Source organism: Oncorhynchus tshawytscha, linkage group LG02 (genome assembly GCF_018296145.1).
Source record: "Oncorhynchus tshawytscha isolate Ot180627B linkage group LG02, Otsh_v2.0, whole genome shotgun sequence".
NCBI lineage: Eukaryota > Metazoa > Chordata > Actinopteri > Salmoniformes > Salmonidae > Oncorhynchus > Oncorhynchus tshawytscha.
In genome coordinates this window covers 46,446,292-46,892,079 of record NC_056430.1, presented here as the reverse complement: position 1 = coordinate 46,892,079, position 445,788 = coordinate 46,446,292, and the positions used below count along the sequence as shown (strand labels likewise).

Below are 445,788 nucleotides of genomic sequence, written 5' to 3'. Positions count from 1 at the left end.
ATTGTTTATCTTTTATCAATGACATTACAAGTGAGAGAAGGTCCGAACTATTAACAAATATTTGCAGTATTATATTATGCAAACTGCTGTCATAATATGCTTATGTTTCTCATCATACTTGTGTGGTTAATTTGTCCTGAAACTCCCAGTACTTATAGAGTTCATCCAGGCTACTTTAGAAATTTGCTTATGAGGTGAAATGGAACCAGAACCACCCATGTCGTCCGTCCTCCGCGAGCACTATGAGGTAGAATAGAGCTAGCAACCAGCATAGTGACAGACGCTTTGGTTCATTACATAGGCCGGTCAAGATTTCACAGGTTCTAGCAACGGCACTAGCAACAGACGCTAACAGCTAATTGAAACCCGTTGTGACTCAGGGGTGGAAACCATTTGGCAGTGGACACTATTTGACATGGCAGGCCCTGTTATAAATAATGTGAATATCATTTTTTGTTTAAATATCTCACCCATTCAACTAGGACTATTCAAAATACAGGGCAGGACCTTTGTTTTCTCTGTTGTCTAACTTGAACCTGCAGATGCTGGCCAGTGAAGCAGAACGTGTCCAGTGAGACCCTCCCTGGCACGACAGCATCAAGGTAACACTACTGGCCGCCTCGCTTCGCGTTCCTAGGAATCTATGCAGTATTTTGTTTTTTTTATGTGTTATTTCTTACATTGATACACAAGGTAATCTTAGGTTTTATTACATACAATTGGGAGGAACTACTGGATATAAGACGTCAACTCACCATCATTACGACCAGGAATACGACTTTCCCGAAGCGGATCCCACCACCCAGGACAATGGATCGGATCCCAGCCGGCAAACCAAAACAACGACACCGTAAAAGGGACAGACGAAGCGGTCTTCTGGTCAGGTTCCGGAGACGGGCACATCGCGCACCGCTCCCGAGCATACTACTCGCCAATGTCAAGTCTCTTGACAACAAGGTTGATGAAATCCAAGCAAGGGTAGCATTCCAGAGAGACATCAGAGACTGTAACGTTCTTTGCTTCACGGAAACATGGCTCACTCAAGACACGCTATCTGAGTCGGTACAGCCAGCTGGTTTCTTCACGCATTGCGCCGACAGAAACAAACATCTTTCTGGTAGATTAACGAGACGTGGTGTGATCATAACAACATACAGGAACTCAAGTCCTTCTGTTCACCGGACTTAGAATTCCTCACAATCAAATGTCGACCGCATTATCTACCAAGAGAATTTTCTTTGATTATAATCACAGCTGTATATATTCCCCCCCAAGCAAACACATCAATGGCCCTGAATAAACTTTATTTGACTATGTAAACTGGAAACCACATATCCTGAGGCTGCATTCATTGTAGCTGGGGATTTTAACAGGGCTAATCTTAAAACAAGACTCCCTAAATTCTATCAGCATATCGATTGTGCTACTAGGGCTGGTAAAACCCTGGATTATTTTTATTCGAACACTCCGTGACGCATATAAGGCCCTCCCCCGCCCTCCTTTCGGAAATGCTGACCACGACTCCATTTTGTTGCTTCCAGCCTATAGATAAACTAAAACAGGATGCTCCTGCACTCAGGTCTGTTCAACGCTGGTCCGACCAATCTGATTACCCGCTTCAGATTGCTTCGATCACGTGGATTGGGATATGTTCCGCATTGCGTCAAACAACATTGACGAATACGCTGATTCTGTGAGCGAGTTTATTTGCAAGTGCATCGGCGATGTCGTACCCACAGCAACTATTAAAACATTCCCAAACCAGAAACCGTGGATTAATGGCAGAATTTGTGCAAAACTGAAAGCGCAAACCACTGCTTTTAACCAGGGCAAGGTGACCTGAAACATAACCGAATACAAACAGTGTAGCTATTCCCTCTGCAAGGCCATCAAACAAGCTAAGCAACAGTATAGAGACAAAGTAGAGTCGCAATTCAATGGCTCAGACACAAGAGGTAGGTGGCAGGGTCTACAGTCCATCATGGACTACAAAAAGAAAACCAGCTCCTCGCGAACCAGGATGTCTTGCTCCCAGACAGACTAAACTTCTTTGCTCGCTTTGAGGACAATACAGTGCCACTGACACTGCCCGCTACCAAAACCTGCGAACTCCCCTTCACTGAAGCTGACGTGAGCAAAACATTTAAACATGTTGACCTTCGCTAGGCTGCAGGCCCAGACGGCATCCCCAGTCGCGGCCTCAGAGCATGCGCAGGTGTGTTTACAGACATATTCAATCAATCCTTATCCCAGTCTGCTGTACCCACATGCTTCAAGAGGGCCACCTTTGATCATGTTCCCAAGAAAGCTAAGGTAACTGAGCTAAACGACTACCGCCCCGTAGCACTCACTTCCGTCATCATGAAGTGCTTTGAGAGACTAGTCAAGGACCATATCACCTCCACCCTACCTGACACCCTAGACCCACTCCAATTTGCTTACCACCCCAATAGGTCCACAGACAACGCAATTGCAACCATACTGCACACTGCCCTAACCCATCTGGACAAGAGGAATACCTATGTGAGAATGCTGTTCATCGACTACAGCTCAGCATTTAACACCATTGTACCCTCCAAACTCGTCATTCCACCCTGCACCCTGTGCAACTGGGTACTGGACTTCCTGACGGGCCGCCCCAGGTGGTGAGGGTAGGTAACAACATCTCCACCCCGCTGATCCTCAACACTGGGGCCCCACAAGGGTGCATTATGAGCCCTCTCCTGTACTCCCTGTTCACCCACGATTGCGTGGCCATGCACGCCTCCAACTCAATCATCAAGTTTGCAGACGACACTACAGTGGTAGGCTTGATTACCAACAACGACGAGACGGCCTACAGGGAGGTGGTGAGGGCCCTCGGAGTGTGGTGTCAGCAAAATAACCTCACACTCAACGTCAACAAAACAAAGGAGATGATCGTGGACTTCAGGAAACAGCAGAGGGAGCACCCTCCTATCCACATCGACGGGACAGTAGTGGAGAGGGAAGTAAGTTTTAAGTTCCGGCGTAAGTTCCGGCGTACACATCACGGACAAACTGAATTGGTCCACCCACACAGACAGCGTGGTGAAGAAGGCGCAGAAGAGCCTCTTCAACCTCAGGAGGCTGAATAAATTTGTCTTGTCACCAAAAGCACTCAAACTTTTACAGATGCACAATCAAGAGCATCCTGTCGGGCTGTATCACCGCCTGGTACGGAAACTGCTCCGCCCACAACCGTAAGGCTCTCCAGAGGGTAAGTGAGGTCTGCACAACACATCACCGGGGGCAAACTACCTGCCCTCCAGGACACCTACACCACTCGATGTCACAGGAAGACCATAAAGATCATCAAGGACAATAACCACCTGAGCCACTGCCTGTCCACCCCGCCATCAGCCAGAAGGCGAGGTCAGTACAGGTGCATCAAAGCAGGGACAGAGAGACTGAAAAACAGCTTCTATCTCAAGGCCATCAGACTGTGAAACAGCCACCACTAACATTGAGTGGCTGCTGCCAACATACTGACTCAACTCTAGCCACTTTAATAATGTAAAAAATGTATGACTAGTCACTTTAAACAATGCCACTTACTATAATGTTTACATACCCTACATTACTCATCTCACATGTATATACTGTACTCTATACCATCTACTGCATCTTGCCATCTTTATGTAATACATGTATCACTAGCCACTTTAAACATTTATTTATGGAGATGCCCTTGTTGGTAGTTCTGAGTAGATTAGGTGTCTAGATGGAATGGGCAGACATTGGGCAGATTTTTCTGTACAGCACTTTGAGATATCAGCTGATGTACGAAGGGCAATATAAATACATTTGATTTGATTTGCTAAAACGGAACTCCTCCTCATAGGCACCAAATCCATCCTCACCAAAGTTGGCACCCTCATCATTGACGACACCACTGTCTCTTCCTCCCACCAGGCGCGCAACCTTGGCACCATCCTGGACTCCACCCTCTCCTTTGACCACCACATCCAGCAGACTGTCAAATCCTTATTATTTAACCTCTGCAACATTGCTAAAGTCAGGTCTCCTCCTGTCTCCCGTCTCGACTACTTTACTCTCAGGCTTCAACTTAAGCTCCCTCTATAAGCTCCAAATGGTTCAGAACTCCGTTTTTTTTAACCTTTATTTAGGCAAGTCAGTTAAGCACAAACTTAACTGACTTGGGCCGTTATTTTCAATGGCGGCCTAGGAACAGTGGGTTAACTGCCTGTTCAAAGTGTTAGTGGAATTTCTAAATTCCTGTATGTTTTGTAGCCAAAACCAGATTCTCACTCATTCTAATTCATTAATGAGTTGTAAGTTCATTAATTATGCATGAAGTAGATTGAGACCAGTCTTAAAAGCCAAAAGTAACAGCGTTTATTTCAAGAGAGTACTGAAGCATACACATTTTTCCACAGGTTATAAACTGAACATGACATCATCAGTTTATCCCCCCTCTCTCCGATTCTCACAAGAGCCCATTGTTCATTAGGCCTGGAACGTCTCCCAGACATTTCTTATCTGTCTGACAAGCCATAGCCTCGCTCCTCCGTTAACTTCCCAGGAGGCCCAGACAATTAATTCGTTCTGCTTACATTTTCAGTAACAGCTTAACCAATAACTTTTACTTTTCATACCATAACATAATAGTATTAGAATAAATGGTTCTAATCAATAATGTATACATAATTAATCATCTAAACTATAATTTCCTCTAACACAAGGGCAGAATGACAGATTTGTACCTTGTTAGCTCAGAGATTTGAACTTGCGGTTACTAGTCCAACACTCTAACCACTAGGCCACCCTGCCGCCCCTGAACTCCTGTCTCCCTGTCTCCCACTAGATTGAATACAAGATCCTCCTCCTGACCTACAAAGCTCTCCACCACCTTTGCCCCCCCCTTCTTCTCCCCTAGCAACCCACATGCTCACTCTGTTCCACCACAGCAGGCCATCTGGTTGTCACCAAGTCCAAGCTTCATAGCTTCAGTGACAGGGCTTTTTCAAGGGTTGCTCCATGGCTCTGCTCCATGGCTCTGGGCCTGGTTGCATAAAACACCATTAATGTTAACAGTGCTGCCAACTCTCAAGCATTGGGCATGAGACACATGCACTTGACCCTCTTCTCACACTCACTTGCCACACCTCCTATTTCTCACATATTGAAACAAGTACTGCTTTTATCCAGTGTATCAATCCGCAACTTTTCAACTGTGACTCTAAATTATTTTGAAATTGGAGCCTGATATTGTACATCACAAGCATTGTAACTTCAGCAGCTTCGTGATTGCTCATGCTGTAAACACAGTCCAGTTCAAAGTGAACAGCACAGATCCATTTATGGCAATTATTTGTATATAGGCCTACTGCATCTCTGATTGGTTATTCCACAGTGTAGGGAGTCAGGAAGCAGGTGCAGAAGGTGAGTTTAATAATAATAAACATGACGATAATACAAAACAGGAGATGCATACTAAATGTAACCAAAAAAACAATACTGCCTGATGACAGAGGCTACTAAGGGCTATATGAAGGGAGAGTAATCAGGGTGGTGATGATGTCCAGGTGTGTGTAATGATGGGGAGCAGATGTGCACAATGGTTGCCAGGTGTGCACAATGTGGGTTGCCAGGACCGGTGGTTAGTAGACCGGCGACGTCGAGCTTCGGAGGGAAGGAGCAGGAGTAGTCATGACAGCTGGCATTCACAGATTCTGCTGTTACGATCCTCAAGTTGCCGGTAGGTAATAGGCTACACCAGGCAACCATTTCCATTTGGAGTGCCAATTTCCTTACCATTTATACCGATCTGCGTGCCAGTTATAATTTTCATATGCACATTTTCGTGGAACAGTTTCAATCAATTTACAATAAAGTCTTTATATCTCAAAATCATTAACATGTGGTTAATCAAAATTCTAAAACTTCTATTGCCATTGACAACTATGTAAAAATAGCCTACATAAAGACAACAAATAAAAACCTTGCAGCCTGCAGGTAGAAAATATCCTGCTAAAAGCAAATATCATATAAATCACAAATCGCTTCGCATGGCTTTTCTGCAAGGAACTTGAAACATTGTATCAACTATGAACTTTTGGGTCCAGCATGAAGCTCACACTAGTAACTTGCAACATTGGATAAAATATTCTGGGCCCTCTATTTGCATCAGGGATAATAAGTAATCAGGTAGGCCTATTTTATGATGTTTCCACCGGATCAGAGCATGACTATTTTTTCACTTTCACGCTGAGTGGTTATCAAAAGAGAGCTGGAAAGATTTTTCAAATAGGCTACATTGAGGAACTATTGTCATTCTCAATGGATCTAAAAACAGACTTTGTTTACTTGTTGTTTGAGGTGAAGAAAAATGTACTTTGAGAAGCTTTGCTCTGGTGGTAAGTTTTATATTGTTTTAGTTTTTTATTTCACCTTTATTTAACCAGTTGGGCTAGTTGAGAACAAGTTCTCAACTATTCACAACTGCGACCTGGCCAAGATAAAGCAAAGCAGTGGGACGCAAACAACAACACAGAGTTACACATGGAATAAACAAACATACAGTCAATAACACAATAGAAAAAAAGTCTATATACAGTGTGTGAAAATGAGGTAAGATGAGGGAGGTAAGGCAATAAATAGGCCATTGTGGTGATATAATTACAATTTAGCAATTAAACACTGGAGTGATAGATGTGCAGAAGAGGAATGTGCAAGTAGAGATACTAGGGTGCAAAGAAGCAATAGAATGTGTAACAGTATGGGGATAAGGTAGTTGGATGGGCTATTTACAGATGGGCTATCTACAGGTGCAGTGATCTGTGAGCTGCTCTGACAGCTGGTGCTTAAAGTTAGTGAGGGAGATATGAGACTCCAGCTTCAGTGATTTTTGCAATTTGTTCCAGTCATTTGCAGCAGAGAACTGGAAGGAAAGGAGGCCTAAGGAGCATTTGGCTTTTGGGGTGACCAGTGAAATATACCTGCTGGAGCAAGTGTTATGGGTGGGTGCTGCTATGGTGACCAGTGAGCTGAGATAAGGCGGGGCTTTACCTACCAAAGACTTATAGATGACCTGGAGCCAGTGGGTTTGGCGACGAATATGAAGCGAGGGCCAGTCAACGAGAGCATACAGGTTGCAGTGGTGGGTAGTATATGGGGCTTTGGTGAAAAAACAGATGGCACTGTGATAAACTGCATTCAATTTGCTGAGTAGAGTGTTGGAGGCTATTTTGTAAATGACATCGCCGAAGTCAAGGATCGGTAGGATAGTCCGTTTTAAGAGGGTATGTTTGAGCATGAGTGAAGGATGCTTTGTTGCGAAATAGGAAGCTGATTATAGATTTAATTTTGGATTGGAGATGCTTAATGTGAGCCTGGAAGGAGAGTTTACAGTCTAACCAGACACTTAGAATATTTGGACAGCTACAAATACCTAAGTCAGAACCGTCCAAAGTAGTGATGCTGCGATCAGTTGAAGAGCATGCATTTAGTTTTACTTGCATTTAAGAGCAGTTGGAGGCCACAGAAGGAGAGATGTATGGCATTGAAGCACATCTGGAGGTTAGTTAACACAGTGTCCAAAGAAGGGCCAGAAGTATACAGAATGGTGTCATCTGCGTAGAGGTGGATCAGAGAATCACCAGCAGTAAGAGCGACATCATTGATGTGTACAGAGAAAGGAGTCAGCCTGAGAATTGAACCCTGTGGCACCCCCATAGAGTCTGTCAGAGGGCCGGACAACAGGCCCTCCGTTTTGACACACTGAACTCTGTCTGAGAAGTAGTTGGTGAACCAAGCGAGGCAGTCATTTGAGAAACAAAGGCTGTTGAGTCTGTCGATAAGAATGTGGTGATTGACATAGTCGAAGGCCTTTGCCAGGTCAATGAAGACAGTTGCACAGTATTGTCTCTTATCGATGGCTGTTATGATATCGTTGAGGACCTTGAGTGTGGCTGAGGTGCACCCATGACCAGCTCGGAAACCAGATTGCATAGCGGAGAAGGTACAGTGGTATTCGAAATGGTGGGTGATCTGTTCATTAACTTGGCATTCGAAGACCTTAGACATGCAGGGTAGGATAGATATAGGTCTGTAGCAGTTTGGGTCTAGAGTTTTGGCGGATCATTTTAGAAAGAGGGGTCCAGATTTTGCAGCTCTTTCAGAACATCAGCTATCTGGATTTGGGTGAAGGACAAATGGGGAAGGCTTGGGCAAGTTGCTGTGGGGGGTTCAGAGCTGTTGACCGGGGTAGCCAAATGCTCAATTGTTGTGGATTTATCGGTGGTGACAGTGTTTCCTAGCCTCAGTGCAGTGGACAGCTGGGAGAAGGTGCTCTTTATTCTCCATGGACTTTACAGTGTCCCAAAACTTTTGGGAGTTTGTGCTACAGGATGCAAACTTCTGTTTGAAAAAGCTAGCCTTTGCTTTCCTAACTACCTGTGTATATTGGTTCCTAACTTCCCTGAAAGGTTGCATATCGCAGGGGCTATTCGATGCTTATGCAGTAGGCCACAATATGTTTTTGTGCTGGTCAAGGGCAGTCAGATCTGGAGTGAATCAAGGGCTATATCTGTTCCTGGTTCTACATTGTTTGAATGGGGCATGTTTATTTAAGATGGTGAAGAAAGCACTTTTAAAGAAAGACCAGGCATCCTCTACTGATGGAATGAGGTCACTATCTTTCCAGGATACCTGGACCAGGTCCATTAGAAAGGCCTGCTCGCTGAAGTGTTTTAGGGAGCTTTTGACAGTGATGAGGGGTGGTTGTTTGACCGCAGACCCATTACGGACGCAAGCAATGAGGCGGTGATTGCTGAGATCCTGGTTGAAGACAGCAGAGGTGTATTTAGAGGGCAGGTTGGTTAGGATGATATCTATGAGGGTGCCCGTGTTTACGGAATTGGGCTTGTACCTGGTTGGTTCATTGATAATTTGTGTGAGATTGAGGACATCAAGCTTAGATTGTAGGATGGCCGGGGTGTTAAGCATGTCTCAGTTTAGGTCACCTAACAGCACGAGCTGTTAAGTTAAAAGACAATCAGAAATAATATCAGATCCCAAAATGGCCACATTTTTGGCCTACATTTGCGCGCAGACCAGATAGTTTAGGCCTACCTCTATGCATAATTAGATGCGCGTCTTTACTCAACATTGACAGGAGCACTACAAACAAAAGGCAATGAATAAATTGACAAATCATAAATGGAATGAAAAAAACAAACTAGTTCTTCACAAGTGTACTGTAGCATAGTGTTGTGGTCCGCAAACAACGTGTCCGCTACAACAATGACAACAGTAAAAGACTATAATAATATACACTGCTCAAAAAATAAAGGGAACACTAAAATAACACATCCTAGATCTGAATGAAATATTCTGATTAAATACTTTTTTCTTTACATCAATGGAAATCAAATTTATCAACCCATGGAGGTCTGGATTTGGAGTCACACTCAAAATTAAAGTGGAAAACCACACTATAGGCTGATCCAACTTTGATGTAATGTCCTTAAAACAAGTCAAAATGAGGCTCTGTAGTGTGTGTGGCCTCCACGTGCCTGTATGACCTCCCTACAACGCCTGGGCGTGCTCCCGATGAGCAACTCCTGGACAGTCTGTGGTGCAACGGTGGATTGGTTGGTGGATGGAGCGAGACATGATGTCCCAGATGTGCTCAATTGGATTCAGGTCTGGGGAACGGGCGGGCCAGTCCATATCATCAATGCCTTCCTCTTGCAGGAACTGCTGACACACTCCAGCAACATGAGGTCTAGCATTGTCTTGCATTAGGAGGAACCCAGGGCCAACCGCACCAGCATTTGGTCTCACAAGGGGTCTGAGGATCTCATCTCGGTACCTGATGGCAGTCAGGCTACCTCTGGCGAGCACATGGAGGGCTGTGCGCCCCCCCCCAAAAAATGCCACCCCACACCATGACTGACCCACCGCCAAACCGGTCATGCTGGAGGATGTTGCAGGCAGCAGAACGTTCTCCACGGCGTCTCCAGACTCTGTCACGTCTGTCACATGTGCTCAGGGTGAACCTGCTTTCATCTGTGAAGAGCACAGGGCGCCAGTGGCGAATTTGCCAATCTTGGTGTTCTCTGGCAAATGCCAAACGTCCTGCACGGTGTTGGGCTGTAAGCACAACCCCCACCTGTGGACGTCGGGCCCTCATACCACCCTCATGGAGTCTGTTTCTGACCGTTTGAGCAGACACATGCACATTTGTGGCCTGCTGGAGGTCATATTGCAGGGCTCTGGCAGTGCTCCTCCTGCTCCTCCTTGCACAAAGGCGGAGGTAGCGGTCCTGCTGCTGGGTTGTTGCCCTCCTACGGCCTCCTCCATGTCTCCTGATGTACTGGCCTGTCTCCTGGTAGCGTCTCCATGCTCTGGACACTACGCTGACAGACACAGCAAACCTTCTTGCCACAGCTCGCATTGATGTGCCATCCTGGATGAGCTGCACTACCTGAGCCACTTGTGTGGGTTGTAGACCACTAGAGTGAAAGCACCGCCAGCATTCAAAAGTGACCAAAACATCAGCCAGGAAGCATAGGAACTGAGAAGTGGTCTGTGGTCACCACCTGCAGAACCACTCCTTTATTGGGGGTGTCTTGCTAATTGCCTATAATTTCCACCTGTTGTCTATTCCATTTGCACAACAGCATGTGAAATGTATTGTCAATCAGTGTTGCTTCCTAAGTGGACAGTTTGATTTCACAGAAGTGTGATTGACTTGGAGTTACATTGTGTTGTCTAAGTGTTCCCTTTATTTTTTTGAGCAGTGTATTAAATGCATTAACAGAAATTGCCATAACCAAACAAACATTGTAGATCAGAAATGATGGTAAGTGTACTACTGGTGATACTGGTGTGCCATAGCCACGGCCTCCAATGGATTAGTCCACTGAGACAGGCGTGAATCAGACAGGTTTCTTATTTGCCATAATTTATATATATATATATATATATATATATATATATATATATATATATATATATATATATATATATATATGCAGTGCCTTCGGAAAGTATTCAGCCCCCTTGACATTTTCCATGTTTTGTTATGTTACATCCTTTTTCTAAAATGAATTAAATATTTTTTCCTCAGCAATCTACACACAATACCCCATAATGAGAAAGCGAAAACAGTTTTTTATACATTGTTGTATAAAAAAATACCTTATTTACATAAGTATTCAGACCCTTTGCTATGAGACTTGAAATTGAGCTCAGGTACATCCTGTTTCCATTGATAATACTTGAGATATTTCTACAGCTTGATTGGAGTCCACCTGTGGTAAATGCAGGTCTCACAGTTGACTGCACATATCAGATCAAAAACCAAGCCATGAGATGGAAGGAATTGCCCATAGAGCTCCGAGACAGGATTGTGTCGAGGCACAGATCTGGGGAAGGGTACAAAACATTTCTGCAGCATTGAAGGTCCCCTAGAACACAGAGGCCTCCATCATTGTTAAATGGAAGAAGTTTGGAACCACCAAGACTCTTCCTAGAGCTGGCCGCCGGGCCAAACTGAGCAATCGGGGAAGAAGGGCCTTGGTCAGGGAGGTGACCAAGAACCAGACGGTCACTCTGACAGAGTTCCAAAGTTTCTCTGTGGAGATGGGAGAACCTCCCAGAAGGACAACCATCTCTACAGCACTCCACCAATCAGGCCTTTATGGTAGAGTGGTCAGACGGAAGCCACTCCTCAGTAAAAGGCACATGGTAGCCTACTTGGAGTTTGCCAAAAGGCACCTGAAGACTCTCAGACCATGAGAAACAAGATTCTGGAAGAAACCTGGCACCATCCCTATGGGGAAGCATCGTGGTGGCAGCATCATGCTGTGGGGATGTTTTTCAGTGGCAGGGACTGGGAGACTAGTCAGGAGTGAGGCAAAGATAAATGGAGCAAAGTACAGAGAAATCCTTGATGAAAACCTGCTCCAGAGTGCTCAGGACTTCAGACTGGGGTGAAGGCTCACCTTCCAACAGGACAACGACCCTAAGCACACAGCCAAGACAACACAGGAATGACTTCAGGACAAGTCTCTGACTGTCCTTGAGTAGTCCAGCCAAAACCCTGACTTGAACATCTCTGAGATCTGATAAATAGCTGTGCAGGAACTCTCCCCATCAAAGCTGACAGAGCTTGAGAGGATCTGCAGAGGTAATTGGGAGAAACTCCTCAAATGCAGGTGTACCAAGCTTGTAGCATCATACCTAAGAAGACTTGAGGCTGTAATTGCTACAAAGTACTGTGTAAAGGGTCTGAATACTTATGTAAATATGATATTTCAGTGTTAAATATGTTATACATTTGCAAAAATGTCTAAAAAACAGTTTTTGCTTTGTCACTATGGGATATTGTGTGTAAATTGATGAGGGGGAAAAAAATAATCCATTTTAGAAAAAGGCTGTAATGTAACAAAACGTCGAAAACGTGGTCTGAATACTTTCCGAACGCACTGTGTATTTGCGACTGCTCGACCAAAACAATCTTGGTCGACCAACAGCCCATCGACCAAACAATCGACCAGTTGACTAAATTGTGTCAGCCCTAAAGTCAACACACCTATATTTTAGCATCAATTATCTTAAAAAATGCTAAATTTTCTCTAAGCCTCATGTCAAAATGTGTAGAATAGCATGAGATGAGCTAGAAAACTGCACATTTTCCTTTCTGCCCCATGGCAAAGTGTGTACTATTGCAAGAGCTTTAAAACAGAAACATTTTCTCTCAGTCTCATGTCAAAATGTGTAGAATAGCATGAGATGAGCTAGAAAACTGCACATTTTCCTTTCTGCCCCATGGCAAAGTGTGTAGTATTGCAAGAGCTTTAAAACAGAAGCATTTTCTCTCAGTCTCATGTCAAAATGTGTAGAATAGCATGAGATTAGATATAAAACCCCACATTTTTATTTTTGCCCAATGGCAAAAAGTATGTGAACTCTTTGGAAATACCTGGATTTCTGAATAAATTTGTCATAACATCTGATCTGATCTTCATCTAGGTCACAACAATAGACAAACACAGTCTGCATAAACTAAGAACACACAAGCAATGTTACGTTTTCATGTCTTTATTGAACACACCGTGTAAACATTTAGTGCAGGGTAGAAAAAGTATGTGAACCCTTGTATTTAATAACTGGTTGACCCTCTTTTGGCAGCAATAACTTCAACCAAATGTTTTCTGTAGTTGCGGATCAGACCTGCACAACAGTCAGGAGGAATTTTGGACCATTCCTCTTTACAAAACTGTTTCATTTCAGCAATATTCATGGGATGTCTGTTGTGAACTGCTCTCTTGAGGTCATGCCACAGCATCTCAATCGGGTTGAGGTCAGGACTCTGACTGGGCCACTCCAGAAGACGTATTTTCTTCTGTTGAAGCCATTCTGTTGTTGATTTACTTCTGTGTTTTGGGTTGTGGTCCTGTTGCATCACCCAACTTCTGTTGAGCTTTAATTGGCAGACAGATAGCCTAACAACCTCCTGCAAAATGTATTGATAAACTTAGGATTTCATTTTTCCGTCGATGATAGGGTTGGATTCTGGGTGAAACTTTGAACATTCTTATACTCAGAAGTATAGGAACATTAGTTACAAAAGAGACATGAGGGGTGCCATAATGACGCTTGGGAGGGGCTGTGTGCAGGAAACACGATCGCATGTGGCAGTACTGCTAAGGGGAGAAACCGTTGAAGGCTCATATCACTTAGCTCCCTGCTTAGCAATAATGATGCAATGTTTAGCGATAAGGAGGAGACTCCACCCAAAGTGGGGTATGAATACTACCACGGGGGAAGCCATGTCTGTGTTTGAATTACAGCTGTGTCGACCCTTTGGGAAGAATTAAACTTGGTTAAGCTTCTCTAGTGTCCGTGAGTTATTTACTCTGAAAATTAGAAGCTAACAATAGCAAGCTGTCCAAGGTCCTGAGGCAGCAAAGCAGCCCCAAACCAGGATGCTTCCTCCACCATACTTTACAGTTGGTATAAGGTTTTGATGTTGGTGTGCTCTGCCTTTTTTTCTCAACACATAGTGTTGTGTGTTCCTTCCAAACAACTCAACTGTAATTTCATTTGTCCACATAATATTTTACCAGGAGCGCTGTGGAACCTTCAGGTGCACTTTTGCAAACTGCAGACATGCATCATGTTTTTTTGGACAGCAGTGGCTTCTTCTGTGGTGTCCTCTCGATGAACACCATTCTTGTTTGGTGTTTTTACGTATCGTAGACTCGTCAACAGAGATGTTAGCATGTTCCAGAGATTACAGTCTTTAGCTGACACTCTAGGATTCTTCTTAACCTCATTGAGCATTCTGCGCTGTGCTCTTGCAGTCATATTTGCAGGATGGCCATTCATAGGGAGAGTAGCAACAGAGCTGAACTTTCTCCATTTATAGACAACGAGCCTACCAGACGAGCTAAACTACTTCTATGCTCACTTTGAGGCAAATAACACTGAAACATGCATGAGAGCACCAGCTGTTCCAGAAGACTGTGTGATTATGCTCTCTGCAGCCGAATTGAGTAAGACCTTTAAACAGGTCAACATTCACAAGGCCGCAGGGCCAAACGGATTACCAGGACGTGTACTGCAAGAATGCGCTGACCAACTGGCAAGTGACTTCACTGACATTTTCAACCCCTCCCTGTCTGTTATTTCACTGCTGCTCTTTAATCACTTGTTATTTTTATTTCTCATTCTTATCCGTATTTTAAAAAAACTGCATTGTTGGTTAGGGGCTCGTAAGTAAGAATTTCACTGTAAACATTACATATTTCACTTAGCATGTGGCTAATAAAATGGACTGATGAATATCAAGGCTTTTAGAGATACTTTTGTAACCATTTCCAGCTTCATGCAAGTCAACAATTCTTAATCTTAGGTCTTCTGAGAACTCTTTCGGCATGGCTCACACAGGCAATGCTTCTTGTGAATAGCCAACTCCAATTTGTGAGTGTTTTTTATAGGGCAAGGCAGCTCCAATCTCGTCTTTGATTGGTCTCCAGGTTAGCTGACTCCAGACTCCAATGATCTTTTGGAGAAGTCATTAGCATAGAGGTTCAGATACATTTTACAACCTGCACTGTGAATGTCTCAATGATGTATTCGAGATATAGACAATAATTTGTGTGTCATTAGTTTAAGCACACTATGTTTGTCTATTGTTGTGACTTAGATGAAGATCAGATCAAATTTGATGACCAATTCATACAGAAATCCAGGTAATTCCAAAGGGTTCACATACTTTTTCTTGCCACTGTACATAGAGCTGATACCGATGTTGGCATTTCTAGCTAATATCGGCAGATTGAGATATGCTTACCGGTATATTGTGCATCCCTACATCCGACCTGTGATTTAAAAAAAATCATTTTTATTCCACCCTTTAATAATGGGAATTGATGGGAAATTATGTAAAATATATCACTAGCCACTTTAAACAATGCTACCTAATATAATGTTTACATACCCTACATTATTCATCTCATATGTATATGTATATACTGTACTCTATATCATCTACTGCATCTTTATGTAATACATGTATCACTAGCCACTTTAACTATGCCACTTTGTTTACATACTCATCTCATATGTATATACTGCACTCAATACCATCTACTGTATCTTGCCTATAACGCTCTGTACCATCACTCACTCATATATCTTTATGTACATATTCTTATCCCCTTACACGTGTGTCTATAAGGTAGTAGTTTTGGAATTGTTAGCTAGATTACTTGTTGGTTATTACTACATTGTTGGAACTAGAAGCACAAGCATTTCGCTACACTCGCATTAACATCTGCTAACCATGTGTATGTGACAAATAAAATTTGATTTGATTTGAGTTTTGTTCATGGGCCAAAGTGTTGGAACATATGTAGAATTGCAGGAAATTAGCTTTGTTTTTTTATGGAAGGAGCACAATCCATGGAAAGGTTAGCTTGCTAGTTAGCTAGCTATTCTGTAAGCTAGCTTGACATGCTAGAAAGTAATTGAAACAAGTTGAGCCATGGTGGGGAAATACCCCCCACCCCCCCACACACACACACTCTCTCTCTCCCATACACACTCTTACATACACAGAAAAAAAATGTTTTACAATCCTTGTGGGGAACAAACAATTGATTCCCAAACCTAACCCTCAACCCCAAACCCCTAACCCTGAACCTAACCCTAACTCCTAAACCTAACCCCTAACCTTAATTCTAACCCTAATTGTATCCCTAACCTATCCCTAAGCCTAAAATAGCCTTTTAATGTGGTGACCGGCCAAATGTCCCCACTTCTCCAGGACTTCTGGTCCCCACAAGGATAGTAAAACCAAGAACACCCCCACACACACACAACACCTGCTGGTTCACTCATACACTGACACATCACACTCTTACCCTTCCTTGAGCTCTACCCCCCTTCTCTTTGTTTCACATGATTTTTCTCCCTGCTTTTTAGTCTGCCATTGTTTTCTTTGGATATCTGTTGTTTTGTTTTGTTTCTACAATTGTAAAGTGACTTTGGGTCCTTGATAAGCACTTCATAAGTCCCATGTATTCTTCCTCTTCTTCTTCTCATCAGATTCCATGCCCCTTATTCAAAGGTTTACCACCATGTCTGTTTACATCCGCTGGATTCCAATAGTACTATTTCCTAGTGTTGGGTTCTATATTTTGAGATATTAAATGAATGAGAAAGAAGCATAGAATCAAAGGACAAAGTTAAGGGTTCTCTGTAGAAGGACAGATAGCTGTGGAATGTGTTGGGGGACGGGAGCAGAGCACCGTGTTGATATAGGGAAGACAGATGGATATCTGTGGATCAGGAGGCGAGGGGTGAGGTCAGCTCCCCTTAAGGGAGCAATCAGGGTCAGTATCTGGTTGCCTTCTTTCTCTTGGGCATAAACAAAGGATTGGAGAGAAGGAGTGTTTTAAGTAGGATGTTTATAACCAATGGAGAGAAATATTTTGCCGTCTGATTACAGCTGTACAGAACCTTTAAAATTGGTTAAAGCTTCTCTAGTGTCCGTGGGTTATTTACTCTGAAAAATAAGAACCTAACACTAGTAATCTACTCAGATTTGCAAAGTTTAGAATGCGCTCATCCCACGCCACACTGCAACATCAATCATTCATCCTTACACACAGTCAGTCATTATTACAGCCCGGGTGTTCTGAGATCACCCGTCAGGGGCAGAGGACGGAGCTCAAGGATGAGCTGGTTTGACAGTGCTGGGCTGGGATAGCTGGAGCTGTAACTGGCTGCGCAGACTAAATTAAATTACATTTTGTTGGACACATATATTTATCAGATGTTATTGCGGGTGTAGCGAAAAGCATGGCCAGCTCAGCCGGGGGGAGCACTGCTGAGTCCTACACACATTGACATTCCACTTTTCCACATGGTTTGGTCCATTAGCTCATTGAGGTAGGACAGGGCCTGTGGACTCATCCCCCATCCTCCCTCCCTCCCTCCCCTCGCCACACCCCCCCACCCCAGCCCTCCCAGCTGCAGTGACTCCCTCTGTGAGCCTCACCACCACTGGCTCGCTCTCTGTGTATGAACCAGCATAGCTAACAACTCTTCCCATCCTTATGCACCAAAAAAAGAGTTTGGTTGGATGATTCCGTGGGTTTTACCACACTGTCGTATTCAGTCGTGGGTGTATCATGTATATGATACTCCAGATAATCACAGGTGTCTGTAATTATTTCTGATCCTCTGTGAGGCCTTATCACATGTAAAATATATAATATAGGCCAAATAAAATAAAATGACAAAGCTGTAAAACATTATCCTAAATATAAACCATTAACTTAGTGAATACCGTTGGTGTTCAATGTGAGGTTTTCAGCATTAAAAATACTATATATTTTTTGACATACTTTAATTTATTTTACTATCTCAATATGTATTTGTTTTAAATGTTTTGGTGCCAAAAAAATTGATCATATTACTCCAGTGCTAGCCTCTCTACACTGGCTTCCTGTCAAAGCAAGGGCTGATTTCAAGGTTTTACTGCTAACCTACAAAGCATTACATGGGCTTGCTCCTACCTATCTCTCTGATTTGGTCCTGCCGTACATACCTACACGTACGCTACGGTCACAAGACGCAGGCCTCCTAATTGTCCCTAGAATTTCTAAGCAAACAGCTGGAGGCAGGGCTTTCTCCTATAGAGCTCCATTTTTATGGAACGGTCTGCCTACCCATGTCAGAGACGCAAACTCGGTCTCAACCTTTAAGTCTTTACTGAAGACTCATCTCTTCAGTGGGTCATATGATTGAGTGTAGTCTGGCCCAGGAGTGGGAAGGTGAACGGAAAGGCTCTGGAGCAACGAACCGCCCTTGCTGTCTCTGCCTGGCCGGTTCCCCTCTTTCCACTGGGATTCTCTGCCTCTAACCCTATTACAGGGGCTGAGTCACTGGCTTACTGGGGCTCTCTCATGCCGTCCCTGGAAGGGGTGCGTCACCTGAGTGGGTTGATTCACTGATGTGGTCATCCTGTCTGGGTTGGCGCCCCCCCCTTGGGTTGTGCCATGGCGGAGATCTTTGTGGGCTATACTCGGCCCTGTCTCAGGATGGTAAGTTGGTTGAAGATATCCCTCCAGTGGTGTGGGGGCTGTGCTTTGGCAAAGTGGGTGGGGTTATATCCTTCCTGTTTGGCCCTGTCCGGGGGTGTCCTCGGATGGGTCCACAGTGTCTCCTGACCCCTCCTGTCTCAGCCTCCAGTATTTATGCTGCAGTAGTTTATGTGTCGGGGGGCTAGGGTCAGTTTGTTATATCTGGAGTACTTCTCCTGTCCTATTCGGTGTCCTGTGTGAATCTAAGTGTGCGTTCTCTAATTCTCTCCTTCTCTCTCACCTGACATGATGACTCCTTGCTGTCCCCAGTCCACCTGGCCGTGCTGCTGCTCCAGTTTCAACTGTTCTGCCTTCTTATTATTCGAACATGCTGATCATTTATGAACATTTGAACATCTTGGCCATGTTCTGTTATAATCTCCACCCGGCACAGCCAGAAGAGGACTGGCCACCCCACATATGCTCTCTCTAATTCTCTCTTTTTTTCTCTCTCTCGGAGGACCTGAGCCCTAGGACCATGCCCTAGGACTACCTGACATGATGACTCCTTGCTGTCCCCAGTCCATCTGACCGTGCTGCTGCTCCAGTTTCAACTGTTCTGCCTTATTATTATATGACCATGCTGGTCATTTATGAACATTTGAAGATCTTGGCCATGTTCTGTTATAATCTCCACCCGGCACAGCCAGAAGAGGACTGGCCACATAGCCTGGTTCCTCTCTAGGTTTCTTCCTAGGTTTTGGCCTTTCTAGGGAGTTTATCCTAGCCACCGTGCTTCTACACCTGCATTGCTTGCTGTTTGGGGTTTTAGGCTGGGTCTCTGTACAGCACTTTGAGATATCAGCTGATGTACGAAGGGCTATATAAATAAATTTGATTTGATTTGATTTGCCAAAATGGTGGCAGTTGTGAAAAAGTCAATAGTTGGAAGAGTTGCTTGGTTCATTGAAAATAATGCCATTGTTGACTAGATGCTTTTAAAAATTAATTAGGCTATTTTCACTTGAACTATATGGTCTATCCACTAGAAACTCAAGGTCAATATGGACACACACAAAAAATGACTACTATAAATGAATACATTTTTATAAATTACCAAAGTTACCATAGATTGCCATAGATTACCAAAATTACTTACGATTCCAGATCTTTGGGAAATTACCATTAGCCTTGCAACTCTAGGCCAACTTGTCGTCATCCATGTTATACAGTTGAAGTCGGAAGTTTACATACACTTAGGTTGGAGTCAGTAAAACTTGTTTTTCAACCACTCCACAAATTTCTTGTTAGTAAAACGACAGTTTTGGCAAGTCGGTTAGGACATCTACTATGTGCATGACACAAGTCATTTTTCCAACAATTGTTTACAGACAGATTATTTCACTTATAATTCAATGGATCACCATTCCAGTGGGTCAGAAGTTTACATACAAAGTTGACTGTGCCTTTAAAAAGCTTGGAAAATTCCAGAAAATGATGACATGGCTTTAGAAGCTTCTGATAGGCTAATTGACATAATTTGAGTCAATTGGAGGTGTGCCTGTGGATGTATTTCAATGCTTACCTTCCAGCTCAGTGCCTCTTTGCTTGACATGGATTTGATTTGATTTGATTTGATCATGGGAAAATCAAAAGAAATCAGCCAAGACCTCAGAAAAACAATTGTAGACCTCCACCTCGGCAATTTCCAAACACCTGAAGGTACCAAGTTCATCTATACAAAATATAGAATGCAAGTATAAACACCATGGGACCAAGCAGCAGTCATACGCATTCTGTCTCCTAGAGATGAACGTACCTTGGTGCGAAAAGTGCAAATCAATCCCAGAACAACAGCAAAGGACCTTGTGAAGATGCTGGAGGAAACAGGTAAAAAAGTATCTATATCCACAGTAAAACAAGTTCTATATCGACATAACCTGAATGGCCGTTCAGCAAGGAAGAAGCTACTGCTCCAAAACCTCCATAAAAAAGCCAGACTACGGTTTGCAACTGCACATGGGGACAAAGATCTTACTTTTTGGAGAAATATCCTCTGGTCTGATGAAACAAAAATGGAACTGTTTGGCCATAATGACCATCGTTATGTTTGGAGGAAAAAGGGGGAGGCTTGCAAGCCGAAGAACACCATCCCAACTGAAGCACGAGGGTGGCAGCATCATGTTGTGGAGGTGCTTTGCTGCAGGAGGGACTGGTGCACTTCACAAAATAGATGGCATCATGAGGCAGGAAAATTATATGGATATATTGAAGCAGCATCGCAAGACATCAGTCAGGAAGTTAAAGCTTGGTTGCAAATACTTCCAAAGTTATGGCAAAATGGTTTAAAGACAACAAAGTCAAGGTTTTGTAGTGGCCATCACAAAGCCCTGACCTCAATCCTATAGAAAATTTGTGGGCAGAACTGAAAAAGCGAGTGCAAGCAAGGAGGCCTACAAACCTGACTGAATTACACCAGCTCTGTCAGGAGGAATGGGCCAAAATTCACCCAACTTATTGTGGGAAGCATGTGGAAGGCTACCCAAAACGTTTGAAGTTAAACAATTTAAAGGCAATGCTACCAAATACTAATTGAGTGTATGTAAACTTCTGACTCACTGGGAATGCGATGAAAGAAATAAAAGCTGAAATAAATAATTTTCTCTACTATTATTCTGACATTTCACATTCTTAAAATAAAGTGGTGATCATAACTGACCTAAAACAGGGGAGTTTTACTTGGATTAAATGTCAGGTATTGTGAAAAACTGCATTTAAATGTGTTTGGCTAAGGTGTGTGTAAACTTCCGACTTCAACTGTATATCTGTTTTGTTTTGCTCTCTACCAGGAGTGGAACATGACGTATTATGATTCCAAGGCAGAGCTAGACTGTGAGTAGAAAGTGAAAAGCTAATTTCTACACATCCTCTCTCATTTGTTGGTAAAGCTTTTGAAATCTGCTGAAGAATGAAGTGGTAGTAATATTGTGTGTGTGTGTATCTATGTGTGTACGTGTGTTAGCAGTACTCCCTGCAAGATGGTGATGGGGAAACAGTGAACCCTCCACTACAGGTGGAGTTTGTGTATGACCCTAACTTCAAAATAAGGTCAACTACTCCTTCACAGCCGTTCAGATCCCCACAGACATCTACAAAGGAGGTGAGTTTCGCATTAGTGCAATGGACAGTGAATGTCTTGTTATTATGTTATTTAGCAGTCATTTGCTGCTCAGTTGAGACTATGGCCCTGTACACACTTGGGTAGGTCAACTGATTTACAACACATTTGACACAATGGTTGTGAAACAACAAATATTTTGGCAGAGAGTTTGTCTCCTCAATAATGTTTGTGTTAATTTTTTCGGTGCAGAAAAACTTCATACCATGCTTTGTATGCTTTGTGTGTGAAAAGGGCTAGAGTGTTTTTCAATCTTAATTTAGACAGGTGGAAAGTATTAGGTTTACAAGTTAGTAGAGGGGAGAACAGCAGTGCTTGACTTGGACTCAAATAGGTACTGGTACTCAATTTTGGGTGCCGGTACTGTTTATATTTAGGTGCAGGGGCTCCACAATTCTTTTGAGCTAATATTCTATAAGAGGAACAAGAGCTCAAGGTGCCCAAAATTTGAGGTGCTTGTATTCCTCTCCAGGGAGCTCCTGCCCATGTCAAGCAATGGATAACAGAAATGTTGTAGAGGTGGGATTATGCGCTTAGGAGACTGCAACACTACCGCCACACCATGACAGGTACAGAGCCTATAAAATGTCTTCACCCCCTTGAACTTTCTTCACATTTTGTTGCGTTAAAAAGTGTGAATGAAATAGATTTAGTTGTATTTTTTTTGGCATTGATCTTCACAAAATACTTTATTGTAAAAGTCAAAAGAAAATTCTACACAATTTGACAAATTAATACAAATTAAATAACAAAAATATAGTCGTTGAGTACGTATTCATGCCCTTTGTTTAGGCAAGTCTAAATTAGTTCAGAAGTAAAATTTTGCCTAACAAATAACATAATATATGATATGACTCACTCTGTATTTTTTTATGACTACCCCCTTCCTCTGTCCCCCATACATACAACATATGTAAGGTCCCTCAGTCAAGTATTGAATTTCAATCACAGATTTAACTACAAAGACCAGGGAGCTTTTCGAAAGCCTCATAAAGAAAAGGGCAGTGATTGGTAGATGGGTACCAATAATAAATCAGACATTGAATATATCTTTCAGCATGGTCAAGTTAATAATTATGCTGTGGATGATGTATTAAACCACACACACACACACCACAGATACAGCCTTCCTTCTGAACTGAGCTGCAGGAGAGGAAGGAAACTGCTTAGGGATGTAACCATGTCACCAAAACATAAATAACATGGATCAATGGACAATAATGAACTACATGAAAGAATGAAAAGAAGAATACAAATACACAAAACATGCATCTGTATGCAACAAGGCACTAAAGTAATACTGAAAATGCAAAGCCTTATGTTTGGGGCAAATCCAACACGGCACATCACTGAGTAACTGCAACCTTATTTTCGAGCATGGTGTAGTTGCATCATGGTATAGGTATGCTTGACATCGGCAAAGACTGGGGAGTTTTTCAGAATGAAAAGAAACAGGATGGAGCTAAGCACAGGCAAAATCATAGAGGAAACCTGCTTCAGTTTACTTTACACCAGACACTGAAAGAGGAATTCACCTTTCAGGTGGACAATAACCTACAATATATATACAAAAGGATATGGACACCCCTTCAAATGAGTGGTTTTGGCTATTTCAGCCACACCCATTGCTGACAGGTGTATAAAATCGAGCACACAACCATGCAATCTCCATAGACAAACATTGGCAGTAGAATGGCCTTACTGAAGAGCTCAGTGACATTCAACATGGCACCAACAAGGCAGTTTGTCAAATGTATACCCTGCTATAGCTGCCGCTGTCAACTGGAACTGCTGTTATTGTGAAGTGGAAACGTCTAGGAGCAACAACGGCTCAACCGTGAAGCGGTAGGCCACACAAGCTCACAGAACGGGACCGCCGAGTCCTGAAGCACGTAGGACATCAAAAATGTCTTCAAGGTTGCAACACTCACTACCTAGTTCCAAACTGCTTTTGAAAGCAACGTCAGCACAAGAACTGTTTGTCTGTGAGCTTCATGAAATGGGTTTCAATGGCCGAGCAGCCGCACACAAGCCTAAGATCACCATGCGCCATGCCAAGCATCGGTTGGAGTGGTGTAAAGCTCGCCGCCATTGGACTCTGGAGCAGTGGAAACGCGTTCTCTGGAGTGATGGATCAAGCTTCACCATGTGGCAGTCCGACGGACAAATCTGAGTTTGGCGGATGCCAGGAGAACACTACCTGCCCCAATGTATAGTGCAAACTGTAAAGTTTGGTGGAGGAGGAATAATGGTCTGGGCTGTTTTTCATTGTTTGGGCTAGGCCCCTTAGTCCCAGTGAATGGAAATCTTACTACAGCATACAATAAACAATCTGGACGATTCTGTGCTTCCAACTTTGTGGCAACAGTTTGGGGAAGGCCCTTTCCTGTTTCAGCATGACAATGCCCCTGTGCACAAACCGAGGTCCATATAGAAATGGTTTGTCGAGATTGGTGTGGAAGAACTTGACTGGCCTGCACATAGCCCTAACGTTAACCCCATCAAACAGCTTTGGGATGAATTGGAACGCAGATTGCGAGCCAGGCCTAATCGCCCAACATCAGTGCCGACCTCACTAGTGCTCTTGTAGCTGAATGGAAGCAAGTTCCCACTGCAATATTCCAATATCTAGTGGAAATCTTCTGTTATAGGCTGTTATAACAATAAAGGGGGGACCAACTCCATATTAATGCCCATGATTTTGGAATGAGATGTTCGACGAGCAGGTGTCCACATACTTTTGGTCATTTAGTGTATCTGGACATTAAAATACTTCCTGGACTTCCCTTTGTATTTTTTACCAGGGCCTCTGGTACTGCACTACTGTATATAGGGAATAGGATACCATTTGGGATGCACTCACTGAGTTTCTAGCTATTACCTGATTTATCTATCATTTCTAGGCAACAATGAAGTACCTTACCATGATATTTTTTCAATTAAAATTGTCAAAAATAAACTAATTGATTTTTGGCAAAGAACAATTTCTCAAGCAAGAATTTTGCTAGGACTGTCTGGGAGGGGTCTGAGTGGGGAGGTGAAAACTAGCTGTTACTGGCAGAGAGGTTTGGAACTCTCTTGGTCTACTAACTAATTTACTGCATGTGTGCGTGCCTGCAAGCGTGTCTCATGATACCTGTCCCCCCCCAGGAGTGGCAGTGTGAGCGGCCTCACTTTGAAGCTGATCAAGTCATCAGTGATGGAGATGCTGGACACTCTGTCTGATGACGACTATGTCAACGTGGCCAGGGTGAGTGTGTCTGTGATAGTGTGGTAGTTACTGTAGTTACACCTGGGATTGACATTTCATTGGTTATACATTCCTTTTTTTTGTGTAGAATTGTATTTCGTACTATTTTCATAGATATCAGCATAAAACATGTTGCACAACCTTAAACATCACAGCAATCACTCATATGAACGGTTATTCATTTGTTCTTAACCAATTTCCTCCTTCACTAACAGTCTTTATCTCTTGCTGTCTATCTCGCCTGCTCTCTCACTGTCTCTCTTGCTCTCTATCTAGCCTGCTCTCTCATTGTTGTTCCTCAATCCCATTTCTGCTCTGTCATTCTCTCTCCTTTCATGTTTCAGTTTAATGAAAAGGCAGAGGCAGTGGTCCCTTGCTTCAAACACCTGGTCCAGGCCAACGTTCGCAACAAGAAGATCTTCAAAGAGGCTGTAAAGCTCATGCAAGCTAAAGGCACCACAGACTACAAGTCTGGTTTCCACTTTGCCTTCAATCAGCTACTAAACGTGAATGACTTAAAGCTCAACACTCTGAACGACCGCATTCTGTACGAGTGATGCCCAATTCTTTAGGGCTTCTACTATTAAATAGACAAGGACATTTTCCAAAGAAACTGTGTGTGCTTGCTATTTTGTTCTTTGAGCAAACACATGAAGGACAGTTCATTACAGATAACAGGACAACCAGCAGAACATTTAAGAGTGGCTCTCAATGACTCCGCGATGCATCGTGCCTAAGAACAGCCCTTAGCCGTGGTATATTGGCCATATACCACACGCCCTCTTGCCTTATTGCTTAAATATACTTTACAGTTACAGTATCAACCTTGCCTTCCTCTAAATCACCCTGTGCGTTAGTTAACATATGTGCACCTGGGGATAAGAAAAGGCTGAGCATATAATGCCGTTCGATTGCAAACAGCAGTAACTACACATTTGGTCAAAATTTAGACCGAAATCAGACTCTCTTTTTATCCCCCTCCAACTCTCTCTGCTCTCCCTCTAGGTTTCTATTTTGAGATCAGCGCCATCTGTGCCATAAGGATTAACACTAGTGCCTCTTACACAGCTGATCCTGGGTCAGCCAGTTCTCCTGGCACTGCTTCCTGGAATTGTTGTTTACCGGACACTGACTAATCCATATCCTGGCCATCTGCCCAAGATTGTTGAACAACTTTCTGGAAGCCCATTTTCTCTAGAGTAGCTACTAACCACACGTCTTGTCTGGGGAAGAGGTTCCAGTGGGCAAGTTCGTTTTGCGCAGTGGTTGAAAAATTAGGCTACTCAATTTTTATACATGAGTAAAAGTAAAGATCCCTTGATAAAAAATGACTAAAGTAAAAGTGAAAGTCACCCAGCAAAATACTACTTGAGTAAAAGTCTAAAAGTAATTGGTTTTAAATATACTCAAGTATAAAAAGTAAATGTAATTGCTAAATATAAAATGTATCAAAAGTAAAAGTAAAAGTAGAAATCATTTCACATTCTTTATATTAAGCAAACAGCATCATTTTCTTGTCTCATATTTACGGATAGCCAGGCTCACACTCCAACACTCAGACATAATTTACAAAATTAGGCATTTTTGTTTAGTGAGACCACCAGATCAGTGGCAGTAGGCATGACCAGGGATGTTCTCTTGATAAATGTGTGAATTGGACCATTTTCCTGTCCTGCTACTTTTGGTTTGCTGCTATTGTTGTTTGCTTGGGACAGCGTTTCCTCTCCTTGTGCGCAGTCGTCCATGTCACCTCGTGTTTTGTACAGATGACTCAAAGCAGTCAACGGAAGAAGGCCAACTTTGTACAACATTTGTCAGCTACATTATTTTTTTTAATCTCTAAATGTTTATACATGATATTTGGTGATTAAATGCTATTGATATTCTTCTCTTCAGCTCTTTGTGATTTGTGTTCCTTTGATTTAATGCTATTGTGGTGTGCAGTGTATTTGATAACTTCTGTTTTATAGTACTGTGAGTTTTATGACTAACCTCCACAATTGAAATATTATACACGCACACAGACACACACACACAGTGTACAAAACATTAAGGACCCCCCCTGTTTCCCTTAGAACAGCAAGGTGTCAAAAGCGTTTGACAGTGATGCTGGTCCATGTTGACTCCAATGCTTCCCACAGTTGTGTCAAGTTGGCTGGATGTCCTTTGGGTGGTGGACCATTCTTGATACACACGGGAAACTGTTTAGCGTGAAAAATACAGCAGCGTTGCAGTTCTTGACAAGAACCTACTACCAGAACCCATTCAAAGGCACTTAAATAGTTAGTCTTGCCCATTGACCCTCTGAATGGCACACATACACAATCGGTCTCAATTGTCTCGAGGCTTAAAAATCCTTCTTTAATCTGTCTCCTCCCCTTCAGCTACACTGATTGAAGTGGATTTAATAAGTGACATCAATAAGAGATGATAGCTTTCAAATGGATTCACCTGGGCAGTCTATGTCATGGAAAGAGCAAGTGTCCTTAATGTTTTGTATACTCAGAACATACATACATACATACTCTCAGAATGACAGACTAAGGCCTAGTATTCTGTGACATTTTAGAGGCAGAAAGTATGAATAGGAAGGCCCCACTCACACACCCATGAAGAAGTTTTACTTACACTCACACATGGAGCACAAAGAAGAACGAACAGAGAAAAATTGACATTGCCTTAGAAAATAAGACAAAGAAAATTAATTGGGACTGGAATTTATTAAAATAATAATTAAAGGTTAAATATGTTGAATGTTAAAGGTTGACTTAAGTAATATAGTAAAATGGTTAAGGATGAGATGTTGGTTTTAAGGTACAGTATATTTGGACTATGTCTATTAGGCTTGGAGGATAAGGTCTTAGGTTGATAGTGATATGTTAGAATGTTGAAATAAGAGGATGGTGGGATGTTGGATGTTTAAGATGTAACTGGAGAAATAGAATTAGGTTAGAGTGAGGTTAGAATTGAGTGAAATTAGAATAGTAAAGGGAATAATAAGTGTTAATCTTTAAAACTAGTAATGGTGATGAAATGTAGCTAAAAGTATATTAAGGGTGCAAGATTGACTGAGAACAACCCCAGCCAGGTTAGACTGTTAGAAGGAGGCAGGAAATCCTGTGGATGTGGGGGGGAGGAGCTTGTGGTTTTAGAAAGCCTAGGGTGACAGTAAAAGTGTGGGTTAGTGGGTGGCTGAAAAAATAGTTTGCAGATGCAAGTGCAAAAATAGGTGTTAGGCAGAAAATAATGATAGATAGGGGTGGGGCTAGGACCACAGATACAGTGCATTCGGAAAGAATTCAGACCCCTTCACTTTTTCCACATTTTGTTGTTACAGCCTTATTTTAAAATAGATTAAAGAAAGACATTTCCTCATCCATCTACCCACAATATCCCATAATTAACAAGCAAAAACTGTTTTTTAGAAATGTTTGCAAACTGAAATATCACATTTACATAAGTAGTTAGACCCTTTACTCAGTACTTTGTTAAAGCACCTTTGACAGCAATCACAGCCCGAGTCTTCTTGGGTATGACGCTACAAGCTTGGGGTCTGAATACTGTTAAACAGATATATTTTAGATTCTTCAAAGAACTCCTTCAAGACAGTTGGAAAAGCATTCCTCATGAAGCTGCTTGAGAGAATGCCAAGAGTGTGCAAAGCTGTCACCAAGGCAAAGTGTGGCCACTTTGAAGAATCTAAAATCAATTTGAATGTGTTTAACACTTTTTTTTGGTTACTACATGATTCCATGTGTAATTTCACACACGCAGCATGCAGATCCTGTATCCTAGATGGTAGCATGTCAAGTCGTTTGTGACTAGTAGTTTTTAAACTATATGTTTATGGTGGAGCAAATCAACACTTTCCTTGTTGTCTGGTGCAAATTATTTTGTTTTGCTGGTGTAAAGATCGCGGGTCTTCCTCAACTTGGATAATTTTTTATTCGCTATTTGCACTTCCCTATTCGAAGTTTACCAAAGTAAAACCTTCTCTCTGGCTGGCCTGGGTGCTATCCTCTGCTTTCCCTCCGCGGATAGTCTCGTCCAAGCTGCTCCTCTTCGCTCTCCACCTGGCTGTCAGCAGCAGCTCAACAATCCCCAAATCGTTCTCTCAATCTACTCAGACATGGGTGCACTATGGAACGCCGTTTGGGTCTGAAAGTACGTGGTCAAAGCGCGATCTTTTTAATGCTTACGTGTGTAAAGTCAACAGGTGCAGCTGCTAAATTAACGCGTAACGCGTTACATTAACGTCTTCATGCGCTAAATTAACGCATACACGCGTCAAATAAGAGGTGCAAATGTGCTTGCAGGCAGTTCAACATGTGTCAAATAAACGGCTGCAAGCGGTCCTGCACGTCAAGTTAACGCCTACAGCTGCTAAATATACACCCGTGTCAGTGGGTGTACCAGGAAAGGATGTAAGAAGTTATGATATCGAAGCTTCTTACTGCAGCCCAGTCGATATCAATTTTTGAAAAACTGGAACAATAGATTGTGCTACACTATGCACAACCCCAGTTTGCCTATTGTCCCAACAAATGTCAATTATACATTTTTAAATATGTCAGAGTGCATTTTCTTTTATAGCTCTGCTTTCAACACCATCCTTACCCACACGCTGGTTAGCAGGCTCTGGGTGTAAATCCTGTAATAACAAATGAGATTTTTTACAGTATAAGAATGTGTATCCCCAGAATGGACCCGACACTACCACGGTACACATGAGTACATGAAGGAGCTGTGGGACCTGACAAAGTAGATGATACTTGACCATTCTCCCATCTTTTGTACATTGACATGGAGATGATCAGCAGCTTCAAGTTCCTGGGCACCCTGATATCCTTTTCTGCCCTTAGTTGCTTCACTCAAAGTCCCACTTGTGCTTCTCCACTACCCTCAAACTTGCTGCAACATTAAAGTCCATAAGTAACACTTGTTGGAGAACACAATACTCTTAAGTGAAAGTAGTTTGGGATTTCATTTATCTATTACATTCTTAGGGGGCCCATGGAAGAATAAGGCTACAAAATGCTGTCCCACAGTCGTGAGAGTGATTAGGTGATGTTTTACTGATGTGTTACTTCAATGATCATGGTTTTGCATCTAACCTTCCACCTCCAGAAGTCAGTCCCTCCAGAAACACATGACTCCTCTCTCTATTGCTCTTTATTTACCTTTATTACCCACTAAGAAATCATACATTTATTTAAATATTAAAGCTGCATCATGTATTACTGTGTCCAATTGATTCTGGTTGTTTGTAATGTTTTTGAAAACTTTGATTGGTACCAGGTGGGGAGCGCTCTGCGTGGAAGAGAGAAGCTATGTCTTTGGCCAAAAGAGGTTTCTCAGCATAGATGAAAACCTCTCTGAAGAGGCTTGAGTGTCTATTCATGTAAGACAGGAGACCTAGACACTCCAGACCCTCTTTGAATCTATAAAGGGAAAAAAAAGTATATGAATTTGCCCTGAAGAATTTAACTAAACTTGAGATTCCTTAGATATATGGAAACTCACTGCTCAAGAGCATCCCGTATCCTGCTTTCTAAGTAGAACTTTGTGGCTGACTCCACCAGGGCATCCCTCTCCAATGTACGAATGTATCGCACTGGACCCAACATGACCACTTCCTGTGCCTCGTCAACAGTTTGTGCTAACTGGATCTTAGATTGTTTATTGAACTGTGTTTTGGGAAATATTAGCAAAACAATAAACTGATTATCACTACCCTTAAAGATCGACTGCCAACAAAAATAAACCAAATCCATGTGGAAAAGTTCTCATGAACTACAACCCAATTTTTTTTTAAACTTAGTGCAAATTAACAGTAACATAACATTCATCACAGTATAAAGTTACTTACCTTCTCCAACTTCTGTCTGAAGTCATATTCTGCAAATTATTTCAGTTCTGGCACAGGAGGTTGTAGGCCACACACTTGCCTGTATAGCCTCTCTGAAAAAATGTGTCTCTACACCCCCATGTTGCTGTCACACAGAAGACAAACAGTAAATAAAGGACACATTACATACAAAAATCAAATGTCTTACTAAAGTTATATATATTGCCATAAACAAATGTGTCTTTGTTGGTTTAAAAGTGTAACTCACCTTGAGAGTTTCAAGAAAGGCATTTTTGTCAATCAGGTCCCTCAAATATTGCAGAGGAATGGATGGCACTCATTAGCAGCCAGAGAAATTCTCTTGAGGGACCACCCTCATCAGCTGCCCCTTTTCCGTCAGCATCCCTAAAAACCATGTATACCTTTGCTTCCGGATTAAAGTGGGCTCTCTTAAAGCCTCTCATTGCGCAATCATAAACATTGTCCATCATCACATTCATTTGGTTGGCATCTCATTAACTTCAGCAGTGTTTGGAGGTCAACACTAAAAGAGACATTCAGAATAACAAAGCTCAGATACTTCCCACAATTCATCTGTAATAACAAGACATTTCATTATTTACAGGGATGACTTACTCATTGTCATCACCAACACCAACAGAAAAGTGTGGTGAAGGTGGACGATAAGCCTCGGGGAATGGTGGAGGGGCCACAGAAAGTGGTATAGGTGGAGGGGGGCGACAAGAAGTGCAGAAGATGGGGTGCCAAAGGAATAGGTGCTGCCACAAGTGTAGCCTCGTTTGTAGAAGTAGTCTGTAAAAGGTCATTTAAATGCTTATACATTTCAAAAACATGGAGAAAGCAATAAAGCTGTCCAACATAATGTGATTGCGTTCTGAAAATGATTTACAGAAAAAAAATGTAGCCACATGCAAAAAAAATGTATCCACATGCATCACTCACTATAGAATGTCATCATCTTCCGGCGCCGACAGAGATGGCCACCTCGCCTAGTTCCTAGGAAACTATGCAGTTTTTTGTTTTTTTACGTGTTATTTCTTACATTAGTACCCCAGGTCATCTTAGGTTTCATTACATACAGTCGAGAAGAACTACTGAATATAAGATCAGCGTCAACTCACCATCAGTACGACCAAGAATATGTTTTTCGCGACGCGGATCATGTGTTCTGGCATACAAACAGTACAACGGAGTGGATTCCATGCAGCGACCCAAAAAAACGACTCCGAAAAAGAGGGAAACGAGGCGGTCTTCTGGTCAGACTCCGGAGACGGGCACACCGTGCACCACTCCCTAGCATTCTTCTTGCCAATGTCCAGTCTCTTGACAACAAGGTTGATGAAATCCGAGCAAGGGTAGCATTCCAGAGGGACATCAGAGACTGTAACATTCTTTGCTTCACAGAAACATGGCTCACTGGAGAGACGCTATCCGCAGCGGTGCAGCCAACGGGTTTCTCCACGCATCGCGCCGACAGAAACAAACATCTTTCTGGTAAGAAGAGGGGCGGGGGCGTATGCCTTATGACTAACGTGACATGGTGTGATGAAAGAAACATACAGGAACTCAAATCCTTCTGTTCACCTGATTTAGAATTCCTCACAATCAAATGTAGACCGCATTATCTACCAAGAGAATTCTCTTCGATTATAATCACAGCCGTATATATCCCCCCCAAGCAGACACATCGATGGCTCTGAACGAACTTTATTTAACTCTCTGCAAACTGGAAACGATTTATCCGGAGGCTGCATTCATTGTAGCTGGGGATTTTAACAAGGCTAATCTGAAAACAAGACTCCCTAAATTTTATCAGCATATCGATTGCGCAACCAGGGGTGGAAAGACCTTGGATCATTGTTACTCTAACTTCCGCGACGCATATAAGGCCCTGCCCCACCCCCCTTTCGGAAAAGCTGACCACGACTCCATTTTGTTGATCCCTGCCTACAGACAGAAACTAAAACAAGAGGCTCCCACGCTGAGGTCTGTCCAACGCTGGTCCGACCAAGCTGACTCCACACTCCAAGACTGCTTCCATCACGTGGACTGGGAGATGTTTCGTATTGCGTCAGATAACAACATTGACGAATACGCTGATTCGGTGTGCGAGTTCATTAGAACGTGCGTTGAAGATGTCGTTCCCATAGCAACGATTAAAACATTCCCTAACCAGAAACCGTGGATTGATGGCAGCATTCGTGTGAAACTGAAAGCGCGAACCACTGCTTTTAATCAGGGCAAGGTGTCTGGTAACATGACTGAATACAAACAGTGCAGCTATTCCCTCCGCAAGGCTATCAAACAAGCTAAGCGTCAGTACAGAGACAAAGTAGAATCTCAATTCAACGGCTCAGACACAAGAGGCATGTGGCAGGGTCTACAGTCAATCACGGACTACAGGAAGAAATCCAGCCCAGTCACGGACCAGGATGTCTTGCTCCCAGGCAGACTAAATAACTTTTTGCCCGCTTTGAGGACAATACAGTGCCACTGACACGGCCTGCAATGAAAACATGCGGTCTCTCCTTCACTGCAGCCGAGGTGAGTAAGACATTTAAACGTGTTAACCCTCGCAAGGCTGCAGGCCCAGACGGCATCCCCAGCTGCGCCCTCAGAGCATGCGCAGACCAGCTGGCCGGTGTGTTTACGGACATATTCAATCAATCCCTATACCAGTCTGCTGTTCCCACATGCTTCAAGAGGGCCACCATTGTTCCTGTTCCCAAGAAAGCTAAGGTAACTGAGCTAAACGACTACCGCCCCGTAGCACTCACATCCGTCATCATGAAGTGCTTTGAGAGACTAGTCAAGGACCATATCACCTCCACCCTACCTGACACCCTAGACCCACTCCAATTTGCTTACCGCCCAAATAGGTCCACAGACGATGCAATCTCAACCACACTGTACACTGCCCTAACCCATCTGGACAAGAGGAATACCTATGTGAGAATGCTGTTCATCGACTACAGCTCGGCATTCAACACCATAGTACCCTCCAAGCTCGTCATCAAGCTCGAGACCCTGGGTCTCGACCCCGCCCTGTGCAACTGGGTACTGGACTTCCTGACGGGCCGCCCCCAGGTGGTGAGGGTAGGCAACAACATCTCCTCCCCGCTGATCCTCAAGACTGGGGCCCCACAAGGGTGCGTTCTGAGCCCTCTCCTGTACTCCCTGTTCACCCACGACTGCGTGGCCACGCACGCCTCCAACTCAATCATCAAGTTTGCGGACGACACAACAGTGGTAGGCTTGATTACCAACAACGACGAGACGGCCTACAGGGAGGAGGTGAGGGCCCTCGGAGTGTGGTGTCAGGAAAATAACCTCACACTCAACGTCAACAAAACTAAGGAGATGATTGTGGACTTCAGGAAACAGCAGAGGGAACACCCCCCTATCCACATCGATGGAACAGTAGTGGAGAGGGTAGCAAGTTTTAAGTTCCTCGGCATACACATCACAGACAAACTGAATTGGTCCACTCACACAGACAGCCTTGTGAAGAAGGCGCAACAGCGCTTCTTCAACCTCAGGAGGCTGAAGAAATTCGGCTTGTCACCAAAAGCACTCACAAACTTCTACAGATGCACAATCGAGAGCATCCTGGCGGGCTGTATCACCGCCTGGTACGGCAACTGCTCCGCCCTCAACCGTAAGGCTCTCCAGAGGGTAGTGAGGTCTGCACAACGCATCACCGGGGGCAAACTACCTGCCCTCCAGGACACCTACACCACCCGATGCTACAGGAAGGCCATAAAGATCATCAAGGACATCAACCACCCGAGCCACTGCCTGTTCACCCCGCTATCATCCAGAAGGCGAGGTCAGTACAGGTGCATCAAAGCTGGGACCGAGAGACTGAAAAACAGCTTCTATCTCAAGGCCATCAGACTGTTAAACAGCCACCACTAACATTGAGTGGCTGCTGCCAACACACTGACAATGACACTGACTCAACTCCAGCCACTTTAATAATGGGAATTGATGGGAAATCATGTAAATATATAAACAATGCTACCTTATATAATGTTACTTACCCTACATTATTCATCTCATATGCATACGTATATACTGTACTCTATATCATCGACTGCATCCTTATGTAATACATGTATCACTAGCCACTTTAACTATGCCACTTTGTTTACATACTCATCTCATATGTATATACTGTACTCGATATCAGCTACTGTATCTTGCCTATGCTGCTCTGTACCATCACTCATTCATATATCCTTATGTACATATTCTTTATCCCCTTACACTGTGTATAAGACAGTAGTTTTGGAATTGTTAGTTTACTTGTTGGTTATTACTGCATTGTCGGAACTAGAAGCACAAGCATTTCGCTACACTCGCATTAACATCTGCTAACCATGTGTATGTGACAAATAAAACTTGATTTGATTTGATTTGAATGTAATCAATGTGTAGGTCAAGACGACATTTTAAAAATGCATGTAGCTCTATTTTTTTAAATAATATTTTCAATAGGTATTACATTCAACAAGCAGACAGTGTTGTTTTCTCCTCCATGGTCCGTTCTAACTCTGGAGGGAACGCCATATCTGGAGACAGCATTCATGAAGCAATCCAATACAGTACTGCTGCGATTGTTGCTGGAAGCACGGAGAAACACGGCGGCTGCAACCCATCAATGCCACCATGTATGACTATCCTCCACCTAAATCAGAAAACACAGCATGGGTTGATACATAATCTGAACACATGAAATACACAAACATCACCATCCTCCTTTACCACTTAGATGCTCCATCAGGTTCCTGCAGTATATAACAAAGCAGCAGACCATATATTAAATTAACATCCAAACTGTGGAACAATGTTAATGAGTCAAGTTAATGGGTCAAGAGGACAGACTCTCCTGTTGTTCACCCTTAGACACAAATACTTTGTTCCAACCGTTTTTGTCTCAGTATGTCCTCACTATAAGCACGTTTGTTAATTTCATGATATTCTATTGATTACAGAAGTAGCAGAAACACAATAAAACAATTATTATCGACATGATTGACATATTGGGCCATTGCTTGCTAAACTGAACTGTTAGTTGTTGATGAACAAGTTGATGAACAATTTGAGATGTTAAAATGTACAACTTCTCACCAGTGATATAGATAATTGTATCTATCACAAAGATACATCTACCTTATCAGTTTGTGGTTTCCATCAAGGTGCCATAACGAGTTTGGTCCAGGAACACGGTATGACCTTCTATGTAGCCTCTGCGACATGGCTCTGAGGGCAGCCGCCCTCGGGTTAACACGAATCATGCTGTCCCTCACTCTGCGTCTCTGCACCCGAATACCACATCGGTATCAAACATACCATCACTACTGTTTGAAGCTGGTGTACAAAACCGAAAGTAAAAGATGCAAACCTCTTTTGGCTCCCAAACGGCTCTTTAAAAAAAATTGGTTTAGAATTCTTTCAAGTCAAACAGTTTGCGATAGTTTGACTATGATTGGTGTTAAAACACTTCTAATTAAATTATTAAATGAAATCGTACTCTACCTTAACCACAATGTATTTAAAAATGCATTGGTTTGTTATGAAAAAGAATGCTATTAAAAATGTCAATTTAAAGTATAACTTTTTTAATGTATACAAACAAAGTGCATATAAATGTAACAATTCAAAACTAATATAATCTGAACAACATAATTATAGAATATTGCACCATATCAAAGAAAAATAAATAACCATTTGCAAAACTGCAGCATCACACTTAAAACATTGAACTGGTCCCTCTTTTCTCTCTATTCTTACTTGCCATGTTATAACCAGCAGCACACATACATATTTTGCTTTTATGAGAGATTTTCATTTAGAAATGCAAGCTGCATCACTTTCGAGGGGCTGATGCGGTTTCTTCTCTCAGTAATTGTTTGGAGTCGCCACTATTCAGAGTCTCCCTGTCATGACTTTAGTAAGCCGTGGGTAGACGGAGGCCTTGTTCTTCCACCAACTCAGGGGATCTGCAGATCTTTGGAGGAGGGGTTCCATTATGGCATCTGTTGAGGGATTTCTTCGTGCTGCATCCCCAGTTGCTCTCTCGTCAAACAGCATCCAAACAGCAGACGTTTATGGTCCTACTGCTGGTGCTTCTGCTCCATATGATCCCTCTTCTTCCTGTTGCCCTGGTGCCTGAGCCAGCTGACTGAGGGGGCTTACTCTCCCTGCTACTGAGGTTATTCTTTGAAGAGCCTCATCAATTGCTTTGGCATCACTGAAGGCTAACTTCTTAAACCTGGGGTCAAGTGCAGCGGTTTCTGATAGCACGTGATTATATTCCATTCTGTGGAACTTTTTGCCCATTGATGAATGTAGGGTGTCCATCAACTCTGTCACATGTCCTGTGGTTACCTCTCATTCCCCATTGGTCAGAGAATCAACAGGTGCATTGACAATGGCCAGGGTAGAGATGATGGCATCCTTTGACTAAAGAAACCTCATCAACATATAAAATGTTGAATTCTACCTTGTAGTGCAGTCTTGTTTAGGCCTCAGCTCAGACATCGCTATCTGGCGTTGTGTAGACTTTAGTTTTTCAGCACCTACTGTGCTCCTGTGGAAGTATTCCACAGCTGCTTTCACATTGTCCACAGTGGGCTTCATCACCTTCAGAGCATATCTTACAATCAGGTTGATTGTGTGGGCAAGACATGGATGATGGGTGCATTTGAAAATGTTTATGGCTTTGGTTATGTTAGCTGCATTGTCGCTAACACAACAGACCACTTTCCATCTACTTGCCATTCTCTGGCCACTCTCAACAGTTCCTCTGCCAAGTTCTCTGAGGTGTGTCTGTCGCTGAACTCAAAGCAGTCCAGAAGACAGCTAGGCATCGAAAAATCTTCAATGAAGTGACATGTAACCGACATGTAAGAAGTGGTTACCCTTGATGTCCAGCAGTCAGTGGTAAGGCAAACTGCAGTAGCTTTTTGGACTCTTTCCCGCACTGAAGCCTCTGTGCTCTCTTACAGTTGTGGAATAAGTGATTTTGAAAGGGGTTTCCTGCTTGGAATTGTGTACATTGGATTTAGACTATTGCTATAATTTCTAAAACTGTACTCCACGATTGAAAATGGCTGGAAATCGGTGGCAATCAATTTAGCCAATGCAATGTCAATTTGGTCATGTTTTGCTACAGACATAGACTTTGGCATAAACTGGTTCATAGAAGACTGTCTGCTGTGGGTCGCGGAGTAGGCCTATTTGACTGAGTGGATAAATCTCCACGTGTGGAGGTGCTGGCTACACCACTATCACTAGCAGTCCCGCTAGTTTCTCGAAGCTCCGCTACAGCTAGCTTCACAGTTGGGTGCAGAGTTCGCATATGCCGGTGTAGGTTGTGCGTAGAACCGGCTTCAAATGAGATTTTGTTTTGGCAAATTCTACACTGTGCTCTTACATTGTCTACATTATTAAAATGCATCCAAATGCTTCTGTGCTTCCAACTAATTTTCCAGCTGTTGTTTTCACAGCTGTCGTTCCTCTCTCTCCTCGGCAGCTAAGTGTGTGACTGTGAGTGAGTTGGCTCGGCCCTCCCTCACGCATCTTTGGTTCATTGGTTGACATTGTGTGTCTGATTGACAGGAACAACAGATGAGACTGTTAGTCTGAGCAGACAGTCAGATCGAATGTGTGTGCGCTTGAGCATTTAGGCCTATATTATTTTATTGATTTTTTTTCCTTCTTTGAATGAGTTAATTCTATTCAATTAAATCTTTTGATTATTCATATCTTAATTTTTTTTTTATAAATAGATTTGGCTCTTCTGATATGCGAGCTTCTCCCAACATTCACCTACAAGAGCCAACTCTTAGAGCCGAGGAGAGAGAGGAACGACCCATCACTAATACATTTGATACCAGTTGGTATTGAACGCCCTCACCTTTTCACCCTTCTTCATGAAACTGATCTCAGGCAGAATTCAACCCTTGCTTTTAATTCACACCTTTTCCGTGTATCCCAGAGAATGAAAGGGGTTCTTCAACAAAATGTCCACAACATTTTCTGCAGTGTTGGCCATTCTACCATTCTGGCGGAGAAAACTGCACTTTGGCGCTAATAGCTAACAGTTAGCTAGCTACTGAAGTTAGTAAGGCAAATGAAAAAAATTGCACTAACTGGACACAAAAATAAAGTTCTAAACCCAAGAAAACAATGTATAATATACTTCCTCCATCTCCTGTAATTTGAAAAAACGAATTTGAATTTAATAATGTCCCAAAAATGCTTAACTATCACTCTTCACTCTTAATCTCTATCTAACAATGTCACCAAGCTTCTCAACACATAGAACCCCCATAATGCTGTGGCACAATCCCAATACAACACACTAGGTTCCTTCTCTGATCCTACATCTATGACTGGATGGACAACATGTCAGTTCATACTGCAAAATCTTAGATTGGTTGGAGGACGCCCTCCGGAAGTGGTCATAATTACCATGTATGTCTATGGAAGGGGGTGAGTCCTACCAGCCTCCTAGGTTTTTTATCGAAGTCCTCTAATCAGCCTCCACTGGTCCAGATTGTTATTGTGGGTACAACATTACCAACACTTTTCCTAATGAAGCCTATAATGTATATTCCTCAATGTTCATGGATGAGTCCTGGGTGGATGAACCAAGGACAATGTCAATCATTGTTACATTTAATAATAGTCAATCCACCCCAAACAACTTATTCCTATTTTTAACAGTGTTAAAGTGTTAAATAACACTAATATGTGAAAACAATATTTTATGTGGACAAATGTTTCCTTTTGTTCTTACAACAAGGTTGGTAGCAACATGTGAACATCTACCTCAGCTCAAGTCGACTACAAAACCCTGAATGCAATGCTCTCTCTTTGGGCTGGCTGGCTAGCTAGCTAGGTAGCTAGCATAGTAGCTACACAAAAAACTACCAACCTCAATATCAGGATGAAGTAGTTAATTAGCTGTAAAATCGCCTGAACAAACTCCACTATCAATTTAGGAGTCTATCTCAAAGAGTACAACTTGCAGTTCCTATCTGCCCAAAGCTAGTGCAGAGCACGTTGCTTATGGCAACAACTAACTTTTCCCACGTTTGTGACTAACTTTTCCCACAGACACACGTGAGCATTGCGAGATGGTACTTGAAGGAGAAACTAAGTTGAATATGTCATGATGTTGGCCTGATGCGGGAGGTTTATGACCCCCATAAATACCTTTCCCCCTTTTCCTCTCTCTACTCTACCGATGTCATTTTAGTAAAGCCTTTGTTAACATTGAGAGAGAGTCTGGTGACATCAAAAGATGGGAAACGGAACCATATTTCGGTAATCCAACCAGTTGAAAATATGCGTTGGGACTTAATGAATATGATATCAATTCAGTTGGCGTCTCAGACATGATTACTGATGATAGAACGACATAAACTGTATCTTGGAAAGTCTACACATTCTAGTTATCAGATTCACATGGAATTGTTGTGCAATTTAAAAAGTTTAAATGTCAAACTATTTGTGAAAAGATTAAATGTAATTTTAGCTCCTAAATGAGAAAATTGGTTTTCATGAGTGAACTATGCTCAACTCAGTGCCCCCGCCCATGTGAACAGATACTGGTTGTAAACTATGAAACACGGCCCTCTCTCCCAATCCTATATAAATCCAGTTAAGCAAACACCTTGAGGATGGATCCTAAACAACATTTGCCGTGTTTCTGTTGATATTATGGAGCTAATTTTGAAAAAAGTTTGGCGTTGTAGTGGTATTATTTTCCGGTCGATTTCTCAGCCAAGCATGACGAACAAACGGGAGCAATTTCGCCTACAAAAATAATATTTTGGGAAAAAAGGAACATTTGCTATCTAACTGGGAGTCTCCTGAGTGAAAGCATCCGAAGTTCTTCAAAGGTAAATGATTTAATTTGGTTGCTTTTCCTATTTTCGTGAAAATGTTGCCTGCTGCCAGCAGAGCCTAGCATAGCATTATGCCATGATAAACTTACACAAATGCTTGTCTAGCATTGGCTGTAACGCATATTTTGAAAATCTGAGATGACAGTGTTGTTAACAAAAGGCTAAGCTTGTGTTTGAATATATTTCATTCATTTCATTTGCGATTTTCATGAATAGGAAAAGTTTCTAGGGGTATTTATGTCCGCTGTGTTATGCTAATTCGTTTGAAGCTATGATTACTATCCCGGTTCCGGGATTGCTAGTCGCAAGAAGTATATAAGCCCCTTTCTGTTCCGAGGACGTTAGGGCGACGGTCCTATGTTAAAAGGGCTCAGATAATTACCTAACGAAATTAGCATCGAATTTCAACGTGAAGATGATGGTCAACACACCGAAAGGATGAATTTAGACTATACCAGCCAGAATATAGCATGAGCTTAAAAGTATGGCAACTTGGTATGAACTTTGAACTCTTATTCACTCCAGAGGTGATACCTTCCAGCCGTTGAGTTAGCAGCAGTCGCTGTAAACGTGGGTTAGGAAAGGACGGACGACGTATCCAATCTAACACACACAACGATACTATAACGTATCCAGTTTACCACCAGATATATTCTTAAGAGGACCAGAGATCCATGCTGGACCAACCCTCCTTCTATTGACGACCAATCTACCGAAGTGCAGCTCAGTGTAAATATTTATTGCATTCTCCTTTTTTAAATGGTCGGTTATTTAGAATGCATAAGATACTGTATTAACGATAGCATTGCTGCCTACGGCCCGATAGACACAAAACCTTTTTTGTTCCTCAGTCTTCCCGATCTTACACTCAAACCCAACCCCCCTTTCTTTGTGTAACCAGCTGTCATGTCTGTTCCGTCCGCTAGTGACGTTTTCCTTTATGACCTAATTTGTAATAAATGTATGATCCATTCTGTGTAGATGTAATTCTGTGTGATTATTTAGGTATTTAGTAAATAAATAATTAAACCAAATTTTGTATTGCTGATTCAAGTTGTTAGCCAGGGTTCGTGAAGCTAACAAAGAATTTACAACTTTCAGATGAGACTAAATAAGGTGACGATTAAATATTGACTACTATTGATGTAAAAGATTACTAGGCCTTTAAGAGTTTATTCAGAAGATAACAGCTCTATAAACATTCTTTCGTGGTGCCTCGACTTTCTAGTTAATTACATTTACCTTATTAGCTTAATCAGGTAATATTAATTACAGAAAAATTATTTTATAGAATAGCATGTCATATCACTTAATCTGGCACAGCCAAAGACACAACAAATAATTTGGTGAACTGTTTAGATTGTGCACATCTAAGCAAAATATATACTTTGTCATGATGATTTAAACAGATGGATGTGTTCTAGTATGCCCGCACCATCTATTGGCTGATTTGGCTATCTGGAGTGCAGGTAATTGTTTTTAAAAGCCTCCTAACTCACATAAGTCTGTCAAACATGTCCAATCACCATCCAGTTGTCCATGTTTCATAAGCCAATCATGTATATCTTCCCCTTCTTTGAAAGAAGGACACATCCAGTAGCATTGAAAAGATGGAGGGGTGCAAGTCTATTGGTTGACTCAGCGAACCACCTTGAAAAAAAGAGAGACATCCAGTTAGTGCAGGATCAAGACAGAACCAACCAACTTTCCCCTGGACTATCATCAATTCATACCACAAGGTAAAATGAAAAACACAAGTTCCAGCTATGGAAACAGCTTACAGTCTGGTCATGCATACTATACGATGCAACCAAGAGTTTTTACATCATGCACAATGTAAAAACTCTGTTGGTTGCATCAAAGCTGCCTATATACCTATGTATTTGTTTATGAATGAATATCAGTCATTCGATGATGTAGCCCAGGTATTCCCAAACTGGGGTACACGCAATGCCGTCTGGGGTACGTCAAATAAAAATGTGATTTAAAAATAAAATAATAATCTTCTCACTTTCAAACAGTCAATTTATATTTCCCAACGGCGCTATACATTTGGGTGAAGTTTTTTCTCGCCTGAGTAGCCTCTTTTCACTGCCAAAAATAAAATGAAACCATCTAGTGTTCAGCAAAATAACAACATAATGTCAAATACAGGTAGCCTAGTCAAATAATTAACATCCAATCTCATTAACCATTACTCTCTCGCAGGAATTCCACTATAGCCAAACGTTGTTGCTGCTCATGTTGTTATCTGTACCGATGATGCAAAAGCCATGAAAGGGAGACATATTGGAGTAGTAATGCGCTTGCAAGCAGTTGCTCATGACATTACTCGGGTACACTGTAGCATCCACTGAGAGGCTCTTGCTGCCAAGGGAATGCCTGACAGCTTGAAAGAGGTTTTGGACACTACAGTGAAAATGGTTAATGGTCATAAACATTGATAAAAGATACAAGTGTTAAACATACGAATACAGATAAACTTCTCCTTAATGCAACCGCTGTGTCAGATTTCAAAAAGGCTTTACGGCGAAAGCACACTTATGTGATTATGTTAGGTCAGCGCCTAGACACAGAAACCCATATAGCCATTTTCTAACCAAGGAGAGTGTCACAAAAGTCAGAGGTAGCATTAAAATTAATCACTTACCTTTGATGATCTTCATCTGGTGGCACTCCCAGGTCTCCATGTTAGACATCAAATGTTTGTTTGTTCGATAAAGCTCCTCTTTATGTCCAAATACCTCCATTTTGTTGGTGCATTTAGTTCAGAAATCCAAAGGCACAATGCGCGCTCTCAACACCAAGATGGAAAGTAAAAAAAAGTAAAATAAAATATAGTAGAAATATGTCAAACAATGTTTAAAATCAATAATCAGGTTGTTTTTGTCAAAAATAATCAATAATATTTAAACCGGACAAAATCTTTGTCAATGGAAAAGGTCAACAAGAAATGCGCGCTCCCGATCACGTGCTTGGTTCATGTCTGGAAATTTCCACTGTCCTCTCATTGAAAGCGGTATAGCTCCCTCATTTTTCAGAGTAAAAGCCTGAAATAATGCCAGAAGACTGGACACATGTTGAGGAAGCCATAGAGATCGGGTCCTGAACTGGGTCCTAAGTCTTTGTATGGTGGATAGGCTTTCAATGGAAAAACAGCCTTTTAAAATAATAGTACTTCCTGGTTGGATTTTCCTCAGGTTTTCGTCTGCCATATCAGTTCTGTTATACTCATATACATTACTTGAACAGTTTTGGAAACTTTAGAGTGTTTTCTATCCAAATATACTAATTATATGGATTTTCCTCAGGTTTTCGTCTGCCATATCAGTTCTGTTATACTCACATACATTACTTGAACAGTTTTGGAAACTTTAGAGTGTTTTCTGTCCAAATATACTAATTATATGGATTTTCCTCAGGTTTTCATCTGCCATATCAGTTCTGTTATACTCACATACATTACTTGAACAGTTTTGGAAACTCCAAATATACTAATTATATCCTAGCTTATGAGCCTGAGTAGCAGGCAGTTTAATTTGGGCACGCTTTTCATCCAAAATTCCAAATGCTGCCCCCTACCCTAGTGATGTTAACTTTGTTAAAGCAAGGCCCCTGACCTCTCATGTATGTTCTGCACAATGCAATGATATGGGCAGCAACCATGTTACACTTTTACAACATACAGAAGTGCGCTGGTTATTTAAGGGGCAAAGTATAGACATGTTTTTTTAATTGTGAGAGGAGCTTAAAGTTTTCTTTACTGACCATAATTTTCACTTGTCTGACTGCTTGCATGATGATGAGTTTCTCACACCACTGGCCTATCTGGGTGATGTTTTTTCTCGCCTGAATAATCTGAATCTAGGATTACAGGGACTCTCCGCAACTATATTCAATGTGCGGGACAAAATTGAGACTATGATTAAGAAGTTGGAGCTCTTCTTTGTCTGCATTAACAAGGACAACACACAGGTCTTTCCATCATTGTATGATTTTTTTGTGTGTAAATGAACTCATGTTTACAGACAATGTCAACTGTGATATAGCGAAGCACCTGAGTGAGTTGGGTGCGCAATTACGCAGCTACTTTCCCGAAACGGATGACACAAACAACTGGATTCGTTATCCCTTTCATGCCCTGCCTCCAGTCCACTTACCGATATCTAAACAAGAGACTCATCGTAATTGCAACACGCATTTCTGTAAAAATTGAATTTAATCAGAAGCCACTGCCAGATTTCTTATCATTAACCTGTGGTGAGTTATTCACAATTTTCGATGAACAAATAAGGTTTTATATGTAAGATGGTTAAATAAAGAGCAAAATGATGTATTATTATTATTATCTTATTATTTGTGCCCTGGTCCTATAAGTGCTCTTTGTCACTTCCCATGAGTCAGGTTGTGACAAAAACTCACACTCATTCTTATGTTTAATAAATGTATCGTATGTGTCAGGCCGGGCGCAGTGCACACTGACCAGGTCGCCAGGTGTACAGTTAGATGTGCATTGTGTCAAGAAGCAGTGCGGCTTGGTTGGGTTTATGAGGATGCATGGCTCTCGACCTGTGTGTGTGTGTGTGTGTGTGTGTGTGTGTGTGTGTGTGTGTGTGTGTGTGTGTGTGTGTGTGTGTGTATAATATTTCAATTGTGGAGGTTAGTCATAAAACTCACAGTACTATCAAACAGAAGATATCAAATACACTGCACACCACAATAGCATTAAATCAAAGGAACACAAATCAGAAAGAGCTGATGTGAAAAATATCAACAGCATTTAATCACCAAATATCATATATAAACATTTAGAGATAATCTTTTTTCATGTAGCAGACAAAATGTTGTACAAAGTTGGCCTTCTTCCATTGACTGCTTTGAGTCATCTGTACAAAACACGAGGTGACATGGACGACTGCGCACAAGGAGAGGAAACGCTGTCCCAAGCAAACAACAACAATAGCAGCAAACCAAACCAAAAGTACAGAAAGACATTAAACGTTCATATTATTTCATAGTCTAATAAATAAAACGATAGGAAAGCTGTTACGGGCTTTTTTGAATAAACTGAAGTTAAAATGCCCATCCCCATATTTTTCAAAAACATTCAACGTTCTTTAAATTTTGCACGAAACAAACTGCCCACTGAGTTCATTCTCACAATCAATGCTTTTACCTAATTTATAACAGGTAATATGAAGCATACTCAAAGGTCAATCAGAGGTCATCGACCAAAACCCCCACATGCCTATCAGATTCTCACAACACTCATAGTGTAAGGTAACTCTGGTCCAGAACATTGTTTGGCTGCGATCTCAAAGCTGAATGACGCCCTGGACCAGAGTTAAGTGTAAGGTGGCACCCATTGAGAAATCCTCACGGAGTGGGAGAGTGCTTAGGCTACTCACGTTCACCTGTAAAGAAATGTCAAATACTTTTTATTACTAGTTTATACATCAATCTGGAAATGTTCCATAAAATCATGCAATAAGTATATCAAAAATTAAACGTACCAAACTAAAACACTGACTTCAGAGTTAATAGCACACTGTATAAAGAGCAATAGTTCTCCTATAATGTGGACAGAGTTGTTTTCAATATTTAATTCCCCCAAATCAATCATGAAAAGCCCAGATAAAATGCTTGTCTTTAAAATGCCCATGGTCTGGGATGGGTACTGGGTTGAGGTGTGCAGCTTCGATGTATACAATTTTTGTTTGTTAATTTACTTTTGTAAACACATTCTTTAAGAGACAATTATTTTTATGTTTTGTACAATCAGGTTTTTGTCTAGTCTGTCTTGAATAATATATAAATAATAATAAAAAACATGGTCCAAACTGAGTGTTCTTCAGTCTATTTAACAAAGGCTCTACATGAGCCTGTGAGAATTGCAGAAAAAAAGTTCAACTGTACTACTGCTAATACTGTATTCTAACAGTCATTGTAATTGAGTGACTCGTCATATCTGATTGGCTGATGGCAAGTCACTTCCTGGATGTCTCATGTATACAGTGAGGTCAGTAGGAAAGGTGAGCTGGTATCTGGTATTCCTACAGAGAGTATGGAAATTCCCGTGGGTTGGAGGTCGCCCCCATAGAATTAGGAATTAGAATACTAGAATGGGTTAAAGGTCAGCCATTTTGGTTAGGGAGTTGGATAACTATGGTTTGCCAGTGCTGTGATAAGATATTGTGTAAAATAATGGATTTGTAAAATGTATCTGCACTGTATATTTGTTAGCTAGCTATCCAAACAGCTTTACTGCCAATATTCCATTCAAACAATGTAGTCAATCCACAGCCATTCACTGGCCGAAATCAGTAGATGATAGGACTTAGACAAGTTGTAAATGCAACAAGTACTTATATTGTATCATATAATAGCACTCTCAGATTTCCAAGAAAGCAAACATTTTGACCTTTATGGTCTGGTTACATATATGTTTGTGGCTATTTATACAGAAAAGGTGCATAAAACCCATATAAACTGTTTTTATGTTTATATAACATATTTGGTTGAAAATAATTATATTACACAATTTCTGATACATCACATGCCTTTGTTTTAATTTCATGCATAAGTAAAATCAGGATTATGCCTTTCATTCCATTTAGACTGGTTTGGATTTCTCCCTGACCAATATGGCAGCCATTTTCACTCCATTCTGGAACTTTGAGGGTTAATGACCTAACCGCCCTCTAGTAATTTAATAGGATCTCTATGGTCCCCCCACCCTCCCCAGATACGATATGAACATGTCATAAGCCATGTAAAAAAAAATATGATTTACAGGAAATTTGCTGTAAAACTGCAACATTATCTCTCAGCCTCATGCCAAAATGTATAGAATAACAGGAAATTTGCTTTAAAAATGCAAAATTCTCTCAGCCTCATGGCAAAATGTGTAGAATTGCATGAGATACTGCGGTACACCACTGAACTACAGGGTAGAGGGAGATGACACTGAGCACTGGGGAAGCAGGCTATCTAGGCTGTCCTTTATCCATGATCAGCTCTTGGTCACACGGTTGACTGCACCTTTTCACAAACAGACTGGAGCAGGCTGAACGATGGCTGTGCCTCTGTGTCCATGGGGAAATTACAAGGGAAAGTACTGTAACTGGGCGCTGTTTCAATTGTGCTGTATCCCTAATACCTTGCAGTCTGAAATGTAATCCTAAACTACACCTATCTCCCTTCACCTCACACAGTCCACCTTAACATTTCCCATGGCCCACAAAATCCATTGAGGGCTGTCCTTTCAGTCAGTACTGTCCATAGAGTCGAGTGTGCCTTTCTCCAGGGCTGGAGCAGAAGTGTCTACTGTCCAGATCTGAGATCTAAAGACCCGCTCATCCAATAGGAGTGCACCAAGGCACTGCTGGGTGGAACACCAGGCATGACATGAAAGAAAAAACATTTTACAAATATTTCATCAAAAAAAGTGTGTCAAAAATATTACTCCTTTTTCTATAACCCAAATGTGTTTCTTCATAAATGCTTCTAGGGGCTATAAAGCTCTGTTTGGACTAGAAGGGAATATCAACAAAGGGAATCGGAGAGTGGCATCATCAAATGTTTACACTGAAAGCTGCCCATACATAAGCTACATTCTCCAGAAGTTAGCATACACAAATGCATGAGCTTTTCAGATCACATAGACAAATCATTGCACAAGATGCAAGGTAAAGCTTCAGTAGGTCATCTTCAACCATCCAAATGGAGTATAACTTAAATGGAGTATAACATTTGACATATAGGCTATGCATGTTTGTTCATACATCTAATTCAATACATGTATTGTTCATATATATATATATATATATATATATATATATATATATATATATATATACACACCTAATCATTCCAGAGTTTTCCTTTATTTTTACTATTCTTTACATTGTAGAATAATAGTAAGACATCAAAACTATGAATTAACACATATGGAGACATGTAGTAACCAAAAAGTGTTAAACAAAAGTTTGGACACACCTAATCATTCCAGAGTTTTCCTTTATTTTTACTATTCTTTACATTGTAGAATAATAGTGAAGACATCAAAACTATGAATTAACACATATGGAGACATGTAGTAACCAAAAAAGTGTTAAACAAATCAAAATAGATTTTATATTTGAGATTCTTCAAAGTAGCCACCTTTTGCCTCGAAGACAGCTTTGCACACTCTGGAATGCAATACCCTGGAATGCAAAGCTGTCATCAAGGCAAAGGGTGGCTACTTTATTCTTCAATGTAGAAAATAGTAAAAATAAAGAAAAACCCTGGAATGAGTAGGTGTGTCAACTTTTGACTGGTACTGTGTGTATATATATATATATATATATATATATATATATATATATATATATATATATATATATATATATATATATATATATATATATGAACAAAAATACATCTTTGGAATATATTTTACGTATTTTTTTATTTATATATTTATATATATATTTACTATGTTCATCTAAAATTCACAAAAACAAAATGTACTGTATCAGTTGATAGCAACGGTCCACTGTACTTTTGTTACAAAGTTGTTGTTTTTTTAAATCTCTCAATCACTTCTTATTTGGCTTTTGGAAGCACTTTTAGAACATATTTAGCATTGATGCTAACTAACATCTAAGTCAATAAAATATTTGTCATAACATCCCTTTGTCACACATTCAAATGAAGTGATTTTTTTAAAGGATATGGATGATTAAAAAAATGTTCCATATCTCACACTTGGGGCAATTTACTGTCATCAAAATAAGAGAAACTCTCTTCTTTTCAAGTGGCCTGTCATATGAGAACATGCAATGGCAATGCAGAGAGAGAGAGATGAAGGGAAATTACACTAGAGAAAGGGAGAGGAAAGAGGAAGTTGGAATTATGAGATTTTTTTTTTTTTGGCAGAGGTCAATCCCCGACCAGAAGTAGATAAAGAAATGTTGAAGATCAAAGGGAAGAGTAAGAGAATGGATGTCAGGAGATAGTGGATGATGACTGTGGTAATGGTCTAGTCCAGGTGTCAGAGAGAGAGAAGAGTCAGGATCAGCTGGATAGAGAAAAGGATTCCTATTGAAGATTGTAGGGAATGGCCTCTCCCACACTCCGATGTGTTCTCCTAGAAGAGAGAAATAAAGAGAAGACGCAGACTGAGAGGACTAGAGAACAACCACCTATATAATAAATATCAAATAATATATCAAATAATAACAATAGGAAGTGATGCACAAGAGACCACAGTTGTGTCCCAAATGGCACCCTATTCCCTTTACAGGGCACTACTTTTGACCAGGGCCCATAGGACTCTGGTCAAAAGTAGTGCATTACTGTATATAAGGAAAAGAGTGCCAAGTGGGGGACACAGTATGTCTGGGGTACTAGAGAACTCCTTACCCAGATGTTGTAGTCCCAGCATTCGGTCGGGCCTCTCCGGTAGCGTGCAGAGTTCAACACCTCACAGGGATCCTCCTCCTGGACTGTTGGCCTGGGTTAAGGTCAGAGGGTCAACAAGGAAATGCAGTGACACTTTGGGCCTATATAGAGTCTTCTATATGGATACGATAACACCCAGTGATTCACTTATTTACAAAATGTAGGCTACAGCTAGCTATATTATCTAATAAGTCAATGCATTAGGTTTTTGTAACATGTAGGAGATCATGCCCTAGTTTGTGGACAGCCTTTCTTCAGATTTGTAGATGTTGCAGTCCTGGTGACCAAATGAAGGATACACTCCGTTTTGACCTGGGTCAGTCTCTCAATCTCACAGGAGCTACAGGGCAGTGTCTCAGCCACCACAAACAACAGGTTGGTGTTCTCTATCCTCTTAGCATGAAATAACCTACAACAGAGGAAAAGAGGTCACGTATTTGTACAAACATACACACACACACACACGCATAAAACATGCTTGAGTACACACACCTGGAGCAGTTCCCACAGTCCTGCAGCACATTGTATGAGTTGGTGGTGTTGGTGAAGTAGAACTGGCTTTGGATGGTCACACAGCTGCTCTCCTTCTGGTCAAACCCATCTGCCAGAACATCACCTGCAACAAAGGAGGAATGAAACACCCAGAAATGTTTTTTGTTTGTTTAGGGTATCACAACACTTTATTTGACAGTTGTGAAATGAGAGGGGGATACAGGCACGTGGGAGAAACAGTGGGAAAGGTGGACGCGGGGATTGAACCTTTGTCTACAGTGGGGAGCCAGCTTCATACATGTGACATGTACTGGGAGTGTTCATGTGTATATGTAAAAACACAGTGAGCTCCATTTCCAACAAGACAGCCCTGGCAATGTGCTGTCCCGTGTACACCAACTACTTTCCCATAGCATATGGAAACATATTCCCCTAACATGTCAGCTTTGGAGAAAGGCACACATACAGCACAATAATAAGAAATGTGCACCAACCTGTGTAGAGCCAACTGTTGTAGGCCAGTCCATAGAGCAGCTGCTGGACTACAGACCTGATACAGATGAATCAGGTAACAACACACAGTGAGAGGGAAGCTGAGCCATAGGGTAATATCACAGTAATAGACAGGACATCTCTCTGACCTAAACCTGACTTGATACCCCTAAACCCTGTCTGGGGGGGGGGTTCTACTACCAAGCATAATTTTGCTATCTAACTTTGATATATTTTTTTTAAGTGTCCCAAAAATATCTGAAATAAATATTTGATGAAAAAAATAGTTGGCCCTACTGCCATTGGCCCATCAAACGCATTGAATAACAGATTCACTACATGGAACAACAGTTGGTCCCCTCATATTTCCTCTCATGAATCTACACACAATACTCCGTAATGACAAAGCAAAAAAAAAAATCTACATTTTAGCAAATTTGTTAAAAATAAAAAACTGAAATCATATTTACATAAGTATTCCAGACCCTTTACTCAGTACTTTGTTGAAGCACCTTTGGCAGCGATTACAGCCTCGAGTCTTCTTGAGTATGACGCTACAAGCTTGGCACACCTGTTTTTGGAGAGTTTCTCCCATTCTTCTCTGTAGATGCTCTCAAGCTCTGTCAGGTTGGATGGGGGTGTGTCGCTGCACAGCTATTTTCAGGTCTCTCCAGAAATGTTCAACCGGGTTCATGTCCGGGCTCTGGCTGGGCCACTCAAGGACATTAAGAGACTTGCCCCGAAGCCACTCATGCGTTGTCTTGGCTGTGTGCTTAGGGTTGTTTTCCTTTTGGAAGGTGAACCTTCGCCCCAGTCTAAGCGGTCTGGAGCAGGTTTTAAAACCTCTTGCTGTCCAAACATTTCAAACAACTTTCCTAATCCAACTTTAGGGATTTATTACCCTGTTGAATGTAGGGGGCAGTATTTTGATTTTTGGATGAAAAAACGTACCCAAATGAAACGGCCTATTTCTCATGCCCAGAATCTAGAATATGTATATAATTGTCAGATTAGGATAGAAAACACTCTAAAGTTTCCAAAACTGTCAAAATATTGTCTGTGAGTATAACAGAACTGATATTGCAGGCGAAAACCTGAGGAAAATCCAACTAAGAAGTGCCATTTTTCCTGAAAGCTCTCTGTTCCATTCTATGCCTTCCCTCCTTTATAGGGATATCAACCAAATTCCTTTTCCTATGGCTTCCTCAATGGTGTGAACAGTCTTTAGACATAGTTTCAGGCTTTTATTTTAAAATATGAGCGAGAAAGATCAGATCGCGTCAGAGGATGGCAGGGTGCCAGCAGCGTTTTTCATACGCAACAGAAGAAGCTACAGTCCGGTTGACATATTATCGATTATTTATTAAATAAAACAACTTGAGGATTGATTATAAAAACGTTTGACATGTTTCTCACAAACTTTACGGATACTATTTGGAATTTTCGTCTGCCCCGCTGTGACCGCTCGAGCCTGTGGATTTCTGAAAATAACGCACCAACCAAATGGAGATATTTTGGATATAAAAATAATCTTTATGGAACAAAAGGAACATTTAATGTGTAACTGGGAGTCTCGTGAGTGCAAACATCTGAAGATCACCAAAGGTAAGCGATTCATTTTATTGCTTTTCTGACTTCTGTGACCAATCTACTTTGCTGCTAGGTGTATGTAATTTTTTGTCTAGTGAGAGAGATGTTCTTACATAAATGCTTGGTTGTCACGTTCTGACCTTAGTTCCTTTGTTTTGTCTTTTGTTTTAGTATGGTCAGGGCGTGAATTGGGTGGGTTGTCTATGTTAGTTTTTCTATTTCTGTGTTTGGCCTGTGTTTGGTTTGTGTTTGGCGTGTGCATAGCCTGGTACGGTACATCCCAGCTCCTCGTATCTGCCGGGCTAGAGTGGGCATCGAGCCAGGTGCCATGAAGCCGGCTCAGCGCATCTGGTCTCCAGTGCGTCTCTTCGGGCCGGTGTACATGGCACCAGCCCTGCGCATGGTGTCCCCGGTTCGCCAGCACAGCCCAATGCGGGTTATTCCACCTCGCCGCACTGGCCTGGCTACGGGGAGCATTCAACCAGATAGGGTTGGGCAGGCTCGGTGCTCGAGACCTCCTATGCACCTTCATGGTCCGGTCTATCCGGTGCCACCTCCACGTACCAGCCCTCCGGTGGCAGCCCCCGGCACCAGGCTGTCTCTCCGTCTTCTGCCTACAGGTGCTCCCACCTGTCCAGCGCTGCCAGAGCCTTTCTCCTCTCCAGCGCTGCCAGAGTCTCCCGTCTGTCCTGAGCTGCCAGAGACTCCCGTCTGTCCTGAGCTGCCAGAGTCTCCCGTCTGTCCTGAGCTGCCAGAGTCTCCCATCTGTCCTGAGCTGCCAGAGTCTCCCGTCTGTCCTGAGCTGCCAGAGTCTCCCATCTGTCCTGAGCTGCCAGAGCCGCCAGTCTGTCCTGAGCCGTCAGTCAGCCAGGAGCTGCCAGAGCCATCAGTCAGGCAGGAGCTGCCAGAGCCGTCAACCAGCCAGGAGCTGCCAGAGCCGTCAGTCAGCCAGGAGCTGCCAGAGCTGCCTGTCACGCCGGTAATGCCAGAATCGCCCTTCACTCCGGAGCTGCCGGAGTCTCCCGCCTGTCCGGAGCCGCCGGAGTTACCCGCCTGTCCGGCGCTGCCGGAGTCGTCCTTCACTCCGGCACTGCCGGAATCTCCCATCCATTCGGGACCCATGGCTAGGGTCCCCAGTCGGATGTCGGCGGCGAGGGTCGCTGCTCGTAAGAGGCCACGGGGGCGGTTGAGGAGGCAGACAAAAACTGTGGTGAAGTGGGGTCCACGTCCCGCACCAGAGCCGCCACCGCGGACAGACACCCACACAGACCCTCGCCTATAGGTTGGGTTGTTAGTTTTTCTATGATTTTCTATTTCTGTGTTTGGCCTGATATGGTTCTAAATCAGAGGCAGCTGTCAATCGTTGTCCCTGATTGAGAACCATATTTAGGTAGCCTGTTTACCTTTGTGTTTTGTGGGTGGTTATTTTCCGTCTTTGTGTGTCTGCACCAGACAGAACTGTTTCGGTTTTCACTTTGGTTTTTTTGTATTTTGAAGTGTTCTTTTTTCATTAAATAAGATGAACACTTACCACGCTGCGCTTTGGTCCTCTCCTCCTTCCACCTACGACGAGAATCGTTACATTGGTATGCTTTCTCCGAAAAGCTATTTTGAAATCTGAAACGCCAGGTGGATAAACAACAAACTAAGCTGTGTTTTGCTATATTGCACTGGTGATTTCATGAAAATTAAATATTTTTAGTAATTTAATTTGAATTTGGTGCTTTACAATTCTGCAGAAGTTGACGGAAATTATCCCGCTAAAGGGATAGGTTCACCAAGAGGATCTCTCTGTACTGTGCTCTGTTCATCTTTCCCTCGATCCTGACTAGTCTCCCCACAGCATGATGCTGCTACCACGTTTCTCCATAGGGATGGTGCCAGGTATCCTCTAGACGTGACGCTTGGCATACAGGCCAAAGAGTTCAATCTTGGTTTCATCAGAACAGAGAATCTTGTTTCTCATTGTCATAGTCCTTCAGGTGCCTTTTGGCAAACTCCAAGCGGGCTGTCATGTGCCTTTTACTGAGGGGTGGCTTCCGTCTGACCACTCTACCATAAAGGCCTGATTGGTAGAGTGCTGCAGAGATGGTTATCCTTCTGGAAGGTTCTCCCATCTCCACAGAGTAACTCTGGAGCTCTGTTAGGGTGACCATCAGGTTCTTGGTCACCTCCCTGACCAAGCCCTTCTCCCCCGATTGCTCAGTTTGGACAGGCGGCCAGCTTGGAAGACTCTTGCCTCAGCACAATCCTGTCTCAAGCTCTACATACAATTCCTTCGACCCCATGGCTTGGTTTTTGCTCTGATATGCACTGCCAACTGTGAGACCTTACATAGACAGGTGTGTGCCTTTCCAAATCATGATCAATCAATTGAACTTACCACAGGTGGACTCCAATCAACTTGTAGCAACATCTCAAGGATGATCAATGAAAACAGGATGCAACTGAGCTCAATTTCGAGGCCTATAGCAAAGGGTCTGAATACTTATCTAAATGAGGTATTTCTGTTCTTTATTGTTCATAAATGTGCACTTTTTATTTCTTTTTTCGGCTTTGTCATTATGGCATATTGTGTGTAGATTGATATCCATTTTAGAATAAGGGTGTAACATAACAAAATGTGGAAAAAGGGAAAGTGTCTGAATACTTTCCGAATGCACTGTATACTTCCATTCATTTTTTCAACTGGTACTGGGAGACCTTCAACAAGTCTTGTGAGGCCTATAGGCATCCTAGAGCAAAACAACCGACATGTACGTGTTCGTTAGTCTCACCTTTCCACAGAGGCTTCATATTAGTGTGTAGCTCAAACTGTTCGGACACTACAGCCAAAAGTTAGCAGATCAGCTGTACTGACTTTAGACAAGTCCCAAGACGCTTGTGAGAGGAGAACACCATCATCGTGTTCTTGAGAGTCTCATCTTCCCATAGAGGGGTCATAATAGTTTGTACACTACAGACGATTCTGTGAGAAGACCGATTTTTGTGGTGTCTCATGGTCTGATAAACACCGCTCTAGCTCTGTCACCTTTCACCGCAGATGCGGAAGTGCGAAATAGGCAGATGCGGTGGATTGAGACGCATCCAATGCCAAAAACATATCTCTAGCTTAAACTGACAGATTCTTATGGGGATTTTTTTATTAGCCTAATGAGATTTCTGCGGGGGCAATCAACAACAACGTTTTGGGAAACAGCTGAGGGATGGAGCTGGAGAAATCTAACTACTCTCAAATTCAAACACAGAGCTATGGATGCAAGGACTGACCCTGCATTAGATCAAAATTATATTCCTATTTTGAAGTTACACAGTACTTGTTTATTCATTATATTGTTAAACAAGGTTTTATTTTGGGTTGTGATGGAGTAAGAAAGTTGAACTATTTCTAAGTTATATTCTCCAAGAATCTATGGCTGTATCATTCCAAAAATGTATGTACTAATCCCAGATTATCCCTTTAAAGGGTTACGTTTCATACAACTTGTTCTTTAGGTCATGTGATCTGTGCTAAAATAGAGATAGTCTCACCATGCTGCCGCCGATGTCCACCAGGCCAGACTGAGCATGTCTGCGATGGAGGGCTAGACACAACACATTGGGAACCAGGAGGACAGGAGAAGAAAAGAGAACACAAGGAGAAGCCATTACTCACTGAAAGATTTAGAATAAGTAAGTCCCAAACGCTGTTCCCTATAGTGCACTACTTTCGACCAGAGCCTTATGAGGTTGAAGTTGATAGCCCCTTCCAGAAACAACCTTTAGCCCCTCTACACTCTTAGAAAAAAAGGTGCTATCTAGAACCGAAAGGGGTTCTTTGGCTGTACCCATAGGAGAACCCTTTGAAGAACCCTTTTTGGTTCCAAGTACAACCGTTTTGGGTTCCATTTACAGAGCCTCCGGAAAGTATTCAGACCCATTGAATTCTTTCACAGCCTTAATCTAAAATTCTAAAAAACTATTTAATACGTTTAGAATAAGGCTGTAACCTAACAAAATGTGGAAAAAGGCAACGGGTCTGAATACTTTCCGACGGCACTGTGGAACCCTTTCTGTAGAGGGATCTACATGGAACCCAAAACGGTTCTACCTGGAACCAAAAATAGTTATTGTATGGGGCCAGCCGAAGAACCCTTTTGGAACCCTTTTTTCTAAGAGTTTCCCACTAAGGGACTTGTGTAGATCTGAGGGCATAAACAATGTTGTGGTAGCTGCATCTTTGATAGGCTACGTGGAATAGTTAGTCGTTTTCTCTGGGCCTGTATCCACCCGTAAAACGTCTCAGAGTAAGAGTGCAGATCTAGGATCAGAACCCCCTGGAAAATGCAAAACTGATCCTAGATCAGCACTCCTATTCTGAAACACTTCACAAATATGGACCCTGGAGATTAAATAAGGTAAGTAAGGTAAGGTAAGACTGCCCTGGTCCTTGAACTCTCACCACAAAGATGCCCCTGGGTGCTGCCCCTGTGTGGCTGCTGCTGACTGGCTCACATGCTGACTGGTACTGAAAGGACTGCCGGCGGGCATAGATGGAGTTGTTATACAGCGCGTGCATAAGATAGGGGTCCACATCACCAAAGAAAAGGCCCACCTAGAACAGAAAGATACTGGGATAACTGACAGGCAGGTAGAAAAGATCTTTGTCAGACCTCCATATCTTTAATACACAGATCTATCATTCAATATATTTGATAACAATCCGTCTGTATTATTTGCACACTGAGCTATAGCAAAAAACAAGGGTAAGGCTTTGTGACTGGTCTGCACCTATTAAAACTAATGGGAGTCAAATAATACAGACTAAATGTTATAATTGTAACATACAGCTTTCAAAGAATCTCTCAATATCTTCGATAATCAACTTTATTGTGCTATTTGACCATTTATTTGACCATTGTGTAAGTTGACATGGTTGGTACCTACTGACGTTTACCCTCCATACCTTTTTCCAGTGATCCCTCTGGTTGGACATCACCAGGAAGCCACCATCGTCAATCAGATAGCAGAGTAAGTCCTAGAGACAGGGAATTGTATTGGATTATTATATCACTACTGACAGGCACATACAGACAGACTCTCACACTTGCTCTTATTCTCTCTGTCACACAGACCAGCACTGGACACACACACAAACAAATCATGCCATAATTCCCCAGACGCTTGGTTGACATGAACTAGTCAAACTGTATGTGTGTAGGTTGTGTCTGGTTGGGTACTGTGACAGCAGTTTGTACAATTTTGGTATTTGGTATTTTTATTAGGAACCCCATTAGCTGTTGCAAAAGCAGCAGCTACTCTTCCTGGGCTAGGGCTATGTGAAAGGAGATGAATTCTTACATCAGTGTTGACTTCGCAGTCCATCTCACAACTTCTGGATGGCCCACACTGTACAAAGGAAGTCAGAGTCACCATAACATAATAACGTTAGACTGGATCTGTTCAAGTCACTTGACAGCAGTCACATAGAGGACTGATCATTTTTTACCCAGCCTTTCATACTGTACCTTTTGCGAGCCCTGACGACTGTCAGACACGTTGCTGGCCAAGATCTTGAACTTGTCTACCCATGCTTCCAAGTCTAGCTTCACCCCCACCACTGGTCATCAGGAGAGTTCAAACAAAACCATGAGACCAGAGCATGAAAGATAGAGATAACAGAAGAGTAAGAGAGAGCCCATTAAAGGAGGAGGCCTTGCTCTGCTCCCGTTGCCAGTGAAGTGTGGACAAATTCATTGTTTTATTGAAAGCGTACAGCCAAATTAGTTATTTTTGTCAAAAGTACTATCGGTTTTGAGTCCGGATATGTGTACTTTTCCACCCAAAACACTTGTGATGAATTAAAAACATTATTTTATGTAGCCAACTGCCACAGCAGTGGAGATGGGTAACAACTGTGCATGTGCATTCTCAGGGAATCCCTGCTGCTTCGAAACGTTCTGATATGCCCTAAATAAATGTCTGAGAAGTGAAGATAGCGTTACACATTAGTTATAGAAGAGTAAATAACACCCTACAAATATGTCTGACGACAAAATACTTGTGAGTGGTGAAGAAAACTACTGGAGGTAGTTTCTTCTTCGCCCGCTTTGAGCGCAGCTCGCTCCTGAAGGACTGTGGGCTCTTGTTCTCCGTGGCCGATGTGAGCAAGACATTTAAGCGTGTTAACCCTCGCAAGGCTGCCGGCCCTGAAGGAATCTCTAGCCACGTCCTCAGAGCATACACAGACCAGCTGGCTGGAGTGTATACGGACATATTCAATCACTCCCTATCCCAGTCCGCTGTCCCCACTTGCTTCAAGATGTCCACCATTGTTCCTGTACCAAAGAAGGCAAAGGTAACTGAACGAAATGGCTATTGTCCCGTGGCACTTACTTCTGTCATCATGAAGTGCTTTGAGAGGCTAGTTAAAGATCATATCACCTCTACCTTACCTGACACTCTAGACCCACTTCAATTTGCTTACTGCCCAAATAGATCCACAGACGATGCAATCGCTATCTCACTGCACACTGCCCTATTCCATCTGGACAAGAGGAACACCTACGTAAGAATGCTGTTCATTGGCTACAGCGCAGCCTTCAACACCATAGCACCCTCCAAGCTCATCATTAAGCAGGGTCCTGGACTTCCTGACAGGCCGCCTCCAGGTGGTGAAGGTAGAAACAATACCTCCACTTCGTTGATCCTCAACACAGGGGCCCCACAAGGGTGCATGCTCAGCCCCCTCCTGTACTCCCTGTTCACCCTTGACTGCGTGAACATGCACGCCTCAGATTCAAATCATCAAATTTGCAGACGACACAACAGTAGTAGGCCTGATTACCAAAAAGGACAAGACAGCCTACATGGAGAAGGTGAGGGCCCTGGTGGAGTGGTGCCAGGAAAATAACCTCTCCCTCAACATCAACAAAACGAAGGAGCTGATTGTGGACTTCAGGAAACAGCAGAGGAAACCACGCACCTATCCACATCGACGGGACCGCAGTGGAAAAGGAGGCAAGCTTCAAATTCCTCAGCGTACACATCACTTCAAATCTGAAATGACAGTGTGACAGTGAGGTGAAGAATGCGCAACAGTGCCTCTTCCACCCCAAGAGGCTAAAGAAATTTGTCTTGGCCCCTAAGACCCTCACAAACTTTTACAGATGCACAATTGAGAGCATACTGTCGGGCTGTATCACCGCCTGAAGTCCGCCCCCCGGTGATGCGTTGGGCGGACTGCACCACCCTCTGGAGAGTCATGCGGTTGCGGGCGGTGCAGTCCACCCAACGCATCACCGGGGGCACACTGCCTGCCCTTCAGGACACCTACAGCACCCAAATGTCACACGAAGGCCAAAACAATCATCAAGGACATCAACCACCCGAGCCACGGCCTGTTCACGCCCCTATCATCCAGAAGGCGATGTCAGTACAGTCACAACCAGATCTGTTTCACCTGTCCTTGTTATTGTCTCCACCCCTTCCAGGTGTTGCTAATTTTCCCTGGTGTATTTATCCCTGAGTTTCCTGTCTCTTAGTGCCAGTTCGTCTTGTCTGTTTGTCAAGTCAACCAGTGTGTTTTTCCTGTACACCTTTTTCTATTATCTTTGCTAATCCTCACAGTTTTGACCCTTGCCTGTTTTCTGGACTCCATTCCCGCCTGCCTGACCATTATGCCTGCCCTGACCTCGAAGTCTGCCTGCCCTTTGGTACCTACTGGACTTTTTGCCTGTACACGACCATTCTCTTGCCTACTCCTTTTTGGATTAATAAACATCTAAGACTCCAACCATCTGTCTCCTGTGTCTGCATCTGGATCTCACCTTGTTCCCTTATAAGTACAGGTGCATCAAAGCTGGGACCAAGACTGAAAAACAGCTTCTATCTCAAGGCCATCAGACTGTTAAATAGCCATAACTAGTCGGCTACTCAACGCTGCACCTTAGAGGGTGCTACCCTAGAAACATAAAAAAATCACACAAAAAAAATCGAATTTATTTATATAGCCCTTCGTACATCAGCTGATATTTTTTTATTTCACCTTTATTTAACCAGGTAGGCTAGTTGAGAACAAGTTCTCATTTGCAACTGCGACCTGGCCAAGATAAAGCATAGCAGTGTGAACAGACAACACAGAGTTACACATGGAGTAAACAATTAAGTCAATAACACAGTAGAAAAAGAAAAAAAATAGAGTCTATCTACATTGTGTGCAAAAGGCATGAGGAGGTAGGCGAATGATTACAATTTTGCAGATTAACACTGGAGTGATAAATGATCAGATGGTCATGTACAGGTAGAGATATTGGTGTGCAAAAGAGCAGAAAAGTAAATAAATAAAAAGAGTATGGGGATGAGGTAGGTAAAAATGGATGGGCTATTTACCGATAGACTATGTACAGCTGCAGCGATCGGTTAGCTGCTCAGATAGCAGATGTTTGAAGTTGGTGAGAGAGATAAAAGTCTCCAACTTCAGCGATTTTTGCAATTCGTTCCAGTCACAGGCAGCAGAGAACTGGAACGAAAGGCGGCCAAATGAGGTGTTGGCTTTAGGGATAATCAGTGAGATACACCTGCTGGAGCGCGTGCTACGGATGGGTGTTGCCATCGTTACCAGTGAACTGAGATAAGGCGGAGCTTTACCTAGCATGGCCTTGTAGATGACCTGGAGCCAGTGGGTCTGGCGACGAATATGTAGCGAGGGCCAGCCGACTAGAGCATACAAGTCGCAGTCGTGGGTGTTATAAGGTGCTTTAGTGACAAAACGGATGGCACTGTGATAAACTGCATCCAGTTTGCTGAGTAGAGTGTTGGAAGCAATTTTGTCAATGACATCGCCGAAGTCAAGGATCGGTAGGATAGTCAGTTTTACTAGGGTAAGTTTGGCGGCGTGAGTGAAGGAGGCTTTGTTGCGGAATAGAAAGCCGACTCTTGATTTGATTTTCGATTGGAGATGTTTGATATGAGTCTGGAAGGAGAGTTTACAGTCTAGCCAGACACCTAGGTACTTATAGATGTCCACATATTCAAGGTCGGAACCATCCAGGGTGGTGATGCTGGTCAGGCGTACGGGTGCAGGCAGCGAACGGTTGAAAAGCATGCATTTGGTTTTACTAGCGTTTAAGAGCAGTTGGAGGCCACGGAAGGAGTGTTGTATGGCATTGAAGCTCGTTTGGAGGTTAGATAGCACAGTGTCCAAGGACGGGCCGGAAGTATATAGAATGGTGTCGTCTGTGTAGAGGTGGATCAGGGAATCCCCCGCAGCAAGAGCAACATCATTGATATATACAGAGAAAAGAGTCGGCCCAAGGATTGAGTCCTGTGGCACCCCCATAGAGACGGCCAGAGGACCGGACAGCATGCCCTCCGATTTGACACACTGAACTCTGTCTGCAAAGTAATTGGTAAACCAGGCAAGGCAGTCATCCGAAAAACCGAGGCTACTGAGTCTGCCGATAAGAATATGGTGATTGACAGAGTCGAAAGCCTTGGCAAGGTCGATGAAGACGGCTGCACAGTACTGTCTTTTATCGATGGCGGTTATGATATCGTTTAGTACCTTGAGCGTGGCTGAGGTGCACCCGTGACCGGCTCGGAAACCAGATTGCACAGCGGAGAAGGTACGGTGGGATTCGAGATGGTCAGTGACCTGTTTGTTGACTTGGCTTTCGAAGACCTTAGATAGGCAGGGCAGGATGGATATAGGTCTGTAACAGTTTGGGTCCAGGGTGTCTCCCCTTTGAAGAGGGGGATGACTGCGGCAGCTTTCAATCCTTGGGGATCTCAGACGATATGAAAGAGAGGTTGAACAGGCTGGTAATAGGGGTTGCGACAATGGCGGTGGATAGTTTCAGAAATAGAGGGTCCAGGTTGTCAAGCCCAGCTGATTTGTACGGGTCCAGGTTTTGCAGCTCTTTCAGAACATCTGCTATCTGGATTTGGGTAAAGGAGAACCTGGAGAGGCTTGGGCGAGTAGCTGCGGGGGGCGGAGCTGTTGGCCGAGGTTGGAGTAGCCAGGCGGAAGGCATGGCCAGCTGTTGAGAAATGCTTGTTGAAGTTTTCGATAATCATGGATTTATCGGTGGTGACCGTGTTACCTAGCCTCAGTGCAGTGGGCAGCTGGGAGGAGGTGCTCTTGTTCTCCATGGACTTCACAGTGTCCCAGAACTTTTTGGAGTTGGAGCTACAGGATGCAAACTTCTGCCTGAAGAAGCTGGCCTTAGCTTTCCTGACTGACTGCGTGTATTGGTTCCTGACTTCCCTGAACAGTTGCATATCGCGGGGACTATTCGATGCTATTGCAGTCTGCCACAGGATATTTTTGTGCTGGTCGAGGGCAGTCATGTCTGGAGTGAACCAAGGGCTATATCTGTTCTTAGTTCTGCATTTTTTGAACGGAGCATGCTTATCTAAAATGGTGAGGAAGTTACTTTTAAAGAATGACCAGGCATCCTCAACTGACGGGATGAGGTCAATGTCCTTCCAGGATACCCGGGCCAGGCCGATTAGAAAGGCCTGCTCACAGAAGTGTTTTAGGGAGCGTTTGACAGTGATGAGGGGTGGTCGTTTGACTGCGGCTCCGTAGCGGATACAGGCAATGAGGCAGTGATCGCTGAGATCCTGGTTGAAGACAGCGGAGGTGTATTTGGAGGGCCAGTTGGTCAGGATGACGTCTATGAGGGTGCCCTTGTTTACAGATTTAGGGTTGTACCTGGTGGGTTCCTTGATGATTTGTGTGAGATTGAGGGCATCTAGCTTAGATTGTAGGACTGCCAGGGTGTTAAGCATATCCCAGTTTAGGTCACCTAACAGAACAAATTCTGAAGCTAGATGGGGGGCGATCAATTCACAAATGGTGTCCAGGGCACAGCTGGGAGCTGAGGGGGGTCGGTAGCAGGCGGCAACAGTGAGAGACTTATTTCTGGAGAGAGTCATTTTCAAAATTAGTAGTTCGAACTGTTTGGGTATGGACCTGGAAAGTATGACATTACTTTGCAGGCTATGTTTGCAGGAAACTGCAACTCCTCCCCCTTTGGCAGTTCTATCTTGACGGAAAATGTTATAGTTGGGTATGGAAATCTCTGAATTTTTGGTGGCCTTCCTGAGCCAGGATTCAGACACGGCAAGGACATCAGGGTTAGCAGAGTGTGTTAAAGCAGTGAGTAAAACAAACTTAGGGAGGAGGCTATCTCAAAGTGCTGTACAGAAACCCAGCCTAAAACCCCAAACAGCAAGCAATGCAGGTGTAGAAGCATGGTGGCTAGGAAAAACTCCCTAGAAAGGCCAAAACCTAGGAAGAAACCTAGAGAGGAACCAGGCTATGTGGGGTGGCCAGTCCTCTTTTGGCTGTGCCAGGTGGAGATTATAACAGAACATGGCCAAGATGTTCAAATGTCCATAAATTACCAGCATGGTCAAATAATAATTATCACAGGCAGAACAGTTGAAACTGGAGCAGCAGCACGGCCAGGTGGACTGGGAACAGCAAGGAGTCATCATGTCAGGTAGTCCTGAGGCATGGTCCTAGGACTTAGGTCCTCCGAGAGAGAGAAAGAAAGAGATGGAGAGAATTAGAGAGAGCATACTTACATTCACACAGGACACCGGATAGGACAGGAGAAGTACTCCAGATATAACAAACTGACCCTAGCCACCCGACACAAACTACTGCAGCATAAATACTGGAGGCTGAGACAGGAGGGGTCAGGAGACACTGTGGCCCCATCCGATGACATCCCCCGGACAGGGCCAAACAGGAAGGATATAACCCCACCCACTTTGCCAAAGCACAGCCCCCACACCACTAGAGGGATATCTTCAACCACCAACTTACCATCCTGAGACAAGGCTGAGTATAGCCCACAAAGATCTCCACCACGGCACAACCCAAGGGGGGGCGCCAATCCAGACAGGAAGATCACATCAGTGACTCAACCCACTCAAGTGACACACCCCTCCTAGGGACGGTATGAAGGAGCCCTAGTAAGGGCCAGTGACTCAGCCCCTGTAATAGGGTTAGAGGCAGAGAATCCCAGTGGAAAGAGGGGAACCGGCCAGGCAGAGACAGCAAGGGCGGTTCGTTGCTCCAGAGCCTTTCCGTTCACCTTCACACTCCTGGGCCAGACTACACTCAATCATATGACCCACTGAAGAGATGAGTCTTCAGTAAAAACTTAAAGGTTGAGACCGAGTTTGCGTCTCTCACATGGGTAGGCAGACCATTCCATAAAAATGGAGCTCTATAGGAGAAAGCCCTGCCTCCAGTTGTTTGCTTAGAAATTCTAGGGACAATTAGGAAGCCTGCGTCTTGTGACCGTAGCGTACGTGTAGGTATGTACGGCAGGACCAAATCAGAGAGATAGGTAGGAGCAAGCCCATGTAATGCTTTGTAGGTTAGCAGTAAAACCTTGAAATCAGCCCTTGCCTTGACAGGAAGCCAGTGTAGGGAGGCTAGCACTGGAGTAATATGATCACATTTTTTGGTTCTAGTCAGGATTCTAGCAGCCGTATTTAGCACTAACTGAAGTTTATTTAGTGCTTTATCCGGGTAGCCGGAAAGTAGAGCTTTGCAGTAGTCTAACCTAGAAGTGACAAAAGCATGGATTAATTTTTCTGCATCATTTTTGGACAGAAAGTTTCTGATTTTTGCAATGTTACGTAGATGGAAAAAAGCTGTCCTTGAAACAGTCTTGATATGTTCTTCAAAAGATAGATCAGGGTCCAGAGTAACGCCGAGGTCCTTCACAGTTTTATTTGAGACGACTGTACAACATTAAGAGTAATTCTCAGATTCAACAGAAGATCTTTGTTTCTTGGGACCTAGAACAAGCATCTCTGTTTTGTCCGAGTTTAAAAGTAGAACGTTTGCAGCCATCCACTTCCTTATGTCTGAAACACATGCTTCTAGCAAGGGCAATTTTGGGGCTTCACCATGATTCATTGAAATGTACAGCTGTGTGTCATCCGCATAGCAGTGAAAGTTAACATTATGTTTTCGAATGACATCCCCAAGAGGTAAAATATATAGTGAAAACAATAGTGGTCCTAAAACGGAACCTTGAGGAACACAGTTGATTTGTCAGAGGATAAACCATTCACAGAGACAAACTGATATCTTTCCGACAGATAAGATCTAAACCAGGCCAGAACTTGTCCGTGTATTCCAATTTGGGTTTCCAATCTCTCCAAAAGAATGTGGTGATCGTTGGTATCAAAAGCAGCACTAAGGTCTAGGAGTACGAGGACATATGCAGAGCCTCGGTCTGATGCCATTAAAAGGTCATTTACCACCTTCACAAGTGCAGTCTCAGTGCTATGATGGGGTCTAAAACCAGACTGAAGCATTTCGTATACATTGTTTGTCTTCAGGAAGGCAGTGAGTTGCTGTGCAACAGCCTTTTCTAAAATTTTTGAGAGGAATGGAAGATTCGATATAGGCCGATAGTTTTTTATATTTTCTGGGTCAAGGTTTGGCTTTTTCAAGAGAGGCTTTGTAACTGCCACTTTTAGTGAGTTTGGTACACATCCGGTGGATAGAGAGCCGTTTATTATGTTCAACATAGGAGGGCCAAGCACAGGAAGCAGCTCTTTCAGTAGTTTAGTTGGAATAGGGTCCAGTATGCAGCTTGAAGGTTTAGAGGCCATGATTATTTTCATCATTGTGTCAAGAGATATAGTACTAAAACACTTGAGCGTCTCTCTTGATCCTAGGTCCTGGCAGAGTTGTGCAGACTCAGGACAACTGAGCTTTGAAGGAATACGCAGATTTAAAGAGGAGTCCAGGCTCAAATAAAGCAATCATGTTCTTTTCCTCAAAGAAGTTCATGAATTTATTACTGCTGAAGTGAAAGCTATCCTCTCTTGGGGAATGCTGCTTTTTAGTTAGCTTTGCGACAGTATCAAAAAGGAATTTCGGATTGTTCTTATTTTCCTCAATTAAGTTGGAAAAATAGGATGATCGAGCAGAAGTAAGGGCTCTTTGATACTGCACGGTACTGTCTTTCCAAGCTAGTCGGAAGACTTCCTGTTTGGTGTAGCGCCATTTCCGTTCCAATTTTCTGGAAGCTTGCTTCAGAGCTCGGGTATTTTCTGTGTACCAGGGAGCTAGTTTCTTATGAGAAATGTTTTTAGTTTTTAGGGGTGCAACTGCATCTAGGGTATCGCGCAAGGTTAAATTGAGTTCCTCAGTTAGGTGGTTAACTGATTTTTGTCCTCTGGCGACCTTGGGTAGACAGAGGGAGTCTGGAAGGACATCAAGGAATCTTTGTGTTGTATGTGACTTTTGATGTTCCTTGGTTGGGGTCTGAGCAGATTATTTGTTGCAATTGCAAACGTAATAAAATGGTGGTCCGATAGTCCAGGATTATGAGGAAAAACATTAAGATCCAAAACATTTATTCCATGGGACAAAACTAGGTCCAGAGTATGACTGTGACAGTGAGTGGGTCCAGAGAAGTGTTGGACAAAACCCACTGAGTCGGTGATGGCTCCTAAAGCCTTTTGGAGTGGGTCTGTGGACTTTTCCATCTGAATATTAAAGTCACCAAAGATTAGAATGTTATCTGCTATGACTACAAGGTCCGATAGGAATTCCGGGAACTCAATGAGGAACGCTGTATATGGCCCAGGAGGCCTGTAAACAGTAGCTATAAAAAGTGATTGAGTAGGCTGCATAGATTTCATGACTAGAAGCTCAAAAGACGAAAACAGCATTTTCTTTTGTAAATTGAAATTTGCTATCGTAAATGTTAGCAACACCTCCGCCTTTGCGGGATGCACGGGGGATATGGTCACTAGTGTAGCCAGGAGGTGAGGCCTCATTTAACACAGTAAATTCATCAGGCTTAAGCCATGTTTCAGTCAGGCCAATCACATCAAGATTATGATCAGTGATTAGTTCATTGACTATGATTGCCTTTGAAGTAAGGGATCTAACATTAAGTAGAACCAATTTTGAGATGTGAGGTTTCATGATCTCTTTCAATAATGACAGGAATAGAGGAGGTCTTTATCCTAGTGAGATTGCTAAGGCGAACACCGCCATGTTTAGTTTTGCCCAACCTAGGTCGAGGCACAGACACGGTCTCAATGGGGATAGCTGAGCTGACTACACTGACTGTGCTAGTGGCAGACTCCACTATGCTGGCAGGCTGGCTAACAGCCTGCTGCCTGGCCTGCACCCTATTTCATTGTGGAGCTAGAGGAGTTAGAGCCCTGTCTATGTTGGTAGATAAGATGAGAGCACCCCTCCAGCTAGGATGGAGTCCGTCACTCCTCAGCAGGTCAGGCTTGGTCCTGTTTGTGAGTGAGTCCCAGAAAGAGGGCCAATTATCTACAAATTCTATCTTTTGGGAGGGGCAGAAAACAGTTTTCAACCAGCGATTGAGTTGTGAGACTGCTGTAGAGCTCATCACTCCCCTTAACTGGGAGGGGGCCAGAGACAATTACTCGATGCCGACACATCTTTCTAGCTGATTTACACGCTGAAGCTATGTTGCGCTTGGTGATCTCTGACTGTTTCCTCCTAACATCGTTGGTGCCGACGTGGATAACAATATCTCTATACTCTCTACACTCGCCAGTTTTAGCTTAAGCCAGCACCATCTTCAGATTAGCCTTAACGTCGGTAGCCCTGCCCCCTGGTAAACAGTGTATGATCGCTGGATGATTCGTTTTAAGTCTAATACTGCGGGTAATGGAGTCGCTAATGACTAGAGTTTTCAATTTGTCAGAGCTAATGGTGGGAAGCTTCGGTGTCTCAGACCCCGTAACGAGAGGAGTAGAGACAAGAGAAGGCTCGGCCTCTGACTCTGACTCGCTGCTTAATGGGGAAAACCGGTTGAACATAGACAAGCAATCACTGGTCACTTTAATAATGGAACATTAGTCACAGTAATAATGTTTACATACTGCTTTACTAATCTCATATGTATATACTGTATTCTATTCTGATGTATTTTGGTCAATCCCACTCCAACATTGCTCATCCTAATATTTATATATTTCTTAATTCCATTTCTCTTACTTTTAGATTTGTGTGTATTGTTGTGAATTGTTAGATACTACTGCACTGTTGGCGCTAGGAACACAAGTATTTAGCTACACCTGCAATAACATCTTCTAAATATAAAATTGGATTTCATTTGATTTGAGGGGCGCCGATGATGTTGTTGAACCATATTTATTTGAGCCTGAATGATCGTTTAACATAAACCTCTATGAGCGGGACCGTTAAGTGGGTTTATTTTTTCACATTAGCCCAAAACACTATATAGCCTATGTTAATTTATCACAATGTTTTGAGGATATCCTATTCTGCAATGAAAGGTGACACAACTGTCATAAATACATGGAGCACATATGCTAACCTGTAGAGCTCCTAGGCCTATATGTCTACATGATATGGTGTAATGGTAATAACACAATAAGAACTCATTGAACGTCAAGAATCAGGCTACCTACCTCTGCACGCTTGCTTTGTCGCTTTCTCTTCTCAAATACATCTTTGTATTTTGGCACTGTGCCAGATCCGGTCCATGGAAATACAGTAGCAACAGCTGTATCTTTCAGTATCCTCCGATTGTCTGTCCCCATCGTTTCAGATTGCATATCTCATATGCATTCATATGCATTGTTGCTGAAGTGCTTGCTACACACATGCAGCGACGCAAGGTTGGCTGCAGGAGTATTTACATCGTATTAAATGTAAAAAACACAATTTAAAATGTTGCTACATAATACCAAATTGAGGCGATGAGTCACATTTACTATTTGAATTGCTACTAACCATCTTCAGCATCTCTCCGTATCTTCTAATGGTAAACAGTGACATTTTGTGCCTTCTTCACCCAATTTCCTATATAAAGTGCCACCAGGGACCGAACCAGTGTTGCCAACTTCTCAGTAAGGAAAGTAGCTATGGGCTGTCGCTAAATGACGTCATTGCTTAATTTGCATAATTGGCCATGTGCATGTAATTGTAATGGACGCTGTAGGAGAGAGGAATAACGTAAAAAGTGAGTGAAAACCTAAAATATGTTGAGAACTACAAATTAACAAGCTGCAGAGTTGCACACACAGCGAATAAGAACCAGATATTTGAGGCCATATGCCTCCTTCAGCACTTTATGGACCCCATTGTTAATCCCCGTCATAACAGAGGCATTGTCAGTCCCTACCTATCCCCAGGAGTTTCTCTTTTTTAAGACAACACTTCGAGGAAAGCCACAACAGCACAGGCTGTAGATTTGGCATCTCCTCCCTCCAACAAGCCCCAGAAATGTTGATACAATTGTCTGCTTGGTGTCACTAAAGTACCTTATCACAACCCCCAGGTACTTAGAAACACTTACATCCGTGGACTCATTGAGGAGGAGGCTGAAACGCTGGTCAACCACATCTGCGACCAACTTTTTCAGAGAGTATGGTGCTAGAACACCATTAATCATTTCTGTGCACTTTGTCCTGTGCATTTTAAAGTGGGTAGCAGCAGTGGAGTCTGAGAATGCAGATCTACATGCTTCTCCAATGTGATCACATGCCAGCATGGAACAGTGTTCAGCGAAAGCTAATGCCATGGTGGCCTCAGGCTTTTTTGCAGCGTAAATATTTTAACCATAAATGGCAGCTTGTTTTGGTGGAACTGTTATAAGGCTTTGCCTTTTGAGTATGTTTTTGAGTTGTCATGTGTTTTTACATCACTATGTTTGGCGTAGAAATCAGCCTTACAATACAGGCAGGCCGTATGCCTGTATATCAACTCCAATAAACGGCTTCAACCAGCATTTGAATTCAGGGTTTAATTCCCACTCCTTTCTGTTTTTTTGAGTGTACAGTTTAGACTGAGACATTATGAGCTAGCCAGCTAAATGTTTAGCTTATGTCACAGAGAGGCACACACACAGTGGACAAGGTGAGTAAGTGACTGAGGCTGTGTGAGTCAAATGCAGTGATTTATTTTTGTGCAGTGATTTATTTTAGACAAAGAACATTTTACATTTACATCCCATCCTGAATGTAAGCCAGGGCGGGATCAGCCAGCGGCGGCCTCCCGCATGCGCGATTCATTTGCAGTCTGGACGTGGAGAGGTGAACATCTCCTGCTCTGACTGCAGCTGGGAGGTACTGCTGCGTGAGGAATGGGCCGCCTGTGAGTGCTTTGGGACGGGGTGGGGCCCACGGCAGAACCCGCTGCTCGTTGAGAAGAGTAAGAACGATCGATACGTGCTTTCACGTCTGAGTCTTAGTCTCCATTAACACCAGAAAAAGTCACTAGATTTGTCTCTAGTCACTTTTTTGAAAATGTGTTGCTAGAGGGGTCTGAATACTCGCTAAATATAGCGACAAAGTCGCTAAGTTGGCAACGCTGGACCGAACACCAGCTTGCTCTAGCTGCCATCTCTTTTCCATTTTGCGTAACTAATTTTACCTGCGATATGCTCTATCAACTTTCGCACTAGCGCCTTCTCTTGCCCCCCAAAAATGAATCTGTGACATCAAGCTCCATATAAAGGCATATCTTAACGTTCCTTTGTAGCAGGGTCCTTCCCCACGAGGGCGCACATGCACAGTTGTTACTCATCTCCGCTGCTGTCGCAGTCTCCTTCATAAAATAATTACATAAAATAATAGCAAATGTTTTAGATGGAAAAGTACACATTCCCTGACTCAAAACCGATAGTACTTTTGACAAAAATAGCTAATTCGGCCATACGCTTTCAACAAAACAAAACATTCGCCCATACTGGCAACGGATCAGAGCGAGGCCTGCATCCAGCAACTTCATGAGTAACATGACCCATTTTTTCAGCTGTTTCAGTACAGCAGTACAGCACTACAGGGGAGGGAGAGGGCAACATCCACTGAACTAGTTTCAATTTATGGAATCACTTGGGTGTTGTGGGATTTTGGGTGAACTTCTACTTTAAGAAGATGGAGCAGGACAAAGCAACCAGGATCTGAGGCCATTAGAGTTGCAAAATTCCAGTTATTTCCCCCTAAATTCCCAGGTTTTCCAGAAATCCTGGTTGGAGGATTCCAGATTTCCTGGGAATTTGGGGAAAGTTCCTGGAATTTTGCCACGCTAGGGAACATTGACATTAACAGATAACACCTCCTCCAATTACTTTATTCATAACCAAAACAGCTGTACCTGCCGGTTTCAGGTTCTTGCCTCCCAGGTTGACTTCCACGGCAGTGCTGACCAGGATTCCGATGGTGCCGTTCTCCGAGGTCACCGGATCATCCATGGCTATGACAAAGGTTAACAGGGTCAAAGTTCATGCAAACAGAAAGCAGTGATTTGATCTGTGATATCCTGACAGGTAAAAAAAGTGTGAATCACTTATTTGCATGTTATATGAGTGAAATGTCTTTAAATGCCTACAACATGCTTGCTATCTAAAAACCTGACTTTATCTCCAAGGTCATATACACTACATGGTCAAAGGTATGTGGACACCTGCTCGTCGAACATCTCATTACAAAATCATGGGCATTAATATGGAGTTGGTCCCTCCTTTGCTGCTATAACAGCCCCCACCTTCCTGGAAAGGCTTTCCACTAGATGTTGGAACATTGCTGCAGGGATTTGCATCCATTCAGCCACATGAGCATTAGTGAGGTCGGGCACTGATGTTGGGCGATTTGGCCTGGCTCACAGTCGGCTTTCCAATTCATCCCAAAGGTATTAGATAGGGTTGAGGTCAGGGCTCTGTGCAGACCAGTTATGTTCTTCTATACCGACGTCGACAAACCATTTCAGTATGGACCTCGGTTTGTGCACAGGGGCATTGTCATGCTGAAAAATGAAAGAGCCTGCTCCCAAACTGTTGCCACAAAGTTGGAAGCAAGAATCGTCTAGAATGTCATTGTATGCTGTAGCGTTAATATTTCCCTTCAATGGAACTAAGGGGCCTAGCCCGAACCATGAAAAGCAGCCCCAGACATTAATCCTCCTCCACCAAACTTTACAGTTGGCACTATGCATTCGGGCAGGTAGCATTCTCCTGGCATCTGCCAAACCCAGATTCATCCGTCGGACTGACAGATGAAGCGTGATTCATCACTCCAGAGAACGCGTTCCCACTGCTCCAGAGTCCAATGGCGGCGAGCTTTACACCATTCCAGCCAATGCATTGCATTGCGCTTAGTCTTGTGTGCAGCTGTTCAGCCATGAAAACCAATTTCATGAAGCTCCCAACGAACAGTTATTGTGCTGACGTTGCTTCCAGAGGCAGTTTGGAACACAGTAATGAGTGTTGCAACCGGGGACAGATGATTTTTACGCGCTACTCGCTTCAGCACTCGGTGGTCCCGTTCTGTGAGTTTGTGTGGCCTACCACCTCGCGACTGAGCCGTTGTTGCTCCTAGACATTTCATCTTCACAATAACATAATTTACAGTTTACCAAAGCAGCTCTAGTAGGGCAGACATTTTATGAACTGACTTGTTGGAAATGTGGCATCCTATGATGGTGCCACGTTGAAAGTCACTGAGCTCTTCAGTACGGGCCATTCTACTGCCATTGTTTGTAGCGTATATCAGTGTAGCGTATATCAGTGTGTGTTACTCACAGGCTCTGGGTGGAGCTCTGAACATATAGCCCTTGTTGTCAAGGCTGCGGCGGTAGTAGTTAGAGTTGAAGGGCTCAGGGTCCTCATCCCACGACTCAGCAGCCCTGCGAAGCACAGGACAACTCACATTCAAGCAGTATTGGTTGAGTATTCAAGCAGTATTGCTCGAGTAATTGCTTGAGTATTCAACAGTATTGCTCGAGTAATGCGTAAGTATTCAAGCATACTCACATTCAACTGCCATAATGCTCATAGACAGGAAAGGCATGCAATTATTAACAAACAAACAAACACAGTATATTTTATTAGCCAGAGTGATATCTGTAACTACTCAAAGACACACTCACGAGTTGGGGAAGACCCGGGTTACACCTCCATCTGTGGCTGCAAATAATGCCAAGAAACCATACCTGAAGCAAAAAGTAATTTAATTCACTCAGATGTTTCACACATTGTTATTATTCAAATGAATTGGTTTAAATATCAATGAAATAAGGGCAATTATTTGTTGATTTCACTCACGTTTGGATATCCTTGTTCTTCCACACTCTAGATGCTAGCTGCCAGATGATTCCAGAATCCAAGATCAGGTTGTGAATGAGGCCTTGATCACCTGTGAACACACACAGTTAATGTAACCCGTCAGGCTTTATAAAATATCATAGGTGAAAAAATTTGCTTTTTGCACACTTCCATGTCATCTTCAGCAGTTCAAAGCTGGTGTAGTATGGTGAATGGCATGGCCCTAACCACTCTACAAACTCATTGACATAAAGAAGAGAAACTCACAGTCTTCAGATTCTGGTGTGATCTCCACCATGAGAGATAGGAAGTTCTCCAGGAACTGTGTGTTGTTGTCAGAGATGTGCAGACGCTTGCAGTATTCCCTAAAATAAGGATGGTTAGACAGAGATGAGATTACACACACAAAACTCTCTCACACACACACACACATCTCTGTACCTGGGAGCCAGGAACACGTGCCCCCCTGATTCAAAGGAGCTGGGCAGCAAAGATTGCAGATCTGCAACAGACAGAAAAAGTAATCAACCGCCCCTGTCATCGGGATCAGTGTCATCAAGCCGCACATAACGCCCTGGACCTGAGCTAAAGGGAGACAGCGGCTTTCTGGGTGGGCAGTGATACTCACACTGGAGCTGCAGCATCACATCACTCAGGTCTGCCTGGATGTAGTATTCACCGTAGGGCGGCAGTACCAGGCCCAGACTACAAGGGGCAGCATCCCCAACAGAAACCAAAGGAAAGTAATCAAAGTCTGAGGCTCAATAGAAGACACTACCGCCATTAAGCAGCTAGGTATAGAGTCCGTCCACCTACACTCTCAAACTTGTCATCTTCAGCAGTTCATATCCTATTGCTATGGTTACAATTACTAATCCTCTACCCTCCAACCCACACCTCCAACTCCTGCCTCCTCACCTGTAGTCTGTACCATTGATGGGTGTCCAGGTGTAACTTCGAACTCCCTCATCTATGTATCGCTGCAATGAAGGGGGAAAAGCCACATATTAAAATAGGTTTGCGTGTACATTTACACGTAAGTGTGTTGATCAACCACACATGATCATGGCTGTTGGGTTACTGGGGTTGACAAAGTCATTACTGTGAATTAAGTGTGAAGTGAAGTATACCTGATATATTGCCTAGGTGTGAAGTAATTAACAAATACACACACACATACACACACTTGCCTCATCAATTGATTTTACAAGTGTCTTAATCTGCATGTCACCCGGTCTGCCATCAATCATATGTTTGCGGATCTGGAATGAAGAGATAGTTTGTTACCTACGCAGTGTTCAGTGTTTAATTGCTATATTGTAATTACTTCGCCACTATAGCCTATTTATTGCCTTACCTCCCTTGTTCTATCTCATTTGCACACACTGTATATAGACTTTTTCTACTGTATTATTGACTGTATGTTTGTTTATTCCATGTGTAACTCTGTGTTGCTGTATGTGTCGAACTGCTTTGCTTCATCTTGGCTAGGTCGCAGTTGTAAATGATAACTTGTTCTCAACTAGCCTACCTGGTTAAATAAAGGTGAAATTATTATTATTATTTATTTAAATACGCTGTCGCATCTCTATGGTCTAACCCAAGAACATGTTTTAGAAAAGTAATCTCAGTAGGAAATATGCTAACATGATTGCCATTTGTAGCTAGATAGCTAGCTAAATTGGTTGCCTAGCAACACACATCTTAAGAAGATTCGTAAGAAGATATTTGAGAAGTTCGTAAGAAAATCATTGAATCTTAAAATATTGTTGAGGAATTGATTTTACAAACTATCTTATGAACTTCTTTTTTTTTTTCTTAAGAACTTCTTAAGTTCTTGTGTAAGAAGTGTTTTGTGAATCTGGGCCCAGGTGTTCTTAATGTTTTGTATACTCAGTGTATATAGTTTATGGCACAGTGCATGTCATTATACTCACTTCCTGTTTGGAGCTGTCCTCCACCTCAGCATCCAGGAAGTCAAGTGTTACAGGCTCTGGTAGGTCCAGCAGCTGTTGCGAAAAAGCACCAGTCACATTAGGGATATCACAGCATCCCCATGTTTTACAGTAACACATTCAGTTGAATACATTTCAGTTGCATTCTATTTTCAGTTTAATACATGCAGTGGCAATCTTATCTCAGCTAATTGGAATGACATGCAATAAGCAGTACACACTAGGTTCTATATCCAACCTACATCCAACCACATTCACTTTGTATAAAATCAAAATCTACAATCTATTTACAATGCTCCCTATAAACTGCACAGTGATCTTTCAGTGGGGGAATAAAGTATACATAACCTTTGGGTGAAGGTTTGGATGCAGGAGAAGGTATCCATTTGGGTCGATGGCGTATATGTACCCATTGGCTCCAAGCTGCAAAGGTACGGAGCAGAGAATAAATTATTACTTGTGTGCATGCAAGCGTGCGTGAAGTAAGATATGATGCGGTATACTGGCGGTATACTGACGTTGTATCGGGGCGTCAGCTTTTTGATTTCGTCCAGATGCACGTCCACCCCCATGACACCTAATATGAGCTGATTCTGTGGAGAAAACAACCAGTAAAAAAAACCTCAAGAAATCGTGATTCATTGAAGAAAGATTGTCGATTAGGTCAACGTGAACTGTTTTAAATGACTGCACCTGTGAGTTTCCATCCACGGTGAGATTAAAAACAGGCATGGTCCCAGTAAAAACAAGTCCCAGACCCTATATAGAAACAAGAGAAACAGAAGAACAAAACTTTAAGTGTTTTCCCTAATAGTCCTCCCCCACACTACCAACATAAGACATCATAATCCAGGCCTAGGCTTAATCTGTGTCTAGGAAACCGCCCCAATGTGTCTACATTGAGCAATGGCAACTGACTCTGATTACAAGAGATTATAATGCTTAGAAATCAGATGTGGATATATTATCATCCACCTTCAGAGCACTTGTCAGGCTCGATGCCGGAGATGAGAAGCAGGTACGGGGAGTCAAACATTGAATCGGGAATAGACATAGAACAAAACAGGACCAGCATTAGCACACGGGTAAACAAGGACGTGTGACAATCAATGCAGAAGCAGGGAACAGAGTGGGGAACCAGACAGATATAGGGAACGTAATGACAAAGATGATTGTGTCCAGGTGAGTCCAATAATCGCTGATGTGCGTGACGGGGGGACGGCAGGTGTGTGTAATGATGAAGGCAGGAGTGCCTAATGCTGAGGAGCTTGGCGCCCTCGAGTGCCAGGGGAGAACAGTGGAAGCAGGTGTGACAGCACTCAATGGTATGTCTCTGTCAGTGGACTATGTGTATATACTGCAGGGTCAACTGCCCCTTAGAATCAACTTCTCTGGTTTTAAAACAGCCTATGTGGCATCGATATGAGTCAGAAACATTAATTATAGTGTCAAAATTGACTACAAGGTGTAAATAGGATAATTTTGGTCATGAAGTCAGTCTCGTCCAAATTTGAGTTTGGTAAGTGACTGCGTCATGACTTACTTGAGGGTTTGGTTTGGATTATAATTCTGTCAACATGTCTTGCCCCCTTTTGCCATTTAACACATGGTGCCACCATCATTTTGTTGAAAATACTGGGCGAGTTCGCTTTGTATGGCCCGGTGCCCTGGGTGGACAGAGAACTCTCCTTAGGAGGACCAATGGAATGGTCGAAAATGAGCAAACCCCGCCCACCCGGGGCACTCAAAACCATTGGTGTAAAGTACTTAAGTAAAAATACTTTAAAGTACTACTTAAGTCATTTTTTTGGGCTATCTGTACTTGACTATTTATATTTTTGACAACTTTTACTTTTAATGCACTACATTCCTAAAGAAATTAATGTACTTTTTACTCCATATATTTTCCCTAACACCCAAAAGTACTTATTACATTTCAAATGCTTATCAGGACAGGAAAATGGTCCAATTCACGCACTTATCAAGAGAACATCCCTGGTCATGCCTACTGCCTCTGATCTGGTGGTCTCACTAAACAAAAATGCTTCATTTGTAAATGATGTCTGAGTGTTGGAGTGTGAGCCTGGCTATCCGTAAATTTTAAAAACAAGAAAATGGTGCCTCTGGTTTGCTTAATATAAAGAATGTGACATTCTACTTTTACTTTTACTTTTGATACATTTTATATTTTAGCAATCACATTGACTTTTTATACTTAAGTATATTTAAAACCAATTACTTTTAGACTTTTACTCAAGTAGTATTTTGCTGGGTGACTTTCATTTTTACTTTAGTTTAGTCATTTAGTCATTTTCTATCAAGGTATCTTTACTTTTACTCATGTATAAAAATTGGGTAGCCTACTTTTTCAACCACTGCGCAAAACGAACTCGCCCACTGGAACCTCTTCCCCAGACAAGACGTGTGGTTAGTAGCTACTCTAGAGAAAATGTTCTTCCAGAAAGTTGTTCAACAATCTTGGGCAGATGGCCAGGATATGGATTACATCCGACTAGTTTCTTCTTGGGCTGTCAACCATCAAACAGCTACATGTCATTATAGGCTACGCTGCTATGATACTAGGCTGTGATACTGTGATGTAACTAACTAAATACATAGCCTCTCGCTTATTGGTAATGTCAGAGAAAGATTTGCATAGATATTGTTGAACCTGAAGAAAGGTTTTATCCCTGCTAGCTAACATTAGCTAGCTAGCTAGCTCATAACCAAGCAAACAACATGTTTGATGCATGGTACCAGCTTGCTTTCAATGTTTCAACTCGAAATGGCGAGCTACTTTCCTTGTTTGTTGTGATTGAGTGGCAAAGACAAATCCAAAGCAAGACCCACCTCAAACCACACCCCCAAGACAACTCTTGTTTGCCTTCAGTCATGGCCGCTAGCATTTCTTAATGAGCATTGATAAAGAATGTGGCCAAAGCAGGAAGTGCAGTCGCCCTTTAAGCCCAATGTAGATGAATTAGCATGAGTGCCAGTCTGTTTGTGCTATCATGCCAACTCTTTGTCACTCAATGTCATACCAAACAGCGACTGACTGCAATGAAGTTGGCATGATTGCACAAACAGACTGGCTTTCAGGCTATAGATTAGATATAGCTGAATGTTCAGAGCTAGGTGACCTCACCAAGGCATCCTGATAGACATTGGTCCACTGAACCTGCTTGGCACGGCTGCCTGCCAGGACCATGGGGCGGCCCAGCACATCCAGGTACTCCTGGTAACAACACACAGGAATAGCAAACAGTCAGGCATCAGCTGTGTAGCAATTCTGATGTTACACATTCTGTAGCTTGTGTCCCAAATGGCACTGTATTCCCGTTATAGTGCACTACTTTGAAACAGGGCACACAGTGCTCTGGTTAAAAGTAGTGCACTATGTAGAAAATAGGGTGCCATTTGGGACGCCTCCATGCTGATGTTACACAGGAAACTGAAAAGTATTTCACATGACTACGTGCTGTTGCTGATGGAAAGATGCTCAGTGGAGTTTGTCTAACTTGATATCTTTGCCTGTCATCCAGCTGTAAGTGAAAACACTTCAGAGTAATAACCTCAGGGTAATAATATATACGCTACAGTAGCGTATATATTCAGTCTCCGGCAAACAACAACAATTCCAGGAAGCAGTGCCAGGAGGAGAACTGGCTGACCCAGGATCAGCTGTGTAAGAGGCACTAGACAAACCCACCTGGGTGTTAATCCTTATGGCACAGATGGAGCGGATCTCAAAATAGAAACCTAGAGGGAGAGCAGAGAGAGAGTTGGAGAGGAGAGAGAGAGAGGGGGATAAAAAGAAAGATAGGAGGAGAAACAGAGCTCACAATTATGGCACAGATGAGGGAGAGTGAAGATGGATGTTGTGTATCAGGCGCTTATAACCTAGGCTAGGGGTTATAAACTGAAAGGCTACAGTAATTTCTCTTAAGCAAACAAGTGTCATGTTTATTAGGGCACAAGGAAATGAAAACGGCCATTTTGTTACAATCCCCTACGGCATCTATTTTTGGACAAGTTAAGAGGGATCTTCACTGATGCTGGTTAGGAAAAAGAGCCCCTGCACAGATCCCACTCACCTTTATTGGCACACGCAATCCATTGCAAGGGTGTGACATCATAGTTGTGCTGCCCCACAGAGAATGTAAAGACCCGCACCTTAGGAGAAAGAGAATTCAAAGAACCCATTCATCTTTATTCTGGGACATTAACACAGAGATACACGGCCAACTGTGATGTCCATTGTGGTATCCTTTGACCAGAAATCCCATTTGGAAGATTCCTGTAATCAGGAGGAAATAAGCAGGAATGTTTTAAGCCCTGGTGATGCCTTTATGGATTCCAAGAATGAAGTCATCAATAAATAAGGAAGAATGAAGTTACCAATGAAATAGTGATTGAAATGTTTTGTGTGTGTGTTTTGTTTCTGAGAAACAGACCGTTTTGTTGGGCCAATTGTACTGCTCAAAGATGTCCTGAGCTCGATCCTCTCCTCCATCAGTGAACAGCATGATTATTTTATTGCAGTGAGCTCGCGGGACATTCGTCTTCTAGAAAGAGAAACAGAAAGAGTGTGTGCTAACATTAATAAAAAACACAGCAAGTGAATGATTAACACACAAAGTAAATATGTGACGAATAAAGCAGGCAAGAGGGCCAAAGGGCACCCTATTTAAAAATAGGGATCTGGTAAAAAGTAGTGCACTATATAGGGAATAAGATGAGCTGCTCCCCTAATATGGCTTTCACTATGATGCCCTACAAAGGCAATGAGCAGTAACTATGCAAACAGTGAAACTGAGAAAAATGTCTTAAAGTGTATTTGCTGTCTAGCCAAATTCAGCATGTTGTAGGTAGATACAGTATGTGATAATGCACTGATGTATTATCTTATTATGAAGTAATGTGTTATGCATATCAACCATGACCACTAATTTGACCTATGACCCATAAAATGCAGATACTGCACTCTGCCTTTGTATGACCTTAAACAACTATACTGAACAAAAATAGAAACGCAACATGCAACAATTTCAACGATTTTACTGAGTTACAGTTCAGATAAGGAAACCAGTCAATTTAAATAAATTCATTAGGCCCTAATCTATGGAATTCACATGACTGGGCAGGGGCGCAGCCATGGGTGGGTCTGGGAGGGCATAGGCCCACCCACTGGGGAGCCAGGCCCAGCCAATCAAAATGAGTTTTTCCAGTCAAAAGAACAGAAAGAAATACTCCTCAGATCCCACAGGTAAAGAAGCCGGATGTGGAAGTCCTGGGCTGGCGAGGGTACAGCCCGGTTGGACGTACTGACATATTATCTAAAACAACATTAGAGCCGGCTTATGGTAGAGAAATGAACATTCAATTATCTGGCAACAGCCCTAGGGGACATTCCTGCAGTCAGCATGTCAATTGCATGCTCCCTCAAAATTTGAGACATCTGTGACAAAACTGCACATTTTAGAGTGGCCTTTTATTTTCCCCAGAACAAGGTGCACCTGTGTAATGAACATGCTGTTTAATCAGTTTTTGATATGCCACACCTGTCAGGTGGATGGATTATCTTGGCAAAGGAGAAATGCTCACTAACAGGGATGTAAACAAATTTGTGCATCAAATTTGAGAGAAATAATATTTTTGTGCGTATGGAACATTTCTGGGATCTTTTATTTCATGAAACATGGGACCAACACTTTACATGTTGCATTTATAGTTTTGTTCAGTATATATTGGTAATGCAAAGCAAAGTGCAATATAAACAATCTAAACATATTTATCCAACTTTTTGTTTTTCTGTTTGATGGAAACAGTTGGAGAGTTCTAACTACATTCCAACTGTATTTAATGGTTTTATGCTTTTCATGTTTTGTTGCATTTTTTCGCCATAAGTTACAAACTATTTAATCACAGAAATGTTTATACTTTTAAGAAATGTTTGACTTTGTATAACTATCATTTTTACACTGCCATTTCCTTTGTTAGCTAGTTTTTACATATTTAGTTTGCTATCTTTCTTACCATTGTAGGCCCTAATTTATGTGCTCTCTATCACCGCATGGCAAATGGCCAGGAACACAAGGAAAGCACAAAGGACAATGCCTTCACCTCTGGGTCGGCATGGCAAATGGCCCGGAGCCCAAGGAAAGCACAATGCCTTCACCTCTGGGTCCACATGGCAAATGGCCCAGAACCCAAGGAAAGCACAATGCCTTCACCTCTGGGTCCACATGGCAAATGGCCAGGAACACAAGGAAAGCACAAAGGACAATGCCTAAGGACTAGACAGCCATTTCCCTGATGAGGAGCCAAAATGTTATACTCTTTGTTACAGTATACAGAGGACTGACTATTGAATGTGTGATATAATAATACTATAGTATCCATGTTTGGTGTATGTCTGAAATGTGTTCACTTTTTTATTTTTATTTGACCTTTATTTAACTAGACAAGTCAGGCAAGTGAGGATAACTCTGATGCTATCTATATGGATGTATGGTCTCTGTAGTAACTTGTATCTATAAAGGGTGAACTCTAAATGACTCTATGCAAGAGTTTTATGGTCGTCTCTGGAATTGGTCTCATCCCCCACACAAACCTTTAGAATCTATGCTGTCACACCCTGTGGAGATTGGGCTTGGTGGTCAGGTCACGCTAAACTTGGTATCGTTTGATTGGTCTATGATGGTTGGTTGTGGGTTGAAAGAGTTTCACCTGAAGATGTTATGGATGGAATTAAATTACTTTGTCCTCTCTCTTATCCTGTTTCCAGTCTATGGAGGAAAGTTGATCAATTCTCATTTCCCAGGCTTCTAGGGCTCTGGTCTAGTAGGCATCTCTTTGCTCATGCTTTGTCTTGTAAGTTAACCTTAGGATTTATATACCTAGAATTAGGTTTTGTTAATGTCAGTATTGCTGTCACGACTTCCGCCGAAGTCGGTCCCTCTCCTTGTTTGGGCGGTGTTCGGTGGTCGACGTCGTCAACCTTCTAGCCATCACTGATCTATCTATCCTTTTCCATTGGTTTTGTTTTGTATTCCTACACTCCTGGTTCCAATCCCAATAATTACATGTTGTGTATTTAACCCTCTGTTTCCCCTCGTGTCCTTGTCTGGGATTGTTTGTTTTTATGTTCGTGTATTATGTATTGGTGCGCGACGGGTTCTTGTACCCACTTTTATTTATTTTGTATTTTGGTTTTGGAGTTTTGTTATAGTTTATTAAATGACTCCATTTATACCAAGTTCGATTCTCCTGCGCCTGACTTCCCTGCCACCTACACACGTTGTTACAATTGCCTTGTAATTTAAGTATGTGAATCCATTAATTTTACAAAGTTATTGCACATGGTTTTACTATAATGTTAAACGGTATTCAGATATTCAGTTTATTAACCTTTGATCATATTAATTGCAAAGTCTTATTACAAATCGCATGTGATGTACAGTTGAAGTCGGAAGTTTACATTCACTTCAGCCAATTTTTTTAGAGTAAATATTCCCTGTCTTAGGTCAGTTAGGATCACCACTTTATTTTAAGAATGTGAAATGTCAGAACAATAGCAGAGAGAATTATTTCTTTCAGATTTTATTTCTTTCATCACATTCCCAGTGTGTCAGAAGTTTACATATATTCAATTCGTATTTGGTAGCATTGCCTTTAAATTGTTTAACTTGTGTCAAACGTTTCGGGTAGCCTTCCACAAGCTTCCCACAACAAGTTGGGTGAATTTTGGCCCATTCCTCCTGACAGAGCTGGTGTAACTGAGTCAGGCTTGTAGGCCTCCTTGCTCGCACACGCTTTTTCAGTTCTGCCCACAAATCTTCTATGGGATTGAGGTCAGGGCTTTGTGATGGCCAGTCCGATACCTTGACTTTGTTGTTCTTAAGCCATTTTGCCACAACTTTGGAAGTATACTTGGGGTCATTGTCCATTTGGAATAGCCATTTGCGACCAAGCTATAACTTCCTGACTGATGTTTTGAGATGTTGCTTTAATATATTCACATAATTTCCCTTTCTCATGATGCCATCTATTTTGTGAAGTGCACCAGTCCCTCCTGCAGCAAAGCACCCCCACAACATGATGCTGCCATCCCCGTACTTCACGGTTGGGATGGTGTTCTTCGGCTTGCAAGCCTCCCTCTTTTTCCTCCTAACAAAAATATGGTCATTATGGCTAAACAGTTCTATTTTTGTTTCATCACACCAGAGGACATTTCTCCAAAAAGTAAGATCTTTGTCCCCATGTGCAGTTGCAAACCATAGTCTGGCTTTTTTATGGCGATTTTGGAGCAGTGGCTTCTTCCTTGCTGACCGGCCTTTCAGGTTATGTCGATATAGGACTCGTTTTACTGTGGATATAGATACTTTGTACCTGTTTCTTCCAGCATCTTCACAAGGTCCTTTGATGTTGTTCTGGGATTGATTTGCACATTTCGCACCAAAGTACGTTCATCTCTAGGAGACAGAACGCGTCTCCTTCCTGAGTGGTATGACGGCTGCGTGGTCCCATGGTGTTTTTACTTGCGTACTATTGTTTGTACAGATGAACGTGGTACCTTCAGGTGTTTGGAAATTGCTCCCAAGGATGAACCAGACTTGTGGAGGTCTACAATTTATTTTCTGAGGTCTTAGCTGATTCTTTTTCATCTTCCCATGATGTCAAGCAAATAGGCACTGAGTTTGAAGGTAGACCTTGAAATACATCCACAGGTACACCTCCAATTGGCTCAAATGATGTCCATGAGCCTATCAGAAGCTTCTAAAGCCATGACATAATTTTCTGGAATTCTCCAAGCTGTTAAAAGGCACAGTCAACTTACGGTGTGTAAACTTCTGACCCACTGGAATTGGGATACAGTGAATTATAAGTGAAATAATCTGTCTGTAAACAATTGTTGGAGAACTTCCTTGTGTCAAGCACATAGTAGATGTCATAACCGACTTGCCAAAACTATAGTTTGTTAACAAAAAATGTGTGGAGTGGTTGAAAAAACAGTTTTAATGACTCCAACCGAAGTGTATGTAAACTTCCGACTTCAACTGTATATATAATATGCATATACACTGAGTGTACAAAACGTTACTACAAAGTCTGATTTCGGTCAAAATTTTAAGAAAATGTGTAGTTACTGATGTTTGCAATCGTACGGCATTACACTCTCAGCCGTCTCTTATCCCCAGGTGCACATTCGTTAACTAACACACTGTAACTGTAAAGTATATTTAATAAGGCAAGAGGGGGTGTGGTATATGGCCAATATACCACGGCTAAGGGCTGTTCTTAGGCACGATGCATCGCGGAGTCATTGAGAGCCACTCGTAAATGTTCTGCTGGTTGGCCTGTTATCTGTAATGAAATGTCCTTCATGTGTTTGCTCAAAGAACAAAATTGCAAGCACACACATTTTCTTTGGAAAATGTCCTTGTCTATTTCATAGTAGAAGCCCTAAAGAATTGGGCATCATTTGTACAGAATGCGGTCGTTCAGAGTGTTGAGCCTGAAGTCATTTACGTTTAGTAGCTGATTGAAGGCAAAGTGGAAACCAGACTTGTAGTCTGTGGTGCCTTTAGCTTGCATGAGCTTTACAGCCTCTTTGAAGATCTTCTTGTTGCGAACGTTGGCCTGGACCAGGTGTTTGAAGCAAGGGACCACTGCCTCTGCCTTTTCATTAAACTGAAACAAGAAAGGAGAGAGAAAGACAGAGCAGAAGTGGGATTGAGGAACAACAATGAGAGAGCAGGCTAGATAGAGAGCAAGAGATAGACAGTGAGAGAGCAGGCGAGATAGACAGCAAGAGATACATACTGTTAGTGAAGGAGGAAATTGGTTATGAACAAATGAATAACCGTTCATATGAGTGATTGCTGTGATGTTTAAGGTTGTGCAACATGTTTTGTGCTGATATCTATGAAAATAGTACGAAATACAATTCTACACAAAAAAAAGGAATGTATAACCAATGAAATGTCAATCCCAGGTGTAACTACAGTAACTACCACACTATCACAGACACACTCACCCTGGCCACGTTGACATAGTCGTCATCAGACAGAGTGTCCAGCATCTCCATCACTGATGACTTGATCAGCTTCAAAGTGAGGCCGCTCACACTGCCACTCCTGGGGTGGGGGGGGGGACAGGTATTATGAGACACATGCACGCACACGCACACACACTGCACTCTCTTATAATGTAACCAGCCATTTTGGTACTAAGTTATTGGAACTTTAAATTAGAAAACTCACACATCAACGAGTATGATCATGTCTTTGGGGGACGAGGCCCCTTGGATGTACCTTATGAAAAAGAATGAAGAATTCTCAAAATGAACTCTTCAGCCATAATCAAAATCAATTATTAAAAGAGAAGAAAACAGAATAGGTAACACATACCATGGCCTTCTCCTCACATCATAAAGGTCGATCTTATCAGGGGCCCTCCACGGTGTGGCTACAGATAAGGCAATAAAAACATATAGAATAGTAACTTTCAGTTTTTATTTTCCCCTACCAGTATGCCACAAGACGATAATATTTGATATATATAAGACAATGGAGCAAATATTGTATTTACATTTCATAGGTTTTCTGGTATTACTTTCCTTTGAGTTTTTGTAACCTACAAGTAAGCCCTCTTTGAGGAAGTAGATGCTTAAAGGACCAGTGCAAAAACCTGACTTTCCTGTATTTTATATATATTTCCACACCATGAGGTTGGAATAACACTGTGAAATTGTGAAAATTATGAGAACGCGTAAGAGCTGTTTGCAGTAAATTAGTTAGTAGACCAAGAGAGTTCCAAACCTCTCTGCCAGTAACAGCTAGTTTTCACCTCCCCTCCCAGACAGTCCTAGCAAAACTCTAGCTTGAGAAATTGTTCTTTGCCAAAAATCTATTTTAGTTTATTTTTTTATAATTTTAATTGAAACAAGTCACAGTAAGGTACTTCATTGTTGCCTAGAAATGATAGATAAATCACAGGTTTATAGCTAGAAACTCAGTGAGTGCATCCCAAATGGTACCCTATTCCCAAAATACTGTTGTGCAGTACTAGGGGCCCTGGTAAAAAATAGTGGACAATAAAGGGAATAAGGTGCCCTGGTTAAAAATAAGGCACTATAAAGGGAATAGGGTGACATTTGGGACGCAGAAATATGAGACAGATTGGGGTTATTATGGAACACTTCAATTGTGCAGACTTGCTGACATTAAGCTTAGTTTCACAACCCAGCATATTTCCAACCATTCATATAACCATTCACATTTAAGTAAACTCGTATTGCTTTACAGTATATTGCATTGTTGTAAAGGAAAGGACCAAAGACATCCTATAATTCTAATAAGGACATCCTGTATTCCTGTAATAAGGGCATCCTGTACTCCTGTAATAAGCCCGGGATAAAACCCGGGTCTGTAGTGATGCCTCAAGCACTGCGATGCAGTGCCTTAGACGACTGCGCCACTCGGGAGGCCCTATGTATTCCTGTAATAAGGGCATCCTGTATTCCTGTAATGAGGGCGTCCTGTATGTCCTGTAATAAGAACATCATGTACCTGGGTAGTAACGAGTGACCCCAGTGGCGCTACCAAATGCCTGCCAGAGTAGTGAAGGATCCTCTTGACTGTTCTCCATAAACACCTTCTCCAGCGCCTGGGTCCAGTTCAGCTCATTTAGAATCACTGGGGCTGAAGGGAAAGACCAGGTAGAAGACGGATTGGTCTCACTTACAGTGCCTATAGAACGTTCACACCCCCTTGAACTTTTTCACATTTTGTTGCGTTACAAAGTGGGATTAAACTGGATTTAATTGCAATTTTTTGTCAACGATCTACACAAAATACTCTAATGTCAAATTGAAATAAAAATTATATATATTTTTAAAAGATAAATGAAAACTAAAACACTAATATACCTTGATTAGATAAGTATTCACCTCCTGAGTCAATACATGCTAGAAACACCTTTGGCAGCGATTACAGCTGAGTCTTCTTGGGTAAGTCTCAAAAGAGCTTTGCCCACTGTATTGTGCAATATTTGCCCATTAATCTGTTGGAGACTATTTGACTTGAGCTCGTTTTAGTTGCATAGTGAGTCAGTTTATGATTTCATAATCCCATTATCAGTAGTAATAACTTGTTATTGGTTAGGATGTTGGAGCTGGAGAGTGTTATTGCAGCAACAAAGGGAAGTCCAGAACGTATTTTAACGTCCAGATACACTAAACGACCAAAATCATGGGCATTAATATGGAGTTGGTCCCCCCTTTGTTGTTATAACAGCCTCAACTCTTCTTGGAAGGTTTTCCACTAGATGTTGGAATATTGCAGTGGGAACTTGCTTCCATTCAACCACAAGAGCACCAGTAAGGCCGGCACTGATGTTGGGCGTTTAGGCCTGGCTCGCAGTCTGCGTTCCAATTCATCGATGGGGTTGAGGTTAGGGCTCTGTGCAGGCCAGCCATCTTCTTCCACACCAATCTCGACAAACCATTTCTGTATGGGCCTCGGTTTGTGCACAGGGGCATTGTCATGTTGAAACAGGAAAGGGCCTTCCCCAAACTGTTGCCACAAAGTTGGAAGGACAGAATTGTCTAGAATGTCATTGTATGCTGTAGCGTTAAGATTTTCCTTCACTGGAACTAAGGGACCTAGCCCAAACCATGAAAAACAGCCCCAGATTCCTCCTCTACCAAACTTTACAGTTGGCACTATGCATTGGGGCAGGTAGCGTTCTCCTGGCATCCGCCAAACTCAGATTTGTCCGTCGGACTGCCACATGGTGAAGCGTGATCCATCACTCCAGACAACGCATTTCCACTACTCCAGAGTACCATGGCAGCGAGCTTTACACCACCCCAACCAACGCTTGGCATTGCACATGGTGATCTTAGGCTTGTGTGCGGCTGCTCGGCCATGGAAACCCATTTCATGAAGCTCACCGACAAACAGTTATTGTGGTGACGTAGTGAGTGTTGCAACCGAGGACAGATGTTTTTTTTAATGTGCTACGCGCTTCAGGACTCGGTGGTCCCGTTCTGTGAGCTTGTCTGGCCTACCACTTCGCGTCCACTTCACAATAACAGCAGTTACAGTTGACCGGGGTAGCTATACCGGCACATACATTTGACAAACTGACTTGTTGGTGCCACGTTCAAAGTCACTGAGATCTTCAGTAAGGCCATTCTACTGTCAATGTTTGTCTATGGAGATTGCATGGCTGTGTGCTCGATTGTATACGCTTGCCAGCAATGGGTGTGGCTGAAATAGCCAAAACTACTCATTTGAAGGGGTGTCCATGTACTTTGTATATATATTGTAGGTCATTGTCCTCCTGAAGGGTCAGTTCCTCTTTTAGTGTCTGGTGTAAAGTGGACTGAAGCAGGTTTTCCTAGGATTTTGCTTGTGCTTAGCTCCATCCCTTTTCTTTTCATTCTGAAAAAGCCCTCAGTCTTTGCCGATGTCAAGCATACCTATACCATGATGCAACTACACCATGCTTGATGTGTGTGGGTGGTTTAATACATCATCCACAGCATAATTATTAACTTGACCATGCTTAAAGATATATTCTATGTCTGATTTATTATTGGTACCCATCTACCAATCACTGCCCTTTTCTTTATGAGGCTTTCAAAAAGCTCCCGGGTCTTTGTATTTAAATCTGTGATTGAAATGTTTTACTTCTGAACTAATTTAGACTTGCCTAAACAAACGGGGTGAATACTTACGCAACGACTATATTTTTGTTATTTAATTTGTATTCATTTGTAAAAATGAGTAGAATATTTTTTGACTTTGACAATATGGAGTATTTTGTGAAGATCAATAATGAAAAAAATACAACTAAATATAATTCATTCGCACTTTTTAACACAACAAAATGTGAAAAAAGTTCAAGGGGGTGAAGACATTTTATAGGCTCTGTACCTGTGAAGGAGCATGGTGTGGCGGTAGTGTTGCAATCTCCTAAGCGCATAATCCCACCTCCACCGCCACAACATTTCTGTTCTCCAGTGCTTGACATGGGCAGGAGCTCCCCGGAGAGGAGTACAAGCACCTCAAATTTTGTGCTACTTGAGCTCTTGTTCCTCTTATAGAATATTAGCTCAAAAGTATTGTAGAGCTCCTGCACCTAAATATAAACAGTACTGGCACCCAAAATTGAGTACCGGTACCTATTGAGTCCAAGTCAAGCACTGCTGTTCTCCCCTCTTCTAACTTTATACTTTCCACCTACATTATACTTTCCACCTGTCTAAATTAAGATTGAAAAACACTCTAGCCCTTTACACACACAAAGCATTTGGTATGGAGTTTTTCTGCACCAAAAATATTATCACAAGCATTATTGAGGAGACAAACTATGCCAAAATATTTGTTGTTTCACAACCATTGTGTCAAATGTGTTGTACATCAGTTGTACTACCCAAGTGTGTACAGGGCCATAGTCTCAACCGAGCAGCAAATGACTGCTAAATAACATAATAACAAGACATTCATTGTCCATTGCACTAATGCGAAACTCACCTCCTTTGTAGATGTCTGTGGGGATCTGAACGGCTGTGAAGGAGTAGTTGACCTTATTTTTGAAGTTAGGGTCATACACAAACTCCACCTGTAGTGGAGGGCTCACTGTTTCCCCATCACCATCTTGCAGGGAGTACTGCTAACACACGTACACACGTAGATACATACATACACACACACACACACACACACACACACACACACACACACACACACACACACACACATATTACTACCACTTCATTCTTCAACAGATTTCAAAAGCTTTATCAACAAATGAGAGAGGATGTGTAGAAATGAGCTTTTCACTTTCTACTCACATAGTCTAGCTCTGCCTTGGAATCGTAATACGTCATGTTCCACTCCTGGTAAAGATCAAAACAAAACAGACATATACAAGTTGGCCTAGAGTTGCAAGGCTAACGGTAATTTATCATAGATCTGGAATCGTAAGTAATTTTGGTCATTAACAGGTAAACTATGGTAATCTATGGTAACTTTGGTCATTTATAAAAATGTATTCATTTATAGTAGTCATTTTTTGTATGTGTCCATATTGACCTTGAGTTTCTAGTGGATAGACCATATAGTTCAAGTGAAAATAGCCTAATTAATGAAAAAAAGCATCTAGTCAACAATGGCATTATTTTCAATGAACCAAAGCAACTCTTCCAACTATTGACTTTTTTCACAACTGCCACCAGTTTGACGGCAAAACATTTAAAACAAAGACATATTGAGATAGTAAAGTAAATGAAAGTATGTCAAAAAATATATATGATATTTAATGCTGAAAACCTCACAAACACCAACGGTATTCACTAATTTGATGGTTTATATTTAGGATAATGTTTTACAGCTTTGTCATTTTATTTTATTTGACCTATATTATATATTTTACATGTGATAAGGCCTCACTGAGGATCAGAAATAAATACAGACACCTGTGATAATCTGGAGGCTCTAGATGTAAAAAGGCTCTAGATGTAATCTGATCAAATAAAATAAAAACTTGAAAGTTACCAAACTTCTGGTAAACTTGTAAAGTTTCCAGTAATATACCCTCCCTGGGCAACCCTAAGTTTGTCACAATCTTATAATAGGGTAACCAGAGTTAACGACCCTACTCCCTCAACAAGTATAAAATAAATAGGAAATACTCATCTGAAACAAACTGTCCTGCTGTCATGAAGGAACACCACAAACTACACCCCTGTATTTCATATACATGATACACCCACGACTGAATACGACAGTGTGGTGAAACCCACTGAATCATCCAACCAAACTCTTTTTATTGGTGCATGAGGATGGGAAGAGTTGTTACTTGTGAGCTCTGCTGGTTCATACACAGAGAGCGAGCCAGTGGTGGTGAGGCTCACAAAGGGAGTCACTGCTGCTGGGAGGGCTGGAGTGGGGTGGTGTGGCGGGGGAGGGAGGGAGGATGGGGGATGAGTCCACAGGCCCTGTCCTACCTCAATGAGCTAATGGACCAAACCATGTGGAAAAGTGGAATGTCAATGTGTGTAGGACTCAGCAGTGCTCCCCCCTCAGCAGTGCTCCATCCCTGAGCTCCGTCCTCTGCCCCTGACTGGTGATCTCAGAACATCCTGGCTGTAATAATGACTGACTGTGCGCAAGGATGGATGATTGATGATGCAGTGTGGCATTGGATGAGCGCAATCTAATCTTTGCAAATCTGTAGTGATTACTAGGAAATAGTACTATTGGACTCCAGCGGCTGTAGTGGTGGTAAACAGACATGGTGGTAAACCTTTGAGTTTCATGGTGAATAAGGGGCCTGGAATCTGATGAGAAGAAGAAGAGGAAGAATACATGGGACTTATAAAGTGCTTATCAAGGACCCAAAGTCACTTTACAATTGTAGAAACAAAACAAAAAAAACAGATATCCAAAGAAAACAATGACAAACTAAAAAGCAGGGAGTAAATCATGAAACAAAGAGAAGGGGGGAAGAGCTCAAGGAAGGGTAAGAGTGTGATGTGTCAGTGTATGAGTGAACCAGCAGGTGTTGTGTGTGTGGGGGTGTTCTTGGTTTTACTGTCCTTGTGGGGACCAGAAGTCCTCACAAGGATAGAAAAACCAGGAAAATTCGGACAAGTGGGAACATTTCGCCGATCACCACATTAAAAGGCTATTTTAGACTTAGGGGTTAGGTTTAGGGTTACAATTAGGGATATATTTAAAGTTCCAGGGCCTGGTTACAGTACCTTAGGTAATACTTTGCATAAAGCACCTCAAATATTTCCTTAGGTAAGGGAATACTTAAGGGGGTTTACGGTATTTTGAAGGCATGTATGACAAAAATAGTATTTACAATGGAGACAGCTTAATTCACTGAACAATTATTTCGTAACATGCAATAAATGCAAATTAATTACTTAAAATTCATACAATGTGATTTTCTGGATTTTTGTTTTAGATTCTGTCTCTCACAGTTGAAGTGTACCTATGATAAAGAATTACAGACCTCTACATGCTTTGTAAGTAGGAAAACCTGAAAAATCGGCAGTGTATCAAATACTTGTTCTCCCCACTGTACAAGGGTATGGTAGGATGTGAGTACAGTGGAGGTAAACCTATGCGTTGCGTGATGATGAGAGAGGTTTAATCTTTGGAGGCATCAATTAACGTAGTTGAGGTCTCCGCATGTGTGTGGGGTGGGACGAAAGAGCTATCTAAGGTGTTTTGAGAGGGGCTGAGTGCTCTACAGTGAAATAAAACAAAAACTAGCCAAGACAGCAGTAGACAAGGCATATTGACATTAGACAGAGGCATAAAGCAATCACAGGTGTTGATCAGGAGAGCTAAGACAACAGTGGGTAAATGGCAATGAATGGTCAGCGTGTCAGTTCGGTACATACAGGACCTGAGTTCGAGGCTGGGGCCGACAGGTAAACAAAATGAGGTGCCGTGTTATTGAAACAGTCCAGGGGGCATCAGCTATGTAGCCGATTGATCATAGGGTCAAAAGAGCAGCAATAGGTAAGTCAGGGTGCTGTTCGGTAGTCACTACTACGGGGAAGCAGGGGACACAGTGTTCAGAAAAGCTAGCTGGCCGGGGCTATTAGATGGTTCTGCGGCGATATCGTAACATAATAGCCTGTTGAGACCACATCGGGCGATAACGTCGGCAGTCCAGTCGTGATGGATCGGCGGGGCTCCTTGTCGACAATAAAGGCGGCTTTGGAAGAATGCGGAGTCGCCAGTTTGCCATGCATGGCACACACGCTGCAACTGACTGTGAACAAAGGTGTTTTGTCCCAACGCAGCAAATCTGACATTGGCAACAAGTAGGAAGATAGTGGGTCATTTTAAACACTCGCAGCTAGCATACAACCACCTGCAAGCAATACAGGAGCAGGTTGGAGTGAAAACAGAACTGCACTTTTTACATAATGGAGAGCCTGCTGGGGGAAAAAAACGAGTGCTTGGCGTGCAACAATCAGTACAAACCAGTGGACTCTCATTGAAAACATGAACACACTCCTAGCTCCATTCGAAAGTTGATCTCATCAACTGCGTCTGCAGCAGACGTGAAACCCTCTGTCATGTCATTTAAACACCTGCTCAACAAAACTGCCAAAAGACCATGGGGTTAAAACTTGAAAAACTACTCTACTAGAGGCTGTGAACAAGCGATTCGGTGGCATTCTCTCTAAGCCTCTTTACTGTGTCGCCACCATGCTCGATGCTAGGTACAAGGACCGCTACTTCGATGCAGACAAGAAACAGGGTTTACGTGAAATGTTACAGACACAGGTGGACAAGATGGAAACGGACACAATGACAGTGGGCACTGAGGAGGAGGACCCACGACAGAAGAGGCAATTGACAGACAGATCTGAAACTTTACTGCTTGACATGTATGATAAAATCCTGGTTGAGAATGAAATGACTGAACAAATGAACAATGAAACAGCACAGCAAGTAAGTGAAATAAATAGGTTATGATTATGTTTTACTGCTAATGGGGACATAAGTAAATGCCAACAAAATAACTTTTAGTCAGTTTATGTGTGTTTCAACTATTTAACTGTACTAGAATGCTTAAAAGGCCACTAAAATGTTTAATATCTGTTATTGGTTTTCTTTGGCAAGGAAAATATCGGTATTGGCCAAAAATGTCATATCGGTGCATACCAGTCAGATGTATTCAGGATTCTTTTTGAAGTTGAATACACATAACATTTTACCACTTGGTTGGAAGATACTTTGATATTATTTGGGCATGGAATTTAGAGTATTCTAACATGGGAACATTGAATTACATTTTTATTTTATGCTCATATTAACAGTTGGTGGCAGTGGCTAGCTATAGGATGGACTGCAGTCTCTCCTTGTCCACAAGAAACAAACATTAACTAGCTCTCCAAGACGGTTAGCCACCCCAAATCTATGTTTCCCAAATCCTGTGGGTTTGAATATGTTCATGTGACATTTGATTCTACAAATTATCCCACTCTGAAGAAAAATCGAATTAATCACTGGTTGAGGCTGATTTGCAAAACCTTGCCATCATCTTACTCTGCATAGGCAAGCTCTTTTGCATTTATGCCTACAGTTTTTGCTTAGCAGCAAAACAGGCTATTTGAGGAAAGTGGCATTTCAGTATAGCTTAGCCAATTTTTTTGCAGTATTACTTTGGTGCCTTGTTGGCAACAGGATTCATGTTTTGTAATATTTGTATTCTGTGCAGGCTTCCTCCTTTTCACTCTGTCAATTTGGTTAGTATTGAAAAGTAGGTACAATGTTGTTTTCTCCAATCACAGCCATTACACTCTAACTGTTTTAAAGTGACCATTGGCCTCATGGTGAAATCCCTGAGCAGTTTCCTTCCTCTCTGGCAATTGAGTTAGGAAGGACGCCTGTATCTTTGTAGCGAATGGGTCTATTCATACACCATCCAAAGAGTAATTTATAACTTCACCATGCTCAAAGGGATATTAAATGTTTTTTTTTACACATCTACCGATACTGCCCTACCAAGTAAAACAGCAGGAACTGCTCATAGATTTAAATTGAGAAAAAGGATTTAAACATTTTTTACATTTTCCAGCCAAATGAATTGTAGTCTGATCATTGGAGATGTAGTTATCTGTTGTCTTACTATGTAATTTTTAATTAAAATTTACCTCTGACATGACCTTTGATCTTAGACAGCAGTTACTGCCTTCTTGCTTGGTACACCCACTGGAATACATTTCCATTATGATATTTTTTTTTACAAAAACATTTATTCATAGATTTCTTTGTGTGGCTGTCAGTGTTATATAGTTTGAAACTTGTATCAGCAAACAACAATAAATAATGCCAAGGTAAACTATAGTAACTGCAGCCCAAATCTCGGTGAAACCAAGGTAAAAGGCAGTAACTGAAGTGAGTGATGGAAGGTACTGCTTTTTCCCTTGGTTTCACCGTAACCTTTTCTCCAAAACAGCACAGTGGAGGCAGGATATTTCTCCACATGACAAAGCATGTATTTAACGTATCAATAATGTCAACATATTTCTGACCAAATGTGCAGTTACTGCTCTTTTGCTTTGTAGGGCAGAATAGGTGCCCGTCTTTGCGAGGAATTGGAAAACCTCCCTGGTCTTTGTGGTTGAATCTGTGTTTGAAATTCACTGCTCGACTGAGGGACCTTACAGATAGCTGTACAGTATGTGTGGGGTACAGAGTTATGTTAAACACTATTATTGCACAGAGTGTGCAACTTATTATGTGACTTATTTAAGCAAATTTTTACTCCTGAACTTATTTAGCTTTGCCGTAACAAAGGGGTTGAATACTTATTGACAATATTCTTTTGAAAAACATAATTCCGCTTTGACATTATGGGGTATTGTGTGTAGGCCAGTGACAAAAGAAATCTACATTTAATACATTTTAAAGTGAGGCTGTAATGCAAAGAAATGTGGAGAAAGTCAAGGGGTTTGGGTTCACAATCGGTTTGGGTAAAATAATGTTCATAGTTAGACAAAACAGGTCACGCTACCAAAATTTCTGCTGAATGCTGCATTTTCGATGTTACAGCCAAATTAACCTAATGTTAAATTGCCAATGGCCATACAAAGTGAAAAATGTAGCCTATGGATCTGGGCTCATGTAAGTGGTGGATTAAATCACTAGTGTCACCAGTGGCATAGACAGAAATTAGTTTTGGGTGGAAGCAGCTAACTTCCTGCAACTTTACACATTTTGCCATGGGGCAAAGAGAAAAATGTGCAGTTTTATATCAGATCTCATGCTATTCTACCCATTTTGACATGAGGCAGAGAGAAAATGTTGCTGTTTTAAAGCTCCTGCAATAAAATACTACACACTTTGCCATGGGGCAGAGAGGAAAATGTGGGGCTTTATAGCTAATCTCGTGTTATTCTACACATTTTGACATGAGGCTTAGAGAAAATGTAGCTTTTTTAAAGATAATTCATGCTCAAATATAGGTGTTGACTTTAGGGCTGACCCCGTTTAGTCGACTGGTCGATTGTTTGGTCGATCAATATTTTTTTTAGTTGAGCAGTTGCAAATATACAGTGCATTTGGAAATTATTCAAACCCCTTTTTTCCACATTTTGTTACGTTACAGCCTTTTTCTAACATGTATTCAATATTTTTTTCCTACATCAATCTATACACAATACCCCATAATGGCAAAGCAAAAACAGGTTTTTAGAAATGTTTGCAAGTGTAAAACAAATGTAAAACTGAAATATCAAATTTACATAAGTATTCAGACCCTTTGTTGAAGCACCTTTGGCAGCGATTACAGCCTCTAGTCTTCTTGGGTGTGACACTACAAGCTTGGCACACCTGAAATTGGGTTTCTGAAGTTTCTCCCAATCCTCTCAAACTCTGTCAGGTTTGATGGGGAGCGTTGCTGCACAGCTATTTTGAGATCTCTCCAGAGATGTTTGATTGGGTTCAAGTAAGGTTTCTGGCTGGGCTACTCAAGGACAGTCAGAGACTTGTCCCGAAGTCATTTCTGCAATGTCTTGGCTATGTGCTTAGGGTGGTTGTCCTGTTGGAAGTTGAACCTTCACCCCAGTCTGAGGTCCTGAGCGCTCTGGAGCAGGTTTTCATCAAGGATCTCTCTGTACTTTGCTCTGTTCAGCTTTGCCTCAATCCTGACTAGTCTCCCAGTCCCTGCCGCTGAAAAACATCCAAAGGGCATTATGCTGCCACCACCATGCTTCACCGTAGGGACGGTGCCAGGTTTCCTCCAGGTTTCCTCCAGAGTTTAATCTTGGTTTCATCAGACCAGAGAATCTTGTTCCTCATGGTCTGAGAGTCTTTAGGTGCCTTTTGGCAAACTACAAGCAGGCTGTCATGTGTCTTTTACTGAAGAGTGGCTTCCGTCTGACCACTCTTCCATAAAGGCTTGATTGGTGGAGTGCTGCAGGGATGGTTGTCCTTCTGAGAGGTTCTCCCATCTCCACAGAGGAACTTTGGAGCTCTGTCAGAGTGACCATCGGGTTCTTCGACACCTCCCTGAGCAAGGCCCTTCTTCCCCAATTACTAAGTTTGGCCCGGCGGACAGTTCTAGAAAGAGACTTGGTGGTTCCAAACTTCTTCCATTTAAGAATGATGGAGGCCACTGTGTTCTTGGGGACCTGGAATGCTGCAGAAATGTTTTGGTACCCTTCCCCAGATCTGTGCCTTGACACAATCCTGTCTCGGAGCTCTACTGGCAATTCCTTCCACCTCATGGCTTGGTTTTTGCTCTGATATGTACTGTCAACTGTGAGACCTTATATAGACAGGTGTATGCCTTTCCAAATCATGTCCAATCAATTGAATTTACCACAGGTGGACTCCAATCAAGTTGTAGAAAGAAAGTATTATCAATGGAAACAGGATGCACCTGTGCTCAATTTCGAAAATCATAGCAAAGGGTCTGAAAAGTTATGTAAGGTCAAGGAGAATTAGGATGTTGAGGGCACCAGTACCAGCAGTGGTGAGGAGGTCATTGATGACTTTGAGGAGTGCATGATGATGTTTGTGTGAACATTTACTGTTGATCTAATCATTACATCAATAGGGGATGTGCTTAGTATCAAGACCCCCTGCTGAATCTTTTATACATTACAAATGCAGACAGTCTGCTGGTAGAGTGTGTTACAGTAGTGTTACCTTGACGCTGTCGTGCCAGGGATGGTCTCGCTGGACACGTTCTGCTTCACTGGCCAGCCTCTGCAAGTTCAAGAGTTCAGGTTAGAGAACAGAGAAAACAAAGGTCCTGCCCTTTATTTTGAATAGGCCTAGTTGAATGGGAGGGATATTAAAAATGATATTCACATTATTTATTTATGTCCACTGCCAAAAGTGTCCACCCCTGGTACACAACGGGATTCAATTAGCTGTTAGCATCTATTGCTAGGGCCGTTGCTAGAAACGGTCAAATCCTGACCTGCCTACGTAATGAACCAAAGCGTCTGTTGCTATGCTGGTTGCTAGCTCTATTTAATCTCAGCGCTCGCGGAGGACGGAGGACATGGGCGGTTCTGGGTCTATTTTACCTCATAAGCCCATTTCTAAAGTAGCCAAAAATGGTCTGACTTCATAGAAATGTAATGGGTTTAGAAGACTATAAGAGCTGAGTGTTCGTCTTTCTGTGTAAACCACATAACCACCAGATGCTCTTACCTGTAGAAAAAAAGTGAACGTTATATTGAAAAACTATGGTCCCTCTATTACTATAATGGCCCCATTTACAAGAAATAGCTAGAGAAATAGGAGAGCTAGACAGTCCTCCTCACCTGAATTTCACTTTCTATTGTGCAAGTATAAATAGGTGCTGGTGAAATCCTTTTTTCAGAACAACATCAGAGTCTCAGTCTCAGGAGGAACTAGTACCAACAAGGTAGGTCTATTCACATTTGTTTTATACATATTTTATTTGATCTTTTATAAACAAGTTATTCTGCTGATAGGAAAAATTGGTAGAGGACCTGATCGAAATGCAGTACAATATTCGCATTGCAAAAGGAAAAATCTAAACTGCTATACTGCAATGTTTGTAGAAGCTGTCTATAATTTGTGCAAAAAGGAAATGTAACATTGCCTTCTATTGTTCCTATACATCTTCTACATTATGGAGCAGTTTCCTGGATATATATTAAAACTATAAATTAATTATACAATAACAAATGTTTACTTTAACACAAATTGAATTGTAACTTGTTTTAAATGCATTCCACCTGTCTTTGCTTTCACAAACACCAGCTGGTTTCGGGTGCATTTTTTGTTCCTAAATATACTGAACAAAAATATAAACGCAACATGTAAAGTGTTGGTCCCATGTTTCATGAACTGAAATAAAAGATCACAGAAATGTTCCATACGCACAAAAAGCTTTTCTCTCAAATTTTGTGCAGAGATTTGTTTACATTCCTGTTAGTGAGCATTTCTCCTTTGCCAAGATAATCCATCCACCTGACAGGTGCGGCATATCAAAAAGCTGATTAAACAGCATGATCATGACACAGGTGCACCTTGTGCTGGGGACAACAAAATGCCATATATGGCATTGTGTTGTGTGACAAACTTCACATTTTAGTGGCATTTTGTTGCGTGCAATTGGCATGCTGACTGCAGGAATATCCACCACCAGAGCTGTTGCCAGAGAATTGAATGTTCATTTCTCCACCATAAGTCGCCTCCAACGTCATTTTAGAGAATTTGGCAGTACAACCAACCGGCCTCACAACCGCAGACCATGTGTAACCATACCAGCCCAGGACCTCCACATCCGGCTTCCTCACCTGCGGGATCGTCTGAGTCGGAGACCAGCCACCCGGACAGCTGATGAAACTGAGGAGTATTTCTGTCTAAGAAAGCACTTTTGTGTGGAAAAACTAATTTTGATTGGCTGGGCCTGGCTCCCCAGTGGGTGGGCCTGGTTCAAGTGGGTGCGACCCTGCCCAGTCATGTAAAATCCATAGATTAGTGCCTAATTTATTTCAAGTGACTGATTTCCTTAACAACTGTTTCTCAGTAAAATCTTTGAAATGAATGCATTTATATTTTTGTTCAGTATAGATTAAAAATGTATTGGAAACAGGTTATCAAGTCATTGCGTTCACAATACGAATATATTGCATATGAAATGGGTTCATTTTGTGTGAAATTTCCAGTAGGGAATCTTGGATTAAGAAGCATTTTCAATGGAGATTCACTATTGAACTTGCTTTTTAGCCCAGGACCGAGCTAAATCTGTCTGTCAAACTGCCACTAAATGTTATGTTTATTTGTGAAATAAATAGAAGTCAAATTGCTGACTTACATCAAGTGCTTTGCGTTTCTTGGCCAGTAGCTTCTCGATGTCTGACGCTACCTTCTCCACCATCTCATAAGGAGAATTCTTTACCAGGCTGAACTGCCTTCTTTTCTCATTGTAGATCTGCAAAAAGATTTAAAAAACAGACATCATTTTGAGTGCAGTTAAATGACAGTTCCACATATGTTGTACATGTACTGATTGTATTACTGCATTTAACATCATTTGCAACCGTTTCTGATCCTTGAGTTGACAGCAACAAGGAGGCACCCAGCCCATCCAGACCATATATCTGTTTGTATGTGGCGCTTAGCAGTCCATATACTTTGCTTAGCAGCCTGCAAAGTATATGGACACCTACTCGTCAAACATTTAATTCCAAAATCATGGGCATTAATATGGCATACCCCTTTGCAGTTATAACAGTCTCCACTCTTCTGGGAAGGTTTTCCACGAAATGTTGGAGCATGACTGCGGGGACTTGCTTCCATTCAGCTACAAGAGCATTAGAGAGGTCGGGCACTGATGTTGGGCGATTAGGCCTGGCTTGCAGTTGGCGTTCGCATTCATCCCAAAGGTGTTGATGTGGTTGAGGTCAGGGCTCTCTGCAGGCAAGTCAAGTTCTTCTACACCGATCTCGATAACCCATTTCTGTATGGACCTCGCTTTGTGCATGGGGGCATTATCATGCTAAAACAGGAAAGGGCCTTCCTCAAACTGTTGCCACAAAGCTGGAAGCACAGAATCGTCTAAAATGTAATTTTATGCTGTAGCGTTAAGTTTTCCCTTCACAAGAACTAAGGGGCTTAGCCCGAACCATGAAACAGCCCCAGACACCAAACCTTAGAGTTGGCACTACGCATTAGGGCAAGTAGCGTTCTCCTGACATCCGCCAAACCCAGATTCATCCTTCGGACTGCCAGATGGTGACACGTGATTGATCACTCCAGAGAATGTGTTTCCACTGCTCCAGTCGACGCTTGGCATTGCACATGGTGATCTTAGGCTTGTGTGCGGCTGCTCAGCCATGGAAAACCAATTCATGAAGGTCCCGCGGAACAGTTTTTGTGATGATGTTGCTTCCAGAGACAGTTTGGAACTCGGTAGTGAGTGCAACCGAGGACAGATGATTTTTTACACGCTACAGCACTCGTGGTCCCGTTCTGTCAACTTGTGTGGCCTACCACTTTGCGCTGAGCCGTTGTTGCTCCTAGACGTTTCCACTTCCCAATAACAGCACTTACAGTTGCCCAGGGCAGCTCTAGCAGGGCAAAAATGTTACGAACTGACTTGTTGGAAAAGAGGAATCCTATGATGGTGCCACGTTGAAAGTCACTGATCTCTTCCGTATTGGCCATTCTACTGCCAATGTTTTTCCTATGGAGATTGCATGGCTGTGTGCTCAATTTTATACACCTGTCACCAACAGGTATGGCTGAATCCACTCATTTGAAGGGGTGTCCACATACATCTGGCCATGTGGTGTAGCTACTAAGGCCGTGACGATACCAATATCACAATATTCATTAGTAACATGGCAAGGAAACAAAACGTGAAACAGATTAAACTTCTTTAGGAAAACAGTGTTGGAAACAAACATCATTATGTTGCCATCCAGCGTCACATGTATTTATTTTTCAAGCTATAGCACACTACCTTACATACAGCAGGTATTTAAAGGACCAAAGAGTTTGGTCTGCTTCGTATTTTCATTTTTGCCGTGGAAAAAATATTGTAATACTGGTATCAAGCCAGCCCTAATAGCTGCAGTGCAGACATGACATTCTATTTAACCCAAATAGTATTTTTATGTTCCAGGGTTGAGTTAAAAGGTCCAATGCAGCTGTTTGTATCTCACAGTCAAATCATTTCTGGCTAACAATGAAGTACCTTTCTATGATAGTTTTTAACCATTTTAATTGAGAACAAACACAGCTTCTTAGCAAAGAGCAATTTCTCAAGCAAAAATGTGGATAGGACTGTCGGAGTGGTCTGAGTGGGGAGGCGAAATCTATCTGTTATTGGCAGAGAGGTAACAGAGGTTTGGAACGCTCTTTCTTATTGGTCTACTAACTAATTTACCGCCTGGGGATTTCACCACGGAGGCTAACAATCCATCCCACCAAAACATGCTGCAATTGAAAGCGTTCTTTTCAAACAGCTCTTACACTAAAAGGACATTATCATAATTTTCACAATTTCACAGTATTATTCCAACCTCATAGTGTGGACGTATATATAAAACACAGGAATCACATTTTTGACTGCACTGGGCCTCTAATTCCACAAATTCAATTAGAAATAATTTAATAATCTGTAATTCAATTAAAATTCCAGGTCAGTCTTTGAATTCAGGGAACTAATTTCCTCTCAATTCCAATGTTAGGTCAATTCCAAGAATTCAATTCCCAATTCAATATTAGGTCACAACAATTCCACAAATTCAATTCCCTCAGGCTTTCAGACTGATCATGTGACTGTTCAGACAGTCTACCTATACTGGAACGATAGAAATACCAATTCTACAGTCAATGTTTGATACATTGCTTTACCTTAAATGTGAAAATACTGAATTCCAATTTAATTCAATTCCACACATTAAATGTTTTACAATTCCAACGAAATTCCAATAAATCCATGCAGTCTAATTCCAATTCAATAACTTGAAAGATTGTTGAAATTCAAATTTAATTCAATATAGATTCTCCACTTCATGAGTTAATTCAATTGGAATTTCTAATGAATTTGGAATTGACCCCAACCCTGTTACATTCCCTCTCAGAAAAGCAAACATGGGTGGAGCTGAATCAAAGACACCACCCCCATCAAAGGGTAAGAGAGATGACATATCTGTAAAATACAGTCAACCCCTGATAGTTAATATCAGGTGTGAGTGCAAATTCTGTTCAAGCACAGTGCATTGGTCCCAATTCTTTTACTTGTTCTGGGAACCTGCATACACCGTTTTAGCGCATGCATTGACCACAGCCCCAAGGCATTACATATATAGTACATACCCTGTATCATTGACTGTAGTCTACTCTCATTAATTATGTGTCATTGTACTCAATCTTCAAATTATTTTGAAAGTAAGAGATGGGGGGGTGTTGGAATGTGGAAAACAATTAACTAATTTAATCTGTTCCATGTATGTCACATATGTTCCATGTATGTCACACAGAATTTGACCAACAATGGAGGAAAACATGTTGGAGGTAAGTACTGTACTGACTGACCAATATGGAGGATGAAGGAGAAAGTAAAACAAACATTTAGGTTATAATTACAATCACTATCAAGGGTTGTGTTGTGTGAATGGTGTGCTATACTAAAATGCTGATATCAGTTTTCCCACCATCTTAAATTAGTCCTAGTGTTATCTTGATAACATTTCCCATGAACATAATTATAAGCAGTCTATGGCCACTGTTTCAAAATGATAAATGTTTAGCATTTGTGGCACAAGTCAATTGCAAGTCAATGGTACTGAAATTAGCATTTTCCACACTTCATGTCCAAATCGCCTATAAGTAACTTCATTGAGCTACACAATCAATTTGAAAAACTTTAGGATGATTAGGACATGAATTATGCAAAAACATGCTAATATCAGTACCATTGATTTGCAATGAATCTGTGCCAAAGATGCTAAAAGGTTAGCATTTGGAAACAATGGCCAGGTAAACAAAACAAGAAGTAACAGGTGCTCTTCATTGTCTCTGACAGTAAAGAAGAGAGAGACCACATGGTGGATGATCTGAGGAGCTTTAAACTGAGTGATCCTGACGTGGGTCAGCTCAGATGCCTGCTATATGGACCAATCAGTGCAGGAAAGTCCAGCTTCATCAACTCAGTCAACAATGTCTTCCAAAGTCGGACAACAAGTGGTGCCCTGGTTGCTATTGACGGTGGCTTTAGCTTCACTACAACAGTAAGCTGCAGTGCTTAATACATTGAACAGACATGCAGGCATGGAATATGGCTACCTAATATATCCTGGTACACTAAGACACAGTATTTCATGAGCCACAAATAGGCAGAGACATGAAGAGGGACTTATAGGAACAAAGAGAGGTTGTCTGCGCAAATTTAAATGCAAAACGTAGTCAATCACAGGGGCGTAGGTTTGCAAAAGTAGGACCATGAAAAGAATAAATACACTCACTGTTGGAAACGTCAAACAAAAAACAACTGTATATCATGTATATCAAATGTATTTCATTTACATATTTTTTATATGAAAATGTACATCAAGGAAAAGGGACAAGACAAATGAAAGCACACAAATCTGGCTATAAAGAAAATGTAAATTAGTTGATTACATCACATAATCAAGACTAGATAAATGCAAAGCATGTAACTACACAGTAGAATACAAGGTAGAAATGTACACAGAATAAATGTTATATTTTAAGCAATAAGGCCCAAGGAGGTGTGATATATGGCCAATATACCACGGCTAAGGGCTGATCTTATGCACGACACAACGTGGAGTGCCTGGACACAGCCCTTAGCCGTGGTATATTGGCCATATATCACAAACCCCTGAGGTGCCTTATTGCTATTATAAACTGGTTACCAACATAACTAGATCAGTAAAAATAAATGTTTTGTCATACCCATGGTATACGGTCTGATATACCATGGATGTCAGCCAATCAGCATTCAGGGCTCGAACCACCCAGTTTATAATATGTATTCTACTGCTTAGTTATATCCTTTGAGTTGAAAACCGAAATGTTGGTCTTGCATTTTTACTTTATGCACCTTTTTGCACATTTCGGGGCATTGTGCCCTAAAATCAATTTTATACAAAGGGTCTGAGTAAAGGGTCTGAATACTTACAGTACCAGTCAAAAGTTTTGACACACCTACTCGTTCAAGGGTTTTTCTTTATTTTTACTATTTTCTACATTGTAGAATAATGGTGAAGTCATCAAAACTATGAAATAACACGTATGGAATCATGTTGTAATCAAAAGTGTTAAACAAATCAAAATATATTTTATTTTGAGATTCTTCAAAGTAGCCACCCTTTACCTTGATGACAGCTTTGCACACTTGGTATTCCTTACAGTGAAACCTTACAGTGAAATGCTTACTTACAAGCCCTTAACCAACAATTCAGTTAAGAAAAAATAAGTGTTAAGTAAAAAATAGATAAGTAAAAAATTACAAATAAAATACACAAATAATTAAAGAGCAGCAGTAAAATAACAATAGCGAGGCTATATACAGGGGGTACCAGTACAGAGTCAATGTGCGCGGGCACCAGTTAGTCGAGGTAATTGAGGTAATATGTACATGTACTGTAGGTAGAGTTCAGGTGTTCCTAATGTTTTGTGCACACAGTGTATACAGTGGGGGGAACAAGTATTTGATACACTGCCAATTTTGCAGGTTTTCCTACTTACAAAGCATGTAGAGATCTGTCATTTTTTTATCATAGGTACACTTCAACTGTGAGAGACGGAATCTAAAACAAAAATCCAGAAATTCACATTGTATGATTTTTAAGTAATTATTTGCATTTTATTGCATGACATAAAGTATTAGATTACCTACCAACCAGTAAGAATTCCGGCTCTCACAGACCTGTTAGTTTTTCTTTAAGAAGCCCTCCTGTTCTCCACTCATTACCTGTATTAACTGCACCTGTTTGAACTCGTTACCTGTATAAAAGACACCTGTCCACACACTCAATCAAACAGACTCTCAATTATTAGAAAATGGAAGAAGTTCAAGATGCCGGTCAATTACCCTTGGTCTGGGGCTCCATGCAAGATCTCACCTCGTGGGGCATCAATGATCATGAGGAAGGTGAGGGATCAGCCCAGAACTACACGGCAGGACCTGGTCAATGACCTGAAGAGAGCTGGGACCACAGTCTCAAAGAAAACCATTAGTAACACACTATGCCGTCATGGATTAAAATCCTGCAGCGCACGCAAGGTCCCCCTGCTCAAGCCAGCGCATTTCCAGGCCCGTCTGAAGTTTGCCAATGACCATCTGGATGATCCAGAGGAGGAATGGGAGAAGGTCATGTGGTCTGATCAGACAAAATAGAGCTTTTTGGTCTGAACTCCACTCGCCGTGTTTGGAGGAAGAAGAAGGATGAGTTCAACCCCAAAACACCATCCCAAACGTGAAGCATGGTGGTGGAAACATCATTCTTTGGGGATGATTTTCTGCAAAGGGGACAGGACGACTGCACCGTATTGAGGGGAGGATGGATGGGGCCATGTATTGCGAGATCTTGGCCAACAACCTCCTTCCCTCAGTAAGAGCATTGAAGATGGGTCATGGCTGGGTCTTCCAGCATGACAACGACCCGAAACACACAGCCAGGGCAACTAAGGAGTGGCTCCGTAAGAAAGCATCTCAAGGTCCTGGAGTGGCCTAGCCAGTCTCCAGACCTGAACGCAATAGAAAATCTTTGGAGGGAGCTGAAAGTCCATATTGCCCAGCGACAGCCCCGAAACCTGAAGGATCTGGAGAAGGTCCGTATGGAGGAGTGGGCCAAAATCCCTGCTGCAGTGTGTGCAAACCTGGTCAAGAACTACAGGAAACGTATGATCTCTGTAATTGCAAACAAAGGTTTCTGTACCAAATATTAAGTTCTGCTTTTCTGATGTATCAAATACAATAAAATGCAAATGAATTACTTAAAAATCATACAATGTGATTTTTTGGATTTTTATTTTAGATTCAGCCTCTCACAGTTGAAGGGTACCTATGATAAAAATTACAGACCTCTACATGCTTTGTACGTAGGAAAACCTGCAAAATCGGCAGTGTATCAAATACTTGTTCTCCCCACTGTATATTTGTTGATTCTGAGCATCAGTTTGGGATGCTTTCATGTGTGTGAGGGTATTTATCCTTTCCATAGAAAAAAAAGATACGTCATTAAAAAAACATTTATTTTCAGTATGACACACACTACATTCAAGGCCGTTCTGGTGAAAAACGTCTTCCCTTTGCATTCAATGATGTCATGGGTCTGGAACAAAACAAAAATGGGTTGCACCCTGATGACATCATCAATGCTCTGAAGGGCCATCTACCAGAGGGCTATGAGGTAATGTAGATGTCACACACACACACACACACACTAACAAATCTTATATTTCCTTGGCCAGTTCAATACTGTCCACCCATTATCAGACCAAAAAAGGAATTCATTCAGAATCCCAGCTTAAGTGACAAAACTCACTGCCTGGTGAGTATTGTGTCAGCGGACAAAATCTCTCGCATGCCAGAGGATGTCATAGCCAAGATGAAGAACATCAGGGCAGAAGCCAGCAAACTGAGTAAGTAAGCTCTTTAAACTCTGTTTCTCAATAGAAACTACAACTATGGCTAGCTATCAGTTGTCACCTTTCAGCTGTAGCTCTTGACTTTTCACTATTTCATGATAGTGTTACTTATGCTACTCCTTCTATTCATTAAATATTCATTTCTACGGCAGATATCCCTCAAGTTGTTGTCATGACCATGCCAGACAAGGCTTGTGAGCTGGTGAACAAGGATGTGAAGAGAATCTACTACAGCAAGGCAATCAAAGAGAAGGTAAATCACATGACCTCAGACCTGATCAAATTTCACATTGCCTGGACAAGTGTTTAACATGTCAGCTAACTATATAATTTGATGAGGCAATCTGATGTTCAACTGCACAGTTGATGACGTGGCACGCAACCATCGGTTGACGGAATGTCTGCAATGTAGTCGCCATTAAATCTTGGTTGTGCTGACATGATTCAATGATCATCACTCAAGCAAAACTGATCCAGACCTTTTTGTCTCCAACGTTTTTCAGATGCAGATCTGCAGTTATGAGCTAGGCCTTCCCATGAACTGCATCCTGCCGGTGAAGAACTACCACGAGGAGGGGATGCTGGATAACGACATGGATATCCTGATACTGAACGCCATGACTCAGATTATGAACTTCGCCAACGACTACCTCTGGAACCTCCAACAACATGCAAATCAAAAAAATAAAAAGTATTAAGAGATTAGTTAGTGAGCCCTGCAGTTTAAGATTGGAATAAAGTTCCTAATTTCTATATTTTTGACATTGTTGTCGTATAATTTAATGTCCATGTAGAGGCCTAAATATGTTATCTGGGAGAAATGTATTTTGATTGAGTATGCATTTCGTGTGACAAGAATCTTTAAAATAAACTGAGTATTGATTGCTGTGCATATATGCTACTTTTTAACATCAACACCCATCAGTGTACAATTGTGTTATATAAACTAGCATCCTTCACCGAATTCTTTTGATGACAAACTGATTTTAAACCTTACTTTGTTTTACGGATATTGCTGTAACATTCATTTGATGTGACATTATTGTTGTATCTTAAGTTGACTTAATTTCCAGGTAAATTTTAAGTTAAATAAATCATTTAAAAAATAAAGACTATTGATGACATCGCCATCTTTCTCTCTATAACCGGGTTTCCTTCCAATCATTTCATGGGGATGAATTACCTGACGCATAAAGAAACTCATGCTAGGCCTGATGGAAACGGCAAATTTGTCTGTACAATTTCCCAATGTCGACAAAACAAAATACACTACACAAGGGTGGATCATTTTGGTGGTCTGTGAAATAGATTGTGACAATTGTGGCGGAAATGCATTTAAGAGCAAATATTGATATAATAACCATTTCGAAGTAAACTTGGGAGTCACGTCTGTTATGTCGTACAACCGCCACAACGTGGAAAAGCATGCAGAGTTTATAGGCAGATGAAATATCGTAAATTATGATTAATCTACACTAGTTAACCTGTTGAGTGTTAATGTGAAGTGGATGGTTGTATTAAACATATCTTCATGAGGGGACCCTGAACAGTACCTAGTAATGCCTTATACTGTTAGAAAGCGGTTTTGTTGCATTTATTATTTGTATTAACTTTTTGCACTAGCACGCACTGCTAGAGTAAATAGTATGAAAATAATATATTTTAGATTTAATTTTCAAACTTCATTTGCTATGAACAACCAATTAATGAAAATGACCATTGACATGCTGAGATTTCAGCTGCCTAATTTACTGTAATAATTTGGTATAAAACTAGTGGTTGGAAAATCTGACAAATTTCCTGGTGCACTGCTCTCATTCATTGATGTCTCTATCCCTCTGTGAAGAACACAAAGTGGTTTTGTATCACAACTTCAAATTGTGTTCGAGTTTTTATAAATTAAATTCGATATAGAATGATGAGACGTCCTATGGCTGCAGCAGACTCTCAGCTTTGCAGCGCTATGCAGTTTGTGTGCCTGTGATGCACCGTCCACCACAAATTGACGGACAGTCCGGTCACACTACACTCTCAACCCAAAGTAAAGATTGTGACTAAAACTAACCAGTAACCTTACATAAAAGTAACAAGCTTCCTGTCTCATCAGAACATGCAAGAGTATTGTAGCGAATACACATTTAAATGCAATTTATATAACGTTGGAATTTGATTTTACATTGCACTTTTTATTGGTCCAATATTTTTAGAGAGAAATAGGCTGTCACCAGTAGGGTTGCCAACCAAATAAGGGACAAAAGGTGGCATGCCAGTGCACGGTGCCACGGTGGTGTCACACTCTGACCATGATTTGGGTTGTTTGTTTCTATGTTTTGTTTGGTCAGGGTGTGATATGAGTGGGCATTCTATGTTGTATGTCTAGTTTGTCTATTTCTATGTGTTTTGGCCTGATATGGTTCTCAATCAGTGGCAGGTGTTTGTCGTTGTCTCTGATTGGGAATCATATTTAGGTAGCCTGTTTTGTATTGTGGTTTGTGGGTTATTGTCTATGTCTAGTTGCCTGTGTCTGCACATTTGTAGTATAGCGTCACGGTCGTTTTGTAGTTTGTTTAGTGTCCGTATTTATTAAATATATAACATGTCTTCAAATCACGCTGCGCCTTGGTCTCCTCCATTCGACAAACGTGACAGGTGGTGTGGGTATAGTGTTGTGGGAATGAATACAGTGTATATTCATAATCTTATTCAATTGGAAAGGCAAAACATTTTTATATTCCATTTAGTCTATTTTTTTTAACCTTTATTCAACTAGGCAAGTCAATTCTTATTTTCAATGACGGCCTAGGAACAGTGGGTTAACTTGTCAGCTCGGGGATTCAATCTTGCAACCTTCCGGTTACTAGTCCAACGCTCTAACATCTAGGCTACCTGCCCTATAGCTTTACTAAAACTGTTACAGCAACAACAAACAAAAAAACATTTTGAACTCGAGGAAGAGGGGCATATTTTGTGCCTCTCTTGACTGTTTCAAGCATCCATTTGCATAGCCAGAGTGAAGTTCTTATATGACAAGTCACAGTTCACAGATATTTGAAGTTAATTTTTGATCAGCTCTGTGCTGCATCTGTTTCTTGAGTCTGACCATTTAATAGTCATCAAAGAGAAAATCCTCTCTACAAAGGCATTGAGCCGGGCACACTGAGGACAAATGAGACAATCCTGAACATGTTGATCAAGTTGGCATTCCCTAGGTTTTGGAAAACTGCCACCCACTGCTCACTGCTGGATTTTGTGGTATCCTGTCTGTCTTTCTGTATTTCCTCCCAGCAATCACAAAACTCTTCATAGAGTTGGTCCATACTGACGGTCTCTGTCATTTTGAGGGCAACCATCACCTGCTCCAGGTCAGTGAAGGAGAGCTCCTCATAGAGGACGATCAGATTCAGTTTCACCATTACATTTTCTGGTGAGAAATCAAACCACTTGTCAATGTATGTAATCACAGTGTCATAGAACTTCACAAAGTCCTGTTGCTGCTTGGACCTTAGTGCGGACAATTGTTTGTCCATCAGCTGCTTGGTCTGGTATCCAAAAAGCTGTCCTGTTTCACTGAAGCATCTTCATTTGGAACTTTTGGACTTCCTCGTAAACATCTGTGATGCAATACGTTGTTTCCTCCAGCTTTTTTACGAGTTGGTCAAATACACACCCCAAGTTGTGGAAAATGCACAGATAAATCTCAGCAGCTTCCGTTTATTCATACTTCATACTCAAAAATACTCTTCAGTGCCACAGGACAGGTCTCCCCAAGGGACCTGAAGTATGAAGTAAGAGCTGGCCAGCTTTGCAGGAGACAATCGACAGCTGGATGAAGAGAGAGCCATCTAGTGCAAACATGTCGCAGAATTTCACGCCACTCAATGTCAACAAAGGCAATAAATGCACGCAGTTCCTCTCTTCAGGAAGCAGATGCTGAGAAGTGACTGTAGATCTTTAAAACAATTGTCTCAATATCCACTGACAGCTGATCGCAGGCGTGCTTGCAGGCATTATGAGCTATGTGAGCTGGGCAATTCGCTTTCAGAATGCGATTGTTGGCACTGATCAATAAATGGTAAACGGAGTGGTGTTTTCCATTATCTGCTGCATAGGCTGTGATGTGTCTAATATCTAGTTCATGCTTTTCCAGACAGTTCATCAGAGCTTGATGTATGCCTTTTTCAGTTTCATCACTGTCTTCATAAACGTCAAGTAACTTGAACTACACTCCATCAGAGAAATTTCTCACGCCCACCGGAAACACTTTTTTATTTCCCTTGTTTGAGGCATGACTGGCAACTGAGAAACACACAGGCTCAACTTCGGTCGGGGACAGATCATCCACAATATTCCTCACAGTCTTTGGTCCTAAAACATTCATTGTAATCATCTCAGCTTTCGTCAAATGAATGATGGCGCCGGAGGAGACGGCCGCCGTTTTACAGTCTCCTAACCATTTGTGCTATTATGTGTTGTTTTTCGGGATATTTGTAAATGATTTTGTACATAATGTTTCTGCAACCGTATCTTACAGAAGAAAAGAGCTTCTGGATATCAGGACAGCGATCACTCACTTCGGATTAGATGAAGATTTCTTCGACAACAACAACAACAGCAGCAAGCAGGACTCACACGATATTCTCCAAACACCCCACAGGGCAGACATCCCAATTATTCGCAAAAGGAAGCGACGCAGAGGACGAAGAGCCGGATGCCTGGTCCGGACCCGCAGAAGGCAACTAGGAAAGCTGCCGTTACCGTCAATATTACTCGCCAACGTGCAATCATTGGACAATAAACTAGACGAGGTAAGATCACGAATATCCTACCAACGGGACATCAAAACTGTAATAACTGTAATGTCTCAGGGGTGCGTCACCTGAGTGGGTTGATTCACTGATGTGGTCATCCTGTCTGGGTTGGCGCCCCCCTTGGGTTGTGCCATGGCGGAGATCTTTGTGGGCTATACTCAGCCTTGTCTCAGGATGGTAAGTTGGTGGTTGAAGATATCCCTCTAGTGGTGTGGGGGCTGTGCTTTGGCAAAGTGGGTGGGGTTATATCCTTCCTGTTTGGCCCTGTCCGGGGTGTCCTCGGATGGGGCCACAGTGTCTCCTGACCCCTCCTGTCTCAGCCTCCAGTATTTATGCTGCAGTAGTTTATGTGTCGGGGGCTAGGGTCAGTTTGTTATATCTGGAGTACTTCTCCTGTCCTATTCGTTGTCCTGTGTGAATCTAAGTGTGCGTTCTCTAATTCTCTCCTTCTCTCTTTCTTTCTCTTTCTCGGAGGACCTGAGCCCTAGGACCATGCCCCAGGGACTACCTGACATGATGACTCCTTGCTGTCCCCAGTCCACCTGGCCGTGCTGCTGCTCCAGTTTCAACTGTTCTGCCTTATTATTATTTGACCATGCTGGTCATTTATGAACATTTGAACATCTTGGCCATGTTCTGTTATAATATCCACCCGGCACAGCCAGAAGAGGACTGGCCACCCCTCATATGCTCTTTCTAATTCTCTCTCTCTGAGGACCTGAGCCCTAGGACCATGCCCCAGGACTACCTGACATGATGACTCCTTGCTGTCCCCAGTCCACCTGACCGTGCTGCTGCTCCAGTTTCAACTGTTCTGCCTTGTTATTATTTGACTATGCTGGTCATTTATGAACATTTGAACATCTTGGCCATGTTCTGTTATAATCTCCACCCGGCACAGTCAGAAGAGGACTGGCCACCCCACATAGCCTGGTTCCTCTCTAGGTTTCTTCCTAGGTTTTGGCCTTTCTAGGGAGTTTTTCCAAGCCACCGTGCTTCTACACCTGCATTGCTTGCTGTTTGGGGTTTTAGGCTGGGTTTCTGTTTAGCACTTTGAGATATCAGCTGATATACGAAGGTCTATATAAATAAATTTGATTTGATTTAATATCCAATGCTTCACGGAATCGTGGCTGAATGACGACATGGATATTCAGCTACCAGGATACACGCTGCACCGGCAGGATAGAACAGCACACTCCGGTAAGATGAGGGGGGCGGTCTGTGCATATTTGTAAACAACAGCTGGTGCACAAAATCTAAGGAAGTCTCTAGATTTTGCTCGCTTGAAGTTGAGTATATTGTGATAAACTGCAGGCCACACTACTTGCCTAGAGAGTTCTCAGCTATACTTTTGGTGGCTGTTTATTTACCACCACAGACAGATGCTGGAAATAAGATCACACTCAGTCAGCTGTATAAGGAAATAAGAAAACAGGAAACCACTCACCCAGAGGCGGCGCTCCTATTGGCTGGAGACTTTTATGCAGGGAAGCTTAAATCAGTTCTACCAAATCTCTATCAACATGTTAAATGTGCAACCAGAGGGAAAAGAATTCTAGATCACCTGTACTCCACAAACAGAGACACGTACAAAGCTCTCCCTCGCCCTCCATTTGGTAAATGCAACCACAACTCTATCCTCCTGATTACTGCTTAGAAGCAAAAAGGAAAGCAGGAAGCACCAGTGACTCGATCTATAAAAATGGTCAGATGAAGCAGATGCTAAACTACAGGACTGCTTTGCTATCACAGACTGGAACATGTTACGGGATTCTTCCGATGACATTGAGGAATACACCACATCAGTCACTGGCTTTATCAATAAGTGCATTGAGGACGTTGTCCCCACCTTGTCTGTACGTACATACCCCAACCAGAAGTCATGGATTACAGGCAACATTTGCATTGAGCTAAAGGGTAGGGCTTCCGCTTTCAAGGTGCGGGACTCTAACCTGGAAGCTTATAAGAAATCCTGCTACGCTCTGTGATGAACCATCAAACAGGCAAAGCGTCAATACAGGGCTAAGATTAATCATACTACACCATCTCTGACACTCGTCGGATGTGGCAGCGCTTGCAAACTATTACAGACTACAAAGGGAAGCACAGCCGCGAGCTGCCCCGTGACACGAGTATACCAGATGAGCTAAATCACTTCTATGCTCGCTTTGCGCGTTTGTTTTGGTCTAATTGTTTTCACCTGTTCCTTGTTGGGGTTTTGGGATGGGTATTAATTTAAGTTCGTTTAGCCCACTGGTGTTGGTGCGGGCTTGTTGTTATTGTACATTGGTGGTGTATTGTTGATTTTGGGTTTTCGCTGTCCGGTGTTTGTAACAGTGGTGTTTGGGTTGTTGTTTGCGCCTGTGTTTTGGGCTTCACCCTATTTTGTACCTGTTCCTGAGGACATTAAGGCGTTTTTCCCGTTTACCTTCTGCTCTCTGCGTCTGACTCCACACCCATCACTCTCCCGGCATTACGTTGCCCCCATCTATCTTCAGAGTTCATTCTGTTAGGTGACCTAAACTAGGATATTGTCACGCCCTGACCTTTGAGAGCTTTTTATGTCTCTATTTTCGTTTGGTCAGGGTGTGAGTTGGGTGGGCATTCTATGTTCTGTATTCTATGTTCTTTAGTTCTATGTTTTGGCCGGGTATGTTTCTCAATCAGGGACAGCTGTCTATCATTGTCTCTGATTGGGAATCATACTTAGGCAGCCTTTTCCCTTTGTTATTTGTGGGTAGTTATCTTTGTTAGGGGACTATAGCCTAAGTTAAGCTTCACGGTCATTTCTTTGTTTTGTTGGTGACATTTACCTAAATAAACAGAAATGTACGCTCACCACACTGCGCTTTGGTCCACGTATTCCTTCCAGGAAGACGGCCGTGACAGAACTACCCACCACAAAAGGACCAAGCAGCGTGGTAAAAGGAGGACTGGATATGGGATGACCAATACACACAGTAAGTTAGGAAAGCAAAGGCTAGCTTTTTCAAACATAAATTTGCATCCTGTAGCTCTAACTCCAAAACCTTCTGGGACACTGTAAAGTCCATGGAGAATAAGAGCACCTCCTCCCAGCTGCCCACTGCACTGAGGCTAGGTGTCACGTTCTGACCTTTATTTCCTTTGTTTTGTCATTATTTAGTATGGTCAGGGCGTGAGTTGGGGTGAGCAGTCTGTTTGTTTTTCTATGATTTTGGGATTTCTATGTTTTCGGCCTAGTATGGTTCTCAATCAGAGGCAGGTGTCATTAGTTGTCTCTGATTGAGAATCATACTTAGGTAGCCTGGGTTTCACTGTTTGTTTGTGGGTGTTTGTTTCCGTGTCTGTGTGTTTCACTACACGGTTCTGTTTTGGTTTTCGTTCATTCCACGTTTATTGTTTTTGTATTCAGTTGTTCATGTTGAGTATTTCTTATTAAAAAGAACCATGGACACTTACCACTCCACATATTGGTCCTCCGATCCTTCTCGCCTCTCCTCTTCAGACAAAGAGGAGGAAAACCTTTACACTAGGAAACACCGTCACCACCAATAAATCCACGATAATCGAGAATTTCAACAAGCATTTCTCTATGGCTGGCCATGCTTTCCTCCTGGCTACCCCAACCCCGGCCAACAGCTCTGCACCCCCGCAGCAACTAGCACAAGCCTCCCCAGCTTCTCCTTCACCCAAAACCAGATAGCTGATGTTCTGAAAGAGCGGCAAAACCTGGACCCGTACAAATCAGCTGGGCTAGACAATCTGGACCCTCTCTTTCTAAAATGCCATACAACACTCCTTCTGTGACCTCCAACTGCTCTTAAATGCAAGTAAAACTAAATGCATGCTCTTCAACTGATTGCTGCCCGCACCTGCACGCCTGACTAGCATTACTACTCTGGACGGTTCTGACTTAGAATATGTGGACAATTACAAATACCTAGATGTCTGGCTAGACTGTAAACGCTCTTCCAGACTCATATTAAGCCTCTTCAATCCAAAATTAAATCTAGAATCGGCTCCCTATTTCGCAACAAAGCCTCCTTCACTCACGCTGCCAAACATACCCTCGTAAAACTGACTATCCTCGACTTCGGCGATGTCATTTACAAAATAGCCTCCAACACTCTACTCAGCAAACTGGATACAGTCTATCACAGTTCCATCCGTTTTGTCACCAAAGCCCCATATACCACCCACCACTGTGACCTGTATGCTCTCGTCGGCTGGCCCTCGCTAAATATTTGTCGCCAGACCCACTGGCTCCAGGTCATCTATAAGTCTTTGCTAGGTAAAGCTCTGCCTTATCTCAGCTCACTAGTCACCGTAATAACATCCAACCGTAGCATGCGCTCCAGCAGGTATATCTCACTGGTCATCCCTAAAGCCCACACCTGCTTTGGCCACCTTTCCTTCCAGTTCTCTACTGCCAAGGACTGGAACAAATTGTAAAAATCGCTGAAGTTGGAAACTTATATCTCCCTCACTAACTTTAAGCACCAGCTATCTGAGCAGCTTACCAATCGCTGCAGCTATACATAGCCCATCTGTAAATAGCCCATCCAACTACCTACCTCATCCCCATATTGTTTTTATTTACTTTTTGCACACCAGTATTTCTACTTGCACATCATCATCTGCACATCTATCACTCCAGTGTTAATTTGCTAAATTGTAATTACTTCGATACCATGGCCTATTTATTGCCTTACCTCCTTACTCCATTTGCACACACTGTATATAGATTTTCTATAGTGTTATTGACTGTACTTTTGTTTATCCCATGTGTAACTCTGTGTTGTCGTTTTCTGTCGCTTTGCTTTATCTTGGCCAGGTCGCAGTTGTAAATGAGAATTTGGTCTCAACTGGCCTACCTGGTTAAATAAAGGTGAAATAAATCAAATAAAATATGCATTAAGATGTTTTTAAAATGTATGAACTAATCCCGAAGACTGCAGTGATACTAAATAAAGATTTGGAGCAGCTAGATTGACAACTGAACTGGCGGTTGAGAATGATGACAAGGTTAAGAGCTATTAGCTTCTACTTGTTACACCCTGAAGACGATGTCCGCACCCATGTGGAAATCTAATTAGCATAATTAAAAAATCCCCATCAAAATCTCTGTTTAAGATAGAGATATCGGGTTTTTTTGCTGGAAGGTGGCAGCGCTACAGGCTTCTGACTAGAGGGAGTACAGCTACGACCATAAGTTACTTTTTCATAGCAGGTTAGGAGAACTTGAGCAGCAGGTTAGGACAATTAATGTGGCTGGTTAGGAGACTTAGGTTAAGGTTAGGAAAAGGGTAGCTAAATTGCTCTCCTAACCAGATAAAAAGTCCCTTCCAGTTGTAGCTGTACTCCCTCTAGTCACAAACGAGCTACAGTGGTGTTTGTCAGGCCAGAAGACTTCCCGAAAATCGGTCTTCTTATTTGCATTGATTGACATATCTCTTGAGAATATGGATAGAGTGGCCATAAAATGAAAAAGGCCATGACATTCAGAAATACACAGAGAGGAAGAGGCGAAGTGAGAGGGTTTACTCCACCCAAAATCTGTTCATGAAAATAAGACCACAAAAGCTAGGTTTCTATCCAATTAGAGACAGATTGTCATGAGAATATTCTAGAATGCGCATTAACAAAATATGCACATTTTCCCACCAGTGGTGTTTCCAACAAATGGACTTGTTGCAGATAGAAATGCATGATGACTTAGTGCACACAACATTTTATTTTTCTCTTAAGTTTTCATGTACCGAATAAAAATCTAAAGTTCAATATGTTTCCATTGCATTTTCAAATCTACTGATAGTTTTGACACAAAAACTGTTGCTTTAAATTGCAAATGTGCCTACTCCAGTCTTCGCACTGTGCGCTCTAACCAACAGCTCGCACATACAGTGCTGGTAGGCTTGTCTACATAATGAGATTATTATGGATGAGCCAGAATATTTTAATTTGTCAAACAGCAGTCAAGCATCTTTCACCACCCATCATAACTTCCACTGAGTGTACAAAACATTAAGAACACCTCCTCCTTCCATGACATACTGTGGACTGACCAGGTGAAAGCTATGACCTCTTATCTATGTCACATGTTAAAAATCAACTTCAATCAGTGTAGATGAAGGGGAGGAGACAGGTTAAAAATGATTTTTAAGCCTTGAGATGATTGAGACACATCCAACATATGTGACAAAACAAGCAAGTAGAGTCTAGAGAATCATTGTACCATGTAATATCTTTTCCATAACCAAAAATATTATATTTTCAGCTGTTTGAAGCTGGTTTACAAAGCTGAAAGTAAAAGATGCAAAAACAAGACTTAAGAACAGGAATGGGTGTAGTAGGCCTACGGGAATGTGAAATATATCCTCCTTGACTAAACTCTAAGTATGTGCTTATCAGCAAAACACAATGTAGGCCTATAATATAATCATAATACAGTATAATGACGATAGGTAGCCCAATGGCAGGTAGCCTAGCAATTAGAGAAGTGAGCCAGCAACCAGAGGGTTTTCAATTCAAATCTCGGGTCTGACGGGAAGTATGCTGGCAACAGGAAGATTGCTGGTATCAAATCCAATAGAGTCCCACAGTGGAGGTGTCATAATACCCATAAAACCTAGAGGTCAAACAGGGAAATGGTTCCAATAATTTTCCAACATTCATCGATAATGCTAATTAGCATCAAGGTAGAAATCATGCAAGACTACAAATCCCTGAAAACTACTGCATGTCATCTCTCGTCGGTAATTTTGATAACAGGTACATTTAAAGACATTTAGACAAAATATTAATTACTTAATTTATCATATCAAATCACATTTTATTGGTCACATACACATATTTAGCAGATGTTATTGTGGGTGTAGCGAAATGCTTGTGTTTCTAGCTCAAACAGTGCAGTAGTATGTAACAATTCACAACAATACACACACATCTAAATGTAAATGAATGGAAGTAAGAAATATATAAATATTAGGACGAGCAATGTCAGAGTGGCATTGACTAAAATACAGTAGAATAGAATACAATATATACATGTGACATGAGTAAAGCAGTATGTTAATAAACCATTATTAAAGTGACCTGTGATTCCATGTCTTTCTAAATAGGTCAGCAACCACTAAGGTGCAGGGTTGAGTAACCGGGTGGTGGACTGCTAGTTATGGCTATTTAACAGTCTGATGGCCTTGAGATAAAAGCTGTTTTTCAGTCTCTCGGTCCCAGCTTTGATGCAACTGTAATGACCTCACATTCTGGATGGTAGCAAGGTAAACAAGCCGTGCCTCGAGTGGTTGATGTCCTTGATGATCTTTTTGGCCTTCCCGTGACATCGGGTGCCATAGGTCTCCTAGAGGGCAGGCAGTGTGCCCCCGGTGATGCGTTGGGCAGACCGAATCACCCTCTGGAGAGCCCTGAGGTTGGGGGCGGTGCAGTTGCCGTACCAGGCAGTGATACAGCCTGACAGGATGTTCTCAATTATGCATCTATAAAAGTTTGAGGGTTTTAGGGGCCAAGCTGAATTTCTTCAGCCTCCTGAGGTTGAAGAGGCACTGTTGCGCCTTCTTCACCACACTCAGATTGTCAGTGATGTGTACGCTGAGAAACTTGAAGCTTTTCACCTTCTCCACTGCGGTCCCGTCAATGTGGATAGGGGCATGCTCCCTTTGCTGTTTCGTGAAGTCCACGATCAGCTCCTTCATTTTGTTGACGTTGAGGGAGTGGTTATTTTATTGGAACCACCACGCCAGGGCCCTCACCTCCTCACTGTAGGCTGTCTCGTCATTGTTGGTAATCAGGCCTACCTACTACAGTTGTGTCATCTGCAAACTTGATGATTGAGTTGCATGGCCATGCAGTCATGAGTGAACAGGGAGTACAGGAAGAGGCTGAGCACACACTCTTGTAGGGCCCCTGTGTTGAGGATCAGCGAAGCGGAGGTGTTTGTTTCCTACCTTCACTATCTGGGGGCGGCCCATCAGGAAGTTCAGGACCCAGTTGCACAGGGCGGGGTTCAGACCCAGGGCCCCGAGCTTAATGATGAGCTTGAGGGTACTATGGTGTTGAAGGATGAGCTATAGTCAATGAACAGCTTTCTTACATAGGTATTCCTCTTGCCCAGATGGGATAGGGCAATGTGCAGTGCATTGGCGATTGCATCGTCTGTGGATCTACTGGGGCGGTATGCAAATTGAAGTGGGTCTAGGGTGTCAGGTAAGGTAGGTGATATGATCCTTAACTAGCCTCTCAAAGCAATTCATAATGGCAGAAGGGGTGATAGTCATTTAGTTCAGTTACCTTTGCTTTCTTTGGTACAGGAACAATGGTGAACATCTTGAAGCAAGTGGGGACAGCAAACTAGCTAACAATAGATAGTTAATCCAGAGATTCTTACCTTTTCCTTGATTTCGCAGTCTCTTCCAGATCATCAGGGACTACCTTTAAGCCCCCTCCCCTAACCTTCACCATACCCCTTACCCTAAACTGTGTTCATCTCCAAACCCTGCCCCCCCCATACACTGATACATCACACTCTTTCCCTTCTTTGAGCCCTCTCTTCATTCATGTCTTGTTTGTCTGATGTTTTGTTTTGACTCCTGTTTGTTTTTCTATTTAATTTATATAATTGTAAAGCGACTCTGGGTCCTTGAAAAGCGCTATATAAGTCCCATGTATTATTATTATTATTATTATCATCATATTATCAATCATTTGCAGTTCTTTATGAAAGCCACATTAGCAGCTAATTAACATTTAATTTGTTGGGGGTAAATACAGGCTAATATATTGATAAAAGTCACCTTGTCCGAAAGAGGTTTACATGGTCATCAAAACTTCATGCCAGGGTATCAGCCCTTATTTGAAGTGTTTCTAAAATCCCCTATTGGAAAAATGAATGGTGGAAAAACAATTTTCCCTGTTTGACCGCTAGGTTTTATGGGTATTATGACTCATACTGTGGTACTCTATATGCCATTGCCTGCCGTTGCCCTTTAGCAAGGCACTTAACCCCCCACAACAACTGCTCCACGGGCGCCCAGTGTGCCAGGCCCTTGCTCCAACCTCTCCAACCTGTATATAGGCTATGTGTGTATTTTGGAGGGGTTGGGATAAAGCGGAAGTCAAATTTCAGTTGGACGTTGTGTACAATTGAGCAATAAAGTGATCTTAATCTCATAGGCTATAAACCTAATAATATGGCATTTAGCAGTTGGAGCAATTTAACATTAACACATGAGTGCGGCAAAGTGCCAGATTCTTGAATGATAATGACCAAATCATTGTCGCATGATTGAAGAGACAGGATTGGCGCAAATTGCAGTATGGTCCGTGCTATCTGGGATCCTTGGGACGTCCCTAACCCATTGAAGTAGAAATATAAAATGGTTAAGGTAAGAGTTAAGGTTAGGTAACGGTTACGGTAAAGGTTGGGGTTAAGGTTAGGGTTTAGAGTAGGGACGTCCCAAGGATCCCGGATAGCACTGTCCATTGCAGGAGTGCGGATGGTGAAATTAGCTGTTCAACAAGTTGTTCAATTAGCGGTCAATAAACTGATGGGTCAAATCAGAGATCTGTATATAATGATGAGATGCTCATGTCTCCACCATAACAATGGAAGTTGTTGTCCCAAGGCGGGAGGGCAGGCAACAAGCTTGGTCCAAAATAAGAACATTGAAACGCATTGGGATTATTTTGGACAGATTTTGGCAAATTAAACCTCTTACCTTACCTCTTCCTCTCTGGCCAAATCAGCTCATCAACTCAGCCAGGGAAACACAAACAGTAGCTTATTATTGTTTTTCACACCTTCCATTAATGTGATAACAGATAGGCAGTGGTGGGAAAAGTACTCAATCGTCATACTTGAGTTAAAGTAAAGATACCTTAATAGAAAATTACTCAAGTAAATGTGAAAGTCACCCAGTAAAATACTACTTGAGTAAAAGTCTAAAAGTATTTGGTTAAAAATATACTTAAGTATCAAAAGTAAAAGTATAAATAATTTAAAATTCCTTATCGTAAGCAAAGCAAACGACACCATTTTATTTTTATTTTTTTATTGACAGATAGCTAGGAGCACACTCCAACACTCAGACCTAATTTACAAACTAGGCATTTGTGTTTAGTGAGTCCGACAGATGAGAGGCAGTAGGGATGACCAGGGATGTTCTCTTTAAGTGTGTGAATTTTTTAGGAATGTAGTTTAGTAAAAAAATATATATAAATAAATAGTCAAGTAAAGTACAGAAAAAGATAGTACTTTAAAGTATTTTTACCACTGCGGAATGGATACTCACAGAAAACATTGGAATATAACCAAATCACATAGAAATTATATTTTTCTAAACAAAACCAGTGCTGAATGCACACGTGTGGAAATTATTATTTGCAAAAAATGCTAATTTTCAACGGGTTTTATGTGCTCTTTTTTTTTACAGTGGATTGGCAAACCTGAGGTTCGCTAGAAACCTAGGATGTCCTCTTTTCGATAACATACAGTGCCTTCAGCAAGTATTCATACCCCTTATTCCATATAATGACAATGTAAAAACATGTTTGTATTTTAAATGTTACCAAATGTATTTAAAATGAAATACAGAAATATCTTATTTACATAGGTATTCACACCCCAGACATGCTGACTAGACCGGTCACGCGCATGCGCCATCGTGCGTATGTTGATTTTGTCCATCCACACCAGACGCGATAGGACACACACATTTCAAAACGAATTCTGAATCAACTATATTAATTTGGGGACAGGTTGAAACACATGAAACATTCATGGCCATTTAACTCGCTATCTTGCTGTTGCTAGCTAATTTGTCCTGGGATATAAACATTGGGTTGGTTATTTTACCGGTAATGCACAAGGTCCTTTTTTTCTGGATCTTTGTAGAATTTTGACCCATGTTGAGTCACACTAAATCGTGGGATGAAAGGGGAAACCTAGTTAGTTTCTAGTAATCTCTCTTCTTCAGTCTTCTTCTTCTGTGGACTTTATATGGTGATCGGCAACCAACTTTATATGTATATGCTCCTAAAAACCAATGAGGAGATGGGAGAGGCAAGTCAAGCATAAAAAATAGAACCAAGTTCTATTCAGCGCCTGGCTATGCAGACGCTTATTGAAAGGATTGAATAACATGTATGTGTACATTTATTTTGCTACGCTTGCGCACATAACACGAGCGCTGTGGTCAGCATGTGAGTCAATACATGTTAAATTACAGCTATTACAGCTGTGAGTCTATCTGGGTATGTCTCAAGATCTTTGCACACCAAGATTCTACAATATTTGCCCATTATTCTTTTCCAAATTCAACAAGCTCTGTCAAATTGGGTGTTCATCATTGCTAGACAACCATTGTAAAATCTTGCCATAGATTTTCATGCAGATTTAAGTCAAAACTGTAACTCGCCCACTCAGGAGCATTCACTGTCTTCTTGGTAAGCAACTGCAGTGAAGATTTGGCCTTGTGTTTTAGGCTATTATCCTGCTGAAAGGTGAATTCATCTTCCAGTGTCTGGTGGAAAGCAGACTAAACCAGGTTTTCCTCTAGAATTTTTCCTGTGTTTAGTTCCATTTAGTTTCTTTATTAGCCTGGAAAACTCCCCATTCATTAACGATTACAAGCATACCCATGACATGATGCAGCCACCATTATGTTTGAAAATATTGAGAGTGGTATTGGATTTGCCCCAAACATAACACTTTGTTTTCAGGACAAAAAGTGAATTGCTTTGCCACATTTGTTGCAGTATTACTTTAGTGCTTTGTAGCAAACAGGAAGCATGTTTTGGAATATTTTTTATACTGTAGGTTCTTTCATTTCACTCTGTCGAGTAACTACAATGTTGTTGAACCATCCTCAGTTTTCTCCTATCACAGCCATTAAACTCTAACTGTTTTAAAGTCACCATTGGTCTCATGGTGAAATCCCTGAGCGGTTTCCTTCCTCTCCGGCAACTGATTTAGGAAGGACGGCTGTATCTTTGTAGTGACTGGGTGTATTGATACACCATCCAAAGTGTAAATAATAACGTGAACATGCTCAAAGAGATATTCAAGCTCTGCTTTTAATTTTTTTTACCCATCTATCATTAGGTGCCCTTCTTTGCAAAGGATTGGAAAATCTCCCTGGTCTTTGTGGTTGAATCTGTGTTTGAAATTCACTGCTTGACCAAGGGACCTTACAGATAATTGTATGTGTGGGGTACAGAGATGAGGTAGTCATTAAAAATATAATGTTAAACACTATTATTGCACACAGAGTCCATATAGCTTATTATGTGACTTATTAAGCACATTTTTACTCCTGAACTTAGGCTTTAGGCTTGCCATAACAAAGGGGTTGAAAACTTATTGACTCAAGACATTTCAGCTTTTTATTTTAAATTTGTGTGTAAAAATTTTTTTTAAACAATTCTACTTTGACATGTGGGGTATTGTGTGTAGGCCAGTGACAAAAAAATGTATTTAACACTCAGAGTGCCGGAATTCCATAACTACTAGGTCGTTCTTACCGTTTATATTTCAATTGTATAAATATTTGATGGTAAAGTATAAATTGCTACGTTAACACATTTATTACGTTAAAATATGTAATAAGAAACCTCAGAACACCAAATTCAGTCAGAAAAAATGTATTGATGGGCTTCCCGAGTGGCGCAGTGGTCTAAGGCACTGCATCACAGTGCTAGCTGTGCCACTAGGCACAGTTCGAGGGTTCAAGTCCAGGGTTTGAGTCCAGGCTCTGTTGCAGTCGGCCGCGACCGAGAGACCCATGGGGCGGCGCACAATTGGCCCAGCGTCATCCGGGTTAGGGGAGGGTTTGGCCAGTAGGGATGTCCTTGTCTCATCGTGCACTAGCAACTCCTGTGGCGGGCTGGGCGCAGTGCGCGCTGACATGGTCGCCAGGTGCACTGTGTTTCCTCCAACACATTGGTGCGGCTGGCTTCCAGGTTAAGTGGGCATTGTGTCAAGAAGCACTGTGGCTTGGTTGGGTTGTGTTTCGGAGGACGCACGGATCTCGACCTTCACCTCCCTATGGGAGTTGCAGCAATGAGACAAGACTGTAACTACCAATTGGATACCATGAAATTGGGGTTAAAAATCAAATTAAAAATTAATATGTATTGATTGATCCAGAAGCACAGACTGTAAATACTAAAATAAGATTATGTATTTTCTGACTGTAAGAAAATAGTTGACCGACCAAACTACACCTAAACTATATTGAAACTAATTTCACACATAATAATAATAGATGTAGCCTAAAGACACGATTAAATTGACAATATTCTGATGGGTGACAATATTATACATTTTCAAATAGAGAATGAAGAGACTGAAGGAATATTGCTGTGGGGATTTGCTTCCATTCAGCGTGCATTGACAAAGCAGTAAGGAGCTCACTAAATAGCACTTCTTCCATATCACCCTACAGAGGTCCATGCAGGCCAGATGTTTTGATTGCTATACCCTATCAGAAAGAGCAGGTTCCAATGTTTCTAATTAACCTATTTTTGACAAACAACTGTACAAATTAAACTGGTGGGCTCTGTATCAAAATATACATTTTTCCCAGGATAACCATGGCTCCATGCATTCCTCATGTGAGTATGCTTCTGGTGACAATCAGCAATAGCCATTTGGGATATTCCATTATATTCTTACTGTAAAATACACGACATTGCCAAAAGTATGTGGACACTCCTTCAAATGTGTGGAATCGGGTATTTCAGTCACACCCGTTGTTGACATGTGTATAAATTGAGCACACAGCCATGCAATCTCCATAGACAAACATTGGTAGTAGAATGACCCATACCTACAAGCTCAGTAACTTTCAATGTGGAACAGTCATACAGTAGAATGCCACCTTTCCCACAAGTCAGTTTGTCAAATTTCTACCCTGCTAGAGCTGCCTCGGTCAACTGTAAGTGCTGTTATTGTGAAGTGGAAATGTCTAGAAACAACAACGGCTCAGCTGCGAAGTGGAAGGCCGGCCACACAAGCTCATAAAACGGGACCGCTGAAGCTCGTAGCTCGTACAAATGGTCTGTCCTTGGTTGCAACACTCACTACCAAGTTCCAAACTGTCTCTGGAAGCCATGTCACCACAACAACTGTTTGTCGGGAGCTTCATGAAATGGGTTTGGATAGCCAAACAGCCGCACACAAGCCTAATCACCATCCGCAATGCCAAGCGTCGGCTGGAGAGGTGTAAAGTTCGCCTCCATTGGACTCTGGAGCAGTGGAAACGCATTATCTAGAGTGATGGATCACGCTTCATGATCGGCCCGACTGCATAGTATCAACTGTAAAGTTTGGTGGAGGTGGAATAATGGTCTGGGGTTTTTCATGGGTCAGGTTAGGCTCCTTAGTTCCAGTGACGGGAAATCTTAACGCTACAGTATACAAGGACATTCCCGACAATTCTGTGCTTCCACCTTCGTGGCAACAGTTTGGGGAAGGCCCTTTCCTTTTTCAGCATGACAATGCCCCCGTGCACAAAGTGAGGTCTATACAGAAATGGTCTGCCAAGATCTGTGTAGAAGAGCAGAGCCCTGACCTCAACCCCATCGCCTTTGGTATGAATTGGAACACCGACTGCGAGCCAGGCCTAATCACCCAAAATCAGTGCCCAACCTAACTAATGCTTTTGTAGCTGAATGGAAGCAAATCCCCACAGCAATATTCCAACATATAGTGGAAAGCCTTTCCAGAAGAGTGGAGGCTGTTATAGCAGCAAAGGGGGGCCAACTTCATATTAATTCCCATGATTTTTAAATGAGATGTTCAATGAGCAGATGTCCACATACTTTTGGTAATGTAGTGTATGTGTCGTCAAAAAGAAAGGAGGACCAAGGCACCCTATATATATATATATATATATATATATATATATAACATTAAAATGGCTTTATTTGTATGGCATGTTCAATGGAAACAAAGATTAAAAACAACATGTGTGTTGACTGTGGTAGGGCAGGGCCTGTGATGTCTACTAAAAGAACAACTTAGGTTTATTTCTTTGGAAATAAATTGCCTTGTATTGTTTTTTTTATGACCTTCCTAAACAAAATATTAATGGATTTATTTGTAATTGTTTATATTAACACCAGAAAGTCAGAGCATCATAATATCTCAAAACACATTTTAATGTTTAATTACTGCCATTTTTAAAGACATGCCCCCCTTGTTCTTGACTTTCCCTAAATAAGTCTATATAACACACTGTCATTGTTAGACTCTTAATTTCACAAACAGAACAGGTGTTCTAACCAGTTTTTTGGGGCATGTAATATTTGGAATAATTTTCGCTGGCCTGCTCCGCTCCTTCTCCAATAGTTGAATGTGCCATGTCCAGTTTATAATCACCCCAATAATTGCCTCAAAACTGAACCTAAACTACACCGAAATTTCACCCATATAACATAAGACCAACAACAACAAAAAAAGAGTATAGTATGATTGGGGAGAATGGGTGATTAGATGAGTGAGGGGATACAAAAGACCCATAATTATGTAATAACCAATTGTGAATGAACAGGGCGGGCCATTCTATTGTATTGATATTTTCTAATTATAATCTCAAAATGGTGTACCCTATATCAGTCTACCAAATCCAATCAGTTGTGTTAGTCTACTCTAGGCCTACTTGGAGTACGCTACACAGTGAGAGGGTGCATAATTTACAATGGCAAGACCAAGATGAATGGATGCACATGCTGCGTTAGTGTTGCTATAAGATCTGAATGAAAAATAATTATCATGACATCTCAGATTATTGTGATACTCTGTTTGTTGATTTATCAAAGGCATTTGATTCAGTTGACCATTAATTGTTGCTGGCTAGACTCAGTAACATTGGTCTCAGTGAAGGGGCAGTACATTGGTTTAGTAACTATCTTTCTGACAGAATGCAATGTGTATATGCTGACAATCACAAGTCTAGCTTTCTTGAGATTAATAGAGGTGTGCCCCAGGGTTCCATTGTAGCTCCTGTGTTGTTCTCAATTTGTATGAATGATTTTGGGAAATGGGATGCAACCAGCAAAGTTGCATCTATATGCAGATGATAAAGTCATATATTCATGTGCTCCTTCTCTGGTTCAGGCTGTTGAAGAGCTCCGGACTGCTTTTCAGTCACTGCAGGCCTCCCTTTATGGTCTCAATGTCACGTCCTGACCTTAGTTCCTTTTTTATGTCTCTATTTTAGTTTGGTCAGGGTGTGAGTTGGGGTGGGCATTCTATGTTTTGTGTTCTATGTTTTCCATTTCTAGGTGTTTGGCCTGGTATGGTTCCCAATCAGAGGCAGCTGGCAATCGTTGTCTCCGATTGAGAACCATACTTAGGCAGCCTGTTTTTCCCACTTCAGTTGTGGGTAGTTATTTTCTGTTTAGTGTTGTTGTTGCACTTTGCAGAACTGTTCGTTTGTCGGTTTGTTATTTTTGTTCCCGTATTCATCTTTATTAAACTCATTATGAATATGTACCACGCTGCGCTTTGGTCTACTCCTTCTTCCACCAACAACAAGCGTTACACTCAATCTGGTCTTGAATGTACAACATTTTTAATTCATGACCTTTACCAGAGTTCACACTCAGTCAGAGAACATTAGCATAGTCACATCTGGTGGCTTATGCATTGAAAAAGTGCCATCCTACAAATACCTAGGTATATGGTTGGATGACAAGTTGTCCTTTAAAGTTCATATGGATAAACTTGTGAGGAAGCTTAAATTAAAATTGGGTTTTTATTTTCATAATAAGGCTTGCTTCCTGCTTATGGCTAGAAAGAATCTTGTTCAAGACGCTTTTCTTTCTGTAATTGATTATGGTGACTTGTTGTATATGCATGCAACCTCCTCTTGTCTTACAGAGACTGGACTCTGTTTATCATGCATCCTTACGCTTTATTACAAATGCCAGGTCACACACCCACCATTGCACATTGTACCAAATGGTGGATTGGAACTCACTTTACATGTGCAGAAAGCTACATTTGTATGTGTTCATCTACAAAGCCCTTTTGGGTAAACTCCCTCTTTACCTCTGTAGCCTGGTCTCCTTCACCAACATACCCGGTCTGCTAGGTGGTTGCTACTTAAAGTCCCCAGGACATTCACAGTATTAGGCAAGACCGCCTTCTCGTCTTGTGGACCAGAGGCAAGAAATAGTCTACAATCCATGCTTCATCTAGATAAGTTAGTGCCACTAAATGAATTTACAATTTTGATGGGAGACTCTGTTACAGAGGAGTGTAAATGCTTTTTTTTTTAGTCTGGGTCATGTTGTTGTATTTTATTGTTGTATGTTTTTAATTCTGTAGCTGCCTTCTTGGCCAGGTCTCCTTTGAAAAAGAGACTCTGGGTCTCAATGGACTTTTCCTGGTTAAAAAAAGGTTAAATAACACTAAATGATTCTGATTCGTGCTGAAGGATCCATATCGGGCAGCAGGTGAGCGTGTCGGATAATGTTTTAGATCAGATTTCACTGCTGTACTAGGTGTAAGGAAGAACTCGCCGCTGGTCTGTTGCTGTGTTCTTCAACATGCTTGACTTGGCTGCTATCAACGTACACGTGTTGTTCAAGCAGTGCATGAATAACACCCATGAGCAGAAGAAACTTCATCATGAGTCTGGCACACGGGCTACGTGAGAGACATATGAGGGCCAAGAGAGCAGCAAAGATTGAACGCGAGCCATTGCTCGAGCCAAAATTGCACACAGCTCCCGGGGAGGAGAAGCTGCAAGGTGGGCAGATGCACTCGGAACAGAACCCATGACACCTGTTTCCACTCCAAGCGACTTGTTTGTGGGAAGTGTTGAAATCAAGTGAAGGTGTCGAAGATTTGTGGTGACTGTTAGGACAAGGGATAACAGCTAAATGAGATCCAACTGTTGCGTGAAGATGCACACCATACTGTAAGCACGAGCGAGGCCACAAATAATGTGTCCAATAACTGTCAATAATATACTATTTTTGACCACTGTCATATCGACACATTCATTAGAATGCCATTATTGATTTTGTGCTGATTTTTTACTGTTCACAAGCAGGCTTTCACAAGCAGGATTGGCGCCTATACTGATATTTAGGCCACACCAGATCCACAGGCGACACAATGTCTATTGCCCTCAACACTGCCCTTTCTCACCTGGATGAAAGGAACACCTACGTGATAATGCTGTTCGTTAATTACAGCTCAGCATTCAACACCATGTGCTCTCAAAGGACCCTGGGACTAAACAACTCCCTCTGCAACTGGATCTTGGATCTTCCTGACGAGCCACCCCCAGGTGGTAAGGGTAGGTAACAACCCATCTGCCACACTGACCCTCAACACAGGGGTCCCACTCGCTGTTTATTATCTATGCATAGTCACTTTACCCCTACCTCCATGTACATATTACCTCAATTACCTCGACTAACCTGTGCCACCGCACATTGACAAGGTCTCGGTACCCCCTTTATATAGCCTCGTTATTTTAATTTTATTGTTGCTCTTATTTTTTTACTTCAGTTTATTTAGTAAATATTTTTCTTAAAACTGCATTGTTGGTTAAGGGCTTGTAAGTAAGCATTTCACGACAAGGTCTACATCTGTTGTATACGGCGCATGTGACAAATAACATTTGATAAACAAGGAGTACCGGTACTGAGTCAATGTGCAGGGGTACGAGGTAGTTGAAGTAAGTGAGGTAATATGTACATGTAGGTAGGGATAACGGTGACTAGGCAATCAGGATCGATAACAAAGAGAGTAGCAGCAGCGCACGTGAAGAGTGCCTATTTGTGAGTGAATGTGTGTGTGTGTGTTTTGTGTGTTGGAGTGTCAGTGTAGTATGTGTGAGTAGTCTTGTGAGAGTGCATGGAGTCAGCTCAAAAAAACTCAAACAAAGGGGTCAATGTAAATAGTCCGTGTAGCCATTTGATTAACTGTTCAGCAGTCTTGTGGCTTGGGGGTAGAAGCTGTTTAGGAGCCTTTTGGTCACAGACTTGGAGCTCCGGTACCGCTTGCCGTGCGGTAGCAGAAAGAACAGTCTATGAATTTTGAGGGCCTTCCTCTGACACCGCCTGCTATAAAGGTCCTGTATGGCAGGGAGCTCGGCCCCAGTGATGTACTGGGCCATATGCACTTCCCTCTGTAGCGCCTTGCCGTCGGATGCAAAGCAGTTGCCATACCAAGTGGTGATGCAGCCAGTCAATATGCTCTCAATGGTGCAGCTGTAAAACATTGAGGATCTGAGGGCCCATGCCAAATTTTTTCAGCCTCCTGAGGGGGAAGAGGCGTTGTCTTGTCCTCATCACGACTGTGTTGGTGTGTTTGGACCATGATAGGTCCTTAATGATGTGGACGCCGAGGAACTTGAAGCTCTCGACTTACTCCACTTCAGCCCTGTCGATGTTGATGGGTTGGCATGCTTGGCTACTCCGTTTCCTTTAGTCTACAATCAGCTCCTTTGTCTTGTTCACGTTGAAGGAAAGGTTGTTCTCACCACACAGGTCTCTGACCTCCTCCCTAACACTGTTGGTGATCAGGCCTACCACCGTCGTGTCGTCGGCAAACTTAATGATGGTGTTGGAGTCATGTATGGCCACTCAGTTGTGGGTGAACAGGGAGTACAGGAGGGGACTAAGCACGCACACGAGGGGCCCCATGTGTTGAAGGTCAGCGTGGCGGATGTGTTATTGCCTATCCTCACCACCTGCAGGTGGCCCATCAGGAAGTCCAGGATCCAGTTGCAGAGGGAGGTGTTCAGTCCCAGGGTCCTTAGCTTGGAGGGCACTATGGTGTTGAACACTGAGCTGTAGTCAATGAACAGCATTCTCACGTAGGTGTTCCTATTGTCCAGGTGGGAAAGGGCAATGTGGAGTGCAATAGAGAGTGTGTAATCTGTGGATCTGTTGGGGCGATATGCGAATTGGAGTGGGTCCAAGGTTTCTGGGATGATGGTGTTGATGTGAACCATGACCAGCCTTTCGAAGCATTTCATGGCTACAGATGTGAGTGCTACGGGCGGTAGTCATTTAGGCAGGTTACCTTGGCGTTCTTGGGCGCAGGCACTATGGTGGTCTGCTTGAAACACATAAGTATTACAGACTGTATGCGTCTCTGTGTGTGGAGTAAAAGTGATCTAGAGTTGTTTTCCCCTAGTTACAGAAGTGACATGCTGGTCGAAATGAGGTCAGAGATTTCAGTTTTTCTGCATTAAAATCATTGGCCACTAGGAGTGCCGCCTCTGGATGTGCATTTTCTTGTTTTCTTATGGCCCTATACAGCTAGTTGAGTGGGGTCTTAGTGTCAGCATCGGTTTGTGGTGGTAAATAGACAGCTACTAAAAATATAGATAAAAAAATCTCTTGGGAAATAGTGTGGTCTACGGCTTATCATGAGGTATCCTAACTCAGGCGAGCAGAACCTAGAGACTTCCAGGCATTGTTAACAAAGAGACACACCCCTCCTCCCTGAGTTCTGTCTTGCCGATGCACAGAAATCCCAGCTAACTGTATATTATCCATGTCCTTGTTCAGTCATGACTCCGAAAAGCATCGAATATTACAGTTCTTCAGGTCCCGTTGATGGCATAGTCTCGAACGGAGCTCGTCGGCCAATAGAACAGAGGGTAGAGGCGGTCTATCCGCTTGCCGACCGTAGTCTCGTCAGATATCCCGCACGCCGGCCTCTATAACGCCGTCTCTTTGTTCTCTGTATGTCATGGATTTGGGCCTGGTCGGGAATGAGCAGTAAGTCATTCGCTGCCGACTCATTGAAGTAGAAATCCTCATCCAAATCGAGGTTAGTGATTGCTGTTTTGATGTCCAGAAGCTCTTTTCGGACATAGGAAACAAAGGCGGAAACATGTTGTACAAAAAAATACACACAAAATATCACAATTGGTCAGGAGCCTATAAAACAACATCTATTTCCTCCAGGACCATTCTACTCGCAGTTGAGTAGAAACTCAAGTTTGGGAAGAAACCACAGATAAAATAGATAAAGGTTCATTTCAATTCATGGGCCTTTTTCAAAAGAGCACAGGATTCTCCTGCGGCCTACACTGTGTAGTGCCAGGCTATGGAACATTCGCTCCCGGAGCTGTTTCAGACACTGGGCAGGATTATGGGTAAATGAATGAATGAGGAAAAGGTGCATGGCTCCCATCAAGGATTTACTGCAGGCTGCCAGACCATCTGTTCTTCTCTGACACCAACACAGAGAACACGAGCCATGACCATCAGTCATCGCTCACTCACAGCATCGAGGACACCCATCCCTCACCATGTATAGGACCCATTGGCCCACAGCTGATCCAAGTTTTACGATTCGACTACTGTGCAGTATATGTTAAAGGATGTTGTATTGTTCAGTCACCTGTCATAGTATGGTCACAGGCTCACAGACACGCACACAGACACGCACACAGACACGCACACAGACACACACACACACACACAGTACAGAAGACACACCCACATGTATATTTTACAGTACACAGAGGGCAACTCGGACACACATCTTCTGAGACTTGGCAATCAGGGGCAATGAGTTCAAAATATAGGTTACAATGTGATCCAATCAGAAAACGCAGGACAGTTTGACAAGCTGTCTCTCTCCCTGTTGAAACATGATATGCGGTAGCTTTTAGCCTGGGGAAGAGAGGTTAGGCGAGCACTCACCCCTTTTAGCTGCTGGGCTCCGCTGATGTGCTGGAAGACTCTGTCGATCTCCTGCTCAATGCGCCTGGCCCAGTGCATTATTCTGTGGACACACAATATGGAGGTGAGGTATCACCCAATACCAGCACATCTGCATATTAACCCCATCCAAACGGAGACAACAGGAGTTTGTTATGACCAGGACCTTGCTTGCGATCCCCGTAACCAGCTTTAACAGTTCCCACTCCCCTCCTAACACATGGAAATGACAACACCACTCTAACAAATGCTAAAGAGAGAAAGTGGAGGCTACGGGCCCTGGTCAAAAGAAATGCACTACTTCGAGAATGGGGTGCCATTTGGGACGCAGGCTTGGTCAAAAGTGGAACTGTTTCTACAAGATATACTCATTCGAAGCAAAGGAACTCTCAGAGTGGCGGTTCTTTAGCCAAGAACATCCGTTTCCTCTCACTCCCTTGGTGGGGTTAGATTCTCTCCTGCAACAAAGCCAGAAGAAGAAGCACATTCAACCACCTGACTCCACACTAAAAAGAAATGCAAAGCCCCAATGCTTGACTCAAGTACTTTGTGGAGCATTAATCATTGATGAGCCCATTGAGCGAGTAAAATACGAGGGCCATATTTTGTTGCTTCATCAGGCCTGAGAAATGCTGCAGTAAAGCAAGCGCATCTAAAATGGTGGAGCGAGTCAATCGAAGGACACATTATTCTTACTATTGTAGTCCATTGCCTTATGCTACACCTTAACAATCACAGCAATACACTTCTGGAACAATCTTCAGTTACAGTGTTCCAAAAGAGGGTTTATGACTCCGACGCTAAACAGTAGATACAGTAGGTCTATAAACACGTCACTACCACATCAAGATATATAGGCCTAGACTCTGCCTAGAGTATTAAAAACAGACCGTGCATTAAGAACACAGTGTATTCAGTTGTCCACAGTTGTACACTGTGAAATCAAGTCGAAGGGCTATATATAGGCACACAATGTAGGTAGCAAGTATCAGATGAGTCATGACCAGCAGCACAAGAATCAAATGGGTAACAACTGTAACAGCCAGGCTACAGTATAAACACGCTCGTGAATCATCGGCTATGGAGCCACAACACAGCCAGTCACAATGTAACCGACACCACTACAGCTGGCTGAGAGAAGAGCCGATGCAGACAGATACTGTCGAAAGACAATGCATTCCGCTCCCAGACGTTGGCTGCTGGATGACACATCGAAGCGCTATCAACGACTAACAGACTCATTAACGATTTAAAAATAGCCGTAGTCCTGTCTGATGCAAATGAGGCTACTGTCTGATGATTACGCAAGAGATGCTGGACACAGGAAGACAGACATGACATGACCAAAGATGGTATTGTTTTAAAGGAGAGGTGGCAAAATAGGCTTTGTTTCGTGATTGTTGCAATCCGAGCTGCAGAGCACCCCCTGTCTGTTGACGAACACAAACAGACAGACATAATATGTGATATGATATGACCAAAGATGGTCATTTTTTTTAAAGGAAGAGTAGGATGGTAATAAATGCCTTTGGTATATGATAGTCCATGACTAAACAGGCTTGGTTACATGACTACTGCTAGTGCCCACAGAACAGCAGAGCAGAGCAGAAGCCCTCTCTCTGACTGTGGGAACATCCCAAATTACACCCTTTTCCCTGTATAGTGCACTACTTTTGACCGGGGGCCGTTATAGTGCGCTAGAAAAGTAGTGCACTAAATAGGGAATAGGATGTCATTTGGGATGCCCCAGCTTGTGTGACTCAGAGCAGCTGAAGCCCGATCCTGGCTTTTCTTAGTGCGCTCCATTTCCTCTCCTCCTGGGCCCCACTGGGACATCAGATAACTGTGTTGCGGAGCTAGCTGCCTGCCATGCTCCTGCCTCTCCTCTGTTACCTACCATCCATGCACACCCCAGGGACCGGAGAGAGAGAGAGTAGCACTACACAGCCCGCTGTGACCCATATTCACTTCCAAAGGGAGAGGGAAGGAGAGAGGGGGAGCGGATGGGATATTCAGAGAGGGTGGGGTGATCCGAGAGGGGGAGGGGCAGGAGAGAGATTCTGAGGAAGAGCAAGTGTGAGAAAGAGACGGAGGGGAGGGAGGGAAGGACGGGGGCTGTGAGGGATGGAGAAAAGGGATAAACCCTGACTGCTGCAGTATTCATTCTTAATTGGAGGGAGCTGCTGTTCTTCAGTTTGGCGATTCTGCTTCATTTAGCTTACCTGAAGAGACCCAGGGCAGAGGGAAGTGGTGCTGTTTCAATGCACTCACTCAGCAGATAACCATAAGGAAGGAGAGGACAACCTTATGTACCTCCCACAATAATCCAATTCATCACCCCCCCCCACACACACACACACACACACACCTCCCCTGTTGCGCCAAAGACCCTTGCTCTCATTGGAACACAACAAACCGCTCCCAGTATCTCCAGCTGTCATTGGCCCACAGTTTCCTTCTACTGTCCCAAAGATCCCAGTCCCATCTGGTGAGTGCCTGCCTGCCTGCCTGCCTGACTGCAGAGCCTGGAGAAAGGCCCGGAAAGCTGTGGTCTCCAGTTAAGTGCCAGCTGTGCTTACGAGTGAACGGGTTAAAGGTTGGAGAAGAAGAGCTGGGAAGAGGATGATGAAAAGTAGGGCACAAAGTGATGACTATTCCACTATGGACAGATTGAGGATCATTTTGAACGCAGGCTTATTAAAATCAGCTTCAAGCATAGCTAGAATGGCATTATTACTGTCGGGCTCACTGTAACTGCCAGAGTAAGCCATGCCGTACAACTGTAGGCTACTTACTTCCTTTATGTCACCGTTACCTGTCTTGTTTCTAGCTAGTGTTTTAAGCTCCTCTCACAGACCAATTAGGGCACAGAGATGGTCTATTTTGACATGGGCCAATGGCTACAGGGGTTTTTATTGATTCATTCTATAGATCCGTTTTAAAGCAAGACATGCTTTAGCCCCAGATTACGTTCCAGATCTGGTGGTTGTAGTCCCAGCAACCACATAAAAGGCAGAACTGATCCTAAATCAGCACTCCTACTTTGAGAAGCGTGAAACATATGATACGTATCAAGCGTCTCAAAGTAGGAGTGCTGATTTAGGATCAGTTCTGCCTTTTAGATCACAATGAATAAGATTACATGGACAGAGGGAACCTGATCCGATATCAGCACTCCTCTGAAACCCTTGATACATTTGAAAGGCTTTCAAAGAGAGGACTGGAGTGAGTGACTTTGTCGAGACTGTATGCTACACTTGAATGTATGTCGTTTGTGCAATAAAAAACGGTACAATAAATGCATTGAACAACAGTGTTCTGTAACCCTGCACACACAACCATCACGGCTCCTATAGAAAATGCAATCCCATCAAGTTGTCGGCAAACCATCACGACATGCATGTCGTTCTGCACAAAGCACCAAACAAAAACCCACATTTCATAGGCTACCTAACTAGACCTACATCCCAAATAAAAGCATGTCCACATGATGTTGATGTGTCATTCTGATTCCACATGCTTGAATCCCAAACAAAAAGCTAAAGATTTTACAGCATTAGAAGTAGTGGAGCACAGCTATATGCTACCATGTCCAAAAACAAATGACCTCCACTATATTCCCCTCAGGACTGTGACAGTCTGGAAGGAAAGCAACAACAAAAAAGCCTGATGCTGCCCAGTTTGATCAAAGACAGCAGCCAGCGCTGCATTGACATCATGAGACACACAGAGATGTTGTGACGACTAAACTCCCATTGAGCCACATATGAACACAACAACCATCAATTAGATGGCAAGCAGCCTGCTCTTGCCAACCAGACTGTTGACAGTGACTGGCTAGCAAGCAAACAGTATTGTTTGTGCCAATGATATGACAAAAATAACACATCTAGAACATTTACATTTTAGTCATTTAGCAGACGTTTTTATCCAGAGCCATTTAAATGAGTGATTAAGGTTAAGTGCCTTGCTCAAGGACAGATGTCTCGCCTATTCAGCTCGGGGGTTCGAACCAGGGACCTTTCCGTTAATAGCACAACGCTCTTAACCGTTGGGCTAACGGGAAATTATATATGTAGTCAATGGTAAATGGTAATTAGGGAATAGTGCCGTGTTTGTATGTGATTCCTTCATGTATTGTGTATGACAGAAAGCAACGGTCCACATCCCTTTAACATCCTAAATGGACTGTTTTATTGCCCGTTCCTCGTTTGCCGGAGCAGTCGCAGCATAGCGAGAAATACAATGCGAGTAACCTAATTTAATGATAGGAAAGCAGAGGTGGTACACCAGCACAATGACGGTCACCCAACGTGGCAATCAAATGCTGGACCTCAAAATACGCATTTTGTCTGTGACAGCTGAGCAGCCAGTGATATAGAATACTTACGTGTATTGCTGGGGGAACGTGAGACCATCGGCGCCAGGCCACTGTACATTGAAAATCAAGATAATCTGGAAAGATACCAAGCAGACAATGCTGCAAGACGGAGTGCATATCGCCATTTTCCATTAAAAATCTTGAAAACGGGTTTGGAAAAATGTGAACTAAGATCCCAAAACGTTAATGTTCAATCGCCTTTCGAGTTTATTTCGGGTCGCCTGCTGATTTCGACGGTAAACAAATGTGGACGAGCCTATGATTGATGCTCCTGCCAAGATACCGCAGTCGCTCACTCGCCCACTCTGCACTAGTCTCAGCAGCATCCGACGCACAGGCACGAGTGTAGCCTCTCTATTTCACGCATGAAGAGGACCACTTTGAATCCAATGTGATGTAGGCTCAATTTCACAGATGAGCTAGACTTCAAAACGCATTGTCACTTAATTTAATCCACAAACACAAAACATATACATGTATTTATTATGCTTTCAAGATTTATTAACAATAAAAATGATTTATTTTTTATTTTAAAAAATTAAACATCTAAAATGTGATTTACTATGCCTATATATATTTTCATGTGCTAAACCTAGTGATGTAGAGATTAAAAGGAAACTTGATATGCATGAAGGAAATTTAGGCAATGCAGTTTGTCTACTGTACTTCCTCCTACTTATTCTGGCTATTGGATAGCCTAATAGCCTATATCCTACTGATATCATGCGAACCCACTGATGCGCCACTGTATAAGAGCTCGAGCTTCTTGGATAAATCGCTGTGCGTGGGAGACTTGCCAATGTAGCCTATACCGACTGGACAAAACGTCAATTCAATCCTTTCTATTATACCGTCTCTTCAAGCTTGAAAAACCCTAACAGTACATTGCTTACTTGAGCAATGGCCTTGTGCCAGTTAATGAATTTAACAGGTCCCTCTTTGCGCCTCGGCCCCTAGTGTTCCTTCGTGAAATATAGACCGAAGAACTCAGCTCTCCGCTGGTAAACTGACCTTCTTTCTAAAGGTTACATGAGATTGCTGCTTCAAAGCAGCTTGTTGAGTTCTGGCTGGCTGGCTTGTGCCCCATGTGAGGGACCTCACCCGCAGGCAGGGAGGCAATGCCAGCAGGTGTAAGATGAATTCGTATGCATGCTCTCCACATATTGATTAATGCAATCAAAGTTAAGGGGGAACTCCACTTTTCCCCCCCATTAGTCCACAGTTGATACAGTGCCAAAATGTCTTGCACTTCAGCATTCAAGTTTGGAAGATATTGGACATTCAAGACGCAAAGTCACACCGGCCACATCATCAAGATGATGAAAATGCTCTCCTGAATAAAGGGGAGTCAAAGACAGAGTCATGTGAGATTGATGTCAGTACGCCTTTGAAAATTGGGTACACAAATACGGTGTTATTTGTTCAATTCATTAAATCTTTGGTCCCCAAAAGGCAATTTGTGTGCAACATAAAAAGACACATCAAAACACACATAAAACCACATATGCAAGTATAGGACAAACGCAAGCATGATACGATAAGAAGTTGAAAAATGCCCATTGTTGTGCAAAAGGTGGAGTTGCAGGATATTTAGGCAGGCCAAGACATATTGAGGAAGTTGTAATTGAAGACATCTACTGAAAATCCCAGCTCTCGCTTACTAAGCAGACGGACAATGTGGTAGCATCTTTTCCTGTTTCTCCAATCGCCAGGCAGGCGTGAGGGGGCGGTGGGGTGCTAGAGGTTACAGCTTTGAGGACTCTCCCTGACAGCCCTGCAGGCTTTAATCCTGTTGCCACATCCTGGGGATAGCTGTCTAATTACTGACCCACCACTACCTCCACTCTTCTCTTCCTGCTGATCCCCCCTAGGAGGGCACTACTCTGTTAATTGGAATGGCTCTCTAAAGGGAATTGAACAGTAGTTCAACACTTCATGTGTCCGTCTGTGTGTGTGTAGCCAATTCCGAGTTATAATAGCCCTACATTAATAAGTACTTTGGTTTTGTGCACTGACACAAGGAACATTGTCAAGTCGGACGGACCGTGAACACATAGCGTAATACCAGCCAGACCTTAACATGACCGGGGGTCATGGGAAGGTTAACTCAGTCTCAACGTTAAATCACACAAGTATCATGCGGTTCCACTACAGCATAGAGGACACGTCTCAATGACAACCCTGCGGTCTCATACTAGGTTAATTGGGAGCAGAAAACAACCTTTTCTCAGTCAGTCAAGCATCTTCGTCCTCTAGCCTCAAACTCTTTGGCATATGCCAAGTCGTTTACTGGATTGACATTTGTATTTTATTTTTTTACCCAAACCAAAATATAATTAACATGACCTTAGAATACAAAAAGGCAGAAGTGGATAGTTGAGCACTCACGGGGGCACTGGGAAGCACTATAAATAGAAATTCAAACCAACTTATATTATTCTAAAGACTGTTGTAGCTTCTACTGAAAAAAAAGAAGAAATGTAACTCAATGAGGATCATAAACATTTCAAAATCTTCCCCATTACTGTTATTGTGAGTCTATGAGTAGTGGCCATGTTGTTTCCGTTGGTTCATACCTGAGATATGTTTATGGTGCTGACGGCCTCCACGTGTCTACAACACAATTACTCCTCAGTTCCTATGCTTCATTTATTCTGTTTACTAAAATATATCTTATGCTCATGTTGTAAGATATTTCTGTCTTAGTGTTTTGAGCTGTGTGGTGTGCATGATACCAACTCGGTTTTTATTTTATTTGTAAGAACAGATTTAGCTACACTGCTCTTCCCTATCTGCAGTCCCTGGGCAGAAAATATGAACACTCAATAACCTGTAAAAATCACATATAACAACACAACAGTTTAATAAAGTGATATCTTTACTCAAATCAGCTCTAGCAAATAGCAGGCACAAATTAATTTTCAAAAAAAATAAATAATAATTATACAAATCTGTGGTTTCAAGTAGTTGATGAAATATGTGAAATACGTCAACATGGCATTACTTCAGTCTTGCTTGTGTGGTTGGGGGCTAATCAGTAAGGTTATGGAGTAAATAATAAAAGTAGCTTAGCAATCACATTACAATAGGACTGGAAGATACCAAGTCGAACAGACGATATCCTTAATCTAATGGATGGATTTAACCTTTAAATATTTTTGTAATACTCATTAAACTATTTTAATAACAGAACATTTTGCCCAATTGGGTTCTGTGTTACATTTCCATTAAAGCTCAATTTCACTAACTGTGAAACCAAGTTGGTTCTGTGTTTTAATCAAATGGTTATAACTGTTATAAAAGTTGTTCAAAGAGCAAAATGGCAGATAAACTTGATTAACTGAGGGGATAGTTGATGCTAGGTTTAAGTGGATAAGTAGTATTATGGAGGAACAGCTGAAGTTATGCTGTGCAAAGTTTGGATGAAGCCGCATTTTAATTACAAACTTCAAAAAGAGGGTCATCTGATATAACCGTGTTGCTTTTCTTTAATACAATCTTTGATCATCATTTAAGATTAGAATACATGGTTTAGAATAGTGAATGATCACACCCTTCGTCAAGACCGCTTACACTGACGCATGAAACACATTCTCTTAAGTACAATGTTGTTACAAGGCTGTTACAATGTGTAATGCAATGGTATAATGTTGTCCTGAGTTGCTATGTACGGTCTGAAAATAAAATAGATGTTATCCATACAAAAAGGCATAGTGACAAAATGTAAAGTGGTAAATTTGACTATTTTAAATTATATCTGTATGAAGTAATCTCATCTCATTCTTTGGCGCTGCCTTCTGGATTATTCAAAACCATCTGGATTATTCAACATTTGTTTATCTGTGAGAGGTGTCAGAGCAGACTTACACGTGCCAAGGGGAGGTTCAGAGACAAAGGATGTGAAGTAGCCAAGCTATTGACCTTTGACTTCTAAACTAGCAGTTCAACTGGTTTGGTTTCGGGACCCACATTTAACTGGGTTGCCTCAGTCTTCACCCAATATTCGAGTGACAAAAAAATAAAATAATCTTCACCAAAATGTAATCAAATTTGCATCACCCACCAGTTAAGAATGGCTGCTCTAGGTGTCGCAAGGCAGAGCGGGCACATTTGCTAATGCTGGCACTAGGTTCTCGTACACCTGAATGCCTTTGAGGAAGACCTGCTCGTTCAGATATTCGTTGTGGTCGTGCAGCAGGATGGGTGTCCGGTTCATTGGGGAGAAGCCGATGGCAGGGAGGCCCACCTACAGCGGGACAAACAGGATTTTGAGATATCCTACTTTTTGTAAAGAAAGCATTGCCACTAATATCCGACACACTGACAATGACCTAACAGCAGAAACACATTTTTTGCCTCAATGAATAAATCAGCATTAAATAACTTTGAAAACGTAATTTTACCCAGTAAGGGCCCTCGCTCTACCATTTTACCAAATATTGTATCAATCTCAAGAGGGGTGATTTTAAAGGGAGAACTGCATTTAGCTCATTCAAAGCACTGCGGTTTGTCTCTACGGAGATTTCTAGCTTGTGGCATTTATGATGCATTTCTTCTCCTAATGATCAAGTAAAATGAACAACACATATGGACATAGCTTTGAAGTGCAAGCTTCTACAAAAACAAAACATGTTTTGTCCTGAGGTCATAAACGCATTAAAAAAACATGCAGTTCTAAGTGTTTGAAAGTAAGATGTTGTTATGGTGTACTAGGGTTGGGTGGTATCCCCGATTTTCATACCGTTTCTGTACCATACCAAGGTATACAGTATTACCAGAAGTGCACACAAGGGGCATTATTAAAATAATACAATACATTTTTTTTTAAATGCACAAAACAATTCAGGCAACAGGGATCTTTATCTAGGAGGGGACTGCTGTAACCAAGAAGCTCGATTTTGACATCTAGCCAGTCAAATGCATAGCTGGAGCCCTGAGCTGGATAGAATTGATTTGACTCATCTTAGAATTCTTAGTTATAAGCAGTGGCATAGCCCCCGGGATGACAAAGAACAGTATTGAAAATCATACCGTCGGTATTTCCAAATCACACAGTATATCGGCCAATCCTATGGTTTACACACTACATTACCCATGGGCCACTGCTCTAACTCACCGCTCTGATGAAGCGACTGTCCGTGGCTGCAGGGAAGATCTCCTTTTCCAAAGTCATGTTCCTGAGGCGAGAGAAATTCAGATGAAGCTCGCCTTTACTGAGTGTGTGAGAGTTTGGGTGTTAGTGTGTATCCTCACATGGCTTTGCAGGTTGTACTGAAGGTTTTCCACCAGGGGTCGCTATCATCTGTGGATGTCAAATTCTGGTTCATGTGTTTCTGTGGAGGACAGAACATCTTACAACTGGGTCATTTTTATTCATTTACACCGTAGCAAAACACTTAACAAAACAAGCGTTTCTTATTGGAAAGTTCAGGGAGTCCCTCCCTGTTTGGGTCCGTTTACTTCAATTTTGTATCTACTGAATATGACCGAAATCAGAACACATTAAAGCATACTCTACTGATATGTGATCAGTTGTCTCCATGCCCATATACAAGTGTGTGTATGGAGAAATGCATTTTATTGTACAGACCTGAGCAAACTCATACGTGATGCCCTCTCCTGCCTCCTTACACCACTTCTTAATCTGCTCCTCGAACTCCTAACAATGGAATAAAATATTTGAAATGGTGAAGACACAGAGTAATCGTTTTTGGATAATTTCTTTTAGGCCTATTTTAACAATTGAACAGTTTCTAAATAAAATAAAAATTCCATGTTACATTGTTACACACAAAAGATATACCATGACATTTGAAATGCTTAATTTAAATTAAACAAAACTTAATGTAGTGTTTATTTACAGCGCATTTACTCTCTCCCTCCATGGGCCTTTTCTACACTTGGCTACTGCGGATTCAGACGTCACGTGGCTTTGATAGAACATAGCGCATTTACAGTAGCACAATGTAAGTAGCCTAACGTTCTGAGGATGCACAAAGTGATTGTTTTGTTTAGACCTCCAGTCAGCCCTGGCAATGGTATGCCATTTTCCCCACTTCAAATACCGATTAGCCTAGTACCAATGGAGGGTCCACAAGACCTGATACAGATCAATGCAACACTCACCAGAAAACGTTTTGGGAAACAACTCATTTTCAGGGTAAGTTGATAGAGGCAGGTTGATTTGTTGCTAAAAGTTGCTAAATGACGTTGTGATGTCATTGCGTGATAACGTAAAACTGCGTCATTAAGTAGAATACACAATAACGTTACTCAAATTGACTGGCCATCTCAGGGAAAAAAAATATTTGACATTTGTTCAGGTACAGACTCGCTCTTTTCTGTACTTCTGGCTGTACAATTTTGATTGAGACATGTTGATTGATGTTGTTATTTCTGTTCAAGATCAAACATTCGTGACCAACTATATTCATTGGGTTTGGCTCGTCGAACCCGTACTACTGCTGCAGTCAGCCAACAATGATTTGCAATTTGCTGAAATTGCTGCTGTTGACGTCACTCACTATGCACTTTTGCAGCCAGGCACGTGTTTTGTGACAGTGTATGATAGAGAAAATCTTTGTGTCATTTAGAGGGAAAATGCATGCATTTTAGCATTTGAGTCACTTTTCAAAACTTGCTAAAAGTTTCAAATACACTTTCAAAAAGTTGCTAAATTTGTTGCTAGGTGCTGTTTGAAAAAAAAATTGTTGCCAGGGCAGTCTGAAAAGTTGCTAAATCTAGCAACAAAATTGCTAAATTGGCATCACTAGATGGGGAGCATCAGACTTTCACTGTGTTGCTGTTAGCCTAGGCTACTGTTAGTCAAAGATGACCGATGTAGCAACAACCGTTGCGATTGTGGAATTTTGCTTCATTCTGATTGGTCAAGAGAGTAGAGCAATTTTTATTTTTAGAATTGTCTTTTTTAATCAGGATATTATTCGAATAGTGAAATAGGTGGAGTCTGTACTATACTGAACAAAAATATAACCGCAACATGTAACAATATCAAAGATTTTACTGAGTTACAGTTTATATAAGGAAATCAGTCAATTTAAATCAATTCATTAGGCCCTAATCTATGGATTTCACATGACTGGGCAGGGGCGCAGCCATGGGTGGCTTGGGAGTCAGGCCCACCCACTGAGGAGCCAGGGCCAGCCAATCAGAATGATGTTGTATAACAGAAAGAAATACTCCTCAGTTTCATCAGCCACCCGGGTGGCTGGTCTCAGACAATCCCGCAGGTGAAGAAGCCGGATGTGGAGGTCTTGGGCTGGCTTTGTTACACGTGGTCTGTGGTTGTGAGGCCGGTTGGACATACTGACAAAGTTCTCTAAAACAACATTGGAGGCGGCTTATGGTAGAGAAATGGACATTCAATTCTTGCAACAGCTCTGGTGGACATTCCTGAAATCAGGATGCCAAGGATGCCAACTGCTCCCTCAACTTGAGGCATCTGCAGCATTGTGTTGTGTGACAAAACTGCACATTTTAGAGTGTCCTATTGTCTCCAGCACAAGGTGCACCCGTGTAATGATCATTCTGTTTAATCAGCTTCTTGATACGCTATACGTGTCAGGTGGATTGCTTATCTTGGCAAAGGAGAAATGCTCACTAACAGGGATGTTTTTTTTTAACTAGGCAAGTCAGTTAAGAACAAATTCTTATTTTCAATGACGGCCTAGGAACAGTGGGTTAACTGCCTTGTTCAGGGGAAGAACGACAGATTTGTACCTTGTCAGCTCGGGGATTTCGAGCTAACAGGGATGTAAACAAATTTATGCACAACATTTGTGAGAAATAAGCTTTTTGTGCATATCGAACATTTCAGGGATCTTTTAGTTGAAACATGAAACCAACACTTTACATGTTGCGTTTACATTTTTGTTCAATAAGTGTTTTCATTAGTTAATTACATTTTTGCAAAAAAGGTAAGAATATGGGTGAAGTGGGCAAAAATGTCCAGTGTTTTTCAGGATCAGACCCAATTCTCATTTGAAACAGTTGTGTTTAATAGGCTAAACTACACATTATGTTAACATCTGACTCCAATTTGTAGTCTATGACATTTAAGAGTTAGATATGATAATTTATGAAGCAGTAGTTTGGATGAAGTGAACTACTTTTTGTGTAGCTTATCTTCTCCCAGTGTGAAGTGGTTGGTAGCTTGGTAAACTATATAATCAGAAGAGCTTCCACAACATTTATCATTTAAAATGTCCCTCCCTAACACACAAGGCACACACATAGACAAAGGCACACACACACACCTGCAAATTGACCGTGGGTGGTATTCTCAAGTCAAAACTGACGTCCATCTCGGCAGGGATGACGTTGTAGGCCACGCCTCCTTTCACCATGGTCATGTTGACAGTGGTGACGTCACCAAGAGTGAAACACTCGCTGGTGTTCAACCTGCCACATACACACACAAAACACATTCCTGTTAAGTAGTTATGGCTCCCTCTAGTGACTGAACTCATCCCTCCTCCTGCCTTACTGACCTGTGTTTCTCCTTCTCCCTGAAGTCCAGGAAGGAGTTAATAATACTGCGCTGTGAGAAGGGAGACAAAAGCAAAAGCAGGTGAGGTCATTGACATCATCGTCCTCCAAGTGATCAGAATCAGCACCCTTTTCTGCGGTCTTTGGCCAAGTGAACTATAGTGTGTGTGGGGACAAGGGCTGTGTCCAAAATGGTGACCTACATTTTAGTAATTTAGCAGACGCTTTTATCCAAAGTGACTTACAAACGCAATTAGAGTTAAGCACATTGCTCAAGGGCACATTTACAGATTTTTCACCTAAACAGCTCTGGGATTCAAACCAGCAACCTTTCGGTTACCGGCCCAAAGCTCTTAACCGCTAGGCTACTATTGACCAAGGCCCACAGGAAAAAAAGGTGCTATTTGTGACACACTCAAAGTCCCTCTAGCTGTGAATAAAGGAAGTCTTACCAGTTTCTCTGCAGCAGTGTTCTCCACAAACCTGGAGCCGTGGCCAGGACTGCCTGGGCAGTGGACCGTTATCCCTGAGGGGAAGCAGACACACAGGCTCTTTCAAAAAAAAAAAAAAAAAAAAAAGTCACATCCCCTCACCTCGTCTCTTTCTCAGAACACATTGGTGGAAAAGGTCTGACTTCTCCGATCCATTTGAGACGGCAGACTGGTCTCAGACTAGACTTAACACAGGAAATGGAAATCTGGGACACTCAAATGAATATGGTTACATTCAACCTAACGTGGATAAGAGCATCATTGGCGGCTGCTGTGGGGAGGACGGCTCATAATATAATGGCCAGGAATGGAGTAAATGGAATGGCAAACACGTGTTTGATACCATTTCACTTATTACCGTCCTGCCATTACCACGAGCCCATTCTCCCCAATTAACTTGCCACCAACATCCTGTGAAGAGCATCTGCTAAATGACTAAAATGATAAAGCAGCAATCAGCAGTTGAAACAATAACAAAACTCCTCCCTGGCACTTAATTTTTAAGTCCAAAACAGGATGTAGCTACTGCATATTCCCCTTTTAAAAGGCAAAAATGAAATTAGAGTGGTTGGTAAAAAGGCAAAGGTCTAGCAACCCAATGGTTGCGTGTTCAAAACGCATCACGGACAACTTTAGCATTTTAGCTATTTTAACTATATACATTGCATCTACTTAGCATGTTAGCTAACCCTTCCCCTAACCACTAACTTAACACTAACCTAGCTAGCGTTAGACAACAAATTGGAATTCGTAACATTTTGTATGAATTGCAAGTTGTAACATATTATACAAATTGTAATTACTAACACATCATACAAAATGGATGATGGACATCCACAAATAAATACACTGAACAAAATGATAAACGTAACATGTAAAAGTGTTAGTCCCATGTTTCATGAGCTGGGGGAAAAAAAACATTTAACCTTTGCCAAGATAATCCATCCACTTGACAGGTGTGGCATATGAAGAAGCAGATTAAACAGCATGAAGAAAAACACAGGGGCACCTTGTGCTGGGGACAATAAAAGGCCACTAAAATGAGAATTTGAGGGAGAATGCAATTGGCAAGCTGACTGCAGGAATGTCCACCAGAGCTAATGCCAGAGAATTAAATGTTAATTTCTCTACCATAAGCTGCCTCCAACATTGTTTTAGAGAATTTGGTAGTACATCCAACCGGTTTCACAACCACAAACCACGTGTAACCACACCAGCCCAGGACCTCCACATCCGGCTTATTCTCCTGCGGGATCGTCTAAGGGGGGTGGGGGGAGTGTTGAGTATTTCTGTCTGTAATAAAGCCCTTTTGTGGGGAGAAAAGAAAACTCACTGATTGGCTGGAGCTGGCTCAACAGCCTGGCATACACCCTCCCAGGCCCACCCATGGCTGCCCCCTGCCCAGTCATGTGAAATCTATAGATTAGTGCCAAATTAATTCATTTTAAATTGACAGATTTCCTAATATGAATTGTAACTCAGTAAAATCTTTGAAATTGTTGCATGTTGTGTTTATATTTTTGTTCAGTATACATACCATACGCAACCAACATATCATTGTTTATTTGAGTGTCCCGGATTTTAAAATTTACTACCCCAGAGTCCAGGTTGGAGGAGGAGGCGAGGTGACGGGTATTGAGGAAAGACTAATTGAGATAGACTAAGGCCAGGGTGAGAGGAAGAGACATTTCTTGTGCGTACTGCTGGGTGTGCCTGTGTATTTGATCATTCGTCATTGTTACAGCTAGGGCCAGATTCTCTAATACTCAGGGCTGATACTTACACCAGGGATTCCTCTCGCCATAGAAGACAGTGAAGGCTTCCCCAGGGTTGGCAAGACCTAAAAAAAATGTTTTTTAAATCCAGACATCAGGTGACAGAAGGGAAGTATAGGGACTAAGGAAGTGTTCGTTTCAGTGCTGGATCGTCCCGAGTATATCCCAAGGGGCACCCTATTCCTTACAGTGCATTCAGAAAGTATTCAGGTCCCTTGACTTTCTCCACATTTTGTTACATTACAGCCTTGTTCTAAAATTGATTCAATTGTTGTTTTTTTCTCATTAATCTAAACACAATACCCCATGACGATAAAGCCAAACCTGGTTTAGACATTTTTGCACATACAGTATGACGCTACAAGCTTGGCACAGATCCTCTCCGGCTCTGTCAGGTTGGATGGGGAGCGTCGCTGCACAGCTATTTTCTGGTCTCCCTGAGATGTTCAATCGGGTTCAAGTCCAGGCTCAGGCTGTGTCACTCAAGGACATTGAGACTTGTCCCGAAGCCACTCATGCATTGTCTTGGCTCTGTGCTTAGGGTCGTTGTCCTGTTGGAAGGTGAACCTTCAACCCAGTGTGAGGTCTTGAGCACTCTGGAGCAGGTTTTCATCAAGGATCTCTCTGTACTTTCATTCGTTAATCTTCCCCTCAATTCTAACTAGTTTTCCAGTCCCTGCCGCTGAAAAACATACCCATAGCATGATGCTGCCACCACCATGCTTCACCGTAGGGATGGTGCCAGGTTTACTCAGACTTGACACTTGCCATTCAGGCCAAAGAGTTCAATCTTGGTTTCATCAGACCAGAGAATCTTGTTTCTCATGGTCTGAGTCCTTTAGGTGCCTTTTGGCAAACTCCAAGCGGGTTGTCATGTGCCTTTTACTGAGGAGTGGCTTCCATCTGGCACTCTACCATAAAGGCCTGATTAGTAGAGTGCTGCAGAAATGGTTATCCTTCTGGAAGGTTCTCTCATCTCCACAGAGGAACTCTGGAGCTCTGTCAGAGTGACCATCGGGTTCTTGGTCACCTCCCTGACCAAGGGAATTCTTCCCCAATTGCTCAGTTTGCCCAGGGGGCCAGCTCTAGGAAGAGTCTTGGTGGTTCAGAATTTCTTCCATTTAAGAATGAGGGAGGCCACTGTTCTTGGGGACCTGGAATGCTGCAGACATTTTTTGGTTTCTGTGCCTCGAAACAATCCTGTCGCGGAGCTCTACGGACAATTTCTTCGACCTCATGGCTTGGTTTTTGCTCTGACATGCACTGTCAACTGTGGGACCTAAAATAGACAGGTGTGTGCATTTCCAAATCATATCCAATCATTTGAATTTACCACAGGTGGACTCCAATCAAGTTGTATAGTCATCTGAAGGATGATCAATGGAAACAGGATGCTCCGGAGCTCAATTTAGAGTCTCATAGCAAAGGGTCTGACTACTTACATAAATAAGGTATTTCTGTTTATAAATTTGCAAAGATGATTAAAAACCGGTTTTCGCTTTGTCCAAATGGGGTATTGTCTGTAGATGTAAAACAAATATTTTATCAATTTTAGAATAAGGCTGTAACGTAACAAAATGTGGAAAAAGAGATCTGAATACTTTCCGAATACACTGTATATAGTGCACTAGTTTTCACTAGAGCCCTATGGGGCCTGGCCAAAAGTACTGCACTATAAAGAGAATAGGGTGCCGTTTGGGATGCAGGCCTCGGTTTATAGTTGGGTGTTAAGTGGGACAGTTAGGTTTTTTGTTAATTTACCTTCGTCAAGTGCAAAGCCAATGTTCAATTTCTGAAACTCTGGGAGCTTCACAAACGTCTCCATTCCTTTGTGACCTCCGACCTCCTCATCTAAGATATTCAACGTGTCAAATCCAGAGCAAAGAGTATCTCAAGCAATCACATTTATTTACAGAAGTTGTCAAAAGTGCTTTTAAAATGTTCTATACCCTTGTCAAATGACAGGGGCTGAGTTTCAAATGGCTCCCTATATAGTGGATTACATTTGATCAAGGCCTATAGGGCTCCGGTCAAAAGTAGAGAACTATATAAGGAATAGGGTGCCTTTTGGGTCACACCCATGGAATTACTACATTATTACAGTGTTGTCACAGTATTACATTCTGAGAAGCCAGTCTTAGCCAATGACTGCTCATCCTACCTGGCACAAACATTAGGTGAATGGTGCGCATACACTCCCTTCCCTCTGCTTTAAGTCTTCTGATGGCCTGGATATACCTATGAGAGATGTCGAGCAGTAGCCTTATTGGTTATGAGGCAAACAAAAACTGGGAGATGTGAAGGACACTGGTAACATCGAAATTGGATTACAGTTGCAAAATTCTGGTAACTTTCCTAATCTCCTCCCCCCCATTATGATTATACCGATAACACATGCAAAACAGGTAAAGGGCAGAACACACAGTCCCATACGAAATCAAACCCACTCCAACCCCCCAATCTCTAACAAAGCCCCACCCCAAAACCAGACTTAAAGTAGGCATGATATACAATGAGTAATATAATCAAACAGTAAAAAAAATACAAAACAAAAAGTAGAGTAAAAATAATTTGGCTTGGTTTATGGAGTTGTGAAATTAGCTGGGTCCATGTCTTCTACAAAGGATTGTAAAGGTTGCCAGATATTATAAAATGTAATTGCAGACCCCCTAACAGAGTAGCGTATTTTCTCTAGCTTGCGATGTTGCCTAACTTCCTTTATTTAAATGAGAGTTTTGACCCGTTGTGTTAGGATAAAATATCCCAACAGGGTGGTTATGACATCATACTCACTGTATGGTGACACACTTCATGTCCTGTGTTCCTCGAGCGTAAATGTTGCCCTCTGCATCTTTCACAGCAGCAAACGCATCATACTTCCAGTGTTCCTGGAATGAGACAGATAAGGATGAGTTCCTTTCCCCGTTTCCCCTCGCACTAGTGGTAAAGAAGACAGTGGGGTTCCAGGGGCGTCTGAGAGTTGGAGTGCTAATCGAAGATCAGGTCCCCCCCCTGTCCATGTGAGACTAATCCTAGATCAGTAATACTCTGATATGCTTTACAAATACATGCCCAGGTCTTTACCTGGTAAACAGGCACAACGTCAGTGTGGGAGTTGAGCAGGATGGACTTCAGAGCAGGGTTGGTCCCCTGCCAGGTCATGATAGACACAACTCTACCGGGGCAGACCTACGGACAGGTGTGAGGAGGACAGAGACAGGAGTTGACATGAGGTCTAGTGTGTAAAGAGTTGAATATCAAAAAGACATGTACCTAACCACACAAACCTCAATTTTCTTCATGGGCAGCCCAAGCTCCTCTGCTATTCTATCCAGGAACCTCAGAGCAGCATCTGTAAAGAGATAAACACAACCCAAGGGCTAAGACTGTTACACCAAGACAAGGTTTATAGTAGTCTCATGCAGGAAACCAAAACACATAGGTACAGTAATGAGTAGAATATGTGTTGGTCTGAATGTAACCGGTTTTAAATTAACTTCCACGGTTATAAAACACTCACTCTCTCTCCTGTTTAATAATTACTTCGATTGTGTTTTCCCACCATTAAGACTGACAATCTGTAACCATTACATTTCCAGCTTGAGTTCATTCAAGGGACTCTAAACTCAATATTCTTAGTGGCAAAGACTAGTCACAGACACCGAAATAACATAAGGTTTACTGCTATAACCACGGTTGGGGTGTAACGGATTACAAAAAACTGTAATCTGTTAAATTACCATCAAAAATATTTTCATCAGATTACATATACTTATGAAAAACTACAGAATTACTTCGAGTTCACAAATGAAGTTTGCAAAAAAGATGACAGCTTTTTTCCCTCAATGACTTATAAAATGAACATTGAAAAAAAGCGCAAGTTTAAGTTTGTTTTCCGCCTGAGCGAGTCTGACCACAAATCAGAGACCATGATTGCACACCAAATCCATTTGAAGGATCATGGGAAAAGAGCAGGAATAGGCAACAGTCCAAGCCATGTCTTCCAACGGTGCGACTGCTGTCGACATCCAAAGAACGTACATACAATTTTAATAAACGCTTAGAGGTAAGGACGACAGCAGTGTTGTAGACTATGGGCAATATGGATATCACTTATTGACATCTACAGAGCACAATGATATGAATCAAACTGCTGCCCTCTCATTTAGCTATTTGCACCGTGATTGTTGTGGATGGCTGTTCAAACGTATGTGTACTTTCACCCAATAAATGGTTGATATGAAGAAGTTTAAGGTGCCTATCAATCATTGTTTTTAGAACCAGTGGACAGCCAGTGAAAAATACACTCTTGCAATAGCTGCACAGTGCAGATACCAGCCTATGGAATAAATATATGAGGGTGCCTCCTTTCTAAACTCCTCTGTGGTATTGTGCTCCACATCATTCTGCTTTTATTGGTCAATCCATAGGCTGAAAGGCATCCACATGCTTCTCAGCCAAAACAGTTCGGTGGAGTGCATGCATATGAGGATTACATTTTGTGACGTTTTTGGAGAGCGTTTAGGTTGTTTGGGCACACATTTTTTTCTGGAGGCAAGCCGAAGTTCAGGGACGAAGTCTACGCCCCTTCGTCAATGATTGGTCAACAGTAGGGATTCTTTAAAAAAAATATATAATCGGTTTCGTTTTTGTGCATGTTTTCTGATATAAAAGAACACTACACCAAACATTTTAGTTCAATGTAAAACTGCATGACTAAGATTTCTTTAGTTAGATTAATTCTGACTATTTTGAGGAAGTATACTGGCTAGGGCGTCTAAAAATGGACAAACAGTAGTATTGCCGCTCTTTTCAAATTTTTCAAGCTAATTTCTTTTAAGGGGGAATGTGAGCACACTCGTTCGGTTAGGCACCAGCCGAACTAAAGCATGCTGACGCCTTAACAGACACATTCCCAAAATGTTACACATTGCAGCTAAGGGGAAAGTAATCAGATTACTTTACTGAGCGTGGGTAATCCAAAAGTTACACTACTGATAACAATTTGGGCAACTAGTAACTGTAAAGGATTACATTTAGAACATCTTCTCAACCCTGGCTAGAACATACTCATAGGACATTTAGTACAACTACAACATACTGTGCAGAGAGAAGAGTACAACACTGACAGAGAGAAAAGAAACAAGTCTTCCTGACACACTAGTATTAGTCCCAACAGTGACCTATGGACCCTGGACAAAAGTATGCTATATAGGGAATAGGGTGCCATTTTGATCTCAGCCTAAAGTTAAAGACATGCATAAATTCAAATGTCGTCCACCGAGAAGAAGTGGACCTTACACCATTGTAGGTAATAATTAGCTAATTGCTGGCCTTCATTTAGATTTTTTCTTTTCAGCGTTATATAGTCCAGTGGTAAGGGTTGCAGAATGGATTGTACAGTAGATCAATCATTTATGGTAGCTACAGTGCATTCGTAAAGTATTCACAGCTCACTGCACATAGCCCATCTGTAAATAGCCCATCCAACTACCTCATCCCCATACTGTTATTTATTTTATTTAGCTCCTTTGCACCCCATTATCTCTACTTGCACACTCATCTTCTGCACATCTATCACTCCAGTGTTTAATTGCTATATTGGAATTATTTCGCCACTATAGCCTATTTATTGCCTTACCTCCCTTATCCTACATCATTTGCACACACTGTTTATATACTTTTTCTACTGTATGTTTGTTTATTCCATGTGTAAGTCTGTGTCTTTGTTTGTGTCGCACTGCTTTGCTTTATCTTGGCCAGGTCGCAGTTGTAAATCAGAACTTGTTCTCAACTAGCCTACCTGGTTAAATGGTAAAATAAAATTCAGACCCCTTGGCTTTTTCTACATTGTTATGTTAAAGCCTTATTCTAAAATTGATTGAATAAAAAGTAAATCTACACATAATAACCCATAATGGAAAAGTGAAAACAGGTTTATAGAAATTTAACAAAGTTTAATTAAAATAAAAAAACAGATACCTTATTTACATAAGTATTCAGACCCTTTGCTAGGAGACTGGAAATTGAGCTCAAGTGCATCCCGTTTCCATTGATCATCCTTGAGATATTTATAGAACTTAATTGGAGTCCACCTGTGGTAAATTCAATTGATTGGATATGATTTGGAAAGGCACACACCTGTCTAGATAAGGTCCCTCAGTTGACAGTGCATTTCTGAGCAAAAACCGTGAGGTCGAAGGAATTGTCCGTAGAGCTCTGAGACACAAATCTGGGGAAGCGTACCAACAATTGTCTGCAGCATTGAAGAGCCTCAAGAATATGGTGGCCTCATTCTTAAATGGAAGAAGTTTGGAACCATCAAGACTCTTCCTAGAGCTGGCCGACCAGCCAATCTGAACCATATCTGCAGCACTCCACAACTTCGGTATTTATGGTAGTGGCCAGGCACAAGCCACTCCTCAGTAAAAGGCACGACAGCCCACTTGGAGTTTGCCAAAAGGCACCTAAAGGGCTCTCAGACCATGAGAAACAAGATTATCTGGTCTGATGAAAGATTGAACTCTTTGGCATGAATGCCAAGCATCATATCTAGAGGAAACCTGGCACCATCCCTACGGTGAAGCATGGTGGTGGCAGCATCATGCTGTGGGGATGTTTTTCAGCGGCAGGGACTGGGAGACTAGTCATGATCGAGGGAAAGATGAATGGAGCAAAGCACAGAGATCCTTGAGGAAAACCTGCTCCAGAGCACTCAGGACCTCAGACTGTGGTGAAGGTTCACCTTTCAACAGGACAACATCCGTAAGCACACAGCCAAGACACCGCAGGAGTGGCTTCAGACATTCAGAGAGATGTCCCGAGCGGCCCAGCCAGAGCCCGGACTTGAACCCGATCGAACATCTCTGGAAAAACCTGAAAATAGCTGTGCAGCAACGCTTCCCATCCAACCTGACAGAGCTTGAGAAGGATGGGAGAAACTCCCCAAATACAGGTGTGCTAAGCTTGTAGCATCATACCAAAGAAGACTCTGTTGAAGCACCTTAGGCAGCTGTTACAGCTAAGTACTGAGTAAAGGGTCTGAATACTTATGTAAAATGTGATTTCTGTTTTTAAAAACCTGTTTTTGCTTTGTCATTATGGGATATTGTGTGTCGATTGAGGGGGGGGGAACCATTTAATTTTAGAATAAGGCTGTAATGTAACAAAATGTGGAAAAAGTGAATGGGTCTGAATACCAAATGCACTGTAAATAATGTATGATACTGTGAGGTGGTGGTACACAAAACCTTGTCCACACAGTATGACATTGTCTATGTCCCAAATGGCAACCTATTCCCTACTATATGGTGAGAAGTAGTGCACTCTTGAGTGTCAAATTTGGGATGCGGACATTACCATATAAGATTTACATCCACGGTATAGCTTAAACACAGATCCATAACTTACCATAGTCAGGCTCTGGGTGGACAGTCCTGAGGCGGAGGTACTCTCTAAACAGGTTCACTGAGGGGTCTTCTCCCGATGTGGCCTGGCCTCCACCACAACCACCTGATCCATCCTTATCAGGTAACATAGTAACTGTCTTAAGCAGCGAGAGAGGAAGCAGGCTCAGAGTGATGTAGGCTACAGGTACACATCCGTGTGTGTATCAGTGAGAGCAGCCCATTTGTAGCGATTACTTTTTCAACAAGCCATTTTGCAAATCAACCAATATATTTTAGTGAACTTTAGCATGGGGACATTGTGCATGCTATGCGGAACACAGTGCAGCCACATTCACATGACTAGCAGTGGAAACCTGCTTAGCTGGCTAAATGCCTCCCAAGCCAAGGATTAGCTAGCTAACGTTAGCTAGCTAAACAATACATTAGTTAACTAGCTAACGTTAGCTAGCTAAACAATACATTAGTTAACAAGCTAACAGTAGTGTATTAAGCAAAAACGCCAGCGTATGTAAACGTCACACAGAGTAGGATTTCATGAGACCCTTACCTTGATATATCACGACTGACTACTTCACTGAATGAAAGTTCACTGTCACTGTTTACTTGTAGTGATGGGTCGTTCGCGAACGAGTCGGTTCTAGTTCGTGAACGAGCCGGCTCGCATATCAGAAGAGCCGAATCTATTTATAAAAATATAAACAATTAAGATATGAATAATCTAAATATTTAAATTAATAGAAGTAACTAATTCAAAAAACAAATAAAATAATAATAATATAGGCCTAAATGTTCAAGCGCACACATTCCGTTCTGACTGTCTTGGCAGCTGACTTGTAACATTCAGTACAAGGGATGTGCAATCGATCTCCATCGATTGTTCTCATCGTCGGCATCAGTACCAAAACAGGCTACATGTAGATTTGCTCAAACGTGTATGTTTTGTAAACTAACAATTACTAAATACATAACTGTTTTCTGAAGTCATGTTAAAGGAAATTTAGCACAATAACAGCACAACTCAAATAGAGGACATGATTGTTTAAGCCAATTAACTTTTGAGGCTTTTATTTGTTGTCCAATGAAAAACAAAATCACCTGTTATGTACAAGTTCCTTATAAAATAAGTAGTGGTCATTGTCATAACAAAAACATGGAACGGAGTATACTTTTCTGGTTGTAACAGCTTTCCACAGATTTAGTAGATACAGCACCTTAATTGGAATGATCACACAGGACCCGTGCTAGTTTTAGTTTTCTGTTGCAAAACATTTTGCTATGGTGTGCACTTATGAATACGACCCTGCGACTATCTCCCTAGCTCTCTTTAAACCTCTTTATCATCATGTCAACTGATTTTGATCATGGAACCAATAATGGTGCCTGTAGAACAATACATACTTTGAATGTGCATATACTGTACTAGATGCTCAACTTGCCTTTAAAGAGCAAACTTATTTTAGAGTTGCTTTCTATTGAACGGGATGTTAACAAAAGCATGGTAATGGAAGCAACTCCACCGGGGTGACTAGGGGGGGGGGGGCAATTTATCATATCAAAGCAGCCTTTGCCCTGTTATCGCAGAGGACTACTTTCCTTTTATCTGAATTGCATAACACTCCTCCGCTTCCATGCAAACACAACCCTGTATCACTCTTCTTTCCCACAATGTTTCTTCTCCACTCACTCCAGTTTGCTGAGAAAGTCTAACAGTGAATGGTGGAACTCCCCAGGTTTATCCATGTAGCGGGCAGGGCGCGCCCCCATCCATTTTCAGGACTGAGCTGCATGAGGTTCTTGTGGGACTGGGCCCCCAGGTTGGTGTCCATTGCTCCGAACACAGAGTATGAGTCTGCATAGGGAAATAGAAGAAAGCAGGGATCACAATACGATATATTAGTGGAGGGCTGAAAATTTCAAGTAACTTTCCCAACATTTTCCCGAAATCCCAGTTGGAAGATTCCTGGAATTAGCACGGAATAAGTAGGAAATCCGGGAATCCTCCAACCGAATTTTGCAACCTTACATTAGTGTTTTAATGTACATTTATGAACAGTATTACTTCTCAGACTAGAGTAAAAAAAAGATAGATTTAATTGACACATCAATATCATAAAACAAAGAGGGCATGCTGTTCTCAACAGATAAAAACAGACTGTCATTGTGCCAATGCATTACAGATACTCGTAGCTTCATTCTGCAACCTAGTGGTCATTTTGCATGGATGCACAACATAAACAGGTCAGTTATACAGTGGGGCGCAAAATGATTGGATCCCTTGAAACAGATGAGCAAAAAAATACTATAAAATCAATACAAATACTGAGCTATATTGTGTGTAAAAACACGTTTTATATTATAATATTTTATACTAATACAATTGCGAAGATATAGATTTTGTTTAACAAGTAATACAAAATAAATGTAAAAAAGATAGGGGTCAAAGTTATTTGTTCCCGTTTTCAATACTCCAGCACCCTCCCTTGCGAGAATAATGACACTGAGCCTTTTTCTAAAATGTTTTATGATTGGAGAACACATGGAGAGGGATCTTAGACCATTCTTCCATACAGAATATTTCCAGATCCTTGATATCCTTTATCTGCTCTTATGGACTGCCCTCTTCAATTCAAACCACCAGAAAATACCTCTTCATCCCGACTGCAAAATATGGTGGTAGATCTTTGATGTCACCAGCAGAATCTGAGATAGAATTTAGAAAGTAGACAGATTTCGCTTTATTGGTTGAGGATGTGCATCGATTTCTCAATTGTCTGAAAAGCAGCAAATCAGCCAGAGTTATTCTAGCAAGGGGAGGGTGTGGGAGTATTGAAAACAGGGGAACAAATTACTTTGACCACTATCTTTAGATTTTATTTTATTATGTGTTAAACAAAATCGCTTTCTCTGAGCAATTGTATTAGTATAAAATATAGTTTTTCATTTTTGTGTGTGCGTACAATATACCTCAGTATTTCTATTATTTATTTCATACAGTCTTTTTTGCTCATCTTGATCAAGGAATCCAATCATTTTGGACTCCATTGTATAACTTTATTTTTTTTTATTTTTTTTATTTCTTTTTTTTACATGTAAACAAAACTTGCATATCCTTAGCAGAAAAATATCAAATCTTAATTACTGATAGAGGTGCTCTGTAATTCAATTTCATTCTGAATAGAGTTAAAACACACAAACTCAGACTGTGTTTGAGCCTAGTAAACCCAGCCAAGGATAATCTTAAACCAATCAAGGACTTGCACTAATCCAAGATGACAATATCCTGTAGTTGTTATTGGTGCATTTCTATGTGCCCAAGACCATTATGTCAGATTCTAACTGGTTAAGAGCGACTATGTAGCCTAACCATTACAAAGTCAATAAAATACAACTATGTATTTATGCTTCATCATTGCCATCTTTCCTACTGCATTTTCATACTGCTTCTGCTGCTACTACTAGTAGCATCACACTAGAAGCTGGCTGGGTCTCACGCCCCAAAATAGCTTATCTAGTTCCTCCCACAATTTACTCAAATTCTTTGCTTTATTGAGGTTTATTTTTATATTGGTTCACTTTATGCCATTTTTGCTAGTGAAACATTTAGAATCTCAGACACTCATTGAGTTGTAAGGGACCCACTCTCAGGCCTGTAAAGCTCCTATATAACCCACCCAGACATTCCAGCATTGCAGTTCTCGTCTGGATGCCCTGGTACTGCTGAGGGGTGTAGTTGCGGGTTCCTACAGGGGCTATGGGGATGAAGCCGTGGAGCTGGGCACTGTGTTTCGTGAGGAAGGGGATGGAGCAGTGGCCGCTCATAGATGGGCTCAGCAGCACCATTGTCCGGACGCCCAGCGTCTCCATAAACCTCCCTAGGAGGTCCACCAGGTGCTGAACCATCTTCAGAGCATCCGAGTCTGGAGAGTTCCCAAATCCTGGAGGGAGGAAAGGATTTAGAGAAAAAGGGAGAGTGAGAGAGGAGAAGGGAAACCAACTGATAAAGCACTATTAAAAAGTGTGAAAAAGCATTTGTGGAATTCAATGAGAACCTATGATTCTAACTGGCTATCAGAGGAGGCTGTTGGGACTGACTCTGCCATCAGCATGACACAACAGGAACCGTGATTCGTTGGACCAGGCAATGTTTTTCCACTCCTCAATTGTCCAGTGTTGGTGATTGCGTGCCCACTGGAGTCGATTCTTCTTGTTTTTAGCTGATAGGAGTGGAACCCGGCGTGGTCGTCTGCTGCAATAGCCCATCCGTGACAAAGATCAATGAGTTGTGTGTTCCCGAAATTGCAGTTCTGCACACCATTGTTGTACTGTGACATTATGTCTGTTTGTGGCCCGCCTATTAGCTTGCACGATTCTAGCCATTCTCAATGCCTGCCTGCCTGCCTGCTTAATTTAGTGCCCCATGGCCCATGTGACTCACTGTCTGTAGGGGCGATCTATTTTTGTGAATGGGGTAGTGTAATAAACTGGCCAAGAAGTGTATGTGATGAGTCACAAGAGTTAGTGCAAAAGGGATAAATGCAGATAGTTGAATAGTTAACCAATAGCTACCTGGACTAACTAATCAGCAGTCTTATGGCTTGGGGATAGAAGCTGTTCAGGGCCCTGTTGGTTCTAGACTTGGTGCATCGGTACCATTTACTGGTGGCTGGAGTCTTTGACATTTGTGCGGGCCTTCCTCTGACACCACCTGGTATAGAGGTCCTGGATGGCAGGGAGCTCGGCCCCAGTGATGTACTGGGCATCTACCATCTGTAGCGCTTTGTGGTCGGATACCAAGCAGTTGCCATACCTAGCGGTGATTCAGCCAGTCAAGATGCTCTCAATGGTGCAGCTGTATAATTTTTGTAGGATCTGAGGAGCCAGCTGAGGGGGAAGAGGTGTTGTCATGCCTTCCTCATGACTGTGTGTGTGGACCATGATAATTCCTTAGTGATGTGGACACTGAGGAAATTCAAGCTCTCAACCTGCTCCACTACAGCCCCATCGATGTAGGTGGGGGAGTGCTCGGCCTCCGTTTCCTGTAGTCCACGATCAGCTCCTCTGTCTTGCTGACGTTGAGGGAGAAGTTGTTTTCCTGGCACCACACTGCCAGGTCACTGACCTCCACCCTATAGGCTGTCTCATCGTCATTGGTGAACAGGCCAACCACCATCGTGTCACCAGCAACCTTAATGATGGTGTTAGAGCCACACATTTGTGGGTGAACAGGTAGTAGAGGAGGGGACTAAGCACACACCCGGAGGGGCCCCCTCACCACCTGGGGGCGGCTCGTCAGGAAGTCCAGGATTCATTTGTAGAGAGAGATGTTCAGTCCCAGGGTCCTGAGCTTAGTGATGAGCTTTGAGGGTTCTATGGTGTTCAAAGCTGAGCTGTAGTCAATGAACAGCATTCTCACGTATGTGTTCCTCTTGTCCAGGTGGGAGACGGCAGTGTAAATTGCAATATAGATTGTGTCATATGTGGATCTGTTGGGGCGGTATGGAAATTGGACATATACCAGTCTGTGCTAGCAAAGAAGTCCTGTAGCTTAGCATCAGCTTCAACGGACCTCACTGGTACTTCCTGTTTGAGTTTTTGCTTCTAAGCAGGAATCAGATGGATAGAGTTAAAATCAGAGAGTGCGGTGTATAAAGTCATTAAATCTGCTGTCTCAGCCACTTCCTGTCACCAAGTGAGTACCCCAAGGCTCAATCATAGGTCCCACACTCTTCTCAATTTATATCAACAACATAGCTCAGGCAGTAGGAATCATTCAAATGTAATCAATCAAATGTATTTATAAAGCCCTTCTTACATCAGCTGATGTCTCAAAGTGCTGTACAGAAACCCAGCCTAAAACCCCAAACAGCAAGCAATGCAGGTGTAGAATCCTGGTAAAAAATGTAAAGTTGGCAGGTAGCAAAGTAAGGTTAGCAACAAAATGCACAGCAACACGTAAACAAGTCTACAAGTTGTGACCGGAAATGAAGAAGAAATAACAAGCTCTCTCTCATCCATTTAAATGCAGATAATAGTCTTATACTCAGCTGGCCCCTCCCCGGATTTTGTGTTAAAAGCTCTACAACAAAGCTTTCTTAGTGTCCAACAAGGTTTCTCTACCCTTAACCATATCCTGAGCACCGCCAAAACAAAGGTCATGTGGTTTGTTAAGAAGAATGCACCTCTCCCTACAGGTGCGATTACTACCTCAGAGGGTTTAGAGCTTGAGGTAGTCACCTCATACAATTACTTGGAAGTATGGCTAGACAGTACACTGTCCTTCTCTCAGCACATATCAAAGTTGCAGGCTAAAGTTAAATCTAGACTTGGTTTCCTCTATCGTGATCGCTCCTCTTTCACCCCAGCTGCCAAAATAACCCTAATTCAGATGACCATCCTACCCGTGCTAGATTACGGAGACATAATTTATAGATCGTCAGATAAGGGTGCTGTCAAGCGGCTATTTTCATTACCATTCGGCCATCAGATTCTCCGTTGTCGCTACCTTCTTGCCCTTGCTGTTGTCTGTGCCCAATAATGTTTCTACCATGTTTTATGCTGCTACCATGTTGTGTTGCTACCATGTTGTTGTCATATTGTGTTGCTTCCGTGCTTTGTTGTCATGTGTTGCTGCCTTGCTATGTTGTTGTCTTGGGTCTCTCTTTATGTAGTGTTGTCTCTCTTGTCGTGATGTGTGTTTTGTCTTATATTTATATACATTTTTCATCCCAGCCCCCATCCCCGCAGGAGGCCTTTTGCCTTTTGGTAGGACGTCATTGTAAATAAGAATGTGTTCTTCACTGACTTGCCAAGTTAAATAAAGGTTAAATAAAAAAATAAAACATCTGCCAAAGGGAGGGCAAGGGAGAGCCTTGTGTGCGTTTTGCATTTTGAATGTGCATTTTCACATGGCCCTATACAGTTCATTGAGTGTGGTCTTAGTGCCAGAATCAGTTTGGAGTGGTAAATAGACTACTACGAAAAAATATTGATTAAAAAATGATCTTAGTAAATAGTATGGCCTGCAGCTTTTATTAGGTATTCTAAAAAAACTAGAGACTTCCTTGACATTAGAGATTTTAAGAATGCTCACAGTGTAAATTAGTGGTTGCATGCATAGATGGGGGTTATGGGGGGTGTTGGGAGGTGTCAAAACAAGCAAACCACAAAATGCCACAACCAAAAATGAATAGTGTGTCTGCGTGGAGAGAGTCTCCTCAATGAATAAAGTACAGTGTACTCGTGGAAAGTCTTGACCTATTATGTAAACATAATAAATACATGTCATATTTCAGTGGTGAAATGGCAGCAGTTGTGTGTTGTAAGGTGCAGGAGTCTCGCTGCAATTCATGCAGGTGCACCAGCGAGGTTGTCCGGAGACCCGAGATAGCTCTCCAGTACATGATGTCAAAAATCACTCCAGGTAGATGGGAAGCACCTCTCCCCTTTCTTCAAAGGACAGCCCTTGCAATTTAGCCTGAAGTTATGAGAAAGAAAAAGCTACATGAAATGACAGAATGCAGCCAAATGTTGTGTGATATGATTATAATGTTGTGAAACAGGTAAACAATACCACAGGTGAAAGATTTTTTTACTAAACATCTCGGCCAGCCTCTCAGCCCTTTCAAGGTCTTCCTGTCCGTTTGGGATGATGCCGTTAATGTGAGCCCTGACCAGCCTTTCAAAGCATTTCATGGCTACAGATGTGGGTGCTATGGGGCGATAGTCATTTAGACAGGTTATCATGGCGTTCTTGGCAAAGGGACTATGGTGGTCTGCTTGAAACATGTAGCTATTACAGACTGGGTCAGGGAGAGGTTGAAAATGTCAGTGAACACACTTGCCAGCTGGTCACGCATGCTCTGAGTATGCGTCCTGGTAATCCATCTGTTCTCATGTATGGTTCAGTGTTGCGACCATAGAAGGAATTTAGCTAGTCTGGTAGGCTCGCGTCAATCGGCAGCCCGTGGCTGGGTTTCCCTTTTGTAATCCGTGATAGTTTAGGGATATATACGTACGATCACTGTGGGGACAACGTCGTCAAAACACTTATTATTGAAGCCGGTGACTGATGTGGTAAAAGCCTCAATGTAATCGAATGAATCCCGGAACATATTCCAGTCTGTGCTTGCGAAACAGTCCTGTAGCTTAGCTTCCACTTCATCAGACCACTTCCTTATTGAGTGCGTCACTGGTACTTTCTGTTTGAGTTTGTGCTTGTAAGCAAGAATCAGGAGGATAGAGTTATGGTCAGATTTTCCTAATGGAGGGCGAGAAGAGCTTTGTAAGCATTTCACCTGTAGTTGCACAGGTGACATGCTGGTAAAAATTAGGTAAGACGAATTTCAGTTTCCCTGCTTTGGAATCACCAACCACTAGGAGCGCCGCCTCTGGATGTGCATTGTCTTGTTTCCTTATGGCCCTGTACATTTGGCACATACATGAGTGCAGTCTTAGTGCCAGCATTGGTTTGTGGTGGTAAATAGACAGCAACAAAAAATATAGATAACTTTCTTGGTAAATAGTATGGTCTGAAGTTCATCATGAGGTATTCTAACTCAGACGAGCAAACCTTGAAACTTCCTTATCGTTAGAGATTGTGCACCAGCTGTTCTTAAAAAAGAGACACACACCCTTAACCTTTCCCCGAAGCTGCCAATCGGTCTTGACGATGCATGGGAAAAACAGACAGATGTATATTGTCTATGTCCTTGTTCAGCCACGACTCAGAGAAACATAGGATATTACAGTTCTTCAGGTCCCGTTGATAGGAGAGTCTCAAACGGCGCTCGTACAGTGATTGTACGTTCGCGAATAGAACGGAGGGTAGAGGTGGTTTATTTACTCGACGTAGTCTCGTCAGGGAGACCGTGTCACGCCTTGACCCGTGAGTTGGGGTGGGTATTCTATGTTTTGTGTTATATGTTTTCTGTTTTTGTGTCTGCACCAGACAGAACTGTTTCGGTTTTGTTCGTTCTCTTTGTTATTTTTGTTATTTCAGTGTTCAGTTCAAATAAAAGCATGAACATGTACCACGCTGCACCTTGGTCCTCTCCTTCCAACAGCCGTTACAGAACTACCCACCACCAAAGGACCAAACAGCGTGGAAGAGAGGACTGGACATGGGAGGACATTCTGGACGGCAAGGGATCCTACACATGGGAGGAAATCCTGGCTGGAAGGGATCGGCTCCCATGGGAACAGGTGGAGGCAGCCAGGAGAGCGAAGGCAGCAGGAGAAGGGAACCAGCAGTATGAGGGAACACGGCTGGCAAGGAAGCCCGAGAGGCAGACCCCAAAACATTTTTGGAAGGTGGCACACGGGGAGTGTGACGGAGTCAGGTTGGAGACCTGAGCCCACTCCCCTTGCTTACCGGGGTGAGCATGTGGCTGGTCAGGCCCCGTGCTATGGGGTGATGCGCACTGTGTCTAGGCCGAGCATTCACAGGCCGGTATACTCGGTGCCAGCGTCCCGCATTTGCCGGGTGGAAGCTGGCATCCAGCCAGAACGGGTGGGGCCAGCTCTGCACTTGAGACCGCCAGTGCGCCTCCACAGCCCAGTGTGTCCGGTGCCTCGGCCAAGGAGGAGGCCGCCTATATGTCTCCCCGGCCTGGTGAGTCCTGTGCCTGTCACCTGTCCAGAGCTGCCAGAGTCGCCCTCCTGTCCGGAGTTGCCAGAGTCGCCCTCCTGTCCGGAGTTGCCAGAGTCGCCCTCCTGTCCGGAGTTGCCAGAGTCGCCCTCCTGTCCGGAGTTGCCAGAGTCGCCCTCCTGTCCGGAGTTGCCAGAGTCGCCCTCCTGTCCGGAGTTGCCAGAGTCGCCCTCCTGTCCGGAGTTGCCAGAGTCGCCCTCCTGTCCGGAGCTGCCAGAGTCGCCCTCCTGTCCGGGGGGGGCAGTACTGTCACGCCCTAACCTTAGAGAGACTGTGTGGATTTCTTCAGATATTGTTTATACAGTTGAAGTCGGAAGTTTACATACCCGTACGTTGGAGTCATTAAAACTGTCTTTTCAACCACTCCACAAATTTCAAGATTTTTTAAAGTTTCTTCACGTGCAAGCGCAAAAACCATCAAGCGCTATGATGAAACTGCCAATCATGAGGCGGCAGGGTAGCCTAGTGGTTAGAGTGTTGGACTAGTAACCAAAATTTGCAAATTCAAATCCCCGAGCTGACAAGGTACAAATCTATCGTTCTGCCCCTGAACAGGCAGTTAACCCACTGTTCCTAGGCCGTCATTGAAAATAAGAATTTGTTCTTAACTGACTTGCTTAGTTAAATAAAGGTTAAAAAAGTGTTTTAAAATGAGGACAACCACAGGAATGGATGACCCAGAGATACCTCTGCTGCAGAGGACAAGTTCATTAGCGTTACCAGCCTCAGAAATTGCAGCCCAAATAAATGCTTCACAAGTTCAAGTAACATCAACTTTTCAGAGGAGACAGTGTGAATCAGGCCTTCATGGTCAAATTGCTGCAAAGAAACCTCTACTAAAGGACACCAATAATAAGAAGAGACTTGCTTGGACCAAGAAACACAAGCAATGACATTAGACCGGTGGAAATTTGTCCTTTGGTCTGGAGTCCAAATTGGAGATTTTTGGTTCCAACTGCCGTGTCTTTGTGAGATGTTGGTGAACGGATGATCTCCGCATGTGTATTTCCAACCATGAAGCATGGAGGAGGAGGTGTGGTGGTGCTTTGCTGGTGACACTGTCTGTGATTTATTTAGAATTTAAGGCACACTAAACCAGCATGGCTACCACAGCATTCTGCAGCGATCATTTGTTTTTCAACAGAACAATGACCCAACACACCTCAAGGCTTTGTAAGAGCTATTTTGCCAAGAAGGAGAGTGATAGAGTGCTGCATCAGATGACATGGCCTCCACAATCCCCCGACCTCAACCAAATAGAGATGGTTTGGGATGAGTCGAACCGCAGAGTGAAGGAAAAGCAGCCAGCAAGTGCTCAGCATGTATGGAAACTCCTTCAAGACTGTTGGAAAAGCATTCCAGCTGGTTGAGAGGATGACCGCTTCACACACTCTTGGCATTAAGGCAAATTGTGGCTATTTGAAGAAACTCAAATATAAAATACATTTGATATGTTTAACACTTTTTTGGTTACTACATTATTCCATGTGTCTACAATGTAGAAAATAGTAAAAATAAAGAAAAACCATTGAATGAATAGGTGTTCTAAGACTTTTGCCCGGTAGTGTATTCCAAAATATGATTACGTTCTGATCATTTGAAAATGTATTCACATGATTGATTCAAGAAATGTGTAATAAAATAATAATGAAACAGTAATCCCATGCGTCTAAAGTAAACTAAATATAGTACAATATCAAAAACGCACAGTGTAGACAAACGTGTCCCAAAGATTTTGAACAGCACTGACTCTGCTGTTTGCAGAAGCAGATATATAAAGTGTGTTTCGAATAAATAATTCCGAAAGGGAATTATTATTCTGCGTTTTTTTCGTTCCAAATCAATTCAAGGTACATTTAAAAAAATATAGCAAATTAATATAGTTGAGTAACTGTTATCAAATAATTAGTTAATTATTAAAAATTACATCTACGAGATCTAGTGACGAGAACGTTATTTTATATCGATCAAGTCCAACAATTACACTGTTTCTAATCGAACACATTTGTGGGCTGCACGACAACATGGCGGGGTAGCTACTGCAGATAGCAAACGGAGGGATTCGATGTTGTTTTAGGTTTGTATCTGGTAAATTAGTGAAATTATTAGCTATCGTGCGCTCAGGCTCTCTGCGGAAGTTTGGTATTTTAATAGATAGTCACTCACCTTGAGAGTAGTCTAGTTGGATTGAAAACTGAAACAATGGTTCGTTTTTTTAAAGCCAACATCCGCGAAGTTTAGCCACAGCTAGTTAACCTAGATAACAATCCAAATAACATGTAAGTTAAGTCAAACCAAATAATGTAGTTAATTTGGCCATGATAACATTTGAGATCTAGCCGGACGGCACACACTACAATATTTCCCGCTGCTCTGTCGTTCGTTAACTAGCTACCACAAGTACATTCATTTCCAATGGAACGCTGCGATTGCCTTGCGAACGTATACATCAAATTGTATGCGTTGACGGCTTGACAGACATGGTAGTAGGTGAATGTTGAACTTTTGATGAACACATATCCAGATGATGCTGTGTACAATTTTGCACAATAACGCTGTCGGTATGATCGAGGCGACACACTGTCATTGCGCTAAATGGTATGCAGCATCATCTGGATATGTGTGCGCAACAAAAGTTCAACACTCCCCTGCTACCATTTCTGTCAAGCCGTCTATGCATACAATTTGATGTATACGTTCGATAAATCCAACATTTGCACCAGGTACCAAAACGAAAATTGCTGTTGGTGTGATCGTGTTGTTCAACATTCATTTCCAATAGAATGCTGCGTTGCAGAGGCAGTTGCAGTTTGTTTTGTGTGGTGCATACAAGTTGGATTTATCAAAAGTATGCGTAGACGGCTTTACAGAAACGGTAGCAGAAGGTGAATGTTGAACTTTTGTTGCACACATATCCAGATGAGGCAGTGTATCATTTTGCACGTGGACGCTCTAGGTGTTATCGAGGTGTAGCGTTTGGCTGGAGCAAGGAGTCCAAGTAGCCAGGCAATTTGAGGTCCCCGAACACTTGCATTCAGCTTTATCTAACATCTTTAAAGACATAGTTGTTTGTAGAATTATTTTGTGTGTGTGTGTATGTGCGCTCAGGATAAGACGATAACATGGAGTCCATTGATTTGGAGAGGGAGGACCCTCCTAGCTCACTATCTGGATATGCCAATGGTGAGATCATGACCTTGGAGATCTCAGACGTCTCTCCAGACTTGCTTGTTCTCGCGGTAAAGGACAGCAATCTACCTGAAAGTATCCATGGCAGCCTGGACATGGAGATGAATGCTGACTTTCATGAGGATGATGATGATGGGCATGGTAAGAGAAGACAGCAAGGCTATTGGGTTGTGGGTTGGGCTAACTTGCCATTTAACTGGGTTATTAACTGTTCTAGAAATACATACAAGGTCAAAAGCATTTAAACGTTGTCCTTGTTGCTTCTGTCATTTGTAAAGGTTTTGCAAATGTGGAACTCCAGTTCTTTCCCTGTGATGCCTGCGAAGCCTCCTTCACTAGCGAACCGGAGCTGGAGCAGCACTTGATAAGCTCTCACTCAATATGTGATGTAGCAAGTGAGAGAGGAAGACAGAAGGCCAAGTCAATGGAAACAGAAGGTGTCTCACCCCTGCACACCTGCATGACTTGTGGGAAGGTGTTCAAATATCTAACTTCATTCCGAAAACATGAGGAAACTCATATAAAAGCCCTGTACACCTGCAAGACTTGTGGAAAGGAGTTTAAATACCTAACTTCGTTTACAAAGCACCAGGACACTCACGTTGTACCAAGAACGAGAGGAAGAAGAAAGGGTAAGTCGATCAAAGCGGTTGGCCTAAGTGTCAACAAGAAAATGAAAGGCCTTCACACCTGCAAGCACTGTGGTAAGGAGTTCAAATACGTAACGTCTTTCATAAAGCACGAGAAGACTCACAGGATCACGAGAACCAAAAGAAGCCACAAAAAACAGAGGAAACTTTCAACTTCCAAGATTATTCTACATCTTCAAGGCAATAGGAAAGATGCCACAGAAACTCACGTAAGGGCCAACAAGAAAAACAGGAAGAACAGTGAAGATACTAATGATCAGGATGCATGTATTGTAATATCTTCCGCTGAGCAGCAAACGCCTGACACGAAACGTTCTCCTCCATTTCCTTGTCTGGACTGTGGGAAGATTTTTAAGTTTTTCAAATCTTACCAAAAACACCAGAAAAGACATGCTTGGGCACAGGGCAAAAGTGAAGGAGTGCCTCCTAAACAGAAGCACGGACCAGAAGCGAAAGAAAATATTAGATGTCCGGTTTGTGGTAGAGCATTCAACAAGCAAACAACTCGCAACAAGCACCAGAACATTTATCATCTGAAAAATAACTTGCATAAAAACACAAATGCATTAATGTGCTGTGAATGTGACCGCCATTTTGAAAAGGCAGATCTTTTCCAAAAGCACAAGTGCTTCCACCTGCGTAAGCATGTAAAGGCTTTCATAGAGGCAGGTAGGGTGAGCCAAGATGGGGATGTTTTCTATTGTCAACTCTGTGTCCTACAGCTCACCAGTGGACTGGAGTTTGAGAATCATGCCAGGGACATACACCCAGACCAGTACCGCAAAATCCTTAAAGCGGTTGGCAATATCATTAAAGACACCTTGAAAGGCTTGCAGACACGAAGGGTTGACAATCAGTCAACAAGTCAGGAGGAACCTGAAATAAACTTAAACAGTGTAGGAGAGACGGAGGAGGATGGATCGAGACAATTCATTTGCAAGAATTGTGGGGGATATTTCCTATATCGTGTTTCGTTTACATTTTGCGGGAAGTGTTTAAAGGATCGCAAAGACCGCAGGAAAGCATCCAAGGTGTACCACTGCGAGGAATGTGGCCAACACTTTGGCCGAAAGGATCACCTGAAGCGCCACAGCTATTCTCATTCTGGCAGTTCCTTTGTCTGTTCTGATTGTGGTGTTAAATTCAGGGATCCGGGAGAGTTGCGTACACATGAAAAGACTCATCAGGTGAGAAACCACGCCTGCCAGCAGTGTGGGAAGCGGTTTGAACAGGAAGAGGAACTGATGTTGCATCGTGAAGTTGCTCACCCAGAACCAGGCGGTTATACATGCCACCGGTGCGGCAAGACATTTAGTACAGTGAAAAATCTGGGAAAACACAGAATGATCCATTCGAATAAAACTCCCCATGTCTGTTCAAATTGCGGTACGAAGTTCAAGAGGCGCGAGCACCTGAGGCGGCATGAGAGCCTGCACACCAACGAGAAACCTCATCTTTGTCATTGTTGTGGTGATACATTCGGGCGGAAGGAGGACCTTAACACCCACCTCGGTAAAATGCACATCATATCAAGACATTTTCTTTGTAAAGCTTGTGGTACAAGTTTCAAGGACCGTAACGCTCTCAGGAGACATAGGTATCACGCTCACACTAAGGCTGGCAAGGTGTTCCAATGTGAGTCATGTGGCCTAAGCTTCGGTCGGGCGGATCATCTGAAGCGCCACAAGCACACACATTCCACTGAAAGATCCTTCTCATGCTCAATGTGTTACAAAGTATTCCACCGGGCAGACAACCTCAAGAAGCATGAAAGAAATCACAGGAACAAGTGGTTGGAATACCTGAACACTCACCGCCACAAAACGCCCAAGCAGGAGAGCAGATTTTCTGAGAGATCCAAGTGGAAACTGCGTCGATCTGAAGCATCGGCCCTACTAAAGCTTATCCAGAGTCACTCCAAGCAGCAGCAACATATCTGCTACGTTTGTAAAAAGACTTTCAGGGGAATTTACTATCTAAAGCGGCACCGTCTACTAAACTGCTGTGTACAAAGAAATAAAATGGATTCATTCCGGTATGGGACTGTTAAATAACCTACTTTGGTGTTGATAACCTGACCGATTTAGAAGTGAAACTTCATTTTATTTTGTAGAACTCGTTGGTGTGTTTTTGTATACAGTGAGCTGTAGAGCTGGGACGATAAACTGAAAATGATCGACACCGATCGCATATCGCAGGGATTGAGCTGATATCGTTCATTAAGATAAGTATCCTATACTAGAGAAATGTGACATTTGAAATTAAATACGTTTGCTAATATGGGTGATTGTTAAGGGGACAATTGATGGTTACAACCATCAAACTAGGAGAAGTAGTACTAAACAATCTTTTTTTTACGGTGGTGCACATCGTTAAACTTGTCGTGCGATTTTATCGTTATTGCATCAATTTTTTTTGGTCCATATCGTCCAGCTCTAGTGAGCTATGGCTTGCTGTATCTTGTATTGTCATGCATTTTCACAATGAAAATTATAACATCAAAATGATGGATTTTGTCTTGTTTCCTGTATCATATAAACCCCCCCCATTCATATCTCCAAATATCCTTCAACATACTGTTATTGTTATAGTAGCAGTTAGGAAGCTTGCATGCATACTTTGTAGTATAGTTCTTACTCTTTTGTATTACTTTGAAAGTGAACAATGAATCACATGTCAATTACATGCAAAAAAAGATTGTGTAATAAAGAGGAATCACTTTCCTTTCTGTTCCCAAGTGTCCACATGGTGGAGATCACAGAACATTTTTGTGGCCCAGGCTTCTATATTAAGGAAAGATTAGACTCGGATGGTTTTGTGTTCAACCCTCACCATCCACAGATCTGGCATGTCACAGTCTTTGTTTTTCCCCTCTTAAAACAACTGGTACAAGGGCACAGAAAATGTCCCCAAAAAGTAAGGATACATATTTTCCTGTGAATGTACGCATTTTATATTCCGGGAATAAAGATCCTGTGAAAAGCCTAACTTTTAAATGGCTTTAATTACAATATGTTGCCACTATGACATGTTTTTATTAAATAAAATAAAACTAATAGCAGTCTTGCAAGCATTCATATACTGAAGAAAAACAAATGCAACATGCAACTATTTCAAAGATTTTACTGAGTTAGTTAATTTGAGGAAATCGGTCAATTGAAATAAATTCATTAGGCCCTAATCTATGGATTTCACATGACTGGGCAGGGGCGCAGCCAGACCCACCCACTGGGGAGCTAGGCCCAGCCAATCAGAATCAGCTTTTCCACACAAAAGGGCTTTATTACAGACAAATACTCCTCAGCAACCCTCAGACGATCCCGCAGGTGAGGAAGTTGGATGTGGAGGTCCTGGGCTGGCGAATTTGACTTACTGCCAAATTCTAAAAAATGTTGGAGGCAACTTATGGTAGAGACATGAACATGCAACAGCTCGTGGACATTCCTGCAGTCAGCATGCCAACTGCATGCTCCCTCAACTTGAGACATCTGTGGCATTGTGTTGTGTGACAACTGCATATTTTAAAGTGGCCTTTTGTCCCCGGCACAAGGTGCACCTGTGTAATGATCATGCTGTCTAATCAGCTTCTTGATATGCCACACCTGTCAGGTGGATGGATAATATTGGTAAAGGAGAAATGCTCACTAACAGGGATGTAAACAAATTTGTGCATATGGAACTTTTCTGGGATTTTTTCTTTCAGCTCATGAAACATGGGACCAACAAGTTACATTTATAGTTTTGTTCAGAGTATAATCTATTGATACATGGAATTCACATCTTGTCCACACATTCCCTTCAATATTCCAATTGTACACACATCAATGGTATTACATGTGCCAAAACATTGGATCAACTTTTACGGGGGGGGGGGTCCCTAAAGAAGCAGAGGCTCAGTCTGGTTTTAGTTATAAAACAAGGCTCACTCTGTCCTCTCAGCCCAATATTGCTTTTTGGAAGAAAGAAAAAAAAATGGAGAGGAAAAAAAAAGGTAAAAAGGCAGAGGGGAGGAGCCCAAGGAACAGCTACCAAGTGGCAAAAGCCCTCACATGATAACATCACAATGTTATAGTTGTTTTTATGATGACATGGTAAAATCCTACAAAAACTCAATTTAGTTCTCTATACTGATCATTCATGGGGCACAAACATTTGAAACAGCTCACCCTGCAACACGTGGCAAGTGATTAAACTGACTCACCATGATGTAAATAATGACAGAACAGCATAAATTCAAATTCATTGAGAACCTTTTTATATTTCAAGTTTAATGTAAATAACTACTAATTACATCCAATCCACATGTGACAGTAAATGAGAAGCATGTTTGGGACATAAATAAGAGCAGTGAAGTTGACCAACACAGAGCCCCCTGGAGGTCTGACTGTGGTCCCCTGAAAAAGCACCCAGGGGGTCATGTCTAGATGGGGTACAGCTTGTGAAATTGATGTCAAAGTAGATTTTTTGTGCATTTCAGCAAACCCACCTAATTCTCCTAACCTGCTGTGTAAGTTATCCTAAACCTGTTACAAAAAGTAAATTGACAAAAGCTGTATTCCTTCTAGATAAAAACCACGCACGAGAGGCCAGAGCCATTTTCGAAGGAATTTTGGTTTCAGGCAACAGAAGGAAGAATAGAGTAGAAACAAATGGCAAAATGAGCAAAACAAGTGCTTTCAGTTTTGGTTTGCAATCCTCACAGACCCTCAAATAACATCTACAAAAGATTGATGGTAGAGGCACCAGAATAAGGACGACAGACATGTTAGGCCAAACACACTTTTCGAAAAGGCACTACACACTGGCATACCGTGTCATCTGTGCCGATGTCTGTTCACAAATGTCAAAGAACAGGTTGGCTAAAAATATGAATTGAAAATGATTAGATGAGTCTTTCTTGCTAATGTGATTACAATGTTGCAAAAGCAGTGCGCGTGACACAGAAAGACAGCTATATAGATTAAAGGAATTCTTTGCCACAATGCTAAGCCTCATTGAAGCTCATGAATATTCAAGAGTCAGTTCCAAATATTCCAGTTATTTTCCACCACAACATTAGACTTTAAAAAAATAAGGTTGTAGAAAAAGAGATTGTTACAAAAAGATAAACTTTTTTTAAAAGATTGCGTTTTTCCTTGTCCTATCTGCAGTTCTGCTAGATCAGAGCTGGGTGAAGGTATAGCCGTCTAGCCGAGAGAGGTAGGACTATCCAAGCACAGTGCCGGTCTCTTTGGACAAAAGCTTCACAGTGGAACAGTCTCCGTCGAAAAGTAGCATTCTTGTTGTGTGGTGCATTAGTTTCTGTTGAGGTTTCTCAATTCCCTCAGTTCCACATAAGGCGGGAGAGAGAGGAACATTCTAACAAACTAGTCATAACCTTACTAGTAGTATCCTTACTAGTTTTTATAATTTGTTTATTTAACTAGGCAAGTCAGTTAAGAACAAATTCTTATTTTCAATGACAGCCTAGGAACAGTTGGTTAACTGCCTTGTTCAGGGGCAGATAGATGGATTTGAACCTTTTACCTTTACCTAGTTCGGGGAGTCGATCTAGAAACCTTTAGGATACCTGCCGCCCGTAGTAACCTTACAACCTCTAAATGAAACACTTCACACAGACACACTCAATATACAGCTGAGGTCACCATTCATACACATTACAGACATCTTAGTTCTAGTTCTGGCTGCTAGCTCTGGTGAAGGGAGGGATAGACCAGTCCAGCATAGACCTTCCTTTCTACCTCACAGCACTCACAATAAAAACATCAAGTAAAAAATAGAAGGCCTATTGTTTTCCCACTTCACATGCTGTCCCTTTAGCTTGCGTGGGTAACTGAAGGATACTGAGGAGCATCTTCAGTCCCCTCCTTCACCCTGTTGACAGATGACACTCCCATGTCCTCTTCTCCATATGGATCAGTCCCAAAGAGCAGCTAGAGCCCATCCCCAACCAGGAATCCCCGAGGCCCAGCAGAGGCCAGGACCAAGGCGTGGTTGTTTCCCCCCATATTGCACGTAGTCAGCTCCTGCTCGCCTCCCTCAGTGGAGCAGAGTGAGAAGCCCCAGAGGGAGCAACAGGGTCAGCACAGACCAGACTCCCCAGACAGGGGCGGCAGCACTCTTCCCCAGCTCTCTCTGGGCACAGCCCTCGCCCTTGTACCCGCTGTAGCACTGGCACTGGAAGTGTTGCCTGTACCTAGCCAGCTCCCCCTGATCTAGCTGACCTGTCACCTTCAGCCTGCCCCCCTGGACGCTGATGCTGTGGGTGAGGGGGTTGAGGTGCAGGTAGGCGTCAGTGTCTGAGAGCGTGCGGAGGCAGCGGCCATGGGAGGTGCACAGCTGCTGGCTGCACAATTCTGCTGCCGTAGAGACGTTAAGCAGGTACCGTCCAAGCGGACCGCGTAGGTAGTCATTCAGACTGGAGCAGCTGGCCTGAGGGAGGAGAGCGAGAGAGTGAAACACGGGTGCAGACTCAGAATGGACAAACACATGTTAACATTTAAATTGTGGATAGACGGACAGGATATAGTTGTTCCAGAGGGGAACACCAGGGGTGTTATTCATTAGTCAGATTCCGTTGTCTGTTGCAAAACGTTTTACAATGGAAATCGTTGACTCTGAACAGAAAACGTTTTGCAACAGAAACCGGATTCTATTGAAAAAAATACATGTTGGTCCCTCCCAGTTTCGTTCTGTTTTCGCTGTTGGCTTCAGTTTGGTTCCTGCGACTAATGAATACACCCCAGACTGATGACTCAAAATCATCATGCATAATCTATGAATTGTCAAATAGGGGTGTGTCCCAAATAGAACCTTATTTCCCTACAGGGCAGGGCGTTGGTCAAAAAGTAGTGCACTATGTAGGAAATAGGGTGTCATTTGGGAAGCACACCAAATGGTGTCATTCATAGATAATGAATAGTTTGAATCACTTTATAAGGAATAGGGAATTTTCAGGGAGAACTCACATTGCTGGTGCTGTAGGTACGTTACAGAGGCGAACACCAGATTGATGACAAACTAGACTATGGATAATCTATTCGTGATCAAAATAGCTCGAAGGAGAACACTCACTTTGCTGCTGGCGTAGGTATGATCTCCCCAGACGATGACCCCAGCTGCTCCCAGGGCTACACTCTCCCCAATGGTGGACACCAGGTCTGTCTGCAGAAACACACACACACACACACACTCAGTCCGGCAGCACATTATGAACACACTGGCCACGTTTGAGATCGACTACATTGCAGCCAGCGACCACAAACTGACAGATCTACAAATCATAAATGAGTGGTCATTCATAACGTAAGGTGATTTGTAGTTCAGTCAGTGGCTGACCACTATGACGTTGAACGTAATCAATCTGAAACACACACCCTGCCCTCTATGAACAGGAACATGTCATCATTTAGTCAACACTGACCAACTGAGCTCACCCACGCCCTTTACAGTTCACGTCTACGTCCCAAATGGCACTCCTGTTCCCTTCAAAGTGCACTACTTTTGACTCATAGAGCTGGTCGGCAGGTAGCCTAGTGGTTAGAGTGTTGGGCCGGTAACCGAAAGGTTGCTGGAGCGAATCCCCAAGCTGACAAGGTAAATATCTGTCGTTCTGCCCCTGAACAAGGCAGTCATTGTAAATAAGTATTTGTTCTTAACGGACTTGCCTAGTTAAATAAAAAAGAGCTCTGGTCAATAGTAGCGCACTATCTAAGGAATAGGGTGCCATATGAGACGCATTCCCATTATACTCGACATTCTGAATCATCCAATCTATTCTCAAGACACCCTGATTTAAAACACAGACACCAGATGCGTCACTCTCCCACACACATTCTTCCGCGCCGACACACTCGTTCAACATGGAGAGATCTAGGGCAATTATATCATGGAGTCGTCAGTTCAGACACACTCTAACAAAGAAATTAAGCATGGAGTCGAACAGGCCTGTAGGCTAACCATGACGCCTCATTCATTCAGAATATTCCGGCACGCAAAAAAACGTCTCGGTCCGTCTCCCATCCAGTGTGTCTGTGTGAAGAGTGGTCCAGTGGGAAAGTAAACACTGACGCCCCGGCTGCCTGACAGCACCCCATTCATCCAGTCAGATATACACACTAGTACCAACCTCTCCAACATCACCACCAGACACAAAAATTGCCAAAAGACTCCAGCCACCTGAGACATGCATCAAGGCTCAGACCAACAGACTCCTAAACAGCTTCCATCTCCTGGCCATAACACTGTTGAATGGCGAACTACTGCTCCCCCTCATACCTACGCTGCTGCAGCTAAAAATATTATTGATTTGATTTATTACTACCACTACGCTGTTGTTCATCGATTGCCATTAGTATCCATGTATCCTGCTACTGGTCACTATTACTCCTGTTTACATGTATATACGATATATAGACAGTGTACAAAACATTAGGAGCATGACAGACTGACCAGGTGAAAGCTATGATCCCTTATGCCACTTGTTAAATCCCCTTCAAATCAGTGTAGTTGAAGGATTTTTAAGCCTTGAGACAATTGAGACATGGACTGTGTATGTGTGCCATTCAGAGGGTGAATGGGCAAGACAAAAGATGTAACCGCCTTTGAACGGGGTATTGTAGTAGGTGCATGGGGCAACGGTTTGAGTGTGTCATGAACTGCAACGCTGCTGGGTTTTTCACGCTCAACAGTTTCCTGTGTGTATCAAGAATGGTCCACTACTCCAAGGACATCCAGCCAACTTGACACAACTGTGGGAAGCGTTGGAGTCAACGTGGGCCGGCATCCCTGTGAAGTGCTTGACACCTTGTAGAGTCCATGCCTGACGAATTGAGGCTGTTCTGAGGGCAAAATAGGATGCAACTCAATATTAGGAAGGTGTTAATGTTTTGTACACTGTATAATCCTGCTACCAGTCATTTTTCAGTTCTGTTTACATGTACAGAACAACAGCTAACAACTATAAAAGTCTAGAAGCCTATCAATTCATTTGTGACTCTAGTTTGGGTAAGAATCAGTTGCTTGAGACAGTATTTTGTGCGCCGCTATGTGCACGCACACCCGCTATCTGCACGTGTGTGTTATTGGAAAGTTGGCGAAACCACAGACAGACAGACACATGTAGGTTTCTGGGGAAACACAGGCGACTCTGTTGCTGGACACGAGTGTGTGAGTTCTATATTTAACACCTGACATATTATGTAAGCCATGGGCTTTAAAAAATATATTTTTAAAAAAGAGAGAAAAAAGGAGAGCGGCACATTCTAGGAGCGCAGATGCAGTCATTTTATAACCAACGTTTCGACAGGGTATAAAGCCTTTAACACGGTATGTGGTCTTGACAGCTCACAGGGAGGCTCCTCTCATCAACCCTGTTTAAAAACCGGAGAGCATTTTGATGATGGATCGTTAGATTTTTAGGCCCTGTCAAGAGTAACACAGTGCTTTGCAAGACCAGAAGGAACCGGTCTGTGATTATCCACATCGCTCAGAAAGACCGCACACTGATGCTCTTGTGGAAACGTGATTGGCTGCATCTCCCCCCCACTTTTTATTTCACCTTTATTTAACCAGGTAGGCTAGTTGAGAACAAGTTCTCATTTGCAACTGCGACCTGGCCAAGATAAAGCATAGCAGTGTGAACAGACAACACAGAGTTACACATGGAGTAAACAATAAACAAGTCAATAACATAGTAGAAAATATATATACAGAGAAAAGACTGCATGGCTGCGTTTACACAATTCTGATATTTTTTTCACTAATTGGTCTTTTGACCAATCACATCTGATCTTTCCACATCCAATCTTTTTTGGAGCTGATCTGATTGGTCAGAACCAATTAGTGAAAAAAATATCAGAATTGTCTAAACGCAGCCATGCAGTCACACACACACACTCACTCACTCACTCACTCACTAAACTAAGAAAATGCATTGGGGTGCAGAAGACCAGAGATGCTAAGGGTGGCTTTTGAGTGCATCTTTTTATTGACGAAGAAAGCGGACTCGAACAGGCTGGAAAAAGATGGCGGAAGTGGACGATGAAGTGGATTCTGAATCCAACGGCGGTAAAATCAAGGAGAATTGGAGTATTGTCCAAAAGAATGGAAAACGGAGCAAAGTAATGTACAGTGATGAGAATGTCCCTTCGTATCTTGTAGGAACATGGTTTGTTAATGAGGAGCAGTTGAGCAGAGTACCAATCTTGAAGAAACCATTTGAGCTATCCAAACTGGTGGAGAGAGTAATGGGTAAAGTGAAGGCTGTGAGGTTCACGAGAGGCAGGCTTGTTTCGATTTTTTGTGCTTCTGCGGATCAGAAAGGAACGTTCGTTGCGCCTCACCCGATTTGATAAGTTGGAAGTGTCCCTTCGGAACAGGGCACCCCTAAAGGGGGCTATAGCTGGCGTCTCGTGGGGTTATATTCCTGGAGTGCTTGATGCACGTCGGATGAATCGTGTGGTGAATGGTGAAAAAAATGAACAGTCTATATGGCAGTTACATTATATGGAGTTTCTCCCTGCAGTTGGGATATACAAACTACAGTCAGTCAGAGCATTTATCCCAAGACCAATGCAGTGTGATCATTGTAAAGCTTTTGGACATGTTTCAAGTTTTTGCAGAAGGGAGAAGCCCGAAATGTCCAAGTTGTGGAAAAGATCATATCGTGCTTTTTAAAAGTGAGGAAAATGTGACATGTTGCAATTGTGGTGGGAACCATGAAGCTACATATTTCGATTGCCTGACAAGGGTAAAAGAGAATGAGGTGTCCAAATGCAGGGCTGTCCAGAGCATTTCATATGTAGCAGCTGTTAATGGTTGGGGGTTTGAATGGTGCTCCTGAAGAGTCCATGGTGGTGGATAGGCCTTCAATGCAGGCTGCAGGGGTTGCCTTTCACCAACAGGACCCAGATATTTTAAAGGTTAAGAAGGTGGATTTTGTGGCCTTTATAGCTATGGTATTAATGGCAATGCCAAGGTGGAGAGAAGGTCCAGGTAGGTAGATATTGTGGATGCGGTGGAGTTCCATGGAATATTGACACAAGCCATACCACCCTCTCAGGCCCTAGAACCCGAGAAGGAAGATATGGAGATTTGAAAGAAGGAAGAAGTGGGAGTTTTGTTTATGTCAATGTACTATTTTTTGGGGGGTGGATTAAGTTAGGGAAACTATCACATATGGATTTTCTTTGTACCTCGTTTTTGTTTTCAACCTGTCCAGTTGGTTGCGGCAATATACCTTTTTGGGTTGTAGTCCGCCATAAAACCCACAGAAGAATAAAATGAGAAAATCAGCTATAGTAACAGTCCGCTGAGAATGTCAAAAGCTACTGTGCGCCTGGCTGACTTCTTACTGGAATAACAATAACAGTGATATCAGGTTTCTGCACAGCACAAACTACTGTTGTGGTGAGTAGCCTAATATCTATAGGTACAGAATTAGACGACGTCGGCCCTCACCTCAGTCAGCGGAGTCAGCTCATTGGCATACGTAGGCCGGGTGTAGACGAAAACGGGCCGTGCAACCCCGTCGCCCGCCGAAGCCAGCCGCATCCCTTCCTTCACCCGGTTCCGGACAAACTGGCGCCCGAACGTGGTGGAGCGCAGCACCGTGCCCATGTAGACGGAAGGGAACAGAGCCGTGCTCTCAGTCCACAGCCAGGTGAGCTGGTCATTACGGGCCACATCCACATCAGGGCAGCGGCCTGTGTAGTTCTTCAGGCCACTCCGGTAGTCGTGGTTGTAGCAGTCTGGGAACAGGTAGAACCCCCACAGTTGGTTAGGCCGCAGGCTCTTGGCCAGCCTGAGGGTCTCCAGCATGAACTTTCGGGCCGACAGCTCAAACTCCTGTTGAGCCACTTTCCCCACTCGCTCCGGGGGCCAATCCGGGTTTTTCTTGGCCACTAGTTTCCGGGATTGGTCCCGGTACACGTTCTTGACGTCCCAGTTGCGGATCCACAGCGGACGCCACTCCTCCCAATCAATTACGGCGAGGCCTTTGGCGTTTGGTTCGCGTATGTATTTGTGCACACCTTCGGGCATCTTCTCCTGGTGCTGCGTGAGACTGGCGGCCTGAGGGATTCCACCGTTCACCGCGGTGCCGTCACGCTCGTAATACGGGTACAGCCCTAACCGATCCTTATAGAAGATGGTGAGGTTCTGTCTGACGAAGCCCTCGTTGGGCGAAGCTACGATCTGGAACTGCTCCAGCGGGAAATGCACACCGTGCCGGGGGCCACAGTCCTCCGTTGGGGCATTCCAGGCGAGGAGCAAAGGCTTCTGGGAGAACAGAGGCCATCTAGTGGGCTTCAGCTCTTCAGCTCGGAGGACATTCCTGGGAACGAGCAGAGCCAGGAGCAGCAGCCAGGGAAGCTGGCCAGTCAGGGCCAGGAGAGTGTGAAGCGCTAACCCCATGACCACCTTCTCTGCCCTGGAAGAGAGACACAATGACAATGCAGATCTTTAAAAAAACAGCCAACGGAATCAGTCTCTCCAGTTAGTTTCTCTGTATAGACTATATAAATTTGGCCTTGATCCAAAGTAAGCTATTGCTGAATGAAAGGGTATGTTTAGTTACTGTATACTGTCTCTTAGGTGCCCTCACAAAAACAATTTCTCACTGTGTTGTGTAATAATTACCCTTGAGCAAGAGTGGGTGTGTTATCGACAGCAAATCTTTCACACACTGATTGGCACACATATACTGGAAATTACCATCCAACATGACAGGGTATACATGTAAGATAGAGGGACATTTAAAATTACATTTTGGTACTCTACTAACATTGATTGATTAAAGGTAAATGTAAGCCTTAGGGCTGACCCCAATTAGTCGTTAGGCTGTTGGTCGACCAAGATTGTTTTAGTCGAGCAGTAACAAATATATATATACACACACAGTACCAGTCAAAGGTCTGGACACACCTACTCATTCAAGTGTTTTTCTTTATTTTTACTACTTTCTACATTGTAGAATAATAGTGAAGACATCAAAACTATGAAATAACACATATGGAAACATGTAGTAACCAAAACAAAGAGTTTCGACAGGGTATAAAGACTTCTTCAAAGTAGCAACCCTTTGCCTTTGACAGTTTTGCGCACTTGGCATTCTCTCAACCAGCTTCATGAGGTAGTCACCTGGAATGCATTTCAATTAACCGGTGTGACTTGTTAATTTGTGGAATTTTTTCCTTCATGCGTTTGAGCCAATCAGTTGTGTTATGACAGGGTAGGGGGGTATACAGTAGGTAGCCCTATTTGGTAAAATATCCAAGTCCATATTATGGCAAGAACAGCTCAAATAAGCAAAGAGAAACAACAGTCCATCATTACTTTAAGACATGAAGGTCAGTCAATCCTGAACATTTCAAGAACTTTGAACATTTCTTCAAGTGCAGTCGCAAAAACCACCAAGCACTATGATGAAACTGGCTCTCATGAGGACCGCCACAGGAAAAGAAGACCCAGAGTTACCTCTGCTGCAGAGGACAAGTTCATTAGTTTACCAGCCTCAGAAATTGCAGCCTAAATAGATGCTTCAGAGTTCAGGCATCTCCACATTAACTGTTCAGAGGAGACTACATGAATCAGGCCTTCATGGTCAAATTGCTGCATAGAAACCACTACTAAAGGACACCAATTAGAAGAAGAGACTTGCTTGGGTCAAGAGACACGAACAATGGACATTAGACCGATGGAAATCTGTCCTTTAATCTGATGAGTCCAAATTTGAGATTTTTGGTTCTAACCGTGAAAGGGATAAATGTAATGCTCTGATCCAATGGAAACATCATAAAATAGGTCTACCTGATTACTTCTCATCAGTGCTGGACTTGGACTGAAATAGTTTCCAGTTGTCATTTTGGGTACTGGTACTGTTTATACTTAGATTGTATGAGCTCTACAATACTTTTGAGCTAATAAGAGGAACAAGAGCTTAAGCAGGAGAAAATTTGCGGTGCCGGTACTCAGCTCCGGTTAGCTCCTGCCCAAGTCAAGCACTGATTCTTATCCTTTGTGAAAATAGCCTACAGCTTTGTCTGTCACAAGCTCACTGCCGCTGGAAACTGAGGGCCCAGAATATTTTATACAATGTTTCAAGTTTGCTAGCACAAGTATCGTGCCTGACCCAAATTAATACAATGTATCAGGTATGCTGCAGACAGGCCATGTGATGTATAGGATATTTATTTTTAGGATATATATTTTTTCTACCTGCAGGCTGCAATGTTTTTATTTGTTGGCTTTATTTAGGCTATTTTTACATAGTTGGCAATGGAAGTACCTTTTTAGGTTAGTATCATTTTCATTTAGATAGAATTTTGATGAACCACATTACAATGATTTTGAGATATGGAGATGTTATTACAAATTAAATTAAACTGTTTCACGAAAAGGTTGCAGCCTCCTCATGTAGCCTATCACCAGCAACTTCAGGAGAGTAATGGCAGTCTGCAAAAGCCAGGAGGAGGTTGGGTCAGGTTAAGTTTTTTATTTAGGTTATCTGGATCTCTGGCACCCTCTTAAGGAATTGGTCTTATTCATCAAATGGTCATCTTAAAGCATCAGACAAGCTCAATGCATATCATTTATTTTATTGAAACACATAGGTTGTGTCTATATGGAAAAATACACGTTAATAATATTTAATTATAGACGACTTTCAGTCCAACAATATTTTCTATTTTTTTTGGGGGGGGGGGGCAGCCCTAGTAGGTCTACAGTAAAATGACTCAAATAAACACATAGGCAAAGAGACAGACACAAAACTGACTGACAATGCATGGGGATATTATATATCTTATTTCGGTCCATGTCCATGTAGACATATACTGATGACTGCATTTGACCTTGCCTGGAAATCAGACTGATACCTTTGGTTCACAGTCACATTTGTTTGGAAAATTGCCTCCTACAAGCCAAAATGGTTGATAAAATGATATTTTAACTTACCATACCGGTCGGTTGTCCAGTGCGGTTGGCCCTTTTGCAGGTAGGAATGTAAGACAATATATACACACAGGAAAGTATAATTAAATAAACGTTTAAGTGCTTTTAGTGTGCTTAGATTTCTATCACATGAAGCATGCACATAACCATTTTATTGGCATGTATGCATGCTTTTTTTTTTTTTTTTTTGTCTTGTGAGCATGATTCCGGTGATAGAACTCTGGATGCACTACAAACGCTTTGAAAAGTTGGTCATTATACTTTCATATGGCTATATTGTCTCACATTCCTACCTGAAAAAACCCAGCCACATGGAAAACCGGTAAAGTCAAAAATATAATTGTATTCAACACTGGCTTGTAGGCCTAGAGGTCGCGAGAGGAAACTTTTATGATCCAAACGCTCATTTCTGCCGGACTGAATGCAATTCAAGTTTTTGGTGTCAATGTCTGCTGCCTTTGACACGATCCGAATAGAACAATACACTCAAATGTAAAACCAAACCAGCTCGCCAGTTAACCACAATGTGATTTGTCTAAATGATTATCATTAAACGAATACGCTTGTGAAGTAATTAACGTTAACGTTATATGAATACGACATTTAACAAACGCATTCGAGCACACGTTGTAGCGGTAAACGCCGACAAAAGTTAGCAAGAGCTAGTTTCACAGTCCTGCGTTTACGTATTACTACAATGTAGCCAAACACAATATAACGTTACAGTGTATGACACAGTTTACGAACTGGGCAATAATATCACACTACTCGCTCGAAATGTAGCCATACTTAGTTGACCAAGTGATTCTGACCTGTAGCACTCGACTCTCTCAGGTCCCAGGACACCGGTTTATTCCACCCGTGTGGTTTCAAACAAAAAACGAGATAGACGACTCTGCCGAGTTCTTGGTAAACATATCATTCTGATGGAAATGTTCCAGCAGTTTTCTTGCTGACAACATATTATATTTCGTGCAAAATCCTATGTGGCCTACGTCACTAAATGTTCGGCATTGAGCCCAGTTCCAACTTCCAAGTAGATAAAGTATTCCGAGATGCTACGAGTTCAGCACTGCTCGTTCTATTCTACGGGAAATGGGCGATACGTTTCGAAATTGACGTCAATGTTTAGGCTACTTTGTCTTACTGATCAATAAAACATCTATGTCAGTGGTCTAATGAATGGGGGGTGAAATGTGTATGTTAAAGCAATACTAATATCTTTCTGTGGCTTTTTTGGTTTGATATTTGCTTCCGATTACACCCCTTAAATTTCAATAGTGGTTTAGTCTTCCAATTTCGCTGAGGAAGGGATATTACTGGCACTGCTTGAGCTGAACTACTGTACAACGACTACTAGCTGGCCTAATAATACCAGCATCACATTACAGTAGTGTGGATGTCCACTCTAAACGAGCATATAAACATTATTGGCGGTAGATGGCTTGTTAGTCTGTGTGTGTGTGTGTTATAATTCAATCACAATATTGTAGGCCTTACTGATAATTTTCTGGGAGGGAACTGAAAAGCTATGTGATCATAGCTACCCGTTCCAACTTTTCAGGAAACTGCAATAAAGCGTACAGCTGTGTAACGACATCCTTTCATCCACAGTTCAACCCCTAGAAAGTAGGATGTCAGCTGCCTTTGAGTTTGCTGTGGACATAGCTGCTGTTCCTGAAAGAGTTGGAACCACTGACTCTGTGCTGACTCACCTGGTGGATTAAAAAAAACGTAGATTGGGAAACTTCTCCCATGGGTGCTGACCAAGCATATCAAAACCTAAAGCAGGAAATTCTGTCTCTCTTTCTCAGTCTCTGTTTGCTTCTTCACAGATGTCATTTCAGGATTTGATTTGATTTATAGGGAATGCAGAAGACCAGACCATTTTAAGTGATCTGTGATACCTAAAGGTACCTTAAACAGGGCTTGCTTTACATCAGTGCCATGTGTATCTGTCTGCACTGACCGTCCATGGTTGAAAGCCTTGCTCTTTGCTCCTCTCTAAGCCCTGTGGAAAGTTTGGAGTTGCTACTAACACACCTGGAGTTAACCTACAGTAGTAGTGAAGTCACTACAGTAGAGAGGGACTACGTTATTGCTGCTTTCATTTAGCAAAATGCAATCGGTGCTATAGTATGCTACCCACAGCTAGACAGCTATTGACACAGATGTGTGCCACAGGATGTTGGTGACACCTTAATTGGGGAGAATGGACACTCACTAATGGACACTCACTAACTCTGACACAAAACACACACACACACACATAAACAGATATGAAAAAGCTGAAAACACTTGTTAGAGGAAATTGTCGTATTATCTCATTAAAATTACTTTACACATTGAGGCCTGTGTGTGGTATTGTTAAAAAGGCATTAACGTGATGTGCCTCCTGTCATAGCAGATAACATTCACTGTGTCTGAAATACAGCTGTTAACCATGCTGGGGTAACTGATTCAAGCAGTAGAGTACATCATTTTTTATAATAATTTGATAAGTAATACATTCAGAGAAAGAAATAGAGTAAAAAAAAATAAGAATGCAGACAAATATGTGCTACAAATATGTGACCCTGTAATCAGTTGTTGAATGAATCTGTCTCCCACTTACCCAACAGAGGCTACAGTCCTTTTCCTCTGAAATCTACCGAAGAGGTCTGGATGTGTAGTATAGACCAGTTGCTCTCCCCCTTATAACATTGGCTTAAGTGTCTTGGGTCCCCCTGCGTTGAAAGTCCTTTGAATGGGCCAGTAGGTCAGGCAGAGGTGCAATGCCTCTCTCTCTCTCTCTCTTCTCTCTCTCTCTCTCTCTCTCTCTCTCTCTCTCTCTCTCTCTCTCTCTCTCTCTCTGTTAGAAAAAAACAGCCTTACATCTTATTTCAACCTTTGGCAGACCCCATCTCTGTCCCTCCCCCATAACCCTGACAACCTGACCCCAGGCTCATGAATTCAATAAAATATACCACTCTCACCAGGGGCTCAAACAAACCAAGAGGCACTTCCTTTCCTCTCACGCTCACAAGTAAATTCAGATTTTTCCCTTCCTTTATGAGTAGACTGACAGGTTGTTGGACTAGGTATTGGACTAGGTATAAATTCTATGAAGCATAGAGCTACTTATTTTACAAGACAAATTATTACAAGACAATCCTCAAAGGCACAAACCCTAGAAAAATCCTGTTCGTGTGTGTTGGTGCATTAAGGTACATGATAGAGTTTAGCTTTGAAGCCAGAGGTTTTCTTTGTTTTTGTCACTGATCAGCTGACTGCAGGACGACCCCAAGCATCTCCCATTGTCCAGCTATTGTCTAGATCTGGGTATAGAGTTCAGTCTGACACGTTGGGGGAAGGGTACGTCTGAGGTCCACACACACACACACACACACACACACACACAAAAAAACATTTTGGGCTAGCATGAAGGGTATTCGGCAGCAGAAATTTTTTTCAATTTTATCAGCAGTAGGCATTTTGTGGAAAACACATTCAAATGATCATGTATGTGCATTCTGTTCTTTGCGTTGGGTATTTTGGGTGACTATTAACACATAAGGCCTCTATGGTAGGAACATTGCCACTTTGTGCTGCAATGTGTTGAGCCCTATATAATAGTCACTTTCTCATTGAGTGATAGACCCTGTCCTCAGTGTGTCCCTATATACTGTAGGCAGAAACAAAAGCTGCTTTTATACGCTGGGCATAAGCAACAGTTCCTAGGCCATAGGTCAAAGCCAGCTTGCGAATAATCATTAGTGCCAGTTAGTGGGGGTGAGATGGATTACGGTAAAAATAGGGTACTACTCAAGGTATTAACTATGTTAATTATTATTATCAAGTTCAGATCTTCAACAGGTTGTTCAGTCTGAACTTTATGTGGGTTTTAGCAGTAGCTTTGTACTAGTCTTGCACTACTAGACATCACATCATATTCTAGTTAGTTTCTATGGATACATTTAGAACGACTGGAGTCAAGACTGCCTTGTTACAAACGTTCACTGCTGGTGATGCTAGTAATTATCCCTTTCTCTGCCGTCACCATATTTAACATTACAGAACCATAGGATAGAACTGGGAAGAGCCTCTGGATGTCTCCTATCAACATAGTTTGCATTCCACTTTGGCAAAATGTAATAGTTTTGAATTCCACTCCTGAAGAAGTAAACTGAGATGAGATGGGGCCAGTTCAAAGACTCCTGTCCATCTGTCCTGCGTGGGGAATTTGACCTTTGACCAACTGGCTCTATATCCCCATAACACCACAGCCCTGTGAGGACATAAGAGATTGAGGTAGAGGAAAATGGCTCCTTGAATCCTTGTCTTTCCAAATGGCTCCTTGTCTTTCTTTGGCTTTTGTTTGCTTTAATATCCTTGCATTTGCTGATGTGTTTACGACATTCGTTTACAGTTCGGTTGGCTCCAGTCCCACCCACAAAATGTGTCATGGTAATTCACTAAATGCAACATGACACAAAATTCAGTGGAATGACAACTACAAAACATTCTGAAGGGAGTGGCTCGCTATCTGACAGCCAGAAAGAAAGAAAATATGATTCCCTTCTCAGAAGTGTGATTCTAGAAGTACTTCTTCTTTCCCTGAACTGAAAGAAAAATGTCCTCCAGGGGAAATGGACATGAGTTATTTTCTCTGGTTGACACAGACATGCTCAGGAAAGTGATATCACAACTTAAACCTTCTACCTGCCTTTTTGATCATATCCCCACCACCTTCTTCAAAATAGTTTTTAATTGGATAATTAAAGAAGTGCAAAGCCATTCTTATTCACTCTCTGTTCACAGGCCCTTTCCCCACTGCACTAAAAACTGCTATGGTGAAACCCCTTCTGAAGAAATTAAATCTAGATTATTTAGCTCAGCTCTCTTTCGGCAAATCAACCCCAAACAAACAGCAAATGTATATATTTTTTTTATTCCAATCTGGTTTTCGGTGCCCACCTCAGCAGAGATAGCCTTAGTTAAAGTGGTAAATTATATTAGAGCCAACACACATGCCAAACCGCTCTCTGTCCTTCTACTGTTGGATTTAACTCACACTGGTGACCATGATGTCCTTCTGGAAAGACTGTAGAGGTGGGTTGGCCTCTCTGGTCCAGTTCTAAATGGGTTTAGGACCTATTTAAATGGTTGATAGTTTTTTTAATACTGTTCAGTTGACATATGTTACCCCTTGGCAGCATTATCAGAAAGTACGGCATTGATTTTCACTGCTGTGCAGACGATACACAACTTTACATTTCTGTGTCACCAGAGGATTTTTAGCTCCGCAGATAAATGATTAGACTGTATTAGTGATTTAAATACTTTAATACTTGTGATGGCTCACAACTTCCTCAAGCTAAATCAAGACAAGACAGAGGTACTTATTATTGGCGCCAAAGCACAGAGGGAGAATCTGGCCACACATCTGAATTCACAAGTAATAAATATAAAACACCAGGAAATAAACCTAGGTGTCATTTTAGATACTGAACTCAATTTCAAATCACACGCTAGGAATGTGACCACCTGAGGAACATTGCCACGGTGTGGCTGTTTCTATCTCAGGCTGATACAGAGAAACTCATCCATGCTTTAAATTATAAGCAGGCTTGAGTACTGTAATGATCTCCTGTCTGGCCTACCCAAGAAAGCCATTGGTCAACTGAAAAACATACAGAATGCTGCAGCACGGGTATTGACCAAGACCAGACGGAGAGCACACTTTACACTGGTTTTAAAGTCTCTGCACTGACGGTCTGTGAGTTTTCGAATTCATTTTAAGATTCTTCTATTTGTTTTTAAATCAATCCACGATTGGCTTTGCCTGTCCTTAGGGTACTTTTTTAGTCTCAGTTTTTATCGTTATTCTTTTTTTTTATCCTCTTTTGTTTGTTATGTAGTAAATACTTCTGTTTTTATTTTCATAGTATATTTATGTTTTTTTCCTGTGAAGCGCATTGTGTTGCATTCATGTCTGAAATGAGCTATATAAATAAAGCTTGATTTTGATTTGAAGTTGTTTGGATGTCCTTTGGGTGTAGACCAATCTTGATAAACACGGGAAACTGTTGAGTGTGAAAAACCCAGCAGCGTTGCAGTTCTTGACACACTCAAACCTGTTCACATGGCACCTACTATGCTACCCAGTTCAAAGACACTTAAATATTTTGTCTTGCCTATTCACCCCCTGAATGACACACATACACAATTCACGTCTCAATTGTCTCAAGGCATAAAAATCATTCTTTAACCTGTATCAGCACCCTTCCTCTACACTGATTGGAGTGGATTTAACAAGTGATAAATAAGGGATCATAGCGTTCACCTGGATTTACCTGGTCAGTATGTCATGTTTTGTATACTCAGTTATATATATATATATGTATATATATATATATATATATATATATATATATATATATATATATATATGTATATATATATATATATATATATATATATATATATATATATATATATATATATATATACACACATACATACACACACTCACTGGCCAGTTTATTAGATACACCACCTTGTTCACGAAAATGGATCGCTCCTACAGACAGTGAGTCACTTGGCCGTGGCTTGCTATATCAAAGAAGAATGGCAAGAATCGTGCAAGCTAACAGATGGGCCACAAATAGACAAATAATGACGTAGAACGGCATCTTGGAACGCACAACTCGTCGATCATTGTTATGGATGGACTATTGCAGCAGACGACCACACCAGGTTTCTAATGTTTTGTACACTTGGTGTATATTATGTGTGGGGAAAAAGCTATATGGTTGTATAAAAGCCAACATGAACAAATAGGTCACTCATGTTCACTTTCATCCCAAAGAGAATTTAGGGCTTCTCGAAAGTCCCCCACAGAAAGATTCAGAATTTCAGAACACAACCTTACCAAAAAACAAAACTTTCCATTTCACCTTTGCATAACCCTTCACCCAACCTCTGGAATATTGTTCTAGCCTTGTGGAAAAGTGCAGAGACATCAAAAAAACACTTCAACGCTGTTTCATCTCCCTCCCGTGACGGGACTATACACAGCGACTCTTCTCAGAGTTTTTTTGTAGTCGGTAAAGAAAGAAAATTAAAACGTGTATAAAAGCAATAAAGTGGAGTGGATCCTGACCCAGCATTCTTTTATCCTTTAAGCAGAACAATAACTCAGACAGCTTTGCATGAAGAACATTTCCCATGGCATGAAGTGGGCATTACCATTCTGCTGACCCTTGCACACACACACACACACACACACACACACACACACACACACACACACACACACACACACACACACACACACACACACACACACACACACACACACACACACACACACACACACTCAATACACATTCAGATGGTCAAATAAGACAAAGCACAGTTTTGAAAAAGACAGGCTTATTTTAACACCTTTCTATGGAATAATATGTCGTGTAAGTTCTACACATGGAACACTCAAAGTCAATCTTAAATGAATCATTATTTATTGACAGCAAGCTGGAGAGGTCACAGTCAAACTTAGATGCATATAGTACTGGTCTGAAGTAAGCTCCACCGGGGCAGTCCCGTTAGTTCTCCTATATACTGCTTATTCATTATTCATATTTAATTCATCATTAACATTTGGTTCATGCATGTGACCGACCAATACCTCAGGAGGATTCTTCTCTCCAAGCTGAGACCTTGAATCTGAGATATCCCTTTCGTTCTCAAAACAAGGTTCTGGGCATACTGCCAAATTGCAGATACTGATAGTGAGGATTCCTCCCAGGCACATTTAATCAGTCACTTGCATGAACACAGAAATTTGTTATTAGAAAAGCACAAACATACAATTTTCATCACAAATAAATAGGTGAAAGGTGTGTGAGTGAAAGGTAGCCCCCCGAATACAAACATTCACATTCATACCACACACCTGGTGAGAGTTGCCCTTCGCTGTTTCCTGTGCAGTAGTTGGGGTCACTTATTCCACCATTTGGACATCAGTGACATCCTCCCCAGGTTGCATTTACCCCTCTCAGCACATCGGCACAGGACAGGATGAGGCCTCCCAAAAGAACAGGAACATTAGTGGGTTGTGGCTGCTGTGACAGCGTGACACCGACAACCGCACAGTACCCATTGGTGTGACACCAGGGCCAAGGACATGATGCCACACACTGCTGCTGAACATACAGTACTGGTACTGCCTGGGCACAATCTTCAGCTGCCAACTGTGCCAGGGTCAAGGGAACACTCAGACGAAACCATCTTGTGTAAACACGTTAGCAATTCAAAGCCTTCAATAGTTCCATAATGTGAAATGCAAAACAATGTCTCTGAAGCCTGTCGGACAGATCTAATGCTTACCTCTGGAGTAAAATAAGGGTTCAGGTCAGAGCCATTAGTGATCTTAGTGAAACGGATTCTCTCTATGCAACCTAGACACAATATAGTGAATGACAGTAACAACTTTTCAAGTTGTGCATTCCAGACTGCATATGCTCCGATCAGTGGGAGAGAAACTGCAGCAGCAGCCTCTGTGGCATCTAGCTACTGCTCTGGAATTTAATGAAGTCAGTGTAATTACTGTGGTGTCATCTGCTAGCAATCAGACACCATTTACAACAGAGAATGCTATATGCATGCTATATGCAGCACATACATACACACACAGGTAGACCCCCTTACCTGGAATATCAAAAACACTGACATCGTGGAAGGACCACTTGAGAAGGTATGTAGAATGTGTAAAAACACACCCTCACATTGATTGATGAACTCCAACCTCCCCTCCCATGCACCCTACCACTGTACCACCCTGGTTGTCAAACTAAAGTTAAAGGACTTGGTAAACATTGCAGGCGACCGCCGACTGACTGTTCTGCAAATCACCTTGCATCCTATTCAATATTATTTGTAGAGCAGTCAGTCAGTCGTCATTTATTGAAAATGCACCATGTCAGCTGCAATGTCAAACAAGCCCAATCACTTCCCTAACAGCGCATTTCATATTATGGCTTGACACTGCAGGAGTCATCTGTGCCCAGAACCCAAGCACAGTCATGTCCAGAGCCTTCTGATTACATAGACACATACGGTATTAGAAGGCTCTGCTGATGTTCAGCTAGATTTGACCACTATCAATACCTCTTCCATTGAGCTGAGTTAACTGAGGATACAAGTAGCAATTTATCAGACAAAAGCATATAAAACAGGCATACATGGGCCCATATGGCATAAATTATTAGATTTGAAACTCCCACCCCTTACCCAATTAAAACCCATCTTGCTGTCTCCGGGGAGCTCAGCGCCTGTCTTCAGAACAGGGATTAACTCAAGGAAATGAGACTGCAGGGGACCAGTGTGTGGGAGAGTGGCCAATGGGGGCTGTGAAATCCAATTAACGTCCCCCTGTGAGGTAGGCTAGAGAGGTGTGTGTCTGTGGACATGGTAATTCAATAGAATGTGCCTTGGTGAACATGAACATGCTCTGGCCCAATGTTGATCTTTCAGGGAAAGGTCTGGAAGTGTATACCCGTTAGATAAGGCGAGCTTCCTACACTTCAATACATCTGGCAGATCATGGCCCATAATACAATCATCTGTCTAACATCTGGAAAGGTCCCTTAGAGCAATGCTCTCATTGGTTGGCCATAACAATGGTGTTGTTGGACATGAGTTTACGTGGTCTAGTAGCATTTCACATTATTCTGTACGTAAATCCAAACTTATATGTTATGAATTCTAGCTAGGTGGCAAACATTAGCTAGGCTAGGAGTTAGGTTAAAGGATTAAGGGTTACGTTTAGGGGAAGGGTTAGCTAACATGCTAAGAAGATGCAAAGTAGTAAGTAGTTTAAAAGTTGCTAATTAGCTAAAATTCTAAAGCTGTCCGTGAGATTTGAACTCGCAACCATTGGGTTGCTAGTAGTTTGCCCTAGACGCCCACCCATCTACCCCTACTTTCATTTTTGCCTTAAGTAACCATCTGTCTTATGTAACCATACCAAATGTAACATATCCTGGATTTAAGTTTACAATGTTACGTCTAGTCTATAAGATCAGGCTGGCAGAGATAAGGGGGGGTCTCCTTTCTTTTGGGGTCACTAGGGGAAATGCTTGAGCCAATCACTACTACTGGAGGTTAGAGGCCAAATATCAAAGTTTCTGCAGAATCAAATTACTTATAAACTGGGTATCTTGGGTCCTGGATGCTGATTGGCTGAAAGGTATGATGCAAAATGACTTATTGACTGTTCCAATTATGTTGGTAACCGGTTAATAATAGCAATAAGGCACCTCTGGGATTTGTGGTATATGGCCAATATACCACGACTAAGGGCTGTATCCAGGGACTCCAAAACTGCGTCTGGATGCTCCGTATGGAGGGTGTGAAGCAACTGTGGAGCTTCCGAAGGTCAAATCTAGTTTCGTACCGCATCGTCCTGAGCCTCACAAATGTAACAATGCGGAGGGCTGCGTTTCACTCCACATTGGCATGATTGGTTGACTGTAGGTAGGGACAGTATGTCATGTATAAACACAAACTCACTTCCTTGACAACAGCTCTGTGAAGCATGAACGCCCTGACTTCTGCAGAGGCCCGCATCGCAGTAAATGCTGTACGGCCAACAGACTCCAGAAAGACCATAAATCGGCTTTTATATAAGTCAGGGGCAGAGGACACAGAAGTTCCATAGTTGAAATTAGGGAAACATGGGTTTGGCTGTGTTTACACTGGCAGCCCAATTCTAATCTTTTGCCCTATTATTGGCAAAATAGCTGATCTGAACGGTAAAAAAATAAAATTAAAAAAGATCAGAATTGGGCTGCCTGTGTAAACGCAGTCTTTGTGTAATGGTGCATGGAAGAAATAAAAAGGGACAGACATTTTGAGTTGTGATTTTTTTTAAACAAAGCCATTGTATAACAGATAATAAATTAACAATTAAATGTATCACCCAAAGCAGCGAAGGAACAGGACTTTCCCAGTCTCAAGTCAATGCTTGGACCCATATTTAAAAAGCAGCTCGGCGTAGGCTTGACTATAATCTCAAAGGGTTAACACTGATCCTAGATCAGCACCGACTCAGACGATTCATGATTAGGATTGACCTCCACAGCCAGTCAATTAAACATCACATTAAAATCAGTTCCGATCACGTTACACCTTATTCCTAGCTAACACACCAGACTCCAATAATCAACTAATTATGATCTTCAGTTTAGAATGTTTAAATCAGCAGTGTTTGCTAACGATGGGGAAAAAAATGTGACACCCCACTTCCCCCCCTGAGGACTAGACGTAAAATGTCCATTAAAATGTTCCTATACCGGACCTCAGGATTTTGCCCTAATGGGTTAAGCCTGACATTACCCCATCCAAAGTAGTTAAAAAATTCCAGGAATTTTCAATAAATTCCCTGGTTTTCGAGAAGTCCTGGTTAGGGGGGGGATTATGGATTCTGGGAATCTTCCAACAGGGATTTCTGGAAAACCAGGAAATGTATTGAAAGTTGCTGGAATTTTGCAACTCTACTTTGGATGCACTGAAGACTGAACAGGTAAGGTAAAGGAAAATCTCACCCCTTAATACCTGTTCCCCTCGCTGCTCCGTACAGATGGCAAATTCCCTCTAGGCCAGGGGTTTAAAGATATCGGACCTTGGCCTATTCTGAAAGACACTACTCTACTTAACAGCCCATGGGTCAATTGGCCTCTTACATTCTCCTTACAAAGTACAGTGGATCATCACACTAATGCGAGACAGGCAGACAAGGAGACACATTGTCACATTTCATACCCACTAATACACACACACAGGACCTGCATTGTATATATTGAATAGGATGAGGGTAACGCGAGCAGAATGATGTCTTCATCATCATCCATCTTCTCTGACATCACTGATGGGATCCGTGAGTGACCACTCACTACTGTGTGTAGCGCGACTGCACACGGGCCACACCTTACAGAGCCGCATGTCATGCAGTCTCAACACACGTTGAGCAACAGCACATCTGTCCTCACAGGTCAGGGCGCCCCGGCCAAACATCATCACGGGGAAACCATGGCGGATTAGAGGAGGGTAGGTGGAGGGCTTCAGGGTAAAGTATAGGTGGAGGGAGAAACAAAGGGACCGAGTTGACTGTGGCTAGTCTGAGTCTGGTCTCAGAACATGGAACCAGGCTTCCTCAAACCTCACAGAGAACGACCGGGAAATCCACATGGATGCAGGGATGATCCAGCTTTACGGTTCCCTAGAAGGGAAAGGAGACGGAAAACACAAAACTAAGCACATGATCATTCATTATATACCTAGCCCGTAATATTCAGAGATGTGATCAGGATATTGCCATATTGAATACACTGGTTTGGGGGCGGGACAATTTAAATCATGCATACTAGATGACTAAAGGATGACATCAGAAAATAATGGAATTCATGTTTAACCCATAACAGTCTGAGCTGGGAGAGGGGGTTCTACTAAGCTATATGTAATTATTTAAAGAAGGTCATACCAAGGATCACTTAGCTATTTGATTTCGAATTTTAAGACCCTTTGAAGTATCAAAAAAATATAAAACCAAAATGTTTTTTTTGCCTTACCTGCTATTAGCACAAACACATTGAATAATATTCACTAGATGGAACAAATATCTAAAGCAAGTTATTCTTTTTTTTAAGTACATGTATGTTACCCCTTGTTTTTGGAACAGTCTCCATATATATTTCCATTCATTTTATTTTTTAACTGGTACCGGGGGACCTTCAGACAAGCCTTTGGGCATCCTAGAGTCTCACCTTTCCATAGAGATCATATTAGTGTGTAGGCCAAACCATTCGGACACTACAGATGATTGTGAGAAAACTGATTTTCAGGATGTCTCACGGTCTGACAAACACTGCTCTAGCGTTGTCACCTCTCACGGCTGATGCGGAAGTGTGACATCTGCAGATTGAGGCTCACCCAATGCAACAAATCAAATATCCATAGTTTAAGACTGACATATGGGGAATAAAACTTAAAAAATGCTAATTACATTTCTGCAGGGACACGGACATCCACTCTAAGGGGTTTTAACTAGAATTTTAAAAATCTAATACCAGGGGTGTATTCATGAGTGCACACCATAGCAAGCAGTTTCTATTGGACAAATTCAGGTAGGACCCCCCATTTCAACCTGTTCGTTTTCTAGTGAATATACCCCTGAATTTCATATTCCGACAGTTTGAGAGAAGGGCCTGTTACCTGAGGTATGAGGTTTTTCTGGATCTTCTTCAGTTTGGCCCTCTTACGGCCATTCTTCATCACAACTGTCTCCTCGTAGAACTCGTGGGCCAGGTCTCCATCCTCGTCAAAGTACAGGGAGCTGAAGGCAGATAAAGATTACTGCTGGGTGGGGTCCAGAGAAATAAGAGCATGACAAATGTCTACCCAGTACAGATGTTGCATGGTTAAACCCCTCCCCTCGCTCACTGCCACACTGAGATGTCAAACATGTGCCACTTTAATAATGGAAATTTATGTAAAAAATGTATCACTAGCCACTTTATACAATGCCACTTAATATAATGTTTACATACCCTACATTACTCATCTCATATGTATATACTGTACTCTATATCTACTGCATCTTTATGTAATACATGTATCACTAGTAGAGGTTGACCGATTATGATTTTTCAACGCCGATACAGATTATTGGAGGACCAAAAAAGCCGATACCGAGAGAGAAATGCCGCTACCGATTATGCCGATTATTTTATTTGTAATAATGACAATTACAACAATACTGAACGAACACTTATTTTAACTTAATATAATACATAAATTTAGCCTCAAATAAATAATGAAACACATTCAATTTGGTTTAAATAATGCAAAAACAAAGTGTTGGAGAAGAAAGTAAAAGTGCAATATTTGCCATGTAAGAAAGCTAAAGTTTAAGTTCCTTGCTCAGAACATGAGAACATATGAAAGCTGGTAGTTCCTTTTAACATAAGTCTTCAATATTCCCAGGTAAGAAGTTTTAGGTTGTAGTTATTATAGGACTATTTCTCTCTATACCATTTGTATTTCATTAACCTTTTAAAAAATTTTTTTTTTTTTAAACCTTTATTTAACTAGGCAAGTCAGTTAAGAACAAATTCTTATTTTCAATGACGGCCTAGGAACAGTGGGTTAACTGCCTGTTCAGGGGCTTTAAACTATGCCACTTTGTTTACATACACTACATTACTCAGCTCATATGTATATACTGTACTCGATACCATCTACTGCATCTTGCCTATGCCGTTCTGTACCATCACTCATTCATATATCTTTATGTACATATTCTTTATCCCTTTACACTTGTGTGTATAAGGTAGTAGTTGTGGAATTGTTAGGTTAGATTACTCGTTGGTTAAATAAAATTTGATTTGATGTGTTGATCTACTTACGCCCCGAGACACAGACCTGGAGCTACTGACATTGTGAGGGGAAGTTTCTAGAAAGATACAAAATAGTGTACACTTTCTATAGTGTAAGGGAACAATATTGGCTTCAGTTTAAAGTTGAATTAGGACATCCAAATTTTGCTCAATCCTGAGATGTGGTTGGTGTTCTGACTTGTAGCATGTGCTGTATTTTATGATGACATAGATACTTGTGATGCTATATTTACCTCCATCTGGTAAACACGAAGGGCGTCCCATTTCGGAAACTTCGAAGTTTTGCCAGCGACTGTTCGTCGACTCCCTCTTTGGTTGGATCACCATCACCACTGCCTGAACCTGCAAAAGGCCAATAACCTTTGGTTTTGGAGCCACTCCCGCCCATCTTCAACTGTAGGACATTATTTTCTTGACCGGACTGCACCCAGGAGAGATGTAGCGAGTTGATGCTCGATGTAGGTGTTGACAGGTCTTGAGACAGGGATGTTATTTATAAAGTAGAAGACAGTAGGTAGCTACAATTTAAAGGAATTACAGAGAAAGGGAGTTAGCAGCCGTTGATGAATGGTGACATGTTTCTCTGGCAGCTGCTGTTTGAACCAAAAATCATATTAGCCAGATTATATGGAATCTTATGTTGGCGTCACCTGTTAACTACATGCATACGTTAGTTCTCTGTACAAAAGCATAGCTAGCTAGTTAGGACTTGAAGCTGGCATTAGCTTTCAAAACAATTAGCTAGCTAGCGATGCTAGTTAACGTTATCGGTTAGCGACCTGTTTACAGCAGTAGCGTTTCATATCTGAGACAGGTTGAAGTCTTTAGTTGGTTGGCAGAACATACCATCGTGTTTGTGATATGGTAGCGGAGGGCCTTTTAGAATATCATACGGCTAACGTTAGCTAGCTACAAAACGCCATACGTGCTGTCAAGGTAACATTAACCAGCTAGCTAACGTTAAACGTCTCCCTTTGATTTAGGTTGCATGCTTGCAAGCACATTCATTGACGACATACCGAGTAATTTCAGCTTGATGTCAATTAGTCGTATTTTATAACTTCCTTAGACGCCGAATGTCTTCGAAGCACAGGTAGCTAACGCTAGCTCTCTGAAACTGCTAGTCACCGTTTTTAGCCTCTCCCTCACTTCCATCATATGGAGGGCATGTACTTACACGTCACTTCCAGTCTATTTAAAAAAAAAAACAGAATGGAAGGTTAGAGAAGGTTCTTTATGATGAGGAAAGAGTGAGCAGATAAGAAAAATAATAGCCTACTCTAAAGTGGGCGATGTAAGACATGACAACACTGATAACAAAATAAAGATTCAATGACATGTAGTTCATGTGTTATATTTTTATTAGAAGTGGAAGTATGAACACATTACAACAGATTCTGTTCCCTAGATATTTCATTCCCATAGTAAAACATGCATTACAGGCTAATTAAAAGTTCACAGGATTTCTCTGAGTAATTAGGGCAGATGGCTTCCCAGAAAGCTGGGCCATGTTCAGTAAGAAGAAAACTTTTTGAAACGGGGAGAGACCTAAACTGTCCCAATGAGAACACAGAATTTTGTTTTCAATTGCAAAACATTTTGCTGCAGTATGCCCTATTGAACACAACCCTGGTCTGCAACAGATTGACATGTCAGACACATTCAAGGATCCCGTTATTAACGACAAAGGGGAAATATGAGAGTAACAACAGCTCAATACAGTTACATCTTTATTTACCCAATCCACCCCACAACAACTGAGCAGCAACATACAATGTTCCCAGTGAAAAACTCCAGTTCTCCAGTTAAGCAGTGTCCAGACCAGGATATCTCCTAGGTGTCCAGTCAATGACAGTATCGTCTGTCCTCATTCCTCAGATAACTTCCTCCTGTCCTTCACAGTAATGCCCAATCCAGGCCACACAACACGTAGCAGTAGTCTACTCGTTTGCACTAAATACCTCTACTCTCTCTCCTAACTTGCACTGCTATTACCTTGTCTGTCTCAAAGACGTGTTCATGATTGATCTCTGACTTCCGGTGTCGCCCCCTACCTAACCCCCTATTGGCCCTAGTTGCCCTTCACAGCTGCAGGGGTTGCTGTGCTCTATCTGCTACAGCAGGGTCAGCACTAAAGACATTTGAACTTTGAACTCAAGAGTGGCATTGTGTGCCATGCTCCTGGTGGCCGCTGGTCAACAGTGTGTATGCCTCTCTACCATCATGTCACCCATTATGCCATCACATCAGCCAGGGGTGGTGATGCTGGCCATGGCCTCCTTCATCCTATCCCTGGCCAGAGCGTAGCGCTTGACTATCTGCCGGACGTGCTCCTCTTCCTCACGCTGAAGGATCCTCAGGAAATTACGCAGCTCAGGAAAGCTGAATGCATCCCACTGTGGGAGAGAGAGAGAGCAACTCAAATAGTAAAGTTACATAATCACTGTCAACACTTTTCAATGCACATCATTTCAGTATTGAGCATACAAGAGCCTTAATGTGTGTATGTGTCTGTGTGTGTGTGCACGTGCATGTGTGCGCGTGTTTTAGAGGTGTGTACTCACATTGACCTCCCCCGTCTCATTCTCTTTCAACACCAGACTGAGGACTTTCTCATTGGGTCCGGCACACAGACGCAGGTGGAGCGGTCTCTCGTCATCAGACAGCTTACGAAGGTATACTAGAAAAGTAAAAGAAAGAAAGAGACAAAGGAGAGAGAGAGAGATGGGAGGAGAGAGAGAGAGATGGGAGGAGAGAGAGAGAGAGAGATGGGAGGAGAGGGGAGAGAGAGAGATGGGAGGAGAGGAGAGGGGAGAGAGAGATGAGAGGGGAGAGAGAGAGATGGGAGGAGAGAGAGAGATGATGGGAGGAGAGAGAGAGAGATGGGAGGAGAGAGAGAGAGAGATGGGAGGGAGAGAGAGAGAGATGGGATGAGAGAGAGAGAGATGGGATGAGAGAGAGAGAGATGGGATGAGAGAGAGAGAGATGGGAGGAGAGAGAGAGAGATGGGAGGGGAGAGAGAGATGGGAGGAGAGAGAGAGAGATGGGAGGAGAGGAGAGATGGGAGGAGAGGGAGAGAGAGAGATGGGAGGAGAGAGAGGGAGAGAGAGAGATGGGAGGAGAGAGAGAGATGGGAGGAGAGAGAGAGATGGGAGGAGAGAGAGAGATGGGAGGAGAGAGAGAGAGAGATGGGAGAGAGAGAGAGATGGGAGGAGAGAGAGAGATGGGAGGAGAGAGAGAGATGGGAGGAGAGAGAGAGATGGGAGGAGAGAGAGAGATGATGGGAGGAGAGAGAGAGATGGGAGGAGAGAGAGAGAGATGGGAGGGGAGGAGAGATGGGAGAGAGAGAGATGGGAGGGGAGGGAGAGATGGGAGAGAGAGAGATGGGAGGGGAGGGAGAGATGGGAGAGAGAGAGATGGGAGGGGAGGGAGAGATGGGAGAGAGAGAGATGAGAGGGGAGGGAGAGATGGGAGAGAGGGAGAGATGGGAGAGAAGGGAGAGATGGGAGAGAGAGAGATGGGAGGGGAGAGAGAGAGATGGCAAGGGAGAGAGATGGGAGGGAGAGAGATGGGAGGGGAGAGAGAGAGATGGCAAGGGAGAGAGATGGGAGGGGAGAGAGAGAGATGGCAAGGGAGAGAGTGACACTGACACTTTATTACATTGTGTTTGGTATCATATTAAGTGGAATGATTTGAGCATGTTCATGACAGTGCATTTAGGTTACATTGCTTGCAGACACTCACTCTGGTTTTCACGTTCGCTGCGCTCAAACAGAGCAAACTTGGCAGGGTTGTCCACCACGGTGAACTTGTTGAGCAGGGCCTCTATGACCTCACGTACCCGCGTCTGGGAGCTTATATGCAGGTGTTTGGCCGTGTCTTTGGGGAGGTAGAAAGATGTCCGGTGCTTAAGCCCCCCCTCCTGTTGTCCCTCTTCCTGTGGTGAAGACGCCTTCCGAGGGGGTGGGAGTGACACGGGCCGAGTCAGCTTAAAAAGGACCCTGATGAAGCCAGTGTAGGATCCATCTCTGTTCTGAAAGAGGGATACAGGAACATAGTGTCCTTAGACGGATTGTCAATGGACATGTCAATACAATGTGAACATAACGTGCCTCAAGAACTGAAATATTAACTTACAGATTACCACATACGTACACAGGAAACAGGACATTATTTACAGCAACTCATCTACAGAATGAGGTTAACTGGGGATTTGACACAGGTGTGTGTGTGTGTGTGTGTGTGCATGCAATTACAATCCCTTACCAGCACCATGTAGAGATTGCTGTTGATCTGAGCATTATATTCCTTCACCTTCTGCTGGATGTCACCGACAGACAGCACTTGTTTCCCCCAGTCAATAGGTTCAATCTTAAATAGAGGAGGAAGATGAGTATCATAACCAATCTCCCATGACCTACAGTCTAGAATCAAAATCCTAAACTCACTGACTATCCAACCACAAGGTGTCAGCAGAGAGACTACTTGTTTTTCGACCGCTGTATCACAAACCTGCTTCATCATCTCCCAAATAGTTTTTAACGAAACAAGTTATTGGTTTAGCCATGTGGTAAGTCAACGTGGACTATGTGCCTTCTGCATACAGTAGCTAGTGCATGGTACTATATTACAATAGTACAGTAGCTAGTGCGTGGTACTGTATTACAATAGTACAGTAGCCTTTGTCCTCTGGCATAATGTTTTCACATAACACAACCTCTCTTTCTGTACAGTAATCAGCAAAGTTCACTCCCTTGGGTTTAAAGCCAGATACATCAAGCAGGAAGCTGTGTCCAGACTTGCTCTCTCAAACCCCCCTCCCTACCAAGAACAACTAGCAAGAACATCAGGAAACTCCGCCTTCCACAAGAACAGAGGAGAGGAAGTCAGTGAGGACACACACACACACACACACACAAAGGTTAAATATAGGCTTTGGTGGTATATATCTGCCAGTTCCAACCACCATATTAAGAATTTCCACACAGTAGCACAATATCTCTTTGTACCAATTTTCCAGTGTGTCATGCAAAAACTAAATAATTCCCATCTGGAAAAACAGCCATTTCCAAATGGGACACTGTAAAGCTTTGTAAACACCCCATTTGCACATACATGCATATTACCTGACAAAACTCTGTAGAGTAACAGAGTTTCTGTCTATGTGTTACTTTCTTGTATCAAATGACAATAGTTTGACAAGATATGTAATAGCCTAGTAGATAGCCATAGGGTAAATGTGAGACTGTTGTAGGCTAGTGGCCATGACATTATGCAAATGAGCTGAAAACTGTACCGTTTGAAACTATTGTAGCTTATTTATTTAAGTGGTAGCCTATTACTCAGCGCGGAATGAATATGAATATGTTACATGTACATATTACCTCAATTACCTCAACTACCTCATACCTCTGCACGGCTCAGTACCGGTAGTCCTTGTATATAGCCTCTTTGTTGTTATTTTATTACTATTTCCTTTTTTCTTCTTATTTTCTTCTTCTTATTAACTTTTTAACAGCATTTTTGGGAAATGGCTCATACGTAAGCATTTAACGGTATAGTCTACACCTGTTGTATTCGGCGCATGTGATAAATACAATTTGATTTGATAAACTCGTGCATTATTCAAATATTTGAAGAGGACAAAACCTATGGGGCAAAAGCCTCATCTCCCATCTCCCTATGATTCATTAACGTATGTTAAAGTCACGGTATTACACAAATGAGTCTAGCAATGTACATGTCGAAAATCCTATTAGGCCAGCTACACTCAGAACTAAAGAAACGACATTACTTTGACAACAGACTATGAAGACTATCAACAACGACATTGCACAAACGTTTAGGTTACATAGTCATTAGAAAATAAAGGCACATATGTTTTGGGGATAGTACGTTATCAACTTGATAGACCAGACTTCTCTGAGTTGTTTTTAATTGCCGCGGACGCCTCACCTTTTTCCGTTTGACTTTGATAAAGAAGGATGTGCGCGCTGTGAAAAACTGCTCCAGCTCCGAGTCCGAGTCATCCTGGCTACAGTATCCGCTGCTGGTCGTGCTGCCCCAAGTCATCTCAAATGATAGGGTCTTTCCCATTGCCTCTTTTAACGCCATATCGCTATATTACAATATTAACATATTTGTGGATCCCTCGCCAATTGTCATCAGTGCTCACAATCATAGCCTAGCTAATTAATGAATTAATCATATCCACCCGAGAAAAACTTTGAACTGGAAAATTGAACCAAACGCTCATCACTACACGTTATAATATTCTACCATTCCCACTACTACTCTACTTGTTCCGTTATGTCAGTCCTTCACGTGATTTCGAATTGATGGGGAGTAAGTACTATGTGGTTCTTGAGTCCCACCCAATGCTCCTGTGAAATTAACAAACTGAATAAGCGTCTGGACCCTCCCCCTATTGCCACCATACGCGCAAGCCCCTCCTTGTTTCTCGTGAAAAATGTAGAAAGTGGAAAGTCCAGCTGTGACAGCAATTGGTCAATTGACCATTGTCCAGACCACACCACAAAAACAACAATAGTCAAACTACAAGAAACACATTGGACTGTTCTGGCTCCTGTGCTGTCAAGAAGAGACTAGCCTATACATCAGCCTAGAAAAATATGTAGCAGAACAGACATGTTGAATAATATATTCAAATGTGTTGACTTTATTATTTGATGCTCTATGCATGTCAGGATAGTTTTTTTTCTCTGGTTCAAAAGCTGAACAGCTGTTTTATTGTGATGTTGCTAAGCAACATCCTCCTCTCCACCCCTCTCCTAAATTGCTTGATGAGTCTCTGGCTGTCCTGGCAGGCGGTCTCAGGAGGTAGGCAATAAAATCTTTTCTCCATGAGCACATGGCACTAAAAAGCAGTAGGCCTAGACAAACCCCCCCCCCACACACACACGCACACACACACACACACACACACACACACACACACACACACACACACACACACACACACACACACACACACACACACACACACACACACACACACACACACACACACACACACACACACACACACAAATCACAGGAACGTGTTCTGTTGGATTAGTATAGACATTGGACCTTGGTTTATCTCTACAGCACACAAACACCACATATTGTACCCTCTTTAACCCCTTCTACTAACCACACACTATATATTATGCTCTGCATGAATTCCCTCTCCTTTGTTGAAATGACATTGACAATGGAAAGGCAACTGACAAACAATAGAGACACCCTGCAACACCTTGTATCTCTCACTCACCACATCCACGTTAGTGTCTGTCTCTACGGTGTCTTCAGAAACATCTGTTTGGTCGGTAGTGAGGAGTCTACTCTCGGTGCTGCAATCCAACTGGATAAACGGTCGACACTGGAAGTGACAGGTGTAACTGCAGTCTTTGGGGAGAGAGAGAGACAGAGACAGAGAAGACAGAGTGAGGGAGAGAGAAAGAGAGAGAGAGGGAGATAACTGACATGTGAGGACTAGAGGACGGTTGATTGCGTCAAACATTAACATTCACACATTTCGGATCAACCATTTTGCCTCAAATCTGTTTATTCTGCCAATCGTCATTCATCTTGTGGATGGAAATTAAGGTGTTAGTTCACCCTCCCAGCCTTCTCATGATCGTGTGGCATTGGGGTCAGCAGCAGCACAGTAAATGTAGGTCGTCACTGCCCCCTGCTGTTGATTCTGTCCACCACATCAACCATGAATGAAGAGTCTCTTCAGCATGTATCATGTTCTAGGGTCAGTGTTCAAGGGTAGTAAACTACATGAAGTTCAACTAGTAATTTAACTACATTTTGCAGATGTTTGGTAGTAGTTGAACTCAAATTAAATCTAGGTAGTGTTTTCAGTAGTTAACTACTTTTTTGTCATGTAGCGGTGTAGCTACCTACTGGAACTACAAACAACTTTTTTTTAAACTAAAATAAAATATTGTTGAAGTAGGCAATAATTTCCTTTCTTTTTTTGGCATCAGACGTCCCTGATTCTCACTTGAAACATAACTGTTGTGTTTAACAGGGTAAATGACACATTATGTTAACATATGACCCCAAAGTGAAGTGTTTGTAGTCTATGAAATTTCAGATTTACATGTGATAATTTTTCATGAAGTAGTTTGGATGTGGTAAGCTACTTCTTCAAAGTAACTTTAGTTAAGTAAACTCTATTTCTCTAAAGGGTAGATTTGGTGTATCTTAACTTCTTCCATTGTGAAGTAATTGGTAGCTTGTAAAACTCTCCTTTGTAGGGGGCTTCCGAGTGGCGCAGCAGTCTAAGGCACTGCATCTCAGTGCTCCTCTAGAGGCATCACTACAGACCCTGGTTCAATTCCAGGCTGTATCACAACCAGCCGTAATTGGTAATCCCATGGCCCAGCATTGTCCTTGTTAGGGGTAGGCTGTCTTTGTAAATAAGAATTTGTTCTTAAATGTCTTAACTAGTTAAAAAAATGTTAAATAAAATAAAAACTATTTTTCAGAGTAGCTACCGAACACTTTGTAGGGTGAAGTTACCTGTAGACACTGATCTGGGGTCAGTTTTGAATTCGGGGACCGAAAGATGATTCTAGATCTCTACGAAGTTAGTAGCACTGGGAAGCAAGACTAATGAATGAGTGGCTTTGACTATACAGTTTACTGTACTCAGCCCTATAGTACCTACACATATGTATCACATATACATTTGAATGCTGCTGTAGATTCAGAAATGCATGCAGTCCAACGACTCTTTGAGAATAAACCTTTTCCCATGCTCACGTGGTCCCTAACGCAAAAAAAAAAAAACAGCCCCCCCCCAAAAAAAACACATAATTAAAGTCACTTTTGGATTACCAAAACGTAATCTGATTACTTTTTGTTACTTTTGGGGGGGATTACTTTACCCTTAAGAGGCATTAGAAGAAGACACTAAGTATCTGACTTGTGGTCAGACCTGCTCAGGTGGAACAAGTTTAAACTCACAACTTTTTAAAATGCTGATCGAATGTCATTGAGAAAACAAAAAGGTGTCATGACATATTTTTCACAAACATCCTTTGTGTATTTAAAAGTCATCTAAGGAGTCAAACAGCCGGGCAACAGCTTGTGGCGGCTCACTTCCCATGGTTAGCATGGACTACACCCCACTCAGTCTCGCTGGCATTAATCCATCCACTGGCTGTGGCAGCATCTGTATTTAGAGCTTTGATCATGTCAGATGAGGTGATGTCTACAGTAATCAGTTACTCCCAAACTTTGAAAACACAGACAGTGATCATACACACACACACACACACACACACACACACACACACACGAACACACACACACACACGAACACACACACACACACACGCACGCACGCACACACACACACACACACACACACACACACACACACACACACACACACACACACACACACACACACACACACACACACACACACACACACACACACACAGGGTTGGTACTCACTAGCACAGCTCAGGCTCTGTTTGTAAAGGCCCCAGATGAATTCACCACACAAATCGCACCAGCTGATCTGGGTGTAACTGCAGGGCTGGAAGTCATGTCCCTTTCCAACCTGACCTGTGAACCACGAGGGCCCCTCAACACTCACACTGTCCCCCACCAGCCGGACCACGTGGCTGGGCCTCTCCGGAGCCCTCATCTGCCTGGGGGTCAGGGGCGCTGCTGGGGGCAGAGAGGCTGGTGGGTCTGGTGCCAGCTCTATGCGATCATTCAGGCTGAGGTCTTTCAGCTCAATCAGCTCACACTTGGACATGCCATTTACCCAGGCAAACAGCCGGGCGACGGCTTGTGGCGGCTCACTTCCCATGGTTAGCATGGACTACACCCCACTCAGTCTCGCTGGCATTAATCCATCCACTGGCTGTCGCAGCATCCTTATTTAGAGCTTTGATCATGTCAGATGAGGTGATGTCTATAGTGCAGAGAAAGTGTTGACTGAGGCTATCTGGGTTTAGTCCATCTCCGGTGTGATGTGTAATGTGCCAGAACAGGTGTCCATGGAGTCCTCTTCAGGCTCTGTCATAGACCAAGCCGGTTATCTAAATCAGAGGGAATAAAAAAAAAAGGAATCATACAGGAGTTCTATAATAACCACTTAGACTTCATCACATCTCAGCATTATTCTGGCTGCAGTCTATACCAGCTGTTACGGTCATTCCCTTCACCATGCCATCACAGGCCTCATTTGTATCCACCTAAACTAGAGAAACATTTCAATTTTGTTTAACAGTTCAACAGGCAACAAAAGTTGTTGGTAGAATATAGATGGATCTGACTACCACATATATATATCCTACAAATGAAAAAAACAGGAGATTAATATTTCTTGGCCAAAGCTAGAATTAATAAGATTATGTCAAATGTAGGACAAGATGACTAGTTTAATCCTGCATGAGAGCGCAGCGGAGAGCATAGCCTTTGACATGACAGAAATATGACAATATTACAGGCCACCTGCGTTCCTGTGACTGTTGGGAAAGTGGCACTCAGCAGGGATTGACACGAGGGAAAAACAATACTTGACTATAGACTGCAGACAAAAAAGCCACTATTCTACTAGGGAATGCATACAATTGAGAGGGTGAATTACAATAGCCTATCCATTGCTATCCCAAGCATGTGCGGCGTGCTCATTTAGGCCAGCGGTTCCCAACCAGGGGTACTAGGACCCCTGGGTGTACTTGGCCTATCCCTATGGGATACCTGCGAACACCCATGGAACCACAGCCCTACTGGTAAAATGCACATGAGGGGGTACTTCAGGTAGGGTTACTCCGGTGGAGGAACATTGAGTTGGAAAACACTGATTTAGGTTATAGGTTCTGGATATAGAATAAAGGGATTCCTTCCCTCTAAATGAAAATAGATATATCTCAGATAAAAGAGGAGCCCTGACAGAGGATACCCTAAATCCACTGGTGCCCTAGCTGTGACCAAACGTACCTATCTTTTTATTTTTATTTTAGGAATGCAGTTCATTTCAATATGTTTTCTCCCAACTCAAGCTGTTGTTGAAACTTTTCGTTCCCCTTTCAATGCACCCCTTTTGTGTCTCTTATAGACTAATTCAGTGATACAAATGAGAACAAGAGCTGCACGGATTTACACCTGGCCAACTGGGTCACCACTACGTGCAGCGCAGCGCACCAACTATCCACATTGGTTACAAATTAGTTACACAGACTCGACCATGTTTGCAGCTTTTATAATAATGACTAGACTAAAATATAGCCTCTGTGTATTGATGTTAAATTGTAATTTACCATCGGAGTTGTTATTGAGGTCATCACATCGAAGATTATTAGGTGGCCTACAGTTTCTACGAACTTAATTTAATTAAAACTATTCTATACATCCCAGAACAGCACTATTATCGATGACCATGTTAATAACGACCAGTTAACTACCAGTTTCATTCCGACGGCTGAGCTCTCCGAGGGACCGGGTTTACTGACACAGGTTTACTGACACCGCGCGCGACCCAACATGATGCACCACAAACAGCACATTTGTAAACATGTATTTTCTACCCAACTAACTCACCTCTCTTCGTGTCCACCTCCTCATTGTTGGTTAGACATTAATCGTGGGTAGCCTACATTTTGACTGGGGTCCAAGGTTGAGGTCCATCAATTCGTTTTTTTCTCCCCACAAAACTGCCTGACAGTCACTCTCTTCGATGTTTGCGCATGCACTCTGTAGCGGTCAGATTACTGCTGCCTAATCCGGTATTTAACTGTCGTGTTTCATGTCGCTCCTCAATCTTCATGCCATGAGGTTTACCCGGATAGGCTGTTCTCCATCAAACAAAGCAAAATGTTTCTATATGTAGTATTTATATAGACTAAATTCCTAGAAATTATGTTCGTGCTCACATGAAACAAATTGTAAATGCTTGCCAGTGGGGAGCTGTCCATTGCTGAAGTTGCTGAAATTGATCCACAAGGTGTGGGAGAAAGTGAGATCTAACAGTCCACTTTATAAGATGTGATATTAACTAGGCCTCCTATGTAATTTTGCATTCTACAATATTTAAAAGATCTGATATTCCAATACATTTTGTCACCCTAACCCCCGAAATGTAGCCTGGCCCTAGTCAAATTGGCTGTTTTACGGATTAAATATTCAATGTTTTGGAAATCACCCGAAGAGAAGCCTCGGGTTAGAAATATGGAGCTCTGTTCTCCAAAACCACACAGTGAAGATGAAAGCAGCGATCTTAGTCTACATTGTATGAATATTAAAGTGTAATGTGTTTTTAGTATAGCATTTGCAGACAATATTGAACAAGATTAATGAATGGAGTAATGAACAGCAGGTGAATAGGATAACTGCTCTGCACGGTAGGCCTATAACTATCATGCTCCCTCCTTTTTATGATGAACCCAGTGTGAGTTGATGTTGTCCTTTATCTTCTTCCTTGCTCAGAGAGGAAACCCTGTCTTCATCAAGGGGAAGGAAGGGAGGATCTCTGAGAGGCCCACAGTAGATAACAAACACTGGGCAGTGAGAGTGAGAGAGAGAGAGTCTGGCACTGGGCCATTGGTTACAAGAATGGAAGGAATCCTCTCCTTCTTTCCCATTGGAAAAATATGTTAATTGGTTTTGAATGGCTGATTTGCTATGGCTGCTGCCTGCTGGAGTCCGAAATTAATCCACTCATTTCAAAGCATCACTCTGAGCAGGCTCTTTTCTGACCAGTGATCCAACATTAGTGAACTGAATGCAAAACTAATTTGACAAGAAATATGTTGCATTATTAACACTGGCCCAGTTGGAAGTCCTGAACCGAAACCATTTCATAAATTATAAAATAGTTTATTCCTACATTTGATGGGTTGTATTGTATAAACATACTTTTTTTCTCATTCTTGAGAGGGAAAATAGAAGGCAAGAGGAAGTAAAATACACCTTTATCATGATGTCAAACATTTTGTATCCTTCCTGCCCATTTGTACACAGTTGAAATAGAAACCAAGAGACAAGTACTGTATAATTAAACAGAGAGAGAGAGATGGAGAACATACTATGACCACATGTGAGTGAAGAGACAATTTAGTCCAGCAGATAAGAACCAAATATACCCGAAATTGTTCCATTTTATGATACAAGTATAAAAACCATTTTATATAATGGCTGCAATTCAGATTTTCTGTTAGAATAAAATAGGGTAAAATCATCAATTACTTTTGATGTTATCTACCCATTAAATAAATCCCACAGATAATATAGACAATCATTCTGATCATAAAATAGTCTTAAGACCCAGTGGTGTAATGTACTTAAGTAAAAATACCTTCAAGTTAAAAGTTTTGGGTATCTGTACTTTACTTTACTATTCATACTTTTGACAACTTGTATTTTTACTCCACTACATTCCTAAAGAAGATAATGTACTTTTTACTCCATACATTTTCTGTGACACCCAAAAGTACTTATTACACGTTGAATGCTTAGCAGGACAGGAAAATTATCAAATTCATGCATTTATCAAGAGAACATCCCTGGTCATCCCTACTGCCTCTGATCTGGCGCACTCACGTAACACAAATGCTTCTTTTGTAAATGATGTCTGAGTGTTGCAGTGTGCCCCTGGCTATATGTCATTTTTAAAAACAAGAAAATCGTGCTGTCTGGTTTGCCTAATCTAAGGAATTTGAAATTATTTGTACTTTTACTTTTTTATACTTAAGTATATTTTAGCAATTACATTTACTTTTGATACTCAAGTATATTTTAAACCAAATACCTTTAGACTCTTACTCAAGTCATATTTTACTGGGTGGGTTTCACTTTTTCTTGAGTCATTTTCTATTAAGTTATATTTACCTTTACTCAAGCTATGTATATGTCACGTGTTACAACTTCACAGGAGAGGCATTTGAACGTAAAACAATATATTTTTTACATCAAAATGCGTTTTTTGACAGAAATGTCTTCTGGAACATATGAACTTTCATGTGCCTTAATAACAAACTTGTATGCCATCTGTAAATACAAATAAAACGTTTTAATTATGAGCCTAGTTGGTTTAACAACTGAAAAGGTCTGGAACTTTCCCACTAGCCATTATTGGCTGAGATAATGGATGGGCTGAACATACCGAGAGATGTGTTCGGATTGGTCTGCCATGTATCATGCTTCTGTCTATAACATGAGTTGCTCAGTATGTGTAGATGATCCTTGCTACCGCAGATTTTTTGAAAGATATAACGTTAGCCATGGAGAACTGCAAAAGTGTTGCTGCTGCGCGCAACAACATTGCTGCCCTGAATTTAGCAGGCACTATTGACAAAGATCTGTAGGAAAAAGTTGTGATAGAATACTTTCTGCACACTGTCAGTATGAACCAGAGTGACTTGACACAATGGGCCAAACAAGCGTTCATCCATGCATACGGGTAAGAGTCTGCAGTGGAGAAGGTGGAAAGCTTCAAGTTCCTTGGCGTACACATCACTGACAAATTGAAATTGTCCACCCACACAGACAGTGTGGTGAAGAAGGCGCAACAGCGACTCTTCAATCTCAGGAGGCTGAAGAAATTTGGATTGGCACCTAAAACCCTCACAAACTTTTACAGATGCACAATTTAAAGCATCCTGTTGGGCTGTATCACCTCCTGGTAAGGCAATTCCACCGCCAACAACCGCAGGGCTTTCCAGAGGGTGGTGCGGTCTGCCCAATGCATCACTGGGGGCAAACTACCTGCCCTCCAGGACACCTACAGCACCTGATGTCATAGGAAGGCTAAAAAGATCATCAAGGACAACAACCATCCAAGCCACTGTCTGTTCACTCCGCTATCATCCAGAAGGCGAGGTCAGTACAGGTGCATCAAACAAAGCTGGGACAGAGAGACTGAAAAACAGCTTCTGTCTCAAGGCCATCAGACTGTTAACTAGCCATCACAAGCACCTTATAGAGACTGCTGCTCTACATACATAGACTTGAAATCACTGGCCACTTTAATAATGTGTAACGCAGACGCTGGGAGTCAGGAAGCAAGTACAAGGGGTGAATTTAATCATACAATAAAACATGGAACAATACAAAACAAGAGTAGCGTCTGCACATAACTAATACTGCCTGCGGAAAGAACCAAAGGGAGTGACAGATATAGGGGAGATAATCACAGAAGTGATGGAGTCCAGGGAGTCTCAGGAGGCGCAAGTGCGTGCAACGATGGTGGTAGGTGTGTGTAATAATAAGTAAACTGGCAACAGTGAGCGCCAGAGTGGGGGAGAGGGAATAGATATGACATAATGGAACACTAGTCACTTTAACAATGTTTACATATTTTGCACTACTCATCTCATATGTATATACTGTATTCTATTCTATTATACTATATTTTAGTGTATGCCGCACGGACATTGCAAATATTTATATATTCTTAATTCCATCCCTTTACTTTATATTCGTGTGTATTGTGTGTATTGTTGTGAAATTGTTAGATATTACTGCATTGTTGGAGCTAGAAACACAAGCATTTCGCTACACCTGCAATAACATCTGCTAAACATGTGTATGTGACCAATAAAACTTGATTTGATTTGATTTGGTCTAGCTACATTTTCAGATATTATACTTTACGTTTCTAATTTTGTCAGGAACTCGTTTTCATTTTCAAGTTAAAGCGTATTGTTAGCTAGCTAGCAAACATTAGCTTCCTGGCTCTCTAGCTGGCGTTATGTGTTTGATATGTGTAGTAATACTATTTGTATCTCAGAAACCCATGTGCATTGCTAGTTATAGCCTAATGTTTGCTAGCTAGCTAACATTAAATGTAGTTGGTTAACTTTATTAACCGGCAGACTCATAATACAGCATTTCATGCATGGTGGCTAACTATGACAATATGTTTGTACTGTATGGGTTGGGATTACGGTTATTTTTTTAGCTAGCTATCTAGCTACATGTCTAAACAAAAGACTTCACTTCGCCAGATGATTACATGACCCATCAAGTTAGCCAGGTGTGTCTGGGTAAGCATCATCTAATATTTATTTTTTATTTATACAATATGTTTTATCTGGATACTTTCTATTTTTGATATGGCTACTATGCTAATATGCAAGTAACCATTTCACTGTACTGTTTACACCTTCTGTATCCTGTGCATTTGACAAATCACCTTGAATGGGTGTTGACAAAGAAGAGCTCTCCAGTAGGTGTACCAAAACATTCAAGGTACATTTTCTCAAAAGTGGGGTTACAAGTGAATTAACTTTCAAAACAGAATTACTTTCCCATTGTACCTCAACTACATTGTATGATATGCCGTTTTGTAGCTCTGAGTCTGAACTTAAAAAAAACACAATTTAGATTGTTGCTACATAAGACCGAATTGAGGTGGTGGGTTACATATTGGACTTGATTTACTTGGCTATATATCCATAAATAATAGGCACATACAGCCCAATGATGGCTTAAAATGTTTGAGGGGGTCTAAAAAACACAATGAAATGGACAACAAAAAAACCACATATCCTTTAAACTTTTAGTAGACAAGTGATGCAAACGCATGCCAAATTACAGTGTTTCATTTTGTAAATGTTTTTATTGTTAGTTCCAATAGTTTACATGTAAACACTCTAAAAAGGTATATGGGTGTTCCCTGTAGTCTACTGACTGCAATGATATATAATGTGATACTCACTCAGTTTCATGAGCATATGCATTTAAACCCTCTTGAGTGATGTAAGTAAATACTATTTTAGTGGATTTCAGAGCATTCCATATTAACAAGCTACCTATAGCCTACCTATATTGTTTCCATCTGTGGACATTTATTCTATGGTGGCATCATGAGAAAAGAAAACGCAACCATTCAGTACTATCATCCATACATGTCATAAGAAATTTACGTGGTGGTTTTGGTCTTACAGTAATGTTATAGTATGCTATTATGCTCAGGCTGTTATACATAATCATAATGAATCATTTACTAAGTGTCCTTGCGAGACATTGCTTCATCGTTCTGGCGTGCTCCGGCAGCATTATACCCATGATTATACATTGTTTTCCAAAATGACCGCCAACCAGCTCCATAGGGCCATATTGGACAGGATTCACATGGCCATATCTCCATAAATAATAAAAATGTTTGAGGGGGTCTGGAGAACACAATAACATCTATCTTTTAAATATTTTGTAGAAAAGTGGTTAAAAAGGGCCACAACATTGTTTTCCAAAAATACTTTAGACATGCCCTAGTGTGTGAAATTTGGTGACTCTATCACAAAGTCTCCAAAAAAGTAATGTAGCTGCTGGACTATAGTCAAAAGGACCTCAATATGACCCCTATTAAGGTCTTAAGAGTACTTTATGATCAGAATTATTGTCTATATTATCTGTGGAGTTTATTTAGTGGGTAGATAACATGAAAGTCATTTTTATATTGTTTAGAATGATTTTACCCTATTTTCTTCTAAAAGGAAATTCGGATGGCAGCTGTTTTATGAAAGTGGCCTCCCTGGTTGACTGACAGGCTTCCCAGACTGCCTCCAATCTTTAAAATGTTCCTTAAGTTATCTAGTATTAGTGTACCACGTTTGATACTTGTATCATAAAATGGAACAATTATTTCAGCTATCCACAGGACTAGTTGGTTGCAGTGAATCTGAGTGGACGAGGGCCTTTATGCCCTAGTGAGAATGTGTCATTCTAGTGTCTAGCCGTGTTGCACAACTCCCAGTCTTGTTTGGGAGGAATTAGAGCACAATGAGTAGTGAATGGAGGAGCACTGTGTCCATTGAGTGGTGCAGTTTGAAATGGGCGGTACCCTATTCCAGGTGCCCATTTAACAGCAGTGAGCAGCACACATCACAATGCTACAATTGATGAGTTTACAGACTGCATTATTCAAGATTTAGCAAATTACTTCTGGACATTCTGTTGTATTCGTAATTCCTTGTTCATTCCCTAGGCCTACTGCTCGGTGCTTGCTCTACTGGCAAAATTCGACTTTCCCCCAAAAATAATGATTAGGAAAGGTTAATCGGTGCAGTGAAGAAAAGACCATGTTGGCCAGCTGATGGTTTGTGCTCTATGATCATTCATTTATTTTTTAGCATTCCTTCTGAATATAACACAGTGTTGGTGCAAAAGATGGAATCCAGCCTGTTCCACAATGGAAATTAAATAATTAACCCCTCTCTTTATGTAGTCTGGTCATGATAAGGAAGAATGTGCTCAGTGCATTCTAAAAGCATTGAAATACTGGAACGCAACTGCTTTACTGAACTACAATTCCCAAAATGCACCTGAGAAAGTAGGAAGTGGATAGTGATTATTTTCCACGTCACACCGCAGCCCGAATTTCAACGTCAAGCGAACGCCGCATAGTCATGCTGATTGAGAATAGAACATTGCGCGCAATTAAGGACAATTTTCATAATCTCTATGCAATTTAAATATTGACATTCCGGTAGGTATTAGTCTTATTTAGCAAAACGTGTGGTTATTGTGGTAGGCTACTCTTTGAAGTGCTTATCCCACTCTCACTTGTCAATAACGGTTTGCAATAGCTTTCTCGTTAAGCATATTTTACTTTACTGAATCAATTTACTGAGGAACTTAATGGTGTTATGCTTTGGTATTAACTTTCTCTATGGGTTTCGAGGAATCTACAAAAAATTCAGCTTTTCTGTTTTCAGGAAAAGGTATCAACTCCCCCTTGTGGGGTAAAAAGGTAGCTGTGGTTGCCCTGACGTTGGATACGCACAGTTCTACCTGTCCGTCTCTTGTACGAGGGAAAGGCCGGAAACCATGGCGGAACTCCCCGGATCAGAACCCCGAATTTACAGTTTTGGGAAAGTTGCATGTGGGATACTGACTCACGTGCTTTGTGTTGTCTTCACTGTGCTTATCACGGTATTGGCCAAGCCTGGAACAAGTGAGTAACCCAGCCTTGGCGCCAGCAACAGAGCACCCATCAAAGCTGTTCCATATCTGCATATAACACATGGAATACTTTATATGGAGTTGATGAAACGAGACAATATTTTTTGGGTTGATCTGTTTTTCAGGTTTGTTCTCTTGGCACCCTTTCCTGATGACACTGGCGGTAAGGTGACACATCTGTGTGTGCATAATGTATTCTGTGAATGAATCTCATTCAATTGTCTCAGAAGTGTTACAACAGTTCACGGTCATTCCATCTTTCCTCCACCACTCTCACCTTCTTTTCTTGCCGTTCTCTCCCCATCTCCTCTTGATCCCCCTCTTCCCTCTTAGTTCTCCCTCTTCATGACAGAGGCTGTGCTCCTCTTCTCTCCACATTGCTCTCCCATTCGGAAGCTTTCCCACAAGACCAAGGGGCGTGTCCACTGGATCCTGCAGTGCCTCTGTGCCAGCTGTTCCACCCTGGGCCTGGCATCCATCTTCTACAACAAGCACCTGAATGGCAAGCCCCACTTCGCCTCGTGGCACGGCCTGGTGGGCCTGGGGACATTGTGTGTTGTTGGGGTGCAGTCTCTGGCCGCTCTGCCCCTCCTCTACCACTCCCTGGCTAAGGGGTGGTCCTTGGCTAAGCTGAAGCGCTACCACGCAGCGTCTGGCCTAGTCACTTACCTGCTGGGAAGTGTCAGTCTGCTCCTGGGCATATGCTCAGTGTGGTTTACAGGTGCTGTGGGAGGATACACCTGGTACCTGGCAGCACTGTGCCCTGCCCTCAGCACCCTGGTCATTATGAGCCAGGTGTCCAATACCTACATGGCTAAGAAACGGCTGGTGTCCTAACCAGGCTGGCTGCCAAAACCAAGCTCACAAACATCAGCCATAAACTATTACTGTATTCAAATGAAGCTTTAATAAAAGCTTTACCGTAAGGCTATCTTTGGAAGACCAAATTCTGCCTAATGTCCAAAAGTACCAGTGCCTTATATTGGTGAAATTATGATTTTGTTACATCTACTGCTGAACTAGTTCTAATTTCAAAGTTTGGTCTTGGTATGTTAATTCTACCTTGAGCAAAAAAAGTGCAAGGAATCATCAATGAGCATAGCTTGGCTGTCTAAAAAAAAAAAATGTGATAACATGCCTCTGTCTTTTGGAGTATTTAGTATTATATAGTAAAGTAGTATTTTGTATCCGAGAGCCAAGAAAGCCTGTTATGTGTCTAAGGAAGTACAAATATTGGTTGTTAACCATGGAAAACAACTAGAGGCCACTGATGCTGCTTGATTTTATTTGCCTTTAGGCTTGAATGGACCAATGCACATTTTTTGTGATTGGTTTGTTTTTATAAGGTGATACATTTGTGTATTAGTTTACACTAAGGTGTGAAATTCCAGCCAAAGATGTCATATTTACTGATGTGGTAGAATGACTGCAATGAAGTGTCAAATAAACAGTGTAGTGTTTGCTCTCCCATACATTCTGAAACTCCATTACCCCCAATTGTCTTACTGAAAGGACATACGCAGTTTCATCATAAACGCATCATATTCAAATGTATTATCCTCACATGGGTGTTTCATAGATTCCCGGCTGCAAGAGTGCAATTGAAGGTCGAGTTGAACATATTTCTTGGAATATACTGTAGATTATTACTGATTATTGTTGACATGTTTTGTCAAATTTATATTTTGATGCAATTTCAATAAATAAATACATTTTGCATATTGGTATGTTTCCATGTGCATATACAGTGCATTCGGAAAGTATTCAGACCCCTTGACTTTTTCCACATTTTTTTACGTGACAGCTTTATTCTAAAATTGATTAAATAAAACATCCTCAATCTGCACACAATAACCCATGATGACAAAGCGAAAACAGGTTTGACATTTTTGCTAATTTATAAAAAATAAAAACAAATACCTTATTTATGCAAGTACTCAGACCCTTTGCTATGAGATTTGACATTCAATCCAATCAATTAGGTTGGCGCCCAGGTGCGTCCTGTTTCCACTCATCATCTTTGAGATGTGGTTAAATCAATTGATTGGACATGATTTCGAAAGGCACACACACCTGTCAATATAAGGTCCCACAGTTGACAGTGCATTTCAGAGCAAAAACCAAGCCATGAGGTAAAAGGAATTGTCCATAGAGCCCCGAGACAGGATTGTGTCAAGGCACAGATCTGGGAAAGGGTATCAAAAAACATTCTGCAGCATTGAAGGTCCCAAGAACACAGTGGCCTCCATCCTTAAATGGAAGAAGTTTGGAACCACCAAGACTCTTCTTAGAGCTGGCTGCCCAGCCAAACTGAGCAATCGGGGGAGAGGGGCCTTGGTCAGGAAGGTGACCAATAGCCCCATGGTCACTCTGACAGAGCTCCAGAGTTCCTCTGTGGAGATGAGAGAACCTTCCAGAAGGACAACCATTTCTGCAGCACTCCACCAATCAGGCCTTTATGGAAGATGGAAGCCACTCCTCAGTAAAAGGCACATGACAACCCACATGGAATTAGCCAAAAGGCACCTAAAGGACTCAGACCATGAGAAACAAGATTCTCTGGTCTGATGAAACCAAGATTGAACTCTTTGGCCTGAATGCCAAGTTTCACTGGAGTAAACCTGGCACCATCATCCCTACAATGAAGCATGGTGGTGGCAGCATCATGCTGTGGGGATGTTTTTCAGTGACAGAGACTGGGAGACTAGTCAGGATCGAGGGAAAGATGAACGGAGCAAAGTACAGAGAGATCCTTGATGAAAACCTGCTCCAGAGCGCTCAGGACCTCAGACTGGGGAGAAGGTTCACCTTCCAACAGGACAATGACCCTAAGCACACAGCCAAGACAACGCAGGAGTGGCTTCTGAACAAGTCTCTGAATGTCCTTGAGTGGTTCAGCCAGAGCCCGGATTGAACATCTCTGGAGAGACCTGAAAATACCTGTGCAGCGATGCTCCCCATCCAAACTGACAGACCTTGAGAGGATCTGCAGAGAAAAATGGGAGAAACTCCCCAATTACAGGTGTGCCAAGCTTGTAGCGTCATACCCAAGAAGACTCAAGGCTGTAATCACTGCCAAAGGTGCTTCAACAAAGTACTGGGTAAAGGGTCTGAATACTTCCGTAAATGTGATCAGTTTATTTTTTTTATACAGTTGCAAAAAAAATGTTTTTGCTTTGTCATTATGGGGTATTGTGTGTATATTAATTAGAAAAATCTATTTATTCCATTTTAGAATAAGGCTGTAACATAAAATGTGGAAAAAGTCAACTTGTTTGAATAGTTTTCAAATGCACTGTAAATTCAAAAAACATCTGTGCATAGAACATACAAAGCCCATAAAAAAAATAATGGCAGTGTAATAATAAAATGAAGTAACAACGCAGGAGAAGTGTGTTTTATTATGTTAAAATAACATTAACAAAGTAACACAGTTGTCATATGCTGGATACATGGGGGTGGACTGTCCCTCCCGATCTCTCACAGTCAGTCTGTGCCACTGCACTGCTCTTCCACAGACACTGGACAAAAAGATCAACGTGGACAAAAAGAGAGGGGAAAAAAAGTTTAAAAAAAATAATACAGCAGATGAATTCGTATCCATCGTTATAAATAAAGACTTTTGGTAAATTCATACAATGAGATAAATGACAAACTAGTCAAGGCAAGCTAATATTATCAAGATGTTATAAAATAACATTGTTACTTAAACAACATACAGACCATGTTCTCTTCATGATAACACTAAGAAATAATAAGCACAGTGAAACTATTTTGATTGGGAGGGAGGATGGGGATTCCTTCTCCAAGGAAATAGTGTTCCCTATTAAAAGGACTGGGATGATTGGCTAAATCATGATAGACACAAGACATGGCCAATTAGAAAAAGGTTGAGGTTCCGAAGTGAGGTGGAAAAAAAACATGATCAACTTGAAACAGGCTGTAAGGAAGATGACAAGGAAGTAAGCAGTAGTGGGTGGGTAGAGTGGAGGTTGTGAGGAGTGTATGGTGAAATAGGGAGTAGAGAGTAAACAAACTCCACAAAAAGAGAGAGTTATAGAATAACTCCAGTAGGCTTATTCCATGTCCAACTGCAGATTTTATTCCAGTGGAGAAACAGAACCTTGAGGCCCGATCCATTCCACTCACAATGATTTTGACATGACATCACAGACCGAGAAAGGTACTGACCAACCACGGAAACTTTTGACTACTTTAATACACTAAGTAAATGTCCAAATACTTATGTAAAAAGAAAAATATTACGTATTCAAATGGGGGGACTAGACACAGTGCTTTCATTTCTAAATGGTAAAACAGATACATTGCCGTCAGAAAATATTCACTCCCCTTGACTTTTTCTACATTTTATTGTTACAGCCTGCCTGAATTTAAAATGAATTACATTTAGATTTTTTTGTCACTGGCCTACACACAATACCCTACAATGTCGAAGTGGAATTGTGTTTTTCAAAATGTTTACAAATGAATTCAAAAGGAAAAGTTTAAATGTCTTGAGTCAATACGTATTCAACCCCTTTGTTTAAAAAAAAAGAAAAAAAAAAAAAAGTACACATTGAATATCCCTTTGAGCATGGTGAAGTTATTAATTACACTTTGGATGGCATATCAATACACCCAGTCACGACAAATATACAGGTGTCCTTCCTAACTCAGTTGCCGGAAAGGAAGGAAACCGCTCAGGGATTTTACCATGAGGGCAATAGTAACTTTAAAACCGTTACAGAGTTTAATGGCTGTGATAAGAGAACTGAGGATGGATCAACAGCATTGTAGTTACTCCACAATACTAACATAATTGACCGCGGGAAAAGGAAAAAGCCTGTACAGAAAAAAAATATATTCTACAACATGCATTTTGTTTGCAACATGGCACAGAAGTCATTTTGCAAAGAATGTGGCAAAGCAATGAACCTCTTGTCCTGAATATAAAGTGTATTGTATAGGCAAATCCAATACAACAAATTACTGAGTACCAAATGTTACGGGTATGCTTTTAAATCGATAAAGACTGGGGAGTTTTTCTGGATAAAAAATAAACAGAATGGAGCTAAGCACATGGAAAATCCTAGAGAAAAACCTGGTTCAGTCTGCTTTCCACCAGACACTGGGAGATGAAGCCACCTTTCAACTAGACAATAACCTGCAAAACAAGGCTAAATCTACACAAGTTGCTTTCCTAGAAGACCGTGAATGTTCCTGTGTGGCCAAGTTAGTTTTGACTTACATCTACTTGAATGATGAACAAAATTTGGCAGAGCTTTTGAATTTTTAAAAGAATAATGGCCAAATGTTGCACAATCCAGGTGTGGAAAGCTCTTACAGACCCAGAAAGGCAGTGATTACATCTGTGGGTCTAAGGTGCTACAACAAAGTATTAATTCAGGGGTGTGAATACTTATGTAAATGAGATGTTTGCATTTCATTTTCAATACATTTCAAAACATGTTTTCAAGAAAATATTCAATCTTTTTTGAATTCAGGCTGTAATAAGTCAAGAGGTGTGAATACTTTCTGAAGGCACTGTATGTATGAAAATACACTAAAATAAAAGGTGATATTTTGTACTGTTGCCTCATGAAAAACTTGATCTCAAATTCAAAATGCTGGAGTATAGAGGCAAATGTAAAAATGTTAGCTTCATTGTCCAAATAAATTTGTAGGGGAGTGTATATTGTCTTCTAGTCCTTTCCAACTGGGTTTGCTACAATGTCTATCAAACAGCTAACGGCTCTAAAATCACATTTTTTAAATTTATTTTGAATGCAAACGGTCCAACAGACGATCACATAGTACCATCTGATGTGAGCTCCGAGGAGATAGTGTCCTGACAGGCCTCAGTAATCGTCATGGGGGTAAAATAACTGCACGGCCATGCTAGAAGACATAGCAGGAGAGGCAGTGCTTGGAAGCCCCAAGTTCAACCAACTGGTCCCCTACCACAAGAAGTCCATCCATTCCCGTCCATGGTCTCTGGTGCTCAGCCTCACCAACCTCAGGGGCTCGGGCAAATCTTCAGTCTCTTCAGTAAGATATTCAGCATAAGGATTTTGTTACTTTGTCTTGGTAAGCACATTGAGGTACGCCTCGTTCCCTCTCACTCGCCCGCTCATAGGAGTCTGTGTGTGTGTGTGTGTGAGTGTGTGTGTGGGGGGCTAAGAGGGTTAGCCAGGTTAGGGTGGGGAGTTGTTTGTTTTTGCAACTTATCCCTTCAGGGTTAACGAATGCTGGCTCATTGTCCTGTTACCTCGATGACGTCATCGTCCGAGCTGCTGCCGCCGTTGTCCGTGGCCATGTGATGGGTGTCAGGCCGGCTCAGGGCTGCACCCAGGAGGCTGGAGGGGGAAGAGGAGTAGTGGGAGAGGAAGCTGGAGCTTCCTCCAGAGCTGGCTGGGCCTCCTCCCAGGGTGCTGGGGTACATCCTGGGATCAGGCAGCAGGGACTGACTGTAGTTCAGAGGGAAGCCTGGGGACAGAAGGTCAGCCACACTGGGATTCATCAGGTAGGGGGGCAGGGTGGTGGAGGCAGAGGACACAGGCATGGTGTTGGTGGAGGAGGAGGTGGTGGTGGAGGAGGAGGGGAGGTGTCCATTGCTTCCTGTGGCTGAGGAGGCGTGGTTGAGGAGGTCCGCCCCTGCCAAGGGGAACATGGCCTGCAGGTCTCCCAGAGTCTGTCCTGCTGACTGGAGAAAGGGGGATGAGGAATTGCCTCCCATCAGCAGCGGGTGGCTCATGTGTCCCTCCAAGGCCTGGTTCAGGGGGGGGAAGCTGAGGCCGCCGCTGCCCAGGGAGAGGCCGGGGAAACCGGCTGCTGTCGAACTGCGTTTGCCCCCCGCCTGCTTGTGTCCACGGCTCTGGGCCATCTTGCGTTTGGAGCGTTGCAGAGCCTCGCCGATGCTCATTCCGATGTCATCTCTGAACTGCCGGCTGTGGTCCGATTCTGTGGTCTGATTGTGCTGCTGCGTTCTTCCCCCTCTGTCCCCTGTAAACGTGTCCGATGGTGACGGCAGCTCATTGCCCACGGTGACGGTATCCGCGGTGACGGCGTAGCGGCTGAGCTCTCGTAGGATCTCGGGGCTCTCGGGGGTGGAGGGCCACAAGGCGCTGTCGGGGGTCAGCCGTTGGCGCTCCGTGGGAGACGAACAGCCGTTCCCGATGGCGTGAAGAAGGGAAACCTTGGAACCTGAGGAAAATAGAGGGTCAAAATGGAGAGTAACTATTCATTTTTCAAACAGTGCTTCAACTAGATTCCCTTAAGTCTGCATCTTGATGAGGTCTCACTACTTGTGACCCCCAGGGCTCGGTACTAGGTCCACTTTGGTTCTCTCTGTAGTCTGTACACCAAGTCAATCTATCATATCCTGTCAAATGGATTCCTTATCAAATGTAATGTAATTGAACTTATAGTGCACCTCTGTTGGTAGCAGTTCCTCCCTGCACTGCTCTGCTGAGCTTCCCTGAGCGGATGGCAAAAATCCTGCCATCATTGGTCTTGATGTAGGTACCTGTGAGGAAGACTGCAGTTAATGGATGATAGCAAATCAAATCAAACTTTGTCATATGCACAGGATACAGCAAAGTTAACACAGTGCAATTAAATGCTTACTTGCAAGCTCTCCTCTCATGACAACAGCTAATAAAAGTATGAAAGGTATTCAGACAAAAATAAGGCTGCAAGGAAACACCAGTCAGTTTTGATGCTTAGGTTAATGTACCGAGCCCTTTATCTAAATGAGATAACTTGGGGAATTCAGGTGCCCATGTGGCTGTTGATAACCACTCGCTAAGGTGTGTACAGTATTTGGATTAGAGTATGTAGAGAAATAATTTGACGACATGCAGGTAGATGTGGGGCCACAGCTTCTACAGTATACAGTGCATTCGGAAAGTATTCAAACCACTTTACTCAACATTGTGTTACGTCACAGCCATACATTAACATGATTCCCCCCCTCATCAAACTACACACAAACCCCATAATGACAAAGCAAAAACAGGTTAAGAAATGTTTGCAAATTTATAGTAAAAAAAAAAAAAAAAAAAAAAAAATATCACATTACATAAGTATTCAGACCAGTACTTTGTTGAAGCACCTTTGGCAACGATTACAGCCTTGAGTCTTCTTGGGTATGATGCTACAAGCTTGGCACACCTGTAATTGGGGAGTTTCTCCCATTTTTCTCTGCAGATCATCTCAAGGTCTGTCAGTTTGGATGGGGAGCATTGCTGCACAGATATTTTCCGGTCTCTCCAGAGATGTTTGATCGATCGGGTTTAAGTCCGGGCCACTCAAGAATATTCAGAGACTTGTCCAGAAGCCACTCCTGCGTTGTCTTGGCTATGTGCTGAGGGTTGTTGTCCTGTTGGAAGGTGAACCTTCTCCCCAGTCTGAGGTCCTGAGCGCTCTGGAGCAGGTTTTTATCAAGGATCTCCCTGTACTTTGCTCCGTTCATCTTTACCTCGATCTTGACTAGTGTCCCTGCCGCTGAAAAACATCCCCACAGCATGATGCTGCCACCACCATGCTTCACCGTAGGGATGATGTGCCTTTTAATGAGGAGTGGCTTCTGCCTGGCCACTACCATAAAGGCCTGATTAGTGAAGTGCTGCAGAGATGGTTGTCCTTCTAGAAGGTTCCCCCATCTCCACATAGGAACTCTGGAGCTCTGTCAGAGTGACCATCGGGTTCTTGGTCACCTCCTTGACCAAGGCCCTGCTCCCCCGATTGTTCAGTTTGGCCAGGGGGCCAGCTTTAGGATGAGTCTAGGTGGGTCCAAACTTCTTCCATTTAAATATGATGGAGACCACTGTGTTCTTGGGGACCTTTCAATGCTGCAGACATGTTTTGGTACCCTTCCCCAGATCTGTGCCTTGCCACAATCCTGTCTCGGAGCACTACAGACAATTCCTTCGACCTCATGGCTTGGTTTTTGCTCTGACATGCACTGTCAACTCCGGGACTTTATATAGACAGGTATGTGCCTTTCCAAATCATGTCCAATCAATTTAATTTACCACACGTGGAGTTGTAGAAACATATCAAAGATGATCAATGGAAACTGGATGCACCTGACCTCATTTTGGAGTCTCATAGCAAAGGGTCTGAATACTTATGTAAATAAGGTATGTTTTTTTATACATTTCTAAAAACCTGTTTTCCCTTTATCATTATGGGGTATTATGTGTAGATTGATGAGGGGAAAAATGTATTTAATACATTTTAGATTAAGGCTGCAATGTAGCAAAATGTGGAAAAAAGAAGGGGTCTGAATACTTTCCAAATGCACAGTATATAGTGCCTTCAACAAGTATTCATACCCCTTGACATATTCCACATTTTCTTGTTACAGCCTGAATTCAAAATGGATTATATATTAAAAAAAACATCTTACCCATGTACACACAATACCCCATAATGACAAAAGTCAAAACATGTTTTTATTTTAATTGTAGCAAATTCATTGAAAATGAAATACAGAAATACCTAATTTACTTAAGTATTCACACCCTTTGCTATGATATACAAAATTGAGCACAGATGCATCCAATTTCCTCTGATCATCCTTGAGATGTCAATACAACTTGATTGGAGTCCACCTGTGGCCAATTCAATTGTTTGGACATGACTTAAGTTTCCAAGAGCACAGAGGTCTCCATTGGCAAACGGAAAAAATATGGAAAAACCCAGACTCTGCCTAGAGCTGGCAGTTCGACCAACCTGAGCAACCGGGCAAGAAGGGCCTCGTAGTCGCCACTGAAGATGCTTCAACAAAGTATTGACTCAGGGGTGTAAACATTTGTAAATGTGATATTTCATTTTCAATAAAATGTGCTAACATTTCTAAAAGCATGTTTTCACTTTGTCATTATTGGGTATTGTGTGCTGATGGGTGAGAAAAATCAAATCAATTTTGAATTCAGGCTGTAACAAAATGTGGAATAAGTCAAGGGGTATGAATAATTTCTGAAGGCATTGTAGGCTGTGTTCTTGTTACCTTTTGACCCTTTGATCATGTGGATACTCTCTCCTGCACCGATACGGGCCTGGACATCAGTGGTGCTGTTGGCTCCTGGGATCACTATATCTGAGAGGTCAAAAACAAGGAGTAAGATACATGTATTGTATTTGTCTTTTTTTTACTGAAATTATTCTAGCCTTCTAAAATTGAACATAGCTGCATGACAACTTAACATAGCTGCATGACAAATGGCACCCTATTCCCTATGCTGGTCAAAAGTAGTGAACTATATAGGGAATAGGGTGTTATTTGGGACATAGACCGGTGTTATAGGGTCTATCCTAATGCAGCCCCACAGCGTTTCAGTTATTCCTTCAACTCTTAAACCTACCCTTGGGTCGTGTTCAGTAGGCACAACATGTAAGAAAGTGCTTTGAAAAGGGGAGGTACCATCTAAACGTAATCCAATAAGAAAAGCTCATTTCCATTTTACGTCGCAAACCGTTTCGCTGCGGTGTGCCCTAATGAACAGGACTATGGCAAGCATATCAGTGTGTTATCAACACCAATTCTGTTAAATTCAAACTTTAATGTCCCCGCGGGGAAATGTATTGTACCAGTGGTAGTGACGATCCTCTGGACGTAGACGCCAGCCTTCTGCAGGTAGTTGACGGGGAAGCCGACCCCGGAGCTGGAGCCCGCCACGCCCATGCCCGCCATGCGGGGCATCATGGGAATGGGGGTGGACTGGACGGGCCGGACGCTGGCCACGGGCTTCTCATCACCCCGAGCTATGGGACGCCTAGTGGATTCAAAACACACAAGGATGAGGATCATACACAGTCTGATGTGGTTCAGATGGCATGGTTGAATTTGGAGGCGAGAAGGGTGAATCTCATGAAACAAGTTTTAACCATGTCTGTAGAAAATAGTTACAAAACCATGATGCCACTGCAAAAACATACTATCGTTCTGAAGAGTAAGATGCATAGTTTATGTCAGTGTCTTATTTTTAATACATTTTCTTTTGAATTTTGTAAATGTTCACCCTTATTCTCATTACCGAAATGCGTCCGGATTAAATTCTCAGGTCATTTTATACAAATTTATTTTAGAAAAAACAAACTTATTATAATAAAACACAATGTTGCTGTAGTATTTCCATAATTCATAACAACGGTAAACTAGCTGAAGTTTACATTTGACTATAATATTTATTACATAAAAATAGTGTCTGTGGACATGTCTCATTACCGTAACACTTTATCAAGGTCCTGTAAAAACTTTTTAAATAGGATTTTATTCACCCATGATGCATCATCTAGATGAGTTACCATGACCCTTTGCTAAGACACTCGAAATTGAGTTCAGGTGCGTCCTGTTTCCATTGATCATCCTTGAGATGTTTCTACAATTTGATTGGAGTCCACCTGTGGTAAATTCAATTGACCGGCACACACCGGTCTATATAAGGTCCCACAGTTGACAGTGCATGTCAGATCAAAAACAAAGCCACAAGGTCTAAAGAACCACCATAGAGCTCCAAGACAGGATTGTGTCGAGGCACAGATCTGGGGAAAGGTACCAAAACATTTCTGCAGCATTGAAAAGTCCCCAAGAACACAGTGGCCTCCATCATTCTTAAATGGAAGAAGTTTGGAACCACCACGGCTCTTCCTAGAGCTGGCTGCCCGGCCAAACTGAACAATCGGGGGAGCTGGGCCTTGGTCAGGGATGCGACCAAGAACCCAATGGACATTCTGACAGAGCTCCAGAGTTCCTCTGTGGAGAAGAGTGAACCTTCCAGAAGGACAACCATCTCTGCAGCACTCCACCAATCAGGCTTTTATGGTAGTGCCCGGACATTAGCCACTCCTCAGTAAAAAGGCACATGACAGTCTGCTTGGAGTTTGCCATAAGGCCCCTATAAAGACTCTCAGACCATGAGACACAAGACTCTCTGGTCTGATGAAACAAAGATTGAACTCTTTGGCCTGAATGCCATGTGTCACGTCTGGAGGAAACCTGGCACCATCCCAAAAGTGAATCATGGTGGTGGCAGCATCATGCTGTGGGGATGTTTTTCAGCGGCAGGGACTGGGATACTAGTCAGTATCGAGGCAAAGATGAACGAAGCAAAGTACAGAGAGATCCTTGATGAAAACCTGCTCCGATCAAGACCTCAGACTGGGGAAAAGGTTCACCTTCCAATAGGACAACAACCCTAAGCACATGGACAACAACCCTAAGCACACAGCCAAGACAATGCAGGTGTGGCTTCGGGACAAGTCTCGGAATGTCTTTGGGTGGCTCAGCCAGAGCTCGGACTTGAACCCGATCTAACATATCTGGAGAGAACTGAAAATGTTTATGCAGCGACGCTCCTCATCCAACCGGACAGAGAGGATCTGCAGAGAAGAATGGGAGAAACTCCCCAAATACAGGTGTGCCAAGCTTGTAGCGTCATACCCAAGAAGACTCTAAGCTGCAATCGCTGCCAAAAGGTGCTTCAACAAGGTACTGAGTAAAGGGTCTGAATACTTATGTAAATGTGATATTAATTACACTTGCAAACATTTCTAAAAACCTGTTTTTTGCTTATTATGTGTAGATTAATGAGGGGGAAAAACTATTCAATTAATTTTAGAATAAGGCTGTAATATAACAAAATGTGGAAAAAGTCAGGCTGAATTTTGTTTGGTATTCCGTGGATTTCATTTCGAGAAGCCCATGTTATCACACATACGATCCTGCAGCCACTAGCTAGCTTGTCACTTGACGTTTGAAGTTACCGCCATTCTCCCCGTGGAGCAGACACAGTGTTCTATTGAGCAGCGACCACTCTTTGACCATGGCCATAATGACATTCTATTTACTTTAATCATGCTTAATCCTCTGAGTAAACCGTCTAACTTTTAAACCATATACCATTCATAAACGATGAATGAAATCATTATGGGCGAACACCCTACAGAAAACCTAGTTATTTTGACAAAAACGATTCAGAAGATGCCAGAAAACAAGATTCATTAGGGTAATGAGAAATTAGAAAATACATTTTAATATTTACATTTTACATCTACGAATTATGTTTGACTCAGGCCCTTTCATTAGGTAAGCAATGTTAAAAATGATTAGAAATTGGTTTGTTTACAACTTTTTGGGACTTTAAGGACAACAAAGTCAAGGTATTAGAGTGCCCATCAACAAAGATCTGACCTCAACCCTATAGAAGATGTGTGGGCAGAAGTGAAAAAGTGTGTGCGAGCAAGGAGGCCTACAAACTCTGTCAGGAGGAATGGGACAAAATTCACCCAACTTATTCTGGGAAGCTTGTGGAAAGCTACCCGAAACGTTTGACCCAAGTTAATTAAACAATTTAAAAAGGCAATGCTACGAAATACTAATTGAGTGTATGTAAACTTCTGACCCATTGGGAATGTGATGAAAGAAATAAAGCTGAAATAAATAACTTATTATTCTGACATTTCACATTCTTAAAATAAAGTGGCGATCCTCACTGACCTAAGACAGGGAATCTTTAAATTGTGAAAAACTGAGTTTAAATGTACTTTGGTAAGTTGAATGTAAACTTCTGACTTCCAACTATATGAGAGATTCTGGAGCGGAGACAGACAGCGTTTTTCACCAAATTATGGAATTTGTTGTGCAAACATTGTGTCACCTCCCTCCAATACAGTTCCATACACAAGTACAATCCATGCCAAGGAATATTGAAGCTGTTCTGGCTCAATCCCCTACTAAGACACTATGTTGGTGTTTCCTTTATTTTGGTAGTTACTGGTCTGTTAGTGCTGTGATGGCGTAGGTAAGAGAATGGAGAGATTGTCACTCACCAGTTGCGCTGGTTAAAGGCTGGGATGTTGATGAGGGTCTGGTCACTGGTTGGGTAGTAATGGGCGTAGGAGGGGCGAGAGTAGGGCACGGAGGCACGCTTCTCGTCCTCGTAGCTCTTCTTAGCGGCTCTCTTCTCTGCTTTAGTGAGCTTGGACTCCTTCCGGTCCACCAGCAGAGACTCATGGTGGAAGGGTTCCTGGTGGGGTACAGATCAACGGGGTTGATCGATTGCACGTGTACCATAATAATGATGTACAGTGATGCATGACAGTGTGCATCTGTGAGAGAGAGTGAGTGTGTGAGCGTACCTTAGTGATGAGGTGGGGGTAGAGCTGGCAGGCTTGGCTGATGACTGTCTCCATCTCTTTGTGGGGCTGGGGAGGGGCTTTGGTCGAGTCAGGCTCCTCCTCTGCAAAGTGCAGCAGAGACTCCACCTCCTTGCGGGTGAACGTCAGAACCGGGTTCAGGTCATCCACTACGCGGTCTGAACACAACCAATCACAGTGTGTTATTGACCACTTAGACACAACCAATCACAGTGTGTTACTGACCAACTATAAACTGGGTGATTTGAGCCCTGAATTCTGATAGACTGAAAGTCATGGTTTATCAGACCACGGGTGTGACAAAACGTTTCATTTTACTGCTCTAATTATGTTGGTAAGCAGTTTATTATAGCAATAAGGCTCTTCGGTGGGTTTGTGATATATGGCCAATATACCACGACTAAGGGTTGTGTCCAGACACTCCGCGTTGCATCTTGCAAAAGAACAGCTCTTAGCCATAGTATATTCGCCACACCTCCTCAGGCCCAATTGCTTAATTAGACTCTCCTGGCTTGTACTACGCTGTCATTCATAATTCAACTTCTAGACACTTAAATCAGAATGAATGGCAGCATCTCAAATTAATCCAGCAATTTCCACACACACACAGTCATATCGTGCATCACTGTACCCCTCCCTCTTACCAGACATGCCCTGCTTGGAAACCTGTCGGTCGTAAATCTTCTTCTCCAGGGTGAAGTCACAGACCAGGCGGTAGATGTGGCAGGGCTTCTTCTGGCCGTAGCGGTACACTCGACACACAGCCTGGGCGTCGTGACACGGGTTCCACGACGCATCGAACACCACCACCCGGTTGGCCCCGATCAGGTTCACCCCCAAGCAGCCCGCCCTGCAAGTCACGCAACACAGGCTTATTAACAACATGCACAAGTGTGTGTGTTACCCTGTGTGTGTGTGTATATGCCTAAGTGAACAGCTGATCAAGTTCCCTGTTCAGCTGTTGACTTCTATGCAAAAGGAAGGGGGAATATGCAATTGTGTGTGTGAAAATATATCTGTGTGAGCGAGTGCATTTGTCTTCGTTTACACAGGCAGCCCAATTCTGATCGTTTGCCCAATTATAGGCAAACGAGCTGATCTGATTGGTCAAAAGACCAATAAGTGGAAAAATAATCAGAATTGGGCTGCCTGTGTTAACACAGCATTTGTTGTGTATTTGATTGAACAATATATAAGCATAGAAATAGAATTATTAGAAAGGGCAGAAGCCATCAGATCACAGCAATTTCACTTCTATGCGTATCAGTGTGTGTACAGTCTAGTACCTCGTTGACAGGAGGAAGACCCACGTGGAGGTGTTCTCTGGGTCGTTGAACTGGTTGATGAGTCTCTCTCGCTCTGAAGCAGACGTACTCCCATCCAACCCTGGGGGTTGACAGACAAGACACATTCACCACGTCAGCATCATGGGACGATTCCAGTCAAATCGTCTTGCGTTCCAAATGGCACCCTATTTCCCTATGTAGGACTCTGGTAAAAAAAGTAGTGCACTATGTAGGGAATAGGGCGCCATTTGGGATACAAAAATACTTCACTAGTGGATCTAGTGTAGTGCGGTGGTCAGTGCAGTAGGGGGCGGTACGACTTCATAAAGAAAAATAAAACACCTGGGCCGCTCAGATTCATTCATTGTTTTTTTCCCGGCTGAGATTATAACGAATGGACAGAGTTGACCTGATCCTGGATCAGCACTCCCATTCTGAGATTATGAATATGGGCCCTGATGGTTGAGAAAATGGCAAAGTGAGAGTGTAGATGAGTAAAGTTATCAGGTTGAAGCCAAGTACATGTCACAGGACAATTTGCTGTGAAAACAACTCCGGTCTAATAGTCTGGAACAACAGAGTACGTTAGTGGGCATCTAAATTGGATCTGGGTTCACAGCTGAGCCGACACAGAATCAAAGGGTTGCCATGGGCTCGACGACACTGACACCGTCCCGGGAGTAGTGGTTGCCATGGGAACAGGGTCGTGTGGACGATGACTCACTGTAGTAGTTGATGTTGCGGACCCAGGTCTGGTTCTGGCCATGGTTGTTCGGGGAGACACGGCCTGCTGGTATTGGCCGTCTGGTCAGGAAGTCTTCAATGACGGTCAGGGTGGACAAGCTCTGGCTGATGGACACACACACACGTTAAAAACACGTTCAAGTCAGTTAACTTCAACCATATGGATACTTCTAGGTTAAAAAGCAAAATCACACATTTCCGTCCTCTGCAAGAAAAAGGTCAATAACGTTAGAGTATAAGAGTATGCTCATAGAGAAAACACTTCATTCAAACCGATGATGTACATAAACACACTCCAAAAGAGCCGTAGGAATAGATCCAACCTGAAGACCAAGATCTTGTCTCCTCTGATCACGCTCTCGTCGATCAGATGGAAGAGCAGCAGCATCTTGGCTGAGTTCTCCAGAACTCCAGTCTGGTAGTTGCTCATGATGTCCTTGGCCTGAACAGAGATGGAACAGGACAGGAAGTGGGTGAGTGAAGCTGTCCATTCTTTCACACCAAGGGGAGGTCTAACGTTTTACAATATAACGTTAGAATAGGGCTGTGGTCGTTCATGACATTGTCAGCCGGTGATTGTCAAGTAAATAACTTCCGGGTCTCACGGTAATTGACTGTTCATTACCAGAAAAACATTTAGCATTTCCTGGCTTCCACACATAGCTTACAAGCCAGTGATGCAGACCTTTGGAACAAAAACATTTGAAAATGTATAATAAATCCATATAATATAGTCTACACGATCACAATAAATCAATGATTTATTTTAGACAGGTCTAAAGAAATATCCTATGAAGAAAATGTAGTCTATTTCAGAAGAACAGAATAGCAAACTGAGTTATCCTTGTTGGGCCCTGATCTGGCTATGCCATATAGCTGTGGGCTATACCAGTTCATTTAGAAGACAAGATTTGCTTAGAATTTTGTGGCATTATTTTATATTATGAAGAACAGAATTGAACATAGCTCAATAAAATGAAGGATCTTTTCTCCAAACGATTTGGGGGAGTGCGCACATACGGCTATTCTATGTTGAGAGGTTAACAAAGAGACAAGTACTCCAATATGCTTAATTTAGAGTTATTAATGTAACTTTAGTTGAGATACAAACTTTGCGCTATATGTTTTTATTTTTAATACATTCTAAGGATGCATGATGCAACTAATGATGATTTGAAAAAAGTAGCTTGAAAGGTATGAGCTCTGCTTTGTTGTTTTTTTGCGCAGGCTGTCCACACTTCATCAGTCTCTCATTCACAATCTGACAAGTACTTGATAATGCCTCAAATTTCCCGGCTGCATCATCTTTGTGTGGCCGTAATGCCATCTAAAAAAATCCATGCCTTTTGCAGCCAGTGGCCATTGTGCCCTTGGGCTGAATATAAGAGTTATAATTTACTTTTCCCCACTGCGTGCCGAAGCACCTCTCTCACGCACATGGCTCTCAGTCACGTGATCGGGTCTTTCTCACAGGCTACAAGTGAAGACAGACACATCGGGGACACAACTGCGCTCGTCCTTATCCAATTTCATGGTGCATATTGAAGACATTGGAAGAACGAACAGTCCACATTTACCAAAAAAGATGAGTAGGCCTAACGAACAGCAAAAGCACTAGCCTATATCAATCTATTATCCCCCACAGTACAAAAGTTGACCTATTCTGTGCGAGAAATAAATATTCAAAACAGTCCGGGACAGTTGTGGGATGCAATAGATCCCAATTAATTCCCGGACACCCAAAAGTACTCATTTTGAATGCTTAGCAGGTCAGGAAAATGGTCAAATTCACACACTTATCAAGAGAACATCCCTGGTCATCCCTACTGCCCCTGATCTGGTGGACACACATGCTTCATTTGTAAATTATATCTGAGTGTTGGAGTGTGCCTCTGGCTAAAAACAAGAAAATGGTGCTGTGTTTGCTTAATATAAGGAATTTGAAGTGATTTATACTTTTGATACTTAATACTTAAATCCAAATACTTTTAGACTTTTACTCAAGTGATATTTTACTGGGTGACTTTCAATTGAGTCATTTTCTATTAGGGTATTTTTGCTTTTACTCAAGTAATGACAATCGGGTACTTTTTCCACCACTGCTTGAAACTCAATCGCTGCATATGTAGTGGTTCCTCCTTCAAACGTTGCAGTGTACTGCGGCGCAGCTTGCATGGTGCAGCAGAATTCTATGGCAGGTTATTTTAAGTGTGAACCACTGGTACCATTAATGCTAGTTAGTGCTAGTTTGACCACCAGAAGGCATCTTTGAGAAGCATTTGGTAGCCTTCAATAAATGGCTTTACTAGAGACCGGGGTTCAATTCCCCGATGGGGAGGAAGGAGTAGGCTGTCCTTGTAAATAAAAACTAATTCTTAACTGACTTGTCTCGTTAAATAAATCCTATTGCTTCGAACTTCAATATGCTCTATTTATAAATAAGACCTACACCACATTACTCAACACTAGTGAGACTCATGTAGCCTACAGTAGGCCTACAGTATATCGAAAAACATGACGTGACTCTCAGCCAATAATTACATATAGAGGATTGGAGGATATTTCTGTAATTCAGTGATATTCCCATAGTAATTCGTTATGGATCAATAACAAAAAAAACATTGACATTTTGAAAGAGTATTTTTATAATTTTATTAATGAACGCATAAAGATGCCATTATTAGTTACATTGTTTTAGTTTGAACCTGCAGACTGGAACTAAGAACAGAACAGCGGGAACGTTTCACTAGTCGGCGCCATTATTAGTGCAATGCCCTTTAAAGTGTGGCAGGATGGGGCCAAGGGTATTAAACCAGCATCTGTAGCAACACAGCTTGCAGTACTTTGCAGTGTCTTATAGACCATTGTGCCACTCAGGCTCTGTACAACGTGAACGGTCGGAAGTGACAGTGCTACAGTAAGAGCAAAATAATCCTAACAAAATAAAAGATTAACAACTTTACTGTAAGAACAATTTTAGTAAGAAATATTGAGTTCGAGCACAATTATCAGTTTCTATTTAGGTTTATGTTGCCCATTCATTGTCAGTTAGTGACACAGTAGGACCCAAAAAGCATAATCAGTGCTCTAACTCACTCCTTGCACTGGTCTGGAAGTGGTGACGCAGGGTACCGTACTAAACATAGAGGTAATTCTTGGTTTAGTACTGTACCCTAAGTCCCACGGCGTAATCTCGCAACTTTTAAAAGGAGGAACCACTGTATGCCAGTTAGGCTCTATACCCGTTAAGAAGTTATTTGGCTACTTTAGTTGTGATACAAACCTGATCAAAACATATAGGCCTATGGGTTAGGCTACATGAGGTGTGATACAAACCTGATCAAAACATATAGGCTTATGGGTTAGGCTACATGAGGTGTGATACAAACCTGATCAAAACATATAGGCCTATGGGTTAGGCTACCTGAGGTGTGCGACTAAGATTTGAAAAAGGTCGCAAAAACAACATGCACCGTTTGCCTTAAGCTGGGCATCATTCAAAAGTGATAATATATAAATGATAGTGATAGGCTAATATTGTCACTCATTCTTGATTTAATCTTGTCTTTACGTATACTAAATAATATCTGTGTGAAATTTGTTTTGATTTATAATGTCTCATTATCATGCACCGGGCTCGAAACAGGGGCAGCGGGGGAAAAAAGGAATCTATGCACTTAACTAGTGAATGGAGGACGCTTCTCCCACGGTTCATTTTCATGCCAGCCTGGTAGGCTATAATCCTGTTTTTATAGAGAAGCAATGTGCTTAATATTAGGAAGGCTGAAAAATAAATATAGTAGGCCTAAACTATAGAAAGCTGATGGGGTCCTCCTCTTTTTAATAGTGGCCATCCCTCTGTTTTCTCCCACAATTGCATAGCCTATAGAAAGGTTGAGCAACATGAGCACATGGGCTCTCATGAAGTGTTTGATTTGATATTTGAGAACATTTGCATTGATGTCAGAGTGATTAAAGGGACAATAGAGTGCTGAGTATCAGGCAGTTAGCAAGTTTGGTAGGCTACTAATGACCATCAGCAGCATCAGAGCTTGGAAAAGCCTAATTACCATGACTAAACGGTCACATGGAATTTGACTGCCATCATGACCGCTGGTGTGGCATAAATACAGTCAAAGTAACAGCACTACGTTAGAATCCCCACAGTGGAAATTCATGCAATAATGGTGTTATTTTTTCATTTTTCCCAACACTAAGGTAGCCTGGTTTTACTAGACACAGCAACGTTCGGTGTGGTTTGACCAGGCTAATTCAGGAGAAGTACCTGACAAAATTCCAGCCAACCAACCAGCGGGTGGGTTGGGAGGACAGAGACAGAGAGAGGTGTCAAGGCGTACCCATTCGTAGGTGATGACCTGATTGGCTCTCTCCTGGATGGGGTTGAGCGGGGGCAGGGTGATGTTGGACCGGCTGTTGGCCGAGTCGGCCGCTTTGGCCTTCAGGCCAGCGCAGCGGGGGTTGGTGGCCGCCGTGATGTCATCCAAGTCCAAATCCTGCTCGTTGGCCAGGTTCTCCTTCTGAAGGGTCTCATAGAGCACGTCAGGGTGGTTCCAGATCTACACACACACACACACACACACACACACACACACACGATTAATGAACAGACTACAATAATGTTACTCTGGTCCAGGTGTCAAGAGTAGGCTGATTAGCCTGACTGCTTTAAAGGGACAGTTCACCCAAATTACATATTGGTTTCCTTATCTTGTAAGCAGTCTATGGACAAGCTATGACAGCAATCCATGCTCCGGTTTTGTTTACCTGGCCACTGTCTCCAAATGCTAACTTTTTAGAATTTGTAGCACAAATCCAATACAAGACAATATCCCCAGAATTAGCATTTGTCCCTGCGTTTCATCTCCAAATCATCTGAAATTGTGTAGCTGCTGTTGCCTGGCTCTCTGTGTGTGTGTCTGTCGGTCTGCCTGCCTAACCCCACAGCACCAGTGAAGTCATCTCAGACTAACCTTGCAGCAGACGCAGAAGGCCTTCAGCGGGTTGAGGCCCAGCCAGCCGCTGTTACCTGCCTCTCTGAAGCGGTCCATAAACTCTGCGTAAAGCGCCCTCTGCAGGGGCGACAGGCGCACCATGATCACGTGCTCGTCCTTGGAGGGCAGCTGGTCCCTCAGCACGTCGTGGCCTCGCCTGGGACAGACAGGGAGGAAACAACACGCAAAGATCAGCTTAGTACTAGTACGTATACCTAGACAATTCAAAGAGCTTATAGGAGAGAGTAGGGGCTAGGGGTTGATTTGGGATTGGGGATGATGCCCGGGTCACCCAAAATCTTCTCCCTAAACACCAGTAAGGCTGTTCTCTGCTCTTGAGTAATGCGATAATGGGTCGTATATGTATGACCCTCGATACATATGGCTATTGGACAACTTGAGATCAGGATTTTGGTTAAGTCAGGAGAAAGGGTTGTGCAAATAATATGTGAATGGAGGATAATGTGAGCAAAGTGGGAATTCTTGATTAAGTCAGGAGAAATCCCATTTGTGGAACTGACCTCTGGACGAACCCCTCCAGCAGGCTATGCAGCACATGGCTTCTGTATCTCATCAACCTGGCGTCCTGTGGCGTGCTGTCCACACACTGCCCGTTCAGAATGGGCCTCTCGAACATGTTACTGAACTCCTGCCTGGTGCCCAGGAAGTCAGGCCTGACAAAGTCCACCATGCACCAGTACTCTATCAGGTTGTTCTGGAGGGGGTAGCCCGTTAGCACCACGCGTCGCCTGGAGCGAATGTTCTTCAGGGCCTGCGAGGTGCTGGCGTGGTAGTTCTTGATGCGGTGGCCCTCGTCACAGATCACCACGTCTGGACCGGGCCTGGCCAGCGCCTTCTCGATACCTGGGTGGGTAGGTGGAGAGAGCGCAAAACACAGGTTGAGGAAATGTATGGAGGAGTAGAGAGAGAGTGTATGTGTGTGTAGGTGTGTGAGAAAGGAGAGTAAACACAGCTTACGGGAATGCCTGATGAATAAATCAAACAACACCGTTCTCTAATGTACTATCAGTAGTGATTAATACCATCATTTTCATGTTATTGATGTGCAGAAAATACATCAGCCTTGGAATTTGAATAATGGTAATTTATGCAGATATCGATAACGCATTATTCTCCAACATCAACTCTCTATACTCTATTGTTTCATCGTTATACTGGTACGCAATCTCTCATTTTCAATGGATCAGGGGTTTCTTGTAGGAGTTCTGATCTAGGATCAGATTTGCCTTCTAGATCACTATGAATAATATTAGATGGACAGGTGGGACCTGATCCTAGATCAGCACTTCTACTCTAACCCCTGACCTTTCATGAGCTCCTGCTGCCTGTCCTCTTCATCCAGGTCGATGATGACGGGTCCCTGGGGCTTCTTGGACTTCCTCTTCCTGCCCGTCACAAAGCTCTTCTTCAGGGACAACAGGCGGTACATCTCATAACCCATCAGGAGCACGCCGCCGTCACGTGACCAGTCCTCCACTACCTTAGCCCGGGCCACCGTGGTTCTGTAGGGCGCACACACACGTCAAAATTGGTAAACACGCACACATACTAGTTAGTGTGTTTTGTGTTATGGATATAACACACACAAGTGTGTTAGCTAGCTCTACTATATAATGTTACGTACTTGTGCTCGTCATTGAGGATATGGACTCTGAAGGTGCGTCCTGCGACTGCGGCAGGGTCACTATCAGGGGGCAAGGCCTCTTGTGATGGGAGCCACAGGTTAAACTCTGCCAACCAGTTCTGGAGCGTGTTCACCTAGGGGAGAGAGAGAGAGAGAGAGAAAAAGCTAGATAGATGTATGCATACACACACACAAGACAGACAGCGATACCGACAGACAGGGGAGATGCACAGAGAGCAGAGAAAGGAAGAGAGACAAAGAGAAACACACACACACACACTCACTCAAACCACACACCCAACCACTCTCTCTATCCGTGAACTCACAGGGACGATGGCCAGTACGGTGTGGGCCCCGGTGTGTCGCAGCAGGATGTCTATGAAGGAGATGACCTGCAGGGTCTTACCCAGGCCCATGCTGTGGGCCAGGATACATCCAAACCCGCTGCTGCCCTTGTAGCGCTCCAGAGACTCCACCAGGTTGTCATAGAGGAACCGGATCCCACCAACCTGGGAGGGAGGGAGGGGAAAGAGAGATGGAAAGCAACGGGTGAGAGCGAGAGGTGAATCAAGAGCCGAGTGAAGAGGAGATCGGCGATGGAAAAAGTGAATGGTGTCACGTCTGAACTATCTTCATACGTGTACGGTAGAGTACACCTTGGCCTCCGCGTTTCACGGTGCAGGGTAAGGGCTAACAGGCATGCTACACTGGCCGTGTTACTTTTGCAGAGCGGGAGACGCTCCCCCCGAAAAATGGCAATGAAGCCTAAGCGTAAAATTACACCAGTTCTTTTTTTCACGAATTCGATACTTGGCTCACGCCCCGAGGCCACCTTGACAAAGTGGTTCACGCTCTGCTCCCGCCGGCCAAAGTCATGCGTCCACTGCAGCAGCTAGAAGACTAGGACCGGTTTCCCAGACATGGCTTGATGTTAGTCCTCGATTTAAAAACACTTTCAATGGAGATTAACCAGTGAGAAGGTAGGTTTTTTAAATCCAGGACTAGGCTTAATCTGTGTACGGGAAATTGGACCGTAGTGACGGCCCAGTGGAGCTCCCCTGTACTACCTGGTGAGGTTTGACTGCACGAGCCAGCTGTGGGACGAGGTACAGGTCTTCCTCCTCCGCTGGGTGGTTGATGTTGACCAGGACCCTCCCCTGGGCGTCTGGTTGGTTGAGTGAGTCGTTGATGTGCGCTCCGCTGCTCTCCTCCGTGCCCCCCGCACCTTCATCCTCATTGGCCGATTCGCTGCTGATTGGCAGAGTGTCGTCGTCCCCAGAGCTCAGCTCGATCACGTCTGGGTTGAGGAAGAATTTGATTGAATTTGATGCATTTATTTATTTTTGGGAGGGTAAAAAACAAAACAACAGTTAAAAACATAAAAAGTGAAAGCTTTATAACACACTTATTTCCAATGTAGAGAAGGCTTGGTCCAGAGCAGGGGAATGTATATCTATCTATTCATGACATTAAGTGTTCATAACCTGACAGCTAAAAATGACATTATGACTCACATAGATTATTAAGTAATTATGAGGTCTGTGCTCCCTCTAGATACAGCATTTTTAGTACTAACCAAGAACTGTGTTTATGTTCCTGTTTGTCTAACCAAGGATCCTTATAACTAGGTTTTACCTAGAATGTCTGGCTCTAAGCCTGTAGTGTAGATAGTAGGGTTGTCACAATACCTGTATCACTATACTCAGAAGTAGCATGGCAAGGAATCAATCAAATCAGAAGCGGACTTCGTTTCTCAAGGAAACACACAGCCTTGTGTTGTCACCCAGAGCCATATTTGTTCATTTCCCAAGCTATTAGCACACAAAACATGTCACTGGGATAGTTTGGGATTTTGGCAATGAGGACCTTTATCTTCTTCCCCAGGGTCAGATAAACTGGATACCATTTTGGTTTGAAAGAAGTCGCTAGCGCCATTGCTAACTAGTGTTAGCACAATGACAAAGTCTATGGGAACAGCTAGCATGCAAAACGACCTCTAACCGTCACACTGGACGAAGATACATACATGATATCCACAAGTTAATCTGACTACGGGGAAGTAGATGAAGGGCCTCACTGACAGAATTCCAAACTACCCCTTTTAAAAAGGACCAAATAGTGAAGTCTGCTTTGTGTTTTTGCCATGGAAATTCGAGTATCGTAGTATCGTGATACTGGTAACGTGACAACCCTACTAGACAGAGGGTGATGGTTGTTCCCTCCGTTTTAGCAGTCCTTCTACTGGTCTTACCGTCTCTGATAGTGGGTGTGATAGCGGGGATAGCTGGTGGCTTGGCGTCCTCCTCCTCCTCTCCACTGCTGTCGCTGCTGTCCAGGCAGATTACGTCCTGCCTGGCTAGGAAAGCAGCCTCTAACGACCCCTGGCCCTGAAACTCCTCCTCTCCAGGCCTCCCTGACACCGCTTCCACTGGAGGAGAGGGGGAGATGAGAGATAGCGCACCAACCATTGTTGCTATTTTTTTTAACCTTTGACAACGTAAGGGATTTAACGTTCCATGTGAATAAAGTCAGAGAGAGAGAAACAGAGAGCGAGACATGCAAAGACAGGAAATAAGTAAGAGGTTAGGAAAATAAATCTCGGGGTGGAAGAATTAGGGATCTATAAAATCCGCTTTGTGGAGAACGCAGATGGAATCCATACATTAAAACTGTATTCAAACATATTAAAACATTTATTGAACTTGGTAGGAAATCAACTGAATATATTCAGCTTATTAGAAAAGTAATTAATTTGCCCAAATGAATCATAAGACATTAACAAAATGCATCAATGATTCATATTTTCCTGCAACTTTTGGAAACGGCACAGGAACGCAGTCAGCGATTAGAGAACCTGTCAGAGGTGATGCTGATGACAGTCATCTTCTAGTAGAGATGGAATGGATTTCCCAAAAACATTCTCAACTAAATGTTAACTACAAAGTAGACTATGTTTCAATTTTAATGGTCAAAAGAGCCGTTTCTCAAGAAATCATTTTGCTAGGACTGTATGGGAGTGGTCTGAGCGAGGAGGGGGAAACTAAAAACAAGCTGTTATTGGCAGAGAGGTTTGGAAGTCTTCTAAATTCACAAACTCTGCCATCACATGAGAACTATAGAAACGTCGCTAACCAAACAATGGCCTCTCTGCTGGTGCACAATTTAATTAAAGTGTCACTACACCCGAAAACCTGAATTTCTTATATTTTCCGAGACCTCAAAAGTGGTCTCCAGATGTGGTTTAAGCAGTGTTGTGGATTTACAACATCCAATTGGGTTGTTTTTCTATATATATAAAAAAGAGTCTGATTTTGAGAGAAAAAAACATGAACATTTGAAAAAACTTGAACCTGGAAAAACAAAATAGAGAAAAATGGAATTTGGGGAAAAATTCAACAGAATCAGGCAAAAAAAAAAAAAAGTTGTAATATTTTATAGGGCCCTACAGAATCCTTTGTATGACAAACCACGAAATGGAGCCCCTCTATGACAGTCAGTGTCCAGAAGGCTTCAGGCTGAAATAAGACTCTCACCTGCTGGAGAAAACTCTTGGACGGGTGGTGCCATGAAGTCCTTCCTCTGCTGCTCCAGACGCCTCAGCCTCTCTAACTCCTCCTGCTGGGCTGCTTTGGTCACTGCCTCCATCTGGTGCTCCTTCAGCAGCGTCCTGTTGGGAGGAGAGGAAGATGGGTTAGAGGAGAGGAAGATGGGTTAGAGGAGGAGGACAGGGGAGGGCGTTAGAGGAGGAGGACAGGGGAGGGCGTTAGAGGAGGGGGACGTTAGGGAGGACAGGGGAGGGCGTTAGAGGAGGGGACAGGGGGAGGGCGTTAGGGCGTTAGAGGAGGACAGGGGGGGAGGGCGTTAGAGGAGGACAGGGGGGAGGGCGTTAGAGGAGGACAGGGGGGGGCGTTAGGGAGGACAGGGGAGGGCGTTAGAGGAGGACAGGGGGAGGGCGTTAGAGGAGGACAGGGGGAGGGCGTTAGAGGAGGACAGGGGAGGGCGTTAGAGGAGGACAGGGGAGGGCGTTAGAGGAGGACAGGGGGAGGGCGTTAGGGAGGACAGGGGAGGGCGTTAGAGGACAGGGGGAGGGCGTTAGGGAGGAGGGGGAGGGCGTTAGAGGAGGACAGGGGAGGGCGTTAGGGAGGACAGGGGAGGGCGTTAGAGGACAGGGGAGGGCGTTAGAGGAGGACAGGGGAGGGCGTTAGAGGAGGACAGGGGAGGGCGTTAGAGGGGGAGAGAAGGAGGACAGGGGGATGGGTTAGAGGAGAGGAGGAGAGAACAGGGGATGGGTTAGAGGAGGACAGGGGGAGGGCGTTAGAGGAGAGAAGGAGGACAAGGGGAGGGCGTTAGAGAGGGGGCAGGGGGATGGGTTAGAGGAGGAGAGGTGGACGGGTTAGAGAAGAGAAAGAGAGAACAGGGGGATGGGTTAGAGGAGAGAAGGAGGACAAGGGGAGGGCGTTAGAGGAGAGGGGGACAGGGGGATGGGTTAGAGGAGATAAGGGATTGAAACCACCCTGTTATCAAACAGATGAGTGTACCTACCTGATGTTCTTCCTCATGTGTACTGTCTTCGAGGGTTTCGCAGGCTTAGGCTCCTTAGACTTAGAGGTTCTCGGTTTCTTCTTTTTGCCAACTAAGGTCTTGTCCTTGCTGGGGGTCTCAGGACAGGACGAAGGGGCCTGGGACTTTGAGGCCCTCGGTTTCTTCTTCTTGCCCGCAGATGGCTTGTCCTGGCTGGGGCTCTCAGGGCGAGAAGGAGGCTGGGAACTGGGGCCAGAGGGGGGCTGGGAGCGAGACTCAGGCCTAGAGTTGGGCTGGGAGGAAGCCCTGGAGGGGGGCTGGGAGGTTGGCTGAGACGGGGGCTCAGAGGGAGTCTTTTCTGAGGGTGAGGTAGCTGAGGGGGAGTCCCTCCCTCCCTGGGTCTCCGTCTCTGTACTGCCCTGGCCACTCTCTGGGCAATCTGTGGGAGAGAGGAGCAGTGAATGACAATCAATCAACTAATTCTAAAGTCCAGGCCTGGGCTTAATCTGTGTCTGGTCAATGAGCTGAAGAATCTCCAATGAACAAGATTCTTAGTTCAGGATCAGGCTTAATGATTTATCAGGGAAACCATCCCTAAATCCTAACTCTTGTATTGTTTACTGGGCCAACTGATCATCTTCTCTATGGTAGATTCATGACCATTACTGTCCGGCCCCAGTCAGACAGACGTGAGTGTCTGGCCCCAGTCAGACAGACGTGAGTGTCCGGCCCCAGTCAGACTGGCGTTACAGACAGTGTCGGTCCTCCCAAATGGCACCCTTAAATAGTGCACTACGTCTAACCAGTCAAAAGTAGTACACTAGGAATAGGGTGCCATTGGTGATGCATCCAGTGTCTTCATTAGACTCCCCTCCACCCAGGCTGAGTGTGTGTGTCAGTGGGGCTTGCCCAAGGCTCTGACCCTATGGGCCCTGGTCAATAGAAGTACACTTAATAGGGAATAGGGTGCCATTTGTTGACGCAGCCAGTGTCTTCATTACACTCCCATCCTTCGACAGTCATGCCCGAGTGTATGAGAATGAGCGGGGGTTGCCTGGTGTTACCCCTGGCAGCCTCTCACATTCCTGGCATTGAACACGTCGTTTGAGAGGCGCCGCTCAGAGCAGATGCCGGCAGCTCCAGGCTGGAAGTCTCGTTACAGAAGCGGTCATCAAACCCTGACCTGGACTCTCCTACCTGTTGCTCTAACACGCTCAAAACTGGTCCGTCTGGCAATGTGGGCCTTGGCGGATCAGACTCTCTCCGAGTGCCCGGTTCACTGCCCGACTCCCTCCCAAATGGCACCCTGTTCCCTATGTAGTGCACTACTTTTGACCAGGTCCCCTGATGCAGGGCACTACGTAGGGAATAGCGTGCCAGACTTTGTAACTGATTGGTTGACTACATTAGATCGCATTTGAAATACAGACAGCCTATGTTTTGCATCAGACTTGACAAAAAAAAAGAAAACTAGTTGAATCACTTTTTCTTAGCAGCTGGCAGCTTTGCAACCATTGTTAAACTGAGACTTGGCGATATGACGCTGCCACAAGCAGCAACCTGAACTGAGAGTATTGCTGGTGAGAGCAATGCAAAACGATGCACTCGTACACAGTATCTGCGCACGTGCACGGTTCCCTCCGCTGCAATGTAAAAGCACGTAACAGCTGCGGCATTACAACAGCGTAGAGGTTTAGCCTGGCGCTTTCAGTTGACGCGGAAGGCAGCGCAACTCTGCTGTTCACAACGTGCACCCCCGACTTCAAGTCTTTAGATTGAATTAGAACCACTTCTAGAATGTCTTCTGTTCTGAACCAGTACTAATTGTGACTATTAAGTCGGAGGCAAGACACCAGCCATGTCACTCACCAACTGCATCATCTTCATCATCCCCATCGTTGTCACCCTCATCTTCATCCTCAATCTCCTCCTCCTCCTCCTCCTTTTCCAGATCCTCGTCTTCGCTGTTAACGCTGGGGTCCAGGTCGCTTCCTGAGATGGCCTCTTCAGACATGACGTCCTGCAGGGCTCAGAGAGCATTACCTACACACATAGTCACTGGGAGTACCTGTAATACAATTACACATCACTTAAAGCCAATGGTCAAACAAAGCACAACAAAATGGAGACCCCCTTTAAAAATGGATAGTTCACCTCAGCTAAATCAAGGTAAGGAAACCAATATGTGGCCAATTCCACGGTAACAGAATTACACAGACTCAGATTGGTATGCCAAACAACAACCATTGATTTCAAAGTTGAACTCCATGCACAAGGACTACTTTACAAAAACACATTTGCTGTAAAAACAGTGCAGATACGAAGTTCGGTAACAACATTTCTGTATAATCTCCCTCTGTTTTTTACGTGTCCACATTTTCCCAAAAACCTAGGCTAAATCAAGGTAAGGAAACCCTATCCCAACCCCATCCCAAAAACTGAAATATCTGCTGTGAATTAAAGATTCAACGATATCTGCAGAAAGAATGGGGTGTCAGCTATGACATACCGAGTTGAAAAAAAATTAAAATCTATTTTGGTTATTGAACTACATTAAGCAAAGGAAGGAAAGGGGGGATACCTAGTAAGTTGTACAACAATGCATTCAACTGAAATGTGTCTTCCGCATTTAATCCAACCAAAATGAAGTGGATTTAAACCCGGTAACAGAATTACATCATGGGTCCCTGAGCTGTACTATACAGAAACTATGGATATGAATGTCATGGTGATGTACCCTGAAGATGAACACAAAAAGGTGGAAATATGCAATATCCTCCTTTGCATCTTTGGGTATTATTCTACACACATATTTTTATGAGCCCCACCCCAAAACAAGAGGTCGGTCCAGACTGGACCAAATCTGAACCAATCATAGATGTCTATGTTTCTTTATGTTGAACCTGTATTTAACTAGGCAAGTCAGTTAAAGAACAAATTCTTATTTACAATGACGGCCGACCCCGGCCAAACCTGGATGACGCTGGGCCAATTCTGTGCCTCCCTATAGGACTCCCAATCACGGCCGGGTGTGATGCAGCCTGGATTCAGGTACTGAACCAGGTTACTGAACCAGGTTACTGAAGTGACCCCTTTTTCACTGAGATGCATTGTCTTAGACCACTGTGCCACTCCGGAGCCCTCAACAAGTTTGGACATCAAAGTACAGCACAGTAGAGCGCAGAAGAGTAGAGTACAGTAAAGTAGAGTTTAGTACAGTAGAGTTCAGCACAGTACAATACAGAACATAGTGTGCTCAACGTGTGTGTTCTACTGTGTACTGTTCTCTACTGTACAATATTGTACTGTACTCTAATTTTCTTTACTGTACTCCACTGTGCGGTATAACAAAACTCAGGTACCTTTTAGATACTAGAACATGAAAAATGGTTTGGTACTGTTGGTGTTTACATACTGGAGAGGGAATGCAAAACAACGACGCTGGACAGAGTGGACAGTACTAGAATTCTTGTTACTTTCGGTACTTCTGTCAAATGTGTCTCACGGCTCAAGTCTGTAACAGCGCAGCCGACGTACCCCTTATAGCGCGAGCGCACTGCTCCACTTAGCCTGCATCATGTTAGCTCCCCACTCACGCTGCACAGAAGTTAACACACTTGAATAACGCGACACCGCATTGTGAAACTGTTAATTGCTGTTTGCAAAACAATGTCCATACAGGCTAGTCTGGCTAGAACACTTTATCATGCAAGACGATACCGGTATTTTCCAGCTTTGTAGGCGAACTATCCTTGCTAGCTTACAGCTGAAGCCAACATCAATTCCCTACCCCAGTACTTTGTTCGCAAATCATTACGCTAAATATTCTGACTTCAAAGCTGATCGGCCTCTCACTCACGTCTCTCCCAAAGATGATCTATTGCCTCAGCGAACTGACTAGGGCTCCGACGGGCTGCTCCCCTCTTGCCTTGTGAATGACGTCATTACGGGTTAAAGAGACAACGCTCACTTTTATAAAAAATAAACTACTTCTATGCAAATGCTGTTGAACAGTACAAAAAATTAAGTCCCAAATTGAAGGGAAACGGATTTTGTCATCTGTAGCCCCATGAAATCAGCCCAAAACAAGCTCAATAACTCAATGCATGCACACACTCACTCCTGTTGAATATGCATTCACCTGTATTGTGAATAGGCTTAGGCTACATCTTGACTTACCCAGTTCTTCAAGAGATATACCATTCAAATACAATTATTACCATTATGTTGTTATGTAGTTATATTGCTAAAAACTAAGTCAAATTGATTCGTGTAATTGATTCATTAATGCATACATGGCTGTCTCTGAAAAATGTCACAGAAAAAAAATATTGGTATTGAACTCAAAAGATGCCCACCGATTGAACAGAGGAGTAGATGAGTTTATCTGTCTGGACCAAATGCCATTCTGTGACTTTGGCTAATATGCATTTTTTTCCTTTCAACGGTATCATTTTGGTATTGAGTATTGTGATACTAATCTGGTATGGAAGTAAAAAATGCTGGTATCGTGACAACACTACTGTACTCTACTGCAGTGTTTCCCAACCCTGGTCCTCCAGTATCCCCAACACTACACATTTGTATCATAACCCTGGACAAGCACACCGGATTAAACTTGTCAACTAATCAGCAAGCCTTCCATGAGTTGAATGAGGTGTGTATGTCAAGGGCTACAATGAAACTTTACTGTTGGGGGTACTCGAGGTCCAGGGTTGGGAAACATTGCTCCACTGTCCAAACATGTGAACCCAACTGTGGTTTGTGACTACTATGATTTCCCAATGTAATCAATTCAATCGTCGAAATTCCGTGACAAATTTTTCAGAAATAACATAATTTTGAGTTTTATTCACTCAATTACTAAACAAAATTGATATCAGTAAAAACACTAATTGATAGGGATACCTGTACTTGTTACTTCTGTGAACTTTCATTATCTTCCCTCATCATGAGGACGTGGGTTTTTGGTAACGGCATTTCTAAGGCACAAGGCAGTGTTTCTTAAACTTCCAGAACTAAATATAAGTGTTGATATTAGTTGGCAGGGGGTCTTCAAGTCAACATTATTTTGTTTTGATCTATTTCTAATTCCTTTTAAATACTTTCTTTCTGGTAGTTGTTTTCTAAAACCATTTTTCCATCTGTTTGAGCAGAAATCAGTCTGCTTATTCCTCATTTTTAGGATGGAAAACGGTGGAAAAATGTACATATGCCGTGATTTCAAAATATATATAAATAGATTCTTAGCTTTCATTTGATATGAACTTCACATGTTGGTGCTAATTTTTTTATTTTTTTTTACATGGAAATGCCCATATAATTTTGGTGAACTCTCTCTTTCAGCTTGGCAAAGTGGGGAGAGTTTGATCTAGGGTATGAAATTACTATGTTGGGTAAAACAGGCTGGTTATTATCATCATCAATAAATCGATTCATTTTCATACATTCATCATCTATGATAGAGGGATGCATTGAATAGAGCGGTACAGTAAAACAATCTGTCGTTGCTTTACCTTTGTCTTTCCTAAGGCACTCTCAAAGTATCAGAGAGAAAAAGAGGAAAGGGAGCTCTGCGAGTGTGTGTCGAAGTGTGAGTATGAGTGAATATGTGTGAGCGAGCGAGCTGGCCAATTACATAAGAGCTCAGTTACATAACAGGCCTTTGCAACTCAGACAGACTGTGTTAAACAGCAGGATATATAGGCTAACCCAAGACACACAGACTATAGTCGTCGCTCCCGTTTTCTCTCACCTCACATACAAAGGCCTGTACACTGTTCCTTCAGTTGGTTATGCAACGACTGTAAGGTCTGAGTGTCACAAACCCCCCGCCTCCCACACTGGCAGACAGAGGCTGCGTCCCCATTCTCCCAAGTGGGCACGTCCCTTCAGCCATCGCCTACACCGATCCTATGCTTTTCAATCTGAGGGGGAGATGTGTGCAAGTGCACACTTTTAGGAGAAGGGATGTCATACCAAACGGCGAAGAAACATTTTCTCTCACTGCCTACTGTTCTCCTATTAATAACATGCAGTTGAAGTGGTCGGTACATCGGTACATCGTAGATGTCTTCCCAGCTTTTTTGTAACATGTGTGGCGCAGCATTCAGCGTTTTTGTCCTCAAATGGAACTGTAATATACTTTTATTTGTCATTTCTCCCCCCCAGCCAAGTTTTATCTGTAATATTGGGAAGAGAAACAAGTTCCCAATGGTACCTATGTGGGTTTGTACCATAAATGCTGAAACGTTAGCCAGGTAAACAAAACCAAAGCACGGGTTGCTCTCAGACCTTGTCCTGGTGTTTCCTTTGGAAAAATGTGTAGCGGTGAGGGGAAAAGGTAATTGGAGACTGAGAAGCTGAGTTCTGGTGGCTCCAAATTGAATGAAAATGAAATTACGCTGACACCTTTTAAAATATAATTTCCACCTCCAGAAATGAGTCCAATAATATATTGGTAAAATTAATTTGACATATTGGTCCATGCATATATTACCAGGTATGCTATTAGCAATAAGCATAATCACCCGAGGCCCAACTGATGCAGCATAGTGGCTACAAATAAATACAGTAGGCAACCCCATGCTTCAGCCTATCTGCATTTACCCTATTGGGCTAATCATTAGATAGATCCCAAATTAGGTACTTTAACTAGTTAGCATACTAGTGTTGAAATATATGTCCCAAAAAACTTAAACACAGTGACTATATGTAGGCCTATCTGTTAGGGTAACTTGGGGTAATATGCCCAATCTGTACTTGTCACAGAACCCACTTCATGTCACCATTTTCCCCTCCAACAGTTTCCCTGGTTGCCACTACTCTTGCTCAACTAAAAATGTAGTCTGTCTCATTACAATTTAAGTCACTCCCCCCAAAAATATTTTGCTGTTAACTCGGGGCCTATTCAGACATTGAGAAATAAATAAAGTAGGAATGGAAATCTGGAATCCAAGCCAACTACGTAAATAGATAAACTATCTACTATGGGACTATGGGGTAGTCTGATTTTTCTATTAATTCGTTGTTTTGTTTTCAGAGGAAAATTAAAAGTGGACCGTTTTATCATCTTCAGTGCGCCTTGGTAGAAATATTTTTTTCATGTTCCATATTTTTCGGGCATGGTGGCGATTTTGCGATGGCTCGACACCACATAAATGACTGCAGCGGAAAACAGCCTTGTCAGCAGGAACAGCACCATTTAGTGGTCAGAACCTGTTAATATCAAGATGTAGGATGGGACATAAACCTAAATACTTCAATGACTAATTTCTCTGAACGGGGGGGTCACAAAAGTCACTGAGAATACATTACATAGGATGAAGAAACAATAATCTGAGCCGCAGCTCAACCCGGCTGTGCGAATGTGCCATCGTGCATAAATGTATTTTGTCACCCCACACCAAACGCGATCATGACGCGCAAGTTAAAATATCAACACAAACTCTGAACCAATTACATTAATTTGGGGACAGGTCGAAAAGCATTAAACCTTTATGGCAATTTAGCTTGCTGTTGCTAGCTAATTTGTCCTATTTAGCTAGCTTGTTGTTGCTAGCTAATTTGTCCTGGGATATAAACATTGAGTTGTTATTTTACCTGAAATGTACAAGGTCCTCTACTCTGACAATTAATCCACACATAAAACGGTCAACCGAATCGTTTCTAGTCATCTCCCTTCCTAGGCTTTTTCTTCTCTTGACTTTATATTGTGATAGGCAACTTTCATAAATTAGGTGCATTACTGCCACCGAACTCGTTCGTCTTTCAGTCACCCACGTGGTATTATCAATGAGGAGAAGGCACATGGGTACCTGCTTCTATAAACCAATGAGGAGATAGGAGAGGCAGGACTTGCAGCGCGATCTGCATCAGAAATAGAACTGACTTCTATTTTAGCCCTTGGCAACACAGACGCTCGTTGGTGCAATAATTGAATAATATAGATTTCTATTTTGCGATGCGAGCGGTGTAGTCAGCCTGTAATACTGTAATATCAGATATAGAGAACTGATACTGATGTCGGGTTGGGATTGTTGTGGGGGGTCGTTTGACCATTTCTTTGGATTCCTCATGTCTTAGTCACTGTTTGAAAAAAATGTCTCTCCAAATCAGATGTTAGGTACTATATTTATTATATGAATCCTATTCATTTAAATTGTCAATTTGGGTGCAATCAATTAGCTTAATTTCTCAGAGATCAAAATACTTCAACAAAATAATGTTGCAGGAATGCTAATCTTATCTGTGTCTAACTACAGAAACGATTTCAGAACAATCTGAGATGGTGGGGTTCATAGCTTGCTGAAATGACATGGAACAACCCACATGCATGTCCAGCATCAAATATGACCACAACACTGAGCAGCATGTGGATGATATACCCCTTCTCACCTGCAACTCCCAAGGGCAAATCCATATCAATCCCTGTGTATATTTTTTTGCATTCTGTTGACATTTCAATGTGTCAAATGTTAAATCATAGGACATGAAGATGTTGTTGCACCTTGGCGTGATACTTTTGTGTTACTTGAATTTCGGAGAAGAAAATAAAAAGATGTTATTGTGGTGCAATACCAAAAGTGTGACATGGAAAAGACAGTTCAGGAATATATCTGAGACTGAGATTTTGTTTCCAAACAACAATGGCAATATTCCTGCTAATTAATATAATATGGATGCCAACATTAACCTCTGACTGTCACTCCCCCTCTCACACACAAACACAATTGAGCAATTATAGCGCAGTGTTACAGGAAATGCTAAATGCAAGAGATAATAACCAACTCTAGCTTCTGTATGTAGCCATCACGTGCAACCATAAACAGGTAGATAACTAGCTAGAATAGGGGCGCATCATTAGCAAATACCTAGCTGGCTTAAAGTTACTTGTCGTTTTCTACCTTGTGCCCATCGTCAAATATGTCATTATTAACTCGCGAAAATCAACATAATAGCTACTGTTATTAGGACACTAACTAGCCGGATATTGAGGTGTTGGCTTATTAAAACGCTCATCTGAGATGAAATATTGCTAAGAGATGCTGTTGCTAACGTAGCTAGCTACGCGTCTGGCTATAAACAGATCACAAGCCAAGATAATGTATTTTACGCTAGCTAGCTAGCTTAGCTAATTTGTTACAATTAGTTAGCTAACAGCAGTTAGCTCGTTCAACGAGTTTCCATAAATTAACAGACGAGTCGTACCAAACACAGCCTGCTAACGTTAGCTAGCTCGTGCGTGTTTGAGCAGCTAGCTAGCTTGTTGTTAGTGAGCTAGCGTCATGTTACCATACACTCGCTGTTTTCAGCCAACGTCTATTGTCCAGAGGATGGCTAATCAAGAAATCCCCTTATGTAACATTGTAAGACTGAAACTAAAATGAAATTCGAGTCAAAAAGTTGTCAAACTATGTACTTACATTTTGCATTCCCTTGGGAAATCGAATTGATGATATGCTTATGATTAATACATTATTATTTTTACAAACTGTATTTTTTATTTATTTCCCCCCTCACTGTTTCTTCAAGGGTAACAGTAACACGGTTCCCCTGCACAGATGGAAAAACAACTCGCTAGAAGTAGGTTCCCGAAGGCACACTCGAATGACAAAAACTGTTTATAAGAAGACAAAAACTGCTATCAGTAAAGGTTAAAAAAATTCATATTAGATTTTAGTTTATGCTGTACGCGCCAACACTAATTCATTAAGTTAATAGCATAGAAATTAGAGCATGTAATTGTTCTATTAATGCACATCTCGACAAAGTATGTTATGGCACCATCTGCTGGTGTAGTCTTGAGGTTAATATGGAGCTGTGCTGTGACAAGTGGGATGCACTATTGAACGCAACATCCTGAGAGGTTCGTGCTGATTGTAAGAAGATTGTGTCAGCCGGTTAAATGTCGTCCCTTGACAAGGCAAGAACAATGTGTAATGCAGGAGAAGTGCAGTAATCTCATAAGGAGCGTTATACTTGGAATACGGAGGAGGAATGGAGGGAAAAGAGAGGGAGAGGAGGTCTAAGAGAGAGAGTGAGGAGGAGGGTGAGCTTGAGTCAGTTGAAAAAAGAGATGGTTTGTTAAATAAGAATGGTAGAAAGTGTAAGCAGAGAGAGTTGAAGACAGGAGGAGAAATATAAGTGAATGAGGGCGATGTATTGGTGGTGGTAGGTATGGTGAAGTTCTCGGAGCTCGAGGCTTGCACCACCGTATGAGTGAAGTTTTTGGAAAAAGTGGATCCTTGACTTTTGGCTGATCCATTTGAGGTTTCATGGTGGGTGCTGTGCTTTTTCAGAGTTGGGTGCTCTGGAATTGGTGAGGGTAACCAGAAGTGGTATTGTGATAATTGTATGTGTTCCTGCTGGTCAGAGGGAGCAGGCGCTCCGTGTTAAACGAATGGGGCCAAGATATGTGAATTATTTTGCTCTCAAGAAAAGGGCGCCATTTATTGGAGTGATTACTGCGGTTGCGGTAAATGTGAAAGCTGACCAACCGAAGGGGAAGATTCCCGGGGGTTGTGATGCTCGTCGTTTGGTGCTACGCAGGCAGGGTGGCGTGAGTGGAGAAACAGAGTTTTGATGTTGAGTCTTTGCCCGATAAAGTGATGTTAACATATATAAGTTATCCTGTATGAGCTTTTATGCCGACTACATTACGTTGTTACAGGTGTCAAGCGTATGGGCATGCGGCAGTAGTGTGTAGGAAGGAGGTTCCTATGTGTGCAGAAGGGCATGAGACAAATGTATGTGTAGAATTGGGGAAAGTAGTGGTTTGTGTTAATTGTGGGGGTGCGAGAGAAGCAGGTTGAGGTTTCCAGGGTTAGAGTAGTGCAGAAGTTGTCATATGCTGGGGCAGTGAAGAAAGTAGAGTAAGATGGGTCCTGGCCTCTTACGCTAAATCTGAATTTGTCCTGCTAGGTGACCTAAACTGGGACATGCTTAAACCACCTGACGAAGTCCTAAAACAATGGGACTCTCTAAATCTTTCTCAGATTATTATCAATCCCACAAGGTATGACTCCAAACACTCAAAAAAGGCTACTCTCCTCAATTTTATCTTCACAAATAATCCTGATAGGTGTCAGTCAGGTGTTTTCTGTAATGACCTTAGTGATCGCTGTTTTACAGCTTGTGTTGGTAATGGCTGCTCAGTGAAATGACCTGTCCTGATTTGTCATAGACGCTTGCTAAAAAACTTAAATGAGCAAGCCTTCCTTCGTGAACTGGCCTCTGTAAAATGGTATAGAATCAACTTGATCCTCTCTGCCGAAGATGCTTGGACCGTCTTTTTTTGATATTTTCAGTGGTATTGTTAACAAACACGCCCCCATAAAGAAAATGAGAATTAAAAACAGGTTCAGCCCCTGGTTCGACTGTGATCTGGCAGAGTTACTCCGCCTCAAGAATTGTATTTGACGAAACACTCGGCACACACATAGTCAGGCTGACTGGCTCTCGTTCAGGCAAATGAAAGCCTGAGTGCACTTATTTATCTGGAAGGCCAAAGTTAGTTACTTTAAGGAGCAGTTCTCTCTCTGTGGGTCTAACCCCAAGACGTTATGGAAAACGGTTAAAGACCTGGAGAATAAACCCTTGATGATGTGGTTGTTACTGACAAGAAGCACATGACTGAGCTCTTTAATCACTACTTCATTAAGTCAGGATTCATATTGGACTCAGTATTGCCTCCTTGCCAGTCCAACATTTCCTCATCTCCCCCACCCCTTATAATGCGACTATCCCTGATCCTTCTCCGTATTTTCCCCCGCTACAAAGTTTCTCCCTGCAGGCAGTCACTGAGTCTGAGGTGCTAAAGGAGCTCCTTAAACTTGACTAAAAAAAAAAACATCTGGCTCAGATGGTTTAGACTCTTTCTTCTTTAAGGTTGCTGCCCCTATCATTTCCAAGCCCATCTCCGACCTTTTTAACCTCTCTTCTTTCTGGGGAGGTTCCCATTTCTTGGAAGGCAGCCACAGTTTGTACTTTATTTAAAGACGGAGATCAATCTGATCCTAACTGTTATAGGCCTATTTCTATTTAGCCCTGTTTATCAAAAGTGTTGGAAAAACTTGTCAATAATCAACTGACTGGCTTTCTTGATGTCTAGTATTCTCTTGGGTATGCAATCTGGTTTCCGCTCAGGTTATGGATGTGTCACTGCAACCTTAAAGGCCCTCAATGATGTCACCATTGCCCTTGATTCTAAGCAATGTTGTGCTGCTATTTGTATTAACTTGGCCAAAGCTTTTGATACGGTAAACCATTTCATTCTTGTGAGCCAGCTACGGAGTATTGGTGTCTCTGAGGGGTCTTTGGCCTGGTTTGCTAACTACCTCTCTCAAAGAGTGCAGTGTGTAAAGTCTGAAAATCTTCTGTCTCAGCCACTGCCTGTCACCAAGGGAGTACCCTAAAGCTCTATCCTAGGCCCTACACTCTTCTTAATTTACATCAACAACATTGCTCAGGCAGTAGGAAGCTCTCTCATCCATTTATATGCAGATGATACAGTCTTATACTCAGCTGGCTCCTCCCTGGATTTTATGTTAAATGCTCTACAACAATGCTTTATTAGTGTCTAACAAGCTTTATCTACCATTGACATCCAAAACAAAGGTCATGTGGTTTGGTAAGAAGAATGCCCCTCTCCCCACATGTTTGATTACTAAGTCTGAGGGTTTAGAGCTTGAGGTATTCACTTCATACAAGTACTTGGGAGTATGGCTAGATGGTACACTGTCCTTTTCTCAGCACATATCAAAGCTGCAGGCTAAAGTTAAATCTAGACTTAGTTTACTCTATGGTAATAGCTCTGCTTTCACCCCAGCTGCCAAACTAACCCTGATTCAGATGACCATCCTACCCATGCTAGATTACGGAGACATCATTTATAGCTTGGCAGGTAAGGGTGCTCTCGAGCGGGTAGATGTTCTTTACCAGTCACATTCTGTTAAAGGTCCCCAATCACACACATCCCTTGGTTGCTCCTCTTTTCAGTTCGCTGCAGTTAGAAACTGGAACGAGCTGCAACAAACACTCAAATTGGACAGTTTTATCTCAATCCCTTCATTCAAAGACTCAATCATGGACACTCTTACTGACAGTTGTGGCCGCTTTGTGTGATGCATTGTTGTCTCTACCTTCTTGCCCTTGTGCTGTTGTCTGTGCCTAAATATATTTGTACCATATTTTGTGCTGCTATATGTTGTTGCTACCACGTTGTTGTTATGTTGTGTTGCTACCATGCTATTTTGTAATGTGTTGCTGCCTTGCTATGTTGTTGTCTTAGGTCCCTCTTTAAGTAGTGTTGTCTCTCTTGTCGTGATGTGTGTTTTGTCCTATATTTTAATTTGATTTTACATTTATAATCACAGCCCCTGTCCCTACAGGAGGCCATTTGCCTTTTGTTAGGCCGTCATTGTAAATAAGAATTTGTTCTTAACTGACTTGCCTTGTTAAATCAAAATAAATAAATCAAGGGGGGGGGGATCCTGAGAGGAGTGGTGTGACTAATAAATCTGTACCAGTACAGAGGGATCAACCAACAAGTGATCTATGTTTAAGTAAGATTGGATTTTTTTCCATTTATAGTGATAGTTATGAACTGTACAGCAGGATGGAACGTAAGTTGCAGAAAATAGAGGTTGTGGTGGCAGCTGCAGAGAGGAATTAGACTATCCAAAAATCCAATCTTACTGAAAATCATTTCGCTACACCCACAATAACATCTCCTGAACATGTGTATGTGACCAATAAAATTTGATTTGACATCAGAAGAGTTACAGGGTGTGAAGGGGTGGTGTCCCATCCTTTCAGACTGTTGGCCTGAAGTAGGATTAAATATATTTAAATAGTGGCGTATGGTATTTATTATTTTTGGGGGAGTGTACTGTTAGATGGTAGGGTATTTGTTGTATTTTATTTTTTTGATGTTCTTTGGGGGGAGAAACATTTTTTATATGCAAAGTATAAGGGAGTTGTACTCCAGTCTAGTAGGTGGCGGTAATGCAACATTTATTGAATGCCAACCGCCGTTAAAAACCTAATCGAAGAAGAAGAATAGTAGTCTTGAATTCGACCATATCGAAGTCACACATAAATGACGTGCAATTAAAGCGTCCAAGCTGTCGTTCTTTTGTGTTAGAAATGAATATGTCTTCGTTCCGTTAGCTAATTGGGTAAAACTTTTGTAGTGGTTATGTAAATATGGACTGGCTCAGTACTTAGCCAAATGTCGATGGACTGTAATTTCACACAAAAATGAACAAAGGCTGGCTGGAACTCGAGAGTGACCCGGGTAAGAAGCTAATGCGTTAGCTGCTAACGTTAGCGAACAATTATTTGTCAGATATAATCTAATCTGTAATCAAAATGTTTGATCGTCTCTATGTTTTACTGGCAGTAACCACAATACAAGTAATAGCAAATTATGTGTTATAGATTTATAGGCAGGGCTATGAGTTAGCTAGCTACTGTAGCTTGTAATATCAATTCAACACTAGTTAGTACAATAACGTTACATTGTTCATTAGTTGCACCAGCAGGAGGAATTACCTACAATGTTTCTGTTTGTATGATCGATGCCATTGTTACATTTTCAATTAACGTGTTTTCTTATGGTTCTGTGCAGGGCTATTCACGCTCTTGGTGGAGGATTTTGGTGAGTTGATTTGACAGGTTGGCTGATAAAGTAAACCTGTACTGGATAAGTGTGAGCACCATGTAGTTTGAGTATCCCTTTGTGTATTCTGCATGTGTGTTTGTAATGTAGGCGTGAAGGGGGTTCAGGTGGAGGAGATATACGACCTACAAAGCAAGTGTCCAAGGTATGGAGCAATAGTCATCAAGCCACTGTCTCCGTGTCAAACTCTCTGAAAGCCTCAATATTTACAGCCCACTGTATATATAGCCTCGGCCTACTAGTGTATAAACCCAAATATGTGGACAGCTATCTGATTTCCTTGACTCTTGTCTCCCACCCAGTCCTGTCTATGGCTTCATCTTCCTGTTCAAGTGGATTGAGGAACGAAGGTCTAGGAGGAAAGTCTCCACCTTGGTGGATGAGACCTCTGTCATCGATGATGACATTGTTAATGACATGTTCTTTGCCCACCAGGTGAGTCTGTTTAATCCTTGACTATAAGATTCAGGCCAGTCAGTTTGCAGTAATAGTGATTTGCATGCATGGAGGCTATATTGTTGTCAGAATGTGGTGCATTCCACCATTTCCTACTGTGTCAGAGGAAGACATTGTTTTTATTTTCTTTCTCTCATTGAGTTCCTTAACATGGTTATTTTTTTCTGTGCGCAGCTGATCCCCAATTCCTGCGCCACCCATGCACTTCTGAGCGTGCTCCTGAACTGTAGTGGGGTTGAGTTGGGCACTACCCTCAGCCGCATGAAGACCTTCACTAAAGGCTTCGGTCCAGAGGTGAGGACACACACACTTACCTCTCTCCAATTTCTGCTGTGGTGTTATGATTATAATCAAATTTTACATTGCATTCATTTGTGTTCTTTCAGAGTAAAGGCTACGCCATTGGAAATGCCCCAGAGCTGGCCAAAGCACACAACAGCCATGCCAGGTAGGTGCTGCTGCGTTTGTCCCTCCCTATTGAGTATGCCCCTTCCTACAACTAGATTTTATTCAGTAGGCACATAAAAAAAAAACAAGGCTGAAACAACAGAGAGGTACCAACCTGAAATCGTCCAATTAGAAACAGTTTTCATTTGCTGTTGCAAAACATTGTCTATTTTGTGCAGGAATGAATACAACCCTGATTTGTACAAATGTGACTGCCACCCATGATTGATTCTTCCGCCTCTTCCTTCTCTTGTTTCCATGGAGACCGGAGCCCAGGCACCTGCCAGAGAAGCAGAATGGGATTAGTGCCGTGCGGACCATGGAAGCGTTCCACTTTGTCAGCTACGTGCCCATCAAAGACCGACTGTTTGAGTTAGACGGCCTCAAGGCATACCCCATTGACCACGGTGAGACTGCACACTGTGATGGACTAAGGGAAGCAGCGTAGTACTGCTCACTTACGTTGAGACAGCCTAGCGCAGCCTTAAAGTATGGGTCATGACCCAAAGTGGGTTGCAGACCTGTTAATTGCGGCTCGCGATTTGTCCTGAGTAAATGTATAATTATTTAATTTAATTACTGGAATTGATTTGGTTAAGTGCAACTGCGCTCTCTGCTCAGTGCGCTCTCAGCTGAGCAGCGGTGTCTCTGCTCAGTTTGGCAGCTGTGCGAGTGGGAGGGAGATGCCCGTGTGCTTTGCAGTTTACCAATCTTTTTTTCTGCAGTTTTATTGAAGATCACGCTGCTGTCATTCAGCAGTAGATGATGCGCTGTCAGCCATTCCCACTCGCCATCACTCACCGCTGTCATCCAATGGACTCAAGCTAGCCACACGTTTTGACTGAACGCAATTGTCATGAAATGCAGTGATGAGTTTCTATCTTGGTTTCATACAAACTTTGAGATGTAACGAGGAACCCAGGGAGTTATTTCAGAACAGGGCAGAATGCATCAGGAAACAGTGCTTCGACAGTGGGAAAAGTAAGTCAGCTAGCAAGGCATTGTTGTCATTTCATAACGGGTGATGATCTGCAGAAATAAGGGGAGTGCTATCTTTCATAGTAGTCGATGTCAGTTTCTCTTTCAAACAATTCCCTTGGACACAGCTAACAGCTAGCTAGCTAACGTTAGCCAAAGCAAACTAGCTAGCTAACGTTAGCCAAAGCAAACTAGCTAGCTACTGCAACCCTAAGTAGCAGTACAGATGATGAAACATTATCAGGACTACTGTACAACTTACTGTATAAATTATTATTGAAAGCAAGTTAAGTTGAAGCTGTTCTGTTAAAATACAAGAAATCATTTTGATTCTGGAATTAACTGATTTAAAGCAAGATGCTTTTTGAGGCAAACACGCACAGTTCTGGGTTGCTCATCTACAGCAGGAATCGGTCTTCTGCCTGACTGAGAAAACAGTAGATGTGAGTCAGGGTTCTCAACTCTGCCGTCCTTAAAAAAACAAGTACAGAAACGGACTCAATGCTGAGCATGACCGCCTAGTTGCACTGTCAAAAACGGAGCCTAGAATAGACCTGCTTGTTGAGAACTTCAACCAGCCATGCACCTCTGTGTGTGTTTGTATGTTTGTTTTCTGGTCTACATCTGTGTGATGTGATCAATCAGTTTATTCCATTTCAGAATATTTTTTGTTGTATTTTAAGAGCAACAGTTCCAACCTAGACGTATATGTAGGAGTGTTTTTAAAGGGGGAAAATAAACATTAGTTACTATTTACAGTTGAAGTCGGAAGTTTACATACACCTTAGCCAAATACATTTAAACTCTTTTTTTTTTTTTTTTTTTTTTTTTTTTTGCAATTTCCTAGTAAAAATTCCCTGTCTTAGATCAGTTAGGATCACCTACTATTATTCTGACATTTCACATTCTTAAAATAAAGTGATTTTATTTCCGCTTTTATTTTTTTTTCACCACATTCCCAGTTGGTCAGATGTTTACATACACTCAAATAGTATTTGGTAGCATTGCCTTTAAATTGTTTAACTTGGGTCAAACATTTTGGTTAACCTTCCACAAGCTTCCCACAATAAGTTGGGTGAATTTTGGCCCATTCCTCCTGACAGAGCTGGTGTAACTGAGTCAGGTTTGTAGGCCTCCATGCTCGCACACACTTTTTCAGATTTTCTGTAGGATTGAGGTCAGGGCTTTGTGATGGCCACTCCAATACCTTGAATTTGTTGTCTTTAAGCCATTTTGCCACAACTTTGAAAGTATGCTTGAGGTCATTGTCCATTTGGAAGACCCATTTGTGACCAAGCTTTAACTCTCCGACTGATGTTGTTTCAATATATCCACATAATTTTCCTGCCTCATGATGCCATCTATTTTGTGAAGTGCACCAGTCCCTCCTGCAGCAAAGCACCCCCACAACATGATGCTGCCACCCACGTGCTTCACGGTCCGGCTGGTGTTCTTCGGCTTGCAAGCTTCCCCCTTTTTCCTCCAAACACAACAATGGTCATTATGGCCAAACAGTTCTATTTTTGTTTCATCAGACCAGAGGACATTTCTCCAGAAAGTACCAACTTTGTCCCCATGTGCAGTTGCAAACTGTAGTCTGGCTTTTTTTATGGTGGTTTTGGAACAGTGGCTTCTTCCTTGCTGAGCGGCCTTTCAGGTTATGTCGATAGACAGAACGCGTCTCCTTCCTGAGCGGTATGACGGCTGCGTGGTCCCATGGTGTTTATTCTTGCGTACTATTGTTTGTACAGATGAACGTGGTACCTTCAGGCGTTTGCAAATTGCTCCCAAGGATGAACCAGACTTGTGGAGGTCTACAATTGTTTTTCTGAGGTCTTGGCGGATTTTATTTAGATTTTCCAATGATGTCAAGCAAAGAGGCACTGAGTTTGAAGGTAGTACTTGAAATACATCCACAGGTACACCTCCAATTGACTCAAAGTATGTCAATTAGTATCTCAATCAGAAGCTTCTAAAGCCATGACATAATTTTCTGGAATTTTCCAAGCTGTTTAAAGGCACAGTCAACTTAGTGCATTTAAACTTCTGACCCACTGGAATTGTGATACAGTGAATTAAGTGTTTTTAGAAAAATGATTTGTGTCATGCACTAAGTAGATGTCCTAACCCGACTTGCCAAAACTATAGTTTGTTAACAAGAAATGTGTGGAGTGGTTGAAAACCGAATTTTAATGACTCCAACCTAAGTATATGTAAACTTCTGACTTCAACTGTACATTTGGTATTTCATTCAATTATTTGTTTTTGTCTATTTTGTTTTTAGGCATAAGAGCAATGAAATGTACCGATATTTACGCATAGGTCCGTGTTTTCATAAGCTTGGGCCCAGAAAAACACAGAATTTCTCATTTTGGTCCCAGGCTGAAAAAGTTTAATAACCCCTGGCCTAGGGCCTAGTGTCTTCATAGCGCTGTAATGCCATGTGAAGCACATGACTATGACTTCTCTAATCTACTGTGTGGCAATACAACCCTCAACGAAATTCTGTGGGACTGCAGTGGCTCATTTTCAAATGGCAGTCTATTCCCTATGTAGTCCACTACTTTTGGCCAGGGCCCATAGGGTGGCCACATGGGCTCGGGATGAAAGCAGCATGGGGAGGGGAGAGTAAATTCTAAACATTTCTTCCTCCGCCTCTCTCTCGCTCTCAGGGCCATGGGGAGAGGAGGAGGAGTGGACGGACAAGGCGCGACGGGTCATCATGGAGAGGATTGGCTTGGCCACAGCTGGGTGAGCCTATCTCGTGCCTCAGTAACACTGAATGAGATGTTACACATGCACACACACACACTCACACACTTTCTCTCACCTCTCAGAGAGCCATACCATGATATCCGCTTCAACCTGATGGCAGTGGTTCCTGACCGCAGGGTGAAGTATGAGTCCAAACTAGAGATCCTCAAGAGGAACAGACAGATGGTTCTGGAGGGATTACAGCAGGTCAGGAAACTCACACAGAGGAGCCAATTGATATACCCCTGTGAGAAAGTGTGTGTGTGTGCATCTGATTGGGTGTGTTCCTTTTAGCTTGCCCTTTGTCCTGGTTAAGCAGAGATTTGACTTTAGGGTCAATAGAATGGTCTAAAATGTGCCAACTCTACCCAGCCAGTGCCCCTGGCGAGCTAAAACGAATGCACCCAGACCAATACACCATGTGTGTCCAATTGACTTGACATGAATGTCACCTGTTCTCCAGCTGATCCGGGTCACCCAGCCAGAGCTCGTCCAGGACAGAAAGCAGCAGGACTCCTCCCCTTCAGATGACACACCCCCTGCTATCAAAAAAGAGGCAGAGCCTCAACCTGTTACATCACAGGGGGCTGAGCAGGCTCCTCCCACAGGTATTACATTCAGCTCCAACCACCCCAATGTAGATTCTCTTTATAGACATGAGAAATGGTTCTGTGAGTCTGTCGTTGTCTCCCAAATGGCACCCTCTTCCCTATGTAGTACACTACTTTTGACCATAGCCATATTGGGCGCTGGTCAAAAGTAGTGCACCATGAAGGGAATGTGATGCCATTCGGGGTTCATCCTGTCTCAGGTTATGATGTGCTGCAACAGGTCCACTGATGTCCATGAGTTCATGACTGTCTCTCCCCTTGTTCTGCGGACGCTGCAACAGCCCAGTCCCAGTCGACACCCAGCCCCTCAGGCAAGGGGAAGGCCATGGGGAAACCAACCGCCCCAGCGGGGGGAGGGGGAGCCACGCAGCCTGTCAATAGCGCCACCCTAATCGCGCCGCGCCTGCCCGCCTTCCTGGACAACCACAACTACGCCAAGTCCCCCATGCAGGTCAGCAGGAGAGGGATGGGTAACAATGTGACAACTCAAATTTCCACACACAAGTCTCATTAACGTCAATGCGTGATGGATTGTGACGACAGGCTTGACTTGCGTACGCATATCTCAACTTAGGATTCGGCCCCATGGACCAATACTATATGTTTTCCCGTGACAAGGTAGGTGATTGGTTGGTCTGTGATTGACAGGAGGAGGAGGACCTTGCGGCAGGGGTGACGGGGGTGGGTCGTCCCCGGGTCCCTGGCGCAAACCAGCCCCCTTTCTCTGATGTTGATGACGATGAGGAGGAAGAAACTGGCACAGTAGCAGGCACACCCACCAGGTCAGCTCCACACAACTAGAGTTATTCTAGTGCTATGGTCATTCTCTTTCTATTCTATTTCCATTATATTTCTATGCTCAGCTTCATATCGCATGATGTTTCAATTAAGACTGTGGTAAAGGCCTGAGGTGATGGTGTTATTCAGACTTAAAAGCGTTATACCACATTTTTCATTGAGTCCAAAATGTTCCCCTCTGTAACTTGAATGTTCGTATGTTCATGTGTGTTTAGGTTCAGGCGGAAGGCGGGCCTGCGTTCCCGTACGGGCCGTGCAGGCGGCGGTGGCGTGGAGACCAAGCTGGCGCTGAGTGTCCTGGCCGAGAAACTCAAGAAGGAAGTCCAGAGGAAGGACGCTCTGGCCACGCCCCTCTCGGTCCGCACCGAGGGCCGCACGGGGGGCATTGTGATCACCGCCACCTCGCAGCCTTCGCCCACGCCAAGCAACGAGAGCACTGACACCGCCTCGGAGATCGGCAGCGCTTTCAACTCGCCACTGCGCTCCCCGGCTCGCTCACAGGCGGCCACGCGACCCTCCAGCCCCGTGGCGTCCCACTTGTCCCGGGTGCTGTTCGGGGAGGATGAGGGTCTACTGAGGCTGGACGCCAGGCACAACCGGGCTGTTAGAGAGCTGGGGCCCTCCGTCAGCACTGCCCTGCTGCATCTACAGGAGGACGGTGTTATATATGCTGTACCGCCACCCGGTGAGGATGTGTGTGCAAGATGGGGAGAGAAAGAGACTGGACATGTGGGGAAGCGAACATGGGCACTCGGATTTAAGATTATCATCATAAATGAATTATCAAAGAGCAGCTGCTTACCTTTAAACCTAATTACATAAGCCATATTAACACCTGGATTATACTAATCTAATACCAGACTGACACAGCTCTGGAGATACAAGAGCTGAACAATGCGTTAACTAGTAGGGATGTAACGATTCACCGACACGCACCGGCCCCCCGATTTCAAATGTTTAAGAAACAAGTGCAAATCGATCCAAATGTAGCATGCATCAGTCAGAAAATCGATTCAAACGCTACAAATCGCCGGTTGACTAAAATGTTTTGCTCAGATTACCTTGTTTTTACTTTCTGAAAATACCTCTCATCTTTCAGTGTCGACCTGCGTGTAACTGTGTTGCCCGTCATTGGTCTACAATAACAACCCCAGAACAACCCCAGGCGATATCGGTAGCCTAGTCAAACTGCACACTGTGCTCAGCTTCACACGCTGACCAACGCCAGGCAGGCAACCTGTTCCTGATCTTGCATGATATTAGGCTGTATTAGTTGAGTAACAACCTATGTAATTTGCTAGGTTATAGTTATCTATGCACTGTTAAATTGTGTTTTACCGGAATAGATGTTAACTACAGGAGACAACTCTCATTGGCTGTCCCTGCCGACAATAGATTTTATTTTGATTTGTTCAACATCGGATGCGTCCCATCAACTACACTGATTTTGAAGTAGACTTAACAAGTGACATCAATAAGGGATGGAAAGAGCATGTGTTCCTAATGTTTTGTACACTCTGTGCATATGGTCATTTTTAGATATACAGGGTTAAGTTGATAATTCCATAGTGAGGGCAGCAATCACTCGCACACTGCATGGTGGAAGCAGAGGAGAAGAGATCACGCAGTTAAAAATGTCAAAACGGGTGGTGGGGGGGAATCTAAAGTGTGCTATATGTTAATTGGAAAAATATTAATGCATAACTAGCTCAAACACTTAATCTGCAAAAATGACTAGTTAATTAGTGGGTGATTTCAGATTCAAAGTGGGGCGACTGGCTACATTGTCGTACCCCCCCCCCCCCAGCTCAGAGAGCTGCAACTCATGAGCTCTATCAGCAGCAGATTTGAATTTAGAATGGAAAATGAATGTGTTTATGCAACAAATGTTGGTGCATCGAATCGTATCAGGCCGAATCCCACCGATTCGCTCTCAAATCAAACCAAAACGCACTAAAACATCTCGTTCATGAATCCTATCGGAACCCATGTACAGTTGAAGTCGTAAGTTTACATATACTTAGGTTGGAGTCATTAAAACTCGTTTTTCAACCACTCCACACATTTCTTGTTAACACACTATAGTTTTGGCAAGTCGGTTAGGACGTCTACTTTGTGCATGACACAATTTTTCCAACACTTTTAATTCACTGTATCACAATTCCAGTGGGTCAGAGGTTTACATGCACTAAGTTGACTGTGCCTTTAAACAGCTTGGGAAATTCCATAAAAGGATGTCATGGCTTTAGAAGCTTCTTATAGGCTAATTTACATACTTTGAGTCAATTGGTGGTGTACCTGTGGATGTATTCCAGTGCCTCTTTGCTTGACATCATGGGAAAATCAAATGAAATCAGACAAAAATATTGTAGACCTCCATAAGTCTGGTTCATCCTTGGAAGCAATTTCCAAACGCCTGAAGGTACCACGTTCATCTGTACAAACAATAGTACGCAAGTATAAACACCATGGAACCACTCAGCCGCCATAACGCTCAGGAAGGAGATGCGTTTTGTCTCCTAGAGATGAACATACTTTGGTGCGAAAGGTGCAAATCAATCCCAGAACAGCCAAGGACCTTGTGAAGATGCTGGGGGAAACCGGTATAAAAGTATCTATATCCACAGTAAAACAAGTCTTCTATCGACATAACCTGACAGGCCGCTCAGCAAGGAAGAAGCCACTACTACAAAACCTCCATAATAAAGCCAGACTACGGTTTGCAACTGCACATGGGGACAAAGATTGTACTTTCTGGAGAAATGTTGTCTGGTCTGATGAAACAAAAATAGAACTGTTTGGCTACAATGAACATCGTTATGTTTGGAGGAAAAAGGGGAGGCTTGCAAGCCGAAGAACACCATCCCAACTGTGAAGCACGGAGGTGGCAGTATCATGTTGTGTGGGTGCTTTGCTGCAGGAGGGACTGGTGCACTTCACAAAATAGATGGCATCATGAGGCAGAAAAATTATATGGATATATTGAAGCAACATCTCAAGTCATCAGTCGGGAAGTTAAACCTTGGTCGCAAATGGGTCTTCCAAATCGACATATACCTCAAGTTGTGGTAAAATGTCTTAAGGACAACAAAGTCAAGGTATTGGAGTGGCCATTCACAAAGCCCTGACCTCAATCTTATAGAAAAATTGTGGGCAGAACTGAAAAAGCGTGTGGGAGCAAGGAGGCCTACAAACCTGACTCAGTTACACCAGCTCTTTCAGGAGGAATGGACCAAAGTTTACCCAACGTATTGTGGGAAGCTTGTGGAAGGCTATCTGAAATGTTTGACCCAAGTTAAACAATTTTAAAGGCATTGCTACCAAATACTAATTGAGTGTATGTAAACTTCTGACTCACTGGGAATGTGATGAAATAAATAAAATCTGAAATAAATCCTTCTACTATTATTCTGTTCTTAACTGACCTAAGACAGGGAATTTTTACTAGGATTAAATGTCAAGAATTGTGAAATCCTGAGTTTAAATGTAATTGGCTAAGGTGCATGTAAACTTCCGACTTCAACTGTAGAAATAACAAAATATGCTGAAAAGCTGCTGTGTTCAATGTAACCAGGTATAAAATCCTGACCTACGGTTCGGTTTGCAATGCTCCCACATAGGGAAATAGAGAATGTGAGAAGAACCCTGTGGCCTCACGCTATTCAACGTGGGAAATGTGGGCACCCGGGGTCCATCAAATCGTTTTGAAAGGAATCGATGCACATTCCTATTAGCTGAAATCTGATGGCGAGTTGATAGCTGGGACATATTCACTACAAACTAAACGAAAGAAAATGGACAAACAGGGAGGAACTTCCTGAACTTGTCTAATAAGAAACCTTTTTTTTGGGGTGGGGGGTCCAAAATGTTTTTTTTTTTATACAGTGTGCAATGATGAATATTTGTTGGGGTTTATTGCTCAATAGATGTTGTTTCTGTGCCAGTGCAGCCGATACACCACCTGAGGGGTCCAAGCGAGAGAAGGCAGGCACTCCAGAGAAGGTAAAAGACCAAGAGCAAGGGAGCAACCCAGCAGGAAGGGGGGAAGGTGTGAAGGAGGATGGTAAGGAGGGACCATCGGTGGAGGTGAAGGAGGAGCGCAAAGACATCAAACCCAGAAAGGAAAAGATCATCTCCACGGAAACCGTTGGAAGCAACAAGCCCTCAGGGGAGAAATACTCTCCTAAAGTAAGTCTTCTTTTTTCTCTCTCACTTGCTAGAAACATCTCTGAAGATTTCTGTATTTTATGGCTCCTCAATCCTTTTTTCACTTTTTTTCTTTCGAGTTATTGTCCTGTTTTCCACTGGTTTTGTATGCCTTTTTGTTTTCAAATTCGTCTTTCACTGTATTGTGTCTAATAGCTAATTCGAGCTAGAGGTTGACTTGCTGTATGTAACAGTTTGCTGTTTATAAATGTCAGCCAGATTTCTTCTCCATCTCTTGTTTTCCTGCAGGAGCTGCTTGCTCTACTGAAATGTGTGGAGGCGGACATCGCCAACTATGAAGTGTTTTTGAAGGAGGAGGTGGAGAAGAGGAAGAAGTACAAGGTTAGAATAAATTCTAATCAAGTTCCTAAGTAGTGGGATGAATGAGTTTGGTCACAGAAATCCAAAGCTGTGTGTGGGTGTTAATGAAAATGTTCAACTGTGTTTTGACCAGATCGATGACCAGAGAAGGACCCATAATTATGACGAGTTCATCTGTACCTTCATATCCATGCTGGCCCAAGAAGGTACAGTCACCTCTCAACTCTTTCCCTTGGTAGAACTAAAGGTGGAATGTCATGCATGAACACATCCCATCTTAGTCTCTCTCTGTTTATTAGCTAATCCCTGTTCTATATTTAACCTCCCTACTGTGTAGTCGGGGACCCACACTGCCTGAGAGTAGTCCACATAATGGTACACTCTCTCCACATCTTCCTCTCTGACAAGTGTTTTTAATATGATTTCCTGTAGAAAATGTGATAACATTTTACTAGATCATAGGCAATTTTACAGAAACCAATTTTACAAGTCGCTCTCCTTCTGTCTCCAGGCATGTTGGCTAGTCTGGTCGAGCAGAATATCTCTGTGCGTCGTCGCCAGGGCGTGAGCATCGGTCGTCTACACAAACAGAGGAAACCAGACCGCAGGAAACGCTCGCGACCCTACAAGGCCAAGCGCCAGTGACCCCCAGGAAGTGTTTGCTCGGAATCACCGATCACCAATCACAGCAGAGAAAATACAAAAACCCTTGTTGCACTCATGACACTGTCCTGTGACGTCAGGGAGAAAAGGATGCATATTGCTGTATTTGTGTCAGTCTCTGACTTCCTCCAATGAACCATCTGTTGATTAGTTTAATCAGGTTTGCTTCACTGTAAGCAGAAGAGTAATTTTGTATGTTTGTGTTCCTGAGTGACACCTTATTCCCTAGTGCACTACTTTTGACCAGAGCCCTACATAGTGCAATACTTTTTTATGGGCCCTGATCACATGTTGGGCACTATATAGAGAATTGGGTGCCATTTGGGATGCACTCCTAGTCTCTCATGTAAAAGGACCTCTGTCTTTGCCATCACACTGTGTACTGGGTCGTGTTCATTAGGCACGCGGCGGCAAACTTTATGAACGTTTTGCAAATGAAAATGAGTGTTTGCAATTCCAGATAGTTCCTCCCTGTTTCAGTCTGTTTTTCTTCCATTTGGTGCCTAATGAACACAAAGGTGTGACAACTGATTGTGAGGGACACAGGAAGCTTCTGGGAAGTCTTAGAGTTGGTCGGATCATGTGATGTGACTCTTTCCTGTCAAGAAGGGCTGGTTTACTGCTATTTGCTTGCTTGTATTATGCTTTGGCAGTACCGTACTATGTGTCCCAAATAGCACCCTATTTCCTATTTAATGCACTACCTTTAGGTCTCTGATCAAATGTAGTGCACTATATAGGGAATAAGGTGCAATTTGGGATATACTGTATCCCCTTTTGACATCCTGTAAATGAATGGATGAGATCTACTCTTGTTTTTTTTGTTTTTTTATTCTGTAAATGATCTCTAAATGTAGACTCTAATTTTTGAGAGCATGAGATGTGAGTGTGTAAGCAGTTTGTATGTTTCTGTACATATGTATCTGTCAGCTCAGCATCAGTGGTAACAAGTGTTTAAAAATAATAATAATCCTAGTCACATGAATACAATGAACTCCACAAAAGCACTATTGACCTCACTCACTTCTCATCATGCCATAGGTGGATGCTCTGGGTCATATATTTGGTGCGATTAAAAACATATCACATGGGCTTGGCTTTGACTGCGTTTATTCCATTACTTGCACAAAGAGACTTCCATCCTCTTGGCAGACTGAGTTTAGTCCGCGACCATCCTCTCTGATTTGAATAGTGTTACGAACGGGAACCCGCTGAGGCGCGGAACGCAAACACCTTACTTACGCTTCGCGCCAATAGGAACTCCTCCACTTGGTGGGAATTGTAACATGCTTCATATAGCGAGGATCGTTACAAGAGCTTTATATGTTGAGACACCGCTGGTGCTGGAGACTTTCCTAAGGAGGAATACCCTCTGTGGAGTCCAGAGGGCAGATGTAAGCGGGGGAGGCCCAAGACACCATGGCAGAGGAGAGTCGAGACGGCGCTCCAGCCACATCAGTAGAGCAGGGCCACGGTGAAGATGGCCAGAGACCGACAGAATCAAAGGGCCTTTGCCCCAGCCAGCACGACTGAAATGAGTGAGTGTTAAGAAAATGTCCAAGCTGACATTTTGTTTAGTTGCTGCCTATGTCCACGAGGTGTAGCAATGGTTCCAGGATGTGCTGCTGAACCCCCTTAGTCACACAGTTATATCATCGGTCGGCAAGGCCTCTCGCCACATGGGTTCCTTCCAATGTCGTGTCACTTTGGAGACGTTTAGGCACGTTAATATATGCACCCAGAGAAAGTAATTGTCTCTCCATCCTCCCCCGTGTGTTTGCATCCAAAGCTGCAGTATCTCGGTGGGTGTACACATAGTATCCAAAACATGAAGAACACCTGCTCCTTCCCTGACAGACTGACCAGTTGAAAGCGATGATCCTGTATTGATGTCACTTGTTAAATATACTTCAATCAGTGTAGATGAAGAAGGATTTTTTAGCCTTGAGACATGGGATTGTGTATGTGTGCCATTCAGAGGGTGAATGGGCAAGGCAAAAGATTTAAGTGCCTTTGAATGGGGTATGATAGTATGTGCCAGGCGCACCGGTTTGTGTCAAGAACTGCAACACTTCTGGGATTTTCATGCTCAACAGTTTCCTGTGTGTATCAAGAATGGTCCACCAACCAAAGGACATCCAGCCAATTTGACACAACTGTGGGAAGCATTGGAGAACATGGGCCGGCATGGGGGGTGCAACTCAATATTAGGAAGGTGTTCCTAATGTTTGATATAATCAGTGTATGTGTGTGCTTGTATGTTGGTGTGTTAATCAAGATCTCTAACCATGTTTTGACCAGATCGAAGACCAGAGGAGGACCCATAATTATGACAAGTTCATATTCACCTTCATATCCATGCTGGCAGAAGAAAATAAGGCCATCTCTCACCCACATATCCAGTCTTCTATGAGGCGTGCCCTAAATATAGGCTAAAACCTTGGTATACCTTACATGCTTGACACCAACTGTCACAAGTCAACAATTCTGCCTATGGACATATTCATGAGCTCTATATATTGCAGGAGATCGACCAGTGAGCAGTGTAAACCTAGCATTATACATAGACCTACAACCAGGAAGCCATAACCCAAGCTAGCCTCAATCTTAGCTTTGGTCAAGTCAGCACAACTCAACATTATGAAGTAAACAATCCACTCCGATTGTTTTTTTTTTTTTAAATGTTTAGGGCCAAAGTGAAACATTAGGGTTTGTTCCGGTGTACTGGTTTCACCTTCTAATCTTCCTTTAACCCAATGGCATTGTCACACCACCATGATAGAGTTGGCCATGCACCTTGAAGATGTAGTGCTCTATGTAGGGAATAGGGTGCCATTTGGGACAGAGATTCACTCTGAGCCAACAGTGCACTGACATGACTACATTGTCGTTGGCATTTTCTTTTTCATTATTTTAGGCAGGAAATGAATCGCGTTATGCTTACCCCAATGTCAACTTTTATGCCTTTCCCTAAATCTAACATGAACCTCACTGAAACTATACCTCATTTTAACGTTAACCTAAGTCTGGACCATATGCCTGTTTTCATTCTGCCCGTTGATTTCATTCTGCCACTGCGCTGCTTCTCTCCAACAACACTCTGGAGAGGCGCGCAGGGCATGGACAAGCTACATATTTTGCACCCCTGCCCTTGGCAAACTGGGCACTGCTTATCATGAGGCACTCACCTAAATAGCCCTTATGCCACTGGGTGAGAGAAGTTATCATTGTTTAGGGGCAGAATAATGTGAAGTTTTATGTGTTGTTGGTGGTGTGTCTTTGTCAGTTTAGCTCGGAACATGCTGCCCTCTTCAAACTGCCGCTCTAGGCGGCTGCCTAATGGACTGGCCGACACTGCTCTACATGATTATTATTTACCACCTCTATCATTAGTTTTAATGTAAGGTCATTAAAGCAGTGTGGTTAAGGTTAAGTTTAAAATCCAACTTTAAGAAGATATATATTTTTTTTAAATAGGCAGGGTTTATAACTTTGTGGCTATTGAAGCTGGTGACAACCGGGTTTTTCGCAGGAGTGTGAATGAATGAGAGTGGTCCTGAGGGGAGAGATTGTAGATAGCCTTATCAATGGTGGAGTAGCCTGAGCTGCGGAGGAAATGACATCCGCTGGGTCCTGCAGAGCACAGCGCCTGGAGCTGATCAATAGTTAACTGATCAATAGTCACAGAAACCATGGCCAGAAAGGACAGACAGTGGGACTGGAGGGGACAGGGCAGCTGCTTGACACCCAAATAGCACCCTATTCTCTATACAGTTTACTACTTTTGATCAGAGCCCTATATGGGCCCTGGTTAAAAGCAGTGCACTAAATAGGGAATAGGGTGCCATTTTGGATGCATGATCTGTCTAGTGCCCCTTGAGAATGTAGCCTTTTAACGAGGAAGAGACCGTGCAGGCGTCATAGAAGATGTGGTTTATTCTATTTAGTGGTCATTATTTTCAATCCATCTCAGCGCTTTAATGCATAACAGGTTGCACAACCTGGAGAGCACCACTGTAATTGGTCCACTGTTCGGGAGACACGCCTCTCCGTGGAGCATAGTAGACCAATTAACAAACACTACGCCTACGTAACATGCAGTGAACAATGGAGATGAATGACAGTTTCCTGTTAAAATTGCTTCTATATTGGAAAATGTCATGTTTTTCATAGCGGTTCAAGTGTCTTGGCAGGCGACACAAACGAGGACTTAAGGGCACGCGCCCGTACGCGCTCACTCCCTTTTGCGTCAGCGCGCGTCCTCTGTCTTTCCGCCAGTGCGCGTGCTCCGTGCAGGAAACAGAATTATAGGTGATGATGGCGGAAGGGGAGCAGCGTTGAGTTTCCTCTGAGTTTTTTATTCTAACTGTAGAACCCTCTACAACTTCGTTTCTCTCCTCCGAATCATATTCTGAGACGATGGGGAACGAAGGCAGCATCGAGGGTGAGGGCCAGCCGGGGCAGCCCGGCTCCGCTGTTCCTTCCCCGGGGGCTCCGACTTCCATTTCAGCACCAGCAGGCTCTGGACAGCTCATCAAGCCCAGCAATGGTGCGCCAACGGGAGGGACGGGGGCCGGACCCGGCCCGGGGATTAACAGGTACTATCTGGGACAGTTCTCTGCAGAACCGTGACAATAAAACAACAGTGTTTCTGTTTCCAGGATATTTATTTATCGTGATGCATGTCATGTAGCGTAGCCTTTAGTGGACGATCAGCTATAGCCTATAGTGGCCGTTTGTCAGAGTGTGGAGAAAATAGGCTACAGCTGGTGTTTTTAATTATTTATTTACAATATCGTTGTCAACACATATTGTCCATATAGGCTAGGTTATTCCTAGTTTTGCAATGTAGCCATTTGTTGAATCGGTTACTTGTACAAATGTGATGCAACAGTCATGCATAAATGGCTAAAACATCACGTTAACGGGCGGGTGAGCTAAAGTAAGGCAGTCGGCTACTGTATAAGCTATAAAGAGAAGGTAGACATTTTAAATCGTGAATGGTCACAGCTCTATACTGTATAATTATAGCGTGCGTAAGCATATTGTAGCCACCAAATTGAACATTTTCATTGATGAAGATTCCACGCCCGCTCTTGCACGGTGTGCGTAAGATTGGGATATCAGATTGTATCTATACTAGAGGGGCCATCTCTTTACGATGAAGCGAAACACCACGTTCATACTTTTTACATTCTCTTTTGGTGATCTCTAAAATGTAGCCCTTTTAGTAGATAAGCGATTCCATTGCTTTTTACACTTTGATTCCACGATGGGCGTGACGTGTGAGGAAAAGCAGCTGCAGTGACTGTAGTGGTCTTTTCACGTGACGTAGATTCAGAGAAAGATCAACCGTTTTTTCTCGTCAATTGACCACAACACCTGCTAAAAAGCGGTCTAAAAGGCGACCGTTAGTGTCTTAGCAGATAATACAATAATCACTTCTTCAATAGAGAATATTCCAATAGAAAAAGAGAAAACGATAGATTAGTAACATACTGTACTTTAGAGACGGGGTGATGGGATGAAAGCATATTGAGTCAACGTGTTTCCGTGTTTCCAACTCTTGAATCATTTGTATCGCCACACCTTTTAAATTGTCGGTTGCTGTTGGAGCACCATGACGTAAATAAAACATAAATATTTTCCCACGTATGAGACAGTAAAATGGACTGTGCAAAGTAAAGTTTGCATGCTACCTTCATGATTAATGTTACATCAACGCCGAATCGAGTGAATCATATGCCTCACGCGAAGAAGAAAAGTCGCATTCCCTCCCCATATGGTCTTTTGTCAATTGTATAATGTAGCCCAGCCTACTGTGTGTTTACTATTAATATTCATTTGCTACTCATTATTCATTTGTAACACACACAAACACACTCACTCATTCTCTCACACACACACGTCTTCAGCTGAGCATCCTGTGTGTGTAGATAACTGTCAGACTGATGGTCTCTAACATCATTGTGACTGGATGACACAAGCTGAAGACCAGAATACCATCAGCAGATAGCGCTGCCTGTAGTACGTACAGTATATAGGCTTATTTTGCATGTATGTAAGCCTTGTCTGAGACAGAAAGCATAGGGTAGTGAAGGCCACCCCCTCCAACCATCCAAAATAATATACGGTATATACCGTGCATTCAGACCCCTTCACTTTTTCAACATTTTGTTACATTACAGCTGTATTCTAAAATGGATAAAAATAAATAAACAATCCTCATCAATCTACACCCAATACCCCATAATGACAAAGTGAAAACATTATTGTTTTTTTGCAAAACAAATCTGATATCACAAAAAACTGATATCACAAACTGAGCAATCGGGGGAAAAGGGCCTTGGTCAGTGAGGTGACCAAGAACCCGATGGTGACTCTGACAGTGCTCCAGAGTTCCTCTGTGGAGATGGGAGGACCTTCCAGAAGGACAACCATCTCTGCAGCACTCCACCGATCAGGCCTTTATGGTGGAGTGGGCAGGCGGAAGCCACTCCTCAGTAAAAGGCACATGACAGCCCACTTTCTTTAGGTGCCACAAGGAACCTAAAGGACTCTGACCATGAGAAAAAAGATTATCTGGTCTGATGAAACCAAGATTGAACTCTTTGGCCTGAATGCCAAGTGTCAAGTCTGGAGTAAACCTGGAACCATACCTACGGCGAAGCATGGTGGTGGCAGCATCATGCTGTGGGGATGTTTTTCAGTGGCAGGGACTGTGAGACTAGTCAGGATCAAGGGAAAGATGAACAGAGCAAAGTGCAGAGAGATCCTTGGTGAAAATATGCTCCAGAGCACTCAGGACCTCAGACTGGGTTGAAGGTTCACCTTCCAACAGTACAATGACCCTAAGCACACAGCCAAGACAACGCAGGAGTGGCTTCGGGGCAAGTCTCTGAATGTCCTTGAGTGGCCCAGCCAGAGTCCGGACTTGAACCCGATCGAAGATCTCCGGAGAGACCTGAAAATAGTTGTACAGCGAAGCCTCCCATCAGACCTGACAGATCTTGAGAGGATCTGCAGAGAAGAATGGGAGAAACTCCAAATACAGGTGTGCCAAGCTTGTAGTGTCATACCCAAGAAGACTTGAGGCTGCAATCGCTGCCAAAGGTGCTTCAACAAAGTACTGAGTAAATAATAATAAATCATAACGGTCTGAATACTTATGTAAATGTGATTTTAGGTTGTTTATTTTTATACATTTGCAAAAATGTCTAAAAATCTGTTTTCACTTTTTCATTTCGGGGTATTGTGTGTAGATTAATGAGGATTCTTTTTGTTATTTTATATATTTTAGAATAAGGCTGTAACGTAACAAAATGTGGAAAAAGTCAAGGGGTCTGAATACTTTCCGAATGCACTGTATATACAGTACCAGTCAAAAGTTTGGACACACCTACTCATTGAAGTGTTTTTCTTTATTTGTACTATTTTCTACATTGTAACAAACGATGAAATAACACATGGAATAATGTATTAACTTAGAACGTGTTATACAAATCCAAATCTATTTTTAGATTTTAGATTCTTCAGAGTAGCCACCCTTTGCCTTGATGACAGCTTTGCACTCGCTTGGCATTCTCTCAACTATCTTCACCTGGAATGCTTTTCCAACAATTTTGAAGGAGTTCCCACATATGCTGAGCACTTGTTGGCTGCTTTTTCTTCACTCTACGGTCCAACTCATCCCAAATCATCTCAATTGGGTTGAGGTCGGGTGATTGTGGAGGCCTGTTCATCTGATGCAGCACTCCATCCCTCTCCTTCTTTGTCAAATAGCCCTTACACAGCCTGGAGGTGCGTTGGGTCATTGTCCTGTTGAAAAACAAATGATAGTCCCACTAAGCGCACACCAGATTGGATGGTGTATCCCTGCAGAATGCTGTGGTAGCCATGCTGGTTATGTGTGCCTTGAGTTCTAAATAAATCCCAGACAGTGTCATCAGCAAAGCACCCCCACACCATAACACCTCCTCCTCCATGCTTCACGGTTGGAACTAAACATGCGGAGATCATCCGTTCATCTAAGAAACGGAGGTTGGAACCAAAAATCGCACATTTGGACTCATTAGACCAAAGGACAGATTTCCACTGGTTTAATGTCCATTGCAAGTGTTTCTTGGCCCAAGCAAGTCTCTTCTTCTTATTGGCGTCCTTTAGTAGTGGTTTCTTTGCAGCAGTTTGATCATGAAGGCCTAATTCACGCAGTTTCCTCTGGATAGTTTATGTTGTGATGCATCTGTTACTTCAACTCTGTGAAGCATTTATTTGGGCTGCAATCTGAGGTGCAGTTAACTCTAATGAACTTGTCCTCTGCAGCAGGGGTAACTCTGGGTCTTTCTTTCCTGTGGCAGTCCTGATGAGAGCAAGTTTCATCATAACGCTTGATGGTTTTTGCGACTGCACTTGAAGAAAACACTTGGTCTTTTACCAAATAGGGCTATCTTCTGTATATAACCTCTACCTTGTCACAACACAACTGATTTTCTCAAACGCATTAAGAAGGAAATACATTCCACAAATGAACTTTTAACAAGGCATACCTGTTAATTGAAATGCATTCCAGGTGAATACCCCATGAAGCTGGTTGAGAGAATGCCGAGAGTGTGCAAAACTGTCATCAAGGCAAAGGGTGGCTACTTTGAAGAATCTCAAATATAAAATATATTTTGAATTGTTTAATACCTTTTTGGTTACTACATGATTCCATATGTGTTATTTCATAGCTTTTATGTCTTCATTATTATTCTACAACGTAGAAAAAAATAATAATAAAGGAAAACCCTTGAATGAGTAGGCATGTCCAAACTTTTGACTCGTACTGTGTATATATATAGATATGTTGGTATGAATGTGTGTGTGTGTGTGTGTGTGTGTGTGTGTGTGTGTGTGTGTGTGTGTGTGTGTATGTATGTGTGGACACCACTTCAAATGAGTGGATTCGGCTATTTCAGCCACACCCATTGCTGACAGGTTTATTAAATAGAGCACATTTCCAAACGTTGGCAGTAGAATGGCCTTACTGAAGAGCTCATTGACTTTCAATGTAGCACCGTTGTAGGATGCCACCTTTCCAGTTCTTAAAATTGTTGTTATTTTGAAGTGGAAATGTCTAGGAGCAACAACAGCTCAGCAGCGAAGTGGTAGCCCACACAAGTTCACAGAACGGGACCACCGAGTGCTGAAGCGCGTAGCACGTAAAAATCATCTGTCCGTTGCAACATTCACTACCAAACTGCCTCTGGAAGCAACCTCAGCACAAGAACTGTTCGTCAGGAGATTCACGAAATGGGTTTCAATGTCCGAGCATTGAAACCCGCCTTTGGAATCTGGAGCAGTGGAAACGCGTTCTCTGGAGTGATGCTTCACTATCTGGCAGTCCGACGGACAAATCTGGGTTGGACAGATGCCAGGAGAATGCTACCTGCCCCAATGCATAGTGCCAACTGTAAAGTTTGGTGGAGGAGGAATAATGGTTGGGGGTGTTTTTCATGGTTTGGGTTAGGCCCCTTAGTGCCAGTTAAGGGAAATCTTAACTCTTTCAGCTTTGTGGAAACAATTTGGGGAAGGCCCTTTCCTGTTTCAGCATGACAATGCCCCCGTGCACGAACCGAGGTCCATACAGAAAGGGTTTGTACAGATCGGTGTGGAAGAACTTGACTGGCCTGCACAGAGCTCTGACCTCAACCCCATCAAACACCTTTGGGATGAATTAAAACACCGACTGCGAGCCAGGCCTAATCACCCAACATCAGTGCCCAACCTCACTAATGCTCTTGTAGCTGAATGGAAGCAAGTCCCCGCAGCAATTTTCCAACATCTAGTGGAAAGCCTTCCCAGAAGAGTGGAGGCTGTTGTAGCAGCAACAGGGACCAACTCCATATTAATGCCCATGATTTTGAAGTGAGATGTTCGGTGAGCAGGTGTCCACATACTTTTAGTCGCAGTTGTGTGTAAATATATATAATTTATATATGTGATTTTGGGGGAAACAAACAGCTAACTTTCTACAATTCTACACATTTTGCTATGGGGCAAAGAGAAAAATGTGCAGTTGTATAGCTAACGCCATGCTATTCTACACGCTTTGCCATGAGGCTGAGCGAAAATCTTGCTGTTTGAAAGCTAATTTCCTGCATTTCTACACATATTGCCAGGGGGCAGAGAGAAACATTTTCAGTTGTATAGCTAATCTCATGCTATTCTACACATTTTGCGATGAGGCTGAGAAAATTCTGAATTTTAAAGCAAATTTCCTGGTGTTCTACACATCTTGCCATGAGGCTACAAGAAATACTCCTGTAATTTTTTTGTTAGTTTTTTTGCCATGGCTTATGACATCTGGGGGTGGGGGGGACCTCCAGGGTATCCTATGGGTCCCTTTCTTTCAGTGAAGTACACCCTCTGGATCACAGGAGGCTAGTCCAGGCGGTATGTATGCCTATTTTTGCATGTGCAGTCGGTGAATTCTGTGAACGTCAATTCAGATTCCTCCTCGCATATCGGTGAATTTCTGTCTCTCTGGGTGGTGCCACATGTACATCACAAATCACCCAGCCTGTGACAACCACAGATGGGTTCGACGGTTGGTGCTGTTCGCTCTGCATTTTCCGTGGCTATGTTTTATGGTGATATCTCAGCCAATAGCCCATGGCAAATCAATCGGTGTGAGACTGCAACATATATGTGTGTAGCCGTCTCTCTGGAGAGAGAGAAAGGAGAGAGGTAGGGAGAGAGGGCGAGAGAGAGGGCGAGAGAGATAGAAACCCATTACCATGTTTCATTAAAAAAAACAGTAGGTGGTTTTAAAGGCTCATTGCTATCTTCGTCTCACATTCCCGACAAACTGCCTAACAGAGGTGAGACCTAAATCCATGTCCCATATAGCCCCCTATTCCCTATATAGTGCACTACTTTTGACCTGGGCCCATAGAGAATAGAGGGAATAGGGTGCCATTTGGGATGCAAACCGTGTGTGTGTGTGTGTGTGGTGACTGAGCCACTGAACTTGATTGGCAACGTTTTCACACCTAGGTCTTCATCAGACGTGATGAGGGTGGAAAATGCCAATGAAGCACATGGGAACATAGATTGCACTATGCAGAGTGTATTTTTAATTTAGCTGAACATCTGGTAATGTTAAGCAGTAGTCGTAGAAATGGCCTAGAAAAAAACAGAGGTCTACGATGAACCCAAGCACTCCAAGCTGTAGCTGCCAGACAACCACATGTCTCTAGGCTTACTCAGATACCCCTCCACAAGGCCCATGGGAGTAGCTGTTGCTAATCAGCATTTGTATCCGTTGCATCTCCCAAATGGTGCCCTAATTCCCTATGTAGTGCACTACTTTTGACCAGGGTCCCACAGGGAATAGGGTTCCATTTGGGACTTATACGTTGCCTAATGGATCAGACACCCGGTCACGTGATTGTCCTTTCAATCATGGCTGCTTGGTTGGCTCGTCATTGATCTGCAGTATGCAATCAGACAGATTTGACGATGACCGTTGAGGATTATTTGCATCCCAAATGGTGCACTACTTTTGACCAGGGCCCATCTAATTATTCTGAGTTGGTTTGTGTTAAAGACCTGTGTCTGAAATGGCACCCCATTTCTAATATGGTGCACTGCACTGCTATGGACCCATGTCAAAAGCAGGCCACTATATAGTCTAGGGTCCCATTTCCGATTTCCACAGGAATATCCCTGCCTTTTGTGCTTCCACAGAGACTCAAGGGTAAGCTTGGAATGTGCAGACAGGCACAGAATATGTCCCAAATGGCACCCTGTGCCCTATATAGTGCACTACTTTTGACCAGAGCCCTATGGTCCTTGGTCAAAAGTAGTGTACCCCATCATAATCCTGTAGTCATTCTGCGTTATTTTTCATTGCACTGTCACCTAGGTGATAGAAAAGCTTGGGGAAATGGCTCCCTCCCTGCAATCTTGGCCACATCGTTGCCTTGAATCAAGATCTATATTACTTGCAGATATTGACATGTTTTGGAATAATGGCATATTCAAAATATTATAATCAAATAATGGCATATTTTCACAATGGTTCCCAAACCTCAGACGTGGCCAAGACCAGGCGATTCATTCATCATGATGCATCCCAAATGGCCCCCTATTCCCTATTTTTGTGCACTACTATTGACCAGGGCCCAATGGTCCCCTTTTCCCTATATAATGCACTACTTTTGACGAGAGCTCAATGGTCCCATAAAGGGAACAGGGGGCCATTTGTGATAAACACACAAGCTCTTCCCTACTGTGATTTATCCTTTGTGATGTTTCACCTTGTCTCTGAATGATCCATGGTGTTGTTCCCACAGTAAAAAGAGCATCAGTGGTTGACTTGATCAAGCTGATAGTGATGATAGGTGGTTGTTGTATCATAAATGCTTATGTATGTACTCCCAGTTTACTGCCATGGAATCTCACAAACATACAGTACACGGATATTTGGATCTGAGATCCTTCACAATGCTGAACATGTTGTGCACACATATTACGTTCACATGGAGACCTTCACTCTTACGTTCCTACTTATCCCTCTTCCTCGTGCCCGCACACACGCGCATGCACGCACACACGCACGCACACGCATGCACGCACACGCACACAACATTTGAGTAGGAATGTCATGCAGTGTCTGAGTGTCTTTGTTAAAGAAATGCACATATACACACAAACACACACACACAGACACAGAGAGAGAGAGAGAGAGAGAGACAATCTAATTCTCACTCTCAGCTGGCTAGCCATTTCCCTTCCAGTAGAAGACAGAGGGGATGATGTAAATCTATGTACAAACTAAGAAACTCTCTGGGGTGTGAGATTTTCTCCAGACTATTACCTCTATCAGGAGAAAGATGGGAGGGAGTCAGAGAAACCCGGTCTGCTTCTCCAACGGCACACTATTCCCTATATAGTGCACTACTTTCAGGACCTATGAGTCAAAAGGAGTGCACTATAAAGGGGAATAGGGTTACATTTGAGAGACACCCCAGCACCATCTCCTGCTGCTGAAATATTGAGTTCCCTGCCACTGACCATGTTCATGAAGGAAATGGTAATTGCCTGTCCATTTATTTCAATATATATTGCGTATAGATTGGAATAATTCACTGCTAAAAGGTCCCACATGAAGCGCCATTAGTGAGCACAGCCCTGTGTTGGTTCTGAGGAGGTCAGGCCGTCTGTCTCTTCACGGAGGAGCTCTGTGTGCTGAGTACAGCAGCTGTGGTTGTACCTTCGACAGTGTCTGAATATCTGTCCGTGCCTGGAATTGTGTCTTGGCCTAATTTGACATGTGGCTCAGTTGGTAGAGCGTGGCGCCTGGATTGTGGGTTCGATTCCCGCTGGGGCCACCCATACAAAAAAAAACGTATGCACGCATGATTGTAAAGTGCTTTGAATAAAGGTTTCTGCTAAATGGCCTATATGATTCTAGTATCTATCTGCGTTGAAAATGTGCAGTGAGGGGAGAGGCCTCCGTACTGAGAGGATACACTGCATGCTGTGGATTCATTTGTAACGGCTGAGAACATAGATATCTGTCTGTACTCAGAATGTTGTGTTCTATAGTAGCCTTCACTGAAGGTAATTGCTGTACACACTATACATCGGTAGGCCTACTGCAGATGCGTTGTTGAGCTGTGTAGGTAAGAAAACGCTGTTCACTTGCTCGTCTCTGACATTGGTATTTAGCACGGTGGTTCGGAGCCTAGCTCTCTCGCTCTAACCGCACACCAACAAAAGGCTCTGCTTCCTACTCACTTCCACTGGCACCAGACTCAGAGCGACGCTTATCGGAGAGGAGAGTTGCACCAAGCGTTTATGCTTTTCACTCTGGGATAAAGCAAACCACCTGCCTTTCCTCTTATTGCTTAATAACAACAGATGCAAAATCCCAAAGGTGCTTTGCGTTCAACAGAGTGCTGTTCACTGGTGGATGAAAGCGTCTGAAGAGGTTGTTTTGAAGAGGTGGATGAGCGTATGGATGAGCATAGAGCGCTGCTATCCCACTCGTGGCTTCCTGCCGTTTGGTTTTAATGCCTGGTGTGTGTGTGTGTGTGTGTGTGTGTGTTTGGGATTGTTTGTCTATCGCCTGAGGTTTGGGCTTTGTTTGTTTAACGCCTGAGGCTTGGGCTTTGTCAGGACCACATGGGATTCCACTCTACAAACCTTCATTAGCAGAAACGATAGGTTTTGAACCCAAATGAAAACATTTTAGTTGCCACCAAACATTATATTTTTTAATACTGCTTCATTTGACCCCTTTCCAAACTAGTTGCAGTTGTTAGTAATAAAAGTTGTGAATGATGGAATGGAGAAATGCAATCGTTTTCCGCGAGTTGAACGGTGATAGCCAGTATTACTACGATGATGGGCACTTTGCCCAATGTAGAACAACATGCTTGGCGCTCTTCTAATAAGACATTATGCATCTCGTAGATGTATATTTGATGTAACCCGGGAGCCTAGCTCAGCTCCTTTTCATTCGGCTCCTTATTACGGATCCTATTGGCACACTGCCAGGAAGACTTTGTCGAGGAGACTTCTTGTCAAGCCTTTTCTAGTGCTAGTGTTTCTGTGAGCAGGTCTTAGGTGAACAGAACGGTTCCTAGAGAGAGAGTGAGAGCGGAAAAACGGGTGAGTTGAGCGCTGCTTCACAACATGCTGCTCTGCTCCACTCTGCTCAGCCCGTCTTCAGTGACTCACTGTCACAAACAGTTCTATTTTCATTCTCCTCTTCCCTCATTTCCATCTCCTTCTCCCGCCCTTGGAAGTGGTGTGCTGCCGAACAGAGTCTTGACTACTGAAGGAGGCTCCTGGACTTTGAAGAAGACGTGCGCATCAAAACAAAGGCCTGCGTAGCGTGGCTTGTTCTCTCAGGGAAGCAGAAAGCTAGGACTTCTGTTTGAATTGCTGTAGCCACTCCGTGGGCGGGTGTCTGCGGGGCAGAGAGGGCAGATTGGGAAAGAGAAAAAGAGACAAGAGGGGAAGTTGTTAGTGCTGCTAACGTCTGATTTAAACCACCTTCTCCTCTCGTATTTTCTTCTTAACGGCGTTAAGTCCACAGAGACAAGTCACCGGAAAGGCATTTTCCATACCCAAGACTCAATCTTATCTAAACCTCTCATAGGCTGCAGACACCAGCACATTTATTCCATATAGACTCAACACAAACCACTACTTGAATTACATGTATGCATGCTTGGTTCAGTACTCAGAGGACCCGCGGGGTTGGCGAGGTGTGTGTGTGTGATGGAGAGGGCGAGTGTTTTGTCCAGTTGCCTACTTCTTCCTTCCATCTCCAGAGCTACTATGCTGTAGGGGAAACTGAGGCTGTGCCTCAAATGGCACCCTATTTAGTGCACTATTTATGACCTGGGCTCTGGTCAAAAGTAGTGCACTATATAGGGAATAGGGAGCCATGTGAGACTCAGCCTGTCTTTTCCACTGCCAGGGGGTCAGAAGGCTGAAAACTGTGGGCGAGGAAGAGGAAGCAGTGAAGCAGAAAGGGAAAAAAACCATTCACCGCTCTTTGAAGGAGCCAAACGCTGTTCTCCTCTTATCTCACCAGGAGAAAACAGACCATTTCTCCAGCTCACACAGTCTTTCATTTTTCGTGCCCATATTGGTATTGGCCAAAGCAAATTGGCAACTTGCAAACCCTTTCATTCAGGATTCATGACCAAATAAATAGAAATGTTTAAATGTTGTTACTTGTGATATTCAAAATCATTGCTCCCTGTTTAACACTTTAAGAGGTTTCAGTTTAATTTTTGACCCCCAAAAGGCCTGTTTTTCTGAGGTGTAACCTAACATCCTCTAACGAGAGTCTAACGTGTGTCTGTCCTCCACAGCATCTCTGGAAGACTCCCCCAGACAGACCCTGGGTCCGGGCCCAAGGCGGGGGTCCAGACTGGGCCTGGGACGGGGGACCGCCTGGCCTCCCAGAGGGAGCAGCAGGGTCAGAGTCATGTTGCCCGCAAGAACCTCCAGGTGGACGTGGGTAGTAGCAGGACAGGACGGTCCCCATCGGTGTCCCCCGCCGTCACCCCCACCTCACCCTACTCCGTGCCCCAGATCGCCCCCATGCCCAGCAGCAAGCTGTGCCCCGTTTGTAAGACGGCCGACCTGACGGGCACCACGGAGGACAACCAGCCAAACTGCAGCACCTGCACCCAGTGCCGATCCACGGTGTGCAACCAGTGTGGCTTCAACCCCAACCCACACCTCACCGAGGTAGTTCCTGCTTCTGATCTGCCTTGTAGAACTGTTAGGGGGGGAATATATATATTTTTAAAGTTATAGACCTGTTTAACAATTCTACAAGATATTGTTTGTGTATCATCATGTTGGTCCGTGGTCCGGTTTAGAGAATGTGGTCTGGTTTAGAGAATGAGGTCCTGTTTAGAGAATGAGGTCCTGTTTAGAGAATGAGGTCCTGTTTAGAGAATGTGGTCTGGTTTAGAGAATGTGGTCCTGTTTAGAAAATGTGGTCCTGTTTAAAGAATGTGGTCTGGTTTAGAGAATGTGGACCGGTTTATAGAATGTGTTCCGGTTTAGGGAATGTGGTCCTGTTTAGAGAATGTGGTCCTATTTAGTGAATTCCGGTTTAGAGAATGTGGTCCTGTTTAGAGAATGTGGTCCGGTTTAGAGAATGTGGTCTGGTTTAGAAAATGTGGTCTGGTTTAGAGAATGTGGACCGGTTTATAGAATGTGTTCGGTTTAGGGAATGTGGTCCTGTTTAGAGAATGTGGTCTGGTTTAGAGAATGTGGTCCTGTTTAGAAAATGTGGTCTGGTTTAGAGAATGTGGACCGGTTTATAGAATGTGTTCGGTTTAGGGAATGTGGTCCTGTTTAGAGAATGTGGTCCTATTTAGTGAATTCGGTTTAGAGAATGTGGTCCTGTTTAGAGAATGTGGTCCGGTTTAGAGAATGTGGTCTGGTTTAGAAAATGTGGTCTGGTTTAGAGAATGTGGACCGGTTTATAGAATGTGTTCCGGTTTAGGGAATGTGGTCCTGTTTAGAGAATGTGGTCCTATTTAGTGAATTCCGGTTTAGAGAATGTGGTCCTGTTTAGAGAATGTGGTCCGGTTTAGAGAATGTGGTTCGGTTTGGAGAATGTGGTCCGGTTTAGAGAATGTGGTCCTGTTTAGAGAATGTGGTAGAGAATGTGGTTCGGTTTAGAGAATGTGGTCCTGTATAGAATGTGGTCCGGTTTTGGAGAATGTGGTCCGGTTTGGAGAATGTGGTCCTGTTTAGAGAAATCCCTTTTAGGGAATGTGGTCCGGTTTAGGGAATGTGGTCTGGTTTATAGAATGTGGTCCGGTTTGGAGAATGTGGTCCGGTTTATAGAATGTGGTCCGGGTTTGGAGAATGTGGTCCTGTTTAGAGAATTCCGGTTTATAGAATGTGGTCTGGTTTATAGAATGTGGTCTGGTTTAGAGAATGTGGTCTGGTTTAGAGATTGGGACAAGGGTTGTAGAATGTGGTTAGAGACGGTGGTCCAGGTTATAACAGTCATTTGGTCAGGTTGGTTGGTTTCATAGAGTCCGTGAGTCAGGAAGTCAGTGTCTGCATCCAAAATGCCACCCTATTTCCTAACTAGTGCACTACTTTTGACTAGAGCCCTATGGGCAATTCAGTGAGTCAGTGTTCCAGAGAGAAGATAATGCAGGTGGGGTGATGGTGATGAATTCTCCAGTGGCGCGGACCAAGGCCTGTTGGGAGGGCCAGGTAAGGGCCAAGGTAAATAACCCACAGTAAGGTAATTAATCCTGGGACTGAGACTGGCCATCCACTGGGCTCTGACCCAGGACCAGCTCCAACCACACTACTCACTGGCCCTCTGGAGATGCAGCAATGTGTCTGTGACTGAATGGGAGAGAGAGAGAGAGAGAGAGAGAGAGTGTGTGTGTGATGAGACAGAGAGTGTGTACTGTACTGTATATGAGATGAACATATATTGGAGTGAGTGTGTGCAAATAAGAGTGGACAAGAGATAGAGATGAGATGCCCCAGGCTTGAAATGGGAAAGATAGGAGAGAATGGGAGGATACATGAGGAGGGGAGGAGAGAATAAGACAGAGGAGAGAATGGGAGGAGAGGAGTAGAGATGGGGTTCAGAGAGGGGAAGAAAGAGTGAAATCGAACAGAATTAGATGGAGAGAGAGAGAGCAATAGATAAAGACAGAGGATGAGAGAGAGAGAGAGAGAGAGAGCAATAGATAAAGACAGAGAGGATAAGAGAGAGAAAGAGAAATAGATAGACAGAGAGGGTAAGAGAGAGCACGAGCGAGAGCGAAATAGATAAAGACACAGAGGGTAAGAGAGACAGAGAAACTGAGGGAGCAGTGTGTCCGTGGGTGTTGGTATTTTTTCAGCTGAGCCCTGGGTGAGCTTGTCACAGGCTGTCAGGGAGACAGAGAGAGAGAGAGAGAGGCAGAGTGTTCCGCTTGATCTAGCCCGTGAGAAAGCACAGGACCATGAGATTTAACCTCGAACCCAGTTACCGTGGACTAAGTTGGTCTGCGTGGCTGCCTGCCTACTGCACAGCACAGATCTACTTACGGTGCAATGACATTACATTGTCTGTATCGCTCTATATTGAGGTTGATGGGGAGGAAGAGGAGGAGGAAGAATAGGAGGGCTCTGGTCAAAAGTAGTGCACTACATAAGGAATGGGGTGCCATTAGGGACACTGTCCTAGTGTTCAGCACACAGCAGCCCTGACCTCCCCTCACAGTTGATTTATGATAGGCCAATGTGCCATCCTCATCCTGGTGGAATGGAACTCATTGGACAATTCCCAAGTGGCACCCGATTCCCTATATATTTTGGTTAAAAGTATTGCACAGGGCCTCCTGGGTGGCGCAGTGGTTAAGGGTGCTGTACTGCAGCGCCAGCTGTGCCACTAGAGACTTTGGGTTCGCGCCCAGGCTCTGTCGTAACCGGCCGCGACCGCGAGGTCCGTGGGGCGACGCACAATTGGCCTAGCGTCGTCCGGGTTAGGGAGGGTTTGGCCAGTAGGGAAATCCTTGTCTCATCGCGCACCAGCGACTCCTGTGGCGGGCTGGGTGCAGTGCGCGCTAACCAAGGTTGCCAGGTGCATGGTGTTTCCTCCGACACATTGGTGCGGCTGGCTTCCGGGTTGGATGGCGCTGTGTTAAGAAGCAGTGCGGCTTGGTTGGGTTGTGTATCGGAGGACGCATGACTTTCAACCTTCGTCTCTCCCGAGCCCGTACGGGAGTTGTAGCAATGAGACAAGATAGTAGCTACTAAACAATTGGATACCATGGAATTGGGGGGAAAAAGGGGGAAAATTCCAAAAAAAAAAAAAGAATTAAAAAAAAGTAGTGCACTAAATAGGGAATAGGCTGCCATTTGAGACCAGACATTTTTGGTGTTGTGAGGCTGAAGACGAGGCCGCATAAAAACAACATCATGCAATTTAGAGTGGCATTAACAGGGTCTAACATATGGCCGTGATATGCCATCAACCAATTGCAGGATTGTCAATCATGCATGCTCATCTCGTCATCTGAAAAGGGAAGATGGATGTTGTGTGCGCGCGCACATGTGCATGTAAATTGGGGTCCGAAATTATTGACACCTTTGATAAAGATGAGCAAAAATGACTTTAAAAAAAGAAGTAATTCGAATTCTATACTGTATGCTCAAAAATACCTCTATTTTCATGTCATGCAACAAACTCCTAGAGTTTGCTTACCAGCATTGGCAGTTGGATTGGAACCGGTGTTTTGGTCAGATGACCTGAAAATAGAGCTCTGTGGCCTTGCACACCAGTGGTGGGTTTGGCATCGAAATGAGAACGCATGAGCCTGAAAATAACCCCATACCTACTGTAAAATATGGTGGCGGATTGTTGATGATATGGGGCAATTTTGCCTCCACTGGTCCTGGGGCCCTTGTTGAGGTCAACGGCATCATGAACTTTATCCAATACCAGGACAAACTTTGTGGATCTTTCAGGAAGACAATAACCCCAATTACACATCAACATCCACAAAGAAATGGTTATATTTGCCACAAAATCTGCATTTTGCAACGGCCATCTCAGTCTCTGAACTTGAAACCCATTGAAAGCCTGTGGCTTGAATTGAATTGAACAATCTTAAGAGCTGCCATTTTATTGTGAGGAACTGCAGTGTCAGACGTTTTTTCCTGTGTTGTCCTTTAGTTGTGTGAATGATCCTCACTAATGGTGTACCTAGACGGATGTTTACATACATGCAGACGTTCTCCAACTCATAAAACATTTTTGAAAAAGGCCCAGTGCTGTTATCCTCGCAAGGTGAGATATCGAAAGGCATTGAAAACACAAAAATAATATCAAATAATATTGACCCGTATCTTTTTTAGGAAAGAAATATTACTTGTTAAACAAAATCTCTTTCTCTGAGCTATTTTTGAGCATACAATATAGCGCCGTATTTGAATGATTTATTTTTATACAGTATTCTTTGCTCATCTCTATCAAGGATGTCAATTTGGGCTCCCGAGTGGCCCAGAGGTCAAATGCACCCTGGTTCGAATCCAGGCTGTATCACATCCGGCCGTGATTGAGAGTCCCATAGGGTGGCGAACAATTGTCCCAGCGTCGCCGGGGTAGGGCCGTCATTGTAAATAAGAATTTGCTCTTAACTGACTTGCCTAGTTAAATATAGGTTACATTTATAGGTTACATTTTAAGCAGCACAAGATATTCCGGACCCCATTTTATATTTGTACGTATGTGTGGTGTATACATGCGTGTATTTGTTGGGACGCGTGTGTACCAGTGTGGGTATGTGTGTTTCTGTCGTATGCGTTGCATTAGATAGAACAAGAGCTGCTATGACAGAGATAAGACTGCATCAGACTACACTGAATTCTTTGTTTTAAGTGAATGTGACGATAACATGCTGGTCTTATGCGGGGGGGGTCAGGTGTCCCAATAACAACATCCTCTGCTGTCTACAGGCTGATCATTTCATCAGGGAGAGGAGAGGAGAGGAGAGGAGAGGAGAGGAGAGGAGAGGAGAGGAGAGGAGAGGGGAGGAGAGGCAGAGGGGAGGGGAGGGGAGGGGAGGGGAGGGGAGGGAGAGGAGAGGAGAGGGGAGGGGAGGGAGGGGAGAGGCAGAGGAGAGGGGAGGGGAGGGGAGGGGAGGGGAGAGGCAGAGGAGAGGAGGGAGGGAGAGGAGAGGAGAGGAGAGGAGAGGAGAGGAGAGGAGAGGAGAGGAGAGGAGAGGAGAGGAGAGGAGAGGAGAGGAGAGGAGAGGAGAGGAGAGGAGAGGGATCCCTATTTTGAAGACCTGTATCGCATGCTATCTTTGCCATGGCATCAATAACCATTGGTTTGGGGATATTAAAGCCATTTCAATTGAACTGAATTGAAGAGTGGAAGATAATAGCCTGGAGAGAAAAAGAAGAAGAAAAGCAGCAAAGAAAGAGGGAGAGAGCAGATAGAAAGGCGGAAATGAAATTAGAGCATAAGGCGATAAAAATCAGACGTGGTTAAACCATAATGTGAAGCCATGAAGGATCGGCTGATTTCAGAGAATTCGCACGAGGAGCGAACATGATGGAATCAAGATTTAATTACAAAGTCATTCATGATTTAGTCAAACAATGAAAACCAACTGGAGAGCGAGCTTGTCGGCTTTTGGCTGAAAGATTAGTTTGAAAAACTGCCTGGTCTGAAAACAGGGCTAGCTGCAGCACAGAGAATAGGGCTTGCATCCTAAATGGTACTCTATTTCCTTCATAGTGCACTACATTTGACCAGGGTCCGTATGGGAATAGGTTACCATTTTGGACACATCCTAAACCCTCCTATCCCGAGGCTCAGGGATTTCTGCTACTATCTCTCCATGGAAGCCACATGTCCTAATTCCATTAAACACCAACTGTATTAAACACCATACTTATACGTTATAATAACTCATTATCGTGTGTATCCACACGTTTAGTTGCATCTTGGAATTTGACAGTAAATACAAGATATCAAGACGTTCATACTGTAGGGCATGTGTATCTAATATGCAATGAAAATATATTTTTTAATCAAACCTATCAACTAGGGTAGCAAAATCTTTCTAAAAATGTCATTTTTCCTCCAGAAATCACGGTTGGAAGATTATCAGAATCAGAAGGGAATAAGCAGGAAATGTGGAATCTTCTAACCAGGATTTCTGGAAAACTTTGGCGAGTTACCGGTTGCAACCCTATTACCAATAATTAGCCACAGCAGAGTTGAGGTGTTGTGAGGTAGTGTGCTCCTGGCCTAAACTGGTCAAGAAGAATGTCAGCTAAAAACGTACAGAAATCTCTGGAACATCTCTGTTGACGAGTCTACAATATGTAAAACACTAAACAAGAATGGTGTTCATGGGAGGACACCACGGAAGTAGCCACTGCTGTTAAAAAAACAACAACATTGCTGCACGTCTGAAATTCTCAAAAGAGCACCAGAATGTTCCACAGCGCTACTGGCAAAATATTCTGTGGACAGATGAAACTACAGTTGAGTTGTTTGGAAGGAACAGACAACACTATGTGTGGAGAAAAACAGGCACTGCACAGCACAGCAACATCAACCTCAACCCAACTGTAAAGTATGGTGGAAGGAGCATCATGGTTTGGGGCTGCTTTGCTGCCTCAGGGCCTGGACAGCTTGCTATCATCGACAGATTTCCCAAGTTTATCAAGACATAATGTAAGGCTATCTGTCCGCCAATTGAAGCTCAACCGGACATCACCCAGAAGTTGGTTGATCCAACAAGACAATGACGCAAAACACAGAAGTAATTCAACAACAGAATGGCTTCAACAGAAGGAAATACACCTTCTGGAGTGGCCCAGTCAGAGTCCTGACTTCAACCCGAATGAGGTGCTGTGGCATGACCTCAAGAGAGCAGTTCACACCAGACATCCCAAGAATATTGCTGAACTGAAACATTTTTGTAAAGAGGAATGTTCCAAAATTCCTACTGACCGTTATGCAGTTCTGATCCGCAACTACAGCAAACATTTGGTTGAAGTTATTGCTGCCAAAGGAGGGTCAACCAGTCATTAAATCCAAGGGTTAAAATACTTTTCCCACCCTGCACTGTGAATGTTTACACGGTGTGTTCAATAAAGACACATTTGTTTGTGTGTTATTAGTTTAAGCAGACAGTGTTTGTCTGTTGTTATGAATTAGATGAAGATCAGTTAATGTGTTATGACCAATTTATGCATAAATCCAGGTATTTCCAAAAGGTTCACACACCTTTTCTTGCCACTGTATATAAGCACCACTTTTGACCAGAGCCCTATGGCTGTCATGTGGAACAGCCGATTTCTTCTGTCTTTCCAGTCATTGTAGATAGGATCGTGGCCTTTCAACGGGGGCTGAAGTGAAGTGTATTTGTACAGGAGGCTGGGGGTTGAGTTAGTTAGGCAAATACTGTAGCAGGAGGCTGTGGGTTGACTTAGTTAGGCAAATACTGTAGCAGGAGGCTGTGGGTTGAGTTAGTTAGGCAAATACTGTAGCAGGAGCCTGTGGGTTGAGTTAGATAGGCAAATACTGTAGCAGGAGCCTGTGGGTTGAGTTAGTTAAGCAAATACTGTAGCAGGAGCCTGTGGGTTGAGTTAGTTCGTTATATACTGTAGAAGGAGCCTGTGGGTTGAGTTAATTCGTTAAATACTGTAGCAGTGACAGATAAAACAAGGGTTTATAACAGGCTGCCAGCCACGGGACAGAATGACAGCTGCCGCCTAGGGTAGGGGGCTGTTCTGTGTGTGTGTGGGTGTGTGTGTGTGTTCACGTGTACTTGGATGCATGCATGCATGCATGCGTGTGTGTGCGCGCGCGTGTGTGTGTGTCTGTGTGTGTGTGTGTGTTTTGTTTTTAAATGCATGTCACCTCTGCAGAATGTTCCATAATTAACCTTGGTAGCTAGAGAGTTACAAACTGTACCTCACTAGACCACAGCGTTCTAAGAATCTCCCTGTCTGTTTCCCAAATAGTACCCTATTGCCCATATAGTGCACTTCTTTTGACTAGGGCCCAGACACACTTAGGACAAACGGTGCTATTAATAATCTAGTGGGGTCTATCGGCTGTCCCCATAAGAGAACCCTTTGAAGAACCCTTTTTGGTTCCCGGATAGATCCCTTTTTGGGGTCCATGTAGAGCACTTTCCACAGAGGGTTCTACATTGAACCCAAAAGTGTTCTCTCTGGAACCAAAAAGGGGTTCTACCTGGATCCAAAAAAGGTTATCCTAATGGGGACAGCCGAAGAACCCTTTTTTCCAAGAGTGTAATGGTGGCATATTGGCAGTTGTTAGGAATATGGTGCTATTTAAGACACACCTCAGACTTCACATTCCAACCACACATTTGACAAAATATTGCATACCTTACCTGAATAGAACATTCCATGTCTTCCCTTGAGCTAGCAGAACTGCATCATTTGGGCAGAAGTTCCATACCTCACTTCAGTAGAATGTGCCCATTCCTCACCAAGGCTGAAGGCTCCGTTTTATTTAGAGAGCAGAGAGCTTCACTCTTCAACGTCAACAGAGTGCTTCTCTGCCTTGAAGTCAAACCTCATTACTCAGCCCAATATTCTGTGTAACACATGGTTTCTCGAAGAAGAAAAAAAGGGTTTGCCCTCTTTCGGGGGCCGCTTGCGTTTACACCTGGCTCTGTAGAACGGACTTTACTGTAACTTAGGGCGTTAATAATCCTCTTATGGCTGCGATCCCCGTACAGGGATCAACATCAGGGGACATTTCAGAGTGACAGCTAAAAACACAACGTCGTAACATTAAACATTCTTGAAAATGCAAGTGTCTTACATCCTTCAAAAGATTTGGATCTTGGTAATCAAACTACGTTTTCCGATTTACAATAGCTATTACAGAGAACAAATCCCATGCTTTTGTTTGAGAAGAGCAATCAACAACAGAAACATTTTCCGCCATGACAATTTTTACACATTCACATCTGAAGGTAAAATTATGACTTACATTCTGATATCTTGCTCTTATTTCTCTTCCTGAGGGTCCCAGTGATCCAATGAAGTGCCGTTTTCTTTGATAAAATCAATTTTTATAGCCTAAATCTAAACATTTTGTAAACCGTTTGTGCTGTGAATTCCATCTCTATCAATTTTTTACGGAGCATTCGACGTGATTACACACCGTAAACAATCGTTTATCTAGTCATGGTTGGTTTCAGTGCATTCCTCTGGATGTTTGCAACACAGACAAACGTGATAGTTTTTTTTGCGGGGAGTATTGACCGAAGTGAACTGATTTGAAGACAACGAGCAATGACTTCCTTGCGCACCAGTAATTTTAACGAAGCTTCGTTGATTGTCTGTATTTCTGCCCAATGACCACTGATCTTCTTGAAATCTAGCTGGGTAGATAGCCAATGAGCTGAGGTAAACGGCAATATGTAATGGTTATGGGTTGGACCACCATTCCTTGTTTGTAATCGCACGCGTAACGAACTCCAGTATTTTGGAAAGTAGTATTTTCAACGATTTCATTGAAGACATCATGGCGAATAAATCAGGAAAAGCGAAGTCCAAGTTTAAGTATACAGATTTGCACCAGATTATAGAAGAGATTGAATGGGAAAGTGAGACAGATTTTTTTGTTTGAGGAATCTTTGAGTGTTATGATTCAAACAGGAGCTGAGGAGCTGTTTCTGCAAGGACAGGACGTACTTCTGGACGGGTAAGTGCTAATGCCGTTTATGAAATATAAATATATATAGTTATTTATTTTTGCAAAAAAAAAAATATATATATGCAATTAGCAATGAAATGTGTGGTTTGTTTGGGTGTGTGTGTTTTTTTGGTTTGTGTGTGTGTGTGTGTGTGTGTGTGTGTGTGTGTGTGTGTGTGTATGTATATATATATATATATATATATATATATATATATATATATATATATATATATATATATATATATATATATACATACATACAGTGGGGCAAAAAAGTATTTAGGCAGCCACCAATTGTGCAAGTTCTCCCACTTAAAAAGATGAGAGAGGCCATGTGATTTTCTGGATTTTCTTTTCTCATTTAGTCCGTCATAGTTGAAGTGTACCTATGATGAAAATTACAGGCCTCTCTCATCTTTTTAAGTGGAAGAACTTGCACAATTGGTGGCTGACTAAATACTTTTTAGCCCCACTGTATATTCCATGTCAGATATATATATATATATTTTATTCAAATGGAATGGAGTAGAACAGCAAACACACACATGGCCACTGCGCCTGCTACTTTTCTCCATTTCCATATGAAATAGCCGTTGGGTGCTGTTCGGGGGAGGGCAGGCCCACAACAATGGCCGGAGTTGAATGGAACAGCACTTCACCTTAGTGACTGTTCCCTCTGCTCTATACAATGCATATCTGTTTATTTTATGTGATGATAAAAGGCTCATACAATATAAATATTTTTTAAAATGTTTTCTTTCACAGTGATAGCGACTCCGACTGGGAGCCCCCGGTGCCAAGCTGCCCGCTCTACCTCTGCCCCCTCTACTCCTGCCTCCAGTGGTGTTCATATGCCACAGTTCATTACTGCAGGCATGACTGTGCCTCAGGGCCAAAAGGGCACAGCATGGAGGCGTCGTTGTGTTCTGTGTCGCATGAAGTCCCCCATCACCTGCACCACTTGTTCAGTTTACCTCTGCTTTACATCAGAAAGAGACTGCTATGGGACATGGCACAGGCAGCAAAAGTGTCTACAGTTTTTAAAAAATATTTATTTTAAAACATTTTTATATATATATTTTTTGTGTTAGAATTGCTTTTTGATATGTTGTAAATAGTTATTTGCACTGTTGTATATAGTTATAGGTCATTTCACCAATTCGGCCACTTGGGTACATTTGGGCAACTTGTGTGGGACACCTGGGTGACTTCATGCTAAATGTCATGTAGCTCACCCATTCCTGAAGTTATCAGTCTGAAACTTTGCACACCTACAGTTGCCCTCTTGTGTTATCCATCAAAATGATCTCCAGCATCCTATCTGACTGTGTGGCTATTCTAGTACATGTGAAAGATGATACTACAATAAAAAACAGAAAACGTATGCTCTTTCTTTCTCTTTTCTTCCACCAGATCTACTGTGTTATATTCTTCTACATTCAATACATCCTTGCCTCTGGGGCTGAGCAACAGGCAGTTAGATTAGGTTATGTCTTCAGGCGGAAATTGAGAACAAGATGCAGCCATAAGAGGTTTTAACTATCTAAACCGATCCGCAACATCTCACGGAGCGGAGGTTGAGAAACACGGGTGTCGTACATGGAGCAGCAGAATCAGTGGAGGCTGTTGAGGGGAGTAGAGCTCGTAATAATGGCTGGAATGGAGCGCTATCAAACACATGGAAACCATACCGTTCTATCGATTCCGTTCCAAACCATTACTATGCGCCCGTCCTCCGATTTCGAAGTGCCACCAGCCACCATTGAGAAGCAGACTACTCTGTGAGTTTTTACTCTCCATCTGATGCCACTCCTGTGGGATCCCTAGTGGGGCCCCTGCTTGGCCTGTAATGTCCTGTCATTGCCTGGTGTACAACATCGAGATGCGGCTTTCACAACACGGAGTGGTTTTCCACTAATCACCTTCAAGATACCTATCATCGTTATCCTTCCAGCCGCCGAAGGTTCCTGCTTCAGAACTCGAATGCCAGCCTAGCAACATTTAGTAACGAGGGAAGCGCCTTTTGGAGAAAGTGTGTGCGCCCCGTTTGTGTTTTCCATAATTTGTGTGTGTGTACACTACAAAGGCACAGAGAGGCCTTTTGATGTCTCCTGGCCCAGTTTTGTGCTAGTTGATAAACCACTGCATTTCGAATTCCTCCTTTCTCCCCAGACTGCAGTGTTTTAGCAGCCCCATGTAGCCTAGCCCGCTGCAGCTTGGTGGTACTGCAGAAGGTTGTTCTGCAGGGCATGGGTTCTCCGTCTGTCTACCGCTGTGTCTGGGTCCGTCTCTGTCCGATCCACCGTTCCTCACAGTACCACTGTGTCTGCTTGCGGCCCAAATGGAAACCTATTCCCTATGCAGTGCACTACCTTTGACCAGAGCCCCCTATGCCTGTCCAAGTCTGTTTCGCCTTTCTCGGTGTGCTACGCCATTTCTCACATAACCACTGTGTCTGCCTGCGTCCCAAATGAATCCCTATGCAGTGCACTATGCAGGGGATAGGCTGCCATTCCAGACGTAGACCGTGTCTGCCTGTCTGCTTGACTGAGGGTGTGGCTGGCTGAGACCTGATGATGTTTAGCATTAGCTTGACATGGCAGCCAGCAAAGATAGAGGAGCAAAAGAAAGAGAAATGGCGTGTGAGAAGAATAGATCCTGATTAGACTTTATTAACATATTTGTTTTCCGCTGGCGTTTAGACAGTGTGTGTTTTGGTATGACAGTGCTGTGGTCTATCCCTGTAATATATGGTGTATATATCCAGCTCTCTGTAGGCTTCTCACTGCTAAATGATTTCCTAAAAACGCTCTCTCTCTCTCTCTCTCTCTCTTTATATATATATGAGAAGCATTGATATCTGAAGCAGTGCTGTGTAATTTGTGCTTCAATCCATGACAGGAGGTGACAGGGTGCAGAACACACACACACACACACACTACCAGCCACTACTAGAGTAGTGGAAAATGGATGACGAGATGGGAGAGAAATGAAGATTGAGAGGACTGCGATGGAGAGATGAGGACAGGGGAACGAGTGATAAAGATGTAGAGGGAGACCAAGATGGAGGGAGGGCAGAAGAGAGAAATGAAATGGGGGAGAGACCGCGATAGTGTTGCTGTAATTTCATGCTTTTTCATGGAAGAAAAAAAATCACATTTTATCAAGACTCACATGATTGCCCCAGAACAGGCAGAGAGAGAGAGATAGTGACAGAGGGAGAGAGAGATAGTGACAGAGGGAGAGAGAGAGAGTGACAGAGAGAGAGAGTGACAGAGGGAGAGAGAGAGTGACAGAGGGAGAGAGAGAGAGTGACAGAGGGAGAGAGAGATAGTGACAGAGGGAGAGAGAGATAGTGACAGAGGGAGAGAGAGAGAGTGACAGAGGGAGAGAGAGATAGGTAAACGAGTGATAGCTCTCCACAAAATATCATATTTCATAAAGGTTAACATAATTGTCTTAAGTGATGCTACGAAAGAGAGAAAAGGGAGAGAGAGAGAAAGAGAGAGAGCCTCTCTCAACCTTGATTTGATCAAGGCCCTGGCTTGTTTGTTTTTGCATATCTATTTTCCCTGCAGCCCACTGTTGTTTGTGAGCGCGCCAGGTTGATTGACTGTTCAAAGGAATGCCTCGTCACTCCAACCTCAGAGAGACTACAGGGACTAAAAACAGGGTGTGGGATACTACTGTGACTGAATGACTGACACACACACTGGCAGACAGACAGACAGACAGACAGACAGACTGACCCAGAAACACACTAACTTGTTGTCATTGACCACCTGACCCAGTGTACAAAATATCAACAAAGGCCTTATGGGAAATATGCACTCCTCAATAATAGGTGTAACAACCTTCTCCTCTCAGCCCTCTCCATTACTATGGTCCAGCCGGGCTTATGGCAACAATACGAGATCTCGGCTGTGTCCCAAAGGTCAAAAGTAGTTCAATACAGGAATTGGGTGACGTTTGGGACCAGCCCTCATTCACACTTGGTGTGGCTAATAGCTAATACTCATTTAGCTTCCACCTCGTGAACTCTGGAGTATTTGAACAGCAATTCACACTGTTCTTTCCCACATGTGATATCGAGGTAATTTCAAGTTTAGTATGATCTGGTGAGGCATCCTTCGCCATGCAGCGAGAGGGGTTCTTTTTCTAGCATTCACCAACCAGGCATAATGATTCTATGCTATCGTGCCTGGCTGGCTGGAGTTGTAAAATGCACTAGCTGTCCATGGGTGTGTCCCAAATGGCACCCTGGAAGTGATTTCGTACACTCGTTTTGACCAGGGCCCTGTTTGGAATGGTACCCTATTCCCTATTTAGTGCACTTCTTTTGACCAGGCCCCTTTTTTTAGAGCACTACTTTTGACCACTGCCCTCTGCTCAAAAGTGGTGCACTAAATAGGGAATAGGTTGCAATTTGGGACACTACCTACTGTATATGCTTGACATGACCAGTCCTGTGGAGGATAGTACAGGATAGTCAGATACAGAACTAGAGCCCTCCCCACTGGGGCACAAACGTCCATTCAACATCTGTTCCACGTTGGTTCAAAGTCTTTCAATTGAAATGACTTGGAAACAACGTTGACTCAACCCGTGTGTGCCAAGTGGATGTGGACTGCATGTCACAACACAGCCATGGCATCTTGGCTGTCGCTGGACATGTTATAGCCCAACAGTGATATACGTAAATACAATACATATCGCCTCTTAAACTCTTCCGTGTACAATTCTGTGTATGTCTTTGTAGAACTGCATGTTTCGGCGACATATTGTGTGTTTGTCTGTCTCTGGGTACTAGTGAATATATGAGTGTTTGTGTCTGTCTGTTTGTATGAGTGAACACAGGAGTTTGTGTGTCTGTCTGTGTGTTTGTGTGAGCGGAACTAGACAGATCTGTGTGCTTTTGAGTGAAATGAAATACCGATATGCGTGTCTGTGTGCTTTTGAGTGAAATGAAATACCGATATGCGTGTCTGTGTGCTTTTGAGTGAAATGAAATACCGATATGTGTGTCTGTGTGCTTTTGAGTGAAATGAAATACCGATATGTGTGTCTGTGTGCTTTTGAGTGAAATGAAATACCGATATGCGTGTCTGTGTGCTTTTGAGTGAAATGAAATACCGATATGTGTGTCTGTGTGCTTTTGAGTGAAATGAAATACCGATATGTGTGTCTGTGTGCTTTTGAGTGAAATGAAATACCGATATGTGTGTCTGTGTGCTTTTGAGTGAAATGAAATACCGATATGTGTGTCTGTGTGCTTTTGAGTGAAATGAAATACCGATATGCGTGTCTGTGTGCTTTTGAGTGAAATGAAATACCGATATGTGTGTCTGTGTGCTTTTGAGTGAAATGAAATACCGATATGTGTGTCTGTGTGCTTTTGAGTGAAATGAAATACCGATATGTGTGTCTGTGTGCTTTTGAGTGAAATGAAATACCGATATGTGTGTCTGTGTGCTTTTGAGTGAAATGAAATACCGATATGTGTGTCTGTGTGCTTTTGAGTGAAATGAAATACCGATGTGTGTCTGTGTGCTTTTGAGTGAAATGAAATACCGATATGTGTGTCTGTGTGCTTTTGAGTGAAATGAAATACCGATATGTGTGTCTGTGTGCTTTTGAGTGACATGAAATACCGATATGTGTGTCTGTGTGCTTTTGAAGCGGTTCAAAATTGGATCTTCAGAGCAATAACATGGAAGGAAGTAATGAGGGAATCATATTCATGAGCAATGATCAATAGTGGCTGGTACAGACTGGCTAGACAGAAAAAAAACATGCAAGACAAGATTCATTACGTCTCAGTACAAAATGAGAAACTTAATGATGTAAGAACAGACTCATTTACTTGCAATCACTTCCAGAGACCATAAACAGCCATTAAATGCGGCGGTGTGTATTCATGGATGCCAAGGGAAGCCAGGCTTCCACAAAAAAATGTACCAAGAAAAAAACATCGAAACTAACATATCTTTCCCCTCTGTGTTTCAAAAATGTCCTTTAATTTGCAAGAGGCAGAATGTATCTCACCGGAGAAAGCATCCGAGCAAACGAAACAGCGCCCCTCTGCCTCAGTATGTGTAGCGTATCTATCTGATGCTGTCTGATCAGAAAGAGCATTACATTGTTGCCGCCCGAACCATTCAATGCAAGGGAAGCCAGCAAGCATTTGGCCTCCCTTAATAAAAAAATGAATAAAATAATAGCCAATCAGCATTGAGCTAAACTGAGTGACCTCAGCTGTGAATGGTCGTGGCGCACAAAAAAAACCCAGTCCGTTTTTGGATTTGGCTTCAGGCCAATCACATCACATGACATCACAAATGCCATTATTGACAGAAAAAAAACGTGAATTGTTTTACATCTCGTTGTGTTGCTGTCCTCCGGTGGCTAGCTAGCTAAAATCATCTCTTTACTAAATTAACCATGGATGGAGATAGGGATTTAGACTTGTGGTTTTACTAAATTCTCCGTACTGGCTAATGATTACAACGGCGATTCTGATCCAACCATTAATTCATACATTGCTGTGCCCCTGGCCTGAGAGGATGGAAGTTTGAATACGTACCTAGATATAGAAGGCTAACATTGCCCATGAATGCAAGTTAGGCTAGTGAGCAAGCATGTTAGCCAGGTAGCCTAGGACAACACAAAATAAAAGAGTGTACTGTATGACAGCCATACACATCACTGGACAGATGCTGCTCTCCAGGTTTTGTAATGGAACAAATGTGTGGTTGAATTGATGAATTTATTATTTATAAGAATATAATATTATTCTTATTGTCTTGGCATTTAGGGCTATGTATCACAGTCGCAAGGCATATGAACTAACAGGTTTTTAGAGCAAACAACACCATTATCACAACACATAGGTTGTAATATGGCTTTTCTTTCTGTATTGGCTTCCCCAGTGATGTCACCCACGCACCGTTACTCATTAAAGGAAAGAGCTAGTCCTCTGAAATCATACTTCGTTGATGAAACAGGGATGTCTGGGAAGACGGGGCCTTTCTTCTTTGTGTGAATTTGTGTGTGTGTGTGTGTGTGCGCGCGCGCGCGTGTGTGTGCGTGTGTGTGTGTGTGTGTGTGTGTGTGTGTGTGTGTGTGCGTGTGTGTGTGTGGCTCCGTTTGTAAAGCATGGTGCTTGCAACGCCATGAATCGTTGGTTGGATTTGTTCTGGGCCATCCATATGAAAAATATATGCGTGCATGACTGTAAGTCGCATTGGATAAAAGCTAAACGGCATATATTATTAGTAAACATGATTAGTATGGTTTGTGAGTGAAACTAGGGGCCACATGGTTCTGTGTTCTAAAGGTCCGAGTTGAAGACCACACCCTCCATGTGCCCTGTCCCCGCGCATCATGGTGCTGGAACAGGGGACAGGGAGGGTGTGGTTCTCAACTCGTAGAGGGAGAGATGGAGAGGGGTGTGTCACTCCTGTCTTGTTACAGTATCTGCCTGGTGAAGAGGGAAAAGGGAGGGAGGGAGGAGGGAGGGAGGGAGAGAGAGAGAGAGAGAGAGAGAGAGAGAGAGAGAGAGAGAGAGAGAGAGAGGCAGGGGCAGAGACAGAGAGAGACAGGCAGAGAGACATGAAAGGCAAGAGGGAGGAAGAGGCAGGGGCAGAGAGAGAGAGAGAGAGAGAGGCAGGGGCAGAGAGAGAGACAGCGAAGACATGAAAGGCAAAGGGAGGAAGAGGGAAGCGAGGAGAGAAGGACTGAGACAAGACAGCGTGAGAGAGGACAGAAGGCGATAGATCCCATGCCATGTGTCAGTAAGCTTACGTCATCATGTATCAGCCCTGCTGTTTACCAACAAGAGGCTCCTAGTGAGACAAGCCAAGGTGTATCAAACTTCTCAGAGTAGGAGTGCTGATTTAGGATCAGTTCTGCTTTTCCGATTAGCATTTTACGGACAGGGGGACATGACGTCTGAGACGCTTGATACACACGGCTCCAGTTCTCTTGCTCAATGTATATTTGACATATGAGTTGTTCCTTGAAAACATCCATCGATTGTCTATAAAGTTTTCAGAAATTGATGTATTGATTTTTGTTAATAAAACCAATCGGGTAACATGCAATGATTTTAGTGAATTCAGTTGGTGACACTGGGTATGTATAGTACTCTGTATAGATACCTCTTGCTAATGCGGTTTTATTTATTCTTTATTGCTACCGTAGGTCCAGGAGTGGCTGTGTCTGAACTGCCAGATGCAGAGAGCTTTGGGAATGGACATGGAGACACCTCGCTCCAAGAGCCAGCAGCAGATCCACTCTCCTTCTCACCAAGCCAAACCAGAGCCCATCTCTGAACCTCAGCCCCAGGTCCAACCTCAGCCCCAGGTCCAACCTCAGCCCCAGGTCCAACCTCAGCCCCAGCCCCAAGCCCCACCTAAGGCACAGCCTCTAACCCAGCATCAGGCTCCGACACAGGCCCAGCCTCCACCGGGCCCTAACAGACAGACTGGTCCAGGCCCGGGGCAGACCCCTCAGCAGCAGAGAAGTCCAGGGGGCCCTGCTCCAGCCCAGGGTCAGGGTGGGGCTCGTCTCCCCCCAGGAGCTGTCCCTCTCCCAGGTATGGCCAAAGCTCCATCCCAGCCTGACCTCCGTGGCTCCCCTGCCCACCAGCCCCTGCCCCTCCGCCAGGACCACACCCGTAGTGCAGGGAGCTCCCCGTCCCGCCAGCCCCCACCCCCGGCCGCCGCCCCCGAGCAGACCTTTGGGAAGCTGTTTGGAGGCTTCGGTGGCTTCGGTGCCTCCCTCCTCAACCAGGCCAGCACCCTCATATCAGATAACCCAGTAGCTGCTCCGCCACAGCCCCAACAGCCCCCCAAACCTGCCCCCAAACCAGCCGGACCCCAGGGAGCTGCAGCTGGGGCTGGGAAACCACTAGGAACTCATCCAGGCCAACAGGGACCCCACGCACCCCAACAGGGACCCCACGCACCCCAACAGGGACCCCACGCACCCCAACAGGGACCCCACGCACCCCAACAGGGATCCCACGCACCCCAACAGGGACCCCAGCAGCAGGCCAAAGGTGCCTGCTGTCCCCTGTGTAAGACCAGTCTCAACGTGGGGGTGACGGGCGAGCCGGCCAACTACAGCACCTGCACCCAGTGTCACGCCCAGGTCTGCAACCTGTGTGGATTCAACCCTGCACCCCATCTGGAGGTAAGAGCGGTCTCATCTCTGATCTCTAGTCATCGGAGTCTTCAGTTGGTTGTGGTTTCTCTTCCTGTGTGTGGGTGTGTGTGTGTGTGTGTGGGGGAGTGTGTGAGAGGGAGATGCACAGTTTTGTGGCTTTGTGTGAGGTATGTGGGTGGATGTGATCATGTCTGAATAAGGGCCAAGTGCCCTGTGATAAAACTGGGCCATCTGTGGTGAAATAGATGATAGAATAGTTTATGGATGTGTTTCTATAAAAATGCCATGTCATAGTGCAATAGAATATGTCTCACTCTGGCTGCCCTAGTCTTTCTCTGTCTTTCTTAAACCTGCGTTCTACTAAAGCTTTCCCATTGGTGTGGGTCAGGGGCATTACTATTTGATACATCTGGGTTGTATTCATTAGGCACCAAACGAAAGAAAACAGACTGAAACAGGGAGGGACAACTTGATCTTGTTTTTGTTTTCTGTTGCAAAAACATTTTCCCGTTGAATGCCCCTAATGAATACAAACCGTGGTTTATTGGGCACTCTTCCTGCTGCTTCCTGTCTGTCTCTAGTAATCAGGTGGGATTGTGTCGCTCCAGAAGTGATGCCCTGTGACTCACAACAGTCTCCCCTGTGGTGGAAAGGGAGATTTAGGTCACAAATAGCACCCTATTCCCGATGCAGTGCACTAGTTTAGACAGGGCCCATGGGGAATAGGATGCCATTAGGGACATTGACATGGCCAATAAAACTAAATTGGGTTTGATCCTTTCTGAGTAATAGATGACTCATTCATTAATATCAATGAGTCATAATGAACAACCTATGGTGATTCACAAGGCAGTGTGAGTGACTCACCCCTTTAACCCTCTTAACCCACGGTTGTAAAAATACAACGCTGCCTAAATTGCATCCAGTACCGGTCCTAAACTTAACAAAAAATGTCAAACACTACCTAGTTCGTCTCCTTAGACCCAAACAGTAGTATTTGGTGTGTGTCAGTATTATTGTGGCATCAGTAGCCTCTGAAACATTAGAAAACTGTCCACTCGTCTGAGATCCCACTGGTCCCCTACACAAGCATACCGTCTGACTCCCAAGTGGCGCAGCGGTCTAAGCTAGAGGCGTCACTACAGACTCTGGTTTGTATCACAATCGGCAGTGATCGGGAGTCCCATAGGGCGGCACGCAGTTGGCCCAGTGTTGGGAGGGTTTGGCCGGAGTAGGCCGTCATTGTAAAATAAGAATTTGTTCTTAACTTTCTTGTTAAATAAAGGTTAAATAAAAATATATAAATAAACAAGCATACTGTATGTTGGTAGCCATCCATGCAAGCCCATGACTTGACATTTCTTTTCTTGTCTTCTCTAAGATGATTATGTCAATTTTCTTTTTTTGTATTTATTGAGAAACAAACATTCTGAGCTAGAGGTAGTTTTGTAAGTATTCCAAAAACACATAATTGCGCTTAAAGGTTTGCAAATCTGAGACATGGGGCCACATTCATATTTTAATGCAGAAGTAAGTGAGATTGTTTCCTTTCCAAATAATGCAAATATGGAAAACAAAATGCTTTGATGTTCTCTCTACGTATCAAAAGAACAAACATTTATATATATATTTTTTAAATGATTGGTTTATGAGGTCAGAATACTGCCATCGACGACCATTCATTTTATGGTGAAGAAGTAAGATAGGATGGCTATCTCTCTCCCAAGTTCAACTAGAAAGGACAACCAAATATTACTGAAAACAAATTCAATGTTCTCCATACATAGAAAACCCACAAAATACTTGATCCTTCAAAAAAGTATGAATTTGTTAGCAAAATACTAACATTTGGATAGATCCAAGTTGATCAATTTGGCTATTTCAGACAAAATATGACCTCATTTTAAATGTATATACCGTAAGACAATTTTTCCCATCACATGTCAATGCTTTTGATCCAATTTGATGTGATTTTTTAAAATAGAATAAAAATTTGTCCCGCCATTGAAGCTCAATGGTGCATTTTTGCAAAGCTTAGATACAATTATTCTACAAACGTGAAATTCCAAAAATGTATTATTTTCATCATTGGCCTATTAGAAGTATTTCTGAAGGGTAAAACATTTTTTTATCCTCATTTGGATTTTTGCTTGGGTCTCACAGGGTTAAAGGTGCGCCCCCTGATTCTTTCCAATAGAACCAAAAAAAAAAAAAAAAAAAAAAAAGGCCACTCGTTAGAACAGAGGCTCGTTAGGCTTTCAGGCCAATCAGGAGTCAGGCCAATCACGGAGCTTAATTATGCAAATCAGGCCCAATTGAATGATGGCAGTAATAACAAGATTAGTGGCCGGTGTTGGGCTTGTTATGGGCCTGCCTTGTCTTCCTCGGCATCTGGCTGGCAGTAGCAGTGGCTCCGGCCAATTATAGATAGATAGATAGATCGCTATGGAAACACGGCGCTATCGTTTGTCAGGTACTGCTTTGATGCCTGGGTGCATTCAGAAGCAGCTGAACAAGCCGAGCCGATGAGTTTCATGAGACGTCCAAAGAGTACAGAAAGTTTCGACGTGATGTGATGAGATGTCTCGCCGTGGTGTTGTGCAACTCTACGGCAGCGTCAATCAACCTGTGTGTGTTTGAAGATTGCATCAGCAGGCTAGGTTTTGTTTGGGCTCTATAGTGGCAGATTCGGATGTAAATGTAATTGGTACAATGCCTATGTTGTATCTGTATCTGCAGGTTTGTTGGTAAGGGCTAGAGAACTGTGTAAGGAGAGTGCTGATTCTTCTGTTTGCTTCCCCGACTAACACACACAAACACTCTCCCTCTTTTTTTCCTGCCTTCTCCCTCTTTCCTGTCCTGGCTATAGGCTAACCCTCTCTTGATCTCTCTCACCCTCCCTCTAGGTTTATTTGTGGCCATCCTCTCTCTCTGTCTCTTTCTCTCTTTTTCTCTCTCTCTGGGTGTGGCTGTAATTGGTCTAATGCATGGGGAAAGGAGGAGAGGAGCAGCCCCACTGCACTAGACAGCTCCTATAGCCCAGACTCCGTCCTGGGGCCCCCCCCTGGGGCACGTTTTGGTTTTTGCCCTAGCACTACACAGCTGATTCAAATGACCAACTAAGTCATCATCAAGCTTTGATTAGTCGAATCCGCTGTGTAGTGGACCCTGCTCAAGCCAACCCACATTCAGCACCCCTGCATTACACAGCTCCTCCAGCCAACCCAAATTCAGCACCACATCACCGGACAGCTCCTATAGCCGTCCCTCATTCAGCACCACCTCACCGGACAGCTCCTTTAGCCAACCAGCATTCAGCACCACACCATTTGACAGGTTCTCTAGCCCAGTGGTTCTCAAACCTCTCCTCGGAGATCCCCAAATGTTTCAAAATGTTGTTGTAGTCCTGAACTAACTCACCTGATTCACCTAGTCAAGGACTTTATGATTAGCTGACGAATTGAATCAGGTGTGCTAGCTCTGGAATAGATCAAATACATGGAATGGCTGGGGGTCGCTTAGGAAAGGTTTGAGAACCACTGCTCTAGCCAACCCACATTCCCCACCATACAGACAGCTCCACTAGCCAACCCATATTCCCCTCGGGTCTAGCAGGTGCTGCCTTTGACCAATCAGAACATTTCATCGCTTGTCTCTACATTTAAGCGGGACCACTGTAGACCAGTCAGTGGTTTACATGGTGTACTCTACAATACATTGTTTCATTGCATACAGGCTTGGGCATTGTGATCTGTCATTGTGTTTGTGTGTATTTGTGTGTGTGTGGTTATTTTAAGAAGTCTAATCTCTCATGGGCAGATGCATGTAACATAACTGGTATCGTAGCATCTGTCAACCGATGCAACGACTAAACAAGGAACTTTGCTCCGGTCATTGTTCCATCACTGGTCATTTAGACAAATCCCGATTTGTTTTTTTTGCAGGTGTTCGCTTCTTTTGAAATCCGGAGGAGGAGGGAACACTTGGCCCATAGACATTGTTCCGCCTCCGCTACTCGTCTTAGTATCTTCTCTAAAACTGGCGCAATTATACACGATTTTAGTTCTCGAAGAAAACCCGGAAATCTTTACACTCTGAGAATAGGGTTCCAAAAGGGTTCTTCGGCTATCCCCATACGAGAACCCTTTTTGGTTCCAGGATGAACCCCTTTTGGTTCCAGGTAGAACTCGTTTGGGGTCTTCAAAGGGTTATCCTACGGGGACAGCCGAAGAACCCTTTTAGGTTTTAGATAACACCTTTTTTCCCCCTACGAATGTGGGGTAGAAAATCTGGGATAATTTTTGGGATTACAATTCCTCTCAGCCCTATGGGAGCCATAATGCATAATTCATTGCCATTTGATATATGGACTGTACTGTAGTGTATATCAAATGAGGACTTAGCTCCCATTTTAATCTGGACAGTTTACTGAAAAGAGAGCGAGAAAGACAGTGTGTGTGTGAGAGAGAGAGCATGGAAGTGAGAGATGAAGAGAGATAGTGGGAGGGAGAAAAAGAAAGTGCGAGACAGAGATAATGACTGAGAGGAGAGAGAGAGAGATTTTACAAGTAACTGCCAAAATATAGGAAACACCAAAATAAAAAGTGTCTCAATAGGGTGTTGGGCCACTATGAGACAGTACAGCTTCAATGCACCTACTTGCTTTATTACCTCATTCAATGCACCTACTTGCTTTATCAGGAACCACACCTGTGTGGAAGCACCTACTTTCAAAATACTATTTTACTCAAGTGTTTCCTTTATTTTGTCAGTTACCTGTATGTTACAGCAGCCTATGTGATTCACATCAATCAGAGCTGTGGGATTTCTATGGGTCTCTAGTGAATAAGATGTGTGTGTGTGTTAGTTACTTCCCCAATGCTGGCTTTCAGGGGAGATTATTCTATTGTAATCTGTATCATTCTCGTGTATTCTATATTATTATAGTGTCATTGTTCCTCTGGTTGTGCAGGTAAATAAAACAACATAAATTGTTGTTGTTTTTCTACTGATGTGAGCAGACTGGTCTAATTTACATCTGGGTCTAAATGGAGTTGGTGGTTTGTGTGTGTGTATGATCGCTCCTGGGTGTGTGTGTCTGCTCCTAGGTGTGTGTGTGTGTGTGATTGCGATATTACCAGATTTACTGACATTTATACAAATGTAAAATGTCACAGCGCACTGCGAACAGCGTCTATAAAAGACAGACCACAAACAATGTGTTTGTGGTCCTCCAGGCAGGTGTGTGTGTGTGTGTGTGCAGAGGAGTGTGAAGCTTTATCCTCCTGTGTCTAAGACTGCCAATGGCACCGTATTCCCTATGTGGTGCACTACTTTAGACCTGAGCCAATAGAACTCTCGTCAAAAATTGTGCACTAAAAAGGGAATAGGGTGCCATTTGGCACACATCCTTAGATTTTCCTCAGAGCATCTAGGATAGAGAATGTTACTGTGACTCAAATAACTATGATTATAGTATTATAGTCAGTCCCGATACTCCAAGTCGATATTCACATCATAAAAAGGAATTCTCCTCAACCACACCCACAAATGGGGGAAAATAAATGTTCTTTCCCATTGACCTCCATGGTAAAAGAGCTAACGTTGTCGTTGATTGTTTTATATACAGTTGAAGTAGGAAGTTTACGTACACTTAGGTTGGAGTCATTAAAACTTGTTTTTCAACCACTCCACACATTTCTTGTTAACAAACAATAGTTTTAGCAAGTCGGTTAGGACATCTACTTTGTGCAATTTTTCCAACAATTGTTTACAGACAGATTATTTCACTGTATCACAATTCCAGTGGGTCAGAAGTTTACATGCACTAAGTTGACTGTGCCTTTAAACAGCTTGGAAAATTCCAGAAAATGATGTCATGGCTTTAGAAGCTTCTGATAGGCAGATTGACATAATTTGAGTGAATTGGAGGTGTATCTGTGGATGTATTTCAAGGCCTAGTTTCAAACTCAGTGCTTCTTTGCTTGACATCATGGGAAAATCAAAAGAAATCAGCCAAGACCTCAGAAAAAAAATTGTAGACCTCCACAAGTCTGGTTCATCCTTGGAAGCAATTTCCAAACGCCTGAAGGTACCACGTTCATCTGTACAAACAATAGTACGCAGGTATAAACACCATGGGACCACGCAGCCGTCATACCGCTCAGGAAGGAGATGCGTTCGGTCTCCTAGAGATTAAAGTACTTTGGTGCGAAAAGTGCAAGTCAATCCCAGAACAACAGCAAAGGACCTTGTAAAAATGCTGGAGGAAACAGGTACAAAAGTATCTATATCCACACTAAAACGAGTCCTATATCGACACAACCTGAAAGGCCAGTGCTCCAAAACCACCATAAAAAAGCCAGACTACGGTTTGCAACTGCACCTGGGGACAAAGATTGTACTTTTTGGAGAAATGTCCTCTGGTCTGATGAAACAAAAATAGAACTGTTTGGCCATAATGACCATTGTTATGTTTGGAGGAAAAAGGGGGAGTCTTGTAAGCCGAAGAACACCATCCCAACTATGAAGCACGGGGGTGCAGAATCATGTTGTGGGGGTGCTTTGCTGCAGGAGGGACTGGTGCACTTCACAAAATAGATGGCATCATGAGGGAGGGAAATCATGTGGATATATTGAAGCAACATCTCAAGACATCAGTCAGGAAGTTAAAGCTTGGTCGCAAATGGGTCTTCCAAATGGACAATGACCGCAAGCATACTTCCAAAGTTGTGGCAAAATGTCTTAAGGACAACAAAGTCAAGGTATTGGAGTAGCCATCACAAAGCCCTGACCTCAATCCTATAGACAATTTGTGGGCAGAACTGAAAATGCTTGTGCGAGCAAGGAGGCCTACAAACCTGACTCAGTTACACCAGCTCTGTCAGGAGGGGAATGGGCCAAAATTCACCCAGCGTATTGTGGGAAGCTTGTGGAAGGCTACCCAAAATGTTTGACCCAAGTGAAACAATTTAAAGGCAATGTTACCAAATACTAATTGAGTGTATGTAAACTTCTGACCCACTGGGAATGTGATGAAAGAAATAAAATCTGAAATAAATCCTTCTCTCTACTATTATTCTGACATTTCACATTCTTAAAATAAAGTATCCTAACTAAACTAAGACAGGGAATCTTTACTAGGATTGAATGTCAGGAATTGTGAAAAACTAATTTTAAATGTAATTGTCAAAGGTGTATGTAAACTTCCGACTTCAACTGTAGAAATAACTAAATATGCTGAAAAGCTGCTGTGTTGTTCAATGTAACCAGGTATAAAATCCCGACCTACGGTTCGGTTTGCAATGCTCCCACATAGGGAAATAGAGAATGTGAGAAGAATCCTGTGGCTTCACACTATTCGACATGGGAAATGTGGGTACCCGGGGTCCAAGTAGGGTACAAGTAGCTAGGTGTGAGGAAAACAATTCATCACAGGTAAGCAGTGCCGATTTTAGCATGTAAATCTTGGTGGGGCAAGAAAAATAAACAATGTGGGATGCATGCCAGCAAAACCACTACTGTCGTGGAAATTTATCCTGAAGAGATAATTTTTTTCATTTCTTCAAACAATCATGACATTTTTTTTTGTTTAATTATTGCAATAATGAAGCGGTTCGACCCCACACCCTTGAGTGTTGGACCGAGTGGAGACCATAAAAACACAGACACTAGTAGGACAGAAATGTATTACTATTAGTTAAATATTAATTGTTAACCATTAATATCAAATAGATCAGGTAAATATGTAATTTTTCTCTCACACTACAACACTAAACAATACATTAATTGCACTAAACTGGGCCCACAAACTGGGCCTACATAAAGCTGTCTCAACATAAAGCCGTCTCTTACTACTGCTACACCTGCTTATCAGTGGACCCTTGTCTGGCAGGGAAACAGTTAATTCAGCCTTATTTATAACTGATATGGCTGACTTGCTTAAACAAATGTTATTTCTAATGTCAATTTAGATGTAAAAACTATGGCATAAGGGGACAACGAGCGGTAATCCGTCATTTCGTTTAAGAAATTAATGAGCGAGCTAGGATGGACGTAGTCAATACAACTATTTGTTTAGCACTTTTGAAATGTACAGCGACAGAATTCAGAACATTCAGAACGCTCTTACTTTGTTCTCCCTGTACACCAAGTCAGAACCGTAGGATAAGTAAAGGGGGCATATAAGCACACAATGAAAGCTCTTACAAAATTTGATGATTAGATTTTTCTAAATCAGGTTATAGGCTACATGTGTACCACCAAGTCAGAACATTAGGGAAATTAAGAGGGGTAAGAGACCAAATTATTAGGGTGAGGCACATACACTTAGTATTACTTTCTTAGCTACAGTATACATATCTCCCTGGTATATTACATCATTTATGTAGCAGCATACAATACATTTTTGGACTCACCTTGTTGTGCTGTGCTCACTTGAACAGGAAGGTGGCATGGCGGTCCTTCCTGGGCCAACTTTGTCATTAAAGTCTGGCATTCTCTGGATTTATGGTGCTTTCAAGACAACTGGGAACTAAAAAAAAACAATGTTGAATCATGACGATGTTATTGATCTTTAGGCCGTTAGCTCTAGAAAGAGGCCAGAGTTCCCGACTTACAATTCCAAGTTGGATGAACGTTTAAAACGTATTTCCCAGTTTGAGCTATTTTTTCCCCGGAATTCCCAGTTGTCATGAACTCACTGAAGTCAAGTTTTCACAGTTCCGAGTTACCAGTTGTAACCAGTCCAAAATTATTATTTTTTTGCTAAAAATGTGTGGCTTAAAACAGGTGTCTGCCCCACCTGCCCTGATTGACGGGTCGCCACTGCAGGTAAGACATGTTATTTTTTAGTATAGTCCGTTTGTAACACCGCTGTATAGTCCGTTTGTAACACCGCTGTATAGTCCGTTTGTAACGCCGCTGTATAGTCCGTTTGTAACGCCGCTGTATAGTCCGTTTGTAACACCGCTGTATAGTCCGTTTGTAACGCCGCTGTATAGTCCGTTTGTAACACCGCTGTATAGTCCGTTTGTAACGCCGCTGTATAGTCCGTTTGTAACGCCGCTGTATAGTCCGTTTGTAACGCCGCTGTATAGTCCGTTTGTAACACCGCTGTATAGTCCGTTTGTAACGCCGCTGTATAGTCCGTTTGTAACACCGCTGTATATTCCGTTTGTAACACCGCTGTATAGTCCGTTTGTAACACCGCTGTATAGTCCGTTTGTAACGCCGCTGTATAGTCCGTTTGTAACACCGCTGTATAGTCCGTTTGTAACCGTTTGTAACGCCGCTGTATAGTCCGTTTGTAACACCGCTGTATAGTCCGTTTGTAACACCGCTGTATAGTCCGTTTGTAACGCCGCTGTATAGTCCGTTTGTAACACCGCTGTATAGTCCGTTTGTAACGCCGCTGTATAGTCCGTTTGTAACGCCGCTGTATAGTCCGTTTGTAACACCGCTGTATAGTCCGTTTGTAACACCGCTGTATAGTCCGTTTGTAACACCGCTGTATAGTCCGTTTGTAACACCGCTGTATAGTCCGTTTGTAACGCCGCTGTATAGTCCGTTTGTAACACCGCTGTATAGTCCGTTTGTAACACCGCTGTATAGTCCGTTTGTAACACCGCTGTATAGTCCGTTTGTAACACCGCTGTATAGTCCGTTTGTAACGCCGCTGTATAGTCCGTTTGTAACGCCGCTGTATAGTCCGTTTGTAACGCCGCTGTATAGTCCGTTTGTAACGCCGCTGTATAGTCCGTTTGTAACACCGCTGTATAGTCCGTTTTGTTTGTGTTGGTCTTGGCTAGCTTAATGTTCCGGTCGGTAGCTAGCTAGCGCTCACTCACGTGGATGCTAGCACGTCATGAAAAGGGGCATGAGGGAAGCCCTACAATATAACATTTTTCTAAATAGTGTTGTACTTTTCTTAAATGTACCTTTGTAATTGACTAAAACAATCAGACAACAAAAAATGTGCATTTGAAAAAACTTTTGCTGTGAGCCAGTGGGGTAAACTAGGCAACCACAGGTTGTTTTCCCCACAGGTGGCCAGGGCCGCCATGTTCTATCTAATACCGAATGGGACTATACTTTAATAATGGCAGGAAATGGTTACCTTCCGCTGCTTACAGTTCTGTCCCCTTTAGCAGTATTTACATCCGAAATGGCACCCTACTCCCTATATAGTGCACTACTTTTGACCAGGGCTATGGTCAAAAGTGTTGCACTTTTTTGCAACCATTGAAAAGGCCACAGAGAGAGATGGGCCCTGAGTGGGTTGTTAGTGAGGGTAGTAGATCCTTCATAGAACAGTACAGAAAGTGCAGGGAGAGGAATAGAAAATATAGCTCATCAATAATTTATCCAGGGAGAACATTATAAATAGTGTATGAAATGTGGAACAGGGAGAGTGCTGCGTTTGATCCCTGGTGTTCAGAGAGAGAGTGTGTGTGTGTGTGTGTGTGTGCGTGTCTGTTGGGGGATGGTGTGTGTGTGTGTGTGTGTGTGTGTGTGTGTGTATGTGTGTGTTGGGGGATGGTGTGTGTATGTGTGTGTTGGGGGATGGTGTGTGTGTGTGTGTTGGGGGATGGTGGTGTGTGTGTGTGTGTGTGTGTGTGTTGGGGGAGTGTGTGTGTGTGTGTGTGTGTGTGTGTGTGTGTGTGTGTGTGTGTGTGTGTGTGTGTGAGAGAGAGAGAGATGCTGTTTCACTAGCGTCAGGGCATTTATTTTGGTCATTGTCAACATCACCCCTAGTGTGTTGGGGCTTCACGTGCACAGTGATAATGGGACATATGAAGTACTTCATCCATTGAGTCCTTGGGGTTTTGTAGAGCTATGACGACTTAGGCCAAATATGTGTGATGACACTCCCTGCAGGTCACTATCTCTATTTCTGTCCATCTCAGACCATTATTTTGTAAGAACTCCTCCTATCCATGCTGATTGAAGATAAAAACCGGCTTCGTTTTAAGTGTTCCTTGTTTAATTAGTTGTATATACGAGATACTCATGGTATACATCGTCCGACGAAATGCTTACTTGCAGGTTCCTTCTCGACAATGCAACAACAATCAGAAATAGTAGAAGATAAGAATACGGACATAAAGTCAACGGCTCAGTAGAATAGAATACATTTTTTAGCACAAGTATAATACAGGAAGGCACAATGTATAGTCCAACATTTACACGTGTTTTGGGAAGGGGGGGATTGAGCAGTATAACAAGAGTCTGGTTGAAGCAGTTATGATGTATACTGTATATATGTGTGTTTGTGTGGGTGTGTATGTGCGTGCATGAGTGAGTGCATTTGTGCTAAGGTGCAGAGAGTCAGTGCAGGTTGTCAGTCCAGTTCAATTTTCAGCAGTCTGAAGGCTTGTAGACAGAAACTGTCTCGGAGCTTGTTGGTATCAGACCTCATGCTCCGATACCGTCTGCCTGACGATAAAGGAGAGAACAGCTCGTGGCTGGGTTGTGTGGGGTCCTTGATGATGCTGTGCACCTTCCTCAGGCACTGTTTCAAGTAGATGTCCTGGATGGGTGGGAGCACGGTCCTAGTGATGTACTGTGCCATCTTGACCACCCACCGGAGGACCTTGCGGTCACGGACGGAGCAATCCCCGTACCAGACCCTGAGCTGCAACCAGCTCTCGATGGTGCAACGGTAGTATTAGGAGAGGACTCGGGGCAGCTTGATGAATTTCTTCAGCTGCCTTAGGAAGTAGAGACTCTGTTGTTCTTGGTCCTTTGATACCAGTGGTGGCTGGTGAGTGGACATGTCAAAGGACAGGCTAATCACAATGGCTGGAATGGAATAAATACAGTATATATTGAACATATGGAAACCATGTGTTTGATACCTTTTCCATTTCAGCCAATACGACGAGCCTGTCCTCCTATATCTCTGCCCGCCAAGTGAAACCTAGGTACATTATTCAATCTAAATCACCAAGACACGGTGGCTATGATAAGTCCACTCCTTTGTCTGGGCTCTTCTTTGGCCCTCCATGGCCCCTGAGTGGCCCTTGTGATATCCAGGCAGAGACCCCTGTAGCCAGTGGCTGTATTAAAATAGCAACACTAGTCTAGCACAATACTTAGAATTAAGGCATTGTAATAGATATGGATTGTGGTATGCTAGTATGGTCATTGGAACCTAGTGGGTGTGTGGCTGCAGCCTGGCATGCCGACTGACCCGGGGATTACTGACCCTCTGCCCAGCCAATTGATTTGCCTCTTGTAGTTCAGGGATTATGGCTGTGTAAAAGGGCCTGGGACTGCCAGGAACTGCTCACTGCTCACACAGACACACGCACGCATAATGTAACACGCACTCTCGCTTGCTAATTTTGTTTCCCATGGACCCCCCCCTCCTCCTCCTCCACCCCCTAAAATACACAGGAGTGCCTAGCTGTGACAGAGCAAATATGAACAGTCTAGTAGGTGTAGACTAGACAAAGGGGGAAGAGGGTTACCCTCTGTAATGCAGTCTCAGTGGAACACATTAGCTCACAGATTGATCTTTCTCTTTCAGTAAATATCAAGCTCGTCCACACGGTAAGGCTGTGTCTAACATACATTCTAGGCCTCTATAAGACATAGACACTAAGTAGACATAGACACTAAGCAGACATAGACACGAAGGATATTTGCAGTAACACAGTCGTTTAGCCTACAGTATAACATTTGGTCCTGTGTCGAATATACATTTGACATAAGACATAAAATAGATAATACATATATAGTTGTAGGAAATAACACTGCTCCTTGACATACATTTCTATTTTTATGAACGACATTATGAGCAACATTAAATGCTCCTTTAGGGGTGGCAGGTAGCCTAATGGTTAGAGCGTTGGACCAGTAACCGAAAGGTTGCTGGATCGAATCCCCAAGCTGACAAGGTAAAAAATCTGTCGTTCTGCCCCTGAACAAGGCGCAGGCCGTCATTGCAAATAAGAATTTGTTCTTAACTGACTTGCCTAGTTAAATAAAGGTTAAATAAAATAAATATAGCCTCCACTCCTCATCCTAACTAGGCCACAACGTTGACTAAGACCGAAGATTCCCATTCGCCCACAGCTATGCTGCCTCCTGCCACAGTCGCACAATGCTCCAGTTTAGCTTCGTCTCCATCACGACTGGCATGTGAAGACCTTGATAACACACCAGCCGTTCTCACATGATAGAACATGCCTGGACACGCCTGGCCATGGCACAACATGGCTACATCCCAAATGTCTTCTGTAAAGCAGTGCACAATATACAGAATAGGGTGCCATTTGGGAGGCAGGCCCATGGCTTCTGTGTTGTCACAAAAAAAGCAAACAATGGAATGATAGCGGAGCATGCCAGAACATTTGGGAGCATGTCGGACATGCCCGGAACATTGGGGAGCATGCTAGATCGGGAAGTGTTGCTGCCTGGGTGATGGCACTAGCTAGGCTCTCTTCCACAAGAGGCCCATACTGAGCCAGATGGCTGCTGGCGTGTTGGCACCGTCCATCCAGGCCTATGCCCAGCCTGCCTGGTCTCTCTCATAGGAAGTAGGGAGAGGGGCTGAGGGGGTGATGAAACACCAACGCAGAGCAGACCCCCCACATCCTACCTCGGCAGCATGGAGCCAGTGTGTGTTTCCATCACTACCGTAAGGCACTCACACACGTTCGCGTGCGAACCCCCTCAGCCAAATTAATGGAATCGGCTATTTCAGCCACACCCGTTGCTGACAGGTGTATATAATCGAGCACACAGCCATACAATCTTAATAGACAAACATTGGCAGTAAAATGACCCGTAATGAAGTGCTCAGTGACTTTCACCGTGGTACCGGTGGGTGCCACCTTTCCAACAAGTCAGTTAGTCAAATTGTGGAGTGGTGTAAAGCCCACCGCCATTGGACTCTGGAGCAGTGGAAACGCGTTCTCTGGAGTGATGAATCACGCTTCGCCATCTGGCAGTCCGACGGATTAATCTGGGTTTGGTGGATGCCGGGAGAATGCTACCTGCCCGAATGCATTGTGCCCACTGTAAAGTTTGGTGGAAGAGGAATAATGGTCTGGGGCTGTTTTTCATGGTTCGGGCTAGGACCCTTAGTTCTTAGTTCCAGCAAAAGGAAATCTACAGCATACAATTACATTCTAGACGATTCTGTGCTTCCAACTTTGTGGCAACAGTTTGGGGAAGGCCCTTTCCTGTTTCAGCATGACAATGCCCCCGTGCACAAAGCGAGGTCACTACAGAAATGGTTTGTCGAAATCGGTGTGGAAGAACTTGACTGGCCTGCACAGTTCCCTGACATGAACCCCATCGGACACCTTTGGGATGAATTGGAACCCTGACTGCGAGCCAGGCCTAATCTCCCAACATCTGTGAATGACCTCACTAATGCTCTTGTGGCTGAATGGAAGCAAGTCCCCACAGCAATATTCCAACATCTAGTAGAAAGCGTTCCCAGAAGAGTGGAGGTTGTTATAGTAGCAAAGGGGGGACCAACTCCATATTAATGCCCATGATTTTGGAATGAGATGTTCGACAAGCAGGTGTCCACATTCTTTTGGCCATGCAGTGTAGACAAAGGCATGTGCTAACGGATGTGGGCACGCACACGCGAACGCCAGCTGCACACATATCCATGCGCACACACACACACACACACACACACACACACACACACACACACACACACACACACACACACACACACACAGGCGTCAAATTAAGCCCCATAGAGAGCTCTCCTGCATGGCTCTGCTTTGCCAAATGAAAAGGATGAGCATGAAGTCATACTATCTCCCCACTGGGACCATGGGTTTAGCTGGCCTGCCTAATTCTCCAGTGATGATGAGACAGACTAGAACCCAAATGGCACCCTATTCCCCATATAGTACATTACTTTTGACCAGAGCCCTATGGGCCTTGGTCAAAAGTAGTGCACCACATAGGGATTAGCAGTGCCATTTAGACCTCACACAGACAGCATCTTCTGAACCATATTTTATCAGCAACGTAATTAGCTTCCATCTTAACTATACACCATTAATAGCATTACAAGGCATTGATCTAGTGCACTGTGTCCCTGGCCTGGGTCGTATTCATTAGTGCAAACTGTACCGAACCGTTTTGCAACGAGAATTTGAGTTTGTTATTGGACAAGTTCAGCTAGTCCCTCCCCGTGTCCGTGCATTTTCTTCGGTTTGGTGTGTAGGGGGTGCACATCACAATCACATCAGTGCATTATTGTGCCTGGCGGTCACACTCTTTATTTCTCTGTTTATCTCCCTTCTCCATCTTGCTGGTCGTTTGTTTCTCTGTATCTCTCTGTTGCTGTTCGTCTGGGTGTATCAGCTCCTCTCTTCTGCTCTTTCCATGTCTTCTCTCGTTCCCCTCTCTATCTCTCCCTCCCCCTGTCTCCCCGCCTCAGTAGGAGGCTGCTTGCCGTTGACACATTGATTGAATTGCCAATTACTGCCGGTTGAATTGCTTGCAGTTGTTGTTGCAACACGAGCACTCAGCCCTCTTGATGCCCACACTGTTGACTGTTGATTTAGCAGCAACAGCTCAGAGAGGCAGCAGTTAGGACCTGCTACACATGGGAGGACGGAGGAGGCTTGTATGTGTGGTGTATGTGTCGGAGAAAGAGACGAGGAGAGGTAGAATGGAGGGGGGCAGGAGAGAGAGATGGGGGGGAGTGAGAGAGAGAGAGAGAGAGGGGGAAGAAAGAAGAGAATAGAAGTGGTAGAGTGAGAAGGATGATGTAGGGTGACCTAATAGGCCAGGGTGTTGGCGCTTGTAATCCGTGTTAAGGGAATACTGCTATCCCCATTGAGCATGGTGCTTAACCTCAACACACCATTGTAAAGATCCACCCACACAAATACATGTCACTGGAGAATAGTCTGGAGTGAGCCTTGTAAGATGATTAAGCAGGGCAACAATGCTGAAAACAATGCATTAAATGTCTGATGAGTGAGTCAGAAGCCCAATCTGATTTAAAGGAGAAATTCACTATTTAGGTCCCCAATCTGTATTTTGTATGTCAATTTACCACACCAGAAATGGATTTCCTGAGCCTCATTCTGGAGTTCCAGGGCGTCCCATAAACACGAACAAAGACTGCAAAAACACACAAATACGTCTTATTACAAATGGCAAAGCTCTCAGTATCGTGATGCAGGTCTCTAGATGCTGTACGCACGACATTTTGTCATACTGGACTTTATCCACAACGTTCTAGTCCATTTTGTTGAACTCAACTGATCATTTCTGGCGTGTGCATATTGGCCCTTCTCAACAATGCAGAGAGAGAGAGATAATAGAGAAATAATAGAAAAGTAAAACACGTAATAATACAAGTAATAATAGATACACAATTCAAACACTTATCAAGAGAACATCCCCGGTCTTCCCTGCTGCATCTGATTTGTCAGACTCACTAAACACAAATGCTTTGTCTATAAATGATGTCTGAGTGTTAGTGTGCCCCTGGCAATTCGTCAATAAAAAAAAACAAGAAAGTGGTGCCGTCTGGTTTGCTTAATATAAGGAATTTTAAGTGATTTACACTTTTACTCTTGATACTTAAGTTCATTTTAGCAATTACATTTACTTTTGGTACTTAAGTATATTTAAAACCAAACACTTTTAGACTTTTACTCAAGTAGTATTTTACTGGGTGACTTTCACTTTTTACTTCAGTCATTTTCTATTAAGGTATTTTTACTTTTACTCAAGTATGACAATTGAGTAATTTTTACAGCATACATATAACTAGGAATAAAGTTACACATAGTAAACAGTAGCAGCAGCGTATTTGATGAGTCAAAAAAGGGTCAATGTAGATAGTTATCCGGACTAAGTATTTAGCAGTCTTATGGCTTGGGGGTAGAAGCTGTTCAGGGTTCTGTTGGTTCCAGACTTAGTGCATCGGTACCACTTGCCGTGTGGTTGTAGAGACAACAGTCTATGACTTGGGTGGCTGGAGTCTTTGACAATTTTTAGGGCCTTCTCTGACAACGCCTGGTATAGTGGCCCTGGATGGCAAAGAGCTCAGCCCCAGTGATTTACTGGGCCGTACGCACTACCCTGTATAGCTCCTTACGGTTAGAGGCCAAGCAATTGCCATACCAAGTGGTGATGCAGCCATTCAAGATGCTCTCAATGGTGCAGATGTAGAACTTTTTGATGATCTGAGGGCCCATGCCAAATCTTTTCAGCCTCCTGAGGGGGAAGAGGTGTTGTTGTGCCCTCTTCACAACTGTGTTGGTGTGTTTGGATCATGATAGATCCTTAGAGATGTGGACACCGAGGAACTTAAAGCTCTCGACCCGCTCCACTACAGTCTGTCGATGTGAATGGGGGCGTGCTCGGCCCTCCAATTTCTATAGTCTACAATCAGCTCCCTTGTCTTGCGGACGTTGAGGGAGAGGTAGTTGTACTGGCACCACACTGCCAGGTCTCTGACCTCCTCCCCATACGCTGTCTCATCATCGCTGGTGATCAGGCATACTACCGCTGTGTCGTCAGCAAACTTAATGATGGGGTCGGAGTCGTGTGCGGTCATGCAGTCGTGGGTGAACAGGGAGTGTTAAGGGTCAGCATAGCGGATGTGTTGTTGTCTCCCCTCACCACCTGGGGGCGGCCCGTCAGGAAGTCCAGGATCCAGTTGCAAAGGTGGGTGTTCAGTCCCAGTGTCCATAGCTTAGTGATGAGCTTGGAGGGCACTATGGTGTTGAACACTGAGCTGTAGTCAATGAACATTATTCTCACGTAGGTGTTCCTTTTTTCAAGTGGGAATCTGCAGTCTGGAATACAATAGAGATTGCAAGAGATTGTGACATCTGTGGATCTGTTGGGGCGGTATGCAAATTGGAGTGGGTCCAGGTTGTCTGGGATGATGGTGTTGATGTGAGCCATGATCAGCCTTTCAAAGCATTTCATGGCTACAGATTTGCGTGCTACAGAGCGATAGTCATTTAGACAGGTTACCTTGCCATTCTTGGGCACATTGACTATGTTGATATGCTTGAAACATGTAGGTATTACATACTGGGTCGGGGAGAGGTTGAAAATGTCAGTGAAGACACTTGCCAGCTGGGCTGCACATGCTCAGAATACGCATCCTGGTAATCCGTCTGTAAATGTTAACCTGTTTTAAAGGTCTTACTCACATCGGCTATGGAGAGCGTGTTCACACAGTCGTCCAGAACAGCTGGTACTCTCATACATGGTTCATTGTTGCTTGCCTCAAAGCAAGCGTAGAAGGCATTTAGCCCTCTACGGCAAGACAATAGTCAGACTCTAGTCGAGGGATTGTAACCTACTTGATGCAGCCTGAGAATCACAAATGTTTCCCCAACTCCCAGGTTCAGAGAGAGGGTTCAGAGATGATTTTCTACAGATAGTGTCTATATTTTGTTATGTATTCCATCTGTGAAATAAAACTCTTCTACACGTTCTCCATTCCTCAATTGGAAATGTATTATTTCCCCCCAAAATATAATTCTAAGTTATTATACTGTTTTTGGTCTTGTTATACATCCATAGCACAGGTGTTTTCAAGGCTATATGTTACATGTATCGTAAGGCCTATTTGATGTTGTACACATTGGCAGATACAAGAAGGATGGCAGTAAACAAATAAAAAAAACAAATGAATGAGAAAGGGAGATATAGAAAGGGAAGGGAATGGTGATGAGCCATCTTTGGAAGGTTCTTCAAAGGATTCTGAATGCGCCATCTGCCTCCTTGAATCCAGTGTAGACACCGGTGGGTGAGGGGTACTTGTTGTGGATGGTGATGACGACGCAACTGGGTAACACTCGTCTCTGACCACGTCAAAGTCATTCGCCTTTCAATCCCCATTCCAAGACCACTGTAAACCACAAGTCTATATTGCACCCCCCCCCCCCTAAAAATAAACATGTTAGCTAGCGGTGCGAAAGCAGAATAAAATGATGTTGAACACAAGGGTGACTGATTAGATATTTGACACAGGCTATGAATACTGCAATGCTGGGAAGTCTACTTATCACACACAAACTATCGGTACTTACTTTATTGACAGCTGACCATTGGGTCCCTCTGGCTAAGTTCTCTTCTTCCAGTTTATTTTTGGCACATGGTAAAACGTTTCTACAACTGCTGGGTTTATGAGGGCTGGAAAGTCATTGTAACTGGTTACACAGAGTAGGGTGGGCTCGCTTGTCAACGTTGTCTCGTCGCTGGACAATTCTAGATTTTCCAAGGCTGGTATAAGCAGGTCCATCTCCCTGCAGCGAAGACCGTTGTCTTCAGTGGGCATCGCTTGGCATTACCCACAGGTACACCATCATTTCTCAGATGTCCTGAGTCAGGCCTCAGCTGCTGGTTGAATATGTGCCTGAGCCGCTGCCTGCTCCATCTCTCTCTCTCCTTTCTCTGTCATCTTCCATCTGTTTAAGATCCTCGTCTGTGTATTCTGGTTCAAATAAATATGGCTCGCCTGCAAATTCGAACACTTCCTCCTAGTATTCGTAGTCGAACATGTTGGTAATGGAGTAGTTTGAAAGAAAAGATTATGAGCTAGCTTGTTAGATTAGCGACCGGCAGCTAGCTAGCAGCTCTCCGCATGTGTATTTCTCACCGTAAAGCATGGAGGAGTAGGTGTTATGGTGTGGGGGTGCTTTGCTGATGAGACTGTCTGTGATTTATTTAGAAGCATGGCTACCACAGCATTCTGCAGTGATACGCCATCCCATATGGTTTGGGATTAGTGGGACTATCATTTGTTTTCAACAGGACAATGACCCAACATAACCTCCAGGCTGTGTAAGGGCTATTTTACCAAGAAGGAGCGTGATGGAGTGTTGCATCAGATGTCCTGGCCTCCACAATACCTCGACCTCAACCAAATTGAGATGGTTTGGAATGAGTCAGACTGCAGAGTGAAGGAAAAGCAGCCAACAAGTGCTCAGCATATGTGGAAACTCTTTCGAGACTGTTGTAAAAGCATTCCAGGTGAAGCTGGTTGAGAGAATGCCAAGATTGTGCAAAGCTGTCATCAAGGCAAAGGGTGGCTATTTGAAAAATCTCAAATATAAAATATATTTTGATTTGTTTAACACTTTTTTATTTACTACATGATTCCATATGTGTTATTTCATAGTTTGGATGTCTATATAGTAAAAATAGTACAAATAAAGAAAAACCCTTGGATGAGTAGGTGTTCTAAAACTTTTGACTGGTAGTGTACATGTTTGCGCGTCAATATGCACATTCGGAAATTATGGATTACAAATTTGTGGATCAAGTTCGGTATGACACAATTTAATTTGTACAGCGTGTAAAGACCTGCATCATGCTACTGAGAGCTTTGCTGTTTGTTAAATGACGTATTTGGGTATTTTTAGAGCCTTTCTACATGTTTCTGGACACCCTGGATCTCCAGAATGAGGCTCAGAAAGTAAATTGCTGGTGGAGTATGTTTCTCAAAAACAAGTGAAATTGCAAAGAAAAACTGTCTGGAATCTACAAAATGCAATTTACATCAAAAATACAGATTAGGGTCCTAAATAGTGAAATTCTCCTTTAAGGTGGCACTTTGTTTATGTGTAACAATTACAGGCCTGGGCAACTCCAGTCCTCGGGGGCCTGATTGGTGTCACACTTTTGCCCCAGCCCCAGCTAACACACCTGACTCCAATAATCAACTAATCATGATCTTCAGTTAACAATTCAATTAGTTTAAATCAGGTGTGTTTGCTAGGGATGGGGGAAAAGTGTGACACCATTCAGGCCCCCGAGGAATGGAATTGCCCAGGCCTGCGGGTACAGGAATAATTAAGATGGATTCAACAGCACTGCACTAAATATTTATCATTTCAGGTCCATTTAAACCAGTCCACCTTAAATCTGTTTTTTATTTTTTTTATCCTGCCCTCCCCTGTTCCTAGCGTGATTTGGGCTTGGCCAATAAAAACAAGTGTGGTGACAACAGGAAGTGGAGGTGTCAAACAACTGTGACAGCTTCCTGTGTGGATTAATGTGGCACCCAGCACATATGTTTACTGGTTTTGGAGGAGCTTAAACGCCAACCCCCGACTCTGCTCTGTGGCCTTTGTGTTGGGAGATCGGCAGGCAGGGGGCTCAAAGCTGGCTTATCCAGGAGACTTTCACACAGCATCTCTACTGTATGCCAAGGATTTGCTTGGTTATTCGTTTGGTATTAAGGGGTGGTTTTCTAGTCTACAGATACTGCAGTGGTCTATAACTAAGGGCTGGTTTGATTTCTCATTGGATGCTGTGGACTGTAGACATACATTTTTTATGAGATGACTGGGTGGTCAGCCTCTAGCTGTGCTGAGGTCTCTCTGCCCTGCAGCAATATAAGCTCTCTGTTGATGAATATAATGTACTTTCCAGAGAGCACAGCCACTGACCATATTGAACTCTGGTTACCTCTCCTCTCTGGTTCTTTTCCATGGTCCTCCTGTTCTGAAGATGCCCTTCATTCCTTGTTTCCCTCTTTCGGTTTATCTCTTTCGGTTTCTCTCTCTCGGTTTCTCTACCTCTGTTTCTCTCTCTCTCTCTCTCTCTCTCTCTCTCTCTCTCTCTCTCTCTCTCTCTCTCTCTCTGTGTGTGTCTGATGAGGGATGGAGAGCCTATAAGGAATACTCTGCGTTGGCTTAATCACCTCTTCACTACTCATCATCGTCAAGGCCTGGTGGCTGTGCTAACAAGCTCCAGCGATGCTCCAGGGGCCCCTTGCTGCGCCGTGTCTCTCCCTGCTGTCAGAGGCTCAGAGGTGGGGTGGACCAGGTCCTCCACCCCCTCTTCCACGTTGAGTCCCCTTGTCTCTCCACATCATTCACCTCGTTTGCACTCCTCTTCCGCCTGCACTGTTCCCCAAAGCACCTCAGACATGTGACTGTACACCCACTAACTCTGGCATTAGTACCGAGAGAAAGGAGGAGAGGAGGAGGAGTGTGCAAGAGAAAGGGCAAAGGAAAGTGTGAAACAATGCAAAAAACAAATGTGGTATCTTTGAAGAATCCTTTTTGGTTCCAGGTACCTGGAACCAAGAAGTGTTGTACCTAGGGCCATGTTGTTGTTGGTTCTATTTATCTATTTAGCCTGAATCCAAAGTGATATGCTCTGTTTCACCATTGTTTCACTTCACAATACAGAGCATATCTTTTTGGATTCCAGGCTACTATCCAGCAGCACTCAGCCAAGAGTACATGTCCTCCCACAGCCTCCCACAGCTCCCATTAGTAGAAGCACTACAGCTCCCACAGTGAGAGAGACCACAGAGCTCACTCAGTGGAAATAGACATCCATTGGGATAATTATTGTTAGGCCTTTTAAACGTCACAGGGCTAGATTCTGTGTCCCAAACGGCACCATATTCCCTTTATAGTGCACTACTTTTGATCAAGGCCCATAGGGAACCCGGGTGCCATTTGGAACAGACAATAGTATCAGTGGGTTGGACTGGGGGCATTTACAATAGATCATTGTGTCACTGTAAGAGAACAGTCTTTTTTATAGAAGCAGTGAACCGACCTCTATATATACGCCTCTGTGCTGGAGCTTTACGATTAAGTCGCTTTGTCTCTTACTGTAAAGTTCAATCCAGGTTTAGAGAGAAGCAGGTAGGCTATGCCGCTCTGCATGTTCTTCTGTTTGAAGGCTTGGGTACTGCAAGCTCTTTTTAGAGGAAGATGAAATATTAATAGGTAGATTAGTGAGATCACAGGGCTTTTTTGGTGCACGTTTAATAAGAGATACCACTGAAGGTACAGTAGGGATTACGCATCAGCGCTAGCAGGACAGACCCAGCGGGCGAAACTAGTCGAAACTGGTTGAAATGACCTCATTACACAATCACAAACTGATATCACTATGATGTCATTTCATTCTGCTTTGCCCGCTGGTGAGGAGTGGTGTATTTTGGTATCTGACGTTAGCTTCCTGGACCACAGGTTAGAGTTTGACCTTTGAACCCTGGGTAGGTCCCCCTCACTTTCACTCCCTTGTTTAATTAACCCTTAGTGTCCAATCTGACCTCGCAGCTAGGCTCAGAAATTAGCGCGAATGAGCACGAACCAACAGAGCCACCATCTCGGATGCAGTTGGCCCAAATAGCCACCATGTTGGTTCTAATTTCAGCCGTAAGATATTCCTTTGCCTGTTGTGTCATTCCCTAGGCCCAGGATCTGGGATCTGTCAGTAGATAAGCCCAAAGGACCACCATTCTAACTCTAATATGAGCCTGATGGACTCCATTTAAAAGAAATCTAAATTGAGGCCAGTTTCTGTATCCAGGCCCTAATGAGTGCCACTGAGTCAATGTGTCTGGGAAGTCAGAACAACAGTCTTTTTTTATATTGCTGTTCTGGCTATAATGTGGACTGCTCTATTAATCAGTGTGATGTTGCTGAGAGATCGATGTCTGTCTGTCTGTCTGTCTGTCTGTCTGTCTGTCTGTCTGTCTGTCTGTCTGTCTGTCTGTCTGTCTGTCTGTCTGTCTGTCTGTCTGTCTGTCTGTCTGTCTGTCTCAGTGTCTGTCTGTCTGTCTGTCTGTCTGTCTGTCTGTCTGTCTGTCTCAGTGTGTTAAACGTGTTTTATAGTTAGTATGCACACTACATAGGGAATGGGGTTCCATTTGTGATATAGCCTAGGTTCTGGTAACAGGTGCTACAACATTTGAATAGGAATGTCAAGCAGTGTCTTTGAGCGTCATTGTTAAACAAATACACACACACACACACACACACACACACACGCACGCACGCACACGCACACGCACTCACATGATTGAGATAATAGATACTGCTAATACAGATGATTGCTTTGCTGAGAACTTCCTGGCCTCTCTGTCAGCATTTAATCACACCACATTCTGATTGGCCGGTGTGTAAATCTCCCTCAATTTGATTTGGCAGCATAAATTGTTCTCAACCCCCCTTTGGCCAGGACTTGCCACCATTAGAAGGGACTCCTTCAGCCCATGTGCTGACTGAAGGATTGCTAGAGTTGAAAAAGACGTCCTGAGAGCAAGAGAAAGAGTGATGGCGAGGACAGGAGTAGGGAACGAGTGGAGGAGAGGATCTCTCCTTTTTTTCTAATTTGTCACGTAAAGATGAGGTTAAAGACGGAATGAGCAGAGAGTGAGATGTCCCCAGTACTTATCTGAGCTGACCACCGTGTGTCAGTGTGTGCATCATGCCGTGTGCTGCCTGTCTCTGTGGCAAGGGTAGGTTAAACACTAATTCATCCTCCTTATACTCCCCGCAAACTAGCAGATTTGACAGATTGACCGTCTAACTAAGAGCATGAAATAAAGAGAAAACATGTTCTGTGTGTGTGTTGTGATCTGTGTGTGTCCGTGTGTTTACAGTATTAGTCTGTGTGTTGTTAATGAGAGAAGGGAAAACAGAGAGCGTGTAGAAATAGAGAGGGCTTTTGGAACACTCAGTCCAGAAACAAATAGCTCTTCCCACACTCCTGTTCAGCACTCCTCTTCCTCGATCTCGCCTTCCTCTCTAATTAAATGGACACACAGTGTATCAAAATCAAATCAAATTGTATTTGTCACATGCGCCGAACACAACACCTTACCGTGAAATGCTTACTTACAAGCCCTTAACCAACGATGCAGTTCAAGAAATAGAGTTGGGTAAATATTTACTAAATAAACTAAAGTAATTAAATTAAAATAAAACAGTAACACAAGAAAATGACATAACAATAATGAGGCTATATACAGGGAGTACCAGTACCGAGTCATGTGTGGGGTGACAGGTTAGTCGAGGTAATTTGTAAAGTGACTATGCATAGATAAAAAAACAGCAAGTAGCAGCAGTGTAAAAAAAAGGGGCGGGTATCAATGTAAATAGTCCAGGTGGCCATTTGATTAATTGTTCAGCAGTCTTATGGCTTTGGAGTAGAAGCTGTTAAGGAGCCTTTCGGCCCGAGACTTGGCGCTCCTGTACCGCCTGCCTTGCGGTATCAGAAAGAATAGTCTATGACTTGGTTGAGTCTTTGACAATTTTTTGGGCCTTCCTCTGACACCGCCTAGTATATTGGTCCTCGATGTCCGGAAGTTTGGCCCCAGTAATGTACTGGGTCGTACGCACTTCCCTCAGCAGCACCTTATAGTCAATTGCCGAGCCGTTGCCATACCAGGCGATGATTTTAATCGGTCACGATGCTCTCGATGGTGCAGCTGTAGAACGTTTTGAGGATCTGGGGACCCATGCCAAATTCTTTCAGTCTACCGAGGGGGAAAAGGTGTTGTCGTGCCCTGTTCACAACTGTCTTGGTGTGTTTAGACCATGATAGTTCGTTGGAGATGTAGACACCAAGGAACTTGAAACTCTCGACCCACTGGACTACAGCCCCATCGATATTAATGGAGGCCTGTTTGGCCCTCCTTTTCCTGTAGTCCATGATCGGCTCCTTTGTCTTGCTCACATTGAGGGAGAGGTTGTTTTCCTGGTACAACACTGACAGGTCTCTGACCTCCTCCCCATTGGCTGTCTCATCATTGTTGGTGATCAGGCCTACCACTGTTGTGTCGTCAGCAAACTTAATGGTGGTGTTGGAGTCGTGCTTGGCCACGCAGTCGTGGGTAAACAAGGAGTACAGGAGGGGACGAAGCACGCACCTCTGAGGAGCCCCAGTGTTGAGGATCAGCGTGGCAGATGTGTTGTTGCTTACCCTTAACACCTGGGAAGTCCAGGATCCAGTTGCAGAGGGAGGTGTTTAGTCCCAGGGTCCTTAGTTTAGTGTTGAGCTTTGTGGGTACTATGGTGTTGAACATTGAGCTATAGTCGATGAACAGCATTCTCACATAGGTGTTCCTTTCGTCCCGGTGGGAAAGGGAAGTGTGGAGTGCGATTGATATTGCATTATCTGTGGATCTGTTGGGAGGGTATTCGAATTGGAGTGGGTCTAGGGTTTCCGGCATGATGGTGTTGATGTGAGCCATTACCACCCTTTCAAAGCACTTCATGGCTACTGTAGGTTAATATAAAACTTGTAGGTTAATACAGACTCGGTCAGGAAGAGGTTAAAAATGTCAGTAATGACATTTGGCCAGTTGCTCCGCACATGATTTGAGTACTAGTCCTGATAATACATCTGGCCCAGCGGCTTTGTGAATGTTGACCTGTTTAAAAGTCTTGCTCACATCAGCTACGGAGAGTGTGATCACACAGTCGTCCGGAACAGCTGGTGCTCTCATGCATTCTACAGTGTTTCTTGCCTCAAAGCGAGCATAAAAGGAATTTAGCTCGTCTGGTAGGCTCACATCCCTGGGTAGCTCGCAGCTAGGTTTCCCTTTGTGGTCCGTAATAGTTTTCAAGCCCTGCCACATCCGTCGTGTGTCCGAGCCGGTGTAGTAGGATTCAATCTTAGTCCAGTATTGATGCTTTGATTGTTTGATGGTTCGTCTGAGGGCATAGCGGGATTTCTTATAAGCATCCGGATTGGTATCCTGCTCCTTGAAAGCGGCAGCTTTAGCTCGATGTGGATGTTGCCTGTAAGTCCATGGCTTCTGGTTGGGATATGTAAGTTCGGTCACTGTGGGGACGACGTCGTTGATGCACTTATTGATGAAGCCGGTGACTGAGGTGGTATACTCCTCAATGTCATTAGATGAATCCCGGAACATATTGCAGTCTGTGCTAGCAAAACAGTCCTGTAGCACAGCATCCGTGTCATCTGATCACTTCCATATTGAGCGAGTCACTGGTATTTCCTGCTTTAGCTTTTGCTTGTAAGCAGGAATCAGGCGGATCGAATTTTGGACCGATTTGCCAAATGGAGGGCGAGGGAGCGCTTATATGTGTCTTTATGTGTGGAGTAAAGGTGGTCTAGATTTTTTTCCCTCTGGTTGCACATGTTACATGCTGGTAGACATGAGTTAAAACGGATTTAAGTTTTCCTGCATTAAAGTCCCCGGTCACTAGGAGCGCTGGTTCTGGATGAGCATTTTCTTGTTTGCATATGTCCTTACACAGCTTGTTGAGTGCTGTCTTCATGCCAGCATCGGTTTGTGGTGGTAAATAGACGGCTACGAAGAATATGGACGACAACTCTCTTGGTGGATAGTGTGGTCTACGGCTTATCATGTGAGCAATACCTCAAGACTTCTTTAATATTAGACATCACGCACCAGCAGGTATTGACAAATAGACACACACCCACACCCCTGCACGGGGAAGCCAGCCAGTTCTATATTATCCGTGTTGTCGATTAGCCACGACTCGGTGAAACATAAGATATTACAGTTTAGGATAGTGTAGGATAGTCTTAGTCTTAATCTTAGATTGTCCAGTTTGTTTTCCAATTATTCTTAAAAGGCACCCTGCCCTCCTCCCCCTTTATCTCCGTCTTTTCTTCACGCGGATGATGGGATTTGGGCCTTGTCTTGACAAAGCAGAATATCCTTCACATCGGACTCTTTAAAGAAAATAATCTTCTCCCATTTCGAGGTGCATAATCGCTGTTCTGATTTCCAGAAGCTAGTTTTGGTCATAATAGACGGTAACAGCAACATTATGTACAAAATGAGTTAAAAACAATCAAAATAGCACAATTGGTTTGGAGTCTGTAAAACGGCAGCCATCACCTCCGACGCCATCACTTAGACCTAGATTCAAATAGTATTTGGCTTCCCCCAAATACTTTTAGTGTTCGATTCAGCCTGCCTGTAGTGCCAGATTTGTATATTTGGGACTACAAGTGCAGATAAAGTCCTTGAAAGAAAGCAAACACGATTTGAACCCAGGTCTGTGTACATCAGGAAGAAGAGTGGGCTCTGGTCTGGAGGATGACTGGGGTTTAATGTGTAGATAGTGGAAACAGAGGCCAGCTCCTTTGGCACCCCTCCTCACAGATCCAGACATGTTTTTTGAAGGGAAAAAAGGAGACAGGCCGGTCATCCTCAGTGTGTCCTGTCCAGGGTTGCATAATTCCACAAATTTTCTACAAATTCCCAGGTTTTTGAGAAATCCTTATTCCCTCCTGTTTGTGGGAATCTTCCAACCAGGATTTCTGGAAATGTTGGGCCCCTAGTCAAGTCTTGTCCTGGGCCCCTAGTCAAGTCTTGTCTTGATGTCAGTACTATGGGACCCTGTCTGTGCTGTGTCTGTACTGCAAGCTGTGGAAGCGTCCCCATCCATGTACAGTTGTGTCGGGGACAAAGTTGTCAGTGCTGAGAGTTAGACAGTCATGTTAGTCAAGACACTGTGTTGTAAACCCTGCCCTGTCTGTGGTGAACGACAGACACGGCGCTGTCGGTTCTGAAAGACAGACACGGTGCTGTCAGTTCTGAATAGAAGACACGGTGCTGTCAGTTCTGAATAGAAGACACGGTGCTGTCAGTTCTGAATAGAAGACACGGTGCTGTCAGTTCTGAATGACAGACACGGTGCTGTCAGTTCTGAATAGAAGACACGGTGCTGTCAGTTCTGAATGACAGACACGGTGCTGTCAGTTCTGAATGACAGACACGGTGCTGTCAGTTCTGAATAGAAGACACGGTGCTGTCAGTTCTGAATGACAGACACGGCGCTGTCGGTTCTGAATGACAGACACGGCGCTGTCGGTTCTGAATGACAGACACGGCGCTGTCGGTTCTGAATGACAGACCGTGTGCTGTCAGTCCCGAGGCGAACACAGATGGACAGAAGGAGTAAATAAAGAGCATAAAAACATGACCTGGCCCTACTTCCACCCTGTCTTTCAAGCCCCAGGAAAGAGTTACTGCACAGACACACTGTTAATGTCCGATGACAGACTGTTGTCCTGCAGCATTACTCTAACTCTGTCTCTGACTGTGACAGTTTGTTTCTGCTTGAAGAAATTGTGTCATACTCTATGGGTGTAGCCTTTATTAAAAAGGGTCAATAGGCTGTTTATTTTTTGCAAAAGTCCAAGGTTCATGGAAGTGTGTTTTTTTTTTTTGCTGTAGGAATTATGCCCTGTCAGATGGCTACTTCACGGGATGTTGGATAATATCCAACTGGGCACTTTCTCAAAGTTTGTGTCCTTTTGAGAACCGCCATTCAGTTAAAGATAACGGCTGTTGATTCATGGAGAGCTTGTCCACGAAAACCCTTTGTGAGGATGGTCTGCTCAGGTCCTGTATTTATAAAACCGCTCAGATTAGGAGTGCTGATCTAGGATCAGGTCCTCTAATCTTATTCATTATAATCTAAAAGACAAAACTGATCCTAGAGCATCAGCATTCTTACTCTGAGACAGTTTGTGGATACAGGCCTGCTCTGCTCAGCGATGCAATCTGTCCAGATCTGGAATGCTACATTAAAAACTACTGTAACTGTAGGAGCATTCCATCCATCACTCCGATTAGCGGAGAGACAGGAAGTGATGTCAGGTGATCCCCCCCCACCCTAAACACCTAAGTAACTAAGTTGTTTGTACACATTAGTACTCCTTCTGCCGTCCTCTAAAGGAGAAAGTTAATGAACGGTTCACAACACAGGTACATTAATGATATGCATTTAAGTGGTAAGGGAAAACATTTATATAATTGCACATCACAGTATTATTTTTGAACGGTATTATATCGATATTTGACTTTTTATTTCATTTGCTACTGTAGGTAGTGTTAGCTAGCGCTAGTAGGCTGGCTGTACCTGCACCAAATAGTTTTCAGCACTTTTATTTCCACGACTCATCAAGATGTGTTTTCTCATGGCTCTCTCTTGTCTCTCTGCAGCAGACATATGGTGAACAATCTGTTTGGAACATTAAATCGCAATGTCGAATCGCAATACATGTAGAATAGTGAGAATCGCAGTACATATCGTATCGGTACCAAAGTATCGTGATGATATCATATAGTCAGGTCCCTGGTAATTCCCGGCCCTAATAAATATTCAGTGCTATATGATTATGATTGACGCCATTTACTAGACGCTTTTATCCACAGTGACTTACAGTAGTGCTGCATACATTTTCTTATGATTGGCCCCAGTGGGAATCGAACCCACAACCCTGACACTGCATGCACCATGCTCATTGTCCTATACACATTCTCAAAAACCCCTTATATCAATGTATCAAATCACCTGTGAGGCCAAATAGATCTGACCATGTACTGTATGCAATGAGAGTTGTAAAGTATCTGATCTGCAGCGCTGTATCTCTATGCCTGGCAGTAGCTGTGGCTCAGTCCCTCTGGCTGGCTCAGTGGATGATCCTTCATTTCCTCTGTAATCCTGCAGCCCTGGTCATGTGACGCTCATTGAAGGAGTCCCAGGGGATTAACCCACATACCTGCTGACTCGGCCTGACCTTGGCTGTGTTAGTGCTTGGGTGTGAAGCAGCATGACTGGGTGTGGCAGGCTGCAACCTTATAGCTAACACACACACACACACACACACGTCTGTTTTACTATCCTTGATTGATTGATGAATTCCCATTCAAAATCCTATTTTCCCTAACCCTAACCTTAACCCCAGAACCTACGCCTAACTATTAAACCTAATCCCTAACCCTAACCCTATTTAAACCTAAAATAGCCATTTTCCTCGTGGGGACTGGAGAAAAGTGCTGTGAGGGTGTTACTGAATACCAGTGGTGGTCAGAACCACCAGATGAGGGAGGACAATTGGATGACTGTCATTCATATTCCATTCACCCAGTTCAATGTAACAGTGATGGGTTTAGCCTATTACATGATACTCAAATCTTCCCTATACCCATCATGAGGTTGCTACAACCTAGCCCATGAATGACAGTTTTCCACGTACAGTTGAAGTCGGAAGTTTACATACACTTAGGTTGAAGTCATTAAAACTCATGTTTCAACCACTCCACAAATGTCTTGTTCATACCACTCAGGAAGGAGATGCGTTCTGTCTCCTAGAGATGAACGTACTTTGGTGCGAAAAGTGCAAATCAATCCCAGAACAACAGCAAAGGACCTTGTGAAGATGCTGGAGGAAACAGGTACAAAAGTATCTATATCCACAGTAAAACGAGTCCTATAGCGACATAACCTGAAAGGCCGCTCAGCAAGGAAGAAGCCACCGTTTCAAAACCGTCATGAAAAAGCCAGACTACAGTTTGCAACTACACATGGGGACAAAGATCATACTTTTTGGAGAAATGTCCTCTGGTCTGATGAAACAAAAATATAACTGGCCATAATAACCATCATTATGTTTGGAGGAAAAAGGGGGAGGCTTGCAAGCCGAAGAACACCATCCCAACCGTGAAGCACGGGTGTGGCAGCATCATGTTGTGGGGGTGCTTTGCTGCAGGAGGGACTAGTGCACTTCACAAAATAGATGAAATCATGAGGGAGGGAAATTATGTGGATATATTGAAGCAACATCTCAAGACATCAGTCGGGAAGTTAAAGCTTGGTTACAAATGTGTCTTCCAAATGGAGAATGACCCAGAGCATACTTCCAAAGTTGTGGCAAAATGGCTTAAAGACAACAAAGTCAAGGTATTGGAGTGGCCATCACAAAGCCCTGACCTCAATCCTATAGAAAATCTGAAAAAGTGTGTGCGAGGAAGGAGGTTTACAAACTTGACTCAGTTACACCCGCTCTGTCGGAAGGAATGGGACAAAATTCACCCAACTTATTGTGGGAAGCTTGTGGAAGGTTAACCAAAATGTTTGACCCAAGTTAAACAATTTAAAGGCAATGCTACCAAATACTAATTGAGTGTATGTAAACTTCTGACCCACTGGGAATGTGATGAAAGAAATAAAAGCTGAAATGAATCAATCTCTCTACTATTATTCTGACATTTCACATTCTTAAAGTAAAGTGGTGATCCTAACTGACCTAAGACAAGGAATTTTTACTGGGATTAAATGTCAAGAATTGTGAAAAACTGAGTTAAAATGTATTTGGCTAAGGAGTATGTAAACCCCCGACTTTAGGTGCACACAGGTCGAGAGAAACATTTGAGGTGACAGACAGTGACACATGGACAGTTACGTTCAATACCACCTTGCACACTCTTGCCTGAATCTACCTGATATAGGGTGTAATCATTAGTCCAAGAGTTCCAAACAAGAGTTTATTTTGGACAAATTCAGGTGTGTTTATCCCCGTTTTGTTCTGTTTGCTTCTGTTTAAGAAACGTTTTTCTACGGAATCGGCGGAATGAATACCCCTGATCATGTGTAGGCACAGTTCACTTTCATAGCAGCCACGTTGTATTCCTTCTCCCATCAATGCGCTCTCCTCCCTTCACCTCTTCCCTTCACTTGTGGACTTCAGTGCACAACACATCAGCTGTTTGTGACCAGGTGAAAAAACCTTTCCAAGCCAAACCTCTGCACACAACCTACATCTTTGTCACCATAGCTAAAGTAACGTCATAGTCAGCATAGCTAATAGAACTAACGTGTTTTGTAACCCGCTACAATCATGCAGTAACGTTACAGTGTACAGTCAGCAAGTAGGTACACTGGCGGGCCCCGGTGGCAATAAATTAGTAAAACCAAAAGCTTACCTTGGAAGTGTTCCAGTGCTGTGTTGGATAGTCATAGCCAGCTAGCTAACATACCATCCCTGTGTTTGAGCAGGGTGTTTCAGTAGACTAACCTAGCTAGCTGCATTTGCTTGCTAAGTAAGTGAAACTGAAAGTAAGAAATAAAAGACTCTCTCTCTTGCTTCTCCTTCATTTTGAAAGAAATTAATTTGTTAAACTGTTGAACTACTGTCTTTCTCTCTCTTTGAATCCACTACTCACCACATTTTATGCACTGCAGTGCTAGCTAGCTGTGGTTTATGCTTTCAGCACCAGATTAATTCTCTGATCCTCTGATTGGGTGGACAACATGTCAGTTCATGTTGCAAGCGCTCTGATAGTCTATGGATGGGGGTGAGGAGCATAAGCCTACTAGGTTTTGCAAAATAGTGTGAGTCAATTGGTGACGTGATTATATGTTGTATAGTTTTGTCTAATATGATAACTTTTTTAATGTTTTACCATCTTTATTTTTAGGATATTCACTGAGGACGGTCCTCCCCTTCCTCCACTCAGGGGCCTCTACTGCTGAATACTACTATTGTGATGAAAGAGTAGTGATAGGATCCCACTGTTTGCTGAGTCCGCTCTCTGTGTGTGTGTGTGTGTGCGTGTGTGTGTGCGTGTGCGTGTGTGTGTATACGTGCGTCTGTGTGTGTGTATACGTGCGTCCATCTGCCTGTGTGTGTGCCCGTGTATGTGTGTGTGTGTGACACATTTCCCCAGTACCCTAAGGCTCACCCAGTCTCACCTGGCTGGCAGTGGGGCCCCCTGCTCTGCTGACGTTAATAATTCACAGTGACCCTGGGCCACACTAACCTTCACTGTTCAACGCCAGCCATTTAGTATCACCTGGCTGTTTCTCCTCTACTGAGCAGCATCATTATGATGACCAGCTACTACGCTGTGTACTAATGATGACCTCCATCTTTGTTTATTAATCATCATACAGTAGGCACTCAATCACAGTTGTTTGGTTGTTGTTTTTTTATGGTGAAGGTTAGGACAGGACAGGTTAGACACGGTCCCCTGGCCAGGCTGCGTTCCAAATGGTACACTGTTCCCTATGTAATACACTACTTTTGACCTGTGCATTACATAGACGGGTTGGTTGTTTAGCAACAAAACCGACGCGTGCGCAGCTATGGGTCAAAACAGACGGGGTTGGCTTAAACTGTTGACAACATGTCAACTTTGTTTTCGTTTGAAAACATAAATAATTGAAAACCGAAATAAAGTTGCGCAATGAGTCTCTCAAATACATTGTTACAGTGGTTGGTTAGCTAGCTAGCAAATTTGAGCCAGTAGCATAGATGTGACATCAGTCAAAACACCTCAAAACAAGACAATGTATCAAAAACTAGCTAAAACTAACTGAAACGAGCCACTTACGATTCCCCACATGGCATTTTCTTGTCGTTGTTGCTAGCTATCTGGCCAGCCGGAATCACAACAATACACAGCCTTCTGGCCCATTGAAGCTCCCGACTCCGTTTTTGCTATGTTCCCAGCCAACTCGTCAATAGTGCCTTAAAGAGGGCATGCTGTAGGCCAGTGCTTTTCAATCCCTAGGCGTTTCTCCTAGGGGAACCCTAGGCGTTACACAATTTTGTTGTTGCCCTGAACTAGCACACCTGATTCACCTAGTCAAGGGCTTGATGATTAGTTGACAGGTTGAATCAGGTGTGCTAGCTCTGGAACTGTTCAAATACATGTAACGGCTGGGTACATGTAACGGCTGGGGGTCCCCGAGGAGAGGTTTTAAAAATGCTGTTGTAGGAAACTCAGGGGAATAAAGAACAAAGCTGTTTGAGTGGGGTGAAAGTGGTTATTAATAGCTGTCAAGCGAGCACTTTTGTGAGTGACAAGTGACAGAAAGATATGAGGAGCGGGGCCAGAGGTGTGAAGTGAGAGAGAGAAAGAGTGGGAGAGAAAGAGAGAGGGAGAGAGAGAGGAGAAAAAGAGGGAGAGTTTATGTATATGTGTGTGACAGAGAGGGAGAGTGTGTGTGTGACAGAGAGGGAGAGTGTGTGTGTGAGAGAGAGAGAGAAGTAGAGAAAAGAGAGAACAAGACAACGAGAGAAAGAGGAGATGAATACATATTGACAATGACCACCTGAGAAATTCCTGGCCACTGGAGTGTGTTTTGGCATTTAATGACGGCTGACATTTCATGGTCCCAGTGTGTGTTCCTACACCCAGTAGAGAGAGCATGTGGGAGAGAAGGTCCTGCTGGGAACTGATTATCTGGCAGGAGTATCCTAGATGGCGGCGTCCCCATGACACCCTATTCCCTTATAGTGAACGGCCAGGGCCCATAGGTTTCTGGTCAAAAGTAGTGCACTCTATAGGGAACAGGGTGCCATTTGAGACACATCCGATGTGTGTGTTTGAGATTTGGTGACAAATTCTGTGCCGGCCTGAGTAGGATTATTATATCATTATGATAGACTAAATTGATAGGTTTTTCTAGGCATTATGAAGGAATGTTGATTTGCACCTAATCTGTATGAATCTCACATTTCTATATGAGAACGTGTCAACAAGCAATTTCTGTGCCTGTGTGTGTCTTTGTGTTTATGTGTCTGTGTATGTATTTGTATTTATTATGGATCCCCATTACAGCTACTCTTCCTGGGGTCCAGCAAAATTAAGGCAGTTAAAAAAACATTACAATACATTCACAACAGATTTCACAACACATTAAGTGTTTGCCCTCAGGCCCCTGTGTGTGTTTGTGATGATCTGTGTGTGTCACTCACAGTAAGTATCCGTGTTTTGTCTGTCTCTGTGCGTTTCTGTTTGTATATTGGTGTTATGGTTGTGTGTGTTTCCCAGTCTTCCTGCCTCTCTTGATCTCCTTGTCTATGATTCAGATGAGACTGTGTCCTCTCTGGCTCCCTCCGTAGGTGACAAGTGTTGACGCTTCTATAACCTCCTGTACCCTTTCCCTAGTGTCTTCATTTGTGCTTCACACTTTCATCATTTCACATTTGCTGTTGACATTCTGATGACATTTCTGGTAGTTATGGGCTGCCCTGTCTGTCTTAAACACACATGTACAAACATGCATAGGCACACACGTTCCCATACACATACACACTCATGCAAGCGAATGCACGCGCGCACTCAATGGTTCAATGACTAAGCAGGTTCCTCTGTGAGTGTGAGGGGATCAATCGTGGTGACCTTTTTCCTTTGGATAACCTGCTGTTCTCAACCCCTGATTATTGCCGGCGGGGAAAGACTAGCTCTTCCGGCCCCAAGGACTGAACTCCGACCCTGCCGGGATGGAAGGACCTCTACCCATAGAATTTGAATATTAGAATGTATAACCACTAAGCATCCTGCTGTGGCTCACTCACTGTTTCCAGAACCACACAACTACAACTATGTTTCTCCAATTCTATTTATGTATGTCCAGAACCATTCATTGTGGCTGCAATAGATTCTCTGCTACTGTACACTGAGTGTAGAAAGCATTAGGAACACCTTGACAAAGGCTGTCCAGGTGAACGCTATGATCCCTTATTGATGTCACTTGTTAAATCCACTTCAATCAGTGTAGCTGAAGGGGAGGAGACAGGTTAAAGAAGGATTGTTAAGCCTTGAGGCAATGGAGACATTGATTGTGTATGTATGCCATTCAGAGGGTGAATGGGCAAGACAAAATATTTAAAGTGCCTTTAAAAACGGGGTGTAGTCGCAGGTGCCAGGCACACTGGTTTGTGTCAAGAATTGCAACGCTGCTGGCATTTTCACGCTCAACAGTTTCCCGTGTGTATCAAGAATGGTCCACCACCCAAAGGACATCCAGCCAACTCGACACAACTGTGGGAAGCATTGGAGTCAACATGGGCCAGCATCCCTGTGGTACGCTTTCGACACCTTGTAGAGTCCGTGCCCCGACGAATTGAGGCTGTTCTGAGGGCAAAAGGGGGGGGTGCAACTCAATAGTAGGAAGGTGTTCCTAATGTTTTGTACACTCAGTGTATATCTCTTTGCGGAAAAACAAAGTGCTTCATGAAACCTACATCTCTCCTCCCACCCTCATCCTACACTGACACCTACACACCTCTCTCTCTCTTTCGTCGCTGATCCTAGACCAGCCATTTCAAGGCAGCTCTCGGCTTACCCTCCTGCAGTTTCCATATGACAGGTTATGACCAGTGACCACCAGGAAACAGGCTGGTCTGCTACCTGTATCTGGGCCCAGCGATGCAGCATTTCCGTGTTGTGAGGCCTGGGGGGCCTCTCTCTGGTTTCTGTTCCAGTATCCCTCCTCCTGCTCTTCACCCCACCTCACCAGAGGGTGCGTCCCAAATGGCCCCCTACTCCCTGCCGATGTAGTGCACTACTATATTTTCACACCGCGTAAAGCCAGGGTACTGTAACGGGAAGGGTGTGTGCTATTGTGTTCGAGGGCCTATTGCTTTCTAATGAGCTGACCTGTGCTGCTACACCCCCCCGCTGCTTAATGAGGTTAACAACTCACTAACGAGATCATCTCACTGACGAGCTGAGCTAGCCCACCCCGCACAAGACACACACACAAATTGAGACACACGCGCACAAATGCGGGCACGCGCGCACATACGCGCATGTGCAGGGGTGCGCACACACAAAGATACGTCTGTGTGGGTGTGATTGAGTAGATCGGGCTATGACGTGGGTGCCGTTATGTACGCGACACAATTCGTTCCGGTAGCGATGTAGCTACACGTTAAACGGCACAGATTTGACTCCGTTGCTTTCCACAGTCGTCGTCGTCCTTTGTGAACCGATGGAGTGTTTATGGTGCTCTAATGCCTGGGACTGCCTGTGTTGTTATTGGATGTCGCTCTAACACACAGTATGACAGGCAGCACCATCTGTGTTGTTTTGTGTGTGTGTGTGTGTGTGTGTGTGTGGAGGGTGGTAGGGTGTTTATTTGTGTGTGTGTGCCTCAGTTTGCTACTTCTTCCTGTAAACCCAGGCCATCATCCATTGACATAGACTTTCTGTAGCAACACAGCATCCTATCCTATGGGGGGCGCTTATCTAGTGACCCATTGTCATCCTTACATTACTGGCTTCATAATCATCCTTCTCTTGCTTGCAAATCCTCATCTGTTTTTGCATCAATTTCATGAGGTTGTTGCAGGCTGGTGTTAGTCTTGTGCGTTTGGGAGAGGGGAGAGGAGAGGAGGGGAGGGGAGAGGGGAGGGGAGGAGGGGAGGGGAGAGGGGGAGAGGAGAGGAGGAGGGAGAGGAGGGGAGGGAGGGGAGAGAGAGGAGGGAGGGGAGGGGGGGAGGGGAGGAGGGGAGAGGGGAGAGGAGAGAGGAGGGATGGGAGAGAGACAGAAAGAGGTGAGGAGAGGGGCGGTCATTCACAGTGGGCAGTAATCTGTACTTTGTTCTGGGGGAAGTGTTTACAGGTTCTAGAAATGTCTGGATGTCTCAGAAGCCCAAAGGTGCAATGTCCTAAATGGGACCTATTATCCTTCTACACAGGGACTGATGTGTGTGTGTGTGTGTGTGTGTGTGTGTGTGTGTGTGTGTGTGTGTGTGTGTGTGTGTGTGTGTGTGTGTGTGTGTGTGTGTGTGTGTGTGTGTGTGTGTGAGAGAGAGAGAGAGAGATTTACACTGCTGTAAAAGCCAAAGCACTCTCTACATAAACAACTCTCCTTTCCCTTCTCAGCCCTCTGGTTTGGCTATGTTCTCTCCCTCTACTCCCCCTCTCTCTCTTTCTCCTCTTTATTTTATTTCTCTATTTTCTCTCTCTTTCACTTTCTATCCTCTTTCTCTCTCTTTCACTCTCCTTTCTCTCTCTCTGTCTCTCTTTATCTCGTTTTCTCTCTTATCTGTGTGTGTGTGTGTGTGTGTGTCTCTCTCTACCCTCTTTCCCCCTCTGTCTCCAACACAGTGATATTATGCTGATTCAGTAAAGGAGCAAGAGAGGGGGACATTTGGCAGCACAAACGTGTGACAGGAAGCGAGCTGCTCAAACGCTTATTAGCATCTCATATTAGCATTTTACATTAGCATCCTCTTTATGAACGCAGCCGCCCAAAAGGCTAAAGGGACTTCCTGCTGTTTGGGTGTCAGCCATTGATAAGCCTGTAGTTGATGGATGGGGGTCAACCAGCTGACATTTCAGTACACAGGGACCACACACACACACACACACACATACTCACTCTCCTCCGGCCAACTTCTTCACATGTTTGTGTGCCATGTTACTGTGTTAGGATGGTTGAGTGAGTCCGAATATGCATGTATGGGTGTGGAATCTGAATATGCATGTATGGGTGTGGAGTCTGAATATGCATGTAAGGGTGTGGAGTCTGAATATGCATGTATGGGTGTGGAGTCTGAATATGCATGTATTGGTGTGGAGTCTGAATATGCATGTAAGGGTATGGAGTCTGAATATGCATGTATGGGTGTAGAGTCTGAATATGCATGTATGGGTGTAGAGTCTGAATATGCATGTATGGGTGTAGAGTCTGAATATGCATGTATGGGTGTAGAGTCTGAATATGCATGTATGGGTGTAGAGTCTGAATATGCATGTAAGGGTGTGGAGTCTGAATATGCATGTAAGGGTGTGGATTCTGAATATGCATGTAAGGGTGTGGAGTCTGAATATGCATGTAAGGGTGTGGAGTCTGAATATGCATGTATGGTTGAGGAGTCTGAATATGCATGTATGGGTGTGGAGTCTGAATATGCATGTATGGGTGTGGTATCTGAATATGCATGTATGGGTGTGGAGTCTGAGTATGCATGTATGGGTGTGATATCTGAATATGCATGTATGTGTGTGGGTCTGAATATGCATGTATGTGTGTGGGGTCTGAATATGCATGTATGTGTGTATGGGGTCTGAATATGCATGTATGTGTGTGGGGTCTGAATATGCATGTATGTGTGTGGGGTCTGAATATGCATGTATGTGTGTGGGGTCTGAATATGCATGTATGTGTGTGGGGTCTGAGAATGCATGTATGGGTGTGGGGTCTGAATATGCATTTATGGGTATGGGGTCTGAATATGCATGTATGGGTGTGTGCTCCTGGGTGTGTAATGTATATTATTCTAAATATGTACATGCCCCCTTTTTCCGCCTCACACCCACACCAACACAAACCCATCACACGCACTCTCTGACCATATTCCACATTTTCCATCTCATTTAGGTTTTCCACGTAAATGCAAACTGCACAGATGGTTAGTTCTGAGAGCCCTGCCTGCACCTGTTTATATTTAGCTCCTCAGTAGAGCACTTGAGGGAGAGAAAAAAAACAAAGCGTGTTTCGTTTGTTTGGCATGCCAATGACTCCCTCGCCTTCTCGCTTCAACAGCCAACTACATTGAACAAAAATATAAACGCAACATGTAAAGTATTGGTGCCATGTTTCATGAGTTGAAATAAAAGATCCCAGACATTTTCCATACGCACAAAATGCTTATTTCAATCGAATTTTGTGCACAAATATGTGTACATCCTGTTAGTGAGCATTTCTCCTTTTCTTGGCATATAAAGAAGCTGAAAAAACAGCATGATCATTACACAGGTGCGCCTTGTGCTGGTGACAAAAGACCACTCTAAAATGCTCCGTTTTGTCACACAACACAATGCCACAGATGTCTCAAGTTTCGAGGGTGTGGGCAATTGACATGCTGACTGCAGGAATGTCTACCAATTGAATGTACATTTCTCTACCATAAGCCGCCATCCAACGTTGCTTTAGACAATTTGGCAGTACGTCCAACTGGCCTCACAACCGCATACCAAGTGTGTGGCGTCGTGTGGTCGAGCGGTTTGCTGATGTCAGTATTGTGAACAGAGTGCCCCATGATGGTGGTGGGGGTTATGGTATGGGCAGGCGTAAGCCACAGACAACGAACACAGTTGCATTTTATCGATGGCAATTAGAATGCACAGATGCATATCTGTATTCCCAGTCTTGTCAAATCCATAGATTAGGACCTAATGAGTTTATTTCAATTGACTGATTTCCTTACATGATCTGTAACTCCGCAAAATCTTTGAAACAGTTGCATGTTGCGTTTACATTTTGTTTCAGCGGGATTTGGGCAGAATGGGCGAAGGCATTATCTGGCTCACAGGGTGCTGTGGTTAGAGATACTCTCTGCTGCTTATGTAATACAGGATGACCTATAACCCCCTCCATCTCTCCCCTTGGTTGTGTTGTTGGCCATTTGATTGTGTTTGCTGGTGGGATGCGTCCGAAATGGCACGCTATACCCTATGTAGTGCACTGCTTTTGACCAGAGCACGGTACACTACATAGGGAATAGGGTAGGCACTTTCGGACACAGATTCTGTATCGGATATGTTGATTGGTCAGGCTTGGTGGCTATTGTTGTGAGTGGCTAATAGACCTTCAGTATCACAAGAGTCGTGTGCAGGGATATGTTAGCTTCGTCCTTGAAAAGTACAGACTCGTTCATTTTTCCCCTCTCTCTCTCGCCAAACCTTTGACAACATCCTTTTTTTATCTCCTTCCCAGCTGGAGAAAATTGCATTTTCCAACTGCCCACTTAGATCAAAATGCGCTCTAAAAATCTCTAGATCTGACGGAAGCCAAATGTACGGTGTCCACATTATGATAGTCTCAGGCTGTCCTAATATGGACACCATACAATTGGCTAACGTCAGAACTGTTTCCCAGCTCCGTAACGTCATCGACTGATTATCCAGTTTCTGTTAGGTGTCCTGATATGGACACTGCACACATGGCAGTTGGGAACAGCATAATGCTGGTGTCGTGTTTCTTTTCATATCTCTAATGGTTCTATACATTGTGTCTAAATGATGTCTCTGCCTAGATCATTAGCAGCCATGTTGCACACAGTCCCTAATTAAACCATTACCAACCATGGGAAACATGCTGTAACCATCACCATTATTAGGATGTATAGTTTAGGCTCAGTTTAGGCTATCATCATTAATAGGCTCGTCCTATCTGTGCAGTTCACATGAATAACCTATGTCTAGTAACAGTTGGATTTGTTGGGGTTAGCTAGCTAGGTCGTTTTGTGCAATTATTGTTTTATGGTCGACTATATTCTGATTGGCAGGAAGATGGATGCGCTCAATCTGCATCATTTGGTGTGTGCGGTCATCTCCGAACACAGTGAACGTGCTCCTTGCCGGCGCTTCTTCATTCCCGTTCATGTAGCGCTGTTAGATTTGAACATCCATCGGTATCCCTCTACTAAATGTGTGAGTCTCGGTGTGTTTGGAAAGGTGTGCCAGATATGTTTGAGAGAACGGTGTGTGTGTGTGTGTGTGGGGTGCTCAGGTACAACTCAGTGTTTCTGCACCTCATGTTGTTACACAACCATAGCAGAGCACCCCCCCCTTGGGGGCACACTGGGTTACTAATGAGCCTAGACTGGAGAACACAAGCAAGGAATCACACACACACACACACAGCTCTAATCTTGTCCACCAGCCGGCTCTCTCGAACCGTCGGGTTTCATAGCGCCTCAGAACGAGGACTTGACTGGAAGTCTATGGCAGGAGCGGACGAAACAACCGCTGGTTTTAATTGGCTGATCTCTCTGTCCATTCACCATCCAGCATAACCCTTAGAACGTCCTGCCGACATTGTGGACTTCAATGAGCGAGCAGCGCAAGTGATGCAAAGTATGCATCTTAGAAATAGCTTTCACATACGTGCTTTGTATGCCCCCGAACTCGATTGGGCTTCCCAAAAAACAATATGGCCGTTGTGATCGAACCTTTATTTTGATTGGCGATTTTCGCCACATTTCAAAGTCCCATCTAATACGGCTGTAGCAGGCTCGCCCCCTCTCCTGCCTCGACATCAACCACACCCCTTTCAAGTCCCGCTTTGTTGCGCGGTTTTCACAGGTTCTATGCACCTGCAATTATTTTTCTGGGACTGAGGTTTACACAGCTCTAACCTGTTAACAATCACTGTTCATGCACCTACAGCACAGTCTCACACTTGCACATTTACAACACAGGTGTACATTGACTGATAAACCCTTGCACACACTGACACCCCAAAAAGCAGTCGCATACCCCCGCACTGTTGTTGTATTTACACAATCATACGAAACTCCAATACATTCACTGATTCACTTTCATCAGATGAGAAGGCCAAGGCAGAGAAGCTGAGTAGTGGCGAGAGTGGCACTCCCAGGCCTTATCGCTGGAGAGACTGTACCTGTCAACCGCTGTTCTTTGGGGCCCACAGATTAACGTCCATATCAGACTGTCTGTTAGTCAGGAGCCTCCAGGGCCCATGGCCCAGACACACAGACAAAGTGACTCAATTATTTCCCTGAATGTGGCACTTTTAGTTTGCTCGTTCTCTCTCTTTTTTCATGATCAATTCTATTTCCTTATCTCCTCCCTCCTTGTAACATAAACACACTATCTCTACACATTTTGTGCAGGGAGCAGGTTGCAGGTAGAGTAACTCACTTGTAACTTGCCATTCCTCACGCTGCTGCTGCTGCACTCAATTCTGGAGTGTAACCAAAATCCGAACACATTTTTAGCTTAAAATGTGACATTTAAAGTATGCTGCAGTGAATTATGGGAGCGTAGCAGTGGTGTCCTCCACTCTACGATGGGACCATTTAACACCTGTGTTGTGCTTTCCTTTATGAGCTTTATGCTGTGGGACTGTTTTGTAGTCTATTGTTATAGTCTTTATTTCCTCCTCGGAGGTTAAAGAAGGCATCATAACAATAAAGGAGGATGTCCTAATATGGACACCGTATAAAGATAGGATCTATGGTACAGTGGTATCGATGGTAATCGGCTATAGAGGTGTTTATGAGGTTATTTGTTATCGCCTTGACGCCAACAATACACGTTACACACAGATGCCATTTCTCCATGCCTTGAGGCTCTGGGCCCAGCTTCACAAGGCGTTGAAGAGTATGGTTGCTATCTAGGATCAGTTTAGCCTTTTAAATCATCAATGAATAAGATTTCATGGACAGGGAGGGAGGGGCCTGATCCTGGATCGCTTTGTGAATACGGGCCCCGGGCTACAAACATGGTGCCACCATCTCTCGTTGTGCTTTTCATAACCTGGTAATAGAAGCATTTAAATGTTCCTGTTGATCTGAGAATAAAATAACTCCTGCTGAGACTAAGGCTGTCCTAATACGGACACCATAGTTCTGTCTCATTGATCAGCTCTTTTAATCGGAAATGGAATCTGTTTCTGCTAATATCCTGTCTTTGATGGGTTTACACCCTTTTTTCCCCCTCAGGCAGAATGTTGACATAATCAATACCTCCATAGAGGTGTGGTGGCAGTGCATTGGAGACTATCTGGTTGTGTCCAAAATGGCACCCTATTCCTTAAACAGTGAACTGCATGTGACCAGTGCCCATAGGAATCAGGTAAAGAGTGCGCTATATAGGAATATAGGATATAGGGTGCCATTTTGGATGAACCCCGCTGTTGATTGAATGTGAGGGGTGACAGTCTGTGTCTAACTCTCTGTTGATGAGTGTTATCTGCTCAGTGAAGGGCTGATTACATCTGAACAGTTGACTGTGGAACTAATTGCAGTTGGGTCTCTGTGTCTCAACACTAATAACCATAGTGCTGATTTGTATTCATGCAGCGGCCGTCCTCCTATGTGCTTCAAAGCGCTTCACATTGTCTGGTGACCAAGCCTTCTCAAGCACATGAAAGGGTTGACTTCAACAACTACAGGGGTTTGAGTCCTTTAGCCAGCTCTGACCTAACCTGCCTGTGCTGCGGCTGCGGCTGCGGCTCGAAGTACCTGATCTGACCTCAAACACGCTTCTTTATAGGGCATATCTTAGTTTGCCCAGAATCTAGGAAGGAACATCTTTCTTGAACCGAGACTTTATCCCAACGGCCGGCTTGTTTTAATCGGAGGCCAATTTATCACAATTTCTGATCCTTTTAATCCGTCTTTGTTATGCTGGTCTTTGGCCATATGGTGTGAGAGGGTGGCTATTTCTTTCATTTAGTAATGGTACCCTAAGATGCTTTTAGTTTTTTTATACCCCTCCATCACTCCCTCTTTATCGAATCAATTTTTAGCAAGAGTAACCAGTCTTCCTCCATATGTGTTGACTCTCATATCAACATAAAGGTCAATGTTAAACAAGTCCCCTGTGTTCAGAGTCAGTACACTCCCTGTTAAAAGCCTTGGCTCTCTGCCACCACTGTAGTCTCACTGAACAGCACTTTATTGCTAAGCCTAACCACATTGTTTCTACAGTATATTACAGCCATATGAAAGAAGAAGGACCGGTATTAATATATAGTGTACTACCTTTGACCAGAAAAAGTACACTATATAGGAAATATGGTGCCATTTGGGACGCAGAGGCAGTGTAAATTAGCAGCCTAAACCTTCTACCAGACAGCTGATTTATGGGGGAGTCGTGTTTTTACATCTTTTTTTTTCCGGTTAGGAGGCCATGCTTCATTTGTAAGCGCTGCTGTGAGCACAGCGGCAGTGCAAACAGCTAGCTGTTCCTGTCCTCTTCTATCTCAATGTTACTCAAGCGTACTTTCACTTTGTTTGACAAGTATAGCACCTCTTTTCATCTAACACCGTCCTACTTCTACCCCATTATGTTTCACTATGGTATGATAAAGTCTATGGAGAGTATCAATGTGAACAGCATATATATACAGTGCCTTGCGAAAGTATTCGGCCCCCTTGAACTTTGCGACCTTTTGCCACATTTCAGGCTTCAAACATAAAGATATAAAACTGTCTGTCTTTTTTTGTGAAGAATCAACAACAAGTGGGACACAATCATGAAGTGGAACGACATTTATTGGATATTTCAAACTTTTTTAACAAATCAAAAACTGAAAAATTGGGCGTGCAAAAATTATTCAGCCCCTTTACTTTCAGTGCAGCAAACTCTCTCCAGAAGTTCAGTGAGGATCTCTGAATGATCCAATGTTGACCTAAATAACTAATGATGATAAATACAATCCACCTGTGTGTAATCAAGTCTCCGTATAAATGCACCTGCACTGTGATAGTCTCAGAGGTCCGTTAAAAGCGCAGAGAGCATCATGAAGAACAAGGTACACACCAGGCAGGTCCGAGATACTGTTGTGAAGAAGTTTAAAGCCGGATTTGGATACAAAAAAATGATTTTCCAAGCTTTAAACATCCCAAGGAGCACTGTGCAAGCGATAATATTGAAATGGAAGGCGTTATCAGACCACTGCAAATCTACCAAGACCTGGCACATTCTTCCATTGCAAAACTACCATTCCAGTCTAAACTTTCAGCTCATACAAGGAGAAGACTGATCAGAGATGCAGCCAACAGGCCCATGATCACTTGTTCTCTGGATGAACTGCAGAGATCTACAGCTGAGGTGGGAGACTCTGTCCATAGGACAACAATCAGTCGTATATTGCACAAATCTGGCCTTTATGGAAGAGTGGCAAGAAGAAAGCCATTTCTTAAAGATATCCATAAAATGTGTTGTTTAAAGTTTGCCACAAGCCACCTGGGAGACACACCAAACATGGAAGAAGGTGCTCTGGTCAGATGAAACCAAAATTTAACTTTTGGCAACAATGCAAAACGTTATGTTTGGCGTAAAAGCAACACAGCTCATCACCCTGAACACATCATCCCCACTGTCAAACATGGTGGTGGCAGCATCATGGTTTGGGCCTGCTTTTCTTCAGCAGGGACAGGGAAGATGGTTAAAATTGATGGGAAGATGGATGGAGCCAAATACAGGACCATTCTGGAAGAAAACCTGATGGAGTCTGCAAAAGACCTGAGACTGGGACGGAGATTTGTCTTCCAACAAGACAATGATCCAAAACATAAAGCAAAATCTACAATGGAATGGTTCAAAAATAAACATATCCAGGTGTTAGAATGGCCAAGTCAAAGTCCAGACCTGAATCCAATCGAGAATCTGTGGAAAGAACTGAAAACTGCTGTTCACAAATGCTCTCCATCCAACCTCACTGAGCTCGAGCTGTTTTGCAAGGAGGAATGGGAAAAAATGTCAGTCTCTCAATGTGCAAAACTGATAGAGACATACCCCAAGCGACTTACAGCTGTAATCGCAGCAAAAGGTGGCGCTACAAAGTATTAACTTAAGGGGGCTGAATAATTTTGCACGCCCAATTTTTCAGTTTTTGATTTGTTAAAAAAGTTTGAAATATCCAATAAATGTTGTTCCATTTCATGATTGTGTCCCACTTGTTGTTGATTCTTCACAAAAAAATACAGTTTTATATCTTTATGTTTGAAGCCTGAAATGTGGCAACAGGTCTCAAAGTTCAAGGGGGCCGAATACTTTCGCAAGGCACTGTATTTTAAATGTTTCGATCGTTGTGGAATAATCGTTAGTTTGCAGACAATGTTTGGTTTTATACAATCCTGTACCATGCAGTTTTCTAAATGTCGCTTTTTGCTCTGTCTGTGTTTCAGAATAAAGAATGGCTCTGCCTGAACTGCCAGACCCAGAGAGCTTTGTCTGGGGCCCTGGGAGACACTCCACTTCCTGCTCCTCAGCCAATGGGATCCCCACGGCACCCGGCTCCAGCCAATCAACCACAGCCTCAGCAGAGAGGGCCCAATCAGCAGGCAGGGCTACGGCCCACTGGTCCTCAACAGCAACAGAAACCACCGGGTGCCCAAGTAAGTGGCCCTCCTTTCTCCCCTGCCAAACAGGCAGGGCCCACCGCCCAAAGCAAGGGGCCTGCTCAACCGTCCCCTGCCAAGGCACAACCCTCCCCTGCTAAAACAGCCCAGTCTTCACCTGCTAAGGGTGAACCCTCCCCAGCCAAACAGACAGGACCCACCACCCAGAGTAAGGGTCCTGCCCAGCCCTCCCCTGCCAAGGGCGCATCCTACCCTGCCAAACAGACAGGACCCACCACCCAGAGTAAGGGTCCTGCCCCGCCCTCCCCAGCCAAGAGCGCACCCTCCCCTGCCAAACAGACAGGACCCACCACCCAGAGTAAGGGTCCTGCCCAGCCCTCCCCAGCCAAGGGTGCACCCTCCCATACTAAAACTGCATCCACCCCTAGCAAGGGTGCACCCTCTCCTGCTAAGGGTGCACCTACCCAACCTAAACCCAACCAGAGTGTACCCAACAAGCAGTCTGGTAAGCAGCAGCAGGGCCAGGAGAAAACTAAAGTCACCACCAAAACTCAAAAGGAAGCAGAAGTCAAAGCCTCGCCCAAGAAGGGAGCACCTGAGACCATCACCACATCAAAAGATGAAAGGAAAAAACCTGCTGGAGACTCGCAGAAGTCAAAGCACCATGACGTGAGCGACCTGCAACTTCAACGTCTTTACCACTGTTATTGTTCTTGATTTACCACCAGAATTGTATTTACCTTCATTTCAGTCATTCTTGACAGTTGTCGTCGTCGTCGTCATCATCTTCATCATCAACGTCATCCTCTTCGTCATTGTCATCATCTTCATCATGAAATGTTTCCACATATTGAATCATTTCTTTCTCTGTCTATAATCTTGTGCTGAGCGATGAGTGCTTTCTGAGGTCGGTTTGGTTTCGGTTTGATTATAGAGCATTTTTCGTTTTTCGTTTTTTAATTTTTTTAAAATTATTAAGTGACATTAAAATGATTTTAGAGCTTTTTAATGGATATTTCAAAGCCAAAAATAGTGAACATTCAATTGCTAAAACATTGAAAATATTCCATTGTCTCTGTCAGCTCCACATTGGCTAGACATCAATAGAAAAATATGAAATTGCTATGAAATAATAAAATATTCCAGTTGTGTATATTACATAGTTTATATTTGAAGAAAAAAAATAACGTTGGTCAATTCGTTTTTTAATAACCGGTCAATCACTCAGCATTACTATCATCATCATCATCATCACTGCCATCATCATCACTATGATCATTACATTATATCAAATAGGAGGCTGCAGGTAGTCTAGCAGTTAGAGTGTTGGGCCAGGAACCAAAAGGTAGCTGGTTCGAATCCCTTAGCCCACTAGGTGAACAAAAATCGGTCGGTGTGCCATTGGCACTTAACCCTAATTGCCCCTGTAAGTGGCTCTGGATAAGAATGTCAGCTAAATGACTAAAATGTAAATGACCACCACTGCTATCACCATCATTACAACATATCATTCTTATCCCCCTTCCCCTCGTCATCTCTATCCCCAAGCATCAGCTGTTTACCATGCACCAGGTTTGGTATCTTTTACCTCTCTTTTTATTTCACCAATCATAATGTTAAGCCTGTGTTATCTTTAATATGGTCATCTTTCTCTGGCATTGCGATCGTGATTAATCAGTGTTATTATCATGCAATGCCCTGTTTTTATTTATTTATTATTATTTCTTTTTTTTTTTACTTCATCATTATATTTTGATCAACTTGTTCATTTATTTCCGTCATTCTTCAACTGTATTGCAGTGATTGCATTGGGAAAATGTATTGTACAAGCATGTAACAAAAATATCATGTTTTTTTCTTTGTGTCTTGTTTTGTTTTTTGTCATTTTTTTTGTCACTTTTTTATCTCAAGCTTTTTATTTAGTCATATTTATACAGTGTCGTGAAAAAGTATTTGCCCACTTTCAGATTTTTCACTATTTTTGCATATTTTTGATACTGAATGTCATTTGATCTTCAACCAAAACTTAATATTAGATAAAGTGAACCTGAGGTTACAAATAACACAAAATAATAGACTTATTTTATTAAGAAAGGTATGTGTTTGGTTTTCATCAGACATAATGGTACCCATCTGGCCCAAAAAGTTGACTCAGGTTTGCCAAAAAGCACCTGGAAGTACCTGGATGATCAAGACTCTTGGGAGAATGTTCTATGGACAGATGAGTTTAAGTATAACTTTTTGGACGACATGGGTCCCGTTATGCCTGGCGAAAACCAAACACTGCATTCCACAGTAAGAACCTCATACCAACGGTCAAGCATGGTGGTGGTCGTGTGATGGTTTGCGGATGCTTTGCTGCCTCAGGACCTGGATGACTTGCCTTAATAGAAGGAACCCTGAATTCTGCTCTGTATCAGAGAATTCTACAGGAGAATGTCAGGTCATCTGTCTGTGAGCTGAAGCTGAAACGCAGCAGGGTCATGCAGCAAGACAGTGATCCAAAACACACAATCAGTGTTGTTTGGACCAGTCAAAGTCCAGACCTAATCCCAATTGAGATTATTATTGTAGATTTTTTAAATTTAACCTTTATTTAACTAGGCGAGTCAGTTAAGAATAAATTCTTATTTACAATGACAGCCTACCCTGACCAAACCCGGACAACGCTGGGCCAATTGTGCTCCGCCCTATGGGACTCCCAATCACGGCCGGATGTGATGCAGCCTGGATTTGAACCATGGACTGCAGTGATGCGTCTTGCACTGGGATGCAGTGTCCTTAGAGCGCTGCGCCACTTGGTTGCCCAAAGTCCTGCCAGATGTTATGGCAGGACTTGAAGCAAGCAGTTCATGCTTGAAAAACCACACGTGTGCGGACTCCCGGCCACAAACCTGAACCTATAGGGGAGGGTCCGGGTGGGCATCTACCCTTGGTGGCAGCTCTGGTTCTGGACGCAGCCCCCCCTCCTTACGCTGATCCCTCCGCTTCTGTGGAACCAGACCGTGGATCAGCTCGTCGCTGAAGACTCTAGACTGCAGCTCGTCGCTAGAGGCCCCGGACTGGGGATCGTCGCTGAAGACCCCGGGCTGGGGATCGTCGCTGAAGACCCCGGGCTGGGGATCGTCGCTGGAGACCCCGGACTGGGGACTGTCGCTGGAGACCCCGGACTGGGGACTGTCGCTGGAGACCCCGGACTGGGGACCGTCGCGGGAGACCCCGGACTGGGGACTGTCCCCGGAAGCCCCGGACTGGGAACTGTCGCCGGAAGCTCTGGACTGGGAACTGTCGCCAGAAGCTCTGGACTGTGGAGGCGCACTGGAGGCCTGATGCGTGGGACCGGTACAGGTGGCACCGGGCTGATGACATGCACCTCAGGGCGAGTGCTGAGACGAGGCACAGGATGTACTTGACTATGGAGGCGCACTGGAGGTTCTAGAGCGTAGAGCTGGCACAACCCTTCCTGACTGGATGCTCACTCCAGCCCGGCAAGTGCGGGAAGCTAGCACAGGGCACACTGGGCTGTGAAGGTGCACTGGAGACCTTATGCGTGGGACCGGTACAGGTAGCACCGGGCTGATGACACGCATCTCAGCACGCCCACTCTGCAGCGCTCTCAATGCCAGCACCTCTCTCCGGAATCTTTTGTCGAGCTCCTCACTCGACTCCCTGACTGGCTCCATGTGCCCCTCCCAATTTTTTTCTTGGGGTTGACTCTCGTGCCTGCTCCGTTGAGCTATCTCCTCATATCGTCGCCGTTCCACTTTCACTGCCTCTATCTCCTCCTTAGGACGGCGATACTCCCCGGGCCTGCGTCCAGGGTCCTTTTCCATCCTGGATCTCCTCCCAAGTCCACTCCTCCTGTACACGCTGTTTGGTCAATTTTTGGTGGGATCTTCTGTCATGATTGTCGTATGAGTGAGACCAAGGCGCAGCGTGGTATGCGAACATTCTCTTTTAATGAATGAAACACTTAACAAAAACAACAAAACCAACAAACGAAACGTGAAGCTATACAATTTAGTGCAGACAGGCAACTAAACATAGTTAAGATCCCACAACACAAATGAGGAAAATGGCTACCTAAATATGATCCCCAATCAGAGACAACGACAAACAGCTGTCTCTGATTGGGAACCATATCAGGCCAATATAGACGTACTAAAACCCCTAGACATACAAAACCCTTGACATACAAAAACTAGAGTACCCACCCTAGTCACTCCCTGACCCAACCAAAATATATAGAAAAACATCTAAGGTCAGAGTGTGACACTCAGGTTCCCTTTATCTAATATGAGGTTTGGTTGAAGATCTGATAACATTCAGTACCAAAAATATGCAAAAATTTTGAAAATCAGAAAGGGGGCAAGTACTTTTTCATGGCACTGTATGTATTACATTATCTGTTATAGTTGCATGTGCTTTGATGATTGAATTCCTTTCAATGTAATTAGTCTCTTGTGTCTTGCCAGAATCGTAATATATCCTGTATAAGCTCCATTGCTTTAATTCCAACCCCTATCATCTGTGAAACAAATGCTCATAAAAGTGACACTACCGTTGAGTTAGGTGAAACGATAGGAAAGAAAGGGTGCGCTGATGCCTGTAATAGACTTTTTGCTATAGAAACAAATTAAGTCAAGGGGAAAAAGTACTGATGCTAATACCGCCCTCTGACCTCTCTCTTTTTTTCTCTCTTTCCTTCAGTATTCCAACAAGTCCAGCACACAGAGCCTCAGTGACACGGGCTACTCGTCAGATGGGATATCCGGCTCCATGGGCGAGATCACAGGCCAGATCCAGGAGGATCCGGGGTTGAAGCTGAGTGAACGAGGCCCCTCTAGCCCCTCTGAGATAACCAAGCTGGAGAGCTCCATGCGGCCGCTGCTAGAATCAAAGTCCAAGGAGGCTGCAGACCAGGGCCGGGGGAGGCCTCACTCTCTGTCCATTGGCCAGGACGAGGAGTACAACTCGGATGGGGAAGTGTCGGACGATCTCAGCTCAAAGCTGCGACACGACTATGTGGAGGACAGCAGCGAGAGTGGTCTGTCCCCCTTACCGCCCAGGCAGAAGAAGTCCCATAAAGAAATGACAGATGAGGAGTTCATGAGGAGGCAGATCATGGAAATGAGTGCTGACGAGGATGAGATGGAGGAGGAAGAAGGGTACGGCTACCAGAAAACAAAAAACAAAAAGGATTTGGGGAAGGAGAAACGACGCAGCCTCACCCACCATTCCAGTAGTTTTGAAGAGGACACTAAGGGTGCTGATGGTGAAGAAGACGAAGGTATGATGGCTTCCCAAGGAGGCCTGCGGCGGTTTAAGACCATCGAGCTGAACAACTCAGAGCATGACCTCAGAGAGCCAGAGCTGGAGATGGAGAGCCTGACTGGATCACCAGAGGAGCGGTCGAGGGGGGAGTATTCCTCCACCCTACCTGCCACCACTCCCAGCTACACCTCTGGCACGTCCCCTACCTCTGTGTCCTCCATGGAGGATGACAGTGACAGCAGCCCCAGCCGCAGGCAGAGACTGGAAGAAGCCAAGCAGCAGAGGAAGGCTCGCCACCGCTCCCATGGCCCACTCCTGCCCACCATTGAGGACTCATCCGAGGAAGACGAGCTGAGGGAGGAAGAGGAGCTTTTGAGAGAACAGGAGAAGATGAGAGATCTGGACCTGCAGAGGATCCGCAGCACAGCCAGGAAAACTAAGAGAGACAAAGAGGAGCTGAGGGCCCAGAGACGTAGAGAGAGATCCAAGACTCCGCCCAGCAACCTCTCTCCCATCGAGGATGCATCCCCAACAGAGGAGCTGAGACAGGCAGCAGAGATGGAGGAGCTCCACAGATCCTCCTGCTCAGAATACTCCCCTTCCATGGATTCAGAGGCAGAGGGCTTTGAAATGATGGGCTCCAAGCTCTACAAATCAGGAAGCCACCACAACCTACCCACGTTCATGTCTCTCTACTCCCCCACTGAAAAACCTACTGCCACTTCACCGTCTGACAAGACACTGAAAAGTGCAGAGGAGGTTTATGAAGAAATGATGAGGAAAGCAGAGATGCTGCAGCAGCAGCAGCAGGGACAGCCAGGAAGGCCAGGTCAACAACAAGGAAGTCCACAAAGGCAACCGGCTGGGGCACCTCAGCCTGGCAATAAACAACATCTAGACACTGGAGCTTCCCTAACACCTGGCTCCAGCCCCACACAGATCTCTGCACCTGTTTCCTTCTCCTCAAACGACCCACGTGGGTCTGGACGAGGAATCCCCCAAGGAATCAGTGTGACACAGCATCTATCGAAAGAAACCCAAGACAGGATGAGGACGCAGACTGCCAAAATAGGGGGTGTTATCCCCCCGGCAGCTGGAAGACCAGGTACTCATGGACCAGCACAGGGGGTGCCTCTTCCTGACCCTGGAGTGCCCTCCATCGCATCCTCCCTCTTCTCCTATTTTAAAGGCCCCAGTCCTCCTGTTTCCCCTGCTCCCTCTCCCTCACAGAGCCCCATTCATTCCCCGTCCCCACGACCCACAGGGCCTGGGGTGTCCCCACGACCCTCAGGGCCTGGGGTGTCCCCACGACCCACAGGGCCTGGGGTGTCCCCACGACCCACAGGGCCTGGGGTGTCCCCACAAACCACTGGGCCTGGGGGGTCCCCACGACATTCTCAACCTGGCGCTGGTGGCCCAACCTCCCCAATACCGCCACAACAACATGGAGCCCAGACGCCACAAAGATCAGCGTCGCCACGCCTTGCAAGACAACAGTCCTCTTCCGACTCACCAGTAATGGTGATAACTCTGGGCTCTGAGACCACCACTAGTTCAGCAAAGCCTTTAACTGTAAACTCTTCCACTTCGCCCCTGTCCTCGCCAACACAGGGTGTACGTCAGCCCATGTATCAGCAACATACTCCTTCAACAAGCTCCCCAACATTCACACAAATGCACCCACTGCACCAAACCCCTCAACCCGGTTTACAGAGGCCCCAAACTGCAGAGAGGGTTAATGTTGGTATGAGCATGACAATGACAACCACAGCTACCACATACAGTCGTGGGTCAATGTCAATGGAAAATATCTCCCTATGTAGAATCTCCAACGTTCCAGGTACCTCTAGGGTCGTGGAGCAGGGCCAAATTCAAATGCATCCGACTGGACTTGCATCTGTGGTGGACCTGAGAGCACCAATGAAGCCTGCCCCAATCATCATGACTGACCAGGGCATGGATCTAACGTCTCTGGCAACTGATACAAGGAGGTATTCTCTCGATGCTGAACAACCACCCAGCCGTCACACAGCGGTGCAGGACCTGAATGCAGCCATGAACCTGAATGCACAAGAGCAGCCGCATGTGTCTGCGTCCACTCCAACAACAGTCACCGTGGCAGCCTCCATGTTTATATCTCAGCCGAAGGGGCATCCAGTGGTTTACGGAGATCCCCTTCAGAACCGTATGGATCTGGGGCAAGGTGTGGGATCAGCAATGTGTCTTACACAAACTAAGACACCCATCACTGACCCGTCCATTCCTAAGATTGACGCATGTCTGGAGGATTTGGGCATCCAGCAGCAGCAACTCCAGATGCAGCAGCAGAAGCTCCTACAGCAACAACAGCTCCTCGAGCAACAGCTCCAGCAGCACCAGCAGTCCTCTTTCGCTCGCTATAACCTAGCAAACCAGGTCCAGCCGCTGTTGCTGAAGAAAGACCTGGTGGTGAGCCAGACAAGCATTGGCATTGCTCAGCCTGTGGTCAGTGTCAGTGCAATTCCTAGAGTATCTCCCTTACCTCCTCAGCCAGTGTCTGTGGCTCCACCTTCCTCTAACACTCTGCATGACTATTGTCAGGGTGGGCTTGCTTTGGAGTTGAAGAACAAGCCCACGGTCATGAACCTGTCCACGGGAAAGCCCCATGTCATGATGGTCCAACTGGAAGACCGCAATACATCTCAGGTGGCCACAGTGACTCAGCTGGTCAAAGAGCCTCCTCCTCCTCCCCAGGTCCTGGATCTCACTGGTGGACAGATGCAGAAACCAGAGAACCAAGTGGCTTGTTGTGACGTTGTTTACAAGTTACCCTTCACTGGTAGTTGTGCAGGGAACTTAACTCAGAAAAATCTTACCACTGAACCTTCCCAAGTCACCCTTCCACCCCCTGCCCCACATTACAGTGTAAGCCAGCAGCAGCAGCAGCAGCAGCAGCAACAACAGCAGCAGCAGCAACAGCAGCAGCAACAGCAGCAGCAACAGCAGCAGCAGCAACAGCAGCAGCAGCAACAACAGCAACAACAACAACAGCAGCAACAACAACAGCAGCAGCTGCAACAGCAGCAGCAGCAGAAACAACAACAACAACAACAACAACGTCAACAACAGCAACAGCAACATCATCATCATCAACAACAACAACCTGGAAATATTGGCTACCAGACATCAAGCATGCAAGGAGCACCAGAGGAGCTTAAACCAATGCAGGGAGTCCCTCCATACCCTATACCCCCTGGAGGGAGACTTCAACCTTCAATGTCTGACACCAACCTGTCTAATGCAGGGCTTCAGTACTATCAGAGGACTGACCCTGGGGACTTGGCTGTGGATCTGAGCACCATGAATCAAACCTACGAAGGAGGATATCTTGGCATGGGTGCGCAGTATGGATCCTACACAGACTTACGTCATGAAGGAGATGTTACAGGTCCTCCCTTACCCCTGCGAAGATACGGCTCCATGTCCAACATCAACCAAGACTATGGCTATGGTCAGGCAGGTTTACCAGACGCTAACCTGGCACAGTATAGTGCCACCACTGCCAGGGAGATCAGCCGAATGTGTGCAGCTCTGAACTCTATGGATCAGTTTGGTCAACGGTACAGCAACCCTGACATGATGCAGTATGGTGCTGGAAGAGGAGCAGGCCCTGCAGCCAGGCTCAACCTACAGCAAAGTTTAGCATCAATCCGAGCCAACCTACTCTATGCCCCTGACGGCAGGCCCACTGCACACGGCCAAGCCCTAACCAATCTGATCAATGCCAGACAAGCAAGCATACGGGCCTTATATCCATCTGCAATGAGAGGAGCTGATGGCATGACATACTCCACCATCAACAGCCCAATAGCCTCTACCTTGCCAATAACCACTCAACCTTCCTCTGTTCTGCGACCCATGCCACGAGGAATATACCGACCTTACCCTGCAGGCGTGACTGCTGTACCACTGGCTAGCCTCACTAGGTTGCCTCATGTGACCCCAAGGATGCCTCTGTCTACACAGGGACCTTACGGTTACGCTTCTCCCAACCAGTTTCCTACAACAGCGGGTGTTCCTGGAAATGTACCTGACACAAGCACCTCCACCCAGGAAGCTCCTGTCTACCTTGGGAAGCCTATGGAAACCGTCGCTGTGCACACAGCTGTAACTTTACCACCGGCCCACCCGGTTTCTCATATGGGTGGACAGATTGTACAAACTACTGCAATGGCAATTCAGTCTGCAAACCAACAGACCCCCCAAACTCATATCCAAGTGCAGAAAGTTACGACACACCCCCTTACACAAACTCAAATGCAAGCCCAAATACAGCAACAAATGCAGTCCCAAATACAGCAACAAATTCAAACTCAAATGCAACAACAAATACCCACTCAAACTCAAGCTTTATCCCTGACTCAAACCCAGTCCCAGCTAATAACTCAGCCTCAGCCCCAGGCTCTAGTGCAGCACCAAACTCAGCTGCAGCCCCAGACCACACTCCAGGCTGCAGCAGCCAGCACCACCATTGCTACTTCCGTAGACCCAGAGCTAGAAAAGGTAGAAGAGCGTTTGAGACAGCAGCAAGAGCAGATGCTGCAGATGGAGCGAGAGCGTGTGGAGCTGGAGAAACTTCGGCAAATGCGCCTGCATGAGGAACTGGAGAGAGACCGCATGGAGCTCCAGAGGCACAGGGAGAAAGAACAGATGTTGGTGCAGCGCGAGATTCAGGAGCTGCAGACCATCAAACAGCAAGTCCTGCATCAGCAGCAATCGGAAAGGGAGACCCAGCTGGTCATGCAGAGGGAACAGCTAGCCCAGCAGAGGATGCAACTGGACCAGATCCAGTCGCTGCAGCAACAGCTCCAGCAGCAGTTGGAGGAGCAGAAGAGGCAGAAGACTGCAGTGGTGGAGGCAGCAGCTGCAGCCGCAGCAGCCGAGGCAGCTGCTGCATCGGCAGCAGCAGCTGCTACAGCCACTACTGCTCAAGGGTTAGTAGTTGGAGGAGGAACCCCACAAGGTTTCATCATCTGTGACCAGAGTGGTAGGGTGATTCAACAGGAGGGCCAAAGTGTGCAGTTCTGGCAACCCCACATGGAAGGGCAGGTGGTCCAAACAGTGGTGACCCCAAGGCCTATACCTAGCTCTGCCTCTGAGATGTCCTTCAGAAATAGTGAGGATCAGGCGGAGTCCAGGGTCATGAAGAAGCGGAACTCCATGCCTCGTCTTAGGGACGAAGCAGAGGAGGAGCCAGTGAGGAGGATTGCAGATAGCTGTGTGCAGACGGATGATGAAGATGGTGAGGACAGGTATATGAACCGTAGGGGCAGGAGAACCAGGCGCATCGCCGACTGCAGCGTCCAGACAGACGACGAGGATCAAGCAGAGTGGGAGCAACCGGTTAGGCGCAGGAGGTCACGCTTCTCCAAGCACTCAGACTCTAGTGCGGAGGTCAAATCCGACGGAATCTCCAAAGTGTCCTCCTCTAGCATAGCCATTCAGACCACCAACGACTCCTCATGCCAGACTGAGACAGACCAGTTGGGCAGGGTCTCACCTGCAATCCACATCACTGCGGCTGAGACAAACAAGGTGGAGCTACTACACTACATCTCTGCTCCTGAGAGAACCCATAAGGGTGAGAGCTTGGCCTGTCAGACCGAACCAGAGGTCCAGTCTCAGGGGGTGGTGGCCCCTCAGCTCAGTGTCCCCACCACCATCAGCCCATACTCCACCACCATGCAGATGGTAGGCTCCACCCCATCTCCTCCCCAAGGGGTGGCCAAGTTTGAAAGGAGGAAACCCGATCCTCTGGATATCGGCTACCAAGGCCAGCAGCAGAACGAGTCACCATCTCGCCAGCCTCCCAAGTCTCCTCAGGTGCTGTACTCCCCTGTGTCCCCACTGTCACCCCATCGGATGCTGGAGACCACCTTCACCTCCCAGGAGAAACTCAACAAGGCGCACGTCACACCCCAGCAGAAAGCCTTCACTGCCGAGTCCCCTCAGCGTCATCAGAGCCTCCCCAGGCCCATCAAGAGTGTGCAGCGCTCCATGTCAGACCCCAAACCCCTCAGCCCCACCTCAGAAGACCCTGCCAAGAACAGGTTCTCACCGTATCATCAGCAGGCCCTCTCCAACAGTCAGGTATGTAATAAGTTGCGTTATTATTTCACTTTCACTTCAGTAACATTAAAACCCTGTGAGAACCCCGATTGAAAAGATGAAACAGATCCTACCCTGCAAAAAAATATACTAAATATATTCACGTCACCAAATAACAGATTAGAACACACTGTTTTGCAAGGGTGGTCTACAGTATCCTACAGTATCCTCAACAGGACTCTCTGACGTAGAACCATAGTGTAGCCGGAGGACAGCAATTTTCCGTCCTCTTCTGGGTACATTGACTTCAATACAACACTTAGGAGGTTAATGGTTCTCGCCTCCTTCCATAGACTTACCCAGTAATTATGATGACGTCCGGAGGAATCGGAGCTCTTGCAGCATGGATTGACATGTTGTCCACCCAATCAAAGCATCAGTGAATGAGTCTAGTAATACAAGCATAAGGTACAGATAGATAGCACTCCAGTGCATAAAATGTGTTGAGTAGTTGACTCAAAAAGAGAGAAAGACAGTTGAGCAGTTTTGAACAAATTCATTTCTTAAAAAGTTAAGGAGAAGCAGCAGACAGAGAGCTAGCTACAGTGCTTTCAGAAAGTATTCATACTCTTAATTCATAACTATTCCACATTTTGTTGTGTTACAGCCTGAATTTTAAATATATTTAATTGAGATTTTGTGTCACTGGCCTACACACAGTACCCCATATTTTTTTTGTTTTTAGAAATGTTTACAAATGAATTAAAAACGAAAGCTGAAATGTCTTAACTCAATAAGTATTCAACCCCTTTATTATGGCAAGCCTAAATAATTTCAGGAGTAAACTTTTGTTTAACAAGTCACAGAAGTTGTATGGACTCATTCTGTGTGCAATAATAATGTTTAACCTGTTTACCCTACATATATAATTATCTGTAAGGTCCCTCAGTCGAGAACTGCAATTCAGACACAGATTCAACCACAAAGACCAGGGAGATTTTCCAATGCCTTGCAAAGAAGAGCACATATTGGTAGATGGGTAAAAATGTCCAAAGCAGTCATTAAATATCCCTTTGAGCATGGTGAAGTTATTAATGACACTTTGAATGGTGTATCAATAGACACAGTCATGACAAAGATACACACGTCCTTCCTAACTCAGTTGCAGGAGAGGAAGGAAACCGCTCAGGGATTTCACCATGAGGCCATTTAAAGAGTTTAATGACTGTGATAGGAGAAATCTGAGGATGTATCAACAACATTGAAGTTCAAATCAAATTTTATTTGTCACATACACATGGTTAGCAGATGTTAATGCGAGTGTAGCGAAATGCTCGTGCTTCTAGTTCCGACAATGCAGTAATAACCAACAAGTAATCTAGCTAACAATTCCACAACGACTACCTTATAGACACAAGTGTAAGGGGATAAAGAATATGTACATAAAGATATATGAGTGAGTGATGGTACAGAGCGGCATAGGCAAGATACAGTAGATGGTATTGAGTGCAGTATATACATATGAGATGAGTATGTAAACAAAGTGGCATAGTTAAAGTGGCTAGTGATACATGTATTACATAAAGATGCATTAGATGATATAGAGTACAGTATATACATATACATATGAGATGAATAATGTAGGGTATGTAAACATTATATTAGGTAGCATTGTTTAAAGTGGCTAGTGATATATTTTACATCATTTCCCATCAATTCCCATTATTAAAGTGGCTGGAGTTGAGTCAGTGTGTTGGCAGCAGCCACTCAATGTTAGTGGTGGCTGTTTAATAGTCTGATGGCCTTGAGATAGAAGCTGTTTTTCAGTCTCTCGGTCCCAGCTTTGATGCACCTGTACTGACCTCGCCTTCTGGATGATAGCGGGGTGAACAGGCAGTGGCTCGGGTGGTTGTTGTCCTTGATGATCTTTATGGCCTTCCTGTGACATCGGGTGGTGTAAGTGTCCTGGAGGGCAGGTAGTTTGCCCCCGGTGATGCGTTGTGCAGACCTCACTACCCTCTGGAGAGCCTTACGGTTGTGGGCGGAGCAGTTGCCGTACCAGGCGGTGATACAGCCCGACAGGATGCTCTCGATTGTGCATCTGTAGAAGTTTGTGAGTGCTTTTGGTGACAACCCGAATTTCTTCAGCCTCCTGAGGTTAAAGAGGCGCTGCTGTGCCTTCTTCACGATGCTGTCTGTGTGGGTGGACCAATTCAGTTTGTCTGTGATGTGTACGCCGAGGAACTTAAAACTTACTACCCTCTCCACTACTGTTCCATCAATGTGGATAGAGGGGTGTTCCCTCTGCTGTTTCCTGAAGTCCACAATCATCTCCTTAGTTTTGTTGACGTTGAGTGTGAGGTTATTTTCCTGACACCACACTCTGAGGGCCCTCACCTCCTCCCTGTAGGCCGTCTCGTCGTTGTTGGTAATCAAGCCTACCACTGTTGTGTCGTCCGCAAACTTGATGATTGAGTTGGAGGCGTGCGTGGCCACGCAGTCGTGGGTGAACAGGGAGTACAGGAGAGGGCTCAGAACGCACCCTTGTGGGGCCCCAGTGTTGAGGATCAGCGGGGTGGAAATGTTGTTGCCTACCCTCACCACCTGGGGGCGGCCCGTCAGGAAGTCCAGTACCCAGTTGCACAGAGCGGGGTCGAGACCCAGGGTCTTGAGCTTGATGACGAGCTTGGAGGGCACTATGGTGTTAAATGCCGAGCTGTAGTCGATGAACAGCATTCTCACATAGGTATTCCTCTTGTCCAGATGGGTTAGGGCAGTGTGCAGTGTGGTTGAGATTGCATCGTCTGTGGACCTATTTGGGCGGTAAGCAAATTGGAGTGGGTCTAGGGTGTCAGGTAGGGTGGAGGTGATATGGTCCTTGACTAGTCTCTCAAAGCACTTCATGATGACGGAAGTGAGTGCTACGGGGTGGTAGTCGTTTAGCTCAGTTACCTTAGCTTTCTTGGGAACAGGAACAATGGTGGCCCTCTTGAAGCATGTGGGAACAACAGACTGGGATAGGGATTGATTGAATATGTCCGTAAACACACCAGCCAGCTGGTCTGCGCATGCTCTGAGGGCGCGGCTGGGGATGCCGTCTGGGCCTGCAGCCTTGCGAGGGTTGACACGTTTAAATGTTTTCCTCACGTCGGCTACAGTGAAGGAGAGTCCGCATGTTTTAGTTGCGGGCCGTGTCAGTGGAACTGTATTGTCCTCAAAGCGGGCAAAAAAGTTATTTAGTCTGCCTGGGAGCAAGACATCCTGGTCCGTGACTGGGCTGGTTTTCTTTTTGTAATCCGTGATTGACTGTAGACCCTGCCACATACCTCTTGTGTCTGAGCCGTTGAATTGAGATTCTACTTTGTCTCTATACTGACGCTTAGCTTGTTTGATTGCCTTGCGGAGGGAATAGTTACACTGTTTGTATTTGGTCATGTTTCCGGTCACCTTGCCCTGATTAAAAGCAGTGGTTCGGGCTTTCAGTTTCACGCGAATGCTGCCATCAATCCACGGCTTCTGGTTTGGGAATGTTTTAATCGTTGCTATGGGAACGACATCTTCACAATACTAACCTAAATGACAGAGTGAAAAGGATGCCTGTACAGAATAAAAAATATTTCAAAACATGCATCCTGTTTGCAATAAGGCACTAAATCTCTATTGCACTGCACGCTGCCCTTTTCCACCCCTCCTGTATTCCCTGTTCACTCATGACTGCACGGCCAGGCACGACCATTATTAAGTTTGCAGATGACACAACAGTGGTAGGCCTGATCATCGACAATGAAAAGACTGCCTATGGGGAGGAGGTCAGAGACCTGGCTGTGTGGTGCCAGGACAACAGCCTCTCTCTCAACGTGATCAAGACAAAGGAGATGATTGTGGCCTACAGGAAAAAGTAGACCGAGCACCCCCCCATTCTCATCAATGGGGCTGCAGTGAAGCAGGTTGAGAGCTTCAAGTTCCTTGGTGTCTACATCACCAACAAACTAACATGGTCCAAGCACACCAAGACAGTCTGGAAGAGGGCACGACAAAACCTATTCCCCCACAGGAGGCTGAAAAGATTTGGCATGGGTCCTCAGATCCTCAAAAGGTTCTACAGCTGCACCATCGAGAGCATCCAGACTGGTTACATCAATGCCTGGTATGGCAACTGTTCGGGCCTCCGACCGCAAGGTACTACAGAGGGTAGTGTGAACGGCCCAGTACATCACTGGGGCCAAGCTTCCCGCCATCCAGGACCTCTATACCAGGCGGTGTTGGAGGAAGGCCCTAAAATTTGTCAAAGACTCCAGCCACCATAGTCATAGAATGTTCTCTCTGCTACCGCATGGCAAGCGGTACCTGAACACCTAATCAAATGGCTACCCAGACTATTTGCATTCCCCCTCCCCCACTTTACACCGCTGCTACTCTCTGTTGTTATCATCTATGCATAGTCACTTTTATAACTCTACCTACATGTACATATTACCTCAACTAAACGGCGCCCCCCGCACATTGACTCTGTACCAGTACCCCCCTGTATATAATCTCACCATTGTTATTTTTCTGCTGCTCTTTAATTACTTATTACTTTTATCTCTTATTCTTATCCATATTTTTTAAACTGCATTGTTGGTTAGGGGCTCATAAGTAAGCATTTCACTGTAAGGTCTACACCTGTTGTATTCGCTGCATGTGACTAATAACATTTTATTTGATTTGATTTAAAGTATAACTGCAAAAAATGTAGTGAAGAAATCCAACACAACACATCAATAGGTACCACTCTTCATATTTCCAAGCATGGTGTTGGCTGCATCATGTTATGGGTATAGAGCTAAGTACAGGCAAATTCCTAGTGGAAAACCTGGCTCAGTCTGCTTTCCAACAGACACTGGGAGACAAACTCACTTTTCAGCAGGACAATAACCTAAAACACAAGGCCAAATATGCACTGGAGTTGCTTACCAAGACGACATTGAATGTTCCTGAGTGGCCTAGTTACAGTTTTCACTTAAAATGACTTGAAAATCTATGGTAAGACTTGAAAATGTCTGTCTAGCAATATTCAACAACCAACTTGACAGAGCTTGAAGAATTAAAATAATAATGTGCAAAATATGTACAATCCAGGTGTGCAAAAATCTTAGGGACTTATCAATTAAGATTCAAAGCTGAAATCACTGCCAAAGCTGATTCTAACATGTATTGACTCGGGTGTGAATATTTATTGAAGTTAGATATTTATATTTTTCATTTTCAATATAATTGCTTAAATGTATTGAAACATGTTTTCACTTTGTCATTATGGGGTATTGTATGTAAATGGACGAGGACAATAATATATTTAATCCATTTTGAATTCAGGCTGTAACACAGCAACATTTGGAATAAGTGAAGATATGTGAAGGTATTAACTGTTAAACTGCTTGCTGTACAATGTACTGGGAAAGGGGGATAACTAGTCAGTTGCACAACTGAATGCATTTAACAAAAATGTTTCCTTTGCATTTAACCTAGCCCCTCTGAATCAGAAAGGTACTGGGGGGGCTGCCCTAATCGACATCCATTGGCCACCCGGGAAGCAGTTGTTGGGGGTTAATTGCCTTGCTCAGAGACATTTATAGTATGATATTATGGGGAATGGGAATAAGATGAATACTAACAGTGTTGGGAAGGGATCGCAGCAGTGATTGAATGAGGGTATGAGGCATGAGTTGAGGTGTTCAGAGTCTTGACTTCAGTGCAGGACAGGCTCATTATGGATGAATGGTGTTGGAGAACAGCTCAACTTCTGCTGAGGGCAGGACAGAATTTGACTGGGAGGACAAAAAACTATTAAACAATAGACTACACAGTTAGAAAAAAAGAGCTAAGAATGAGTTAATACAATCAAGGAGTAAAATTATTGATGTGTAATAATGTGATTGTGTTTGTGTCTCTGATTGACTACATACGGTAATGACAGAAAATTGACAGGTATAATCACAGTGCTTGGAGAGGAAACATTCAATGTGCCAGAGGCATGAGACGTGGCTTCAGATCATGTCAGGAGAGATTCCTCACAAGTTCTCAACTGGCAGCTTCATTAAATAGTAACCGCAAAACACCAGTCTCAACGTCAACAGTGAAAAAGCCATATCTCAGACTGGTCAATAGAAATAAAACATTAAGATGGGGAAAAAGAACACAGACACGGCAGAGGAACTCTGCCTAGAAGGCCAGCTTCTCTTCACTGTTGACAATGAGACGGGTGTTTTGCGGGTACTATTTAATGAAGCTGCAGTTGAGGACCTGTGGAGGTGTCTATTTCTCAAACTAGACACTCTAATGTACTTGTCCTCTTGCTCAGTTGTGAACCGGGGCCTCCCACTCCTCTTTCTATTCTGGTTCGTTTGCTTTGTTCTGTTAAGGGAGTAGTACACAGCGTTGTACGAGATCTCAAGTTTCTTGGAAATTTCTCGCATGGAATAGGCTTCATTTCTCAGAACAAGGATAGATTGACGAGTTTCAGAAGAAAGTCCTTTGTTCCTGGCCATTTTGAGCCTGTAATCAAATCAAATCAAATCAAATCTTATTTGTCACATACACATGGTTAGCAGATGTTAATGCGAGTGTAGCGAAATGCTCGTGCTTCTAGTTCCGACAATGCAGTAATAACCAACAAGTAATCTAGCTAACTATTCCAAAACTACTACCTTATAGACACAAGTGTAAGGGGACAAAGAATATGTACATAAAGATATATGAGTGAGTGATGGTACAGAGCGGCATAGGCAAGATACAGTAGATGGTATTGAGTGCAGTATATACATATGAGATGAGTATGTAAACAAAGTGGCATAGTTAAAGTGGCTAGTGATACATGTATTACATAAAGATGCATTAGATGATATAGAGTACAGTATATACATATACATATGAGATGAATAATGTAGGGTATGTAAACATTATATTAGGTAGCATTGTTTAAAGTGGCTAGTGATATATTTAACATTATTTCCCATCAATTCCCATTATTAAAGTGGCTGGAGTTGAGTCAGTGTGTTGGCAGCAGCCACTCAATGTTAGTGGTGGCTGTTTAACAGTCTGATGGCCTTGAGATAGAAGCTGTTTTTCAGTCTCTCGGTCCCAGCTTTGATGCACCTGTACTGACCTGGCCTTCTGGATGATAGCGGGGTGAACAGGCAGTGGCTCGGGTGGTTGTTGTCCTTGATGATCTTTATGGCCTTCCTGTGACATCGGGTGGTGTAGGTGTCCTGGAGGGCAGGTAGTTTGCCCCCGGTGATGCGTTGTGCAGACCTCACTACCCTCTGGAGAGCCTTACGGTTGTGGGCGGAGCAGTTGCCGTACCAGGCGGTGATACAGCCCGACAGGATGCTCTCGATTGTGCATCTGTAGAAGTTTGTGAGTGCTTTTGGTGACAAGCCAAATTTCTTCAGCCTCCTGAGGTTGAAGAGGCGCTGCTGCGCCTTCTTCACGATGCTGTCTGTGTGGGTAGACCAAATCAGTTTGTCTGTGATGTGTACGCCGAGGAACTTAAAACTTACTACCCTCTCCACTACTGTTCCATCAATGTGGATAGAGGGGTGTTCCCTCTGCTGTTTCCTGAAGTCCACAATCATCTCCTTAGTTTTGTTGACGTTGAGTGTGAGGTTATTTTCCTGACACCATCATCTCCCCTTAGTTTTGGTAATCAAGACGTCCGTTGAGATTGAGTTGGAGGTTATTTTCCCCAGTGTTGAGGATCAGCGGGGTGGAAATGTTGTTGCCTACACCACCTGGGGGCCCCGAGGGCCAGTACCCAGTTGCACAGGGCGGGGTCGAGACCCAGGGTCTTGAGCTTGATGACGAGCTTGGAGGGCACTATGGTGTTAAATGCCAAGCTGTAGTCGATGAACAGCATTCTCACATAGGTATTCCTCTTGTCCAGATGGGTTAGGGCAGTGTGCAGTGTGGTTGAGATTGCATCGTCTGTGGATCTATTTGGGCGGTAAGCAAATTGGAGTGGGTCTAGGGTGTCAGGTAGGGTGGAGGTGATATGGTCCTTGACTAGTCTCTCAAAGCACTTCATGATGACGGAAGTGAGTGCTACGGGGCGGTAGTCGTTTAGCTCAGTTACCTTAGCTTTCTTGGGAACAGGAACAATGGTGGCCCTCTTGAAGCATGTGGGAACAACAGACTGGGATAGGGATTGATTGAATATGTCCGTAAACACACCAGCCAGCTCGTCTGCGCATGCTCTGAGGGCGCGGCTGGGGATGCTGTCTGGGCCTGCAGCCTTGCGAGGGTTGACACGTTTAAATGTTTTCCTCACGTCGGCTGCAGTGAAGGAGAGTCCGCATGTTTTAGTTGCGGGCCGTGTCAGTGGCACTGTATTGTCCTCAAAGCGGGCAAAAATCAAACCCACAATTGCTGATGCTCCAGATATTCAACTAGTCTAAAGAAGGCCAGTTTTATTGCTTCTTTAATGAGGACACCAGTTTTCAGCTGAAATGTCCTTGTTTTTGACAGGTTATTTCAGTTTTAATCCACTGGTATCACAATTCCAGTGGGTCAGAATTTTACATATACTAAGTTGACTGCCTTTAAACAGCTTGGAAAATTCCCAAAAATTATGTAATGGCTTTAGAAGCTTCTGAGGTTAATTGACATAATTTAAGTCAATTGGAGGTGTACCTGTGGATGTATTTCAAGGCCTAGCTTCAAACTCAGTGCTTCTTTGCTTGACATCATGGGAAAATCTAAATAAGTCACCCAAGACCAATAAATTGTAGACCTCCACAAGTCTGGTTCATCCTTCGGAGCAATTTCCAAACACCTGAAGGTACCACGTTCATCTGTACAAACAATAGTATGCAAGTATAAACCCCATGGGAACACGCAGCTGTCATAGAGCTCAGGAAGGAGACGCGTTCTGTCTCCTAGAGATGAACATACTTTGGTGCGAATCAATCCCAGAACAACAGCAAAGGACCTTGTGAAGATGCTGGAGGAAACAGGTACAAAAGTATCTATATCCACAGTAAAACAAGTCTTATATCGACATAACCTGAAAGGCCACTCAGCAAGGAAGAAGCCACTGCTCCAAAACCGCCATAAAAAGCCAGAATACGGTTTGCAACTGCACATGGGATCGAAGATCGTACTTTTTGGGGAAATGTCCTCTGGTCTGATGAAACAAATATATAACTGTTTGGCTATAATGGCCATCGTTATGTTTGGAGGAAAAAGGGGGAGACTTGCAAGCCGAAGAACTCCATCCCAACCGTGAAGCACTGGGGTGGCAGCATCATGTTGTGGTGGTGCTTTGCTGCAGGAGGGACTGGGGCACGTCACAAAATAGATGGCTACATGAGGAAGGAAAACTATGTGGATGGAAACAGTATGTGGATATATTGAAGCGTGTGTGAGCAAGGAGGCCTACAAACTTGACTCAGTTACACCAGCTCTGTCAGGAGGAATGGGCCAAAATTCACCCAACTTATTCTGGGAAGTTGTGGAAGGCTACCCAAAATGTTTGACCCAAGTTAAACAATTTAAAGGCACTGGTACCAAATACTAATTGAATGTATTAAAACGTCTGACACACTGGGAATGTGATGAAGGAAATAAAAGCTGAAGTAAATCATTCTCTCTTCTATTATTCTGACATTTCACATTTTTTAAATAAAGTGGTGACCCTAACTGACCTAAGACAGGGAATTTTTACTAGGATTAAATGTCAGGAATTGTGAAAAACAGAGTTTAAATGTAATTGGCTGAGGTGTATGTAAACTTCCGACTTCGAGTTCTTAGGAAACTATGCAGTTGTCATGACGTTGGCCTGTAGGTAAGGAGAACTTGCACAATTGGTGGCTGACTAAATACTTTTTTGCCCCACTGTATCTGGGGAAGTCTACACATTATAGTTATCAGATTCACATGGAATTCTTGTGCAATTCAAATGTTTAAATATAAAATTATTGGGGAAAAGATTAAACGTAATTTTAGCTTCCAAATGAGAGATTTGGGTTTTCATAAGGTTAGTGCTCTGTTCAATCAGTGGCCCACCCCTTTGAAGAGACATGGGCTATAAACTATGAAACACCCCCTTTGAACCTCCACTATATAAGCCCTTGACGAAAATGTAACCTCCTGTTCCGGATACATTAGGATGACGGTCCAATGTCATCAGAAGGATTCAGATAATAACTACAGAACGAAGCCAACCTCAGCGTGAGCTTTGGTTGGGAATGGTAGGAACTTTGAACTCTTATTCGCTACAGAAGTAATCCCTCCTAGCTGTTGAGTTAGCAGCGGCCGCTGTAAACTTGGGCTAGGAGAGGACAGACAGAGTACCGGTCTACCACACAACGACGACACTACAACGTTTCCCGTTCACCACCAGAGACACTCTTCAGAGGTCAAAGGACTCTGTTGCGCAACACGGCCTTCCACCTACCACCAACCTATTGAAGCGCAGCTCAGAGTAAATATTTATTGCATTTTCCTTTTCCAAATGGGCGGTAACTTAGAATGCATAAGATTCTGTATTTATGATAGAGTAGCTGCCTACGGCCCGATAGAGACATCGGTTCTTCCTTTGTTCTTCAGTCTTCCCGCTCTTTCACTCAAACCCAGCCCCCTTTTCTTTGTGTAACCAGCTGTCATATCTGTTCCGTCCACTAGGGACGTTTTCCTCTATGACATAATTTGTAATCGAGGTATAATACATTCTGCGTATATGTAATTCTGTGTGATTAGTTAGGTATTTAGTAAATAAATAATTAAACCCAAATTTGTATTGCTGATTCAACTTGCTAGCCTGGGTTCGTGAAGATAACCAATAATTTACAACTTTCAGATGAGAATGAAATAAGGTGACGATTAATATTGACGATTAAATTGCTATTGATGTAAAATATTACTAGGTCTTTAAGAGTTTATTCGGAAGATAACTGCTCTATAAATATTCTTTCCTGGTGCCCCGACTTTCTACTTAATTACATTTACATGATTAGCTCAATCAGGTAATATTAGTTACAGAGAAAGGATTTTATAGAATAGCATGTCATATCACTTAATCCGGTATAGCCAAAGACACAACACAGTATTTTGTTTTTTTAATGTATTATTTCTTACATTGTTACCCCAGGAAATCTTAAGTCTTATTACATACAGCCTGGCAGAACTATCTGATATAAGAGCAACGTCAACTTACCAACATTATGACCAGGAATACGACTTTCCCAAAGCGGATCATCTGTTCGGACCACCACCCAGGACAATGGAGCTAATTCCAGTAGGCGAGCCACAAGAACGCCGCCGCAGAAGGGACAGATGAAGCGGCCAACTGGCCAGGCTCCGTAGATGTGCATATCGCACACCGCTCCCTAGTATACTACTAGCCAATGTCCAGTTTCTTGACAACAAGGTAGCCGAAATTCGAGCAAGGGTTGCCTTCCAAAGAGACATCAGAAATTGTAACATTCTCTGTTTCACGGAAACATGGCTCTCTTGGGATATGTTGTCGGATTCGGTTCAGCCACCGGGCTTCTCCATGCATCGCGCCAACAGAGATGAACACCTCTCTGGGAAAAAGAAGGACAGGGGTGTATGCTTTATGATTAACGACTCTTGGTGTAATCATAACAACATACAGGAACTCACGTCCCTCTGCTCACCCAATCTAGAATTCCGGCCATTTTACCTACCAAGAGAATTCTCGTCAGTTATAGTCACATCTGTGTACATTCCCCCTCAAGCAGACACCAAGACAGCCATCAAGGAACTTCACTGGATTGTATAAAAAACTGGAAACCATACATCCTAAGGCTGCATTTATTGCATCTGGGGGATTTTAACAAAGTAACATTGAGAACAAGTATACCTAAACTCTACCAGCATATTGATTGCGCTACGTACATGCGCAATACCATCGGCCATTGCTAATCTAACTTCCGCGATGCATACAAAGCCCTTCCCCACCCTCCCTTTGGCAAATCCAACCACAACGCCATTTTGCTCCTTCTGTCTCATAGGCAGAAACTCAAACAGGATGTAACAGTGACGAGAACCATTCAACGCTGGTCCGACCAGCCATGCTTCAAGATTTGTTTTGATCACGCGGACTGGAAGATGTTCCGGTCAGCCATCAGAGAACAACATTGACCTATACGCTGACTCGTTGAGTGTGTTTATAATGAAGTGCATTGGAGATGTTGTACCCACTGTAACTATTAAAACCTACCCTAACCAGAAACCGTGGCTGGATGGCGGCATTCGTGCAAAAACTGAAAGCGCTATCCACCGCATTCAACCATGGAAAGAGGTCTGGGAATATGTCTGAATATAAACATTGTAGCTATTCCCTCCGCAAGGCAATCAAACAAGCAAAATGCCAGTACAGGGACAAGGTGGAGTTGCATTTCAACGGCTCAGACATGAGATGGACTACAAAACATGAGACGGACTACGGACTTCTCCTTTGCTGATGTGAGTAAAACATTTAAACGTGTTAACCCTCGCAAGGCTGCTGGCCCAGACGGCATCCCTAGCCGCGTCCTCTAAGCATGTGCAGACCAGCTGGTGTAGTGGAAATTTCCTGTATTTACCAAATCATGAGACCAAACCACCACACACGTCAGAGTTATCATAAAGTCCATCTTTAATTATTATGAGCCCCATTACAACCCTGTGACTCTCAGATCAATTCAGTGTCTATAAATGAATTATCTGAGAGTGCTTACACATTACAACTGAGATCCTTTATATCAAAGACACACATAGCCAGACAGCATTGGCGATAAATTATCGTTTCGCTTTGTCTCCTAAACTATGTTCTTATCTCGCTCTTGGTACCACTCAGGACCATAAAACAAAACCTCATCAAACAGGCATATCTCAAATACACCCCTCCTGGACAAGATCACAGAGACACAGTGACTGGCACACAGACATTGTGGAGCCAAGAGATAATTGGTTCCCCCTCAATCATCCCTTCACATGGTTTAAAAGATATGTTTACATATGAAGACAAGCTTGACCTCTCCCCTCTCTGCGGCCCAAGTAACTGACCCTAGGACAGAGAAAGGATAACTGCAAATGGCCACCACTATAGTAGAACAAGATACATTCTAAATGAGAAGTAACTCACAAGCATATAATGAAAAGCGCAACAGCGCCTCTTCAACCTCAGGAGGCTTAAGAAATTTGTCACCCAAAATCCTGACAAACTTTTACAGATGCACAATTGAGCGCATCCTGTCGGGCTGTATCACCGCCTGGTATGGCAACTGCACCGCCCTCAATTGCAAGGCTCTCCAGAGGGTGGTGCGGTCTGCACAACGCATCACCGGGGGCAAACTACCTGCCCTGCATGACACCTACAGCACCCGATGTCACAGGAAGGCCAAAAAGATCATCAAGGACATCAACCACCCAAGCCACTGCCTGTTCACACCGCTACCACCTAGAAGGCGAGGTCAGTACAGGTGCATCAAACCTGGGACTGAGAGACTGATAAACAGCTTCTATCTCAAGGCCATCAGACTGATAAACAACAATCACTAACTCAGAGAGGCTGCTGTCTACATTTAGACCAAATCACTGGCCACTTTAATAAATGGATTACTAGTCACTTTATACAATGCACTCTAAATAATGCCACTTTAATACTGTTTACATATCTTACATTACTCATATCACATGTATATACTGTATTTTATACCATCTATTGCACCTTGCTTATGCCATTAGGACATTGCTCATCCATACACTTACACGCACATATTCTCATTCCCCCCTTTTAGATTTGTGTGTATTAGGTAGTTGTTGGGGAATTGTCAGATTACTTGTTAGATGTTACTTCACTGTCGGAACTAGAAGCACAAGCATTTCGCTACACTTACATTAACATCTGCTAACCATGTGTATGTGACAAATGCGATTAGATTTTGATTTGAGTATTAGTAGCCTACAGTTGATCAGACGGAATAATCGTCTCATTTTCATCCCATACAGCATGTCAGATCTCTAATATTTAGGTGTAGACTAGGCTGCTGCAACATTTATGTGATGAGTTTTTGCTTGTGTCTCTCCAGAGTGATCATGTGTTATCACTTTTGCTAAATAAATATCAGAGGAAAGTAGTAAGCCTACTTGAGCGGGCACAAAACAATGCACTGCGTCAACCTCTATTTTTAATCTCACTTTCCAAGCGAAGAAAAGTATATTTCAATATATTACAACTATACTAATGTATACTTAAATATACAAACAATTTGAATAACATACAAGATGTTTTTTCTAGTATATCTGAAGGAGCCTGATACTTGGCCACAAGTCAATCTTCCAGCAAGACAATAACCCCAAGCAAACATCAAAATCCACAAAGAAATGGTTAATTGACCACAGCTTTTTTTGGTGCAGAATTGTTTATTTATTTATTTTTCTGTATTGTAATGAACATGATGGGAGACAGAGAGCTGGTTTCAAGCGCAGGGCGCAGCAGGTGTTTATTTGTAAAGGACCACAGGAGGAGGCAGGTAGCTGGGTCCAGGGGCAGGCAGAAAGTCGTACACAGGGGGTCCAAAAAGGCAACAGTACAGGCAGGGAAAAGGCTAATAATGTCGTCCGGGAGATCAGGCAATAGGTTGATAACAGGAAATCCGATAGGCAGGGAGGGAATAGGCAAAAGGCAGGGAATAGGCAAAAGGTGCCATTAGTGAGGCAGGCAAAAACGATCATACACAGGAGGATTAAATTCCGGGAAAATCAGAGCTCCGAATAGAAATATGTCACAAAACAAACAATACCTCACAATGATCGGGTGCAAAGAACTGAACTAAATAGTGTGTGATAATGACATACAGGTGTGTGAACAGGTGATCAGTATTCAGGTGATTGGGATCTGGAAAGTGAGCTGCATTCAGGGGATCGATGTGTTTGAGAGTGTGAGCTGGAAAGTGGGCTGGAAAGTGAGCTGCGTTCAGGGGATCTATGTGTTTGAGAGTGTGAGCTGGAAAGTGGGCTGGAAAGTGAGCTGCGTTCAGGGGATCTATGTGTTTGAGAGTGTGAGCTGGAAAGTGGGCTGGAAAGTGAGCTGCGTTCAGGGGATCTATGTGTTTGAGAGTGTGAGCTGGAAAGTGGGCTGGAAAGTGAGCTGCGTTCAGGGGATCTATGTGTTTGAGAGTGTGAGTTGGGAGCAGACTTTACATCTATCCTGCCCTGATTCAGAATATATCATTTTTTATAGCCATGGCACTCCTTGTTAAGAGCAGTGCTAGAGGCGTCACTACATACCCGGGTTCATCTTACAAAAGTCCTAACATGGTCCTCAATGACGTCCTGGTAACTAACAGGGAAGTAGACAAAGGTCCCCCAGAGAACGCTCCTTTGGGACCATCATGAAACGTCCCCTTGTGGTCATTGAATGTCCCATGGATAACATCCTATCAGAACCAAATAGGAACATTTTCCCAACGTCCCCTAATGACCATCAAAATACCTTATTATAACATCATACTGTGACCAAACTGGGACCTGTACTGAACATGCTCTTATGGTCCCCCTTAACGTCATGTTTTAATGTTCCTAGAACATTCTCAGAACGTCAGTGGGATAACGTCTCGCCAAAAACCCTTAAAGGGACCTAATGGGAACGTTGCCTAATGTTCTTAGCACACCCCTTGTTTGCTGGGTAAACTCATGTTTAGACCTATATGTAACTCTTAGTAGCAACTGGTGTGTGTCCTGTCTTCTCTAAAATATAGAGGGTATGTAGAAAAAGAAAATTGAGAAACAAACATTCTGAGCCAGAACTGGAGGTATTTTTGTGTGTTGCAAAAATGCATTTGCAAAAATACTTGGGACTAACAGGGTTAAGACACTGTAAATCATAATGACCTGCTATGAAAATAAATACATACAATACATATTATTACTTTGAAGAGAACAAGAATTTGTTCTCAAATAATGTTTTTATTATAACTGTGCTATATACAGTTGAGAGCATAGAGAGTAGACAACACAATAGTGAACAGAGTGATACTGAATAGACTAGAGTCTTGTGTGAGAGCACATATGCATCACACAGGGTTTGGCATCAAAGGACGTGACAGAATGTTCTCAGGAGAGCAGCTGTCCATGCCAGGCACCAAGCAAGCTTCCCCTTTACTCCATTATACCATCATCTATGTTTCTCACTCCATAGTTTTCCCTGATATCATTTTATTTTTTCTACTTTGCCTTTTCTTGCTCGCTCGCTCGCTCACTCACTCACTCACTCACTCACTCACTCACTCACTCACTCACTCACTCACTCACTCACTCACTCACTCACTCACTCACTCACTCACTCACTCACTCACTCACTCACTCAATCACAAACACACACACACACACACACACACACACACACACACACACACACACACACACACACACACACACACACACACACACACACACACACACACTCCCCCCTCCCACCCCATCCCTCTTTTTCTCCATCATGCTATCCCCGCTATATCTGGCAAAGCCCTTAGACATGCCAAGGGGAGACACAATGTGAAGGCATCCTGCTTACAGCCCTGCTGTCTTCCGGCATGTTAGCAGCTGGTCAAAGTAAAGTCAGATCCTTCTGCACTCAGTGCGAAGGCTGTCAGAGGAACAGGCACACATAGAAATCATAAGAGGATTTTTACATATATTTTCTTGTTTTATTTGTGCTGGCCATTCATCAACATTTGTAAAAATGGCATTCTCACGGATACTTATTCAATTCACCATGGGTCTACACAACTCCTAAACTGTAAGTAGAAAGAAGGAATCTTGCCATGTTTGAATGTTTTTTTTCTCTTCTGTGAACAAAAATGTATTATTGCTCTTAGTTTGTTGTTGTTGCCATTTGGTTTTGAGACAAGTAAGGACAAGGTGGATGACTATGTTACGGTTGGAATTTTATAAGGCTCTGAAAATAAGAATATGAATTATTTATGCTGAGAATCGCTCCCAGGTTGTCTATTATCTCTCTCACGTGGACATTATTCTTCACGGTCTCTTCCCATTGTAGCACTCATCTTTTACAGTTCTGTTTAATAAGAAACTTGCTCTTGGTTATTATTTTTTGCTCATTTATTTATAATGGAAGTGTTTTTTAATGGACCCAAACTAATTTGAAACATAATTATACATTTTACCTTAAATTGATGCTAAGCTATTCTATGAAATTGACATTTTCTGAATTAAGCTATAAAAAAATTCCAATGAGTAGAAGAGGGAGACTGGACTGTAATCGTCACATAAGCACTTTAGTGCAATTAGTCTGATTTCCATGCAGGCATTCTGTTCATTGTTATGTGCGTGTCGTCCTAATGGTGCTTCTCTTTCTCTAGCTCCAGATGGCCACCCTGCAGCAGCAGCAGCAGAACTCTCTGATGAGAAAGGTGAAGAGGACCCTGCCTAGCCCTCCTCCAGAAGAAAGCCCTCTCCCCATCGTCACCCCAGCCATGTCCCACATGTACAGCAGCCCCCCGGGGATGCAGCCCCAGAGGGTGCTGCCAAGGCCTGCCCAGGGAGTCACTAAGGCTGGCCTGCTGAGCGAGCTGAAGGCCGTGGAGCAGGAGTCTACCAAGCTCCGCAAGCAGCAGCAGGAGTTGGAGGAGGAGGAGAAGGAGATTGACGCCAAGCTGCGGTACCTGGAACTGGGCATCCATCAGCGCAAGGAGACCCTGGTGAAGGAGAGGGAGAGGAGGGAGCTGGCCTACATGCGCTGCATGGGCGACGCCCGTGACTACATGTCGGACACCGAGCTTAACAACCTGAGGATGGTTGCGGCCACGGGGACATTCGATGGTAACGGTCTGCTGACGAGGCCTAGTACGGCGCCTCTGAGCCAGTTCACCAACGACCTCGGCCCAGCCTCCCAGTACCCGCCCACCTCCTCCTACATGGCCTATCAGTACGCACAGAGCCAGCCCACGCCCACACAGCAGCCAACTGCTACTTACCAACAGATCGGTTTCCAGCCCCCTCAGTACCCAACAGCTGGCCAGCCCCAGCCAGGCACCTTCCAGCCACACCCACCCCAAGGCCCAGGTTACCAGACCCAGCCAGGCTACCCAGCACACGGGGGCTATGGCCAGCCATCCTACCATACAGACCTGGGCATGCAGCAGCATAGCCACCAGGGTTTCCAGCCTCCCAACCCCTCTATCCCAGGCCAACACCTCCCCTACCCAGGCCAGAGCCCCTATCCCGGCCAGGGGATGTCCTATCAGCCCCAGGCTGAGATCCTTACTGTCCACCAGAGGCCTCGTCAGACCTCCCTGGCCGACCTGGAACAGAAGCTGCCCACCAACTACGAGGTGATCAGTAACCCTGCCGTCTCGGTGGCCACATCAGCTCCAGACACCTGCTTTGGCTCAGTCTATGCCTCTAACACCATGCCCAACGCCTACGGGCAGTACCGCCCCCCGGAACCTGTGCTGACCCACGGCGTGGACAGCCCCACATCAGCCTATGCTGCAGACGGCCTCTACACCTCCAACCTGGAGCAGAATATCCCCAGGAACTACGTCATGATTGACGACATCAGCGAGCTGACCAAAGAGAACACGGGCCCTGCTGTTGATGCTCTTGGCCATCCAATAGGAGGACGTTACGGTGAGAACGGCCCCGTGCGCCAGACTGGCTACGGCAATGAGCCTGTGGACCCATACATGCCTGCAGGCACCACAGGCTACCACCAGCAGGGCGCTGTGGACCCCCGGACCAGCACTACTGGGGGATCTTCTTATTACTATGACGACTATAATAAACACCCCAGCACAACACGTCCAGGGGGCCCAGGGCCCCAAAAACACCCATCCAAGAACCTGGCCCCTGCTGTGGTCTCCTCCGGTAAGCGCAGCAAGCACAGGAAGCAAGGCATGGAGCAGAAGATCTCAAAGTTCTCCCCCATCGAGGAGGCACGGGACGTGGAGTCTGACCTGGCCTCTTACACCATGACCACCTCTACCGGCGGCAGCTGCACCGTGGTGTCCCGGTCCGGGGTGAAGAAGAGCGGCTACGACCAGCAGAAGTACTATGGCGGCCAGCCGGGAAGCCGGGAAGCCCTGGAAGAGGAAGACCGGATGTACGGCTCGGGGAGATCCCGGTCTACAGGCTACGGCATGGACAAGATCTCCTCCAGGGACTCCTCAGGCTACAGGAGCAAGTCCTACGAAAGGGACGCCTTGGAGCGGTCTCAGAGAGGCAACCGCGGTGGACGGAACTCAGAGGAGGAGAGCCCCCTCAGCCCCGTGGGGAAGCCTGTGGGGATCGGACGAGGCGGCACTGGGGTACCAGGGGATCCCCATGACGTGAGGAACCAGTATGGCTCCAGCCACTCCCTGCCGGACGTCCAGGATCACCACATGAAGGACCTGCCCAGGAGCCACGTATACAAACCAGATGACTCATACCTTGTAGACGACATGCACGCAGCTGTGTCGGACAGCGAAGGTAACTGGTGCTGAATGCCACTAACTGCCTGACCTCCTCTGTCTCTCTGTCTGCTGGAAAGAGTCTGTATGCCAAGTGTGGTCTTCAGAGCAGCACGACGGCTCCTTCTATTATGTGACTCTTTGAAAAGACGTGCATGTTGTGCCCAATGCATAAACCGCATATGCCTATGTTTCGTATATCTTTTTCTGTTTTTGCATGCTGAAAACATTTTTTGAGTTTTGTGATTTTACATGTTTTTGCTGTTTTTTGTTTGACTCTGAAAGACTTTGCATGTTTTTGAGACTTTGGGCCCGTCTTTTTGTCTGTCTTCCGCATGGCTTCAGTTCAGTCTGCATGTCTCTCTTCTTCTCCTCTCTTCACATCACAAAACAAAAGGAAACTGACTGATGATAATCTTTGTTGTCCAAAAAGCCTATCATCTGGGTCAGGAGGAGACAGACTGGTTTGAGAAGCCGAGGGAGGCTCGCGCCAACCGCTCCAGACACCACGGGAGTGCAGGACACATCTCCACAGGTAGACAACAGACCGGCGCCAACGTGAAGCACACCTACCATGACTACGACGAGCCCCCCGAGGAGCAGGACCTGTGGCCTCAGGATGAGTACAACAACCAGCCTCGCCACCCCTCGTCCACCTCATCATCCCGTGACCACCGTGGTTACCATGGCAGTAGCGGCGGCAGTTCGGGGAGGCACTCATCTTCCCGCCACTCTGGCGAGGAGCCCCGGTCGTCCAGCCGCTCCTCCAGAGCACACCCCAAAGACCCATCCGCCCGCTCTGAGAGCCGTGGATCCTCCTCCACCCAGAAGAGGGGAGGCTCGGAACCCCGTTCCTCCCGGGAGGGCTACCGGGATCGGGACTCTGGGGACTACTCCTCCCGTGATCCGGCCTCTGGACACCACCGCGAGGGCACCGGGGGCAGGGGTCAGAGGCCGCCGGGCTCGTCTTCCAGGAGACTGGAGGGGGTGCCCACTGCAGGGGCCAAGCAGGGCCAGGGGCAGCAACCCCAGGGTGGTCCAGGGGGGCCCCAGCAGCAGGGGCAGCGTTCCAGTGGGCAGTCCCAGTCAGGCAGACAGCCTGGGTCCCAGGGGCCAGACGGGGGACAGCCAGCCCAGCAGCCTGGCCAGCAGCAGCAACGCACCCAGCAGCAGCAGCAGCAGCCCCTGCAGCAGAGCCAGCTTCCTCAGACCACTGCTGGTGGGCCTCAGGCCAATCCAGGGACCGTAGGGCCAGGTCCCATAGCAGGACCAGGGACAGGACCAGGGACAGGACCAGGTACAGGACCAGGGGCAGGACCAGGAGCAGCACAGCACCAGGATAAACCTGTCCAGACTCCGGCACAAGGCCGGCAGCCAGTTGGACCCGCCACAGGCCAGTCACCAACCACAGTCGTAAGTACATCTTAGATGGGGTTGGTATTTCAAGATCCATTGAATGTCATGTGAAAATGTATGCCATCTTACTATCTACCTCTTGGTGAACAGCTAGACAGTGATGATTTTGTTCCCCTCTCTTTCTGTTCTGTGACAGGCGACCCCTGCTACACCTGCAGCAGCCATTGGGGGGGTGAAACCTGCAGCAGCGATTGGAGGGGCAGCAGCAGCACAGCCTCCCAAGACAGTCACACCCCCCCTCACAGGCATTGGTGAGACTGACATCTCCCCTATAGTCACATTACATAATTCCCAAACACAGAATGACATACTACCCAAACACAGAAGGACATACTACCCAAACACAGAAGGACATACTACCCAAACACAGAAGGACATACTACCCAAGCACAGAAGGACATACTACCCAAACACAGAATGACATACTACCCAAACACAGAATGACATACTACCCAAACACAGGACATACTACCCAAACACAGAATGACATTCTACCCAAACACAGAATGACATAGTACCCAAACACAGAATGACATAGTACCCAAACACAGAATGACATAGTACCCAAACACAGAATGACATAGTACCCAAACACAGAATGACATACTATCCAAACACAGAATTAGATACTACCCAAACAAATAATGACATACTACCCAAACACAGAAGGACATACTACCCAAACACAGAAGGACATACTACCCAGAAACAGAAGGACATACTACCCAAACACAGAATGACAAGCCCCCGACATACTTGGGCTTCTGAGTGGCGCAGCGGTCTAAGGCACTGCATCTATGTGCTAGAGGCGTCACTACAGTCCCTGGTTCGATCCCAGGCTGTACCACAACCGGCCGTGATCAGGAGTCCCATAGGGTGGCGCACAATTGGCACAGCGTCGTCCGGGTTAGGGGTGGGTTTGACCGGGGAAGGCCGTCATTGTAAAATCTGAATTTGTTCTTAACTGACTTGTCTAGTTAAATAAAAATGTAATAAATAAAAATACCATCTGACAGTGCAATTCTTGTTCCTCTGCAGGCTCTAAAGCAGCCCCTCCTGGAGGGATAGGTAGCAGGCCTGGAGGGATAGGTGGGATCGGCAGTGCAGCGGCAGGCCAGCCTCCAGCGGACGGGGGAAACGTTCTCACCAATATCCTGGGAGGGGCGGGAGGGGCTGCCGAGCAGGCAGGGAAACTGGGTGATGGTAAGGCCCTGAGTGCCTGAATACTGGAAAACTGACACAAAAACACTGGGTGCATCTCAAATGGCACCGTATTCCCATACAGTGCACTCCTTTTAGCCAGAGGCCTATGGGCCCTGGTCAAAAGTAGTGCATTATAGAGGGAATAGGGTACAATTTGGGACACAACAAGAGTCTGATGTGGAAGGAATTACAGTTGTACAAATTCTGTATGGTGTGAGTGTGTTCAGTGGTGGAAAAAGTATGCAAAATTGTCATACTTGAGTAAAAGTAAAGAAAATGATTCAAGTATAAGTGAAGGTCACCCAGTATAATACTACTTGAGTAAAAGTATTTGGTTTTAAATATACACTACCGGTTCAAAAGTTTTAGAACACCTTTTGCTTTATTTTTACTATTTTCTTGAATAATAGTGAAGACATCAAAACTATTAAATAACACATATGGAATCATTTAGTAACCAAAAACGTGTTTAACAAATCAAAAATATATGTAATATTTCAGATTCCACCCTTTTCCTTGATGACAGCTTTGTACACTCTTGGCATTCTCACAACCAGCTTCACCTGGAATACTTTTCTGACAGTCTTGAAGGAGTTCCCACATATGCGTAGCGCTTGTTGGCTGCTTTTCCATCAATCTTCGGTCCGACTCATCTCAAACCATTTCAATTTGGTTGAGGTCGGGCGGTTTTGGAGGGTAGGTCATTTGATGCAGAACCATCACAGCCTAGAGCTTTGTTGGGTCATTGTCCTGTTGAAAAATAAATGATAGTCCCTCTAAGCCCAAACCAGATGGCATGGCGTATCACTGCAGAATGCTGTGGTAGCCATGCTGGTTAAGTGTGCCTTGAATTCTAAATAAATCACAGACAGTGTCACCAGCAAAGCACCCCCACACCATAACACCTCCTCCATGCTTCACGGTGGGAAACACACATGTGGAGATCATCCGCTCACCTACACCACGTCTCACAAAGACACAGTGTTTGGAACCAAAATTCTCTAATTTGGACTCCAGACCAGAGGACACATTGGCATCGGTCCATTGCTCGTGTTTCTTGGCCCAAGCAAGTCTCTACTTATTATTGGTGTCCTTTAGTAGTGGTTTCTTTGCAGCAATTTAACCATGAAGGCCTGATTCACAAAGTCTCTTCTGAACAGTTGATGTTGAGATGTGTCTGTTACTTGAACTCTGTGAAGCATTTATTTGGGCTGCAATTTCTGAGGCTAGTAACTCTAATGAACTTATCCTCATGAGAGCCAGTTCATCATAGCGCTTGATAGTTTTTCAAAGTTCATGAAATTTCCCGCATTGACTAACTTTCATGTCTTAAAGTAATGATGGATTGTTGTTTCTCTTTGCTTATTTAAGATGTTCTTACCATAATATGGACTTGGTATTTTACCCCCCCACACCTTGTCACAACACAACTGATTGACTGAAACACATTAAGAAGGAAAGAAATTCCACAAATGAACTTTTAAGAAGGCTGTTAATTAAATCTGTTCATTGAAATGCATTCCAGGTGACTGCCTTGTGAAGCTGGTTGAGAGAATGCCAAGAATGTGCAAAGCTGTCATGGCAATGGGTAGCTATTTGAAGAATCTCAAATAGAAAATATACAGTGGCAAGAAAAAGTATGTGAACCCTTTGGAAATACCTGGATTTCTTTATATATAAATTGGTCATAACATTTGATCTGATATTCATCTAGGCCACAACAATAGACAAACACAGTCTGCTTAAACTAATAATACACAAACAATTATATGTTTTCATTTCTTTATTGAACACACCGTGTAAACATTCACAGTGCAGGGTGGAAAAAGTATGTGAACCCTTGGATTTAATAACTGGTTGACCCTCTTTTGGCAGCAATAACTTCAACCAAACGTTTTCTGTAGTTGCGGATCAGACCTGCACAACAGTCAGGAGGAATTTTGGACCATTCCTCTTTACAAAACTGTTTCAGTTCAGTAATATTCATGGGATGTCTGGACTCTGACTGGGCCACTCCAGAAGGCGTATTTTCTTCTGTTGATGCCATTCTGTTGTTGATTTACTTCTGTGTTTTGGGTCGTTGTCCTGTTGCATCACCCAACTTCATTTGAGCTTCAGTTGGCGGACAGATAGCCTAACATTCTCCTGCAGAATGTCTTTATAAACTTGGGAATTCATTTTTCTGTCGATGATAGCAAGCTGTCCAGGCCCTGAGGCAGCAAAGCAGCCCCAAACCATGATGCTCCTTCCACCATACTTTACAGTTGGGTTGAGGTTTTGATGTTGCTGTGCTGTGCTGTGCCTGTTTTTCTCCACACATGGTGCTGTGTCTTCCTTCCAAACAACTTAACTGTAGTTTCATCTGTCCACAGAATATTTTGCCAGTAGCGCTGTGGAACATCCAGGTGCACTTTTGCAAACTTCAGACGTGCAGCAATGTTTTTATTGGACAGCAGTGGCTTCTTCCGTGGTGTCCTCCCATGAACACCATTCTTGTTTAGTGTTTTATATATCGTAGACACATCAGCAGAGAAGTTAGCATGTTCCAGAGATTTCTGTCAGTCTTTAGCTGACACTCTAGGATTCCTCTTAACCTCATTGAGCATTCTGCGCTGTGCTCTTGCAGTCATCTTTACAGGATGGCCACTCCTAGGGAGAGTAGCAACAGTGCTGAACTTTCTCCATTTATAGACAATTTGTGTTACCGTGGACTGATGAACATCAAGGCTTTTAGAATTAATTTTGTAACCCTTTCCAGCTTTATGCAAGTCAGCAGTTCTTAGATCTGAGATCTCTTTTGTTCGAGGCATGGTTCACATCAGGCAATGCTTCTTGTGAATAGCAAACAAACAGTTTGTGAGTGTTTTTTATAGGACGAGGCAGCTCTAACCAACATCTCCAATCGTGTCTCATTGATTGGACTCCAGGTTAGCTGACTCCGGACTCCAATTAGCTTTTGGAGAAGTCATTGACCTAGGGGGTTCACATACTGTTTTCCAACCAACACTGTGAATCTTTCAATGCTGTATTCAATGTAGATACTACAAATACAATCATTTGTGTGTTATTAGTTTAAGCACACCATGTTTGTCTATTGTTGTGACTTAAATGACGATCAGATCAAATTTGATGACCAATTTATGCAGAAATGCAGGTAATTCCAAAGGGTTCACATACTCTTTCTTGCCACTGTATTTTGATTTGTTTAACACTTTTTTGGTTACTACATGATTCCATATGTGTTATTTCATAGTTTTGATGTCTTGACTCTTATTCTACAATGTAGAAAATAGTACAAATAAAGAAAAACCCTTGAATAAGTAGGTGTTTAAATTATGTTGACCGGTAGTGTACTTAAGTATCAAAAGTAAATGTTATTGCTAAAATATACTTTTTAAGTATCAAAAGTAAAAGTTTAAATTATTTAAAATTCCTTATTTCAAGCAAATCAGACGCCACCATTTTCTTGTTGATTTATTTACGTATAGCCGGGGGCACACTCCAACACTCAGACATAATTTACAAACGAAGCATGTGTGTTTAGTGAGTCCGCCAGATCAGAGGCAGTAGGGATGTCCAGGGATGTTCTTTTGATAAGTGTGTGAATTGGAGCATTTTCCTGTCCTGATAAGCATTCAAAATGTAACAAGTACTTTTCGGTGTCAGGGAAAATGTATGGAGTAATAAGTACATTATGTCCTATAGGAAAGTATTGAAGTAAAAGTAAAAGTTGTCAAAATATAAATAGTGAACAAAAACTACTTAAGTAGTACTTTGAAGTATTTTTGCTTAAGTACTTTACACCGCTGTGTGTGTGTCCTTAGTCGGTGATGTTCTTTCTTAGTGATTGAATATAATACAAACATTGATCCTTTATAAGATGTACTGTACACACCTACTACAGAATATTCTGGGAAATGTACTAATGTGCTATCTTACTGTCTTAAACATTATTCTTTCATTATTTTCATTCCCCCCCTTCCCCATCTATCTCTTTTACACAGCTATTTCTGGCCTCGGCAAGAAGTTCACTTCGTTTTGGTGAACGGAAGAGAGGAGGGTAAATGCGATGGATTTGTTTGTGATTTTCTTCGATGTAAAGCTTATTTAGTTGACACTTGCAGTTTGCTAGTGTGTTGTGGACGTCCCAGGGGTGAGGGACAGCTTGTGTTTGTCTTGCAGGGTATGAGGACTTGAGATGGAGAGGGATTGGAGGCTTGGTACTGGAAAAACCTATGAAACTGTTTACGCCATTTTATACATTTCACTATCACAAGGAAACGGAGGAGGAGGGAAGAGGGAGGGTACCTGAGCGCATCAGTGAGTATCTCATTACCTCTCCCTTCCCTTGCGAGATGAATACATTTCTTAACACATTGGGGCTGTGGGCCTTGTCTTAGGAGAAAAACGGTGTAATGAGAGATTTTTTTATAGGATATAGTGAATATAGTGAATCATCATTCTGTGGGCCCCAGTTTGTGTGTGTGTATGTGTGTACATGTATGTCTGTGTGTCCCTGCGTTTGTGTGTGTGTGTGTGTGTGTGTGTGCATGGAAGGACAGCATGATCCCCCTTGTCCTCTGCTTATTTCCAATATGTATATGAGTGTTTATTAAATATTTAAATATATTGAAATAGCTTTCATCTTTTTAGAAGTTAAATACGCACCCCTCAAAGTAGTAATACTATCAACAATGTTTAAGGTTAGGTTTAATGCAGTACGGGATACAGATCTGCATCCCCAATGGCACCCTGTTCCCTACATAGTGCACCACGTCTGCTCAGGGCCCATAGATATCTGGTCAAAAGTGCTCTAGGTAGGGAATAAGGTGCCATTTGGGATGCAGACAGTATCTTCAAGCTGTGGCAGCAGTCCCACACTGTGATGGATAAAGTGTTGTATCAGCTGGATATTTGCATAGATTAACATAGATCCATGTCTGCATAATGCATAATGTAGTAGCATGAGTGAACTGATGACTCATTAAGTACTGTAATTGTATATTCTGTCTGACCAGCTGGGTGCATTTTTCTCTTTTTTTTCCTTCTAATTTTCCCCTCTCTCTTTCTCTCATTTTCTTTCTTTCTTTCTCTCGCTCTCTTTCTCCCACTTGCCATTTTCTCTCAACCCACGTTACCACCAATCAGGGCTGGAATCAAAGGATGCCTGGTCAGCACTGAACTCCCCAGACATGAGCACACAACATGATCAGAATTAGAATGGGTGGATGCTTTGTCAGCACTGGCTGGGATCTCCAGACATGAGCAGAGGATGGAGGAGAGGACAAAGTGGATGGATATCAAGTCAGAGCGGGGGTCCCAAGCATGAGCAGAGGATGGAGGAGAGGACAAAGTAGATGGATATCAAGTCAGAGTGGGGGTCCCAAGCATGAGCAAACTATTCAAGAGAAACTTCTGCTGCTGCCTCTGCTGGCTGTAAGTGAAAATCAGATGTACATTAATCCAGCATATGTGTGTCTCTGTGTGTGTGTGTGTGTCTGTGTGTGTGTGTGTCTGTGTGTGTGTGTTTGTGTCTGTCTGTGTGTGTGTGTGTGTCTGTGTGTGTGTGTGTGTGTGTGTCTGTGTGTCTGTGTGTGTCTGTGTGTGTGTCTGTGTGTGTGTGTCTGTGTGTGTGTGTGTCTGTGTGTGTGTGTGTGTCTGTGTGTGCGTGTGTCTGTGCGTGTGTGTGTGTGTGTGTGTCTGTGTGTGTCTGTGTGTGTGTGTCTGTGTGTGCGTGTGTCTGTGTGTCTGTGTGTGTGTGTGTCTGTGTGTGTGTGTGTGTGTCTGTGTGTGTGTCTGTGTGTGCGTGTGTCTGTGTGTGCGTGTGTCTGTGTGTGCGTGTGTCTGTGTGTGTGTGTGTCTGTGTGTGTGTGTGTCTGTGTGTGCGTGTGTCTGTGTGTGCGTGTGTGTGTGTGTGTGTGTCTGTGTGTGCGTGTGTCTGTGTGTGCTGTGTCTGTGTGTGTGTGTGTCTGTGTGTGCGTGTGTCTGTGTGTGTGTGTCTGTGTGTGTGTGTGTCTGTGTGTGTGCGTGTGTCTGTGTGTGCGTGTGTCTGTGTGTGCGTGTGTCTGTGCGTGCGTGTGTCTGTGTGTGTGTGCGTGTGTCTGTGTGTGTGTGTGTGTGTGTCTGTGTGTGCGTGTGTCTGTGTGTGCGTGTGTCTGTGTGTGCGTGTGTCTGTGTGTGTGTGTCTGTGTGTGTGTGTGTGTGTCTGTGTGTGTGTGTGTCTGTGTGTGTGTGTGTGTCTGTGTGTGTGTGTGTGTCTGTGTGTGTGTGTCTCTGTGTGTGTGTGTGTCTGTGTGTGTGTGTGTGTGTGTCTGTGTGTGTGTGTGTGTGTGTGTCTGTGTGTGTGTGTGTGTGTCTGTGTGTGTGTGTGTGTGTGTGTGTGTCTGTGTGTGTGTGTGTGTGTGTGCGTGTGTCTGTGTGTGTGTGTGTGTGTGTCTGTGTGTGTGTGTGCGTGTGTCTGTGTGTGTGTGTGTCTGTGTGCGTGTCTCTGTGTGTGTGTGTGTCTGTGTGTGCGTGTGTCTGTGTGTGCGTGTGTCTGTGTGTGCGTGTGTCTGTGTGTGCGTGTGTCTGTGTGTGTGTGTGTCTCTGTGTGCTCTTGTTTATTGTGCATTTTCAGTTAATTGGTTCTCTGATGTGTCAAATCAGGTAAACAGAATGACTGTGTCCATGTTCTCACTCTGCTGGAGAGGTCAGAGGTTAGAGCCCAGGATAGGTCCAGGAGGTTTACCCGTTCACTTGTCCACACAGAGCACTATAATTAGCCAATGGATGAGCAGACTAACCATGGCTTTACTGTCCTTCCATGCACACTCACACACGGACACACAGACATGCGCACACACAACACACGCACACATGGTCGCACGCACGCACACAGAAACTGTGAAGCCCACAGAATGATGATTTACTATCCTATAAACAATCCCTCATTACATGGTAGAATGGACTAACACTATAGAATTGTTTTGCAAGCAAAATACATTTCAATGCATTTCTATTGGGCCCCTGTTCAAAACACATGAAGACTAATTGGGTCCCTACTTTCTCTTTCTGGCCACTGCTCTCTCTACTAGAACTAGTTATTATGGCATCTGGGTTGGGTTGACCGTGATATCATAGGGCGTGACACCAGGTGCCTCTCTGTGTGTGGGGCAGGGGGTGAGGGATCCTGTGATCCAGTGCAGGGATCTAGAGATAAACCCAGCTCAGTGCCTCTTTGAGCAGCAGGCAAGCCTTCTCAGCCCCGGGGATTACTGACAATCCCAGCAGGGCTCTGATTGGCTGCAACCGTCCGGGGAGGGAGGGGCTTGGGACATAGTGGGTGAGTTTGTTTTGCAAGGGCCTGGTGGCCCGGGTGGGCGGAGTTTGCACATTTTAGACCATGTCCACCCACCCGGGGCATCGGGCCAAGCAAAACAAACCGGCCCAGTGACACGTAGGGGGGAGTAGTGAAACTGGAAGCACTCAGCGTGACTGTCTTGGGCCAGTTGTGAGGTCTTAGATAGGGAGTGTGGTCTATTTTAGTGAGGTGTCAACTCGTGGTGGGTGTGGCCTACTACTGTACAGCCGCGTTAGAAGTGTAGCGCAACTAGTCGATGAGGGGAAAGGTCATGAGCAAAACTCAGTACATTAGGATGAACCTTTCTAATCAGTCATATTGCAGAGCTTGTATTTATTGCCCTATTTTAGAGCTTGGAGCTTTAAAAAAATAATAATAATGACTTTGTTCAACAACAAAAAGTATTGTTATAGAGAGTTTTACAATAATTCCCTGGTATTAGGGTGTGGGATTGGTTCCCATGGTAAATAGAGTCTGGCACTGGAATGTTAGCCACTGGAATGTTAGCCACTGGATGACCCTCCATGCTGCATGAGCTCTGGCTCAGGGATTTAAGGGAATACTGTGAATAAAGACAGTGGTTCTCTCTTTCTCTTGTTCTCTGTCTGTCCCTGTTTCTTTCTCTTGTTCTCTGTCTGTCCCTGTTTCTTTCTCTTGTTCTATGTCTGTCCCTGTTTCTTTCTCTTGTTCTCTCTCTCTCTCTGTCCCTGTTTCTTTCTCTTGTTCTCTCTCTGTCCCTGTTTCTTTCTCTTGTTCTCTCTGTCTGTCCCTGTTTCTTTCTCTCATTCTCTCTCTCTGTCTGTCCCTGCTTCTTTCTCTTGTTCTCTCTCTCTGTCCCTGTTTCTTTCTCTCATTCTGTCTCTGTCCCTGTTTCTTTCTCTCGTTCTCTCTCTGTCCCTGTTTCTTTCTCTTGTTCTCTCTCTGTCCCTGTTTCTTTCTCTTGTTCTCTCTCTCTGTCCCTGTTTCTTTCTCTTGTTCTCTCTCTCTGTCCCTGTTTCTTTCTCTCATTCTGTCTCTGTCCCTGTTTCTTTCTCTCGTTCTCTCTCTGTCCCTGTTTCTTTCTCTCGTTCTTTCTCGTTCTTTCTCTGTCTTTCTCTGTGCTTCGCGTTCCTAGGAAACTATGCAGTTCTTTGTTTTTTTACGTGTTATTTCTTACACTAGTACCCCAGGTCATCTTAGGTTTCATTACATACAGCCGAGAAGAACTACTGAATATAAGATCAGCGTCAACTCACCATCAGTACGACCAAGAATATGTTTTTCGCGATGCGGATCCTGTGTTCTGCCTTACAACCAGTGTAACCGAGTGGATCACATGCAGCGACCCAAAAAAAAACCGACTCAGAAAAAGAGGGAAACGAAGCGGTCTTCTGGTCAGACTCCGGAGACGGGCACATCGTGCACCACTCCCTAGCATTCTTCTTGCCAATGTCCAGTCTCTTGACAACAAGGTTGATGAAATCCGAGCAAGGGTAGCATTCCAGAGGGACATCAGAGACTGTAACGTTCTCTGCTTCACGGAAACATGGCTAACTGGAGAGACGCAATCCGAGCGGTGCAGCCAGCGGGTTTCTCCACGCATCGCGCCGACAGAAACAAACATCTTTCTGGTAAGAAGACGGGGCGGGGCGAATGCCTCATGGCCAATGTGACATGGTGTGATGAAAGAAACATACAGGAACTCAAATCCTTCTGTTCACCTGATTTAGAATTCCTCACAATCAAATGTAGACCGCATTATCTACCAAGAGAATTCTCTTCGATTATAATCACAGCCGTATATATCCCCCAAGCAGACACATCGATGGCTCTGAACGAACTTTATTTAACTCTCTGCAAACTGGAAACGATTTATCCGGAGGCTGCATTCATTGTAGCTGGGGATTTTAACAAGGCTAATCTGAAAACAAGACTCCCTAAATTTTATCAGCATATCGATTGCGCAACCAGGGGTGGAAAGACCCTGGATCATTGTTACTCTAACTTCCGCGACGCATATAAGGCCCTGCCCCGCCCCCTTTCGGAAAAGCTGACCACGACTCCATTTTGTTGATCCCTGCCTACAGACAGAAACTAAAACAAGAAGCTCCCACGCTGAGGTCTGTCCAACGCTGGTCCGACCAAGCTGACTCCACACTCCAAGACTGCTTCCATCACGTGGACTGGGAGATGTTTCGTATTGCGTCAGACAACAACATTGACGAATACGCTGATACGGTGTGCGAGTTCATTAGAACGTGCGTTGAAGATGTCGTTCCCATAGCAAGGATTAAAACATTCCCTAACCAGAAACCGTGGATTGATGGCAGCATTCGTGTGAAACTGAAGGCACGAACCACTGCTTTTAATCAGGGCAAGGTGTCTGGTAACATGACTGAATACAAACAGTGCAGCTATTCCCTCTGCAAGGCTATCAAACAAGCTAAGCGCCAGTACAGAGACAAAGTAGAATCTCAATTCAACGGCTCAGACACAAGAGGCATGTGGCAGGGTCTACAGTCAATCACAGACTACAGGAAGAAACCCAGCCCAGTCACGGACCAGGATGTCTTGCTCCCAGGCAGACTAAATAACTTTTTGCCCGCTTTGAGGACAATACAGTGCCACTGACACGGCCTGCAACGGAAACATGCGGTCTCTCCTTCACTGCAGCCGAAGTGAGTAAGACATTTAAACGTGTTAACCCTCGCAAGGCTGCAGGCCCAGACGGCATCCCCAGCCGCGCCCTCAGAGCATGCGCAGACCAGCTGGCCGGTGTGTTTACGGACATATTCAATCAATCCCTATACCAGTCTGCTGTTCCCACATGCTTCAAGAGGGCCACCATTGTTCCTGTTCCCAAGAAAGCTAAGGTAACTGAGCTAAACGACTACCGCCCCGTAGCACTCACATCCGTCATCATGAAGTGCTTTGAGAGACTAGTCAAGGACCATATCACCTCCACCCTACCTGACACCCTTGACCCACTCCAATTTGCTTACCGCCCAAATAGGTCCACAGACGATGCAATCTCAACCACACTGCACACTGCCCTAACCCATCTGGACAAGAGGAATACCTATGTGAGAATGCTGTTCATCGACTACAGCTCGGCATTCAACACCATAGTACCCTCCAAGCTCGTCATCAAGCTCGAGACCCTGGGTCTCGACCCCGCCCTGTGCAACTGGGTACTGGACTTCCTGACGGGCCGCCCCAGGTGGTGAGGGTAGGCAACAACATCTCCTCCCCGCTGATCCTCAACACTGGGGCCCCACAAGGGTGCGTTCTGAGCCCTCTCCTGTACTCCCTGTTCACCCACGACTGCGTGGCCATGCACGCCTCCAACTCAATCATCAAGTTTGCGGACGACACAACAGTGGTAGGCTTGATTACCAACAACGACGAGACGGCCTACAGGGAGGAGGTGAGGGCCCTCGGAGTGTGGTGTCATGAAAATAACCTCACACTCAACGTCAACAAAACTAAGGAGATGATTGTGGACTTCAGGAAACAGCAGAGGGAACACCCCCATCCACATCGATGGAACAGTAGTGGAGAGGGTAGCAAGTTTTAAGTTCCTCGGCATACACATCACAGACAAACTGAATTGGTCCACTCACACAGACAGCATCGTGAGGAAGGCGCAGCAGCGCCTCTTCAACCTCAGGAGGCTGAAGAAATTCGGCTTGTCACCAAAAGCACTCACAAACTTCTACAGATGCACAATCGAGAGCATCCTGGCGGGCTGTATCACTGCCTGGTATGGCAACTGCACCGCCCTCAACCGTAAGGCTCTCCAGAGGGTAGTGAGGTCTGCACAACGCATCACCGGGGGCAAACTACCTGCCCTCCAGGACACCTACACCACCCGATGCTACAGGAAGGCCATAAAGATCATCAAGGACATCAACCACCCGAGCCACTGCCTGTTCACCCCGCTGTCATCCAGAAGGCGAGGTCAGTACAGGTGCATCAAAGCTGGGACCGAGAGACTGAAAAACAGCTTCTATCTCAAGGCCATCAGACTGTTAAACAGCCACCACTAACATTGAGTGGCTACTGCCAACACACTGTCAATGACACTGACTCTACTCCAGCCACTTTAATCATGGGAATTGATGGGAAATGATGTAAATATATCACTAGCCACTTTAAACAATGCTACCTTATATAATGTTACTTACCCTACATTGTTCATCTCATATGCATACGTTGATACTGTACTCTATATCATCGACTGCATCCTTATGTAATACATGTATCACTAGCCACTTTAACTATGCCACTTGGTTTACATACTTATCTCATATGTATATACTGTACTCGATATCATCTACTGTATCTTGCCTATGCTGCTCTGTACCATCACTCATTCATATATCCTTATGTACATATTCTTTATCCCCTTACACTGTGTATAAGACAGTAGTTTTTTTGGAATTCTTAGTTAGATTACTTGCTCGTTATTACTGCATTGTCGGAACTAGAAGCACAAGCATTTCGCTACACTCGCATTAACATCTGCTAACCATGTGTATGTGACAAATAAAATTTGATTTGATTTGATTTACCTGTTTCTTTCTCTCGTTCTCTCTCTATCCCTGTTTCTTTCTCTCGTTCTCTCTCTGTCCCTGTTTCTTTCTCTCATTCTCTCTCATTGTCTGTCCCTGTTTCTTTCTCTCATTCTCTCTCTCTGTCTGTCCCTGTTTCTTTCTCTCGTTCTCCCTCTCTGTCTGTCCCTGTTTCTTTCTCTCATTCTCTCTCTCTGTCTGTCCCTGTTTCTTTCTCTCGTTCTCTCTCTGTCCCTGTTTCTTTCTCTCTTTCTCTCTCTGTCGCTGTTTCTTTCTTTCTCTCTTTCTCTCTCTCTCCCTGTTTCTTTCTCTCTTTCTCTCTCTGTCCCTGTTTCTTTCTCTCGTTCTCTCTCTCTGTCTGTCCCTGTTTCTTTCTCTCGTTCTCTCTCTCTGTCTGTCCCTGTTTCTTTCTCTCGTTCTCTCTCTCTATCTGTCCCTGTTTCTTTCTCTCGTTCTCTCTCTCTGTCCCTGTTTCTTTCTCTCATTCTATCTCTGTCCCTCGTTCTCGCTCTGTCCCTGTTTCTTTCTCTCGTTCTCTCTCTGTCCCTGTTTCTTTCTCTCATTCTGTCTCTGTCCCTGTTTCTTTCTCTTGTTCTCGATCTGTCCCTGTTTCTTTCTCTCATTCTCTCTCTCTGTCTGTCCCTGCTTCTTTCTCTTGTTCTCTCTCTCTGTCCCTGTTTCTTTCTCTTGTTCTCGATCTGTCCCTGTTTCTTTCTCTCATTCTCTCTCTCTGTCTGTCCCTGTTTCTTTCTCTCGCTCTGTCTCTCTCTCTGTCCCTGTTTCTTTCTCTTGTTCTCTCTCTCTCTCTCTCTGTCCCTGCTTCTTTCTCTCGTTCTCTCTCTGTCCCTGTTTCTTTCTCTCGTTCTCTCTCTCTGTCCCTGTTTCTTTCTCTTGTTCTCTCTCTGTCCCTGTTTCTTTCTCTTGTTCTCTCTCTCTGTCCCTGTTTCTTTCTCTCGTTCTCTCTCTCTGTCCCTGTTTCTTTCTCTCGTTCTCTCTCTCTGTCCCTGCTTCTTTCTCTTGTTCTCTCTCTCTGTCCCTGTTTCTTTCTCTTGTTCTATCTCTCTCTCTGTCCCTGTTTCTTTCTCTTGTTCTCTCTCTGTCCCTGTTTCTTTCTCTTGTTCTCTCTCTGTCCCTGTTTCTTTCTCTTGTTCTCTCTCTGTCCCTGTTTCTTTCTCTTGTTCTCTCTCTCTGTCCCTGTTTCTTTCTCTTGTTCTCTCTCTCTGTCCCTGTTTCTTTCTCTCATTCTCTCTCTCTGTCTGTCCCTGTTTCTTTCTCTTGTTCTCTCTGTCTGTCCCTGTTTCTTTCTCTTGTTCTGTCTCTCTCGCTGTCCCTGTTTCTTTCTCTCATTCTCTCTCTCTGTCGGTCCCTGTTTCTTTCTCTTGTTCTCTCTCTCTGTCCCTGTTTCTTTCTCTCATTCTCTCTCTCTGTCTGTCCCTGATTCTTTCTCTTGTTCTCGATCTGTCCCTGCTTCTTTCTCTCGTTCTCTCTCTCTGTCCCTGTTTCTTTCTCTTGTTCTCTCTCTGTCCCTGTTTCTTTCTCTTGTTCTCTCTCTGTCCCTGTTTCTTTCTCTTGTTCTCTCTGTCTGTCCCTGTTTCTTTCTCTCGTTCTGTCTCTCTCTCTGTCCCTGTTTCTTTCTCTTGTTCTCTCTCTGTCCCTGTTTCTTTCTCTCGTTCTCTCTCTCTGTCCCTGTTTCTTTCTCTTGTTCTCTCTCTCTGTCCCTGTTTCTTTCTCTTGTTCTCTCTCTGTCCCTGTTTCTTTCTCTTGTTCTCTCTCTGTCCCTGTTTCTTTCTCTTGTTCTCTCTGTCTGTCCCTGTTTCTTTCTCTTGTTCTCTCTCTCTGTCTGTCCCTGTTTCTTTCTCTTGTTCTCTCTCTGTCCCTGTTTCTTTCTCTCTCTCTCTCTCTGTCTGTCCCTGTTTCTTTCTCTCGTTCTGTCTCTCTCTGTCTGTCCCTGTTTCTTTTTCTCTTCTCTCTCTGTCCCTGTTTCTTTCTCTTGTTCTCTCTCTCTGTCTGTCCCTGTTTCTTTCTCTTGTTCTCTCTGTCTGTCCCTGTTTCTTTCTCTCGTTCTGTCTCTCTCTCTGTCCCTGTTTCTTTCTCTTGTTCTCTCTCTCTGTCTCTGTTTCTTTCTCTCGTTCTGTCTCTCTCTCTGTCCCTGTTTCTTTCTCTTGTTCTCTCTCTCTCTCTCTCTGTCCCTGCTTCTTTCTCTCGTTCTCTCTCTGTCCCTGTTTCTTTCTCTCGTTCTCTCTCTCTGTCCCTGTTTCTTTCTCTTGTTCTCTCTCTGTCCCTGTTTCTCTTCTCTTGTTCTCTCTCTGTCCCTGTTTCTTTCTCTTGTTCTCTCTCTCTGTCCCTGTTTCTTTCTCTCATTCTATCTCTGTCCCTGTTCTCTCTCTGTCCCTGTTTCTTTCTGTCTCTTCTCTCTCTCTGTCTGTCCCTGTTTCTTTCTCTTGTTCTCTCTCTGTCCCTGTTTCTTTCTCTTGTTCTCTCTCTCTGTCTGTCCCTGTTTCTTTCTCTCCTTCTGTCTCTCTCTCTTGTCCCTGTTTCTTTCTCTTGTTCTCTCTCTCTGTCTGTCCCTGTTTCTTTCTCTCATTCTGTCTCTGTCCCTGTTTCTTTCTCTCGTTCTCTCTCTCTGTCCCCTGTTTCTTTCTCTCATTCTCTCTCTCTGTCCCTGTTTCTTTCTCTCATTCTCTCTCTGTCCCTGTTTCTTTCTCTCATTCTCTCTCTCTGTCCCTGTTTCTTTTTCTTGTTCTCTGTCTGTCCCTGTTTCTTTCTCTTGTTCTCTCTCTCTGTCCCTGTTTCTTTCTCTTGTTCTCTCTCTCTGTCCCTGTTTCTTTCTCTTGTTCTCTGTCTGTCCCTGTTTCTTTCTCTTGTTCTCTCTCTGTCCCTGTTTCTTTCTCTTGTTCTCTCTCTCTGTCCCTGTTTCATTCTCTTGTTCTCTCTCTCTGTCCCTGTTTCTTTCTCTTGTTCTCTGTCTGTCCCTGTTTCTTTCTCTTGTTCTCTCTCTGTCCCTGTTTCTTTCTCTCATTCTCTCTCTCTGTCTGTCCCTGTTTCTTTCTCTCATTCTCTCTCTCTGTCTGTCCCTGTTTCTTTCTCTCATTCTCTCTCTGTCCCTGTTTCTTTCTCTCATTCTCTCTCTCTGTCTGTCCCTGTTTCTTTCTCTCGTTCTGTCTCTGTCCCTGTTTTTCTCTCTTTCTCTCTCTCTCCCTGTTTCTTTCTCTCTTTCTCTCTCTGTCCCTGTTTCTTTCTTTCTCTCTTTCTCTCTCTCTCCCTGTTTCTTTCTCTCTTTCTCTCTCTGTCGCTGTTTCTTTCTCTCGCTCTCTCTCTGTCCCTGTTTCTTTCTCTCATTCTATCTCTGTCCCTCGTTCTCTCTCTGTCCCTGTTTCTTTCTCTCGTTCTCGCTCTGTCCCTGTTTCTTTCTCTCGTTCTCTCTCTGTCCCTGTTTCTTTCTCTTGTTCTCTCTGTCTGTCCCTGTTTCTTTCTCTCGTTCTGTCTCTCTGTCTGTCCCTGTTTCTTTCTCTCATTCTGTCTCTGTCCCTCGTTCTCTGTCTGTCCCTGTTTCTTTCTCTTGTTCTCTCTCTGCCCCTGTTTCTTTCTCTCGTTCTCTCTCTCTGTCTGTCCCTGTTTCTTTCTCTCATTCTCTCTCTCTGTCTGTCCCTGTTTCTTTCTCTTGTTCTCTCTGTCTGTCCCTGTTTCTTTCTCTCGTTCTGTCTCTCTGTCTGTCCCTGTTTCTTTCTCTCATTCTGTCTCTGTCCCTGTTTCTTTCTCTCGTTCTCTCTCTCTGTCCCTGTTTCTTTCTCTTATTCTATCTCTGTCCCTCGTTCTCTGTCTGTCCCTGTTTCTTTCTCTTGTTCTCTCTCTGCCCCTGTTTCTTTCTCTCGTTCTCTCTCTCTGTCTGTCCCTGTTTCTTTCTCTCATTCTCTCTCTCTGTCTGCCCCTGTTTCTTTCTCTCGTTCTCTCTCTCTGTCTGTCCCTGTTTCTTTCTCTCATTCTCTCTCTCTGTCTGTCCCTGTTTCTTTCTCTCATTCTCTCTCTCTGTCTGTCCCTGTTTCTTTCTCTTGTTCTCGATCTGTCCCTGTTTCTTTCTCTTGTTCTCTCTCTCTGTCCCTGTTTCTTTCTCTCATTCTCTCTCTCTGTCTGTCCCTGTTTCTTTCTCTTGTTCTCTCTGTCTGTCCCTGTTTCTTTCTCTTGTTCTGTCTCTCTCGCTGTCCCTGTTTCTTTCTCTCATTCTCTCTCTCTGTCTGTCCCTGTTTCTTTCTCTTGTTCTCTCTCTCTGTCCCTGTTTCTTTCTCTTGTTCTCTCTCTGTCCCTGTTTCTTTCTCTTGTTCTCTCTGTCTGTCCCTGTTTCTTTCTCTCGTTCTGTCTCTCTCTCTGTCCCTGTTTCTTTCTCTTGTTCTCTCTCTCTGTCTCTGTCCCTGTTTCTTTCTCTCGTTCTGTCTCTCTCTCTGTCCCTGTTTCTTTCTCTTGTTCTCTCTCTCTGTCCCTGTTTCTTTCTCTTGTTCTCTCTCTGTCCCTGTTTCTTTCTCTTGTTCTCTCTCTGTCCCTGTTTCTTTCTCTTGTTCTCTCTGTCTGTCCCTGTTTCTTTCTCTCGTTCTGTCTCTCTCTCTGTCCCTGTTTCTTTCTCTTGTTCTCTCTCTGTCCCTGTTTCTTTCTCTTGTTCTCTCTCTCTGTCTCTGTCCCTTTTCTTTCTCTCCTTCTGTCTCTCTCTCTTGTCCCTGTTTCTTTCTCTTGTTCTCTCTCTCTGTCTGTCCCTGTTTCTTTCTCTCGTTCTGTCTCTCTCTCTGTCCCTGTTTCTTTCTCTTGTTCTCTCTCTGTCCCTGTTTCTTTCTCTTGTTCTCTCTCTCTGTCCCTGTTTCTTTCTCTCATTCTCTCTCTCTGTCTGTCCCTGTTACTTTCTCTTGTTCTCTCTGTCTGTCCCTGTTTCTTTCTCTTGTTCTGTCTCTCTCGCTGTCCCTGTTTCTTTCTCTCATTCTCTCTCTCTGTCGGTCCCTGTTTCTTTCTCTTGTTCTCTCTCTCTGTCCCTGCTTCTTTCTCTCGTTCTCTCTCTCTGTCCCTGTTTCTTTCTCTTGTTCTCTCTCTCTGTCCCTGTTTCTTTCTCTTGTTCTCTCTCTGTCCCTGTTTCTTTCTCTTGTTCTCTCTCTGTCCCTGTTTCTTTCTCTTGTTCTCTCTCTCTGTCTGTCCCTGTTTCTTTCTCTTGTTCTCTCTCTCTGTCCCTGTTTCTTTCTCTTGTTCTCTCTCTCTGTCTGTCCCTGTTTCTTTCTCTTGTTCTCTCTGTCTGTCCCTGTTTCTTTCTCTCGTTCTGTCTCTCTCTCTGTCCCTGTTTCTTTCTCTTGTTCTCTCTCTCTGTCTGTCCCTGTTTCTTTCTCTCGTTCTGTCTCTCTCTCTGTCCCTGTTTCTTTCTCTTGTTCTCTCTCTCTCTCTCTCTGTCCCTGCTTCTTTCTCTCGTTCTCTCTCTGTCCCTGTTTCTTTCTCTCGTTCTCTCTCTCTGTCCCTGTTTCTTTCTCTTGTTCTCTCTCTGTCCCTGTTTCTTTCTCTTGTTCTCTCTCTCTGTCCCTGTTTCTTTCTCTCATTCTATCTCTGTCCCTCGTTCTCTCTCTGTCCCTGTTTCTTTCTCTTGTTCTCTCTCTGTCCCTGTTTCTTTCTCTTGTTCTCTCTCTGTCCCTGTTTCTTTCTCTTGTTCTCTCTCTCTGTCCCTGTTTCTTTCTCTCATTCTATCTCTGTCCCTCGTTCTCTCTCTGTCCCTGTTTCTTTCTCTCATTCTCTCTCTCTGTCTGTCCCTGTTTCTTTCTCTTGTTCTCTCTCTGTCCCTGTTTCTTTCTCTTGTTCTCTCTCTCTGTCTCTGTCCCTGTTTCTTTCTCTCCTTCTGTCTCTCTCTCTTGTCCCTGTTTCTTTCTCTTGTTCTCTCTCTCTGTCTGTCCCTGTTTCTTTCTCTCATTCTGTCTCTGTCCCTGTTTCTTTCTCTCGTTCTCTCTCTCTGTCCCTGTTTCTTTCTCTCATTCTCTCTCTCTGTCCCTGTTTCTTTCTCTCATTCTCTCTCTGTCCCTGTTTCTTTCTCTCATTCTCTCTCTCTGTCCCTGTTTCTTTTTCTTGTTCTCTGTCTGTCCCTGTTTCTTTCTCTTGTTCTCTCTCTCTGTCCCTGTTTCTTTCTCTTGTTCTCTCTCTCTGTCCCTGTTTCTTTCTCTTGTTCTCTCTCTCTGTCCCTGTTTCTTTCTCTTGTTCTCTGTCTGTCCCTGTTTCTTTCTCTTGTTCTCTCTCTGTCCCTGTTTCTTTCTCTTGTTCTCTCTCTGTCCCTGTTTCTTTCTCTTGTTCTCTCTCTGTCCCTGTTTCTTTCTCTCATTCTCTCTCTCTGTCTGTCCCTGTTTCTTTCTCTCATTCTCTCTCTCTGTCCCTGTTTCTTTCTCTCATTCTCTCTCTCTGTCTGTCCTGTTTCTTTCTCTCATTCTCTCTCTCTGTCTGTCCCTGTTTCTTTCTCTCATTCTCTCTCTGTCCCTGTTTTTTTCTCTCGTTCTGTCTCTGTCCCTGTTTTTCTCTCGTTCTCTCTCTGTCCCTGTTTCTTTCTCTCTTTCTCTGTCGCTGTTTCTTTCTTTCTCTCTTTCTCTCTCTCTCCCTGTTTCTTTCTCTCTTTCTCTCTCTGTCGCTGTTTCTTTCTCTCGCTCTCTCTCTGTCCCTGTTTCTTTCTCTCATTCTATCTCTGTCCCTCGTTCTCTCTCTGTCCCTGTTTCTTTCTCTCGTTCTCGCTCTGTCCCTGTTTCTTTCTCTCGTTCTCTCTGTCCCTGTTTCTTTCTCTTGTTCTCTCTGTCTGTCCCTGTTTCTTTCTCTCGTTCTGTCTCTCTGTCTGTCCCTGTTTCTTTCTCTCATTCTGTCTCTGTCCCTGTTTCTTTCTCTCGTTCTCTCTCTCTGTCCCTGTTTCTTTCTCTTATTCTATCTCTGTCCCTCGTTCTCTGTCTGTCCCTGTTTCTTTCTCTTGTTCTCTCTCTGCCCCTGTTTCTTTCTCTCGTTCTCTCTCTCTGTCTGTCCCTGTTTCTTTCTCTCATTCTCTCTCTCTGTCTGTCCCTGTTTCTTTCTCTTGTTCTCTCTCTGCCCCTGTTTCTTTCTCTCGTTCTCTCTCTCTGTCTGTCCCTGTTTCTTTCTCTCATTCTCTCTCTCTGTCTGTCCCTGTTTCTTTCTCTTGTTCTCGATCTGTCCCTGTTTCTTTCTCTTGTTCTCTCTCTCTGTCCCTGTTTCTTTCTCTCATTCTCTCTCTCTGTCTGTCCCTGTTTCTTTCTCTTGTTCTCTCTGTCTGTCCCTGTTTCTTTCTCTTGTTCTGTCTCTCTCGCTGTCCCTGTTTCTTTCTCTCATTCTCTCTCTCTGTCGGTCCCTGTTTCTTTCTCTTGTTCTCTCTCTCTGTCCCTGTTTCTTTCTCTCATTCTCTCTCTCTGTCCCTGGTCCTCTGTTTCTTTCTCTTGTTCTCTCTCTCTGTCCCTGTCCCTGTTTCTTTCTCTCATTCTCTCTCTCTGTCTGTCCCTGTTTCTTTCTCTTGTTCTCTCTCTCTGTCCCTGATTCTTTCTCTTGTTCTCTCTGTCTGTCCCTGTTTCTTTCTCTCGTTCTTCTCTCTCTCCCTGTTTCTTTCTCTTGTTCTCTCTCTCTGTCCCTGTTTCTTTCTCTTGTTCTCTCTCTCTGTCCCTGTTTCTTTCTCTTGTTCTCTCTCTGTCCCTGTTTCTTTCTCTTGTTCTCTCTCTGTCCCTGTTTCTTTCTCTTGTTCTCTCTGTCTGTCCCTGTTTCTTTCTCTCGTTCTGTCTCTCTCTCTGTCCCTGTTTCTTTCTCTTGTTCTCTCTCTGTCCCTGTTTCTTTCTCTTGTTCTCTCTCTCTGTCTCTGTCCCTGTTTCTTTCTCTCCTTCTGTCTCTCTCTCTTGTCCCTGTTTCTTTCTCTTGTTCTCTCTCTCTGTCTGTCCCTGTTTCTTTCTCTCGTTCTGTCTCTCTCTCTGTCCCTGTTTCTTTCTCTTGTTCTCTCTCTGTCCCTGTTTCTTTCTCTTGTTCTCTCTCTCTGTCTGTCCCTGTTTCTTTCTCTCGTTCTGTCTCTCTCTCTGTCCCTGTTTCTTTCTCTTGTTCTCTCTCTCTCTCTCTGTCCCTGCTTCTTTCTCTTGTTCTCTCTCTGTCCCTGTTTCTTTCTCTTGTTCTCTCTCTCTGTCCCTGTTTCTTTCTCTTGTTCTCTCTCTCTGTCCCTGTTTCTTTCTCTTGTTCTCTGTCTGTCCCTGTTTCTTTCTCTTGTTCTCTCTCTGTCCCTGTTTCTTTCTCTTGTTCTCTCTCTGTCCCTGTTTCTTTCTCTCATTCTCTCTCTCTGTCTGTCCCTGATTCTTTCTCTTGTTCTCGATCTGTCCCTGCGTCTTTCTCTCGTTCTCTCTCTCTGTCCCTGTTTCTTTCTCTTGTTCTCTCTCTGTCCCTGTTTCTTTCTCTTGTTCTCTCTCTCTGTCCCTGTTTCTTTCTCTCATTCTATCTCTGTCCCTCGTTCTCTCTCTGTCCCTGTTTCTTTCTCTCATTCTCTCTCTCTGTCTGTCCCTGTTTCTTTCTCTCATTCTGTCTCTGTCCCTGTTTCTTTCTCTTGATCTCTCTCTCTGTCCCTGTTTCTTTCTCTCATTCTCTCTCTGTCCCTGTTTCTTTCTCTTGATCTCTCTCTCTGTCCCTGTTTCTTTCTCTCATTCTCTCTCTCTGTCCCTGTTTCTTTTTCTTGTTCTCTGTCTGTCCCTGTTTCTTTCTCTTGTTCTCTCTCTCTGTCCCTGTTTCTTTCTCTTGTTCTCTCTCTCTGTCCCTGTTTCTTTCTCTTGTTCTCTCTCTCTGTCCCTGTTTCTTTCTCTCATTCTCTCTCTCTGTCCCTGTTTCTTTCTCTCATTCTTTCTCTGTCCCTGTTTCTTTCTCTCATTCTCTCTCTCTGTCCCTGTTTCTTTTTCTTGTTCTCTGTCTGTCCCTGTTTCTTTCTCTTGTTCTCTCTCTCTGTCCCTGTTTCTTTCTCTTGTTCTCTCTCTCTGTCCCTGTTTCTTTCTCTTGTTCTCTGTCTGTCCCTGTTTCTTTCTCTTGTTCTCTCTCTGTCCCTGTTTCTTTCTCTTGTTCTCTCTCTCTGTCCCTGTGTCTTTCTCTTGTTCTCTCTCTCTGTCCCTGTTTCTTTCTCTTGTTCTCTGTCTGTCCCTGTTTCTTTCTCTTGTTCTCTCTCTGTCCCTGTTTCTTTCTCTTGTTCTCTCTCTGTCCCTGTTTCTTTCTCTCATTCTCTCTCTCTGTCTGTCCCTGTTTCTTTCTCTCATTCTCTCTCTGTCCCTGTTTCTTTCTCTCATTCTCTCTCTCTGTCTGTCCCTGTTTCTTTCTCTCATTCTCTCTCTGTCCCTGTTTCTTTCTCTCATTCTCTCTCTGTCTGTCCCTGTTTCTTTCTCTTGTTCTCTCTCTGTCCCTGTTTCTTTCTCTCGTTCTCTCTCTGTCCCTGTTTCTTTCTCTCATTCTCTCTCTGTCCCTGTTTCTTTCTCTCATTCTCTCTCTGTCTGTCCCTGTTTCTTTCTCTTGTTCTCTCTCTGTCCCTGTTTCTTTCTCTCGTTCTCTCTCTGTCCCTGTTTCTTTCTCTCTTTCTCTCTGTCTGTCTGTCCCTGTTTCTTTCTCTTGTTCTCTCTCTCTGTCTGTCCCTGTTTCTTTCTCTCATTCTCTCTCTGTCTGTCCCTGTTTCTTTCTCTTGTTCTATCTCTGTCCCTGTTTCTTTCTCTCGTTCTCTCTCTGTCCCTGTTTCTTTCTCTCGTTCTCTCTCTGTCCCTGTTTCTTTCTCTCGTTCTCTCTCTGTCCCTGTTTCTTTCTCTCTTTCTCTCTCTGTCCCTGTTTCTTTCTCTTGTTCTCTCTCTCTGTCTGTCCCTGTTTCTTTCTCTCGTTCTCTCTCTCTCTCTGTCCCTGTTTCTTTCTCTTGTTCTCTCTCTCTCTCTGTCCCTGTTTCTTTCTCTCTCTCTCTCTCTCTCTTTCCCTCTCATTGTGTCTGTTTTCTCTCTCTCAATTCAATTAACATGTTCAATTCAAAGGGCTTAATTGGCATGGGAAACATACTGTATGTTTACATCTCTCTCTCGCTCTCTCTCCTTCTCGCTCTAAAGGACACTGAGCTGAACCATGTGTGAGGAATGAGAATGGAATTGTGTGTATACGTGGGCCCTTTTGTCTGCCTGTAGGGAAGGCGTGTGCGCACACACATAGTTATCCCTCCAGCGGTACAGTATTACAGTCCTACAGCTCTCCTCTGCCCCCTTGAGGTGAAATCAAGTCCTGAAATCGTTCAAATCAAATCACAGTCTATTTGTCGCATGCACAGATCAGCAGATGTTAAAGCGGGTGTTGCAAAACCCGTACGTTTCTAGCTCCAGCAATGCAGTGTCTAACAGTGCAATGCTGATACACAAATACACAAAAAAAAACAGAAATGAAGAAATATCAGAATGAGCAATGTCAGAGTCCTGAATATAAATATGTGGTGGTGAATAGGCAGTCTGGACAATGTGTAAGTAGGAAAAGGTACTGGCTGTCCAGCAGTAGTTATATAGGATGAGCTACAGTATGTCTAGAATACAGTATGTACATATAAAGTGACTAATCAATTAGTTAGCTTCATTTCTCAGAGATCAAATAAAATGTCAGCAAAATAATGTCGCAGGAACTCTATGGGACAGTAATGAACACATGTAATGAACACTCTGTGTACTGTCAATTGTATGCCCTGTGTTTTGCCTGTGTTTGTCATATGATTCAAATGCCTGTGACATATTGGATCCTAATGCAACACATACCGTATAAATTCGGTGCATATTGTTCTCGTAGCGTTGCAACATTTTGGTACGTTTTCCAGAAATCCCATTTGGAAGATTCCTGGAATCAGGAGGACATAAACTGAAAAAAAGAAAGTTACCGGAATTTTGGAACCTTTAGTTCTCAGTAGAAATGATCTCCAGGTGAGGGACACTGATCTCTGACCTTGTGTTTTCAGATACACCAACAGAATGCCAGGGAGAGCCTGCCTCACAGCTCCCGTAAGAGAGTGAAAAAGACAGATCGAATCCTCACCTCCCTGTCGGTTGTCTGCTTACTGAGAGATATAACTCCGGATCCAGGTACAGGACAGGGAGCTGTCACACACCTTAGGCTTGGCTTCAGCATCTCTCAGCTCAAGGGGACAGCAACGGAGGATGCTGATTTTTCATCTGAATGTCTTGTATCACTCGCTGAGGTTCTCCTGTTGGAAAACCAGGCCAGATGGGAGCGATTGTAGTTGAGGGAAGCTTCATAGTGCCCTCTACAGGGCATTAAGGGGAAGTCACTCTGTCTGAGGAGTCCACATCTGACCACAATCTACTCAGGTCAAGTCCCAAATGACACCCTATTCCCTATTTAGTGCACTACTTTCGACCAGGGTCCTTTGGGCTCTGGTCAAAAGTAGTGTATTATATAGGAAATATATAGGAAATAGGGGACCATTTGGGATGCAGAGTCTGTCTGAGGAGTCCACATCTGACCAGAATCCTTCATGACCCCACGCTTTTGTGCCCAAAGGGCCTTTTTTTTTTTTTTACAGCATCACCATTATAACGCAATGGAGGAGGTCGACAGAGGTACACAGCTCATAGGTTTTACTAGTACCAAAGAGAACTTCTTCGCTAACTATGACACTCGAACTACTACACCGGAGGAGGCAAGACGTTACTACGGCGACAGACAAAACAAACAAACAATTCCCTGTTATTAAACCCTTGAATGCTTGGTTTCTATGATCTCTACATTCCAGTATAGGGAACGATGACCCTTTCTTTGAATGTGTTTTCATTTCTCGTCCACCTGTTGTGATGATATGATGTCTCCAGAATGCAACATGTACGTTGTGGACATGGGAATGCACGCACAATAATAATAATCGAATAGAAACCCATATCTTCTCAATACTTTTCCCCACCACCGTGTCCAGAAGAGGGGCCACTAGACATTACTCGACGAGTAGGATCACGAGAGGTGGAGGAGCTACCAGTGGTGCCCCACCAATGAGAGTGTGAGATCTACACAGAAGAGAGAACCAAACGGAGCGCAAGTAAGCGTGGCCACGGCTGTTTTTTTGTTTGTTTGTTAGCCATCACAAAGCCATCAGTTGTCAGTCCCAGAGCACTTTGGGACTTTGTTGTTGTTTCGTTTATTTTTTATGATCTATTTGTTGATTTATTTTCATCTTGTTTAGTTTCTTATCATTTCTGCCTGGTATTTTTTGGGGGAAAAGAAGAGCCTTATTCGGTCCATATTTTTTACTTGTATACCTCATATGTTTTGAAATGTCCATATCATACCTTTCTTAATTTATTTTTTTGCACAAATGTATACTACTGTATGTATATACATCTAGCTAGAACACTGATAATGTAAATGATTCATTTGTGTATTTATTAATTTATGTGACTTCTGTATGTTTTTCTTTGGTAAATCTATTTATATTTGAATGGTCTATGGTTTTCTTATTAATTATCTCGTGTTTGAATAATTTGCTGGTTGATTTTTAAAAGCAATAGCATGCAGAAAACGTTATACAGCACAATGGTGTTAATGTTGTTTAAATTCGTGCTTGGGGATATCTGAGACATGTTGAAGAACATCAGTAAATGTGTCTGAGAGAGTTGCATAACCACACATACACATAGGCATTTACGCTAACCCGCACACGCACACACACACACACACACACACACACACACACACACACACACACACACACACACACACACACACACACAGGATTGGTTGGAAGCAATCATCATTTCAAATGTTCTATGCAATGATTCATTTTGAAACTGGAAAAGACTCCAAAAAAGTTTAATATCATGATGACCAATGTTACTCACACGACTCCCAACATCATTGTGAACTGAAAAACGTCAGAAAACGGTTATGAACATGTTTGTACTTGTATGTATGGATCTTAATATTGAACTATTGAATCTAGACTTGTTTTTATTTTTGTGGCATGTTTAATAGTACCCCATCACTCCCCATACGGGGGACTTGTTGCCAAAGGGTTAACTGTATAGACTGTCAGTCATGAATGTCCAACATCTTGTTGCTAGAAGCATGGGTTTGCTTGGCTTCGTCCGGCTGTTTGTATGACCTCGTTAAGTCTTGGTGTGTGTGTGGCTTGACCAGGTTTCCACTGTGCCGTGGCGTGTTCGGCTTACAGTGACTGTCCAATCCGTGCTGCTATACAAACCTGTGATGCAGTTGGTCAAGAAATTCTCCATGTAAAATGTAATTGTGCGTATTACGGTCGGTGTATAATCTGAAGAGAGGGCGGGAGGTGGGGGGGGGGTTAGTTTCTGGTATCTGATTGGTTGATCAGACCATCCAAGAAATAGAACTGTTTCGTATGCCTCACTGCATATCGGGATGGCTTCATGTGGTAATATATGATGTGGGAAACAACATTAAAGTGCTTTGAAGCCACTAAAAGGTACATTTACAGAACAACAAATCAAGGTATTATTTGTAGTTGGAGGAACAATGGGGGAAATCCTTTCCTCCACTTACTCGTGCATTCATTTCACTGGGAGACTAAGTGAAAATGTGACTTAAATTGATGTTAAGATACACCCTTAAATGAACAGAAGCACGTCTAGAACTCAATCAGTGAACCGCTGAACCTTCCATATCCAAGGCCAACCTAGAGGGAACCTCCAGGGAACCTAGAGGGAACCTACAGTACTGTCAGTCAAGTCCGAGAGACTCGACATGCTGCTGACCCCAAGCCTGTCATTTACCAAATCAGGGCACGTTATAATGAAAGCACAAGCCTGACTGGTTACAGTTTGTCACTATACTGTCTGTAAAGACACAGAAATATGACACACCAATAGGAAATGTGTTGACAATTTCAAGGCGAGGTAAAAACAAATCAAGTATCTCATGTCATTAATATGAATGAGTGTGGGTAGAATGAATCACAGAGGGTCCTTAGTGGTGGTTCGGTATAGACAGATGCATGCTCACCATCTTCATGGAGACGTTGTGGTCGATAAGAGAAGAGGTGCATGTGACAGAACAGCCATCACTGACTGTAGCCGTCCAGCGAGACACAAGGACAGACAGACAGACAGACATTGTCACTGTAAATACAGATGGATTCTTCTGTACAGCGTTTGAGTTCATAGTAAGGCCGTCTTGTGCATCCCCCACGCTGTACTTGCTGCCAACTTTTTGTGCTTTTGTGCATAATATAATATTTATTATGATTAAATATTATGATTATAATGATGAAATGGGCGGTGTATGTGACTGTTGGCAAAAGGGGAACAACTTGTATTCAGAAAACATATCTGGTCTCTTTAGAGTTTCTATACATATTGTGTTTGTAAAACAAGGAGAAATACCTCCATGGCAAAAGTTTATCCAGGCGTTCTATTGTCATTCTATCGGGAGGTTTCAAAGGTGATGGGACATGATCCGCTAATTAAAAAAAAAAAAGAGAGATTGAAATAAGAGGAAAACAGGAAAGAGAAAATGCAACAAAAAATCCAGAAAAAGTCTTAACTCAAGTCATTCACTGTTGTAAGTGCAATGGGCGAAACATCAGTCGTGTATCCATTGTGAAACCTTGTGTTCTATTCAGTGTATTCCTGTAAACAGATAGAGTAACATTTTGGTGCATCATGTCATGTAATGTGATTAATGAAAATAATGACCCTGCATTTGTTTCCAATCAGGAAAAAGAATAAAGAGAAAATGAGAATTGTCTCTCTTGTAGTTATTTGTTTGTCATCCACTTGACTATTTTTCCTTGTTCTTTCACTGACTGGCTGAATGACTGACTGACTGAATGACTGACTGAAATGGTTGCCAACAGCAACCACTGTTCGCCACATTGTATTCAAGGAAATAATTGTTGCCTGTCTCCCTAGAAATGACAGAAAAATACAAAGCTCTGCTGAGCCCCTTGGAGCATTGAATAATAATAGCCATCAGAACAGCCTTAATTTGCCGGGGCATGGACTTTAAGAGGTGTCAAAATCGTTCCACAGATGCTGGCCCATGTTAACTCCAATGCTTCCAACAGTTGTGTCAAGTTGGCTGGATGTCATTTGGGTGGTAGACAATTCCTGATGCCAGTGGCGGTCAGTGTCGTTTCATGAGCATGGCCTTATTTCTATTACAGCATATTGGATGACTGTCATTCATATTGCATTCGCCCAGTTCAATGTAACATCGATAGGTTTCGGCTACTACATGATACTCCAATTGTAAGGAATGACGCTGGAGAATAGACGCAGGTACTGGGAGTTGACATTTAATTAGGAACGGACATGCAACAGGACAGGAACAGCGTCTGAACTGGGAAACACAAAGGCAGACGACAAACAATGCAGCAACGAGGAACAGCGCTGGGGAACTGACAAATATAGGGGAGGTAATAAAACAGGAGATTGAGTGCCAGGGGGGAAGAGCCGAAGCAGGCGTGACACAAATGTTCCCTATACCCATCATGAGGTTGCTACAACCTAGCCTTTGAATGAAAGTTTATAACGAAGGGGCACAGAGGTCTAGAGACAAATTTGAGATGACAGACAGTGACATTCAATACTTGCACACTCTTGCCTGCATCTAGCTGATACTGTATAGGATGTAATCATTCATCCAACAGTTGCAAATTAGTTTCTATTGGACAAATTCAAGTATGTTTATCCCCGTTAGCTTCCGTTTAAGAAACGTTTTTCAACAGAATCGGCGGAATGAATCAAATCAAATCAAAGTTTATTTGTCACGCGCGCCGAATACAACAGGTGACCTTAAAGCGAAATGCTTGCTTACAGGCTCTAACAAATGGTGTGGAAAAAGAGGTATGTGTGTGTGTAGGTAAGTAAAGAAATAAAACAACAGTAAAAAGACATTTCAAAAAAGAGTAGCAAGGCTATATACAGACACCTGTTAGTCAGGCTTATTGAGGTAGTATGTACATGTGGGTATCATTAAAGTGACTATGCATATATGATGAACAGAGAGTAGCAGAAGTGTAAAAAGAGGGGTTGGCGGGTGGTGGGACACAATGCAGATAGCCCGGTTAGCCAATGTGCAGGAGCACTGGTTGGTTGGGCCAATTGAGGTAGTATGTACATGAATGTATAGTTAAAGTGACTATGCATATAAGATAAACAGAGAGTAGCAGCAGCGTAAAAGAGGGGTTGGGGGGGGACACACACAATGCAAATAGTCTGGGTAACCATTTGGTTACCTGTTCAGGAGTCTTATGGCTTGGGGGTAAAAACTGTTGAGAAGCCTTTTTGTCCTAGACTTGGCACTCCGGTACCGCTTGGTAGTAGAGAGAACAGTCTATAACTGGGGTGGCTGGGGTCTTTGACAATTTTTAGGTCCTGGAATGCAGGCAGCTTTGCCCCAGTGATGTACTGGGCCGTACGCACTACCCTCTGAAGTGCCTTGCGGTCGGAGACCGAGCAATTGCCGTACCAGGCAGCCATGCAACCAGTCAGAATGCTCTGGCTGTTGCAGCTGTAGAACCTTTTGAGGATCTCAGGACCCATCTTTTTAGTTTCCTGAGAGGGAATCGGCTTTGTCATGCCCTCTTCACGGCTGTCTTGGTGTGTTTGGACCAATCTAGTTTGTTGTTGATGTGGACACCAAGGAATTTGAAGCTCTCAACCTGCTCCCCTACAGCCCGTCCATGAGAATGGGGACGTGCTCGGTGCTCCTTTTCCTGTAGTCCACAATCATCTCCTTAGTCTTGGTTACGTTGAGGGATAGGTTGCTATGGACGTGAGTGCTACGGGTCTGTAGTCATTTAGGCAGGTTGCCTTTGTGTTCTTGGGCACAGGGACTATGGTGGTCTGCTTGAAGCATGTTGGTATTACAGACTCAATCAGGGACATGTTGAAAATGTCAGTTAAAACACCTGCCAGTTGGTCAGCACATGCCCGGAGCACATGTCCTGGTAATCCGTCTGGCCCCGCAGCCTTGTGTATGTTGACCTGTTTAAAGGTCTTACTCACGTCGGCTACCGATAGCATGATCACACAGTTGTCCGGAACAGCTGATGCTCTCATGCATGCCTCAGTGTTGCTTGCCTCGAAGCGAGCATAGAAGTGATTTAGCTCGTCTGGTAGGCTTTTGTCACTGGGCAGCTCGCGGCTGTGCTTCCCTTTGTAGTCTGTAATAGTTTGCAAGCCCTGCCACATCCGACGAGCGTCGGAGACGGTGTAGTATGATTCAATCTTAGCCCTGTATTGATGCTTTGCCTGTTTGATGGTTCGTCGCAGGGCATAGTGGGATTTCTTGTAAGCTTCCGGGTTAGAGTCCCGCACCTTGAAAGCGGCAGTTCCACCCTTTAGCTCAGTGCAACTGTTGCCTGTAATCCATGGCTTCTGGTTGGGGTATGTACGTACAGTCACTGTGGGGACGACGTCCTCAATGCACTTATTGATAAAGCCAGTGACTGATGTGGTGTATTCCTCAATGTCATCGGAAGAATCCCGGAACATGTTCCAGTCTGTGATAGCAAAGCAGTCCTGTAGTTTAGCATCTGCTTCATCTGACCATTTTTTTATAGACCGAGTCACTGGTGCTTCCTGCTTTAATTTTTGCTTGTAAGCAGGAATCAGGAGGATTGAGTTGTGGTTGGATTTACCAAATGGAGGGCGAGGGAGAGCTTTGTACATGTCTCTGTGTGTGGAGTACAGGTGATCTAGAATTGTTTTCCCTCTGGTTGCACATTTAACATGTTGATAGATTTAAGTTTCCCTACATTAAAGTCTCCGGCCACTAGGAGCACCTCCTCTGGGTGAGTGGTTTCCTGTTTGCTTATTTACTTATACGGCTGACTGAGTGCGGTCTTAGTGCCAGCATCTGCCTGTGGTGGTAAATAAACAGCCACGAAAAGTATAGCTCAGAACTCTCTAGGCAAGTAGTGTGGTCAGCAGTTTATCACAATATACTCTACTTCAGGCGAGCAAAATCTAGAGGCTTCCTTAGATTTCGTGCACCAGCTGTTGTTTACAAATATGCACAGACCGCCCCCCCCGTCTTACCGGAGTGTGCTGTTCTATCCTGCCGGTGCAGCGTGTATCCCGGTAGCTGAATATCCATGTCGTCATTCAGCCACAATTCCGTGAGGCATAGGATAATACAGTTTTTGATGATGTCCCGTTGGTAGGATATTCATGATCTTACCCCTCGTCTAGTTTATTGTCCAATGATTGCACGTTTGCGAGTAATATTGACGGTTGTCACATCCTGACCGTAGAGAGCCTTTTAATGTCTCTGTTTGGTTTGGTCAGGGTGTGATTTGGGGTGGGCATTCTATGTTTAGTTTTCTATGATTTTGTGTTTCTATGTTTTAGCCGGGTATGGTTCTCAATCAGGGACAGCTGTCTATCATTGTCTCTGATTGGGAACCATACTTAGGTAGCCCTTTTCCCTCCTTTCTGCGTGGGAAGTTGTCTGTTTGTTGGCACTCATTGTATTTGTGTGGCTGGATAATAGAATATAGCAGCCATGCCGAGTAAAGATCCTAATAAGCCGAAGGGAAAGACTTCTTCCTATGCGTTCTTTGTTGCGACGTGCCGGGAAGAACACAAGAAAAAACTTTTCCGAGTTCTCAAAGAAATGCTCAGAGTGGTGGAGGACCATGTCTGCAAAAGAGAATGTGAAGTTTAATGACATGGCCAAGGGTGACAAAGTCCGTGATGACAGAACTTCCCACCAGCAAAGGACCAAGCAGCATGGTAGAGAGGACTCCTGGACATGGGAAGAGATCCTGGATAGTAAGGGACCCTGGAGGCAGGCTGGGGAGTATCACCGTCCAATGGAGGAACTGGAGGCAGCGAAGGCAGAGCGGCAGCGTTATGAGGGAACACGGCTAGCAAGGAAGCCCGAGAGGCAGCCCCCCAAGGAGGGGCACACGGGGAGTGTGGCAGAGTCAGGAATCAGACCTGAGCCAACTCCCCATGCTTACCGTGGTTGAGCATTCACAGGCCGGTGTGCTCTGTGCCAGCGTCCCGCATTTGCCGGGTGGAAGTGGGCATCCAGCCAGAACGGGTTGTGCCAGCTCCACGGCCCAGTGTATCCGGTGCCTCGGCCAAGGAGGAAGCCTCCTTTATGTCTCCCCAGCCTGGTGAGTCCTGTGCCTGCTCCCAGAGCCAGGCCTCCTGTGTGTCTCTCCACTCCACAGACGGTCTCCAGTCTGGAGCCTCCAGAGACGGTCTCCAGCCCGGAGCCTCCAGAAACAGTCTCCAGCCCGGAGCCTCCAGAGACGGTCTCCAGCCCGGAGCCTCCAGAGACGGTCTATAGCCCGGAGCCTCCAAAGACGGCCTCCAGTCTGGAGCCTCCAGAGACGGCTTCCAGCCCTGAGCCTCCAGATACGGCCTCCAGTCCGGAGCCTTCAGAGATGGCCTCCAGTCCGGAGCCTCCAGAGACGGCCTCCAATCCGGAGCCTCCAGACACAGCGCCCAGTCCGGGGCCCGCTACGAGGACGCCCAGTCCGGGGCCCGCTACGAGGACGCCCAGTCCGGGGCCCGCTACGAGGGTCCCCAGTCCAGGGCCCGCAACGAGGATCCCTAGTCCAGGGCCCGGTACAAGGGTCCCCAGTCTGGTGTCGGCGACGAGGGTCCCCGCACCAGAGGTGCCACCAAACTGGGGTGAGCCAGTGGTGGAGCGGGGTCTGCGTCCCGCACCTGAGCCGCCACCACGGATGGATGCCCACTCAGACATTACCCTATAGGTTCAGGTTTTGTGGCCGGAGTCTGCACCTTTGGGGGGGAGGGGGGTACTGTCACGCCCTGACCGTAGAGAACCTTTTAATGTCTCTATTTGGTTTGGTCTTGGTGTGATTTGGGGTGGGTATTCTATGTTTCGTTTTCTATGATTTTGTGTTTCTATGTTTTGGCCTGGTATGGTTCTCAATCAGGGACAGCTGTCTATCGTTGTCTCTGATTGGGAACCATACTTAGGTAGCCCTTTCCCTCCTTTCTGTGTGGGAAGTTGTCTTTGTTTGTTGGCACTATTGCCTTAAGCTTCACGGTTGGTTTTTGGATTGTTTATTGTTTTTGTCGGCGTCATCCTAAATTAAAAGGGAATGTGTACGCTCACCACACTGCACCTTGGTCCAGTTCTTTCAACAGCCGTGACAACGGTCACGGCAGCTTTCCTAGTTGTCTTCTGCGGGTCCGGATGAGGCATCCGGCTCTTCGTCCTCTGTGTCACTTCCTTTTGCAAGTAATTGGGATGTCTGCCCTGTGGGGTGTTTGGAGAAAATCGAGTCCTGCTTGCTGTTGCTGTTGTTGTTGAAGAAATCTTTATTCCGAGGTGAGTGATCGCTGTCCTGATATCCAGAAGCTCTTTTCTTCCGTAAGATACGGTTGCAGAAACATTATGTACAAAATCATTTACAAATATCGCGAAAAACCCCCACATAATAGCACAATTGGTTAGGAGACTGTAAAACGGCGGCCATCTCCTCCGGCGCCATTTTGCTCAATACAACCCTGATCATGCATAAACACACAGCCACGTTGTATTACTTCTCGCATCCATGTTCTCGCCTCCTTTCACCTCTTCCCTTCGCTTGTGGACTTCAATGCACAACACATCAACTGTCCAAGCCAAACTGCTGCACACAACCTACATCTTTGTCACCATAGCGAAAGTATCGTCACAGTCAGCATAGCTAATAGAACGAACGTGGTTGTAAACCCAATCATCCAATCAACCAATACAATCATGCAGTAACAGGGACTTCAGGAAACAGCAGAGGGAGCACCCCCCTATCCACATCGACGGGACAGTAGTGGTGAGGGTAGTAAGTTTTAAGATCCTCGGCGTACACATCACGGACAAAGTGAATTGGTCCGCCCACACAGACGGCGTTGTGAAGAAGGCGCAGCAGCACCTCTTCAACCTCAGAAAGCTGATGAAATTTGGCTTGTCACCAAAAGCACTCACAAACTTCTACAGATGCACAATCGAGAGCATCCTGTCGGGCTGTATCACCGCCTGGTAAGGCAACTGCTCCACCCACAACTGTAAGGCTCTCCAGAGGGTAGTGAGGTCTGCACAATGCATCACCGGGGGCAAACTACCTGCCCTCCGGGACACCTACACCACCCGATGTCACAGGAAGGCCATAAAGATCATCAAGGACAACAACCACCCGAGCCACTGCCTATCATCCAGATTGCGAGGTCAGTACAGGTGCATCAAAGCAGGGACCGAGAGACTGAAAAACAGCTTCTATCTCAAGGCCATCAGGCTGTTAAACAGCCACCACCAACACTGAGTGGCTGCTGTCAACATATATATTCAACTCCAGCTCACTTTAATAATGGAAATTGATGTAAAAAAATGTATCACTCTATATCATCTACTGCATCTTGCCATCTTTATGTAATACATGTATCACTAGCCACTTTAAACTATGCCACTTTATGTTTACATACCCTACATTACTCATCTCATATGTACAGTGGGGCAAAAAAGTATTTAGTCAGCCAACAATTGTGCAAGTTCTCCCACTTAAAAAGATGAGAGAGGCCTGTAATTTTCATCACAGGTACACTTCAACTATGACAGACAAAATGAGAAAAAAAATCCAGAAAATCACATTGTAGGATTTTTATGAATTTATTTGCAAATTGTGGTGGAAAATAAGTATTTGGTGGCTGACTGGTGGCTGACTAAATACTTTTTTGCCCCACTGTATATACTGTACTCGATACCATCTACTGCATCTTGGCTATGCCGTTCTGTACCATCACTCATTCATATATCTTTATGTGCATAGTCTTTATCCCTTTCCACTTGTGTGTATAAGGTAGAAGTTGTGGAATTGTTAGTTAGATTACTCGTTGTTTATTACTGCATTGTCGGAACTAGAAGCACAAGCATTTCGCTACACTCACACTAACATCTGCTAACCATGTGTATGTGACAAATAAAATTTGATTTGATTTTAACATTACAGTGTACAGTCAGTAAGCAGTTACACCAGCGAGCCCCGCTGGTAATAAATTAGTAAAACTAAAAGCTTACCTTGGAAGAGTTCCAGTATTGTGTTGGATAGTCATAGCCAGCTAGCTAACATGGTATCCCTGTGTTTGAGCAGGGTGTTTCAGTAGGCTAAACTAGCTAGCTGCATTTGCTAGCTAAGCATGTGAAACTGAAAGTGAAAAAAATCTTGCATTTTCATTGAAATCAATTCCAGAAAGGTACTTAATTGTTACCTATAACTGATTTGATATTGAATAAAACATGGCTGTATTGGGTCTTTAATTAGAAAAAAAAATCCCATCTCAGGAGGTTAAATCAAACAATTACAATAGAAGTGCATATTAAGTGCCAAATAAAGTAACAAGGTTGACGATTTCATCTTAAATCAGCCATAAATCCCCTTATGACAGGGTGCATGGAAACGTTTTATGTGCAACAGGGAGGGACATTGTTTTTTATTGATAATTGTCTAGCCTGTCTATCTATGGGGAACAGGGTTGATGTGTTATGCTCAAACCACTTTGCCATCACAAAACTGCAGAAAATGTCCAGAGAGATTAGAACTAGCTCACCTGCTTTTTCAATATGTTTTGACAATTAGATGATAGTTCAGTTCACATAACGGGGTAGACCTTAAAATGAAGGGACAGGTTTTTTTTTCTCCACTAATCACATTAAATAAATAATAATCTTCAGAAATGACTTTGTCAATGCAACAAAATAACTAGGCCTAGATTCAGTCCGATCAATTATTAACCGGCGATAGCCGACACCCGCATTGGGTGATGTTTTGGTGGTGTCGTAAGTTTAACTTTGTTGGAGCTGTCAAATCGGTGAGTTGTCAAATCGGTGAGCAGCTGCTCTCGATCATTGTCATGAAGCCACACCCATCCCACTTGCGTTTCAAGTTTAGAATGAGATAGTGTAAGCTATAAGAGATAGTTACGCTCAAACTAAATAATTAGGATTTCTATCAGCCTAATTGAGGTGTAGATTACATCTCACATTTGAACTTGTAAACAAGGCTGCATGGGATTTCTTCTAATGCAACTCTGTGCAGCCAATGGCAATGCCCGGTTTAGGTATAATGCCAGGGGCCGCTTGTGAATTTGACAGCTCTAACGCAATTCCACCTCCGAACCCCCAAACAACTGCCATGCGGATGTCGGCTAAAGCAGATTTTTTTAATAGAGCGGAGCACCTAGGGCTTTAACATGATGGTGAAACTTGAAATTCAATATTGGTGCAAAGAAAGACAATATGACAATATTAGGGAGGCTGTGTTGAATTATCAACGTACGGGCAGGCCAGTCCAGCCAGCCAGTGGGAATATCTCTGTTGATGAGAAAAAAATGACAATATTATCAACACTGGCTTCTGGACTGTAGCATCACACACGCACGTATGCATGCTGTGGATGGAGAGGGATGGAGGTGTGTGTCATGCTCCAGTCCATGTCCCTATGTCCCTCCATGTCATGTCCCTCTTATCTACCTGTTTTCCATATTGTTCTCTCTATGATATTAGTACTCCTCTACAGTAGTATCCCGACAGGCCCCTTTGTTGATTCTATTACTAATACTGTATGTCCAACCACAGACTCTCAACATCCGTGCTAGCTATTTAGAATGCTAGTAGCATGCTAGGGTTGACATCGGCACAGATATATCAAGGCACTGCACTCATCAAGTACAGCTCGGGTTTGTTTCTACTCCACTGGCGCTGTCTAGGTTACTATCAACATGTCTGCATTATTCCATCTCTCTTGACAATACAATTTTAAGATGCAAACTGGTTGAAATGACATCCTTAGAACCTGGTAAGAAACAGCTAATGATGTCATTTCAACTTTAAGAACAGAAATGCAGGTTCAGCATCACATCCAGTTGTATTTCTTCAGATTAGCTTTAGCTGATATCTGTTAGCTAACAATTGAACTAAACGCCCGCGAGTGTTGATTCTCAGGGTACTATTATTCCATGCATCCAGGGAAAGGCATCACATCAGAACCACCTATAATGTGGAGTCCAGCCCATCTCTGAATCAGACCCGTCTATTGGTGATGACCTACGTCCACAAGGTAAGTGCCACGGCAACCATCAGTCTCTGTTCTGGACATCAATGACATCAGCCCAGAGTGCCAGTCGTCTCTTATATTGTGAGAGGAGTCTACAGGCCTACTTCCACTCCTTTGTCTCAACTGTTGTCTTTTCGCTTCTCTTCTGTCTTTCCATTTGTGCATGTCCTCTCCCCTCTGCTTTGATTCCTCGCCCCTCCTTTACCATTCTCCACAGCCACAACACTACTTTTCATTTCCCCTTTCCTGTACTTGTGAAAGGCTGTGCAGTTATCTTCCGTAAGGTGAACCAACAGGATCCTTTCTTCACTTCCTGTGTATCTGTGGGTTTGAAAGAGAATGCTCCTCGGGTTACCGTGGTAACCATAGTCCGTACCACAGACCGAGACTGCCCCCATCTGGTCAGATACAAGATTACAGGTGGAGCCGGAACATTGATGTGCTGTAAAAATGTAAGAAAAAAAATGTGTACCAGATTAATAACACTCTGGATTATGACTGCTGACTGCAGAGACCATCTCTACACAGCAGACTTTGCTGTGTCGGATAACGAAATACCTTCTCTGTCAAGTGAGCCTGAAAAAACATCTATACCGTACCTGTTACCCTGTCTGTGTGGTTATAATTACACATGTATTACAGCAAAACTAGTCTTGAATAAAATGTTGAGGGACCTCAAATTTGATATCCAAACAGTATTCAAATAAAGACAACACTGTTGTCTTTATATAATATTGTAATACTATTGTAGTATTATCAAGCCAAAAGCAGTTAACTGTAAAATATTTAAATGTGCCTCTGCTCCATAGCGACAGTCCCAGTGTTTGTGATGGTGACTCAGGTGAATGAACATGATCCCTGCTTCACTTCCTGTGTATCTGTGGGTGTAAATGTGAATGCTCCTCTGGGTCCCATGGTAACCATAGTCTGATCCACAGACAGAGACTGTCAGGTGGAAGATTACAGGCAATGCCGGAAACAACCCACTCAAGTTCTATATTGTCCCTGATTCAGGTCTAGTGCAGTATGGCAAATAATTTAAGAATATACACTACAGTTCAAAAGTTTGGGGTCACTTAGAAATGTCCTTGTTTTTGAAAGAAACGTACATTTTTTTGTCCATTAAAATAACATCAAATTGATTAGAAGTTCTTCGTTTCTGGCCATTTTGAGCCTGTAAACGAACGCACAAATGCTGATGCTGTCACGCACTGGTCGAAGTATTATTGTGTTTGTCTTTATTTATTTGGTCAGGCCGGGGTGTGATATGGGTTTATTGTGGTGTGTTTTGTCTTGGGGTTTTGTTAGTTATTGGGTGTGTGGCTTAGTGGAGGTATCTAGCAAAGTCTATGGCTGTCTGGAGTGGTCCTCAATCAGAGGCAGGTGTTTATCGTTGTCTCTGATTGGGAACCATATTTAGGCAGCCATATTCTTTGAGTGTTTTGTGGGTTTTTGTTCCTGTCTTTGTGTTTGCACCAGATAGGACTGTTTCGGTTTTCACATTTCATTATTTTTGTAGTTTCTTCATGTTTAGTTTTTTCCTTCATTAAAATAACATGAATCATCATCACGCTGCATTTTGGTCTGATCCTTGCTACACCTCTTCGTCAGAGGAGGAGATAGAAGAAAGCCGTTACAGATGCTCTAGATACTCAAATAGTCTATAGAAGGCCAGTTTTATTGCTTCTTTAATCAGACAAAGTTTTCAGCTGTGCTAACATAATTGCAAGTGTTTTCAAATGATCAATTGGCCTTTTAAAATGATAAACGTGGATTAGCTAACACAATGTGCCATTGGAACACAGGAGTGATGGTTGCTGATAATGGGCCTCTGGACACCTATGTACAGTTGTGGTCAAAAGTTTTGAGAATGACACAAATATTCATTTTCACAATGGCAACCATCATTACACACACCTGCTCCTCATCGTCATGCACACATGGTCTTCCTCATTACCTTGATTACTTCCCCTTTTCTGCTAACGGTTGAAGTTGTGGATCTCAATCAAGACCATAACCCACTGAACCAGAGGACAGCCTACTGAGGACAGCCTAAGTTGACAAACAGATGACTCCTGTTTGTCAACGTCCTGGTTTAAATAGACTCAACATCTGTCAGGGTTGAGGTTCATGGGGTCAGTAAAATGAATATTCATGCAGCCCTTATTCAAATGAAAGAGGAAGTAACATGACCCTTTAGATATTCTGTACAAACAGTGAGGCCTCCATTACGTTTTTATACTATACTGAAGAAAAATAGAAAGGCAACATGCAACAATTTCAAAGGTTTTACTGAGTTACAGTCCATATAAGGAAATCAGTCAATTTAAATATAAATTAGGCACTAATCTATGGATTTCACATGACTGGGAATACATATATGTATCTGTTGGTAACAGATACCATAAGAAAAGGTAGAAGGCTGGATCGGAAAATCTGTCAGTATCTGGTGTGACAAACAAATTGCCTCATGCAAAGCCACACATCTCCTTCGCATAGAGTTGATCAGGCTGTTGATTGTGGGATGTTGTCCCACTCCTCTTCAATGGCTGTGTGAAGTTGCTGGATATTGGCGGGAACTGGAACAAGCTGTCGTACACATCAATCCAGAGGATCCCAAACATACTCAATGGGTGACATGTCTGGTGAATATGCAGGCCATGGAAGAACTGGGACATTTTCAGCTTCCAGAAATTGTGCACAGATCCTTGTGACATGGGGCCGTGCATTATCATGCTGAAACATGAGGTGATGGCGGTGGATGAATGGCATGACAACGGGCCTCAGGACTTCGTCACAGTATCTCTGTGCATTCAAATTGCCATTGATAAAATGTCCGTAGCTTATGCCTGCCCATACCATAACCCCACCGCCACCATGGGGCACTCTATTCACAACGTTGACGTCAGCAAACCACTCGCCCACACAACGCCATACGGATGGTCTGTGGTTGTGAGGCTGGTTGGACGTACTGCCAAATTCTGTAAAATGACGTTGGAAGAGAAATGGTAGAGAAATTAATATTACATTCTCTTGCAACAGCTCTGGTGGACATTCCTGCAGTCAGCATGCCAATTGCACGCTCCCTCAAAACGTGAGACATCTGTGGCATTGTGTTGTGTGACAAAATTGCACATTTTAGAGTGGCCTTTTATTGTCCCCAGCATCAGGTGCACCTGTGTAATGATCCTGCTGTTTAATCAGATTTCTGATATGCCACACCTGTCAGGTGGATGGATTATCTTGGCAAAGGAGAAATGCTCACTAACAGGGATGTTAACAAATTTGTTCACAACATTTGAGAGACATTTGTGGGATCTTTTCTTCCAGCTCATGAAATATGGGACCAACACTTTACATGTTGCATTCATATTTTTGTTCAGTGTAGATACAACCGTACACTAAATACTAACCCTGTAACAAAATACTAACCCTGTAACTAAATACTAAATACTAACCTTGTAGCTATCATTGTCTTACTTAAGATAGCCTGACGACTCGGTCTCTACTGAGTTCATGGCAACGCAGTCATGTTAGAATGACACTATCTGTCAGAAGACAATGTATATCCTTAAAATGAAATACTAACCTTATATGTACACCATATCTTATAGTAAAGTAATAGAATGTCTCGTTTTTGTAGAATTCTAATGATGACCCGCCTCAGTGTAGCCCTCCATACTAGTGCCGGTATATATTCCACGCTGTGGGAGTGGGGATACTGACTGTCAACTGTGAGGATGTGGACACACCCGGACAGAGCCTCACCTACAGCATTGTGGGAGGTGAGAAAATATCCCATTTCACATGTAGTGCACTATTTTTGACCAAGGCCCATAGAGTTCCAGTCAAAAGTAGTGCACTATATAGGGAATGGGGTGCCATTTGGGACACATCCCATATCACATAATGTGCTCTATTACTAGTGATCAGTGATCAACGGCTTGTCTGCTATCTAGAATTTACGTTCGAAGAACTCATTTTGGTTTCAGGTAGAACCTTTTTGGGTTCCTGGAACCAAAAAGGGATCTACCTGGAACCAAAATGTTGCTCCTATGGGGACAGCCGTGGAACCATTTTTTTCTAAGCAGACAGAACACATTGTTTAGACAGAACACACAAGATATAACCCCAGGTACAGATGGAACACAGAACATTCAGCCCAGACAGAACACATTGTCTAGAAAGGACATACGCCATTTTTTATTTATCTGTTGTTTTACCAGGTAAGTTGACTGAGAACACATTCTCATTTGCAGCAACGACCTGGGGATTGGGATATTTTTAGACCAGAGGAAAGAGTGCCTCCTACTGGTCCTCCAACACCACTTCCAGCAGCATCTGGTCTCCAATCCAGGGACTGACCAGGACCAACCCTGCTTAGCTTCAGAAGCAAGCCAGCAGTGGTATGGAGGGTGGTATGCTGCTGGCATACCACGATAGAACCCCATGTACAGACGGAACACAGAACATTCAGCCCAGAGAGAAATCATACAAATGATGGAAAATGCAGCCCAGAGAGAAAACAGAGCATTCAGCCCAGATGGAACAAAGACCTCCAAGCCAAGACAGAATGAATCAGAGGGAATGTAATTCACCATCTGCTTGAATTGCGGGTAAATTTGATTAGATACAAACTACCGCATTCCTGTTCTCCCAGGGAGCACTAACAACCGATTTACCACGGATGGAGCACAGCTGTTGTCCAGTGCTCAGTTCTCCTATCACACCCCATGGTTTATGAGCTGCTGGTCAGGGCTCAGGACCATGGCATGCCTGTATGCTCCACTACTGTTACGGTCATTGCCAATGTGGACCACAACTCGACCAACAACCACCACCACGATCAAGGTAACTCAACACTTTTACACTTTCTATCTTACCTGCAGCTAGTAGGTATAAACAAACATAGTGTGAGTGCCTCTGCATGTTGTGTGTTATATGTATGTCGTAACGTGACTATCATTAAATGAAGACGGTTATATTATCAAATCAATTCTCTATGTGTAATTATTCCTTACGTGACTAAACTAATCATGTCAACTTTAATTAACTAGGAAGTCGGGGCATCACAGGATTTTTTTTAAAGAGTCTCTATTTCCCGAATCTTATCCATTACAGTCACTTATTAATGTCTTATTACCTCATCAGTCTCATTCCTGAACGTCGCAAACCCTTGGATATCTGATACCCGATGTGACGGCTTGGTAGGCAAAGGAAAGGGGTGATGACAGGTAATAAAGAGGCAGAGAACAGAATGGACCCACTGCATACATACAGTTGAATACTTTCATCGTAAATATGGACATTACTAGGAAAAACTATTCTCATTAGAATACTAAGATCACATTGTTATCTTTGCAAAAGTATTCTTATGCTTAATCATTTGTTTTATACAACATTCAGATGCAAACCCCATAACTGAGAAGTGTATACAAACAAATATACAGTAATATGTGTCTCCTGTCCTTCATGAGGTCACCAAATGAAACAAACTCAACATGACTCTTCCTTGATTTCCCCCCGACCGATTCCACATTCTCAAAAATATAAATATTGTTTAGTTCTACAATTTTGGGGATGTAGGAGTTTTGGCAAGTCTCTCTCTGTGCCCAGAGCCCAGAGGCCGAGTATTTACAACCTCCATAAAGCAACCTTCTCCCCCTCTGTGGGAGAGAGAGTCACTGTAGAGTGGACCCACTGTAGCCTGATTCTTCAGATCTTTACAGGAAAGTAATGACAGTCCCCCTCTAGTGGGGTCAAGTTGAAAGGATCCTGCAAGTTGCAACCCACCATAAGAATGAATCTCGGATATCCTGGTTGGGGATCAGCGTAGCAGTCCCACTCTGGTGGTTGACCCGGGTAGGATTTGTGAGAATGCTGTTCATCGACTACAGCTCGGCATTCAACACCATAGTACCCTCCAAGCTCGTCATCAAGCTCGAGACCCTGGGTCTCGACCCCGCCCTGTGCAACTGGGTACTGGACTTCCTGACGGGCCGCCCCCAGGTGGTGAGGGTAGGCAACAACATCTCCTCCCCGCTGATCCTCAACACTGGGGCCCCACAAGGGTGCGTTCTGAGCCCTCTCCTGTACTCCCTGTTCACCCACGACTGCGTGGCCATGCACGCCTCCAACTCAATCATCAAGTTTGCGGACGACACAACAGTGGTAGGCTTGATTACCAACAACGACGAGACGGCCTACAGGGAGGAGGTGAGGGCCCTCGGAGTGTGGTGTCAGGAAAATAACCTCACACTCAACGTCAACAAAACTAAGGAGATGATTGTGGACTTCAGGAAACAGCAGAGGGAACACCCCCCCATCCACATCGATGGAACAGTAGTGGAGAGGGTAGCAAGTTTTAAGTTCCTCGGCATACACATCACAGACAAACTGAATTGGTCCACTCACACAGACAGCATCGTGAGGAAGGCGCAGCAGCGCCTCTTCAACCTCAGGAGGCTGAAGAAATTCGGCTTGTCACCAAAAGCACTCACAAACTTCTACAGATGCACAATCGAGAGCATCCTGGCGGGCTGTATCACCGCCTGGTATGGCAACTGCACCGCCCTCAACCGTAAGGCTCTCCAGAGGGTAGTGAGGTCTGCACAACGCATCACCGGGGGCAAACTACCTGCCCTCCAGGACACCTACACCACCCGATGCTACAGGAAGGCCATAAAGATCATCAAGGACATCAACCACCCGAGCCACTGCCTGTTCACCCCGCTGCCATCCAGAAGGCGAGGTCAGTACAGGTGCATCAAAGCTGGGACCGAGAGACTGAAAAACAGCTTCTATCTCAAGGCCATCAGACTGTTAAACAGCCACCACTAACATTGAGTGGCTACTGCCAACACACTGTCAATGACACTGACTCTACTCCAGCCACTTTAATCATGGGAATCGATGGGAAATGATGTAAATATATCACTAGCCACTTTAAACAATGCTACCTTATATAATGTTACTTACCCTACATTGTTCATCTCATATGCATATGTTGATACTGTACTCTATATCATCGACTGCATCCTTATGTAATACATGTATCACTAGCCACTTTAACTATGCCACTTGGCAGTATACAATTCCATTCTTTGTTTACATACTTATCTCATATGTATATACTGTACTGATATCATCTACTGTATCTTGCCTATGCTGCTCTGTACCATCACTCATTCATATATCCTTATGTACATATTCTTTATCCCCTTACACTGTGTATGACAGTAGTTTTTTTTGGAATTGTTAGTTAGATTACTTGCTCGTTATTACTGCATTGTCGGAACTAGAAGCACAAGCATTTCGCTACACTCGCATTAACATCTGCTAACCATGTGTATGTGACAAATAAAATTTGATTTGATTTGATTTGATTTGATTTCTGCAAATGGAGCAGGCCGCCACAAGGATGGGCAGCGGATGTCCGGATTGGGATCGCCAATCTGGTGGATCTAGGCAGTAATTTAGGCAGATGTTAACAACGCACACACACTCACAAAATACATAATTACATTTATTCCCAAATGAGTGGTGTTGTGGCACTAAGGGATGGTTGTATGGGGAACTTGTTTATGGCTCTATCAATTCCTAAGTGTCAAAGGAAATTAAATGAAAAGGAATGAAAGCATAAACAAAGATATACAAAATATAGTTTTCACACCATAATCATCTAATTGGACGGTATTCTATATACATCCAACGTTTTGGCAAAATGACCCTATCATGGCATTATCTAATGTCATATTTAGGGCGTTCCTAATTCGCAGTGTGTTGCTAGGGCACTATCCTAAGTTGATAACTACATGATAAGTCTACATCTGTAAGGCACCAGTTTGGGGAAGTCTACAGGGATGACCTATGGACCTCTGTGGAGAAACTGGTGAGTACTGTAGCTGTAGAGTCAAATGCCTCAGAGTACATTTTCAACTTTACTAAGGCTGGTGTTTTGTTCTGACCCTAAAGTGATCCGAGCATAAATCCTCATGAAATCTTCCGTTGTACGTGTGCGTTTGTGCTTACACAAGCGCACATACCAAGGGAAATAAGCCAAGTATCCGGGTAGGCTGCAACCTGTTCCGATTGAGTCTGACATCATCAGATCATTTCCGGGTCAATGCCTGGAGGTTTAGTAACAATTGATGCCAACCTCACGACCTACATTAAGGGGACCTGTAGTAGTTTTATTACACGTCAATGTGTCTTACACCATTGTAGTGGCGATAGGTATGACGGACCTTTGGGCGGTGTGAAGGAGGTGTGGGAGGCTGTGAAAAAGATCAACTTTTCCCAACTTTATGCAAATCACCAGCGGAGATCGCTGACCAACCAGGCTGTCGTCTTGTGAAACAGTGGATGTAAAGAATCTAGCTAGCTAAAGCATTTACTACAAATTGAATGTACAATTTTGTAAGCTTGTCTTAATGATATTTGCTATATATGAAATAACTATGTTCTTACTTATTGTGCAGTGGAGGATAAAAATACCTGTATGCCTATGGATGTGTAGCTAGCTATCTATCCGATCTGTGTATGGACCCAAACATTTGGTGTACATATTAGTTCAGAACCTAGCTATGAACCTCAGCTATCATAGCCAGTTGTTTCAACTTCAAAACAGTCTGAATGACATTAATGAAGCTTATGGATTGAGTAGAATATAATATAACTTTGTGCCAAGGATGCAAGTTGAATATGCATGTAGTTATTACCATGCATGAGATCCCCACATTGTAGCCTGCAAATTGAATGTATTCCCTGATCATGTACTCCATCTTGGCAAATACAGATGCAGTTCAGGTATGAATCTCTTCGAGATGATTTTTCAGTCATATGCAATACCAGGAGTATACAATTCCATTCTTTGAATGATGCTGTGTCTAGAAGTATGTATTACAATTATACACTTGTACAATTATACACTTCCTATGCATCATGTAAAACTGGTTCATCTCAATATCTAATGCTCTTTATCTGCATTGATCTGATAAACACAGGATAGGTGTAAATGAGAGACTTCATTTCAACCACGAGAGAATATGAAAAGCTTTATTGAAAGAAGTTTATTATCCAAGTGTTATAAATACATGCATTATAAATATTATATTTGTAGTATTATAAATACAAGTTCAATCTGTACTTCGATGCACATCTGTTGTGCATTATAAAAACAAGAGGAAGAAAGAGGAGGCGGCGAGAGGTGTAAAAGACAGGAAGGGAAAGACCTAAGAACATAGGAGCAGAGAAAGTAGCATATGTGTCACGATCGTTGAACGAGGAGGACCAAAGCTCAGCGTGGGGAGCGTACATATTCCTTTATTTTCGGATGACGCGGACAAAAACAATAACCATACAAAAACAACCGTGAAGCCTAAGGGCTATAATGCTACAAACAAAGACAACTTCCCAAACCCACAGGTGGGGAAAAGGGTACCTAAGTATGGTTCCCAATCAGAGACAACGATAGACAGCTGTCCCTGATTGAGAACCCTACCCGGCCAAACACAAAGAAATAGAAAACATAGAACACAAAACACAGAATGCCCACCCCAACTCATGGGCGTGACAATATGATTAATGAATCACAGTGCTACCCATATATTCTCTCAGTTCATCACAATTACCTAAGTGTCTCTAGTTGACCCGAAGGTTAGCGGGTGAGGTGGCGATGATGGGTCTGGGGGTTGGCATCCTCTCTCACATCAAAACATATCTGCAGATGAGAGACAGATGGAGAGAGAGAGATAGCATGGGTTGGGTTACCATGGGTTTTTATTTTTTATTCTAACATTGTTAGTCATCATACTAATCAGGTGAAATGCAAAACTGACCTTGGATCATTAACTCTGGGACTACTGCATCTCTATCTGTATTTCAATGTAAAGCATGTCTTTAATAATACTTCCTGTTGAACTGACCAAGTGACCTCTCACCTCTGAACATGCTGTACCCTCTATGTTGCCAGTTCAGATGCGGGAGTGGTTCACCAACACAGCTGATATAACCTAGAGGATTTAGGGAGAAGAGGAGAGAGGGATGAAGTGGAGAGAGACTTATTGAGAAAATAAGATAGTTAAAGAGACCGTGTTCAACAGGAATCTGTGTGTGTGTGGCCTCACCTGGTATCCACACCACACTAAGTGGCAGCAGAGCACTTTATGCTGAAAAACATGAACGGACACACAAGGACAAACAATATTGCGTAGTTATGGAAATAATGAAGTGTCTTACTATTCTCTATGGTTGGCCCTCTTGCCTATTCTTTGAAAGTGGAAGAAGCCACACCTGAGCCTGCTTACTGCACAACAATCCATCAATCAATCAGATACATGACTGTGTAGGTGTGGGTTAAAGGGTGTCTGATTGTCCTACATTTTTTCAATATGGGTGATTTAAAATAGCCTGTTTTGTTTTTGTACAGACATCACACCCTTACCTAAACAGCACCCTCACCCGATCAACGGGAGAGAAACTGGGAGTTGAATAACTGCAGTTGACATAGCTAAGTAAATGGAATAATACTTAAAAGAGCCTTTGGGTGTGCATAGTGTAGTCTATGGTGTTGCCAGGGAACAGCGCCCTCTTCGAAGAAGTAGGAGGTGAAGATCTCCTGCACACAGATTGCCTCTCTTGCTGCGTTGTTGGACCCCATCCTTTTAACATCCTGCAGAGCAGCAGACTCTGGCACACGGCGACAAGCTGCAGATCCCCTCCTGGTCCTCGTGTCCATTCTCATGAAGTTATGTAGGACACAGGTAGCCTTCACACACCTGAATTCTTCCAGGAGGCAGTCCCAGGTGGCCCTGGTCACCCAACCTTGCAGTGCCCTACACATTAACTGTAGGCAATCGTTTTGAAGGAATCTCCAATTACAAGGTATCTGTAGGAATATGGAAGACAATGTGATTATTAGACTTTTACATCACCAGGTCATTGTGGATTACTAAAGTATGATATCCCTGATAACAAATCATGATAACTTTGGATTGATAGATACATGGGCACACATATGTGCATGTGACAATAACAGGATCATATCAAGGATAGCACCACAAATGAATACATAAATACCACTTGAAACTTGATGATGAGTTGATCATTTGAATCAGCTGTGCAGTGCTAACGCAAAAACAAAAATGTGCACCTCTTTGAGTTCCCAGAACCAGGACTGAGAACCACTTCATTGGGACCTCTTCATATGTAGACAGGCTTTCATAGCTCTCTTTATCTGAGGACAGAAAACCTCACAAGAAACGGACTTCATTATAGTCAAATTACATTGCACTGAATATTATATTACTATTATCTGCATCCTCACTTCTAGGGACAAGAACAAAAGTACCTGCCCTATCCAGAATAGCCTACTCTCTCACTTTGACAGTTGGGGCTGCTATCCTTTCATCCTCCTCCATGGCTGTTAGCTAGCTACCTACAAATGCATTTGTAGTTAGTTATTTTACAGTGATAAATACATCAAGATAGCTAGCTAAAATTAAGTTAGGTAGCTGGTGATATTTAATTCACTTTGCTAGCTATCTATACAGTATGTGAAGTTGGCTAGATAGCTATCTAGCTAGCTCATTTAGCAGGTCATTTGAGTTAGCCAGCGCCTTAGCTAGTTAGCTAAGAATACATTGTTTTTTTACATTTTCGAAATATATTTATTTACTTGAATAGGTTCTCCCAGCCATGTGGACAATTGGAAACAGGGCAGCAAAGTTTGTTTGTCACCAGCGTGTTTTACAGGTTATTACTATTGAACTATGTACCCATTTAATAACCAGACCTTCATACAAACTTGCTATGATGAATTCTTGACACACAACCGAAAAGCTGCTCTATGCTGCCTTATGCTGCTAACACGCCCACAAATGAGTCACAATGGGTGGCCTAAGCGGCACGCGGCAATTTAGAAGCACCTTGAGGTCTCTAACCTTCTTACTGATTGTGGTTGGACTGACTGTGCTGGCATTGGTACTGGTACTCAAGGGGACCAGTTATCCTATCGATTTATTCTGAAATGCCGATCTACCACAACACATGATTAGAGCATGTTACTAGTTGCATTGTAGTGGAAACCACACGTGGCAAGGAATTATTATTTTTGCCATTTGTTTTGGAGGTGGAGCATCCACTGGATGACCAGTGTGGTACACCTCAGTAATTATTTTAGATGTGTTCTAAGGTTATCCCCGTGTTCTAAGGTTATCCCCGTGTTCTAAGGTTATCCCCGTGTTCTAAGGTTATCCCAGTTATCCCACTGTTCTTATAGGGGAGTTTACAAGTAGATTTGTTTTCTGCTCTGGCGGCCTCATACAGTGTTGCACGTAGTCTCGCCCCCCTCCCCCATCGGCCTCGATAAGGCTCATCATGGACCCCCACCAGTGGTTGGTGTTGGTATCCAAGGCACAAACGAAAAGGTCAGACCCTTATGTACGAGTTGTCAATGGCCATGTTGGTATGAGAATGACTGTAACCTTTCAACAAAATCTCCTGGTGTTTGTGCTTCAAACCGCTCAGTGGCCGTCGAGGCCTGTCAGTCACCACAGCATCCGCGTGTTGCAACATCTTCAGTACCTGCGAACTGAGACGAGGATATCTGTCTGTGATATCGCAAGGTGTTTCACCAGTGGGAGTCATCGGGTCAGTTGAGGGGCTGATGCCATTAGTGTCATTGTAAGGGGTGACAGTCCCCCACAAAGCGGAAGATGTATCATTGGAAGCAGAGTACACTCTGCACATCAATGTTTTTCTTGCTGATATCTCCTTGGATCGGATTCTGCACCAAGAAGTTTAGAAACGTCTATTTCTAAAGGGGTGCTTTCAACAGATACCCCTCATTGTTTCCAGAGACAAAACCTCTCTCATTGTCACTCAATGCCTAGGTTTACCTCCATGGTATTCACATTCTACCATACCTTTGTCTGTACATTATGCCTTGAATCTATTGTTCCGCACACAGAAACCTGCTCCTTTTACTCTCTGTTCTGAACGCAATAGACAATGAGTTCTTATAGCCTTTAGCCATACCCTTATCCTACACCTCTGGACATGTAAAGGTTAATCCAGGCCCTGCAGCGCCTAGCTCCACTCCCATTCCCCAGGTGCTCTCATTTGTTGACTTCTGTAACCGTAAAAGCCTTGGTTTCATGCATGTTAACATTAGAAGCCTCCTCCCTAAGTTTGTTTTATTCACTGCTTTAGCACACTCTGCCAACCCGGATGTCCTAGCCGTGTCTGAATCCTGACTTAGGAAGGCCATCAAAAATCCTGAAATTTCCATCCCTAACTATAACATCTGCCAAAGGGGGCGGAGTTGCAATCTACTGCAGAGATAGCCTTCAGAGTTCTGTCATGCTATCCAGGTCTATGCCCAAACAATTTGAGCTTCTACTTTTAAAAATCCACCTTTCCAGAAACAAGTCTTTCACAGTTGCAGCTTACTTGTAATGGCTGTTGTCGGGAGTAGAAGGAGTAGACCAAAGCGCAGCGTGGTACGTGTTCATTTTGCCTTTAATAAACTGAACACTAAATACAAAAGAACAAGAGAATAAATTAAAACCGAAACAGTTCTGTATGGTGAAACACAGAAAACAACTACCCACAACCTATAGTGGGAAAACAGGCTGCCTAAGTATGGTTCTCAATCAGAGACAACGACAGACAGCTGTCCCTGATTGAGAACCATACCCGGCCAAAAACAAAGAAATACAAAAACATAGAAAAAAGAACATAGAACGCCCACCCTAGTCACACCCTGGCCTAACCAAAATAGAGAATAAAAAGCCTCTCTATGGCCAGGGCGTGACATTACTATAGACCACCTTTTGCCCCCAGCTGTGCCCTGGACACTATATGTGAATTGATTGCCTCCCATCTATCTTCAGAGCTCGTGCTGGTAGGTGACCTAAACTGGGACATGCTTAACACCCCGGCCATCCGACAATCTAAGATAGATGCCCTCAATCTCACACAAATGATCAATGAACCTACCAGGTACAACACCAAATCCGTAAACACGGGCACCCTCATAGATATCATCCTGACCAACCTGCCCTCCAAATACACCTCTGCTGTCTTCAACCAGGAACTCAGCGATCACTGTCTCATTTGCAGGTGTCCGTAATGGGTCTGCGGTGAAATGACCATCACCGTCAAACACTCCCTAAAACCCTTCAGCGAGCAGGCCTTTCTATTCAACCTGGCCAGGTTATCCTGGAAGGATATTGACCTCATTCCGTCAGTAGAGGATGCCTGGTTATTCTTTAAAAGTGCTTTCCTCACCATCTTAAATAAGCATGCCCCATGCCCCAAAATGTAGAAACAGGAATAGATATAGCCCTTGGTTCACTCCAGACCTGACTGCCCTTGACCAGCACAAAAACACTGCACACTGCATTAGAATCGAATATCCCCCGCGATATGCAACTTTTCAGGGAAGTTAGGAACCGATATACACAGGCATTAAGGGAAGCAAAGGCTAGCTTTTTCAAACAGAAATTTGCATCCTGTAGCACAAACTCAAAAAAGTTTTGGGACACTGTAAAGTCTGTGGAGAATAAGAGCACCTTCTCACAGCTGCCCACTGCACTGAGGCTAGGAAACACTGCGACCACCGATAAATCCACAATAATTGAGAATTTCAAGAAGCATTTTTCTACGGCTGGCCATGCTTTCCACCTGGCTACCCCTACCCCGGTCTACAGCCCTGCACCCCCACAGCAACTTGCCCAAGCCTCCCCATTTCTCCTTTACCCAAATCCAGATAGCTGATGTTCTGAAAGAGCTGCAAAATCTGGACCCCAACAAATCAGCTGGGCTAGACAACCCTCTCTAAAATTATCCAGCACAATTGTTGCAACCCCTATTACTAGCCTGTTCAACCTCTCTTTCGTATCGTCTGAGATCCCCAAATATTGGAAAGCTGCCACGGTCATCCCCCTCTTCAAAGCGGGAGACACTCTAGACCCAAACTGTTATAGACCTATATCTATCCTACCCTGCCTTTCTAAGGTCTTTGAACAGATCACCGACCATTTCGAATCCCACATTACCTTCTCCGCTATGCAATCTGGTTTCCGAGCTGGTCATGGGTGCACCTCAGCCACGCTCAAGGTCCTAAACGATATCATAACCGCCATTGATAAAAGACAATACTGTGAAGTCGTATTCATTGACCTGGCCAAGGCTTTCGACTGTCAATCACCACATTCTTATCGGCAGACTGAACAGCCTTGGTTTCTCAAATGACTGCCTCGCCTGGTTCACCAACTACTTCTCAGATAGAGTTCAGTATGTCACATCGGAGGGTCTGTTGTCCGGACCTCTGGCAGTCTCTATGGACTAACATCCAGACAAGCTTCAATGCCATACAACTCTCCTTCTGTGGCCTCCAACTGCTCTTAAATGCAAGTAAAACTAAATGCATGCTCTTCAACCGATCGCTGCCCCCACCTGCCCGCCTGTCCAGCATTACTACTCCGGATGGTTCTGACTTAGAATATGTGGACAACTACAAATACCTAGGTGTCTGGTTAGACTGTAAACTCTCCTTCCAGACTCACATTAAACATCTCCAATCCAAAATTAAATCTAGAATCAGCTTCCTATTTTGCAACAAAGCATCCTTCACTCATGCTGCCAAACATATCCTTGTAAAACTGACAATCCTACCGATCCTTGACTTTGTCGATGTTCTTTACAAAATAGCCTCCAACACTCTACTCAGCAAATTGGATGCAGTGCCGTCCGTTTTGTAACCAAAGTGCCGTCCGTTTTGTAACCAAAACCCCATATACTACCCACCACTGAGACCTGTATGCTCTCGTTGGCTGGCCCTCACTTCACATTCGTCGCCAAGCCCACTGGCTCCAGGTCATCTATAAGTCTTTGCTAGGTAAAACCCCGCCTTATCTCAGCTTACTGGTCACCATAGCAGCACCCACCCATAGCATGCTCTCCAGCAGGTACAGTGGGGAGAACAAGTATTTGATACACTGCCGATTTTGCAGGTTTTCCTACTTACAAAGCATGTAGAGGTCTGTAATTTTTATCATAGGTACACTTCAACTGTGAGAGACGGAATCTAAAACAATTAGATTTATTTGATACATCAGAAAAGCAGAACTTAATATTTGGTACAGAAACCTTTGTTTGCAATTACAGAGATCATACGTTTCCTGTAGTTCTTGACCAGGTTTGCACACACTGCAGCAGGGATTTTGGCACACTCCTCCATACAGACCACTCCAGATCCTTCAGGTTTCGGGACTTTCAGCTCCCTCCAAAGATCTTCTATTGGGCTCAGGTCTGGAGACTGGCTAGGCCACTCCAGGACCTTGAGATGCTTCTTACGGAGCCACTCCTTAGTTGCCCTGGCTGTGTGTTTCGGGTCGTTGTCATGCTGGAAGACCCAGCCACGACCCATCTTCAATGCTCTTACTGAGGGAAGGAGATTGTTGGCCAAGATCTTGTGATACATGGCCCGATCCATCCTCTCCTCAATATGGTGCAGTCGTCCGGTCCCCTTTGCAGAAAAGCATCCCCAAAGAATGATGTTTCCACTTCCATGCTTCACGGTTGGGATGGTGTTCTTGAGGTTGTATTCATCCTTCTTCTTCCTCCAAACACGGCGAGTGGAGTTTAGACCAAAAAGCTCTATTTTTGTCTCATCAGACCACATGACCTTCTCCCATTCCTCCTCTGGATCATCCAGATGGTCATTGGCAAACTTCAGACGGGCCTGGACATGCGCTGGCTTGAGCAGGGGGACCTTGCGTGCGCTGCAGGATTTTATTCCATGACGGCGTAGTGTGTTACTAATGGTTTTCTTTGAGACTGTGGTCCCAGCTCTCTTCGGATCATTGACCAGGTCTGGGCTGATCCCTCACCTTCCTCATGATCATTGATGCCCCACGAGATGAGATCTTGCATGGAGCCCCAGACCGAGGGTGATTGACCTTCATCTTGAACTTCTTCCATTTTCTAACAATTGCGCCAACAGTTGTTGCCTTCTCACCAAGCTGCTTGCCTATTGTCCTGTATCCCATCCCCCCAGCCTTGTGCAGGTCTACAATTTTATCCCTGATGTCCTTACACAGCTATCTGGTCTTGGCCATTGTGGAGAGGTTGGAGTCTGTTTGATTGAATGTGTCGACAGGTGTATTTTATACAGGTAGCGAGTTAAAACAGGTGCAGTTAATACAGGTAATGAGTGGAGAACAGGTGGGCATCTTAAAGAAAAACGAACAGGTCTGTGAGAGCCGGAATTCTTACTGGATGGGAGGTGATCAAATACTTATGTCATGCAATAAAATGCTAATTAATTACTTAAAAATCATATAATGTGATTTTCTGGATTTTTGTTTTAGATTCTCACAGTTGAAGTGTACCTATAATATAAATTACAGACCTCTACATGATTTGTAAGTAGGAAAACCTGCAAAATCGGCAGTGTATCAAATTTCTTGTTCTCCCCACTGTATATTTCACTGGTCACTCCCAAGCCAATTCCACCTTTGGCCGCCTTTCCTTCCAGTTCTCTGCTGCTAATGACTGGAATGAATTGTAAAAATCACTGAAGCTGGAGACTGATATCTCCCTCACTAACTTTAAGCACCAGCTGTCAGAGCAGCTCACAGATCATTGCACCTGAACATAGCCCATCTGTAAATAGCCCATCCAACTACCTCATCCCCATATTGTTCGTTTTTTTTCTTTCTCCTTTGCACACCAGTATCTCTACTTTGCACGTTCATCTTCTGCACATCTATCACTCCAGTGTTTAGTTGTTAAATTGTAATTACTTTGCCACTATGGCCCTATTTATTGCCTTACCTCCCTAATCTTACATAATTTGCACACACTGTATTGTGGCATATAGCAGGTCAGCCACCAGGGGTAGACTCGTCGAGGCCTGGTGACAGATGGTGTATACGTCACGAGGCGATGGCTCCATCTGCTGGATGTGCCAGGTCTCGACTGGTTCTCCGGCCAGGACTAATTGGGTCTGATTGGGAGTTGGTGAGTAATCAAGGGCTGATTGCTCACCAGCTCTGCAAGGCCCCTAAAGCTGCCAGAAGGGCAACACACAAGGAGAGTGAGGGAAGAAAGTACTCCCGTATAGTTGGGGATGGTTACAGAGGTAACAGGAGTGAGTGCAGTTGTGATCCCGACAGGATACAGCAAGACCCGGAGCCCAGAAGATGGTATCCCAGAGAGGGTCTCGAAGTGGAGACCTATCCTTTTCTTTTCTTTTTGTTTTGATTTATTATTCAAATAAATACCCCTGAAACTGAGTTTATCCTACTCTGTCAGTGTCTGATCTGTGTAAACGTCTTAACCAAACCCCCTGGTCTGCCACAGTATATAGACTTTCCTACTGTATTATTGACTGTATGTTTGTTTATTCCATGTGTAACTCTTTGTTGTTGTTTGTGTCGCACTGCTTTGCTTTATCTTGGCCGGGTCGCAGTTGTAAATAGGCTTACCTGGTTAAATAAAGGTGAAATAAATACAAATAAATGGATGACTGTGTTGCAGCTAGCATTGGGGGAAGACAGTGTGGTCAGTGGAGAAGGCAGTGTGACCTATGACCATACATTGTTGGTTTTCCAATCCATCAGTGGGAGTAACCGATTAATCAAGTCTGCTCCGAGTAGCAGGGGTTCCGATTTGAGGCTGTTGACATACACACGATGACCAAGCAATACGTCCTGGAAGTGTAGTTTCAGCATGAGTCTGAATGTGAGAGGCGTGGTAGTCTGAGTGACCCCCTCAGAGTGTCCCGGTGCTCTTGACGGCCAATCCTCCACTGAACGTAGCGAACAGGTCAATTGTAGCTGTAGTCGTTTCGATGGCGACGTACTTTACAGTTATTTCAACTGTGGTGGTTGAGTTGTGGTTTCGTGGTAGAAACAGTTGTTGTGTGCCGTATCTCAACGCTCCAATACCTGATAATGCACCCTCTAATTGGAGTGAGTGCTCCTGGTCAAACTTCAAAAGCCATCCAATGCGTCCTCTATATCAGCTAGGAACGTCTCAGTATCGTTTGGCTGACTTAGAACGTGTTCAAAGGTTGGGAAATGTTTTACGAGTTTGTCAAGGCATTCCCTGCCAAGCGGGTGGAGAGGGTTTGCTTCATCCTGTGTGGAAATTGTGGCCGAAAGGCCAAGAGGAGAAGCAGAGTTTTGGCTTTGTTGGCGAAGAGGTGCCATATTATTCAGTGCCGAATGGCCAAGAGGAGAAGACTGAGGGACACATGAGGGAGGCAATGTCTGAAACCTTCTATCATCTTCACTCCTTTGAGTACCGGGCTTCGGTTGCTTGGTTGGGTAGTCACGCTATAGCGCGTGACCGTTCTGGAATTCCACCAGATGGTTCCTAAGGGTGGTATACTGGTGCATAGCAGAGTCCACTTGAGCGCTTAGAGTACAGATTTTAGACACGTGAGTGTCAAACTTGCTCCGTTCGGTCTCATACTTATCTGTCATGGTTTGCAGATAGAGGTCTTGAGTAGGGAGCGAGAGATTCAGTGATGAGATTTCTGCCGCTTGCTTAGAAATCAATATTTCCATCTCCATCACCTGAGTTCTCTCATCATTCATTAGGTCAGTGACTTCAATGAGTTCTGCTGATTTGTCATCCAACTTAGTCATTAAATTAATCAGGGACATGTTGAAAATGTCAGTGAAGACACCTGCCAGTTGGTCAGCACATGCCCGGAGCACTCGTCCTGGTAATCCGTCTGGCCCCGCAGCCTTGTGTATGTTGACCTGTTTAAAGGTCTTACTCACGTCGGCTACGGAGAGCATGATCACACAGTCGCCTGGAACAGTTGATGCTCAGGCTGAGGTTTTGACTCGCAGGGTGCTAAAGTGGAGGCCTCAGTCCTTGTTCATAGCTCTCCTTGCCTTCACCGGAGCTCTGCTGATGGGCAGCCTGAGACTGCTGCTCTGGAAGCTGTACATACTGTATTGTCCAAATTGCTCTATCAGAGTTAAGCCTTCTGGCCCAGAGGTTTGACCCAGGTATGACCCAGGTTATGGGCATACAGTAAGTGTTTCTGAAATGCCTTAACATGGCGATGTTTAAGTCATCATAGCCAGTTCCTGAAACCCAAGGGACACAATCAGGCTCATGTTTGTTACCCATCAGCCCTCCTCCCCCCATGCTCTGTGCTGACAACCCCACTGGGGGATGATGTTGATGATGTGTTGTGTTCTGACTCGCCCTGTCTGTAATGATGATGGGAAAGGTGACCTATGACAAGCAGAGGATGCAGAGGAGAAGCCCAACATACCCCCAGTGAAGGACCCAGAGGAGGAGGAAGCTCTAGAGGAGAACCCCTTTACCACGTTTAGTCTGACAACGTCTAACTGTCTACCTGTCAGTGATAACACTTCATCAACAATGAAAAATACTTTTGTAGGTCTCACCTTCAGGAAAGAGGTCTTCTGACACAAAATAAGAATGTGTCATAGCACACACCATCTGACGTTTGATTGATTGTAAATGCGAGGCCACGGTTCCAAGCATCTCACTGCCTGGCAGTAATGATGTCACTTTATTGATTTACTGACTGATTTACTCATAGAAATGGAAAGATAATTCATTTTAAGTCTATGGATTTACAGGTTATGACTGAATGACTAAGACAATTATTTTTGTCATTCACGCTCGGCGGTTCAACAGCAGGGCTCACGATCCAGTTGATGATTTGTCTTTAGATTCCGTTAGCCTGGTCCCAGATCTGTTTGTGCTGTCATGCCAACTTCTAATTTCATTGTCGTGTGACAGCATAAAAAGATCTGGGACCAGGCTAATACCTACACCCTTTCTCTTTATATGTCCCTGAGGTACCATCTCTAACAGTGTCTTTCTTTCCCGTCTGTTTGCTTGTTATTTGCTCAGACACTGGGAGAGCAGACCTCTTTATCTCAATCTCTTTGTTCAAAGACTCAATCATGGACACTTACTGACAGTTGTGGCTGCTTCGCATGATGTATTATTGTCTCTACCTTCTTGCCTTTGTGCTGTTGTCTGTGCCCAATAATGTTTGTACCATGTTTTGTGTTGCTACCGTGTTGTTGTCATGCTGTGTTGCTACCATGCTGTCTTTTCATGTGTTGCTGCCATGCAATGTTGTTGGCTTAACGTCTCTCTTTATGTAGTGTTGTGGTGTCTCTCTTGTCGTGATGTGTGTCCTATATTTTTATTTTCAATCCCAGCCCCCGTCCACACAGGAGGCCTTTTGCCTTTTGGTAGGCAGTCATTGTAAATAAGAATGGGTTCTTAACTGACTTGTAGAGTTAAATAAAGGTTGAATAAAACATTTAAAAAACAACGAGACGATGGAGAGATGCATTAACAGAAACCAGGACGATGTGTGATTGTTTGTGTGTGTATCCTATCATTATCACTGATTACTGAAGATAATTACTACCCAAGAGAACCTGCTGAGAATGTTCAGTGAAGAACACAGTATTCAGGAGAGCTCATTGTCAACCACCAGAGGCCAGCAGAGAGCTCATTGTCAACCACCAGAGGCCAGCAGAGAGCTCATTGTCAACCACCAGAGGCCAGCAGAGAGCTCATTGTCAACCACCAGAGGCCAGCATTGTCAACCACCAGAGGCCAGCAGAGAGCTCATTGTCAACCACCAGAGGCCAGCAGAGAGCTCATTGTCAACCACCAGAGGCCAGCAGAGAGCTCATTGTCAACCACCAGAGGCCAGCAGAGAGCTCATTGTCAACCACCAGAGGCCAGCAGAGAGCTCATTGTCAACCACCAGAGGCCAGCAGAGAGCTCATTGAAACAGTCACAGGCATTGAATCAGCCAGCAGCCCTAAATATGTCCACATGAATTACACTATCTTTAGTAAGCAAAAGGGAGAGGATGAAAAATGAAAAAGTGGAAGAGAGAAACAAAGGTTTGCCTCTCCCGCCTGTCAATCACAGACCCCGGCTCGTCCGATGTGCTTGCCTTGCGTGAGATTCCAGTAGACTGCATAATGTCTGTGCCTCGACCTAGGTTGGGCAAAACTAAACATGGAGGTGTTCGCCTTAGCAATATCACTAGAATAAAGACCTCCTCCA

General features: G+C 43.6%; 12 protein-coding genes and 1 long non-coding RNA gene across 21 annotated transcripts; 6 read left to right on the top strand and 7 right to left on the bottom strand.

Moving 5' to 3' along the window:
- The first annotated feature begins 21,355 nt into the window (after window positions 1-21,355).
- Window positions 21,356-26,352, top strand: LOC112223154 (voltage-dependent calcium channel subunit alpha-2/delta-2-like). 3 transcript variants are annotated; one of them, XR_002949250.2, is made up of 5 exons: window positions 21,356-21,479; window positions 21,613-21,747; window positions 22,238-22,334; window positions 24,916-25,015; window positions 25,360-26,352. XR_002949250.2 is itself a non-coding variant. In XM_024386169.2 (4 exons), exons 3-4 carry the CDS (start codon window positions 24,965-24,967, stop codon window positions 25,570-25,572), a joined length of 264 nt encoding a protein of 87 aa, XP_024241937.1. In that variant the 5' UTR covers window positions 21,358-21,479; window positions 21,610-21,747; window positions 24,916-24,964; the 3' UTR covers window positions 25,573-26,352. The 3 variants fall into 3 exon arrangements, 1 of the variants encoding a protein (XP_024241937.1); XR_002949249.2 differs by having other exon boundaries at window positions 21,610-21,747; XM_024386169.2 differs by lacking the exon at window positions 22,238-22,334 and having other exon boundaries at window positions 21,358-21,479; window positions 21,610-21,747.
- Window positions 26,353-28,678: 2,326 nt separating this feature from the next.
- LOC112223165 lies at window positions 28,679-31,942 on the bottom strand. The gene is made up of 5 exons (XR_002949252.2): window positions 31,500-31,942; window positions 31,132-31,407; window positions 30,885-31,008; window positions 30,539-30,702; window positions 28,679-30,456 (listed from the first exon to the last, which is right to left on the bottom strand). It is a non-coding gene; the product is annotated as an uncharacterized LOC112223165 (long non-coding RNA).
- Window positions 31,943-49,153: 17,211 nt separating this feature from the next.
- cacna2d2b (calcium channel, voltage-dependent, alpha 2/delta subunit 2b) lies at window positions 49,154-139,244 on the bottom strand. 2 transcript variants are annotated; one of them, XM_042299991.1, is made up of 38 exons: window positions 138,935-139,244; window positions 134,527-134,608; window positions 100,719-100,835; window positions 98,567-98,626; window positions 90,730-90,774; window positions 90,410-90,548; window positions 87,437-87,568; window positions 86,276-86,333; window positions 86,129-86,179; window positions 85,903-86,002; window positions 85,395-85,556; window positions 80,318-80,428; window positions 79,958-80,036; window positions 79,573-79,622; window positions 79,009-79,098; window positions 76,557-76,622; window positions 76,382-76,456; window positions 76,212-76,286; window positions 75,846-75,917; window positions 75,099-75,170; window positions 74,827-74,888; window positions 74,537-74,613; window positions 74,350-74,410; window positions 74,176-74,273; window positions 73,909-73,999; window positions 73,734-73,796; window positions 73,387-73,490; window positions 71,964-72,062; window positions 58,336-58,427; window positions 58,169-58,216; window positions 57,774-57,845; window positions 57,270-57,422; window positions 56,360-56,412; window positions 51,241-51,296; window positions 50,747-50,870; window positions 50,554-50,663; window positions 50,216-50,298; window positions 49,154-49,940 (listed from the first exon to the last, which is right to left on the bottom strand). In XM_042299991.1, exons 1-38 carry the CDS (start codon window positions 139,048-139,050, stop codon window positions 49,845-49,847), a joined length of 3,294 nt encoding a protein of 1,097 aa, XP_042155925.1. In that variant the 5' UTR covers window positions 139,051-139,244; the 3' UTR covers window positions 49,154-49,844. The 2 variants fall into 2 exon arrangements, with proteins under 2 accessions (XP_042155925.1, XP_024229411.1); XM_024373643.2 differs by having other exon boundaries at window positions 90,410-90,545.
- On the top strand, window positions 99,116-107,838 carry LOC112214700 (interferon-induced protein 44-like). The gene is made up of 5 exons (XM_042299996.1): window positions 99,116-99,296; window positions 103,495-103,544; window positions 103,894-103,927; window positions 104,439-104,643; window positions 107,644-107,838. The coding sequence occupies exons 2-5, from the start codon at window positions 103,505-103,507 to the stop codon at window positions 107,800-107,802; spliced, it is 438 nt and encodes a 145-aa protein (XP_042155930.1). The 5' UTR covers window positions 99,116-99,296; window positions 103,495-103,504; the 3' UTR covers window positions 107,803-107,838.
- A 2,541-nt stretch (window positions 139,245-141,785) lies between the features above and the next one.
- Window positions 141,786-157,885, bottom strand: LOC112214706 (aminoacylase-1-like). Its single transcript, XM_024373662.2, has 15 exons — window positions 157,656-157,885; window positions 157,110-157,245; window positions 152,987-153,051; window positions 152,784-152,888; window positions 152,493-152,587; window positions 151,861-151,937; window positions 151,461-151,550; window positions 149,708-149,764; window positions 147,886-147,959; window positions 147,436-147,485; window positions 147,202-147,346; window positions 144,516-144,584; window positions 144,179-144,258; window positions 144,042-144,102; window positions 141,786-143,171 (listed from the first exon to the last, which is right to left on the bottom strand). The coding sequence occupies exons 2-15, from the start codon at window positions 157,234-157,236 to the stop codon at window positions 143,007-143,009; spliced, it is 1,260 nt and encodes a 419-aa protein (XP_024229430.1). The 5' UTR covers window positions 157,237-157,245; window positions 157,656-157,885; the 3' UTR covers window positions 141,786-143,006.
- A 10,864-nt stretch (window positions 157,886-168,749) lies between these two features.
- Window positions 168,750-173,100, top strand: LOC112214714 (zinc finger protein 11-like). Its single transcript, XM_024373672.1, has 3 exons — window positions 168,750-168,831; window positions 169,863-170,084; window positions 170,222-173,100. The coding sequence occupies exons 2-3, from the start codon at window positions 169,877-169,879 to the stop codon at window positions 172,645-172,647; spliced, it is 2,634 nt and encodes an 877-aa protein (XP_024229440.1). The 5' UTR covers window positions 168,750-168,831; window positions 169,863-169,876; the 3' UTR covers window positions 172,648-173,100.
- A 1,725-nt stretch (window positions 173,101-174,825) lies between these two features.
- On the bottom strand, window positions 174,826-188,233 carry LOC112214719 (hyaluronidase-2-like). 2 transcript variants are annotated; one of them, XM_024373695.2, is made up of 4 exons: window positions 188,160-188,233; window positions 182,054-183,023; window positions 177,668-177,757; window positions 174,826-177,025 (listed from the first exon to the last, which is right to left on the bottom strand). In XM_024373695.2, exons 2-4 carry the CDS (start codon window positions 183,005-183,007, stop codon window positions 176,633-176,635), a joined length of 1,437 nt encoding a protein of 478 aa, XP_024229463.1. In that variant the 5' UTR covers window positions 183,008-183,023; window positions 188,160-188,233; the 3' UTR covers window positions 174,826-176,632. The 2 variants fall into 2 exon arrangements, with proteins under 2 accessions (XP_024229463.1, XP_024229455.1); XM_024373687.2 differs by lacking the exon at window positions 188,160-188,233 and adding an exon at window positions 186,358-186,705.
- An 8,204-nt stretch (window positions 188,234-196,437) lies between these two features.
- On the bottom strand, window positions 196,438-201,155 carry LOC112214729 (tumor suppressor candidate 2-like). 2 transcript variants are annotated; one of them, XM_024373708.2, is made up of 4 exons: window positions 201,003-201,155; window positions 200,217-200,501; window positions 198,800-198,920; window positions 196,438-197,807 (listed from the first exon to the last, which is right to left on the bottom strand). In XM_024373708.2, the coding sequence occupies exons 2-4, from the start codon at window positions 200,369-200,371 to the stop codon at window positions 197,742-197,744; spliced, it is 342 nt and encodes a 113-aa protein (XP_024229476.1). In that variant the 5' UTR covers window positions 200,372-200,501; window positions 201,003-201,155; the 3' UTR covers window positions 196,438-197,741. The 2 variants fall into 2 exon arrangements, with proteins under 2 accessions (XP_024229476.1, XP_024229485.1); XM_024373717.1 differs by lacking the exon at window positions 201,003-201,155 and adding an exon at window positions 200,830-200,996.
- A 171-nt stretch (window positions 201,156-201,326) lies between these two features.
- rassf1 (Ras association domain family member 1) lies at window positions 201,327-211,725 on the bottom strand. Of its 2 annotated transcripts, XM_024373730.1 has the most exons (7): window positions 211,564-211,725; window positions 209,464-210,059; window positions 207,260-207,393; window positions 204,250-204,354; window positions 203,728-204,016; window positions 202,548-202,663; window positions 201,327-202,379 (listed from the first exon to the last, which is right to left on the bottom strand). In XM_024373730.1, the coding sequence occupies exons 2-7, from the start codon at window positions 209,834-209,836 to the stop codon at window positions 202,230-202,232; spliced, it is 1,167 nt and encodes a 388-aa protein (XP_024229498.1). In that variant the 5' UTR covers window positions 209,837-210,059; window positions 211,564-211,725; the 3' UTR covers window positions 201,327-202,229. The 2 variants fall into 2 exon arrangements, with proteins under 2 accessions (XP_024229498.1, XP_024229507.1); XM_024373739.2 differs by lacking the exons at window positions 207,260-207,393; window positions 209,464-210,059; window positions 211,564-211,725 and adding an exon at window positions 205,939-206,393.
- Window positions 211,726-218,317: 6,592 nt separating this feature from the next.
- LOC112214754 (transmembrane reductase CYB561D2) lies at window positions 218,318-220,649 on the top strand. 2 transcript variants are annotated; one of them, XM_024373749.2, is made up of 4 exons: window positions 218,318-218,449; window positions 218,679-218,917; window positions 219,051-219,088; window positions 219,259-220,649. In XM_024373749.2, exons 2-4 carry the CDS (start codon window positions 218,791-218,793, stop codon window positions 219,760-219,762), a joined length of 669 nt encoding a protein of 222 aa, XP_024229517.1. In that variant the 5' UTR covers window positions 218,318-218,449; window positions 218,679-218,790; the 3' UTR covers window positions 219,763-220,649. The 2 variants fall into 2 exon arrangements, with proteins under 2 accessions (XP_024229517.1, XP_024229527.1); XM_024373759.2 differs by having other exon boundaries at window positions 218,664-218,917.
- A 2,873-nt stretch (window positions 220,650-223,522) lies between these two features.
- LOC112214764 (helicase ARIP4-like) lies at window positions 223,523-255,870 on the bottom strand. Of its 2 annotated transcripts, none has more exons than XM_024373772.2 (22): window positions 255,722-255,870; window positions 248,166-248,364; window positions 246,318-246,735; window positions 245,309-245,442; window positions 244,027-244,203; window positions 242,843-243,072; window positions 242,102-242,284; window positions 241,776-241,909; window positions 241,457-241,653; window positions 240,652-240,994; window positions 240,110-240,287; window positions 239,477-239,695; window positions 235,442-235,560; window positions 235,099-235,223; window positions 234,375-234,474; window positions 233,733-233,938; window positions 233,071-233,246; window positions 232,762-232,958; window positions 229,522-229,706; window positions 228,941-229,030; window positions 226,358-226,450; window positions 223,523-226,128 (listed from the first exon to the last, which is right to left on the bottom strand). In XM_024373772.2, exons 2-22 carry the CDS (start codon window positions 248,308-248,310, stop codon window positions 225,179-225,181), a joined length of 4,599 nt encoding a protein of 1,532 aa, XP_024229540.2. In that variant the 5' UTR covers window positions 248,311-248,364; window positions 255,722-255,870; the 3' UTR covers window positions 223,523-225,178. The 2 variants fall into 2 exon arrangements, with proteins under 2 accessions (XP_024229540.2, XP_024229546.2); XM_024373778.2 differs by lacking the exon at window positions 255,722-255,870 and adding an exon at window positions 250,156-250,222.
- Window positions 255,871-260,373: 4,503 nt separating this feature from the next.
- Window positions 260,374-273,304, top strand: LOC112214777 (ubiquitin carboxyl-terminal hydrolase BAP1-like). The gene is made up of 17 exons (XM_024373791.2): window positions 260,374-260,595; window positions 260,929-260,958; window positions 261,070-261,124; window positions 261,282-261,414; window positions 261,610-261,729; window positions 261,822-261,883; window positions 262,147-262,289; window positions 265,533-265,611; window positions 265,698-265,821; window positions 266,078-266,222; window positions 266,507-266,676; window positions 266,874-267,007; window positions 267,239-267,708; window positions 270,973-271,211; window positions 271,479-271,571; window positions 271,684-271,756; window positions 272,062-273,304. Exons 1-17 carry the CDS (start codon window positions 260,559-260,561, stop codon window positions 272,193-272,195), a joined length of 2,241 nt encoding a protein of 746 aa, XP_024229559.1. The 5' UTR covers window positions 260,374-260,558; the 3' UTR covers window positions 272,196-273,304.
- A 3,222-nt stretch (window positions 273,305-276,526) lies between these two features.
- Window positions 276,527-414,352, top strand: LOC112222711 (protein bassoon-like). Its single transcript, XM_042305280.1, has 14 exons — window positions 276,527-276,811; window positions 288,092-288,473; window positions 306,166-307,158; window positions 354,109-354,951; window positions 358,993-362,535; window positions 362,653-365,685; window positions 383,010-385,119; window positions 385,534-386,513; window positions 386,653-386,767; window positions 387,555-387,719; window positions 391,724-391,779; window positions 391,902-392,039; window positions 392,868-393,155; window positions 410,581-414,352. Exons 1-11 carry the CDS (start codon window positions 276,633-276,635, stop codon window positions 391,762-391,764), a joined length of 12,384 nt encoding a protein of 4,127 aa, XP_042161214.1. The 5' UTR covers window positions 276,527-276,632; the 3' UTR covers window positions 391,765-391,779; window positions 391,902-392,039; window positions 392,868-393,155; window positions 410,581-414,352.
- Window positions 414,353-445,788: the final 31,436 nt, after the last annotated feature.

Coding starts and splice junctions, on each gene's coding strand:
- cacna2d2b (XM_042299991.1), bottom strand. CDS start 139,050: ATGGCGATATGCACTCCGTCTTGCAGCATTGTCTGCTTGGTATCTTTC. Junction 79,623..79,957: donor GATTGCGTGTGCCAATAAAG/GTGAGTGGGATC, acceptor CTCTCCCTCTAG/GTTTCTATTTTGAGATCCGC. Junction 74,614..74,826: donor ATCAATGGTACAGACTACAG/GTGAGGAGGCAG, acceptor TGCCCCTTGTAG/TCTGGGCCTGGTACTGCCGC.
- LOC112214764 (XM_024373772.2), bottom strand. CDS start 248,310: ATGTCTGAAGAGGCCATCTCAGGAAGCGACCTGGACCCCAGCGTTAAC. Junction 245,443..246,317: donor CACATGAGGAAGAACATCAG/GTAGGTACACTC, acceptor TCCTCCCAACAG/GACGCTGCTGAAGGAGCACC. Junction 240,288..240,651: donor CTGGAGGGGTTCGTCCAGAG/GTCAGTTCCACA, acceptor TGTCTGTCCCAG/GCGAGGCCACGACGTGCTGA.
- LOC112214754 (XM_024373749.2), top strand. CDS start 218,791: ATGGCGGAACTCCCCGGATCAGAACCCCGAATTTACAGTTTTGGGAAA. Junction 218,918..219,050: donor ATTGGCCAAGCCTGGAACAA/GTGAGTAACCCA, acceptor TCTGTTTTTCAG/GTTTGTTCTCTTGGCACCCT. Junction 219,089..219,258: donor CTTTCCTGATGACACTGGCG/GTAAGGTGACAC, acceptor CTTCCCTCTTAG/TTCTCCCTCTTCATGACAGA.
- LOC112223154 (XM_024386169.2), top strand. CDS start 24,965: ATGGAGATGCTGGACACTCTGTCTGATGACGACTATGTCAACGTGGCC. Junction 25,016..25,359: donor ACTATGTCAACGTGGCCAGG/GTGAGTGTGTCT, acceptor TTCATGTTTCAG/TTTAATGAAAAGGCAGAGGC.
- LOC112214719 (XM_024373695.2), bottom strand. CDS start 183,007: ATGGGGTTAGCGCTTCACACTCTCCTGGCCCTGACTGGCCAGCTTCCC. Junction 177,758..182,053: donor AGCTGACTCCGCTGACTGAG/GTGAGGGCCGAC, acceptor GTGTTTCTGCAG/ACAGACCTGGTGTCCACCAT. Junction 177,026..177,667: donor ATACCTACGCCAGCAGCAAA/GTGAGTGTTCTC, acceptor CTCCTCCCTCAG/GCCAGCTGCTCCAGTCTGAA.
- LOC112214729 (XM_024373708.2), bottom strand. CDS start 200,371: ATGGGCGGGAGTGGCTCCAAAACCAAAGGTTATTGGCCTTTTGCAGGT. Junction 198,921..200,216: donor TTCGTGTTTACCAGATGGAG/GTAAATATAGCA, acceptor ATCTGCCTTCAG/CTCCCTGTACTTTGACGAGG. Junction 197,808..198,799: donor AGAAAAACCTCATACCTCAG/GTAACAGGCCCT, acceptor TTTCCCTTCTAG/GGAACCGTAAAGCTGGATCA.
- LOC112214777 (XM_024373791.2), top strand. CDS start 260,559: ATGAACAAAGGCTGGCTGGAACTCGAGAGTGACCCGG. Junction 265,822..266,077: donor TTCTGGAGGGATTACAGCAG/GTCAGGAAACTC, acceptor CCTGTTCTCCAG/CTGATCCGGGTCACCCAGCC. Junction 271,572..271,683: donor AGAAGAGGAAGAAGTACAAG/GTTAGAATAAAT, acceptor TGTTTTGACCAG/ATCGATGACCAGAGAAGGAC.
- LOC112214706 (XM_024373662.2), bottom strand. CDS start 157,236: ATGTTACCTGATAAGGATGGATCAGGTGGTTGTGGTGGAGGCCAGGCC. Junction 153,052..157,109: donor CCACCCAGAGCCTGACTATG/GTAAGTTATGGA, acceptor ATCTCTTTACAG/ATGCTGCTCTGAGGTTCCTG. Junction 147,347..147,435: donor AGGGAGAAGGAGAAACACAG/GTCAGTAAGGCA, acceptor TGTATGTGGCAG/GTTGAACACCAGCGAGTGTT.
- LOC112214714 (XM_024373672.1), top strand. CDS start 169,877: ATGGAGTCCATTGATTTGGAGAGGGAGGACCCTCCTAGCTCACTATCT. Junction 170,085..170,221: donor GGATGATGATGATGGGCATG/GTAAGAGAAGAC, acceptor TCATTTGTAAAG/GTTTTGCAAATGTGGAACTC.
- LOC112222711 (XM_042305280.1), top strand. CDS start 276,633: ATGGGGAACGAAGGCAGCATCGAGGGTGAGGGCCAGCCGGGGCAGCCC. Junction 307,159..354,108: donor ACCCTGCACCCCATCTGGAG/GTAAGAGCGGTC, acceptor TCTGTGTTTCAG/AATAAAGAATGGCTCTGCCT. Junction 386,768..387,554: donor ACCCCCCCTCACAGGCATTG/GTGAGACTGACA, acceptor GTTCCTCTGCAG/GCTCTAAAGCAGCCCCTCCT.
- rassf1 (XM_024373730.1), bottom strand. CDS start 209,836: ATGCTAACCATGGGAAGTGAGCCGCCACAAGCCGTCGCCCGGCTGTTT. Junction 207,394..209,463: donor ACAGAGCCTGAGCTGTGCTA/GTGAGTACCAAC, acceptor CTCTCCCCAAAG/ACTGCAGTTACACCTGTCAC. Junction 202,380..202,547: donor ATGAGACGGGGGAGGTCAAT/GTGAGTACACAC, acceptor TCTCTCCCACAG/TGGGATGCATTCAGCTTTCC.
- LOC112214700 (XM_042299996.1), top strand. CDS start 103,505: ATGGGTGGAGCTGAATCAAAGACACCACCCCCATCAAAGG. Junction 103,545..103,893: donor GACACCACCCCCATCAAAGG/GTAAGAGAGATG, acceptor TATGTCACACAG/AATTTGACCAACAATGGAGG. Junction 104,644..107,643: donor GCTTTAGCTTCACTACAACA/GTAAGCTGCAGT, acceptor ATTTATTTTCAG/TATGACACACACTACATTCA.